This window comes from Chiloscyllium punctatum, chromosome 4, assembly GCF_047496795.1.
Source record: "Chiloscyllium punctatum isolate Juve2018m chromosome 4, sChiPun1.3, whole genome shotgun sequence".
NCBI classification, from domain to species: domain Eukaryota; kingdom Metazoa; phylum Chordata; class Chondrichthyes; order Orectolobiformes; family Hemiscylliidae; genus Chiloscyllium; species Chiloscyllium punctatum.
Genome location: NC_092742.1, coordinates 36,989,882 through 37,508,484, shown reverse-complemented (window position 1 = coordinate 37,508,484; position 518,603 = coordinate 36,989,882). Strand labels below are relative to the sequence as shown.

The 518,603-nt window shown below is 39.8% G+C and overlaps 4 protein-coding genes across 11 annotated transcripts; 3 read left to right on the top strand and 1 right to left on the bottom strand.

The window, feature by feature from the left end:
* The first annotated feature begins 27,836 nt into the window (after window positions 1-27,836).
* On the top strand, window positions 27,837-109,975 carry ptpn21 (protein tyrosine phosphatase non-receptor type 21). Of its 5 annotated transcripts, none has more exons than XM_072568415.1 (19): window positions 27,837-27,898; window positions 39,397-39,681; window positions 44,866-45,035; window positions 45,601-45,698; window positions 51,951-52,018; window positions 53,420-53,490; window positions 56,730-56,817; window positions 64,297-64,385; window positions 71,574-71,661; window positions 72,917-72,999; window positions 78,857-78,917; window positions 88,252-88,333; window positions 89,490-90,865; window positions 97,759-97,902; window positions 100,824-101,042; window positions 101,189-101,317; window positions 104,826-105,060; window positions 105,202-105,362; window positions 108,011-109,975. In XM_072568415.1, the coding sequence occupies exons 2-19, from the start codon at window positions 39,502-39,504 to the stop codon at window positions 108,137-108,139; spliced, it is 3,471 nt and encodes a 1,156-aa protein (XP_072424516.1). In that variant the 5' UTR covers window positions 27,837-27,898; window positions 39,397-39,501; the 3' UTR covers window positions 108,140-109,975. The 5 variants fall into 5 exon arrangements, 4 of the variants coding, with proteins under 4 accessions (XP_072424516.1, XP_072424514.1, XP_072424515.1 ...); XM_072568413.1 differs by having other exon boundaries at window positions 27,856-27,975; XM_072568414.1 differs by having other exon boundaries at window positions 27,861-27,964.
* A 35,849-nt stretch (window positions 109,976-145,824) lies between these two features.
* zc3h14 (zinc finger CCCH-type containing 14) lies at window positions 145,825-200,145 on the top strand. Of its 2 annotated transcripts, none has more exons than XM_072568402.1 (16): window positions 145,825-145,936; window positions 165,027-165,069; window positions 167,682-167,796; window positions 167,980-168,020; window positions 168,193-168,394; window positions 169,514-169,979; window positions 171,313-171,464; window positions 179,610-179,710; window positions 180,643-180,795; window positions 181,883-182,033; window positions 186,435-186,628; window positions 188,377-188,497; window positions 196,849-196,985; window positions 199,270-199,352; window positions 199,441-199,550; window positions 199,782-200,145. In XM_072568402.1, exons 1-16 carry the CDS (start codon window positions 145,901-145,903, stop codon window positions 199,786-199,788), a joined length of 2,112 nt encoding a protein of 703 aa, XP_072424503.1. In that variant the 5' UTR covers window positions 145,825-145,900; the 3' UTR covers window positions 199,789-200,145. The 2 variants fall into 2 exon arrangements, with proteins under 2 accessions (XP_072424503.1, XP_072424502.1); XM_072568401.1 differs by having other exon boundaries at window positions 180,640-180,795.
* Window positions 200,146-200,227: 82 nt separating this feature from the next.
* On the bottom strand, window positions 200,228-430,255 carry LOC140476194 (echinoderm microtubule-associated protein-like 5). 2 transcript variants are annotated; one of them, XM_072568398.1, is made up of 44 exons: window positions 429,771-430,255; window positions 399,546-399,705; window positions 397,642-397,740; window positions 383,425-383,493; window positions 369,755-369,940; window positions 367,620-367,755; window positions 340,282-340,483; window positions 332,814-332,951; window positions 327,658-327,914; window positions 326,832-327,044; window positions 322,086-322,253; window positions 319,965-320,071; window positions 318,686-318,804; window positions 318,019-318,205; window positions 312,555-312,660; window positions 311,438-311,531; window positions 309,483-309,583; window positions 306,250-306,452; window positions 304,146-304,257; window positions 300,252-300,379; window positions 289,973-290,114; window positions 287,504-287,656; window positions 284,009-284,140; window positions 280,674-280,762; window positions 278,838-279,014; window positions 278,224-278,425; window positions 272,130-272,256; window positions 257,821-257,835; window positions 252,760-252,768; window positions 245,909-245,987; window positions 243,923-244,052; window positions 239,847-239,945; window positions 234,506-234,526; window positions 232,472-232,645; window positions 232,005-232,213; window positions 231,023-231,180; window positions 216,723-216,837; window positions 214,297-214,485; window positions 213,518-213,690; window positions 212,740-212,902; window positions 211,155-211,258; window positions 205,915-206,068; window positions 202,939-203,039; window positions 200,228-202,770 (listed from the first exon to the last, which is right to left on the bottom strand). In XM_072568398.1, exons 1-44 carry the CDS (start codon window positions 429,965-429,967, stop codon window positions 202,746-202,748), a joined length of 5,922 nt encoding a protein of 1,973 aa, XP_072424499.1. In that variant the 5' UTR covers window positions 429,968-430,255; the 3' UTR covers window positions 200,228-202,745. The 2 variants fall into 2 exon arrangements, with proteins under 2 accessions (XP_072424499.1, XP_072424501.1); XM_072568400.1 differs by lacking the exons at window positions 234,506-234,526; window positions 252,760-252,768; window positions 257,821-257,835 and having other exon boundaries at window positions 429,771-430,254.
* A 1,358-nt stretch (window positions 430,256-431,613) lies between these two features.
* ttc8 (tetratricopeptide repeat domain 8) lies at window positions 431,614-485,859 on the top strand. Of its 2 annotated transcripts, XM_072568396.1 has the most exons (14): window positions 431,614-431,792; window positions 447,253-447,373; window positions 459,042-459,105; window positions 464,115-464,274; window positions 464,384-464,473; window positions 466,969-467,013; window positions 468,491-468,576; window positions 469,920-470,007; window positions 472,855-472,965; window positions 473,084-473,223; window positions 474,178-474,352; window positions 482,406-482,528; window positions 482,625-482,708; window positions 484,475-485,859. In XM_072568396.1, exons 1-14 carry the CDS (start codon window positions 431,619-431,621, stop codon window positions 484,589-484,591), a joined length of 1,578 nt encoding a protein of 525 aa, XP_072424497.1. In that variant the 5' UTR covers window positions 431,614-431,618; the 3' UTR covers window positions 484,592-485,859. The 2 variants fall into 2 exon arrangements, with proteins under 2 accessions (XP_072424497.1, XP_072424498.1); XM_072568397.1 differs by lacking the exon at window positions 466,969-467,013.
* The last annotated feature ends 32,744 nt before the right edge of the window (window positions 485,860-518,603 follow it).

The following is a 518,603-nucleotide window of genomic DNA, read 5'->3' as shown; positions in this document are numbered from 1 at the left end:
AAATTTTAGATTCTGAGAGATCTTTACAGGGTGAATATGGGAAGATTGATTTTTCTTGTGGGGGACTCTAGAATTAGAATTCACAGATCAACAATAACTAGTTTCCATTTAAGACAGAGAAAAGATTTTTTTTCCCTCAGAGCATTGTGAGTGTTTAGAACTCTTCTTCAAAACATGGTGGAAGCAGAGTCTTTAAATATTTTTAGGCAGAGGTAAATAGATTCTTGATAAGCACCAAGGTGAAAGGATATTGGGGATAGGTGGGAATGTGGAGTAATCAGATCAACCATTTTCTTCATGAATAGTAGGGTGCCAAATTGCCTGCTCCTACTCCTAATTTGTAAATTTGTATGTTCAATTTACATTATTTCTGGGTTTTAGAATATAGATCTTTCCCAAGATTTATTTAGTGTTTGCTTTGAATGACTTTTGTATAGTAAAGTCCTTTTTATTTTAAATTATGGAATCTTATGGCTTTACTCTTACAGTAGATAACTGAGATTTCAGATTTTTCTTAATAAGTTACTCATTGTAATTGCATCATACGTATTATTATGCATTCAATTACGTCCTTACAGTACACAGTCCTGCATTACAGAATTGCAGGGAGTGAATTTCAACAAAGTCATTGCAGCTCTTTCCAGGCATTCTTTGCAAAAGTGTATTCTTGATGGAGCTGAACATTGATCTCTTTCCCACCGTGCCCACCTTGAGGGCAGCACACATGGGGGTTTAGACTCTCAGCCTGTAGGAAGGATATGACAGCGAGGGCCTTTCTTACACCAGCCAAGCGAAGTTTTGTTTTATGTTTGAAAAATTGGGTAATGAAGCATATTGGTAAATTACTTTTACAATCTACTCAAGGAACCATCTAGAAGGATCTACCATCTCAGAATAACAGAATTATTATGGTGCATAAGGAGGCCATTTGGCCCATCGTGCTGGCATTGGCTGTATTAGCAAGGCCCAATCTCCTGCCCTTTCCCTACATCCCTGCACATCGTGACTATCCAAAGAACCTTCCAATGCCCTCTTGAATGCTTTAATTGAACCTGCCTCCACCACATTTCCAGGTAGTGTGTTCCATATCCTAAAAACTCGTTGTGTGGAAAAGATTTTTTTTCACATTACTTTTGCTTCATTTACATATCACTTTAAATCTGAAGCCTCTCATTTTTGTTTCTTTTATAAGTGAAAACTGCTTCATTCTATCTACTCTGCCTAGCCCACTTATGATTTTGAAAACCTCACTCAGATCTCCTCTCAGCTTTCTTCTTTCCAGGAGAACTATCCCAACTTCTTCAATAAAGTAAAGCAAAGAACTGCAGGTGCTGGAGATCTGAATCAACAACAGATATTGCTGGCAGAACTCAGCAGATATGACAGCATCTCCAGGAGAAAGGCAGAGTTTTCTTGCACTGTTCTGATGAAGAGTTAACTCTTCTTTCTCCCATTGCTTCAAAAGGTCCTCATAGCTGAAATTTCTTCTACCTGGAACCATTCTAGTAAATCGCTTCCGCACTCCCTCAAATGTATTTGCATATTTCCTCTAATGCAGTATCCACGACTGTAGACAATACTCCAGAGGAGTTCAACTAGGTGTCTTGTCGCCATCACCTCCCTGTTCTTGTACTCCATGTCACTATTATTAAAGCTGAGAACATCACATGTTTTATTTACTGTTCTCTCCATCTATTCTGCAAATTTCAATGATCTGTACAATGATCCCTCTGCTGTTAGACCCCGTTTGGAATTGTTCCTGTCTATTGTCTTTCAGTGTTCTTCTGACCAATATGCATCACCTCACACTTCTCTGCATTGAACCTAATCTGCCTCCTATCTACTGGCTCTACCAACTTGTTAATGTCCTTTTGGAATTCCCTACTATTCTTCTCTCAGTTTACAATCCTTCCAAGTTTAGTGTCATCTGCAAATTTGAAAATTGTCCCTTGCATACCAAGGTCCCAATCATTATTTTGTATCATAAAAAACAAGAGTCCCAATACCAAACCCCGGGGAGATCCACTACAAGGCTTCTTCCAGCCCCCAAAAAATCCATTGGCCGTTACTCTCTTTTCTATCACTCAGCCAATTTTGTATCCATGTTGCCACTGTTCCTTTTATACCAGGACCTGAAGCACTGAAGAAGTGCTTTCTGGAAATCCATATGTACCATGTCAAAAGGAAAACCATTATCAACCCTTTCACCACATCTTCAAAAAATTCCAGCAAGTTTGTTAAACATGATTTCTAATTTAATCCACACTGACTCTTCCTAAGCAATTCACATTTTGCCATGTGACTAGCTAATCCCTGGTTCTAGATCTGTTCTAGCTAGGATTATCCCTTCAACACTTTTTGAATAAGACCATAATGTTTGCAGTTCTCCAGTCTTCAGGCACCTACCCAGACTCCACAGAAGACTGAAATACAAAGGCAAGTGTCTCTGCAATTTCTACCCTTATTTTCTTTAAAATTCTAGGAGCATCTCATCATCCTGGTGCCTTGATAACTTTAAGTGCTAACATCTATCCAAGAACTCTTCCTTATTAATTTTGAGCCTTTTACATGCAGGGCTGTGAGACATGCAGTGCACTGCCGGACAGACTTGTGATCAAAGGTTTCTTTGCAAAAACGCCTCCACAAAGGATCTGTTATGCTGAGTGGAGCACTCCACAACATTAGGCCATATTCATCCTTTGTAATACAGAGGACAGATAAAACCTCAACACAAAATGATACACAGGATGTAATTCTCTCTTCTGAAAGTACATATTATGGCAGACCCAAAGATTAGGTCAAATCTATGCGAGAGGGTACATTGGGTTTTTTGTATGATTAAGTTCCTCAAAGTTTATTGCATGCACACATTTAGGTAAAATACCAAAGTTTTACATGCAGGCAGTAAGTTCCCTATGTGGAGTTTCTGCATGCTAATCCCTGTTTGCTGTACAGGTATTTAAAATCAACACTGTCTGAACCTTAGGACCATTGGAGAACTTCACATCCTGTCATCCACTAAACTCTTTGAATGATAGCAGAGACAGAAGATGACACCCATATTTAGTGACTGTTCTCTTGAATTGCTACTGCAGAGTGTGTATGAGCCCAGGGACGTCATGTTTCCAGAGATGGCAACAAGAGGCCATTGTGCCTGATGAAAGCAGCAGTATGGAGAAGATTGTGATGGCCAGTGTGTAAGCATCCCAGAGGGGTGACTGGATGTAATGATGCAAGTGGATGAATGATTGTTTGCAATCTACCAAAGTGCCACTGTCTGATAAATCCTCCAATGGTTGTGTCTGACGAAGCAGTTAAGCATCTCACACACATACTTGGGATGACAGACTCCTCCATCATATGTCTAATCTATGTGTCTCGCTTTGTTGCACCTACCTGTGTTGGACGTGGAGTCAGCCTGCAGAAGGCAAGTTTTGATGTGTCAAGATATCTAGTGAGAAACCCCAAGCAGCTTCTTACATCAGCATATCAAGCACCAACATTTTAATGTAACCTTTGCGAAGAGTTGTGTTTCACAAAGCTAATACATGGTATATTTACCTCTGCAGCCTCCAAGTCTCAAAGTCATCAAGGATGATAAATGTATCTAGAATAAATACAGGGTCATATTGTTGTGAGTACAATGCCAGTGCAAGCCCACAGGAAAAAGTGAAAGAAACAGTCAAGGTGTCTGACACTTAGAACTGCTGGAGGACAGGCTGTTGCTGACTCAAATGCAGATGATGAGCTTCTGGAATCAGCCATTCATGACTGGATACAGGTACAGAGGCAACCAGAAATGCAAGATATCATGCAAAGACTGGAGTGAAAGGAATAGGTGCCTGTGCACAATTTTCTGATGTCTGGCTTCAGGCTGCCTCCATGGATTGGGTGGTAGCCATCCTAGACAGTAGAATAGTCAGCTGGATGTGCTTTCTGACCTTCACTTCTTGACTTGAGGCACAAATGCTTTAATTCACTGGCTTAATGGGAGGATTTCACCATAGTCAAGTGGCAACTCCTACGTTGGTGGGTCTGGTGCAGGTAGTGGTGGAGAAGGGGTGGCGGTACAGGTGTTGTTGGTGAGCTGGTTCAGGACTCTCAGTTATATCTTTTATCCCTTTTAAACTATTCAAAATGGCAGTAGATTGTGGAAACTGTTGAAGTTTTTCACTATTTTACTGTATTATTCACTATAAAATGCAAGTCACAATAAATAAATCATCATCATCCCCTCAAGAGGTAAGGGAGGTACGTTGGCTCAATAATTAGCACTGCTGCCTCACTGTGCCAGGCATCCAGGTTCGATTTCAGCCTTGGATGACTGTCTGTGTGGAGTTAGCACATTCTGTCCATGTCTGGTTTGCACCCACAATCCAAATATAAACGGATTGGCCATGCTAAATTGCCCTGTTGTGTCTCAGGATGTGTAGGTTATGTGTATTAGCCATGGCAGATGTGGGGCTATGGGGATAAGATGGGTGGGGTACTCTTCGGAAGGTCAGTGCAGACTCAGTGTGCCAAATAGCCTCTTTCCACATTATGGGATTCTATGATTCAATGAGATCATATTGCAGATTGACAGGGAGGAGGAGTGACTGATGGCACCAGAAATCACTCTGTCAGGATACTCCAGTGATGGCCAGCTGCATCAACTCACTCTGCCAGGAATCCAAATATTTTCATCTGCTTAGTTTGAAGACATTGCTCCTGTGCAGGAATCCCCAGCAAATTTGGGCCATCCAGGTCCAGAGACATGTGAGTACGAATGCTAATGTCGTCTGTAGCAAGGCAACAAAGCAGTCAGCAGACTTCCACCAATCCAGCTTTGGCAGCAGAGGGATGTAGCATCAAACCATATGGCATAATTAAGGTTTGTTTTCAGTTGGAACACACAGGTATGAATATTTTTTTGAAGTCCTGGCATCAAATAAATGTATTATAGGTTTACAAAATCCTTTGTCTTCATGCTATCTTGTTATATCTCTAGATTTTTGCATTCCATTCTTGAAAACGTTGAGGGCTGATAATCACTCCAGATGTTTACATGCACTTAAGGTCAATGTTGCGAAGAGCACTGATGCTTTCATGTACAGGACTTATCTGGGAGCAAACCTTTTGGGGGATTGGGAACATAAGTTTCTTGGTCATGTTGGATAAGTCAATCAGCATAGTATGGCTCCTCTACCTCTGTGATAAATGAATGCCCCTTGTGATCAAAGATCTGTGTGTTACAAGCACAGCCTCTAGAGAACTCTAACAGATGCTCTGATAATCAAATAGAGATTTATTGGTGCAAAGGTCGTAAATAATTGGGCAATGTATGATAAGCAGATAAACAAAAAATCACTGTGTTAAAACAAGCATAGCTTAAAGAGCAGCAGGAAGGCTTTTTTTAAAAATTAATTCATTCGTCGGGTATGAGCATCGCTGGCTGGCATTTATTGCCTATCAGTAGTTGCCCTGAGAAGGTGGTGACGAGCTTCCTTTTTGAACTCCTGCAATCCAATTAGAGTAAGTACCCCCAGAATGCTGTTAGAGAGGGAGTTCCTGGATTTTGACTCAGTGACAATGTATTCCCAAGTCAGACTAGTGAGGGGAACTTTCAGGTGATGGTGTTCCCATTTTTCTTATAATATATTTTTATGAAGAAAAAATATATTTTTAAATATTACAACAAATACAAAATAATGCAGTTCAAAACAGTACAAAAATAATACAAAACTAAACCCAAATAATAAAAAAAGTTCCCCAACCCACCCTCCTATACCAATGTATAAACATATATAGAGAAGTATAAAATTAAACCTGAACTAGCTATTTAACTAAATAAATAAATACCTAACAACAAACAAATAAATAGTAATAACTCAACCCAGCCAAACAAAATACTCATACATTCACAGTTCCTCCTCCCTGGATATTGGACGCATGAAACACAATCGTTACGGCTATATAAAAGCCCTTGTCAGTGTGGCAGATAAATCTGTGTCCAGGTATTTCAAAAAGGGTTGCCATGTCTTATAAAAATTCTCAGTTTTGTGGTGTACCATATTTGTGAGAAAATCCAGGGGAATATGCTCCATAACAATCTTCCGCCAACCCGACAGGCCTGGGGGGTTTTTGGATATCCAACCTAGCAAGATACTCTTCTTTGCACAGAACATAAGAATATTGAAAAGTTTTTTCTTATGCGCGTCTGCAGGAAATACAATGGGTAGGCCCAAAAGGAGAGCAATAGGGTCCTTCTCCACCCCTACACATAAAATCCTCTCCATTGCACCCGCCACAGTGCTCCAATATCTTTGAAGCCTGTCACAAGACCAAAGACAATGGGTAAGAGTGCCCGTGCAGACCTTGCACTTGGGACATGCTGAAGATACTCCTGGTTTAAATTTTGACAAACGGTCTGGGGCTAACTGAACCCTGTGGAGAGTCTTCAACTGTAAAGCATGGGTCCTATTGCAAATTGATATCTTCCTTGTATTCTCCCAAATATCCTCCCATGCCTCTGAAGAAACTCCAACACTCAGCTCTCTTTCCCACATCTTGCTGAGTCGATCAGACTCATCTGAGGTGGCACTCCTCAACTGGTGATACAAAGTACTGACAGAGAGTGTACTCTTCGCCCTTAGTACCCCTCTTTCTATGTCAGATTTGTAGGGATCAGTCAAAAGTGTGGTCTTTTTTTGAATAAAATCCCTAACTTGAAAAAAACAAAAGAGGTCTCTATTAGGTAACTCGTACTTCCGTACTAACTGATTGAAGGACATCATTACGTCTCCCTCAAATAAATCACCCATGCAAGATATACCTCTAGCTGCCCAACATTTAAATCCTGAATCTATCATACCCGGTTGAAAACCCGGCATACCCACTAAAAGTGTAAACAAAGATGTTTTGCCAATATTACCTTCCCTCTGCCGAATTGCCCTCCATGTTTTAACAGTAGTGATGAATATTGGGTTATAGCAATATTCCCTAACTGTCCTCACCTTGTCCAAAAACAGCAAACTGGTAAGGGGGCACCTTGCCTGGGAGACTTCGATATCTAGCCATATTGAAAGAGGGTCCCCACAAACCCAATCACTCACATAGGTCAAAAGTGAGCTTAATTGGTAATTTTTAATGTCCATAAGGTCTACTCCCCCCAATCTGTGAGGCGACTGCAGTTTGGCTAATTTAATGAGGGTCAGTTTACGGTGCTAGATAAAGGAGCTGAACCAACTGTTCAGTCTCCTGAGTGTTTGTTTATTGAAAATCGGGGGGAGCATCCATATAGGGTATAGCAAACGAGGGAGAATATTCATCTTAATAAGTGCTATCTGACCCAACTATGAGACTGGAAGTGTCTCCCATCTTTGGAGATCTTGTTTAATTTTTTCAAATAATTGAGTAAAATTGGCTTTGAACAGCCAATCCAGAACTGGAGTAATGAATATGCCCAAATACACAAAAACCCCCTTTGACCACCTAAATGGAAATCTATAGTCACTCTCAAGAGCCAACTCTTTTGTAAGACCACCCATAGGCATAGCCTCTGATTTAGCAAAATTAATCTTATACCCTGAAAAAGCGCCAAATGTGTGAATGCATTGTATCAGGCAAGGCATTGAAACTGCTGGATTCGTCAAGAAAATTAGAACATAATCTGCATACAGCGAGATCTTATGTAATTTTGACCCCACTTCTGGAGCTGATATATTGAGATCCCCACGAATGGCCTCTGCCAACGGTTTAATCACCAACGTAAAAAGTAGTGGTGAAAGGGGACAGCCCTGCTGGCTGCCCCTAGAAATATTAAAATTGCTTGATCGTACCCCGTTGGTAATGACTGCTGCAAGAGGTACATTGTAGAGAACCTTTACCCATCTTATGAAAACTTCGCCCAGACCAAACCGGTTGAGAGTATAGAAAAGGTACGGCCACTCAACTCGGTCAAATGCCTTATCTAGATCTAAAGAAATCACCAATCCCTGTACTGACTGCTGTTGGCATGATTGAATTACGTTAAGTAGCCTCCTAACATTATTGGAGGATCTGCAACCCTTTATGAAGCCCGTCTGATCCTCTTTAATAATAGAGGGTAACACAGTCTCCAGCCTTAACACGAGAGCCTTGGAGAGGATCTTAAAAGTCCACATTTAAGAGCGAGATGGGCCTGTATGAAGCACATTCTTCTGGATCCTTCCCTTTTTTAAGGATAAGTGGAATATTGGCCTCTCTCAGAGATGATGGGAGACAATCATGACTATATGAATCAGTAAACATATTCAGCATCGAGCCTGACAGTATACTTCTAAATTCCTTATAGAATTCACTGGGAAATCCATCAGGACCGGGTGCCTTTCCACTCTGAAGCTGCCTCACAGCTTCCTGCACTTCTTGGTCTGATAATGGGGCATTGAGAAAGGACTGTTGTTCGGGAGTCACACCTGGGAGCTTCAGATCTCGAAAAAAGGATTCCATTTTGGCCTGCCCCTCCTCACAATTCTCAGACTGATATAACTTGGAGTAGAATCTCTGGAATGCCACATTAATCTTTTTAGAATCACGTTAGGTTCCCAGACCCTTCCCTAATCACTGTAATGGTTTGTGGGGCAGTTCTCATTCTGGCAAGGTATGCTAAGTATTTGCCCGGCTTGTCACCATGCTCACATAATCTTTGCTTTGCAAAAGCCAGCTCCTTCTTTGCCGTCTGCGTGAGCATGGAATTTATTGCAGACCGCAGTACCATAATCCTCTGTAGTTTGACCAACGAGGGTCTGTCAAAATAGGCCTTCTCGGCTGCCTTCAACCGTGCTTCAAGGAGACATTGCTGCTCACCCTTCTGCCACTTCCTACTTGTGGAATATGAAATAACTAACCCCCTGGCATAAGCTTTGGCAGTTTCCCAGAGAACAGATGAGCTATCAACCAAGCCTATGTTGATGTCTAGGAATGCCCGAAATTCCCTAGAGAAATACTCCACAAACTTACTGTCCATGAGAATAAAGGGGTCCATTCACCAGTACCTTGAATCCATTGTAACATCCTTAATCTTAACCATGAGGTACACTGGAGCATGATCAGAGATGGCAATATTACCAATTGTAAAGGATGCCACCAGATCCAGGGTTACTGCAGAGGTCAGAAAAAAATCAATCCTCGTGTGACATCTATGCGGATTGGAGAAAAACGTGAAATCCCTACCTGTAGGGTGGAGATACCTCCAGACATCCACCAACCCTAATTGCCCACACAAATCCAATAACTGTTTAGTTTGTGCAGAGGGTATCGAGGGACCTTTAGGCAACCTATCTACTGTGGCGTCCATGAGGCACTTAAAATCTCCCCCTATAATGATGTGCCAAGACTTGAGACTTTTCAGTTTAGAAAAAGTATCTCCCAAGAATTTAAGAGGATGAGCTGGGGGACAATAAACATTTAAAATACCATATTCTTCCCCATTTATCAAGGCTTTAAGAATTAGAAAACTCCTGTATGTGTCTTTAACACATTCCAACAATTTAAATGAGAGATTTTTCTTAATCAGTATAGCCACTCCCTCTTTCTGGTATTAAATGATGAAAAATAAACTCGGTCAAAGCCATTCTGCTGCAATTTCAGATGCTCCTTGTCATCCAAGTGTGTCTCCTGTAACAAAGCAATATCCACCTTCTCCTTTCTAAGACTCAAGAGTACCTTCTTTCTCTTAATTGGTGAGTGACTTTCCTTGATATTCCAGGTACGCCATTTAATCAAATCATTAGCCATAATCTTCTGCAATTACATTTAAATTCCAGAGAGGAGGAACACGATCCACAAATTGCTGAGCCTTAGTGTTGCAGGGTCCAGCAAATATAAAAACTACATAAACTAAAACCACTACGTTTGACAAACATACAAAATTATTAAAAATAAAAAACAACAAAAACCAGAAAACAAGCCAACATATAAAGCGCCAATTGCGCTGAGTAGGGGAACTCACCCCCCGCCCGGAGGGGGCAACTACCCGTCCCAAACTGCCCATAAATAGGCATCTAACCATCTCAACCACCTTCACTTCTCCCAGCTAGAGCTGCATCGCAAGCACAGGCTAAAAAGAATAAACACCCCATTTGAATTTTTTTTTAAGTGGGAGCAGCAGTGGGGTAAGGCGAACTAGGAAGGCTACAGCTAAGACAATAGACAATAGATAGACAATAGGTGCAGGAGTAGGCCATTCTGCCCTTTTGAGCCTGCACCACCATTCAATATGATCATGGCTGATCATCCTTAATCAGTATCCTGTTCCTGCCTTATCTCCATAACCCTTGATTCCACTATCCTTGAGAGCTCTATCCAACTCTTTCTTAAATGAATCCAGAGACTGGGCCTCCACTGCCCTCTGGGGCAGAGCATTCCACACAGCCACCACTCTCTGGGTGAAGAAGTTTCTCCTCATCTCTGTCCTAAATGGTCTACCCCGTATTTTTAAGCTGTGACCTCTGGTTCGGCACTCACCCATAAGAGTGTCCAATCCTTTAATAATCTTATATGTCTCAATCAGATCCCGTCTCAGTCTTCTAAACTCAAGGGTATACAAGCCCAATCACTCCAGTCTTTCAGCGTAAGGTAGTCCCGCCATTCCAGGAATTGACCTCGTGAACCTACGCTGTATTCTCTCAATAGCCAGAATGTCTTTCCTCAAATTTGGAGACCAGAACTGCACATAGTACTCCAGGTGTGGTCTCACCAGGGCCCTGTACAGCTGCAAAAGGTAGACTTTTAAACATTACTTACCGGTAGCGGCCATCAGTGTCTCTCCTCCACAGAAGGAGCAGGAGCAGTGGCGGACGTGACGCGGACCAGAGGGGCTGCCGGGAAGGAAAGTAAGTGACCATATATATTAGCAAGGCGGCTACAACTACAACTGTAGTGTCTCCCCCACCCGCCCTCCTCCTCTAACCAAGTTAATAAGGTACGGTTCATTTCTAAACTTCCTTTATTGAATATAAGTTTATTGCTTGATTTTATAGCAATTGAATTAAGCTTTCTTGTTTAGTATTGTGTGGGTGTTCAGATAGGTGGGGTATGGATACTAGGGCGGTTGCTTGTTCCTCCTGCAGAATGTGGCAGGTGAGAGACATGACACATGTCTCTGCTGGCTACATCTGTGGGAAGTACACCCAACTCCAGCTCCTTGAATACCGTGTTAGGGAATTGGAGCTGGAGCTGGATGAACTGCGGAATATTCAGGAGGCTGAGGGGGTAATTGAGAGGCGTTACCGGCAGTTGGTCACTCTTGAGGCTCAGGATAAGGATAGATGGTTTACAGTCACAGGGAGGAAAGGGGACAGACAGACAGTGCAGAGATCCTGTGTGGACATTCCCCTCAGCAATAAGTATATCGTTTTGGATTCTGCTGGGAGGATGACCTACCAGAAAAAAGCCATAGTGGTCGGTTCTCTGGCACTGAGCCTGACACTGTGGCCCAGAAGTGAAGGGGGCAGAATAGAAAAGCGCCAGTGGTAGGAGACTCGATTGTTAGGAGAATTGACAGGAGATTTTGTGGTCAGGATCGGGACTCCTGGAAGGTATGTTGCCTCCCTGGTGCCAGGGTCCGGGATGTCTCTGATCGGGTGTATAAGATTCTGAAAGGGGAGGGCAAACAGCCAGAAATCGTGTTACACATTGGCACCAACGATATAACCAGGAAAAGTATCAAAAATATAAAAAGTGATTTCAGGGAGTTAGGGTGGAAGCTGCAGAGCAGGACGAACAGAGTAGTGTTCTCGGGTTTACTACCGGTGCCACGAGACAGCGAGGTAAGGAACAGGGAGCGGGCGCAGCTTAAAATGTGGCTGCGCAGCTGGTGTAGGAGGGAGGGCTTCAGATATGTAGATAATTGGGATGCCTTCTGGGGAAGGTGGGACCTGTACATGAAGGACGGGTTGCACCTGAACTGGAAGAGGACCAATGTCCTGGGTGGAAGGTTCGCTCGTGTGGTTCAGGAGGGTTTAAATTAGTATGGCAGGGGGGTGGGAACCTGAGCTATATACCAGTGGTGAGAGTTGATGGAGATGAGGCAATAGCAAGTGGTAGCGCAGCCAGTGGGAAGGAATTTCCTGGGAAAGAACCAAGGGATCAGTTAAAGTGTGTTTGCTTTAATGCAAGGAGTACCAGGGATAAAAGTGATGAGCTTAGAGCATGGATCAGTACCTGGTGCTATGATGTTGTGGCCATAACAGAGATGTGGGTTTCTCAGGGGCAGGAATGGTTGCTGGATGTTTCAGGGTTTAGAACATTTAAAAAGAATGGGGGGTGAAGAGGAGGGGGTGTAGCACTGCGAATCAGAGGGTATCACAGCTACAGAAGTTACCATTGTCGAGGAAGGTCTGCCTACCGAGTCAGTATGGGTGTAAATTAGGAACAGTAAGGGAGCAGCCACCCCATTAGGGGTTTACTACAGGCCCCCCAATAGCAGCAGGGAGATTGAAGAAAGCATAAGTCGGCAGATTTTGGAAAAGTGTGAATGTAGTAGGGTTGTTGTAATGGGTGACTTTAACTTTCCTGATATTGATTGGAACCTCCGTCGAGCAGATGGTTTGGAAGGAGCTGTTTTTGTAAGGTATGTTCAGGAGGGTTTCCTAACTCAGTATGTTGACAGGCCGACGAGGGGAGAGGCCATTTTGGATTTGGTGCTCGGCAATGAGCCGGAGCAGGTGTCAGATCTTGCGGTGGGAGACCATTTTGGTGATAGTGACCATAACTGCCTCACATTCTACATAGCTGTGGAGAAGGAGAGAAGCAGGCACAATGGAAGGATACTTAATTGGTGAAAAGGAAACTATGATGCTATCAGACGTGAGTTGGGAAGCATGGACTGGGAGCAATTGTTCCATGGAAAGGGCACTATAGACATGTGGAGACTGTTTAAGGAACAGTTGTTGCGAGTGATGCATAAATGTGGTCCTCTGAGTCAGGCAAGAAGGGGTAAGATAAAGGAACCTTGGATGACGAGAGCAGAAGAGTTTCTCATCAAAAGAAAGAAGGCAGCTTATGTAAGGTGGAGGAAGCAAGGGTCTTGCTCAGCTCTAGAGGATTACAGGCAGACGAGGAAGGAGCTCAAAATGGTCTGAGGAGAGCCAGGTGGGAGCACGAGAAAGGCTTGGCAGGAAGGATTAGGGAGAATCCAAAGGCGTTTTACACAAATGTGAGGAATAAGACAATGATCAAAGAAAGAGTAGGGCCGATCAGGGATAGCATAGGGAACTTGTGTATAGAGCCTGAGGAGGTAGGGGAAGCCCTAAATGAGTTTTTTGCTTCTGTCTTTACTAAAGAAAAGGACCTTGTAGTGAATGAATCCATTGAGGAGCAGGTAAGCATGCTGGAATGGATAGAGATTGAGGAAGCTGATGTGCTGAAAATTTTGACAAACATTAAAATTGACAAGTCGCCAGGGCCAGACCAGATTTGTCCTCGGCTGCTTTGAGAAGCAAGAAATGTGATTGCTTTGCCGCTTGCGAAGATCTTTGCATCCTCGCTCTCCATCGGAGTCGTACCTGAGGACTGGAGGGAGGCAAATGTAATTCCTCTCTTCAAGAAAGAAAATAGGGAAATCCCCAGCAATTACAGACCAGTCAGTCTCACTGGTCTGTCGCCTGCAAGGTCATAGAGTCATAGAGATGTACAGCACAGAAACAGACCCTTCGGTCCAACCCGTCCATGCCTACCAGATATCCCAACCCAATCTAGTCCCACCTGCCAGCAGCTGGCCCATATCCCTCCAAACCCTTCCTATTCGTATACCCATCCAAATGCCTTTTAAATATTGCAATTGTACCAGCCTCCACCACTTCCTTTGGCAGCTCATCCATACACGTACCACCCTCTGTGTGGAAAAAGTTGCACCTTAGATCCATTTTATATCTTTCCCCTCTCACCCTAAACCTATGCCCTCTAGTTCTGGACTCCCCCACTCCAGGGAAAAGACTTTGTCTATTTATCCTATCTATGCCCCTCATGATTTTATAAACCTCTATAAGGTCACCCTCAGCCTCTGATGCTCCAGGGAAAACAGCCCTAGCCTATTCAACAACTCAAATTCTCCAACCTTGGCAACATCTTTGTAAATCTTTTCTGAACCCTTTCAAGTTTCACAACATCTTTCTGACAGGAAGGAGACCAGAATTGCACACAATATTCCAACAGTAATGTCCTGCTGCAACATGACCTCCCAACTCCTGTACTCAATAGTCATGACCAATAAACCAGCTAGGTTCATGACAATTAGTAGCTTCATGGTCACCATGACTGACATCCGCTATTTTCAATTCCAGAATATGGGACAGGTATTACTGATATCTAATTTGAATAGTCAACTCAACAAAGGTGTTGGCTTTCAACTTCTTTATCTTTCAAGCTTTAGGAAAAGCAATGACAGCTATGACGAGCTGTGATTCAGTTGGCAGCACTGTTGTTTCTGAATGTTGTAGTTCGTCTCACTCCAGTACATGAGCACAAAAGTCTTAGCTGATACTCCAGTGTAGTAATGAGGGAGTGTTGCATGGAATGACTTCAAATGAATCATGTTCCCAAAAATGTTCGTTTCTGATGAAAGATTACTGGACCTGAAAAACTGCCTCTGTTTTCTCCAGCAATTTCTGTTTTGGTTTCATTTCAGTATTTTATCTGTTGCTGTTTCATGAATAACAAAGCAGGGTATTTATATCATGTCTGATTATTTTTAGTTGTCTTTTTTGTGCAATTTTGGAGTCACTTGCAAGATCAGCATTTGGCCATCCAAGGTGTTAGAAAGGATTCTGAGGGATAGGATTTATGACCATCTGGAAGAGCATGGCTTGATTAAATGCAGTCAGCATGGCTTTGTGATGGGCAGGTCATGCCTCACAAATCTTATTGAGTTCTTTGAAGATGTTACTAGACAGGTTGATGAGGGTCGAGCGGTGGATGTGGTGTATATGGACTTCAGCAAGGCATTTGATAAGGTTCCCCATGGTAGGCTCGTTCAGAAGGACAGGAGGAATGGGATACAGGGAAATTTAGCTGTCTGGATACAGAATTGGCTGGTCGACAGAAGACAGCGAGTGGTAGTGGAAGGAAAGTATTCTGCCTGGAAGTCAGTGGTGAGTGGTGTTCCACAGGGCTCTGTTCTTGGGCCTCTACTCTTTGTAATTTTTATTAATGACTTGGATGAGGAGATTGAAGGATGGGTTAGCAAGTTTGCAGACGTCACAAAGGTTGGAGGTGTCGTTGACATTATAGAGGACTGTTGTAGGCTGCAGCGTGACATTGACAGGATGCAGAGATGGGCTGAGAGGTGGCAGATGGAGTTCAACCTGGATAAATGCGAAGTAATGCATTTTGGAAGGTCGAACTTGAAAGTTGAGTACAGGATTAAAGACAGGATTCTTGGCAGTGTGGAGGAACAGCAGGATCTTGGTGTGCAGGTACATAGATCCCTTAAAATTGCCACCTAATTGGACAGGGTTGTTAAGAAAGCATATGGTGTTTTGGCTTTCATTAACAGGGGGATTGAGTTTAAGAGCCGTGAGATCTTGTTGCAGCTCTATAAAACTTTTAGACCACACTTGGAATACTGTGTCCAGTTCTGGTCGCCCTATTATAGGAAAGATGTGGATGCTTTGGAGAGGGTTCAGAGGAGGTTTACCAGGATGCTGCCTGGAATGGAGGGCTCATCTTATGAAGAGAGGTTGACTGAGCTCAGACTTTTTTCATTGGAAAAAAGAAGGAAGAGAGGGGACCTAATTGAAGTGTACAAGATAATGGGAGGCATAGATAGAGTTGATAGCCAGAGACTTTTTCCCAGGGCAGAAATTGTTAACACAAGGGGTCATAGTTTTAAGCTGTTTGGCGGAAAGTATAGAGAGGATGTCAGAGGCGGGTTCTTTATGCAGAGAGTTGTGGGAGCATGGAATGCGTTGCCAGCAGCAGTTGTGGAAGTGAGGTCATTGGGGATATTTAAGAGACTGCTGGACATGCATATGGTCACGGAAATTTGAGGGTTCGTACATGAGGTTTACCTTACATGAGGATCAATGGTCGGCAGAACATCGTGGGCTGAAGGGCCTGTTCTGTGCTGTACTGTTCTATGTTCTATGTTCTCATATCAATATGAATAAAAAAAACATTATTTTATAAAAAAAAGGGGAATAAATACCCTACCCATCCTTTGGTATGTTCTAACTTAGAAATTTAAAATGTACATCTTAACCACTGCCAGACATAGTTTGAACCAAATTATTATCGATAGAGGAAAAAAAAAGGGGAAAAACAAAGCTCCAACTGGATTTCCTCCATTTCTGTTACAGAAAGATAAACACATACCCAAGCAACAATAATTATGCACACTACAATTGTTTAACTTAGGTTAGTTTGTCCACAAAGTCTCTTGCCTTCTCCGATGTGTCAAAGAGATGCATGGATCCATCTAAGATGATCCAAAGCAGTACCGGATATCTCGGAGTACTGAATCCCAAGCTCCTTCAGTCTTCTCTTGACACCATCATACGATTTTCGTTTCTGGATCACTGCCACTGAAAAGTCCTGAAAAACCCCTCGTAAATTAGGGCATTTGGATCCTTCCCCTGGAGTCTGGAAGCCTTCATGACTCTCTCCTTATCCCGGTATTGATGGAACAACACCAGGAAAGGACGAGGGTGTTGACCCAGACCCGACCTCCGCGCTGCGACCCGGTGAGCTCTCCCTGTCTTCAATCCTCTCATGCCAGTCTCCAAGTCAAGGAATTTTGGAAGCCAATCTTCTACAAATTCCACAGGCCGCTCATCTTCCTTACCCTCAGGCAGACTGATGATCCGAATGTTTTTTCTCCTGCCCCTGTTTTCAAGATCATCCGCTTGGTCACGCAAGTTACGAACCTGCGTCTTCAGGGCTAGGATCTCATCCTTGAATGAACTGGCATCAGCTTCCACCATTGTGACCCTGTGCTCCACCTCATCCATCCTCTTCTCCAGGTCTCCCAGCTGCTGCTCATGCTTCTGCATCATGAGAGAGACTGGAGCCAGCTTCTCTTCAATCTGTTTCCCCAGCATCTCGCGAGATTTCGAGAACTGGTTCACCAGGTCCTGGACAGTAATTGGCTCCGAGGCTGCTGCAGGCTGAGCAGCAGACCCAGCCTCGGATGCTCTTCCTCCCTTTTTAGGCATCTCTGGACAGCTGAAAATACAGGTAAGTCAATTTTTAAATGTTTCTTGGGGCTCCACAATCTTTCCAACGCCCCAAGAAATCCTGATGACCTGGGTTGGGTGGGTTAAAGGACCGTCCTGCTCCTGCTGCGATGCAAAGCTCTGCAGTGTGATCTTCTCAGATCGCCGCCATCTTAGATCCCCCGGTGTTCCCATTTATCTGCTGCTATTGCCCTTCTAGATAGTAATGTGTTGGGTTTGGAAGGTGCTGAATAAGGAGCCTTGGTGAGTATTTTCAATGTATCTTGTAGATGGTACTCACTGCAGTGGTAGAAAGGGAGGTAAACCAGGCCATGAGGATTCAGATTGTGATGAGTACAAATCTTCTACTACTCACAGTATCTCATGAATACCCAGTTTTAAGTTGTTAGATCTGTTTGTTGTCTCTTTCATTTAACACAATGTTAGCACCATGTCACCACAAAGACTATAATACCGTCAAGGACATAGGAACAGGAATAGTCATTCAGTTCATCAAGCCTGCTCTATTACTCAATTCAATCATGGCTGAGCAAAAGCTTCAATGTCTTTTAACCATCTCATCCCCATAACCCTGTACACCATTAATAATCAGAAATCTACAATTTCTACCTTAAACAGACTCAAAGACTTAGCTGCACAATCCTCTACGGTAGAGAATTTCAAAGTTTAACAATCCCTAGGTCTACATTTTGGACCTAAGTGCCATCCGCCTTATTATTTCTCAACTCCTCAACCGGGAATACAGCTAACCTCCATCTACCATGTCTATTGCTTTAAGTATTTTGTAAGTTTCAATTAGATCCAGTTCCATATTCCAAAGAATATCTAGTTTGAATTAGCTTTATTGTCACATACTCAAATCAGTACAGTGAAAAGTTTACAGTTGCTGCATTACAGAACCATTTTTATTAGGTACAACATTATCTAGATACAGAGACTGAAGATAAAATTCTTAGAAAACACAAAAAAGAGAAGTAAAGAAACAAATAGTCCAGCATTATAGGTCATTACAGGAATAAATTGGAAAAATATAGAAGTTAAAAGTTCAGAATATCAGTCTTTCCAACCAAATCCGTGCTGGTCCCTAGCCTCAAGGGAGACCTCGCGCTCCCCTGCACCAGATACACAAACGAAGGAGTCGCTTCACTTTAGGTGCATCTCTTCGCTGCTGGGCTCACTTGGCTGAACCCATACTTGGTCCGCAACCTAGTATCCTTGACTCTGTTGCCATGCCAGGCCATACCAGATCATGAGTCTCGCTTCGGTGACAGTTGTTGTCTTGTTGGTGTCATCATCTTGAAGAGTCTGCTAGCACCACCATTCCCGATTGCTGGAGGAGCTTTGCTGCCGCTAGTCCTGAACACCAGATATATACCCATGCAGGTGCTGCCACTGGCCCCAATGCCTGGAGAATGACCCCACTATTGCTGGCTCCAAACATTGCAGTCGTGGATCTCGAATGGCGGGAGAACTTATTCGCTGCAGCCAGCCTCCTATTGCTGAGAGAATGTCCTTGATGTCACCGCCTCTGATCACAGGAGAATGTCCTCATTGCAGCTGCTGCCACCTCCTACTGCTAGGAGAAGCCCATCTGCCACTCCGCATGAAGCCCGCTTTCGCTGCAGTGGTCATTTAAGTGGTCATAGAGTCATAGAGATGTACAGTACGGAAACAGACCCTTTGGCTCCAATCGTCCATGCTGACCAGATATCCCAACCCAATCTAGTCCCACCTGCCAGCACCCGGCATATATCCCTCCAAATCTTTCCTGTTCATATACACATCCAGATGCCTTTTAAATGTTGCAATTCTACTAGCCTCCACCACTTTCTCTAGTAGCCCATTCCACACACACATCACAGTCTGCGTGAAAAAGTTGCCCCTTAGGTCTCTTTTATACTGGCTGGGAGATTTGCTAGAGCTGCTCGGGAGGATTTAAAGTAGTAAGGTTGTGGGGGTGGGACCCAGGGAGATAGTGAGGAAAGAGATCAATCTGAGACTGGTACAGTTGAGAACAGAAGCGAGTCAGTCAGGGCAGGCAGGGACAAGGTAGGACTAATAAATTAAACTGCATTTATTTAAATGCAAGGGGCCTAATAGGGAAGGCAGATGAACTCAGGGCATGGTTAGGAACATGGGACTGGGATACCATAGCAATTATAGAAACATGGCTCAGAGAGGAACAGGACTGGCAGCTTAATGTTCCGGGATACTGATGCTACAGGAAGGACAGAAAGGGAGGCAACAGAGGAAGAGGAATGGCATTTTTGATAAGGGATAGCATGTGCTGTGCTGAGGGAGGATATTCCCGGAAATACATCCAGGGAAGTTATTTGGGTAGAACTGAGGAATAAGAAAGGGATGATCACGTTATTGGGATTGTATTATATACCCCCTAATAGTCAGAGGGAAATTGAGAAACAAACTTGTCAGGAGATCTCAGCTATCTGTAAGAAAAATAGGGTGGTTATGGTAGGGGATTTTAACTTTTCAAACATAGACTGGGACTGCCATAGTGTTAAGGGTTTAGATGGAGAGGAATTTGTTAAGTGTGTACTAGTCAATTTTCTGATTCAGTATATGGATGTACCTACTAGAGAAGGTGCAAAACTTGACCTACTCTTAGGAAATAAGGCAGAGCAAGTGACTGAGGTGTCAGTGGGGGAGCACTTTGGGGCCAGCAACAATAATTCTATTAGATTTAAAATAATGATGGAAAAGGATAGACCAAATCTAAAAGTTGAAGTTCTAAGTTGGAGAAAGGCCAATTTTGACGGTATTAGGCGAGAACTTTCAAAAGCTGATTGGGGGCAGATGTTCGCAGGTAAAGGGACGGCTAGAAAATGGGAAGCCTTCAGAAATGAGATAACGAGAATCCAGAAAAAAGTATATTCCTGTGAGGGTGAAAGAAAAAGCTGGTAGGTATAGGGAATGCTGGATGACTAAAGAAATTGAGGTAAAAACAATGACTGCAGATGCTGAAAACCAAATACTGGATTAGTGGTGCTGGAAGAGCACAGCAGTTCAGGCAGCATCCAACGAGCAGCGAAATCGACGTTTCGGGCAAAAGCCCTTCATCAGGAATAAAGGCAGTGAGCCTGAAGCGTGGAGAGATAAGCTAGAGGAGGGTGGGGGTGGGGAGAGAGTAGCATAGAGTACAATGGATGAGTGGGGGAGGAGATGAAGGTGATAGGTCAAGGAGGAGAGGGTGGAGTGGATAGGTGGAAAAGAAGATAGGCAGGTCGGACAAGTCCGGACAAGTCAAGGAGACAGTTACTGAGCTGGAAGTTTGAAACTAGGATGAGGTGGGGGAAGGGGAAATGAGGAAGCTGTTGAAGTCCACATTGATGCTCTGGGGTTGAAGTGTTCCGAGGCGGAAGATGAGGCGTTCTTCCTCCAGGCGTCTGGTGGTGAGGGAGCGGCGGTGAAGGAGGCCTAAAGAAATTGAGGGTTTGGTTAAGAAAAAGAAGGAAGCATATGTAAGGTATAGATCGAGTGAATCCTTAGAAGAGTGTAAAGGAAGTAGGAGTATACTTAAGAGGGAAATCAGGAGGGCAAAAAGGGGACATGAGCTTTGGAAAATAGAATTAAGGAGAATCCAAAGAGTTTTTACAAATACATTAGGGACAAAAGGATAACTGGGGAGAGAATAGGGCCCCTCAAAGATTACAGCAGGCCAGACAGCATCCGAGGAGCAGGAGAATTGATATTTTGGGCATAAGTGCCGCAAGAATCGGTGCTGGCTCCTCTACTTTTTGTCATTTACATAAATGATTTGGATGTGAGCATAAGACGTACAGTAAGTAAGTTTGCAGATGACACCAAAATTGGAGGTGTAGTGGACAGCGAAGAGGGTTACAGGGAAAACAGCCCCAACCTATTCTAACTGTCCCTATAGCTCAAATTCTCCAACCCCGACAATATCCTTGTAAATCTTTTCTGAACCCTTTTCAATTTCACAACATCCTTCCTATAGGAAGGAGACCAGGATTGCACACAGTATTCCAACAGTGGCCTAACCAATGTCCTGTATAGCCTCAATATGACCTCCCAACTCCTGTGGTCAATACTCTGATCAATAAAGGAAAGCATATCAGACACCTTCAATATGCTATCTACCTGCAACTCTACTGTCAAGGAGCTATGAACCTGCACTCCAAGGTCTCTTTGTTCAGCAACACTCCCTAGCACTTTACCATTTAGTGTATAAGTCCTGCTAAGATTTGCTTTCCCAAAATGCAGCACCTCACATTTATCTAAATTAAACTCCATCTGCCAGTCCTCAGCCTATTGGCCCATCTGATCAAGATCCCATTGTAATCTGAGGTAACCTTCTCCACTGTACACTACACCTCCAATTTTGGTGTCATCTGCAAACTTACTAACTTTACATCTTAAGCTCACATCCAAATCATTTATACAAATGATGAAAAGTAGTGGACCCAGCATTGATCCTTGTGGCACTCCACTGGTCACACTCCAATCTGAAAAACAACCCTCCACCACTGCCTTTGAGCCAGTTCTATATCCAAATGGCTAGTTCTCCCTATATTCCATGAGATCTAACCTTGCTAACCAGTATCCTATGGGGAACCTTGTTGAACGTACTGGTCCTCTCACTTCATGCCCAAACCTAATTGAAATGGAGGGAATTTAATTGATTTTGTAGGTGTATCCCTAATTGCAAAAAGTTCAAATGGAATTCCTTTATTCTGATGCTCTGCACAGTCTTGACTATAGGCCCTCAATATGGTCTTTAAAGTTTGATGTCATTGTTCTAATGCTCCCTGTAATTCTAGATAGTATATGGTTGATTTAAATTGTGTTACGCCTAAGATAACCATAATTTCCTTAAATAATTTTGATGTCAAATTTTATACTTGATGTTTTTTGATTTTTTGATGTTCTTATTTGATTTTATTGTCACATGTACTCAAGTACAAGAGCACAGTGGAAAGTGTTTAATGTCGCCACACAAGGTGCCATCTTCGGTACAAGTGCCTAGATATAGAATCTTAAGAACAAGGTAGAAAGAAAGAACAAAGTTGAAAGTTAAACATTGCAGTAATTATAGAGTGGCATAAAACATAAAATAAGATTAAAAGTTATACATTTCTGATCTTTTTAGTTTTAAGTAGAAAATAAAGAAGTAAAGCTGAAAGTTCAAATGTTACAGCCTTTCTTAAGTGCTTAGCCACAGTGGGACTGCACTTCAGGGAATCATTTTGAGACTGGAAGTCCATGCTGAGGCCAGGCCAGGCCAGGCCAACCCAGGAGACCGACAAGTACCATCAAAAGACCATCATACTAGGCCAAGAGTCCACGATGCTGGACCTAAAGTCTGCCACACCAGGCCAGGAGCCCACAACACCAAGCTGGAAGACTGCCTCACCAGGTCTGTCCTCAATCCGAGGCCAGGAGTCCATGGCAGAAGCGCTTGTAATGAGCTAATGAAGTCAAGGAGCTGCCAATGATGTTTCACACGGACCATGGAAAATTCTTGGAGTTGACCACTGTCAGAGGAACTGATGATCTCATCACAGTCAATTACAATTTAGATGACTGGGAGTTAGATCAGCTAACATCAACAATTACCAAAGAGATTGTAAGACACCTTAAAGCACGTTTTGATTACCACTGCATTTTTGACATTTTGATAAGTGATAATGGTCTTCATGGTTCCTAATTCAGATATTTCATGATTAGTTAGGAAATTCAGCATTATGCTATGTCCACTCAAATGAAAAGGGTGAGGCAAAGGTGGAAAATGTCAAAGAGATAATCAAAAATCAATTAGATCCAGCACATATGTATAGAAGGTAATTTTAGAATGGAGAGGTACATCTACTGAATCCTTGGAAATTGCATAGTATATTCTAAAGTCAGTGTTGCATTCCTGAAAATCAAAGCTTTAAGTTAACAATTGAATCTCATAGGAATCAGTGTTAACATTGGAGTTATAATCTGAAGGTCCTTGCCTAGCAGAAAATAAACATTATAGCTGTACTCTCCAAGTTGAAATACAATACCACTGGTATTCCCTGCATAGGTAAATGAAATTTAAACATATATTTTAAAAATTATGACATTTTACTTCTAGCACATCCTATGATCAAGCCAAGGTGGACATTACCCAGGGTTTGCATCAAATAGCCTTTGTTTACTGGGCACAAGATTATCTGCTGGAACTGTCATTTGTTCCTAGCCATGTTGTGGCCACTGCCTAGTGATGATTTAGGAAACTGTGAAAACCCTATTTTCTTGTTGACACTGCCTCAGGGACAACTTGGGCCACTGTTTGGTGGAGCTATACTTCTTAACTGACTGCAGAGCATTTACTTCCTCCCCATTCTCTGACGACTACGTTGTTGGTCATAGCTGGGCTCACTGTCATTTTCTCCCATCCTTAGGTGGTGACCAGGGTTGTTGCATTCCTGCAGTGATTTATGGCCTGTGGGAAAGTATGCGGGAGCTGTTGGTTTTTATTTGGGCTTGAGGGCAAAGGCTGGTGGCCTCTTGGTCGGGATTTGAACAGCTGAGTTCAGCAGGTCTCCGGCTTTGCTCTGCTGTTGTGGCCCTAACACTTCCAGTACCATCTTGTGGAAGGAGGAGGACAGGAAGGCTAGGCAGCTAAGCTCCAAGCCTAGAGCAGGAGGAGCTCTGTTGTAGCCAGGCCCTGTCGGTCAGGGAGGAACGGTTGAGCTCAGAGCTTGGCTGTGCCTGGTGCCCTGCAGGACTGGAGGGGAGACCTCATTGTGTCCATTTGAGCTTGGAAGCAGTAACTCTGGTGGATGGTCTGAGGTCTGGTGAGTGGGGGTCCCTGGTGAAAACATCAGGCAGTGGTGCAGCAAGGGAGTTCCCACAAAATGGAATTGGGTCAAGTATGGTTCTGTAGTAAACAATTAAAATTAATTTCCGATGGTCAAAAGGATTTCTGGTCCTAGTAACTAAATTATGTTAAAACAAAACACTGTCCTTTTTAGCATTGTTAAGTGCAAACCCATTGTAATCCAGTTTAGTGACCAATTACTCTTGCCAGAAAACTCTCCTTAAAAAAACTATTGAAGCCAAAGTAGTCACAGGAATGAGTGACAAAGGTAAAGTGAAAGGACAAAAAGTCAAATCTCACTTTAATTGAGCTGCCAAATCGTTGCCAGTGTTGAATGTTGGAGAGCTGGTCAGTGTCCAAATATTCAGTGCACTTAACTTTGCCTGCTTGACAACTTGGAACTTGAGTGGGGAAATTGTTATCTTGATGGAAAATGATAGACCTCATTGAAAAGTTAAAGTTCTAAATTGGAGAAAGGCCAATTTTGACAGTATTAGGCAAGAACTTTCAAAGGTTGATTGGAGGTGGATATTCAGTAGTAAAGGGATGGCGGTAAAGTGGGAAACCTTCAAAAATGAGATGAGAGTCCAGAGACAGTATATTCCTGTTAGGGTGAAGAGCAAGGCTGATAGATATAGGGAACACTGGATGACTAGAGAAATTGAAACTTTAGTCAAGAATTAGAAGCATGCATATGTCAGGTATAGCAGCAGGGATTGAGTGTATCCATAGAAGAGTATAAGGGTATACTTAAGAGGTAAATTAGGAGGACAAAAAAGGGGACATGAGATGGTTTTGGCAAATAGGGTTATGGAGAATCCAAAGGGATTTTATAAATGCATTAAGGTCGAAAGGGTAACTAGGAAGAGACTAGGGCCACTTAAAGATCAGCAAGGCTGCCTATATGTGGAACTACAGGAGATGGGTGAGATACTAAATGAGTATTTTGCATCAGTGTTTACTGTGGAGAAGGATATGGAAGATAGAAAACTTGGGGAATAAACAATAATGTCTTGAAAAGTGTGCAGATTATAGAGGGAGAGGTGCTGAACATTTTAAAATGAATAAAGATGGATAAATCCCTGGGACCTGATCAGGTGTACCCTAGAATTTTGTGGGAGGATAGGGAAATGATTGCTGGATCCCTTACTGAGATATTTGCATCATCGATAGTCACAGGTGAGGTGCCAGATGACTGGAGGTTGGCTAACATGGTGCCTTTATTTAAGGAAGTTAGCAAGGAAAAGCCAGGGAATTGAATTGAATTGAATTGATTTTATTGTCACATGTCCTAAGGCACAGTGAAAGGCTTTGTCTATAGACCGTTGAGCCTGACATCAGTGTCTGGCAGGTTGTTGAAGGGGTTTCTGAGGAACAGGGTTTTCATGTATTTGGAAAGGTGAGGACTGATTAGGGATAGTCAGCATGGTTTTGAGTGTGGGAAATCATGTCTCACTTACTTGATTGAGTTTTTTGAAGAAGTAACGAAGAGGATTGATGGAGGCAGAATGATGCACTGTGTCTATTTGGACTTCAGTAAAGCGTTCAACAAGATTCCATATGGAATACAGGGAGAACTAGCTATTTGATTCAAAGGTAGAAGACAGACTGTGTTTGATTTTTGGACTGGAGGACTGTGACCAGTGGTGTGCTGCAAGGATCGGTGCTGGGTCCATTGTTTTTTGTCATTTATATAAATGATTTGGATGTGAATATAGGTGGTATGGTTAGTAAGTTTGCAGATGACACCAACATTGGTGGTGTAGCGGAGAGCGAAGAAGATTTGAGAGTGTAGTGCTGGAAAAGCACAGCAGGTCAGGCAGCATCTGAGGAATAGGAGGATCGACGTTTCTTCAAGAATTCTGATGAAGGGCTTATGCATGAAACATTGATTCTTCTGCTCCTCGGATGCTACCTGACATGTGCTTTTCCAGCACTACACTCTCGACTCTGATCTCCAGAGTCCTCACTTTCTTCTAGTAAAGAAGATTATGTTAGAGTACATTGGTCCATCTGATCAAGATTCCAATGGGCTGAGACATGTCAGATTGAGTTTATCAAGATAAATGTGAGGCGCTACATTTTGGTAGGACAAATCACAACAGGACTTACATACTTAATGATAAGGTCCTGGGGATTGTTGCTGAACAAAAAAACCTTGGAGTGCAGGTTCATAGTTCCTTGAAAATTGAATCGCAGGAAAATAGGGTAGTGATCAAGGCGTTTGATACCATTGCTTTTATTGGTCAGTGCATTGAATATAGGAGATGGGTGGTCATGGTGTGACAGTATGGACATTGATTCGGCCACTTTTGAAATACTGCATTCAATTCTGGTCCCATGCTCGCCGAACAATTTTGTTAAACTTGAAAGGGTTCAGAAAAGATTTGGAAGAATGTTGCCAGAGAGGGAGGGATGGAGCTATACGGAGAGGCTGAATATGCTGGAACTGTTTTCCCTGGAATGTGGAATGCTTAGGGGTGACCTTAGAGGTTTATAAAATCATGAGGGGTATGGATAGAGTGAATAGTCAAGAGATTTTTTTTCCCCCAAGGTAGGGGAGTTCAGAACTGGAAGGCGTAGTTTAAGATGAAAGGGGATAGATTTAATAGGAACTAAAGGGGCAACTTTTTTGTGCAGAGGGTGGTGTGTGTATGGAATGAGCTACTAGAGGAAGGGTTGGAGGCTGGTACAATTACAATATATAAAAGGAATCGAGATGGGTATCTGAATAGGAAAGGGTTAAGAGGGAAATGGGCCAATTCCTGGCAAATAGGACTAAATTAATTTAGGGTATCTGGTTGGCATCGAAGAGTTGGACCAAAGCGTCTGTCTCCATGCTGTACATCTCTATAACCCTCTGATGATCCACTTTGAAACTTAACTTTCAGTCCCAGAGGTTAATCATTCTCCAACAAACATGACACATAACAGAAATTATCACGGCAGTAAAATTCCTCAAAGAAGTAGTGCTATTCCAGGAGCAAGCAGACATGTCATCAACTAAAACTTACATGTATACATACCACTTGAAGACCTGATGCTTTAAAGGTTGTGTCCAACGTATGTGTTGGGACAGGCAACTTAGAACAGGAAGTTTTGTTCATGCCTTAGTGACACACTAATGATAGTGTGTGCATTTTAAAATTTTATTAAAAGCAAGACGTTTGGATAAATACCTGCATGCGCTGTTTGCATAATGGTATTTCCTGATGTCATTGTATGCAAATAAAAGTCTTGGCAATTGCCCCATTTTTGCGCATTCCATGGAACTGTGTGTCTCTTTTCACAGATGTGGCTAGACCTGTTGATTATTTCCAGAACTTTGTGGTTTTTCTTTCAGATTTCCAGTCTCTGCACCACGTTGGCTTAATTTTATAACGTATGTGCGCTGGTGGCAGAAGGGTGGAACTATCAAAGTAGCAACATGTGTTTATGACAAGCAGCTTAATGCCAATGTCAGCCCAGAAGCCAGCTGTCTGTCCCATGCCATGCATTCTCTGTGCCCAATACATTTCATTTGTCTGAGGTAATGGATTCTTCAACACTACAAACACTTCCCAATATCACTTCTCCAAGAAGAAGGCTACGACTAAACAACGTGAATTAAACATGCGCTAAACATTTGTGTGGAAGTAAAATATTTGTTATACCAATCGCGAGCAATACGACTCCCACGCCATACACCCTCCCACTCAAAATATGTGAACGGTCAAAGTGCGAACCGAAAATGTGGGAATTTAAGTAGTGCGGCGGAGGAATCCTGGGGTGGGCGTGAGTGGGGAATTGAAGGCGCGTGCGCCGGTTAGCGCGGACGGAGACGTTGTTGTGGTGAGAAGGCTGGCGGCGCGGAGGGACAATTACCGGGAATGGGGAGGTATGTGGTTTGTGGTTGATTATCCGTTGGAGTGGCTCCAAGAAGCGATCCTTCTGGAACAAGAAGGTAATTTGGTGGTAAGTGGCGGAAGGACCGTGTACATCTCTTTTTTTTCCCCAGAATATGCTGATATTAGTGTCGTTCGTGCATTCGGTTCGCTTGTGATCATGAGCGAAGCTTAACGGTGAACGGAGATTTCCCCTTTAACCTCCACCCCCGTCTCTTCCCCCAATTTGGAGGGAGGCAATGGAATCTAAGGGTGTTTCATTAATTGGTTTTGTTACTTGAATTGTGTGCTTTAAGTGGGAAGGAAGCGATTTCCTCCGTGTGACACTCGGGCGGAGGTTTCCTGATTGTTCTTATTTACAAAACTCGCCAGGAATGTTGTTGTTCAGCCGTCACATTGTCTACGAGATTGGCGATGTTTGCGGTGTCAGTCTGTTGAACACTGTCTAAACGTCGCACCTATTAATGCCTCTAATTTTTTGTCTCCGCAGTATTATATAGGAAAGTTTAGTTATTTTAGATCCTGCTGTTGCTTCCTCAGCAGATGTTTTAACAGCTACTTTGTTTTAAAACGAATTGCTCGTCTCAGAAGTCGCACGGTTTATTGTCGCGATTTTCAAAATGTTCATTTTACTTTGCCTTGACACAATTTTGAGCCAGGGTGTATTTCCTTGCGTATTTCGTCTTGACATGTGATGAAATGCTGTACATTATAAGGTTTGTTTTGTTCAAGCAGAAGTAAAGCCCATTATAGATTGGTTAGAAATTGACAACTGGAAAAAAATGCTTACTGAGCACGATTTAAATCAGGTTGTTGTACTTTAACATGATGAAATCCTACTGTAATGGTACAGGAGATCATTTAACGCATTGAGTCCACGATAATTCTGTAAGTAGATCTTCCCTGCCCTTTTCTTATAGACCCCTCCAGGGTCCATCCAACTTTCTTCTAAAGTCTTTGCAGTGCTATTTTTGTGTTGGCTTTTTAAAAATGTAGCACTTTTTAAAGCATTGAATACAATTTCTAAACTTTTTAAAGCCTGTTGACACTATTTGGATATACACTGGTACACTACTATAAATATCCTTGCCAACCCATTACCTTCAGAATATCTGAGGTTCTCTAATTCTGGGTTTGTGTGCATTTCCAGTAATGATTGCTCTTCCATTGTCTAGATCCTAAGCTCTGGAATCCCCTCTATTCACCCTTCTTTGTTTTTTAACCTAATTTTCCTCCTTTTCAGGACACTTTTTAAAATTTGATCAGAAGGAAGTTTTGTGGTCAGTTGACTTAATATTTCCTTATGTGACAGATGGTTGCACTTGTTAAAATACTTCTGTGAAGCATGTTAGAATATTTCATTTTGTTAAAGGCTTTATATAAATGTTATGTTATAATAGGTCTGCTATAGTGAAACTTGATTTTTAAAAATTCTGTGAATGCAGCCACCCTCCTTAAAATTAACAATAGAGATAACATTTATTTGCATGATTTGACATAGCTCTTACTTTATTCATTTCTTTTGAAGCATCTTGCCTTGAAACTGTTGGGATATGACTGCACTACTGCATCAAGTATGTATGTTAGGCACTGCAAAAGATTCATCTGTGAAATAACAGTCTCACCACATGATTCACATGGACTAAATTATAACTGGTGGACAATATGAAAGCTGGGTCCTAATGTTTTGAAGGTGTTTTGTGAGTTTTTACTTGGAGTTTTGTTTCATGGACCTTCATGTTACATTTAGAAAGTTCAATAAAATGTTAATGCGAACTGAATGTTTATGTAAACAGCATAAAACTTTCCTGAGGGATAATAGGCAATCATTGATACATACAATTACTGTTTAAACAGCTAAACATCAGATTTCATTTTAACAAGTTATAGCTGAGGAAAGTTATATGGTTCATATCACTGAATTGATCCCATCCTGAAAGATCCTAAAGTCAAAACATTTCAGCATCCAGATTTCCTTAAAAGATTCATATATACCTTCTAATCCAATTCATTTGACAGTATCTGAGATGCATTGTCATTTCACTTCTTATACTTGCGGGCTTCATTTATAAAGTTAGGCTTGGACTGACTTCTTTCCCTGAGCTGTAACTGTGAGTTGGTTTTAAATTGTGTAGCCTGAGCATATCTTGTGTCTGTTTGTGTTGCTGCTGTCTTTCTGTGAGACAGGAAATGACCTGGTTATATCTCTTACACCGCATTCTTTAATTTTTAGTAACTGTGTTTTAAGCAAGCAATTTATTATTAATGTTCAGTTTTCAGAAAATAAATATAATGCTGAGATCATTCACTTGGTTTCATAAATGTGTGTTTTGATGACTTAAATAATTGTTTTTTATGTATGGAAATCAAGTGGTGTGACAAAGAGCATAGAAATGAGTGTTAAAGGTTTAGATGGAGAGGAATTTCTTAAGTGCGTACAAGACAATTTTCTGATTCAGTATGTGGGTATACCTACTAGAGAAGGTGCAAAACTTGACCTACTCTTGGGAAATAAGGCAGGGCAGGTGACTGAGGTGTCTGTGGGGGAGCACTTTGGGGCCAGCGACCATAATTCTATTTGATATAAAATAGTGATGGAAAAGGATAGACCAGATCTAAAAGTTGAAGCTCTAAATTGGAGGAAGGCCAATTTTGACGGTATTAGGCAAGAACTTTCGAAAGCTGATTGGAGGCAGATGATTTGTGCATGAGAAATCATGTCTCTCAAACTTGATTGAGTTTTTTGAAGAAGTAACAAAGAAGATTGAGGGCAGAGCAGTAGATGTGGTCTATATGGACTTCAGTAAGGTGTTCAACAAGGTTCCCCATGGGAGACTGATTAACAAGGTTAGATCTCAAGGAATACAGGGAGAACTAGCCATTTGGATACAGAACTGGCTCAAAGGTAGAAGACAGAGGGTGGTGGTGGAGGGTTGTTTTTCAGACTGGAGGCCTGTGACCAGTGGAGTGCCACAAGGACTGGTGCTGGGTCCTTTACTTTTTGTCATTTACATAAATGATTTGGATGCGCGCATAAGAGGTATAGTTAGTGAGTTTGCAGATGACACCAAAATTGGAGGTGTAGTGGACAGTGAAGGGGGTTACTTCAAATTACAACAGGATCTTGACCAGATTAGCCAATGGGCTGAGAAGTGGCAGATGGAGTTTAATTCCGGTAAATGCGAGGTCCTGCATTTTGGGAAAGCAAATCTTAGCAGGACTTATACATTTAATGGTAAGGTCCAAGGGAGTGTTGCTGAACAAAGAGACCTTGGAGTGCAGGTTCATAGCTCCTTGAAAGTGGAGTCGCAGGTAGATAGGATAGTGAAGAAGGTGTTTGGTATGCTCTGCTTTATTGGTCAGAGTATTGAGAACAGGAGTTGGGAGGTCAAGTTGCGGCTGTACAGGACATTGGTTAGGTTACTGTTGGAATATTGAGTGCAATTCTGGTCTCCTTCCTATCGGAAAGATGTTGTGAAACTTGAAAGGGTTCAGAAAATATTTACAAGGATGTTGCCAGGGTTGGAGGATTTGAGCTATAGGGAGAGGCTGAACAGGCTGGGGCTGTTTTCCCTGGAGCTTTGGAGGCTGAGGGGTGACCTTGCGGAGGTTTACAAAATTATGACGGGCATGGATGGGATAAATAGACAAAGTCTTTTCCCTGGGGTGTGGGAGTCCAGAACTAGAGGGCATAGGTTTAGGGTAAAGAGGAGAAAGATATAAAAGAGACCTAAGGGGCAATGTTTTCACCCAGAAATGTATGGAATGAGCTGCCAGAGGAAGTGGTGGAGGCTGGTGCAATTGCAACATTTTAAGAGGCGTTTGGATGGGTATATGAATATGGAGGGATATGGGCTGGGTGCAAGCAGGCGGGATTAGATTGAGTTGCAATATCTGGTCAGCATGGACAGGTTGGACTGAAGGGTCTGTTACCATGCTGTACATCTCTATGACTCTATGTGAGGATATGAATTAAGAGCAGAAGTAAGCCTTTTGCTGCCTCAAGCCTGCTGTGTCATTCCTTTCCTCATAAGGCAACCTGAAGAAAGTGAGGACTGCAGATGCTGGAGATCAGAGTCGTGTGTGTGATGCTGGAAAAGCACACTAGGTGAGACAGCATCCAAGGATCAGGAGACCCCTGCAGAAGGGCTTATGCCCAAAATGTCAATTCTCCTGCGCCTCTGATGCTGTATAACCTACTGTGCGTTTCCAGTATCATGCTATAGACTCATAAGGCAACCTGTCTGTTCCAGGTGTCACTCTAGTAAGGTCCTTTTTTGAGCTTCCTTCCACACATGTACATTTATCCTAGTACAATTAGAGTTGTAGAAGTGTACAGCACGGAAACAGACCCTTCGGTCCAACTTGTCCATGCTGACCAGCTATTCCAACTCAATCTAGTCCTACCTGCCTGCACCTGGCCCATATCTCTCTGCATTTTAGCCTCTTTATACACAGTGTTCAAGTTGTAGTTTTATCAATGCCCTTGGTAGCTGATCATTAACAGTTTTGTAGTTAGAGCATCAAACAAGCAAGGAAAAACTTTGTTTCCCCTCCCCCCACCTTATCTCAGTCCCAACCCTCGGACTCGGCACCGCCTTCTTGACCTGCAGTCTTCTTCCCGACCTCTCCGCCCCCCACCCTCTCTCCGGCCTATCATCCTCACCTTAACCTCCTGCCACCTATTGCATTCCCAACGCCCCTCCCCCAAGTCCCTCCTCCCTACCTTTTATCTTAGCCTGCTTGGCACACCCTCCTCATTCCTGAAGAAGGGCTTAAGCCCGAAACGTCGATTCTCCTGCTCCTTGGATGCTGTCTGACCTGTGCTTTTCCAGCAACACATTTTTCAGCTCTGATCTCCAGCATCTGCAGTCCTCACTTTCTCCTAGGAAAAACTTCAAGACCTGCATCTTGTAATAACATTGATATACGTGTGCTGTGCCCTCCTCATTTGTTTCTTTGGAATATTTTTGAAAGTTGCTATAATTATAGGATTTTTTTCCTTTTTCAGTTGTTCAGAGGACTTGGATTTTGAAGGTGCAAGGTGTGGTTGGTGTGAGAAACTGATCGTGCTAAAATAATGAGCTTGTGATTGTGTAGGGAAGGAATTCTTTGGTGTTGTATGAAACCGTCAGGAGTTAAAGAATTTGTTTCTGCATTAATAGTGAAACCATTAGTGCAGGATTGCATGAACCACATGATAATGAATTTTAATGTTGTATGAGTCGCTGTTTAAATATTATGTAACATTATGTTTTGTTTCATATGGTAAAATCTTTGGATAGAATGGAACACTATGGCACTAAACTAATTAAGTAGCACATTAAAAGGTTAAGAGTAATCAGACTTCAGGACATAAATAGAGATTTTGAGCCAATTATGTCATGGCCTTTTAAAAATATAACGACAATGAATAGACACATCTCTTTTTACTCAAACTAATAGACATTTAAAATAGGTTTGCGGGTAAGCTCCACTGAAATAAGTAATATAAATAGCTTTAGGCAGGAATTAGGCTGACTTTAAACTACATTCTTTGTTTTGCTTAAGCTTCCAATCATTAGTTGGAGGTGGGTCTTAAAGCTCATGGCTTCTGAGTGTTTCAAGATCTTCAGAAATTGACTGTCCTATTTACACTGAGTGAAATCAAACTTCGGTAGGTTTAATTTAACTGGTTTCTAAAAAATTCAGTTTGAAATTAAGTTTTTAAATGTAGTAAAATGAATTCATTGCTTTCTAAAAAATGTGAAACTAACTCATTCTGAAAGCTGTGCTTCCAGAATGGCCATTGCAAAATTAAAATATAGTACTTATTGTGATGAAGCTGGATAGATAGTAGTTTATTTGGGAATGTGACTTCTAAAGTGTAAGTAAAGTTGACTTTTAATTTTCAATTCTGTGAAACTGTGACTTGTTTTGTATAAAAACAAAATTAGTCATTTTGAACAGTGCATTCAAAACTGTATTCACAGAAAGTCATGTAAATTTTGCCAAATGACTTGCAAGCCACCTGGGGAGACAACTGCTAAGGTTTAGTTGACATGAATCTATGATTAACAGACAAAAAGAGGGGCAAGAAGCAGGTTCATGCAGAAGTGAGGTCCCATTATAACAAGAGGTGTGATGTTAGTAGCAGTCTTCAAGCATTCAAAACTGGAGAAATGTCTTAAAGTGTAGAAGACAGTGCAAAGAACTCAAGAAGCAGAAGGCTCGTTGAGGTGTGCAGAGAGGAAAACATCATATAAGTTTATTTACAAACATGAGTTGAGGGAACTCTTGTTTAAGTAATAAATTAACTGAATTAGCAGTTTGCTTTGAGGGTTTTGGGCTAGATTAAAACATTGTGAGAATGCACAGAAATTTACCTAAAAGAAGCGGATTACTGAATCTGGAATGTTTACTGTGGGATTTACACTTGTGTTGGAAATATTAGTCTGCATTTGTTAATTACTAGTAAAGCAACATTATCATTATGCTACTGATCTGCAATAGTTAATTGTTAGCATGACTGTTTTTGAAATGCATGCAATCTGATCCATTGCCACGATTTGATTAAACATTTTTCTTTTCCTGCTCTCCTTGCTCCCTGACAGGGAAGAATATAGTTGTATTGTAGTTGAGCCCACATATTTGCTTAGTGTGGAAACAGGCCATTTGGCCCAACAAGTCCACACTGACCCTCCAAAGAGTAGCCCACTCAGACCCATTTCACTACCCTATTACCCTACATTTACCCCTGACTGTCCTACACATCCCTGAACATTTAGCATAGCGAATTCACCTAACCTGCACATCTTTGGATTGTGGGAGGAAACCAGAGCACCCAGAAGAAACCCACGCAGAATTGAATTGAATTGAATTTATTGTTTCGTGTAGCGAGGCACGGTGAAAAGCTTTGTCTTGCGAGCAATATAGACAGATCACATAGTTAACTAGCATAAATAAGTAAATAATGGGTAACAGCGGCAAAAACAAAAACACAGGAACAGGCAAATGTGAAGAGTTTGAGAGTCCATTCAGTATTCTAATAGTAGGGTATAAACTCTTTCGAAACCAGCTGGTGCATGTGTTTAGGCTTCTGAACCTTCACCCCGATGGTAGAGGTTGTAGAAAAACATTGCCAGGGTGTGATGGATCTTTGAGAATGCTGGCAGCCTTTCCTTGACAGCAGACCTGGTCTTCCGTGGTGGTCGGATGGGTCTTGGGCACCATGTGATCTGCTGCCTTCATCCAGTAAACTGACTTTGAGGATTGGAGGAGCTTCAAGCCTGTGAGTTTAGATAAAACATAGTATATTTTTAAAAATTACTAAGAAGTATTAAGTTTGAAGAGTGTCGGATGACTAAGAAATAGAAAACTTAGATTTGCACGCAGGAGCTCGCAAGGAGTCTACCATATCCGACGCCATCTTCACATGGGGAGAATGTGCAAACTCCACACGGACAGTCGCTCGAGGCAAGAATCAAACCCGGGTCTCTGGTACTGTGAGGCAGCCATGCTAACCACTGAGCCACAGAGAGTTAGAAGGTAGGTTGTTGTAATGTAGAGTGATAAGGAGTGGCCGCAGGGAAGGTAGTATGTTCAGAATAAGGAGGAGTGGAAACTAAGTATTAGGGTGATCATTGAAGGGGGAGGTCTCGCCCTATGGTTGAGATAGGGGCATGATGGGAGAGAGGGAGATCCATTAAAGAGGGCTAAAGGGATAATGGAAGAAAACACGGATGAAGGGTTGGAGAGAACTAGCGACTAAGTTTGTTTTTTTGGTGAAGTTAGGAATACAAAGATTTGCATCAGGCAGTTACCTACCAGGCTTCAAAACAATTCTATCATCCTCTGCTGACAAAGGGCTTCCAGTGTATTCAGGAATGGTTGTTTGGAGGTCAACAAAATAACTACAGCATGGAAACCAAAGTTTGCATTTGTGTTAGTTGTGTTCATCAGTTTACATTCTGGGTTTCATTGGGTTCTTGGAATGTCCAGCATAGCTTCATATCCTCAAGCCTGTGGGGGCTGGAGGCGACTTGCTAAGGTTACATAAATGGTTAACAGTGACTGACTTGTATATTCCTTCTACTCCTTACTCCATATATTTCACGATCCAAAAAAGCCAAAACGTGCACATATATTACAAGAAAGAAGTCTTTTTTTTGGGACTCGTCAGTTTCGAAGTTTGGAGCAAAGAACCCCCCTGTCATGACCGAAGGACTGGACTACCTCCTTAGCAGATGGATTTAGGAGCTGACAGAAAATTCAGACATCATCTAATATGATCTTCCTCATTTCAAGTTAAATATTTTTTTCCATAAAATGACTGTGTAAAATCCCATAAGCAGATCCCCTACATTCACCTCTTGACTACCTGACAAATAATAATTTTGGTTGGACAAGCATCATGCACTCATCTGAACAATTGGTAATAAATACTAGTTTTATTGAGTAGAATCAACTGTAGTGGATGTACCTATTCTTTTTGTTTACAAGCAAGAGGGCCCTGTGCATTAATATGTGAAACTTCTAGCATCTGCAAGTATGCCAGATTGTGAGCCCAGCTGACTATCCTTCATTGTTTGTCAATGCAGTTCTTTGTGCACTCACGATTATTTTGTAAATGTAATCTAATCCAATTGCTTATTGCCAATACCTTGTTTGTAATGAACAACCAAAGAAATATATAATTTCATATGGTTGCCAGTCTTTGGGATCTGCAGCCTTATATACTCAGCATCACATCAACACTGACGTTCATAACCCATATTACTGATTTGTATGATAGGTAGAGCATCTTATTGACAGTACCCAACTATCCCAGACTTGCAAGATACTCAACACAATGTCCAACATTAGACGCGCTCCTATGATTGGACAACATTTACTGAAAACAAAATTATGGCTGCTGGCCAATTTAGGATTTTCATTCAGGCTCAGTGTGGTGCATTTGCATCTGCTTGAAGCATATTGCTTCATTGCTAACATTAATACAGACTCCAATCTTTGCAAATAGAAAGGACAAGTATACATGGTGTCTCTTTTAGCTGAGCAAAACCATTCCTGGTTCAGTGCTCAGTGCATTCTTTATTGACCAATCTGAGTCAACCTGCCAGATTTTAAGACTCAAACAAAACCCAACAGTGCATTGTCTATTTACCAACTAATCAGCACTTTCCTCTCATGATGTGAGCATGCTATTTCCCTTAATTTGGTGTTTTTAGCACTTCTGAGAGTGCAAGATGATTATACACTTAATGGTACGGTCCTGGGGAGTGTTGTTGAACAAAAAGGGACCCTGGAGTGTAAGTTCATAGGTTCTTGAAAATTGAGTCGCAAGTAGTTAGGATAGTGAAGAAGACGATTGGTCAGAGCATTGAGTATAGGAGTTGGGCAGTCGTGTTGCGGAAGTGCAGGATATTGATTGGGCCACATTTGGAATACAGACGAACCTCTATTATCCGAATATCTGATTATCCAAATCAGATCACTGGGTCCTGATAAAAACATTACATGGAGGAGCTGTTTCAACCCTGATGGGGTCGGACGGTGGGTGAGGGTTAGGGCAGGCGGTGGGGCAAACAGGGTTGGAGGAAGCGGGGGGAGTGGGGGGGAGGGGGTGCAGTGTGCTGCAGTCTCCTGAACAGGGAGCAGACTTAATAGAAAAGTTTGAGCCCCTGAGGAGAGGCATTGAATCGATTAACCAAATAATCAATTACCTGCATGAAATAGTGCCCGCCCATCTCAGTCAGATTACCGAGGTTCCTTTGTATTGTGCGCAATTCTGGTCTCCCTTCTATCGGAAGGATGTTGTGAAACTTAAAAGGTTTCAGAAAAGATTTCTAAGGATGTTGCCAGGGTTGGAGGATTTGAGCCATAGGGAGAGGCTGAATAGGCTGGGGCTGCTTACCCTGGAGTGTTGGAGGCTGAGGGGTGACCTCTTATAGAGGTTTTTAAAATCATGAGGGGCGTGCATAGGCTAAATAGACAAGGTCTTCTCCCCAAGGTGTGGGAGTCTACAGCTAGACAGCATAAGTTTAGGGTGAGAGGGGAAAAGTTTTTAAAAAGGACCTAAGGAGCAATATTTTCGCACAGATGGTGGTGCATGTATAGAATGAGCTGGTGGAGACGGGTATGATTACAACATTTTAAAAGGCATCTGGATGAGTATATGAATAGGAAGGATTTAGATATATATGGGCCAAGTGGCTGCAAATGGAACTAGATTAGTTTAGGATATCTGGTCGGCATTGACACATTGGACCAAAGGGTCTGTTTCTGTGTGGTATATCTCTGACTCATAGGGTAGTTTCTTTACAGTACTTAACAAATCTTTTGAAACACTCTTTGTACCCTGTTTGCTTCCTATTTGGCCCTCCCGAGGAAGATGAATGATGAAGGGCCTAGGCCTGAAAGGTGCTTATTTTGGTCTTAATTTCCCTGTTGTGGATTTGAAGGTCTGAGAGAATGTGATAGGCCTCCTACAACTTGCAGAGTGCAGCCTCCTTGCTAAGAATCAAATTCTTTCTTGTGAGACCAAGGAACTGTAATTGTCACTACTCAATGTACCATAACAAATAGGATTGTGGCAATGAAATGAAATGTATGTGTAGTATACCTTTCAGCAAAAGCTTGCATTACGTGCCATACGTTGTGCAAAGTTGTTTATGAATGCTTTGTGCATATTATACTGATTTGTGTTGTTAGTTATTTGTGAATACAGTGTATTTGCTAAGTTTTACCTGAGGCTATATGCCTGCCACCAGGCAATTCATTTTACAACATTACTAGTGTTTTCTGTTTACAGGTGAAGAATCTGAATTTAAAGGATAATAAATGATTAGTTGTATAGCAAGAAGTCAAGTAGAATGGATGATGCCATCTTTTGTCTTTATTAAACGTAGTCAGATTTTAAAAATGCAAAGTTCCAGTGCCAAGGACAAATACTATTGTAATGCCGGAGTGGACTTTCAAAACTTGCTTGCGTTACCAAGTTTGTACTGGCTTGATGTTCTCTGCAATAAATCAGCATTAAGGGGAGAAAAAAAAACCTAAAATATGATAACTTGATTTTGAGGCTTAATTTTGTCTTTTCAGGTTTTTTCCCCTTTCTGGACACCATCAATTCTTACAGATTTTTAAAGTTCCTCATACTAATTGACTCTATTTCCTGTATAGTTTTGATACATTTTAAATGCAGTCATAAGTATGATTTTGACTTCTAAGACTACTAAGTTCAGATGTAATCTCAAAACCTGCATCCTGGCTGAGTTTGCATGAAGCTATGACCGTAATAAATGAGTAATTTAATATTTCCCACCACAGATCTTTGCCATGAATTATTTTCTTGTCAATAAAGTAAGTTCTGTATTTTCAATTCTCAGCAGGTATGAAAACTTTTAAAGGGAAACTTTTTCTCCTCAAAAGTTAGAAGCTTTTATAATTTTAAATTGAAATAGTCTTTCTCCTCCAAAGAAATACTCACTTGTTGCTTCTTGTTTTACAGAGCAATGCTTTCCAGTAGGATCGATCGATCATTAGCTGCTGGATGATTTCTGCATGCAGCACACTGTGTGAGAAGTACAAGAAGTTTAACTAACTTTATTTTGCCATGCCATTACCTTTTGGAATAAAATTGAAAAGAACACGCAGGTATACTGTCTCCAGTAAGAGCTGCTTAGTTGTACGGATCCAACTGTTGGATAATGGATTTCTGGAATTCACACTTTCTGTTGAAAGCACAGGCCAAGAATGTTTGGAAGCTGTTGCACAAAGATTAGAGCTGAGAGAGGTGAGGAATGAGCAGAAACAGTTTTAATTTACCTTCGTTTTCTTCTACCAAAAATTTTTAAATCATGAATGTTGTCATTTTGATGGGCAGTGTGAATTTTGTATATATGGGTATTAATTTACATAATTTAACAAAAAATTTAAAAATTTAGTGGCCCTTCGTTATCTTTCACTTGTGATGTGGATGTCACCGGTTTGGCCAGTGTTTATTATTACACATTACTAATTGCCGTTGTGAAGGTTGTAGTGAGTCACTTTCCTGAACTGCTGCAGTCCTTGGTTTGTAGGTGCACTCTGAGTGTATTCAGAATGAAGTCTCGGCGACAAGAAGGAACAGTGGTATTACAAATCGGGATAGTGTGTGGTAGATGACCATGCTTCCATGCATTTATGTGTTGGGGGTTGTGGGTTTGGAAGTTTTGGTGAAAGCAGTTTGACGTGCTACAGTGCATATTGGATAGTGTACACTGTTGCCATTGTGCTTTGATAGGAGAGGCACTAAATGTTGAAGGTAATTTGATGGATGCTATGAAGGAGGCTGCTTTGTCCTGGATGTTATTAAGCTTTTTGTATTTATGGAGCTGCATCTATCTAGGCAATTAGAGAATATTCAATCACTTCTGCTTTGCACTTTGTAGATAGTGGACAGGCTTTGGAGTGACAGAAATTGAATTACTTGCACAATTCTAGTTTCTAACCTGTGCTCATAGCCACAGGATTTATATGGTTGGTACAGTTTTTAATTTATGGTCAATGGACACCCCCTGCGCATTGATATTGGGAAATTGAATCATTGAAAATCAAGCAGAAAAGGTTTGTTTGAGTTGGACTCCTTTTACCAACCATTAGCAGCTTGTGATTGGGTGCCATCAATCTTCCTTTCTACAATTTTAAAATAAATAAAGCAGTCCCTCATGGGGATATGTTACAAAGACCAAAGTACCAATGAAACTTGGAAATTTTAATTTAACATGTCATTTGGAGGGGAGGGGTGGTCACTGTGCACTTCGGGGCCTTATTCTAGTGGACACAATGTACTTCCTTTCTGAGGACACCTGGGTGTGGGTGGAACCAACGAAGAGAGACAGACAGATGCTTGCAACAATCCCCTTGACTGTCTGCTGTCTGACCTTGTTAATACACACTTTGGTTGGGCCAAGGAACAGCCTTGTGAGAAGGTCCTCCAATCTGCCAGTCTCTATTTGCACCATTTTACCGAAGATCGGAAGCATAGGGTGAAATGTCAGCAAATCTTTAATGGTCCTTTTTGTTTTTACAAAAAATGGTTTTGAGTCCATAACAGTTCGTATAAAGATGTCCATGCACTCGCTCATCAAGCATATTAAAATTACTGGCAGCCTGTGAGTACGTAAAACCACTTAGCCTAACATTGCACATGGGGTCGTGTGCAATATAGAGATGTACAGCATGGAAACAGACACTTTGATCCAACTCGTCCATGCCGACCAGATATCCTAAATAAATCTAGTCCTATTTGTCTTCATTTGGCTCATATCCCTCTAACCCAATAAAGGTTGCACTGACCAATAAAGGGAAATGTACCAAATGCAGACTTCACTATACTGTCTACTTTCAACTGCACTTTCAAAGTACTGTGAATCTGTACCCAAAGTCTCTTTGTTTGGCAACACTCCCCAGAACCATACCATTAAGTGTATAAGTCTTGCCCTAGATTGCCTTACCAAAATGTAACACCTCACGTTTATCTAAATTAATCTGCCACTCCTCTGGCCCATTGGCTTATCTAATCAAATTTCTGTGATAATCAAGAGATAATCTGAATCCACTGCATCATAAATTTTGGTGTCATCCGCAAAGTTACTAACCATTCCTCCTATATTCAAGTCCAGATAATTTATTTAAATGACAAAACACAGTGACATATTTCGCACCAGGTCTCTGATCCCTTATAGATGGAGAAGGAGTCCTACGAGCGAGAACCCAATACTGAGGGTCTTCCACCACTGCCAGATAGAATACCATGTGCTGAGATGCCAAACAAAATTGAGGAAATGGAGGGTGCACAGCAGCAGTCCATACAAGAAATCCCTTCACACTAACTGGAAAGACATGAAGAGAATTTGCTCATGTTGGCCCAAGTTTGAGGATAGTTTTGGCGCGTGGGGCTAATGTGAAATTCTGTTAAAATGGGTCAGTTCAAACAGAGGTCTACTACACAGTTGAGTCTACTTGAAACCATGAGTGCACTTGGGACCAAGCGCAACTGTTTACAGACTCTGGCTTTGGCTGTATGCTGGACACTAACTGGCATCTGACTGACAACTATCTGTGGTGCCAGAGTCTGGTTACCACAGCAGCTACCTAAAGCTGTGTTAGTGAAGGGCTGTATTCATGAGCAGTGACTCCTTACCGACAACCTTGACTCCTGATGGGTGTGAGCCCGGATGTTAGGTAACCATATCCCAAACCTAGATCAGATTCTGGTCAAAGGTGGGCAAACCCTGTAAAGAGTTAGAAAGATTGGATCAACCTATGAATGGAAGCTGCATGTCATAATTGAGGCCACACATTTCGTGGAAGAAATGTGTCCCCAGAGCTCACCATCCGGCAGGGGGGTTTAACATAAAGATGTCTTCAGACCCTGCAGTGACAAGATCGCAGTTTGGATGTAAAAGAAGGGTAATGCTAGGTTCCCAGGCAGAGCAGATAATTTGTGCTCAAGGTGAAGGGCCTGATTTACTCAGGCAGGGAACATATCCATCACTGACCAGCTAAGAATTTGAAGCATGTTTCCTAGTATTTCTATGTGTGGAAAACTGCAGAGTACAATGCTTTGGAAATCTTGCATCCTCCAGTTAGCTGGATCTGTAAGTATGAGGAACAAGTCACCAGTGTAAGCTGCAAGGAATATCCAAATTCAGCCTGCACAATGCAAAACCTGACCACCACTTCTGCAAGAGACAAAAGAATTACTCTATGCAAATTGGGTGTACATGGCTAGACGAGGAACAGCCCAAAAACATTCCTCTCCTGAAGCCAAGGGTCATCTTCAAGGACCGGTTAACCGAAGTTAGACATATTGTATGTGATACAGATGTCCGATCTGAACAACAAAGCATTCCCCAACCCAAATTCACGCAGGATCTCAAATGAGCAATCATAATCCCCCACCATCTCGGATGCCTTCTGGTCAAGCAACAAGAAGGTGGCTGACAAATCGTTCCTCTGGTAAAGGTGGACCAAGTTCTGGACCATATGGATGTTATATATGATATAACCTGAGATGGTGTAGGATTGATGAGGGTGGGACCTGTTAGATTGCCCTAGCAAACATTTTGTATTCATTTCTGAGTGGGGAGATTTGGTACCAATTTTTAAGGTGTTGGTCACCCTTCTTTGTCAGTAGAGTTAGAACAGCCCTATGCCCCTCGCCCCCATGACTGGCACATGAGTTGTTCTCCATGAAGTCCCAGTATGCATTGTGCAACTACACTGTCACCTTGTCCATTCCTGCGATTTGCCCATGGAGGGCACTGGTGAGCTCATGTAGACAGACACATTTAAATGTTTTTGTACTCCCTGAATCCATCTGCATCAGGTTCTCTCACAGAACTGTGCACGTATCCTCATTGGATGTGGGGGAAGCAAAGTGGTATAATAGGTTCAGATGTGAACGTTGGTATTCTCAGGGCCTGAGGCATCTTTCGATGTCAGCTATGTAATGAGCTGCTTATGGAACCCATGCCATTTTTCTAGCAAGTAGAAGAGGGAAATATGGTCCAGACTGGACTTGCAAACTCATTCATGTAGCTCGGACCTAGCAAATTACAGGTCCCTCCCCGTGCGAGCCTTTTTATATGCTTCCTACAGGCCTGATCCTTGACAACCTGACTGCGATCTTATTCCAGGCTGAGTACCTCCTCCAAGCTTCTCAATCCTGGCTATCTCATTGTTGACCCCTTTCACATACTGCTGATATGAAGGTATGAATGTATTTTGTTTTTTTTAAATTCTGAACTGAAGTGAGAGCTGTTTTGAGGCCAGTGCTTGAAACAGATGTCTGCAAGTTGTGAAAAATTAAGTTTTGACACTAACAAGCATCATTAACAACTATCTAGGGAAAGCAATGGCCTAGAGATGTTACCTGTAGGCTGTTAATCCAGAAACCCAAGTTTGAATCCTGATAGCAGATGATAGAATTTGAATTCAGTAAAAATCTGGAATTGTGTCTAACAATGACAATTGCTGTTGAGGAAAAGTCCATCTGACTCACTAATGTTTGGGGTAGAAAACTGCTGTTCGTACTCCGTTTGGCCTATGTGTGACTCCAGGCACACACCAATATGTTTGACTCTTAACTGCCCTGTGGGCAATTAGGAATGGGCAATAAATGAGTCCTGGCCAGTGATGCCCACATCTTGTGAATGAATAATTTGCTTTTGCCTTGAAATTGTGTGGCATGCTGTTACTTACCACATAGTAGCCTAAGCCTGGATGTTGTCGAGACCTTGCTGCATTTGGACACCGACTACTTCAATATCTGAGGAACCGAGCATTGTGCAATTATCAGCAAGTCTCTCCATTTCTGACCTTTCGATAGAAGGAGGATCTTTGAAACAGCTGAAATGAACAGACAAAGGACATGATCCTGAGGAACTGTCAGCATATAAAAACTCTTGGCACCAAGAGTATTATACTCTTAGTCGCACTGAATTATATTTGCTAGCTGAAACAATCTTTTTTTTTTAGATTATTTACAGTGTGGAAACAGGCCCTTCGGCCCAACAAGTCCACACCGCCCCGCCAAAGCGCAACCCACCTATACCCCTACATCTACCCCTTACCTAACACTACGGGCAATTTAGCATAGCCAATTCACCTGGCCTGCACATCTTTGGACTGTGGGAGGAAACCGGAGCACCCGGAGGAAACCCACACAGACACTGGGAGAATGTGCAAACTCCACACAGTCGCCTGAGGCAGGAATTGAACCCAGGTCTCTGGCGCTGTGAGGCAGCAGTGCTAACCACTGTGCCACTGTGCCACCCTGAATCTATTCTGCTTAGAATCCTTTTGCAAGTGTAAAATGTTTCCACTTGGCATAGTGTCAGCATAATGAAGGGGAGACAGGAGAAGAATGGCGAGTTCACACTTTTGATGTCCTATGGGTTAGGATTTATGAGTGTTTTTTTCTCTTCTGCAGGTCACTTACTTCAGTCTGTGGTATTACAATAAGCAGAATCAATCTCGATGGGTGGATCTGGAAAAGCCCATGAAAAAGCAGTTAGATAAATATGCCATTGAACCTACTGTTTATTTTGGTGTGGTATTCTACGTACCAAGTATTTCACAACTTCAGCAGGAACTTACAAGGTATGAAATGTCAAAACTCAATGGTAGATGTCATTAGAAGAAACCTCTCAATATTGTCTTGAAGTTAGCACTTGAACGATTAATCATGATCTCTAGCCTTGATTTAATAGGCTATTCAATATAGTGCATAACATTTGCAAACCCAAAATTAAAAATGGAGTAGTTTCTTTGGATATAGCTTGTTAAACATTGATATTAAACTAAATATCAAAAATCCCTCCATCCTGAATCTCAGTGTAATGGAATGGTGCACGTGAAATTAAATGAAATAAACTTCTACAAACTTTTAAGTTATCCTGAGATATCCAGCCCATTTTCTAATGTTGATTGGAACCACGTAAGAGTTTGTGGGCTAAATCCTAATTTAAGTTTACGTATATAAGTTGACTGATCTCATCTGGGACTGTGATGAGGGTTAAAGTATGGTCCAGAATACTCTTGGTGAAGAAGAGAAAAAGCTTGACTAACATTTGTATCATTCTTTGTATAGTAACTACACGCATAGTTAGGAAAGAAACTTGTTTATATGCTTAATTGCTTCAAGCATTGCACCTTGTTTCTGCAGATTCCAGTATTATTTACAATTGAGGAAAGATATTTTGGAAGGCCGCATACCTTGCACACTAGACCAAGGAATTCAGCTTGCAGGTCTAGCTGCACAGGGTAAGGAATGATATACAATTGATTCCAAAGTCTAAATGATGTACATAGAACATAGAACATAGAACATAGAACAATACAGCACAGAACAGGCCCTTCGGCCCACTATGTTGTGCCGAACTTCTATCCTAGATTAAGCACCCATCCATGTACCTATCCAAATGCCGCTTAAAGGTCGCCAATGAATCTGACTCTACCACTCCCACGGGCAGCGCATTCCATGCCCCCACCACTCTCTGGGTAAAGAACCCACCCCTGACATCTCCCCTATACCTTCCACCCTTCACCTTAAATTTATGTCCCCTTGTAACACTCTGTTGTACCCGGGGAAATGTTGTACCTTAATACAGTATTTTAGGACAATTATGAGAGTTACATGTCTGTTCTGATTTTCCAGTCTAAGTCTTTCTTACTTAGAGACCATGGACTAGTGAGGTGGAACTTGCAGAGCTTCTGGCTATAATCTTCCAGTTCTCCTTTTTGATATGGGGGTTGTGTTTGAGAACTGGGAAATTACAGAAGTTACACCTTAATTCAGAAACCTATCTAAGAATTACTTAGAAACCATAGTTAAGTAATTTTACTGTGTATGATGGGAAAGCTTTTTTAAAAAGGGCAAATTTACTAATCAATTTGATAAGTGTGAACTAATCAAGGAATGTGACACAAAGATTTGTTAAAGGCAATTTGTCTTTATCTTGGTTGAACTTTTCGTAATCGAGTCATAGAGATGTACAGCATGGAAATAGACCCTTCAGTCCAACTCGGCCATGCCAACCAGATAGCTCAACTCAATCTCGTCCCACTTGCCAGCACCCAGCCCAGATCCCTCCAAACCCTTCCTATTCATATACTCATCCAGATGCCTTTTAAATGTTGCAATTGTACCAGCTTCCACCACTTCCTCTGGCAGCCTATTCCACACACTCACCACCTCTGCATGAAAAAGTTGCCCCTTAGGTTACTTTTATATCTTTCCCCTCTCACCCTAAACCTATGCCCTTTAGTTCTGGACTCTCCCACCATAGAAAAAAGACCTTGTCTACTTACCCTATCCATGCCCTCACGATTTTATAAACCTCTATAATGTCACCCCTCCATCTCCCACGCTCCAGGGAAAACAACCCTAGCCTCTCCCTATAGCTCAAATTCTCCAACCCTGGTAAATCTTTTCTGAACCCTTTCAAGTTTCACAACATCATCTTTCTGATGGGAAGGAGACCAGAATTGCAAGCAATATTCCAAAAGTGGCCTAACCAATGTCCTGTACAGTCGCAACATGACCTCCCAATTCCTGTACTCAATACTTTGAATAATAAAGGAAAGCATACCAGACACCGCCTTCACTATTCTATCTACCTACAACTCTTTCAAGGAGCAATAAACCTGCACTCCAAGGTTTCTTTGTTCAGCAATACTCCCGAGGTCCTTACCATTAAGTGTATAAGTCCTGCTAAGATTTGCTTTCCCAAAATGCAGCACCTCACATTTATCTAAGTTAAACTCTATCTGCCACTCCTCAGCTCATTGGCTCATCTGATCAAGATCCCGTTGTAATCTGAGGTAACCTTCTTTGCTGTTAACTACACCTCCAATTTTGGTGTCATCTGCAAACTTACTAACTATACCTTTTAAGCTCACATCCAAATCATTTATATAAATGACGAAAAGTAGTAAACCCAGCACTGATCCTTGTGGCATTCCACTGGTCACAGGCCTCCAATCTCACCACCACCCTCTGTCTTCTACCTTTTTGAGCCCGTTTTGTATCCAAATGGCTAGTTCTCCCTGTATTTCATGAGTTCTAACCTTGCTAACCAGTCTCCCATGGGAAATTTTGTCGAACGCCTTACTGATATTGAAAAGCCAGTAGGGTGGATGTTGATAACATAGTTGACATGATGTAAATGGGCTTCCAGATGGCAAACATAATAAGCCTGTCAGCAGCATTGACGTCCATGGGATAAAATATAGAACTGACATTGACTTGAAGTTGGCTGAAAGGCAGCAACCACAGTAGTTGTGAGCAGTTTTCCAGACTAAAGGAGTGATTCTGCAGGTTCAGCACTAGTGTTACTGGTTTTCTTGATCTATATTAATCTGGATTTGGGTGTTCATTATGTATGTCTGCTCTGCCATAAGACAGGTCTTTGACTCATTGTCTCTGCTTCATCCTGTGCCTTTTTTTGTATTAGTGGTTTTATTGTTAACAGTGGTTTATCATTGGCGTTCCTTGTCAGACAGGGCGAGGAGATCCCAAGTCTTGCTGAATGGAATGGGAAGCAAACCTACGTCATTCGGATTTTTACTGAACCACATGCATGCTATCTAAACAATTGTGTAATTTGGTCAAATTTGGATGTTCGAGGCATAATTTTAGAATTTACAGATAACTCAAAACTTGGATGTACTGTGACTTGTGAGGAACTTTGAACACACAAGTAGGCTATGGAATGGACAGATGTCACAGGTATAATTTATTTCTGAGAAGTGTGAAATGATACAGTATTTTCATTTGTCATGGGATCTGGGCATCTCTGGCTAGGCCAGCATTTACTACTCATCCCTCATTACCTTTGGAGAAAATGGTGGTGAGTCATTGTCTTGAATCATCCTAGGTAGGTATGATAGTACACACACAATCCCTTTTTAGGAAGGGAGTTCCAGGAGTATGACGTGATGACCATTCCAATTCGGGATGGTGTGTGGCTTGAAGGAGATCTTCATGTGGTCATGTTCCTATTTATCTGCTGCTCTTCTCATTTTAGGTGGTCGCGGTCACAGACTTGGAAGGTGTTTCGGTGAATTGCTATACTGCATTTTGTAGATCTTTCAGTTGTATCTGTGCGTCAGTGAAGGAAGTGGATGAGTTGTGAATCAAGTGGGATGCTTTGCTCTGAATAGTCTTGAACTTGAGTGTTGCTGAAGCTGCCCTCATCCAACCAAGTTGAGAAAATTCCAGTATATTCTTAACTTGTGCTTTGTAGATGGTGGGCAGTCACTGGGGAAAACAGTGGTGAATTACTTGCTGCAAAATTTCAAGCAAGTGTGCTGTGTAAACAGTATTTATGTGGGTGGTCCAGCTCAATGGTCAGTGGTAACTCCCAGCATGTTGATAGTGAGTGAGTCGATGGTAATGCCCTTGAGTATTAAGGGAAAATGATTAATTCTCTTGTAAAGTTGGTCATTGCTTAGCACTTTAGTGGCATGATGGTCAGTTACTGCATATTGGTTTCAGTCTTGATGTTGCTCAGGTCTTGTTGCATATGGGCATGGACCATTTCAGTATCTGAAGAGTTGTGAATAGTGTTAAACATTTGTACCTGAGCAAATGCCCCACTTCTGACCTTCTGTAATGGAAAGAGGATTATCGATGAAACAACAAAGATGATTGAGCTGAGGAGCTCCCATAGATCCTGGAGCTGAGGTAGTTTGACTTCACACAATTACAACCCATCTTCCTCTGCACTTGATGTGACTTCAACCAGATGAGAACTTTCACACTAACTGATGCCTATTTTTTCTGGGATTCGTTGATGCCATGCTTGGTCAAATGTTACCTTGATGTTAAGGATAGTCATTGTCCCCTCACCTCTTGCATGCAGTTCCTGTTTGGATAGCAACTGTAATGTCAGGAGCTAAATGGCCCTGATGACCCAAACTGAGCATCCATGGCATATTATTCCTTTAAGTACTGCTTATTAGCACTGTTGATGACCCTTTTCACCTCTTCGCTAATGATTGAGAGTAGACTGTTAGGTTGGTAATTGTCCTACTTTTTATTCACATGAGACAACTGAGCCTTTTTCTACATTGTCAGGTAAATTGTAGTTTTGTGGTGTAAAAGAAAACTTGGCTAGGGATATGGTCAATTCTGGACTACAAATCTTCTCTACTATAGCTGAAAAGTTGTTTAGGCTCATAGCCTTTACAGATCTTTCATCAGTTTCTTAATCTTCATGTGGAGTGAATTGAATTGACTGAAGGCTGGCATCTCATGGGACCTCAGATGAGTCATCCATTCAACACTTCTGGACAAAGGTGTATGCAAGTGCTTCTGTCTTGTCTTTTGCACTGTTATGCTGGCTCCTCCCTTCATTCAGGCTGGGAATGTTTGTGGAACCACCTCTTTAATTATTCATCAGCATGCAAGGGTGTAGAGTTTAGATCTGATCTGGTGATTTTTGGGATTGCTTAGTCTGTTCCTGCTGTTTAGCATACAAGTCGTTTGTTTTAGCTTCATCAAGTTGATGCTTGTTTTTGGAACATCTAGTGCTGCTGCTGGCATGCCATTCTGCATTCTTCGCTGAACTACGCTTGATCTCTTTCCTTGATGGTAGAGTGGGAAATTACGTGGGTGACTACTGTTCTATTGCTGATCATCAGTTATGCCACATGAAAATCAGTTTTGAGTTGCAAGATGTGTTAAAAATCTGTCCCATTTGGTATGATGTCAGTGTCTCAAGAGTGTATGTTACATAAGATGGGGCCTCATCTCCACATTTACAGTGCAATGACCACTCCTCTGATACCGTTCTGGACAGACACATTTGGGGAGGCAAGGTCAAAAGTTTGAGCAACAAATGAAACTAGCTGTTTCCAACAATTTTCATGTTGCAGAACTCCATCTAATGTTAGACGCCTTGTAAGTCATAGATGTATGTCCAACTTGTCCATGCCGATCAAATATCCCAACCCAATCTAGACCCACCTGCCAGCATCTGGCCCATATCCCTCCAAGCCCTTCCTATTCATGTACCCATCCAGATGCCTTTTGAATGTTGCAATTGTACCAACCTCCACCACTTCCTCTGGCAGCTCATTCCATACCCGTACTACCCTCTGCCCCTTAGGTCTCTTTTATATCTTTCCCATGTCACCCTAAACCTGTGCCCCCTCGTTCTGGACTCCCCACCCAGGGAAAAGCTATTTATGCTACCCATGCCCTTCATGATTTTAAAAACTTCTAAGGTCACCCCTCAGCCTCCAACGCTCCAGGGAAAACAGCTTCAGCCTATTCAGCCTCTCCCAATAGCTCAAATCCTCCAACCCTGGCAACATCCTTGTAAATCAGTTCTGAATCCTTTCAAGTTTCACAATATCTTTCTGATAGGAAGGAGACCAGAATTGCACGCAATATTCCAAAAGTGGTCTAACCAATGTCCTGTATAGCTGCAACATGACCTCCCAACTCCTGTACTCAACACTCTGACCAATAAAGGAAGATTACCAAAAGCCTTCTTCACTATTCTATCTACCTGCAAGTGTGGACTGATTGTATGTGGTGAGAACTTTGTACACTTCATTTGCTCACAATAAACAATGATATGATCTGCCAGTCTTTGGGACATATACAGCCTTGTATGTCTGGCAACAGACCAGTATTAAAATTCTTACACCATGTTATGCATTAGTGTAATATGCAGAATGCCTTTTTCACTTGATGGCAGCATCCTATTAATGGCAAATATCACTTCTGTTGCCCCTATATGGCAGCAGTATGAAACAATTTGCCTGTTGCTCAGACTTTTGAAGTACCTTATCTGAGGTATTGTGAGCACTTTTCATGTTTAAGGACTTGATGGATTTAATTAGGTGTTGTCATTCCTCAATACCTTGAATATTGTGATGATTTTTAAAACCTGCATATAGTAGTCCATTTTGAAATCAATTTCTGGACTTCTTTGTTTCAGTACTTGTTGAGCTGAAAACCAGCAAGATATTTATCTTTTACCAGTTCAAACCTTTCCCTTTTTAATAAGCTACCAATTGGACAAGAATCGTGCTCAATCTTGTTGTTTCTAATGAAAATGCATGTTCTGGAAAGTGTTATCTTATTGTTTAGATTTTTTTTCTTTTTGCTGTCTTGTACCACTCTCTCCACCTCTGTCTTCACTCCTGCTCCCCCCAGTCTATGAAGATTTAAAAATCATCCTTGATTAGCTGCTTATTTGTGAGATTGTTTAATTAGATGTCGATGTAGAGTATCAATTCAGGTATCAATACAAACATTTTTTTTCAATACCAATGCCAGATTCACATGCTTTCATCACTTTTATTTCAATAGCAGTTATTTTTGCCTGTATTACTACTGAGTAAAATGTAACCCAAAATTTTACCAATATTGCTGGTTCTAATTTTTTAACTGATTTATGAAATAGTTGTCAAATCCTTGCTTATCAAAATACCGTCCAGAGTTTCTTTGATTAACTGTGTACTCTGTACTCTGATATTTCTCTGATTTTGTGTTTACAGCTGATTTTGGAGACTATGATCAGTATGAATCCCAAGACTTCCTGTACAAGTGCGATCTTTTTCCAGTTGTAAGTTCTGTTAGCATATATTGCACAAAAGTTGAAATGCTTAACACTTGGGCGTAAATGTTATTTTGAAGCAAACAACTTCTGGGTATTAGAAATAGGAAGTACTGTTTTTACCCAATCCTGACTTATTGCGAGCTCTGTTCCAAACTCTCTCACTGCATGTGGCACCTTTTTATATATTACTTTTAATGTAATCAAAAGCACAAAGACATTTCACGTGCCTATTATTAAACTAAATATAATACTAAGTCATGAGATGTTAACTATATGACCAAAAGCTTGGTCAAGCAAGTAGGCTTTAAGGAATGCTTTAAAGGAGGAAATGAAGTCGAGAGATAGCGATGTGTAGGGTAGGTATTTCAGAGCTCAAGGTAGAGGTAACTGAAAGTGCGACTACCAATAGAACGTTTAAAACGGGGAATGCTGAAGAGACCAGGATTAAAGGAACCAGATGTTGGAGGGTTCTGCAGCTTGAGATTACAGATATAAAAGGTGCATCAGCCAATGAGGATGTGAAGAATGAGAATTTTAACATTTATGGCTACGAATCAAAAGGAACAACCTTTTCCATCAGTGCTGAAACAAGATATAATGTGATGTTAGATTAGCAAACTGATATCAGCAAGCCATTTGCAATATTATGGAAGGTGAGCAAATGCTTAAGTCAGAACCTTGCCCACTGTCTTGGGGGAAAAAGAACTAAAACTATTGAGCTTGTTAAAAACCCAGTTGAATGTGGTATTTCCTCTGCTCCATTTTTCATTAATTGGATTGGAAAATGTTTGATAATGATTTACGCCAGATATAAAGATAGACAGGTAATATGGTCTGCACATGGGACCGTGGCTGTGTGATGCATCAACATCTTTTGGTGTTAGTGGCAGCATTAGACTTATTCACTCTTTTTGCATTGTCATAGCAAAGAGAGAGCGAAAAAAAGACCAACCACACGGAGTTATAAAATTGGTGGCGTTATCCTGGCCAAAGAATCTGATTGAACTTTGCTACCAGATGGCAGGACTCGGTCATCACAGTTTGAGGGTGAAGGCAGAGTTGACAAAACCATTTGCTACAGAAATGTTCCAGTCAAGGGCCGGAGGCTAGACAATTAGAATTTTCAAAATGTAGTTTAAGTAAAGGTAAATAACTTTACCTTGAATACTCAAATTTATTTCTCTGCTTAAAACAGTCCAAAGAGCACTTAATATTACGTGTGAAAATTATATTAGAGTAGTGTCCTAAAAGTTCATGTTTTGTTTATCCTGTGAAACTGAAGTGAAGCCAAACATTTTATTCAATACAGTGTCAAATACAGAAGGCTTTGTTTAATTTACATTATTAACAAGACTGTTTTATCTTTTTATCTTGCTATTCCACGACAACACCTCTGAACTTGCAAAGAATTGGATTCAAGATGAGCGAATGCTTCAAGAAGCAACACAAAAAGTTGCTTCATTATATCGGAAATTCAGGTGAAGTATATATTCTATATTAATCTTAGCACCTCATTGTAAGGTTTTTGGGTGTACTTCAGCTTTAATTGCAAGACCTAAGTCAGTTGCAGTTAGAATTAATTCTAATTCAGTCATGTATTTGTGTTTGTAGGAGGTGGGAGTAGAACCTGGATGCTCTAGCCCAGAGGCAGAGAAAATGATGTTGCCACAAGACACTCAAATTATGGTTATAGACTGAGTTTTGACCCATTCCAGTTATAAATATATCTTCTCATGTTTTGCAGAATCTATAAAGTTTTTCATAACAATTACAAAATAAATGGTGCTTAATAAAAACAGTTGGCTTTCAATCTCTGTGCTGCAAGTTATATACTTTTTGATTCCACTTTTTGATACTTTTTATAATCCAACTTCCTTCATATGCATTGAACTAAAGTTCAGGCCTTATTAACCTTTACTAGTCACTAGCCCCTGTGCATATTTAGAGGCACTCTAAACTCTAATTAGTTTATTAGTTCATGGTTAATCTTGGATTAGTTAAATAATATGTCCAGTTCCTGATTGGTTTCTTTTAAAGTATTAGTCTTTTTAATAATATCATTTTCTACTGTCTCCTCATTCATTCTTTAATATGCCAGTCATTTTCTGAGCATTGTAACAGCTTGATCTCCCCTTAGGAATTCCATAGATCTTTTTGAAGATAAGATTGAGCAGACGCATTTAAAGTTTGCTGGTACAGTATCTAGTGTTACTTCCAAAATCACCTCAAATTATACATTTGAGAATTGTGGAGACTCTATTAATATCCTTTAAATACAGAAACTATGTGGAACTCCACAGTAACTTGATTTCTAAAATAATCTAAACCACAAAATAACCAAACAGGCTATTACACAGGCCAAGCATGCTTTGTTGTTTTCATATACAACTGTGCCTTTGAATAAACCTGTCGCCGTATTAAAATTGTTTCCACTTTTTAATGAAGCTGGCGTCTGGTATGCTTTCCTTTTATTGGTCAGAGTATTGTGTACAGGAGTTGGGAGGTAATGTTGCAGCTGTACAGGACGTTGGTTAGGCCACTGTTAGAATATTGCATACAATTCTGGTCTCTTTCTTATCAGAAAAATGTTGTGAAACTTGAAAGGGTTCAGAAAAGATTTACAAGGATGTTGCCAGGGTTGGATGATTTGAGCTAAAGGGAGAGGCTGAATAGGCTGAAGCTATTTTCCCTGGAGCGTGGGAGGCTGAGGAGTGACCTTACAGAAGTTTATAAAATCATGAGGGGCATGGATAGGATAAATAGACAAAGTCTTTTACCTGGGGTGGGGGAGTCCAGAACTAGAGGGCATAGGTTTAGGGTGAGAGTAGAAAGATATAAGAGACCTAAGGGGCATACATACAGTGGTACATGTATGGAATGAGCTGCCAGAGGAAGTGGTGGAAGCTAGCACAATTGCAGCATTTAAAAGGCATCTGGATGTATGAATAGGAAGGGTTTGGAGGGATATGGGCCAGGTGCTGGCAGGTGGAACTAGATTTGGTTGGGATATCTGGTCGGCATGGACAAGTTGGACCAAAGGGTCTGTTTCCATGCTGTACATCTGTATGTCTGTAAGTCACGTTCTCCAGATAACAACGTTTTATTTTAGACCATGTATTAAAGATATGAGGTTAAAGTCTGTCGATTTCCCAATCTTGAGCCAGACTAGTTCTGTTTCCAAAGTAGGAATTTGTAAACTATGACATGGATTGCCTGCCTGCAGATTGTGCGCTTTTTGAGCAAATATCTGCAAATACAATTCTGCTAATACAAATTCACCCATAGACTAATGAGTGTGTGCGTCTGAGAGCGTGAGTGAGAGCATGTTTGCATGCTTGGTAAAGTGTGCATGTGTATGAGTGAGATGGAGTATACACCTGTGAGAGGGCATGGGCGTGTGTGTGTCACAAATTCCTATTTGGGAAATAGAACAGGTATGACTCCAGATTGGGATATAGACAGACTCTAACCTCATACCTTTTACTGCATTTTCTGAGCTGAACTGTCACTTTTCTTTTAATGAGCCAGAATCTGCAACCCATTCCAGAAGATGAAAGACTTAATAGCAATCTATGTTTGTTCAATGTATCTTTTCAGTTGCATGACACTGTAACCTTTTGCTATAAATTCTACGTCTTGTGACCCTCTTCCAAAGCCATGTGATGAAGGAGCAGCTGTCCGAAAGCTAGTGCTTCCAAATAAACCTTTTGGACTATAACCTGATGTGTGATTTTTAACATTTTCACTTTTGTCAGCTTAAGTTTACATTAGCTACATAATCAATCCCCTTACTTCTGACCATTGCATAGCTTACTTATGGAAACAGTTTTTCAAATTACAATATTTAAATAGAACATTTCATTCTTCACTTGTCTAATCCAGTCAAATTTTTTATTTGTTATAAAACAAAGCTCAATCCCACATCTCCATGGCCTGCTGAAGGACACGACAGAACATTGAGATATGTAGTCAGTGTCCCATTCAACAAAAATCCTGATCTCTCCGTTGTGGCCATAAGTGAATGGTAGATCAGACTTTGTGGGCCGAATGGCCAAATTCTGCTCCTTTATCTGATCTTGTGTGTGAAATGTATCTAATAGAGATCAAAGATTTGCTTTTAGAAAACAGTGAAAAATTAGAATGAAGTGATTATATTTTATAGCGCATTTATGTATCTCACTAGCAGGTTCAGACAGCATGTCTGAGTGAAACATTGCCATCGGCAGTTGATATATTACCATCAGCACAACCAAGGAACAGAAGAGTGTTTGATCTTTGGAAGATATTGTAGTGTACACTATAAGATGCAGGAGCAGAAGTGGGCCATTCAGCCATAAAGTATACTGTGCCACTCAATGAGATCATGGCTTTAAATACAAAATTGTGATACAGAATCAATGATTTGTTAGGTTTAGTCAGAGTGAATTGACTATGTATACATTGAAAGGTTATGCAGTTAGATTGAATGAAAACAGCAAGAATATAGTAAGAGAGCCTTACAGCCAAAGAACAACTGTTACTTTTAAATGGAGGGATTTTGAAAATTTTTTTCAAACTTGGAAGAGTGAGTAAGATTAATTTATGGAAGCCTTTTGTCAAACCAGGTCTGTTTTTATTGTTTTTAATTTCTCCATGCTTATAAAGTATTATCTTGCTATTTCATGTGTTAAAGTTTGCTAATACTTCAAATATTTGTTTTGATTTGCTGTATTTTTAGGGGGCTTACTCCATCTGAGACAGAGTTATTGTTTCTTCAGGAGGTGGTGAAAATGGAAGGTTATGGTCATGAAAACTATGCAGCCAAGGTATGGATTAGGAGGTAGAGGCATTTTGAATAAGATTTAAAAATACAAAAGAACATAACGCTTCTAATAAAGAAGGTTTTGGGAGCGTTTTAGTTGAAAATACAGAAAAGTAAAATTTAAAAGTAAGTCTAAGTGAAACTGGCCCCAATTCTCAGCATTTCTAAATGCACAGACATAATTGCAAATATATTTACTTTTTTTTGGTTTCTTATACAAGAATTTGCAACACAGCAGCAGTGATAATCTTGCTTTGGTGAGAAAAGGAAAATATTAATATGGATTGGCAAAATAACATACGTAATAGCATTGAATGTACCTAATAGTCCTAAGCTGCAAAGGACTTTTTAAAACCTCTGTATAGTCGCAGTTTATTCTGGCTAATAATTCAGTGTTGTCATCTCTTGCATTTTGGCCCTTTGAATTTCCCATTTCTGATCTAGCTCAGACAAAAAGTTTCGGTCCTAACCTTTATACAATTGTTTGGTCCCCAACTTTTGATGTAGGATCATCCCATTAGATGCAACCTAACAAACCACACCAGTAACATTTATGTGAATTTTCACAAAAGCCCTTTTACTGCAAGATGTGCTATAATCCAATAATTAAACACCGCCTAAAGGTCCAAAGTACTGGTAAAATACTGAAAGAAGCTAGTTGTGTAAGGTGGGTTAGAGTAGGATGCCAGATGGGTGGGTAAGGGGTAAGATAGAGCAGGTTTGGTTTTGGGGTGGGTCAGATGCTTCAAGGGTGTTAGTGTTTGATTAAGCTATTAGTTTCATAATTATCGAAGAGTCAAAACCAATTGGTATCCCTATAAAGTTTCCTGAATAACTAACTGTCCAGGTAAGTGTGGGCGGCACGGTGGCACAGTGATTAGCACTGCTGCCTCACAGCGCCTGAGACCCGGGTTCAATTCCCGCCTCAGGCGACTGACTGTGTGGAGTTTGCACGTTCTCCCCGTGTCTGCGTGGGTTTCCTCCGGGTGCTCCGGTTTCCTCCCACAGTCCAAAGATGTGCAGGCCAGGTGAATTGGCCATGCTAAATTGCCCATAGTGTTAGGTAAGGGGTAAATGTAGATGTAGGGGTATGGGTGGGTTACGCTTCGGCGGGGCGGTGTGGACTTGTTGGGCCGAAGGGCCTGTTTCCACACTGTAAGTAATCTAATCTAATCTAATCTAATGTGAGAATCTTCCAAATGCACCTTCTCAGAATTCGGTATTTATGGTCTGGAAGCCTCCAAATACAATTGCCCATCGGAAATTTAAACTTCCTCGACAGTTACTGCAAAGTCAACACATTGGGACTTAGGACAGATTCTAATGCACACCTGTTGGGGTTAGTCATTAGTAGATCTAGGCCATTAATGTTTGGTGTATGACTGTATGTGATCTAATAAATCATAACAGATGTAATGCCTGTGGAAACAAAGTTCAAAAGTACTCCATGCTGAAATATGCTCTTTGGACTATTTCAGTACATTACATCGATTTGAAGTAATTATAATAAATGTACATAAATCTATCCCTGTAATGACTTCAGAGGTTTTGCATTTTGGAGTACTTACCCATTTTAATTTCAGTTGCTTTTCAAGAATTTTTTTAATATAAATAGACATAATGAAGCAATGTCAAGACTGCTGCATCTGGAGTTCAGTGTGAGCAGTGAAGTTATCCATTTTGAACCATGAAAGGATAGATCAGGGCAATGTCCTGGTATTTTGAAGTTTAATACAGTAGATATTGAAAGAGACTTGGGATTCAGGTGCATTGATCTTTAAAATATCACGAGGAGATGCAGAAAATAATCAAGAGAATAGAATGCAGGCTTTTTGTATCTAGAGGGCTAGAGTATGAAGTTGCAGAGTTTATGCCACAGTTAAACAAAACACTGGTTAAAACCTATTTGGAGTACCATGAGCATATCTGAGCACAACATAGAGTCATAGAGATGTACAGCACAGAAACAAACCCTTTGGTCCAACTTGTCCATGCTGACCAGAGCCTAACCTATTCTAGTCCCATTTGCCAGCACTTGGCCCATATCTCTCTAAACCCTTCCTATTCCTATACCCATGTAGATGCCTTTTAAATGTTGTAATTGTACCAGCCTCCACCACTTCCTCTGGCAATTCATTCCATACACACCCCACCCTCTGCGTGAAAAAGTTGACCGTTAGGTCTCTTATATTTTTCCCCTCTCACCCTAAACCTATGCCCTCTAGTTCTGTACTCCCACCCCAGAGAAAAGACCTTGCTTATTTATCCTATCCGTGCCCCTCATGATTTTATAAACCTATGTAAGGTCACCCCTCAGCTGATACTCCAGGGAAAACAGCCCCTGCCTATTCAGCCTCTCCTGATGGTTCAAATCCTCCAACCCTGGCAACATCCTTGTAAATCTTTTCTGAACCCTTTCAAGTTTCACAACATCCTTCCTTCCAGTGGGAACGAGACTAGAATTGCAAGCGATATTCCAAAAGTGGCCTAACCAATGTTCTTTACAGCCGCAACATGACCTCCCAACTCCTCTATTCAATACTCTGACCAGTAAAGGTAAACATACCAGACACCGCCTTCATTATCCTATCTACCTGTGATTCTGTTTTCAAGGAGCTATGAGCCTGCACCCCAAGGTCTCTTTATTCAGCAACACTCCCTAGGTCCTTACCATTAAGTGTATAAGTCCTGCTCTGATTTGCTTTTCCAAAATGCAACACTTCGCATTTATCTAAATTAAACTCCATCTGCCACTCCTCAGCCCATTGGTCCATCTGATGAAGATCCCATTGTACTCTGAGGTGACCTCCTTCACTGTCCACTACACCTCCAATATTGGTGTAATCTGCAAACGTATTAACTATATCTCCTATGTTCGCATCCAAATCATTTATATAAATGACAAAAAGTAGTGTACCCAGCACCGATCCTTGTGGCACACCACTGGTCTTCTACCTTTAAGCCAGTTCAATAACCAAATGGCTGATTCTCCCTGTATTCAGCCTCTCGTGTAACCAGCCTCTCATGAGGAACCTTGTCAAATGCCTTACTGAAGTCCATATACACCTTCAGAAGTATATATTCGCGTTGGAGGGAATACGATGTAGGTTTACAAGAATGATATGTGAACTTCAGGGGTTAAGTTTTATGGGGCAAAATTACACAAATCAAGCCTGTTTTCTCGAATTTAGAAGGTTAAACGTCTGATAAAAGTCTTCAAGATTTAACAGGAAAAAACAGGGTAGATAAAGACAAACTACTTCCATTGTTTAAGGATTCTAAAACTAGGGGGGCATAGTGTGAAAATTAGGGCCTGACTGTTCTGGAGATATGTTATGAAGCACTCCTATGTACACAATGTTTTGAGAAACTTCCATAAACATCAGTAGATGCAGATTAGTAGTTGTTTTTAAATCTGAGATAGGTACGTTTTTGTTAGGCAAAGATCGTAATGGATATGGGCCAAAGACGGATAAATGGAGTTAGGTGCCAGATCAGCTGTGATCTCACTGAATGGCAGAATAGACTTGAGACTGACTGGCCTACTCTGTTCCAATGGTCCTGTATTTTATGCATTACTAGAAATAGCTAGAGTTTTAAAAGCAATTATGAATAGGTCCTAATCTGCAGTTTTACACTTAATGTAAATACCACATTAGGTAGAAACTTGAGTCTGCACAACAATGAGTGATGAAATAATTTAGATTATTATGAATACATTGCAAATAAAAGGAGGACTGTACTATGGACATGATGCTCCCAACAGAGCTCCATCTCTTGGTTACATGGTAGATGAATTTATGACCCATTGTCTGCAAATTAAATTTACTGCATAGTGTGTGTTGATGTTATAATATTACAAAGTTTTCAATTTCATTACAGTCTACACTTTTTCCTTCAGCATCTTTTGTGGCCGAAGTTAAAAATCACACAACACTAGGTTATAGTCCAACAGATTTATTTGGAAGTACAAGTTTTTGGAGCACGGCGGTCAGAAATTTTGTTTTTCCAAATAAGTGTGTTGGACTATAATCTGGTGTTGCGATTTTTAACTCTGCCCACCCAGTCTAGCATTGTCATCTCCACATCTTTTGTGGTTGCATTGCAGTTTGCATCAACCGATCCCAATTTCTTCTGAGTTGAAATCTGCATCTTATGTGTTGATGTGAGAGAGATGACCAGTCTAACAATTAATGTCAAATTGTGGTAAATTGTTTACTGGTGCTTTGACTGTCCCCGAGACTCTTTGCCACTTCCTTCTCAGATGACAGAAAAAAATGTTACAGAAAAAAATGTTGCAAAAAACTGTCTAGAAGCTAGTTGTCCAGATTTATTAATAGAAAACTAAATAAGTGTCTAAAGTAGTAATACAGTATAAATTGAAAACTTGCTCAATTTATGAATAGACGTTAAATTTGAAAAGTGAGAAATGTTTCCAGATTTTTCAATAAAGTCTTGATTGTATTATGACAATGACTTAATAAGATGATTATGCACACAGTTCACATTTTGAATTTCTTGTAAAAGCTAGTTAACTGCACAGCAAGGTTATGGAATGCTCACAATTAAGAATTCTTATCAATGGTTCTGCTACCAGCCTTCCTTTGCTTGCATGATATTTATCGGAAATTCCATCACTCATTATTTTTAACCTCTTTATTATTTGTTTAGTTTTTTTTTACTTTGCCCTAAACAAATAACCAAATTAAATTGGGGATAGTTTGTAGTTCTAGCTGAATTAGTAATTTTATTACTTGAGCTGCATGATTAAAAAATAATGAACTATAGCATAACCAACTGACAGGAAGTAGAAGAAAGTGTGGAATGCAGATGCTGAAGATCAGAGTCGAGTGTGTGGTGCTGGAAAAGCACAGCAGGTTAGGCAGCATACGAGAAGTGGGAGTATCAGCATTTTGGGCATTAACCCTTAATTGAGAATGATGCTTGTGGGCCGGGGGAGCTGATAGATAAATGGGAGGGGGTAGGGCTGGGGCGAAGGTAGCTGCAATTGCAATATGTAGATGAAAGTGGGGAAAAGGCAATTGTACAGATGGGAAAGGCGATGGACAGGTCAAGAGGATGGGGCTGAATTGGAGGCTTGGGATTGGGATAATGTAGGGGAGGGGAAATGAGGAAACTGGTGAAATCTACATTGATCCTATGTGGTTGCATGGTCCCAAAGCGGAAGATGAGGTGTTCTTCCTCTATTCGTTGGGTGATTAGGGTTTGTCATTGGAGGAGGCCCAGGAGCTGCATGTCCTTGGCGGAGTGAGAGGGGGAGTTCAGCCACGTGGCAGTGGGGTTGGTTGGTGCAAGTGTCCCAGAGACATTCTCTGAAACAATCCAAAAGTTGGCATCCTGTTCCCCTGATGTAAAGGACTCCGCCTTCCTCATGAAAACACTCCATCCTCCCCTCTGACCTATTGCCTTCTCCCCCACCTTCATCTACCTATCACATTCTCAGCTCCTTCCCCGGCCCCACCTCCCCTCCTCCCATTTATCACTCAGCCTCCTGGCCTGCAAAGTTCATTCCTGACAAAGGGCTTATGCCTGAAACATTGATACTCCTGCTCCTTGGATACTGCCTGACCTGGGCTTTTCCAGCACCACACACTGGCTGGAAGTAGAACAAGTCTGCAGTGTATCAAGTCAGGATGGCAGCTGGTGACAAGTGGTGTTCCTCAAGGGTCAGTGTTGCGACCACAACTTTTCACTTTCATCATTAATGATCCAAATGAAGAAACTGAGGAAATTCTGGCTAAGTATGCAGATGATACAAAGATAGGTACAAGGCAAGTAGTATTAAGGTGGGGAGGTTGCAGAAGTGTTTGGACAGGTTAGGAGGATGGGCAAAGACATGGCAGATGGAGTGTAAGGTCTTGCATTTTTATAAGAAGAATAGAAGCATGTACTATTTTCTAAATGGGGGAAGATTCAGAAATCTGAAGTGCGAAGAGACGGGATTCAACACACTGTGTTGGGCGGCACGGTGGCACAGTGGTTAGCACTGCTGCTTCACAGCACCAGAGACCCGGGTTCAATTCCCGCCTCAGGTGACTGACTGTGTGGAGTTTGCACGTTCTCCCCGTGTCTGCGTGGGTTTCTTCCAGGTGCTCCGGTTTCCTCCCACAGTCCAAAGATGTGCAGGTCAGGTGAATTGGCCATGCTAAATTGCCCGTAGTGTTAGGTAAGGGGTAGAGGTAGGGGTATGGGTGGGTTGCGCTTCGACGGGGCGGTGTGGACTTGTTGGGCCGAAGGGCCTGTTTCCACACTGTAGGTAATCTAATCTAATCTAATCAAGACTTGGGAGTTAGAGTCCAGGATTCTCTCAGGGGAAATGTGCAGGATAATTCAGTTATTAGGAAGGCAAATGCAGTGTTGGCATTTATCTTGAGAGTACTTAAATATAAAAGCAGGGATATACTTCTGAGGCTCTAGAAGTCTCTGGTCAAACCAAATTTGGAGTATTGCGTTCAATCTTGGGCCTCATATCTCAGGAAGGATGGACTGGCCCTGGAGTATGTTCAGAGGAGGTCCACAAGAATGGTCCCAGTACTAAAAGTTTAACAGACGAGGAATGTTCGAAGACTCTGGGTCTGTACCCAGTTGAGCTCAGAAGGATGGGGGGGGGGGGATCTCATTGAAACTTGCAGAATATTGAATGGCCTGGACAGAGTGGATGTTGGGAAGATTGGTAGGAGGGGCTAGGACCTGAGGACACAGCCTTAGATTAAAGGGAAGAACTTTTTATAACTGAGATAAGGAGAAACTTGTTCAGCCAGAGTGTGTTGAATCTATAGAACTCGCTGCCACAGAAGGCTGTGGAGGCCAAATCAGTCCATATATTTAAGATGGAGATAGTTTCTTGATTGTCAAGGATTATGGGGAGAATGGGATTGAGAAATTTATGAACGGTTTATGCTCAAAACATCGATTCTCCTGCCCCTCTGATTCCTGACGAAGGGCTGATACTTGAACCATTGATTCTCCTGCTCTTTGGATACTGCCTGACCACCTGTAGTTTTCCAACACCGCAGTCTTCGACTCTGATCTCCAGTATCTGCAGTCCTCACTTTCTCCCTGAGAAACTTAACAGCAATAATTGAATGGCAGAGCAGACTCAATGGGCTGATTGGCCTAATTTCTGCCCTTATGGTCTTATGTCATATTTTCAGAGTGCAGGAAGAATTTCTGAACCAAAATGTGCAAGGGAGGCAGTAGAGAGGAGAGTAATGACCTTTGAAACAGTAAACTAAGCTAAGCAAAAAATCTACTTGCAATCCCAATGTCAACTGGTGTAAAGATGAGAACAATCCATATGAATTTGAGAAGATTGCCATTTCTTCTTTCCCTTTTTTCTTTTGTAATTATAAGATCACTTTACACAAATCCTTGAATAGATATGATTCACAATATGGACTGTTAAAGCTCTATTGTTTCATAATTACTGTATAATTCTGATTTTGTTTTTAAATGCTTGAAGGATAGCCAAGGGAATGACCTCCTTATAGGTGCGTGTTTGGAAGGCATCTTTGTGAAGCACAAAAATGGCAGGCCTCCCTCTGTCTTCAAGTAAGGACGTGAAAAATTTATTTAATAATTTAATTACTTAACTATTGCATAAAAGTATAAAGAAGCATTTTATTAAAATAGAATTCCCAAGTGATCCTCCTAAATTAGTATTAAAAATACTATTGCTGCAATTTGCTGATCAATCTGCCAGCTAAAAATGAGTAATTTGGTTTTTGGAAGGCTTGAGTATGCACAGTTAGTTGAAGTTCATGCGTTGTCCTGAGGTTCCCAGTCATGAATTTATCATAATTGTTTTTTAGAACCAGCTATAGATTGGATCTTCAAGATGATCTTTTGGCAACATTCTGAGGATGGCTCTCAATGCCTTGAGGTACCATCCCACTTGTAGATCAGATACTGAGAACCATGACCAGTCTTGATTTGGACTCAGTTCCTTTTAAGATTACAATGTCCAAAGATGTAATGGAGATTTTTGCGTAGTAGTGAGAGTTTTCAATTAGATAAGAACTGGAGCAAATAGCCTTGATTTCAGTGCATCAATTCAGTGCTCCAAGTGCATTTAGATTAGTGTAAAGAGGACACTTACAAGGGGTAGAAAAACATATTGGCGGAATGTTATATAGATGCAATTAAAAGGAAGAGCCAGATAACTCTTATACTTTTGCAAAGATAGAGGCATCTCAACCTATTGTCAAGTTTCTTTTTGTGAAGGAAAGGTTAATATATGACAGAAATAAAAGAAAATGAGATCTGAAGTGCACATGAGCCTACAGATAAAAGCAATACCATCCTGGTTCCCTGTTAATCAGCTGAGGTAAAGCTGTATGCGGTGACTAAAATAGTGACACAGTCTTTAAATATTGTATGGACTTTCAGAGCACTTTTGGGAAATTTCTTCGCAAGATACATGGTTAAAGTTGAAGCCTGTGCAATTGAGGGCAAATGAAATACCTGATCAGGAAACTTGGTGAGTGGCAAGAGAACTCTAATTGGCAGGAGATAATTACTGAAGTTCGCAAAATGTCGATGTTGGGGCCTCAGCTGTTCACCATTTAAGAATGATTTGGATGATAGGTTAGGCAAAATTGGTTATCTGACTTTCAAAGTCTTATAGTTTTGTAAGCAGTGTTAGATGTATGCATAAAATCAGATACTAATTGAATAGGTGAAACTGTGATGAATGAATTTACATATGGGCAAATGAAAGTTCATTAACTTTGAACCCAGTGGATCCTAAAAGGATAGATCACAATACTTACTAAATGTTGAAAAGCTAGAATTAATGAAAATGTAAACAGAATATAGTTCCGTGTCCATAGATTGCGTAGAATGGTACAAATGGTGATGAAAGTGCTTAACTGAATGCTGGTTTGTGTATCCAAAGGATTAGAACGCAACAATTAAAAGTCATGCTCCAACTATGCACAACCCTGCTTAGATTATATCTGGAGCACTGCAGGTTATTTTGGGTACTGTATCTTAGGAAAAATATATTGATCTTATAAAGAGAGCAGTGCAGATTTTTTTGAACAATTTCTGGAATCCAAGGGTTGAACAATGAAAAACAATAACACAATCTACTCTTGTAATCGCTTGATTTTTTTTGGATTAAAAGTCACTCAAATTCTGAAAGTACAATGTTAACAAAAAGTAATAGAACTAGGGAGCAAAGCTTAACATTAGATCGAGGTATTTTCAGAAGTGAAAAGGGTCTTAAACCCTAAGTTATTTTAGTACCAGCCATGGTTGCACTTCCACCTTTTGAACTGGGTTCATGTACCACTCCGGGATTTAAGCATAAAATAAAGGTTGACACTTCAATGAAGCACTGACAGAACTTGTGACAGAGTTCTGCACTGTCTTTCAAAGCCCTGGATGCTGTGGTGGATTTATAGAATCCTGTTTTGATATTTTGATGACAAATATGTGATGTTCTCCCCAGGATCTTGACCAATATTAGTGCCTTAATTAAAATCACATAAAAGTACAGATTACCTTGTCATTATGACCTTGCTGTTGTGAAGAGTTTGCTGTACAAATATTTGTGACTATGCTTACCACGTTGAAGCATGAATGTGGCAGCTATTGTTGAAGCAGCGTGGGAGTTAATGCAATGTAAATTGTATTTGTTAAAGCCCCAGAAGTGGCAGTTAATGTCTGGCAGATTAATTCATTGGGCTACTTTCATTTTCTTTGGAGCTCTATTCATTCAGACAAGTGGAATCTATTCCATCACAGACTAGATCTGTGTGGTGTGAATTGTGGACAGGTTTTGGAGAATTAGATGAGCCACTTGTTGTAAAATACCCAATCCCTAACCCTGTTCTTACATAAACATCATTTATGCGACGGGTCCATTTAAGTTCCTGATCAGTGGTCACCCCAAAATGTTGTTGATAGGGAATTGGTAATGTCATTGATTTTTCAGGGGGAGATTGTTAAATGCTTAGTGGAGATGTGCTTTGCAAGTGAGAAAGTGCTATTTGATAGCCTTGTTGTTGGAACCTTTCATCACTTTGCCAATGATTTGAGAGTTAATGACTTTTTCACGCAGAGGGTGGAATGAGCTGTCAGAGGAAGTGATGGGAGCTGGTACATTTACAACATTTAAAAAGTATCTGAATGGATATACGAATAGGAAGGGTTTAGAGGGATAAGGACCAAGTGTTGGCAAATAGGACTAGATTAATGTAGGATATCTGGTTGGGATGGACAAGTTGAACTGAAGGTAAAAACAATGACTGCAGATGCTGAAAACCAAATACTGGATTTGTGGTGCTGGAAGAGCACAGCAGTTCAGGCAGCATCCAATGAGCAGCGAAATCGACGTTTCGGGCAAAAGCCCTTCATCAGGAATAAAGGCAGTGAGCCTGAAGCGTGGAGAGATAAGCTAGAGGAGGGTGGGGGTGGGGAGAGAGTAGCATAGAGTACAATGGGTGAGTGGGGGAGGAGATGAAGGTGATAGGTCAAGGAGGAGAGGGTGGAGTGGATAGGTGGAAAAGAAGATAGGCAGGTCGGACAAGTCCGGACAAGTCAAGGAGACAGTTACTGAGCTGGAAGTTTGAAACTAGGATGAGGTGGGGGAAGGGGAAATGAGGAAACTGTTGAAGTCCACATTGATGCCCTGGGGTTGAAGTGTTCCGAGGCGGAAGATGAGGCATTCTTCCTCCAGGTGTCTGGTGGTGAGGGAGCGGCGGTGAAGGAGGCCCAGGACCTCCATGTCCTCGGCAGAGTGGGAGGGGGAGTTGAAATGTTGGGCCACGGGGCGGTTTGGTTGATTGGTGCAGGTGTCTCGGAGATGTTCCCTAAAGTGCTCTGCTAGGAGGCGTCCAGTCTCCCCAATGTAGAGGAGACCACATCGGGAGCAACGGATACAATAAATGATATTAGTGGATGTGCAGGTGAAACTTTGGATGTGGAAGGCTCCTTTAGGGCCTTGGATAGAGGTGAGGGAGGAGGTGTGGGCACAGGTTTTACAGTTCCTGCAGTGGCAGGGGAAAGTGCCAGAATGGGAGGGTGGGTCGTAGGGGGGTGTGGACCTGACCAGGTAGTCACGGAGGGAACGGTCTTTGCGGAAGGCGGAAAGGGGTGGGGAGGGAAATATATCCCTGGTGGTGGGGTCTTTTTGGAGGTAGCGGAAATGTCGGTGGATGATTTGGTTGATGCGAAGGTTTGTAGGGTGGAAGGTGAGCACCAGGGGCCCCACCCCCACCCTCCTCTAGCATATCTCTCCACGCTTCAGGCTCACTGCTTTTATTCCTGATGAAGGGCTTTTGCCCGAAACGTCGATTTCGCTGCTCGTTGGATGCTGCCTGAACTGCTGTGCTCTTCCAGCACCACTAATCCAGAAGTTGAACTGAAGGTCTGTTTCCATTCTGTACATCTCTATGACTCTCTGATCAAGGCATATTAATTGGTGGCTGCTGTAGATTTATAAACATAACCTACCTGAACAACATTTTCACTCTGCCAGGTAGATCTCACTGATGTAGAATAGCTTAGTTCTGTGTGCAACTATGTTTGGACTGCATATTTTCAGTCAGAATGTTGCCAAGCTCGACAGACTTTGCCTATATCCAGTTGCTCACCATTTCTTGGCATCTATTGTAGAGAGACCTTCAAAGGGAGGCTGTGATGGATAATTCTTTTGAAGCTCTTGGCAGAAAATTGTTGCAAGCTGCAGACTGGTATTTTTAAATGGCAAGTGAGACTTGAGCTTCACTAAATATGGGATGTTTCTGAACCCTTCTCATTAACTGGTTCATTATCTACCACCATCTTGAATGGATATGATATGTTTGCACAGCTTTATCCCATTAATTGGTTGAAGGTTTGCATCTCACTTCCAGCTGTCCCAGGTGTTGCTTTTAGTATGCCCTTCTATACTGTTGTGTTGACTCTGGGTTGATTCCCTAGCTTGATGGCAATGAGAGCGAGAAATCTATTTGGCCTTAAGCTTACTGATTGCAATGGGAATCAGTCTGTTGATAGCCCACAATACTTCGTATGGGGCCCAATTTCAAATTGTCAGGTGTGTTCTGAATCCATTCAACTTACCAAGGTGGTATGATGATGGGACTTTGTTTCCAGGTGCATCTGCAGTAGGTAGATTTAATGAAAACGGTTTCAAGTTGGTTTTCCCCTATGATTCAGTTTGCCACAGATCTGATAATGCAGCTGTTCTGTATAGATCTAGCTAATCCGGACCTTAGCTCTTTCTACCTCAAAGTTTTCATGTTTAAGATTATTCAGGTTAAAATAGCACTGTTTGTGTGGAAAAGAATTTTATGGTTCTAGTTCCCTTTGTGTGAATATGTTTTCAAATTCTCTACTTAGTTACATGTCTCAGATTTTAAAGTTGTGTCCCTTTATCCTGCACTCCTACACCAGGGAAAACATCTCCTTTTTATTTTATCTGCTAGCTTAATACCTTTCAAAATGCTAAAAGCTCCTTAATCCATTGTCTGAATTTATATAAACTAAGCAAACTCAACAATTTGGAAATTTTTCAAGTATTTGCTACCTTTTTCATTCTTAATTAGCCAGACTGTAATAAAAGCTAATGCTCCTCACTAGGAGAAATAATTTCTCTGTGGTTAGCACTACTGCTTCTCAGCACCAGGGACCTGGATTCCAGCCTTGGGTACTGGCTGCGTGGAGTTAGCATGGTCTCCTGTGTCTGCATGGGTTTCTGCAGGGTGCTCCGGTTTCTTCCTACATTCTAAAGATGTGCAGGTCAGGTGAATTGGTTATGCTAAATTGCCCCATAGTATCCAGGGATATGCAGGGTAAGTGGCTTAGCCATGTTAAATGCTCATTGGGGGATAGGGTGGGCATTTGGGTCTGGGTGGGATGCTCCTCAGAGAATTGGTGAGGATTAAATGGCCTCTTTCCATACTGTTAGCAATTCTTGTCTATTCTATGACTATTGAGTTCATTCATGATTTTAAACCTATGGATTAGATCATCCCTCTGAATGGAGTACAAATCAAGTTCATTCAACTGTGCTGATGATTTAACTATTTAATCTTCAGTATCATTGATCCTAGTAAATCTGTCCTGTACTAACTGTATGATCAATGCATCTTTTTAAATGCTCAGTGCCCAAAACGGAAGGTCGTGGTCCAGATGGGAGTCTGACCAAGGCTATGTGCCACTGAAGCATCATTTCCTTATCTTTTGAATTCCAACTTTTTTGAAGTAAAGGCCAGCACTGTCAATTTGATTATCTTTGTACCTGGATACAAACATTTAGTGATTTGTATATATAGATACTTAAATCCTTTACGCTCATCACCTTGTGTCTCAATATTAAGTGAAAGAAATTGGTTTCTCAGATTGTTGCGAAGTTGGTAAAGTTTTTGTGGATTGGAAGACAGGATGTTAGAATTTGACATTTGTACAACGATGGGGGGAAAAGAGTGCATGGTACCTTTTAAAATATTGGGTTTTTTTCCCCTTATACTTAGTGGTTTGAAATGAGTGGGCAGCAGTTTGCCAGTATTGAAACATTTGTATCAAAAAGCTGCGCAATTAGCAGGTAAAACAGTTGTTTTGTTTTATTATCAAGGCAAGTTTGAATTTAGTCAATCAATTTGAATCAAGCCCTTCGATATCAAAAACCAATTTAAATCCGATGGTTTTGACTACCTAGAGCCAGTCCTATTGTAAGAAATTAATAGGTCATCAAAGGTATAAAAGATGTGGGCATTGGAAAATTGGTGAGAGCCATTTGCAAAGAAATAAAAAATTTCAACTGTGAGAAAGCACCATGTAACATTAATAAAGGTACTGTTGCACTCCTAGCTAATATTCCAGACAGCAGAATTCACAGAAAACATTCCTGACACAAGTATTCGATGGAGAAAGTCTTTCTTGATGTAAGAATTTGAAGCAGAAACACGTTCCTGAAAGATGATCAGCAAAGAGGGCGAGTAGCATTCTGGCAGACATATCCTAGTTGTAATTTCAAGAGACTAAATTCTATTGTTTTATTATACAAGTTGGACTTATATTTATTGAAACAGCATCCCATTAGAATTGTGTTTTATTTGGGTAGTTAGAGGGGAATTGTTCAGTTTGTTAGTGGTTTTGTTAATTTGTTCACTGTTGGCATTTAATAAACTGTTACTAGTTGATCATGGAGTGAGTGAAAGGAATTTTTCATTTAACCATTCCCTAATAACAGATTGCATTGGGAGGTAGGTTGTACTACTTATCACACTTCTTATAACAGATTGAGGTGAGGCGAGCCTCCCTGGGGGTATTGGGTTTAGTCTTCAGTGGGAGGTTGCCCTCCGCTCCGCTCTAAAATGGGCAATCTCACGTTACCTATTTGTCATTAAACACAAAACAAAAATTGTTGTTCCCATTTTTTTTTAGTTTGCTAGCTTGAATTAAAATGTGTTTTATCTACTAAACAAACAGATCATTGACATTAACTGTGCAAGCAACTAAACTCAATCATGAGGAAACACAAGAATGACTGCTTTAAAAAGATTTTTTTTAAAGTTGAATAATTTTACCTGGAAGTACCTTTCTGTCTTCTCCACTCCAATGTTTCCTGTTAAGCAGTTGAGATGACTAAATCATTTGACGCTGAATTAATGTTGTGTGATGTGATTAATTTCCATGTTAATAAACATGCAGAATTGCTACTGTTGTAGCAAAAAATTGTTTAAAGTCTTTCAGTTGACTTCTAAAAAAATGTTATCTTTTTCTTTTTAGATGGAATGACATAGCTAACTTATCTCACAACAAATCCTTCTTTGCATTAGAGCTGGCAAACAAAGAGGAGACCATTCAATTCCAGACTGTGAGTGCTTTGAAACGGTTATATTCGGTTCTTCATGCATATGTTAATGTTTTGTACTGAAACAAAGTGAATTAAGAAATTCACTGATCTGAGGAAAAATAAATCCATTTGTAATATTGCCTGAAAATAGTAGCTCATGCTGAATTATGGCTTTAGAAGCAAAGTGTATTTAATATATCCTTCAATTTTGTGATGTTTCCCTAGTTATATAGTTTTGACTTTAACTATTAATTAAGTAAATAAGAATATTGCGTCCGAGAAGATAATATCTTTTAATCTGTGCATGACAAAACTAAGTTCAGAGTAATAAAATCCCAGAAGTTGTAAGAATCTTCAATTTGAATTCCAGCTTGCTTACATTAATATTTTAGTTAAGGTTGTATTAGTCAGATAAATGCATCTTATTTCAGTATTTGAACTATGAAAAAAGAACAACATTGTTCTATAACATTTCCTAAATAGTGCAACTTTAATCTGAATCAGGAAATTCCCAAAATTTAGCATTTGTGGGATTTGGCATCTACAATAGTATTTTAACCAATGAAGCATATAGTGCTTAAGAGGCACTTAGCTTAAAAATGTAGAAGTACTTTAATGATGGGTCACAGGATCACTGTTTCAGGGTATGCAATAGTACATTTATGACTAAGATGAGGAAACACTTCAGTCAAAGGATAATAAACCAGTGGTCACTAAGTATATTCAACAAAGTTTTATTTACAAAAGATTTCAAAAACCTCAAAGGGCATGGAGAAGAAGCAGGGATAAGGCATTGAGATGCAGGATCACCCATGAATTTCAAAGCAGATTTGAAGAACTGAGTGACCTACTGCTGGTCCTAGTTTATATATTTAACTAAAACATGAGGAGAAATGGGACCAGGGTATTACCAAGAAACAGCTAACAATGTGAGTAAATGGAGCTGAGTTAGAAATCAACCATGATATAATTGAATGATGGGAAAAGTCTGTACTGTAAGTTTTTACTAAAAGGTAAATTATGGAACATTACAGGCGAACCTCTATTTTGGTAGAATATGCAGATTATTCTGAGAATCAGTTTTTAAGTTATTCAGGTCATCTTCCTTGTCTCACTTTCAAATTGAAATAGTTGGTAGTGTTTAGTTTTCTGTTCTGATAAATGGTTACACCTGAAAAGTTGAACCTGTTTCTTTGCTTGTATATCCATAATTTTCTCTGCTAGCTTCTTACAAATGTAGAAACTAGTGTTATTGATTTCAATTTGATTTCTACAGGAAGATATGGAAACATCCAAATATGTATGGCGAATGTGTGTTGCACGACGCAAGTTTTATGGTCTGAATAAAAACTGCAACTTGTAAGTATAATTCATCTATTAAATAGTATGTATACTATTTCTGGTATTTTATTTTGAAATAAAACAGATGAAGATGTTAAGAATAAAATAACAATCTTAACTGTAATTTGTCTTTCCCCTATGTTTAATGATTCATCTCTGTCATCCAAAGGTAATAGTTCTATGAAACATTTGCTTTGTTTTGTCAAGTATCAGTTAAGCAACGTTTAGGGGACAGTGATCATTGTCTTATACAGATCAGGTTGGCTATAGAAAGGACAAGGACCAATTCAGATTAAGACTGATTGATTAACTAGGGGAAACGTAATTTCATTGGGGTGAGAATGGATGTGGCCCAGATGGTAAATTGGAATGTAAGGTTGGCAAGCAAAACGGTTGGTGATTCACTGTGGGACTGGATGATATGCCTGCAAGTATGTTCTCGGAAATAGGAATAGAAATTGCAGAGGCGTTGGTCATAACTTTGCTGTCTTCTTTAGACTCTAGATTTCTGCCAGAGGACCAGAGAGCTGCAAATGTAATGTTATTTTTCAGAAAAAGGATGTAAAGAATAACATGGAAACATGGGCAGCATGGTGGCACAGTGGTTAGCACTGCTGCCTCACAGCGTCAGAGACCCGGGTTCAGTTCCCGCCTCAGGCGACTGACTGTGTGGAGTTTGCACATTCTCCCTGTGTCTGCGTGGGTTTCCTCCGGGTGCTCCGGTTTCCTCCCACAGTCCAAAAATGTGCAGGTTAGGTGAATTGGCCACGCTAAATTGCCCGTAGTGTTAGATGTAGGGGAATGGGTATGGGTGGGTGCGCTTCGGCGAGTCGGTGTGGACTTGTTGGGCCGAAGGGCCTGTTTCCACACTGTAAGTAATCTAATCAGGCCAGTCATTTTAACCTGTGTGATGAGGAAGCTTCTGGAAATGATAATTCGGGGGAAAATTAATAGTTACTTGACTAATTTAGGAATTTTTATTTCTATTTTTTTTGTCATTGACTAAAATAAGAACATAAGTGTATACTGTGAATCAGACACAGAAGTTACCCGAAAGGCTCATTTAGATCTGGCAGCATCTATGAAGAGAAATCAGAGGTAATGTTTCAGATCCGGTGACACTTCCTCGGAGGATCCAAAACACTACCTCTGATTTCTGTTCTCAGATGCTGCCAGACCTGCTGAGCTTTTCCAGCGACTTATGTTTATGTTTCTGAAATGAGAACAGAACTCTCTTAAAATCAAGGATTGATGCATGGTTTGAAGGCAAGTAATCTTACATTTGTTGTAAACAGTTCACATAGCTGCTGTTCAAGCAGGAGTTGAAGTATAGTTTGTAGAAGAGCTGGAGCTGAAGGGTTGTGTACAAATGAAATGTTAGCTGGCAAAAAGTAGCTTTTTGGTCTCTGATCTACTGACCACTTATTGATGCCACAGGTTTTTTGTCTATTGTCAACTGTGAGATTGGGTTGATTTTTAGGTAGCTGAAAAGCTTTGGGCTGACAGCAAAATACAGCGAAGCCTTCAGTTCAGGATCTCTTTGTTCTCTACAGTGACAGCGACTTTAAGCCTCAAGGAAAACTATATTTTTTTTACTCCAGTTGTCGTAAGCTGTGACCTTTTAATTCATAGGTTAGCACTCGTTTTTTTTTTAGAAGAGTGAAGCAGGCTCTGTCCCTTCTGAAAACCAGTAAAAACATCTGGAAAAGTTCAAGAAGCAGATTTCTAATCAGTTGAAGAATATTTTCAGCAAATCCTGTGAACAAAATCCACTGAACTGTTTTCTTCTCAATCCATAGCACTAATTTCTCATTCTGTCTGTGTTTATGTAGGAGTTTTAGTTCACAGACAGTTCATAGATGCTTACCAGAAGCTAGAGATTGTGTGTTTATTTGTAATAAACAATCATTCTTGCTAAGTGTAGAAACTGATCCATGTTTTCGAGCAAACTGGGTCTAAAAGACAGGTAAATTGGGAATTTTATATTCTTAAATAATTTGTGATTACTTCAGGAATAGTGAGCTTGTTTTCCAGCACTTGAATGGGCCAAATGAATTAATTCTGCTCCTATATCTCATGGTAATCCTATGGCATCCTAGGTTTTATTTACGAAAGCGTAGAAGATGAAAACAAGGACGATGTGCTAAACATAAAAAATAAATTCTGGCTTAGCTTTGACTGAGTGTTAAGTCCTGTTCTGGGTGCCACAGTGCAGCAATGATGAAGGCATGGTAGGAAATAAGCAAAAGATTCACAAGATTGTTTCCAGAGATTTGGAAGTTAAATTACATAATTTCTAGAAGTTGGAGCCATAAGACCAGCATTCCCTCTTGATTTTCTTCCAGCAGCATGGGCCTCCAAGATTTGTGTGCAGAAGTCAATGCCACACAGTTTAGAGAAACATTGCATAAGACATAGAGCAGAAGTAAGCTATTCAATCCATCAAATCTGCTCAGTCATTCATTGAGTTCTTAGCTGATCTGATCACCATCAATTCCACTTTCCTGCCTTTACCCCATAACCTTTGATTACTGATTAAAACTCTGTCTCAGCAAAAATGACCCAGCCTCAACACCCCTCTGCAATAAAGAACTCGACAGATCTGCTACCCTCAGAAGAATTTCTCCCTTTTCTCTGTCTTAAATGTGTGACCTCTTATTCTGAGATTATGCCCTCTGGTCCTAGACTCTCCCACAAGTAGATGCAATCATTTAGCATCTACCCTGTCAAGACCCCTAAGAACCATGTACATTTCAATAAGATCACATTTCATTCTTCTAAATTCCAATGAGTCCATTTGGAGAAAAGAACGTTGAGAGGAGACTTAGAAGAAGTATTCAGTCTCATAAAGGGTTTGGACAGCATATATAGGAAAAAGAAATTCCAGTGATGTAAGGATCGAGAGCCAGAGGATGCAGATTCAACATAATTAAAACCTGCAGTGGCATCATGCCTGTGTGTGGTGGATGCAGGTTCAATTTGAAGCATTGAATAAAGAATTGAATCTTCTGAAAAGGAAGAACAAAGAAGGTGGGAGAGTGTGGCATTGATTATATTAGGTATAGATTTAATCAATTGTATGCCTCATGTACTGTGACCATTCTGTCTCATTCTGAGATTATTTTTCCCATTTTCCTTTATTTTCAAGTTCTTTCCTCCCAAATAAGGATGAGCCAAATTGTAATTTTTTTTTTGTTTGCCTTGCCTCTCTATCATGAAAGTTTGTTATCTATATCTAGAGGATTTGCAATTTTCCTTACTTTATCAAATCATTGAATGGTTACAACATAGAAGGGAGCCTTTCAGCATGTCTGGTCTATTCTAACTCTCTACATGAACAGTTCACATAGTCCCACTCTCCCTTCTGTTGCCAGAAGTCTTGCAATTTTATTTTCTGTTCAATAATCATCCACTGTCCTATTTATAGCCAGAATTCATGAATGTTTCGACATTGACATAAATTGAAACTTTTGTGATCTCTAATCGTAATGTGATCTCTAATTGTAACAATTTACATTAAGGCAAATAAATGTTAGAGAAATAAAATGGCTAGGCAACATATTTTAAAGAACCAAACCAACTGAATGATCTTCAGTAACTTGTGCCTGAATGCTTGTAGTACTCACTTGATGACTTGACACGTTAAATTCCATCAGGAATGTCATTTGTGAATTATAGCAGAAATTCGATCTATGATAATTCCCTTTCCCTAAGCTTGCATATTGAGACCGATTTTTAGGTGCCTTTCATGCTCCAAGCTATGGTCATCTGGTATGGATGAGAAATTGAATTTATGATCGTTCTTGTCTTTATGACATTTGAAATAAAGGCCAGCATTTTTTTTTGTGCTTTTGTATCTGTTCATAAAGTTCTAGTAATTTGTGTATGTGGGCACCTAAATGTCACCGCTCCCTAGGGTAGCATGCTGAAAGTCGATCCTCGCTATTCCCAGAGTTATGGGAGGTGATTCCCTCGTGATATTGTTGCTCAAATGTTAATTCAGAGACCTTGACAATGTTTGAATCCTGCCTTGACAATGGTGGAATGTGAATTCAATGATAATCTGCAGTTAAGAGTCTAATGATGACCATGAAACTATTGTCAACTGTCGTAAAATGCAACCTTGTTCATTAATGTCCCTTAGGGAAAGAGATCTGCCATCCTTGCCTGGTCTGGCCTATATGTGACTCCAGACCCATAGCAATGTGGTTGACTTTTAAATGCCAGTTGGGTATGGGCAATAAATCCATGTTAGCAACATTACATCCCGTGAATTAATTTTGAAAAAAACAGAAGTCAAACATTTTAAAATAAGTATTCAAAATTCCTCCATTTACCTGATTTTTAGACTCAGGTTGATAAGCATGGGCTAAGTTTCTGTACTTAACTGGACTTGCTATTTATTACCAATAATTAAACTCTAGCTACAGATAAACAGTTATAAACCATCTGCATATAACACAAAAAAACTAAAGCTGTAAACCCTTAAACTCCCTTACAAGTACACACGCACATGCACATAGATGGGAAAAAAACTGACGATGGGAAAACTGGGAAGGCAGTTTAGGAGCCTCTGTTCACAAGATCTGTTGAGTTGGTTCATGCTGATCAAAGGGTTTGTTATCAGCCTTTCTTTTTCCACTGCAAGAGGCGCAGAGAGCTGGTTCACTTATGAAAAGTCTCTGACTTAGCAATTTAAAAAGGCACAACTACCAGGAACTTCTGAAGGAAAGATAAAATTGTTGTCTTCATGTTTGAAGTGCATTTTCATTGCAGAGAATAGAGACAGCGTCTGAGCTAGTGGAGATCTGATCACTTCTCTGTATTTTGTTCACTAGTCCATAGGCCAATACATTTTGTTTAGCCAACCAGAGCTCCATCTGAGTACAGAACCCCCTTGGCTTCAGTTCACCTGCAAGCTAATCTTTGATTACTGTTTTCTGAAGCAACTGTTTAAATGATGTTTACCATGAATTCAACTTCTCAAAACATACAGCAATCCTTTAAACATTTTTAAAAACAGTTCTTCATTTCAGTCCACAATTGTAAAAGCATAGTAATAAAATACATGGTCTTTATGTAAATTTCTTTACGGCCACAGATCACTAATGTCAGGCCAAGGTCTTATTTCTGGCTTTTCAAGTTGCTCCAGTATGCCATGCTATGCCTAAATAGCCCAATTCTATGCTTTGCCATTGAAAACTTATGTGCGTGTCATTTTACAATTTTCTTTAGATTTAGTTTCACAACATGGATCAAACTAATATAGCAAGGATAAAATTGAGCTGGAAGTTGTGAACTAAAATGTGAAATCGCAAAGCTGTAGGTTTTGGAGATCTAAAACATAAACCGAAATTGCTAGCAAAACTCAACAGGTCTAGCAGCAAAAGTGAGGGAAGAAAAGCAGAGTTATTGTTTTGAGTCTGACTCCTCTTTACTGAGAACTGAGTTCTGATGAAGAGTCACCAGACTAGAAACGTTAACTAAAATGTGAAAGCTGCATAGTTTTGTAGCAAAGTAATTTTTAAAATGACATTGAGGGATATGGGCTTCACTGGCAATGCCAGAGTTTGATGCCTATTTCTAATTGCCCTTTAACTGAGTGGCTTGCTTGCCCATTTCAGTGGGAAGTTAAAAGTCAATCATGTTAGTGAGACAGGTAAGGATGGCACGTTTCCTTCCCTAAAGGACATTTGTGGGCCAGAGGAATTTTTATAAACGTCAGTTTCATGGTCGTGATTATGGTGACCAGCTTTTTAATTCCATTTCAGTTTGAGTTTGTTTGTCTAAAATACCTGAAAGGCATTTAATTTTTTCTTCATTTTAGAGGGAAAATAGTTTGTTTTTTCAATAAACATTTGATTTTTGATTTCAGACAAGCTCAGACTGCTTCAGTAAGCCCAGTCCGAAGGAACATGTTATCAAGAATATCTTTGGTAGGTGAAATGTGGCCTTGTAAATTTCATTTTGTTCCTAACATGACTTTCAAACTACGAAGTCTTGTCTAGTGCTGCCACCAAATAATTAATAGTAGTCCTTTGATGAAAAGTGAGATAGAGACAATGATGTATGTCTAATGAATGTTTGAAGCGTGCATCAGGTCAAGCAGAATAAGCTGAAAGGGAAACGAATAAATTTGGCAAGGATGAATATGAAAATAGAATAAGAGATAACACAAAAATAATCTGGTTTTTATATGGTAAGCGGAAGGGGTGATCCCTTTAGGGACAAGGAGGATGGTATCTGTTTGGTGCAAGACAAGAATGCTTAATAGGTAGTTGTATGGTGTTTACTTTGGAAGAAAATGCTGACAAAATATCCATAGAAACAGCGATAATTGAAAAGGTAAAAATTATTCAGCATGTCAGAGAGTCATGCTGACCAGCTATTCTATAGAAATCTAGTTCCATTTGCCAGCATTTGGCCCATATCCCTCTAGACCCTTCCTATTTGTAAATCTCTCCCAGATGCCTTTTAAATGTTTGTAATTGTACCAGCCACCTTCACTTCCTCTGGTGCATTCCATACACTCTCCACCCTCTGTGAGAAGAAGTTGTTCCTTCGGTCCTTTTAAATATTTCCCCTCTCACCTTAAACCTATGCCCTCTAGTTTTGAACTCACCCATCCCTGGGAAAAGACCTTGCCAGTTACCCTATCCATGCCCCTCATGACTTTATAAACCTCTATAAGGTTACCTCTCGGCCTCTGATGCTCCAGGGAATAGCCCCAGCCTATTCAGCCTCTGCCTAGAGCTCAAACTGTCCAACCCTGGCAACATGCTTGTAAAACTTTTCTGAACCCTTTCAAGTTTCACAACCTCCTTCCTGTAGGAGGGAGATCAGAATTTAATGTACCAATGTCTTGTACAGCTGCAACATGACCTCCCAACTCCTGATAAAGAGCTTTTGCCCGAAACGTCGATTTCGCTGCTCCTTGGATGCTGCCTGAACTACACCACTAATCCAGAATCTGGTTTCCAGCATCTGCAGTCATTGTTTTTACCTCCCAACTCCTATATTCAATGCACTGGAAAGGGTGACTCAGCTGGGAGTGGGTAGGTCACCTGCTCTACATGGCGTGCGTTCCAAGTTGCCAAAGGAAGTGAGAGTAGAGAAAGCAGAAATGTTTGCCAGAATATCCCTACTAATGGCTGGATGGATAATAGCTGATGTCAATAGGATTTTAAGAAAATCTTTTACGAGCTATCTCACAAAATGTACAGAGGCAGACCACTCGCCTAACCAGTTGTTTTAGTTTTATGTTCCAGTTAAGCCGCCTCCCAGCTTTCTTTCTCTGAATCTATCTAATCCCTTTTCCCTCAAATGCTTGAATATCTTCGCCCTCAGTGCATCTAAATTATTTGCTTTAATCATTTTACAAGCATTGAATCCCATACTCTGTCCATGCTTTGAGTAAGGAAGTTTCTTCTGAATTTGCAATTGGATTTTTTGATGAAATCTTTATATTAGTAGCTTCTAGTTATGCTTTCTCCAGAAGTGATTTGGTTCATTATTGTTACATGTACCTAAATGCAATGAAAAGTTTTGTTTTGCATGCAGTACAAGCAGATTGTAGGCTGATTAAGCAGAGTGAGGAATACAATATTACGACTGCAAAGAAGATGAATAAAAAGCAAGGTCAACGTTAGATTTGAAATTTGAGAAGTCTGTTCAGAAGCCTAATAACAGTGGGGACAAAACTGTTCTTGAATCTGTTGGTATGCGTATTTTAAGCTTTTGCATCTTCTGCTTGGCGTAAGAAGTTTGAAGAGATTATAACTGGTCTTTGGCTGCCTCTCCATGGCACTGAGAAGTGTAAATGGGAGTCAGTGGTTACAAGGTTGGCTTATGTGATTGTCTGGGCTGTATCTTCGACTTCCTGTGGTTTCTTATCGTTCTGGGCAGAGCAGTTGCCATGCCAAGCTGTGCTGCATCCCGATAGAATGCCTACTTTGGTGCATCTGTAAAAGTTGATGAGGCTCCTTATGGATTTCCTTAGCCTCCTGACAGGCATTCTTGTGCCACCTTGAACATTGCATCAACATGGATGGTCCAGGACAGATTGGTGATCATCACTCTTAGGAGCTGGATGGTCTCAACAACCTCCACATCAGCTCCATTGTTGTAGATGGGAGTGTGTCCTCCTTCCTTCCTGAAGTTGATGATTAATTCTTCAGTTTTGTTGACATTGAGAGAGAGGCTGTTATCTTTGCACCCCGTTACCAAGCAGTCCATCTCTTTCCAGTATTCTGTCTTTATTTGATATCCAGCCTACATCTTTGTCATCAACAAACTTGTGGATGGAGTTCGGACAAAATTTGGTGACATTCATGAGTGTACAGAGTACAGTATGGAGCTGAGTATATATTCTTGCGTGAAGTGAAAACAGTATCTCCTCTGTAAAATGCTTATACAATTTTAAAGACCTCCTAATTCACATCGAATCCTCCTTTCTTTAACACCAAGCTCTGACCTTCATGTGTATACCCACGCATTCCGTGTCAACCATTTTTTGCATCCTGTCCTTTAAATCCTTTTGATAATATGACCGCCACAGCTGCATGAGGTCGTCCTAAGTACAGCGTTATCTAATCAAGGTTTGGTACATGGTCAGCATAACTTCCCTACACTTCGGTTCTATTCCTCTAGAAGTAAAGCGTTTTTTGTTTTTATGGTCTTGCTGATCTCTGCATATTTTATGATCTGAAATCTATGACATATGTGTAGTTATTTATATGTATATACTCAGAAGTTCTGTTATCCTCATCGTTCCAAAACCTGCACTTTGAAAATATTATGTGGCCTCCCTATTCTTCCTATGAACGTGTATTACATCATTTATCTGTTGAACTTAATCTGCCAATTATTTCTCCATTCTGCAGTTTTATCTAATATCAATGAGCAGAAATTTCTCCAATAAAGTATTGGGAAAATTGAAGCCATTTGCTTTGATCCTGTTTGACTAGCTTTTATTTCAGTCACTGGGCATGGGTGAGTATTTATTTGCCATCATTAATTTTTTTTAATTTCTATTCAGCTTTGGGATGTGGATATTGCCAGCTGGACAAGCATTTATTGGCTGTCCCTTGTTGCCCTTGAGAAGGTGGTCATGAACTGCCGCCTTAAACCACTGCAGTCCGTGTGCTGTAGATAGACCTGCAATATTGTTGGGGAAGGAATTCCAGGATTTCTGACCCATGTGACAGTGAAAAATGATAATATATTTTCAAATTAATTAATGAGTAACTTGGAGGGGGTACTTGCAGATGGTGGTGTTCTCATGTGTCTACTGCCCTGTCTAAGTGGTTGTAGTGTTGGTTTTGAAAGCTGTTGTCTAAGGACCCTTGGTGAATGTTGAGAGTGCATCTTGTAGATAGCCGCTACTCAGTGTTCGTTGTGGATGCGAGTCAAGCAAGGTCTTTGTCCTGGATGATGTCAAGCTTTTTGTGTTGGAGCTGCACACATCCAGGCAAGTGTTGAATATTCGATCATGTTCCTGACTTGTGTGTTGCAGATAGTTGGCAGGCTTTAGTGAGTCAGGAGGTTTCTCATCAATAGTAAGCCACAGGATGTTGTTTGTGAGAAATTCAGTGATGGTAATGCCATTGAATGTCAAGGGGTAGTGATTAGATTGTTGTTTATTCAAGGTGGTCATTGGGTGGCATTTGTGTGGCATGAATATTGCTTGCTCCTTGTCAGTCCAAGCCTGGATGTTGTCTAGATTATGTTGCATTTGAATATGGTCTACTTTCATATTTGAGTAGTTGTGAATGGTGTTGAATATTGTGCAATCATTGTTGAACATTCCTACTTATGACCTTAAAATGAAGAGAATGTCACTAGTGAAGCAGTTGAAGATGGTAGGGCTTAGGGCACTTCCCTAAGGAGTTTTACCTGATATATTGCTTTCTGTTGTCATCACTAATATTTTCACTTTATTTGATATAAGCGTCATATCAAATGACGCAAGAGACTCAAAAGATTATTGGGGGTAAATAGGAATGTGGATTTGGAATACAAGCAGATCAGCCTTATTGAAAGGTAGAATAGACCTGAGGAGCCAAATATCTGGTTTCTGCTCCATATTTATGCTTGTATTATGATCTAATCTATTCTAATATTAACTCATGCTTAATCTTTTATTTTGGTTAATGATAAAATCCTCTTTCTTAAAATTTTTAATTAACCAATCAAATAATGTCTTAAAAATTGATTTCAGTGAATGGGTTTCTAATTACAGTTAATTTTTTTCTTAAAATCTATATTCTCAGTTATTTTACATAGATATGTTAGCCATTTTATTCTGGCATCTCTAAACTTACACTTTTGGTTATGCAAAATACGAGAGCACATCTGACCGTCTTAAAATTGATCATGCTAGAATAAGAGTTATCAGTGCCTGGTGTGACCAGTATAGAAATGGATACTAATTGCAAGAGTGGAAGAGATAATTTGGTTCAGTAGTCTATCCCATTGTTTAACCTTCACTTAAGCAACGAGTTTGAATTACATATCCTGTACCCAAATCACTTCAACTCATTTTTCTTCTTCTACTGTTGCTGTCTAATGTTGAATGTTGCTATACTTTATGCCTTAAAACTAGCAAGTAATTATCTTTTTACTCTGTCTTCTGAATTTTTGATTTTTGATCTTGTATTTGTGATCTCTGAATTATGGAAGCAGTACTCTTTGATTCACCCTAGTTCCCTAATTACATGCTTTTAAACATATTTTGTACTGTAGTCTGTGATATTCTTTGCATTTCGCAAATTTATTAATAAATTTGTAATCCCTTGTAACGCTGCTAAAGTCTCCATTTTAAATTTTTTTTTTCTGGGCAGTTCCTCATGGTTAAAGGTGACATGCTTTGTCATTAAAAGATTTTTGACGATCCCTTTATCCCTACTATCTCCGTTTTGACAAACATGACGAATGGTTTCCACAGCAACCACATTGGGACCACAGCTATTCATGGCATGCAGACGCTCTGAGTAAAGGAACCAGGGGCATTGTTGTAAAGTTTGCAGAAGACACGATAGTGTTGAGTAAGTGGAGAGGCTGCAAAGGACCTGGATAGACGAGGAGAGTGGGGAAGAAGTGGTAGATGGAATATAAATGTGGAAAAGTGTGAGGTTATGCACTTTGGTAGGAAGAATAGAGACATAGACTACTTTCTAAATAGGGAAATCTGAAGCAAAAAAGAACCTGGGAGTCCTGGTTCCTGATCCTCTTCACCTTAACATGCATGTTCACTTGGCAGTTAGGAAGGCAAATGCAGTGTTGGCATTAATTTCAAGAGGGTTGGCATACAAGAGTAAAGATGTACCTCTAAGGCTATATAAGGCTTTGGTCAGACCATAATTGGAATGTTGTGAGCAGTTTTGGGAGGGGGGGAAGCAGGGGATCAAATTAAAACTTTCAGGATTTTGCGAGTCTTGGATAGAGTGGGTAAGGAGAAGCTGTTTCCACTAGTCAGGCATACTTATTTGCAATGTTTGTTTTTCTCTCTCACACACTGTCTGTCAAATACCACCTTTTTCCCAGCTGTTTTCAGTTCTGACAAAGGATTACTAGACTTAATGTTAATTCTGTTTTCTCACTACAGATGTTGCCAGGCTTACAGAGCTTCTCCAGTACTTTGTTTTTGTTCTTTATTGTTCTTTAACTGTTCAAAGGCCTTTTCGACCTCGTGAAGTTGGGATTATACTGAAATGATTGCAAGTGGTATTCCGTGAGATGGACTCAATAACACTCACTCTTGAAGACCAGAATATATTAAGGAGATGCTCAATGTGTTCTGTCCATCAGGCATTGATCCCTGATGAGCACTTCTGTGTTCTTGGCTGGCTGTGAAGTAGGGCCTTGCGTGCAGGGAATTGAGGTAGTCTTAACTACACTAAAGAAACTGTGCCAGTTGTGATTATTGGCTAACCCAATAGCCAGCTATGTTAGTCATGGGTCTTTTTGTTTTGATGGGTCTCAGCCTCGGGGGAAGTTGCTTTCTAGTTCAAGTTGGGTTGCTCTCTCAATTTCAGAAATATCTTGAACTTGTCAGCACTTGGATTTCTTGCTAGCTTTCATTGAACTAGTCATGATGTTTCCTAATTGAACGACTGAGCGTTTCATCTCTGGTACAGCTTATGGAACCATTGAGGGCAGACCAGGCACTGTGTCCACTCTGTGCCTTTTGACATTAAGATGCTGACTGCTCAGGTCTCTGATATCATGGTTTTTTGAGTACTTCAGTGTTGATTTCCCTGCGGCATTGTTTCTGTTTCTATCGCAGCTTTGAGGGAGCATTAATGTTGATGATGGAGCAATTAGGCAGTGGTCCACCCAGCAGTCATCAACTTTTGTCATTGTGCAATGAAATAGCTGTCCTTCACTTGGATCATATAGTCAAGCAGATATCAGTGCATGAAGCAACGATGTTGTAATTTTGATATTTGTTTCTCAGCCAAAACAAGCTGTTGGTTACAATAAGGCTAGCCCATAGGCATTTTGTTAGGAGCACAATACCATTGTTGTTGGATTTCCCTTCCTCATCGATTTATCAGAGCCCTTCAGGTATGGAAACGGTCTATTTGGCCCATCGAGTCTACACCGACCCTCCAAAGATCATCCCACCCAGACCTGCCCCTATCCAATCCCTGTAATCTTGGATTTCCCATGGCTAATCCACCTAGTCCGCACATCCCTGGACACTGTGAGCAAATTAGAATGGCCAATCCAGCTTCTAACATTGAAGTTGCCAAGGAGGATTAGCCTGTCACTCTTTCTATGTTATGGAGTCCAGTAAAGTGCTCAATACTTTAACTGAGGACATAAGATTTTATTAGTGTTCATCTTGGTTTCTTTATTCTAATATTCTTGAGATAACACCTAATAATTCAACTTAAAAAAAGGTCCTTGGGAATCCAAGGTGCTGCCTTTTTATGTCTTCTAAATATATATGTCCAGTTCCTCTGTTATTGCATAGTACTGAGCTTGCTCCTATTTAGAGTCTAATAACTGCTGATTTATTTTTAAAAATACATCATATTAAGTTGAAATATTCTGAGCTTCAATATTTCTTTGCAGCAAGAAAATTAACTCTGTCTCGTATTTTGGCAGCATCTGCAAATGATGTCGGTATTCCTTCAAGTCCCATGTCCAAATCATTGATTTAGCTCCAGCATGTGCTTTTTTTAATCCAGTTTACTAATTAGGAATGTGAAGGCATCAGAGAGTGCAGAAAAGATTCATAAGATTGTTTTCAAGGCTGAGGAACTCCGGTTTTGTGGATAGATTGGCACAACAGGATCTGTTTTCTATGAGCAGGGAAGATTAGCAGATTTGACATAGGTGTTCAAAATCATGAAAATTCGGGAATGTTTTCTTGTAGAAAGGTCAGGGGTCAGATAGCTCTGTTTGAACATAATTAGGAAAAAAAATGGTGGCTTGTAGAAAATCTCTTTTTCCACAGTGGTTAGGAATTTGGGATATACTGACAGAGGTGGACTTAGAGTCATAGAGCTGTACAGCATGGAAACAGATCCTTCGGTCCAACCTGTCCATGCCGACCAGATATCCCAACCCAATCTAGTCCCACCTGCCAGCACCTGGCCCATATCCCTCCAAACCCTTCCTATTCATATACCAATCCAAATGCCTCTTAAATGTTGCAATTGTACCAGCCTCCACCACATCCTCTGGCAGCTCATTCCGTACACGTACCACCCTCTGGGTGAAAACGTTGCCCCTTAGGTCTCTTTTATATCTTTCCCCTCTCACCTTGAACCTATTCACTCTAGTTCTGGACTCCCCGACCCCAGGGAAAAGACTCTGTCTATTTATCCTATCCATGCTCCTATGATTTTGTAAACCTCTGTACGATCACCCCTCAGCCTCCGACGCTCCAGGGAAAACAGCCCCAGCCTGTTCAGCCTCTCCCTATAGCACAAACCCTTCAACCCTGGCAACATCCTTGTAAATCGTTTCTGAACCCTTTCAAGTTTCACAACATCTTTCTGATAGGAAGGAGACCAGAATTGCGCGTGCAGAAAAGATTTGAATGTTATATCTGAAGAGAATGTATTGCAGGGCTAAAGAGAAAAGGTGACGTCGTAGGCCTAGATAAAATTCTTATAGAGGTCTGTCTTGACTATGACAGACAAAATGGTCTATATTTCTTCAAATTTCCCATCACTTAATTTTCTCGAATAATCTACTATCTGTAAGGTAATGATTTTTTTAAAAGTCCACTTCAAACTAAATTCACATATTTCTTACTCATATCTTAATTGTTATGGCCTGAATTTTGCATTACCCCCAGGCTGTTTCTACATTGAATAGCATAGAAATGATCTATCCTTGTAATATCCTGAAAGTCCTGTTGCTTGAGCCTAATGCCTTTATATAATGTGATTACATGAGAACGGAACAACCTTGCATTATAAGAAAATAGTGCAATTGCCATGGCATTTAAACTAATGGGACCAGAATCTCGTTATAGTCAATACAGGTAAGGAAAGTTTGCATTCTACAAATAACTGTCTGAGTTCTTCATTGTATTAAAACCAATTCATGTTGAGGAAGCACATGTTATTGCAGAGCCGATTGTATTTTGACTTGATTCCTGATCAAAAGTAATGTTGCCATTCCTGTTGCTTACCTTGCTTTCATTTTGAATCTAGAGAAACCTCTTTTAAATACTAGCTGCACAAAATTTTATTTAAAGCGTAACAAAAATAGTTCCCATGTTTTAATGTTTGCCTTCAGATTCCCATGCCAATCATTGGTGGCCCTTTCTTCACACATCTGTACCCTAAACTCTGGAAGTTCCTCTGTCTTTTCACTTGTCTCTTTCGTTTTGAGGCTTTTTTAAAATTCACCTTTCAGTCGCATTTCAATGGCTCTTCTAAAATCTCCTCCTTTGCAGTGTTAACTTTTGTCTGATTATTTTCTGTGAAGTGCCTTGGGTGCTTTTCTATATTGAAATCTGAGCTATTGATTTGAAATAGACAAAAAGAAAAAACTTTTATGTATAAGACTATTTATGCAAGATTTGTCTAGACTAAACATGTGTTTGATACTTAGTCTTGTGTATCTTTATTTGATTGCTTTATTTCCAGGTGTAGACCACTCTTTTGGAAAGATAAAGACTATTTGCCATGAATCATAACCTTCATTATGCAGGTTTTGGCATTTTTAGTGGTTATACATGGATTACCTTTAGCAGTTGACCTACAATGATATGATTTGCTCTTTATTGCTTTTGTTTTCTTTCAGCCAAAGCCTCATCAGTACATGATGCCATTACCCCAGTTACATTATACTGGACATTATGTAGAACCCTATAAATCTTCTCAAGGTAGAGTACTTAAAGGCATCGTCATAATTAGTTTTCTTCTGTTGCCTTCTGTAATTCAAATTTGTACCCAAAAACAATGGAACTCAAGCATTTTTGACAATCATTGGAAATTGCAGTTGCAGACCTCTGTTTCAAAGGCATTTTTTCCAAAAAAGCCCTATAAGGTATATCATGTCATATTAATTTGCATGATATCATGCATGTTTGATGACATAGGGATATGGTAGAATAGTGATTGTGTTGGAAGATTAGTAATTCTGTGCCTGGACCAATGAGTCAGGATTTAAGATCCCTTGATAACTAATAGTGTAAATTCAATTAATTAGACAAATCTGCTTGAAAGGTAGCAAGATTACACTCTTAGGCATTCACTTCTAGTGTGGGTTGCTGAACAATTTTGACCAGAAAATGCCTTTTCTATGGCTATGATTTATGCATGGTTCTAGAGGTTTTTTGCTTTGTGGCATACTGTTGAACATAAAATCATTGTGGAAAGCTGCTAGTTTAAAAGAAAAGCTTGAAAAAATTTTTGAAATTCTAAGCCTTGAATTATCTATTTCATTTTTATCTTTGATTAATATTGTGTATTAAAATTATTTGTTATAACCTCTATGTAAATAAACTTAACTGACCAAAATTTTTTGTTACTCCACTGAAGTATGACTTTATTTGACAGTTTTAAGTAATTGGAGACTAGTACCCAAACAAAATATCTTGTGTAAAGTTTGGCTTCTGATTCATCTATTGGTTTTGATTTGGTCCAGGACCAGGGATCACCATCTAGGGATACAGGTAGACCAGTTAGGACTGAGATGAGAAATGTTTTTCACTGACAGCTGAGCCTTGGAATTTGCTTCCACAGAAAGCAGTCGAGGCCAAAACATTTTATGATTTCAAGGAGTTGAATCTAGCACTTGGGATTAAAGGAATCAGAGGGAAAAGCGGTAAAAGGCTATTGAGTTGGATGATCAGCCATGATGGTAATAATGAATGGCAAAGCGGGCTTGAAGGGCTGACTGGCCTATTTATCCTAGTTTTTGTTTTTCTATTGATTCAGCAGATTTCACTGTTAAGCTAACTTGTGTGTAGATTTTAGATCAACATTAAATCTGTATGGTTCAGCTGTTCATTCTCTGTACCCTTCACTTAATTTCAGACAATGTCTACATGAATAATCAAAACAGCTTCTATCGATCGCAGACCAGTTTGGATAGAGCGCCATATGAATACAGTGGTCGAATCCGAAATGGCAGTATCTATAGTGCACACAGCACAAGCTCTTTAAATAACCCACAGCACTTTATGCAAGCATCTCCTATGTCTTCAAATCCTAGCATGACTGGAAGTGATGTAATAAGAGGAGATTACATCCCAACTAACAGACACAGTGCAATTATTCCACCCTCCTATAGGCCAACTCCAGATTACGAGACTGTTATGAGGCAGCTAAATCGTGGAATGATTCAAAATGAAAGGCAAAGCCATTCAATGAGAAATCTTAACATAGGCAATTCTTATGCCTACAGTAGACCAGATCCACTTGTTTATAGCCAACCAGAAATCAGAGAACATGCTCAGTTCAATTCACAAAATATGTATCAGTATCCTTTTCATTTGAACTATAGTTTCCATAGTCCATCTCCATATATAACTTTAACTGAGCGACGCCCAGTTGTTGGGGCTGTTAGTGTGCCAGAATTGACCAATGTTCAATTACATGCTCAGGATTACAATGCTGCAAACATGCTGAAAACTCAAGTGTACAGGCCTCCTCCACCCTACCCTTATCCAAGACCTGCAAATAGTACACCTGACCTTTCCCGCCACCTATATGTTAGTAGCAGCAATCCAGATCTGATTACGAGGCGTGTGCATCACTCTGTACAAACTTTTCAGGAAGATAGTTTGCCTGTTGCACATTCACTACAAGAAGTCAGTGAGCCCTTAACTTCTGCCAGATTACATACAAATATTCATAAACGTAACAGTATTGAGATTGCTGGACTTATGCACAATTTTGAGAGTTGGAAACTAAAAGAAAGAACTGTGTCCACACCAAACAATGAAACAAACTCAGAAAAAATAACCTCTGCAAATTCACAACCAAATGTTTATTTTGAGCAAACAAAACCCGGAGAGACTGAAGTTCACGAGGACAAATGTTATCATCATGGGCGATCTTTCTCAGATGCAACTATGCTGATTCACAGTAGTGAAGAGGATGAGGAATATGATGCAAGGTGCATTGAGCATACGTCTCAAACGTCAGCCAAGTTAAATCAATTGATTAATGAACCATTGGCAGATTATCTGTATAGTTCTGCACCTACTCTTGGAAGACAGCCCAGTTCAGAAAAGCGAGCACAAGAACGGGAGGTAACAGAAACAACACGGTTTCTGCCATTTGTGTCTGAGTCTGATCTCAATACAGTCGGAAGAATCCAGATAAGAAGAGAGTCTTCAAAGAAGAGACCAATGTCTGAAGTGCTTTCTAGTAAATTATATGCTATGGAAGCTCTCCCACCACTTGGGGTGAGTAATTTAACACTAGTTCTTTATCTTAGCTGTAAATATATTTCTTACATGCTGTACAACCATTATACAACATTTATTTAATTAAAGGTCTTGTATTGGCTTATTTAAGTCATAGGAAGCCACTTGGATCATTTAAGTCCACATTTGATTCTTTGTAAAACAGTCCAGTCAATCCTATTCCTCTTGCATTATCCCCATTATCTTGCAAATTTATTTTTCTCAAGTGCCTATTATCTGTGCTTCTGCCATCGACATATTGAGGAATTCAGTTTATTAACAGTCGCTGCGCAAAATGGTTCTTCCTCACATCCTTGTTTGTATCTCATGTACAAAATCTTGAATCTGTGTCCACTCATCCTTGTACTATCAACTAAATGGGAACAGCTTTTCATTTGAATAATTTAAAGTAGATGATTAAATTAGATTCCCAGCAGTATAGAAACAGGCCATTTGGCCCAACCAGTCCACACCGACCCTCCCAACAGTAACCCATTCAGACCCATTCCTCTGACTCGTACACCTAACACTATGGGCAATTTAGCATGACCAATTCACCTGACCTGCACATCTTTGGATTGTGGGAGGAAACCCACACAGACACTGGCAGAATGTGCAAACTGCACACAAACAGTCACTCAAGGTGGGAATTGAACTTGGGTCCCTAGTGCTGTGAGACAGCAGTGCTCACCACTGAGCCACCATGTCGCCCTGCCCAGTTATCTCAACCTGTCACAATTTGAACACATCTATCAATTCTCCCTCAACTTCATTTGCTTCAAAAAAAAGCCACATTTCCCCAGCTTATGTTTGCAGTTGCGTAACTAGATCCTTATACAGATTCAGCACAACTTCTATTTAAGGAGCCCAAGTACATATACTTGATTGATTAATCTTTCAATATGTCCTGAGACTTCAGAGATTACACAGGGCCCTCTGTCCCTGTATAACTCTCTAGATCTGTGCCAATAAGTGATTGCCTCTTTCTAACTCTTCTGCTAACATGAATTGCCACTAAATTCTCAGTATTAATTTCTAGCTGCTACTTGTTTAACCATTATGCTAGCTTATCACATACGGATGAGGAAGGACACAACTTCGACTGGGCTAACACATCCATCCTCTGACAAGCCAAACCAAGACACACATGAGAATTTCTAGAAGCATGGCATTCCAACCGGAACTCTATCAACAAACACATCGAGTTAGACCCCATCTACCACCCCCTGAGAAAAGAAACAAGAAGTGACTTCACCACAGGAAATAACATCACCAACCCAAAGAAATCCAAACATATCAATAGAAAGCAGAAAGTTTTAGCATTGCTTCGCCTGAGGCCCACTGAAGATGTTATCTAGTAGGGTAGCAAATGAACCTTCCAGCTCAGTGAGCAAACCTACATCCAAAAGCTTATGCCCTGTTGCAATCAGTTTTATCTTCCTAAACCTTCAAGTTTAGTATCATCTGAAATTTTTAACTTGCACTCTGTATTCCAGTATCCAAGTCATTTATATATAACAAATGTAGTGATCCCAGTGCTGATGCTTGGGGAGCTCTGCTATCTGTCATCTTTCAATTTGAAAAGCATTAATTTATTACAAATCACTGGTTTCTGTCCTTAAATCAGTTTTACTTTATCCAAGTTGACAGTGACCCTCTTCCGTAAGCCTGAATTTTGTTGATTATTCTGTAATGTCATAGTTTTCAAAATGAATTACTTAATAACACTTTTAGACTGCATCTATGGCATTTCCTTCATCTAACTTCCATTACTTCAAAAATGTATTTAGAATAATCAAATACGAACATTTTTTTAACAAATCTGTAATGCTGTCCTTAATTTAAGAAGGCGCATGAGAAAGGATTACTCTGCCAGGTTTATTTTGCCTGAGCTGAAGAAGCAGTAGGATATAGCAAGTGACAAAAATGTTTTATTGGTTTGGATGCATATTTCATAATTGAGATGAAAGTTGAAAAAGGCAGGCTGGATAGTCCAACAAGCATCTGTCATTTTGTCATCAGTTATATTTGTGAGTTTTGACATTCCTATGTGCTAATGCAAGCTCCAGGTGCACCATTAGAAGGTTGCATAGTCTTGCAATTCATTGCAAGGACATCTGAAGAATAACAGTGCTACTGTCGTAATGTGTGGTGATGGAAAAGCACAGCCAATCAGGCAGCATCTGAGGAGCAGGAGAGTCAATATTTCGAACATGAACTCTTCATCAGCTCTTCCCTGATGAAGAGCTCCAGCTCGCAACATCATCTCTCCTGCTCCTCAGATGCTGCCTGATTGGCTGTACGTTTACTAGCACCACATATTTTGACTGATCTCCAGCATCTGCAGTCCTCCATTTCTCCTATAACTGTTCTACTGTCAGTATAGTCCATGTCACCAAGCTCCAAAGCTTTTCTGCCTCCAATTTATTCCAGGCTAGCTTTGGACTATCCGCTAATGCTCGTTGTATATACATTACTACATATTAGGAGCAAGAATAGGCCATTCAGCTGCCTTTGAAATGTAGGCCCAATTTCTCGCACTCCATCTTCTGATAACCTTCGACTCCCTTGTTAGTCACAAATCTGTTTTATTTATCTATCCGATCATCTATCTTGTCTTGTCCATCTACTTTGTGTATCTTAGTTCTCCTCACCTCTTAGAAGATCACTTACTTTTAATTTGAGTCCCATCATTTCATGTCATCCCATAAGGGAGACATTCTTTCAGCATTTGCTTTGGCAGATTCTGTTAGGATCCTGTATCTCAATAAGATAGTCTCCTCTTCTGGATGTTAGGCCCAGCCTTACAACCTGTTCTCAAATCATAGTCCGTCCCATCCCAGATATCAATGGAATGAACTAGAGTAAACCCTTCTTTGTACTGCTTTGAATTTAATCCTTTCTTAGCCAATGATGCCAAAACTACACAGTACTCCAGATGTGTTTTCACCAATGCTCTACAACTGGAGCAAAATGTGGCTATTTTTATTTCCATTTCTCCTGATAAATAGCAATATTTCTAATCTCGTGCTGTATCTAAAAGTTGATTTTGTGATTCATGTACTATGACACCTTGAACTCTCTACCTCCATTCTACAATCATTCTCCATTTAAATGACATTGTTTTCTCTATATTTCCTGTCAAAGTGAACAAGTTCACATTTTTCTGGCATTGTATTCCAACTGCCAAATTTTTTGCCCATTTGCTCAACCTATCTTTACCCCTTTGCAGGCTACTTACAACCTCTTCACAACTTAATTTTCAACCCATCTTTATGGCATCAGCAAATTCTTGCATTTTTATTCATGGGATCTAAGAATTCTCTCATGACCAGTCTGTATAACAATTAACAATGGTTACATGATCACCATTACATTATTATTTATTGAATTCAAAATTCATTATTTGCCATGGTGGGATTTTAGCCAGAATCACCAGAACTTTACTCTTTAAGTTCAGTCACCTGAAATAGCTCATCAAAAGCCGGTATCCCATCACCAAGTCATCCTTTATTTACATGTGCATAGTAGTTGACACTGGTCTGCCTTCCTCAGAGCCAGCTTACCAGTGTGAACAGAGCCTCTCTCACTCCTGTTGATATAGAACATAGAAAAGTGCAGCACAGAACAGGCCCGTTGGCCCACGGTGTTATGCCGAGAATTAATCCTAATAACCTAACCTACGCACCCCTCAATTCATGTGCATATCCAACAGTCGCTTAAATGACTCTGCTTCCACCACCACTGCTGGCAGCGCATTCATTGCATTGACAACTCTCTCCATGTCTCTCATTACCTTGTATACTTTGATCACCTCTCTTCCTCCTTCTCTCCAGAGAGAAAAATCTGAGCTTAGTCCATCTCTCTTCATAAGGCAAGCCCTCCAGTCCAGGCAGCATCCTGGCAAACCTTTGCACCCTCTCCAAAGCTTCCGTATCTTTCCTATAGTAGGGTGACCAGAACTGGATGCAATATTTCAAGTGTGGTCTCACCAGGGACTTGTAGAACTATAGCAAAACCTCGCGGCTCTTAAACTTGATCCTCTGTTAATGAAAGCCAAAATACCATATTTTTTCTTAACAACCCTATCCACTTGGATGGCTACTTTGAGGGATCTATGTACTTGAACACCAAGATCCTTGTGTTCCTCCACACTGTCAAGAATCCTGTCTTCAATCCTATATTCAGCATTTGAGTTTGACCTTCCAAAATGCATCACTTCACATTTATCCAGGTTGAACTCCATCTGCCATTTCTCAGCCCAGCTTTGCATCCTGTCTATGTCACACCGCAGCCTTCAATAGCCCTTGATACTTTCAACGGCACCTCCAACCTTTTGTGTCATCTGCAAATTCACTAACCCACCCCTCACCTCCTCATCCAAGTCATGTCTGTCAGTCAGGGCTCCCCAAATGGACCAGGCTAACAGCCCCAATCAGGCAACTTATTCTGCGAACCACCTGGCTGGCCTCATTACATCATCACTCCCCCCAACATGAATTAAAATTATCCATGATTTTTGCAGTTACATTTTCGCAAGTCCCCTTTTTTTTTGCTGTGTACCCTGTTGTAACATGTGGTTACTATTAGGGGCCGTACATACAATGCCCACCAGTACCTTCTTACCTTTTCTATTTTGCGCTTACCCAGTTTGATTCTGCATGGTGATCTAGAGATCTAAGATAATCTCTTTATTGTATAAGTGTTACTTTTTCTTAGCTTCCTATCCTCTTTAACTGTTATGAACCCTCTCAGTCTTTAAAACCTTACAGCCATGTCTTTAAAATGGTCACCAGATCATTTGTATTTTTCTATTTATGCTGTCACTTTTTCAGTTTTGTTACAAATGCTGTGCATTTAGATACAAAGCTGTGAGATTTTGTCTTTTTTACTATTTTCCTTACCTCTATTCCTAACTGCTGTTGCATTCTTAGGTTTGCATGTTCTGTCCTAAACTAACATGTTTTGACCATCATTGCTTATTTTTAGCTTGCCCTGTTTTCTCTGTTCAATCATCATATATTTCCAAAACTTGATCCCTCGCCCCCTACCAAAGGTACACATACTTTATCAGAAACACTCTGTCCAGCTGGTTTTCGGAATTAGGAATTTTTCGAATTTCGGAATGTGACAGTTCAATGGTGAAATTTTTAAAAATCTTACCGATCAGCAGGCTCAGTGAGTACTATGGACCCTGAGACAGAATTGAGGCCTGCCAGTGCTCAGCCATGGCCCCCCACACCACATCTGAGTGACATACGTCGAGTGGGTGTGGAGTTAACTGTTTGCACGTCAAACAATCTTGTTAGTGAGATAAACACTTCACTTCATTTTAAAAAAACCTTCGGATTTTGGAGCTTTTTGGATAAAGTGTTGTCTACCCATATTTAGTTTAAAGCTGCATCTACTATCCTAATTAAATATATCATTGAACATGGCCAATACATTCCCAGCAAAGATGTAATGTTCACCAAAGAGTTGCATTTCAGAAACCATACAGAGTCATGTGGCCTGATGTCCAGATCCTGTTCCACCATTGTTTGACCCTGCTCACTTATGCAGTGTGACTCCCCTTATGCCACCCATTTGAACTAACACTTTGATATAGCTGAACTGTTGCTTCTAAATGCCAATAACCGGGTACATGGAATGCTGCTTTATTGTTGTTCTAGGCTTGCAAAAACTGACAAAACAAAGTATATAATTACTGAAATTCTCTGGCAGAAAAGTCCTGTGAGACTCCAGTTAACTGATTCTCTGTCTGTGAGATGCTGCTAGTCCTGCTGAATTTCTCCAGCACTTTGTTTTTATTTCAGATTTCCAGCATCTGTGCTATATTTGGCATTGTTTCCAGTAATGCATTGCACGTATCTCTCTCAGCTCTTGCTTTGATATATGTCCTACCTTCAAACTTTTAAGTCTATGTGACACAGATTTGAATGTCTTTAGTAGACAACTTGTTTAATGATCCATCACCAGATTTGGCTAGGTCATTTAAGGCCGTATCCAGTTCTACCGTCCTTTGCTGAAACAGCACCCTATTCAAACCCATCCAGGAAGGCAAAAATAAAATGAGATTTCTCCTTCATTCAAACCCTTCTCGTAAATCACCCTGTTCCTGCCATCTCCATCCCCATCTCTAATGGTGAATGCAAAGAATTGTTGAACTGTTTTGTTCTAAAAATTGTCTCTGCTGTTTCTCCTATTGTCTTTGGCTCACTGGATTAACTTCCTCTAGGTCCAGTCTCCATGCGCTGTATATCTCGTTTGCGCAGTCTGTATCTTGCTTGTACGCTTTCTCTCACTCTCTATAATATTTCCCCAAATGTTTTTTCAAGTTTTTCTTCCAGCTTCATTTCTGCCTCCTCTGAATTCATCTTGTATAAATCTTAAACTGTGATGCTCGAGCTTCCTTTTCTGGCATCTGTTAAGTGATATTAGTTTTTCTCTCACCTTGGATGCTGTTCTCTTTCAAATCTGCCATTATCATGCTTTCTTCAGAAAAACATTCTTGACGTTGTGCTATCTATCTTGGTGAGAAGTGGGGAATGTGAAAGAATTGTAAACAGTTTATTATGAAGGTGTCTTCTTTATGGTTATGCAGCAGATTGGTTTTTGGAAAACTGTCTTTGGTCTTTGACCATTTTAGAGATATTTGCTTTGTTCATTTGAATTGTTCTATCCTCTTGCATTTGACCTGTGGAACAACTGTTTGAGGGTTATTTTTAATTATATGCTGTTGTATTTAATTAATGGTTCATTATACAGAGCCTTTCTGGCTCTGCAGAATCTTATCATGCAGATTTTGTACACAGAAAGCAAATGTGTTCTTGATTGTTACAGCTGTTAACTAATGTATTTTGTATTTTTAAAATTGTTCTTATGTTTTGAAGGATATAAGAAAAGGAACTCGTATATCAGATATTAGGAAAATTGGACCACTGAAACTGGCAGAATTAAATGGATTGACACCATTTCAAAAACCTTTACCTGAAGTTATTAAAGTTGAGCCTATCAAGACATCACATGATGATAGAGTATGATTTAATATCATTTACATTATTTATATACAGTGTTACTGTTTGAAGACTGAACTGTTAAAGACCTAATGTTTGTTGAAACTCTTCATACCAAGAATTACAATTGAATTAGTGAAATGATAATTGCAAAATATAATAAATTACTGAGATTTTGTCTGTGGGCATGAGTAGTACAATTGAGCTTCACATTTCTGCAGGGAAATTACCCAGAATTCCCCATTCCTATTCGCACTACATGTTGGAACTGTGCATCTGTGAATAGACGTGAAGCAGTGAGGCTTATTAATCCTCACAAAGTAGTAACACGCTGGTTCAGCTTTAGGAATTTTAAAATAAAACTTAAGGTTATTTTACTTGTAGATATTTCAAGCATATTTTCATTGTTAAAAATGCTGTTGTAAATGAATATTTAAAAGGTCTTTCTCATCCATATTTCAATGAAAGCATGTACAAGTATCCACTAAAATAAAAATTATATGACAAGGTTTTAAAAAGGTTATCTTTCTCAGATAGCCACATTCCCTCCTGACTTAGAACTAAATTGCCGTCCCTTCGCTGTCATGATGCAAATATCTGGAATTCCCTTTTCAACAGCACTGTAAAGCATTGCTCACCAACAGCTCAATGGCAGTTAAGGCACGGACTATAAGTATTAGCCTAGCCCAGGATGCCCATCTCCCATGAACAGGTGAAAAGAATTGCAATTTCTTTTTCTCCTTGTACCTTATCCAAGCATGCTGAAGTCATAGTATACTACTACTGCCATGTCATATGTGGTTAATATTTAAGGTTTAATTACTACTGACCCATCAGGAGCTACCTCTGGTTAATTCCATTTTATAATTAACTATTGATAAAGGGCAACAATGTTATTGCAAACAAATATAAAACAATGGGAAAAGAGTTTTAATTATGCAACTACTTCCAAAATCTCTCAAATGATTTCAGAATTTTCACAAATAAAAACAAAGACCGCTGGATGCTGGAAATTGGAAACAAAAACAAATTGCTGGAAAAACTCAGCAAGTCTGATACATCTGTGGAGAGAAATCTGAGTTAATGTTTTGGGCCCACTGAACCATTCTTAGAGCGGTTCTGAGGAAGGATCAGTTGACCTGAAATGTTAACACTGGTTTCTTTCCACAGATGCTGCTAGTCCAGATGAGCTTTACCAGCACTTATGATTTTGTTTCAAAATCTTTCCAGTTATTTTTATATATGGCTTTTTAGCTTAAAACTTTATTCTTCCGAATTTAAAGTGAAGCTGTATTTTAGGAGGAAGAATTTTTATTGGAAGAAATTAATGGTTTCTTTAAATCTTTACATTCGTAATTTAGCGAGAGCCATGCCTTAGCTTTTGGTTATTGAAATATTTATCACATCAAAAATTAGGCTCTGGATGCACCTTATAGAGTCATAAAGATCTACAGTAACGAAACAAACCCTTTGGTCCAACTCGACCATGCCAACTAGATATCTAATATAAGACTAGTTCCACTTGCCAGCATTTGGCCCAGATATCCTCTAAACCTTTCCTATTCCTTTTAAATATTGTAATCATAGCAGCCTGCATAACTTTGTCAGGCAGCTCATGGGCTACCCTATGCATGGAAAAATTGCCCCTTTGGGTCCCTTCTATAACTTTCCGCTCTCACCTCTAGGTTGGACCCTAGGGGGAATACCTTGCCTATTTACCTATCCATGCCCCTCGTGATTTTATAAAGTTCTTATAAAATCACCCATCAGCCTTTGCTTCAGGGGAAAGAGCCCCAGCCTATTCAGCCTCTCCCTATAGCTCAAAACCTCCAACCCTGGCAACATCTTTGTAAATCTTTTCTGAACCTTTTCAAGTTTCACAACATCCTCCTTATTGGAGAAAGACCAGAATTACATACAATACTCCAAAAGTAGCTGAACTATAATTCTGTCCAGCCACAAAATGACCTCCCAGCTCCTATCCTCAATGCTCTGACCAATAAAGGAAAGTATACCAAATGCCCCTTTTGCTATCCTGTCTACCTTAGACTCCACTTCAAGGAACTACGAACCTGCTCTCCAATGTCTCTTTGTTCAGCAGCACTCCCTAGGATGTTATTGTTAAGTGTATTAAGTCCTGTCCTTGATTTGCCTTTCCAAAGTGCAGCACCTCCTATTTATCTAAATTAAATTCATCAACCACTCCTCACCACCACTTTTGCCCAACCTGATCAAGATTCCGTTGTAACCGGAAGTAACCTTTGCTGTCCATGGCATCTCTAATTTTAGTGTCATCTACAAATGTACTAATCACACCTCCTGTGTTCATATTCAAGTCATGTATATATTAGTTTGTACTTTTTATTGTTGGGTTTTTAAAAAAATTATTCTCATGAAAGGTAATTTCTGTAGGATTCTAAAAAGAAGTTGCATTAAACTGAAATTTCTAGAAAAGGATATTTGTTTGCAGTAATACAAATATAAAACTTCAAGTCTTAAAGATGCCTCTTAGACCAGTGCGATAGAGGGCTGTCATGGCCGAAATAGAAAGCTGACTTTTTTTAAAAATGAGTGACTGTAAGAAACAAATGCTAATTATTTAACTGGATAAAATAGCTTGATTAAGTTGCTCTGCCTTCGATAAAGATCTGAACTAACCAATAGTATTATAATTATTACAGTTTGCTTGAGGTCTCCATAGGTTTTAATTCTTCATTGGTTGCTGCAACTGTGTTTACATTCACTCCTGTATTTTGTTTGTAATCCTGTTAGAGAAAGAAGAAAATTAGCAAAGGCAAAATTCTTGCAAATTGCTTACAAAACACAATGAAAAAGATGTTTTCGATGGTGAAGTGTACTTTGGAAATCTGTTTATTACATGACTGCTTCAGCAGGTTCAATCTAAAATAAAATGGCTCTTGTAAATGTGCTTTGTATTTTAGTGCAAAATTTTGGAGCAGCGTCTAGAACAAAAAATGGTGTTTACAGAATATGAAAAAGTTCCAAAGAAACACCCAACAGCAGAATGTACCATAGCATTACTACCTGAAAATGCAGAAAGAAATCGATTTGCTGATGTTATTCCCTATGATGATAATAGAGTGGAGTTAGTGCCTACAAAAGAGAACAATACTGGTTACATAAATGCATCGCATATTAAGGTATTTAGGTTTGCTTAATAATTGTTTTGGTTTGTGAAAAGTTACAAGTATGGCAATTCTGAAAATTCCATTTACCAATATTTGAAATAAACAACTCTTTGTTCGCTTTACCATGTTCGTCAATACCTTTCTCCTTTTCTTTACAGATAATAGTGGAAGGCAAGGAATGGAATTACATTGCCACGCAAGGACCACTCCAGACCACTTGCCTTGATTTTTGGCAAATGGTGTGGGAGCAAGGGGTTGCCATCATTGCCATGGTTACAATAGAAGAGGTATTCCCTAATTTGCTTTAAGATGATTTATTATCTATATTTTCTATGTATTTGTTGAGCTTTTGTAATAAAAAATCATAAGATGTCAAAATAGAGCTAAACATTCTAAGTGAAAGCTTGGTTTCATTTTTCCTTGATCATGCCAGAATCCATACTTCAATCACACTTCAACTTGAATATTATTCTTGGACGATATGGTCTCTGGAATTTTAAAAATGAATTTGTGCATGCTTGCAGTACTCATGAACATAGTATATTACTGCTGATGGAATGAGCTGGATTTCCAGGCTCTTTGGTGGGGAGGTGGTATGGGGAGGAAGCAGAATGAGGTATTTGGTGCTCCAAAACACTGAAATTAGTTGATGTGCTGTTTTTCCCATGCTATTTTTACCACCACCACCACCACCTTTCGCAGAGACAAGTTTGGGCAAGCAATGTGTAACTGACTAGGTTTGTTCAGATAGAACAAAAATTCCTTGGCGTTCAGTTTTGCTTTAGCTGGTACATTTGGATGCTTGGAAATGAGCAGCTAGTGGCAGCTCTTCGGAGAGCTGTAGAGGTCACTGCCTGCGAGGGCAGCTTAGTGTATATGTCATTTCAACCATAATCGCCTATAGTACTGGCTTGATTGTATAATTTTCGTTTATCAAGTTTAGAAAGGTTGGTGAGAGGAAACTTCCAATTCGAAACGCTATCTCTTGCAGACTGTTGCACCTTCCTAGCATGAAGGCCTTTTACCCTGTAGCTTTGAGACCTGTCCACCATCCTTAATTAGACTAGGAACATATCTCCATTGCCATGCTAAAGGAGAATCTGTGAAAGTCCACTGAATCACTGACCACTGTGGGCAATATCAGGGCACAAAAGCATTCCTGATTCCTATTTCCTACTTCTAAAGGGAAGATCCAGCCCCAAAAATAACTCTTAAGTTGTGGAGATAATGAGTTTTTAAATTTCTTTTGCATACCTGGCAGGCTAGTATTTATTGTCCATCCCTAGTTGCCCTTGAGAAGGAGGTGGTGAGCTTCCTTTTTAAAAAAACTGCAGTCCATACGCTGTCAGTAGACCCACAATGCTGTTAGGGAGGGAATTCTAGGATTGCCACCCAATGACCGTGAAGGGACAGCAATCTATTTCTAAATGCGGAATGGTTCTTTGGGGAATATGCTGGGACACAAGGTTGCACGTTGTTTTGGAGTATGACACTGCCACTGTTGATGGCAGTCACTACCTCATGGATGCCAAATCTTGAGTTGCTACATCTCTTTGAAGCTCTGGATGTAGGTTTGCTTGTTGGGCTGAAAGGTTCGGTTTCAGACATTTTGTCACCATACTAGGTAACATCATCAGGTGAGCCTCCGGATGAAGCACTGGCATTATGGCCTGTTTTTTGTGTTTCGTTTTCCTTGGATCGGTAGTGTAGATTTCTGTGGTGCTGTCATTTCCTGGTTTTATTTCTCTCGGGGGTGGTAAATGGGATCCAAGTCAATGTGTTTGTTGATAGAGTTCCTGTTGGAGTGCCATGCTTCTAGGACCTCTTGCACGTGTCTATGTTTGGCTTGTCCGAGGATTGATGTGTTGTCCCGGTCGAAGTGGTGTCCTTCCTCATCCATATGTAAGGTTACTAGTGAGAGTGGGTCATGTCTTTTTGTGCCTAGTTGATGTTTATGTATCCTGTTGGCTAGTTTTCTGCCTGTTTGCCCAATGTAATGTTTGTTACGGTTCTTGCAAGGTATTTTGTAAATGACATTAGTTTTGCTTGTTGTCTGTATAGGGTCTTTCAAGTTCATTATCCCATACTAGGTGACATCAGGTATAGTTCATTAGTTTTAGTGTGTTGGTGGTTTTGTGGGCTACCACGGTGCCAAGAGGTCTGGCAGTCATTTCCAAGATCTGTGGTGTAGGGGAGAGTGGCTAGGGTTTCTGGACGTGTTTTGTCTGCTTGTTTGGGTTTGTTGCTGAGCAATTGGTGGACTGTGTTCATTGGTTACCCATTCTTTTTGAATACACTGTAAAGGTGATTTTCCTCTGCTTTGCGTAGTTCCTCTGCGCTGCAGTGTGTGGTGGCTCATTGCAATAATGTTCTAATTCAGCTTCAGTTGTGGATATTGCGATGATTACTTCTGTAATTCAGTATTTGGTCCGTATGTGTTCTTTTCCTGCAGACACTGGTTTCAAGTTCCCCATTGTCTGTTCGCTTTACTGCCACATCTAGGAATGGCAGTTTGTTGTTGTTTTTCCTCCTCTTTAGTGAATTTTATGCCAGTAAGGGTATTATTAATGGTCTTGAAAGTTTCCTGTAATTTGTTTTGTGGCCCACAAACTCACCAACGTGCTAAAACAGCAGCTAATGAACTTGAAAGACCCTATACAGACAACAAGAAAAACTAATGTCATTTACAAAATACCTTGCAAGAACTGTAACAAACATTATGTTGGACAAACAGGCAGAAAACTAGCTACCATGATATATGAACATCAACTTGACACAAAAAGACATGACCCACTCTCACTAGTATCCTTACATACGGATGAGGAAGGGCACCACTTTGACAGGGACAATGCATGCATTCTTGGACAAGCCAAACAAAGACAGGCACGAGAATTCCTAGAAGCATGGCACTCCAACCAGAACTCTATCAACAAACACATTGACTTGGATCCCATTTACCCTGAGCAAAAGAACAGGAAGTAAAGTCACTAACTTAAGGAAACCTAAACGCATGAATAAAAAGCAAGTCATAGCACCAGTGCTTCATCCGGAGGCTTACTGATGATGTTACCTAGTATGGTGACAAAGCGTCTGAAACCGAACCTTCCAGCTCAGCGAGCAAACCTACATCCAGAACCTCAACTAGAGCAACAATTCTTCTCAAAACTCGCTAATATCGCTTTGTAGTCTGTCCCTTTTTAGTTTGCTGATAGTACCACACAGTATGATAGAGGATGTTTTCAGTGTGAAGATGGAAGGTTGTTTCCACAGGAGCTATCTTGGTGGTCACCCTTACTGATACTGTACGAGAGAGATGTACCTGCAGCTGCCATATTAGTGAGGATGAGGTCAAATATGTTTTTCCCTCTTGTTGATTCTCTCACCACCTGCTGTAGATGCAATCTAGCAGCTATGTCCTTTGGACCTGACCAGCTCAATCAGAAATGCTGCTGCTGAGCAACTCTTGGTTGTGGACATTGAAATCCCCCACCCAGAGTACATTTTGTGCCCTTACCACCCTCCGTGCTTCCTCCCAATGTTGCTCCACATGGAGGGGTATTGTTTTTCAATTGAGGAAAGAGAGTGCAGGGTAATCTCATTTAACTTCTCAAAGATATTTAGGAAAATTATATGTCTTTTTATTCACCAGTTTGTACTTCACACGTTTAAGAAAATTATATTCTGTAAAGTGACTTCTAAAGTTTTGTTCACAATACAAGTACTTGGAGTATGCATTCCAATTATAGAATTTTATGTTTAGTGTTAATCAAGCTCTTTGTTGTAATAACATTACAGGAGGGAGGGAGAGAGAAAAGTTTTCGGTATTGGCCTCGATTAGGCTCTAGGAATAACTCTGTCACGTATGGAAGATTCAAAATTACTACAAGATTTCGAACAGACTCTGGTTGTTATGCAACCACTGGGTTAAAAATTAAACATCTGTTGAATGGGCAAGAGAGAACAGTGTGGCACTTGCAGTATACAGATTGGCCAGAAAATGGCTGTCCAGAAGATATCAAAGGATTCCGATGTGAGTTTCATTGAATTCTGATTGGCAGCACTTGTCATTTTAAGTTTAAAACAAAATGTTTATGCTAAGGCATTTTGACTGTATTGCAAAAAATGTTTCTTTAATAATGACCCCTTTTTAAATTTCTTATTGCTTTTACAGCATATTTGGATGAAATTGAGTCAGTGCGTCGTCACACCAATAGTACAGCAGACAGTAAAAATCCGGATATGCCTTTACTTATACACTGCAGCGCTGGTGTAGGAAGGACTGGTGTTGTGATTTTATCAGAAATTATGATTGGCTGCCTGGAGCACAATGCAGTAAGATTATCCTATTTGTTAAACTTGCTATGTCATATGATTCTGATAAATTCAAGCAACCTCTGCACAACTGATAAAACAACAGATATGTGTTTACTTGCTTTCTCCCAGTCTCCCATCACTTAAGTAATTTACAATTTATAAATCTGAAGGCACAGTTTGTGACTCTGCAGAGTATTGAAGAAAATGATGAACTGCAATTTCATTGAATCTATGAAGTTCCCCCTTTTGACTTAATACTGGAAGCTACAGAGTGCAAATTATGTGTCTCTTTCCAAAGTGAGCATAGATGCAAAATACCCATTTAACAGGGCTATTATTTCTTCACCACCCATAAGTCTTGTCTGTTTCTGTTCAAAGACCACAATTCCCCTCTACAATTGTTTCCCTTAATGTATTTATGAAAAATATTATTTTCAGCTTGATAACCCTTGAAGCTTTTTTCAAAATGTTCGTTCTTTTGTATTTTTCTTGTCTCTCACTGATAATTTTCTTCATAGCTCTTGCTTTTTGCCGAATTTCCTTTTCTGTTTTAATAAGCCTTTTAACTTGATCTTTTCTGCTACCTTATTGCTTAACTGCATGTGTGCTATTAATCTGTAGGTTTACCCATCAGTTCAGCCTAGTTTCCTGCAGTTTGTGGCTCATCCCTAAAATTTACATCATTTAAATTTCTAACCTGAGTTTGTAAATCTCACTTTTTTTTAGAAACAGCACATCAGATTAAATTGTTATGTTGATTTAAGTCAATATCATTCAATGAATATTAAATTAACTAATTCATGATCGTTGCTCACCCTGTTGTCCATGTATAATATGGCCTGTTCCCTTATTAGCTCTCATTTTTGCTTATCAAGTTCACCTTTTTATACTGTAGGTGTAAATCTCCTCATTATGGTTGCATTTTTTTGTAATCTGTTTCTCCTATATATGTATTTTAAATGCACCCATTAAACACAAAAGTAATCACTTATTTTGTTCAGCTTTAACATGATAAAATGTTCGAGTTGCTTCATAGGACTATTTGAAAATAAAACCTCGCAACGCTAAGGATTGTGCAGATTCTGTCTTCAAGAGCTTGCATGATTTCGCATGAGAAACAACTTTTTTTTCCCTCAAGGCAGAACTTATACACTTAATGGTACTGTCCTGGGGAGTGTTGCTGAGACCGAGGGGTGCAGGTTGGAGTTACAATAGACAAGAACAATGCATTTGGTACACTGGCCTTATTCGTCATTGTATGGATTATAGAATTTGGGATGTCATATTGTAGCTGTACAGGACATTGGTTAGACCACTTTTGGAATACACTGTTCAATTCTAGTCTCCCTGCTATAGGAAAGATGTTATTAAACTTGAGAGGGTGCAGAAAAGATTTACAAGTATGTTGTCAGGATAGAAGGTTTTGGACCTATAGGGAGAGACTAAATAGGCTCGGGTTATTTTCCCTGGAGTGTCGGAGGCCGAGAGGTGACCTCATAGAGGTTTCGGGCTAGTTTTCTGCTCAAACCTTACACAATGCGCCCAGTATGTCTTAGAGTTAGAGTTACAGCGCACTGTACAGAATTGAACAGAGTATTCCAAAAGTGGCCTAACCAATGTCCTGTACAGCTACAATATGACATCCCAACTCCTAAATGCCACCTTCACCTCCCATCTACCTGCTCTTGCACTCCTAGGTTTCTTTGTTCGGCAACACTCTCCAAGACCTTATCACTAAGTGTATAAGTCCTGCCTGATGTGCTTTACCAAAATGCATGATCTCCCATTTATCGAAGTTAAATTCCATCTGCCACTCAGCCCGTTGGCCTATCTGACCAAGGTCCCGTTGTACTGTGAGGTACTGTTCTTCACTGTCCATTGCACCACCAATTTTGGTGTCATCTATAAACTTACTATCCATACTTCGTATATTCACATCCAAATCATTTATGTAAATTACGAAAAGCAATGGACCGTACACCAATTCTTATGGCACATGTCTGGACACCGGCCTCCAATCTGAAAAGCAACCCTCTATCATCACCTTCTGTTTCCTACTTTTGAGCCAATTTTGTATCCAATTGGCAAGCTTTCCCTGGATTCCACATAATCCAATCTTACTAACCAATCTACCACATGAAACCTTGTTGAGCGCCTTGCTGAAGACCACATAGACAACAACTACTGCTCTGCCTCCTTCAATCTTTGTCACTTTTTCAAACAGCTCAATCCCATTAATGCGATATGATTTCCTTGTTGACTATCCCAAATCAGTCTTTGCCATTCCAAATGCATGTAAATCCTGTCCCTCAGAGTCCCCTCCAACAGCTTCCCTAGCACTGGTGTTAAGCTCACCCATCTACAATTCCCTGGATTTTCCTTACAGCCTTTCTTAAATAATGGCACCAAATTAGCCAACCTTTCAGTCTTCCACCACCTCACCTGTGGCTGCAATAATGCAAATATCTCAGCAAGGGACCCAACAATCTCTTCCCTAGCTTCCCACAAAATTCTGGGAAACACCTAATCAGGTCCTGGGGATTTATCTACCTTTTGTGTTTTAAAACCTCCAGCTCCACCTTTTCAAGACATCACTGTTCATTTCCCCAAGTTCTTTAGCTCCATGTATGACATAGTAAATGATATTTTCTTTTTTTTAATTCCAGACTCTGGATATTACTACCATGCTGAATCTGCTCAGACAGCAACGGATGTTAATGGTGCAAACAATTACACAATATATCTTTGTCTACAAAGTGCTCATTCACTTTCTGAGAAGTTCTAGGCTGATTTAAGCTTGTATTTATAATACTGTTATTTTGTAATAACTGATTGTAGAATTGTTTTAAATGAAGGAAACGTTTTTCTACCCCTTGAGTTGAGGAGGAGAAAGTCAATTCGCATGAAAAAAAGTGCGATGTTCACAAATGGAGCACCAAATTTTTAAAGGTGAAGTTAAATATTTTACCTCTGATATTTTTAATTATTTTAAAATAGGCATTGTGCTTCATTTTAATGAAGAATATAGTTCAATACAGCATAAGTGAAACCTATCTTAGTGCAGTTTTTCACTTTAATTTGCACCCAAATTTAACTTTTAACCATTTCCTCCAGCTGAACATTATAAACAATAATATCTTGGCATAAACATCATGAAACTCTGTATTTGGTGCATGATCAGTTTTAAGCTATAGTGTGGAAGTATTTTACCTTTAATAGATATGTAATGATGACTGCTATATTTATAGTAGGAGGAAATGAAAATATGCAAGCAGAACGAGTGAATGTGAGGTTGAACTGGTGCAAGTGGAAGTTTTTTGTTAGAATTAATTTTCTAGTGTGTAAATAGGTGAAAAATCCTTTTTTAGGCTTATAATGTATCATGGTTTACAGAAGTAATGAAAATACATGTAATGTTATGAAATAAACCAATCCTGTTTGTTTTTCAATAGACCTGTTCAGTTAGGCATGACTATCAACTTTGTAAAAACTATGTGTATAGTTTAATTACACTCAATTACAATTATTAAAACTTAAATGTTATGTGATTACTCAAAATAATGTAAGTTTATTCAGTTCATTTATCTACTTTTAGCTGTTAGACCTATTGTTATTTTTGAATTACTTTTAGCTTAGGTTTAAGTTTGAGTATTTTAGCACTGATAACTATTTGATGTAAGTGAGAGAGTCTGCACACAACTGGCTTTTGTGTGATCTTCACTGTAACATACTTTTGTGTAATATAATTTTGCAGTAAAGCACTTCAATCATAATCTATGAATTGGAAAACTGCTGCTAAGTGAGTTGAGTTTACAAAGTTTAAAAGAGAAGGATTTCAGCTCAGTGTCCATAATGTTTCTTTTAAAGCTTCCTTACTGGCCTAATTTTATTGACTTCCACTTGATTCAGTAATTAGAAAAAAATGAGTTTATGACAAATGGTAGTTTGTTTCCTTTACAGGGTAGTATATTCAATCATGGGAGTATGAAGGACAATCTGTGAAACATTTTTGTGTATATATAAATTATGTAGATCACATCATATTCTTAAATGTACAGGGTTTTACTTTGTGAAGATTATCTGAGTGCATGGTTTTGTACATTGAAGTCAACATATGCTGTATTCTTTCTTGGTGTTCTCTTTACATCAAATGGAATATGACCTGTACATTAATTATGGGTTTACAAATGTGGCTTATAATGTTTTGTAACTTGGAATTCTGTCACTTTGAGTAATGCTAGAAGAATTTGATATTGTAGAGCATCCTGTTGTAACCCACCCATCTGTTACATATTATGTGAAAGACATCTCTGTAGAGATGATGAAATATTTTTGATTGCTTCCTGAAAAATAAGTAGCCATGTTTTGTAACTGCTGATTTAAATACAAATACCACTGTGTTGCATAAAATAAATCTTTGCATAATTTGGCTGAAGCATCTTTTCAATATGTGACATTTTATGGGTTTTTTTTCCAGAAATAAGCAAAGCTATAGTTTTAACATTTTCCTGTTTGCATTTACCTTGACTAAATTTGCGTGTGCCAGTATATATGTAAAGTCACTTCGTAAAATGCTTTTTTTATGACACTTACAGAAATATTCATCAGCTTGAATAAATGATACGATCGAGCTTCCAAGTTCTGGAATGATTATATCAATTTTGAAAAGCGCACTCAAAATATACTGCAGCATCTTAGAATTGTGAGGTTTTGGCCTCTTGAGCCTGCTCAGTGATTCAACAAGACCATGGTTGATCCAACATTCCTTATGTCCAGCCCTTGCCCCGTAACCCTTGATTTCCCTTCCTTATTAAGAAGGTGGAGGCCGTTCAACCCATCATGTCAGCACCAGCTCTTCAAATGAGCTTTTTGCCTAAGTGTCATTTTCCTTCCTTTTCCCCACAACCCTGCATAGTTTCTATTCAAATAATCTTCTATTGCCTTCTTAAATGCCTGTCTCGACCATACTTCCAGGGAGTGCATTCCAAGGCCTAATTACTTACTCTAGAAAATAAATTGTTTCTTTTGCAATTTACTTGCCCCTCTCGTTCTTGATTCTTTTGCAAGTTACAAATTACAGGATGACTTGAAAATTTAGTGTATTTTAAAGATTTATTATGCATGTGATCTTGTATAAACAAGCTATGAATGTTTTAATTTTTTAGGAAAATTGCCTTAGGAAATGTTAAGAAGGAAATGTTTGATTCAGGATGCTTATACTTAAAACAAAAGCCATTTAGTCTACAAAAAAAGTAGGATTTGATTGTTACACATTTTACATTGACAAACCAGCAGAGGGCAAATTTTATTGCAATTTGACGATAAAGTTGTTTGCTGAGAACTGTCACTTGCTAACTCTATTTTCCTCACCGAATAGTGAGGCTATGGGAGTTCAAAACGTGAGCATAGGTGAACAGTATTTAAAATATTTCAAACATACAATTACCTACAGGTTACTATTTATAACTAATTTCATTCTTTGTTTTAAACAATTAATTATACATTTGCACCTAGTGAAAGCTTGGATTTGGTGGAGAAACTAATAGTGTGAAATTGCTTCCAAATTATTTTCACAAAATAGTAGTAATTTGTTTTGTTCACTTTTTTCTGGTTTTTCTACCTATTCATTTTTTTGCTTGCATGCTGTTCATTTTCTTTTTGTTACCAGCCCCATGCCATTGAATTCAATTGATTTAGTCTTACATTTTCAGTTATAATTGATAATATAACAAATGAGCCAATTAGTTGTAATAAATTAATTTAAGAAAAACCAAAATCCTGGATGCCTGACGTAGGGATAAGCACATTTTAGATTTAAAAACCTTGCATTAGATATCTATCCCAAAGTCTTTACCCTAAACAATGTTTATGTTAATCTTTAACATTGAAGATAACTATCTAAATATTTACACATTTGTCACAATGTATTACTATTTCCTTCAGTACCTGAAATTCCTAATGTTCAAAAATAGTATATTTCACAACACTGATAAAATTACTCTCAAAATTCTCTACTGTTCAATGCCTATCTTTTAATACATTCATTAAGGTTTTTACTTTTACTTCAGCATCTCTCAAGTTTGGTCATTCAGGCTTTGTTGGTGATGGCTTTTAAACACATCTGAGTATGTACACAGTTTGCAGAATTTCTCAATATTCTCAATATGCATCAGAGCATTGAATAATAGAGGGGTAGGTCACTTCATTTTGTAAGGCTTTAAAAGTTTCTTGGCTTTGTCCAATAAAACAAAATGTCATAGGAAGGAACTATCAAATCTTTAGTTAAGACTATGCTCACATTTTATTTTGTTTGCAAGTGTTGTTTTCTGTAATAAACCATTTAACCTCCATGAGGGGTGGGAGAGAAATAGCATTTGTGTTTGAGGTTTCTTTGTCACTTAAAATTGGATGATTTATGTCACTTGTTCACTAAGTTGGAAGTTAATTTTTATGCACTTCTAAATATTTTAATTTGGAAACTATAAACAGTAAATCTTCTATAAATTTACAAAAGCTATCAGATAATTACTTGTAGGCTATATATGTTGGCAAACCCTTTTCACAGTAAACTAAATTTTGTTTCTGCTTGCAAAGCATACACCAGTAATGCATGCTAGAAATATGGATAAGAAACAAAAATTTCATGCTCAAGTGCTTTAAACAGTAACCTAAACAGGATCTTACTGACATTGGGGAGTTCAATGGAGTAATGCTTTATGATCAATGTGATGTGGGAATGTTAATGTGTAGGCATGTAGTGGAGCATTAGAATCTAATGATTTCAAAAAAAGATAGGAGCTGGGATCCAGGACCCATCACTAACAAACCGTTAAACTCTGCTCCCCCGTTGAATGATGATATGACCTCAAATCCTACTCTTAAATTCACTTCACTTCTACAGTACCTTAGGATCATCACCTCTACACAAGCTTCAAATTCCTAGATGCTGTAAGTTCCATTTTTGTTGATAACATAGGACAAAATTCTAGTGCTTACAAATTATGAGCTCACCCCCCCCCCCCCCCCCCCCAAAAAAAAAAACCCATATCCCTCCACAGTGGCAAGATCCTAGAATCTTGTGCTCAAATAATCCTACTACCTAGGATATGTTCTTGACGTTCTTCTGAACATTCTTCAAAATAGTACTGCACCCCCTGTGATGTACAAACTAAAGTAGTCAAATTCTGTGCTTGTCTATATACAAGGGCTCCCCTTAAAGCTGTGAATTCTGATCTACGAATACGCTTCGTCTCCCCTCCCCTGTCAAAAAAAGAGGTTGACTTGTAAAATATGATGGCATATATAATAGTAAATCTGACACACACCTTTTTATTTATACATTAACCTTACTGTATTCCACTTTACAGGTTGAGATTAATGCTTTTTTATTAATAATGGGAATTCCTTTGAAAACATGTCAACCTTTGTATGTGGTTTGTTGATAAGCCAATCAAATCACATTGACTTGTTTTTTGAAAAGTGCCATTTTTGTAACTTTCTACTGTCAAAAATTAAATAAAAATTATATTTCACACTAATGTGAATCTTTTTCCATTTAATCCTTTCCTAAAGTTTTTGTTTGACGTTACTCTGGAAAGCCTGGACACAAGCTTTGTTTTTGTCCAGAAAAAATGTTTACTCTGGCTGAAAGTTGGTCTTGCAGTCTTGAGGTATGGAATGTTAACAGTTTACCCGGGTTTAAAAGAAACAGTAGTTTAAAGGTAACTTAATCAGTGTTGAGCAAAAATCATTTGTTTTAAATATGCTTTCTGAAATTTCAAATTTCAATACTAACAAAGTTATAATGCACAAAACAAGATACTTGGAGCTAAAATATCAATGTGTATGGTCTGGTTTATTCAAAAGTAAAAAGTCTAAAACAAACTTTTGAACTTGACAGTATTATAGATACTCTTTCCTCATTCTAAATGGATATTTTTGAAAAACCTTAATGTTGATTTTTTTTTAAAAGCAGTCTATCAAATAAAAGCAAAATGCTGTGGATGCTGGAAATTTGAAACAACATGGAAAATACTGGAGAAACCCAGCAGGTCTGAGCATTGTTGGAGAGAAAAACAGAGTTAATGTTGAATCTAGTATGAATAATCAGTCTTGCAAAGTTAACTTTCTCTTCTACAGTCATAGGATTCAAAACGTTAACTGTTACTCTTCACAGATGCTGCTAGATCTGAGTTTCTCCAGCATTTTGTGTTGAAGTCTGTCTGTCACCTTATTTTCACTTGGGCTTGTTAAAAGAAGTGTAAATGTTTTAATTATAGACCTGAGATGAGGGAATTTTTAAAATCTGTCTTTGAAATTAATTAGAATCATGCAGATAATCATTGTTTTGTTGATGGTGATTCTAATGTTTACATTTTCAGACTGATGTTGATAGGCACTAACGCAGCTACAGAGAAATACTTCCAAAAGTCAATCAAAAAATGTAATACATTGAGATGTTTTAAAAGGTACAGCTTATTAGCTGCTGCATAATTTTGTGCCTCCCATTGGCTGAACTGTCATGGCTACTAAAGTTTGTTACCCTAAATCTCTCATTAACATGTCCCATTCTCTCCCTGCGCCTCCAAAAAAAAAATGAAATGTAGTGGTGCTATTCTGTACCAACATGAGGTTCTTTCATTGTGGAAAAAAATATTGTTATGAGGACACTGGAGTACGAAGTTCCACCAGGGCCATTGTAGCAAAATATCTCCATCAGCTACAGTATGAGAGGTCAATTAAGTTACTTTAGACACAATTTTGTGCTGCTTCTGGGATCTTGGAAACAAGTTGCATGAGGCAGCTTGATTGTGAGAAAGCAAAAATAAGAACCCTGTTAATAGGTGCAAGATTGCAAATAAGTTCTCTAAACTTTAAAGATAGATTTAGCTTTGTGACAGTGGATATCAAGAAATCCTTTCTGTGCATTTGCTGATTATGAAAAGATTTAAAGATCAGTTTTCCAGAATTAACTTCCCTTTTCCAGTAGGATTCTCTGCAGGTGAGCAATAAGTTGTTTCTGATTCCTTACTGCATTTAATAGATTTTCAGCAAGCAAGGCACTATACTTGCTGGTGTTTGGACTGAGCAGCTGCTGCTTTGTTGTCTTAGCGGAGCTTAGTCTACCATGCCGTGATTGTGGTTTGGTGGTGGTCGTCTTGAATTGCAGGGGGCTCAGCAGATGACTAAAGGAGAGAAGCTGAATTATAATGAACATGAATTGAGACAACTGACTCAGAGTGGAAGACGCTGGCCAAAGGAGGCAGGGAGGCTTACTCAGGAAGGATGGAATACCCAATTTACTCAGGCTCTTAGAGTGAATATCTGCAACTAATATTTTTGGCTCGCAAAAAACGCAAACCTCTCCAGGACTTTTTTAATCCCTTTAAGGTATTAATAGAGTATCAATGACCTGTCCTCCAATGTCAGGAATGGCACTGAGATACTAGTAGAGCAGCAAGAAAGCTTAGTTACTGAGAGGGACACACTGGTGTATGCATAACTGAACTGGCACCAAACAAAACAGCAAAACAACTCTTGGTTAAGAGAAATTGGCTGCAGCTTTTTCCCTTCACAGGTCCTGATCAAATGGCACGGGACGTGAAGGAAAGTTGGCATTTCTTCCATTGCCATAGCAAAACTATGCAAAAGCAATGGATTTGTAGAACAAACCAGAACAGTTACAACTCACTGTAGTTTTATCACTTAAGATTCTGATGTAAATACATTCCACCTTCAATCTCTCTGAAGAGCAGAAAAACAGAGCAAAAATGTTAATAGCTTTGAGAGTATACTTTCAGCTTCAGCTGAATGCTATGTACAAACAGTACATATTCAATATTAGGGACCTAAATAAAAGATATTGCAATGGTCAACAGGTCACGTTATTAACTCATCTTGAGAAATCTACAATTTTAATTGTGCAAAGGATGATAAAATTAAAGACCAGGATTATATTAGGCACAAAAATTCTTGTAATGACAGCATGCCTATTAAGAGAAGAACAACTTGCTCGCCGGAGCGCAATTGACAAGTCCAGAGAAGCTGGGGTAAATCAGCAGATGGAGCATATTTAAATTGAATTTATTGTCACGTGTACCAAGGCACAGTGAAAAGCTTTGTCTTGAGAGCAATACAGGCAGATCACTGAGTTAAGTAGCATAGATAAGTAAGTAATAGGTTAACAGCAGCAAAATCAAAAACACAGGTAGAGGTGAATGTGAAGCGTTTGAGAGTCCATTAAGTATTCTAACAGTAGGGTAGAAACTATTTTGAAACCGGCTGGTGCGTGTGTTCAGGCTTCTGTACTTTCTCCCCGATGGTAGAGGTTGCAGAAAAACATTGCCAGGGTGGGATGGACCTTTGAGAATGCTGGCAGCCTTTCCTTGGCAGCGCGCCTGGTAAATGGATTCTATAGATAGGAGGTTGGCCTTTGTGATTGTCCGGACCGAGTTCACACTCTGTAATCGTTTCTGACCTTGAATGGTACAGTTGCCATACCAATTGGTGATACATCCAAACAGAATGCTTTCGATGAAGCACCTATAAAAGTTGGCACGGGTATTCGCCGTCATACCAAATTTCCTGAGCTGCCTGAGGAAGAAGAGACATTGTTTGGCCTTTGTAACCAGTGTGTCCACATGAAGAGTCCAAGAAAGCTTGTCGTGGATGACCACTCCCAGGAGCTTGACACTCCACTCGTTCCACCTCTGTGCTGTTAGATGTAGGGGGGCATGAGTAACATCCCACTGATAGTCAATAATGAGTTCCTTGGTTTTGCTGGCATTGAGAGCTAGGTTGTTCTCAGTGCACCATTACTCCAGGTCTTCCACCTCCCACCTGTTAGTCTGTTTTGTCGCCATCTGAGATTCGGCTGACTATGGTGGTATCATCAGCGAACTTGTAAATGTCATTAGTCTGGTATTTCATGACCCAACAGATCAAGATCTTGCGTTATGCTTACAGAACTTCCAGGCATGCTGTGGAAATAATTAAAGGGCAGAACAAAATTGCTACACAGGACTTCATATAAAGAAGAGGGTATGATCAGAGTACGTGAAACAGTGTTCTCACTGCAAGAAACTGACCCATTTTGCACACGAGTGTCTGACAAGAAGTTAAAAATCACAACAGTTATAGTCCAGCAGGTTTATTTGGAAGTACTAGTGTTTAGAATGCTGCTCCTTTGTCAGATAGCTAGTGGGGCAAGGTCCTAAGACAGAATTTCTAGCACAAGGTCATAGTGTCATGCAACTAATACAATATATTGAACTAATGTAAATTGCTGTTAAGTCTTTCATCATTTAGAATGGGTTGCTGGTTTCAAGTGATTAATATATAAATCCCAGAACTACTTTCAAGTCAAATTCTCGAGATAACTTAAGTTTTTATAAAAGAAAGTGACATCTCAGCTCAGACAATGCATTAAAGGTGTGAAGTTAGAGCCTGTTGTATTCCAATCTTGAGTCAGACTGGTTCTATTTCCAAAGTAGGAATTTATAAAATATCACATGGATTGACTGCCAGAAGATTGTGTGCTTTTTGAGCAAAATAGAATGTATCTGCAAATATAATCTTGCAAATGCAAATTCACCCCATAGACTTTGTGTGTGTGTGTGTGTGTGTGTGTGTGTGTGTGTGTGCGTGCGCGCACTAGAGTCTGTACAGTGTCGGTGTGTGAGTGTATAATGTAACGGGGTCACCTGTGGTGTGATATGAACCCCAGGTCCCGGTTGAGTATCAAACTCAAGAGAATCATCCTCATGGATATCAAACTTGGATACCAGCCTCTGCTTGGCCACTGTTGTTGTGTATCCCGAAGTCCACCTTGAAAGACAGTCACCTTGTACTTGACTGCTGAAGTGCTCCCTGACTGCGAGAGAACATTCCTGTCTGGCAATTATTGCATGGTATCCATTTATCCATTGTCATAGCGTCTGCTTGGTCTCGCCAATGTCTACCTAATACGTTGCAGGCAAGGATTCCCCAAGGCATGGTACAATGTTGGGAGAGTCACATGAGTACCTGATGCATTCATAGTGGGTGATGTCCATGTCGACACTCTGATACGTCTTGCGGTGGTTGCCAAGACAGGATTGTATAGAGTTGTGGTTAATGTCCTGAAAGCTGGGCAGTTTGCTGTGAACAATGGCCTGTTTAAGATTTGGTGGTTGTTTAAAGGGGAGAAGTGGAGATGTAGGGAAGGTGTTGGCGAGGTGCTCATCCTCATCGATAATATGTTGCAGGCTGCAAAGAACATGGCATAGTTTCTCCACTCCTGGGAAGTACTGGACAACGAAGGGTACACTATTGGTTACATCCAGTGCCTGCCTGCTGCCTTATGACTAAAAGCAGGTACAGATGGCTACTGGATGGATAACTATTGAAGAGTCTGATGGATTATTCTGTACCATATGACGGTTTGGTTCAGCTAGGTCAATAAGTTGTGACTTTTAAAAAGATGACTATAGAAGGAGAACATCAGGTCATTATAAAAGCATCAGACACTGGTGTGTCATGCTCTCCTTGACCATAATCTTCTCAGACTTATGAAAAGGATATGGTGATGGCACCATACATGTCAAGAGGATGGATTATTCTGTGAGCCCATTACAGCAACATGATCTGGAGTTCCACATCATTGACTTAAAGCTTAAAGTTACTCATTTCAATTTGGGCAAGTCTAAAGCTTGGATTGGTAAACCTCAACACTCCACTCCAGAAGAGATTGCCAATGTGCCACAAGTGCACTCAACAATTACTATAGAACAGTTCCTACAGTGATGTGCTTACAAGGTTATCATGTCTTCCAGGAGAAGATTATTTTGATGGTGATGAGAATGTAAGGTTAATTTAGCATTTGCTAAAGAATGCTCCGGCATACCAGCATCAATAGGAAATGGAGAAGAAGGGAATAATCAAGAAAATAACTCTTGCAGAACAGATTAGCAGGATGGAAGCAGTGAAACCACCTGGAATGCTGACAGGAAGCCCTGAAGAGGTATCCTATACCAATCATGAAAGCAGTTTTCTAACCACTTTTTGAACATCATTCTGGAGATGCAGGTACTTCTACACGTTGTTTGGCATTTCCACTGCTCCAGCATATTATTAATGCAGACAACATGAGATGGTGGTAATCTTCCTAGAGTGGAAGCTGTAGTGGATGATTGAAGAAGCCAATGCTGACTGATCAAAATCTAGTCAGTCTACTTGACAGATGAACCTGAAACTGAATAAGAAAAAGTTACAATGATAAATGGCTAAAATACATTGGTCACGTATGATATCAAAATGTCTTCAACTGGATCCTGAAAAAGTGAATGCTGTAGCTCTGATGTAGTGACCAGTACAGGCTGTTCTGCTATAACACCCATTTTGTTAATGCAAATTCACTATAATGCAATTGGCGAATTAGGGGCATTGTTCCTAAAGTGTGATCTGGTTATAATGAGAGGAAAAGATAGAGTCAACAGCCAGAGACTTTTCCCCAGGGCAGATTGACTGACTGGTACGAGAAGTCATAGTTTGAAGATATTAGGAGCAAGGTATAAAGGAGACATCAGAGGTAGGTTCTTTACGCAGAAAGTTATGGATGCATGGAATGCGTTGCCAGCTGAGGTGGTGGAAGTGAAGTCATTGGGGACATTTAAGCAACTGCTGCACGTGCTCATGGATAGCAGTGAGTTGAGGGGTGTGTAGGTTACTATATTTTACATTAGGATTAAGTCTCGGCACAATATCGTGAGCCTCAGGGCCTGTTCTGTGCTGTGCTTTTCTATGTTCTATTATAACATGATTCCGGCCCCATTAGTTTAAATGGTGCTACTATTACATGATTTTCTTATAATACGGGATTGTACGAGAATGGAACTACCGCGTTATAGCAGAACTGACTGTAGATGTGAAAGCAGTGCAATGTTTTGCTAGATTTGACAGCTGCTTTGTAGCAACTTTGCCTAATTTATTGCCAGAGCATGAGCCATTACACCAACTCCTCTGTCGAGGATTTACAGTGCTTTTGGGGCACAGAACTAGAAGCAGTGTTCACTAGAATGATCTTGTGACAGCTACACCAGTGCTGAAATGCTGTGATGTAAATCATGAAGTCACTCTATATGGTGCCAATGAGACAGGACTTGGAGCAGCGTTAATGTAGCAAAGACAGCCAGTTACATTTGCATCCAGGGCAATAATATAAACGGTGGCGAGAGTGTGTTGCTGGAAAAGCACAGCAGGTCAGGCAGCATCCAAGGAGCAGAAGAATCGACGTTTTGGGCATAAGTCATCATTCATTCCTGATGAAGGACTCCACTCTAATCTCCATTTGTAGTCCTTACTTACTCCCAATAACATAAACAGCGTGACAATATGCTCAAATTGAGAAAGCGTGTCTGACCATTGTCTGCTTGTGAGCATTTCCTTCCATACCTACTTGGAAGGCACAAAGTCCCACAAGCCAATACAAAGCATTTTCCTTGTGCTCCTACTATCTGCTCCAAAGCAACTTCAAAGAATTTATTCTGATCACAGAGAAACCATCTGGATATGGTGTAAGCAAGGGAAGCACTTGTACATTGCAGCCCTGTCAATAAAGAAAATACGGATTGCTTCAACAGGTAAATCTCAAAGATTTCATAATGTAACGCAGCAGCTCATCATGATGTGAAAATCATCAATGCAGCAGAAACATAGAATATAAGACAAGCATCTAACTCATTAATCAAACTATCCAACAAAATACAAATCTCTAAGTTTGTAAGAAGTAGCAATAAGGAAGGTCTGAGTGTGTCCAATAACAATGCTGTTGCAACTCAGCAGGTCTGACAGCATCTGTGGAGAGGGAAACAGTTAATATTTCAAGTCTAGAATGACTTCAAAAGCAAAGATTATTAGAAAGTAGAAAAATAAAACTAATTTTGGCAAAGGAGGACTAAGAGGGTAGATGGTATAGGGGCCAAGTGAAAAAAGGAAAGGTATTAAATAGTGGCGAAAGGAAAATAAATATTAAAAAGGGTATAAACTATTATGTGAACTGGAGAAAATTCATTCTTGTTACAAAATGTAAAGTACATAATGTGCAAACATGACACTGATGGGTTGAGGGGGATGAGAATGTGAGAAAAACGGAGGGTGGACATAAACTGGTCAGTTCCTGAAGTTACTGAATTCCATGTTGAGATTTTGAGGCTGTAGTATGCCTAAATGGAGCATTAGCTGTTTTTGCTCTTTTGCTGAGAGCATTGATAATAAATTTGTCGCTATATAAGAGGAATGTTGTCAAGCACTAATAGGCTGTCTTGGGCTGTCGGTCATGTAGAGGACACAGTCATTATCCCAAAGAAATTGAGAAAAGAGATGCTAAAGTGTGAATGTGCGAGCCACCAGTGAATTTAGTCAAGACTGAGGAAGTAAAGACTTGCTCTACTGGACAAATGAGTAACAAAATCAAGGACCACATCAGTTAGTATGGTTTTAAAATACGAGTACCAAGGTAAGCAAGCTGGAAAGCCTCTAGTGACATATAATATCCCAGACAAATCATGGTTACGTTTTCAGGAACTGATTATCTTGTCACGAAAGACAACTATTCTGACTACTGGAAGGTGGGCCAGTCAACTTCAGTGACTACCACTGAGGTCGTTATAAATGATTGGGAAATTTGACACTACATAGCATCTCCACGCTATCCCCAGTCAATTGGAAAACCTGAGGTGGTAATCAAAATTGCCAAAAGAATCATTAAAAAATTGAGCAAGTCCCACACTTGTATATAATGCATTCCTCAAGTGAAGAAACATACTTACAGAAGGTATGAAAATTACTTCAGTATCAACACTAACATCACAGCATCCACAAACTATTCTTCCAGTAGCCAAAATAAACTATTAAAACCAGAAGTAGTAACAGGTATGTGTGACAATATTGGAATTGAAATAGCAGAAAGCCAAATTTCATTTGACATGGTTTAGCCATTGACTTTGGCGCATCTGTTTTGCTGAGGAGGTCATGGATAGCATGTTTCGTGAATTGATTACACAGCAGATTAGGATTGCTGAGGGAGAAAGGGATTGGGTGAACAAAAGGCAAGAGAAAGAGCAGGAAGGCAGTGCAGGTGTCCTTTCTAGTCATCTCCTCCAAAACAGGTATACTGTTTTGGATACTGTTGGGTAGAGATGACACACTAGGGGAAGGCAGCAGTAGCCAGATTCATGGCACCGTGGCTGGCTCTGCTGTATACAAGGGTAGGAAAAAGGCTATAGTCTGAGGGAATTCCATTGTAAGGGGAGTAGACAGTTCTGTGGTTGAAAATGAGACTCCTGAATGGTATGTTGCCTCCCAGGTGCATGGGTCAGGGATGTCTCAGATTGGCTGCAGAACATTCTAAAGGGGGAAGGTGAATGGCCAGTTGTTGTGGTGCATGTAGGTACCAATGATATAGGTAATAAACAGGATGAGGTCCTACAGTCAGAATTTAGTGAGTTAGGAGCCAAGTTAAAAAGTAGGACCTCTGAGGTAGTAATCTCAGGATTGCAACCAGTGCCACGTGCTAGTCATAGAAGAAATGGAAAAAAGACAGAATGAATACGTGGCTTGAGAGATGGTGCAGGAGGGAGGGGTTCATATTTTTGGGTCATTGGGACAAGTTCTGGGGGAAGTGGGAATATTACAAATTGGATGGTCTATATCTGGGCTGCACTGGAACCAATGTCCTGGGGTTGCTTTTGCTAATGCTGTTGGGGAGGGTTTATACTCGTGTGGCAGGGGGATGGATACTGAATGAGGTTAGTAGACAGCAAGGAGGTAGGGACTAAAGCCTGTAAGGAACTAGATAATAAAATCAGCATGACTAAAGGGAAGAGTAGGCAGGGAGCAGATGATGAATACAAAGGACAGGTCGTCTGAGGCGCATTTGTTTTAATGCGAGAAGTGTAGATAAAGTGGGTGATCTCCGGACTTAGATTAGTACTACAAATATGATGTATGAGACTTGGTTGAGGGAAGGGCATGATTGGCAACTAAATATCCCAGAGCAGTATATAAATAGTCCAACTCGGGAAGGGGCCATACTGGACCTGATAGGGAGTGAGCCCAGCAAGGTGGTTGAAGTTTTGGTAGGGGATTACTTTGGGAATAGTGATCACAATTTTGTATATTTTAGAATATTCATGGACAAAGAGGAGAGTGGTTCTAAAGGAGTGATCCTAAATTGGGGGGAGGCTAACTATAGCAAAATTTGACAGGAGCTAGTGAATGTGAATTGGGAGCAGCTCTTTTAAGGAAAATCCACATTTGATATGTGGGAGGCTTTTAAAGAGAGGTTGATTAGAGTGAAGGACAGACATGTCTCTGTGAAAATGAGGGATAGAAATAGCAAGATTAGGGAACCATAGATGACGGGTGAAATTGTGAGACTAGCTAAGATAAAAAAGGAAGCATACCTAAGGTCTAGGCAACTGAAAACAGACAAAGCTTTGGGAGAATATTCAAGAAGTAGGACCAATCTGAAATGAGGAATTAAAAGGGCTAAAAGGGGTCATGAAATATCTTTAGCAAACAGGGCTAAGGAAAATCCCAAAGCTTTTTATTCATATATAAGGAGCTGGAGGTAACTAGAGAAAGGGTTGGCCCACTCAAGGACAAAGGAGGAAAGTTATGCGTGGAGTCAGAGAAAATGGTTGAGATTCTTAATGAGTACTTTATATCAGTATTCTCTGAGGAGAGGGACATGACATATGTTAAGGTTAGGGATAGATGTTTGATTACTCTAGGTCAAGTTAGCATGAGGAGGAAGGAGGTGTTGGGTATTCTAAAATACATTAAGATGGACAAGTCCCCAGGTCTGGATGGGATCTATCCTGGGTTACTGAGTGAAGTGAGAGAGGAAATAGCTGGGGTCTTAACAGATATTTTTGCAGCATCCTTGAACATGGGTGAGGTCCCAGAGGACTGCAGAATTGCTAATATTGTCCCCTTGTTTAAGAAGGGTGGTAGGAATGAACCAGGTAATTATAGACAGGTGAGCCTGACAACAGTGGTAGGGAAGCTGCTGGAGAACATACTGAGGGATAGAATCTATCCACATTTGGAAGAAATTGGGCTTATCAGTGATAAGTTTTGTGCACGGAAGGTCGTGTCTTACCAACTTGGTAGAATTCTTCGAGGAAGTTACAAAGTTGATTGATGGATGGGCTGTAGATGTCATGTACATGGACTTAGTATGGCATATGCTACGGTTCCCCATGTCAGGCTGATGGAAAAGTGCAGTCACATGGAGTCCAGGGTGTACTAGCTAGATGGATAGAGTACAGGTTGGGCTACAGGAGACGGAGACTGGTAGTGGAAGGGAGTTTCTCAAAATGGAGAATTGTGACCAGTGGTGATCCACAGGCATCTGTGTTGGAACCACTGTTGTTTGTGATAAACATAAATGATCTGGAGGAAGGTATAAGTGGTCTGATTAGCAAGTTTGCAGATGATGCTAAGATTGGTGGAGTAGCAGATAGTGAAGGGTACTGTCAGTGCAGCAGAATATAGATAGATGGGAGAGTTGGGCAGAGAAATGATAGATGGAGTTCAATCCAGGAAAATGCAAGGCGATGTATTTTGGAAGATCCAATTCTATAGCGAACTTTATGGTAAATGGAAAGGTCCTGGAGAAAATTGATGTACGGAAAGATCTGGGTGTTCAGGTCCATTGTACCCTGAAGGTGGCAACACTTCGATAGAGTGGTCAAGAAGGCATATGGCATGCTTCATTGGATGGGGTATTGAGTACAAGAGTTGGCAAGTCATGTTACATTAGTATATGATTTTGGTTTGGTCACATTTGGAATACTGCATACAGTTCTGGTCATTACATTACCAAAAGGATGTGGATGCTTTGAAGAAGGCGCAGAGGAGGTTCACCAGGATGTTGCCTGGTATGGAGGGCGCTAGCTATGAAGTGAGGTTGAGTAGATTAGGAGTATTTTCATTAGAAAGATGAAGGTTGAGGGTGAAATCTGACTGAGGTCTACAAAATCATGAGAGGTATAGACAGGGTGGAGACGAAGAAGCTTTTTTTCCCCAAGAGTGGGGGACTCAGTTACTAGGGGTCATGAGTTCAAGGTGAGAGGGGCAAAGTTTAAGGAAGTTTATGGAAAATTCTTTACGCAGTGGGTGTTGGATGCCTGGAACGCATTGCCAGCGGAGATGGTAGAGGTGAGCATGATAACATCATTTAAGATGTATCTAGACAGATACGTGAACGGGCAGGGAGCAGATGGATACATAGCTTTAGAAAATAAGCAACAGATTTAGATAGAGGATCAGGATCAGTGCAGGCTCGGAGGGCTGAAAGGCCTGTTCCTGTGCTGTAATTTTCTTTGTTCTTTGCCTCTCCAATGCTTATCTCTGACAATCAGGATACAAACCTTCAATGATTTAAACAAAAGCCAGACCAAGTGGTAACTTGGGACCTGTGTGGCACAGTTATTTCAATTGTACACAGTGGGAGTGACTGCAACAACACGTCCATTTGAAGAAGCTGCTTTTCAAGTGTATGTGGTTGATCAGGAAGACGTGAATGCACAATCTTCAAGGTCACATGTTAACCATTTGATTCTAAGGTCCACAGCAATCCAACAGAAATGGGAGCAACAACAAAAGATACAAGAACAACAATCCCTAGGGAAACAAAATTAACTTCCAATAGCAATATGGGAATAAAAAAATGGAATCAGTTTCAGCTAGTTAAGGGTTAAATTTTAATAGTAAAACTAAATGGGAACAACTACTAAGGCAGGCTAGAATGCAGGTGCCATACTATCAGCAAGATAGCATGGCCTTGGATGAAAGACAGACAATACCTGTCTAAACTGTGGAGAACACAGCTGAAACATTGCATATTGTATTACAATTCTTATACTTCATATAAAACAAGGAGATGTCTATAACCCAGCAATGTTGGTTTTACACCTCACAGTGATGAGACCAGCTCTCCTATGTGATCATTAAACAGGTTAGACAACTGTTTATTTAATGAGTCCCCGGTCAATTTGTCCAATAACAGGCATGTACCATTTAAGAGACTAGCAATGATTTAGGGACTGTGTAATGCGTACACAGACTGAAAGGAATACCAAAGCTCTGGCAGTAGAATAGTTGTGTACATTATATTTTGGGTACTTGCATATTTTTCTTTGGTACAAGAAATGGGATGTTTGGATTGAAGTGCAATCATGCATTAATCTGTAGTCATTTGGCCACAGTCTTGAGGCGCACTCATTAGGTAGAAATCTTGAGTTCACTTTAAAAACATATTGTATTTAACACTCTATATAAATTGTCCAATATGATCAATTCCTTTGTTACAACACTCCCTACACCAAATCAAGTTATTTTCTTATTAATCATACATGTAAAACACAAAGCTAAACTGAATTTGAAATTTTTTATTGTTTGAATGGATAAATGCTAATTCAAAAATGTATTAAACAAGGGCTAGTATTATTTTTGAATGCCAGATTTTCATTGGATAAGTAAATAGGTTTTAATAAAGTTGAAAATGTTTAACATATTTCCTTCATAATCAAAAAAGAACATATTGTTCAGTGAATGACCTGGTTTCCAGGCGCAACTGGATACTTTCCTATCAAGATCTTGTTAATTGTATTTGTGCATATTGTTACAAGTATATTTCTGGTTTATGTTTCCTTTTTATCTTTCTGGTTTATGTGGGATACTTATGAAGTAGTGTCACACAAAATCTTGATAGTAATTAAATTATGCAACACACTATTTGCATGTACAATAAAATAACTGTAGTATACGATTATTCGTTAAATGTCATAACCAGCAGCGTCTTTTAATTCAATCCTTCTGTAAAGTTGAATTCCATTCATCATGAGATGCAATAATCTATACTTTCCACTTGGTGTCACTCTACATTATTGAAAAACAATTCAAACTTTATTATAATTTGTAAAATATCCATTTCTCATGTATTGTCAAAGTAAGTATTTTAAAACAAGAATGCATGCAGTTTGTACTCCTGTCATTTAATAGTTTAACTAAAATTACGTAAAGAATCTTTGCATTTTTAATTTCTTTGGCATTTCTTAAGGGTCATTTTTCATAGAATCATAAAGATGTACAGCATGTAACAGACCCTTCGGTCCAACTTGTCCACGGTGACCAGATATTCTAAATTAATCTAGTTCCATTTGCCAGCATTTGGCCCATATTCCTATAAATCCTTCCTATTCATATACCTATCTGGATGCCTTTTAAATGTTGTAATTGTACCCTCTTCCTCCACCACCTCTGGCAGCTCATTCCATACGCGCAATACGATCTGCATGAAAATGTTGTCCCTTAGGTCCCTTTTAAATCTTTCACCTCTCACCTTAAACTTATGTCCTCTAGTTTTGGACTCCCCTACCCTGGGGAAAAGACCTTGGATATTCATCCTATTCATGCCCCACATGATTTCATAAACTTCTATAAGGTCACCCCTCAATCTTCGATGTTCCAGGGAAACTAACCCCAGTCTATTCAGCCTCTTCCTATAGGTCAAACCCTCCAACCCTGGCAACATCCTTGTAAATCTTTTCTGAACTCTTTCAAGTTTCACAACATTCTTTCTATAGCAGGGAGACCAGAATTGAATGCAGAATTCCAAACATGGCCTAATAAATGTCCTCTCCAGCCATAATTTGACCTCCCAACTCTTATAGTCAGTGCACTGACCAATAAAGGCAGGCATACCAAATACCACCTGCACTACCTTGTCTACCTGCAACTCTGCTTTCAAGGAACTATATAAATCTGCACCCCAAGGTCTCTTTGTTCAGTAACACTGCCCAAGATCTTACCATTAAGTGTATAAGTTGTGTCCTGATTTGCCTTTCCAAAATGCCAACACCTCACACTTAACTAAATTAAACTTCATCTGACACTCCTCGGAATGTTTGCCCATTTGATCAAGCTTCCATTGTACTCTCTGTCTACTGCACTATCAATTTTGATGTCATCTGCAAATTTACTAATGATACCTCCTATTTATATAAATGACAACTTGCTCAAATGAACTTCATCTGCACTTAATTGGTGGGGTGGGAGTAGTAGTAATGATGCTTCTCTTTACACTATAAATAAGTGCTTATTTTGTAGAAGTTTTACAATACCTGTTAAATATGATGCATTTTAGTGTTCTTTACATTTTTGAGATGTGAGATGAGTGATGGGGCAGTGAAAAGTTTTTTTTAAATTTAGATAGTGACTGTGGTGCTGTGGTAAGGTAGCTTGTGGTACATCTTTTGACAGAGTTAGAGGAACTATTTGTTTCATGTGCGGTTCTGTATAAAAGAGTAAATCAAAATAAAATGACCATGTATAATTAATATCAATGATTCACAATTATCAAACAATTGTACATCTATTTCCTTCATTGAAACCTGAAAATATTCTTAAATTCCTATCTTATATTTATTGTTATGCCATATGACAGGAACTAAATTAGAGTGATGCTGGAAAAGCACAGCAGTTCAGGCACCATCCGACGAGCAGGAAAATTGACGTTTCGGGCAAAAGTCCTTCATCAGGAATAGAAGCAGAATGCCTGCAGGGTGGAGAGATAAATGAGGAGGGTGAGGGTGGGGAGAAAGTTGCATTGAGTACAATAGGTGAATGGGGTGGGAATGGAGGTGATAGGTCAGAGAGGAGGGTGTGGGAAGGTAGCAAAGAGTACAGTTGATGAATGGGGATGTGGATGAAGGTGATAGGTCAGAGAGGAGAGTGGAGTGGATAGGTGGAAAGGAAGGTAGACAGGTAGGACAAGTCATGGGGACAGTGCTGAGCTGGAAGTTTGGAACTGGGGTGAGATGGGGGAAGGGGAAATTAGGAAACTGGTGAAGTATACATTGATGCCCTGGGGTTGAAGTATTCCAAGGTGGAAGATGCGTCCAGTCTCCCCACTGTAGAGGACACTGCATTGGGAGCAACGGATACAATAAACGATCTTGGTGGATGTGCAGGTAAAACTTCGGATGTGGAAGGCTCCTTTGGGGCCTTGGATGGAGGTGAGGGAGAAGGTGTGGGTGTAGGTTTTGCAATTCCTGTGGTGGCAGGGGAAGGTGCCAGGACGGGAGGGTGGGTTGTTGGGGGGGCATGGACCTGACCAGGTAGTCACAGAGGGAATGGTCTTTGCGCAAGGTGGAAAGGGGTGGGGAGGGAAATATATCCCTGGTGGTGGGATCCGTTTGGAGGTGGCAGAAATGTCGGATGATTTGGTTTATGCGAAGGTTGGTAGGGTGGAAGGTGAGCACAAGGGACGTTCTGTCCTTATTACAGTTAGAGGGGTTGAGTCTGAGGGCGGAGGTGCGGCATGTGGACGAGATGCATTGGAGGGCATCTTTAACCACATGGGAAGGGAAATTGTGGTCTCTAAAGAAGGAGGCCATTTGGTGTGTTCTGTGGTGGAACTAGACCTCCTGGGAGCAGATATGGCAGAGGCAGAGGAATTGGGAATACGGGATGGCATTTTTGCCGGAGGTAGGGTGGAAAGAGGTGTAATCCAGGTAGCTGTGGGAGTCGGTGGATTTGCAAAAAATGTCGGTGTCAAGTCGGTCGTCATTAACGGAAATGGAGAGGTCCAGGAAGGGGAGGGAGGTGTCAGAGATGGTCCAGGTAAATTTAAGGTCAGGGTGGAATGTGTTGGTGAAGTTGATGAATTGCTCAACCTCCTCGCGGGAGCACGAGGTGGCACCAATGCAGTCATCAATGTAGCGGAGGAAGAGGTCGGGAGTGGTGCCAGTGTAACTACGGAAGATGGACTGTTCTACGTAGCCAACAAAGAGACAGGCATAGCTGGGGACCATCAGGTCCACGCCCTCCAACAACCCACCCTTCCGTCCTGGCACCTTCCTCTGCCACCACAGGAATTGCAAAACCTGTGCCCACACCACCTCTCTCACCTCCATCCAAGGCCCCAAAGGAGCCTTCCACATCCATCAAAGTTTTACCTGCACATCCACCAAGATCATTTATTGTATCCGTTGCTCCCAATGTGGTCTCCTCTACATTGGGGAGACTGGACGCCTCCTAGCAGAGCACTTTAGGGAACATCTCTGGGACACCCGCACCAATCAACCAACATTTCAACTCCCCCTCCCACTCAGCTGAGGACATGGAGGTCCTGGGCCTCCTTCACCGCTGCTCCCTCACCACCCAACGCCTGGAGGAAGAACGCCTCATTGTCCGCCTCAGAACATTTCAACCCCAGGGCATCAATGTGTACTTCACCATTTCTTCATTTCCCCTTCCCCCACCTCACCCCAGTTCCAAACTTCCAGCTCAGCACTGTCCCCATGACTTGTCCTACCTGCCTTCCTTCCTTTCCACCTATCCACTCCACCCTCCTTTCTGACCTATCACCTCCATCCCCACCCCCACTCACCTATTGTACTCTATGCTACTTTCTCCCCACCCCCAACCTCCTCTCATTTATCTCTCCACCGTGCAGACACTCTGCCTCTATTCCTGATGAAGGGCTTTTGCCCGAAATGTCGATTTTCCTGCTCCTCGCATGCTGCCTGAACTGCTGTGCTTTTCCAGTACCACTCTCATCTAAATCTGGTTTCCAGCATCTGCAGCCCTTGTTTTTAACTAATATGACAGGAACTTCCTAATCTGGTGTTTTGTATAACACATATGTGATAATTGTATATTTTCTTTGAAATTTGGCATTTGTCACATTGTTTTACTTCCTATTATATTTGTCAAATTTATGCAAATTGTCTTACTATGAATTTTTATAAACTTGGCATCATGTAATCACAGGTGCTTACACAGTGGCGTGGTAGTTTTCACAACTTCATGAAGCTTTCCATCTATCTTTTTCTCTCTGATGTTGTAAAGTTTGGTTCCAAAAATTACAAGCAAACTTTTTTAATACCACAAGATTTTATTTTCATAATAACAATTATATTTATCCAGTCAAATGTTTCATGTATTTCAATGTCTTAATGTTTTTATTTAAATGTCTCAGTCTCTCCCAAAAGTTGGGATTTGAGCTTGACCAAATGTTATGTGAGATGAATGTATTTGATATGTGCTGAGAAACCATTTTTTCCAAGTTGCTTCACTATTTTCTGACTGTTTTCTACTCGCTAGTTTGTTAACTTATATTCAAGAAATGATTGCAGAGACATTGAAAAATGTGATTAGGTGAACTTTATGCTCAAGATTTTTTAAAAGAGGGAGTTTGTGTGGATGAGCAACACAGTGGGTAGCAGCGCTGCCTCACAGTGTCAAGGACTTAAGTTCAGTTCCAGCCTTGCGTGACCATCTTGTGGAGTTTGTACGTTCTCTCATGTCTGATAGGCTTAAGCCTGGTGCTCTGGTTTCGTCTTTCAAGCCAAATGTGTGCAGGTTAGGCTCATTGTCCGTAATGTCCAAAGATGGGCAGGCTATATAGTTTTTAAATGTAGGATCATGAGTATAGGGTAGAGAGCTGGGTCTGGGTGGGATGCTGTACAAAGAATTGGTACAGATTCAATGGGCCAACTGGCCTTTTCCCACAGGGATTCTGTGATTCTATGTGACATTAAAAACATAGCCTGCCAGTTATGCAGCTCTAGCTTTTGGGTTCTAAAAGTTTCTGAAATGTGAATTAAATTGTTGGAGAAATGAATGCCCTTTACATTCCAAACTTTATTCCATTGCCACAAAAATTGGATGAAGTGGACTTGATGTCTTGGTCTTTTATGGTGCTTTTCAAATAATATTCAGTCAGAAGACCCCACAAAAATAAATCCTTTTAATGTATTTTTCCCCTCACTAATGTTTCTCATATCCAACATGTGTAATCAATTTGAACATATTTTTAACATTGTTAAATATGCTATCTGCCCCCAGTTTAAATAAGCGTATTGCACCAGAAAAACTTGCATTGGAAGTAGTTAAGAAAAGGTTTATGAATAGATTCTTGTGATGAAATGGTATCGTGACTAAGTGTGGCACAAGTTGGGCCCATACTCTTTGAAGTTTAGAAGATTGAGGAACAATCATTTGAAAGTTTGAAGATTATGAGAGGAATTACACAGTAGATGTTAAAAGGATGTTACCTTGTAGGTAAATCTAGACCTAGGGGACAAATGTGAAAAATGTGGAGCCTTTTTAGATTTTTCTTTCCCACAGAATAGTGGAGGCTGGGGCATTGAACACATTTAATCGTGGTTCTTGAAGCATATATTACTGTATGAAATACAGTTGGCCTCATGACCACTGTTTCCTGAGAGCAAATGAGAGGAGGAGATGAAAACCAGTAACATTAACCTATAACTTTACAACAACAATTGCTTGTACATTATAAAGAAGACAGGTCCACTATTTGTATCTAAAAATTGCACTCTGCTGATGTAAAAATCTTAAAATGGTCAGAATTTCTGATTTGATGCCTGAATCCATCTTTTCCTTGGAACTATTTTTAGAAATGCTTCCTGCAACCCATCTAAAACCTTCATTTCTTTCCTAAAGTGAAGTAAACAAAATTATTGCAACACTTGAATTGAAATCAATCCAGAGTTTTGCAAATATTCAATGTAACTTCTATTTTGTGTACTCTAGACCTTTCCATATAAAGCCCTTTTTAACTAATTTCTCAAACTGCCTTGTTACCTTTATTTATTTGTGAATATGTACATCTAGTTCTGCTGGTCCACATTAATTTGTACCCCTAATTTTACACTGCTGCTCCTCCTATCATTTTACACATATGTGGGATTGTGTTCAAATAATGACCAAAATTGGTCAGTGGTGAAAGTAGCCTCTTTTATTCAGCAAATACAGTACAAGTTTGAAGGGGCAATACAATCCCAAAACACAGTTTTTACAAGAGCCCCTTTATACACAGTTCTTACATTTTAAAAAATTCCACTACTATGTTGTTACGTTGTTTTATCCATAGTAAAAAAAAAAGGTTTGAAGGGCTCATTTGAAGGAGATGGTTAAAACGTGCTAAATGTTGGCTGCTACCTCTGATGGGATTAAGAGAGTCTATCCAGTCTGCTTGCATAATTAAGAGGTTAAAAATCATACAACACCAGCTTATAGTCCAACAGGACTACTTATTTAGAAATAAGCTTACAGAGCGCTGCTTCTTCAATAGGTAGCTGTGAAGGAGCAACGCTCCAAAAGCTTACAAAATCTGTTAGATTATAACCCGGCGTTGTGTGATTTTTAACTTTGTCCGCCCCAGTCCGACATCAGCATCTCTGCATCATAATTAAGAGGTGTTCGTCCTTCTGTCTTTTAAATTAGTTAACGTTAGTAAAAATACTAGGTCTAAATAATTTAGAAATTGTACCTGTACTTAATAAAAGATATTAAACTGATTACTGCAGCTGGGTTGTGAAATTTATACTATTTGCTGATATGAGTTTCATTCATTCATGGAAGTACTGTTTTGTCAGTTATTTTCTTAATGGGATAATGGCCTAGTTAAAAGGTATTTAACAGGTACAGGTACTTACTAATTGGGGAATTTATTCAGGTCCAGGAGAAGGTTGGTAAGGGCTGATTAATATAATGTTTTGACTTGAGGGGAATAGTATTGTTCTTTTTGCTACACTTATTCAGAGGTAAACATTGGTTGTAGCAAGGGCTGACAAGGTGTGAGAATGCAGTATTATTAGAAAGGGTTGTTTTAAATTTGGATAGTAAAACATACTATAGAACCACGGTTTTATGAATGAATGAATGAAATGGTAAATTACGGCTTCATAAAGGGTTATGACTGAACAGGAACCTGGTATTAATGAATACAGTGAGCTGGTGAGTGAGTTAATAAAGATAACCTATAACACAATATCTCACACCTGTTTGCATTAACTTTCATTTGGGTAGCCACCCATTCCACCAGCTAGTCTATATCCTCTTTAGATCCATCACTATCTTCCTTGCAGTTCATGATTTGCTTTCTGGTAACATAGTGGACGTGCAGCAATGACCTTGAAAGGATTAAGCAGTTACAGTTGTGTTTCTTTTGTAAAATAAGTTGTAAAACAGAACAGGAAATTAGCAAATGCATTCTTGACAGGATTAGAATGAAACTTGGACAAAGGACTAGTCCAGGGAGTGGCTGAGAGAAACAAGGAGGTGACTTATACTGTGCAATCAGTGAGATAATAGAAATCTTATATGGATGAGAATAATATGTCTGGTATGTACACGGAAACAAAATTAGGGGCAAATATTAGATGTAAGGTTTAAAATTGAGTGATGATACATGGATGTGACTGAAGGCTTTTTTTTATACAGAACTGTCCGAGACTACTCTTCCCCTGAATCGAGCAGCAAATTACTGCAGATGCTGGAATTGGAACTGAAAACAACAAATGCTGGAGATCACACAGCATCCATGGAGAGGCACCAAGCTAATGTTTCAAGTCTAGATGACCCTTCATCAGAGTTGAAGTGAACTGTGGAGGGAATAGCATTTATGCTATAGTTTGGGGAAGTGAGGGGTTATGGTTGAGGCTAGTTAGTGGGTGTAGGGTTCTGGTGGAGACAAGATATTGATAGTTCAGATGAAGTGATCAGAATATGCCTGGACTGTCGCTGACCTCATTACCTCTGGAGATCTTCCTCCCATTGCCTTCAACCTCGTAGTCTCCCAACCTCAGACAGCCCGCTTCTACCTCCTTCCCAAAGATCCACAACCAGACTGCCCTGGTATCAGCCTGTTTCTGCCCCTCTGAGCTCATTTCCTCTTACGTTGACTCCATCCTCTCTCCACATGTCCAGACCCTGCCCACCTGTATCCGTGATTCTTTTGATGCCCTCCACCATATTGACAATTTCCAGTTACCTGGCCCTATCTACCTCTGTTCACCATGAATGGCCAATCCCTCTATACAGTCGGTTCTGCTATGATGTGTGTTTTTTCAATGCAAAGTGGCTTTAATGTGATTGAGAAATTTTGACAGTTATTTTTAGAATGCAAACTTTCCTTACCTGTATGGCTGCAATGCAATTCCAGCCCAATTAGTTCAAATGGCAAGGTTTTTCCACAATTTTAACATAATGCAAGATCACACAAGAACTGAACTATCACGTTAAATCAGAACCAATTATCCCTCCATTCTCCACCAGGATGGTCTGAGAGCTCTCGGCTTCTTCCTCGACCAGAGGCCGAACAATCCCCATCCCCCACCACTCTCCTCCGCCTGGCTGAACTTGTTCTCTCACTGAACAATTTCTCCTGTAATTTAACTCACTTCTGCCGAGTCAAAGAAGTGGCTATGGGCACCTGCATGGGTCCTAGTTAGGCCTGCCTTTTTATGGGGTATGTGGAATGATCTTTGTTCCAGTCTTACACTGGCCCCTTCCACAACTTTTTCTTTGGTACATCGATGATTGCTTCATGCTCCCGCTGGGACCTTGAGAACTTCATTCATTTTGCCTCCAATTTCCAATCCTCTATAACTTCCACATCGTCCATTTCTGACACTTTGCTTTATTTCCTTGACCTCTCTGCCTCTATTTCAGGGAATAAACTGTCCACTGCCATTACTACCTTCATGACAGTTTCTTACACCCTATGTCCTGCAAGGACCCCATCCCATTCTCCCAGTTCCTTCACCTATGTCACATCTGTTCAGATGATGCCACCTTCCAAAATAGCGCTGCTAACATTACTTGCTTCTTCCCTGATGTGGTTTCCCATCCACGGTTGGCAGGGTCCTCAATCACATTCGACCTACACCTGTGCTTTTGTCCTTACCCCTTCCCAACACTCACAACAGCATGATTGTGTACCCCATGTCCTCACTTTTTTCGTACCCCCAGCCTCCACATTCAAAGGATCATTCTGCGCAATTTCAGACAACTCCAGCAGAAGGCCACCACCAAACTCATCTTCCCCTCACTCCCCTGTCTGCATTTCGTAGGAATTATTCCCATTGGAACACGCTAGTCCATTCCACAACCACCAACACCACCCCCTCTTCCGCATGCCATCTTCCCATGTAACCACAAAAGGTTACCTCCTCCCTGTTCATCATCCAAGGGCTTAAACAATCTTTCTGCGGTGAATAAGCATTTCACCTGTACCTCCTCCAATCTTGTGGACTGTATTCCCTGCACCCAATGTGGCCTACTCTACATTGGAGAAACCAAACGCAGACTGCGTAATTGCTTTGGAGAACACCTCCAGTCCATGCAAAAGCAGGATCCTGACCTTCCTGCAGCTGGTCATTTTAACACAGTGTCCTGCTTGTATGCCCAGATGTCTGTCCACGGCATGCTGCAGTGTTCTAGTGAATCACAGTGCGAACTGAAGGAACAACAGCTCATCTTCAGATGAGGCACTTTACAGCGTTCTGAACTTAATATTGAGTTCAACACCTTCAAATTGTGAATGATTTCTTCCTTTTCTTTTAGCTTATATCATGTCCTCTCTCCCCTTCCCCCATTCCAGTGGGACTGTCTGTCTTTTCAAGTCTGGCAGCAGACACAGAATTGTTCTGCCATTCTCCCATTCCAATCACTTAATCTGAACTATCAACATCTTTCCCCAACTGGTACACTACACCTACTATCCCCAATCCCTACCCCATCTTGCCTCCCTCCAAAATATAGCATAAATGTTATCCCCTCCACATTTCATTTCAGCTGTGATGAAGAATCAGCTGACTGGAAACATTAGCTTGCTCTCTGACCCGCTGTGATCTCCATAACATTTCTGCAAAACTATTTGTGCCCTCTTTTGTGCAGACAGAACCACAGCAAGTTTTCAACTCTGCTGCTATTTCTTTGTTTCCCCGTTATAATTTCCCCAGCTTCTAATTCTGAAACTCTTGGTAGTTTCTCAAGACGCAGCACAACAATCTGAATTTAGGAAAACAATAGTGAGAACTTTATTAGTATTATAGAAAACTGAAAACTATTACCAAATACTACTTAAAACAGTTATAGTGCTGCACAATACAACTGAGGGTGTCCTCACTATGAAGCTGGACGTTTGACTCTACAAGGACTGTGCAGTAATGACTCCTAGTAATACCATGAACAAACAGATGCATTTGCAATAGATATATTGGTGAGAATGAGGTCAAGTAATTTTCTTTTGCTCTTTTTGGTTCTCCTGCAACCGTAACAAATTCAGTCTGGCAACAAATTACTTTAGGAACTCGTTGGGGTAGTGTGCTAGAAATCAATTAATCCAAAAAGTTAAAAATTTTATCCACGTGTGCAGAATCCCCCAAGTACCTAATTACAACTATTTGTTACAAATAAATAGATTCTAGCTACAGGTAAACAACTGTGAACCATTCCCATATAACTCCCCTAATTAAACCTCTAACATCCTTAAAACATCCCCAACATACACAGACAAAAAAATTTGGGGTGGAGAGAAAAACAGTGAGGGCTGTTGAATAGTCTCTCTCTGCAGTGTTCTTTGATAGGATCATTTTGGCTTGCCAGGACTTGCTGCTCCTCAGTCTCTCTTCTCCAGGTATTTCCATTTGCTTGCAGGAGGTATCCATAATATGATAGATATTGTGGATACAACTGATAAAAGATAAAACTAGCCATGGAAGCATGTATAAATATGTGAAGAGTAAAAGATTAGGAAAGACAAATGTTGTCCCTTACAGTCAGAAGCTGGGGAAATTATAATAGGGAAACAAAGAAATGGCAGGAGAGTTCCCAACTTCCACACAAAAGACAGCACAAATAATTTTGCAGAAATATTATGAAATCAAATGAGAGGGTAGAATTGAAGGAAAGCAGTGTTCATAGGAAAATAATGCTGGAGAAATTAATGGGATTGAAATCTGACCTGATAATTTACATCCTAGAGTTCTACAGGAAATAGCCATAGAAATATTGGATGCCTTGGTGGTTATCTTCCAAAATTCTATCAACTCTGAAGTAGTTCTTACAGAGTGGTGGGTGGCAAAAGTTACCCCAAAATTTAAAAAGGGAGGGAGCAAAACAATTAAAATACCTAACATTTGAGGTGGGGATAAGTTAGAGTATTATAAAAGGTGTGATAATAAAACGTTTGAAAAGCATTAACAGGATTTGACAAAGCCAGCATGGGTTTATGAAAGGCAAATCACGCTTAACAAATCTACTGTATCTTTTTGAGAATACAACTAGTAGAACAGATAACGGAGAACCAGTGGATGTGCTGTATTTGGATTTTCAGAAGGCTTTGATAAAGACACATTAAAGGTGGTGGGAAAAGTTAAAACACCTGTGTTAGTGGGTAATATATTGGCATAGATTTAACACACCAGATGGCCTCCTTCTTTAGAGACCGCAATTTCCCTTCCCATGTGGTTCAAGATGCCCTCCAACGCATCTCGTCCACATCCCGCACCTCCGCCCTCAGACCCCACCCCTCCAACCGTAACAAGGACAGAACGCCCCTGGTGCTCACCTTCCACCCTACCAACCTTCGCATCAACCAAATCATCCGTCGGCATTTCCGCCACCTCCAAAAAGACCCCACCACCAGGGATATATTTCCCTCCCCACCCCTTTCCGCCTTCCGCAAAGACCGTTCCCTCCGTGACTACCTGGTCAGGTCCAAAACCCCTACGACCCACCCTCCCATTCTGGCACTTTCCCCTGCCACCGCAGGAACTGTAAAACCTGTGCCCAAACCTCCTCCCTCACCTCTATCCAAGGCCCTAAAGGAGCCTTCCACATCCATCAAAGTTTCACCTGCACATCCACCAATATCATTTATTGTATCCGTTGCTCCCGATGTGGTCTCCTCTACATTGGGGAGACTGGGCGCCTCCTAGCAGAGCGCTTTAGGGAACATCTCCAAGACACCCGCACCAATCAACCAAACTGCCCCATGGCCCAACATTTCAACTCCCCCTCCCACTCTGCCGAGGACATGGAGGTCCTGGGCCTGCTTCACCACCACTCCCTCACCACCAGATGCCTGGAGGAAGAACGCCTCATCTTCCGCCTCGGAACACTTCAACCCCAGGGCATCAATGTGGACCTCAACAGCTTCCTCATTTCCCCTTCCCCCACCTCATCCTAGTTTCAAACTTGCAGCTCAGTTACTAACTCCTTGACTTGTCCGACCTGCCTATCTTCTTCTCCACCTATTCACTCCACCTTCTCCTCCTTGACCTATCACCTTCATCTCCTCCCCCACTCACCCATTGTACTCTGTGCTACTCTCTCCCCACCCCCACCCTCCTCTAGCTTATCTCTCCATGCTTCAGGCTCACTGCCTTTATTCCTGATGAAGGGCTTTTGCCCGAAACGTTGATTTCGCTGCTCGTTGGATGCTGCCTGAACTGCTGTGCTCTTCCAGCACCACTAATCCAGTAATAGATTTAGAATTAGTTGACAGACAGGAACCAGATTGAGAATAAGTAGGTCATTTTCTGAGTGCAGACAGTAAGCAATGGGAGGGTCAGTGGTCACAGCTCCAGCTATTCACCATATTATACATATATATAAATGACCTGGTTGATGATACAAAACTGGTAAGGAGCCTTGAAGGTGATTTAGACAAATTCAGGAGATGCAGTATAATGTAGCTGAATGTGGCTATACCTTGGTGTGAAAAACGGAAAAGTAGAGTATTACGTAAATGGTAATATGAGGAAAAGTGGATATACAAAGAGATCAGGGTGCCATTAGAGGTCTACAGCACAAAAAAAGGGCCAATGAGTCTGCACCATCAAAAACAACTACATTTGCCATATTCCAGCACTTAGCTCATAGCCTTTTATGCATTTGTATCACAAGGTGCACATCTAAATATTTCTTAAATACTGTAGGATTTCTGCCTCTACACCCTTACAGGCAGCGAGTCCCAGATTGCCATAACTCTCTGGGTGAAAAGAATTCCTTGCATCTCTCCTAAACGTTCTGTCCCTTAAATCTATTGCCCTTGGTGTTTCTTGTCATTTACCCTGTCTTTGGCCCTAATCATTTTATACATCTCAATCATGTCCCCATTTCAGTGTCCTCTGTTTCATGGAAAACACCCTAGTCTAACCAGTCTTTCTCTGGAACTAAAACTGTCCAGCCTAGGCAATTTCCTGGTAAATTTCCTCTGCAGTGCATTCACATCCCTCCTAGAATGTAGATTCCAGTTTTGCACACATTACTCTACCTGAGGCCTAACCAATATTTTATATACAGTTCCATCATCACCTCCCTGCTCTTAAACTCTATGCCTTGGCTAATAAAAGCAAGAATCCCATATGCCACTTTAACCACTTTGTCTACCTGTCCCACTATCTTAAGGGACCAGTGGACATGCACATCAAGGTCCCGCTGATCCTCAGTTCTTCTGAGGGTCCTACTGTTCATATATTCCATTGCTTTGTTTGTTCTGCCCAAATACATCCCTGCACACTTATCTAGATGGAATTCCATTTGCCACTCAACAGTCTGTCTATATCCTCCTGTAGTCGAAGGCTACCCTCATTATTTACCACTCCTTCAATGTTTGTATCAGGTTGAACCTGCTGATCAACCCTCCCAAGTCTCATATATACCACAAACAGCAAGGACCCTAACTCTGATCTCTGCAGAACTCCACTGGACACAGACTTCTAGTCACAAAAAATCCCCATTACTCTCTGCTTCCTGCCACTCAGCCAAATCTGTATCCAATATTCCTTGGATCCCATGAGCTCTTATCTTTGCTATCAGTCTCCCATGCAAGACCTTATCAAAAGTCTGAAGTCAAAGTACAAAGTTAAAAGTCACACAACACCAGGTTATAGTCCAACAGGTTTAATTGGAAGCAGACTAGCTTTCGGAGCGACGCTCCTTCATCAGGTGATTGTGGAGGGCTCGATCGTAACACAGAATTTATAGCAAAAATTTGCAGTGTGATGTAACTGAAATTATACATTGAAGAATTGATTGTCTGTTAAGCCTTTCATCTGTTAGAATACAGTGATACTTTCACTTCTTTCATGTGTAAATCACAAAACCCTCTTTTTAAAAGTTGCATTCTCGGGTTAGCTGTTAACAATGGTGATAATTAGACAATATGTTGAAGGTGTTAGCCCCCTGTGTTCTCTGTCTATGACCTGATGTTTAGATTGATTCAAATCTAAAAAGTGAGATAACAGAGTTTTACATAAATTCATGCAGCTTTTGAGCTCAGAGTTCTACATGAATGTATGCAGTTTTTGAGCAAAGTGCAATGTAACTGCAAATACAAATTCACCACACAAAATATATGTGTGCATGTGGATCTTTGTCTGTGTGTGTGTCTGTCTGGGGTGGGGGTTGTGAGTGTGAGAAAGTGTGTGTGTGTAGTGAGTGCAGAGTGTCTTAAGTCTGTGAGGGGGTGCATGTGTGGGAGTGTGTGTGTCTATAAGGGTGTGGGTGGGTGTCTGAGTGCACGTCTGTGTGTACCTGTGTCCGTGTGTATGTGAGAGTGTGTGTAGTGCAATAGTGATCACCTATAATATGACATGAACCCAAGGTCCCTATGGGTACCGAACTTAGCTATCAGCCTCTGCTCGGCCATTTTCCTCTGCTGCCTGTCCCGAAGTCCACCTTGGAGGATGGTCACCCGAAGGTCCGAGGCTGAATGTCCTGGACCACTGAAGTGTTCCCCAACTGGGAGGGAACCCTCCTGTCTGTTGATTGTTGTGCGGTGCCCATTCATCCGTTGTCGTAGCCTTTGCTCAGTTTCCCCAATGTACCATGCCTCCGGGCATCCTTGCTTGCAACGTATAAGATAGACAACATTGGCTGCGTCACATGAGTACCTGCCATGTACAAGGTGGGAGGTGTCAAAGTCAAAGTATGAGTGAAGGCATTGCTCTCATCTATACACCTGGTTATTCATTTGAAAAATTCAGTTACGTAGGTGAGACATGACCCTTCCTTAACAAAACCATGCTGACTATTCTTAATTAATCCCTACTTCTCCAAGAGCAGATTAATTCTGTTCCTCAGAATTGCTTCTAACAGTTTCCCCAGCACTGCAGTTCGACCAACTGACCTGTAATTTTCTGGTTATCTTTTGCTCCCTTTTCAAATAATGACATCACACTGGCTGTCCTCCAGTCCTCTAGCAATCTCTCCTATGGCCTGGGACAAATTGAGGTTTATTGCAAATGCCCCTGTGATTTCCACCTTTGCCTCACTGAACAACATAGGTTAGATTTCATTTGGCTCTGGAGAAGGATGAGAGGAGATCAGATTGAAACGTATAAAATTCTAACAGGAGTGGACAGCCTTGATGCAGGGAAGATGTCCTCCCTTGTTGTGAATTCTAGAACCAGTGGTCACAGTCTCAGGATATGGGGTAGGCATTTTAGGACTGCAATAAGAAAAAATATCTTCACTTGAAGGCTCTTGAACCTGTTGAATTTTCTACCACAGAAGACTATGGAGGTCACGTCACTGAATACATTCATGAAAAGACGGAGAAATATTTAAATTTTGGAGGCACTGAGGGTTTTTTAAATTCATTCTGGGATGTAGCATTGCTTGAGCTGCTGCAGCTCACCTACTGTGGGTTGTCCCACAATGCTATGAGGGAGGGAATTTTAGGATCTTGATCCAGCGACAGTGAAGGAACGGTGATATTATCCAAATCAGGATGGTGAGTGGCTTAGAGGGGAACCTGAAGGTGGTGGTGTTCCCATGTATCTGCTGCACTTGACCTTCTAGATGGAAGTGGTAATGAATTTAAAAGGCACTGATTGAGGATCTTTGGTGAATTTGTGCAGTACATCTTGGAGGTAGCAGTACGCTGCAACCCAGTTTGATGCTTGTGCATGTAGCGCCAATCAGTGGGCTGCTTTGTCCAGGATGGTGCCAGCTTCTTGAGTGTTGTTGCAAATGTGCTCATTCAGGCAAGTGGGTGACTCCTGACTTGTGCCTTGTACATGGTGGGTAGGCTTTAGTGAGTCACAAGGTGAGTTACTCACTGCAGTATTCCTGGCCTTTGACCTGCTTTTCTAGCCACTGTGTTTACGCGTTGAGTACAGTTGAGTTTCTGGTCAATGATAACCTCCAGAATGTTGATAGTGGGGGACACAGTGATGGTAACACAATTGAATACCAAGGAGCAGTGGTTAGATTGTCTCTTATTGGTGATGGTCATAGCTTGGTACTTGTGTGGTGTGAACATTACTTGCCACTTGTCAACCCAAGCCTGGATATTGTCCAGATTTTGATGCATTTGAATATAGACTGCTTTAGTATCTGAGGAGTGCGAATGGTGCTAAATGTTCTGCAATCATTGGTGAACATCCCCTCTTCTGACCATATGAAGGGAGAGGAAGGGCATTGATGAAGTAGCTGAAGATGGTTGGGCCTGGGACAGAATCCTATAGATAACTGACCAACAACCACCATCATCTTCCTATGTGCCAGGTATGATTCCAACCAGTGAATAGTTTGCCTCTGATGTCCATTGATTCCAATTTTGCCAGGGCTCCTTGATGCCACACTCAGTCAAATGCAGCCTTGATGACAAGGGCTGTCACCCTCAACTCACCTTTCAAATTCAGCTGTTTTGTCCATGTTGGAACTAAGATTGTAATGACACCAGGAGCTCATTGGTCCCGGTGGAACCCAAACTGGGCAGCGCTGAACAGGTGCTACTTGATGACACCTTCCTGATGATCACTTTACTGATGATCAAGAGAGACTGTTGAGGTGGTAATTGGCTGGGTTGGATTTGTCCAGCTTTTTATGTACAGGACAAACCTGGGCAATTATCCACATTATTGGGTAGATGCCAGTGTTGTAACTGTATTGGACCAGCTAGGCTAAGGTAGCGGTAAATTCTGGAACGTACTATTGCTGGAACTTTGTCAGCGTCCTTAGCTTTTGCAGTATCCAGTATCTGCAACCATTTCTTGATATCACATGGTATGAATCAATTACTGTATCTGTAATGCTGGGGATGACTGGAGGAGGGTGAGATGGATCATCCACTTGGCACTTCTGATTAAAGATTATTGTGAAAGCTTCAGCTTTATCTTTTACAATGAGCTGCTGGGATCTTTCATCATTGAGGATGGGAATATTTGTGGACCCTCCTTCTCCAGTGAGTTGTTTAATTGTCCACCACCCTTCATGACTGGATATGGCAGGACTGCAGAACTGAGATCTGATCCATTAGTCGTGGGATTGCTTAGATCAGTCTATCACTTGCTGCTTATTTTGTTTGGCATTCAAGTAGTCCTGTTTGTGGCCTCACCAGGTTGATACCTCATCTTCAGGCGTGCCTGGTGCTGCTCCTGGCATGCCCTCCTACACTCTTCATTGAACCGGAATTGATCCCCTGGCTTGATGGTAATGGTCGAATGGGGGATATGCTGGACCATGAGGTTACAGATTGTGCTGGTGTATGTTCTACTCTGGCTGACAGTTCCTCATGGATGCCCAGTCTTGAGTTGGAGATCAGTTTGAAGTCTATCCCATTTAGCATGGTGATAGTGCCACATAACATGATGGAGGTCATTCTTAATGTGAAGGCAGGACTTTATCTCCACAAGGACTGTGCAGTGATCACTCTTATCAATACTGTCATAGATAGATGCATCTGCAACTGGCAGACTAGTCAGGATGAGGTCAAGTATGTTTTTCCCTCTTTTTGGCTCCCTCACCACCTGCTGCAGCCCCAGTCTAGCAACTGTGTCTTTTAGGACCCAGCTAGCTCAATCAGTAGTACTGTTGCCACGCAACTCTTGATGGTGAACATTGAAATCGTCCATCCAGTGTACACTTTGTGTCCTTGCCTACTTGAGTGCTTCCTCTACGTATTGTTCAACATTAAGAAGTACCAATTCATCAGCTGGAGGATGGTATGTGGTAATCAGCAGGAGGTTTCCTTGTCTATTTTCAACCTGAAGTCACGTGACTTCATGAGATCCGGAATAAACGTTGAGGACTCCTACAGCAACTCCTTCCATATTGAAAACCTCTTGTGCTAGCCAGCTCTGCTGGGTCTGTCCTGCCAGTGGAATAGACATATCCAGGGATGGCGATGGTGGTGTCTGAAATATAGTCATACTCATGGAATCATACCTGACATATAATGTCAGGCTGTTGCTTGACTAGGTCTTTAAGACAACTCTCCCAATTTTTGTACTGGCCCCCAGATATTAGAAAGAAGGACTTTGCAGGGTTGACCAGGAGTGTTTTTGATGTTATCTTTTTCCAGTGCCTAGGTCCATGCCAGTTTGTCTGGTTTCATTTCTTTAAGACTTTGTAGTGGTTGATACAACTGAAGGCTTGCTAGGCCATTTCAGGGAGCAATTAAAAGTCAACCGCATTGCCATGGATCTGGACTCTCATGTAGGTCATATCAGGTGAGGATGAAAGATTTCCTTCCCAGAAGGACATTATTGAACCAGATGGGTTTTTCTGATGATGGACAATGATTTAATGGTCATCTGTAGATTCTTAAATCTAGACTTTTTTTTGGGTATGGGGCATCGGCCACAACATGGTATTCAGATAGTGGATCAAGGAGATCCAGTCGGGAGGTGGAATGAGTATCAGCTGTATAGCAATGCAGGCTTTGAAGTAGGTTTAGCCCTTCTACCATTTCTGAATTTCAAACCAATTTAGTTGTATCCCACCAAAAGCTTCTGATTTTTATCTCAAAGTTAGAGACTTTGTCACATGTTTCTGGTTAGCATGGTAACTGCCCATTAGAAGTTTAAGCCAAGTGCCCTGGAAGTTTATACTCAATGTGCCAGGAGTTCCAAAAGGACCTGACATAGACCTTTTAGTGCATAACCCACCCCTCCACCTCCTGCCTGTTAAGAGTGGATACCAAAATCCATGACACTATCCTGAGAAAGCAAAAGTTATCCCTGACCTCTCAATAGACATACCTCTTGTCTCCTTTAAGAACCAGCTAATCTGTTGTCATAACACTGCTGTTAGTGGTCTGTCCACAAATTGGGTGCAATGGTTCCATGTCATGGGCTGCAAAGTGGTTGAAACAGCCAGTGTGTGAAAATGATGTTATATAATTGGAATTGATGTTGGGGTGGCACAGTGGCTTGAACTGCTGCCCCACACTGCCAAAGGACCATGGTTTAATTCCTGCCTCGGGTGACTGTGTGGGTTTGCTCTGGTTACCTCCCACAATCACAAAGACGTGCAGGCAGGGTGAATTGGCTATGCTAAATTGTACATAGTATCAGGTGCTTTAGTCAGGGGTAAATATACGGTAGGGTAATGGGTCTGGATGGGTTACTCTTCGGAGGGTCGGTTTGGACTTAGTGGGCCGAAGGGCCTGTTTCCCTACTGTGGGGAATCTAATCTAATTAATTTTCTGGCTGTTAAAGGTTTTCCTTCGTTCAGCATGACTCCACTGACAGTAAACTGGATATGTTGGCTGAGCAGCCCCGCGTTTCGAAACGCGATGTGAGCGCGGTTTTGGATTGCGCGCGGGGGCGGAGGAGAAGATTGGCGCGACTGACAGCCCGTAGTCCCCCCCCCCCCCCCCGCGGCTGCTGCGCTGTTGCCGAGACACCGACACGGAGAAGGAGGCCGGGTCCGGGCCGAGGAGCCAGACTACAGGGATGGAAATAGGAACTGAAATCAGCCGCAAGATCAGAGTGAGTGTTGACCCTGGGCCCTGCCCTCGATTTCCCCCAAACCGTGAAGCGGAGGCCCCCCGGGTCGGGGCTGTTGTGCGGCCTGCGGCCTGGGTGGGAGGGGAGAATCTCTCCTGTTTGTTTTTGGTTTCCAGCTCGGAGCTCAGGCGGGGAAACCGGCGGAGCGGCCTCCATCCGGTCATTGCTTGGGGGGGAACCCCAAGTGGGTTTGCAGGAGGCGGCCCCGAGTGTCTCACTCACTGTTCATGTCTAACAATAGTTTGGTTCGGTGGGTCTCTGCCAAACTAAAGGATGTACAATCGTTAGCCGCTCAGGTTCCCCAGTTTGAAATCGTGGTTTTTGTTTCTCCCATTATCTTTGAACGTTTCCGGTTTATATTTTGAAATCTCCAAACCTGTCGCTTCCTCGGGTCTCTGTGATAGACGGGGACGGTGGGGAAACGTGCGACCAGCAAGAGGTGTACGGCAGAGATGCCCCCCCCCCCGGGAATTTGGTGTGCGAGTGCCTGCGGTACAAATAAAAGTTTTAAAACAAACCTATTTGCTAGCCTCCTGTCCACTGTCAGCAAAGGTCGCGAAGTGTTTTCTTCAAAGAGAAGAAAAAAACTTATAGAGCTTCTATTCATGGAGTAAGGGTAGCGTTAGCGACGAGCGTGAATTGTAAATTGCCCTTTACAATGGGGTGTTGCACTGAAGCTTGAACAACTTAGTGTCTTGTTAGATCATTTCAAGGAGCAGTTAAGAGTCAACCATGTTGCTGACTTAACTCAGTTAAAAATCACGCACCAGTTTATAGTCCAACAGTTTGATTTAGTGCCTCCAAATACTGTAAACCTGTTGGAGAATAACCTGGTGTTGTGATTTTTAATTTTGTATACCCCAGTCCAACACCATCTCCAAATCTAAGTTAACTATGTAGACCAGACCAGGTAAGGTTGACAGATTCCTTCGTCAAAGGACGTTGAACCAGATTTGTTCTTGTGACAATCTGACAGGAGCATAGTCGCTATATAGTTCTTTTAGAATTGTGCAACAAACAATTTTTCTTCGTTCAATTTGGATTTTATGATTGTCATGAGATTTGAGTTCATTCATCCAAATTGTTCATACATGTTATGTGAATAATTATTACTTCAGTCACGTCACTGCTCTAGTACTGTCCTGAATATTGCAATATTTATTTCTGAGCTTGGCTAGATTTGTAATTTGAATGTAGAAATTCTACTGGTAGCTATTAATTATCATATTGTGATGGTTTGGTGAGTTTTAAGATTTGTAGCTCAGGTTGAGGTTCTGGTGTAGGTTTGCTTGCTGAGCTGGAAGGTTTGATTTCAGATGTTTCGTCACCATACTAGATAACATCTTCAGTGAGCCTTCAGATGAAGCACTGGTAGCGTAGCCTGCTTTCTATTTATATGTTTGGGGGTTTTTTTCGGTTGGCAATGTCATTTCCTATGGTGATGTCACTTCCTGCTCTTTTTCTGAAGGGGTAAATGGGATCCAAGTCAGTGTTTGTTGATAGAGTTCCAGAGTGACTTGGATCCCATTTACCACCCTCTGCAAAAAAGAAAAGGAAATGACATCACCAACCCAAGGAAACTCAAACATATAAATAGAAAGCGCTTCATCCGAAGGCTCACTGAAGATGTTACCTAGTATAGTGACGAAACATCTGAAAATGGAACTTCCAGCTCAGTGAACAAACCTACATCAAGATGCTGATGCTTTCTTTCTGAGTTCAGAACATGACTATTCTAGCTTGAAACATATTGTGACTTTAAATGTAAAACATTTCGAGCTGTTTGAGTTTGCAACAAAGTTTGAGTATACAACATTCTGACAAGGCAAGTCCCAATCTAAGACTTGAACACAAAACTCTGGGTTGATGTTGCAGTGCAGTTCTGAGGAAGAACAACATTGGTGATGCCATCTTTCAGATCATTTGCTAAATTTGGGTCCTACTTATGTTACTACTTTATAAGCTGCATGTGGTAATCAGTCCAGGGCCAGGATGACATCACATGGTCAGCCATGAAGACTCCAAGCAGCAGCATGCAAGACCATGGGTGTTTACATAAGTTGTTCTGTAACTGCAGGTTCTCACTTTGTCTAACAAGTCTGTTTTGAGATTTCAATCCATACTATCTGCCAGTCCAGTTAGAACTGTAATCCTTTGTTAAGGAAAAACACACAAAAAAAAGCAATCAGTTGTGATTTTTGTACGAACAAAAAGAACAGTGATGCAAACAAATAGAGGCTTGAAGCAGTGCAGAAGTTACATTTACCTTGGAACACAGAAAAATACATCAGTATCCAAACAATGCTGGCTAAACAGTAAATACTTGATGTGCGAGATGGTCAGATGAGTGGTATCAGTGGACAGCAAGTTGTTTCCAAACAGCTGTAGAAGCTACAGGGTCACCAAGACAACCTCTGGTGTAATTCCCATCCAAAAAGATCAAGCGCACAAAACATTTGAGCTGAAGACCAAACCAGCACAGGGATGAATTAAGAAAAACAGCAGTTGCATTGTGGAATCTCTGCACATGTCAGGGTCATTTACTATAAATCCCTTACATGTTGATAATTTTTGAAAAACAGGGAAAATCAGGAAGCTGACTACTAAATTTCCTAGCATGAATTGACAAGCCATAGATATTGTAGGTTTTACAAAGAAATTATGGAGCGGTGCTTTTTTGAAAATCAACATAAGCAAGTGGTGAAAACAAATGAGCCATTCAAAACAAGGAGCTACATAGGCTAATAGGAAAAGGATCAATGAGATCCTATTAAACATTGAAAAGTGATGGAAGATAATTTTTTGTAAAAGTGAATTTCAGAATTCACCATTTAGGGCTGATGTTTTAGAGGCAATGCCACAAGAATTGGTTGATTGGTATGTCAGTAGATACGGAGATAAGTGCAAGGACAGTAATTGCTCAGAAGCTGAGCTATATGACTGGATAATAGAGCTGCTTAGAGAAATTTAGCTGTAGGCCGTGCCATCATGATCGATCTCCTATCCCAATACCATATTCACACTTTCTCCCCACGCCCCTTGATACCTTTAAAATCTAAACATTCATCTATCTATCTCTTGAATATATTCAGTGACTTAGTCTCCACAGCCTTCTGTGGCAGAGAATTCAACAGGTATGTTAGCTTTTCGTTGCAGAAATCTTTCCTAATCTCAATCCTAAATTACCTGAGATTGTGTCTCCTGCTAAGGAAAAGATCCTCCCTGCATCTAATTAGTCCAACTCTGCTCAGATTCTGTATGTTTAAATCAGGTGTCCTCTTATCTGTCCAAACTCTCTATTGAATATAAGTCCAGTTGAACCAATCTCTCCTCAGAACACAGTCCCACCATCCCCAGTATCCGCCTAGCGACTTGCTGCATTCGCTCTTTGGCAATTGTATAATTTCTTAGATAGGGAGACCAAAACTCCTCCAGTTACTCAGCTGTGGTCTTACCAAGGCCTTGAATAACTACAGTAAGACATCGTTATTTCTGAACTCAAATAGTTTTCAAATATTTCCAAAAAGACCTGTTGAAGAAAAGGAAGTCATGACAGTGACACTGCTAATTAAGATGGCAGAAAATATGAAGCCATTGTAACTGGACAGCTACGTCTTGGTAAGTATTAGGCAGGTACATTTAACAGAATTGGACGAACACTCAGACGTTTACAACACAGAATGGTGCCATTCAACTTGTTGTCTACATTAGTTAACAGATTTAACTACATTAATCTCATTTTCCAACTCTTGGCCTATTGCCTTAGAGATCACGACAACTCGAGTGAATATCTAAATAATGCTTAACTGAGAGTTTTTCACTCTGCCACCCTTTTAGGGAGTGAGTTCCAGACTCCCACTTTCCTCTTGGTGAAAACATTTCTTCTTGACTCTGCTCTTGGCCTTCTACCTCTTAATTTAAATCTGAGTCCCCTGATTATTGACCTCTACTAATAGGGACAACTGTCTAACCATCTTATCTATACTCCTCAATCATTAGATACCTCAATTAGGTCTCCTCTCAATCTTCACTACCCCAAGGAAAAGAACTCCAGCCTGTCCAATCTTGCTTCATAGCTCAGACCCTCCAATCAAGGCAGCATTCTGATAAATCACCTCTGCACCTTTTCTTGTGCCATCACATCATTCCTATAATCTAATGACCATAATCTCTCACATTACTCTAGTTGTGACGTTTTTATACAGATCCCCAGTATAACCTCACTCCTCCTGTATTCAGTTGTTCAGTTGATAATGACAATTATCCCATCTTCTTAACTATCTATTTACCTGCTCTGCTATCTTCAGGAATCAGTGGATATGCATAACAAGGCCATGCTGATCTTCAGTACTTCACAGGGTTCTAACTTTTTTATGTGGTCCATTGCCTGTTAGCTGTGTCATGTGCATTACCACGTGCCTTGAATTCCATTTGTTACTGCTGTACCTCCTGATTAATCTGTTGATATCCTTCTGCAGTTTACAGCTATCTTCCTCACTAGTTACCATTCTACCAATTTTCATGGCATTCATAAATGTTCTGATTGTGCCCCTACATTTAAGCCCATATCATTAACGTACACCATAAAAGGCAAAGTGCCCAGCAGTGAACTCTGCAGCACCACACTAGAAACAGACTTCCAGTCATAGAAACATTGACTTATAATCACTAATTGCTTCCTGCCTGTCAGCCATTTTGGAGCTAATGTGCCATTTTGTCCTTTTTACATCATTCGTGGGACTTAGGCCATTCTCACTGGCCAGCATTTAGTTGCCTATCTCTAGTTGCACTTGCAGTGGTGGTAAGCTGCCGTCTTGAACTGCTACAAGTCCAAATGCTGTAGGTAGACCTACAGTGGTGTCGAGGATGGAACTCTTGGATCCTGTGGGCTTTCACTTTGTTGACCGTCTGCTTTGAGGGATCTTATCAAAAGCCTTCTACGGGTGCATGTAAATCACATTAAATTTTGTTAATTGCAACCTTTTCTTAACAAATCTATGCTGATTATGCCTGATTAATCTGTGTCTCTCTAAGTGAACATATATTCTGTCCCTCAGCATTCCATGCTAAATTGCCGGTAGTGTTAGGTGAAGGGGTAAATGTAGGGGTATGGGTGGGTTGCTCTTCGGAGGGTCGGTGTGGAGTTGTTGGGCCAAAGAGCCTGCTTCCACACTGTAAGTAATCTAAAACTTCCCACTGCAGAGACTTCACCACAGGATACTGAAAACAAGTAATTTCCGTGGGAAGTGCAGATTGTTGTATCTGACACAAGGCTGTCCTGCAATCCAGAATCTTCACAAGTCATGCAGCTGCAAAAGACCCACTGGAGCTCACTTATGCAAGAAGCCTTGTTATAAAGGTGCAACCACTGAATATAATAATACACAAACAAAAGCGTGTAGCAGCAACAAGGCCCGGCATCTGCATAAGTGCAAAAACAGATATTAGGTTTACAACAAGACAGACCGGGGTGAAGACCAGAGTTGAAGAACATTCAAGGTAAAAACAATGACTGCAGATGCTGAAAACCAAATACTGGATTAGTGGTGCTGGAAGAGCACAGCAGTTCAGGCAGCATCCAACGAGCAGCGAAATCGACGTTTCGGGCAAAAGCCCTTCATCAGGAATAAAGGCAGTGAGCTAGCTTATCTCTCCACGCTTCAGGCTCACTGCCTTTATTCCTGATGAAGGGCTTTTGCCCGAAATGTCGATTTCGATGCTCGTTGGATGCTGCCTGAACTGCTGTGCTCTTCCAGCACCACTAATCCAGTATTGAAGAACATTCAGTCTAAAGCTAAACAGGCTTTCCATAATATGAATGTGACCCATCGTGTGAACAAAATCACTTGGAACCTTTTGTCACTATTGACATAATTACCTGAAGAAAATTTGTCAAACGCATGTTCAAGACTGGTATCAATATTAGAGCTAGTGCAAATATCCAGTCAAAGTTCCAAATACTAACTCCCTGGATTGTGAGAAAGTTAAAGATACAACCTCCACAAGTAAAACTGATGGCATGTGATGAGTTACATATCCTTCGTGTTGGAGTATTCACCATGCAATGCAGTTATAGCAGTTCTGTGTGGAAACTACAGTATTTTACCTGATGGACATGAAAGGACCAACAATAATAAGACTGCCAGTCTGTATAGATCTCAACATTATAACCTTTCATTAAATTACCAGTCACAGCAGAAGATGGAAGGGCTGCTCACATTGAATTGGTCCAGGATTTGCAACAGTACTACCTGCGTGGACTCGACACCACAGGAAACTTTAAAGATCATGTTATAATTACATCTCCAAAAGTTCTGTCAGCCTGGAAGTTGGTCGACTCTCCCAGAAAGTCCAACATTCACACAGGAGAAAAGCTTATGAGTAAGCCTGACCAAATGGTCCGTAATGGTATAATCCATAATACACACCAGCACAGACTGGAATGGTTCTATGTTGTGCATTCTAAAAAAAGATGGCATCAAGGTATGTTTGGATCTGAGATCTCTAGACTTTAAAAATATGCTCATGAAAATTTTCAACATCAGGAAAATTGAATGACAAATTCATAGGAACTAAATTCTTTACAAGTCTGGATGCCAAGAATGCATGTGGCTTACTTGGCAAAGGAAGCTCAACAAATCACTACTTTCAGAACACCATTTGAACTATATTGCTTCCAGAGACCAAGTTACAATCTGTCAGGCAGGATCTTTTCCAACAGCATATGGGCAGAATTAAAGAATTTGTGGATGAATATGAATTGCTGATGATTTTACCATCACTATGTCAAGGAGGAGCACAACATTACACTCACTGACAATAGTGCGTCATGAAGTATTTGTCTTCAACAGCAAGAAGTGAATGTGTGTCAGATCATTTGTTTTTGGCTCTATTCAGATTATAGGATCAGTTTGATCTGGGCAAACTTAAAGACACATGCTTACATTCCAAGTCAAAGAACACCTCCAGAGACATTGCTGATATATTTTAACTTCACAGCACATACCTACAAACTGTTCTAATCAACATTAGAAAGCTGTTAAGGATAGAAGTCCTGTAGTGTTGTCGATAGAAACATGTATCCTACAAATCTGACCGATGGAAGAAGCCACTCCTGAAAGTCATCACATCATGCCAGATTGCAAACAAGTCATGTCAAGAGCAGTCATTTTATTCCAACGTAGAGCATGAAATACATGTTTAGTTGTTACGTATCCCAAGCTGTTGTACATATCTGTTCTATAAGGAATTCACTGGAAACCGATCATGAACCATTGAAAAGAATTTGGGGAAAGTCAGAGTGAACCAGTTAAACTACAGCTACTCCAGACTAATGCAAATTTTGATGTCTGCTATAAATCTGGTAGCAAAATGGCTACCTCAGGTATATTAAGCAAATTACCAAATCTAATAAGGATGCAGAAACTGCAGTAGATTTACAAGTAGATCTTGTAGCCTACAAAGTGGAAAATTGCTTAAGGTCAATATTTGGTGCATTTTGATCAGTGTGAATGCAACCAACTTCAAGAAGGAACAGCTGTTGTTTCATGACTGACAACACAGGGAAAGTTATCAGAGAAGAATGGCCTGACATTTAGTCATTTCAAGGTGAACTTAATATCTCAAGAAGTGTTATTTTATTTAACAGAAAGCAAGTGTTTGTGCCCAAAGCACTAATAGTTACTCTGAGGCATATGGGCATAGAGCAAATAAAAGGCATAGCAATGGATACTGTATTGATCCCTGGCAAATACAATAACATCAAGGAGGTAATAAGGATTTGTGAGGTATGCTGGAGTCACCAGTGACAAAGCTGGATCATCTTATTTCTGTGCTATACCACCAGGTATAGGCTTACAATTACCAACAGAGTTCATGTTTGGAAGACAAGCTAAGCTATCGGAAGTCCAAGTTGGAAAAGTAAAAAATCATGAAGATAGTACATGATCAACATGCAGGTGTGGTAGTACCTAGAGTCAAGATTAGAGTGGTGCTGCAAAAGCACAACAGGTCAGGCAGCATCTGAGGAGTAGGAAAATCGATGTTTCCTGATGAAGGGCTTTTGCCCGAAACATCGATTTTCCTGCTCTTCGGACGCTGCCTGACCTGCAGTGCTTTTCCAGCACCATTCTAATCTTGACTCTAATCTCCAGCATCTGCAGTACCCACTTTCGCCCTGTGGTAGTACCTAATCTACGTGTAGATCAGAATCATATGTCCTACCCAAGAAACCTGGTTACGTAGTGAGATATTCAGTGTACAGTGAGCCTAGATTCTTCAAAGTTATGATATTTGACGGACCAACATTTGAGGAGAAATTGAAACCAACTCTGGAAACTATACAGTTCTGCAAGTGTGTACAGAGCACACACACAACTATGTTCAGATAATCAGTCAAGAACATGCAAGTATGAAATCTGATCTCCCAGAGCCACTCCCTGATGGCAGGAGAGGAGATGCTATGCTACTGTTTTCAGAGTTGACAATGCTAATGAGCCAAGGCCCAACCATACAAGGATATCCGTTTGATAGTCTAAAGAATGTATATATAACTTTCAGTTCCAGCGCAACTCATCAAATTGTCTTTGAAGTAAACCTGTTGGGGATTTTCAAGTAAATTGATCCTCCGCTTCAAACCAAATTAGGTTTAGTGTGAAATGTTTAAGGTTATCAATACAGTACCATCTGCATAGGATTATCGGATCCCTTGACATTATTTCAAAGAGAAACAGGGGTGCTATCCTTGATATCCTGGCCATTTTAGACCCTCAATTATCTTTCAAGAATTAATTTGTTTGTTTTCTCGTTGTTTGTAAGAGCATGTTATGTGTAAAATAGCTGTTCCATTTTCAATGTTATAACACTGATTACATTTCTCAAGTGCTTAATTGGCTGTCAATTGTTTTAGACTGTTCAGTAATCATCAAAGGCACCTATAAATGCAATTCAGTACGTTAGAGCCCAGGTATCCTTGGAGAAGGAGCACGCGGTGTCCACCAACACCCTGGAGTTGTTCAGGGAGAGGTGGGCGCCGCAGGGAGTGGAGTGCATCATTTCTCCCTCCAACTCTATTTTGATTTAGTCCCTACCCTCCCCTTCACTGTTTTGATCACACAGCATTGCCCTTTGATGTGAAGGGCAGTGCTTGTCACTGGCCACTCGAGTGTTTTCCTACCTTCCTGGTCGTGGAAATTGAATAAAGATTCGTGCACTCTGTGTCTTTCACTGTGTCTCACACCTGCACACATACACCATGGGTGCTGGGGGAAAATAAGCACTACCGCAGTTAGGCGGTAGTGTGGGGGTTAAATAGAAAAAAAAAGATAAACAGGAATGTCTCACTGTTTGATCACACAGCATTGCCCTTTAATGTGAAGGGCAGTGCTTGTCACTGGCCACTCGGGTGTTTTCCTATCTTCCTGGTGGTGGAAATTGAAAAGAAAACAAAAGATAAATGCAATTCAGTTGCCTGTAATGGGCTTTGCATCTAAATTTCTAATTGGCTATATGGGTGATTTACTGGTGGCAGGTGATGGTTTAAATAAAAGTCGGTGATTCGGTAGTGGGGGGATAAAAATGCTTGATTTTTTTTTGTTAGAGCACTTCTGAATATAAGAGAAAAAATTGCAAATCAGAGGTCTTGTGATGCAGTGGAAGTATTCTACCCTCTGGGCCAGTCAGCTTGGATTTAAGTCCCACCTTCCTTCCAAGTGGGTTGTGATGGGACCAAACAAATTGATCAAAAAGTTCTGTTGGGAGAATTTGTGGCATAGGTAGAGTCCCCACCTCTAGACAGGAGGCCAGCTTCAAATATCACTTACCTAGTGACTTCTGAACAGGTTGGTTAGAAAATGTCTAGAAATGGAAGTCAGGGCTTTTGTGCAGTTGGTAGTGTCCCTGCCTCTGAGCCAGGAAGCCTTGGTTCAAGTCCCACCCACTCCAGAAGTGTGGAGTAGCGCCTCTAAACAGGTTAATTAGAAGGCATCTGCAAGTCAGGAGGCTGTAAAAGGTTATTAAGACAGATAACCTTTTCTAAAGCGCTAAGTTTTAAGGAGTGTATAATGGATAAGAAGAGGGATTAAAGAGCTCAGTCCTGAGCAGCGGTATAATGAAATTTAGGTATATCTGAGTAATCAGAAATCTCAAAGGGATAAAAGGGGTCACAGACAAGGAAGGGTGAGGTTATGGAAGAATTTCAAAATGTGGATAAGAATTTAAAAATACAGTTGTTGGGAAATGCAGGTCAGCAAGCACTAGAGTACTAGTTGTTTGGGACTTCTGTAAGTTGAGCACAGCAAAGTTTTAGGTGAGTTAAGTTAACAGAAGATGAGATCCATTGACATGTTCAAATTCAGAAGAAACAGAAATGGATGAGGACTTTAGCAAGTGATGAATGATTGGGAAAGCATGTAAGAAGTGGAGGGAGTAGATTATTTAATGATAGAACAGTCATGTACTTGGAAGCTCATCATGGGGTCAGGATTGGCACCAAGGTCGTGAACTGTTGTTTTCAACCTCAAATGGTTTCTAGGGAGAGTTGGAATCACCGGAATTTGAGACTGGGTCAATGGCATTAATCATTCAATATCATTTAATTTAGATCATTTACATTGTGACTCCACTCATCCCACTTTGTCCATAATCTTAAAACTCTTACCTCTTAAAAATATCAGTCTCTGCTTTATGATTTTCAATGGACTTAATCCCAAACGTTTTGGGGAGTGAAAATTCCCAGTTAACTCAACTGAACTCTCCTCCTGATATGTTCAAGTATGACTTTATGTGGAATTTGAAGATTTTGAGTTCCAGTACACACCACAAGAAAACAAAAAAAGCAATACAGAATTATTTTAAAGCATTCATGTATTCTTGGCACTCTGTTTTAAAACCAATATTTAGTGATGAACAGGAAGAGGTAATATTTCAGGTCAGAGGTCATGTTGCAACTTTACAGGACATTGGTTTGGCCACTTTTGGAATGTTGCGTGCAATTCTGGTCTCGTTCCTATGGGAAGGATGTTGTGAAACTCAAAAGGGTTCAGAAAAGATTTACAAGGATTTTACCATGAATGGAGGAATTGAGCTATGAGAGGCTGAATAGACTGGGGCTGTTTTCCTTGGAGCATCAGAAGCTGAGGGGTTACCTTATAGAGGTTTGTAAAATCATGAGGTGCATGGATAGGGTATATAGACAAGGTTTTTTCCCTGGGGTGAGGGAGTCCAGAACTAGAGGGCATAGGTTTTAAGGTGAGGGGGAAAATATTTAAAAGGGACCTAAGGGGCAACATTTTCACGCAGAGTGTGGTGTGTGTATATGGAATAAACTGCCAGAGAAAGTGCTGGAGGCCAGTACAATTGCAACATTTAAAAAGCATCTGAATGGTTATATGAATAGGGAGGGTTTAGAGGGATATGGGCCAAGTGCTGGCAAATGGGACTGGATTAGGTTAGGATATCTGGTTGGCATGGACAAGCTGTTTCCATGCTATACATCTCTATGACTCTATAATTGGCCTTTCTTCAGAATTGAAGATAAAATATAACCGTTTTTAAACTTGTGAAAGGAGGTATAGGCAGGAACAGTAAAAAAAAAGCTGTGGAAGGGCGTGGTACATGAAAGATTAAATTACAAAGATTTTCACGATGGAGCAGAGTGATAATGGGTTTGGTGACAAAGTAAGGTTATCCAAATGAGGCCTGAGTAGCTGCATGAAAACTGAATGCAACATGATGTGATAAAGAAATAAGACACTGTCAACGCAGCAGAATTTTTAAAAAATCAAAATTAAGCCAGAGGTTATTGTCTAAAGTATTGAATTCAAAAGTAAAGTTTCCGTCCTCCTTGAATTCAGATGAAAGGTCGCTGAACCTGAAAATCTAACTCTATCTCCCAACTGTGCAACCTGCTGAATTTTTCCAGGTTTTTTTGATCTTCGTTTATGACATCCACCATCTGCAATATTTTGATTTTGTATTTAGTGAGGAGCTCTGTTTTGAATTGCAATAATCAGTGAAATATTGTTGATATATTTTAATGTTTTGAAGTAAATTGATATTTTGTTCTGTAAAGTATCTGATGTATCACACAGTTTCAATAATAAATAGTTGAGCCATATTCATCGGCAATTCCTCTTCAGTTGCAATATCCAGTTAAATTTTGGATTTAAGTAACGCTGCTGTGCAAAGGGACCTGGGTATCCTCATGTACGAATCACAAAAGGTTGGTTTGCAAGTGCAGCAGGTAATTAAGAAGGGAAATGTAACATTGTTTTTAATTGCTTGTGCGATGGAGTTTAAAAATAGGGAGGTTACACTACAGCTACATAAAGTGCTGGTGAGGTCATAACTGGGATCGAAAAGTGCAGCGCTGGAGAAGCACAAGAGGTCAGGCAGTATCCAAGGAGCAGGAGAGTCGATATTTCAGGGACGGTCTACATTCTATAGAAAAGCGATCCCTTATTCCCAATGCCTCCACCGTATCTGTTCCCAGGAGGGACAATTCTACTCCAGGCCATGCGATTTCAAGGACCCCAGTTTCCCCTCCCATGTGTCCTCCAGCACATCTCCACTTCCCACACCTTTGCCCTTGAATCTCATCACTCCAACTGCAACAAAAATACCCCCCCCCCCCCCCCCCCCCCGGCCCTCACCTTCCACCCCACTAATCTCCAGATACAGCACATTATCCTCCGCCATTTCCATCACCTACAATCAGATCCCACCAAAGATATTCACCCCCCACCCCCCTCTGCGTTCCACAGAGACCATTTCCCCCCCCCCCCACACCCCTCGTGACCCCCTCATTAGGTCCACGCCCCCACCAACCTATCCTCCACACTTGGCACCTTCCCTTGCCACTACATAAGTTATAAAACCTGTGCCCACACCTCCCTCCTCATCTCCGTCCAAGGCTCCAAAGGATCTTTTCACATCTGGCAGAGGTTTTTCTGCACATCCAACCACCTCAACTTCTGTGACCGTTGCACTTGATATGGTCTCCTCTATATTGGGAAGACAGATGCCAACTCGCAGAGCATTTCAGGAAACATTTCTGGGATGTTTGGGTCAAACAACCCCATCGCCCTGTGGCCTACTACTTCAACTTCCCATTCCACTCCCCCAAGGACATGCAAATGCTGGGCCGCTTCCACCGCCAAATCAAAGCCACCCAACATCTGGAGGAAGAACATCTCCTCTTCCTTCTTGGGACTCTTCAATCTCACGGCATCAACATCAAATTCACTAGTTTCCAAATCTCCCCTCCCCCCATCTTATCCCAGATTTAACCCTTCAATGTGGAACTGCCCTCTTGACCTGTCATACCTGTCCATCTTTCCCACCTATCTGCTTCACCCTCCTCACTGACCTATCACAATTATCCCCTCCTGTATCCACCAGTTGCCTTCTCTGCAACCTTCCCCCAAACCCCTATTTGTTTTTCAGCCCCTTATCCTTCTACGTTCCTAATGAATGTCTTATGCCCAAAACGTAGACTGTCCTGCTCCTCGAATACTGCCTGACCTGCTGTGCCTTTCCAGCACATCACTTTGCGACTCTGATTCTCCATTATCTGCAGTCCTCACTTTCACCCAGGCCACACCTGGAGTACATTGTGCAGTTTTGGTCTTCTTACTTGAGTCGGGATATACTGACACTGGAAGGGGTACAGCGGAGGTTCACTCGGCTGATTCTAGAGGTGAAAGTGCTACCTTATGAAGAGTGATTGAGTAGACTGGGACTATGCTCATTGGAATTTAGGCAAATGAGGGAGGTTCTCATAGAAACATATAAAATTTCAAGGGAATGGATAAGATAGAAGCAGGAAGGTTGTTTCCACTGGCAGGTGAAGCTAGACCCAGGGCATAGCCTTAAGATAAAGGGGAGTAGATTTAGGACTGAGTCAAGGAGGAACTTATTCACCCAAAGAGTTGTGAATCTGAAATTTCCTGCCCATTGAAGCAGTTGAGGCTACCTTGTTGAATGTTTTTAAACCAGTGTTTTTTGAACAGTAAAGGAATTAAGGGTTATGTAAGTGGGTGGCTAAGTGGAGCTGAATCCATGAAATGATCAGCCATGGTCTTATTGAATGGTGGAGCAGACTCGACAGGCTAGATGGCCGACTCTGCTCATATTCCTTATGTTCTTATGTTTGTATATCTTCTTTATTATTCATTCATAGCTACATTTTGTGGCTTGAGCTGTTCTTCAGCGTATTATTGATTTTTTTCTTCCTCTTGTCTTTTCGCTTGTTTGTTTGTCTTCCTTGCTTTTTGATTTATTTTGCTTCTCTTCCTTTGTTGTTACATGATTTCTGCAGGTATAAGCTTCTAGCTATTGCATTCAGATTTTCGTTCCCTGCATAGGTCTGTTCTATTACCGATATATTCGACTAGTTTTTTTTTTCCTGAAGTGAGAGTATAAAATAAAAATCATTCATGAGCTTTGCTGGGAGGGCCAACATTTATTGCCAATTCTTAGGCAGTGTAGTAGGTAAATACTGTGGTCTTCCAAAAGGCATTTGCAACAACACCATTAAGTGGACTTATTTGGAAAATATTCGACGAGAAAGTGAGGACTGCAGATGCTGGAGATCAGAGCTGAAAATGTGTTGCTGGAAAAGCGCAGCAGGTCAGGCAGCATCCAAGGAACAGGAGAATCGACGTTTCGGGCATCAGCCCTTCTTCATAGAAATGCATATTTCAAGGTGAGAACTTGTGTATGAAATTGAACGAGGAAAAGAAGTCAGAAGCCATGCTGAATTGATGGTTTGATATTTGAAGTATTTAGTGGATTGCCCAAATGTGGTATTCGGACAGTTGTTGTTCTTGTGTAGAAATGACCTGGATATAAGTGTTTCAAAGTTTGCAGATGACCCAAATCTATCCGACTTCTGGAGCACATAGACTGGTGAAATGGGCAGATACTGTTTAAAACAGGCAAGTGTGACATGTATTGTGAAAGATTTAACGTGGAGAGGCAGGAAAACAAAATGGTACTATTTCAAAGGAGTTGTCAGGGTTCATGACTGAAGAGTTCCTTGAATCCATTTTCTCTTACATAATATGTCTGTAGTGATTACAGATCTCTACTACTATCAGTAAAGAAAATACCTGCCTACTCCTTAGTCCAATATACAAACATTGGTATTTTTGTGCACCTTTAGATTGTAGTTGACGAGCAGTGTAAAAGCTGAGCTAAGATCATGAGATGTAAGAGCAGTGTAAGGCCTTTTGGCCCATTTGTGTCTGCTCCATTATTCGATTGTGGCTAATATGTTTCTCCAACTCATTTCCTCACTCTTCCTGCAACCCTTGCTAATCGAGAACCTACCTATCTTTGTCTTAAAGACACTCAATGACTTGACCCTCACAGACTTCTGCGGCAATGAGTTCTACAGATTCACCACCCTCCGGATGAAGAAATTGCTCCTCATCTCAGTTCTAAAGGGTTGTCCTTTCATTCTGAGGATGTGCCCTTGGTTCCATGTCTCCTGCTAATGAAAATGTTCTTCCTGACCCATTCTTCTAAATACACTTGAGAATAGACCCAGAGGCCTCAACCACTCATCATGTGATGAGTCCTTCATTCCTGGGATTAATCTTGTGAACCACCTCCTGACACCCTCCAAGGGCAGCACATCCTTCCGTAGATACGGGGCTATAAGCTACTTTCAACATTCCAAATGCCATCTGACCCCTGCCTTAAACAGCCTCAGCCGTACATCCTTGCTCTTGTATTCTAGCCCCTTTTGAAATGAATGCTAACATTGCATTTACCTTCATAACACCCAACTGAACCTGCATGGTAACCTTAAGAGAATCCTTAAGCAAGACTTCTAAGTCCCTTTGTGCTTGATATAAGAAGCCTTTCCATATTGAAAAAAATAGTCTATGCCTTTATTCCTATCAGACTATGTAACCTCACACTTAGCCACATTTGTATTCCATCTGTCACTTCACTGCTCACTCCCCTAGCCTATACAAGACCTTCTCAGCCTTCCCACTTCTTCAACAATACCTCTCCCTCCACCTACTTTTGTGTCATCTTCAATCTTATCAACAAAACCCTCTGTTCCATTGTGCAGCTAATGTATTTAAAATGACAGATTTTCTTTTGTGTGTTTTACATACTGGACAAGATCATCTTCTTTACAACTTATATTTTGGAAATGATTTGAATACTTTACATTTATGCTATTTGAGACATATCTGCCGACTAACTAGTGATTTCAACCCTGTTTCTATTTGAGAGTTTTTGCTGCAAACTGGAAAGGATGACAAATGATTTTTCTGTAGACATTGTGCAGGTTGAATTCCAGCCAGGAATTTACTTTTGAACAACGGTGTGCTGTATCAATCTGTGATATTAGTTGACCCTTGTAGATAGCGAAAGAAACATAAAATGTAATGCGTAAGTAGAAATTTACATGGCAGTTTGCTCTTTTTTGGTGTATTTTTTAAGGAAGATGTTTCCAACTCATGTCCAACTCATTTCCTCACTCTTCCTGCAACCCTTGCTAATCGAGAACCTACCTATCTTTGTCCTAAAGACACTCAATGAGCACTGAAAGAATAGGTTTGGAGAATCTACAGGTGAGGGATGCCTTTCACTTTGTCCTCGTTAATTCACAGAGAAATGCCCTTTTATTTATATTCTACCTATTATTTAATCCAATTGTTTATAAATGATTCCTTTTGGACCTTTTGCCTTTACTATTGTCTTTCTAAAGGTCCATTCCATATATAAGGCATTTTCGTAACAATCACTTTCTTATCAGTCCTAAGTTTGCTTTTCACGCATTTGAGCCAGTTTTCCCTCTCCCTCGTTAATGCACAATAATGAAAACAAAATAATGCTTGATAAACTCAGCAGGCCTGGCAGTATCTGTGGAGAGAGAAAAACAGTGTTAACACATTGTCCAGTAATACTCATTGGACTTAATGTATGATGTTACCTGTATACTTACAGTCACGTGGTAGAATTTGAATATCATTGAACAGAGACCTGTTTCCCAGGCTTCATCTTGCATTTATTAGACAAATGATAGCATGACAATTTTTCAACAATCACAGTAATTTGTAGCACAAACTTATTTATTGGTTATAGAAGTGATAGTCATTCTCAAACCAGTTTTATGCAAACAGAATGAATATTTCTTGTACATTTTTTTTAAAAATGCTGCCAACATAACTGCATGAAAAGGCAATATTGTTGATTGAAAGAAACACTTTAGAAACTCTGATTATGGTTGGAATAATTGGGACAAGATATAAAATTACTTACTCACAGGTATTGCAGTCAAAATGCATGGATTTGCCATTGTAGGGTGAAGGAAGATAAAGGGAGCAGACAACGAAAAAGGCTTCCTATTCCAGTGCTTTGGCAAGAGATGTATTATTTTTGAATTATTTAGGAGTACGTGGAATCTGTAGTAGCTTGTTTTTTCCATGGCAATACCTCAGTCAATTAGAGTCTACTTGTGAGCTAATCATCTCTTATTCTTTGGTATAAATTGTTATGATGCATTTAAATTTTATATTCTTATATTTGCCCAGATGAGTGCAAGAAAATGCAGCATGTCTGTTTTCAGCAGTAATTTTATATTCATTTTAAGTTTTGTTTCCAACTCATTTAATTATTGAACTGACTCCTTCAGCTCTAATGCTTGTTTCAGTTTGGTACTGCCTAAAAAAATTAATCAGTTTGCACCTTTTCTGAATTCAAATTATTAAATTATAGGAACATACATTTTATGTTGAGAACATACTAGTGGATAAAACTGAGAAAAATCTAAATATGTATGTTAGGAGCAATAAGGTAAAAGTGGGAAGAATGGGGTCTTTTAGACGTCAAAAGGCTAACCTATTTATGAAGGTGAAAGATCTTGCTGAATATTTCAAGTCTCTTCACAAAAGAGAAGGATAAGCAGACATTGTTAAGGGGAAGAAGCATGAAATATTAGGTGGAATAAACGTAGTGAAGAAATGTTGACATTTTTAAATGTAGATAATTCACCAAGTCTGTTTGAACTATATCCTACCTTATTAAAAGAAGCAAGGGAGAAATTTATTTTTCATTCTTCCCTGGCTACCGGAGCGTTACGAGAGAAGTAGAGACTTAGAACACAATACTGTTGCTTAAAAAGGCAAGAATGGAAAATTCAATTTAGATAAAATTTAAACCAGTTAGCTTAATTTTGGTTGTGGGCAAATTATTGGAATCAATTCTGAGGGAAGATCTACATCTTGATGTAGAAATGAATAGATTAAAGTTAGCATGGACCTCTTAAGGGAATGCCATAATCTGATTAACTTAATTAAATGTTTTGAGAAGGTGACCAGTAAAAGTGATTAGGGCTGTATGTAGTGGCTGTTTACATGGATTTTAGCAAGACACTTGTCAAGGTCCCACATGGCAGTGTGGTCAAAAACTTGGGATCTGATCAACCCCTTGGGAGTCCAAAGGGAAATGACACATTGGATTCAGAATTGGTTTTGTGTCAGGAATCAAAGAATACTGGTGGAAGGGTATTTTTAAAATATGTTTGGTTTTCAAGCTGGCTCCTCCAATTCCGCTGCAGGTTAAAGTTTGGCATTATCTGTAAATCTAATGTGATTTACAGTTTTGTTTTTATAATAACTGGTGTCAGATTCACTTTTTTGTTATTTATTTTAATAATTTCTTCTGAAATGCAGGGGTCTTAATAATTTTGCTTGCTGATGGTACAGAAATTAACTGAAAAAGAAGATATAGGTGGTCAAATCAACTGGGCAGAAAGGTGCAAAAATGAAATTCAATACAGAGAACTGAGAGGCAGTTGGGAGTTGCTGCAAAGCGAGGGAATGCACATTACATGGGAAGATGGTGATCAAAGTTTTGGCAATTTGTTCTAATTTCTCCTTGCACAGTTCAGGGCTGAGTTTTATTTCATAATACTCCTGTGAAGCTCAGAGATATTTTAACTGTTGTAAACTTTTTATAAATACTTTTAACCTGAATATTATTTGTTAGAATTTATAAGTTTCTAGTTTAGTATTTGATCAACTCAAATTAATCTGCATTTAACTTTCAGACTGCCATTAAGGGAAAACTGCAGGAACTTGGGGCTTATGCAGGTATGTTGTTGAAACTTTCTATTAAATCTGTTAATTACAGTGCATATTCTCTAAAACAGTACAATTCTGCAGTTACATAATTTTGGAGGAATATCCCAGCAGAATATGTTCTGTTTTCTTATGTTAAAATTTAGATCACTGGTCATAAATACTATATACACTTCTCCCTGCAAATTTGTACCATAGAAAGTTTGGTATATTTTCTTATTGTTTGTGCAATACTTTGCAGTTATGCATAAGACACAGGAACAGAAGTAGGCCTTTCAGCACTTCAAACTTGCACTGCCATTCAATAGGATCACGGCTAAGCCAGTATTTCTCATGTCTACTCCTGGGTTTTCCCTGAAACCCTTGATTTCCTTTCCCGATCAAAAAAATCTATCTGTTCCTTAAATATACACTAGGGCTTTGCCCCACAACACTCTGTTGCAAAATGTTCCAAAGACACTCCATCCTCTGAGACAAGGAATTTGTCCTCCTTTTGATCTTAAATTGGTTCCCATTTACTCTAGTAATGTCCCTGTGGTTCCAGAGTCCCCCATGAGGGGAAATGTCTTATGCTATCAAGTCTGTTAAGAATCCTACGTGATCACCTCTCAATCTTCTAAACGCCAGTAAGTAGAGCCTCAACGGTTTAGCTTTTGCTCATAAGACAATCCCTCTATACTATCTTTGTGAATGCATTGTGAACTGCCATTTTAGTAGACCCATAATGCCCTTAGGGAGGGAATTCCAGGATTTTGACCCAGTGACAGTGAAGGAACTATGGTATATTTCCAAGTTAGGATGGTGAGTGGTTTGGAGGGGAGTTTGAAGGTGTTGCTGTTCCCATGTATCTGCTCCCCCCTAGTTTTTCTAGTTGGAAGGTGCTATCTGAGGATCTTTGGTGGATTTCTGCAATGCATTTTGTAGATACCACACACTGCTGAGAGTCAGTCGTGGAGCAGTGGGTGCTTGTGGATGTGTTGTCAATCAAGCAGATTACTTTGTCCTGGATGGTGTTCCTCTTCAGTATTGTTGAGCTGTGTCCATTCAGGCATGTGGGGAATTTTGAATCACACTCCTGACCTATATCTTGTAGATGATAGGCAGGCTTTACAAAGAGAGGAGGTGAATTACTTGCTGACCTGCTGTGTAACCACTGTATTTATATGACATGACCAGTTGAGTTCCTGGTCAATGGTAATCCCCAGGATGTTGACAGTGGGGAATTCAATGATAGTAACACCATTGAATCTCAAGGAGCAGTGGTTCGATTGTCTCATATTGGCAATGGTCATTGCGAGGCATTTTTGTGGTGCAAATGTTACATAGCGCTTGTCAGCCCAGGTCTGGATATTGTCCAGATCTTGTATTAGAACATGGACTGCTTCAGTATCTGAGGAATCGCAAATAATGCTGAATATTGTACAATTATCAGCAATTTTGAACTTATGATGGAAGGAAGGTCATTTTTAGGAGCACCTAAAGATAGTTGGACACAAACCTGAGGAACTCCTGCAGAGATGTCTGGAGCTGAGATGACTGACCTGCAACATCCACAGCCATTTTCCCATGTGCCATTGGGAGGCTTGCTCCCAAATCCCATTGATTCCAGTATTGCTAGGGCTTCATGATGCCACACTCAAATGTATTCTCGATGTCAAGAGCTGTCATTCTCACCTCACTTGTCGAAATCAGTGCCTTTGTCCATGTTTTAACGAGATCAGGAGCTGTATTGCCCGGACAGAACCTAAACTGGGCATCACTGCTCTATAATTCTGTTGATGACAACTCCCATCACTTTAGTCATGATCGAGAGTAGGCTGATGGGACAGTAATTGGCTGGGTTAAATTTGTCTTGCTTTTTGTGTATAGGCCATAACTGGCCAATTTTCCACATTGCTTGGTTGATTTGAATGTTTTAATTGTAATGGAGCAGTTTGGCTAGGAGAGTGACAAGTTCTTGAGCACAATCTTCAGTACTATTTCTGGAATGTTGTCAGGGCCTTTGACCTTTGCAGTATCCAGTGCCTCCATCCGTTTCTTAATATAACATTGAGTGAATTGAATTAGCTGAAGATTGGTATTTGCGATGCTGGGAACCACTGAAGCAGGCTGAGATGCATCGTAAACATGACAGTTCTGGCTGAAGTTTGCTGCGACTGCTTCAGTCTTTTTTGTTTTGCACTGATGTGCCAGGTTCCTCCATCATTGAGATTAAGGATATTTGTGGAGATGCCACCTCCAGTTAGATTGCCCATCATAATTCACATAACTGGATGTGGCAGGAGTGCAGATCTTTAATATAGAACTTTTAAAATTGATTTTCAAAGCTGGTATCTTTCCCTATGCTTTCTGAAATTGTTTATTCTGAAGGTGGAGTTTATGGCTTTTAGATGAACTTTTAAATAAACCTCTTCTAGTATTACTGTGACAAGTAGAACTGAACTTGATCCCAATGGATATTACAAACACCACAGAATTTATTTCAATTGTCAGTAGGATTTAGAAGCATATGAGGTGACGTTTCTTCCAGTAGATTCAATCATTTCCCTCTTGTGCAGCATGCTGAATTCTTTCTGTTTACATTAGGAACAAGAATAATGAATTTTTATCATTCCTCTTTACAGACGAAGAGCTACCCGATTATATCATGGTTATGGTAGCCAACAAAAAGACCCAAGATCAGATGGCAGAAGATCTTGCTCTCTTTCTGGGCAATAACACTGTCAAATTTACTGCATGGTAAGTTTATTTTACATGTAGCAGTTAAGATTTAGGTATTTCTTCTCTTCTATGTAATGCACTTCTCTCTTTTAATTCTTAATAATAGATGGAAGTTTTTTAAAGAGAAGTGTGTAGTAGTAAAATACATTTTGCAAGTTTAAATTAATGTATGTAGGAGTTTAACATACTGTTTTTATTTAGGCTGCATGGTGTCCTTGATAAACTACGTTCTGTAACAGTTGGTAAGTATAGTCGTGTCACTTTTAATTTTGACTTGAATAATAGCATTCATGTTCATTTCTGAACTTGAGCAAACACAGATGTAAATTTTGAATTGATAAGAAAATGCAAATGCTAGAAATTTGTATTACATTTTTAAAGATTGAAAATCAACTTTTTATCTTTGAATTCCAGAGCCCACCACTTTAAAACAGCAATCAAATTACTCAGATTGTAATTTGTTGTTATCTACGGAAAAGAGTCAAGCAGCAATTAGTGGAAGCATTGATCAAAACAATGATGTTCGTATTCTTGCTGCTTCTAGCACGCTTTCTGAGAGAAATGATTCTCGTGTTTCTACCAGCTCATTACAAGAGCAGGCAATGCCCACTATCAGGTCAGTGAAAATATAAGTTGTTTTTTGAGTAGCTATTGTAGATTGCATGGGCAAATGCACTGATTGTCAAACAAGTGACCAAGTATTAGCAAAAATTGGATGTGTGTATTTCAGTTGTAAATGTGTTTATAAGTTCTCTGAAACGTTCAGAAACATCGCATTCAAAATCGAGCATGGGAGATGCATTCCCAACTCTAAAGTGCAGTAGCTCTATAATCACATTGTGATTTGTTTCCCCAGTTCCTGTATGTTGGCTGATCCACATCTGTTGATGGACATTATAGGGAAATTAAAAAGTTTGTCAAGAATTAAAACCCTGTATTAATTGCAACTGAACTGATAGTTCCTGAAAACCTCTGTGTATTTGTTTTTGTTGGCATAATGAGTGTTTGACAGTGTTTGATAGATTGTTGGAAATCTTGATGCAAGTTGTAATTTGAAATGAATGATCTACAATATTGGCCTCAAACTATATTTCAAGGTTCTTCTCAGAAAGTCTAACTTAATTTGGTTAATCAGTGTATTTGCAGCAGCTGGAATGTTCCCTTCAGTCCACCCAAACAATAAACACGATTCCATTGTTTTTAATTTAAAAAAAGTATGGATAGTTTGGAGAAGTACTGTTGTTATCCTTATCTGTTTAGTTGAATTTTACATTTAACCACTTTTTAGTTACCCCCTACTTCTCCACCCACATTGAAGACCTAATGTACCTTGAAAACAAAAACAATGTACTTATACAACAGAGATACTTTAAGAAAATACTGAATTTGCTGGAGAAGCTCAGTGGATCTGGCAACATCTGTAAAGAGAAAAGAACATTAACACTACGAGTCCAGTGACCTCTCTGTTTTCTCTTTGCAGATGCTGCCAGACCTGCAGAGTTTCTGTAGCAATTTCTGTTTTTGTTTCTGATCTCCATTATCCACAATTTGGGGTTTTACTTTAAAACTGATGTCAGGTGATTCTTTTAGAAAAGAATTGTTGAATTGACCTTCTTCCCAGTGAATTAACATTCTTTGTTTACTCTGGCCCGTAAGGCAGTTGTTTTTAAGAAGTTTGTGAATTAGATTATGTAAGGCTGTCTCTGATGCTTTAACTATTTCATTTTGCATACAGAACACCTGTGGAGAGGAGCACACCTCAATTAACATCTGCAGTGAAGCCTTTGATGGAGCTGGTCTCCTCTGAAGCAGTTATTGATATCAAACCTGAACCAGATGATCTTATAGATGAGGATCTGAACATTTTGCAAGAATTTCCATCATCATCTAAGAAGAAACCTGTGGTGACAGTTAGTTATAATGTATCTCGTCCTTCACTTGAGGTCTTTAGGCCAGAAGAAAATGTTTCACATCCATGCGGATCAACTGAGAATAGCATTCAATCTTTCAGGGTTCCTCAGAACAATGTGCAACCGTGTAAATTAGGAGAAGGGAACTTCCATGACAATAGGCCATTAGAAAATCCTGGCCATGCTTACAGATCATATGAAAGCAGCTTGGAAGCTTTCAACAGATTATCAGAAAGTGATGTTCAGGTTTGCAGGGCATCAAAGTCTCATTCCGATCGACCAAGTAGAGATGTGAGTATGAGTTAATAATTACAAATGTTTTGATAGATTTAATCTATTTATTGTTGTAGCCTTGGTTTCCAAGGTATTACTGTCTGGATCGTGGATGCTTTCTGTTTATCCCCAGAAATCTGTGACTTCACAAGTGCTTCCAGACCCAGATAACTCTTCACTGTCATAGTGTCCTGGCCCATTCAGGTTTCATTGCCTCAAAAGTTGTTTCCTCCCTAAAGCCTTACAACTCACTTCCCACTCACAATTCCATTTTCTCCTCAATTTCCCAATGATATTGATTCTTTCCAGATCCATTATCTTCCCCTACTCTAGCCAAATTACAAATGAGTTTCCCCATCTCCCCCCTCATTTATCAACCCTCAGCCCACAAACAAAATTAATACTGAAGCACTGCAGTTCTCTAGCTTAATACTGGGAAAATTGCACCTTTTAATATGTGCTTTAGAATACTTCAAATAGAATAAATTCCAACATTAATGCTTAAAAAAAATCTAGCAAAGGAGGATTTTACTGGGAGTTAGCAAAAGTATCATGTGGAATAGACAGAGAACATGAGACCCAATGTACCAATGAACTACTGGTGGCATTACTGTGGGGCTGGAGAGCATACTGGTATCTTATTCCTCAGATCCCAAAAATGGAAGTTTGCATTTTTGGACCTCCATGCTACTTGTTACTGTTTTATCCCTTCACTTCCTATTGTATTCTACTTGATGCTTTCCTTAATGTTACTGTGTAGCTCCAATGTTCAGTGACAAGTATTTTCAATCCCAATCTCCTGAACACTTCCTCCAGATCAATTCTCTATGACCTTCCATTCTTTTTTTTCAAAACTACTTGCTCTTTCAGTTCCACAAAATGTTAATTTTCTCACCCTTTAATTTTTTTGCACCTTCCTCCCAAATCTTTAAATACCCAGCATTTACTAAACCATATAGTCTGTATTAGCATAAGTAATATCATAAAAGATCTATCTCCTTATCAAATGTCATGTCCTTTAACTTAGCATGAACAGCTTCCACTGATTTTTAACATGATGTATTTCCTGTTTCAAGTTGACTTAGTAATACTGTATAGGATGTATAACATATACACAGACCATTGGCCCCAATCAGTCTATGTTTGTATGATGCACCTTTATATGAAATTCCATTTCTAACTAGAAGACTGATGTTTAGAGAGTTGTCAAATGTAGTTTCCATTCTACAAGTATCCTATCGCCCTTTGAGTGGAAATGTTTTCAAAAGTGCTAACCAAAATGATAAAAACTACTTAGTTTGTTTGTAAGTTGAATATTAACATTGTGTACTTGTCATATTTATGTGTACAGAATGAGAATTTGAGGAAGAGAAAGGCAGCAATCATCAGTTCTGTGGTTAGAGTAAGTAAAACTAGTGATGGTGAGGAGGAGGATGATGATTACGGCGCAAGGACAGGAAGTCTTCCCAGCAGTATTTCTGTGCCAGCAAAGCCTGAAAGAAGGTACTAAAGACTTACAATTTCTCACATTAGGGCATATTTTTGTCAAATGCAATCAGTTTTTTTTTAGATTTATTGACATGCGCAGCAATGTACATCGCAAAGCAGAAAATTATTGACGCACAATGTCCACTTCCTCCTATTAATAATGTTGACTTTCTATAAACGTTTGAAGATTAAAGTTTACTCTGTATATTTAACTGGTAAGCCATTATGATTGATTAGCTCTTCTTTTACTTAAAACAGAAAACCTAAATAATTCTTTATGCCTTGCCAAAATTCTACCGAGTATTTTGAAGGCTGGGATTTGTTCTATTGTAGGGCAATGTTATTTTGCTGCCTTGATTTTTGACACTTTGAAACCATTCAGCTTCATTCTGAAGTGCATTCTGAATAGTTTATCCTTGAATTTTGGTATTCAATATTGCAAAGCTGTACACTATTTTACCATTCTAATTACTAAGTTCAGAGAACAAAAAGCAAAATACTGCATTTGCTGGAAATCTAAAACAAAAGGACTAATTCTGAACTAATATTCAGTAGGCCAGACATCATCTGTAGAGGTGAAAAAGAAATAAATTCCTCCAAATTTCTATGAATGCAGTTGAGATGAAACGTTCTCCTGGTTTCTTTGCTGATCGAGCTGATGATAACATTAAATGGGCCACTACTACTACCATGCTACTTCACTGTGTTTCCACTTCTCCTTTAGAGGAAGTGTATGTTCATTGGTAAATCTTTCTCCAGATCCTTAGTTCTTCTGAGTGCACCGCATTCCACCAAGTGTAGCATCGATAAGCACTAGCAAAACTGGAGTCATTGAATATCAGGGGGCAAACTCTCTGGTGTTTAGAGTTATACCTGACACATAGGTGGTTGTTGGAGGTCAGTCATCTCATCTCTAGGACATATCTGCAGGAGTTCCTCAGGGTAGTGTCCTAGGCCCAAACACGTTCAGCTGCTTTGTCAATGACCTTCACACCATCATAAGTTTAAAAGTGAGGATTGTGCAATCATCAGCAACTATGTTCAGCACCGTTTGTGACTCCTCAGATACTGAAGCAGTCTATGTTCAAATGCAATGAGATCTGGACAGTATCCAGGCTTGAGCTGAAAGTGGCAAGTAACATTTGTGCAATACAAATTCCAGGCTATAACTATCACCAATAAGAGACTATCTAACCACTGCCCCTTGGCAGCCAATGGTATTCACTGAATCCCGTACTGTCAACATCCTGGGGGTTAGCATTGACTAGAAATTCAAATGTACTCACTGCAGAAACACAGTGGCTAGAAGAGCAGATCAGAGGTTAGGAATACTGCAGTAAGTAACTCGCCTCATGACTCCCCAAAGCCTGTCCACCAGCTACAAAGCACAATCAGATGTGTGATGTCCCAACGACACTCAAGAAGCTTGACACCATCCAGGACAAAGCAGCCTGCTTAATGGGCACTGCATCCACAAGCATCCACTTCCTCCATCTCCAGTACTCACGAGCAGCAGTGTGTACTATCTACAAGATGTACTGCTGAGATTCACCAAATATCCTCAGACAGCACCTTTCAAATCCATGACCACTTTAGCCTGGAAGGACAAGGCAACAGATATATGGGAACACCACCACCTTCAAGTTCTCCAAGCCACTCACCATCCTGACTTGGAAATATATTTTTGTTCCTTCACTGCTGTAGAGTCAAAATCCTGGAATTCCCTCCTTAATGGCATTGTAGGTCAACCCACAGCAGGTGGACTGCAGTGGTTCAAGAGGCAGTTCACACCACCTTCTTAAGGGCAACTAGGGTCAGACAATAATTGCTGGCCATCTAGTGATGCCCACATCCCATAAATGAATAAATAAAAACAAGTGTCAAGATTCCAAAATAATACTGGGTGCACCAAAACTAACTGACCTTATGTATAGTACAGGTCCCAGTAAGAAAAATCTCCAAAGAAAGATCCAGAAGTTTCAAATACACTAATATCAGGTGACATTGAGCAGTCCTGCACCTAAGCCTTTCAACAGATATGGTGGAAAGGCAGGGACAGACTACTGAGTTGGATGATCAGCCATGATCATAATGAATGCCTGAGCAGGCTCAAACGGTTGAATGTCCTACTCCTTCTACTTTCTATGTACGTATCACCTTCTTCAAACCTCTTGAGAAAACAAAACCAAAACCAAAACCAGCAAAGCAGGAAACTCAGAAGAGCATATCTTTTGTGCGGCTGAGTTGTTTTTGTGGATGAATCTTGAAAGGAATACATATCACTGTTTCAGCATGATGTATGTAAATCATTTATATGTATGAATGTTTCTTGGAAATATTAAGTAACATTAGCCTTTAGTTGGAGAAAAAAATGAGCAAAGTATTTCTGAAGTTGTGAGAGGTGTCTTTGCTGCTAAGTCACTGAAGGTTAACATGCAGCAAGCTATTTCAAAGGCTAATAGAATGTTAACCTTTATTACAAGAGGTTTTAAGTACAGGGATCGTGAAGTCTTGTCACAATTGTATAGGAGCTTGTTTAGAATGCACATGTGGTGCTGTGAGCAGTTTTGGTCTACTTATCTCAAGAAAGATGTTACAGCCATAGAGGTTATATTCACCAGATTTTCGGATGGCAAGACTGTCCTATGAGGAAAGAGATGGCAAACTGGGCCTGTTTTCTCGAGAGGTTTGAAGAAGGTGATACGTACATAGAAAGTAGAAGGAGTAGGACATTCAGCCGTTTGAGCCTGCTCAGGCATTCATTATGATCATGGCTGATCATCCAACTCAGTAGTCTGTCCCTGCCTTTCCACCATATCCGTTGAACCTTGTGGCCCAAATGCTATATCCAACAGTTTCTTGAAATTGTGCAATGTTTTGACCTAGACTGCTCTGTGGTGATGAATTCCACAGACTTAGCATTCTCCAGGTGAAGAGGTTTCTGCTCCATCTCCACCCTAAATGGTTTACTGTGTTTCCGTAGACCATTACCCGTGGTTCTGGGCTCCCCTGTCATCTTTCCTGCAACTATCTGTCTAATTGTGTTAGAATTTTTTAATAGGTTTCCATGACATTTTCCCCCTCATTTTTTTGAGCCCAATGTGTATAGTCCTAACTGATTCTAACTTTCCTATTAATTTAGTGCTGTCATCCTAGGAGTCTGTCTAGTAAAACTTTGCTGCACTTCCCGTTTAGTGAGAACATCATCCCTCAGATAAGGAGACTAAAATAGCATGCATTTTTTCCCCAAGTGTTGTCCCCACTGGCTTAGTTTCATCTGTTTTTCCTTTTTTTAAAAAAAAATCTATCTCTTCTGTCCTACTTTGCTGAATTCTAAACTGCTCCCACTCCTTAGGCCAATTTGTATGCATCTTCCCTGGACCTAATGCTATCTCAGATTTCTCTATGCCATTTTACTTTTGCACCAGACAGGAATGAGCAATTTTTGCCATTCATCCATGTGCTTTTTGAATGTTTGCCATTACCTTTCCACTGCACTTCATATGATCATAGTTTCCTCTAATTAGATTCAGGCCTCTACTCACAATCAGCTACATCTTGATAAAGAATTCTATCATATTGTGGTTGTTTATCCCCAAGGGGCCTCATAATTAGATTGCTGATTATTCCTTTCTCATTACACAAAACAGCCAGTCTAGAATGGGCTGTTATGATTTCTCAATGTTTTGGACCAGCAAGTCACCATACATGCACACCAGGAATTTCTCCTCTACAGTAATGTTAATGATTTTGAATTGCTCAATCTGTAGAATAAAGTCACCAATAATTACAGATGTTCCTTTATTGCATGGTCTCTAGTTTCCTGGTTAATCCCATTCCTAATATCACTGCACAGTTTGGAAGTCAATGTGCAACCCCCACTAATGTTTTTTTGCCCTTTTGTGGTTCTCTGATCTGCTCATACAGATCCCATGTTGTTGAAGCTGATATCATTTATCACTATTTTGTTAATTTCCTTGTTAAACCAGCAATGTAATTTCACCACCTTTTATCCTTTTTGTCTATCCTTCCTAAATAGTGGATACCTTGGCTAATTCATTTCCCATCCCTGGTCATCCTGCAGCCATGTCTCTATATTCCTGACTATATTGTACTGTTTTAATCGATATGCACAATTAATGTATCTACTTTATTACGAGTGCTATGTGCATTAAGGCACAAAGCCTTAAGGCTTATCTTTTTAAGATTACATAGAGTCATGGAGGTATACAGCATGAAGAAACAGACCTTTCAGCCCAAGTCATCCATGTCGACCAGATATCCTGTATAAATCTAATCCTATTTGCCAGCATTTGGCCCATATCATTCTAAGCCTGTCCTATACATATGCCCATTTTGAATGTTGAATCATACCAACCTCCACCATTTCTTCTGGCTGTTCATTAAATACACGCACCAACCTCTGCGTGAAAAAGTTGCCCCTTAGGTCCCTTTTTATATCTTTCCCCTCTCGACTTAATCCTATGCCCTCTAGTTTTGGTCTCCCCCAGTCCAGGGAAAATACCTTGCCTATTTACCCTTTCCATCTATAAGGTCACCCCTCAGTCTCCAACACTTCAGGGAAAATAGCTCCAGCCCATCCAGCCTCTCCCTACAGCTCAAACCTTCTAACCCTGGCAACATCCTATTAAATCCTTTCTGAACCTTTTCAAGTTTCACAGCATCCTTCCTATATCAGGGAGACCAGAATTGCGTGCAATACTCCAAAAGTGACTGAACCAATGTCCTGCACAACCACAACGTGATCTCCCACCTCCTATACTCAATGCACTGACTAATAAAGGCAAGCATACCAAACACTGCCTTCACTATCCTATCCACCTTATATACCATTAAGTATACAAGTCCTGCCCTGATTTGCTTTTCCAAAATGCAGCATCTCACATTTATCTAAATTAAACTCAGTCTGCCGCTCCTTGGCCCATTGGTCCATCTGATCTGAGTTAGTTCTGTATCCAAATGGCTAGTTCTCCCTGTATTCTGAGAAATCAAACCTTGCTAACCAGTCTACCATGAGGAATCTTGTTGAACGCCTTACTGACATCCTTATAGATTGCATCCACCATTCTGCCCTCATCAATCCTCTTCATTACTTCTTCGAAAATCTCAAACAAGTTAGTGACACAGTTTCCCATGCACAAAGCCATATTGACTACCCCTAGTCAGTCCTTGCCTTTCCAAATATGTGTAAAACCTGTCCCTCAGGCTCCCCTTCAACAACTTGCCCACTTCCAATGTCAGGCTCACCGATCTATAGTTCCCTGGCTTTTCCTTACCACTTTTCTTAAATAGTGGCAAAACGTTAGCCAACCTCCAGTCTTCCGGCACCACACCTGCGGCTGTTGATTATACAAATATCTCAGCAAGGGGCCCAGCAATGTCTTCCTGTCCCTTTTCCATTATTTTTCACCATGTCTCTATTCATCCTGTCCCTTCATTTCTCTGCCTATCACTTTTCCAATTTCCTTTTCTGTCTTTTGCTTTTATCCTTAATTCCACTGCCTGTTCACTCCAGGTGGTTTCAGTGCTCAGTGCCAGCATGTATAGGATGTAGATAAGGTGAATGTCACTTAGGTCTGAGACTAGGAGCATCTTTTTTTAAACTTGGAAAGTTGTGAATGTTTTGAATTGGGTGGCATGGTGGCTCAGTGGTTAGCACTGCTGCCTCACAGCATCAGGAACCTGGGTTCAATTCAAGCCTCGGGTGACTGTCTGTGTAGAGTTTGCACATTCTCCCTGTGTGCATTGGTTGTCTCCGGGTGCTCCAGTTTCCTCCTACAGTCCAAAGATGTGCAGGTCAAGTGAATTGGCCATGCTAAATTACCCATAGTGTTAGGTACATTAGTCAGAGGGAAATGAGTCTGGGTGGGTTATTCTTCAGAGGGTCGGTGTGGACATGTTGGGCTGAAGGGCCTATTTCCACACTGTCGGAATCTAATCTAATTATTTACAGTACCACGGAGGACTGCGGAAGCTCAGTGTTTGAAAATGTTTGAAGTAAGATTGGCAAACAAAAATGTATCGGTGACATGCAAGGTTATGGGGATGGGGTGGGTAGAAGTCACTGAAATGTTCGATTAGTCATGGTTGTATTGAATGGCAGAGCAAGTTCAATGGGCTGAATGCCCTGTTCCAGTGTTCCTCAGCCTATGTTTCAGGATTGCATACTTTATCAGACTGGAAAAGAATACAAATGAGCAGCATTTATAAAGAAAATAGAACAAGGGATAGTCATAAGGTCACTTTATTTCTCAATTTTGGAATGTGAGTATCCTTGACAAGGTTGTTATGTATTACCCATCATGAAGTATCCTTGAATAAATGCACATGCAGGAATACTGTGTAGTCCTTTAATTATGTTTTCTTTTGTAATGAGCTCAGTGAAGTAATTTCCAGAAAATTATCATTAGCCTGTCAGGCAGTTTTTCTTAATAGTCGTAGAGTCATAGAGATGTACAGCACAGAAACACACTCTTTGGTCTAACTCGTCCATACCGACCAGATATCCCAACCCAATCTACTCCCACCTGCCTCTGCGTGAAAGAAATTGCCCCTTAGGTCTCTTTTATATTTTTCCTCTCTCACCCTAAACCTATGCCCTCTAGTTCTGGAATCCCCCATCCCAGGGAAAAGACCTTGTCTATTTACCCCACATGATTTTATAAACCTCTATAAGGTCACCCTCAGCCTGTGACACTCCAGGGAGAACAGCCCTAGTTTATTCAACCTCTCCCTATAGTTCTGATAACATGTTTAGACAATACATCTACAGTTATTTGTAACATTGTGACAAAAATATGTGGTAACTCTTTTCCAGTTTTTAAAAAACAGAACACCAGAAGCTAGCTCTCATGGCTCGATGTAGGAAGCAGAGGGTGATGGTTGAAGTTTATTTCTCGGACTGGAGGTCTGTGACTAGCGGTGTGCCACAGGGGTCGGTGCTGGGACTTTTGTTATTTGTTACTTGCATAAATGATCTGGATGTGAGTGTACAAGGCATGATTGGAAAGTTTGCAGATGATACAAAATTAGGAGGTATCATTGGTAGCAAAGGGGGTTATCAAAAATTATAGAGGGATCTTGATCAGCTGGGAAAGTGGACTGAGGATTGACAAATGCAATTCAGTCACAGATAAGTGTGAAGAGTCGCACTTTGGAAAGTCAAACAGAGGTAGGACTTACGCAGTAAATGCTAAGGTCTTGAGTGTTGTGGATCAGAGGAATCTAGGAGGACAAGTGCATAGTTTTAAAAAACGGCGTCACAGGTAGACAGAGTGGTGAAGAAGGCATTTAGTGTGCTGGCCTTCATTGGTCAAGGTATTGAGTATAGGAGTTGGGATGTTATGTTAGAGTTGTGTAGATCATTGGTGAGGCCGCACTTGGAGTATTATGTACAGTTTTGGTCACCCTGTTATAGGAAAGACATAATTAAACTGGAAAGTGCAAAGAAGAGTTACAAAGATATGGCCAGGACTAGTAGGCCTGAATTATAGGGAAAAGTTGGGCAGGATAGGACTTCGTTCCTTGGAATGTAGGAGAAAGAGGGGTGACCTTATTGAGGTGTATAAAATTAAGAAGGGAATAGATAGGATGAATGCATATCACCTTTTTTCCAGGGATGGGGAATTAAAAATTGTAGGGCATGAGTTTAAGGTGAGAGGGGAAAGATTTAGGAAGGACCTGACTGGCAACAACATCACACACAGAGTGGTGCATATATGAAATGTGCTGCCAGAGAAAGTGATTGATGCAGTTACAGTAGCAACATTTTTAAAAAAAACATTTAGATAGGTACATTGATGGGAAGGGTTTAGAGGGATATGGACCAATGTGGGCATTGGAACTCACTGAGTGGGTACCATGGTCAGCATGGACCTGTTTGGATTGAAGGGCTTGATCCATGCTGTATTACTCTATGATTCTACTTAATCTGTCGATATTTTTCTCACTTTTACAATAAACAACTCATTTTGACACTTTAAGAAGCTAATAACTTACCTACCACCCCATGGACTTCTTCCTATGTCTATGTATCCTCAGAAAAGACTAGTTAATCATACTAAGCAGAATCTTTTGGTGTTTGTAAATAACATAAGGTTTGAAAAAAATGAATTTGAGGTTAATTTGTTTGCTTTTCAGGCCTACTTTACCACCTTCTAAGCAGGCCAATAAGAATCTAATACTAAAAGCTATCACAGAGGCCCAGAAATCTGTAAGCAAGACAACAAACTATCCACCAGGTAATATAAATTCAAATGAAATATTTGTCAAAGTTTCTTTTCATGTGGCCTCTGAATGTGTATAATTGTTTATAAGAACTAAGGCCTCCAGATTGTTATTGGCTCTAATTTGGTTGCTTGAATATCAGTCTTACTGAAGCTCCTTTACATTCAAGCTTAAATCCTTCAATTATCTTTTGAAACCATCATTGGTTTCAGTTTTACTGAAACTCAAGACCTTTTCTACTCCGTTTAAAAAAAAATCCTTGATGTTTTAAAAGCCAGGTTTGGCAACTTCAAATCGCTGATCCTGACCCTTTATCCTCACCAGTACCTTGCAGTACAAAATCTGGCACCAGATTACTGATTTACAAATCGAAAGCAAACAATCTTATTCTCTGTGAACTGTTTCCAGGTGCAAATGGTAAGCAGCAAACTAAGCGGTGCACAAACATGCATTTCCCACATAATATCTATTTTGTGAAGTTAAATTACTCTCCTGTTGTAAAGTGCTAAGGATGGTTTGAACAAATTGTATTTATGAAAGAAGTATATTTTATCAAAACCTTTTTAATATTCTTAATCTGGACTTCAGTTTTGGAGTTAGTCATAATACACAATATAATCAAGTGACACTGTATCCAAATTCTAACAAAAATTGACTTTGGTTTTATAATGCTGATTTTATTAATGTAACTGTTTCTTCAAGTGTGAATATTTTGCATTACTGGGCAAATGTTGTATCAAAATATTTCTTTCTGATGCTACTTCCTCCCAAAGCTGATCAACAGATTTGATTAATGTGTTTTTTTTTAATCGGTGAGGATTTAACAGTATAAGCTAAATTATTAATTCAGTTTTTTCACCCAATGTTTCCAATGATTAAATTGAAATAAGATGAAGGTGTTTTAAAGAAACTACTTTTGTGATCATGTTTTCCTTTTGTGCAGTAGTTTCTCAGAGACAGACTGTCCCTGTGGCACCTAGAACTCGGGCTGTATGTGAAAGCAATGAAATTGAAGTGATTCATGTAGAAGACAAACCAGATCAACATAGCGTGCAACTGCAGATTGATAAAGCTGAACAGCCTGTACAAAAGCTTTACTGTAAGAACCAAAATTACTTTTTTAGTCAAGATGATTCATATAAAAATATCAGAAATTGGGATCAGAACAATGATTATTACTCTCCTAAAGGAGTAACTCTATTTCAAAATAACGTTTTCAGTGTTTCCATTCTTTAATGTATTTGTAATCTTTTCAATCTTAGATTTTTTTTCTTAGTTAGTTCTTTCCCACTCTCAAACTTTAAATGTTGAAGCTATTTTGGGGTATATCTCGTTTATTGAATGCTAGCACCCCTCTCAACATACTGAATGTCAACTTAGTGGCCCCTGTCAGATGTCATTTTTCTGAGACTGGGATACATTTGTTCCCCATTCCCTTTGGTGGCTCCACATTCAGCTAGCTTGCTGTTGTCTTCAGTAACTATATCCCAAATTAACATTCATTCTTGCTGTCCTCCACTATGCTTTTCTTAAGCATCTTTCTTTTATTGTTCTCAAATTTAATCGAGGCTTGTGCCTATATTTTTTTTTCTCCATATAGAATGCTTTATGCTGTGTGTTATAGCAGTATACATTGTTGGATACTACAGAATGTAATATTTAAAAATCTTCCATTCCTTGAAGTTGCAGAACAATTTACCTACATTTCCTCAGGTTAAATATAATGCAAATTGTTCTTTATACATCTGCCATACAGCTGTGCTATACATGTGTTTGGCGGTCAGTTATGGATTGTGAGATTGAACTATTTCTGTAGTCAAGACATATATATATGACTACCTCTTCGCTTTTTGATCTTGTAAAAATAAACTTGATAACTGTTTTGCTGTAGGCCAGCAGTTCTGATTTGTTATACATGGCCCTTACCTCACAGTTCATTCACGGACATATTTGTAGGAGCAGGTTCTTAAATCTGTCCTAAAGTGGTTAAGAGATACAAGTGTAAATTACATGCATTGCATTTACCCAACATAGCATATGGCATAATGGAGACTGGAGACTTAGTAAGTGAAAATAAAGTCCGAATTCCCCATTTTTTAATTACATCGCTATTTGGTGCTATGGAGTCTTATCTTGCCATATTTGTCTGAAGTCTCCATCAAATACGTTATTTATTGATTTGACAGTGAAATCAGTAGAAGGAAGACCAGGTGGTGACACTAGATCGTTCATCTTGAAGAAACCTGTATTGGAAGGAGTGGAACCCAAACTCCAGGGAAAAGTTGCAGTTTACATTGAAGGTGTATCAGCAGAACAAGATCGTGTGGTACAAGCCAAGTGAGTACCTTTTTTGCCTACTACAAGGCTCAATGGTATCTGGACATAATAGCATTATTCATAGTGTTTTATCGTCTCTTTAGAATTACGCAAATACCATCACAAATAGCCATAAATCAAGGAATGGAAGGAAGAGAGGAACTCAGGAAAATTACAGTCAGCAGGGAAGTGGTACTGAGTAAATTGTTGGATCTGTGAGCTAACAAATTGTTAGAAACGATATGCAAGATCTTTAAAAGAAGTAATTTGTGAAACATTTGATGCGTTGATATTAAATTTAAATATGCAATAGCCAGCATTTGGATACTGTCAAGAAAATTGGGCAAAGTCAATGTTTTTCAGCAATTTTGTGGAAGAGAAACCAAGTTTTTTGTAATTCTTTGAAGGTGTAATGTATTGGGGAAAAGGGAAACAGGTACTCAGATTTCCAGAAGGTATTTGATAAAGTTTCACATAAAATATTATTGTGCTTAATAAAAGCTTATTGTGTAGGGGTCAGCACATTAGTCTGGAGAGAAGATGTGTGTTGAGTTGAGTCCCACAGAGGGTCTGTACTGGGACCTCAACTTCCTAAAATTTACATCAATGACTTGGATGAGAAGATTGAAGGTAGCTACATTTGCAGAAGACAACAAGGTAAGGTAGGAATTATGCAGTAAAGATGACAAGGAAGTTACAGATGGATATGGATAATTTGAATGAATGGGCAAAAACTTCACACGTGGAGTACAAAGTTAAGAAGATGTGAAGTTGTTCACTTTATCAGGAAGAATAAAAAAACGAGCATTGCTTAAACAGAATGACTGCGAGGTGTAAAGGGATTTGAGTGTTTTCTGGTGAATAAGGCACAAGAAGTTAGCATGCAGATACAGCAGAGTAATCAAGAAGATTTAATGGGATACTTTCCTTTTATAACAAGAAAGTTTTCAACAGAAATGTAAGGATGTTATGCTTCAGTTATACAGATCATTGGTGGGCCTCATCTAGAGTACTCTACTGCATTGGTATCTTTATTTATAGAAGGATGTAAATGTGTTGGAAGCAGAGAAGATTTAATAGACTCATACTTGGTATTAGCTGGTTGTCTTATGAGGAAAGGTTGGACTGGCTATCTGCTGAATTTAGAAGAGTAGGAGTTGACTTGGTTTAAATATATAAGATCCTGGAGTCTTGGTAGATTGCATGTGGAAAGGCTGTTTCATTTATGACAGATTCTAAAAGTAGTGTCACTGCTTTATTAACAAAAAACGCTTTTCCATTTAAGACAGATGAGACTTTTTTTTGGGTCATGAGTCTTTCACTCTCCTCAAAAAATGGTGGAAGCACAGTCTTTGAATAGTTTCAAAGCAAAAGTAGATCAATTCACTATAAGTGAAGGGATGAAATATTGTCAAGGTTAGGAGAGATTGAATATTCAGTTCAGACATAATCTTATTTGAGCAGGGCCTGCCACTCCTGATTCTGTTTATATGAAGCCATAGTGACCACAAAGATGGGAGTGCAGCCAACCTTTTCTAAAGGACTAATACTATGAGTAAAATTTCATTCATGCTTTGACCATTCATACAATTTAGACTATAAGGTCCCAAGCACGAGTCAAATGGGCTTTGTGTTTGTAATAGCAGCAGTGCTCCGTTCCCCTCAAGCTGATTCCTTGTGATACTTCAGAAATTCAACTGCCATTATATTATGTTGAAACTTCATACACTGGATGTTGGTGTCACTGGCTAGGCCAGTATGTACTGACCATCTCTAAGTGCTTTTGAGAAGATGGTGAAGGCTGGTATCCCGTGACCAAGTCACCCTTTATTTACATGTGCATAGTACAAGACACTGACCCAGCTAGCACAGAGCCAAATTTTTGAATGAACAGAACCACCGGTACTCTTATTTTTTCTTCTACTCCTTAATACTGATCACTCCTGTTTTTTTTTACCTTTTATTTTATTAAACAATTCACAGTTTACAAAATAATTTACATTAACAGCTGTATACAGAGAAACAGCAATTTTACAAGGGAGAGGACTGGCAAAGCCAGGCCCTAAACCCTACCATTCAACCAGTTTTCAGGGAAATAAGGAACCTCAAATCCCAGTTTCAATCATTACAAAACAGTAACAATGACATTTGATCACTCCTGTTTACATCTGTCAGCTAGGTGTCCCTGATTGGACTAGGTTAACAGCCCCCATCATGGAACTCATAGTCTATGAAATCCACCTGGCTGATGTTTTTACCTTGTTCCAATCACTACAAGTAGTGGTGCCTTGGTCAAGTGGAGTCCATGGCAGTAGGTAAACCCATGGGCTTAGAATAGAATCCCTACGATGTGGACACAGGCCCTTCAGCCCAATAAGTCCATACCGACCTTTCAAAGAGTAACCCACTTCACACATTCTCATACCCTATTATCCTATATTTACCCCTGAACGCTATGGGCAATTTAGCATGGCTGATTCATCTAACCTGCACAACTTGGCAGACAGATCTGCTTCCAAATAATTCAAAAAGGGCTGCCATGTCTTATAAAAATTGTCCGTTTTCTCGTGTACCATGTTTGTAAGAAAGTCCAAAGGGATGTGTTCCATAATTATGTCACGCTGACAGACCCAGTGGATTCTCAGACACTCAGTATATAGGAGTGTTGTCCCTCGCACAATAAGTGAGGATGTTAAAAAGCTTTTTCCCACGTACATCGAAGGGAGATAAATTCAGTGAACTCAGGAAAAGAGACACTGGATCCACCTTCATTTTGGTCCTGAAGACCCCCTCTATTATTCCTGCCACAGCACTCTAGTACGCACGAAGTCTGTGGCAGGACCACAAACAATGAGTGAGGGTACCTGTATTTATTTTACACTTGGGGCACAATGAAGACGCACCCTGCTTAAATTTCGCAAGACGATCTGGGGCCAGATGAGCTCTATGAAGAATCGACTTGTAAGTGGACTGAGGTCCTATGTCCTCTCAAGTTTTCAGAGTGGTCTCCACCTCTAATTCTCTATCCTCTATCTTCCGTAATTGCTTGATGTCTCCCGAGAAACCTCCTACCCGCAACAATTAAAGTCTCCCTCTATAATGATATACTACGATACCAAGGCCGTCAGCTTAGTGCATCAGTCAGAAATTTAAGAGGGTGGGCCGGAGGACAATAGACATTCAAAATACCATATTCCTCAACATGTATAAGGACCTTTAATGCAATCTATTAAATCAAAAATACATTATTAAATGAGATGCTGATGTTTCCAAATGGAAGGTTTTGCACTTTTACACTCAGTTAAGCTCCATATTGAGTACATTGTAAGTTCTTTTAGCATAAGATCCTACTCCATCAGTCTTATCCTCTCAAAGCTAATGCTTAGTGAAAAACATACACCAGTTAATAGCTTATTTCATCCATTGTTCCATTTTAAAATCATTGTAAGTAATGTTCTCAGCTGTCTGTAAATATTAAAAACTAACTTTTGGGACCAATATATAGAAAGTCCAAAAATGTTGCAAGAATCATGTTCCCATTACCCAGAAATACTTTTGTTTACAATGAACTACATCTGCCCCTCATTCTTTCCTGGGTTTTCAACTGGCTAACTTATCTGACAACAAGAGAAACATAACAGCTATGATCGAATGGCGGAGCAGACTCGATGGGCTGAATGGCCTAATTCTGCTCCTATATCTTTTGAGATTACGTTCTTATGAGCAAGAATCCCTTACGTTCTTCATTTTAAAAAAGAACATAAAATTACATGTAATCTCATTCCATTGTTTTATGTCCATACTCTTGCATTTTCCTCAGTTTTTGTATTGGTAAAGATATTCCAGGCCAGAGTTCTGGGCGCACAGCTTGCCAAACTAAGCATTCTTTTAACTGACATTCTGCTTGCTGTCACCTAATCACCAATATACAAGGTTATATTTCTTTTAATATCTCGACTTTCACAGCTAGTTCTTTATGTGATACCTTTGAGTCTTTTTCAAAATACAAACTGTTCCTAGGTTGGAAGCAAGTTCTGTTCCTCAGTCCATTTGCGAGTCGATTTGTATGCAAGTAAGTACTAGTGTTTGTAAACTGGGGACTCCCGCACTCACTTGCAGTAATTCTCGTATTCTGATCCATGATCTGACTTCCTTGAATAATTTACTTCATTCAACCTTGCCTTATCTCAACAGATTCTTGCTAACTGTCCTCAATTAATCTTTTAAGCATCTACAAGAAGAATAGTGGCTGAAATGGTGTTTCATCTAATTATTAAAGCAACAGCTTTAAATGAATTCCTCAGCTACTATGCAGAAAGTTTTTTGTTATATCTGTATTGAATCATATGTCTTGTGAAATATATAATTTTAAAAGTTCAGTTAGCTTTGTTATTAATTAATATTTTTAAAATTCTTTGATAGAGATCAACGTGACTCTGAGGAATCAAGTCCTAAATTTATTGTGACATTGGATGGCATTCCCAGTCCTCCTGGATATAGTTCAGAACAAGAAGAGGAGACAGAAATAATGGAACAAGGGGGTCTTCTGCAAGAGGCTGGAAGGAAATACAGATTGTCAGCACAGAATGCTGCTGAGCCATTGAAGGAATCTGATGGTATTTTTTAAAAACTAAGGAAATGTCAATTGGCCCATCAAACTTGATTTATTCGTAGTCCAGAAAATTTGTTAATTCATTATTTATATTAATTTATTCTCTTTCCTTTACCATCAAGATGTCTCTTGTTTTTATTGTTAGAACATTGGAAGGGTATGGGCAGGGAGAAAGAAGTAATGCATTGAAACTGTAATGTCCTCAATGTTCCATGATTAATATTAGTCTTACTTCATTCTAAAAGGTTATTTGATCCCGGATTGATTTTATTTCTTGGATATTTGTACAAAAAGGACAGTGTGGAGGAAAGATGTGAACAGCAGACTTTGAGATGACATTTAATTTACAGAAGATAGAGCAAAGATGAACCGAGTCTTGAAGTCTTGAAGTGGCAGAAACAAGGATGAGGATTTCAACAGCAATTAGTTGGGGGCAAACAATGCTTTCATGATGGAAAGTGACATTTGTGATTAAAGAAGTCAGAAACTCAGTTGTGGTCAAATTAGATGCCTAGGTTGTACCAGTCTGCTTCAGCCTGAGATGATGGCTGGACAAGTGGTTGGATTTGGCAGGAACTGAAAGTTATGCCTGCAGTCTTCCCAGTGTTTAGGTAGAGGTAGTTGTGACTTATCTAGGACTGATTTCTGACAAACAGTCAGACAATGCAAAGGTATTAGGGAAGGAAAGATAAATAATAGAATGGAAACATTGGTTGTCATCAGCTCATGAAGAGTCCTATTCCATGTCTGCAGGTGATATTAAAATGTAACATGTAGGTAAGGAGGTCCTTTGGAGGATTTAGTGGGAATCTGTGAGGAGGTGCTAGAAGCCATGTCAGGACAATTTTTGCCTTTGATTAGTTAGGTAATGGTCAAGTCAAACAATAGCAGTCCCACTGTTCCAGATAATGGAAGAAAAGTGTTTGTACGATGGTTAACTGTGCTGAGTGTTGCAGAGGAGGTCGTTCATTTTGGAACGGAATTGTATTTATGATTTCAGCTGTTACACTCCTGTGGCAGGATTGGACAGGTTCAAACATGAAGTTGCATGGAAAGTAGAGATGGATATTTATAGTGACAGTGGGTGAGAAAAGGTAGAAGGAGAAAGGGGATGGTTTACAGGGACACTGGACATGTGTACAATTTATTGAACTGTCAGGGTAAGGGTCTGGAAAGGAGGTTGCTTAGGAAAAGGTTTCGAGGGAATCTTCTCCGTGTAAATATTTTCTGCAAAGTGAAGTTTAGAAAGCACATCAGGATCAATTATCATGGTGCTAGGGAAGAGATTTGGAGATTGGATTGGATTTACTAGATATTGGAAAACAGCTGAATGGATTGTCTTGGGGTCTCACAAGCTTGGTCTACTTATTCAAGATTAGGTAGTGATGCAGTTATGTTGTTCTTCAGGTTGCATGGGTGATTTTAGCAAAGAAGGTGAAGCCAGATTTGCTGAATCACTGAGTGGTTTCCTCTGTTGGACTTGAAGAAGTGGTGACTGAGGCTGGGGGATTCAAGGAAATAGAAAATGTTAAAGATGTTTTAAAAAATATTTTAAAAACTGAATTCAATTTGAAACAGTAAAAAAAATTATGCAGAGTAATTTTGGAAAGTCATTTTGTAAAACCTTTTCTTTAAGTAATAAATCATTATAATTCATAATCCTTGTTTAAAAAGAAGAAAGTAATGCTAAAACATGTTCATTCAGTGTGAGCTTAATATGTTGAATAAAGTTCTGTTTATTTTCTACTTTAGAAGAGATTGATGACCACAACTTTCAAGTAAAACGGCAAAAAGTTCTAGAGCGATGCAAATACTGGCCTGCATGTAAAAATGGTGATGAATGTATGTATCATCATCCTGTAGCTTCATGCAAGTGAGTACCTTTTAAGAAAAAGCACAAAATACTCCTGTTTTATGGCATCCAGGATTCTAGATTTAACTTCCATTGAATGTTTATTTCTGTCTTTGCTTTTGAGTATTAATTAACTGTAGGCTAAAACAATGCTTCAGTGGTGGCCTGCATTTGTTTTTATTAACTTGTGATTCTTAATTGAAGAGGACTAAACGATTTTCAAGAAAATGAAAGGATGCAATGGTGCTTCACTTTGCTTGATTTTGGCTTTGATTTTGTTAATATGTTAATTTGGCTAACAGAACAGTTTTAAAACCAATTTAACAATGATTTCAGAGAAATTCGGTACATTTGACGTAACTATCTTTGAATATGGAGCTGTTCATAGTTATGATTTGAAAGCTAATCTACAAAATAAAACATTAGTTGGCAACAATTTCTTTGGGGACCATTTTGATGCTGATGCAAATTCACCTCTCTTAAATTCCACAAATGTGAAAGAAATTGACATCTTGACTGTGAAAATTCTGCTCAAATATGCAGGGAATTTGTTTATTTGGACTTTGGTGATTAATGTATCATATTATCATATATCACAACCATAGCAATCTTTAAGGTTCTTTCCACCATAGCACAACACTCAAGTCATTTCACGGGGTCCATTATAGAACAGATGATGATAAAGAGCTACATAAAGTGATATTAGATAAGATCGTCAAAACGTTTATCTGATGGAAGAGGTTGTACAGAGCTGTTAAGATTGAGGTTTTTGAAGTTTCCTTTAAGTTATTTTTTTCTCTCCCTTTATTTTTGGTTCTTTTGAAGTGGACCTTTGGGCTGTTGAACTGCTAAGGACTGTATAAAGCCAGCTGGAATATGATTAGGGTTGAATAGCTTGCAGAGTGAGGCTTCACTATGGATAGTGATGGGAATGGGAGGACATTAGTGAAGCTTAACCTAGGGCCGTGGGAGCAAGATTACATCAGGGCTGCCTTGGATCCAGTATAGAATAGAATATCCCTTATTGTGTTGAATTAAGTGGAAGGATGCTGGATCAGACAAGGCTGAGGGGGACCAGAGGGAAGCGAGGCTTGACGAGGATGAGAATGAATGAAACTACCTATCATTATATCATGTATGACTATCAGGCTCTGAATTTACAGGAACTGCAATGTGTGAGTCACATGCATAATCCTGCCTGTGTCAATATCAACAAGAGGTGGCCTGTAATCTGAGGTGAAAGGGCCTCCATGCAGTTTGGGAAGGAATCTAAAAAGTGTGAGAAAAGGAGAGAGAAATATTTGTCAGTAAGAGAAAACCAGAACTTGGCTTAGACAACTTCTGGTCTGAGGACATTGTTACTGAGTTGATGGGGTGGTTACTTCCATGTTTTTCATCCCTCCCTCATTCTCTTTACGCTGTCCCTTAGATAGCAGTTTGAACCTGGAAATTGTAACTCAAATATTAGTTGTGTGGAATCACTGTGAAATTTGAAGGAGGAGTTCAGTGAGGAACTTGCCCATCAGATTGTTGATTTTCCACCAAATTCCCTTTGCAAGTTTGTATTGTAGAGAAATTATGTAATTTTTTTAAGTTGTGTTTATATTGTCCCTTTAAATAACTATTATGTTCAAGATTAATTCACTGAAATGTAAGGGTAAACACAGACATTGACTCCGTCCAAAACTGGAATCAGTGAGAATTGGGTGAAAACTCTGCCGGTTAGAATCATATCTTGCCCATAGGAAGATGGTTGTAGTTGCTAGAAGTCAGTTATTTCAGCTCCAGGATATCTCTGCAGGAGTTCCTCAGCACAGTGTCTTAGACCCACTCATCTTCACTGTTTCATCAATGATCTTCCCTCCATCATGAGGTCAGTGTGCAGTCATCAGTGATTATCCCCACTAATGTTCAGCATTTACGATGCCTCAGATGAAGAAATTAGACTGGGAACAGTTGTTTGAGGGTAAATCCACATGTGACATGTAAGGAGTCTTTTAAAGGCCAGTTGATCAGGGCCATCATGATCCTGTGAAGTTGAAGGCAATAACCAAAATGGGAAAAGGGTACGGAGTTGGATGATCAGCTGTGATAGTTTTGAATGGTGAAGCAAGCTTAATGAACTGGGTAAGACTGGTCCTCGTGTGAAAGTGCTTAATTAGGGGAAGGCTAATTACAACAGTATTAAACAGAAACTGAAGAAAGTAGACTGGGGGCAGTTGTTTGAGGGTAAATCCAATGTGACATGTAGGAGTCTTTTAAAGGCCAGTTGATCAAAGCCATCATGATCCTGTGAAGTTGAAAGATAAGAATGGTAAAATTCAGGAACCCAGGATGACATAAGTTATTCAAAAAGGAAGCATATGCAAGATTTAGGAAATTAAAATTAAACAAGGCTCAAGTCTCAAGCAAACAGGAAAGAACCGAAACAAGAAATTAGGAGGGTTAAAAAAGTGCTATGAAATGTCCTTGGCAGGTAGGATTGAAGAGAATCCAAAGACATTTTACATCTATATTAGGAGCAAGAGGGTGGCTAGGGACAGGATAGATTTACACAAGGACAGAGGAAGGAATTAGTGTGGAGCCAGAGAAGTGGGCAAGGTCCTTAAAGAATGCTTTGCATCAGTATTCATCAAGGAGAAAGTCATGGATGATGGTAACATTAGGCAGAGGTACGTTGATATTCTTGGGCATGTAGACATTAAGGAGGTGGTCTTGGGTGTCTTGAAAAACATTAATGTAGTTAAGTGCCCAGGTCCTGATAGGATCTATCCCAGGATACTGAGGGAGGCAAGGAAGGAGATTGCTAAGACCTTGTCAGAGAACTTTGCATCCTCTTTAATCACAGTCAAGGTACCAGAAGATTGGAGAATAGCCAAAATGGTTCCTTTGTTTAAAAAGGGCAAGTCGTAATCAGGAAGTTATAGGCTGTTAAGTCTTACATCAGTGGTAGGGAAATTATTGGAGAAGGTTCTTAGGGACAGGAATTTACTTGGCATTTGGAAAAGAATGGGCTTATTAGGGATAATTAACATGGCTTTGTGTGGGGGAGATCTTGTGTATCAAATTTGTTTTTAGTTTATTTGAAGAAGTGATGAAGATGATTGTGGTAGGGCAGTGGATGTTGTCTAAATAGACTTTATTAATGCATTTGATAAGGTCTTAATGGCAGGCTGGTCCGGAAGGTCAAACCACTATGAGTTGGTAGGTTGAGCACAAAAATTGGCTTGGTCAAGTAAGAGAGATGGTAGTTGTGAAGGGGTGTTTTTCTGACTGGAGGTCTATGATCAGTGGTGTCTGTAAGGATCAGTGCTGGGTCCTGTGTTATTTGTGATATAATTAAATGATTTGGGTGAAAGTGTAGGTGATCTGATTTAGTAAGTTTGCAAAATCAGTGGAGTTGTGGATAGTGAGGAAAGTTGTCAAAGAATTCAGCAAGATATAGATCAGTTGGAAAGTTGGGCAGAAAATGGAAGATGGAGTTTAATCTGGACGAGTGTGTGATGTATTTTGGGAGGTCAAATGTAAAAGGAAAATTTACAGTAAATGGCAGGATCCTTAGGAGCATTGATATACAGAGAGAGATCTTGGGACACAAGTTCACAGCTCTCTGAAAGTAGCAACACAAGTAGATAAGATGATAAACGAGGCATGCGGCATGCTTGCCTTCATCAGTCAGGGCTGTGAGTATAAAAGTTGGCAAGTTATGTTGCAACTGTGTATAACTTCAGGCCACATTTAGAGTATTGTGTGAAATGCTGGTTACTATGTATAGGAAGGATGTGGAAGCTGTGGAGAGGTTAGAAAAGGGGTTTATCGGGATATTGGAAACGAAAACAGAAATTGCTGGAAAAGTTCATGTCTGGCAGCATCTGTAAAGAGAAATCAGAGTTATTGTTTCGGGTCTGGTGACCCTCAGATCTGCAGTTATGAGGTTCTGATTTCTCTTCACAGATGCTGCCAGACCTGCTGAGCATTTCCAGCAACATCTGTTTTCTCTCTCCGATTTACAACGCCTACAGTTCGTTCGGTTTTTATCAGAATATTGTATGGACTGGATTGATTACTTATAAGGAGAGGTTGGACAAAGCTAGATTGTTTTCGCTAGAGTGTCAGAGGCTGAGGTATGACCTGATAGAATTGTATAAAATTATGAGAGACATGGATAGGGTGGACAGTCAAAAGTTTTTTTCTTAGGATGGATATGTCATACTAGGGGTATAAGTTTAAGGTTGGGGGGAAGTTTAAAAGGGGTGTGAGAGCCAAGTTATTTTACACACAGGGCCTAGAATGTGCTAGGGGAGGTTGCTAACATATCTGCTTTTGCTATGTTTGAGGAATGGATAGGCAGAGAATAGAGGGATATGGACCCTATGAAGGCAGATGAATTAGTTTTGAACTATGTCATGGTCAGCGCAGAAGTGGTAGGTCAAGGGCCTCTTTCCTGTGCCTTACTCTTCTACGTTTTAATGGTGAAGCCATTGAAATTGGGGATGCTAGAGGGTAAATATGTTAGAGTGTTATGGGATTGAAGGTAATTACAAAGATAGGGAGGGATGGACCAGAGGATGACTTGGAAATAAGAATAAGGGTTTTAAAATCAAGAGACTACTTGACTGGGAGTAGATGTTAGATCTGTTAGTAGGATGGAGTTTGAATGGCCTTAAGTTTACGAGAATAGAATTTGGAAACCAGCTAGTTAAGCTTTGGAACGGTTGTGTCTAGAGACAGCAAGACTGTAAATGAGGCTATCAGCAACAGTTAAGTTGGACAAAGATACTGAAGTGGTGATGGGTAGTCATAATGATGGTTTGATCATGATATTGGAATCTCATCTCAGGATCTTATGGTACCATGGTTGCAAACAATAACTTAATTGCAAACAGTTGCCAGGCAAAGCAAGGAATGCGTTCGAGAAAAATAGTGACAATTCAGTGCAGGAATTTAAGTGATAGCTTCACGTTTATGAATTTGTCTGAATTTCTCCTGATCCAAGATTGGGATATCTGATAAATGGTCTGATAATCCATCAACAGGTGGACATCAAGAGGTAAGCAAGGTAGAGCTAGGTGTCATCAACATATACATTAAAAAAATTAAAGCTGTGCTTTTGGGTGAACTCAAGTGCCAAGTGTAGGTAAAATTATACAATAAACCACTGTGTGTTGTGTCTCTAAATCTAGGGTGTTTCTTAATGTTAGTCCCTTCAAAACTCATGGACCATCCCAGACAGTCTCTCCCTCACTAACACTTTACCAGATTTAAATATGCAATTAAATGGGGTTCTTCACTCTCTTAACTCTGCACAACTTTCAAACTGGTTTGAGGAAGAGAAGCAAGAGCTATTGTGTATTGTTATCTGCGCATCAAAACCAAAATAAAATTTCCTAAAGTTGTGCACATCTGGATTTCTGGATTTCAGTTCTAGATTTTTTTTTCAGAACATTTTTGGTACACATCATATGGTAAAGAGGTTTACTCAGTAGTTTGATTATATTGGCATGCTGGTATAATCCTACCACATTATTGAAAGTACTGTTACAATCCAATGAGGAAGGGTAGAATGCCTTCCCTCTCTTCTCGCTCCTTGTTTGAGTGCAATAGGTTTTCTTTTATGTTTGCCAATTCAGGTGAGTGTTTTAAGTGTATGTGTTGTGACTATAAAAGACACAGACTCCTTTGTTTTTAAAGAGAATAGAAAATTGTACTTGATAAAAATGCAGCAACTTTCACATTCACTTTTAAATTCATGCATCCATTGATAGATTACAGAGTGGGAAGATAAATCAAATATTTTAAAATTTGGTAGAATGCATATAGTTCTTGAAAATTTGTGTAGATCATAGCTTCAGACTTTAGTCAGGTATTCTGACTTTGGCTGAGAGTCAGTTTAAAAGTGTGAACATTGATTTCTTACATTTTTGGGACTAGACACTGCTTTGAAGTTTTTTTTAATAAAGATTTTTGCATCTTCAATATTTCTTTGCTTGTGCTTGTCTTCAGAGAAAATGGTTTCTTAAACACATAGCTTACTTCTTCCAAGACTGTTTCCAGTGGACTATTTAACCTCAGTGTTATAACTGGATACCAGGTGTATGGCTTACATAACTGGATGTTTTGGACAAATGCCTTTCAGAACCAGAGACCTGTTGCCACTTGATTATGTATAAAGGTGGGTCTCGACTCAGTTAAGTCTGCAGGTGATTGTCTGGATGTTTTGCTAATAGAATAGGAGATGGCCTACATTGATACTCATCAGCAGGAACAATTTCTCGAAGGCTCTGTAGACAGGTTGTCTCCATTTCGGCGGCTATGGAATGTTTAAGATACAGAGGTGCAAATACTTGACCACCTTTAATATTTCAAGCCATTGTTTGTTTTAATTCAACAAGATGGAATTTAATTTAGATAAATGTGAGGTACTGCATTTTGGGAAAGCAAATCTTAGCAGGACTTATAACCTTAATGGTAACGTCCTGGGGAGTGTTGCTGAACAAAGAAACCTTGGAGTGCAGGTTCATAGTGCCTTGAAAGTGGAGTCACAGGTAGATAGGATAGTGAATATGGCATTTGGTAAGCTTTCCTTTATTGGTCAGGGTATTGAGTACAGGAATAGGGATGTCATGTTGGGGCTGTACAGGACATTGGTAAGGCCACTTTTGGAATATTGCATGCAGTTCTGGTCTCCTTCCTTTCGGAAGGATGTTGTGAAACTTGAAAGGGTTCAGAAAAGATTTGCAAGGATGTTGCTAGGGTTGGAGGATTTGAGCTATAGGAAGAGGTTGAATAGGCTGGGGCTGTTTTCCCTGGAGCATTGGAGGCTGAGAGGTGACCTTTATAGATGTTTATAAACTCATGAGGGGCATGGATAGGATAAATAGACAAAGTCTCTTCCCTGGCGCGGGTGAGTCCAGAACTAGAGGGCACAGGCTTAGGGTGAGGGGGGAAAGATATAAAAGAGACCTACGGGGCAATGTTTTCACGCAGAGGATGGTACATGTATGGAATGAGCTGCCAGAGGAATTGGTGGAGGCTGGTGCAATTGCAATATTTAAAAGGCATCTGGATGGGTACATGAATAGGAAGGGTTTGGAGAGATATGGGGCGAGTGCTGGTATTATGGAAGAATCACTCCATGTTCTATTAAAAAAAACTACCAGGAGACGCAAAAAATCCTTCACAAACTTAAACTTTAATCTTGCAAAATCAAAGCTGTGGGAGCCAGCAAAATGTCTTCCCTGACTCCCTCTTTGTTTTTCTCCAGTTTGTATAATTTGTTGGTCCCGTGCTTATCGGATAACATTAGCATAGCCAATCATGCTGGCTTGCTTTGTCTTTCTAAACTAATCATTGTCTGCCACCTGGTTCCCTCCATCACACTTAATCTATCACATTACAACACCATCATAGAACATAAAACAAAACAGCGCAGAACAGACCCTTCGGCCCTTGATTTTGCGCCGATCTGTGAACTATTCTCAGCTCGTTCCCCTACACTATCCCATCGTCATCCATGTGCTTATCCAGCATTAACTCATCTGCCAGTGATTATCATCTTCAGCATTAGCTCATCTCCCAGTGATTTTAACTAGCCTATCACAATGCACTACCATTATCTGTTATTGGAGCTTTGTAACATGATCCTGCGCATACATTGCAACATTAAGTTAACTGCATAACTGCCAGAATAACTTCCATACTGGCAGGTGGGACTACGTTGGGTTGGGATATCTGGTCGGCATGGACAAGTTGGACCGAAGGGTTTGTTTCCATGCTGTACATTTTATGATTCTATTAGTTTCCAACCAAGAAATTTGTGGGGTTTTTTTTAATAACAGTACCCTTGCATTGCCTATTGTTGTAATTCACTTGGCTTTGATTGCATGAGTCTATGAGCTGACTCAATTTTTAAACAACTAAATCTTCTTCCCAATCCAGCATGAAATTTGTAGATTTTTTTAATTAACTTGTTCAAATATATTATAACAGATATGAGTCAGTTAGGATTAAAACCGAATCTTCTGATCCAGAAGTATGGACTCTACCACAGTATTGCAGGAACCCTAGCCCCATGTTTGTAAACTCTCAATAAAAGCTCTCACATCAATTAATTCGAATTAAGGAAAGTGTAGTGAGCATTCTATTGGATACATGTCTTCCAGGTTCTAATTGAAATAAGCACCTTTGGAAAGCTATACATTTTTCTACAATTTTGCTTGCTTATAAATATTGGAATTTATTTACAAAACTGTACTGAAAGCAATTTTAAATCTGTAGAGAAATGTATATTTCAAAATCATGCTATTTTGAAAGTTCATTTCTGGTGTTTTTACATTTGACTGCATTCATTAATAACTTGTTTTTTTTCTCAGAACATTTCCAAAGTGTAAATTTGGGGACAAGTGCCTGTTTATTCATCCAAATTGCAAATATGACTCCAAGTGCATTAGGCCAGACTGTCCATACACACATGCAAGCAAAAGGACTACGGTAGTTCAAAAACAGCCAGGTTTGTACATTAAATTTTGCTTCATGTATGTAGACATGAATCTTAATGTCTAAAATTGCCACAAGGTAAATTTGCATAAATGGTGAAAGTAACTGAATTCTGTAACTGGAATAATTGAATTACAGTGACTTATTCTGTTTTTACATGGTTTTGCTAACGGAGGATAATACAACATCATCACTGCTTGACCATACCTTGGCCATGTGCCAAGTGCCAGCTTTGTGCCAAACTGCCCATGAATGTCTGCTGTCAGTTGAAGGCCATTTAAAATTAGGTTGCAACTGCCTAATATAATTTCAAATGTACCTTTTAGAGCAGGCACCTGGACTGGATTATTTGTGATGACCCACACACAAAACAGCAGTGTACAGATCCACTGCATTAACCAATATTATTTTAGCCTTCTAATTTAGCGAGTTTTAAGAAGATTTGTAGCTCAGGTTGAGGTTCTGGATGTAAGTTTGCTCACTGAGCTGGAAGATTCATTTTCAGACATTTTGTCACCATACTAGGTAACATCATCAGTGGGCGGCCAGTGAAGCATTGGTGATATGGTCTGCTTTTTATTTATGTGTTTGGGTTTCCTTGGGTTGGTGATATCATTTCCTGTTCTTTTTCTCAGGGTGGTAAATGGGATCCAAATCAATATGTTCGTTGGTAGAGTTCCAGTTGGAGCACCATGCTTCTTGGAATTCTCAAGCATGTCTCTGTTTGGCTTGTCCAAGGATGGATGTGTTGTCCCAGCTGAAGTGGTGTCCTTCCTCATCTGTATATAAAGATACTAGTGAGAATGAGTCATGTCTTTTTGTGGCTAGTTGATGTTCATGTATCCTGGTGGCTAGTTTTCTGCCTGTTTGCCCAATGTAGTGTTTGTTACAGTTCTTGCAAGATATTTTGTAAATGACATTAGTTTTGCTTGTTGTCTGTATAGGGTCTTTCAAGTTCATTAGCTGCTGTTTTAGTGTGTTGGTGGGTTTGTGGGCTACCATGATGCCAAGGGGTCTCAGTAGTCTGGCAGTCATTTCCGAGATGTCTTTGATGTAGGAGAGAGTGGCTGGGGTTTCTGGATGCGTTTTGTCTGCTTGTTTGGGTTTGTTACTGAGAAATCTTTTAACGTAGTGTCACAACACACAGCAGTTACCTACTAAGGCAATCAGATGAGGCCATTCAATGTAGCAGCAATGGGATGGTTGTGTAGCCTTGTGCCCTGTGGTTGCATTATATGTTAACGTCAATATTTTAAATTCACAGATGATTCTCTTACATTTAAATGAAATGATTTGTTTATATGCATTGGTATATATGATGATTTGGTTTTAGACGTACAAATCCTAATGCATTGTGATTTCAGATGCTGTTTCTTGTATTACGTCCTCCATTTAGGGGATTATTATTCATATTGACGCAATGTTGTTTTACTTGAGCACATCTTTATGTTACTACTACAATGCTGGCAAGAACTTGCCTCACTTCTGGCTTTTTCAATTCCACTGCCATCCTTCATCTCAGAAGTAAGGCAGATCCTAGAATGCTGTACTATGGCATTAAATATTGCGTGTGAATTTTGGACCTTTTTTATAAGCAAAGCAACTTATTTGATTGTAAGTGCATTTTGTAATTCATAACATCTGATACCAGCAGGTTGATAGTGGAAGGCCTGCCTATCAGTTTCTCAAACTTTGTGCAATAGGACATGTTAAAATCAGGCTCCAATTTGAGACTGATGGATCTCTGGGAAATGGCAGTGTCGTGAACTGCATAGATTGTACTGCTGTGATTTTCACTTGTGCCTGACATTCACGAGGCAGTGGGAGAGACATTGATTTTTTAAGTCAAGTAATCCTATTGTCTCAAGATAGGATGATTCAAGCAGATGTAATTTGTATCAGAATTTGAGTCTTGCAGTCTCTTTACTTTTTTCAATTTTTCTCTTCTAAATTCCTTCTAAATAACTTTATTGTACTGTAAATACACATCTAAGTTGTGGGGATGCAGTGCCTACCCATGGTGAAGGGGCAGTGGTACGTACAATTACTGTGTCACTAATTTGCAAAGTTTGCTTCCATTATAATGGAATATTGGAATTAATCTATTAAAAAAATTCACATTTTGTGCTTAGTAAAAGTTTAGTGCATAAACACAGTAAACTGAAATTACTGGCATTTTACTCTGCTATCACTTATGGTACCAAAGTCTATTATCTAGCAAGAGGAAAGTACCTATTTAATTATTGACTTCGGGCTTGTTCACAATGCATTTTTTAAAAAGAATTCTTGTTCTGCAGCACCCGCAACAAATCCAAGCAGTTCTTTGTGTCGATTTTTTCCAGATTGCAAAAAGGTCGAGTGCCCTTTTATCCACCCAAAGGTATGCAAATTAACTTGAAACAATAAGAGGATTTATTTAGGTGAAAATATAAAAGAGAGTTGTGACTCTATTGTTATGTTGTTCTCAGCCATGTCGATTCAGCACCCACTGTAAGAGAGCTGACTGCACATTCTACCATCCTGCAGTTACATTACCTCCTCGCCATGCATTAAAATGGACCAGGCCTCAACAAAATGGGTAAATAACTTTGTGAAGTAAAAACTTTGTAGATTATGTAAATGTAAGTTCAGTAAATATTACAAAAATTGGAGCATATTAATGTAGGCATCCTTTTACAGGTTTTGATTGCATGCTCCTTTGGACCTACATTTTGTAAAAACAAAGCAAAATATTGGCTTCATAAGCAGGATCTGTAAGATAATAGCTTTTTTTCATAAAATGAATTGAGACTTCTTTTTACTCTTTCAGTGAATGATCGATTTGGATCGTGCTTGATCGCATATTGTGGATATAAGGCTGCAAATGTTTGAAGATGTAGCATTTTACAATTTTGTATTATTTTTCAATATTGTTTAACATTGAAAGTCAAAAAGATTTTGATGTTAAAAATAACTTTCTCCCCAGTGTGAATTGCTTGATCATTTTTCCCATACATAGATGCGGCCTCACTAAGGTTATTCAGTGGTGGGTTTTAAAGATACATTTTGTAACTTGTTTTGTGCTGTTCTAGAGTTTTCTACTGGATGATGAAATATCCAAAGAGAAATGCCATTGTCTGATGTAACATCCCTTTTGTTAAAAAAGATTCTACAGTAAAAATTGATTTAAGGCACTTGTTTAATGAATCAGTTACTGTTGTATTGTTTATTTGTAATTCCTGTATTTAGGGTCACTTACATTGGTCATACTTGTCATTCATCAATATTTTTTAAATTAGTCATAGATTAACATTGTAATTAGTGTTAAATCCCTTTGATTGTAATTGTTCTACAGAAACAATAACTATTTACAGAGGAACTTCGAAATTCAGATAGTTTGAATCGAGATTATCCGAATAAGATCGCAAGGTCCCGATTCTTGGCTAAACTGTGTTATCTGGCATTCGATTATCGGAACAAAATACTCCCCATCCGTGTCATTCGGATAGTCGAGGTTCCTCTGTTCTTCTTGAACACTGAACTTAACTGGATCCCTTTTGGACAGTGGTAATGCCACACTATGGCCCAGGAATTTGAAACCACAGCAGTTGAACATTTAAGGCACAACACTTCCTGAAACTATTTTTGTGACAGAAAAAAAAATCAACTTGAATATTATTTTATAAGCTATATTTTATTTCCATTGGGTTTTGAAATCAGTTTTTAAAAAAATTATTCAGGTTGGGAATTGTCTGGTGCCTTGAAATATGTTTAAGTGCAGTAACTAAGTTGCATGTTTGTCTTGGCTTCTCCAGGCTCCTCATTTGAAGTTAGTTATTGAAATGATGGCATTATTTGCAAATGAAAGAACTCTGTTTTTTGTTACAAAATTGCTTGCAGTCTTGTTTAATGACATAAAACTATGATTGCCAGTAATAAGACAACTGGTTGAATACAAAATAATTTTAAATCAACTGTACAATCTCCATCGGCAGGTAGATTCTGTTCCACTACTTGCATAGACCCAAACTTGTGGCTTGTTTGCAAATGCTCAAATGGTTCAAGTCAAAATGTGCCTGAGAAGAAAGATTTAGTACCTACAGGCACAAAACATACAACTAGATTACCTTGATAGTTGTTTACATTTCCACTTATATTTGAATAATTATATGGTGTGATGTCAGCATTTAGATCTTTTAAGTACATTATTTTGAATCAATGCATCTCAATTAACAGCACTTTCTGAAAAATGTTTCTTGCATTTCCCCTTGCAACATTTTATTTTGTTCTACAGAAGACCATACTGAGGAAGTTAGTAATGTTTTGATTTTCTTGTGCAATAGTCAAATTCATTAACAGGACTCCATTAGGAATCCTTTTCTTGCTTAATTGTCTTTTCATGTCATTGATTTCTCTGGAACATGATTGGGAATTACAAGAGGTACAACAAAATCAGGAAATCATAATGGTTAAATTTCATTCACTTCAATGGCACAATGCATAATTTCAAGTATTACAATAATGCCATTTGATATTGCATAAGTTATAGTAAAATATAATTACCAACAGTGCAATTACTTGAAACTGATTTAAACTCATTCAGTATAATTTCACAATGATTAAATTTACATCAATAAACCATTCAAATGGACTTATTATAGATGAATAAAATATTAAGTATTAAAACAGTACAGGTATTTAGTTTGCTTTTAGTTAACATATGAAACATTGTCATTGATGTAGGTGCCATGGTGGGGCAACTTATAAAACTTTTCACTGTATTTTTCATGTAAAAGTACATGTGACAATAAATTTCTACTCTATTCATAATATATATTAACATTACAGAAATTGTTTAGCTATTACTCAAAGCTTGACGTCAGTAAAACTTAGACAACCAGCAGTTCAACACTTAGTGATTCTTCATAACACTGCACCCTGGGATGCTGTTAATATGTAGAATACACATCAAAACAACACACATTTACTATGTGCTTCAAGAAACTGCATTTCATTTGTATACTATATAAATGGAAAAATTATAATAATTTGCAGGGTTGCCAATTTTATACCTGCAAATACATGATAAAAATTAGAAACATTTTTTACACTGAACTAAATGTAATTGTTCAGGTTGCCACAGTGATTGGTACAGTAGTGCATAGTGTACTTTGGCATGCTTGCTTCAGATTTTACTCAGCTGGTACATTCAGGATGAAGGCCACTAGATACCATTCTGTCTGTTCAGAAGACTCAGCAGCATTACAACATTTTGAAAAGCACATTGTTTTAAGGCTACTTATCAAATCAACTACAGCACAAAGTGAAGATATTAAGCTTGTGTTATAACTAGCAGTATACTTACAGCATGTTGTTCATTTGTATATTGATAGAACTCAATTAACCATTTTCATGGCATTGCCACACGATTGTTTAGCAATTGTGTCCTTGACAACAGGACCATAGATGTAGAATGGTCAAAATAATTTGTACACCAGTATTGAAGTTTGAATACAAGCTCTGCCCTAAAGTTCTTGAACACTGTTACAATTGCATCAATATACACAAAGCTGTGCAGTAGAAAATCTGACAAATTGCCTTAAACCAAGATAGCTGAAAATCATCTTCTACATTTGAAAGCAAACTGCCTTCTTAAATTGTTTTGCAGATAGTGCTTAGCTGCCTTATGTTCATACATTGAGCATTTCCAGCTTTATTTTGTAATGAATATCTTGATTCTTCTTTTATGATCCAAGCTTTTTCTCATGGCCATTTGTATTCTTTGTTTCTATTTTCATAAACATTTCCAGACAAACAAACTTGAATTGGGGAAAAAAATAAAAATTTAGTCTTTTTTAAATATAAATTCTTGAAATGACATTTAGCTTCTTGGATTGTTTTGTTTACTCAGTACATTGCATTTCTAAACACTTATTCCTACACTAATACCTTGTCTTTTTTTTCAGTTTAAATAATTCAAAACATACCTACAATCTTGCCCTCCAGAACTGACAACGTATCTGTCTCCACTAGTGAATTTTATGTTGGCAATCTGAGCTGAGTGACTTAGATACTTCTTGTGTTTTGCCTGTGTAAGCAAAAGAAAGCACTTTTTCAGTAATTGAAGAAAATTCTGTTCTTATCAGCTATGCAGCAATGTGTATGTTAGAGCAAATTGAATGAATTAGTATCTTTTTTAAAAAAGTAAAACAAATTGCACAGCAGTTCATCATACATGACTAAACAAAAATTGGAGACAGAATCAAGAAAGGCTTATTAGGAAGGATTGTTTCAGAATATAATAACTTAAGCAAAAAAGGAGATTTATGTAGGAACTCCAAATTGTGACAAATAGATAGTGAAAGGCATAGCTGCTAAATATAGGGTAAAAAGAGGGGTGTGCAGAAAAAGGCCAGAGTGAAGAACAGTGTTAGGAGGGGAATGGGTACAGACTTGAAAGTTAGGTCTGAGGCCACCAGGGATTTTTAAAAAATGATAATTTGACATTGTCTCATGGAATCAATGTAGGTCAGAAATAACATGGGTAATGGTGGCCTGGTGCCATTTAAAATGCAGACAGAGTTTTAAACGAGTTGAGAAATTCAATGCAAATGGCATAAAAGAAACCGAAGATTGATCCTATGGAAAAGATATGGGTTCAGAACTATGACAAGGGAAAGCTTAGGGAGAGATTTCATTTGACGACACAGGGAAAGGATCAGCAGAAAGTTTCAGTTTTAAGAGCACTCTTGAAGGAGCCAAGAAATGAAACCAAGGATTATCTTTGCTGTCTGGAATAATAATGTGATGGATCATTAAACCAAACAATAAAAGGCACAGGTTTGAAAGACCATAGTGGAGGAACAAGCAAAAGGACAAAGATGGATGCGTGTGATTGTGTTAATCAGTGGCCTCAGATGCATTATGAATCAAGACCAATGGAATATAAAAGTGCAGAAGTAAGTAAGAGGGAGAGTTTGTACATGTACAAGACAAATTTGCAAAAGGGAAAGAGAAATGAGTCAAGAAGCATGAAGGAGGTCTAAAATGGAAGAGAATTGTGAAATAGTATGCGTTAATATAGAAAAAGCTACTTTTTTTTTTACTAAATCCTCTAATCCTAACCTATTTCCAGTCACTGTCTCCCATGATACATGGTTTTGACATCATTTCTTAACTTCCATTCATCCAAAGCTTCAAATAAATAAACCTGGTCATTTCTCCCTCTGCCCACAACTTATTTAAATAAAAGCTCAGTGTAATTTTTTTTTCTTTCTGCTACTTTTAACTCTTCTGTACCTCATTAACTTTTTTGTTCATTTTTCTATGGTCATCATTTTAAAAATAAATCTTAGTCAAATTAATAAGTAATTTCTGACTTATTTGTTTTGGTTTAACCTTGATGTTTTACCTAATGAGCTTTGGTCCCATCATCTTTGCAAAATAAACTCACTGGATATGAAACTTGTGTTTCAAAGGTTTTGCGTAACTGCTTTAGTGGGGTACTGTCCTATTTATGAAACAGAGGGTCTTTTACCATTTTAACTGCCTTATCTTGTTTTAATACCTTCAAAAACAGGAGAATGTACACCACAGCTCTGAACTTCCACCTCATTTTAAAATTGTAACATTTAAACAGACCCTTTGGTCCAACTCATCCATGTCAACCAGATACCCTAACCTAATATAGTCCCATTTGCCAGCACTTGGCCTACGTCCCTCTAAGCTCCTCTTAATCATAAAGCCATCCAGATCCCTCTTAAATGTTGTAATAGTATCAATCTCCACCACTTCCTCTGGCAGCTCAATCCATACATGCACCACTCTTTGTGTGAAAAAGTTGCCCTTGGGTCCCTTATAAATTTTTCCCTCCTAAATCTATGACCTCAATTTCTGGACTCCCCCTTCCCAAGGGAAAATACTTTGTCTATTTATCTTATCCATTTCCCTTATAATTATATGAATGTCTATAAGGTTCCCCCTTAGCCTCTGATGCTCCAGGGAAAACAGCCCCAGCTTATTCAGCCTCTCTCTGTAACTCAAACCCTCCAACCCTGGCAATATCCTTGTAAATCTTTTCTGAATCCTTTCAAGTTTTGCAACATCCTTCCGATAGGAGAGAGACCAGAATTTATTTATCATTGTTTACTATCTTGCTGTATTTTATACCTTAAGTTTCATAAAAAAATTTTCAGACTCAAGTCCAGGTCAATCTGCAGGAATGTCTGTTCATTAGCATAGTTGCAAACTCTCATCCTGTGGGCTTTAAATTTGCTAACAAATCAAATACTTCAACGATAATTTTAGAAAGAGCATAATGTACAACATCAACCATGCTACCTTTAAAGAACTCACTCAATTAAATCAACATACAATTTACCGTTATCATTGCATCACAAGTGCTTTGCAAGAGTGTCCCTGAAAGGATGACAGAAACTGATTTAAGAACATTGAAATGAGAATTGAATAAATACTTAGAGAAGGTGTGGGATTAATCAGAACTGGTCAACCTTATTATTATTAGAACTGGTATCAGCACAATGGGTTGAATTATCAGTTCCTCTGCCATATGATTCAGTCATTGCTCTGTGAAAGGAATGGTAGGCTATCTGACCAGAGGCACGTTTTCTGAAGGAAACAACAATGTAGAGTGGATAGGATTGAATGATAAAGAAAATATGAAGGCAAGAGGGCAGTGATTTGGAGAAGTGTAGAGTTAATGGAAAGTTACAGGGTAGTTAACAACTGCATTACAACAGACTAATGTAAATCAGGAATATAACATTTCTCTGGAAAATATTATGTAAACGAAGAACTTTAGAATTAACTGATTATAATGCCACTTAAGCGTCCATCAAAATATTTCTGGAACTTAGGGAGAGAATCTTAAAAATTTGCAACTGGAAAAAATGTTTTTTACTAAATTTGACCCACATTTCAAGAAGTTAGGAAGTAAAACTTACAAATTTCTCTGTGCAGGGAAAGTCGAAGAGTTTCACCAAGCCAAAATCATCGCCTGTTACAACGTTCAGGCCCGAATGAGAGACACAGGCACAGTTCACATCAGCTTTATCGAGATTTCGAGACCAAATTCCAATGACCTCATCACCCAAAATACTACAAGAAAGAAAACTTGTAAATTGCAAATTTAGCCCTTTAAACTTGACCGGGCACATCAATTAAGCATCTGTGCTTCATAATTCTAAGTCACATCCATTCTAAGTTGAAGCTTCATTCCGGACGATGGGCTTATGCCCAAAACATTGATTCTCCTGCTCCTCTGATGCTGCCTGACCTGCTTTTCCAGTACTGCACTCTTGACTCTAAGTTGATGATAACTATTGTATTTTGTAATATTACAAGTTGGAAGTTTTTCAGATACTTGGCCACTCTTTAGTTTGTTGGTAACGAAGATGGACTTAAGTTTGCCTTTGTGTAGTTTCAGCTTTTATATATGTGAGGTAATTTTTCTAAGCTACAGTCAGAGCTCTGGCCATTCCTGTTTGCATAAATCTCAATCTGCCATTAAAACAACAAATTAGAGCATTTCCAAACAAAAAACTTGACAGTGGTACCCATACATATTTTATTAACACTGCTTTAAATGGATTTATGAGAGAAAAAAGCCTTTTATTAAGTGTCTACGCTGATGCAAGCAACCCCCACCAAAAATTACTTAAGACTGTAATGAATAATTTACTAGTCTAATCGGTGTATTTGGCTTCTTTTGAATTAAAGATTCAAAAACTTAATTTCTTTTAGATGTAAAATAATTGAATTTTAAGAGGCTCCTCACAGAACAAACATATCAACAACATAAATTCACCATGCCCATTTTTGACATGTGGGTGGCACTTATTTCCAGCTTTGTACTTTTTCAAACCAACATTAAAATGGTAACCCTGTTTCAGTTCAAACTAAGGTACTTCAAATTTCCAAATTCTTATGATATCTGATAGTATTGCATGCCTAGGAGCCAAAAAGAAACTCAGTCAATTGTTCAACATACTGAAAAAATTCATTTTAAATCCTATGGTTTAGGAAAACAGAATGCTGATTGATCAAGGCTCAGCTCTTTCCTGAATCAACAAATTAGAAGTTAATAGCACAGTGTCATTCTTGGAATAAATTAGGCTAATCTTAAAGTTTTGAAAATTAACCTAGTTTCAAATTAAAATAAATGGGTAATGTTGCGTATAAAAAGCATTCCGAAAAATGATGTTTAAAAAAAATTGTTTTCAAATCAAGTGAGATGTTCGCAATAACATATGAACTGGTGAAATGGATTTAAAAATTGACTAAAACTATTATAGAATTATAGAATCCGTACAGTATGGAAACAGATCCAAGAAGTCCATACCGACCCACCTAAGAGTATCCAAAGACACCCAGACTGATTCCTCTACCACTATTACTCTACATTTACCCCTGACTAATGCATCTTTACCTGGTCTAGCCTACATGTGACTCAAGACCCACAGCAATGTGGTTGACTGTTAACTGCCCCATGGGCAATAAATGCCAGCCTAGCCAGTGACGCCTCACCCAATGAATCAATAAAGAAAACTAAACAGCCTGCAGTGAGGTGTCTGATTAAAAGCCTTCTGAAAATCCAGATATACTGCATCCGTCAACTCCCCTTCATTCATTTTGTTAGTAACATCCTCAAACAGCCTTCAAATTTCCATTCACAAACCCATACTGACTATGCCTAATGTGACCTTTTTTAAATCTAAGTGATCATTTATCATGTCTAGCATTTTCCCTACGATTTGTACAAAGCTGACGAGTCTGATTTTTACTGTTTTTTCCTCTTGCTGTCTTCTTACCTCGTGCCGTGACATTTGCAAGCTTCCAATCTGCAGAATTCTTTCCCTGATCAGTGGAATTTTGGAAGATAATCATCAATACATCAACTATCTCAATCAGCATCGACTTCAACAGTTTGGGATGTTGATTATCAGGACCTGAGAACTTACCAACTTTCAGCCCCATTAATTCTTCAACCACAATCTTCTCACTTATACTATCTTCCTTCAACTCATGAATTAAAATGGCCACAAGAATTACCTAATCCATAGATTGGCTAAATTAATGAAATCCATAATGAAATTAACATTTTATCCAAAGGAAAGGAAAGCAAAGCTATTTCTGCCCCCAATCCGTGGAGTCAAAAAAAGAAAACAAAATTTCATTTCACGCTTTGATTCACACCATTTTGAGAGTTTCCACATATTGAAGATTGAGCTTTGCTGAAGCCTAAAAATAAATCTTCAGCATAAACTGGGAATATACAATCAGGTAAAAACAAGGACTGCAGATGCTGGAAAAGCACAGCAGTTCAGGCAGCATCTGAGGAGCAGGAAAATCAATGTTTTGGGCAAAACCCCTACAACCAGTATATTCAAGCTATTTTTCAAGGTCATGTTGGATTTTAGACAACAGAACTGAAACTAGAACTAGAAAAGGCCCTCTTTCTGTCTCAAGTAGTAAAGCATACAGTTACAGGCCTGATTGGAAAGAAACAGGAGGAAGTTGATAACGTCAACGATAAGATTAGATTAGATTACTTACAGTGTGGAAACAGGCCCTTCGGCCCAACAAGTCCACACCGCCCCGCCGAAGCGCAACCCACCCATACCCCTACATCTACCCCTTACCTAACACTACGGGCAATTTAGCATAGCCAATTCACCTGACCTGCACATCTTTGGAGTGTGGGAGGAAACCCACGCAGACACGGGGAGAATGTGCAAACTCCACACAGAGAGTCGCCTGAGGCGGGAATTGAACCCGGGTCTCTGGCACTGTGAGGCAGCAGTGCTAACCACTGTGCCACCGTGCCGCCCACTAACAAATAACTGCATTATTTGTTACAACTGACCGTTTAATAGCCAGACTAATAAACTGGACACTACCAATTTAACTGTCTAAGAGCCAGTAAAGGCCTAAGTGATTTTACAAAGGCTACATGTTGAATTTTCATCTTCATTTTTTTCAGAGTTAGGTGATCAATTGTTCTTTAATTTAAGGAAGTCTTGTGATTGGCTCCTTATTGATTAGTACAAATTAGTTAGCATTTTAAATGGAGAAAGGTAGTGGTATGTGCTCAAACAGAACTTAAACCTTTGTCATATCAAATAAGAGAGGTTGAAAGCAGGGGAGCCAGTTCACTCTCCCCTCACCTGGTTTTAACAGCAGAGCTAAAATATCATCAGCAAAGGTTGGAAAATAAATAGTGAGCTAGAGTTCAATATTTCTGATTGACATAAACCTGTTTCACTCCCAAAAGAGCATTGGGGTAAATTTTCAGCTGGAAAATAGAGACCGTGTGTGCATTACTCCATTCAATGCCTCAAGTGAGACAAGGTTGAACAGGGTGTTCTAACCAGGTAAAAACAATGACTGCAGATGCTGGAAACCAGATTTTGGATTAGTGGTGCTGGAAAAGCACAGCAGTTCAGGCAGCATTCGAGGAGCATTTTACACTGGAGCTGCTTCAACTTCTGCTTCTAGATTCAGTGGTGAACAGAGTGTGCAAAGCTGGGTGGATGTGAACATAGTTGTGGTTGCTGTTGCTGTTGTGCTTTAAAGCTCCAGATGATCTACTTAGTTATACGCTGCTGAGCACACTTTTTATCTACTTTGAAAACTTTAAATACATCTTTTCTGGCCATTGTGGAACAGTTAAGGAAGGGTATAATTGGCAATCAGAAGCTTAAATTATTCAAGTAAGTATAGTACTGGCTGGATTTTCACTTTGGGACTTGCGCAGAGTTCTAAGATGACTTCATTTCAGTAATTGTGGCTCCTAATATCAGAAGATTCAAGTTATTAATTGTTTAACTCTTCACAGAGGTTACTGTATGTACTGCATAAATTTAAATTTCTGGGATCTACAGTAATTTGCTTTTGAAAGGATATAATACATAGATCAAAAATGAAAAAGAAAAGAAACCTGACTCGAGTAAAGAGCATGACCCATGAGAAAAATTTAGAGATCCATGTTAAAGGGAAGCAGTAAACATTTACAGTTTAGCCTTGCAATGAGAAGCATGCTTAAGATATACATAAAATATTGTAAATGATAGAGAGAATATATACAGGTTATCATTTGAAAGTAAATACATTTGGAAGAAAATTTTGGCAACTATATTTTTCAACAATATATTTTTAATTAACTTATGGGACATGGACATTGCTGGCTGGGCCAATATTTATGGCCCATCCCTAATTGCCCCTGAAGATGGTGGTGAACTTCCTTCTTGAACCACTACAGTCCATGTATTGTAGGTAGATGCCATTAAAGAGAAACTTTCAAGACTTTTATCAAATACATTGAAGGAACACTGGTATCGTTGGTGGCTTGGAAAAGAATTTGCAGGCAATTGTGTTCCCATGTCTCTGCTGCTCTTGTCTATCTAGATTTCTGCAGAGGATCTTGTAAATGGTACATACTGTTGCTACTTAACACCAGGGATGAAGGAACTGGATGTTTGTCAATGTGGTCTCAGTCAAGCAGGCTGCTTTGTCCTGGATGGTGTCAAGTTTCTTGAGTGTTCTTGTACTTCACTCATCCAGGCAAGTGGGAAGTATTCAATCACTCTCCTGACTTTAGATAATGGACATACTTTGGGGAGTAAGAAGGTGAATTACTCACTGCAAATTTCCAGTATTTGATTTGCACTGTAGCCTCTGTATTTACACAACTAGTCCAGGATAGTTTCTACTCAAAGTTACCCCCAGAATGTTGATAATGGGGTTTCAATGATGATGATACAATTAAATATCAAAGGGCCAATGGTTAGATTCTCACTTGTTAGAGTTGGTAATTACCTGGCACTTGCTTACCACTTGTCAGTCCAAGCCTCGATGTTACCAGGGGAGTTAAGAACTGCTTTATTCGAAAGGATAAGATTTTGGACAGCATATGGAACAGTTCAAAATATATTTGGATGCTACAAGATGAGTTTGGCTTCTAACATTAGGATTAGAACTTTAATGTAACAAATGGATTCTCCCATCCTTTGTTTTTCTCCAAATTTGGTAACAGAAAAGTTTGCCTCAGCTATAGCAGTAGTCGAATACAACTATATCTAAAAACTCAAATTTTGTAAGTGGACTGCTAACTGTATTAGTGTCCCCTTTTTAAACCAGTGCATTAAAGATACAAAGTAAGAGCAACTTAAAAAGTTTTGTTCACCTGGTCCAAGTAGCCCATGTTATTCTTTCTATCTGAGACTGTTCAGTAACTTGCTTTCCCAAAGGCACCTCATACACCAGTCGTTTGTATGATCCAGTAGAAACCTGTAAAATTAGTAATCCTGACTTTCACACAGTAAACAGCAATATAAAAATGACAATCATTTGAATACTTTTGCTTAGATGATTGCACCATGGAGTTATACAGCATGGAAACAGACGCTTCAGTCCAACTTGTCTATGCCAACAAGATAGCCTAAATTAATGGGTGGCACAGTGGCTCAATGGTTAGCACCGCTGCCTCACAGCCCCAGGGACCCCAGTTCGATTCCCGGCTGTCTGTGTGGAGTTTGCTCATTCTCCCCATGTCTGCGTGGGTTTCCTCCAGGTGCTCTGGTTTCCTCACACAGTTCAAAGATGTGCAGGTCAGGTGAATTGGCCATGCAAAGTTGCACATAGTGTTAAGGTGCATTAGTCAGGGATAAATATAGGGTGGGGGAATGGGTCTGGGTGGGTTGCTGTTCAGAGGGTCGGTGTGGACTTGTTGGGCCAAATGGCCTGTTTCCATATTGTAGGGAATGTAATCTAACCTAGACCCTTTTGCCAGCATTTGACCCATATCCCTCTAAACCCTTCCTATTTATTTACCCATCAGGATGCCTGTTAAATGTTGTAATTGTAGCAGCCTCTACCACTTCCTGTAGCAGCTTGTTCCATACATGCACCACCCTCTGCGTGAAAAAGCTGCCCCTCTGGTCCCTTTTAAATCTTTCCCCTCTCACCCTAAACCTACGCAGTTAGTTTTGGACTCCCAAAATGGGATATCCTTGATAACAGAGTAGACTTTATTTTATGGATGACAATACTGCAAGTATTATCCTATATATAAATTTTCCTTTGTCATGCAAGCTTGATACATTATGATTCAGGATGTGGTTGACATATGTTATTGCTAGAGAAATAATGATTTTGGCATTTAAATTTCATAAGATGTTATATTTAACAATTTTTTTAATAAAACTACATTTTAAAACTGTAAGGTGATCGAGTGATTAAAAATGCTCAGAATATTACCTCAGTGGAGAATTATCTATTTCAAATTGTTTTAAAATGTCTTGTATTCAAACTAGATTGTTTCACATTATTTTAGTTTTTTTTATTCATTAACAGAATAGTAGTACTGTTGGCAATGCCAGCAATTATTGAACATGTTTAAGGGATGCTGAAGGGATGTACCTTCAGAACTGCTCTCTCACATAGCTTAGCAAGTGATTCAGAGTGAACCACATTGATCTGGAGTCACATTATGCAAACTGGATGAGGGTGGTAGATTCCTTTCCCCAAAGGATATTAATGTATCAGCCATAACTCAATTACATGCTCTCCATTATTGATACTAGCTTTTCTATTAATTGCAATTTCGTTTCATTGTATTTTGGTGTCCTAGCTACTATGGTGGAACTTAATTTCTCCAAATCTGGGTCTAGGCATCTGCATCATCATCCCTTTAACATAACCAATATGGTACCATTCCTGTTGATCCTTAAAATTCCATAAAATCAAAATAAAGAGAATGCAGTTAATACCTGGATGTAATTGCTGTCCGCGGAGAAGTCAATTTGGAGAACAAAGCTGGCAATATCTCGACAATAACTAATTCGATTTAGTGCTGGTCCTAATGTGAGGTCATAAAAGTCAATGGCATTCTCACATGTCCCCACAGCCAAATACTGAGAGCTAGGACTGAACCTAAACAAGACAGACATTTTAACTATCAAGTGTATCTTGTATAAAGATACAGTGCAGGAAAAATTAAAATTTCATGGAAATTTACAAAATGCTACCATAATTTTGTATAATTAAAACTTAAAGCTATCAAGTATTAAGATTTTTGTCTAACAGGTCCAAAGAGCCACCAATTGTGCAGAAACTGCAAGGTGATCCATCATATCTCCATTTCCAATGTTTGAATATATAGAATAACTACCTGCAGTTATTGCAATATTTCTGACACCTGGAAATTTGCTTATATAAATATACAGAGAAGTTGATCACCCCAAAATGCCATAATTTTATATTATTCATGTAATAGTTACTTTATACATATCTATTGGTGCACATTTTATTTTCCAATTAAAGATGAACAAAAATCAGATTGCACAATACAGTAAAATGCATTAAACATGCTTTCTTATGATACAAATCTAACTATATTTCAGAGGTAGTTTTCAATTGTAAAGTGCTTTGGGACATCTGGAGACCATGAAAGGTACTACATAAGAACAAGTCTTTCTTTCATAAAGATCAACAGTATTATTTCAAATTTAATGACTGGCATTCTTGAGTTTGTCCATGTTTGCTTACTTGATGTCTTGAATGGCAGATCTCCTGTCTCGTTTCTTGCCCCAGATTGTTAATGATGTCACCACAAGTATAATGAACTCGCCATTTTTCATACCAATAGCTACCATGTCTCCCTCTGGGCTGTAAGCAACTGTTCGAGCAGGGTGTCCCAAGTTTACTTTATTCAGCATCTTCTGTTACACAATTAAAAATAAGGGCTTAGAGCTGAAAATGCAGATTAAAATGTAGTAGAATAGCCTTCTAATACATAAAAATGTTTCAATGCTTATTTTGCAGAGGGAATAAAAGTAACTTTCTTCATTCTTAAAATTCCAAAAGTAAAAACTGAAAGCCAGTTTATCCACAAGGCTTGTTTCAGTTTTTAAGGAAATAGTACACGGCTCTCAATGTACCCTCAATACAGTTTGATACTATGTAGTTTCCCAATGTCATTGCTCTCTACATGTTTATGATTGAAACATTTTCCTCTGAAAATATTTGTTTCCAAATTCAAGCACTTTGGTGAAATCCTTTCCTGCATTTTTTTTGTAAGAACAGTGAAACAATATAAAACTAAGAAATAATTTGTGGTTAAAATTTAGCATAAACAGTCATCTTTATGGTTTCTCTTAGAGCCTGTTTCTCTTATAATTATCAACTTTAATTACAAATAGCTTGCTCATTCTGACAGCATTATGGCAGTCACATATTGACACATGATCATAATTTTACTAACTACCAAAATAATTGCTTGGCAAAGTTCTTTTTAATAGCCATCATGTAATGTTGTACACACTTGCCTTTTCAGTTATGTCCCATAATCTAACAGTCCCATCTTCTGCTGCAGACAGAAAGATATCTTTAATAGGATGGGTTGAAAGACCCCAGATTGGTCCATCCATGTGATTGTTAATTAAAATGTTGCATGCAGCATTCTTCTCACCAACCTCGATGATCTCTGCATTTCTTGTTCCAACCAGAATTTTTCCCTATTAATAAAAAAACTTTAAAAATTAACCATAGATATCTTTGAACTTAGTTATTACAGAATACAGCATTTATGTATCTGTTATTCCTAATTTTTTTACTGGTGTTCCAACATTGCATAACATAAAAATAAAAGGACAGCAATGATTTTAAATATGCATATACAGAGTAATTAATATCCACATTTTAATCAATACAAAGCTACATTTATTAGTGTTACAAATTACAAAATTGGAATGGATCCCTCCCAAAGTTGCTGTAATGGCACCTCAGTGTGGTCCAGAGCATCCTGGAGGAGATTTAAAAACATATATTTAAGATGTTGGTGATAGTGGCATGACATTTATCACCTATTACTAGTTATCCTGAGAAATTGGTAGTGCCTGCTGCAGTCTTGTGATGAAGGTCTTTTCAACAGTACTGGGTAGGAATTTTCAGGATATTGTTCCAGTGATTATGGAGAACTGATCATATCTGAATCATGCAAACTGAATAGTATACTGTTGGAGCTAATGGCATTCCCACAATGTGAGTGCTCTTGGTCTATTTGATGATAGGACTTGCATGGGAAACTTGTCCCTCAGCACAAGTTGGACAGCACCACCTGCCTTAACAGACATTCAACTGAATAACCACACTCTTCATCTGCTGAGCAAAAATTTTGTTTTCCAGCCTCAAACACAGGCAGAGCTGCTGACATGTTCACTCTCATGAAACCAAAGCCTGATTATCCTCCCTGTTCCATTAAAGATTAGGATGACTATCCCCACAGCACAGCAAAAATTTAAAGGACCTTCTCTCAAATTCACTGGGAACAAACGCCCTGTTCCTTTCTTGTGTGAAGGACAAATCTTGCTGCCTATTGTTTACATGCACCCTTTCCATTTAGAACAATTCCTGCCTCCTGTAAACAGTAATGCACCTCACCTTTTGGAGTTTAGGTCTACCACTTCCCCAGCTGCTGAAAAGTAACACACTCAAAATCAACTAAGCACTATCCTCCATTCTCAAGTTCCTTATTCCCTTAATGCTATGAGAAAAGACAGGTGAAACTGGCCCTGGCTAGAGAGCAGATATTTCTATCACTGATTGGAAAATTGGCTGTGGCATAGGTTACCTTTATATATTCTATTGTCTTTTTCTCTTGTCCCATTACCTTCAACAAAATCAATAATGTTGTTGAGTGCCAGTTGACTAGTGGAGCAGGCATCACCAACGAATGAATAAATTAATAAAGGATAACCCAAGGCCATATTTTGCAGGAATGGGGGATTTTGTGGCATACAGAGTTGATTAGACTTTTACTCACATCCCTTGACAGAAAATGCTTTTGCACTGTGATCTTCTGGAAATGTGAGTTTATTATGAGATGGAGAAGCCATCAGGGACCAACAATGCCTGAAACCCCCTAGCCAATGAAATGTTAAGATCAACAGAGAAGGAGGATGTATTAGAATCACAAGGTACAGAGAGAGATACAAGATGAGAGAAGTGAAGTAAACTGAGAAAAAGAAAAACAAAGCAAGAATAAGCCATTACAATAAAAATGTGACTTTTTAGTAACGTAAAACAAACATAGAGGATTATACACAAACAAAATTCAACTGTTGATATAGTTGCAGAGAGGTCAATTAGCAATGTATTACCAATTTTAAAATGTTGGTTCCAACCCTAACATTTCTGTGTTGAAAATACTGGGTAATTAATGTGCAAATATAGTACCTGTACAGATCTTAAATAATGGAGAAGCTACGTGCCAGATGCTGTTGCATGAAGCAAATGGAAGAAAGACATGAAGAGCAAGTGCTAGAGGCTCATCACTTACCAGTCATCCCCTACACTTGCTTGCCAGTTGTGTACTGAATGTATAACAGTAACCACTGTCAACACAGCCTTAACTTCCTAGTAAAATTTGTTCTATAAATTAGTAGAATAGCAGGTACCAAGTGATTTAATGGAATTGATGCTATCCATTACACTGACTTTTGTTGATATCCTTGTCAACTTACTTTTACAAGTTCTAAGAGTGCTTAATTTTCAAGGCATAAAGCAAGAAACTAAAAGTATCTAAATTTGAAAGTATTCACTCCCACTTCTTGAGTTAATACTTGGCTTATTTCCAGTGCTGCATAATTTCCTCAATTACATTGGAGTTCAAATGCTATGTGATATGGAGTCCCCATTAGCTGATCAATCTCCTAACATATGAGCTTTGTTTTAAATAGTGCTATAGACATACCTTACATCTGCAAACTGAACGCACAGTGTCCATTGCTTGCCCAGTTTCCAATCTGAATGCACGACAACGTTTCAGTTCCTGATCCCACAATTTGACTGCTCCTCCTTCCTTGGACCTGATAAAACAAAATTATTGTCTTGGTTTCAAACATTTCTTTCTGGCACTGGTATATGTTCCAGTGTTCAAAGATGCAAATGTAAACAAATTCTATTTATATAGGATCGCTATGCTTAAGAAAACATTATGATTTACTAATTAAGACAATTGATCTTAACTTCAGAAGTAAGGTGATTATGACTATCCTTCGCAATTTGGCAACAATGAGCTTTAGTTGTTATGATCCTTGATGAGACCACCAAATTTATATGATGATCTGGTTAGGGACAAGTAGCATTTTTAAGTATACAAAACAGGAAATTCCAGGTAATTATTGTGAAAATTAAGCCACAAGATTCCATAGTTTTGAACAAAATAAACTTTACAATACATAGTGTTTTAATTTTTTTATCAATCTACCATGCACACGATTTATTCATTAAAATCCAGAATTAACATGAGATGAACATGGGTTAGCCAATAAACTGTGGTCAAACATACCACAGAGCACATCAGATGGCAATACAGTCAAGACTAATCACATGAACTTTCAGCAACCCACAATCAAATCTGATTAAAATTGTTAACTCCTTCATATGAGTTATCAAATATTCAAAAACCTAGCTTGTAAATGTCCCTAAACGCTGCTCCAACTTGGACTGCCTCAATGACAGTGACAGCTGCCTCAACCATCTAATGGTTCAGTATCACCAGAGCTAACTCTCAGCTTCACAAAATAGTACCTGGGATTTGAGTCTTAACCACCTCAGTAACACAGAGCCACCAGACAGCTTTTTAAAAACTTTTTTTTAAAATTTCATTAATAGAATGTGGGTGATGCTGGGGTCAAAGGATAGTTATGAGTCAACCACCTTGTTGTGGATCTGGAATCACATTTCGGCCAGACTAGGTAAGAATGGCAGATTTCCTTCCTGAAAGGACATTTAGTGAACCAGACTTTTTTTTTCTTTAAATGACAATGTTTGCCATAGTCTTTATTTTATTCCAGATTTTCATTGAATTAAAATTTCATCATCTGCCAATGGTGGGATTTGAACCCATGTCCTTAATTATTAATTTGGAGTTCTGGATTACCAGCCAATGAAGTTACCACTAGACCACTACTTCCCCTGACATCTAAAGCTGGGACTTCTCAAGACCCCCAACTGCAGAGAGCTACCATGCAATTCCTGGTGTTTTAGTGATGCAATTTCCCTTAAACTGGTTTTTTGTGACCTATTAAAATACACCCAGAGCGACCCATTATTACTGGGCAGAATCAAATATAACTGGTGGTGGAACATCCTGTGCTTGTTTTACAGTCTTTGTGGTGCAAGCTTTCACACCACAGAAATCCAGAAAATGGATTTTACTGCAGTAGAATTGAAGTCAATAGAAAATCAGGGGAATCTCTTTACTGGCTGGAGTCATACTAAGCACAAAAGAAACGGGTTTGTGGTTGTCAGGGGCCAATTATTTCATCCTGAAAATGGAGTGGCTATGAGAGAGGCCTGGCTTGAAGAAGGGCAAGACTTGATTTTAAATATTCATGAATAAAAGTTGTTCGAAAAGATGGGAAAGGAGGAGCAGTGATGATATTGGTTAAAGAGATTATTGCAATGTTGCAGAGAGAGAGAGCCTCCCAGAGGGGTGATGGAAAGAATGCATGAGCTAAGAACAAAAAATGTGTAATTGTGATACTAGTTGGTTGACTATAAATTATATAAAGTAGAGAGGATGTAGATTAACAATTTTGTGAGGAAAGCACATAACAGTTACATTGGGGAAAGTTAACTGAATACAGGCTAGGATAGTGGTAGCAAAAATTGTAAAGGGCAGAAATAGAAGACTTTGATAATACTGCCTGATGCTCAGCGCCAATGACAGGATGATGAAGGGACAAGGGCCCTTGACTTCAACTCCAGTGCCCTTCATGAGGAGACAGGGTGGTGCCTGCAGCAATGAGCCAATAGAGGATAGGCTCCAGAATGATGGTTCAGTGGTTAGCGCTGATGCCAGGGTCCTGGGTTCAATTCCACCCTTGGGCAACTATGTGGAGTTTGCACGTTCTCCCCCGGTCTGGGTGGGTTTCTTCCTGATGAAAGGCTTTTGCCCGAAATGTCGATTTCGCTGCTCGTTGGATGCTGCCTGAACTGCTGTGCTCTTCCAGCACCACTAATCCAGAATCCTGCATGGGTTTCTGCCAGGTGCTCTGGTTTCCTCCCACAGTCCAAAGATGTGCCAGTTAGGTGGATTTGCCATGCTAAATTGCCCACAGTATGCAGGCTAAGTGGGTTAGCCGTGGGAAATTCAGGGGTAGACGGATGAGTCTGGGTGTGATAGTCTTTGGAGGGTTATTGTGGACCCAATGGGCTGAATGGCCCGTTTCCACACTGTAGGGATTCTAGAAGTCTTTTCTCAGGAGACTTAGGAGGTGCCCAAACCTTCAGCCACCACCTGCAATCCAAAAATTTGGAGGGTAAAGCCGCAACTCAACATGATACTCTTAGCAAGTCTAGGGCTGGTTCCCTCCACCCCAGTGTGACTTGGGACTTATTCTAGATTAAGGAAAAGAAAAAGAAAACCTTCTCTGGGCACACAGGTTATGTAAGCGACATTTCATTATAAATACATTTTTTATTAGTAAACAGCAAACTTTATTAACCAGCACCTGTGGGACCAGGAGTCTGCTGGTTTATCAAATAATCAGATATGTGCATAACCACAGTAAACCCTGACCAAACAAAGCTTCAAGACATCAACATCCATCAAAAATTCCACATAAAAACATCAATATACCTCCTAAATTCAACTTTAAAAACACACAGTAAGTAATATAAATGTAATGCAGGGGCTATGTACTGTTGTACTTATTTACAGAATAAATACCAGGACTTCGCATTAGAGTCAGAGATGTACAGCACGGAAACAGAACCTTATTTGAGATATATAATTTTTGTTAGTTTATTAAGAGTTCCAGTTGATAAAGTGCCAGTTACAAAGTTTACTGAGTCACCTTTTATCATTAGCTGTGTATGTCATTTTAGATTAGATTACTTACAGTGTGGAAACAGGCCCTTCGGCCCAACAAGTCCACACTGCCCCGGCGATGCGCAACCCACCCATACCCCTACATCTACCCCTTGCAACAAGAAGAATTAAGGTACAGAGACTTGCCATTCTTAACACCACACAATGTTCTAACCCTGTCTGAACAATAGCTATCCTTTCCAAACTAGCAGGAAATTTTGTTATTATTGAATGAGGGGGTTTTGGATGTTGTGGAGATTTCCATCAGTTTGTATCCTTGTTAAACATAGGAAATGTGTGAAAAGATCAAATGGTTAAGATATACTTGCAGTTGGGATTATGTAGAGATGATGGCCACAGCAGCATCAAAACATTTACAGTGAAATGTAACCTAATGCAAGAATTCCAATGTATAGGGTTCACACGTCATCCTGCCTGACGCTTCTTTGCTGTGGAACGCTGAAGAAATTGTTCCTTCCAGAATATCCTCATTGTCTCATGTACAATGCAGCACCTCTCAAAGGTCCTCATAATTCATCACAATGCCTCAACACACCCTCCAGTTGTATGCAGCAGAGAATCCAAGGATTAAAAGCAACATCCTGTGTCTGGACAGGACTGCGATGAACCCCTCAGACATGACCTGCTTGGAACCTGATGTGCAGGAGACATACTTACTCCTATGATTCCATCTGTAAGAAAGTGTTACATTGTAGATACACTAGCATGACATGATAATCTGATCACCAAAACCAGTTTAGCAACACTACATTCTCATCTGCACAGTATTCCATGCAAAACGAGTGACTATGGCTCTCCTGCATATTTGCCACATCATGAGGGCAGCTATAGCGAGTGGTCCAACAGCAGGCAGGTGCCCCACATCTGCTGGAGGTTGATGATGATTCTGGGCTTCCAAATGCATGCAATTTTCATCCATTCATGTAGATGTACTTCTTGTAGTGGCCACAGGGACAAAACCTTCTGGGGATGACACCAATGAGGCCTTGTGGGCAATTTCACAAGCAAAACAGCTCTTCGGTAATGTGATGCTGAGCAGTCACAGGACACAAATAACATTGAACAGTATCCTACAGACATTAGGATGTGGAGGCCTCTGACAAGGAGGCCAATGGGATGCCACTACATGGACATTATACATTGCCATAATTCAGATGTTTTAGTGCACAATCTCTCACAGCAATATAAACTTCTCCCACCAACCCCAACTCCACATTAAAAAAAAGGATTTAGGATTTAGAATCATGGGATAGGCATTTTCCAGTCATATGTGGCGAAGGAACCTTGAAAAGTGGGACTTCTTGCAACTATTGTGACTCTTAAATTCATCTGATGTTGTACTTCACAGCCTTAGTAAGATTAATTTGTAATGTCGAATAATATGATTAAGCCAACTTATGGCCTGGAGTTTTAGTGACTTGCTGTGTCAAATTTGAGGTCCACCTATAGAATTAGGTGATAACAGATGACTTTCACCTGTACTGTGCGGATGTCTGGTTAATGCTATTGCCTCTTGAAGGGCCTCACATCGCTTAATAGTAGATCTCACTCCCTCAGAGAGAGAGAAAAAAAATCTTACTTCAGCCACTCCGGGTATGGTGGCTGTCACTTTTCATTTCCATTTGACACTTGATTTGAATGAGAATAGAAAACAACACCAATAACACTACACAGAGTGAAATGCAGGTTCAGTCTATCAATATAGGGTGGCCCTTCAAACTTTGATTTTCCTTTCTGCCCTGCCCTCCTTTACAATCTTATCAGCTTTACTCTTGCTCACATTCCACAAGATGCAAAATATAGGAGGAGAATTAGGCCATTTGGCCCATCATGATTGCTTTACCATTTGATCATGGCTGATATGTTTCTCAACCCCATTCTCCTGCCTTCTCCCATGACCTTTGATCCTCTTATTAATCAAGGGCCTATCTATTTCTGTCTTAAAGACATTCATTGACTTGAACTCCACAACCTTCTATGGCAATGAGTTCCACAGATTCACCACCCTCTGGCTAAAGAAATTCCTCCTCATCTTAGTTCTAAAAGTTCATCCCTTCACACTGAGCTTATCCTCTTGGGTCCTAGTCTCTCCTACTAGTGGAAACATCTTCTCCAATTCTACCTTCTCTAGGCCTCTCAGTTTTTTGCAAGTTTCAATCAGATTCTTCCCCCCCAAGAACAGACCCAGAGGCCTCAACCTTTCCTCATGTGACAAGTCTTTCATCCCTGAGATCATTCATGTGAACCTCCTCTGGATCTCCTCCAATGCTAGCATATCCTTCCTTATGGGACAAAAAAAAAGTTCACAACATTCCAAATGCAGTCTGATCCAAGACTTATATAGCCTCAGCAGTACAACTCTGTTGGTGTATTCTAGCCATCTGGAAATGAATGCATTACATTTGCCTTCCTAACTGCTAACTGAACTTGCATGTTAACCTTCAGAATTCTGAGCTAGGATTCCTAAGTCTCTTTGGCTTCAGATTTCTGAAGCCTTTCTTCATTTAGAAAGTTGTCTTCTCCATTCTTCCTACCAAAGTGCATAACCTCATACTTCCCCACTTTGTATTCCATCTGCCACTTCTTTGCTCACTCTCCATGCCTGTCCAAGTCTTTCTGCTCCCCCAATACTACTGGTCCCTCCACCTATCTTTCTGTCACCTACAAACTCATATTCTTCATCCAGATTGACAATGTATAATATGAATTGTTGTGGCACCAATATGACTCCTGTGAAACTCCCCTAGTCATTGGCTGCATCCTGAAAAAGATTCCTTTACCCTCACACTCTGCCTTCTGCCAGTCAGCCAATCCTCTATTCTCGCCAGTACCTTGCCCCTAACACCATGGGCTCTTCTGTTATTTAGCAGTCCTCTGTGCAGGACCTTGTCAAAGGCCTTCTGGAAATTCAAATACATCATGTCCACTAACTCTCCTTTGTCTGACTTGCTTGTTACCTCAAAGAATCTAACAGATTTATCAGCCATGACCTCCCTTGACTAAGGCGTGCTAAGTCCTATTTTAGTGTGCACTTCAAAGAACTCCACAATCTCATCTTTAATAAGGGACTCTAAAATCTTACCAATAACCAGTGTCAGGCTAACCAGTCTCTAATTTCTTCTGCAATCCTCCCTTCTTAAACAGGTGTTCCATTTGCCATTTTACAGTCCGCTGGTACCTTCCCTGACTCCAGTGATTCCTGAAAGATCACCACCAATGCCTCCACAATCTCCTCAGATATCTCAGAGTCATAGAGATGTACAGCACAGAAACACACCCTTTGGTCCAACTTGTCCATGCCAACCAGATATCCTAAGCTATTTGCCAGCACTTGACCCATATCCCACTAAACCCTTCCTATTCATGTATCCATCCAGATGTCTTTTAAATGTTGTAATTGTACCAGCCTCCACCACTTCTCTGGCAGCTCATTCTATACACGCACCACACTTTGTGTGAAAAGGTTGCCCCTCAGGTCCCTTTTAAATCTTTCCCCTCTCACCCTAAACCTATGCCCTCCAGTTCTGGACTCACCCAAACCAGGGAAAATACCTTGTCTGTTTACCATATCCATGCCCCTCATGAATCTCCTTTAAAACCCTGGGGTGTAATCAATCTGGTCCAGGTGGTTTATCCACTTTCAGATCTTTCAGCTTCCCCAGTTCCTTCTCCGTAATGATGACCATTGCCCTCATTTCTGTTCTCAAATCTCACAACTGATGTGTTACTGGTGTCTTCCACTGTGAAAATCGATGCAAAGTATCCATTTAGTTTCACCACTATTTCTTTGTTCACCATTTCTTCAACCTCCTTTCCAGTAGCCCAACATCCACTTTTGCCATTCTCTTATGCTTCATATATCTAAAGCTTGCACAATCTGATTTTACATTACTAGCTATCTTACCCTCATATTTCACCTTCTTCCCTTAATTCTTTTTTTTTGTTGTCCTTTGCTGGTTTTTAAAGACTTCCCAATCCTCTGGTTTTCCATTAATTTTCACACATTATATGCGTTTTCCTTGGTTTTTATGCTGTCCCTGTCTTCCCTTGTCAGCCATGGTTGCCTTATCCTACCCTTAGTATGATTCTTCATCCTTGGGATACGTTTCTGCTGTGCCTCCCAAATTTACTCCAGAATCTTCCCATTAATTCCCAGATCATTTGCAATGGACCAGCAGGACTGACTATGGCTCTCTTCCCGGACTCTGGACTCAGATTATGTCCAAACACCAAGAGTCATAGAGCTGTACAGCATGCAAACAGACCCTTTGGTCCAACTCATCAATGCTGACCCAAATTAATCTAGTCCCATTTGCCAGCATTTAGCCCATACCCCTCTAAATCCTTCATATTCATACACCCAACCACATGCCTTTTAAGTGCTGCAAGTATAACAGCTTCCACCACTTCCTCTGGCAGTTCATTCCATACATGCACCACCATGCAGGAAAATTTTGCCCCTTAGATCCCTTTTACATCTTTTCCCCTCTCACCTTAATCCTATGCCTCCCACCGTGGGGAAAAGACCTCAACTATTCTCCCTATCCATGTCCCTCATGATTTTATAAATCTCTATAAGGTCACCCCTAAGCCTATGACACTCCAGGGAAAATAGCCCCAGCCGATTTAGCCTCTTCCTATAGCTCAAACCCTCTAACCCTGGCAACATCCTTGTAAATACGTTCTGAACCCTTTCAAGCTTCACAACATCCTTTCTATTGTAGGGAGTATTCCAAAAGTGGCCTAACCAATGTCCTATACAGCCACAACATGACCTCCCAACTCCTATACTTGATTCTGTGGCCAATAAAGGAAAGCATACCAAACACCACCTTCACTATCATATCTGCATGTGTCTCCATTTTCAAGGAGCTATGAACTTGCGCTCTGTTATGACATGGGATAAATAGTCCTGCTTAATTTAAAACAGCAACACAGAAAAGATTTATCCCATGCAGTAATCTGTGAAAATTCAAGAGGTCAAGAACTATATAAAGTAAAAATTAACAATTTTATTTTTTAAAGTATAACACAGAATAATTAACTAACAACCATTTACAACTCCTTCCTCTAACCTATCTTTTATTTTCTCCTTCTACAATACTAGTCCGATATAACCTCCTGATTAAGATTTACAAAACAAAACTTCTTATCTTGATATCAGGCAGCTTTCAGTTTTCTCTGTATTTCAGTCTTCTTTTCTTCTTGGGGATCCTGCTTCACAGGTTACTGATTAATAAAAGTCCCTTTAAGACAGCTATTTTTCTGGGCAGTGTGCAGATGTTGTTGGCTCGGTAGTTCTCCTCCCAACTGTTCAATTTTCCCCGGTCTTATACCCCCAAAGCATCGGATTGTGTCATTGGCTTTTATGATTGTCAATATACTAAATTCAAACTTGATTGGAGTTTGATATTTGTTTTGGAGTATGCTTAAACTGATTGGCCTAATTCAAATCTGTTTTTGTCTCCAGGCAACTAACTACACTAGCTACACCAGTAGCTGGACCACATGTTTCCATTGTGCCTTATTGAGAACACTTGGTGCTGACACTGCTAGCTGTTAACTCTCTCAAAAGGTACAGTACATCCACATCTTCATAACAACTCCAAGGTCTCTTTGTTCAGCAATACTCTCCCAGGCTTAATGATTAAATGTATAAGTCCTGCCCTGTTTTGCCTTTCTAAAATGCAGCACCTCACATTTATGTAAATTAAACTCCATCTGCCACTCCTCGGCTCATTGGTCCATCTGATCGAGGTCCCATTGTACTCTGAAACTTCTTTGCTGTCCAGTACACCTCCAATTTTGGTGTCATCTGCAAACTTACTAACTGTACCTCCTAGGTTCACAACGCAATCATTTACATAAATGATAAAAAGCAATGGACCCAGCACCGATCCTTGTGGTTCACCGCTGGTCACAGGCCTCCAGTCTGAAAAGCAACCCTCCACCACCACCCTCTGCCTTCTACCTTCGAGCTAGTTCTGTATCCAAATGGCTAGTTCTCCCTGTATTCCATGTGATCTAATTTTGCTAACCAGTCTACCATGAGGAACTTTGTTAAGTGCCTTACTGAAATCCCTATAGGAGAAAGTGAGGACTGCAGATGCTGGAGATCAGAATCAAGAGTGTGATGCTGGAAAAGCACAGCAGATCAGGCAGCATCCAAGAAGTAGGAAAATCGATGTTTCAGGCATAAGCCCTTCATCAGGAATTCCTGATGAAGGGCTTATGCCCGAAACGTCGATTCTCCTGCTCCTCAGATATTGCCTGATCTGCTGTGCTTATCCAGCACCACACTTTCAACACTGAAATCCATATAGATCACGTCCACCACTTTACCCTTATCAATCCTCTTCATTACATCTTCAAAAAGCTCAATCAAGTTAGTAAGACATTATTTCCTACGCACAAAGCCATGTTGACAATGCCTAATTTACCTTGCCTTTCTAAATCTTGTCCCTCAGGATTTCCTCCAACAATTTGTCCACCACCGATGTCAGACTCACCAGGCTATAGTTCCCTGGCTTTTCCTTACCAAATTTCTTAAATAGTGACACGTTAGCCAACCTCCAATCTTCTGGTACCTCACCTGCGGGTATTGATGATTCAAATATCTCAGCAAGGGGCCCAGAAATCACTTTCATAGTTTACTAGAGATCTTTGGGTACACCTGATCAGATTCCAGGGATGTATTCAACTTTATGCATCTTAAGATGTCCAGCATGTCTTCCTCTGTAGTATTACATTTTTCAATATATCACCGTTTCCCATGTTCTATATCTTCCATGTCTTTCTCCATAGTAAAAACTGATGCAAAATACTCAGTTAGTATCTCCCCCATCTCCTGCGGTTCTACACATAGGCTGATCTTTAAGGGCCTATTCTCTCCCTTATTCTTCTTTTGTGGTTAGTGTATTTGTAGAATCCCTTTGGATTCTCCTTAACTGTATTTGCCAAAGCTATCTCATATTCTAGTAGGATCATACAGACTCTCGTTATCTCACGTTTGAAGGCTTTTCATTTTCCAGCCATATCTTTGCCTACAAACATTTGTCTCCTGTCAGACAACATTCTTGACTTACAGTTCTGACTGAAGACCATCTCTCTTAATATGGCTGAGGATTACTCTGCTGAGACTTTGTGCCATGGCTTTGTTTGAAGATCATTCAGCGTTTTTGCCATGGAAGGTGCTGGTACATATTGTAGGTGCGAGACTGAAATAGCATGGGGCCATGCACAAACATGTCCACTCCCTTGACTGATCACTGCTGACAACCATGACAGACCACCTGATTTTGTGTCTGTGCTAAAAGCCTTGACAATGCAGAGACCTAATTAAGCATGAAGTGAACGAGTGCTAATGATACTGCGATGCACCCTGCTTAAAACCAGGAGATGGCTGCTTGCCACAAAGTGGTCCAGCAGCTACAGAATTCCAATGCAAGATGTTGATACACTCCACAAAGTATGGGACAGAAGTGAATAACAGTATTCTAAGTGAGTATGCAATGACAATACTGTGAGGCTGCTATGTGTCCAATGTCATCTTCCTGTAAAATTGCAGTGGTGTAGGGCTTCTGAGCCTAGGGTTCAACTGCTCTGACCACTTTCCCTTTCCTTTTCGGTAAAGAGCTTGGTTGCAGCAACGGCATTGGCGGGTATGCCCAGCAGCACAGACTTGAGTAGGCCCCAGCAGCATGAACTCATGGCGCTGTTGTCAGAGGCAGGTTTGGGCTCCTGGAGGCTTCTGCATCGTCGAGGTGGTTCTAGCATCAACTCATGGTTGTTGCTGCAGAGACGAGTCTGGGGTTCCTGGTGACATCTGGCGGAGGCGAGTTTGGGCCCAATACGAGATGCGTTGTATAGGAAAAGTGGAACCAAAGTGGACTCATGGTGGCAATGGAGTAGAGTTTAGGCCGTTGCAGTACTCGGCAGCATCCGTGGAGTCTACATTGGCAATGTTCATTGAGGACTCAATAGTGGTGAGGGCATCGGTGGAGGCAAGATGGTGCCAAAGAGTTTCCAGCGGCACTTTCATTCCAGCGGCAGGACATTGAAAGGGACATGTGACTGTCCACCAGGTTGATGGCCCATGATGGAGCAGGACTTTAAAGTTGAACACTCTTCCTTTATTTCTACATTTTTCTGCCTTTATATTCTACGTTTTGGTTTATTTTTCTTTGTTTTAAGATGGTGCCAGAGAGCGGCAACATTATACAACATTTCACTCTGGTTTTGTAACAAGATGGACATGACAATAAATAAATCAAATTAAAGTCTTCATGGGCAGAGTTTGCCAGCAGTAACTGCTCAAGCACTAGAAACTTCTAGATGAATAATAATTAATTGAGAGAATGCCAAATTCAAGAGTAAGAATTGATCCAGGTCAAATAAATTGGAATCAAAAAGGCTTGAGCTGACAAGTGGCAAGTAATATTCATGCCACATAAATGCCAGGCGATAACCATCTCCAATAAGGCACAATCTAAGCACTGCCCCTTGACAATCAATGGTGTTACCATCACTGAACATGCTATTATCAACAGCCTTGGGGTTACCATTGATCAGAAACTCAACTGGACTCATCATATAAACACAATGGCTAAAAAGAATGTCTCCAAGCTGGCAACGGGGTAGGTCTTCTGAGCCAGAGCTCGATTGCTCCGTCCTTTTTTTTCATCATCCTTCCCTCTCTTTTTCTTTTTTCGCTTACATCCTTGGGCAGCGTTAGCAATGTCTGGGGTGAAAGCCAGCACAGACTCCTGGGCTCAGTGGGCAGTCAGATACCCCACTCGGATACCTCCCTCCACCCAGCGTCACCGTTCACTCGGATCACACTACCCTCTCGGCGGGCACTCTTATACCTCCCCAGCCTCACCGTGCACTCGGATCACACTCCCCTCTCGGTGGGCACTCAGAAACCTCGCCTATCTCCCCCAGCTTCACCGTGCACTCGAACCCCACTCAGAGCCCAACCCCTATCCAGCTTCAGCATGCACCCAGCCCACAACCCCGGCCTCAGCGTGCACTTGAACACCATCCCTCCCCAGCTTGGCATGCACTCAGACCACAACACCCCACCCAGCCTCAGCATGTACTTGGAGCCCCCAACCCCCCGGCCTCAGTGTGCACTTGACCACACCCCACCTGGCATGCACTCAAAACTCCCCACCAACAAGGCATGCACTCAGCCCCCACCCGGCATGCACTTGGTCCCCACTCCTGGCCTCAGGGTGCACTCGGATCCGCCGCCCCCCCCACCCTCCGACCTTGGCATTCACTTGGATCCTGCTCCCTGCTTCAAGGTGAAGCCCGGCACCATCTGGGTTGGAAGGCTTAATATTCTAAACTCTTACTTCTCTAATTTTCTAATTTATTTCTGGAGGTTTTTTTTCATTTTTATAATTCTTTCTCCCCTCAGAGTTTGTACTTAAGGTTCTGTACCTAAATACCTTGGTAACTAAGATGGCGCCATAAGTGGCAACTTGTAAACTTTTCAGTGTACTCATGTGACAATAAAGCTCATTCTTATTCTTCTTGTGAGAGCAGGTCAGAGGCTGTCAATACTGTGGCAAGTAATTCATCTCCTAACTTGCCAAAGTCAGTCCACTGTCTCTAAGGCACAAGTCAAGAGTGTGATGAATTCCCCACTTGTCTGGATTAATGCAGCTCCAACACTCAAAACATTTTACACGATTCAGGACAATGCAAATCTCCTGGTTGACACCACAGTCACATGCATCCACTCCCTTCACCACTGATGCTCAGTAGCAGCAGAGAGTACAATCTAAAGATGCGTTGCAGAAATTCAGAAACTCAGACAGCACCTACCAAACCCATGACCACTTCCATCTAGCAGGACAAGGACAGCAGAGACATGGGAACACCACCACCTGCAAGTTTCCCTGCAAGTCAATCACCCATCCTGACTTGGAAATATATCACCATTCCTTCACTGTCACTAGGTCAAAATCTTGGGATTCCCTCCAAAAGGGCATTGTGGGTCAACCTGCAGCATTTGAACTGCAGCAGTTCAGGATGGCAGCCCAACACCACCTTCTCAAGAGCAAATAGGGACAGCCAATAAAATGTTCACATTCCACAAGTGAAAAAAAAAGTAGAGCTCCTCGATGATAAGAGAGATAAAGATTGAAGAAGAAAGCATGTACTCATGACAAACGTCAGGTGATCGGACAATGAAGAAACAGGCAGAATATAGAAAGGTCAGGGGCAACTGGAAAAACAAAGACAAAGTGTTTAAAAAGAGACCTCCAGTTAATGCAAAAGATAGTTCCAAAAAAACCCTATCAGCATCTAAATAGGGAAAGGGTGGTAAAAAATGGAGTAGGGCCAATTAGGGACTGAAAAGGTCATTTATACATTGAGGGACGGACTGTAGCTAAGGTATTAAATTAATAGTTTGCATATGTCATTACAAGGAAGGTGATAGTACCCAGTCTACTCTACATTCATGTTATATTTCTCATGTTGCTCAAACATCCCATACCATTGTTGTTCAGAACTTACATATGGAGTGGGAGAGATAGTGCTGCAACCTTCTGCTCATCTTTACACACCTCTGTGAAACTCCTGCAGTCCTGTGGGAGAAACAGGACATTTTGTGTTCTCCTAAAATGCTTGCATACATACTGCTTCATATATAATGATGCTTGCCCCCAGTTAAGGTGCCTTAAGCCTTTAAATCCTTCACCGGACTTATTTTATACCTTCTCAGAGGTATTTTTTATACTGTAGGCCTCAAAATATGCTTGGGGACAGAGCATTCCGCCCTACATTGTCATAATTTTGAAATTCTCAGGTAAATAGAAGTCTCAATTTCTGCTTGTTTTTGATTCAACAAAAGTCATTGGTGTTGTGAGGCTGCCAAAATGATTCACATTTCCCTAACCTTAGTGAAGTTAATGAACTGTATCCATACACTGCTGAAAGATATACAGCTGGGACCATTTTATACAAACCACAGAGTTGTACAATAAAAGCAGATAACATGTTTAAAATTAATTTAGCGAGTCTGAACAACAGACGTGAATATGTAAATCTTGTACATTTCAAAGTATAAGTGGTCATCGCTACTTTCTTTTCAGACTAAACATGTAGAAATGAGTTTTTAAATGTATATTTTTACTCACGGTCTTTCTTTGCCGCCTGTTACAATCAGGCCATCTCGTAATGTGGTGTACATTGTGAAAACAGGCCCGTTATGTGCTTTGGCTACAATTCGGACCAGAAGATGCTCTCTCCAAACGTAAACGTCTCCACTGATTGTACCCGTAAATGTCAAATTATTCTGCAAGAAGACAGATTGGTTTTAATGTAGTGACTGAAAATAAAATGTGGTATAGGGTGCAGGATTTATATATATATATAAAAATATATAATATATTTAATATCATTTATTTTAACTTTGGGATTTCAAATTAATGACATATTGTCTATCTCAATCTGCGTCTGAAGAGTTTAATAACTAACTTGAGTATTTCTGTTGCCAATGGTGATTTCTTACAAAATAGTCTGAGAGTGCTAGCCTTCAATAATATTGGAGTTTTGTGTATGTTAGGCATGTTAACAACGGAGCAAGATAAACAATGTACATTAAGGTTTCTGTTAGAAATTTCTGGACCTGATATTTTTAAGCTTGGGGAAGCATCATAATGCAGAGAGGAAGACCTTTCAGGTTTAGGCAGTTCTGCTGAAATTCTTGGATGAAAATCAAAGGATGAAACAATGATCCTGAGAAAGGGAGAAGATGGTTACATTTGTTAACACTAAATTAGCTTAGAGTAAGGGGTCTAGTGCCAGTCCTCAGACAGAAATGTTTGGATAAAAACCCTGAAGATGTTATTTGAAGCTTAGAACATTTAAACTCTCATGTGTGAAAGTTCCAGGAAAAGATTATCAATTTTCCAGACTGGAAGTTGAAATCATTGTTAACTAAAGCATGTTTTGAAGTGTTAGAAAGAGAGATTTTTAGTCTGATGTAAGTGATGTTTTTGACTACTACAAGATCTATAAAAGATCTACTTTTGATCTGATTCCACTTTAAAGTAAACTCTAATGTGTCAGTACAAGTATATGCCATTCCAGCATCAACTTTATTGTCAAAGCACTTACAGCTCCAAAAGCTACAGCGAGCATTGTTTGCATCCTAGCATCTTCGATGGAACCTAAGTTGCCTTTTTTGCTCTGTAAAGCTTTGCCAGCAAAAGTCCAAAACCGCACATGTTTCATTCCCACTGATACAAATTGAGTGTCTGAATCAGGCCTGAATTCTGCAACAAAAATTCTTTTGGTGTGACCACTTTTACTGGCAACTTTGGTACCTAGAGAAACAAAACAGGTAAAGAAGATACAAATGGAAGTCTGAAATATATTCCAATTTGCAATTAGCAGACTATAAGTTTTAATATTTAAACTTTGGCATTTAAAAATTTGACAATATGTTAATATAGCCACTTGAAATGTATTCTTCTGTTAACTTTCTTTCAATTCAAAAATCGTTGTTCTGCTGACTCATGAAAATGTACTGAACAAAGGTATCTGGAACGATAATTTATGTCTAACCTCTAGTTTCACCTCACCTTCTTGCCACCTCCAGACAGTAATGGTGTATTGAGGGTCTAGCCCGACTGAAAGGAGCAGTTTGCCCGTGGCACTAAAACTGACACAGCAGACACCCTTTGAATGGTAACAACGGAGCACAGAATGTGTTTGTTTGGTTGTGGCATCCCAAATATGGATCAATGGGGCAGTACCTGAGAAAAGAACACCACAATCAGCTCTAAAATCTACAGGCTGATTCCAATTATTTGTGCCATTGCAAGGAATTATTATTCTACCCTCATCTTCAGATCCAGAATAATTAATTTTTGAAGTGACTATGTATGAAGATTTGATATAATAATAGTTGAACAAACTTTGCAATTAACATAGTAAACACAAATACTAATTTTCTAAAATTAAGATGCTTAACTCTTCAGTTTGAAGTTCCTAAGATGTACAATTAAAGTTTTGTACTTGAATATTTTACTACATTAAATATCACGGCAATACTCATTAAGAAAGTACACCTATCATGCAAGTTTGTTTCCCTTATTTTTAGATTATCTTATGTTTGCATATTTATACATGCTTTATGAAATTTCAAATCTTGAAATGCTGCTCCTGTTTTTAGCACCAGAAATCGTGCAATAAGCAAACTAAATGCAACATAGGACTTAGAAGTGATTTTGATGTAGTGATACGTTTGCATGAACACTTCTTTTACAGTATTGCTTAGATAACGTGATGTATTTCATTATTTGTATTATAGGTTCTATCAACGGTTTAACTAGAACGAGCATCTCAGTTCAATAATTTATATGTAATGTGTTGGTATTCAGTTTACACAGTGAACAGGAAAGTGCAGAGTTTGTTAAAGCATTGACTGATTGCAGCCAAGAGGAATATGAGAGTCATTAGCCAATGACCCTTGAAGAATTGGCAGGTTTCATTACACCAAATAATAGGAAATTTTATACCCTAAAGTTTGTTTTGATCAACATTGATTGTTTTCAAAATACAATAACTTTCTTCATTAAGCCTCTCCAACATCATCCTGTTTTTGAGTTCTCCACTGCACGCTGACTTACAGTTCCCAATTCAAAGCTTCTGGATTGCATGGAATATAAGCGATGTTCCTTGCAACACAGTGAACAACTATTGATAGTAGACTATGCAGTGATACACAAATCATTCAATTATATATCTTTATGGGTGTCTATTCTTTACAGTTTTATTATTTTATATACATATAGAAATACAAAGCAATTTCAATATCAGTCAGGCACAACAAATTATGTTTATAAAGCATCTTTAACATCCCAAGGCTGTCACAAAAGGCAATGATATTTTAGTTTTGCTTCAAAGGTTTAGTTGTTTGTTGCATAGCATTTGTTAATACTCAAATTAATTCTTAAATTACATGATAGACAATTTTCAAATTTCCTTTTGATGTATTTTTAAAAATGAAACTACATAATCCTTCAAAATCTATTTTGATTTATCAGCTTAACAGCAATAATTTATTGAAAAAAACTCATTAAAAACGTATTACTATCTGTTTTTTAAATGGAAAATGAATATAATATTCACTAATAATAAGACAAATGACATTAGCTTCCAAAGATACCAGTGAAATTATATTTATTGGTTTTTAAATCATGGAAGCCATTATTGGCAATGAACCAATCCAACCAAAATATACAGAAACATTGAAAACAGGAACAGAGGTCGGCCATTGGGCCCAATGAGTCTGCTCCACCATTCAATGGATCAAGGCTGATCATCCCGCTCAGTATTCTATTCCCGCTTTCTTTCCACATCTTTTCTATATCTAACTCATTCTTGAAAACATTCAATGGTTTGGCCTCTATCATTTTTTGTGGCAGAGATTCCCACAGGCTCTCCACTCTCTGGGTGAAGATATTTCTCCTCTCGTGAATGTTTCTTGGGCATACAATCTTAACAGGCATAATCTGTTGCATCTTGGGAATATTATTTATCATAGAAATATAGGTTACATTCCACAATGATTCTGAAGTGAAGGACGTAGGCCAAATATTTTAATTTCTTACCTGACATATCAGAAGAATCACCTTTAAGTTATATCACAGCCAAGGACAGAAACAAAGTACAATACAAAAAAAAACAAAAATAACAAAAAAGCACAGTTAGAGTGAAACATACAGTAAGTACTGGTAAATATTGAAAAGTATGCCTTTACAATAAGCTGTATCAATTGAAATAGTTTAAAATTAGTGTTGCTCTTTCTGGATATCTATCAGTACTTAAAAATATAGATTTAAAATCAAAACACCAAAATGTTTACAATAAACAGATGTCAGCTCCACATGCAGGTCTGTGAACATGTTTTTATTGCAGGTTTTATGCATGCTACCATATTCCTGGATATCCTTTTATTTCAAGAAATAATTTCCATGTCATTTTTGGGTATAAAAATTGCAACAAAGTTGTTTAATTTTTCAAGATGAAGTTGCATTATTGTGTCAGAATCTCAGAATAACTGATATGTCATCTGGAGCTGAGATGGGTGAAATTTCTTCAAAGAGTTGTCAATCTTTGGAATTCTCGACCTGGGAGACTTGTGGATGCTCAGTCATCGATTATATTAAAGGTGGAGATCAATAGTTTCTTGACCAGTAAGGGATGCAGAAAAAGCATGGGAAAATACAGTTGAGATGAAAGATCAGCCATTTATCTTGCCAAATGGCAGAATAGGCTCAAATGACCTACTCCAGCTATTTCTCATTGCAGCTAGGCCAATAGAAGTGATCCAGTAGACAATCAGAATAAACTCAGATTGTGGTATAACTCTAGGAAAGAAATCTATATGAATCAATTATCTTATATTTGACTGTGTTTTATGATTGACAAACAAAAAATATGGGTGGCTCCATTTTACTGCCATCAACTTTGCATGTACATGACACCATGCAAACAGCTAATCCTCCTATGCTTTGATAATATGCACTTCACATTTAGCAACCAGCCAGCCAAATCACTTGGAAAGCAGGGAAATATATCATTCTTGCAGTTGTGTAATGAGCAAATAAGAAACACTTACAAAAGTTTAATTAAAAATATTCAAAAAGCCTTTTTTAAAATTAGTTTGGATTAAAAGACCATGATAAACAGCATTCATTTTAAAGTTGATTTGATCTTTCAGGTCAAGGAAGTGGACTAGAAACATTGCTTGAAAGAGAACAGGTCAATTCTGCTTCTGGTACACTGAAACTCTCCAGTGAAACTGATTAAAATTTAAGAGGATGTTGAAGCTAAAATAAGGAAGATACAAATGTAGAGAGTGCAATTTTTCTGACTAGTTGTGGGCGGCACGGTGGCTAGCACTGCTGCCTCACAGCGCCTGAGACCCGGGTTCAATTCCCGCCTCAGGCGACTGACTGTGTGGAGTTTGCACGTTCTCCCCGTGTCTGCGTGGGTTTCCTCCGGGTGCTCCGGTTTCCTCCCACAGTCCAAAGATGTGCAGGCCAGGTGAATTGGCCATGCTAAATTGCCCATAGTGTTAGGTAAGGGGTAAATGTAGATGTAGGGGTATGGGTGGGTTACGCTTCGGCGGGGCGGTGTGGACTTGTTGGGCCGAAGGGCCTGTTTCCACACTGTAAGTAATCTAATCTAGTTCGAGAATTCAAAAGATGTTACTTCAGCTCATTGTAATGAATGAAATTTCTCACATTTTAAAGTGATGGGAGAGACTTTCTCCAGTTGTAACAAAAACAAAAATGCATTTTCCATAGATTTGTGTAAAACTTTATTACAAATAAATGGGAATAATTTGTAGTTGGGTTACAAATTCTAGAAGAATACTAAAAGAAGTTTAAATTGGAGAAATGATTAAATAGGTGTGATATTAGTTTATATTAATATGGAGTTGAAGGCTATATATCAATGCAAAGTTAAGCATCTTGGTATAGGTAACAGATGCTTAACATACACCAAAATGAATCAATGACATAAGATTGTGAACATCATTAATGGATAGGATTTTTTTAAAAATGTACACATATAGAAACAAAAAATGACAACTCAACTCAATTAGAGTCATAGAGATATACAGTATGGAAACAGACCCTTCGGTCCAACCCGTCCATGCCGACCAGATTTCCCAACCCAATCTAGTCCCACCTGCCAGCACCCAGCCCATATCCCTCCAAACCCTTCCTATTCATATACCTATCCAAATGCCTCTTAAATGTTGCAATTGCACCAGCCTCCACCACATCCTCTGGCAGCTCATTCCATACACGTACCACCCTCTGTGTGAAAACGTTGCCCCTTAGGTCTCTTTTATATCTTTCCCCTCTCACCCTAAACCTATGCCCTCTAGTTCTTGACTCCCACACCCCAGGGAAAAGACTTTGTCTATTTACCCTATCCATGCCCCTCTATAATTTTGTAAACCTCTATAAAGGTCACCCCTCAGCCTCCGACGCTCCAGGGAAAACAGCCCCAGCCTGTTCAGCCTCTCTTTGTAGCTCAGATCCCCCAACCCTGGCAACATCCATGTAAAGTCTTTTCTGAACCCTTTCAAGTTTCACAACATCTTTCCGATAGGAAGGAGACCAGAATTGCACACAATATTCCAACACTGGCCTAACCAATGTCCTGTACAGCCGCAAGATGACCCCCCAATTCCTGTACTCAATACTCTGACCAATAAAGGAAAGCATACCAAACACCTTCACTATCCTATCTACCTGCGACTCCACTTTCAAAGAGCTATGAACCTGCACTCCAAGGTCTCTTTCTTCAGCAACACTCCCTAGGACCTTACCATTAAGTGTATAAGTCCTGCTAAGATTTGCTTTCCCAAAATGCAGCACCTCGCATTTATCTGAATTAAACTCCATCTGCCACTTCTCAGCCCATTGCCCATCTGGTCCAGATCCTGTTGTAATCTGAGGTAACCCTCTTCACTGTGCACTACACCTCCAATTTTGGTGTCATCTGCAAACTTACTAACTGTACCTCTTATGTTCACATCCAAATCATATTACTTTTGTTGAGAAACTAGAAGATCAGAGAATAAAAACCTCACTCCTTCAGCACATATTTTGGTTTGATATTCTAGCTCAGTACAGAGGCAGTGTTATATAGTCAGAGGTGCTATCTTCTGGATGAGATGGTAAACCAAGCACCTGTCCAGTTGGTCATTGAATATTCCAGAACACTAAGAGCAGCTGGACTCTTTGGGCCAGCACAGACCATCAGTCCAAACTACTAAAATGGATCCAATCTTTGATCTCTTTTATTGTTTGTAGAATGTGCAAACTGGTTACAGCACAAGTCAACATAACATCACCTATACGTTTACAAAGTTATATATTAATCAGTGAAGAACTTCAGGATATTACAAGAATGTGAAAGGTGTTGTATAAATATAAGATCTTTCCTTCTTGTAGACAGGTTAAGAAGAGAGAGAATCTAATGAACATTTTCCACAAATTATGATAGCAAAGGACAAAATTTGTTGACAATATGTGATTAAACTCATGTTAATGTATATTGCTATAACATTTATGAAATAAAATGCACTCAATAGGAGTAACACAGATAAATATCTTGATACAAATCAAAATTTTCAATAGCGCTATGTGTCTAATGGTTGACTTAACAAAAAGTGCTTGTAGCATTTTTAGAATTTCTGGCTTGATTTCCCCACCTCCTTAAACCTTAAGGCCAGGTCTTCCCTCTCCAGGGAATCTGCTGCTACAAAAGAGAAATACTGCAGGACTGCTAGATCACAAATGGTTTTCTTGCATCAGACTGGTTTCCCAGCAACATGCATTTATATATGGGTTTTATAGAAGCAAAATACATTAAGATGCTTCTTCACAGGACTACTTTCAGCAACATGTGACATTGAACCACAAAAGAAGATATTAAGGTGAATCACCAAAACCTTATTTAAACAGGTGGACTATAAGAAGCATAGCATCATAGAGCCATACAGCATGGGAACAGACCCTTCGGTCCAAACAGTCCATATTGAACATAATGCCAAACTAAACTAGTCCGACCTGCTTGCTCCTGGTCCATATCTCTCCAAAACTTTCATATTCATGTACTTATCCAACTTTTAAACATTGTAAGTGCACCCACATCTACCACTTCCTCAGGAAGTTCATTCCACACAATTGAACCACCCCGTGTGTAAAAAATTTGTCCCTCATGTATTTTTAAATCTCTCTCCTCTCACCTTAAAATATGTCCCCTAATCTTGAAATCCCCATCCTGGGGAAAAGACACTGACCATTAACCCTCTCGGTAGCCTTCATTATTTTATAAACTTCTATAAGGTCACCTCTTAACCTCCTGCGCTCCAGTGAAAAACGTCCCAGCCTATCCAACTTTCCTTTATAACTCAGATTTTCCATACCTGGCAACATCTTCAAGAGAGGTCGTGAGGCTAACGCGTTTTGGGGTGGTACTTTTCACTTGGGCATCTGAAAGCAATTGCCATCACTGGTAGATTGATTAAAATGCTGATGGGTAAACATACAGAATTGAGGAGCACAGATACCCAACAGGGATGTTATTCTGGAGAAAATTACAGGATGGAAGAGAGAGGAGCAAGGGAGAGGACAGAAAAGAACAGGTATGGGAGGAACGGAGAAGCAAAGGAAAAATTAAGGGGAGGAAATGTCACTGGAGAAGGGGAATCAGGCTAAAGGAAGGAGCTGGGAATGGAATAAGAGGACAAAAGGAAAAGGGGAGGAAGTGCCAAGGTGCGTGCTTCCTTTTTCACAGGGGATTGAATGGAACCAGTGTGAGGGAACACAGGAATACATCACATGTTGATGTTTCACTGCAGCTTTTCGTCATTTTGGCTGTTAAGACAGGAAGACCCAAGTATAGATGTTGCTGCTGCATACAGAATTAACGCCGTATTAAAATGATTTATGCAGACCAAATTGTGAAATCAGAAACTGTGAATATTTAACTTTTCTCCCCCCATATTATTTTCACTGCCAGTAGCTACCATAGATCAGTCTTTTCTTGTAGCCTAGAGGATTCCATAATATGTTAAAGTAATTGAAACATACCCAGCAACAGAACTAGTTTATATTTTTGGACAGCGTGGAAAGGCTATGTGCACAATGTATTTCAACAAAAGGAAAGCTGGTACATTCATTTTTTTAACCTAATGTTATCATAAACTATAATGTTGTGTCTTTAAGTTGTTTTTAAATACAAAATGTGATACATTCCATTAAGAATATACCTCTTCCAAAGGAAAATTACAGCTCTGAACTCTGATTAATAAAATGAAATTAGAAGCTGATGTTCAAATGTCTGACATTTGCATCAGAAAAGACAAAAATTACAAGAACACATTAGTAAGCGGTATATTCCCTTTACCACCTTTGTACATACCGACTTGTCCTGTTGCTATTATCTTTTGGAATTTAGGATGCTGGTTAACTGTTAGGCACAGGATGTCATCTGTATGCTCAAGATAAAAAGACTGAAAGCCTAAAATAAATTGGAAGTGAAAGGAATAAGCTTTAATTCAAACTTTTCTTGAAATGTGAAAAATTAATTCACTATAAACACAATAAAAACAGGCATTGTTTGTTACTTCTAACTAAGGAGAAAAAAGGAATACTGGCCTCTTAGGAACCATTACTGCAGTATTTTGGTCAAGTTCACTCATTACTGTGTACAAGACAAATTAATCTCTCTTATTTTTGAATATACTATCTGTAAATAGCCAGAAAAAAAAAAAATCAGCCTTTTGCAATTTCTTTCTCCAATGGAATCAGTCTGGTGGAGTAATAGCCAAGTTAGAACATTTTGTGACACCTTTTCACAACGTTTCATTGGAAAGCTTTGTGTGAGGTTTTACTTTTGTCAGACATCATTGCAACTTTAGTTCACCTGGAATTGCTGGGGGTCTTGGATCATCAACCATATGTCAATGCATATGCTTCATCTCCATTTTAAAGTATTAAACAGCATCAATCCTGTGACGGGGCAAGATGTTCACAGATTTAAAGCTGCACCATTTTTACTGTGAGCACTTCATGTACTAATTGTGATAATTTATATGATTTAAAAGTAAAAGAGATATCAACCAAATCTACAATTCAACGATCCTTTCATTTAAGTACGGGTCCTTGCATCTTTTTTGTGTATTAGCACAGATGCAGTACAGCGATCGACTTGTGTTTGGGTGCACAGGAACCTTGGGGTTGTTGTGTAACGGTGCACCTTAAAGGGAACATTGCTCCCAACACCACTGCATCAAATTTCTTAAGAACATTTTCAATACTGAAAACAACAAATGCTGGAGAATACCAGAGGGGTCAGACAGCATTCATGGAGAGAGAGCAAGCTAATGTTTCGAGGCTAGATAACTCTTCATCTGAGTACTATAGCCCGACAGTCCCAGCAACGTACACCAGGACTGTAGCTGTTGCCTGCTTACCCTAGCAAACATTCCAAGATTAGAATAACATGCCTCATTTAAAACATACCTCATTCATAGAGTGGATGTCAGGGATTAATAGGTGATGGTATCCAGTATTGATACTAAGGGAAATATTTTGTATGATGCTGATTACTTACAGTGGGAATGTTTGCATTAATGCATTTTGCCCATATTGAGCTGTACTCTGCTATAACGTGTGCTTCAAAGATTCCAGACAGGTCTTGTCCAGGAAATTCTTGGGCAATTTTACAATCTGTAATAATGATGAATATTAACTCCTTCCAGTTTTACCCCCAGTATGAGACAATGAAAAAGATAAAAATAACAAGGGATTGATTTCAGCTATTAAATTAGATTCCCTACAGTTTAGGAAGAGGCCCTTCAGCCCAACAAGTCCACACCAACCCTCCGAAAAGTAACCCACCCAGACCCATTTCCCTCTGACTAATGCACCTAACATTATGGGCAATTTAGATTGGCCAATTCACCTAACCTGCACATTTTTGGACTGTGGGAGGAAACCGGAGCGCCTGGAGGAAACCCACGCAGACACAGGGAGAATGTGCAAACTCCACATAGTCAGTTGCCAAAAGCTTGAATTGAACCTGGGTCCCTGGTGCTGTGAGGCATCAATGCTAATCACTGAGCCACCATGCCACTGGCTTGGTGTTAAATGTTCAAAAACTACTGATAGGTAATTACACTTTGAATAAGACATGAACAGGTGTTGAACGAGCCACACCAGTTGCCATTGGCTAATATAGTTTACATATCAACTTGTAAAATTTAACAACATTTGCCTGATTCAAGGAAAAATTATTCTGGCTGTCTGGGGTAAACAGTGATAGAATAAGTGGCAAGAATGTAATTCCAGCATTCAAAATTGCTTCGTAATCTGCCTTCGCAGCTCTCATTTTGTATTATTTCACTGCCTTCTGGGGTCTCAAGAATATTTGAGGCTACGGTTTATATGCCATCTCAATGCAGTCAGTAAACTAATGATGTTGTATTTTAATAAGGTACCATATATACAGTGCTCAAAAACAAATCAAAGTTTTAGCACTGTGATTTTATTCCTTAAAAAGACAATGAGCCCAAATAGTGTCATCGCATTATACAACACAGAAACAGACCCTTCGGTCCAACTCATCCATGCTGACTGAATTTCCTTAACTAAACTAGTTATCCTTACCTGTTTGGCTCATATTCCTATAAACCTTTCCTACTCATGTACTTATCCAAATGTCTTTTAAATGTTGAAACTGTACCTGCATCTATCTCTTTCTCTGCCAGTTAATTCCACATACGAACCACTCTCTGTGTGAAAGAATTTTCCTTAATGTCCCTTACTTTAAAAATATGGTCCCTAGCTTTGAACTCACCCACCCTAGGAAAAAGACCTTTGTTATTCACCTTATCTATGCCTCTCTTGATATTATAAATTTCTATAAGATCACCCCCTCAACTTCCTACACTCCAGTGAAAAAAGTCCCTATCCAGCTTCTCCTTATAACTCAAACCCTCCAGTCCCAGCAATATCCTAGCAAATCTTTCTGAACTCTCTGCTATTTAATAATATCCTTCCTTTAGCAGGTGACATGAACTGTGCACAGTACTCCAGAAAAGGCCTCACCAATGTCCTGGAAAAACATCCAAACTCCCATTCATTAAAGGTCTGAACAAAAAAGGCATGTGAGCTAAACGCCCTCTTCATCACCCTCTCTATCTGTAATGCAACTTGTAAAGAATTACATGTCTGAACCCTTAGATGTCTCTGTTCAACACCACCACCCAGGGCGCTACATTAATTGTATAAGCCCTGCTCTTGTTTGTTTTACCAAAATGCAATACCTCATGCTTAACTAAACTAAACTCCATCTACCACTCTTCAGCCCATCAGCCCAGTTGATCAAGATGCCTTTGTAATCTAAGATAACCTTCTTCACTGTCAATTATACCACCAATTTTGGTGTCATCCACAGATGTACTAACCACGCCTCCTAAATTCTCATTCAAATTGTTTAGAAAAATGACAAACAAAAGTAGACTCCAACACCAATACCTGCAGAACACCACTGATCACAGGCCTCCAGTCTGAAAAACCACCCTCCAGCACCACCCTGTCTCCTACTGTCAAGCCAATTTTGTATCCAATTGGCAAGTTCTCCCTGAATCCCTTGTGATCTAATTTTACTAATTAGTCTGGAACCTTGTCAAAAGTTTTACTAAAGTTCATGTAGACAATATCTATCACTTTGCGTTCATCAATCTTTTTGGTTATGTCCACAAAAAACTCAATCAAGTTTGAGAGACATGATTTCCCAAGTACAAAGCCATGCTGACTATACCTCAACAGTCTTTGCTTCTCCAAATGCATATAAATCCTAACTCTCAGAATCATCTCCAACAACTTACCCACCACTGATGTCAGCCTCACAGGGCTGTAGTTCCCAGTCTTCTCCTTACAGCCTTTTTTAAATAAAGGTACAACATGAGCCACCCTCCATTCCTCTGGCACCTGACCCATAGCTGTATATGATACATATACCATTGTTAGGGCCCCCACAATTTCTTCCCTAATTTCCCATATGTCCTGGGATATACTTGATCAGGTCATGGAGATTTATCCACTTTTATGTTTTTTTAATACCTCCAGCACTTCATCTTCGGTAATATGGACAGTTTTTAAGACATCAATATTTATTTCCGAGTTCCCTAACATCCATTTCTTTGCCCACAGTAAGATATTTGTTTAGTATCTCTCCCATCTCCAGCGGATTCACGCTTGGACCACCTTGTTGATCTTTAAGGGGCCTTATTCCCTTCCTAGTTGCTCTTTTGCTTTTAATGTACATGTAGAATTTTTTTGGATTATCCTTAAACTTATCTGCCAACTTCCACCCAGCTGTATCATATTTTGCATGCAAAGTTGCCATATTTTTCAAGTAAATGAACTTTGCTTGTGAAAGACTGAAAGTGGTTGTACAGAAATATTTTAAATAGCATATTAATACCCTACCTGTGGCAATGTTGTGGACAATTCCAATCGATGCTGTGTGGTAAATGATATCAGTACCATCATTTAAATAATGTACATTGTTTCGACAGTCATTACCACGATATCCAAATGCCAATGCCAAGGTGAGGTCCTACCAAATAAATAGAAAATAAATTTCCAGAAACTTACACCTAGATATGTGAAGGAGAACACTTCAGAGAGTGCAATATATACCTGAGGCTGGAAATTTCCCTGTTTTGGTCGAGGTGCCAATTAGTGATGAGCCAGTGGGCTTACCAGCCAATCCATTCTCAACTCAGAAGTGTCTCATGCTGCTTGAAGCTGCTGGCCAATCAGAGGCTGGCAGCACTGAACAACAGCACCATTTCGAAGGCCAAGACTGTTGGTTGAACAACTGTGGTGGGAAGGTGAGATCTTTTTTGGGTGGTGGGGTTTCACAGGAGAAGAGGGTCAGGAGAGCCAGAGGCAAAGGCAGGGAGGGGGCTTTAAGTGGCCAACATACCCCAGAATGTGGCAATTGGGGACCCCATCCCAAAATTTGGCAAGTAGGAAGGCCACCATATTAGAGAGGTCCAGGAGACTGCCACTTCTTTTTAACCTGCAAGGAATACAGTTAGCAGGCTTGTGGTGCACAGACCACTGATTAATTGATCACTTAAGGGCCTTGATTGACAGCAGGTCAGGAGGACAGACCATGGACCATCTTGCCCAGGCCTTAATTCAAGGCATTGAGAAGGGGGCAGCTATCTCCCTGGTACCAACCTGACCAATTATGTGCCCTTTTTGCCACCTTCTCCACAACCTGTGGAGGAGAAAACCCCAGCCTTAATCATCAACACTGATTTTTCTGGAAAGCCAAGCACAAAATATAAATTCCAACTAGAAAGCCAACCAGCTGGAATGATTTGAAATGATACAATATAGCTTTACACACATTAGTCTACCACTATTTGTCTACTTTTGTTGGATGACATTGAATCCTCACTGACTTTTACACCAAACCCAAACTTACTGACATGGCCAGCAGACATTCCCACCCATACTTGACTGCTGACACGTAAATTAGACTTCACAATTTCAGCCCTTTCAATATTGTGTGGATAACTAACTAGGTACCTAGGATTCGAGATGACACCTTGAAGGTAGATGTGCTTTTAAAGCTTACACATTTCTATGTGTCACTTAAAAAAAACCTTTGCACCTGTTCACTTCGTTTGGTGTTAGATGGTTAAATATTGAAGACAGATTGCACAAAACTAATGTGCATTTCCTCAAGTTTGCAAGATGGATGGTTATTGGACAAGCTAATAGGAGTGTTTAAATCTTTGCGATGCAGTAGCATAGTCACAAATAATCTATTTCTTCTGGTGAAACTTGAAGAAATAATCTTGAAATTACAACTAGTCCACTTCGGAATGAAATCAGGTAACAATTTTTCAACACAATGAGTAGCGAAAATGTGGAATTAGTTCCTTTGCATCTCCAAGCAGGCTTATTAGACTTTTTCCTATGTTAAGCTGCCATACTTGGGCTGATCATACAGGTACGTACTGTTCTGTCCCTCCTTTGTTGTTGCTTTCTTTGGTGACCATATTGTTTGAAGTGGCAGCTTCTCTCCTTTAGCTTGTATAGAGAAATACAACATTTTACCTTCCCTTTTGTACAATGTTTTCTAATCTCCCTTCTAGCACCACAGGATTTTTTTTTTTTTGCAAATACAGTAATTTCCTGACTAAATAATTTTGGCTATGATCTCCTTGAGAAGTAGTTGCAGGTTTTGAATTCCAACACCAAGTTCTAGATACTCCTCATAACTACTGCTCTCTCAACAACACCCCCACCCCAAAATTCTATTCAACCATGTTCATAACAATAGGAGCTCAAACATGCTTCTACAATGTTTTTTTCTAAGGAGGTCAGTGAATGGAGAAATCTATGATATAGCATGTATATGATCTTTTTAAAGATCAATTTTCAACCATTTACCTCAATGGGTTTCTTTTTCTTCCCAACATTGTTGGTTTGTAGTTTCTCAGGCTGAGGCAGTGCCCTACTAACAGGTGGTCTGAAATAAAGAACTGTGAATAAGAAAAGCCCGTCTGTCACCCATTCCATTAAAGACTTATTATACACTAACAATTCAAAGTACATACACTTTTCCTCAGCTGTAGAAGCTTCAAGCAGCAACAAACATGTTTGCATTGGAATGGTTTGTAAAATATTTACTTTTAGTGAATTATTTCTAGATGCACAGATAATGTAATCCTGCAAGAGGAATACTGAAATTCAACAGGAGAAACTATAAAAGTATGTATATACGGGGCTTATTCATCAAATGCTGTCTGTGTTTTGTAGACAATTTCAATTTAAGATCAAATGGTCAAAACAAAATCAAGTCTTGATTTTACAAAATTGGAATAAAATGAACTTTCCTGCTCCAAAGTAAATGTTCACCACTTAACTTAGCAGACACTAGATGTTCTGAATTGGAGTTTTAGTCTTTTTTAAAAAAACACAATAGCTCTGTTGAAAAGTGCATGAAACGGAGTAAAAATGACATTTTGCAAAAGTTAGAAGAGTGGGCCTTGCAAATGTGCAAAATTTCGAGCTAGATTGAGCATAATGCTAACATATTGCAAAGTTAAATTAACGGGTCTGCGATAGCATTTTTTTGGTTAAGATCATTTTTTTTCAGAGAAATATCACAACAACCAAAACTGTAATGGCATTTTTCTAATTTGCAAATATTAAAAAAATATATGTAAGGGAATAAGTCTCAAGATTCACCATCGCTATCTCCAGAATTGAAACAAGGACCTATCAGCAATTTGAATTATTTCAACTATGCTAAGCTGTTATGATATAAATCCACCAGCATATGTTTGACACTTTAGTTAAAGAATGTGGTTTGTGGGCAATGTCATGCTCAAGAACAATAAATTAAATTAACTTTTGCAGGCTTTTTGAAAAAAAAACATGCTGTCTGCTTTGTTGAAAAGGTACTTGCTATCTTAGTCAAAGCAGTTACTATTATGATTAATATAGAAAACATCAGATACTTAAAAGACCTTTGGATGTACAATACACATTTCTTTAAAGCACATGGGGCAAGATTTTCCCAAGAGTGGCAATCTCTCACAGAAAACTTATGTTTCACAACTTGTTGCACATCTTGCCAAACTGATTGTGCAGTTACAACGCTAGCATCTTGCTGACAACTTTAAATTGCCCACTATGTCCTGTACACAAAAAGCAGAACAAATTGAACCCAGCCAATTACCATCACAACTGATCCTCAGTTTGAGTTCCACCAGCATCACTCTGCTCAGTTTGGTTCAAACATGGACAAGGGAGCTGCATTCCAGAGGTGAATGAGAGTGACTGCCCTTAACATCAAGACATAATTTGAAAGTGTGGCATCAGGGAACCCTAGAAAACCTGGAGTCAATGGGAATAAAGGGGAAATATCTCTATGGTTTGAAGTCACACCTGGCACAAGGAAGATGGTTTGGTTTTACTTGTTGGAAGTCAGTCATCTCAGCTCCAGGACATCACTGCAGGTGTTCCTCAGGGTAATGTCTTAATCATCTTCAACTGCTTAATCAACAATCTTCCCTCCATAAGGTAAGAACGGGGAAGTTTGCTGATAATTGCATAATTTTCAGCACTATTTACAATTCCTCAGATTCTGTCACAGTCCATGTCCAAATGCAGCAAGATTGTAACAAGGTCAACCAGGTAGACCTCAGAATAGAAGTTCACTGATTGGGGTTGCTAATCTGGTCCAATTAGGGAGACCTGGCTGACAGATAAGAACAGGAGCGTCAGCTATCCTGGTCACTCAGAGCTGGTTCTGAGGGAGCTGTATCTTCCACGTGTAAATAAAGGGTGACTTGGTGATGGGAAACCAGACTGTCTGGGGTTATTTCAGTGGCGATGAAAGAAAAGCATAGTCATGATGAAATTCATTCACAACAATGGTCTTTGAATTGGGGTAAGCATTTCTGGCATCATGCCATTATTTGGCAGGCTTGAATTGTTCGATCCTGCAGTCAAAGACTGGGCCCAGAACATGGAAAGTACATGTTTTTTTTCTAGCAAATGACATTGGAACAGATGAAAAGCAAAGAGTAATTCCCCTGACAGCTTGTGGACCCGCACCTTTTTGATTATTAGGAGCCTAACCTTTCCTGAGGCACCAAATACTAAAATCTTCCAAGCATTGACAGGAATGCTTTTAAGGGAATGTTATGACTCCATTCTTCCTCTAACTCTGAGATGTTATCAGTTTTACTCAGCAATTCAAGAACCAGGGGAATCTGTTTTGGGATTTTTGACTAGGTTAAGATGACTAGCAGAGGCAGGTGGCCTTTAATAAGATGCTGAAAGACTATTTGGTATGTGGGATTAATGATGTAGTTACGTAAAAGCCCTTACCTGCTGAAGCCCAACTGGACTTCAAACAGGCACTACAACTGGCTTTATTATTGGAAAATGTGGCAAGTGGGCCATATGAGTTGCAGGGTATTCTGATGGAAGTGGAATCACTTGCCAGTATGACTGAGCTTGGGAAAACCACTTGCGTGAAGGAAATTTCATATCCTTGCCCAGGACATAGTCTGAAAAGAGGGACTTGAGGTCAGACCGCAGCAAAATCGCAAAAAATGTAGCCAAGCCTTGGCTAAACAATTAATATTTTCTTCAGGATCCGGGCCACAAGCTATTGTAGTTGCTGCTGTGTGGACTCAAGATAGCAAGAGTCCCACTAGACCGGAGTTGAGTAAAAGAACTCATAGGTCAGTATCCAGGAGTGTGCACACCCTAGAAAGCCCACCTACATCTGTCTTAAAAAAGTTAAATTGCTTAGCAACATCCAAATCAGAACCAATAAAAATAAATGTCTAGTTAAATGAGAGAATTCAGAAAAGATTCACCGGGATGTTGCCATGAATGGTAGATTTGAGTTATAAAGATAGGCTGAAACATTATTTCACTGGAGCATAGGAGGTAGAGGGATGACCTTATAGAGGTTTATAAAATCATGAGAGACGTAGATAAGGTGAATAGCAAGAGGTAGGGGAATTCAAGACCAAGGGGCATATTTTTAAGGCAAGAGGAGAAAGATTTAAAAAGAAGATGGGGGCAACTTTTTTTTAAATACAGCAAGTGGTTCATTTATGGAATGAACTATCAGAGGAAGTGGTGGATGCAGATACAGTTACAACATTTAAAAGACATTTGGATAAGTTCATGAATAGGAAAAGTTTGGAGGGATATGGTCCAGACACAGGCAAATGGGATGAGTTTGGTTTGGGAACATGGTCAGTATGGACTAGTTGGACCGAATGATTTGTTTCTATGCTGTATGACTGTAGGACTCTAAATTCTTCTGGGATGTTTTGGGTGCAAGAGGCAAGCCACTGTGCATTACACATTGCCCGTATCAGAGGCAGAGTTGGAGAAATTTTTGACCTGATGCTAAAACACCCCAGAAGGTGTTACAAAGAAAAGAACTGGCCTATGTCCTCAGACTCAGAAAGGGTAGGGTTGTAGTGATTATAACAAAGTCATCTAGATGCACCTCATAGGATGAGTTCCCTGATTGGGGTTAATAATTTGGTCCAATTAGGGAGCCCTGGCTGACAGATATGAAGAGTAACCCACCCAGTCCCATTTCCCTTAGACTAATGCACCTAACACTACGAACAATTTAGCATGGCCAATTCACCTAACCTTCAGGAATTGAACCTGGGACCCTGGTGCTGTGAGGCAGCAGTGGTAACCACTGAGCCACCATTGATTCTGAGAGCTGGCTCTGAGGGAACTGAATTAGTTTCAGGGACTCTCCACATGTAAATAAAGTGTGACTTTATGATGGAATACTGACCTTTGTAAAGTTATTTCAACTGGGGCATTATCCAGTTTTGGGTCAACAAGTGGCAAGTAACATTCGTACCAAATAAATGCCAGCCAATGACCATCTCCAAGAGGGAAGAATTTAACCATTGCCACTTGGCAGTTGATTGAGTTACTAACATCGAAGCCCTCAGTACCAACATTTTGAGGACTAGCATTGACCAGAAATTGAACTGGACTAGCCACTTAAATACTCTAGCAGTAAGAGCAGGTCAGAAGCTAGAAATCCTGCAGCGAGTAACTCATCTCCTGACTTCCCAAAGCTTGTCCATCATCTACAAGGCAAAGTCAGCAGTATAATGGAATACTGTCAACTTGCCTGGATGGATGCAGCCCAACATTACTCAAGAAACACGATGCTATCCATAAGCAGCCCACTTGATTGGTACCACATTCACCCCCGCCACCACAAATGCTCAGAAGTGGCAGTTTTTACCTTCAAGATGCCCTGCAGAAATTCTCCAAAGCTCCTTCAATAGCACCTTCCAAACTTACAACAATTATCCATCTATAAGGAAAAGGGCAGCAGATACATGGAAACACCATCACCCACAAGTTCTTCTCCAAGCTAGTCACCAACCTGACTTGAAAATATATCTTTATTCCTTCACTGTTGTTCGGTCAAATACCTAGAATTCTCTCTCTCCCCTGCGACATTAGGGGTCGAACTACAACAAATGGACTGCAGCTGTTCAAGAAGCACCACCTTCTCAAGGACAACTAGGGATGGACAATGATTGTTAGCCCAGCCAGTGGTGCTGTGATGAAGCTGCTCCTTTAACAAGGTTATCCAGTCCTTTGCTTTTATTTTCCAGAGACGTCATAAACAACACAGGTTCTGATAGCTAACAGATACTACCTCAGACAGAAGGCTTTCAAGTTAGAATAAATAGTTGTATAATGAAAGGGGAGTGGCCAGTTCTCCCAGCTCAGCTTTTCACTGGTTTGGTTTTTTTTAATAGCAATAGTGTAAATAAATGCTGCTGGACCCAGATCCAGGCTGGTACTCTCTCTCTCTCACTTCTATCCTGTAAGAACCTGTGTTTGATTTTACCTTTTGTGCCAAGGAGTGTTTATAGGGACTGTTGCAAGATTTTGGAACAGCATCATTAAGAGGGATGATCTGTTGGGTTTTTGTAAAGGGTACATATTCAATATTCTGTTTTCTGTTCTTTGTGTTTCATTTGGTAATCTTGTAAAACTAAGTGTTTGACCAGCTGATTCTCTTCTGGAATATCTGCATTATACCTGCATAAAACAACTAGCAAACTTAGGGTCTGGGCTATTTTCTTGAGATGTTTTGATGGGTATGGCCTGGTCCATAACAGTGCCCACATCCATTGAATGTTTAAATGGTAGTGTGCCAGGTAATTAGAGTGTAAGTGGTGAAGAGTGCCAGGGGAAGGATGCCAAATGAGTAGGGAGTAGCATGTCAGGTCAGTAAGGAGCCAAGTGAGTTGGATTCCAGGGGTAGATAAGGTGCGAGATGGTAGTTGGGGGCGGGGGGGGGGGGGGGTTATGTGGGCGACAGGATTATTAGGTCAGGACTTGGGTGTTTAAAGGATCTTAGGGAAGTATAGGTGGAGTGTGAGTAGCAAATATGCAGCTGATTTAATAGTTACATAGGGGAGTTAGACTATGTATTTAATAGTCTAACTTTTCTAGAGTAATTACATCAATTTCATCAGAACCCACTGAATTTAGACAAACACGTTTGGAGCATTCCAGGCATAAAAGGAATAGCCCAGTGGAAAATTTAATTTCCTGGGCAATTCCTTTGTAGAGTTGACAATAGGGACTCACTGCAGCTGTACAGAATTTTAATTAGGTCACATTTGAAACATTGTGTAAAGTCCTGGTCACCACACTACCAGAAGGCTCTGGAGGCTTTGAAGAGGGTGCAGAAATTGTTTAGCAGGATGTTGCCTGGAATGGAGGATATTAGTTAAGAGGAGAGATTAGAAAAACTTGAATTGTTTTCACTTGAACGTCGAAAGATATGGGTTAATCTGATAGAAGAGATAACTGGTTGGGAGGAGTCTTTGATGATGTTGGCTGCCTTTCTCTGGCAACAAGAAGTGTTGATAGAATCAATGATAGAAGTGCTGATAGAAATTTGAAAGGCATGGATAGAACAGATCCCAGGTAGAAAGGTTAAAGGTAAAAGGGGCAAGTTTAAAGGAGATGTGCGAGGCAATTTTTTTTTAAACACAGAGAATGATAAGTGCCTAGAATGTGCTGCCAGAGGTTTTGGTGATGGATGCAATAGCAATATTTAAGAGGCAGCTGGACAAACATATGAAGAGGCAGGGGACAGAGATATACAGACCGCATAGAAACACAAGGTTTAGAAAGGCATCATATGTTGGTGCAGTCTTGTTGGGCCAAAGGACCTCTTCCTGTGCTGTGTGGTCCTTTGTTCTTTGTATTGCTCTGAATGTCTGAGGGACTCCTGATGGAATCTCTACTCCAAAATGCAAAGCTTCCTTCTTCCATAAAAAAAATGTGTAGTCAGAGACACAATCTGTGCAAATTGCCCCTCTGAAAATCTGGCCCAAAGTTTCTAGTTAAATTTCAATGTTTTATAAAATACATAACCTTTGAACAATGACATAGCAGTGGAATATATTACAGAAATAACAATTCTACTAATAAAGTTAGTCAAGTATAGAATTCATTAAAACTTAATTTATTTTAAAATGGTGCAATTTAAAATGATTAACGCCAATATCATTAGAAAGTTATCTGAAAACAGACATCAGGCAGGCTTGGATTATATAAAAATAATAAGAGTTTACTCTCTGCTCCTGCTTATTCATGCTGGAATACATTTGTATTTATCATTTTTATATGTTTACCTATGACATGAGGGTGTGAATCTTTATAAATGCACAATGTAATTACATGGAAAATATAATTACCTTGACCCTCTTGACAGCAGCAATCAAGACAAGAACAATAGTTATTATAATTTGTAAACTTTTATACAACTTTGGATACATTTGTTAATATGGAAAATAAAGTTAAACTCCATTTTCTCATTTTACATTATATGCATTATACTATATATATATATAAAGTTATTGTAACCAATTCGGTAATCTCCTTAACAATAGATTTCTTATACAACCTGTATTTATACAGTATCTTTAATATAAAAAAAAGATGACAAGCACTTCAAAGAAGAAGAGAAGCAGTAAGCACATGTAGGTGATTTGGAGCATGATTGAAGGTGGAGAGTGAGCTAGAGGTATATAGGTAAGGATTTTCAGAGATGGATGAAAGTTCTGCTTCCAACAGTAGAACAGGGAAGATCAAGTTAGAGTCAACTAGTTGAAGAGCCCGATCTTTAGAAAGGAAAAGCCAAAGAGTTCTTTGCAGTTAGTTTTAAGGCATGGGTGATAAAACTTTTTTTTTTAAAAGGAGGCCATCACAGCCTTGGAGAAAACAGATTTGTGGATTGTTACCCCCTCCATGAATCATATTAATTTAACAGAACTGCTTTCAAGGGAATCAAACCAGATTCCAATTGAGTGAAGGTCATTCCATTTCAAACATAATAGCAGCACTGAAAAAATTCCACATGCAAGGTTTTTGCTTAGGTCATTACCCAACAGACAGGACAGTAACTTCAAAGTAACCGTATACCTGTACATTATAAATGTGATTTTTGATTTGTTATCATTATAATGGAAAAGAGTAGTTGACTCAGAAATAAATCTATAGAGACCACAAATGTGAATGTTGAGCTGTTGGTCTATTCCAGTGGGCTAAGAACTAACACAAAAACATATATTGCTGGAAAATCTCAGGTCTGGCAGAAGGGTTCTGAAGAAGGTTCACTGGACCTGAAACATTAACACTGACGTCTCTCCACAGATGCTGCTAGACCTGCTGAGTTTTTCCAGCAATTTCAGGTTTTGTTTCAGATTTCCAATATGGGCAGTTCTTTCGGTTCTTTTAGCTGAGGATTAACTCTGTTACAGTAGAATTGGAATACTGAATTAACTTTGCCTATAGAATCAAACATTGAACCACCTTGTAAATTGCATTTGGAACCTATAGAAAATGAAAGCAAGGTGGCAACTATCCAAAAGCCACAAACAAGTAATGAAGACCACAGCAAAGATAGGTAATCTAATTCTGTCTGTTTCCTCTACATGTTTGATTAAGTCTACATCTAGTCAATGTCAGAGTTGTTGAAGTAAGAGAAGTGGGTTGCTGATGGAAAAGCACAGCAGGTCAGGCAGAGTCTCAGGAGCAGGAGAATCGACATTTCAGGCATAAGCCCTTTGTCAGGAATAACATCAGGAATTCCTGATGAAGGGCTCATGCCCGAAACAAGAATTCTCCTGCTCCTCAAATGCTGCCTGACCTGACACATTTTTCCAGCACCACACTCTCGACTCTGATCTCCAGCATCTGCAGTCCTCATTTTCTACTACCTGCTGATGGAAGAGCTTGGCTTAAGGGTGAGTGTGCCCCAAAAAGTATCTTCTTTGGAAACAGTTCTTCATCTATCTCCCAAAATCATTAACATTTCACACTATGATTCATGAATGATAGTTTCAGTCTCGAGTAAAGAAAGTGATTGTTACATGTTAATTGGCCATAGAAGAAAGTCTGGTTCAATCTAATTTTTCACTGACATCTTATCAAACATTTGCATTTCAGTAGGTGATACTCATGTCAACCAAGCATGTGAAACACTGATTATTTTCCTCTCTAACTGACGGTCATATTGATGGACTATAGCATATTTGACCATCCTACAGCAATGCCCTCACCACAGATTAGCTATCAATTATGAGAGTTCCGATTTCAAATACTTGGTAATAACCCTAATGGTGCTTTTACTCATTAGATCACAAAGAGCCCTGTAGTAGTGTTTAATTGCTATGTATGATTGAGTCACCTGCCCCATATAACCACCAAGGAGTGGAAATGCTAAAATTATTTACGAGTCATGTATCCTCCTTCTATATTGTAAATATCAATTATTTTTAAATGGCTGTTCCACAGTCGAAAGAGGTTAGCATAGCAGGACATGAGTGAGACTTTTATTCCATTTAATGTCATGATCCCTTTATAACAACAGTACATGTTCCATCATTGATGTACCAACGCACTGGGTATTTTTGGCATATTGCCCACATCAAAAGTATTAGATTTGAAAGAGGCAAATTTAAAGTAATAATTGTGTTCAGTCATTGACAAACAGATCCAATTTCATTTTCCACATCAAAGCCTTCCAATTTAAAGTCAACAATTCATTCGACTGCATTCAATGGTAAATTGACATTATTTAAATTTGCTCTTCTTTGACAGAAAATACTTATCTTGAGCAAAGTATTTTACCCATTGCAGTGTTGGCAGTGGCAAAAAACTGAAACCCAGACATATCACAAGTAAATTAGAACTTTATAGGATAGTTACATTTTCATAATTAACTTTTTCATAATAATTCACTATTATTAGATATGAAAAATCAAATTATTTCTTATTTTGTTTTAACAAATTCAAATCAAGAGGATTAAACTGCACAAAAGCATGTATCCTTCATGAAAAGATAATTGTCAGTGACAGAGGACTCAGGCTTGGGACTTCATGATTAAAAATGTTGATAAATATACCTGGGCCTATCAGACAAAGAACAATGAAAACAGATTAATTTGCAAAGCTTAAGCTTTAAAACCAAGAACTGCAGTCAACCAAGGAAACGATTGTGTGAACCTGGCAGAATGATAGGACAATTACTGAGATTCAAAAGTACAGCTATTAATAGCATCAAAGACTACTGTCTAGAAATAACAATTATATATTCTTACAATTGTACTTAGATATATAAATTTCATTAGTGTACATTCTCATCAAAAAAAACCATTTTGGACTTAAATAATGTATTTTATATCCTCAGAAAATCCTGAAGTATTTCACAGGCAGGGAATTTGCGAAAATTAATTTGAGCAAACACACCCCCACAAACAGCAACATACATCATCTACTTTTGGTATTGCTGACTGTGGGATGAGAGTTGACAGGGTTCCAGGGAATACATTGTTCTTACTTGAAAGTATCTTGTAGCTTTTAAATCCACCTCAATAGGCAAGTGAGGCTGTTCGTATAATTTTATTAACTGAAAGCCAGCACCTACAACAATGCACCATTTCCTTGTACTGGAGTTGGTTTTACATTCAGAGCCTGAAGTGAAAGTACTTCTGACCCAGTCAAACTAAGATAGTACTGGGGCAGATCTTCCTACTTCTCAAAATCTTCTTCTATCTTCTTTTTTCTGCTGGCCTTTCTATTTGCAAATTAATTAGCTAGTTTGTTGTGGTTCTGTTCGCCGAGCTGGGAATTTGTCTTGCAAACGTTTCGTCCCCTGTCTAGGTGACATCCTCAGTGCTTGGGAGCCTCCTATGAAGCGCTTCTGTGCTGTTTCCTCCGGCATTTATAGTGGCCTGTCTCTGCCACTTCCGGTTGTCAGTTCGAGCTGTCCACTGTAGTGGCCGGTATATTGGGTCCAGGTCGATGTGTTTGTTGATAGAGTCTGTGGATGAGTGCCATATCCATATGGCACTCATCCACAGACTCTATCAACAAACATATCGACCTGGACCCAATATACCGGCCACTACAGTGGACAGCTCGAACTGACAACCGGAAGCGGCAGAGACAGGCCACTATAAATGCCGGAGGAAACAGCACAGAAGCGCTTCATAGGAGGCTCCCAAGCACTGAGGATGTCACCTAGACAGGGGACGAAACGTTTGCAAGACAAATTCTCAGCTCGGCGAACAGAACCACAATAACGAGCACCCGAGCTACAAATCTTCTACCAAACCTTGAATTAGCTAGTTTACAGTAAAAGTGGGCAAGCACAATTTCTACAAATTTACTATCTTTAATTAATCAATTTGTGTTGTTAAAATATTCATTTTGCATGTTGTAAGAGAGGTAAAGATGAACTTAGTAGCAAGATAATATTTGCTTACAAATGCCTGCATGGATAGAAGATTAGAAGAACTAAAAGTATAACAGGTTGACGAGCATGGTTAAAGCAAATGGATCAGATACCCTTAAGCAGGGATCTGGTTCAAATTCAGCTCAGGTACTGGAAAGAAAGTTTCCAACACAATAAATATTGTCAGTCTCATTATTTTCAGACTAAGCTATGTTGCTTACTTTACATAAACATACACCTTCAGATACTTTGTGGGCAAGCCAATGTGCATAGTTTATTATGAAGATAGTGTCAGAACTGACTGATTGCTCTGAAGTTAATGCTGAAAACAAGCATTACTACTAGCTTACATTAAGACAGCTAATGCAAGATCTTCCCATGAAACAAGATTTCATTTAAAACAGTCCTTTTATGAACACTTCCCAGAGATAATTCTAGCTAACCTTCACAGCCTGTTTTGATGAATGATAATATGCAGAGGCTGCTTCACCGAGAAACGGAGAAGTTATAGCCAAGGTGAAAATCAAATAGGGAACTTCCTGTTGTAAAACATATTGCAAAGTTTGGGTAGGAACATAGAGGGCACTTGAAATCATAGAATGTAAATAGCATCTGTAAAGCAATATGAAAAACAAAGTACAAGAGTTCCTAGAAATTTACAAACAAAAGTCAGAAAATGCTGGGAATACTCAGTAGGTCTGGCAGCATCTGTGGAGAGTGAAACGCATCAGTTAGTTTTTGACCTTTCATCAGTTTGATCCTACAATGATAACTTTTTCTCTCTCCACATTATACTGGAATTACTAAGTATTTTGATCATGCTGTGCTTTAATTATCAACAATATATATTTCCTTTGATACATAATATGCCTCTCACCTTTCAGAAGGTTAAAATATGCTAAAGAATAATGGTTTGAATGTTTCAGATATCAGTGAAAGAATAATTAAATTCATTATTTGATACATTTGTTGTCTTGCTGAGTTTTACGATAGCTAAATGCATAAGTGTTGTGCTTACCTGACTATTCCCTGCCTTCAGAGATAGCAAGACACACAGAAAAAGGAGGGAATGAGCAAGAATTAGCAGAAAAGTTTGAAAATAGATTTAGAGATTTCAGCTTACAAGTCACTAGATGAACATGAAATATTTTGCGATTAAAATGTTTTCGTAATGCATTTCATATAAAAATGCTTCAAAGTACAATACATTGCTTTTCCTTTATAACTATTAAGCAAATAAATACATATTTTGCATCAAACCAAGAAAATTATTTTCACAAAATTGCCTGTATTACTCTGTTGAAATAGATTAATTAAGAATACAGCAACTCTTTTAATCATGCTATTCCTTTGCAATGCTTGTACAAAACTATGCAAGAGCAAAGTACCCTTTGAGGCAACTCTGAATGTTGAATATTGAATCAATTTAGAGGTTGTTCCATAAAATGTGCAAAACCCTCATGATGGAGTTGCTGCAGCAGTGACAACACCACCCTCCACACTGTTACAGGAGCAGAAACCTTGCAAAAATATGATGGTCAAAAATGTCCCCTTTCGCTGTAATCAATAATGAAGGTGCAAATTCTACTCAAAATTAAAATGGTTTGGGAAGTTATTTCCCCCCTGTGGTTTCCACTTAAACATAATGGTATCTCAATAATGGTTACAAGATCACACCCAATAACCTCCACCAGCAGATAAAGGGGAAACAAGTAGATGAATATATTTGGATTTCCAGAGGGCAGTCAATAAGATAGCAAATTAGGGCTATGAAGACAACAGACCATGAGGTTAAGAGCAGAATTTTGTCACATGGTATTCATGTCACATGTTAGGAACAAAAATAAATGAATCAATGGCACAATTAGAGATCAATGGGTATGATCTTATAGGCATTACAGAGACTTGGTTTACAAGGAGATCAAAGCTGGGAACTAAGTATTCAGCGGTAAATGAACTGTTGAAAGGACAAGAAGAAAGGAAAGGGTGTTGGGGTGTTGCAAGAAACAATCTTGGGCTAGAAGACATTGAATATGTATGGCTGGAGGTAATGAATAGCAAAGGAAAGATGATACTCATGGTAATATGTAAAAATTCCTAACAGTACCTATACATTTGAACAGACAATAAAACAGGAGATAATTAGGTCATTTGAAAAGGCAGCACATTAATCACGGCTGACTTTAATCAGCATGTAGATAGGAAAAATCAAATTAGCGAAAGTAGCCACCAGAAATAATTCATGGAACGTATTTGGGACAGTTTCCTAGAGCAATATGTTGTTGATCTAACCAAGCATTAGGATATTCTTGATCTGGTAATGAGTAATGAGGCACATTTAATAAATGATCCGCTGAGTAAAAATCCCCTTGGCAACAATAACCGTGACATCATAGACTTCAGCATTCAGTTTGGGAGTGAAAAACACAGCTTAGAAATTAGAGCAGTGTTGGCCAGAGTGGACTGGAAAACAAGTTTAGCAGAAAGGAAGGTTAATGAATAACAGGTCGACATTTAAAACATCCTTCATTGCTCACAACAGATATATCTCTCAATGAAGAAGAATTCTAAATAAAGGTTCACCATGGTTAGCCAAAGAAATTAAGGATAACATGAAATTGAAAGAAAAAGTATCCCATGTAACTAGAAATACAGTATCCCAAGATTCTGGAAAAGTCCCAGAGGATTGGAAAACTGCTAATGTAACATCTCTATTCAACAGAAACAAAGAACAGGTAACTTTCAGCCACTTAGTTTAACACCTGTCATTGGGAAAAATGTTATCCTATTATAAAGGACGTAAAAGCAGAGCATTTAGAAATACATTTAGAGTCAGCATAGCTTCATGGAGGGGAAATCTTGCCAGACAAATTATCAGAATTCTTTAAGGAGGTAATAAGCAAGCAGATAAAGGGGAAACAAGTAGATGAATATATCTGGATTTCCAGAGGGCAGTCAATAAGATAGCAAATTAGGGCTACTGAAGACAACAGACCATGGGGTTAGGAGCAGAATTTTTGCATAGATTGAGGATTGGTGAGGATTGGCTAACTAACAGACAGGGTAAATGCAGGAAGGATGTTCCTGATAACTGGGAGTGCAGAACTAGGGTACACAGTTAAGGACATTGGGTAGGCCATTTGGGACTGAGATGAGGAGAAGTATCTTCACCCACAGGGTTGAGAGCATGTGAAATTTTCTGCCATAAGGAGTGATTGAGACTATAACACTCAATGTTTCCAAGAAAGAGTTAGATATAGTTCCTAGGGCTGAAGGGATCAAAAGATATGGGGCAAAAGCATGAATAGGGTACTGAGTTGGACAATAGATATTGAATGGCCTACTCCTGGTCCATTTTTGTACGTTTCTGTGTCATAGAAATAGAGTGGGGATAAGAAGGACATTTTCAGGATAGTAACTTGTAAGAACTGAAGTACCACAGTATGATTCCATAATTATTTATAACATATGTTAATAACCTGGATGACAGGAGTGAATATAATGTCACCAATTTGAGGATGACTCAAAACTATGTGGAAGGGAAAGTGATGAGGATGACACAAAGAGTCTACAGAAGAATATGTACAGGTTGGGTGAGTGAGTAAAAACTTTGCAGATATGAACATATGAATGTAGAAACAAAGAACAAGAGTAGGCCATTTGGTCATTCGAGTCTGCTCCATTCAATAAGATCATGACTGATCTGATTTTATACCTCAGCTCTAGTTGAATTAGTAGTAAATCTTTCCAGAAATGCTTCCAAATGCATTTACATTCTACTGTAAGTATGGTGATTGGTAATGCACACAGTATGCCATGATGCAATTGCATCAATGTGTTGTATAACTGAAGCATAACCTCTCTACCTGTGCATTGAATTCCCCTCACAATAAAACATAACATTCTATTTGAATCATAGGATCCATATAGTGTGGAAACAGGCCATCTGGCCCAAGTCCACACCGACCCTCTGAAGAGTAACCCTTCCAGACCCATTCCCCCACTCTAATCCTAACTCAACATTTCTCTTGACTAAAGCACTTAATCTACACAGCGATGAACACTATGGGCAATTTAGCACGGCCAATTCACCCAACCTGCACATCTTTGGACTGTGGGAGGAAACTGAAGCACCTGGAGAAAACCCACACAGACACAGGGAGAATGTGCAAACTCCACACAGCCAGTCGCCCGAGGTTGGAATTGAACCCAGGTTGCTGCCACTGTGAAGCAGCATAGCTAACCACTGAACCACCATGTTGCTGATTTGCTTTCCTGATTACTTGCTGTACCTGCACATTAACCTTCTATGATTCATGCACAAGGACACCCAAGTATCTCTCTATCTCAAGCTCTTCAACATTTCACTATTAAGATTTTTTGTATTCTGTCAAAATGCACAATTTCATACTTTCCCACAGTATGCTCCATTTGCCAGATCATTGCCCACTCACATATGCCATCTCTATCCCTTTGTAGGCTCCTAATATCCCCATCACAACAAACAGGTCATTCTGCTAATAACGTGGATTTCAATAACCAAATTCACTATTATGTGATTGACGAATTGGGGCACTGATTGTATAGCGCAAAATTTTAAAACATGTATTGGCTGAAATGCGGTCACATCACCAACAATTTAAGCACTGTTTCTAAAGTGCAATTTTTCTATAGCACATTGTTGCACATGACGCAACCATCATGTTATAGAAGAATTACCAGTACTTTCCAATCTATCATTGTGTCATTATCAGATTTAGCTATCATGCCTTCTGTCCCTTCATCCAAATCATTATATAAATTGTAAACAATTAAACCCCCAGCACTGACCCATGGCATACCACTTGTTACATTCTTCCAGTCTGAACAAAGATCCATTTATTCCTACTTTTTGCTTTGTGTTAGCTGGCCAACCTTCTACCCAAGCCAATATTTGCCCTCTGCAACATTTATTGCAGAAAATAAAATTACTTTTGATGTGGCACTTTATCAAATGTCTTCTGATAATCTAAGTACAGTACACTCGCTGGTTCCCCTTTACCTTTAGCACAAGTTACTTCATTAAAAGATTTGACTAAATTAAACACTACTGTACTTCTACAAAACTATGTTGGTCCCAGCTGATTACATTGAACTTATCCAAGTGTCCTGTTATAAGTCTTTTATAATAGCTATTAATATATTCCTTATGATAGATGTTTTATGCTATCTGGCTTGTACCTCCCTGCTTTCTGCCTCCCCCCCTAATTAAATAAAGGAGTTACATGAGCTATTTTCCAATTTAAAGGAACCTTTCCACAATTTTATCAGTTTTTAAAACTTAAAACCAAAGCATCAACTATCTTATTAGTTACTTCTTTCAAGAACCTCAGATTCAGTCAGTCAGTCAGGGTCCAAGGATGTGTCACCTCACATTTCCAACAATTTACTCAGTGATACAATTTTAATTTTCCCAAGTTTCTCCCTCCCTTTCAATTTCTGATTTATAATGACTTCCAGGATGTTACTTACACCTTGTTTAGTAAAGACTGATACAGTATCTGTTCAATTCATCTGCCGTCTCTTTATCCTCTATTACCAATTCCCCACACTCATTTTCTATAGGACCAACACTATTTTTTAAAAATATATATTAGATGGAATATAATGTGAAAAAAATGAGGTTATGCAAGAAGAATAGAGAAGCAAATATTATTTTAGTACACAAAGACTGCAGAAAACTGCAGCACAGAAGGATTTAAAGATCCATGTGCATAAATGGCAAAATGACTAGCTTAGAAGTTCAGCAAATTGAATGTTGGTCTTTTATTTCAAAGGAAATTGAATATAAAAATAGGGAAGTCATGATAAAGCTATATGAGGTACTAATTAGACCACATCTAAAATACTATGAACAGTTTTGGTATCTGTGGAAAAATATATTGGTAATGGAGGCAGTCAAGCAATGGTTCACGAGATTGAGCCTGGGTATGATGGAATTGTCTTGAGGAGAGGTTGAATAGGTTGCATCAAATGTTGGGACTATACTCATTGGAGTTTAGAACAATAAGAGGGAACCTTGTTGCAAGATTCAAGATTCTTAGAGAACTTGCCAAAGTAGATGCTCAGAGTTATTTCTGTGGGGGAATCTAGGACCAAAAGCATAATCCCAGAGTAATGGGTTACATATTTAAGAGAGGGATGAGGAGGAATTTCTTCTCTCAAACAGCAGTGAATCTGTGGAATTCTTTACTGCAGAGAGCAATAGAAGTTGAGTCACTAAATTCTGTCCCAGTCTTGAGCATGCTTACATCAGTGAGGGGGACAAGAGCAATGGAGAAAAGGCAGAAAACTGGACTTGAGGATTATCATAACAGCCATGATCTCATTGAATAGGAAAGCAAATCCAATGGTTGACTTTGCTCTCACAACCTATGGTCTCACATCCTCTGGTCTCATTTGCTCTTGCTAAATGTAAAATTTGACATAAACCAGCACTATCAGGAAGCAATTTAAAATGTAAACTCAAATAAGTCTGCATTTAAAAAATCTCTTGTTACAGTTGAGTGTTAACTTGGTGCTGTTTTACTTATGCAGTTTATCTGTTGTATTGCAAAATAGTGACTATTTTTAGTCAGAGTGCCCAGTCCACTGCTTGTGAGGAATATATATTTTTAATAAATGAAAACAATGTTTACAAAATACACAAAACCATCTACTAGTTAAAATGCTATATAGTAGTTGACTTCTTCATTAATTTCGTGACATGCTAATCATTTTAAATTTATGTATTAGTGGATTTGTTGCAAAATCAATGTTGAAAGCCTCCTCAAAGGACTGTAAACAGACACAATTCATGAAATCAGCAATGATCCCTAACTCAATATGGGGGCTTGGCCAGTCTTGTGAGCATATTGGCTCCTAGCCCAATGTAAAAGATCAGGAGCATAATTTGTAAATGCAAAGTGCGTTTTAAAATTCTGCAATCTAGTTCAGCAAGTTTTGGCAAATTGCCATGTAAAACCATGCGATTGATGAAAATTCATCCCCACTATAATGGCAGGCAATATGCCATTAAAATGTTATAACTTATAAATGAATATCTAGAGAAATTGAACCAAGTGGTTTTAATAAATCATGTAAAAATAGATTGGAAAGCCTGGCTTATGGACAAGTCTTTTAATTCATGGAGTGTAGATGTGACTAGCTAAACCAGTATTATTTCCCATCCTCAATTGCCCTTGAGAAGGTGGTGGTGGGTTGCTTTCTTGACTTAGTACAGTCCTTGTCAGGTGGGTGGGAGGGTATGTGTTAGGCTAGAGGGGAGTAATTTCCAAAAATAGTAACAGCTGAAGGGTGTTGGCTATTAATTCAGGTTAAATTAAGTTCAATAGGCCTTGACTTGGGAGAGTAATACTTCATGTAGGTTTTCTAGGTGTGTCACAGAAACTTGGGTCTTCAAGATATTGGCAATTCAAACCTGTTACACCATTCAGTAAGATCATGATTCATCTGGATCTGATATCAACTTCACTTTTGTGCCCAAAGTCTTAGACTCCCTTACATAATAAACGGCGGCATGGTGGCTCAGCGGTTAGCACTGCTGCCTCACAGCACCAGGGCCTGGGTTCAATTCCACTCTCGAGCGATTGTGTGAAGTTTTGCACATTCTCCCCAAATCTGTGTGGGTTTCCTCTGGGTGCTCCAGTTTTCTCCCACACTCTAAAGATATACAGGTTAGGTGGATTGGTCGTGCTAAATTGCTTATAGTGTCCAGGGACAGGTAAGCTAGCTGTGGGAAATACAGGGTTACAAGGGTAGGTAAGGTATGCTGTTCAGAAGGTAGGTGTGGACTCATTTGGCCAAACTGTAGGGATTCTATGAAAAAGTCTCTTCAACTATCTTGAATAAAGTTAAATACAGCCTCTATTGCGTTCTGAGGAAGAGAATTCTATATGCTGATAACCTGAGTGAAAAACGACATCTTAAAAGGCAGCCTCTTCTCCTTAAACTGGGTCCACTAACTCTAGTCTCCCCACAAAAAGTATCCACTCTTTCAAGTCCAATCAGGATCTTGTATATAACAATAAGATCATCTCCCATTTTTCAAAAATCCAATGGCCATAGGCCCAACCTGTTCAACCTTGTCTTCATAAGGTCAGCCTTTCATCCCAGGAATGTGTCAGTTGAACCTTCTTTGAACGTCTTCTGATACAATTGTATTTTCCTTTACAAAAATACAGACCAAAACTATACACTGTACTCCTGATGTGGTCTCACATTTGCCCTTTATAGCTGCAGTAAAACTTTCCCACTTTTATTTCTTACAAAAGGAATGAAACATTCCCTACACTTTCCCAATCATTTGCTGTATCTGCATTCTAATGTGAGATCGTGTACCAGGACACCTATCCCACTATAACATTGAATTTATAGTATCTCTTTATTTAATTAATGTACTACTTATCTATTCTTCCTGCTAAAGTGAATGAGTTCACTTTCTCCCACATCATAATCAATCTGTTAAAATTTTGCCTACTCACTTAACCTGTCTGTATCACTTTGCATGCACATTGCCCCCTTTTCAAAACTTACTTTCCTATCTATTTTTGTGCCACCACCAAAATTAGCAACCACACATTCAATGCAACCATATATTAAATCCCTTCATCCAAGATATTGACGTAGATTATAAATTTCTTTGGAATAGATTGAGGCCCTGCCATTGATCCCTCTGGCATTCCACCAGTATCAGCTTACCAAAGCAAAAATAGACCCAATTACACCTAATCATTGCTTCCTGTTAGCTAACCAATTCTTTATCCATACTATTGTGAACTCTTGCATCAGCTCATATTCTGTGCAACAACCTTTGATGTGGCATCTATCAAACGTCTTTTGAAAATCCAAATCTATTTGTTTCCCTGCATCCACCTTTCTCATTACTTCCTCAAAGAGTTCTTCATATGCTTGTAACGACAATTTTCTTTTCACAAAGCCATGATGACTCTGCCTGATCATATTATGATGTTTTAAGTATCACCTCCTTAATAATGGATTCTCGCAATGTCCCTGTGACAGACTTTAGCCTTACCGGCCTAGAATTTTCTACCGATTGTCTCTCCATTCTTGAATAAATGTTTTACAAGCTATTTTGCACTCTGCATGGACCTAACAGAATCTAAGGAATTTTGGAAGATTATAATATTCACATTACTATCTCTGAAGCCATTTCTTTTAGGATTCTGGAATGCAGGCTCACTCCTAAAGACGTGTCATCATTTAGCTCTAATTGTTTTCCCACTACATTTTCTCTGTTGGTGATTGTTTTAAATTCCTCCCTCCCACTGCTTAATTTTCAAATATCTTTGGGAAGTTTTACCTCCAACATTGGGGTGTGTATCAGTTCCTTTCTAGTCCCACTCCTCCATTGTCTCCATAAATTAAAATTTTAAATCAGGGTGCTGCTATAGATACTTATATAGATTTTAGACTGTATCTTGTTTAGTATTAGAAAGAATTCAGCCAGATTTCTTTTATCAAAGAATAATAAGCTTACTATAAATATAACTTAAATAAACACGCAAAGATTGACAACAAAGATTTATACTGTGTTAGTATAGATGTGACTTATATACTAACATGACAAATATAACATGAAGCAAATACTGATAACATTGGTTGAACATCCCAGAAAACACATCAAACAGATGGAATCAAAACATATTACTGACAAGTATTAGTTGTGGGCTTTTTCATCATCACTCACAGCTACACTGAACTCTTAATGACACACAGTTCTTGGGACATTTCTGGAGCCCCTTGACTCCAACACTAAACTGCCTACTAATTCCTTGTTTGCTTTATCAGTTCCATCAACTTAGAGCTATCTAATTGTTCTCAACTTCTCACCGACTTCCCAACTTCTCAGACACAGTATAATTCAGTTGCGGTTTCAAAGGTACAGGTTAAATGTTCTTTTCTGTATAAAGCTTGCTTCTGACATTGTCTCTAAGTCCAACTAACTGAGCCTCTGGCAGGGTAGGACATAATGCTGAGGCATCTAATAGCCTGACAAGCCCCCAGTTTGCTCTTAAGTGACTGTTTGGAGTGTGATCTGATGGTCCTTCTTGCCAGTTGGGGTGGAGTGGCAGTTACCCACCACCACACTTGTGCAAAGTACTAAATTTAGCCCAAAATAATTGTTCAACACCTCGGTCATTTCATTGTTATCTATTACCATTTCCCAGATTCACTCTCCAGAGGATCAACAGGAGGTGTAGTTTTTTTTTTGTCTTGTTTAAATACTTGTTGAAACTGTTACTATCTCCTTTTATATTATTAACTAGCTTTCTCTCATATTCCAACTTCTTCCTCTTTATTTAGTTTATACTTTGCTTCTTAAAATCTGACCAATCTACCACAAATCTATGTAGATTTGCTGAATGTTTATTTCAAGCTTATACGTTCCTTAACATCTTTATTTAACCATGGATGAAAGATTCTTCTCAAAAAGTCATCTAATGATCGTGTTGAAAGTGCAATAACTAGTTGTTAGGGTAGACAGATTTAAGTTTAGCTTTGATGGCCTACATTAGATTCATCTACAGGGTGGTAAGAGACTAGAAAGTGTAGATTTACAAAGGGACACGTGTTCTTGTCAATGATTCATTGAAGACTAACATGCAAGCTCAGTAAGCAAAATGAAGATTAATGGCATGTTAGCTTATTTCACAAGAGGATTTGCATACATGATTAGCAAAATCTTCCTTCAATTATATAACAGCTTTATTAGATCACATTTAGAACAGAGAACATAGAATACAGCACAGAACAGGACATTTCGGCCCTCGATGTTGTGCCAACCTGTGAACTAATCTAAGCTCATCCTCCTACACTAAGCCCATCTCCCTAATGTGGCTGGGTTAACTGCATTGGCAGGCAGGGCATTCCATGCCCTAACCACTCTCTGAGTAAAGAACCTGCCTCTGACATCGGTCTTAAATCTATCACCACTCAATTTGTAGCTATGCCTCCTCGTACAAGGTGACGTCATCATCCTAGAAAAAAGACTTTCATTGTCCACCCTATCTAATCCTCTGATCATCTTGTATGTCTCTATCAAATCACCTCTTAGCCTTCTTCTTTCCAATGAGAACAGACCCAAGTCTCTCAGCCTTTCCTCATAAGAGCCTCCCTCCAGACCAGGCAACATCCTGGTAAATCTTCTCTGCACCTTTTCCAATGTTTCTACATCCTTCCTGTAATGGGGTGACCAGAACTGTATACAATCTTCCAAGCGTGGCCACACTAGCATTTTGTATAGTTGCAACATGTCATTACGGCTCCGGAACTCAATCCCTCTACCAAAAATACCTAACATACTGTATGCCTTCTTAACAGTACTATCAACCTGAGTGGCAACTTGCAGGCATCTCTGTACGCAGACTCCAAGATCCCTCTGCACATCCACACTACCAAGAATCTTTCCAATGACCCAGTACTCTGCCTTCCTGTTATTCTTCCCAAAGTGAATCACCTCACATTTCTCTGCATTGAACTCCATTTGCCACCTCTCAGCCCAATTCTGCAGTTTATCCAAGTCCCCCTGCAACCTGCAACATTCTTCCACACTGTCCACTACTCCACCGACTTTAGTGTCATGTGCAAACTTACTAACCCATCCACCTATGCCTGCGTCCAAGTCATTTATAAAAATGACAAACAGTAGTGGTCCCAAAACAGATCCTTGTGGCACACCACTAGTAACTGGACTCCAGGCTGAATATTTTCCATTAACCACCACTCGCTGCCTTCTTTCAGAAAGCCAGTTTCTAATCCAAACTGTTAAATCACCCTCAATCCCATGCCTCAGTATTTTCTCCAACAGCCCGCCATGTGGAACCTTATCAAAGACTTTACTGAATTCCATGTACGTCACATCAACTGCCCTACCCTCATCCACATGCGTGGTCATCTTCTCAAAAAACTCAGTGAGGTTTGTGAGACATGACCTGCCCTTGACGAAACCATGTGGGCTATCTGCAATCAAATTGTTGCTTGCTAGATCATAATAAATTCTATCTCTTATAATCCTTTCCAAAACTTTTCCTACAAAATACGTAAGGCTCACTGGTCTATAGTTACCTGGGTCATCTCTACTGCCCTTCTTGAACAGGGGCACAACATTTGCAATCCTCCAGTCCTGTGGTACTAAACCTGTAGACAATGACCACTCAAAGATTAAAGCCAAAAGCTCTGCTATCTCCTCTCTAGCTTCCCAGAGAATCCTCGGATAAATCTCATCCTGCCCAGGGGACTTGTCTACTTTCACTCCTTCTAGAATTGATAACACCTGTTTGTAACTAACCTCGATCCTTTCTAGTCTAATATCTTAACTCTCTCTTTGAATCCTTCCTAGCTGATCTGTAACTCTCCATTGCCTCATCTGAACCACCTTGTCTCATCGTCACATAAGCCTCCTTCTTCCTCTTAACAAGAGATGCAATTTCTGTAGTAAACCATGGTTCCCTTACCTTATCACTTCCTCCCAGCCTGACAGGGACATACCTATTAAGGACATACAATATCTGTTCCTTAAACCATCTCCACATTTCGATTGACCCATCCCCTGCATTTTGCTGCCCCATTCTATGCAACCTAAGTCTTGCCTAATTGCATTATAATTGCCCTTCTCCCATCAATAACTCTTGCCATGTGACATGCACCTACCCTTTTCCATTGTTAAGCTAAATGTAACCGAACGATGGTTACTTTCTCCAAAGTACTCACCTACCACTAAATTGAACACCTCGTCTGGTTCATTACCAAGTCCCAGATCCAGTGTGGCCTCCCCTCTTGTCGGCCCTTCGACATACTGTGTCAGGAAACCCTCCTGTACACATTGGACAAAAACTGATCCATCCGATGTACTAGAGTTATAGTATTTCCAGTCAATGTTGGGGAAGCTGAAGTCCCCCATAATGACCACCCTGTTCCTTTCACTCCTACCTAGAATTGTTTTGCCGATTCATTTGGAATATTGTAAGTGGTTTTGCTCCCTTTACGTTAGGAAGGGTGTTATTATCATAGAGAGGATGCAATTAAGGTTCATCAAACTTAATCCCAGGATGGCAGGATTGTTCTGCGAAAACATTTAGGAAAACTAGGCCTGTATTCTCAAGAGTTTCAAAGAATCACTATCAATCTCACTGAAATATGTGCAGGTTAGGCATACTAAATTGCCCCGTTGTGTGCAAGGAAATGCAAACAAAATGGATTAGCCATGGTAAATATGGGGTTACGGGGAATTCAGGGTAGAGGGGGGGTGGTTGCTGACCTGGGTGGGATGCTCTTCAGAGGTTTGGTGACTCGATGCGCTGATTGACCTCTATCTGCATTATAGGGATTCTATGATGCTCTTCTACTATATTCTATAGTACTTAAAGGGATAGACAAGGTAGATGCAGGTAATAATGTGGGGAAAAGGCATTGAAGTGGTTGTTCAGCCATGATCATATTGAATAGTGGAGCAAGCTCACTGGGTTTGACTGCTACTCCCATATTCCTTTGCACTTTATCTGAGGTTCACAGGCATTTGTTCCAATGTTAGCACTGCAAGCATCTTTGAGTTCACATGTGGTCAGCATGTTATGAGTTCCTTAGCACGTATGGGAAAGGATAGTCTGTGTGCGACCTCATTGATTTTCAGATGAAGACTGATTGGGTGCCATGCAGGATAGCACTGAAGAATATACTTGCCAAGATGATGGCTGCATGAATTGGGCTATCAGACAGCTTCCTGTAATTGTCAGGGAACATGGAAAAGTCTAGCTCAAACGTCACACAACATTTACTTTTTGTCCCACCACACTCCATGATATGCTTGTCCAATATCTGCCGCAAGTATTTGTGTGGCCAATAAATAGATACATTTTTGTTAAGCAAATATATTAAGGGATATGGGCCTTAAGACAGGGACATTGAATTACATCACAGTTAAGTCTCGATCTCACTGAATGGCAGAACAGGCTCAAGAGGCTGAATGGCCTACTCCTGTCCCTATATTCTCATGTGCAGATCACCATACTCTCTACCCTCCTATGTGTGCAGTAACATTTATTGCCAAATCCACCAGCCCATCACAATTGCTGCCAAAACACCCAATAGTATTCCCTCAAGCTTTGCAATAGCTGAAGTTAGTTGAAAGCTCTTATCTGCAAGTTTGATGGCAAGTCACTTAAATAACTTTAGTGGCAGCTCCCTCATACAACTGCATGTATATTTATTTAACAGTGACAAGCAAATGCATTCTGTGAACCCATACAATCCAAGTTTGAAATGTAAGCATCAAGTCATCCAGAATAAGCTTTCAATATCATGACCTGGAAGCTTTTGCTACATACATGGCATGTGCACTTGAGCAGGATGGGCATCCCACTTAGAGCACATATGGAGTCCATAGTATCGACTCCTGCAGCATTATGGAGCTGGATTTCACAACCTTGTAATCTCAACTAAACCAACATTTATGATTAATGATGGAGAAGTAAATGTTAAGAAGAAATAAACCATACTGTTGATGTGGATCATTTAGCTGGTCATTCATGAACTGAACTGTTCATGTCTAAAGAATCATCTCAGGTTGGTAATGTAGACAAAACTAAATAAAGAAATTGTAAAACTTGACAATAATTGAAAACTTTGCAGCAGTGGTAAAGTAATAATTGAAATAACAAGTATTATTTTTCTACAGTGAAACTGATTTATGGAATTACTATACAAAGCACCAAGTAAAATTATATTAAATTTTCATAGTCAGAAATTGAGAATGAAACATTTTTAAAAACTGGGCAAGAGGAGCAAATAAACTAAATTAAAGTGTAGAGTTTGACTTCATCTGATTAATCTACAATAATCAAGTTAGTGCTGATGTTATGTGGAATTTTATTGTTGCCATGATAACTGTTAATACCAGCATAACACTGTACATCTAAAAAGACCCAAAATGAAACCTTTTCCTGAAGTAGCTGACAAATTAGATAAATTGTTGGCATATTTTCCAAGAAAAATGATTATAGTGTCCAGATTTCACTAAATTTCAGAAACCACCAGTAAATCCATTTAATAAATTTGAATCCAATGCCTGGAAACTTGAAATAATACTGGAAAACATTATTTCAGTGTACATACTAACTTGATGCAAAAATTTATGAACACCCTTACTGATAACTTACTCAAGTTTTGTAAAAGTTTTGCTCAAGTACCAAAACCTTCCAAAAGCTATAATCCATATGAATTAAAATGCTGTCTTTGTGGAAACTCAAATTTTCTTTTCGATATAAGTACCTTTCTTCTTGAGAAGGTTCTTTTTGCTGTAAGTGAGGCTTGATTCCAGACATCGGACGAAGACTTGTGGTTAAGGCCCTAATGGTGTAATTGATTTCATTTTCCCGGGTAACATCACTGTCATAACCTACAACAATAAATATTATGTATTAATGGCTAATGCACATTAATCTTTATAACGACTCATGCAAAATTCAAGAAATTTAAACTAGGAAGGAAACAATCATTTAAAAATATTAAGGTGTTAAGTGTAATTTTACTCTTTTTGAATTAATCATCAATTACTAAAAATGTATGATGATTGATGCAATATTTAATCCAAAGGGACAATGGCTGAAAATCACTACTTGAACTACTATTTTTTTCTTTTAATTGGATCAGAGGACATGTGAACAGGAATTGGCTCCTAAGGCCTGCTCTGTTGTTCAATAAGGTCATGGTTGACCTAAGTACTGCATAAATCCCTCCTACACTGATAACTTTTCAACCCTTTCTTATCAAGGATTTATCCACATCCAGCACAAAAATATTGAAACACTGTTTCCTCCACTGTAAAAATATTTGAGGACTTTTTCCATGACCATTTTCAGAAGAGAGTTCCAAAAACTTGTGATCCTATGTGAGAAAAAATATTCTCAGTATCTCTGTTTCAAATTGGATACCCCTTTTTTTAAAAATGGTGACCCTGAGTTTCTCCCACAAGAGAAAACATCCTTTCCACATGCACTCTGTCAAGCCCCTTCAGGATCTTATGTTTCAATGAAGTCACCACCCACTCTTCTGAACTTCAGTGGATTCAAGTCTAGTCTTGGGTTCATGTTACACTATAGGTGACCGCACTATGCTATACACCCTCACACACACACACACGTACACACACACTCTTAGACATGATCATACTCACAAACTCGCTCTCTGAGACACACACACCCATCCTCACACTCACGCACACAGCCTCTCCCAGGCATATATTCTGTCACACTCATGCACACACACACATACACATTCTCCCCACTCTCACTCTCACACAGTGTCTCTCTCTCTCTCTTCACCCCACTCACATGCACATATCCATATAAGTCTATGGGGTGAATTTACATTTGCAGATTTGTATTTGCAGATACATTCTATTTTGTTCAGAAAGCATACAATCTATAGGCAGTCAATATAAATTCCTATTTTGCTAATAGAACCAGTCTGACTCAAGGGTGGGATACAGACAGACTCTAATCTCACAACTTTAATGCATTGTCTGAGCTGAGATGTCACCTTTTTTAAATACTTCTAAAACCTTAAGTTAACTCAGGACTCTGACTTGAAAGAAGTTCTGGGATTTACATATAAAATCAATCAAAATCTGCATCCCCATTCTAAGTGATTAAAGACTTAACAGCAATCCAGGTTTGTTCAATACATTGCATCAATTCTATGACACTTCAAATCTTTTATTATAAATTTTGTGCCCTATGATCCTGCCCCACCAGCTACCTGACGAAAGAGCAGTGCTCCAAAAGCTTGTACTTCCAAATAAACCTGTTGGACTATAACTGGTGTTGTATGATCTTTAACTTTGTCCACCCCAGTTCAACACCAGCACCTGCACATCAAGCTAGTCTGTCTGACCTTTTTAATAAGATAACCTAACCATTCCAGGCATTAGTCTAGTAAACCTTCTCTGAACTGCTTCCAATGTATTTACATCTTGCTTAAATAAATCTTGTGCTCAGTACTCCAGATGTGCGCTCATTAATGCCTGTGAAGCATAATCTCCCTACATTTCTTTTTATTGACCCTTTGCAATAAGCAATAACAATCTATTAGAGTTCCTAACTATTTTCTGTACCTGCATACTAACCTTCTATTTCATGCATTAGGACAACCAGATCTCTCTGTATCTCAGAACTCTATTAGTCATTTGGATGCTTTTATTTTATTTTTCCTGCATTTCACATTTTCCCACATCTTCCTCCATTTGCCAGGTCTTTGCTCACTCAACTAGCGTACATGTATCCCTTTGTCACCACCTTATATCCTTTTTACATCTTACTTTCCTACCTATTTATGTCATCAATAAACTTAGCAACCATATCATTGATGCCTTTATCCAAGTAATTTAAATAAACCCTAAAATGTTGAGATCCCAATACTGATCCCTATGGAACATCACTCGTTACAACTTACCTACCAAATGTATTTCACAAAGGCGCAGTTATTTTGATGCACATCCAGATATTGATAATGTTGTTCCTATTTACTAGAGTTCCTACCCAGATGCGAAATATAGGAAGAAGCTAATTCAGACGAAGTTGACTCAATATATAGCACACTTTAATTACAGGTCTCCTTCCAAATACACAGATGACTCAGCAACTTAAGAAAAAGGACTACTGTTTTATTTTTAATAATTTTAATGTAGTATGGTTAAAGGTTGTGGGTAATTCATTGAAGTAGTGAATCCTAACAAAATTTGCTTTTCTGGACCATGTGTTTATCTCACATCTCTATGCACTAATTATCTGCATTTTAGGGGATGTTGTTCCCTCACAATACTCCAGCATCTGCAGTCCTCACTTTCTCCCCTCACAATACCTGTCAAGGTGTCCAAACACTCATTTACTCAAAAAGGTCATAGAAACCTGGCAGCATTTAGAATGGAATGGAATGAAATTTCATTGCAATTTTAGAAATAAATACATCAACTTGCTTATACATGATTTATTTTTATTTGAACAAAGGTGCTAATCCATTCATTTTTAATGGATTGAATTGTGAATTGCTGAAGGATTGCAAAACCTTAATTCATAGCTTTAAAATTGTGAAAAAGAAAGGGGTTGATTAGAGAACATTAGGGACATTTAATTTGACCAAAAAAAACACTGAAAGAAACTATACCAAAGTTTTGGTCATAAAATATAAATACTACAGATGCTGGAAGTATGAAATTAAAAAGCATAAATGCTGGAGAAACTCAGCAGGGCTGCAATATAAAATAACAGAATTTTACAATACAAAAGGAGGCCATTTGACCCACTGCGCCCACTCCCAAAAGAGTTACCCACCTAGTCCCATTCTCCAGCTGTATGTCTGTTTACCTCTAAGTTCACTTTCAAATATATATCCAGCTCTCTCTTGAAACCTCCTTTAAATCCACCCCATCACTTTCCTGGGCAGCACTTTCCAAATTGTAACCAATCAGAGTAAAGAAGTTTCTCATCAGCTCATTCATAACTATCTTGCTGATAATCAATGAAATTGTGACCCTACAGTTACTGACATATCAACTAGCAGGGACAAAGTAACCTTTTATGTCCCATCAATATTGTTCATAACTTTGAACACCTCAATAAGGTCACCTCTTAATTTTCCCTGCTCCAAGGAGAATAAGCCTAATTTCACTAACCTTTCCATGTATTTAAAATCCCTCACTCATGGTACCAATCTAGTGAATAAGGCAGGGCAGGTGACTGAGGTATCAGTGGGGGAGTGCCATAATTCCATTACATTTAAAATAGTGATGGAAAAGGATAGACCACATCTAAAAGTTGAAGGTCTAAATTGGAGAAAGGCTAATTTTGATGGTATTAGGCAAGAACTTTCAAAAACTGATTGGGGGCAGATATTCACAGGTAAAGGGAAGGCTGGAAAATGGGAAGCCATCAGGAATGAGATAACAAGAATCCAGAGAAAGTATATTCCTGTTAGGGTGAAAGGAAAGGCTGATAGGTATAGGGAATGCTGGATGACTAAAGAAATTGAGGATTTCGCTAAGAAAAAGAAGGAAGCATATGAAAAGTATAGACAGGATAGATTGAGTGAATCCTTAGAAGAGTGTAAAGGCAGTAGAAGTATACTTAAGAGGGAAATCAGGAGGGCAAAAAGGGAACTTGGGAAGCTTTGGCAAATAGAATTAAGGAGAATCCAAAGGGTTTTTACAAATACGTTAAGGACAAAAGGGAGAGAATAGGGCCCCTCAAAGATCAGCAAGGTGGCCTTTGTGTGGAGACACAGAAAATGGGGGAGACACTAAATGAGTATTTTGCATCAGTAATTACTGTGGAAAAGGATATGGAAGATATAGACTGTAGGGATTTAGATGGTGACACCTTGCAAAATGTCCATATTACAGAGGAGGAAGTGCTGGATGTCTTGAAACGCATAAAGGTGGATAAATCCCTACGTCCTGATCAGTTGCACCCTAGAACTCTGTGAGAAGCTAGAGAAGTGATTGCTGGGCCTCTTGCTGAGATATTTGTATCATCAATAGTCACAGATAAGGTGCTGGAAGACTGGAGGTTGGCAAGCATGGTGTCACTGTTTAAGAAGGGTGGTAAGGACAAGCCAGGAAACTATAGACCAGTGAGCCTGACGTCGGTGGTGGGCAAGTTGTTGGAGAGAATCCTGAGGGACAGGATGTATATGTATTTGGAAAGGGAAAGACTGAAGAGGGATAGTCAACATGGCTTCGTGCATGAGAAATCATGTCTCACAAACTTGATTGAGTTTTTTGAAGAAGGAACAAAGAGGATTGATGAGGGCAGAGACATAGATGTGATCTATATGGACTTCAGTAAGGCGTTCGACAAGGTTCCCCATAGGAGACTGGTTAGCAAGGTTAGATCTCATGGAATACAGAGAGAACTAGACATTTGGATACAGAATTGGCTCAAAGGTAGAAGACAGAGGGTGGTGGTGGAGGGTTGTTTTTCAGAGTGGAGGCCTGTGACCAGTGGAGTGCCACAGGATCAGTGCTGGGCCCAATACTTTTTGTCATTTACATAAATGATTTGGATGTGAGCATAAGAGGTACAGTTAGTAAGTTTGCAGATGACATCAAAATTGGAGTTGTAGTGGACAGCGAAGAGGGTTACTTCAGATTACAACCAGATGGGCCAATGGGCTGAGAAGTGGCAGATGGAGCTTAATTCAGATAAATGCTAGGTGCTGCATTTTGGGAAAGCAAATCTTAGCAGGACCTATACACTTAATAGTAAGGTCCTAGGGAGTGTTGCTGAATAAGAGACCTTGGAGTGCAGGTTCATAGCTCCTTGAAAGTGGAGTCACAGGTAGATAGGATAGTGAGGAAGGCGTTTGGTATCCTTTTTTTATTGGTCAAGAGTATTGAGTACAGGAGTTGGGAGGTCATGTTGCAGCTGTACAGGACATTGATTAGGCCACTGTTGGAATATTATATGCAATTCTGGTCTCCAACCTCTCAGAAAAATGTTGTGAAACTTGAAAGGGTTCAGAAAAGATTTACAAGGACGTTGCCAGGGTTGGAGGATTTGAGCTATAGGGAGAGGCCGAACAGGCTGGGGCTGATTTTCCTGGAGTGTCAGAGGTTGAGGGGTGACCTTCTAGAGGTTTACAAAATTATAGAGGGGCATGGATAAGATAAATAGATAAAGTCTTTTCCCTGGGGTCGGGGAGTCCAGACCTGGAGGGCATATTTTTAGGGTGAGCGGGGAAAGATATAAAAGAGACCTAAGGGGCAAAGTTTTCACACAGAGGGTGGTACGTGTATGGAATGAGCTGCCAGAGGAAGTGGTTGAGGCTGGTTCAATTGAAACATTTAAAAGGCATTTGGATGAGTATATGAATAGGAAGGGTTTGGAGGGATATGGGCCGGGTGCTGGCAGGTGGGACTAGAATGGGTTGGGATGTCTGGTCAGCATGGACAGGTTGGACCGAAGAGCCTGTTTCCATGCTGTACATCTCTATGACTCTATGAATGTCCCCCGCAATCTTTCCAGGACTTTAACATCCTTCCTTAAATAAGGTGCCCAGAACTGAATACAATACTGCAAACGTGGTACACTCAATGATTTGTAGAGGTGTCACCTCAATTCCTTACTTTTGTACTCTATGCCTCTATTTATAAACCCAAGGATCCTATAAGGCTGTAATCCTTCTTAACAACTGTTTCAACTGTAATCCTTCTTAACAACTGTTGCTTGGCCACCTTCTGTAGTGAGAGAAACAGTTAATATTTTGAGTCCAATATGACTCTTCTTCAGCTATTGACTGTGTTTCTTTCTTCCTTGTTTAGGTGCATATGAATGAATCTGATGTTTTAAAAAATATAAATAATACCTACCTCCATCTTCATCAGAATCAAAATCAGACTCTTCACTATCATATTGAATGGCTTGCTTGTACCCATCCAACTCATGTGTCCAAATCATCACTGTTGTGTCTGGTCCCCCAACTGTAACAAGCAAACCATCGTCATGTGTCCAACGTACATTGGTAACATGTGTGCTGTGAGCCACATATCTTTTGAATTTCCCATATTTGCCCTTAATTCAAAGAGAAAACAAGTTAAAAATACTTTGATTAACATTTATGATGACAAGTGTCTGTCAATAATGGCTATAAAGTATTTAAACAAATATGCCACAGTCTCAATTAATCTTGATGAATTACCAAAAATGATTTTTTGGTAGGACAGCTGATAAATAACCAGCAAACAAAAAAGGACTTTCTGACCATTACTCTTCATTCAGAAATGCTGGTTTATTTTCAAAAGATAAGTGACAACAAACCTCACTTGCTTATTTTACATAAATGAGTAAAATAATAATTAATTCCACTCAAGCAAAGCACTAATAACTTAATTGCTTATATTTTTCCTGTTTTCATTTATTAAAATACAATTTGCACAGAAATACACTATTCTAACAATCAAAGTAAAAATGAAAGTGCAATTACCTTCACTGGATATCGGAACAACTTCACAAATCCAAAGTCATCCCCTGTAACAAGCACCTTTTTGTTACTAGTAAGACAGGATGCAGAAACATCTGTGACCTCGCTTACCATGGGCCAGATACCTTCACACGAAGTACCCAAAACACATGTCCAAGAGGTCCAGTCTACCTTGTCTACCTGAAATGTGATAAAGTGATTGTTGTGATAAAGTGCACTAATTGCAACAACTTTGATCTAAAAAAATGATTTAAAAATAATATACTGCATTTTACTTCTTACAAGACTGTCTCCTCATCCTTTGAAATAATTGTTTGAATACTAGAGTTAGGCTTTGTTGCCCAATTAAAGTTCGTCAAACTTGAAGTAATTTGAAAAACATAAAATGTCTTATTTTTAGTTTGTTTTGTGCTAATTTCTTTTTAATAGTTTCTACAAACCTTATAAAGCTCAGCTTACTAAAAGCCCAGAATTTGCTCCAAAATAACAGCAGGATTAATTATTAATACATAAATTTATGGTAAGGAAGAAATGCCCTCTTAATTACAAATTGTAATTAAGTTACTGAACTGTTTGCTCCATACTGCCACCAGTCTCACAAGAATGATAGCTTGCCCTCGACTTCCCCATGAATTTCAAGATATTTGCATATTCATTGCCAATTAAACTCTTCACAAAATGTTAGAACTGGTAATTGGCATAGGTGCCCAACAAGTCCACACCAACCCTCCGAAGAGTAACCCACTCAGACCCATTCCCCTACCCTATATTTACCCCTTACTAACACACCTAACACCATGGGCTAGTTAACATAGCCAATTCACTTAACCTGCACATGTTTGGATTGTGGGAAGAAACTGGAGCACCCAGAGGAAACCCAGGCAGACACAGGAGAATGTGCAAACTCTACACAGACAGTCGCCCCAGGTGGGACTCAAACCTGGGTCCCTGGCGCTGTGAAGCAGCAATGCTAACCACTGAGCTACTGTATCACCCGGTGGTACTGAGGTAAACACTAAGAATTGTGGATGCTGGAAAGCTTAAACAAAAACACAGCAGGTTTGGCAGCACTTGTGGAGGGAAAACAGAATTAATGTTCCAAGTCCAGTGATGTCAGTCTGACAAAGGGTCACTGGACTCGAAATGTTAACTTTGTTTTCTCTCTACAGATGCTGCCAGAGCTGCTATGTTTCTCCAGCACTCTGTTTCTCCAATAGAAACTGAATTCTCATTCCCACGATAGCAAATTGATGCTAGAGAATTTTAAATGATATACATTTTCAAAGTATTTCTTATTTCCGCTTCGTCTTTTTTAAAATCTCTTAATTCAATTTTTCTTCTCTTTTCTGTGCCTGATTTGGATTCTGATACATCAAACTTGCTTCCCAGTCACATATTTGTTTTTGTTCTCAATTCTAAATTCTCCATTGTTGGTGAGAAAGACTGTCATTAAACAAAAAAGGCAAAAGAACTGTGGATGCTGGAAATCTGAAACAGAACCAGAAATTGCTGGAGAAACTCAGCAGGTCTGGCAGCAAAGCTGTGGACAGAAATCAGAGTTAATGTTTCTGGTCCAGTGATCCTTCTTCAGAATATTCAAAGTCACTGGACCCAAGATGTTAACTCTGCTTTCTCTCCACAGATGCTGCCAGACATGCTGAGTTTTTCCAGCAATTACTGTTTTGGTTCTTTCAATTGCATTGTTCACCAAGGTTCCATATACTCATTAACCTCACCATCAGCTTGCACTTCTAGCACAACGCTTATTCAGCTATATTGTGAAGGAAAACATTTAACACACCTGCCCCGTCCAGTAGACTTCCGGCCATTACATCTTACCTCTGCATTATTTATAATCTGAGGTTTCCCACGAGGAGCTTCAAAGAATAACTGTTCCTTAGCACCAGTATTAACTTGTAAAAGCTTTCCTGTTGAATAGCAAAACATGTTTTTGCTCAACATCAGTAAGTTTTCCACTAATCCTCAACTTCAACAAACTGGATTGATTAGAAAGAAAACAGAAAGTGATTTGATTTCAGAGAAGGAAACAAGCCAGAGGCACCCTAAAGCTTGTCTGTATAACCTCAGTCTCACACTGAGATCACACGATTGGTTACATATATAGTATTTTTGGTTCCATTCAATTGCAAAACTAATCACCATTTGGTCCAAGAATAATGTTCTCCCTCTCATAGGCCATAAGAATGGTTTGGCTAGTGTCACAAATGTACCAAGAGGAACGTTTACTCATTTTAAGTTCTTTACAATTAATTGATAACAGGGCATTGTTGAACTTATCCAGGGACTTCTAGATCAAGAAATCAGTGGAGGTGTTCATTTTAGCACCTAAGTGGCTAAAATTAAGGGTTTGCAATAGTAAACTAGTAGTTGGGTCCTTATTTAGGATAAAAGATTCAACTTTATTGTTTGAGGGAGATATCAGTGTTTATGGTTTGTGAGAAGATAAAACAAAGCAAACTAAAATATTATATCCCACTTATCAAGCCCCGTGATTAGCTACCTCCTTCACTGGTTCCTATCAGTCAACAGGCTGCTGCCTAGCAAATGGACCTGGTTGTCTACAGACTGGTTGTCTGTAAAATACCCATTCCTCTACTTCAATATCAATACCTAATCTGTCTGTGGTCAGCACTCTGGCCATTTTCCTGGGTCCCATAGTCAGAACCTATGATGTAGTTCTGCTTTCCCACAGCAAGCTTCACCCTCAATATATCCCAAATTCCATTCACTAAGCAATATCATTTTCTTCCCTCTCCCATGCAGCCCACAGCACATTCCCTCCCATTGAAGAAGTCTTGTTCACATCTTTCAGCCTTCTGCCACCAACTAGTGAGAATTTAACAGAAAGTACATAATTGCAACACCGACCGCTGCTCGTTGGATGCTGCCTGAACTGCTGTGCTCTTCCAGCACCACTAATCCAGTATTTGGTTTTCAGCATCTGCAGTCATTGTTTTTACATTGTATCCCAACAACCTATGTTGATGTTTTCCTCTGTAGTCATAGATTCCATTAATTCAACTTGGATCTGATGAATCAAATGATTTTTAATCAGAGGTTGTAAATTTAACACACAAACAATTTCCAGATCCAAAACCCCACATGTATCACTCAAGTAGCACAAGCTTCAAATATAAGTATCTAAAAGGGTCAAGCTCAGCACAGTTAGTGGCATCAAATTCTGCCAAGAATCTGGAGCTGCCTGCAGAGCATGATCGTCAAAGGCAGTTGGCAGCATAATATGGCCTGCCCCTGTTTAGTGGAAGAGAGGAGGCAGGACATCACAGGAGGAGCAGCTTCACTGCACAGAGGATTACCCAAATGGCCAAATAAAAGTTACTGTAACCAACCTGAGACAAAATTCTCTAAACGGCAAAGCGTTTTCTTGAAAAGATTGCTTACTGCTCCCTGTACTGAATTACACAACAGTACACTAACATGCACTAGACTTGTTAGCTTTGGAATTTACACAATGAAAATTACCTTCCTTCCTTTCTCTTCCCATTAACAAGCTTATCAAAGAGCTTGACAAGCTGGTAAATGTGGGTTCCTACCTTTCCTGCCCACACACTTTGAAAGCATCAGTGCTCAGTGACTGTTAACTGCTTTCAAAATGTGCCTACTCCTTGGGTGATTGAAAATCCTGGCAATATGACTATCCATGTAAGGAATCATTCTAACCATATACTGTATTGTATTTGTCTTCAACTTTTTTATAACCTACATTTCACTGCAATAAAAACACATGCTTGAACACCATAGAACTCAAAAAATTTTGTCCAACCAGTTCCACATATATTCTACACTACCAGAATCAATTTTTATTCTCATTTTCATAGTCAGCAATATTGTCAATTTCTACTTTCCATGCTGACTAAAGAAAATTAAGTGACCAAAATGCTGACTTTGTATCATTACTTTGCCTGTAGCTGAACTGCATGCAGAGCCTTATTACATTACTTTTTACTGATGCTAATATGACACTAGCTGTTGTTCAATTCCATCATTTTTGTAAATTGTAATGAACCATGAAATTCAATTTAACTTTGTGATAAAGTGTCCAAAGATATTTCTATATTTGGTTGTCAAATTTTCCTTTGGCCTTTTCCACATAATGTTGGAAAAGTTAGTTAAACAGGGACAAGATGCAGCATGCTTTTTTCATCAATAGATTTACCGCCATGCACAGCAAGAACATTTTCATCTAGAACATAGAACATAGAACAATACAGCGCAGTACAGGCCCTTCGGCCCTCGATGTTGCGCCGATCAAAGCCCACCTAACCTACACTAACCCACTATCCTCCATATACCTATCCAATGCCCGCTTAAATACCCATAAAGAGGGAGAGTCCACTACTGCTACTGGCAGGGCATTCCATGATCCTACGACTCGCTGAGTGAAGAACCTACCCCTAACATCAGTCCTATATCTACCCCCCCTTAATTTAAAGCTATGCCCCCTTGTAATAGCTGACTCCATACGTGGAAAAGTATCTGGTAAAGTTTTGGTTGAAGCTGTGAAAATGAAATAGACCAAGACTTTTTGAGGCAAATATTATTTTTCTTCCAGTACAATGAACATTTGATCGACATCTTAAAAAGCATGCTAGCATAACATTAGTTGCAGAATGTAGGAATGAAAAATTCATGGCATTTGATCTGCTGTTCTGATTGCACTGAGCACCCATTGTTCAACTGGTTAGTGCAAATGCCAATTTATCTCAAGACCCTCTATTAATATTTCGTTTGATAATGTGATCTCTTTAGAATAACTCAATTAGGAAATGTTTTATTAACAAAAGATGACACACCAAGAATAGCTCAAACATGTTGGCACTTTCAGCAGTAAAATCAGTTCTGTCAATTAGGTATCAAAAACACCTCAACAAAAAGTTAAAATTCTTACTTTTTGAACAACATGATCAAAAGCACAGAGGGCAGTCAACTGGACAAGAATTTGACAAAGACAAGAAATCTTCTCACAGCTGCTACTTTACTGGAGGAATGGCAGAAATCACATTTGCCAAATAGAATTTGATTCAATCTACAGTGGTGGCAAACAAGCAATTCCAAGAAAAGCATTTTTTAATTGTATGTATTTATATATATTTTCCTTTTCAAGTTAAAGGCAGACAGATAAACACACGTACCTCTTTTGTCCCAGTCCAAATGTGTTATATAGCTGGAAGCTCCTTTGCAAATCCCAACTCTTTTACTACTCATTATATTATAGATGTCTACAAAATTATCATGAGATGCAACAGCTAAGTACTTTCCAGAACCTGAAATTTTAAAACTACAAATTATTTCATGTAATGAATGAAAGAGAATTTATACATAATTTGGCACTGAATTGGAAATCACATTCATTAAACCCAATATAGTCAAGAAAACATCGAAAGAGGCAACTCAGCTCATTAAATAAGTCTGGTTTTCTCAAGAGTACTTCAGTTAGTCCCATTGCCCTTCTCCACACTCCTCGCCCTGCAAGCTTTCCCTCAAGTGCTCATCCAATTTTTTTTTTAAATCAGTGATTGTTTTTGCTTCCACTACTCTCATAGTCAATAAGTTCCAGGCCTTGCTTTGTAAAAAATAAAAAGTACTTCCTCACATACACTTTGTATCTCTTTTTCAAAGTCTTAAATCTACATTTCCTAGTATCATAGCTAAAGAGAAATGATTTTCCTTGGTTTATTTTATTAAATCCTGTTATAATCTTGTAAACTTCTATGAAATCTCCCCTCACTGTCCTCTGCTCGGAAAAGAATAATCCTGATTTCTCCAACTTAAGGTTACATCTAAAATCTCTTGTCATAGAATCACAGTTGTAAAGCATGGAAACAGACCCTTCAGTTCAACTCATCCATGCCAACCAGATATCCAAATTTAACCTAGTCCCATTTGCTAGCATTTGGCCCATATCCCTCTCAACCCTTCCTATTCATGTAACCATCTAGATGCTTTTTAAAAGTTTTAATTGTACCAGCCTCTAGCAGCTCATTCCATATACGCACTATGTGTTGCGTGAAAAATTTGCCCCTTGGATCCCTTTTAACTCTTTCCCCTCCCACCTTAAACCTATTCCCTCTAGTTTTGGACTCCACTACCCTAGGAAAAAGATCTTGTCTATTCACCCTATCCATACCACTCATGATTTTGTAAACCTCTATAAAGTCACCCCTCAACTTCCCAGTGCTCCAGGGAAAATAGCCCCAGCCTGTTCAGCTTCTCCCTATAGCTCAAAATCTCCAACCCTGGCAACATCCTTGTAAATCTTTAATGAACCCTTTCAAGTTTCACAACATCTTTTCTGTAGCAGGGAGAGCAGACTCAATGTAGTATTCCAGAAGTGGCCTAACCAATGTCCTAACTAGCCACAACATGACACCCCAGCTCCTACATTCAAAGCACTGACTAATAAGAGCAAGCGCACCAAACATCATCTTCACTACTGTATCTACCTGCGACACCACCTTAAAGGAACTGTGAACCTGCACCCCAAGGTCTGTTTGTTCAGCAATACTCTCCAGGACCATAACATTAAGTATACAAGTCCTGCCCTCATTTGCCTTTCCAAAATGCAATGTCTCATATATATATAAATATATATATATAAATTAAACTCCATCTTCCATTCCTTGGCCCATTGGCCCAATTCATCAAGGTCCCATTGTACCTTCTTCACTGCCCACTACACCAATTTTGGTGTAACATGCAAACTTACTAACCATTCCTCATAATTCATATCCAAAGCATTTAGATTAGATTACCTACAATGTGGAAACAGGCCCCTCAGCCCAACCCCCACACCGACCCTCTGAAGACCCAGACCCAATTCCTTCTGACTAATGCACCTAACTCTATGGGCAACCTGCACATCTTTGGACTGTGGGAGGAAACCCACGCAGACATGGGGAGAATGTGCAAACTCCACACAGTCACCCGAGGCTGGAATCGAACCTAGGACCCTGTTGCTGTGAAGCAGCAGTGCTAACCACTGAGCCACCATGCCACCCACATATAAATGACATCCCAGGAACCATTGTGGCAAATCTCCTATACTCCTTGCATTATTCCTGAAATGTGGTGAAAATAACTATATATAATACTGTGTTTTGAGCTAACCAAAGCTTTATGAAGTTCCAGCATGACTTGCTTTTCTACCCAACACCTCCAGTTATGAAGCACAAGATCCTATATGCTTTGCTAACCACACTAAAAAGAGAGCTAGAAGCAAAATCATCAGTTTATGGGATCCCCAGTATCATTGCAAAGTTGTTCTGAGTTTTATCTAGTGAAAGACATATTTGGATCCCACTCTAAATGAACATTTGGTTGTGGATGTCACATTCTTGATTGAGTCATCTTTGGAATGGACAGAACATTATATAACCAAGGAATATTTGCTGATGGCATCGATGGCACTGTTCATGACCTATCTACCTCAGGTTTCATGAATGTAGATGGATGAACACATAGGAAGTATAAGGGAAACAAGTTAGTTTATTCATAAAACACATGCTTTTGATAACTATTTAAATAGTGTGCAATTAAAAAAACTTAGTCTTACTTTTTCTATTATTTTGAATAAATATGAACAATATTATTTGTACAAATGTTAGTAAAAGTGTTGATACTTGACTTCTATTTCAATACCATTTATTATCCTTCAAGAAATATTTGAAAGAAATTGCCCACTATTGATGGTATAATGAGTTTAAAGGAAAGGGCAAGCAATAAAGGAGTAAGAAGCCCCAGGAAAATAAGTACTATCACAAATCATGATCAACTCAAACTCTAGAATTGGTATTAAACAACTACACCTTGAAGCCGTAGACTCAGCCCAGGGTGTGTAATTATTTAGAGGGTGTGCAAAAGCAACTACTTTTGACCAGCTGATGCATTATGCCGTTCAAATGTCATCATGAACAGCACATGATTTTTCTCAATAGTAAATAGAAATAGTGAACTTTGAGTTTTGCTGACATTTGGAGTTTGTTCAATCACATTCTGATTGGGATAATAAGCTTCTCGGATGAAATGAGCCTAGCCATTCTCTTTTGAGTTACTAATGGGCAAATACAATTCAGTATTAATTGGCAGAATGGTCAGTAAGGTGGTTAATATGCAATATGGGAATTGAAAACATAGCAATGATAAAGGAATGGATTCTCATTGCCTTAGAAAGTAGCAGCTGTTTGCTTATGCAGGGTGTCATGCTAATTTAGCTCTCGAATCATTACTAGTTTCAATGCAAAATTCTTCATGAAGGTTTACTGAACACTGACCACGAAGTTCAGGCAAATGAATGAGCACACTGGGTGGACAAAATGATTAAGTATTTTATTTTCTGACATTGACATCACCATTCCACCAGCTCCAAAAAGAATAGAAAAACTGTACTAAAACATTTAAATGTTTCTAATGTTTGAAATATAACTGTTTGTTTGTTTTCTGAACAATTACAAACATTTCTGATATGTGGATATTTTAAGCTGTGTTTTTCAGATGGTAAAATTTGTCACACTGTGCAAGGGAAGTTACAATAATTTAAATCCTTTCTATTTTTAATAAAAACTGACTAATTTTCAAAGGAAGCAGAAAAATTGATTCAATAAAAATTGTTTTAAACTTAACCTACATACCAGGGGAAAACTTAATATCCGAAATATGCTCTTTTCTGTGATGGAAGGAAACAAGATCTTCAAGAGTGTCTGAATTAACAATCAAGAAACTTCCATCATTTAGGCCAACTGCAAGTGATTTGCCATCAGGAGAGAAACAACAACACCTGCCACCTATAATTATGACAACATAGACATTGTATTAGTATAATTGCTAAACGTTGCTTTTTCATAACACACCACATTTGAAATCTATTTGCAATTGATATGCATCATAACTTAAAGCATTCTTAAAAAGACTAATACAACATTTTACAAACAATTATTCCAGTTACATTACTTTATCAGTAGAGAGTGTAGTGCAGGAAAAGCATAGCAGGTCAGGCAGCATCTGAGGAGCAGGAAAACCGATGCTTCGGGCAAAAGTCCTTCATCAGGAAGTGATGAATCCCTTCCTGATGAAGGGTTTTTGCCCTTCAACAGTAATATCCAGCATCTGCAGTCCTGACTTTCACCTACATGACTTAATCTGTCAGTAAACACCTCCTTTATCCATACATTATGCCAGAACCTGGAATGAATTTCTACTTTTATTCAGTGCTGGCTCATCCAACACTATAATAGCAAATTTAATGAAACAATATATCACATGGTCAAAGATAAATCACATTATGAACCCTAATATGACAGGCAGAGGTCTTACAAGTGTACTATATTATTCTGCTGGCACTTTCCAGATTAAGATGGAAATAATTTTGATCTTCTCATTCATATAAATGTTAGCCAGAATGATTTACATTACTTTGTTGCTTAGCCTACTTGTGATTTGCACTCTCTATTAAAGGTGCAAGCACTGATATATTCTTCTCTTTCCCCTATTCAAAATATACTGTCCAGTGTATTTCATGAATAGAAAGCTTACTTCTGATGTTCAATTTATAATTTTTCTTGAAACTGTCATTAGCTTACAGTATTTCACAAATAAAATCCTTCTCAGAATTATTGATTAGAAATGCCAAATGTATGTTCAACATTTATAATACTCAGGTCATGTTGCCACTTGGATGTGGCTTTCAGAGCAACTCTTCTATGTGTTGAGACAGGAATTGATCACTGGACAAGTAGAATTAATTTTGCATGAAGCAACACCAAGATTTGTTGACGGTCAGCTAAATTACGTCAGCAATTGGTTGTCCAAGATCTTCCCCATAAAATAAAGGTGGGGTGGATAAAATTTTGCTGGTCTCATATCAAACTTTGTGAGACAAGTGAAACAACATATAGCTACTGGCAAAGAATTTGGATAAGGCCTTGAAATTGTTCGTCTACATGCCATTCAAGGCAGGATGGAATTCACCAATCACCACCTTGATGTAATGCTACATCTTCACTCTTAGCTCTCCCTAGAGGGTCTGAGTTCAAGAGTTCAAAACTCTCAGATCTTCAGGGCTGTATGGCTCTGGTAGTGGAAGGTTTTCTAGAGGATGTTCATCATTTGGCAAACCTCTCCACATTCACATACAACTAAATCTATTTTTTATCTCCCTACTTCTGCATAAGAATCTTAAAGTGACTGACGTATAGGCAAATAGGTCATGTTTTGATGGGAGGCATTCTTTAGGCCTTGCAATAGCTTTTCTGCCTTCGTCTACAAATGTGTTACCTATAAACTTTTCACTGCACTCATTTGAGTACATGTGACAATAAAGTTAATTCATTCATTCATTCAAATCAGCAAAGCAGCCACTGTGGAGGTCTAACACCAACATGAGCAGTTCACTAATCCGTTGATTCCAGATAATGCTAGAAAGTTAATTGTTCTGAGTGAATGAAGCATTCAAATAAACAGAAGTTCAAATGGCAGAGAAATCATTTATTTTTAATGAATAAATTACAAATCTCACATAGTGTAATGCTTTCCAGCTATTTCTATACATCTTCCATAAACCAAAACAAGGCACATTGTTCTTTTGTCAACAAAAGCAGATTACAATAGGAAGAAATAAAACCTTTTTCAAGCAGAAATTTTATAATTAATTTAGAAAATAGGAGTTTAGTATAATAATGAAATAACACAAGAATAAACAGGGTAGGTCCCCAGATCACATTTCTGACCAAGGTTTGTTGCAGTGCATTTCAGATTGGAAAGCAGAACTCACTTTGGCCAAGGTGTTTCAATCAGAAGCAGAGAAAAGCAGGTGAGAAGAAAACCTGTCCTACAATGATTCTCTTAAAATGCTTCTGAAATACTTGCTTCTACATTATCTCAATGACATTATTTGTATTAAATTCTAGTATGGTTTTGTGACTAACATTTTAAAGAAACTAACAATAAAGGTATTATTTAATTCAATGTAAGGTGAGTTCCAAGGTAGATATGGTTACAGTGCTAAGCAAATTACAAGATAGTTTAAAATATGCAATAATATAGAATAATGGAGAATTAATAAGTTTCATAATGAGGTTAACTGACATTGCTTTCTTACTTACTTTTCTTTAGTTTACGGACAGCAAGCATACAGTGGCTTGGGGAGAGATCCCAAATTCGCAGGGTTTTGTCATCACTAACAGTAGCACAGATGGGTAAATGGGGATGTACGTCTAAACCCCATACTTCACCCTCCATGTGACCCTGCCAAACAAAAGTTATAATAAAATAAAGATTGTAAATATTAAAATGTTGATCTTGAATAGTATAGGAAAAATTTTAGTACCAACCATTAGAAACATGTTACATTCACAACCGTATTCAATTATAGTTATAAATGATCTCACCTCTTCTTTTGGCCTGTTTACATTTATATTTAAAACAGCCACTGCTCTGGAGATTTTATTTCAATATCATGTTAAAATTCTATAAAGCTTTATGATCCCAGCTGAAGTTACTACAGGAGAAGTCAGATCCAAAAACAGATGGATCTTTTCAAAAAATATTAATTTAATACGGCAGTCTTTCACTGAAACATAAATATGCCAGGCTGCAGATTTAGTTTCAACAATAACAAATTTATTACACAAAAGAAATAAAAATAACTTTTTTTAAAAATTACATTTTACACAGTTTTTAAAATTTCAAGATACATGGCAAAACAAAATCTAATCTACTCCTATACATCTTCAATTTACAGTTAATCAAAACCAGAGGGAATTTTCCTTCCCTAACAAATCTGTCTGATTGACTTAATTGTTCCTTCTCGGTTCCAGTCCCATGAGCTGCAAAATCATCTTTTCTTGATCATGCACCCAACTGAATGCTTAGAATTTCTAAGTCTTATAATAATCTCCAGATTTCTTCCTAAACAGTGCTAGTCTGGAAGTCTCAAAATACATCCTTTCACTGAGTTAACTTGTATCCTTAACTGATTTCAATAACCCCCTTTCTTAGGCAGACTATACTTGCTTCTGACTCTATGGATGACAGGAGAAATTGTACGACTAACCAAGAGGAAAAGGGAAGCATACATAAAGTCTAGGCAGCTAAGAACAGAACTGGCCCTGGAAGAATATCGGAAGAGTAGGACAAGGAATCAAGCAGGCTAAAAGGGGTCATGAAATAGCTTTTGCAAGCAGAATTAAGGAAAATCCCAAAGCATTTTATTCTTATATAAGAAGCAAGTGGGTAACTCGAGAAATGATTGGTCCACTAAAAGATAATAAAGGAAGGCTGTGTGCCGAACCTGAGAGAATGGGTGAGATTCTGAATGATTACTTTGCATCAGTGTTCACTGAGGAGAGGAACATGATGAATGTTGAGATTAGAGATAGAAGTTTGATTAGTCTGGATCACGTTGACATAAATAGGGAAGATGTGTTGGGTATGCTAGAGGTTATTAAGGTGGACAAATCCCCAGGACCAGATGGGATCTATCCCAGGTTGCTGAGGGACGTGGGAGAGGGAATAGCTGGTGCCCTGACAGATATCTTTGTGGCATTCTTAAATACAGGTGAGGTGCCGGAGGACTGGAAGGTTGCTCATGTTGTCCCCCTGTACAAGAAGGGTAGTAGGGATATTCCAGGTAACTACAGACCAGTTAGCCTGACATTGGTGGTGGGGAAATTGCTGGAGAAGGTACTGAGAGATAGGATCTATTTATATTTAGAAAAGAATGAGCTTATCAGTGATAGGCAACATAGTTTTGTGCGGGGGAGATCGTGCCTTACCAACTTAGAGAGCTCTTTGAGGAAGTGACCAAGTTGTTAGATGAAGGAAAAGCTGTTGATGTCATATACATGGACTTCAGTAAGGTGTTTGATAAGGTTCCCCATTGTAGACTAATGGAGAAAGTGAAGTCACGTGGTGTGCAGGGTGTTCTAGCTAGGTGGATAAAGAACTGGTTGAGAAACAGGAGACAGAGAGTAGTAGTTGAAGGGAGTTTCTCGAAATGGGGAAAGGTGACCAGTGGTATTCCACAGGGATCAGTGTTGGTGCTACTGTTGTTTGTAATATACATAAATGATCTGGAAGAGGGCACTGTTAGTATGATCAGCAAGTTTGCAGATGACACGAAGATTGGTGGAGTAGTAGAAAGCAAAAGGGACTGTCAGAGAATACAGGAGGATATAGATAGACTGGAGAGTTGGGCGGAAAAGTGGCAGATGGCTTTCAATCCAGACAAATGTGAGGTGATGCATTTAGGCAAGACTAATTCTACAGCAAATTATATAATGAATGGAACAGCCTTGGGAAAAATTGATGGGCAGAGAGATCTGGGACTGCAGGTCCATTGTACCCTGAAGGTTGCTGCACAGTTGGATAGAGTGTCAAGAAGGCATGTAGTATGCTTGCCTTCATTGGATGGGGTATTGAGTACAAGAGCTGGCAAGTCATGTTAAAATTGTACAAGACATTGGTTTGGCTGCTTTTAGAATACTGTGTATGGTTCTGGTCGCCACATTACCAAAATGATGTGGACGCTTTGGAGAGGGTGCAGAGAAGGTTTACAGGGATGTTGCCTGGTATGGAAAATGCTAGCTACGAAGAGAGGTTGAGTAGGTTACATTTATTTTCACTAGAAAATAGGAGATTGAGGGGGGACCTGATTGAGGTTTACAAAATCATGAAGGATATAGACAGGGTGGATAGAGACAAGCTTTTTCCCCAGGGTGAAGGATTCAATAATGAGAGGTCACGGTTTCAAAGTGAGAGGTGGAAAGTTTAAGGGGGAAACACGCGGCAAGTATTTCACACAGAGGGTGGTGGGCATCTGGCAGCAGAGGTTGCCAGCAGAGGTGGTAGAGGTAGGCATGGTAGATTCATTTAAGATGCATCTGGACAAATGCAAGAGTAGGTGGGAGCAGAGGGATACAAATGCTTAGGAATTGACCATCAGGTTTAGACAGTACATTTGGATTGGCTCAGGCTTGGAGGGCCGAAGGCCCTGTGCCTGGGCTGTAAACTTTCTTTGTTCTTTGTTCTAAGATGCCACACAGGAGGCTGCTAAATAAGAGCTAGCCCATAGCATTAGGGGCAAGGTACTGATATGGAAAGAGGATTGCTGACTGGTAGAAGGGAGAGAGTGAGGATAAAGGGATCTTTTGCAGCATGGTAGCCTGTGAGTAGTGGATTCCACAGGAGTCAATGTTGGGACCATAGCTATACATGCCATACAATAATGATCTGGATAAAGGTACGGAGGGCATTGTTGCTAGGTTTGTAGATGACACAAAGAAAGATGATGGACAGGTAATGTTGAAAATGCAGGGAGGCTGCAGAAGGACTAAGACAAACTAACAGTGGGCAAAGAAGTGGCATATACATTGTGGAAAAGTGGAAGGTTGTGCACTTTGGTAGGAAGGATAGACTTTTAGGCGATTTTTTTTGTAAATATATTTCTTAGCAAAAAAAGCTTTTTTTTGACTTTATGAAAATATAAAGTTATTGAAAATATAACAAATGCCAGCATAATAGAAAATGCAAATTACAATACAACTACTGTCAACTAACTACTAACCTACCCTATAAAACAAAACCAAACACTTTGTAAAACAACACCAATAAATAAGTAAATAACTAATAAAACAAAAAAAACAAAAGAACACACAAAAACACAAAAAGTTCCCAAACAAAAAAAAAAGGGAGTGTTGTATATATACCCATATTAACTCAGGAGACACCCTCCACAGCCCAGTGCTCTCAAAACCTAACCATCCTGGTTAAACAAATGCCCTAATTAAGATAGCAGACAGATCTGTGTCTAAGTAACTCAAAAGGGCTGCCATGTCTTATAAAAAAGGTCTGTTGTGTAGTGCACCATATTTAGAAAAAAATCATTGGGAATGTGCTCCATAATTAATTTCTGCCATCCCAACAAGCCTGGTAGGTTCTCAGACACCCAATTCATCAGAATATTCTTCTGTGCACTGTAAGTAAGAATATTAAATCATTTCTTCCCATGCCCATCTAAAGATGATAAATTCAGTAGAATTAGGAGGAGAGTTATCAGGTCTACTTTAACTTTGGTCCTCAATACCCTCCCCATCTCTCCCGCCACAGCGCTCCAATAAATACAGAGCCTGTGACATGTCCAGAAGCAATGGGTAAGAGTACCTACACTTATTTTACATTTGGGGCACACTGGAGATGCCTATTTTTCAAACTTCGCCAGACGACCTGGTGCCAAATGAACCCAGTGCAGAACTTTTAACTGTATAGAGCGCATGTCCTATTACAAATTGAGATCTTTCACACGTTCTCCCATATGTCCTCCCATGTTTCAGAAAACATCTCCACTTCTAGCTCTTGCTCCCAAACCTCACATAACCAGTTAATATCCTGCCAGGCCCTGGCACCCAGGAAGGGGATAGAGGCACTAACCGAAAGGGTGCTTCTGTGATGTAGCAACAACCTCCCTGTATTGGGCTTATAGGGCTTAGTAAGAAACGTTGTCTTCTGGATGAAATCCATAACCTGAAAAAACCAGAAAAGATCTCTGCTGGGCAACCTGCATTTGCAGCTCAGTTGCTCAAAAGACATCATAACCTCCTCCTCAAACAAGTCTCCCAAACCGGAAACTCCTCTCGCTGCCCATAGTTTAAACCCTGAGTCCATCATCCCTGGTCGGAACCCTGGCATACCAACTATGGGAGTGGGTGGCGAAGTCTTGATAAGCAACCCTCACTCTCACGATCACCCTCCATGCCTTGACCATATTAATAACAATGTGGTTCCAACAGTAGCCCATAACTGTCCTCATCTTATCCATGAACAACAGGTTAATAAGAGGGCACTTTGCCTGGGAGGCCTAGATATCCAGCCATATTGACCTTGGGTCGTTACCTGCTCAATCACACAAAGGACAGCATGCATCTCAATTGATACCTCCTGATGTCTGAGAAATCAAGTTCTTCCCATCCTTGAGGCAACTGCAATCTAGTAAGTTTGATGAGGGGCTGCCCATGACGCCAGACAAAGTAACTAAACCAATCCATAACTCTCCGCAACATTGACCTGGGAAACATTATAGGGAGCATACGCATGGGATAAAGCAAACGAGGAAGGACATTCATCTTTGTAAGGGCTATTCAGCCCAGCCACGAAATTGGAAGAGCCTCCCATCTCTGAAGATGCTGCCTAATATGGTCGAGCAGGTGAGCAAAATTAGTCCAAAATAACTGAAAAAACATGGGAGTAATAAAGATACCTAGGTATTGGAACCCCACCCGTGACCACTTAAAGAGGAACCAAGGGCCACCTTCAACCTCTGGCACATCTTTGAGGTCCCCCAAAGGCATAGCCTCTGACTTTGCAAGGTTGATCTTATATCCTGAAATAGCCCGAAATGAATTGATACATTGTATCAAATGGGGTACGGAGGTCATCAGTTCCAATAAAAACAGAAGGACATCATCCGCAAATGGTGTAATCTTGTGTACCATCGAGCCCACTTCCAGAGCGGTTGTGTGGACATTCTGACGAATGGCCTCTGCCAGCAGCTCTATTACCAACGTAAAAAACAATGGTGGGAGAGGGCAGCCTTGATGACTACCCCTACCAATCCTAAAGTTCCCAGACTTCACCCCGTTGATGAATACCATGGCCAAAGGGTGGTGATATAAAACCTCAACCCATCTAACAAAGACCCCACCCAACCTAAACCGCTCTAAGACATAAAAGAGATACAGCCATTCCATTCATTCAGTCAAATGTTTTCTCTGCACCTAAGAAAATCACCACCCTTGGACTGATCATTGCTGAAATGCTTGGATCATATTCAGGAACCTTCTAATATTATTAGAAGACCTACGACTCTGTCTGGTCCTCTTTGACAATATAGGGCAACACTTTCTCCGATCTCAGCACCAAAATCTTAGACAGAATCTTCAAGTCTTAGTTTAATAGAGAGATGGGCCTGTATGAGAATGACGGAATGGTAGGCATTCTTGCATATCAGAGTGAGTGTACATTTCCAACATTGGCCCGGACAGAATCCCTATAAACTCCTTATAAAACTCACCCAGGAGGCCATCATCCAGGAGCTTTCCCACTCTGAAGTTGCCTAGCTGCCTCCTATATTTCCTGAATGTCAAGGGGGCATTAAGGAGAGAGGCCTGTTCCAGGGTTGCCCTGGGGAGGTCCAGGCTCTTAAAAAAGGCTTCCATCTTGGCTCTCCTATCCCCGCAACCTTCAGACCAATACAATTCAGGGAATCCAATTCCGAAAAGCATAATTAACTGCAATAGTGAATTGGGGAGCATGCCTTTACCTAGTCAGATGCACTAAATACTTCCCTGGTCTATCCCCATACTCGAACAACCTTTGTTCTTTCTTTGTAGTTTGTCGAAGTATTGAACTCAAGGCAACCCGAAGGGCCGTGATCTGCTGTAACTTGGTTATCAAAGGCCTCACAAAATGTGCCAGCTCAGCAGCGTTCGGCTGCATCTCAAGTAGATGCTGCAGTTCCTCCTTCTGTCATTTCCGGCTAGCCAAATAGGAAATAGCTAATCCCCTAGCAAAGGCCTTAGCAGTCCCCCATAGCACAGACAGGCTACTAGCCATGCCTGAGTTGATAGTCAAGAACCCTGAAACTTCCTCAAAAAGTATTCCACAAATTTATAATCCTTAAGGAGAAAAGGATCCAGATGCCAGTGCCACAAACCTAGCCCCTCACTCTTGGCCTTAACCTCCAAATATACTGCCGCATGATCAGAGATAGCTATGTTCCCAATTTTACAAACCATAATCGAATCCAGAAGGGTCAAGGGGGCCAAAAATGGGTCAATCCTCATGTGACATTTATGTGTGTTTGAAAAGATGGTGAAGTCCCAGAAGGTAGGATGAAGCTATCTCCAAATATCCACCAGCCCCAACTCCTCACAAAAGTCACTCATCTGCTTGGGCTTGCGAAGAAATAGTTGGTGGCCTACTAGGCATCCTTTCCACTGTCAGATCCAAAAGGCAATTGAAATCCCCCCTATAATAATGTGCTCAACTTAGAAAAGACACAAATTAAAAATTTGAGGGGATGTGCCGGAGGACAGTAGACATTTAAAATGCCATATTCCTCCCCATGTATCAGGGCCTTAACTATCACAAACCACCCCTGCTCATCTTTCACCTGCTCTAATAATGTGAATGGAAGATTTTTCTGGATAAGTACAGCCACTCCGCTACTTTTAGTAGTTAAGGATGAAAAAGAATACCTGTTCATAACCCCCCCTCTTGTAACCTCAGGTGTTCTCCATCATCAAGATGGGATTCCTGCAACAGGGCGATATCAACCTTTTCTCTCTTAAGGCTAGAAAGCACTTTTTTCCTTTTAACAGGTGAATGACTTCCCTTGATGTTCCAGGTGCACCATTTAACAAGACACAGCCATATCCCCTTTCAGAGACCCTTGAACCCCCAGGAGACCAACCTGCTTGCAATGTGCTGAGCACAAGTAAATGTCAACTCAGAGTCGCAGAATTGTGTATACAAAAACTACTCTATCATAACTACAAACAACTATTGCAACCAAAAAGATACAAAGAAAACTAACATAAAACCTTGAAAGAGAGATTCTCCCCCCTGCCCATAGGGGGCACTCACCCTACCCATTCCCTCCTGCACAGCTCTTCAGGCCCGGACTGTGCCCCATCCTTAGGCAAAAAGATGTCAATAAACAAGGAGATGATCCTCAAGGCAACAAAAGAAGACAGTCAGGATAAGCACTCCACCTGGTTCCATGTCACCCCTACTTATGACTAAAATAGAAAAAGAAAAAAAAAAGGGAAAACAACAAAGGGCACCTGCAAGATTTCCTATGATAAAATCCAGTTATAAAACGATAAAAGGAATAGCATATTCCAAGATTTGTTTTTTTTGAAAATAATTATTAAGGAAAGAGAAAAAAGGGAAAAGGAAAGACACAGGGATAGAAGGAAAAGAGGACAAACATTAACTGTATTCTTCAGACCAATTGGTCTATTTTAAAGTGTTTACAAAGACTTTGGCTTTATCTGCCGAGTCAAACATATAAACCGAGTCCTCGTGGCTGAAGCGGAGCACTGTGGGATACCTCATGGAGTACTGGATGCCCAGATTCCTCAGCCTCTTTTTAACTTCAAAGGATTCTTCTTTCGAAGTACAGCATCAGGAGAAATCCTGGGAAAACATGATTTTTGACCCCTCCTGCAGCAGTGCCTGTGGATGTTTCCCCAGTGATCTGGAGGCTTCTATCACTCTTTGCTTGTTCCTATATGTGAGGAATTGCACTAGGACCGGGCTGGGGTGCTGTACCGGTCCAGTCCTGTGTACCGCCACCCGATAGGCCCCTTCAATGTGCAGCCATCCAGATTCAATTTGAAGGCCCAGGAACTCCAGCTGCCAGTTTTCAAAGAAGCTGACTGGCTGCCCACCTTTACCCTCCGGAAGCCTGACAATCTGAAGATTTGTCCTCTGACCTCGATTTTCAAGATCTTCAACCGGATCTTGCAAGGCCCGCACTTCCTGCTCCAGTACCTGGATCCAACCAGAAGATCGGCATTTCCGAGGCCTTGGTTTGACCCTCCACCTCCTCCATCCACTCCCCAAGGCCCTGGAGCAACCGTTGATGCTTCTGCAGCATGGATGCGATGGGTTGGACCTGGGCACAGATCTCCTCAATTGCAGCCTCAACCTTCGCGGTAAGTCTCATCATCGCCGCCACCTATTCCTATGAGTCCATCAGGTCCCCAGGGGATTGGGAGAGGCCACTGCTGTGGCCTCTGGCATGCCCAGTGCTGCGGGGTGTGTCCTCCTTGCTGCTGTTTGCTCGCTCCTTTTCCTTTTGGCATCCTTCCCACTCCAAATTGTTGACAAATATATGTTCTTCATGTTTTTAAATTAACAATTCCTCCATATAAGTTGGCCAGGGATGGTAAAAAACACCAATATGCCTTGGCTGTTAGGTAGAGCCATCCATGTCAGTTCTACTGAACTGCTGCCATCTTGCTGAGTCCCACGTAGACTAATTTCTAAATGGGAAAAGGCTTCAGAATTCTGAAGCTCAAAGGCACATTTAAGTCGTAATTTACTAATCTCTTAAGATTAAGATGCAGGTTCAGTTGCGTGTTAGGAAGGCAAATACAATCTTAGCATTCATTTCAAGAGAACTAGAATACAAGAGCAGAGATGTACTGCTGAAGCTGTATAAACCTCTGGTCAGACCGCATTTGGAAAATTGTGAGCAGTGTTGGGCCCCATACCTAAGGAAGAATGTGCTGGCATTGGAGGAGTCCAGAGGACGCTTCCAAGAATGATCCCAGCGATGAAGAGCTGATCATGTTAGGAGTGATTGAGCACTCTGGGTCTATACTTAATGGAGTTGAGAAGGTTGAGGGGGATCTGATTGTAACTTACAGAATACCAAGAGTCTGGGTAGAATGAATGTGGAGATGATGTTATCACTAGGAGACTAGAACCTGACAGCATAGCTTCAGAGTGAAGGGATAACCTTTTATAACTGGGATGAGGAGGAATTTCTTCAGCCAGAGGGTGGTGAATCTCTGAAACTCATTGCTGTGGAGTTCAAGTCATTGAGTTTATTTGAGAGAGATAGATAGGTTCTTGATTAGTAAAGGGATCAAGAGTTACATAGGGAAGGCAGGAGAATGGGGTTGAGAAACACATCAGCATGATTGAATGGTGGAACAGACTCATTCGGATGAATGGCCTAATTCTGCTCCTATATCTTAAGGTCTAACGTGTAGATCAGAGATATCCAATAACGTGAAGCACAGAAACAAAGGATTACTGTTTGATCTCTGGCCATGCTGCATGACGTGTCGTTCTTCTTTAAAGGTATTTTGCAACTCAGAAGGAACAAGGGCTTGCCTACTCATCTGGTGCTGAAAACAAGGTAAATAGTAAGGTAAATGAGTGCCACATTTTTTGTGCTCGTTTATAAGACACAGAAATAGATTGAAACATGCTCAGTACCTCAGAGAGGAAAGGCAGGCCTAGTTTAACTTGAATCCAGGGAAATGAAAGCTTTTTTGAGATTGGCAAGATGATGATACAATTGAGCAGAGTCAATTTCTGATTTTGCCAAGAGCTAACATAAAGAGAGGTAGCTGAGCATTTGGGAGTTTAATTATTACCTTAACAACAAGATTTAAAGAAAGTTAAAATAAATACAAAATGGTCTCTCAAAATTTAAAATCATAATCATTGTTCTGTTTACATCAAGGAAAAGCACAGATAATCATCAATAGATGCACTTGAATAAAATAGTATCCGGATTAATTGACAAACAAATAAGCAAGAAATCAGATTTACCAAAAGGTACATAACAGTTGTTAGAAGTGATACCTGAACCAGTAGGGTAATGGGACCACTTTTTTCAATTTCTAATATTTCCCCATTCTTTGTACCCACTAATATATGACCATGGCCTAATGTTATGGCACGAATGGAAGGGTTGTCTTCCAGCAACAGACCTAAAACATAAATGAGAAATCATTAATTCAAACATATGATTTAACTCTGCCACAACAGTAATCATATTGCTAGACTAATTAATACAAGTTATGCAATTATCATCATGCAATTTCATTGCTTAGCAACACTGCACAAAATCATCAATATATTATGTTGTTTGGAAATCAAATGCTTGTTGCAGGTAAACTTGTGATATACAATTGACTATGGCTATGATCCCTTTAGCCCTAAGAATTATGTCTATTTCATTCTTGAAAACATCCAATGTTTTGGCCTTAACCATATTTAGTAGAAGAAAATTTACAAGCTCACCCTTTAATGGGTGAAGAAATTTCTCCTTATCTCAGTCTTAAATGAGTTATCACGTATCATTGAATTGTGATTTCTGGTTCTGGACTACCCAACCATCTGAACATCCTATCTTAAATTTACCCTGCCTAGTCTTATTACAATTTTTTTTAGGTTTCTTTGAGACTCCCTCTTTCATTCTTCTTAACTCGAGTAAATATAGTAACCAATCTGTTCTTCATACGTCTCCTGCCATCCCAGGAATCAGTGCAACAAAGGTTTCACAGGCTATTTCCATAAACAGAACATCCTTCCTCAGGCAAGGAAACTAAAACTCCAGATCTGGTCTCACTAAAGCCCTGAACAATTGGAGAAAGACATCCCTGCTCCTATATTTGAATCCTCTCACTAGGAAGACCAACGTATCGTTGGCCTTCTTCGTCTCCTGTAACAGGTGAACAAGAACACTCAGATCTCATTGTACACCCCCCTTTCCAATCTATCACCATTCAGATGATAATCTACCTTCCTGTTTTTGCTACCAAGTGTATAACTTCACATTTGTCCCCATTCTATTTCACATGCTAATAATTTGCCCACTCACTCAACTTATTCAAATCACTCTGAATCATCTCTGCATACTCCTCACAGCTCAGCCTTCCATCCAGCTTTGTGTCACCTGAAAACTTGAAGATGTTACATTTAGTTCTCTCATTTAAATCATTTAGGGCCTTAGTGAATAGCTGAGGTCCAATTATAGCCGGTTCTGCTATAGCGCGCATCTCTTCAAAACACATTGGCTTTAACGTGATTTAAGAATTTAGACTATTATTTGCAGAATGTGAACTTTACTCGTGTTTTGGCTTTAACATGATTCTGGCCCCATTAGTTTAAATGGCGTAGCTATTGCGTGCTTGTCTCGTAATGGAAGATTGTACGAGAACAGAACTATCACGCTATATCAGAACTGAATGTACTGATCACTGCGGTATCCAAACTGTTACAGCTTACCACTTAGAAAAATACATTTTCATTCCTACTCTTTGTTTCCGGTTTCTTGCACTCAGGCCAATTCACGAGAAATAACAAAGCAAAGGGGTAAATTCATTTTTACTCAGAGGAGAATGCTGATTAGTTGATTGGCATTGTCATGGAGAATGAACCAGTTATATGACAACTGAAAGTTAATTGCCAAACTTCATTTAAACTTTAAACCAGGCTGATGACACTGATTGGTCAAGACATCACTTGAGAAAAGTTATCATTTATTTTATTGAGTTAAAACAGCATTTTGTCTATCTGTGGAATAATGGCCACACAAACACACAAACAGATCTAATGCCTTCACCTTTAGTTGTGAAAAAGCCCAGTCTATCTCAATTACCCCAGTAGGGCAGGTGTCTCAAAGCAACAGGTGAAGTTGTTTCACACCATTACTATGTAATAGGAACATGGAGTGGTGTCCACCACTAACAGGATGCTGCAGTCAAGTCAAACATGTTCGGCGTATCACAAATAAATAATGTGGTATATGAATTTTAAAGCTGGTGTGATGCAAAGTATTACACTGCACTACCCAAAAAGTGACAGATTGTATCTAAGAGCATCTCCCTTCAGTTGTTCTTAAGGTACTAACCATACCCAACCATCTTACACTTGCAAAACTCAAAACAGTGTCCAACATTAGATGTGATTCAGCAATTTGATAAATAGTACCAAGAGTACACAGAGTTACATTGGCAACCAATTTAGTACTGTCAGTTGTGCTTGCAATCTAGCTCATCTGTGTATACTAAAGCTATATATATATGCAGATTGAAAGAAGGTACACACATGCTGTGTCTGATTACAGAACAAATAGGTAAGAGTCATTATCTGGTTCATTTCTCAGGGAAATGCCTTCACCAGAGTTAAGCTATTTGGTTTAACTTTAAATGAAGCTTGGCAGTTAACTATCACCCATCATTAACTGATACATTTTCTATGGAAAAACCTCTACCAATAGAATTCTCTTTTCAAACAATAAAAAGATTGATTTCTCCTTACTTTGGTATTTCTCATGAACTGCTCTGTAAACTATAGGAAGAAAATCTTTGACAAATGTGTCTTTTTAAAGTAATGTTCTAATTTTGTATTAGTAATCTAGTATAAATAATGTAAAGTTATATTGGATGAAGGTAAATTTGGAAGGGCTGGATATAAGTAGTCAGACTACAACTGGAATTAATGGCAACACTGAGAAGAGAGGCTATTGAATTTTCCAAGACGAATTGGCGATAAGCAGAAAAGAAAGGTGTTAAACCAGAACTGATTAGAAAAATAGAGTTCACCTGTCAAAATTATTCTTTAGCAGAAAATAAATTCTATAAGATAGGAGTGGGGAAAGAGTCACAGTCAGTAAACATCAGTGCTTAGAAAAGTAAAGGCAAAGAAAAAGAAGTATTAAGGATAAGAGGAATGACCAGCTGAGCATCAAAATCAGTCAGTAAGAATCATGGCAGGATGTTTCACAAAACAGTAAGCTGAAGATTAGGCAATAGGGAAAGAACTGGATTGGAAGTTTAAGGAGAGGAAGAGTGGAGAAGTTCAAAGACTTGGGTTGAGGATATTAAACAACATCATTTGTGTTGGGAGGTTTGCAACTTCTCATGAATTTTAACAAAGCCTTCTGACTACAAGTGTTTTACATGGTCATGATTATAGAGTGGGGGTGGGTCTGGGTTGGGTGCTCTTCGGAGGATTGATGTGGTCTTGATGGGCCAAAAAGCTTGCTTACACACGATAGGAATTCTATGATTCTAACATCACCACCTGCACATTCCCCTCCAAGCCCCTCCCCTCCACTCACCTTCCTGACTTGGAAATATATTGCCATCCCTTCACCATCCCTGGTCAAAATTCTAGAATTCCTTCGTGGCATTGCGGGTTGACCTACAGCATATCAACTGCTGTAGATTCAAGGGCAGAGCTCACCACCATCTTTTCAAGGGCAACTAGGGACAGGCAAAATATACTCTCTAGCTAACAATATCTACTTTCCATATCCATGAGTGAATAAATAAAGATTGGTAGTATAGTTTTTGGACAAAGCTTACAATTATGCACAAGCATTTGAGAAATACAGAATACTGCACAGCCAAATGGGACAAATTGCCTCCTCCTGTGCAATGCTGATTGCCTCGGAGTTCTGAGGCACATCAATCTTTGTGACTGAACCATTTTGTTTTGACACCAGTCCCCATCTGTCTTAACCCAAAATCTCCAGTAATCTTAAGGCCCACCTCTAACAAATGACAGTCAGAGTCACAGCAAACTTAAGCAATTTAAAGTGGACTAGTATCCTAGTGGTGAACAAACCTTGACAACCAAAGCAGCAGGCAGGAAAGAAAAGGAATACCGCAGAGAGAGAAATACTGATATTGTAATTAGGCTCAGGAACAGACTGGATTACATGGCAGATTGTTGGTAAATGAGTACCTTTAGAGCCTGGAGCAAGTGCAGAACGTTTGATGCTATATGTTTTCAGACATCTCTCAAAACTATCATCCCAGAGGACAACAACACCATCTTTTCCACCAGTCACAAATCCCTGGAGAAAGAAGAACAAGCTAGCATAAAAATTCTTTAAAACTCATTTTATCAAAATAACTCAAAATTATTACATTTTCTATAATAATAACTTGCGAGCACTGTTGGATTTATACATTACGTTTAGAACTAGTATAAATTTAGCAGGACTGTGGAACCTGGTTCGGTAATTTTGTGTTTCTAAGATGTTTTTAGAATAGTCAGAAATAAGTTCTTCTATGTAAGCCACTAGCCCATTTAGAAGGGATACATTGGAACACCATGACTTGCAAGTTTCCTCCAATCCATTCACCATCCTGACTTTGATATATATTGGCTTTCCTTCCGTGTCGCTGTGTCAAAATCCTGGACCTTCCTCCCTAAGCACTTTGTGGGTCTACCTACAACACATGGACTTCAGAGGTTTAAGAAGGCAGCTCGCCACTACCTTCTCTAGGGAAACTAGGGAAGTGCAATAAGCACTGACCCAGCCAGTGACACCCATATCCCATGAATGAATAAAAGAAATTCCACTTTTTTAAGTAGGTAACATAACTAACTCTATGTATTAAAATATGCACAAAATATAAAAAGGCACAATCTTAAAATGGGAAGAAATAAAAAGAAATAAACTTGCAATCATTCAAAACCTCTCACGTTATCCTAGACAATCTGACAAATGCTTAACTTTTGTTAAGGAATTAATGTTGCCAGATGTTGGGAGAACTCTCCTGCATGTCTTTAGAAAGGGCAACAAGATTTGTTATTCTCATTTGAGACAACAGAAAGGTTCTTACATTGAAGTCTCTTTAGAAAGGTAGTTTCAACATTTGCCTCAACAACAAGAGTACTATCACCAACGCACGCTTAACATCTAATAAACTTGTAACCCTATAGTAGGTATAAAGTGGATTTTATTAATATGTCATTGGGACTGGATAGGCTAGATGTGGAAAGAAAATTCCCAATGTCGGGGAAGTTCAGAACAAGGGATCACAGGTTAAGAATAAGGGCTAAGCCATTCAGGACTGAGATAAGGAAGAATTTCTTCACTCAGAGTTGTGAACCTGTGGAATTTGCTTAAACAGCTTCCTGTGGGAGACAGTTTAGTAGACATACTGGATGTGGCCCTAGCACTAAAGGGATCAAGTGGACTGGGAAGAGGGCAGGAATGGGATACTGAGATTGCATGACCGGCCATGATTGTATTGAATGATGGTGCAAGCTCAATGGGCCAAATGGCCTATTCCTGCATCTATTTTCTCTGTTTCTATGTAATGGAGAAAAATGCTGAAAGCTCTTCACAAAAGCATAGTGAGACACAAAATTTGATTCCAACAAAGGAAGTATGCATTAGGAAATGCTACTTTATCAATTCATGGGCTTATGAGATGGGTCTTGAAGATGACAAGGAAATAAAATGGAGGAAATTCTAGAGTTAGGGCATGAAACTATTTTTGGGAGGTAGAAAATGCACAAGAGTCTGAGTTAGAAAAATTCAGAGTTCTTGCAAAGTTTTGGGTTGCAAATTGATACAGAGACAGAATGGGGTGATACCATGAAAGAATTTGAATACAAGGTTGAGTAATTTAAATTTAAACAAATAGAGTTTAGCAAGAACAGAGATGATATGTGAATTGGACTGTTGTGCAACAGCATATGAGCAAGTGAGTTTAGATGTGTGGGAATTTATGGAGGATGGTGGAGTGTCCAGAGTGAGGAAATTTCAGAGATTCATTTTAAAAGTGAAATCAGTCTTTTGCCATCCAGATGCTGATCTTAAATTAAGCTTTAAATATCAAAAATAATGATAGCTTGCAGAATACAAACAGAAAAGCTTAGAGGACCATAAAATGTTGGATCTTACATTACATTGCTAGTAGACATTGCCTTTTAAAATGATAACATTATAAAATTGGCTAAAAAGACACACATGCTTATCAAAGCTTCATTTAAAAGTCCTCTTTCAATCTTCTATAGCTACTTATAATCAGAGGTTTTCCTTATTTCTTACCTTCTCCAGGGCGTGCATGCTGAAAACTGGTCCATCATGGGCTTTGATTCTCTTAATAATGAACATATCTTTCCATATATAGACATCGCCCGTTGACGTTCCTGAGAAAACCATTTCATCTGTCCAACCATAGACTACACACATGATGGTTTCTATCTTTCTCAGGTTTCCAAAATAGCCTTTCCTTCCAGTCAGTCCTCCACCTTGTACAATAAATATATAAGTACAATTAGACATTTTTTGTTTTAAGAATCTGCATTATAACTTTACCTAATCGACAATCAGGAAGTTGCTTCCAAAACTATTTGAAAAGTATTTACTTAAAAATCTGCTCATGTTTAGTACCTTACAATTTGAGGAATGGAGACTAATCTCACAAACCCAGTGCCAGATCATCTTAAATTAATCCTTGCCTCGACAAACTGAATACATCACAAGCTCCACCAGGAATTTATTCAATGAGCATTATACCTGATGCATGGGGCCCTCTTGTGGTACAGTGGTAGTGTCCCTATCCTTGAAACAGGAAACCTGGATTTGAGAACGAACCTGCTCCAGAGGTGTGTAATAGCATCTCTGAACAGGTTGTTTAGAAAAGTAGATTTTTAAAAAAAATTATTACTCATACATGTTTGTATCTGGGGTCAACAACTTGGAGATCTTAGAACAGGTAGCAGTTCATCACTCCATCTTATCAGAATGCAGGAATGGTATGATTCCCTTTGAACATAAAAGATCATGCACCAATGTCATGAAATAGCACACCATTTAAATAACCAAGTTCTTGGACTTTACACACACAATAGCAAATTCATAGAACCCCCTACAGTGTGGAAAGTAGCCATTTGGCCCATCAAGTCTACATCGGCCCTTTAAACAGCATCCCACCCTATCCCCATTATCCCGCATTTACCATGGCTATCCCACCTAGACTACATATCCCTAGATACTACGGGGCAACTTACCAAAGCCAATCCACTTAACCTGCACATCTTTGGACTGTGGGAAGAAACCAGAGAACATAGAGGAATTCCACATAGACACGAGGAGAACGTATAAAATCCACACAGCAGCCACCTGAGGGTGGAATTGAACTCAGGTCCCAGGCATTGTGAGGTACCAGTGCTGACCACTAAGCCAGTGTGGCGCCCATAAATTAACATATGTGACTCATATATACACATTAAATGCATTGTAACATTTTAATCACTTTCTTCAAATTGGCGTTCTGGAAAAATGAGTTTATAGAAAAGTGCTTTTTAATTACTTAGCCAAATTAGGAAGAAGCTGAAGAAACTGAAAAGGGTTTTTACATTTTTACATTAAATATGAATTGTGGCTCGTAAACATATGAATAAGCTGAAGCTCACTGACAGTAAGAAGATTCTGCTTGAATGCATAAATATACACATCAACATACTATGCCCACGAAAATAGACATATTTTACATGTTCCCTTAGATGTCATAAAATGGATTATACATCTTGTACTTAAATTTACTTTTGAAATGGAGCAGTCAAACAAGCTCCATTTCCTTAATGTCCCACTTGTGAAATCAGAGTTCTTTACTACTGCCTGCTGCAAACCTTTGCTTACTGGTCTCTATTCACATAGTAGAATACCTATAATGCCACGCATTTAAAGATTGGCAACTTCAGAATTAGGGCCCAAGTTATTTGTTCACATGCAAGCTTGGTGTTGAAATAGTACACATCAAAGCCATCTTGCAGGATAATGGCTACCATGATCAGACAATTTCTTGCTATATATTGCATAAATTCATGAATTAGTCAACGACCATCACTACTGATCATGAAAAGAATGTCCAATCTATCTCAGATCACTCTGGAAGTGCAAATTATCACAAAAGTTTGAGCAACGGGTGGAATTAGCTATTAATGCTGCTACTATACAGGAGTAACACCACTGTGGCGTTTTCCCCTTATGGAATGCTGTCATAAAGCCTAATCACACAAATTAGCAATGCTGCATATGAATTTCAGTGCTGGTACGTTACTTAGAATGTACAGACCCCTGATCTTATCAAATAACACGTCTGTTTGGTTATTTGCAACATGTAATGTTCTGGTAGTACAAATCAAACTGTGCTTGCAAAACTGAAAACACATTTTCCAACACTGATGTGGTTTTGCAACTGAACAATGTTTACTAAATAATCCAGTGTTGTTTGGTATTGCAGAATTTCAATATGACTGAAAAAAGCCACATTATGTCAAAGCTACTTGTCTGGCACTCATTAGGACAATTTGCAAGAAATAGCAAATGAATAACAACATTTATACTGTTGTAGAGGAGATTTTTAATTGGTTGGCAAATGGAGTATGATAGGTACAGGTACTGCCATGGCGAATGCTCTAATTAACAATGACTGACAGTTACTTCCAAAGTTCTATTTAAATTCTTGGGGAAAAAAGATTGAATTTATTTTCTCAGGACAATGCCTTGACCAATGAACTGGAGAATGGTCGTTGCCAATTTTGCTGCATTGAAATATGTTCAGTTTATGTATATGATCTTTCAGTCTTCAAAAAACAGGGTCCTGAGTATTCTTATTTGTAGCTTCCAGCACGTGCAAGTGTGCCATACCAAAAGGTCTCACCTGATATATTCTCCACGGTAATGCCTCGACCAATTGGAGACCATTTGTCAACCTGTTGTAAAGGAGAGGTACACAATCCTTGATCCAAAATTCTGGAATCCAAAAAGCTCCGAAATCCAAAATTTTATCGTGGAGTGTGGAGCATCATGTTAATGTGTGATCAAGTGACCCAAGTCCACACCCACTCAAACCATGTCACTCAGATGTGACATGGCGGTGTGGCCCTGCACTGATAGGTGTCAATGGTGTCTCAGTGCTTGTACTATTCACGTGTGTCTACTGTTAGGTAATTTTTTTTATTTCACTGTGAAAATGTAATTTATTCTGAAATCCAAAAAATTCCAAATTCAAAAAAACTGGCCCCAAGGATTTCGGATAAAGAATTGTGTACCTGTATAAATGTTATTTTCCACTTTACAGTGTGATCACTGTGAATTGTCCTGATGAGCCTGAAAATGAGCCTTTTTTTGAACAATACTCAAGTTCTATACGACCAAATAACTACTTCCTAAAATCTTGACAGTTAGAAAACCTGCAGTAAAGTGGAATACTATTAAAATCAAGCAAAGTAAAAAGGTTATAGATGTAAAAATAGCAGAATTGACTGTCCTACCTGCTCGCTGCCAGAACTTGATGTGTTTTATGCCAGCAGTAACCAACTTGTCTGGTATATAGGGATTCAGTTTGACAACAAAAATCTTCTCTGCACTTCCTCTAAAGAAACACATTTGACTTTTTACTTCATTGTGTTTTTTCACAATCAATTACATAGAAAATGATTAATGTTAACAAATGAAAATTCTGATATAGAATTCATTTACCATTGCAACAAAGTTAATTTAAGTATTTTGCTGCTGTTTACATAAATGATAAACTCCAGTTCTAAATAAACACTGAACCAGGTATTCAAGTAGTTACTGTACACTTTAATTTTCTTAAGAATGAAATTCACTGACGGGTATGCAATAAATGTAGAACAGCCTGGAAAAAATAATGTCAAATCCAAAATGGTCAAATTCTAAAAGGACTATAAACAGAAAACATGGTAATGTTCAGAAGACCAAGTAGCAACATTATACAGCAAAGCAGAATTAACATTTCATGCTGATGATTTTCTTTTGAATGGGAAAACTTTCCTAATGTAACAGGCTTTAAACAAGGACAAAAACAAGGTAGATGGGAGAGGGTGAAGAGTGAAAGTCTGTGATAGAGTAGAATAATGGTTGTAATTAACTGGAAAATGAGATGATAGCAACGTGACAAGTAAATTGATATCCGAAGGGTGTAAAGGAAGCATACACAGCAAATTATCAGCAACAGATGTCAATTTAAAAAGTGGTTTGGAATTGTAAGACTCAATTTTGAGTTCAGAAAGCTGTAAAAATGTCTAATTGAAAGACAAAATGTTGCTTCTCCAAAGGATAGGTGACTAGGAGTTCAGGAAGATATCTGTGTGCTGTACTGAAATGTTTTGTAAAGCAGTTATGTTAATCTTCTGCTTTACTTTCACTCTGATTTCAGTCTCCTGCACTACACTAATAAAGTTCAATGTAAGCTTGAGAAACAGCAGTTCATCTTTCAAATTTGTCAGTTCTCAGCTTTCTGGAATATGTTTTTTAAAATTCAGGGATGAGGGCATCCCTGGATATTGCCCATCCCAGGGGGGGCAGTTAACAGTCAACCACATTGCTGTGGGTCTGCAGTGAATGTAGGCCAGACAAGGTAGGAATGGCAGTTTCCTTCCATAAAGGACATTAGTGAACCAGATGGAGTTTTCCAACAAACAACAACAGATTCATGGTCATCATTAGACTCCAGATTTTTTATTGAATTCAAATTCCACCATCTGCCATGGAAGGTTTTGTCACCATATCCCCAGAACTTTATCTGTCTCTAGACAATAAGATTAGGCCGTTATAATACAAATAGGCCGTTGCCTTCCAGTGTAGGTTCAACAATTTCAGATCGTAACTTCTGCTCCCTTTTTTTGTTTGATAGAAGCTGTTGATGATTTTACAATCCACATTTATTCCTTCTCTGGACACATCTTTAATTTTTTTCTTCTTCCATTGTCATTGCACTTTGCCTTGTGCTACCAAACTTCTGCCATTCAACATTTGCTTGTCATCCTATCTCATAGCTTCCAATTTGTTGTTCTTCCAACACAAACTGCAACCATTTCCTTGCCTCTCCACTTGCTTAAAAAACAGTTCTATCTTCAAACCTTTCCAAATCTGACAAAATATCATCAAATGCAGTCAGGCCAGCTGAGTATTTCTAACAATTTTGATTTCATTTCAGATGTCCAGCATCTGTAATATTTTATGTTTCTGAAAATGTTAACTACCTTGCATTTTCATTTCAACTGTTTTAAATGAAATTCAACAAATTACAAATTATAGAAAGTATGACAGTGCATGAGTTAGAAACACAATAGATAAACTAATATGGTTTAAAGAGGTGACTGCTGTCAAGGTACATTACAAAGTTTGTCTAAAGATCCTGAAGTTAGTGTTTCACAGTTTTTTTGAAGGAGATTCTGTATTAAATACAGAATGAAATACCGACCTTACTGAAGAAAGTTTTTCTCCCTTTTTCCAATCCCAGAGAACTATTGTATGATTTTCATCAAGCCCAACTGATGCCAAACGCTTTCCATCCGCTGAAATAAAGAAAACATTATATTTTTATCTTTTTCAAAATGATAATACTCTGAACATTCACAGCCAATGGTTAAACTATTTTACTCTAACGTATACAACTCATAGCACCTTAGAAAGCTCTTAGATCTATCTGCTTGTGAATCTTCCAGCTCTACAATGATGCAGTGAGAACTTACCAGAATCAAACATAGGTTTTGGAAGGTGTTGCCAAAATATCAATGAAAACTAATTAATGGGAAGGGTAATTCTTACTAATTAATTTGTAAGAAAGAAGTCAAGTAATAATGGGTTGCATTCTTGTTACTAAATATTTAAGGTGTTGTGGGATGACACTTCTCAATACGGCAACCATGCATTTTATATTAGAACAGCAGTCAACATTCTTTCAAGCAACAGCGCACAGGAACATGACTCATTGAAAATGACTAATTCTCTCAGTGAATGATGCAAAATGAGACTGATTAATCATGGATCCACGTTGTTAGAAGAGTTGAATTCTACAGTGAGACAATATCACCATTGTTTCAAATATCAGTGGAGGACACATTGATGCTTGCCTGTTCTTATATTTTAACATTTGTCATTGGATTATTTCAATTTTCTGGTAGGAGGTGGAAGGTGCATCAAGTGCTCTTTTTTATAGAGTTTTCACTTAATCTTTTGCAGAGAAATCATTTACATAGGGAGTAGAAGGAGAGAACTATTGACTACAATATCAGAAAAAAAATCTAGTGTTTTAATCACAGATAGGCAGAAGAATATTTGTCTCAACTGAAGATAGATCATCCAAAAAAAAACTTGCTGTGGAATCATCTATATTGAATTACATCGAAATTACTACTTGGAAACAGGAAATGGGATAGTTAACTAATCCAGTTCCTGTTCAAGAACAAAGAGACTAACTCCAGATTGGTTGTGAAGGAATTCATAAGTTAACAACAAAAATCATTGAATATACAGATATGACTATAATTTTGTTTTATTACACAGCACAGATTACAATAAATAGTCTTCTCCTTTACCTGAAAAATCTACTGCACAAACCCCAAACTGATGATGTCCTTTCAAAATTGATAATGGCTTCAATAGTTCTGCATCCCAGATATGAATTGCCGAATCACGGCTCACCTAAACAGACAGGAAAGCAATGTTTACAGGTTTCTTTTAATGTTAAATTCTTCATGTTATTCATGAAATGCTCAATTAGCAAAATTAGCATTGTACTTATTTTATGGACCAGACCAAACTCCCTCAAAATATGTCAAGGAGATAGCCTAGTCCCTAACTTTGATTTTATTTAAAGGCAACTGAAAAGTACTTTGTTCCAGATAGGATTTAATTGGTCCACAACTAGGTTGATCATAAAAATAGGTATGGTAGCATCCCATAAACACACACCTGGCAAAGGCAAATTCAGCACAATAGATTATTCTCATGTGCTATCTCCTCTCCACTCCAGATGAAAGGAACATTGAAAGAAACAAGCAAACAATCTAGCAGCAGAGACAGAACTTAAGCTTTGTGCTGCAGCAGTGAAAGAGCTGTATCTAGCAGCTTCAACAACCAACTCCAAACCCCAACTGAAAGCAAAACTAAAACCCTGGATCAGTGTGAGCCTGACTCCCTCATTCATGCTTCTTTTGCCTTACTTAAAAAAAAACACTTAGCTCAAAGCTGTTTAGCATTTGCTTTTCTTACAGACATATTGGCACCATGGTGTCAACAAGGAGAAAGTGAGGACTGCAGATGCTGGGGATCAGAGCTTAAAAATGCATTGCTGGAAAAGCGCAGTAAGTCAGGCAGCATCAAAGGAGCAGGAGAATCGACGTTTCAGGCTTATACCCGAAACATCGATTCTTCTGCTCCTTTGATGCTGCCTGACCTGACATTTTTAAACCATGGTGTCAACAACCCTCTTCAAGAGAAACAGGACAGAACATGTCCTAAATGCACAGTATTATCACACTTAGCAGACAACAATTGCTTATTCAGAGGAACTGCATGCAGTATTCCAACAGTGGCCTAACCAATGTCCTGTACAGCCACACCATGACCCCCCAACCCCTGTACTCAATACTCTGACCAATAAAGGACAACATATCAACACCTTCTTCACTATCCTATCTACCTGTGACTCCACTTTCAAGGAGCTATGAACCTGCACTCCAAGGTCTCTTTCTTCAGCAACACTCCCTAGGACCTTACCATTAAGTGTATAAGTCCTGCTAAGATTTGCTTTCCCAAAATGCAGCACCTCGCATTTATCTGAATTAAACTCCAACTGCCACTTCTCAGCCCATTGGCTCATCTGATCAAGATCCCATTGTAATGAGGTAACCTTCTTCGCTGTCCATTACACCTCCAATTCTGGTGTCATCTGCAAACTTACTAACTACACCTTTTATGCTCACATCCAAATCATTTGTATAAATAACGAACAGAAGTGGACCCAGCACCGATCCTTGTGGCACTCCACTGGTTACAGGCCTCCAGTCTGAAAAACAACCCTCCACCACCACCCTCTGTCTTCTACCTTTGAGCCAGTTCTGTATCCAAATGGCTAGTTCTCCCTGCATTCCAAGAAATCTAACCTTACTAACCAGTCTCCCATGTGGAACCTTGTCGAATGCCTTACTTAAGTCCATATAGATCACATCTACCACTCTGCCCTCATCAATCCTCTTTGTTACATTCTCAAAAAACTCAATCAAGTTTGTGAGACATGATTTCCCATGCACAAAGCCATGTTGACTATCCCTGATCAGTCGTTGCCTTTCTAAAAACATGTACATCCTGTCCCTCAGGATTCCCTCCAACAACTTGCCCACCATCAACATCAGGCTCATTCGTCTATAGTTCCTTGGCTTGTCCTTACCACCCTTCTTAAACAGTGGCACCACGTTAGCCAACCTCCAGTCATTCCGGCACCTCACCTGTGACTATCAATGATACAAATATTTCAGTAAGAGGCCCAGCAATCATTTCCCTAGCCTCCCACAGAGTTCAAGGGTACAATTGATCAGGTCCTGGGGATTTATTTACTTTTATGCATTTCAAGGCATCCAGCACTTCCTCCCCTGTAATATGGACATTTTTCAAGATGTCACCATCTATGTCCCTACATTCTATATCTTCCATGTCCTTCTCCACAGTAAATACTGATGCAAATTACTATATTCTAAGGAAAAATGAGAGTTCCAAGCCTGGGGCCTGGGGAGCATCAGTTTAAACATTCTAGCCTGAAAAATATCTGTTCACCATCATTGTTTCCTATTCCTCAGGCAGTTTTGTATCCACATCATAACTGACCCTTTTACTTCATGAGCTATAGCTTTTCAAGGCACTGCACTGGTGTGGCACTGTATTGAAAGTCTTCTGGAAATCCATGTACTGCACATCAACAACAATGTCCTCAAGAATCCTTTCTATTATCACTTCAAAAACTCCACAATGTTAATCAGAATTTAAATGGCCTTTAAATTCTTGCTGGTGATTCCTAAATAATCCACAATTTTCTACGTGATTATTATTCTATCCTGAATAATTACTTCCAAATTTAAACAAGCCTGTAATTGCTGAGCTTACGTTTTACAAATTTTTGTGAACAAAGGTATTCTTTCAATTCTTCAGTCCTCCAGCATCATCTTTGAATCCAGGGAAGAATGGAAGTTTAATGCTAATACCCCTGCAATTTCTACTCTCACATTCTTCAATATCTATAGATTACCTAATCTGATCCCAGAGCTTTATCACGTTTAGGTATTGACAATTTACTCAATATCTCATGAACTTTAAACAATCTAATAACTGGGTTTCCTCCTATGTCACCATGGCCTGTGCAGAATCTACCCTGCAGGTCAAGACAATACAAAATATTAATTTAACACCTCAGTCATGTCTCTTACCTCCATGTGCAAGTATTCTTTTTGGTCCCTAGTTGGCCCTAATACTCCTTTTATCATGAAACTACAGACTTTGCAATTTATTTTTATGTTAGCTTCCAATAGTTTCTAATAATCCTTCTTTGTTTCTCTTATCTACTTTCTCATGTCCCTTCTGATCCTTCTGTATTCAACTTGATTCTTAATTTGATTTGCTACCTGACATGGGTCATAGCATACTTTTTCTTCTTTAACTTAATTTCTATATCCTTTGTCATCAGATACGATAGGATTTGTATGACTTACCTTTTCCTATTGAGGAATTTAATCATCTCTTTAAAGGTAGTCCATTGTACAGCTACAGCTTTTCTCACTAACCATTGATTTCAATCTATCCAGCCCAGCTCTTCCACTCTTGCCCATTGAAAATCAGCCCTCCGCCAATCGATTATTCTTACTCTGGATTGACCAATGACATTCTCCACTGTCATCCAAAACCTAATGATATCTATCCACCATTGACATCTGAGGTACTTGGCTCAGTCATTCCTCAGTACCAGGTCTAGTCGTGCATCCTTTCCAGTAGAACCAGACGTATAAGGCCAGGGGGTGGCAATCTCAGGCAGTTCACGACTCTAACCTCCAGCATCTGCTGTCCTCACTTTTGCCTTCATGGAGGAGTCGACTGCATGGTGACTTAATAAACTATTTATATCAGTGAATAAGACTGCTGACACCATTTTGAAATTAATTGTTTTTTTTTAAAAGGTGTCACTACTGTGTAAATTCCAAGTAATGCTAATGAATACCATTTATTATTACCAGATATATTACATGCTGCCCACCAGAAAAAGGGATAGAACTCATCAGCCAAAAAACTTGTGAAGTTACAATCCAACTAACTGACACTTTGCCTTTTTAATACCAAAATTAAAATGTTAAATATTATATATAAAATTGGGGAGTCCCTAAGATTAGAACTACAGCATGCAGGAATAATACTTCAATCTAGCACTTTGTGTAATTGTCAATTGTGTAATTATGCTCTGACTGCTGCAAGAATATGATAGAGTTTCCATGTCAGTAGGAAGAAAACTTATTTGAAGTATATTAAAAAAAAGGGTAACTCTTCCCTGCTGATAACTTATTTGTTCTCAATCTCTACCAATTCCTTTCACGTGGCAATGAAAATCTTTGTTCAAATACTCATGACTTTCTAAATTGAACTGATAGCTGCTGCTTCTCAGCTTTGACAAGTCCTACGTAATCCTTTACATCGATACACTCGTCCTCAGTACCTCCTCAGACCTCAAACAGAATGGTCAAAATTCTGTAAAAGTCTCCAAGAATGCTATTACTTCTTTTGTGCTAGTTAATGGTTTGAAATACTAATTGCTTCTCTCTCCATAGAGGTAGCCAGACCTGTATAGTTTTTTAGCATTTCTGTTTTTGTTTCAGATTACCAACTTCCACAGTATTTTGCAATTGCACAAGTGTCACTGGCATCAGCTAATGGTTGTTACAGCTGAACATGATTTTCTTTGAATGTTACGGCCAGCGTTGAAATTGAAATTGATACTGTTTGTATCGTTACATTTCTGCAAATGAGCAGACAATCAGCATTAGAAACTGCTGAATGCTAGATTTGATGATCAACTTACAATCGCATTGTAAGAATAATGAACTTATAGTCAGTTGTGCCAGTTCCTTACATTGTAAGGTAGGTTGTCTGTCTAAACAGATACCTCAATTTAAAGAATATTTTGAATTAGTGTTACAATATTATTTCTATGATGAATGATGCACACATTTGCAACCAGTTTTTAAAACTGCAAGACAATTTCTAATTTGTAGCTAAATCAGATAAAGGAAATTTGCTGAAGTAGGCTAGACATGAATGCAACTTAGGAATTGAAAATTGACATTAATATTAAACTTAAATACAAAAGCAGAATTTGTTTTTCGACCAAAAGGTTTCTTTTCATGGAGCTAGTGGTAATAACGGAGAAAAAAAAATGCATAAGATCAAACAAAAGATCTTCATGGCTGTGAGCGAGCCACAGTATGTTAGAGGTTTCTTTACAGAGGCACCACGATATGAGTCAACACTCACGTCAGTCATGGGACACACATTTCATGGATGACAAACCACTGGACGCTGAAACTCTGACCTGATCTGCTGAATTATTCCAATTTATATTTCATTGGAACTGATGTCTATGGATTAATTGTTGAATTAGATCAGCTGATTTATAGTTAGCAACAGATATGTCTGAACAGAAGGGGAAAAAGAAATCAGAACTGACAAAAGTACCACAAAATTTTCAGATTTTTGTGTTTACACCATCTCTTCAGTACCTAGATTAGATCTTGGTTTTGACTTGTCTGGAGAAAATTTTGAAGAAGTGTAAATACCAACGCAGTAATAATGCCGAGGTGAAAGATGTTGATTACAGTGAAATGATTATTTTCTATTAGCTAGAAGATTTTCTATTAGCTACAGTTTATCTTGACACTATATGGCTAGGAGATCTTTTTTATTAAACAGAGTTCTCCCATTGTGATCCTCTTCCATTAATAGTTATTCAAATGAAACTTATAGTACCTGGCCTGTTGATATATAATCCTTTAAAGGATGAATTGCTAGGCAGACAATGTCATCATCGTGGCCAAGGTAGAATCGTTGAATATTTTGCTGACGATTGTATACAATTCCTACTGCTGCAACATGGTATACAATCTCTCCAGTCTGTGTGTAAAATAGATTGTTCCTGCAGTCATAGCCCCTGTAACTGAAAGGTAGAAAAAAGATAAATAGCAGTAATATCAATTTTTATTCTAAAATTCTGTTTTTTTCTGCCTTTCCTCACAGATGGATCCTTTCTCAAATCTGTGAGAGGAATGTACCAGTAGGCAAAATGAGTGACGCTCCATTCTTTTAATTAGATTTAAAGGTTTTTGTCAGCTCTTTGAATGTCACCTTGTGTGATTTTTCTTTTAAAACTGATCCTAGGTGTAATGAGGAGGCTGGTAAATGTACCAATGGTCACATATCTCGTAGTGCCAGACCTTAAATAATGGGTCAGTTACCAGTCTGGCTGAGTGTGTGCCCACAGGGCAATAAAGCTGACAGCTACATTCAAAATAAAACATCTTCTGGTGTCTCCCAGATCAGGCAGCCATAAATCTGTTCAGTTTGTCAATACAGCTAGTTAAGTGTATTGGCTCACTGTATTAAATCATTAAAAAAAAAGTTTTCAAGATCATCCTACCCATGAACAAAATGTAAGCGCACACTGCTGTCTGGAGGTTTTTCCCGTTTCTTTGAAGTTGCTGCTTGACGCTTTTCTTTGCATTTCTCTTTAAGCTGAGGTAGGTCTTCTTTGTAAATCTATTGAAAGAAAAACAAGTTTGAAATGTTCAAAAGAAAAGATTTACACATGAAAGTGGGGCAATTAAAAAAAAAAACAAGCTGCTGAATAGATTTCAAACATTCCTGCATAGAGTACTCATATTTCCAGGATTTCTTGTTCTTTTGTTATGTGATGCCCATTGCGCTGGTGGAATTGAGGTGGAGGGATCTCTGCCAGTATGCAGAGATACTGACCTACTCAGAAGTCACAACACCAGCTGCTTCACAGAACTCTGAGTAAGACAGGGATATAATTCCCACCATAACTACATCAGAAACACCTTGGATTTGCAGAAGTAGTAGTATTGGTTAAAAAAAATCAACAACAGCATGAGGCAAGACTGTGGTAATTGGGCTAGCAGCAATAGCAGTCCCATGGAATGGAATAAAGGTGAGCACTGAAAACAAAACAATGCAAGGAAAATTATAAACAGGATCAGAGTAGAATGGTTCAAGTAAAAAAAAAAGCTAGTTCACCTATGATGGATCAAATGGCTTCAATCTGTGTTGTGATTTCTATGATTATGACTACAGACCATGTATAGTAATAGTCTTATAATGCTAAGCTCACATTGGACTAACCAGAAAGTTAAAAATTAGTTTGTAATATTGTTTACACTTGCAGACAGCTGACACTTCAAAGTTTAACTTGCATTTGGAAGCCATTAAAGGATGAAAAGCAAGAAGTGCTGGAGAAACTCAGTAAGCCTGGCAGCATTGGCGGTGAGAGATATTAATAGTTCAAGTCCAATGGCTCATCTTTGAAACTTAATTCTGTTCCTCTCTTCACAGATGTTGCCCAATCTGCTGAGGCTCTTTAGCACTTTGTTTTCATTTCAAATTTCCAGCACCAACAGTATGTTGCTTTTATATAATTATCCGCACATTTGATTGCAACTGGGAGACAGGGTTGCAATATAAATATGTAATTGATGGTTATCTGTAGTGTAATTGACTTCTAAAAAGGTAGAACTGCAATTTTATGCAAATTTTCATAATTGTTTTGTACATTGTCATATGGAAATTTCAAACTGAACTATTTGACTGATCACTCCTCTCCATTACTTGCACAGGTTGTATTGTTTTCCCAAATATCCTGTACCATATTTACACAGTAATTTATAAATACATTAACCTACCTGCCGATGATAATTTATTTGTAGTTCTTGTTCGATCTCAGAGTCAAGCTCAGGTACATCAGATTGATCAGAGTCAGACTGGTCACTATTGGAGTCTACAAAACTTTCTGTAAATCAGAAGGATAACTTACGTCTCAGATTAAAACAAAACATATTACTTTCTGATCCTAATGTAGAATCAATCATTGGTGGCCATGCTTTTAGCGTTTGAACCCTATCCCCTGGCATTCCCTTCCCAAGACTGCCTCCCTTGAAAAAGCTTCTGGTCACCTGTCTTAAGATTTTCTTTCATGGTTCAATGCCAAGTGTTGTCTGACAACACTCGTACAAAATGTCTTGAACGGTTTGTACATTTACATAGCACTGCATTTGTAGTAAATGTCATTATCAAAGTTTATTAACTATAACAGAAACACATGTGCTATTGCCCCATTAGTTTCCTTCTCCATTCCTATTTGATAAATGCTAAGCTTCAAACTAGACTTTAAACTAAGTCAAAGTTCAGTGTTGTCTCAAACTGAAAAAATGAAAAGGTTCTACATTGCTCAGGCTTTACTGTGATATTTACTTGCCTGGTTCAGAGAGAGGTAGGTCTCACTTGAGATTAACTAGAGACATGGAAGCCTAAAAATATCATTTTAATTCAATCCTCTGATGCCAGGAAATTATTTAGTGACTCTTGTCTATGCACTGACGTGAATATTTCCCTTTGAATTTTATACAAAATGTCAGGGGCATTCTACAATTCTGTCACCACACTGTCAGACCTGTATTCAATTAGTCGAGCAATCAGTAATCATGTTTACTGCTGTCCACTATAATTTCATATTTTAATTACGTCTATTCCAACTAATTTCATTCATATGTGCTATTTCTGAAACATCTAACTCTTTCAAAAAATTAATTAGCAAGGTGCATCTTTTTTTTTGACGCCACTGATAAATTTTGTCCAAGACTCAAGAGCATTTTTTCTCTTCTTGAAATAGCACTCTGTGACGTTATACAATTATATAAATAGGTAAATTTGTGTGATGGCTCATCTGAAAGAATGAAGTACTGCAGTTGTAGCACTCCTATAATGTTGTAGTGAAGTATCAGCCTAGATTACATGCTTATAGCTTGGAGTTAGAATAAGCCTATGATCTTCAAACCGAAAAGCCGGAAGTGTTATAACACGAATCAAGCTAAAGTATAGCCAGGATAAATACATGCATACCAGAAAACGATAGAGTGACAATATCGTAAGATTAAAGACCGGTGCACTAGACTAAGTATGGTGATCATTAGCTACCAAATAGTTACATGCAACAAATTTAAAACCAGTGCTAGCTCAATTCCAAGGTATGACTGCAACATTTCTTGCAAAACCTGAAAGCATACTTCATGTAACTGTACAGCACAGAAGGCCATTCATCCCTCAGATTTGTAATATTTTTCACTGAGTAACCCACTTAGCCTCACTCTTCCATTCTATCCTTGTATCTCTATAATCTTTTCTCATTCCCTTTTGAAGGCTATCATTGAATCTATGTCCACCATCCTATCAGGCAGCAGGTTTGTTGCACTGGAGCTTCAGTTAATCACCTTAAATCGCTGCTCTCTGGGTTATCAACTACTGAAACAATTTATTTTTAAATACTTTATCTAAACATTTCATGATTTTAAATACCTTGTCCAAATCCCCTCTTGGCCTTCTCTGTTTTGAGAGAACATGTTTTGCTCAGTGCAAAACTGAATGAGAGCACCCGTTCATTTTGCATCAAATCAACTTTTATTTTCTATTGCAGTCAATAGAGAACAAGAACAAGTGGTTGTGAAATGGGCAAGTGATTCAATGGAGCAGGAAAATCAATGTTTTGGGTTAAAGCCCTTCATCAGGAATTTTGCCTGAATCATTGATTTTCCTGCTCCTCAGTTGCTGCCTGACCTGCTGTGCTTTTCCAGCACCACACTCTGGACTCTAATCTCCAGCATCTGCAGTCCTCAGTTTTGTCTAGGTGATTCAATGCCCTCAGTTTTATATTTGGTAATTTGGCAAAAACTGCCTCTCAAATCTGTGATGCAATTAGTACAGTAAACTGACAATGCAGTTTTGAGTATATAATTGGAGTGCTAGCTCACCTTGGAGTACAATATGAAGAAATTCTTTAGACTTTCTTTCAGGGATAAGTTGCCACTGGAAAACTGAATGATCTGCTCCACCAATAGAAAGAACCCATTGGTAATCATATGACCATCGCACATTGGTCACATGTGCTGAATGACCGATATATTTTTTAAACTTGGCTCCTGAAAAACAACAATTACATTTCTGTAGAAAGCAACAAAATCTTTCACAGATGGCAAAAGTATGAAATGCATAAACTTCTCTTATATACTTTTACCAAACTCAGTACCTCACTTTTACCATCAATTGCTGGAAGCATTGATACAAACATGTCTGTTAGTAAATAATGTCTCAGGTTCAGTGGCAACAGTTACTCTCAAAAATTGTCTCACCACCTTACATTTGTGGGAATTAACTCATATTCCCATGTATATACATGTAGTAGCATAAACAGGAGCATAAAATAATACCCTGGTATTTGAACTGGGTATTTTTACTTTATCAATCTCCTCAAAGGCAGATGGAAGAATCACTTGGTGAGGCAATGTGGAAATATGGATCAATAAGTGGCTTTATTTTACAGTAAGATGTTCATACAGAATAGCAGTTATGACTGGATTCAAGACGTGCAACTTGGCTTTGCGTATAATCACAAATTATTTTTAAAATGTCACACTTTCCCAAAGTGTTATCCAGCTTGATTCAAGTATGATAATTTGAATATTCTAATCATTGATTCTAACTGTCTTGTGGGCTTTGCTGCCTGACTCTCTCATATTACTGTTATTTCAAACATTTCCCTGACTGCCTATGTTTGTATGAATTGTAAAAGACCAGGAATTCTACTTGAGCTTTCAGTGGGAGAAGATGTATCAGTACCAATGCCCTAAGGTCCTAGTTATTAAGTCTGACCAAAAGTAGTTGTGCTCATTGTAATCATGCTTTCCTATTACCTGATTACCAGTGTCAAATAATGCTGAGTGAGCAACATGACTGTGAATTTGATTAGTCATAATGGGCAAGTGAAGACAGCCAATCTGAACAACTAGAGAGATAAGTTGGATGTGATTCCATGAGAACCAGAACAACATCCATAGATCCAGGACACCTTCAAAAAGAAGAAACTGCCTGGTCTAAGAATCCAGGATACTGACAAAAAAGATTACATCTTCCATTTAAAAAGCAATTGCCTTATCTAGAATCCAGGATTGTACAAGGAAGAAAGTACTTATTGCAGAGCAGTTGTCTTCCAGGAAGAAAATTTCAAAAGAAAAAAAGCATGTTCCTGGAAAGTTAAAGTCTACCAAAAAAAAATGAAATCCTTAGTGAAGGATATCTGAGATACAAAAGATTCTCCTGTGGAGAGATTTTTCACAGATTGGAACCAAGGTTAACAGCCTTAAAGTGAAAGACTTACTATTCTTTCACTTCAAAAGAAAGTGCCTTCTCAGAGAAGAGTGAACCATCCAGACCACTTGTGAAGTCAGGGACTTGGGGTAGATGGAGAAGTAATAAAATAATATAATGTAATTAATGCACCATAATACATGATTGTATAATGAGTGAACAATGTGGAGGGAAAGCTTGGAGGAAGATCTTGCATAAGGCAATATTTCTGAAGGGATTGATGTTTGTGTTACATTGGTTGAACCAATTCAATTGATGTCAAACACAATCTTTGATGGAGACAAGAGGTCTACTCTGGCTTTCAGAGGGTGCAAGTATATTTGTATGAGCTCCTCAAGATCTTAACAATTACGCCTGACCAAGTGTAGTTGTACGTATGGTCATCATGTAATAAACCTTATTATCTAAGGCCAGTGCTTCTTCTGTAGATACTCTATGGTATTATATCCTCTACCACTAATCATGAGATACCACAAGGTACTAGCAGTGGTCATCTGGGAAAACAGCACAGTATGTTTTTTCAAGCAAAGGATTGAAAATTGTCCAAAATCATGACTGAACGTGTTCTGGTTACCAAGATATTCTAATAAATTGATTATTAAAGTTAAGATGAATTGCATATAAATTACTTACCAGCTCAGCTTTGTATAATCTATGAAACTTGCAATGTTGGGATCTGAAAGTATTTCCTTTACAAATATTTTGAAGTTTTAAATTTCAAAATATTTGTAAATGAATTACTTTTAAAACTTCAGTAACAACCATAAACTTAAATGCAGTACTTTCAAGGTTAGTATTAAGACAAAAGTTTAAAAGGCTGTTTCAACAGAATTACTCTGAATCATTAACTTTGAACTACTTTTCTTTTATCCCTGAGGAATTAATGACTCCAAGAGAATACAAATCTGAAAGAACTATGCACCAATAGACAAATGTTTGAGACCATAAATATTTCTGAATCATTAACATTGAACTAGTTATTTTTGCCATTGCAGAATCCAAAGCATTACTGATACAAAAATAATACAAATGCTTCTCAACATAAGCCTCTTTTAAAAGACTACAAGTCATTTAAGAAGCACACTTTTGCATGTGACTAATACTTGAACACACAAGAAACATTATTGTACTGAACAAACATACTGCAGTTTTACTACATTTACAAAGTCTTAAATCTACTAAGTGTCCAATGGAATGCAGTGGGGCAGTTTGCAGTTTTATTGTCAAATATACATTGCTACAGGTCACCTTGAAGTCCATCACATTATGCATCTATTAACCTATGTTCCTATTCTTTAAAGCTTTGGATAGAATTGACACATGTATCCATTTTCTGAACTTCAAAACTATTTTTCTCACTGGGATGGAAATATATTGAAGTCATTATAAACTCAAGATTGTGAATGGTGACATTTTCAGTGCCAATTTCTCTTCACTGCTGCAAAATACTGCATCCCACTTTAAAAGAAATTTACCTCTCCTGTCAAAAAACTCTGCTATTCATTTGGACATTTAAAAGAATGTACAATTTAGTCTTAATAATACGCCGTAAGAAATATCTTCTAGAAAAGATTGCAAATGCAAGTCTTCCCACATATTACAAAAGAATTTGGCACTAGTTAACATAAACAAAAGGTAGTCACAAAACAATTTTACTTTTTAGCAGCACTGTGCCTTGTATGACATTTCTTCCAGACTTTTTACAATCAACTTTTTTGGAGACATCATTACACCCTATCTGGTGGGACTTGAACCTGGGGCTCTGGGCTAGGATGTAGGGACACCACCATTGTAGCACAGGAGCATTTACATGACCCTTTATCATGAATCAATGATAGTTTATAGGCGCAAGTAATTAAGAAACCAAATGAAAAATTGGCCTTTATTGCTAGTGGGTTGGGATTTAAAATTAGGGATGTTTTGTTACAACTTTACACAGCGTTGGTAAGGTTGTATTTGGAGGACTGTAGACAGTTTTGATCCCAGTATTTAAAAAGGAATATATCGGGATTGAAACAGTTCAATCTGAGATTCACTAAGCTCATTCCTAGGTTGAAGGGATTGACTTATCAAGAATAACATGTTCAGCCTTTATTCATTAGAGTTTAGAAAAATGAGAAGTGATCTTATTGAAACAAAAAAGATTCTGAGGGGACTTGACAGGACAGATTTTGAGATGATATTTCCACTTGTGAGTAAGTCTGAAACTTGGGGAATGGAGATACAAAGGAATTTCTCTTAGAAGATAGTGAATGTCTGGAATTCTCTATTCCAGAGAGTTGTGGAGGATGGATCACTGAAAATATTTGAAGAAGAAGAAAATGATTTTGTTTTAAAATATTGAGCTTTCTAAGGAGACCACAGACCATAAGACACAGGAGCAGAAATTAGACCAATCAGCCAATCGAGTCTGCTCTACCATTCAATCATGCCTAATATGTTATTCAACCCTATTCTCCCACTTTCTCCCCATAACCCTTGATACTCAAGAACCTATCTATCTGAGTCTTAAATATATGCAATGACCTGGCCTCCACAGCCTTCTGTGGCAATGAATCCCATAGATTCACTACTCTCTGGCTGAAGAAGTTTCTCCTTATATACATTCTAAAACGTCTTCCCTTTACTCTAAGGCTATGCTCTCGGGTCCTAGTCTCTTCTGCCAATGGAAACATCTTCCTAACATCTACTCTGTCCAGGCCATTCAGTATCCTTCTCAACTCTATCGAGTATAGATCCAGAGTCCTCAAACGTTCCTCATGTGTTAAACGTTTCATTCCTGGGAGCTGGCACATAAGGCCTGAGGCAGAAGAGCCATGATCTTGTTAAATGGAAGGGCAGGCTTGAAGGAACCAATGTCATACCACTGCTTCTATTTCTTATGTTTGATAAATTTGTATATTTCCACTATCGTTTCTGCTTTACTTAATTTGTTCCTACCGGTACACTAAGTTAATGTTAACATATACTGAAGGAGCAATGGCCTGAAGCTTTATGGTTTGTTAAGCAAACAGATAATAAAATTGTGTGGTTCTTTTCTGTCTCCTTGTTTCACAGAAAAGCAGAAAGTAAACCTCAATCAAAAGCAGAAATTTCTGTATATATGGCTCACTAAGTGTTAAGACATTAACTCTGATTTCTCTCCACAGCTGCTGCCAGACTTGCTGATATTTTCCAGCAATTTCGGTTTTTGTTTCAGATTTCCAGCATCCATAATTCTTTCGGTTTTTTTCAGTCAAGTAAACCTCAATGTTGCATGGAGGCTTGGATTAAGGCATATGATTAATAAACTACAAATAATTAATTAAAATAGACTGCAATACATTCACATAACTTTTCAAAAACAAAATTACCTCTTTTGAAACAAGGATATCGAAAAAGTTTCACTAGTCCATAATCATCTGCAGTAACTAAAACCTGGTCCTTGAAATTTGCATCCACTGAATTAATGCCATTGACATCTAAATATTTAGGCCATATTCCATTCACTTCTGGGCCCAAAACACAAGTCCAGGTTGCCCACTGAACATCTTTTACCTCTTCTTTATTTGTAATTTCTTTACCACCTAAAATAGGACAAAAACAAAATGACACCAGAAAATAAATCTGAAACAAACAAATTTAGAAAACAGGATAAAATTTTAGCTATTTGACCCAGCATCTAGTCCATATAGATGAACAGCCATACATTATGTATCTTCACTGTTCCCTGTTGACTCCCTGGCTCCCAGTAGATAGAATACAAAATTCGTAATTTAGTTTTTGCATCCTTCTTTGGATTACTTTACTTACATTCTTACTTTACTGTGCTTTTACAAACTTGCCCAGTCCAACATCTCATTCAAGTTTTTGACCCCCCATTTCTTCCCTCCTCTCCCCAACCTCCACCCCACACCTTGCTTTCCCTGCACCAGCTCCCTACAGTTGCTGGTAGAAGCATAGGTTATTATCCTTTGACAGATTGCAATCAAAGACTTTCCCTTGCTACCTTCTTAATTTTCTCACACTTCCTTTTACAGTACTGAACCACAGAACATATTGTTAAATGAAGAGCATGCAATTTGAGAAGAGTTTTATCACAAATCAATTCTTCTAAGAATTATAGTATAAAGTGACAAATCAAGAAAATTAAACATGCAGTTAGACATTTATATTCTTTTATCAAGGTGAAATCCTTACTTGGCATGTTGTAAAACAATCTTTTTCCAGAACCATCATTAGTTTGCAAGTATTTACTATCAGTTGACCAATCCATATGTGTGATGAAGCTCAAAGATCCAAAACATTCGCCAACTTTTTTATAGCGTTGCAAAACTCCGTAGATATCAATGGAACTATCGTTTGAGCCCACAGCCAAATATGATCCATCAGGCGAATATTTTAATTCATGAATTGCTTCTTTCCTATCCTTAATATGAACAACTTCAGTCATATCTCTGTAACAGTAAAACAATTTACCATGAAAATGGTCCAAAATGCAATCTCCAACATTGTTCCAGCTTCCAGTGGCACATCAGTACCACTGGGAAAATGGTGCACCTGCTGCATCTTTCTATTACCAGGTTCAATAATTGATGTTAATATGGGAATTTATAATGGAAACAAGTTCACAGAACAGTACAGTATTTTTGACACATTACTAGTTGAACTCCCAAGGTGTTATCACTCCAGGGAGTTTTGGGCACACTGATTCGCCATATTAAATGTGCCTACAGGGTCGAGTATAATTGAACTAGAACAGATAGACATAGTCTAAACTTCTAAAATCATGCAGTGCGTCTCAACTTTTTGTATTTCTTTTATGCATTTCTATACCTACATTAGAAGGTAAATTAACAGAACGTAATGACAGAAATGCATATAAAAAGTATAGATAGAAAGGCATAATAATTATACATATTGCAGAAAAAAGTCATGCGTATATCAACTATAAACTCAGCATCTAAATGACAAGTGTCTGACCAACAATTTCAGAGGTAATTCATTAACCATGTTTCTCTATCCATATATGCTGTTATACCTGCTGAGTTTTGCCAGCACTTCCTATTTTAATTTAAGATAATTTATTACTGGACCCCAGACTACTGGCCTGCTAAACAGCAAGTGATAGACAAACTGAAGAAATCCCATGAACAACAGATCAGATCTAAGTTCTACAGTCCTATCTCATCCAATCATAAGTATTAGCGTACAATTAAACAACTCACAGGAGGCAATTGCTCCACAAATATCCCTATCCTTAATAACATCAGTGTAAAAGACAAAGCTGAGCATGAGTAGCAATCTTCAACTGGAAGTATCAAGTGGATGATCCAATTTGATTTCTTCTGAAGGTCCCTGGCATTACAAATGCCAGCCTTCAGCTAACTTGATTGAATCCCTTCAGTAGCATGAAATGGCTAAAGACACTGGATACTGCAGAGGATGTGGGCTCTGACAATATTCCAGGAATAGTTCTGAAAACCTGTCCTTCAGAACTTGCCACACTCATAGCCAGGCTGTTCCATTTACAACACTAGCATCGACCTGATAATTTGAAAATTGCCCAGGTATATCCTGTACACAAAAAGCAGGCCAAATCCAACCAATCAGTAGGTTATCAGTAAAATAATGGAAAGGGTTTGTGCTTTTAAGCAGCACTGCTCATCGATGCTCAGACTCTGTTCCTCCAGGACCACCTAGCTCTTGGTCCTGAAGAAGGGATACGTCTGAGACGTCGATTTCTCTACCTCCGGATGTTGCCTGGGTTGCTGTGTTCTCCCTGCCTCCTGCTTGTCTACCCTGATTTCATTACAGCCTTAACTCAAAACATGGACAGTTGAGATGAGATCCAGAGGAAAGATGAGAAATGGCATCAAGACCACATTTGACGGAGTGCGGCATTAAGGCGTCCTGGAGCAAAACCAGAGTTAAAGGGAATCATATGAAACATCTCAGGTGGTTAAAGTCACACCTAGCATTAAGGGAGCTGTTGTGATTGTCAGAGGTCAGTCATTGCAGTTCCAAGACATCACTGAAGGAGATCCTCAAGTAGTCTCCTAGGCCGAATTAATCTCAGGTTGAATATTGGACCAAACATCCACTCATGCACCACTGATGCTCAATAGCAGCAGTGTGAACCATCTATAAGATGCACTGCAGAAATTCACCAAAGCTCCTTAGACAGCACTTTACAAACCCTCAACCCTACCATCTAGAAGGATATGGGAAGCAGATACATGGGACCTCCAACACATGGAGGTGCTCCTCCAAGCCACTCAACATCTAGACTTGGAAATATAGTACCATTCTTTCAATGTTGCTGGGTCAATGGCAGTTCACCATTACCTTCGGGCTGGGAAATAAATGCTGGCCCATTCACCAAATCCCTTCTGTGAATAAAAAATACCTGATGCATTCCTTCCTTGACCAGCTGTAAAGATATAATGTGCACAACAGTTTGTGCTTCAAAATCTAATCTGGAATAAGTGCTAACCAAGGTGAAAGTTTCTGAGCTGGGAGAGGGTGCAGGCAAAAGCCTTGCCAACATATCCTTATAAGCTTCCACCTCAGAGGTTGATCTAAGGGTGTCCAATGTTGGCCTCTTTGCAGAAGTTCACTAGGTGCCAAATGTAGCTGCAAAAGAGGAGGAACTGGTTGAAGAGGATAAAAAAATCTTGTGCAGATTAAGTATGAGATAGTACTGGTGGTGTAATGAGAGAGCAGCACAGTACAGTAAAACATACAGGATTAATTGTCCATTGAATATTCTCCATCATTACAAGTGATCATGCTCTTCTCTGACCAAATCCAGAATTTTCTCATCTTGGGAGTGAGGAGTCTGATATCCATCATCAACTCTCACCCAAAATGGTCTTGGCCTTCTCAGCCCAGTTATGGGCCAATATTTCATTCACTGAATCAAAGGAGGGATGGAAGTGGATGGAAGAGCTGTTAGTGGTAATGTAAAATCAGGAGTCACACATTACCAGGTTAAAGTCCAACAGGGTTTATTTAAAATCACAAGCTTTCACTTTGCTGCTACTTCACCTGGTGAAAGAGTAGCATTCCAAAAGGCTGTGATTTCAAAGCACCACAGTGTGAGAGCATGTTCCTGACTTGCAGAATTTGAAATAGTGTGCATCTAGACTTTATGCATGTTGTTCGTGATGTGAAAGCTGAAAGGTCTCAACTGTTTTGAGGAATTCTACTTCTCTGGCAGCTCGATTCACTAAGAATGATGTTCAGATGCATAATTAATGAGGTAAAATGTGGAATATTGTAGGAGAAAGGTCATTCTGAATCATAGCAGACTGGAAACCATAAATCTGACTCAACAAAACACTAACTGAAAATGGGAGAATTCCACTCCGTGTAATCTAGTTTTTCCCTGCTCCTTGAAGCATTAAGATTTGTTTTGCCCACAGTATGTTCTAATCTATTATTACTACCTGCTTACTACTTCTACAAACAGTATAATACTTTTACATTTATATTAATACTCATTCCTTTTTCATATGCTTTCTTTGGCAGTCATATTTTCCTTTTCATTCCCCTCCAGAGTTATTGTATTAGGCCTGAATCTCACTTGACCATTTACTCGACATCCATCATATGCCATAGTTTCATCATATCCTCTCCCTCTCCTGTTTTTTGCTCACCTATCCTTCCCCCCCCCCCCTTATACAAGTTAACTACATTTCAACATCTGTTGCTTAAAAATCATTCATTTGAATGTTATGGATGTTTCTGTCAGTCTTTGGTTCAATTTTACCCATGCTAGATTCTCTCTTGTTTCATTTAAATTCCCTCCTCCAGTTTAGAAGTTCTGCCCTTGACTGTTCCTTGCTGTTTACCAGTATAATCAACACTCTATGATATAACAATGATTCTTAACCATGTTTCCTGAAAGAAACTTGGTCTACATGGCTCATCTAATTCTCCAGCCCTAGATTGCAGTTGGACCAAGATTGTATTGCCTAAAAAAGCTCTCCTGAACACATTTGAGAGATTGAAAGTGCTGCAGAAACTCAACACAGTGAGGAACAGAGTTAAAGTTGAATCTGATATGATACTTCATCAGAACATCTGAGTTCTTGTTGTAATTGTGCAAACTGGTCCAAACTTTGAGTATTATACACAATTTTGGTCTCCATGTCAAAGGAAGAACCCATCCTTGACTTGAAGATGGCACAGAAAAGCTTCTTTAGATTGATTCCTGGGATAAGAGAGTCATCTTAGGATTGATTGAGTACGCTGGGCCTACATTCTCTTGAGAATAAAATAATGAGTTGTGATCTTATTAAAATATAAGATTCTGAGAGGACTTGGCAGAGTAGACAGAGATTGTTGGCCCTGGTGGGAGTCTAGATTCAGGGAGCATAGTCTCAAGAATGTGACAAAGAAGTCTCCACCTGTCTAGATAAGTTCATTTCCAACAATGGACAAGTGACTTTAGCTTACCAAAATTCAGGACAAAGTAGTCCACTATATCAACAGCCAGTCCAGCGTTTTACACATTTGTTCCCTCCACCACTGGTGCTAAGAGGCAGCAGTGTATACCATCAATATTATGCACTCCAGCCACTTGTCTTCTTTTACAGCAGCTTTCAAACACACGACCCCTACTACTTGTTAGAATGAGAGCTGCAGGCACATGAGGGCACTACCAGCTTCAGGTTTCCCTGCATGCTACACACTATCTCAATCTGGAAATAGCCACTTCATCACTGGATCAAGTTTGAGAAACTCCCCACCTGACAGCATTGTGGGTGAACCTACACCACAAAGATCACATGTCAAAGTAATGGATCCTCAATAGCTAATGGTTCATGGATCTCAGAGGAATCATGAAACAATCTCAAATTGGGAATCTTTTGAAAGGTGCATTAAAAAGGTCTCATCTGGGTCCCCAGCCGCCCACATCCCCTTCATGCTAATGTATGGCCTTTGTATACCCATTCCCCCAGCATATATTATACACAAGACAAATACATGTTCTACAATCCATTTTTTAAAAAAATGTTAAACCCACTATTTAAGCATCATTAATAGCAGCTTTGGCTGACAATCCAGGCTCATTATGGGATTAACTCAGTAGGGGTCTGGATTTGACCAGGACAGGTAATTATTGTTTTTGCTTGATTGACATCTTCAGCTGGTTATAAGAAACGTAAAGTTTATTTGACCTCTTTTGTCAATGTCACAATGTTTATCCATATTAGATTAGGAAGGATGAAGTGGTTACAACTTCTATGATTGCTAGAATGAAGAAAGTATTCATTATTCCAAGTGGCTCATGGATCTTTTAAAGATAAACTCAAACAAAGCAGTAGATGGCTCCTGTCTACACTTACCTGATCCGTAGTACAGTAAAAGAACCATCTTTCATACCCAGAGCAAGATGAATGCCATCTGAACTCACAGCAACACAACGAATCGCTTCTTCCATATTGCATCGAGCAATCAGAGCATGATCAATAAGACTCCATATTCTGAAAATATAAATACATCATACCATAGAACAGTGAAAAAAGCTTCTCAGTGTTCTAAATATAATCATCTTCCAAAGTAATCCTGAAAATTTTGCATTGCAAAGGTCATTCCACAAAAAATGTATTAGTTTGAGTAGTTCCTAGAAAGATACTTGATATTCACAACCAATAGTGAAATTGAACTGAGGTGATGTTTCAAACTAACACCGATTTGTCTCCCAAGAATTTGAACATTGTTACATCAGAATTAGGTAACTGAATTAAGTTCATCTAGAACTTATTTATAATTTCAGTTAATCTCACTTTCCTTCCTCCCACTCAATGGCTGCTGGCAAATAATTAGTATAGTGAGTTGTATCTCATCAGATTCATTTGCTTTAATTCTCTATTCATTCCTAAATGAAGCATACATGCTGTGAAAAATTTATAGGGTTGAAATTTCAGGTGCTTATATTTTCAAACATTTATTTCAATTGGAATATAATAATTTAAGAACCACACAATGCTTAATATTATTGAACAAATGAAGTAAATGCTTCCAAATAAAAAAAAGGTCTACTTTCTCTACTAATGGCTATCTACTCCCTTTAGGTATAGATCACATTATCAAAATTAATTCCAATCTAAAGAAAATGACAGTAACATAAAAATTATGAAAGTACAGCACAAGTATTAAATCTACTATTTATGGTTGGTGGTAATTTATAGATTGGCAAAGGTTTCTGTGTTGAGAGTGTGGTGCTGGAAAGGCACAGCAGGTTAGGCAGCATCCGAGGAGTAGGAGAATCGACATTTCGGGCATAAGCACTTCATCAGGAATGAGGAGCCTCATTCTGCCTCATTCCTGATGAAGGGCTTATGCCTGAAACATCGATTCTCCTACTCTTTGGATGCTGCCTGACCTGCTGTGCTTATCCAGCATCGCACTCTCAACTCTGATCTCCGGCATCTGCAGCCCTCACTTTCTCCAAATGTTTCTGTGCATCAGTCTTTAGCTTTGATTTCACGTATAGGAGATTTCAGATTTCAGTTTCCTGAAGTCAAAGCTCAAAACTGAATTTGAACAGCAAAAATAATCACCTGAACTTCAACTGAGACAGATGCCAATATACAATAACATGAGAAGTAGCCCAGAATAGCAATAAAATCAATACACAAAAGGGAAGTTAGCTTATGCGACTGCAATTACAAGGTGTCATAAAGAAGATAGTACAAAGTATTCTTACAGACTACCAGCTTTAACCCCATCACTACAAATGTAAAATAACAAAGATAACTTTAAAAATGTAGCTCTTTGTTCAGGTCATGCTACAAAGCTGCACATTATTGAAACTCCTGGCTAAATGACTTCCTTTTACCTTACTATTTTGCCAATAAACGCACAGTAATTTTCTTCAAGGAAGGAAATCTGCCATCTTCATCTAGTTTGGCCTGTGTGTGACTCCAGAGCCACAGCAATGTGGTTGACTCTCAATGCCCTCTGAACTGGCCTAGCAAGCCATTCACTATGTAGTCTAAACAAAGAAATGAAACCAAACAGACCACCTGACATTAACCTCAGCACCTGAAAAGACAATGGCAGAAATAGCAACATGACAAAATTCTCCTTAGTAACACCTGGGGTCTAGTGACAAAATTGGGAGATCTGTCTCACAGGAGAAAGTGAGAACTGCAGATGCTGGAGATCAGAGCTGAAAATGTGTTGCTGGAAAAGCGCAGCAGGTCAGGCAGCATCCAAGGAGCAGGAGAATCAATGTTTCGGCCATGAGCCCTTCTTCAGGAAGGGCTGTCTCACAGTCTGTGAGGATCTGTCTCACAGACTATTCAAGCAAAAACCTGACATAGGTATGATTTCTTGAGTATGATTGATAGGCTTATTTGAAATCACAAGCTTTCAGAGGGCTATTTGTGATTCTGATTGTGATTTCACATAAACCTGTTGGACTATAACCTGGTGTTGTATGACTTCTGACCTAGTCCACAATAGTCCAACACCAGCATCTCCAATTCCTTAGTGTGACTGACAGACAGACAGACAGACAGACAGACAATGTCCCAGATACCATCATTGCCATCCCTGGATATGCCCTATCCCAACAGCACGACAGACCCAGCAGACATGGCAGCACAGTGGTGTACAGTAAGAAGGGTGTTGCCCTGGGGGTCTTCAACATTAAATCCAAATCACATGAAGTCCCATGGCTTCAAGTTAAATATAGGCATGGAAGCCACTAGCTGATGACCTTCCTCTTTCGGCTGATGAATCAGTACTCCTCATTGTTGAGCAACACATGAAGGAAGCACTGAAGGTGGCATGGGCACAAAATGGGATTTCAATGTCCACCATCAACAGTGGCTCAACAGCAGCACTACTAGTTGAGCTGGTCAGGACTTAAAAGAAATAGCGGTTAAACTGGATTTGTGACAGGTGGTGAGGGGACCAACAATATGGAAAACCATACTTGACATAATGCTCATCAATCTGCCTGCTGCAGATGCATCTACGCATGACAACATCTGCAAACATGACCACCACACAGTCCTTTTGGAGATTAAATCCAGTCTTCACATCAAGAATATTTCTATTGCATGATATTGTACTAAATGGGACAGACTTTGAACAGATCTAGCAACTCAAGACTAGGCATCCATAAGGCACTGTGGGCCAACAGCAACAGAACTGAACGCCAGCACAATTTATAACCTCATGGTCCAACATATCCCCCACCCAACCACCACCATCAAGTCAAGGGATCAAATCTGGTTCAATGGAGAGCACAGGAAGGCATGCCAGGCGCAACACTAGGCATAGAGTCATAGAGATGTACAGCATGGAAACAGGCCCTTCGGTCCACCCAACTAGATATCCCAACCCAATCTAGTCCCACCTGCCAGCACCCAGCCCATTTCCCTCCAAACCCTTCCTATTCATGTACCCATACAGACGCCTCTTAAATGTTGCATTTGTACCAGCCCCCACAACTTCCACTGGCAGCTCATTCCATACACATACCACCCTCTGTGTGAAAACGTTGCCCCTTAGGTCTCTTTTATATCTTTCCCCTCTCACCCTAAACCTATGCCCTCTAGTTCTGGACTCCACAATTCCAGGGAAAAGACTCTGTCTATTTATCTTATCCATGCCCCTCATAACTTTGTAAACCCCTATCAGGTCATTCCTCAGCCTCCGACACTCCAGGGAAAACAGCCCCAGCCTGTTCAGCTTCTCCCTATAGCTCAAATCCTCCAACCCTGGCAACATCCTTGTAAATCTTTTCTGAACCCTTTCAAGTTTCACAACATCTTTCCAATAGGAAGGAGACCAGAACTGCATGCAATATTCCAACAGTGGCCTAACCAATGTCCTGTACAGCCGCAACATGACCTCCCAACTCCTGTATTCAATACTCTGACCAATAAAAGAAAGTATACCAAACACCTTCTTCACTATCCTATCTACCTGCGATTCCACTTTCAAGGAGCTATGAACCTGCACTCCAAGGTCTCTCTTTGTTTAGCAACTCTCACTAAGACCTTACCATTAAGTGTATAAGTCCTGCTAAGATTTGCTTTCCCAAAATGCAGCACCTCGCATTTATCTGAATTAAACTCCATCTGCCACTTCTCTGCCCATTGGCCCATCTGGTCAAGATCCTGTTTTAATCTGAGGTAACCTTCTGCGCTGTTCACTACACCTCCAATATTGGTGTCATCTGCAAACTTACTAACTGTACCTCTTATGCTCGCATCCAAATCATTTATGTAAATGACAAAAAGTAGAGGACCCAGCACCGATCTTAGTGGCACTCGGCTGGTCACAGGCATCCAGTCTGAAAAACAACCCTCCACCACCACTCTCTGTCTTCTACCTTTGAGCCAGTTCTGTATCAAAATGGGTAGTTCTCCCTGTATTCCGTGAGATCTAACCTTGCTAACCAGTCTCCCATGAGGAACCTTGTTGAACACCTTACTGAAGTCCTAGCCTAAACATTAGGTGTCAACTTGATCACACCACCAAACAGGACTTCCCAACAGCATATGCCATAACTGATAAAGCTAAGTGAGCCCACAATCAATGGATCAGACCTTAGCTTTGTAGTCCTGCCACATCAGTTGAGAATGGTGGACAATTGACAACTCACTGGAGGAGACTGCTCTACAAATATCCCATTCTTATTGATGGATAAGTCCAAACACATCAGTGCAAAAGAGAAGGCTGAAGCATTCGCAGCAATCTTCAGCCAGAAGTTCCAAGTGGATTATTAATTTGGTCTCCTTCAATTGTTCACAGCATTGTAGATATCAATCTTCAGCCAATTTGATTCATTCCAACGTGATATCAAAAAATGTCACTGATACTGGATACTGAAAAGGTGATGGGCCCTGATAACATTCCAGTAATAGTACTGAAGGCTTGTGCTCCATAACATGCTGTACCCTGGCCAAGTTCTTCTAGTATAGTTACAACCGGCATGTATCTGACAACGTGGAAAATTGCCCTGTTGTCTTGTACACAAAATGCAAGACAAATACAATACTGCCAATTACTGCCTATCAGTTGACTCTTGATTGTTGTAAAGTGATGGAAGGTATCATCAACAGTTCTATCAAGCAACACCTGCTCAGTGATGCCCAGTTTAGGTTCCGCCAGGGCCACTCAGCTCTAACCTCATTACAGCCTTTGTTTAAACATGGACGAACTGAACTCCAGAAGTGAGGTGAGAATGACAGACTTTGACGTCAAGGCCGTATTTGACTAAGTATGGCATCAAGGAGCCTTGGAAAAACTGAAATGAATGTGCATCGGGGCAAACTCTCAGCTAGTTGGAGTCATACCTGGCACATTGGAAGATGGTTATGGTTATTCAGTACATCTAGGCCCAATCATCTTCAGCTGCATCATCAATGACCTTCCCTCCATCATAATGTCAGAAGCTTGCTGATGATTGCACAACGTTCAGCACCATTTGTAACTCCTCAGATACTGAAGCAGTCCATGTTCAAATGAAACAAGAGCTGGACAATATCCAGGCTTGGGCTGACAAGTGGCAACTAACATTTGCACCACACAGAAGCCAGGTTATGACCATCACCAATAAGAGAAAATCTAACTACCTGTTCCTTGACATCTAATGACATTTGCCATCACTAAATCCCCCACTATGAACTATTGACCAAAAACTCAAATGGACTCAACAGATAAATACTATGGCTACAAGAGCAGGTCAGAGGCCAGTAACTCATCTCCTGACATCCCAGACCTGCCAAAGCCTGTCCACCATCTACAAGGTACAACTCAAGTGTATGATGGAATACTCCCCACTTGCCTGGATAAGTGTAGCTCCAACAACACTCAAGCAGCTTGGCACCATCCAGAGGAAAGCTATATGTTTGATTGACATTATATCCACATGTATCCACTCCCTCCACCAACAATGTTCAGTAGCATCTGTGTGTACCATAAGATGCATTATGAATTTGTGCAAAGGATTCCTAGACAGCACCTTCCAAACCCACAACCACTTCCAAACAGAAGGAAAATGGCAGTAGGTATATGGAACACCACCACCTTCACATTCCCCTCCAAGCCACTGACCATCTTGACTTGGGATTATATCGGCACTCCTTCACTGTCACTGGGTCAAAATCCCAGAATTCCCTCCCTAGGAGCATTGTGGGTCAACCTACAGCATGTGGACTGCAGTGGTTCAAAAAGGCAACTCACTGCCCACCTTCTCAAGGGTAACCAGGGAGAGGCAATAGATGCTGGTCAGCCAGTGATACCCACATCCCACAAGTGACGAAAGGAAATAGCTAAAGCAGATCTATATACACAACAAGATGAGTAGCAAAATCATATGTACAACAACAATAATATTTATAGTCAAATCTAATTGCATCAGAAATATAATTTAGTCACATATGACTTGTGTTGGACAATATTAAGAGGACGTAATCTCACAATGGCTGCTGGGATCAGCATGTCTAGAATGTAAAGTGCCATTTGGATGGAGCAAAATGTTCTATGAAAATTTTAAATGCCTTTTGCAAATATTAAAGAAAAACTCTTAGCATGTGGGCATCAAAGGCAACTTTATTGTTATTTGCCCAAGAACGTTGTTGTGGGTCTTCTTGAATATTGCAACCCAACACAGTCCCACAAAATCAGAGAGAGGACTTTAGGAGAAGGAAAGCTCATAAGCAAATCTTCATTTACCTATTCAAGTACATAAAGTTCTAGTTTATTTCTTCTATTCACAAACCATTCCAGGATTTCCACCTTTACTAATCTTTTGGGAAGACTAAATCTACATATTGCTCGATCTTTTTTGTACAGAATAATTTCTGAATATCAGTCCTAAATTTTACTTACTTGAAACCATGATCCATTGTTCTAGTCTCACAATTTCAAGTAACATGTTAGATTTACCTTCAATAAGTACCTGCATCATACCTTCAATGCAGGAAAAATGTTCCAGATGCTTCAAAGAAGTACAGTTAGATAAAAACTGGGTAAATAGAGGGTCTATTAAGAAAGTTGACTGAAAGATTTTTCAAAGCGCCAGATATTAAAGCATGCAAGGTTTCAACAACTGAAATTATGCCAGTCAAAGATGGGGTGAAGAAGGCAGGTGATTCACAAAGCTGATTGATTTGAAACAATGCAAACTTTTCAGAGGGTCACTCAGCTGGAGAAAACTACTGAGTTTTGAGGTTGTGGAGGGACTAAAATTCGGGACATTTAGATGGAAAGACAGTGTAGGTTGGATAAATATGACGGGGGAAGAAATTGAATTGAATTGAAACGAAGTCTCTCAGGAGTGGAAGTTGGTCCATTCTCTTAATTATTATATACACTTCTAAAGGAGCACCTGCCAGGACACAAAGGATCAAACTTCTCTGTACTTCTACCACAACTTGAACATGTTCATTGTGTTCTGGTGACGAGACATGTACAAGTATTCAAGTTGCAGACTGACCAGTGGATTGAAGAGCTGGGTCACACATTCATTTGATTTTACTCTATTGATGGAATAGTGTTGATCAATATTCTGCATAGTTTAAACATGCTGAGTTTAACTGTTGTCTGAAAGAGAAGACGTCTGAATAAAGCACAATAAACAATATTAACTACTTCAGCTGGAAACATTCAGGACAATAAGAAAAACCTAGAAGCAGAATATACCTGCCATGTTAGTCCTTACTCTATTCTGTTGTTAAAAGGGAATAGCTTGCACTTGAAAGGAAGTACAAAGTCAAAGTGAAACTATAATGTGTCATCATACCATCTAATAGTCATGGGATAATCATCACAATTAATTGTACAAACCGAACAGATCGATCATCACTTCCAGTTACTGCTAAAGGCTTTGTTGGATGAACTGCCAAGGCCCAGAGTTCTCCTTCACAGTGTCCTTGCATAATTAGGAAAGGCTTGTTGCGTTCATGTACCACGATTTCAAAGATTTCACTGTCTTGCGTACCAACCAAAATGTGATCTCCTTGCCAGCACACGCTCCTCACTGAGAGACCTAGTCAAGATAAAGAAGATTTAAAAAGCAAACTAGATTACAAGTATTATTATTAAGAAACTGTATAGTTTTAAATTGTAGGAGATATTAATAATTCTAAAAATAATGCAAGGAAGACTAAATAACCATGTAAAATATTTTTGGCTATACAAAAGTAATAACACAATCACAATATATATAAATATATCAATGTGGTCAGTATGGTTTTGTAAAAATTCACTTTTAGATCATGAGCTTCAATACAATTTTATTAGTCTGAAAGGTCATACATGAAATGTCGTGGAGATGAAATTTTGTGGGCAACCTAACACTGTGATTGAGAGATGTATGCAAAAATACATTCACATACATTATCTCCTCCCTTTTTGTCAAGACTGGAATTCTTTTTGTACAGACAGTTTCCTTTATGGATGTGTACTACCCTTTCCCTGTTGAATCAGATTCTCACCCAACATGGTTTACCTAATGTCCAGCTTTTACTCACTACCTCCTTATGACTGCATCCTTTGGAATTTCAGAATTCACCATAAACTACTTTGTAGCATATAATTATGACTGCAGCTTTTCTCACACTGGTTCCTCCATTCTACACAACACATGATCCTACTGTGCTATTTTATTCATTCGTAAGGGAACTCTGACCCCCAGAGGTGCCAATAATGGAAGAGCTAAACATGATCCCTAACTGAAAAATTAGCTACTCAATCATTTTTGACTCAGTCAACTGAAAAGATGAAAACACCAAACAAAGAGCCTTGGCTTTGCAAATAATTACACAATACAATAAATTGTGAGCCACAATTCTTTCAGGTGGCTCTAGCAACAGTCAAGTGCACCATCTTAAATCAGACACTGCTTCATCAAACGATGCTTAAAGATGCTTAAAAGAAAACTTAGAAATAGAGCCAATGGGATCCAGAATTGGCTGAGTGGCAGGCGGTAATGGTCTAGGGGGTGTTTTTGTGACCAATGAGTTTCTGCAGGGATCATTGTTGGGGTAACAGATAAATGATTTAGATTTGAATGTAGGAGAATTGATCAGTAAGTTCGTAGATAATTCAAAAAATTGGTGAGATGAGAAATAGTGAGGAGGATAGCCTTAGAATTCAAGAGGATATAGATCATCTGATCAGTGACAAATGGCATTCAATCTAGATAGGTGTGAGGAGATGAACTGAGGCAGGACAAATAAGACAAAGGAATACATGATGGATGCTAGGATCCAGGGAAGCACTGAGGATGAAAAGGACCTTAGCAGTTAATGCCCATTGGTCCCTTAAGGTAGCGGGACAGAGACAGATAGATAAAGTAATTAAGGAAACATTTGGGATAACTGCCATTATTCGCTGAGGAACAGAATTTATGAGCAGGGAACTTATGCCCTAACGGTATAAAACATGGGTTAGACAACAACTAAAGTATTATGTGCAGTTCTAGAATCTGGATTAATCAGAGGAATGTATTGGCTTTAGAGGAGATTCACCAGGTTGATGCCTGAGCTGGCGAATTTTAACTATGAAGAGAGGTTGGACAGATTGGGGTTGCTTTCCTTGAAGTGGAAGAGACTTAGGGAGGCCATGATTGAGATGTACAAGGTTAAGAGGCCGTCTTTGGCCATAGAGAGATTGTTATGTACAATTTTGGAAGTCATACAAACATAGGAACTAGGAATAGAAAGTCGTCATCTGGCCCCTCGAGCCTGCACTGCTATTTAATAGAATAATGGCTAAATGACTTGGATGAGGAGGTTGAGGGGTGGGTTAGTAAATTTGCAGATGACACAAAGGTTGGAGGTGTTGTCAATAGTATAGAGGGCCACTGCAGGCTGCAGCTCGACATAGACAGGATGCAGAACTGGGCTGAGAAATGGTAGATGGAGTTCAACCTGGATAAATGCGAAGTGATGCATTTTGGAAGGTCGAACTCGAATGTTGAATATAGGATTAAAGACAGGATTCTTGGCAGTGCAGAGGAACAGAGGGATCTGGGTGTGCAAGTTGCCACCCAAGTGGATAGGGTTGTTAAGAAAGCATATGGTGTTTTGGCTTTCATTAACAGGGCTATCGAGTTTAAGAGCCACAAGGTTTTGCTGCAGCTCTACAAGTCCCTGGTGAGACCACACTTGGAATATTGTGTTCAGTTCTGGTCGCCCTACTATAGGAAAGATACAGAGGCTTTGGAGAGGGTGCAAAGAAGGTTTACCAGGATACTACCTGGACTGGAGGGCTTGCCGTATGAAGAAAGGTTGAATAAGCTTTTCTCTCTGGAGAGAAGGAGGAAGAGAGGAGACCTGATCGAGGTGTACAAAATAATGAGAGGAATAGGTAGAGTCAATAGCCAGAGACTTTTCCCTAGGGCAGGATTGACTGGTATGAGAAGTCATAGTTTGAAGATATTAGGAGGAAGGTATAAAGGAGATGTCAGAGGTAGGTTCTTTACGCAGAGAGTTGTGAATGTGTGGAATGCGTTGCCAGTTGAGGTGGTGGAAGCGAACTCATTGTGGACATTTAAGCGATTGCTGGACATGCACATGGATAGCAGTGAGTTGAGGGGTGCGTAGGTTAAGTTACTATATTTTACATTAGGATTAAGTCTTGGCACAACATTGTGGGCCTAAGGACCTGTTCTGTGCTGTACTTTTCTATGTTCTATGTTCTGTAAATAGACAATGGCTGATATGTTAGTGTTTTAGATTTCACATTTCATCTACCCCAACAGATTTTGATTCCCTTTTTAAACAAGACTATCTATTCCCACCTTAATGACCCTGCCTTCACTATCTTCTATGGCAGAGCATTCAAAAATTGCACGACCCTCTGAGAAAATAATCTCTTCATCTTTGTCTTAATAAGATAACCTCTACTTTGGATTTACTCACAAGAGAACATATCATTTCTACACCTCATCTAGACCATTATCTAGACCTCATCTAGGTCTTATATAATTCAATCAATTCACCCTTTATTCTTCTAAACTCCAGTGAAAACATTGATTCTCCTGCTCCTCAGATGCTACCTGACCTGCTGTGCTTTTCGAGCACCACACTCTTGACTCTGATCGCCAGCATCTGCGGTCCTCACTTTCTCCAGTGAAAACAAGCCCAGTCTATCCAAACATCCCTCAGATGATAACCCACACATTCCAAGTAACAACCAGCAGACCTCCTCTGAACTATTTCCAATTCACTTACATTCTTTCTCTTGCACTGTAACTAAAATGTATGCAGTGAGAGAGATGTGGTCTCACCAATGCTGTATAACAGAAGCTGATCAACTTTGCCTTCATGTTCAACTGACAAGAGACTGTGAAAGGAAACTGGAGTACGCAGAGGAAACCAGTGCAGACACGGGGAGAACGTGCAAACTCCACACAGACAGTCACCCAAGGCTGGAATCAAACTCAGGTCCCTGGCGCTGGGGCAGCAGTGTTAACCACTGTATCTGGATACTAACTTACACACTAGAATTCTATCGTCATTCTTTAAGTACTACTCTGCTGGAGTGAGCTATTTTATATTTTCCTCACATTATATCCTTCATCTGTCAGAATTTTTTCATATTCTCTCAACCTGTCCATACCCATCTAGAACCTTATCAGGGCATAAGACTGAAGACAGAAAGGGAAGAAATAAACTATTCAGCTAATTCAGTCTGCTCTGCCATTCAATAAGATTATAGTTGATCACAATTCTCAATCCAGTTTTCCTGGTTTTTCTCTACAATGCTTGATTCCTTCATTGCTTAAAAATTTGTCTACCTCAGCCTTGAATATACTTAATGACCAGCCTTTACCATCTCTCAGTAAAGAATTCCATCGATTCATGATCAGTGAAGAAATTCTGATTCAATCTTGTCTTAAATGTGCAACTTTATTCTGAGATTACATCATCTCTCATTCCGCTAGATTTCAATGAATACAGGCCCAACCTGCTCAACCTCTTCACCTAAGACAGGATTGCCAAACCTAGCATTAGTCTGAAATAACCACACAGAGATTTGTATCTCTTCACCAAGACACCCTTTATTTACACGTGGAGAGTTCAGCTCTCTCAGTGCCAGTTCTCAGACCCTCTATTTATTTTTTTATTTTTTTTTATTTTTTCTTTTCTTTTTTTTCTTTTTTTTTCCTTCTTTTTTTTAAAAGGGAACACTTCTGTTCTTTTTTTTTCCCTCTTGTTCCCCACACTACCGCCTAAGTGCGGTAGTGCTTATTTTTTTCCCCTGCACCCATGGTGTGTGTGTGTGCAGGTGTGAACCTTCTATTTTTTTTTCTGGGGGTAGGACCTTCTATTTATATCTGTCAGCCAGGGCCCTCTTATTGGACCAGATTAACAGCCTCAATCAGGGAACTCATTATGAGGGCCACCTGACTGAGCTCATAAAAATCACTACAAACCCAGTGAAACTTCTTGAAAATTGAATTGTAATTATACCTTTCCTTAGAAAAGATGCCAAAAACTGTCCCCAGATTCCATCTGTGGTCTGACTCATGCCTTGCATCTTTTTAGCAAAACCTTCCTACTTTGATGCTCCATTCCCTTTGAAATAAACAAAATCTATTTCTCTCCCTTATTACCAGATGAAATTGGTGCTGGCTTTTTGTGATTCATGTTTGAGGACTCCCAAATCTCTGTTCTGTGGCTCTCTGTAGTCTTTCTCCACTCATATAATATTCAGCTCCTCTAGTCCTCCTACCAAAGTATATAATTGCACATTTTTCTGCATTATACTCCATCTGCCAAGGTTTTGCTCACTCGCTTAACCCATCTATATCCCTCTGCACACTCTTTGTGACATCCTTACCACTTCCCTTCTCACCGATTTTTGTGTTATCCACAAACTTGGTTGGAGTACATTCACTTTCTTGACCCAAGTCATAATTATGGCCCAGCACTGCTCTTATGTCACATGTTGCCTTGCTGAAAATGCACCACCCCCCCCAAAAAAAATCTCTACCTTCTATTAGTTAGCCAATCCTCTATACAAGCTAATATACTACCTATAAAAGTGGATACATCTTATGTACACTTCACACATTTTTTGCTGACTATCTCTATCTGATCCACAAATTTAACTACAATGCCCTCATTCTCCTCATCAAAATCATTAACATAAATTGTAAAAGGCCAAGACCCTGTAGACACCACTAATCTTAAACTGCCAATCAGAAAATGGTAAAAACAATGACTGCAGATGCTGGAAACCAGATTCTGGATTAGTAGTGCTGGAAGAGCACAGCAGTTCAGGCAGCATCGAAGCTACTTGGATGCTGCCTGAACTGCTGTGCTCTTCTAGCACCACTAATCCAGAATCAGAAAATGGACCTATTCTGCATATTCGTCATTTTCTGCCATCCAGCCAATCTTGTATCCATCCTAGTATGTAATCCCCTACACCAGGAGCTCCTACATTGTGTATAAACCTTTGCAATGGCATCTTGCCAAATGCCTTCTCAAAATCCAAGGCTCCCCTCTTTTCCATATTTGATGTTATTCCTTCAAAAGAACTCCAATCAATTGGTTAAATATGAAATTCTTTCACAAAACTATGCTGACTCTTCATGACTACCTGGAGTTTTACTAAGTTCTCTGGATAGTCCAAATCTTTTTTCCAGGTTGGAAATGTCAAAAACCAGGGTCCATAGTTTTAAAAAGAGGAGGAAAATTTAAAAGGAGATTTGTAATGCAAGTTTTTTTTAACGCAGAGAGTGGTAGGTGCCTGGAATGCACTACTAGGGGAGGTGGTCAAAACCGATATGATAGCAATGTTCCGGAGGCATTCAGACAGACACATGAACAAGCAAGAAATACAGGGATATGGGTTATGTACAGACAAATAGGATTAGTTTAGAATAGCATCATGGTTGGCACAGACATTGGGGCCAAAGGACCTATTCTTGTGCTATACTGTCCTGTAACCTCCTTATTGACTGATAAATAACTTTTCTCATAACAAACATCAAGCTAGCTACTTATTGAATAGAGAGGTTGTATTGCTACTTTGACTTTTGATGAAAATCTTCCTAGAATCTTGTGAATTATTCATACTACCTCATAAGCATTAAATCACCACCTATACTGTCCCATGAGTCATCTCTTTAAGACAGTTGAATGAACCCTTGGATTTCTCAGCCCACAGCTCCAACAGTCCACTCAGTACCACTTCCCTGGTAATTGTCATTTCATCGAGTTTCTCTTTATTTTGATTAGATTAGATTACTTACAGTGTGGAAACAGGCCCTTCGGCCCAACAAGTCCACACCGACCCTCCGAAGAGCAACCCACCCAGACCCATTCCCCTATATTTACCCCTTACCTAACACTACGAGCAATTTAGCACGGCCAATTCACCTAAGCTGCACATTTTTGGACTGTGGAAAGAAACCGGAGCACCCGGAGGAAACCCACGCAGACACAGGGAGAATGTGCAAACTCCACACAGACAGTTGCCTGAGGAGGGAATTGAAGCCAGGTCTCTGGCGCTGTGAGGCAGAAGTGATAACTATTGTGCCACCATGCTGCCCAATTCTTTCCACCTCCTAATTTGCAGCTATTATTGCCAAGTTTTTACACATTCCTTCACATCACCATCTATCCATGCATCATTAACCTCATAGAATTGTAGAATTTCAAACTACAAGAGGCAGCCATTGGGCCTATCCTGTTTGTACTAGTTCCTGAAGGAGCTCCCCAGCTAGTCCCATTCTCCAGCCCTATCTCCTTAGCCCTCTAAATTCATCACTTTCTAATATATATCTAGTTCTCTTTTGAAACTTCCTTTAAATTTACCTCCACTACTCTTCAGGCAGTGCTTTCCAAGTATTAACAACTATGAGTAAATAAGTTTCTCCTTGTCATATTCCTACCTCTCTTGCTGACAATCTTAACATTGTGATCCCTAGTTAGTGACATGTGTTTCTTTAACCTGTCAATATTGTTCATAATTTTGAAGAGCTCAATAAAGTCATCTCTTAATCATCTCTGCTCCAAGGAGAATATGTCCAATTTCTGTAATCTTTCCTTGTATCTAAAATCCCTTATTCTTGCTATCACTGTAGTAAACCTCCTTTGAGCTTCCTCCAGGGCCTTAACATCCTTCCTTGAATAAAGGTGCCCAGAACTGAACATAATGCTCCAAATGTGGTCTGACCAATAATTTGTGGAGGGGTAGCCTCACTTCCTTGCTTTTATACTCTATGCCTCTATTTATGAACATCAGGATCCGATAAGCCTTCATAGCTGTTTCAACTTGCTCAGTCACCTTCAGGCATTGCACACTTCAATCTTGACATTCCTCTGCTCCTGTACGCCCTGAAAGTTGTACCATTGAGCCTGTATTGTCTCTCCATGATTCTTCTACAACATTGCATTCCCATGCATTTCTCTGTATTGAAATTCAGCTGCCAGGTGTCTGCCTATATGACCAGCTTGTCAATATTCCCGTGAAGTCACCCAGCACCATCCTCACAATTCACTATTCACCAGAGATTAGTATTTTCTGAAAATTTAGGGATTTTTCCTCAATGACCAAATCATTTATATAAAATCAGAAAAAACAAGGGTCCCAACACCAGTCTCTGGGAAGCAACACTTTCAACTCATCTCCAATCTGAGATACCTACCCTTTTGTTTCCTACCTTTAAGACAACTGTTAATTCATGCTGCCAAGGACCCATTAATTAAAAACATTTCTAACGTGCAAACCAACCTGCATGTAGTTCGATATCAAATGTTTTCTGAAAGTTCAACGATACAACATCCACAGCATTACCCTCATTCACTGCCTATGTCACCTCGAAGAACTCAGTCAAATTTGACAGACATGATCTGCTCTTGACAAAGCCATGTTGACTGTCTAGTATTAACTTATTTTTTTCTGAGTGTATATTTACCTCAGGAAAAAAAAGTTAATACTAGACAGTCGACATGGCTTTAGCTTCCATCCGTTTTCCCATTTTTTATGTCAAATGGACAGATTTGTTGTTTCCTGGGTTACCCTTTGCCTTTTTTTTAAAAACAATTGTGTCACATTTGCAATTCCCAGTGCCCTGGGACTAATCCTGTGTTCAAAGAGGCCTGGAAAATTTCTGTCAACAGTTCTGCAATTTTTTTCTATTACATTTCTCAGCAATATGGGATGCATTTTCTTTGTGAAGGGCAGGGGGCCCTGGAATGGGATCGCCCTGATATAGGGGCCCATGCCTTGGAAAGCGTTGCAATTCTGGTAGTGTCCGGTGACCTCTTGCTGGCCTTGAAAATCTATGGGAGATGGTGACATTTCCAACTGGAGTGCTGTCAGCCTTTTTAGCACTACTTCTTTATTAGTCTACTTCTTTATCTGATGTGGAGGTGCCAGTGTTGGACTGGGTTGGACAAAGTTAAAAATCACACAACACCAGGCTATAGTCCAACAGGTTTATTTGGAAGTACTAGTTGGACTATAATCTGTTGTTGTGAGATTTTCAAACATACTACTGAGTTGCTCAACATTCACATTTTCAACTAGGCCATTGTCACCTTTTCTAATTTGGCAATGACAAAAGCAAAGTACTTATTGAGTACTTCTCCCATAGTATTTGCTTCAGGGAGCACCTCACCCTGCTTGTTCCTTATGGGCCTTTACTATTAATATGTTTGAAAAACATTTTATTATTCGTTTTAGCACAGACTGCCACCCTTCCCTTGTCCTTTCTTCTTTGCACAATAGCATGCTTCTCCCTCAAAGTCACCATTAACATCGATACATCTGTTCAACAAATGCTCTTTTAATAAAAATAAAATACTGCAGATGCTGGAAAGGTGAAACAAATACAGAAAATGCTCGAATAATGCAACAGGTCTGGCAGCATTTGTGTTTTCCTCTTTGCAGAAATAGAACAGCACAAAATACCAGGCCTACCAACCATCTCAAATAACAAATACATATGAGAGCATTGAGAATCAGAGGAGCCTTGGTGTGACTAAATACCAAAATAGGGAGAGGAGGAGGAATGTTTCAGTTATCAGTTGACAAAATCAAGTATCAGATAACCATATGGCATTCAACATGCCCTCATGCTGCTGTGGTGTCTATAGTATGTGAAATATCACAGAATCACTATGATATGGTGCAGAAGAAGGCCATTTGACTCATCTACACTGACTCTCCCAAAGAGAATCAGTTATTACAATTTCTTGTTTTATCCCACATATCCTTGCATATTATGTCTAACCTTCTTGTATGCCTCAATTAAACCTGCTTCCACCACACTTCTATATTCCATACCTGAACTACTCGCTGTGTAAAAAAAATGTTCTTGCATCATTTTTGCCTCCTTTGCAAATCACTTTAAACCTAAGCCCTCTGGTTCTTGATCCTAGAGCACTTTCAAACCTCCAGGACTTCAGCAAAGATCAGGAGCAGGGAGAGGAGTGCCCTGTCTCACTCTGCTGAAGCCACAGGCATCAAATTACAGAGAACTGCTAGGAAATGAAAGAGCAAAGGTTTGCAACATATGCATGTTACACAATGTTAGATTCGGTTTTATAATGCTAAAGCCATATAAATAAAATGTTTAATTACCACTTTCCAATTCTTGCGTTCTGGCTCACAAGTATCCTTTTCAGTTTTGATGATGGGTGAGAAGACATGAAGTGATGGTGCAAATGATGAGGACTTACAAAAATGATGCTTCATTGTGTTCTGGGTACTGTTGGAAGTTGGGAATTAACAAGCGACCTTTGCAACTGGTGGTCAGCTGAGTGGGACAATTGGTATCCAAGTTAATCTCTGGAAGTACGTTGCTGACATCACTTTCTGCTTTTCTCTGCTCCCTGGAATTTGTGAAGGTTGCTTTGCCTGCTGTGTCTTGTTTATCCTTCAGGTGCAAATCTCGCTGTTTTGCGAAATGCAGTGTATCACAACCATTTTGGAGGCCCTACCTAGTATGCACTAACAGGCACATTCAAAAAATCTACATCTGAAAAACACATCTGCAATGCTGATGGCTTCTTTAATAGCACATCTGGCAGTTACATAGATTTCACTGTATCATTCTTAGGTACCTTCCTCAGGTTTCTGAGAGATGATATCAGCAACATTTAAGTAAGCAGCCCTCACCTGTGAGAAACCAGACAATCTCCCTGTTTCCAGATGAGAGGTTGCTCAGGAGGATGGGCAGCAGGATTAAAATACATGGCAGCTGTCTGGGTATTCGGCACACATACTCAAGGATTATGTAATTGCACACAACCTGCACTTTGCTGAAATATAAACTCTTAGAATTGACAGACACTTCTAACAGTTTTAAGGGTGCCTGAGGTACAAAGTGTGCAAATGATGCTTTTTGTCTGTGGCAAGCTAAGCAGAGCCTCAAATTTAAGCATGCACTCTTTTTGACTGGTATCATTACAGGTGAAGTTAGCATAACAGATGATTTTGCATTTTCTATTTTATAAACTCTCGAGTTCCTGCAAATATCTCTGCATAAGCCCTGGAATGACCTAGAAGCAAAATAGTAGAGGAACTGTTGACCACAATGACTATGACCATCTTGTGGACATCCTGAGCTTCCTCAGTAACTGGTGTTTCAACATGCCTAGGAAGATCAACTTTGATCGAAGGCATTGTGTACCAGTATCGCCTTCTGCAAGCTGTACTTCTCTGCTAATATCTCCCTCCTAAACAATTGTAGGTTTACAAGCAATAAGGTTTTACTGGTGAAAATTCTACTTCTATTGTTGATTCACTTCCTCTGCTGTTGATGCAGTCATCTAGGTCCTCATTTGACGTCTAGCGCAACACAAGAGAAGTGACACCCATGCTAATCTGAAAGATCAGAGTTCCAAAGTGTAGATAATAAAGAAACCTGGAAATGCATTACAGCCAAAGGTAAAATTGCAAAGCCCAAGTTAATATGCTATAATTGAGCCATGAACATATTGCAAGTTGATAATGCACTTCTACTGAGGGTGTTAAACAGTCTCGGTTTAACAAACTGGGGTGAAATACAGTTGGACCCAACTTCCTAAAGCTCACGTACTTTCTTGGATTTAATTCTCCACTGGATCCAAAGCCCAATGATATGGCAACAGCATCTTGTACATTAAATAATGGCCCGTACCTTAAATAAGAAAAATATGAATGTGATCACGTTTGATATTTATGCAAAATACCACCACTGATTATTGCACGTGGCTTCACTTGATTATCGACTTCAAAAATTAAGACAGACCATAAAATGTAGAAACAGAAGTAGGCCACTCAGCCTATTGAGTCTGCTCTGCCATGCAACAAGATCATAGCTGATCAGATAATCCTGAATACCATAGTCCTGCCTTTTCTCTATAACCCATGATTCCCTTACTGATTAACATTCTGTCTGTCAGCCTTAAAATCCTTCATGACCAAACCTTTTCTCTTCCCTCAACATAACTTTGTCTTCCTCCTGACTAAGATTCTCAAGTTCAAGATACCCCACCTCTTTTGCCCATTCGCCATTTCAAGTCCATGTCCCTTCCCACTTAACAAACCATGTCATGTGCATCCAACATATTAACAGCTAGTCTGTGTTGTTTTTTCTTTGATCAGTTCTACCCTGCAAGCTACTCCCAAATCAACTGTCACCTTTCCTAACAAACTACTCTCCATCAGCTCTTTCAGTCCCTAATCCTGCTTTTAAAATCATTCTGTTGCATCACTGCTTCCTTGGCTGCCTTTGATCTTCCCCAATTACTATTTCCTAAAGTCACCTCCTTCTTTCTTCCCTCTTTAGGTTTTGATAAGAACAGTCAGAAGAAAATTTGCTGTCATATTCCTAACATAGCAAACTGACTTCAGATAAGGAATTTCATAATTTTCAAAGTACTGCTCTTGACAGTGAAATAAATTGCTTTCACCATGTTGGCAATTAATTTATCTGATCTTCCAACTTTCATTGATCTGATGACTACTCAATTCTCTTTAACTGTCAAATCTGTAATGTGCAAATAGAAACTTTCATCTCGTCATCACCATGCAGTGCTAATATTAAAAAGCAATCGACTTAGTAGACAACCAAATTATGTGACTGACGATTTACTACATAGCGTCATTGGATATTTAAATAAATTCATTACAGTTTTTGCATTATGTTCACAAGGACCTTACAAAGGAAGATGGCGATCCAACTCAAATGATTCTAGAATTTTCCCTTTCCTACACTGTCCAGAATTCTATTGCATCTGTGATCATTCTCTCAATAATAAAGAAACCATCTTCATCAAAAAGTTATTTATGCATTTGACACTCTCTCTTTAGTTGTGCTCTCAGTGTACATTTTGAAGGACGATTCCAGATTAATCAATGATTGACTATCTTCTTTAGACTGAGGCCTCTACCCTCAGAGAGATTCCTGTTGTTGAAACCTGTTATGCTATTTTTGGAGGGCTGTGCTGGCATAGCTGATTATGTGTTTGATGTCCCTTTGACATTGACCAGTTAAGAAAGATACTGCTGAAATGTGGGAAGTTTGCAACATCATCTATTATCTCCCAACAATAGTAATAGCTGGAGGGCAGGTGCTTGTCTTGAAGTTGAATGAGAGATCCTTTACATGCAGAAAAGGTCAATGGGCATGTGGATTTTGAGTACAGTATCAGTTTCAGCTTTGCATTTGTCAGCAAATCCAAACTTGCAATATCTAAAGAGTGTGAGTCACCACCACAGTACCTTTGGGCATTGAAAATTTCAACAAGTAGTGTCTCTACAAGACACTCAATGTGACGTGGAAAGACAGATAAACAAACTCCAGCATCCGCACAAAAGATAATTCCTCCAGTATTGCAACCACAATCTTGCAAAATCAGCTCCACTGGTCTGAACGGTATCAGCATGTCAAATAGTCGGCTTCCAAAGCAGGTCTTCTTTTCATAGCTTAAGAATGTCACCCAATCTTAAGTGGGATGGAGAAAACATTCTACAGATACTCTGAAGGCCTCATTGCAAATGGAATAAATTGACATTGGCACCTGGATGGAACTGTGCCATTTGGCAACACCTCATTCAAAAAGTTACAACACAATCAGAAATGACCACATAAACTCTGCTGCAGAAAAGCAACAAAAGCAGAAGTAGAGAGAGCAGAAAACTGTTGAAAGAACTGGTCACCCTTAGGGGTATTCTTGCTCCCTCTGCCAATGGAGCTGTGACTTTGGGATTGACCTGCTGAAGTCACAAAGTCTGGCAGATGTCATCCTTATTTCTCAAGACTGATGATGAAGATGGCAACTCCCTTTTTTATCATAATATTATCATTTCTCTGATGCCTCATTTCCATCTGAAGTGTTCGAGTCTTTCAGCAGAATCCTGACTCTAGGCTTGTGGCTTTTCTCTGATTGAATGACTCCCCATTTTCTCAAAGACTAGAACAGGTCACAGTGCCCAATCTATTTTTTTTTTTTTTTTATTTTATTTCAAAAATATACTTTATTCATAAATGATTTGATGGTCTGTACATTGGATCATGCCATACATATGTCAATATTTACAAACACAGATTCGACTTTATTCTTGTCCTTTACAATCCTGTGCATTTTTTCAATCTTGTATATATACATATATTTGGCTGAGGCATCAGCAGAGCCCAAAAAAAAACGTCTGTATGGGCCCCCTGTTCTTCTTTCGGCAGGCCGATCTTACACGGTGGTCTTTCCCCACCGCGCCTTGGCGGCAGCTGCCCCAAGCTTCAGCGCGTCCCTCAACACGTAGTCTTGGACCTTGGAATGTGCCAGTCTGCAACACTCGGTCGGGGTCAACTCCTTCAGCTGGAAGATCAACAGGTTTCGGACCGCCCAGAGAGCGTCCTTCACCGAGTTGATGATCCTCCAGGCGCAGTTAATGTTCGTCTCGGTGTGAGTCCCGGGGAACAGGCCGTAGAGCACGGAGTCCCGCGTCACGGCGCTGCTCGGGACGAACCTCGACAAGCACCACTGCATTCCTCTCCAGACTTCCTCTGCATAGGCACATTCCAGAAGGAGGTGTGTGACAGTCTCGTCCCCCCCGCAGCCACTTCGAGGGCAGCGTGCGGTGCGGCAGAGAGTCCGGGCGTGCATAAAGGATCTCACAGGCAGAGCCCTTCTCACCACCAGCCAAGCCACGTCTTGGTGCTTGTTGGAAAGTTCTGGCGATGAGGCATTCTGCCAAATGGCTTTGACAGTCTGCTCAGGGAACCGCTCGACAGGATCCGCCCTCTCCTTTTCCCGAAGGGTCTCAAGGACGCTACGTGCTGACCACTTCCTGATGGACTTGTGGTCAAAGGTGTTTTTCCTCATAAATATCTCCACGAAGGACAGGTGATACGGAACGGTCCAACTACTCGGAGCGTTCCGCGGCAGCGAGGCCAGGCCCATCCTTCGCAACACCGGGGACAGGTAGAACCTCAGTACGTAGTGACACTTGGTGTTTGCGTACCGGGGATCCACGCACAGCTTGATGCAGCCACACACAAAGGTGGCCATCAGGGTGAGGGTGGCATTGGGCGTGTTTTTTCCCCCATTGCACCGGTCTTTGTACATTGAGTCTCTTCGGACCCGGTCCATCTTTGATCTCCAAATGAATTGGAAGATGGCCCGGGTGACTGCGGCGGCACAGGTCCTGGGGATAGGCCAGACCTGTGCCACATATAGCAATACTGAGAGTACCTCACACCTGATGACCAGGTTTTTTCCCGCGATGGAGAGCGACCGTTGCCCCCATCTGCCTAGTTTCTGTCTCATCTTCCTGATCCGCTCCTCCCAGGTCTTGGCGCACGCCCCAGCCCCCCCGAACCAAATACCCAGCACCTTCAGGTGGTCAGTCCTGACGGTGAAGGGGATAGAGGATTGGTCGGCCCAGTTCCCGAAGAGCATGGCCTCGCTCTTGCCTCGGTTTACCTTGGCCCCCGAGGCCCGTTCGAACTGGTCGCAGATGCACACGAGTCTGTGCACGGACAGCGGATCCGAGCAGAAAACAGCGACGTCATCCATGTACAGGGAGGCCTTAACCTGCAGGCCCCCGCTGCCAGGAATAGTCACCCCCCTCAGGCTCGCATCCTTCCTGATGGATTCGGCAAATGGCTCTATGCAACACACAAACAAGGCGGGTGAGAGGGGGCATCCCTGCCTGACTCCAGATCTTACAGGGAAGCTATCTGATTCCCACCCATTGATTGAGACTGCACTGACAATGTTGGTGTAGAGCAGTCTGATCCAATTTCCGATTCCCTCCCCAAAGCCCATTTTGGAGAGGACATCCCTCATATATGTATGCGATATCCTGTCAAAGGCTTTCTCCTGGTCCAGGCTGATGAGGCAGGTGTCCACCCCCCTGTCCTGCACGTAGGCGATCGTATCCCTGAGGAGTGCGAGACTCTCAGAGATCTTCCTGCCCGGTACAGCACAGGTTTGGTCCGGGTGGATCACCGATCCCAGAGCAGACCTGACCCGGTTGGCGATGACCTTTGACAGGATTTTGTAGTCTGCATTTAACAGTGAGATCGGTCTCCAATTTCTAATTTCCTCCCTCTCCCCCTTCCGCTTGTAGACGAGGGTGATGATGCCTTTCCTCATGGATTCACTCATGGTACCTGCCCGGAGCATACTGACATACACCTCCAGCAGGTCCTGGCCGATCAAGTCCCAAAGAGCGGAATACACCTCGACCGGTAAGCCGTCGCTTCCGGGAGTTTTATTCTTTTCGAAGGACTCGAGGGCCTTGGTCAGTTCATCCAGAGATAGCGGCTGGTCCAGCCTCTCTCGTGTTCCGTCACCTAGGACCTCCGTGATAGAGGACAGGAACGACTGGGAGGCCGCGCTGTCGGTCGGCTTCGAGTCATACAGGCTGGCGTAGAAGGATTTGCTGATCCTCATGACGTCAGCCTGAGATGACGTTACCGAGCCATCTTCTTTCTTCAGGCTGCTGAGCACGGAGCTCTCTTTGTGCACCTTCTGGAAGAAGAAACGTGAGCACGTCTCGTCCTGCTCCACCGAGCGGACCCTGGACCGGAAGATTATCCTGGAGGCCTCCGAGGCAAAGAGCGAGGCTTGCTGGCCCTTCACCTCCTTGAGGTCCTCCGTGACATCCACCCCCATCGTCTGCAGCAGGAGCAGGTTCTGCATACTTTCCTGGAGCTGGGACAGTTTCCCCCGCCTCTCTCTCGCCTCCTGGACACCTTTGAGGATAAAGAACCTCTTGATGTTCCCTTTTACCGTTTCCCACCAGTCCGCTGGAGACTCAAAGAGGGGCTTCACGGTTCTCCAACCTGCGTAATCCCTCTTGAGCTCTTCGATGTTTCCCGGGGTCAACAGCTTAGTGTTCAGTTTCCACGTTCCCTTGCCCGCCCGCTGTTCGTCCTGTAGGTGACAGTCGGCCAGCAGGAGGCAGTGGTCAGAGAAGAACACCGGCTTGACGTCGGTGGATCTGACCGAGAGCGTTCGGGACACAAACAGGTAATCTATCCTTGAGCGGATAGACCCGTCTGCCCGTGACCAGGTGTATCTACGCTGCGCTCCGTCTGCAGGGGCGCTGAAGACGTCGTGCAGCTTGGCGTCTTTGACCGTTTCCATCAGGGCCCTGGACGTAGCGTCCGGTTTACTGTCCCCCCCGCCGGATCGTCCATCAGCATCAATGATGCAGTTGAAGTCTCCGGCCAGAATGACCGGCCTGGACGTAGCCAGCAGCAGTGGAAGCTGTTGCAGGACGGCCAACCGTTCACTCTTACCCACTGGGGCGTACACGTTGATTAGTCTCACGGGAGCGTTTCTGTATTTGACGTCCACGACGAGGAGGCGCCCGCCCACCACCTCCTTAACCTCGGAGATGGTGAAGTTGCCTCCCCGCAACAGGATACCCAGGCCGGAGGCGCGGCTATCGTTGCCCCCCGACCACACTGACGGCCCGTGGGCCCACAAGCTCGACCATCTCCTGTAACTGCTGAGGTGCAGTATCCCGCACTCCTGCAGAAACAGGACATCGGCTTTGACGTTGGCCAGGAAGGCCAGCGTTGAAACACATCGCGTAGCCGCTTTAATGCTACGCACATTTATGCTGGCAATTTTAAACCCCATTTTAACAGTTTGCGGGGTTACCAGTGTCCATTTTCTTCTGGTCTTGCTCCAGTGGGGTAGCTGCGTGCATCCCCGTGGTGACAGCAAACTGCTGGACCTTCCCAGGGCTGAGGTAGTTGTCCGGCTCCACGCTGGAGTCATTTCCCCGCTCTGGTGTCATCGTGTCAGACCCAGGGTCCGCATCGCCCCGTTCTCCATCTGACATCAGGGCTGTCACTGGGACGCTGCTCCCAGTTCCCTGGAGCTGTGGGCCGGTGGGTACCCCTTGGTTCTCACCGGGTAGGGGGAGGCCTTCACCCATCCCCTCAGAGGGATCGTCTTTTCCTTCTTGGGCGGTGTTGCCCTCCTTTCTCCCCACGACGCTCTGCCTCTTCCTCCGGAGGCGACCCTTCTTGCGCCCGTCCTCACCCTCGGAGGAGCTGCCTGTATCCTCCTCTTGGAGGTGTCTCTTCCCCCTTCGCTTGGTGGCTTTGGGGCCCTCGAGAGGTTTCCTTTTCCTGTTTTTAACGATAATCCACTGCTCTGCCTCCTTTGATCCCTCCTCTTCCATTTCCTCCGTCAGTCTTGCAGGAGCTTGGGTCGGCTGCTGCATCTCCCCGCTGTCTGCTGCCTGCTCCTCTACAACTTTCCCTTCCTTCTGGGTGCCTCCAGGCACCGTTCCTTTGCTGATTCGCGGTACCTCGTTAGACTTTGTCGGTCCGCGGCTCGTGTTGCCACCTCCGGCCATCTGTGCGTAGGTGGCGGCTCCTCGTCTCGGGCAGGCCTTGTACATGTGGCCCGCCTCCCCGCACAGGTTGCAGCTCTTTTCCTCCCGACAGTCCTTTGTCAAGTGACCCTCCTGTTTGCAGTTCCTGCAGATGGTCACTTTGCAATCCACCGCCACGTGTCCCGACTTCCCGCAGGTTCGGCACACTTTGGGCTGCCCTGCATATGTCAGGTAGCCTCTGCTCCCTCCGATTGCGAAGCTCGAGGGTGGGTGGAGGATGTTCCCACTGTCATCGGCCCTCAGAGTTACCTTGACCTGCCTCTTACTGGTCCAGATCCCAAAGGGATCGATCACATCGGTGGCTTCTCCCTCGACTTGGACGTACCTTCCCAGGAAGGTCAGGACATCAGCCGCTGGAACGTAGGGGTTGTACATATGGATTGTAACAACCCGGTTCCTCTGTGCAGGAAGCACACACAATGGCGTCGCCGACAAGATGGAGAACAGCGGCTCCCCTTCCTTCTCCTTGAAGACCTTCAGGAGCTGTTCACACTGCTTCACGCTTCTGAAGGTCACATCGAAGTAGCCTGCCCCAGGGAAATCCTGCAGGCAGTACACATCTGCGGCTGCAAGGCCGCAACACTCCAGCAGAACTTTCTTCACAAACACCGTCCGATCCACCGGTGTGTGCTCCTCCACCTTCTTCACAGTCACCCTGACTGTGTTCCGAATGCCCTGGCCCGGGCGGCGAGTGGCTGCTGAGGCCATAGCTCAGAGGTTGGCTGGTCCCTGAATTGGCGTTAGGCCGAAGCCTCTATGGTCTAACAAAAACACTTAATAATTTCCACAACTTCCAATGACTAGCGTGCAAATGATTTAGCTTTAGAGCTCAGCATTTCCCTCCACCTTGTGAATAAATACCTGCAGTGCCTGTACATATTCAAATGGAGCGATTATGAAAACTCCTAAGTTTCAACTTCATCTTTGGCTGTTTCGAAATAATTCTGAGAATGGGCAAGACAGTTTTTTTTTCCTGTGACTGATAGAGTATATTAAATTTCATTGGCCATTGTTTGGTCCATTCACATTTTTGGTTTCTGTTATTATAACATTGTTACTTGCCTCCAGTCCAGGAGCTCCTCCAATTTGATATCACTCAAAGATTTGACCAATGAGCATTCAGTGTCTCAATCATATAATTGATTTAGTTTGAATTTCTAATTTTGGGGAACTCATTAACTTCACTAACTAATATTTTTTAAAACCTTTCGGCTGATGTCTTGTCCATTTCCCAGTCATTATATTGAATTATCTAGTAGCTGTTTATGTGGCATTTTCTTCAAATGCCTCTTGATAGTTTACGTCAGTGATTTTTGAAGGTTGTCAGAATACAATGCTCTGCTACTTCAAAGAAATCAAGTAGATTATCAGGCAGGGTACGCCCCTGTTTAAAGCCTTTTTATATGTTTGCTTGCTGACGGCAGTACTAAAGCAAATTTATTTCAGACAACCAATTCCATTACTTTATCTGGAATTGAAGACTAATTGGTTAGTTTTACCTGACCTGCTACTTTTTATGTTGATAAAGACAGACACCACAATAGTCAGTTACTGATCTATCAGAGCTTCCCTAGTGTTTACTAGTTTATTTGTCAGTTCTGAGCATTGCCTTGGTATTATAATTTTAGATAAGTGCACTGTTTATACCATGGGCGAGAGTGCGGTGCTGGAAAAGCACCGCAGGTCAGCCAGCATCTGAGGAGCATGAGGATCGATGTTTCGGGGCATAAGCCCTTCATTCAGGATTCTTGATGAAGGGCTTATGCCCAAAATGTCGATTCTCCTGCTCCTCAGAAGCTGCCAGACCTGCTGTGCCTTTCCAGCACCACACTCTTGACTTTGATCTCCAGCATCTGCAGTCCTCACTTTCTACTGTTTATACCATACCTTACAGATAATGAGTGGAAGTAATCAATCAGAGCATTTAATACTAGTGCCCACTTTCTATTTCAGGACTACTGCATTTGCATCTTTTAAAGATGCTTTCCTCTTCTCTGGCAGTCTTTTTGCTATTGTAGTACTAAAGTGATGTTTTATACTATTCTTTTTAACTCTGCAGCTATGCTTTTTTCTATCTCTCTTTGCCCCTTCTGTCCTGTAAGGAGGCTGAAACAGATTCTTTTTCTGACTTAATCGTAATTGATTAGGATCATACCAGCTAAATTATGGTTTGCTAATCCTTAATTATTTATTTCTTCAGTCTAATTGGCATTATTCTTTTAAGGTGTTTGGTTTTGTTTCTACTCCTATCTGGTAAATACCCTCCTCCAAACTATACTTTTAAAATGTTCTTATGTCCTTATTATTTAGCTTTACATGTAATCATTTTGCAATTACTGTCCCCCAGAAAGGCACAGTGGTTAGCATTGCTGCCTCACAGCGCCAGAGACCCGGGTTCAACTCCCGCCTCAGGCGACTGACTGTGTGGAGTTTGCACGTTCTCCCCGTGTCTGCGTGGGTTTCCTCCGGGTGCTCCGGTTTCCTCCCACAGTCCAAAGATCTGCAGGTCAGGTGAATTGGCCGTGCAAAATTGCCCGTAGTGTTAGGTAAGGGGTAGATGTAGGGGGTATGGGTGGGTTACGCTTCGGCGGGGCGGTGTGGACTTGTTGGGCCGAAGGGCCTGTTTCCACACTGTAAGTAATCTAATCTAATCTAATCTAATCTATATAATGTCTTGGTGATTTGCAAATACCAGGCAAAGATAAGCATCTGCTGGGCACTGGATTGTGATGCATTTGGCAATTCTGGCTCATTTATACGAGATTTATTTGAATGTGGATTTCAATCACTTACTTTTTCTTGCATATATCCCTTTTCCCTTCACTGAGTAAACTAACCCCTGCCTTGCACTGGTATGTAGCATAGCCACAGTGTTAGCTTGGAGTTTTTCACAGTAAAGATTTGTATCCTAACATAGAAGCGTATTGGATTATACAGTCTGTGTGTTTACATGTATGGCTATATGTTGTTATGATCCCAGTTGATGGGACTAGACAAGTCAGATCTCAATGAAATCTGCTTGGGTAGAGGATGTACATATTTTAAAATTTAATTTATCAATGTGATGGTTATTCACAGACACACACAGATCAGTCTGCAGACTCTTCAGCACAGACATTTATTACACAAGAGAATAAAAATACAAATCAAGCTTTCAAAATAGATAGCACAGGAGGGGTTGCTTCCCTTTGTGGGAAGGTCTATGACAAGAAAACATAATCTCAGGGTAAGGGGTAAGGGGTTGCCCAGTTCAGACAGAGTCAGGGAGGAATTTTTCTGAGGGTAGTCAGTCAATCTGTGAAACTCTTTATCTTGGAGGTCTGTTGACATAGTCTTTAACATTGAGTTATAACTCAGATGGAAAGACTTTTTAAATCAGTAAGGAAATCAAGGGTTATGAAGAAAAGATAGGAAAGTGGAGTTGAGGATTATCAGATCAGCCAATTCTTATTACAGTGGAATGGCAGACTCGATCAGCCAAATGGCCTATTTTTGCTCCTAAATCTTATGGTTAAATATATTATGACAGTTAGAATGATCTTAAATCATTTGCAAAGTTTCAACTTGGTCCTCAACACTACATATTAAAAGAAGCTCAAGACCAGTGACATTAGACCCTCTATTTCAATTCCTTTGTATTCGACTTAACTGACTTGGAATACATCTTATCAAGTCCTGGGGATTTATGTACCTGCATGCTTGCTAAAACATCCCATGCTTCTCCCTTATTAACCTTAGCGTATTCTTTCTACATCCTTATTCTTTCCCTCCTGAAGTTGTTGCCACCTCGATCATAGTTCTGGGAGAGCTGACTCCCTATAGGAACAGTCTTGTTATGTGAATGCAGATATTGAATGGTGACCAACTAACTAGTTTTGTGATCTGATATGCATGGGTTGTGTAAAATTTCTCTGATTAAAGTAGTAATAGCAGAAGGTGTCATTTCATAACAAAATGAACAATTACTGCAGCTTCTAGGGACTGAAATTTCTCAGGCCTCACAGTTTAGCAGCTTCATTACCAAACACATTGCTCAATCTTTTTCTAACCTCTTGTCAGCTCCTCTGCTGAAAGCCTTATCCAAACCTATGTTCTTCTGGATGGCCTCCCATTTTGCATCCTCCATAAAGTTTGGTGTACCCTAAACTTTGTCTGTATTCTAGTTCTTAATCTATCCAGTTCATTCATCAATCGCATTGGATCCCAGTTCGACAGTGCTGAGCAAAGAGACCTTGGAGCGCACATTTGTAGCTCCTTGACAGTAGAGTCATAGGTAGATAGGATAGTGAAGAAGGCATTTGGTATGCTTTCCTTTATTAGTCAGAGTACTGAGTACAAGAGTTGGGAGGTCAAGTTGCGACTGTACAGGACATTGGTTAGGCCACTGTTGGAATACTGGATGCAATTCTGGTCTCCTTCCTATCAGACGGATGTTGTGAAACTTGAAGGGGTTCAGAAAAGATTTACAAGGTTGTTGCCAGGGATGGAGAACTTGAGCTATAGGGAGAGGTTGAATAGCTGGGGCTGTTTTCTCTGGAGCATCAGAGGCTGAGGGGTGACCTTGTAGAGGTTTATAAAATCATGAGGGGCATGAATAGGATAAATTAACAAAGTTTCTTGCCAGGAGTGGGGGGGGGGGGGGGGCATGTGGTTGGGGAGTCAGGAACTAGAGGGCATAGGTATAGGGTGAGAGGGGAAAGACATAAAAGAGACCTAAAGGGCAATATTTTCACGTAGAGGGTGGTACATGAGCTGCCAGAGGAAGTGGTGGAGGCTGGTACAATTATAGCATTTAAAAGGATGTGAATATGAATAGGAAGGGTTTGTGGGACTAAATTAGATTGGGATGTCTGGTGGGCATGGATGAGTTGGACTGAAGGGTCTGTTTCCATGCTGTACATCTCTATGACTCCTTACAGTTTCTTTGCCATGGACTGGTTTATCATTTATATAAATGATTGGGATGAGAATATAGAAGGGATGATTAATTAACTTGCATAGGACACCAAAACTGGTGGCATGGTAGACAGTGGAAAAGGTTTTCTAAGATTACAAAAGGATCTTGATCAAATGGGTCAATGGGTTGAAAAATGGCAGCTGGAGTTCAATCTGGATAAATCTGAGGTATTGCATTTTGGTACAACAAACAAGGTAGAACTTATACAATTAATGATCAGGCCTTGAGTGGAGTTGTAGAACAGAGGGACGTAGGGGTTCAGGTACATAATTTTTGGAATTTTGCAACACATATAGACAGGGTGATTAAAAAGGCATTTGGCATGCTTGCCTTCATTGCTCAGTCCTTTGAGAATAGGAGTTTAGGTTGTACAGGAAATTGGTGATGCATCTTCTGGAATACTGTGTCCAGTTCTGGTCACCCAGTAATACAAATGCTATTATTAAGTTGGTGAGGGTTAAGGAGAGACTCACCAGGATGCTGCTGGGTATGGAAGGCTTGAATTATAAAGAAAGCTGGCTAGGATGAGACTTTTTTCAAGGAGCATAGGAGGTTGAGAGGCAACCATATATAAGTTTATAAAATGATGAGGGATATAGATAGAGTTAATGGGACTTGTCTTTTCCCTAGGGTGGGGAATTTCAAGACTAGGGGGCATATTTTTTCAGGTGAGAGGAGAGAGATTTAAAAAAGACTTGGAGACAAATTTTTAGCAGAGGGTGGTTTGCATATGGAATGAATTTGCTGAGGAAATGGTGGATGCGGGTACAATTGCAATGTTTAAAAGACATTTTAATAAGTACCTGAATAAGAAAGGGATATGGGCCAGAAGCAGGCAGGTGGGACCAGTTAAGTTTGGGATTATGTTCGGTTGGACCGAAAGGTCTGTTTCCATGCTGTCTAAACTCTATGACTGTGGAGATAATTGAGAGAATTCTTTCCAAATCTGCCAAAGTGAATTTTTCCACAAATCTGAAAACCTAAAGTCTCAGTGCTAACAACATGCACATTTCTAAACAAACTGGTTTGAATGTCTCACAAACTAAGTCCTTCTGTTAAAGTGACTTATTCACAGAACTGTCCTGATTCATTATCCAAGAAATGAAACAAAGCTGGCTTCTGAACTCAACACTGGTGTCTTCTGATCAGAATTTAAAATAAACTTGCTCATCCTCATTTCTGAATTGAAAATAAAGCTGGAGGCCTTTCATGTTTACTTTGTCAAAAACCTAAAAATGTATAAACATATTTCCATTAACACCACCAAGATTTAGTCACCTACGGTCTTAAAAAGACTGGATTTGGTCAGTATTCCAGAAGGACTTTCTGACCTTGTTTATTTTTCTTAAAATGAACTCTTTACAGAAAATAATCAATATAAATGTGGCACTATTTTGAAACCCAAATGTCAAAAGTGATATTTTTATTTAGATCTTTTATCACAATGCATGCAATCTCTTAATACAACAGTTAATGAAATGACAACTATGTCAACACAAAAATGACTAATCAAGGGTGTTCAAGCAATTGACAAAAATCAAATAAGCAATTCCCTACAAACCAATCAGTGGCAGATTGACTACAACACATCATGCGTATAAAGTCACCAATTTGCATTACTTAAAACCAGCTTAATTAAAAAGATTCATGTTGCAGAATAAAAGCATGGCAGCTATACAAAACATCAGACATTTCCCCAATTTGTACAGTTGACCAATCTATGTAAAAGAGCAGGGACCCAGACTTCACCAAGATTGGAAAAAAAGCACAACAGAAGGCAGGGTTAATCAAGAAATAGGAATCATTAACTATGTATTGAAAACATTACAAAATTCATTTTCACAATTGTTATTGGTAACTACTTTTTACAAAAGCACTATTTAAAATATGGAGGAGGTAGGCCACTCAACCTATTTTAGTACCTCTAATTAAAGCCTCAATAATCACACAGCAGCATTGTTTAATGATTTCAAGTTCCTTGCCTCACCATTCTCTTAGAATTCCTGTCCATTGGCTAGTTCATTTTTCAAAGGTTTTCTGATATCAGTCCTGAATTTGCATTTTATGAGCTTTAGCCCACGTGCTCTTGGGGTTCCACTTCTCTCAATTAATTCAAGTCTTCTTAGTGCCCTCCTTTCCCTCTAATGCAAGGTTTTTAAAATTACTTCTTCCAGAAACTTCTGGATCCTAGTCTCAGTCTGTCTCTCTCTCTCGCTTTCTCTGGTGTGTGAAATTTTCCAGAGTAGCTTTAACTCTAAGGCTCAGATAAATCCTTCAGTGCAATCCCTGACAACAAGAGAGGTAAGAAAAATGAAACTTTTTGCAAGCAATTTTAATATTTTAAATTACTTCCAAATAGTGTATTTTTAAAGACATATTTAACTTATGCTTCTACTCATTGTGGACATTCACATGGGTGAATAAGATAAATGGCAGAAAGAGAGTTTCAATTGGCTAACTTGCTGTGATTACTCGTTTTTCAAGCATACATTCTTGCTATATGATTTGTTCCGACTGTATGTAGGCCATGTATATTCGGTTGGTAGTTAGCAGATATACATTTTAAGCAATAATTAAAGAAAGGCAATGCTAATATATAGCACTGATTGTACTATCAGAACATGCCAAGTCAATTTGAAGCCAATAAATTAGTCACTTATTATGCTGGCAAATATGGCATAAAGGAATAGCAGTTTGGTGATAACAGCAGGATAGGTATTTGGCAGATCAGCAGAAGAACATCCCTACTCTTCAAGTAGAGCAATAGGATATTTTTAAAGTCCAGACATGCACACACAATCTCAGCTTAACAACTCATCTGAAATAGAAACCTTTCAGTAGATTATACACCTTAGTCCAGACATAAAACTTGAACCCAAAATCTTCTCACTGAAATGCAAGAGGATCACTACTTGGTCAAGTTAACACTAAATCTACAGGTGCACAGTAGCTTGCGGCCAGACACCTCAGAAGATACATCACAAAAGTGTAGCAAAAAAACATTGATAAAAATTTAATTAAAATAACTTTTATCACACAGGATAGTGAGTGTATGGAATGAGTTGCCAGAGAAAGTGGTAGATGTGGGTACAATAACAACATATAAAAGACATTTGGACAGATACATGGATAAATAAGATTTAGATGGATTTGGGCCAAATGCTTGCAAATGGGATAAGTTTGGTTTAGTAAACCTGGTTGGTGTGGATGAGTTGGCCAAAGGGCCTGTTTCTGTGTTGTATGTCTATGACCTTATAACTATCTTCTGCATTTTTCACCAGCTCAAGAGTGTCACTGATTAGGCAATATTGCTACTCACTGAATAAAAAAAGTCTTTGTTTTAACTGGGCTCATGTCATGCTGAAAGCATTAGGTAAAATTTCTGCACCTTCAATTTTGCCCAGTCAAGGCACCAAGGGAAAAACATTTGAGTAAAACTTCAAAAAAGGTAACACTGAAATTAACTCCTTTGTTAAGCTGTTGCTCAGTTTACAACTTTGTTTTTTTTATCCATACATGTGATGTGGACATTGCTGGCTTGGATTGCACATCCCTACTTGACCTGCAAACATTGATGGCGAGTTACCTCTTGGACCTTGGTTTGTCGGGACACCCATGGTGCTATTAGTAAGGGAATGCCAGCATTGTGACCAGTTGCAATGACAGTGTGACAATATAGTTCCAATTCAGAAAGATGTAGGACTTGGAAGGGACCTTTCAGGTCTTGGTTTTCTACTACTCAAGTCCTTGGAGGTGTTGGGTTCCACAAGTTTTTTGTACATAAACAAAATTGGATTAAGTCATATTCCTAGTATAGCAACACATTTGCTGATAATACAAATTTATGGATTGAATCATATTTTTCTTGCTTTGGAGTTCAAGTTGGCTGGGGACAAGGCAATAATGCCTATTTGCCCACAGATCCTCTTTGATACATCACTACCTGTCACCCAGCTTTGGACAGGATATTTTTGTCAAAATATTTTCTCTTCCCTCACTGGTCTGTTCACTGCTCCTGACAAAGTGATTTTGGAAAAGAACTTGACTTTGCACAAAAGCATCTCAGAATGCTGATATTTTGTCAAGATTAAAGTCTGAACTGTTTCTAAGAAAATTACTCAACAGTGATGCCCAACAAAGTAATGCCAGGATCTTTAGTCAAACCTTCTATCACTTTTACACAGACATATTAACACGCCTTGACTAAAATGCAAGAGATTGTATAGCATTATGGCAAACGTTTTTCAAAGTCACTTGTTGCTCTACAAAAGCAAAATGTCCATTCATACAATACTACATGCAGTCTTAAGAAATCTTGACATTGGGTAGAAAAAGCAATTGATTATTAATTTACCTCTGTATCCTTGATCAGTTTCCCTGAGATCTATCAAGGTAATGGGTTGGAAATTTAAATCCCACAAGCGAACACAACCATCTCTGCCTCCTGTGGCAAATCCTTCCTCACAGGCGTTCATACTGAAGATTCCTGACTAAATGAATTTTAAAAAAATCACCTTTGTGTTATTGTTAACTTTTGTCACATGAACTCTTTACGTGCAGCAATATAAAACAGATATTTTGAAAAAGGCAAGTAAGTTTGTGTTGTCTGCAGTTACAAATAATACTTGCACCTTGATTTGAGAGGCATGGAAACATATCAATTTTGATGTCTTGTCTCTCCAAAACATGTAAGCTGTCCTCCCCCACTAGAAGCATGTAGAAAACCATCTTCATGGGACAGGGTGAGTATCTTCATCCTCAATCACACTAAACATCACTTGCTGGAAGTGGTTAGCAAATTCTGATACTTTGGGTCTACGATGCCAGACAATCTGTCTCTTGATGAAGATCACGATTGACACATGAGGAAAACATTCATCATCTTTCACTGATTTATGAAAGGTGCATGGAATAACTTCAAACTGGCTTTTAGGATCAAAATGCTGGTTTATGAGGCTTGTGTTCTAAACACCCAACTGCTTGGCTGTAAAATAATGATGGGAGGGTTTAGATTAGAGCGATGCTGGAAAAGCACAGGTCAGGCACATCTGAGGAGCAGGAAAATCGATGTTTCGGGCAAAAGCCTTTCATCAGGAATGATGACCTACAATTGACAAAAAAGGAAGCTCAACAACTTTAATCTACATTGTTTGTTGAAAATTCTGGCTACCTCAACAAAGAAAAAATGAGGTACAGAACATTCCCTTCCAAGGTAAAGCTCCAAAGTATATGAGCACTCCTCAAATGAAGTGACTGCTGGAAGACAGTCACATATCAAAGGATTCTCTGTTTGGTGAGGTAGCTGGATACAGACAACCAAGAGGATGCCCAAAGCTCCCCACTTCAAAATTCTTGCAACTGTGACATGAAGGCCTTAAACATCAATTCTCATGCCTGGGAGACACTAGCTGGCTTCAGAAGAAAATAGCAACATCATTTGTGAGCTGGAGTATCCCTCCATAATTATAATGTGCTTTGTACAGCAGCTTTGCAACAGATGTCAACAGCAAAAATGACAATTCTCAACGACATCCAATTACAACTTGATACGTGGCATTTGCAGAAGTTACTGCCTGTCATGGATTGGTCTCTTCAGCCATCAGCAAAAGTATGTCCTTTAAGTTACTCCATTCCTCAATGGATTTGCTTTGCTGCATATCTGCTATCTTACGCAAATTGAAGGATACTGATGATGATGTATAACATATAACATTATGGCATCAACAGTACACAAAAGTTCAGGTCCAAAAATGTTCTGCTTGCTACTTAACTGATTAGACGTTTTGACTTGAGCCAATTGAGTGCTCAAAAGGCTTTTTTAAAAACAAACAAAAGAAAGTGTGAGCACACTGACTCAAGTGGAAATACAACAGAAAATAAGACTGAAAAAGAAAAAAAAGTTCTGAAATATATTCACTATGGTTTTATAGATAAGCACTTTGTAGATAAGTAGATAGGCCATTTGAAACCTGCAAAGTCCCATAAATACAGTGTGAGTTTAGTAAACACAATACGTTCTTGTTTTTGTTGTTTGTGGGATAAGTGTTTATGCTGCATTTTCCATTACAGCATACAAAACATGATTAAATAAGGAAATTAAGCTACCAGGAGATAGTGACTGACTATCAACTAGCTGCATTGTATATTTTTGGATAAGCTTTGACATTTATTTTAATCACTTATTTTTGTCACTATTGCTTTGTCACTGAACATAAGCATCTGTCAACATGCAATCACACATTGAAAATTTCAATAATCTCCATTCCACATGGAGACATTTTGAAATGCCTGCTGTATATTATCAATGGTTAAATTTCAACAAGAAAATGCCATTTGGATGCTCAAAGCCTGAATCTAAATTCATAGACACATTCAAACTTTGAAAACCAAAGGTTTGCCATTTATATGGATATCTCTTTTTGAAAATAATGGACATTAGTTCATTTTCTTTTATGTTAAAAGCATAAAATTCTCATCATACATACTTACCCCATGTGCACTGTGGACTGTCCGCACCAGATTAATCCCTTTCCATACATAAATATCACCATTTAATGCTCCTGAATAAGTAATCTCATCACGTGCACATGCCAGGCACAAAATAGTCTGCAGTTCTCCAGTTTTACCAAACACACCCCGTTTTGCAGTCAAGGCATTCCCACATAAACTCCAAAACTGAAAAAGAAAATAAATATCAACTTTTGGTTTTTACATGTCCACAAAGGAAGTGTTATTTGCAGATCTATAATTTAATATCCAAAAGAATAGAAAGTACACTCTTTTATAGCATGCATTGATGCTTAACCTTATAAAATAGAAAGTAGATGTGTTAGTTCTAGAATTGAAAATGAATCACATCACAGTGATAGGCCATTTTTATTTCGTTGATTTTAACTCTACTGCGAATCCTCTTGCAAGGATGCCTGCCTTGAAGAAGTTTTCCTCCTCTCTCTACAATAATCTCAGGGAGTCACTCTCCCATTGCAACTCCCAGGTCATTTCCTCTGCCCTGAAGCTCCTCAACAGCACTGTCGCCATGACTTGTCCTACCTGCCTATTTCGTTTTCCACCTATCCACTCCACCCTCTCCTCCCTGACCTATCACCTTCATCCCCTCCCCCACTCACCCATTGTACCCTATGCTACTTTCTCCCCACCCCCATCCTCCTCTAGCTTATCTCTCCACGCTTCAGGCTCACTGCCTTTATTCCTGATGAACGGCTTTTGCCCGAAACGTCAATTTCGCTGCTCCTTGGATGCTGCCTGAACTGCTGTGCTCTTCCAGCACCACTAATCCAGAATTCAGCCAGCTGGCCTAGCTATAGTAATGTTTGTGCTAGAGGTCTATAGAATGTTTGCACAACCAGAAATAAATAACTTCCACATCTTTACAGTCACGCACATTGTCTATCCTCTTTCACAATTCTAATCTTGCTTTCAACTGCTTATCACAAAAGTGCTCCAAGAACAGAATTCTAAGTTAAAATACGTTCAATATTTCATTGTCCAGAAGAATGAACATTAAAAAAAATGCAAAAGCAGTTACAGTTAAAATTACAAGCATAAACAATTTCAATAATTAAGTAACATAAATACAGATGTGAGCTGCTGTAATGAGAAAGTGTTTCAGACAGTTTTGTATTAGAAAGGAAACCCACGGCACGCATTTAAGTAATTCCTCAATATTATAGAACATGTTTATAATCAAGCTGACAAATTCCTCAAAAAAAGTTTGTGGCATATGGAGGACATATTGTGCAAAGCTCCACTGAACCACAGCCATCATCACAGATTCCTTATTGGATAACTGGAAACATCAAGTGCTCACCAATGAGATTCTCATCAATCTACTTCAGGGGAAAGTGGGCATGGAGGGAAACAAAGGGACTTGCATCTCACATAATCCATCTCCAGTACCATCTTCTAGAGGATAAAATGGATGGACTGCCTTTCCTGATTTTTACTTTTACTTCTTGCCTTCATGTCGTTTATGATTTAAACATTAGCCAGGGCCAGAAAGGTGATTGAAACTGGTCAAGAAGCCAAAGAAGGGCTTAGAGACATTCCCTAAGTATTTTTCTTCTATTGGTCCTACTTGTTAAATTATTTTTAGATGTTGTCAGTAGAGTTGTAACATGGAATTGCAGGGGATAGGCTGTCCTTAATTTTATGTTTTATTGTAATGATAAAAGAAAAATCTGTTTTAACTTGTGCAAGCTTGCAATATTTTCCAGCTTAACTACTGGTGAGCAAACATCCTGATTGGGCCCATATACTCTGAAAGCTATACATTACAATAGGTGAATTGTTAGAACTAAGCATGCTATTTCACACTTGCCAATGAATAAAACGCAGGCTTTGCTTTTAAGAAATAAATTCTCTTTATAAAGACCATCATCTAAATGAATAGACAAAAATAAAAGCTGAGGAAAAAGCATGTAGTGTAGCAACATACAACAGATAATACCTCAAAGTGGTCACTCTGCTACTGAGTTCATCTTAAATCATGTGCAATTACTTGATGAGATCATGCTTAAAGAAGATCTTTTATTCAGAGAAATGCAAAATATAGTGATACATAAAGGTCACATAAAGGAATATTTTTATATAAAGAAATAATGCCATCTGGGACTGTTCATACAGCCAATCTAAATGCTTAAATGAAGGAGACAGTGGCGTAGCGTTAACAACACTGGATTAGTAATCCAAAACCATAATGTTCAGAGGGTGTGAATTCGAATCTTACCAGAGAGATAGTGAAATCAGATTTCAATAAAAATCTGGCACAATTGCCATAAAATAACCCATTTGGTTCTGTCCTTTTTAAAAAAAAGAAAGGAAATCTATTATCCTTACCTGGTTTGCCTTAATGTGACTTCACAGAAACATGATTGACTCTTAAATGCCCTCTGGACAATTAGGGATAGACAATAAATGCTGACCTAGCAGTAATGTCCGTATTCCTTGTAAGAATGAAATAAATTCTCCTTCGTAAATTAAATAGCACATTTCCCCACATCCCCTATTTACAAGTTGTTCTGCTATAATACGCATATCATTAACACAAATTCACTATAACACAATTGATAAATTGGGGACACTGTTTCTAAAGAGCAAACTTTTGAAGCGTGTATTGGTTATAACCCCATTTGTTTAAATGATGCTGCTTTTACATGATTTTCTTATAACACTGGATTGCACAAAAATGGAACTACCTCGTTATAGCAGGACCGACTATAGTTTGACAATCAGATGCAAACAAATCTCATCATGACGAGGTGGAATGGTGAATTGTGAGAAGATACCGAGATGTTGCAGTATGATTTGGACAGTCTGAGTGAGTGGGCAAATGAATGGCAGATGCAGTACTTTGTGCATAAATGTGAGGTTAGCCACTGATAGCAAAAATAGGAAGGTAGATTATATTTGAATGGCTGTAAATTGAGAGAGGGGAATGTTTAACAAGACCTGGGTGTTCTTGTGCACCAATCAATGCAAGTAAGCAAACAAGTACATAGCGGGCAGTAAAGCAAGCAAAGTGTATGTAGGCCTTCATATCAAGAGGATTTGAATACAGGAACAAGGATGTCTTGCTGAAATTATACAGGGCATTGATGAGGGTACACTTGGAATATTGAGTGCAGTTTGTTCCCCTCGTCTGAGGAAGGATTAGATTAGATTACTTAGTGTGGAAACAGGCCCTTCGGCCCAACAAGTCCACACCAACACTCCAAAAAGCAACCCACCCCTTCCCCTACTTTTACCCCTTCCCCTAACACTACGGACAATTTAGCATGGCCAATTCACCTAATCTGCACATGTTTAGGAGGAAACCGGAGCACCCAGAGGAAACCCATGTAGACACGGAGAACGCGCAAACCCCACACAGACTGTTGCCTGAGGCGGGAATTGAATCCAAGTCTCTAGCGCTGTCAGGCAACAGTGCTAACCACTGTGCCACCCACTAATGTTCTTGTTGTTGAGGCACTACAGTAAAGGCTTATCAGATTGATTTGTGGGATAGCAAGACTGATATGAGGAGAGATTGAGTTTGGTTAAGATTGTATTCATTGGAGATTAAAAGAATGGGAGGGTAGGATATCTCAGAAACCTAAAATTTTACCAGGACTAGACAAGTCAGATGTAGGAAGGATGTTCCCAGTGATGGTGTTCAGAACCAGAGATTATACTTTAATAATAAAGAGATAAACCCTTTACAACCGATGGCAGGGGGTGGGGTCGGTAGTTTCTTCACCTAGATAGTGGTGTGCTGTGGAATTCACTACCACAGAAAGTGGTTGAAGACAAAACATTGTTTTCAACAAGGACATAGATAAAGCCCTTGATTAAGGGGATCAGGGGATATGGGAGGGCGGCTGGATTAGGGGTATTGAACTCAATGATCTGGCGCGATCATATTGAATGGCACAGTAGGCTTCAAGGTCAAATGTCTACTCCTATCTTCTATGTTAATGGGCAGAATTTGTCCTTTCCACCTTCATGCTAACTAAGCCACTGTCAAGAGGATTAAACAGGCAATTAATTCCCAATGTTTGGCAGGATCTTGACAAACAAAGCTGAAAAATGTGTTGCTGGAAAAGCGCAGCAGGTCAGGCAGCATCCAAGGAGCAGGAAAATCGATGTTTCGGGCATAAGTCCTTCTTCAGGATTCCTGAAGAAGGGCTTATTCCCGAAACGTCGATTCCCCTGCTCCTTGGATGCTGCGTGACCTGCTGTGCTTTTCCAGCAACACATTTTTCAGCTCTGATCTCCAGCATCTGCAGTCCTTACCTCCTCTTAATAAACAAACTCTGGCATGTGTAGCTATAGGCTTCTGGGGAATCCTATGTTCAAAGACAGTCAGTGCCTGATCGAGTGATCCGGCATCAGAAAGTAGGGCCCACTAATTGACACCACCCTATCCTTTATGCCAATATCCCCTTTGCCTCCTCCCCTGTGACTCCCTTTCCTCCATGACTCTCCACTTGCTCTAGATGAACGTAGCTCCAACACTCAAGAAGCTCAACACTATTGAGTACAAAGCAACCCACTTGATTGACATCCTACCCACCACCTTAAACATTCATTCCACCCCATACTCAGTGCATGCAGTGTGTACTATCTTCAAATACACTGCAACAATCAGCACCATCCAAACTCACAACCTTTACCACCTGGAAGAATGCACAGAAACACCAAGTTCCCTTCCAAACCATGAACGATCCAAACTACATTGCTGTTCCTTCATCACCAGATCAAAAACCTAGCAACTCTAACAGCTCTGTGCCTGTGCCTATACCAGATGGACTAGAAAATGGGGATGAGGGAAGGGAAGAGTAAAACTCCGAGGAGTATAAATGGCTAATGGGAAACAAAGAAGCAGGTTAACATCTGTCAGGGTGCATGAAACTAATGAAAAAAGAAATGAAAGGAAAGGAGAACTCAGGAAAGGTTATTAAAGTCTCCAGCACACAAAATAGGACAGTGTTTGGAAAAGGTGAGGAATCAACTTTTAAGCACACTGGATAAACGAATGACAATGAGAAGAGGGACAGTCATTATAGGATTGAAGTGGTTATATCTGAATACACGCAGTATATGAAAGAAGGTAAATGAGCTGGTGATGCAGGTCAAAATTAGTAGGTATAATGTGGTGGGCATCACGGAGACATGGCTGCAAGGGCATCAGGACTGGGAGCTAAATATCCAAAGATATACATCCTATCGAAAAGATAGGCAGGTGGGTGGAGCGGATAGGATTGCCTTATTAGTAAGAATTGAAATTAAGTCAATAATAAGAAACAATGTTTGGTCAGATGATGTAGAATCTGTGTGGGTTGAGTTGAGAAACCGCAAAAGCAAAAAATCCATAGTGGGAATAATGTACAGGTCTCCAAACAGTAGTCAGGATTTTGGGGCACAAGATGCACTAAGAGATAGAAAAGGTGTGTAAGAAAGGCAAGGTTACAGTGGTCATGGGGAACTTCAATATGCAGGTGGACTGGGAAAAATCATTTTGGTAGTGGATCGCAAGAAAAGGAATTTGTGGAATGTTTACAAAATGTTTTTTTTGGAGCAGCTTGTGGTGAAGCCCACTAGGAAACAGGCAATACTGGATTTAGTGTTATGCAATGAGGCAGACTTGGTAAGGTAGCTGAAGGTTAAGGAAATCTTAGGAGGTAGTGACCATAATATGATAGAATTTATACTGCAATTGGAGCGGGAAAAGGTGGAATCGGATGTAACACTATTACAGTTGAATAAAGGCAACTACAGAAGCATGAGGGAGGAGCTGATCAGATTGCCTGGGAGAGAAGCCAAGCAGGAAAGACAGTGGAACAGCAATGGCGGGAGTTAGAGTCATATAGCCATAGAGTCCTACAGTATGGAGACAGACCCTTCAGCCCAAACTGGTTGATGTTGACCAAAAAAATCCATCCACACTAACCTCATTTCCCTGTATTTGGCCCAGAACCTTTTGAACCTATCCTATCCAAGTATTTGTCCAAATGCCTTTTAAACATTATTAATGTACTCACCTCAACCACTTCTGTTGGCAGGTCATTCCATATGTTTAAAAGGTTGCCCCTCAGATTTCCTTTTATTTTTGCCCCTCTAACCTTAATCTGATGCTCTAGTTCACAATTCCCCAACCCTGAGAAAAAGACTGAGTGCATTCACCCTATCCATACCTCTCATAATCTTATACATTTCTTTAACATCTCCCCTCAGTCTCCTATGCTCTGAAGAAAAAAGTCTTAGCTTGTCCAACCTCTCCCTGTAAGTTAGAACATTGAGCTCTGGGAACATCCTTGTATATTTCTTTTGCACTCTTTCCAGTTTAATAACATCCTTCCTATATCAAGGTGACCGAAACTGAACACAATACTCCAAGTGCAGCTTCACCATCATCCTGTACAACTGCAACATAACTTTCCAACTTCCTAACTGATGCAGTCCAGTGTGCCAAAAGCCTTCTTCACTGCCCTGTCTACCACTTTCAGAGGATTGTGCACCTGAACCCCAAGATCCCTAAATTACAGTACATTCCTTAAGGCCCTACCATTCACCATGAGACTCTTACCTTAATGTGACTTTTCAAAATGCAACACCTCATAATTATCTACATTAAACTCCACTTGTCATTTCTCTGCCCATTTCCCCAACTGAACAAGATTCTGCTGCAATTTCTGATAACCTTCCTCACTGTCCATGATACTACCTATTTTAGGGTCATCTGCAAACTTACTAATCATGCCTTGTACATTCTCTTCCTAACCATCGATATAGATAACAAACAGTATTGGGCCCAGCACTGACTACTGAGGCACTCCACTAGTCTTAGGCCTCCAGTCCAACAAGTATTGTTCCACTAGTACCTTCTGCTCCCTACAATCAAACCAATTGTATACCCAATTCACCAGCTGCTCCTGGATTCCATGTGACGTAACCTTCCAGAGCAGCCTACCATGTGGAACATTATCAAAGGCCTTCATGAAATTCACATAGAATATGTCTATCACCCTGCCCTCATCAACCTTCCTGGTCACTTCATCAAAGAACTCTAACAAGGTTGTGAGGCATGATCTCACATGCACAAAGCCATGATGACTGCTCCTAATCAAACCCTGTCTTCCCAAATGCATGTATACCTTAAATCTCAGAATTGTCTCAAGTTTCTGAGAGTAATTTGGTAGACAGCAAAAAGTCATCCCTAGAAATAAAGAAGTTACTAAAGGGAGGATGAGACAACCATGGCTTACAAGGCAACTCAGGGATGGCATAAAAGCAAAAGAGAAAGCTTAGAATGCAGCAAAGAGCAGTGGGAAACCCACAAAGACCAACAGAGGACAACGAAAAAAAGAAATAAGGAGGGAGAAGATTAAATAGGATGGTAAGCTAGCCAGTAATATAAAATAAGATTGCAAGATTTTCTTTAGATATATAAAGGCAAAAGAGACACAAAAGTGGACATGGATCACTGGAAAATGACGCTGGCATAGTAGTAGTGGGGAACAAAGAAATGTCTGAGGACTGAATAAGTACTTTGCATCAGTCTTCATAGTGGAAGAAACAAGTAATGTCCCAAAAGTTCAAGAGAGAGTCAGGGGGCCAAGGTGAGCATGATAGCCATCACCAAGGAGTAGGTGCAAAAAAAAACTGTAAGGGCTAAAGGTGGATGAATCACCTGGACCAGATGGGCTACACCCTAGAGTTCTGAAGGAGATAGCTGAAGAGATAGTGGAGGCATTAGTGATGATCTTTCAGGAATCACTGGAGTCAGGGAGAGTCCCAGAGGACTGGAAAAATCACTAATTAATGCCCCTGTTTAAGGAGGGAGTAAGACAAAGATATACAAGCCGATTAAGCCTGACCTCCGTCATTCATAAGATTTTGGAGTCCATTATGAAGGATGAGATTTCTGAATACTCAGAAGTGCATAGTAAAATAGGGTGAAGTCAGTATGGTTTCATCAAGGGGAGGTCATGCCTGACAAAACTGCTAGAATTCTGTGAGGAGATAACCAGCAGATTAGACTAAGGAAACCCAATGGATGTTATTTACCTGGACTTCCAGAAGACCTTTGAAAAAGGTGCTGCACAGGAGGCTGCTGAGTAAGATAAGGGCCCATCATGTTAAAAGCCAGGTACTAACATAAATAGAAGATTGGCTGTTTGGTAGAAAGCAGATATCGGAGATAAAAGGGTCCTCCTCAGGATGGCAGGTGCTGATTAGTGGTGTTCCACAAGAGTCAGTGTTGGGACCACAAGTTTTCACTTTATACAATCATGTTCTAGATGAAGGAACTGAGGGCATTCTGGCTAAGTTTTCAGATGATACAAAGATAGGTGGAGGGGCAGGTTGTATTGTGGAGGTGGGGCAGCTGCAAAAGGATTTAGACAGGTTAGGAGAGTGGGCAAAGGAGTGGCAGATGGAATACAATGTGGGAAAGTATAAGGTCATGCACTTCGGTAAGAAGAATAGAGGCATGGGGTATTTTCTAAATGGGGAGACAATTCAGAAATCTGAAGTGCAAAGAGATTTGGGAATTCTAGTCCAGGATTCTCTTAAGGTAACCTTGCAGTAGTTAGGAAGACAAATACTATATTGGCACTTATATTGAGAGAATTAGAATATAAAATCAGGGAAGCACTTCTGAGGCTTTGTAAAGCTTTGGCTTAGAGTGCTGAGAGAATTTTGGGCCTCATACCTCTGGTAGGATGTACTGGACCTAACACTGGTCCAGAGGAGATTCATGACAATAATCCCAGGAATGAAAGGCTTAACATATGAGGAACGTTTGAGGACTTTGGGTCTATACTCAATGCAGTTAGAAGGATGAGGGGAGTATCTAATTGAAACTTACAAAATACTGAATAGCCTGGAGAGATTAGACGTTGGGAAGATGTTTCCATTGGTTGAAGAGACTAGGACGCGAGGGCACAGCCTTAGACAAAGATAAGAAGAAATGTCTTCAGCCAGAGTGTGGTAAATCTACAAAATTCATTACCACAGAAGGCTGTGCAAGCCAGGACACTGAGTATAATTAAGACAGAGATAGATAAGTTCTTGAATGTCAAGGAGATCAAGGGTTATGGGGAGAAAGAATGAATGGTGTTGAGAAACTTAATCAGCCATGATTGAATAGCAGAGAAAACTTGATGGGATGAATGACCTTATTTCTGCTCCTATATTTTATGGTCTTATGGATAAGGCAGCAGTCCATTGCCACATTCTCCAAATTGAATTAGGAATGGGCAACAAATACAGTTCTTGACATCAATGTTAACATTCCATGAATATTTTCTTTTAAAATAACATTAGGAGAAATTGAATTTATTGATCTTGATGCACCTGACAGTCTTGTGCTACTCTGTCTCTTCTGGTCTTTACTGCCTGCAGACAGCAGTGACCATGTGCCATCTATCCCACTGACTATTCCATTGCTTCAAGTGGCTCAAATATCATCAAGACAAAGCAGCCAGTTTGATCGACACTCCATCCTCCAATCTAAACATTCACATTCACCACCAATGAATCACAGTGGCAGCAGAATGCACTATTTTCATTATGCATCACAGCAACTGACAATAGTTTCTCCTATAGCATCTTCTAAACCAGTGACCACTATCACCAAGAAAGACAAGGGATACAGAAGCATGGGAATGCTACCAACTACAGCAGATTCATGAGAACTCCACCATCTGCAAAGTTTCCTCCAAGTCACACATCATCCTGACTTAGACGTATGTCACTTTTCATTCAGTGTTATTACGATGGAACTCCCTCTCCAACAACATGCATCAAATGAACTGCAATGGTCCAAGAGGCAGATCCCCAACATCTTTGCCAGAGCAATTGGGGCAACAAACGCTGGTCTTCCTAGTGGTGTCCTCTTCCTGTGAAAAAAAGTTTTTAAAAACCCAATTGTCCAGGTTTAGTTACATTCTGCTTCAGTGCTTCACATACTGCTTCAGTGCTTAAGAAACTGTGAATGGTACTGAACACTATGCTCTAAGAAGTGAGCATCTTCACTTTTGACTTGATGCAGAGTAGATCATTGATGCTTCCCAAACCTTTTCAGATTGCGGCACACTTTCAAGATTTCAATGTTTGATTGGAGATCAAGAGATATTCATTTTTCACCTGTGGACAAAATTGACCCAATGGAATCTCTCCAAATTTGAACTTCAGGGTGCAATCACTCCTTAGAACCAGGAATCCAACCTCTTCCTTTAAAGTAAAGCTCATTGCTGATTCTTCTGAAGATGCTTCAAATCGCTTTCAAATCAAAACAAACTGCTCTGATGCAGATGACATGAAATAATGGTTGGAGTTATCTTGAAGGAAGCTCAAATGTTGCTCCACAAGTAAGAGTAACCTTTCACCTAGGTTCAAGCTAGAAGCTTGCTTCAATTTTTAATTTCTGGTCATGTGAACCAAAATTGCAAATCCACATGAAAACACCAAATATTATCACATTTGATTGGTTGATGATAGTATTGTATTGACATAGTAAGCAGTTTCATGATTGTTACCATTTCCACACTTACAGCTCGGCACTAGATCATCCAGAAACCAGTGCTGTTATGTAAATGAGTACATCTGGCAGGCATAATCGTACCTACTGATGAGGATAGCCAGAAAGTACTGTAATACAGTATAAAGAGAAAATATATCAAAATCCAATCTTTCAAAATAGGTAATTTACATTTCCAAATAAAAATAATTGAACAATTGCAAAAAATTCTACGACAAACCCAAGATATTTCTGCAGCACACTGTAGTGCCATAGTACACCATTTGGGAAGCAGAACCCTATGTAACACCTGCAGCTATCTTGTAAGGCTGAGATGATTGGCCTTCAACATTAATCATTATCTTTATTTATGCTTGGCATGATTCCAATGAGTGGAGAGTTTCCCCTGATTTCCATTGACTTCAATTTGTGAGGGTTTCATGCTGCCATGCTCCATTAACTGTGCTCTTTGAAATAACTCCACAGAGGTATGTATCCTGTCACCAAATCATCCTTTACTTACACTGGCACAACTATGTTAGAGTCAGTACTCAGTGTCAGAATCCCTGATATTCCTTTTGTTACCTGCCAGCCAGGGCTTCCTGATTGAATGGGATTAACAGCCCCAATGAGAGAACTCATATCCTATGAGCCCAGCTGGCTGACAGTGTTACAATCACTATAGTCTTGATGTCAAGAACAGACATACTCACTTCAGCTTACATTTACTGAGGTCTGAGGCCAAGTACAGGTACACAATCCTTTATCTGAAATGCTCAGGACCAACTGGTCTTCAGAATTTGGAATATTTTGAATTTCGGAATAAGTCACTGGGTACTACAGGCCCTGAGACAAAATGGAGGCCCGCCAGTGTTAGGCCACGCCCACCCACGTCACATCTGAGATACATGCATCAAGTGAGTGTGGAGTTGGGTTAACTGTTTGCACACCAAACAACCTTGTTAATGAGATTAAAAAATTCATGAAGAAACCTTCAGATTTTGGAGCTTTTCGGATTTCGGGATTTCATATAAAGGGTTGTCTACCTGTACCACTGAGAAGGATCCTGATAAGTGCCACTTGATAGCACTATCAACAAATCCTTCATCACTTTGTCAATCTTTGAGTGTAGACTAATGGGGCATTAATTGGCTACATTATTTTTCTCTTACTTTGAGTACTGGGCCTAATATTGCTGCTGTACTGAGACAGCTTGGCTAGTGTTGTTGCTGGTAATGGAAATCAATTACTACAGACAAGATGTCATCAGGGACCATAGTCTTTGACTATTCTGTACTTTCAGCTATTTATTGAGTGAATCACAAAGATGATTGTGAAGTAGCCAAAAATTCCTTAGGCTTGCACAAGGAATTTCTGCAACGTGCTGAGGCTGATATGATTGGCTAAATGGTTTTAGAGACCAGTGTGCGCTTGTGGCCATGAGCTTTTGCCAGATGCAATGAGCTCAGCTACATTTCTTTATATATATGGGGCAAATCGATTTGCTGAAGTCTGGCTTCTGTGATGGTGGGGACCTCAGAAGAGGCAGAGATGGATCATGAATACAACATGCCTTTTGAAATGTAAATTCCCCAAATTATAGTTGCTTTTCAACCTTTTCATCGATTTTTCATTTGACTTTTTTGCAGGATATAATTTTCCAGTATGTGAAATCGCATAGCAATGTTAATAACAATTTTAAACAAATCAATGGGGTCCAAATTTAACATGGTCAAATTTGTTGATGTCTTAAAAGGTATTTATTAATAATGGGATAAAGCGACCAATTTTATCATTATCCTTCACTTATACTTTTCTTTAAAGCTATCTTTAAGTAAATTTATTTCTGTTTAGAAGATAGTGGCTACATAAGGGAGTGTTTCCGTTTTAAAACCTGGCTCCATAAATTTCAGCTGATTCAGGATGTTGGACCAGTCTGAACCTTATGTGGAATTTGAAAATGTGTTACTGGAAAAGCGCAGCAGGTCAAGCAGCATCCAAGGAACAAGAGAGTCAACGTTTGGGCATCAGCCCTTCTTTGGGCTGATGCCCGAAACGTCGATTCTCTTGTTCCTTGGATGCTGCCTGACCTGCTGCGCTTTTCCAGCAATACATTTTAAGCTCTGATCTCCAGCATCTGCAGTCCTCACTTTCTCCTTATGTGGAATTTCCAGAGTCAAAATACATCTATCAGATATTTAACAGTTGTAGCTGGAGATAACTTTTTCCAGCTCTCAACTGTCATTTGCTTCAAAGTCACAAGCACGTCTCCTGTAGCATGTACAGATCTCAGGTTGGTTTGAGGTCACAGCCCTCAACTTTCTACAGTCACCCCAGAATGTTCTTCACCATCACAATTCTTTTATAGGAGACCAGCTGTTTCCAATGCTGGTAAATATTTTTTAATTTAAAAAAAATTTTTAAAACATTAAATAATCTGTTTAGCAATTTTTTCTCTTCAAGGAATTAAATTCTTTGATTTTTTTCCCACTGAGATACAACACAAGAAAGTGCTGTGTTAAAGTTTGAGACCAGCCAGAATGCTTATTTTGTCCTCTCCCTTTCTACCTACAGACCTTTAATCTTTTTGAGTAAAAATAAATACAATGTTTCACCTATTTCTTAATATTATGTCTCATGATACCATAACCACTAGTTTAGCACTTTATCATTGTTCACTTTACCCAAGGCAGGATGACAAAGTTATGTTAAATCCTTTTCAGTAATAACCTTCATTGAATATTTTATAAACCTCATATATACTGAAGTACAGAAAAAATAGCATCAGTTTTAATTCATATCAATTTGATTATAATTCAGTTCAAATATTCATAAAAGTGGATACATTAATATATTTCTAATAACTAATTTGATTTTGTTTTTAACACCAGACCTGACAATTTAATTAAACCTGAACAACTTCAAATGTAAAACATGCGTGGCTGAACTTTAAATGATCCTAGATTTTAGTGAAGAACATACCACGCCTGCTCAGCAAACCTTTCTTCAGCAACCAAAATTAATTAAATAAACAATACTATTGTTGTAAAATGTTCATGTGTTCATTTCAGGGAGGGGGCTGCGGGAGAGTTGCAATAAAGAATAAAAGTACTCTGATTTCTAAGTTCTTCATACATACCTTGATGTGTTTTACACCACAGCTAATAATTTTGTTTGGTTGGTGTAAGTCCCAAGAAACATCAAATATCTATAAGGAAAACAAAATCTAAAGTTAAAACTAAGATTAACTGTATTAAAATAAAACTCAATGCCCAGTTTATAGCATTAACTTTCATTTGCTGATTTTATGCTAAATTTTGCAGTTTTAAAAAAAATTATTTTATCAATCTCAACAACCTTCCCACTACAGTACTTCAATGCCTATAAAATCAAGTAGTTTGGTTTAGATTTATGGGTCTAAAAGATTAATGTAGGTTATGATTTACAAACATCCCAGCATTGAATTAAATAACATCCCACTTGGTTCACTTCCCTTTTCCCTCAAAATATTGACTTACATTCCCTAACACACAACTTATTTCTTGTCTTCAAGGACTTCTTTATCTATATGAAATTTTTGCATTGAACTTTCACTCTTAATATTAATAGCGCCCTTTCATGAAGGACTTCACTCAAGATTTCTTTTGTAAATCCAGTACAGCCTGCAATAGTCCACTTGGATGATCACACACTCTCAGCAAAGATTAGTGCAGTTTCTTGGGCAGTTTTCTTTCTTATAAAGCAGCACATATGATTGAAGAACTGCAAATAACCACTCCTGCGATGATCCTCTTACTGCTGATGTCAACTGTTCACTTTGTACACTTACCATCGCAGTGTTCTAATAATTTCTGACTGGGATTAATCATCTGCCAAAATGCTTATTTGTAGCTCTCTGTATTCCCTTCCAAGCACTGTTCTGATGCTCATTCAGCATCCTATAATCTTCCCATCAGATCCACTTTCCTTTGCAGATGTGAAGTTCATTTCTTTTTTTAAAAATTTCATTGCACATTGTTCAGTTGTTAATATAGCCATACAATTTAATTTATCCTTCTTAACTGAAGTAATCAGTTCTCCCTTATATTAAACTGCAATTACATTAAAAAGTTCCCAATCTATTTTAGTCACCTTCTACGTTTGCTAGAAATTTCATGTTAATTTTGTAGTTTTATCTTTCTCTTTCCTCTAGGATCTATTTGTTTTATTCCCCAATTTCAGAATACACACTGACCTTTTCTATCAATTTCATCCAATACTTTAACATGTTCTCATCTCCAATGTTTTCTTTTATTCTTAATACATTACACTTCTACCACAACATCATGGATTCATGGGTTGTACAGTAAAAATTCTGTTTACAGCAATGCCAAGTGAACATTCAAAGAAAGCTGTATAGAACTAGTTAATTGGTCAAGAAGATAGCATAAGTACAAAAACAAACAAAAAAACTTTCCCAATTACATTATCTCTTGCACAAGAATATTTGCAAGATGGGCACCAACATTGAAATAAATATTATTCTTCAAGGTTTACATAAAGATTTTGTGTAAAAATTAAAGATAAATATCATTATGTACAAACACTAAATGGGGGCTCTTCTGTGCAAAGACAATAAAAACAGTCATTTCAATTGTTCTTAAAATGTTACTAGGATGGTTTTCCCCAATGAATTTGTGAAGTTTGGAACTAAGCTCATTGAAAACCAGGCTAGTAACTTTTGGGAAAGCTGTCACAAATGTATCCCAGACGTACGCGATTACAAAATCAAAATGCTGTGACGACCTTGAAGGTTACAAGTCTATGATTTGTCTTAAATCTGGAAGCCTCAATTTTCTACATGCCTGCGCTAGCAGAGTCCCAATTATTTCCTGGTATATACACTGTTTGATGAGGATACACAACAATTAAATGTAACTATAGAGATCTGGTGCTGAAAATCTCAAGGGCTTGATGATATAATACCTTGAGCTGATGAAATAAGAAAAGAAAATAGTACATTGCTCAATCCTTAATTCTGAAAATTCTTATTTTGGTGCAAGAATGGATGATGTAATAAATTTGTCACAACAGATTGTTTTACCCAACATCAATTGTGGCTAAACTCATCATATTCATAGTTTATGACAAAATAATGGTGTCTTGAAAAAGATAGGAGTTAATCAAGGACCACAAGCATGAATTTGTTAATGGCAAATTGAGATGTTATTTTAAGAAGTAACTGAATAGATCAAAAAACACAACTGATTAATGCACATTTTTTGTTCAGATTTTGAAGTATCAGTCAGAATCATAATGGCACAGAAGGAGGCCATTCAGTCCATCAGATCTTCGACAGGTCTCTGTACAGCAAGCTATTCAGTCCCACTCTCCCCACTCCATCCTGTCACCCTGCAAATTCATTTCTCCCAGCGCCTAATCAATTCATTTCAAAATCATTGTCCTGGCTTCCACCATCCACATAGACAGCAAGCTTCAGGTCAAAACCACTAGCTGTGTAAAAACGTTCTTACTAATAATTCCCCCCACCCACCCCCTTTTGCCCAAAGTCCTATATCTAGTTCCAGGGTCTATGGTTAATCAGAACATGTTTTCTTTGCGCATTTCGACTAAACCCGTTGCATCTCATGAGACAGAGAATGGTCAGAAAACAAAGTCAGGGCAAATGAATATTGCTTGCATTAGAGAAGGTTGAAAACAGAGTGTGTTAGGAGTGTAGAACATGTTGCCAGGAGTGGTGATGGGAGCAGATATGATAAATTTAAGGGACTTTTAGATAAGCATATGAATATTGAAGGAATGAAGGAATATGGACCAAGGGGGGGCAGAAGGATTAGTTTGAGAGAGACAGCGAGAGTGTGAGAAGACCATAACTTTGCAATTACTTTTGATAAGTAAGTTAGCTAGGTTGACTACCAGGTTTTAAAGGAGACAAACATTTTTTCACAATATTACACAATGAAACACAAAGAACAGAATAAAGAATACCTACAGAACTCAATCTTTCCAAACTAGACTTAATTATGCTGTTCTGAATATACACCACAGTCCCAATAAACAAACCCCTTAAATACAGTAAAAATGAAACAAAGGCTTACAAGTTGAAGTTAGAAGGGCAGAAGGAGAGAGTGTCTAGCAGCCTGTTTCCACACAGCCCACCGCTGCACTGCCTCATGCTTAACTTCAGTTTTCAGAGCTGACTGCTCCCCTTTCATTATAAAGGTCACTTCTAAAACAACTCTTTGGCCAGAAGTCTCATCTGTTTACATACATACGAAAGGCCTCTCAAAATCCTTTTTCATCACTGTACCAAATTAGCCACCCCTGAGCCAGGAGCTGGTTTACAATCCCTCTGAAAAAACCAAGGACATAGTATCCTTAAGAACATTAGCAGATTTGTGACAACATGGAGAAAGAAATGAATGCTAGAGAAAATGAATGTTGATGTTTTAAAAACAGTGCACCTTATAGAAGAGAAAGTTCTGAAGGTCTTAGAAAATATAAAAGGTGGTTAAATCTCTGTGATCTGATCTAATGTATTCCAGAATGCTATGGAAAGTAAGGGAGGAAATTGCAGGGCTCCTTGCAGAAATATTTGTATCATCTATAACTACAGGTTAGGTGCCTGATGACTGGAGGTTGATAAATATTGTGTCTTTGTTTAAGAGTTGTAAGGAGAAATTGGGGATCAATAGACCTGAGAGTCTGACTTCAGTTGTGGGTAAGTTATAGAGTTATTGAGATGTACAGCACGGAAGCAGACTCTTTGGTCCAACTCGTCCATGTCGACCAGATATCCCAACCCAATCTAGTCCCACTTGCCAGTACCAGGCCCCTATCCCTCCTAACCCTTCCTATTCATATACCATCCAGATGTATTTTAAAGTTGCAATTGTACTAGCCCCTACTTTCTCTGGCAGCTCATTCCATACATGCACCAACCTGCGTGTGAAAAAGTTGCCAGAGGTCTCTTTTATATCTTTCCCCTCTCACCCTAAACCGCCCCGACCCCAGGAAAAAGACCTTGTTTATTTATCCTATCCATGCCTCTCATGATTTTATAAACCACCATAAGGTCACCCCTCAGCCTCTGACACTCCAGGGAGAACATCTCTAGCCTACTCAACCTCTCCCTAAAGCCCAAATCCTTCAACCCTGGCAACATCCTTGTAAATCTTTTCTGAACCCTTTCAAGTTTCACAACATCTTTCTGATAGGAAGGAGACCTGAATTGCATGCAGTATTCCAATAGTGGCCTAACCGAAGTGATTCTTAAAGATGGGATTTATAAACATTTAGATGGGCAAAAATTGATTAGGGATAGTAAGCATGGTTTTGTGTGAGGCAAATCATGTCTCAAACTTGATTGTGTTTTTTGAGGAAGTTACAAAAAGATGGATGAGGGCAGAGCAGTGGATATTATTTACTTAAACTTTAGTAAAGCCTTTGACAAGATTTGCATGGTAGAGTAATTAGTAAATGAGAGAAAGTGAGAACTGCAAATGCTGGAGATCAGAATCAAAAGGTGGGGGTGACACTGGAAAAGCACAGCAGGTCAGGCAGCATCCAAAGAAGGGTTTTTGCCCAAAACATAGACTCTCCTGCTCCTCTGATGCTGCCTATCCTGCTGTGCTTTTCCAGTGCCATACTGTGAAACTAATTAGTAAAGTTTGGTCACATGGGATTCAGGGTGAACTTGCCAATTGGATGGATAATTGATTTAACTGCAGGAGACAGAGTGGTGGTAGAAGGCTGCTTTGCAGACTAGAGGCCTGTCACCAGCGGTGTTCTGCAGGGATTGGTTCTGGATCCTCTTTTGATTTTCATTTGTATAAATGATTGGGATGAGAATATCGAAGGTATGGTTTGTAAATCTATGAATGACACCAAAATTGGTGGCATAGCTGATGGTGAAGGTGGTCTACTAAGATTACACTGATCAAATGAGTCAATGGCTGAAAATGGCAGATGGAGTTCAATTTGGATAAAAGTGATGTATTGCATTTCAGCATAATAACCACGGGCAGGACTTATACAATTAATAGGAGGGCCTTGATTAGTGTTGTAGAACAGAGGGACCTAGGAGTTCAGGTATATAATTCTTTGGCATTTACATCATATAGAGACAGGTGGTTACAAAAGGAGTTTAGCATGCTTGCCTTCATTGCTCAGTCCTTTGAGTATAGAAGATAAGTGTTGAGGTTGTGCAGGACATTGGTGAAGCCTCTTCTGAAGTACTGTGTCCAGTTACGATCATCCTGTTATAGGAAGAATATTATTGAGTTGGAGAGGGTTCAAAAGAGATTTACCAGGATGTTGCAGAGAATGGAGGACTTGGAGTTATAACAGTCAGTAAGGACCACCACTGACACCTTGTCATTGAGGAAATGGAGAATGTGGATTGATTTTTCTGGACAGCTGGCCTTTGATATGGTCTTCCATTGCACTTCTTGATTGACTGAGTCGAAAACCTTGGTCAGATCAATGGCCTCATTCCTGAGGAAGGGCTTATGCCCGAAACATCGATTCTCCTGCTCCTCGGATGCTGCCTGACCTGCTGTGCTTTTTCAGCACCACATTCTCAACACTGATCTCCAGCATCTGCAGTCTTCACTTTCTCCTCAGGTCAATGAAGGCTATGTAGAATGTGTTGTGCTGTTCCTGGCATTGATGTTGGAGTTGTCAAGCAGAGAAAATCATGCCAACAGTTCCACAGATTGTTGGAAGTCACACTGGCTGTCCAGAAGGATTTCTTCAGCAACTGGGAGAAGAAGGTGTCCAGTGAGGTTTTGGGCAATGATCTTCCAGACGATCGACAGGAGGAAGTTTCCTGTCATTTTCGCAGAAAACCTTTGTCTAATTTCTTGAAGATGGTGAAGATGGCAGCATCACTGAGATAGAAGAAATCCCTGCCATTCTCCCAGATTTGCAGGAATAGTTGATGGAGATGATGGGAGAGCTCTGCTCCTCCAAGTTTGAAAGTCTCTGCTAGAATCCAATCCAATTTTGTAGCTCTTCCATTCATCATGTGTTTAACGACAGCTTTGATTTCTTCCATAATAGATGGAAGTCCAAGTTTATATTTGATGGGGAGTTGAAGGATTTCCTGAAAATAAGCGGTCAAGGTCACAGATTTGGAAGGTGCTATCAAAGGAGTCTTGACAGGTTGCTTCTGTGCTTCTTGCAAATGGGGCAGGTGAAAGTCCAAGACGATCATAGTCTGCTCTCTCATTAGGTATCTGCTGGAGAGTTTAACCCAAGGATCACCATGCCTCAGGAGAGGGGCAGAGTTAAGAAGAAAGGGCAACCTCAGCTGATGAGAGATGGTGTCAGTGTTGGAGAGAAAGGATGTCAATAGGGTGCCAATCAAGTGTGCTGTTTTGACACATGATTCTGACAATTTCTTTGGAAGCAAGTCAGGTGAAGAAGGAGAGGTTAAAGAAAGGTTTTAAAATGATAAGACGTTACCTGGTTATTACATTTCTAAGCAAATGGTATGCTGCATTTCCCACATTTCAAAAAAAAGAACACATTTTTTTCATGGCTGTAAAGCACTTTAGATGTCCTGATGTTGATGAAGGCAAAAAATTAATAAATGCAAAACTTTCCTTTTATTTTGATCGATTGAAGATGGTAAGATTATTTCTAATTGCTGGATCAATTTACATAATATCATTAAGATGAGGAGGAGTGTGGTTTGGACAAATGTACTTATGCAAAACGTTGTTGAAAAATAGAATGTTTTACTAGAGAATAGGTGAGGCAGAGAGCATTGTATATTCAATGGAAAAATGGAATAAATATTTGAAACAGAAAAAGATAGAAGATCTGAGGACAAGAGGAACAGAACAATGGGATTAGTTTTACATGTCTCTGGCAAACAAACAAACAAAATCAGCCTATGTATCATATCCTTCTGAATAATAATGTTCAATGGCTCAGTTACTGAAAATAAAAACATTTACTTTATATATTCATTGCTTGTTGTTCTACAAATTGAGAAGCTTCTTGCAACAGCCTTGAAAATGTGTGGAATTAGATACCCGTGTAATTATTTAGATGGTTTGGTGAAATAATGTGTCCCTTTCTCAAGTTTTAACAACTCCATTTCAGGAACCTAAGATAGGTAATTTTTAAATTATCCTATAAAAACATCAAGAATGGCCTCAAAAAAACAACTCCAGCTAATGAGGTGAAACTTAAATTATTTGCCTTATCCAGTTATCTGTGGTGGTAGTTTGTAGGCCACTATCAGTAGTCCCTGAATTAGTTCATTGTCTAATGTTAGCTAAGAATTCATATACTACTGTATCCTCAAGGAACTGGAACTAACTTTATCCAAGAAATAGGAGTGTAGTACAAAGCATGCTTATAAATCCAGCTGACATAGTACTATAGCACACCTTCAGGAATCCAACATGATTCATCATGGGAAAGATCTTCATGCTATTGTTGCAAGCAGACTTCATATCTTTCTCCTGTAAGCAATTGTGAATACAGGAGTGAAATAAACCTGTGATGACCAATACCATTATCAATCTCTAAAGCCTTGGGATCATAGCACTGACAAGTCAGTAATTTCTATGTTAACATAACTTTAGTCAAAACATGAAATCTTAGACACCAGCTATTAAGCATGTTCAACCATGAAAGAGAACCTTCACTAGAATAGCAAAATATCTTTTACAGTGTCAGCCTCGACTCCATGCACTCATCTCAATCAGAATGTCATGGATCAAAGCAATTGGTCTGGGTTACCACTTCAATGCAGTCCTGAGGTATTTATACACTAAACATACAGTCTTCAAGATGAGATGTTAAGTTAATACCTTGTCAGCTATCAAACAAATATATAGACCCCATGGCACTACTCTAAGAGACAAATTGACTTATCCTATTGCTATCATTCAAACAACATCTCTACAAACTAAATATCTGGACATCCATCTCTGCACACATCTCTCTGTGGCATTTAAATGCATTATATCAGTCACTACACTTGAAAAAGTATTTATTTTGTTATGAAATACACCTGTTTGCCCTGTAAGACACTATCTACCTGTAAATAACTTCTTTCTTTTTGATGTTTCTATGAGAGACAATTCAATTCATTGATGGTACAAAATGTGTAGTTTTTGCTACCTGAAGTTTGGTTTTAATGTAAAATAAAATAGAACATATATCTGCTCAGGATCAATTTGGAGAGCTTTATTATGAATTCCAGCCTTTTAAAAATGCAAGTACAAATCACTTCATGAAGGACAAAACCTATAAAACTATAAAATCTCACCTGCCATTTGCTTGTAGCACAAAGGCAGCCGATCACCCTTTAGTATATAGCCTTCTCCTTTTGATGAAATACATATAGTGGTTCAAAATACCATCTTACAAATCATTGAAATGATATCACACAGAAAGAGGTGTTCCGGTACATTGGATCTATCCACTGAGTAGGCACAATTAGCCCCAGTTCCTTGCTCTTTTCCAGAATTTAGTATACAGAGTCAGAGATGTATAGCACAGAAACAGACACTTCGGTCCAACTTATCCATGCCAACCAGATATCCTAAACTAATCTAGTCCCATTTACCAGCATTTGGTCCATATCCTTCTAAACCTTTCTTATTCACGTTCCCAACCAGATGCCTTTTAAATGTTGTTATTGTACCAGTCTCCACCACATCCTCTGGCAGTATATTCCACACGCACCACCCTCTGTCTGAAAATTTTGCCCCTTAGGTCTCTTTTAAATCTTGCCCCTCTCACCTAAACCTATGCACTCTAGTTCTGGACTCCTCCACCCCAAGGAAAAGACTTGGTTATTCACCCTATCCATGCCCCTTGTGATCTTATAAACCTTTATAAGGTCAGCCCTCAGCCTCTGACATTCCAGGGAAAATAACTGCAGCCTATTCAGCCTTTTCCTTTAACTCAAACCTTCTAACCCTGCCAACATCCTTCTAAATCTTTTCTGAACCCTTTCAAGTTTCACAACATCCTGCCTATAGCAGGGACACCAGAAATGCACACGCTATTCCAAAAGTAGCCTAACCAGTGTCCAGTACAGCCACAACATGACTTCCCAATTCTTATACTTAATGCACTGACCAATAAAGGAAAGCATACCAACCACCACCTCCACTGTCCTAACCACCTGTGACTCCACTTTCAAGGAACTATGACCTTGCACTTCAAGGTCTCTTTGTTCAGCGATACTCCCCAGGATCTTACCATTAAAGTATATAAGTCCTGCCCTGATTTGCCTTTCCAAAATTCAACACCTCACATTTATCTAAATCAAACTCTATCTGCTACTCTTCAGCCCATTGGCCCATCTGATCAAGATTCCATTGTAATCTGAGGTAACCTTCTTTGCTGTCCACTACATCTCTAATTTTGGTGTCATCGGCAAGCTTACTAACTATACCACCTATGTTCACATCCAAATCATTTATATAAATGACAAACAGCAGCTGATCCAGCACCAATCCTTGTGGCACACCACTAGTCACAGGTCTCCTGTCTGAAAGACATCCTCCAGCACCACTTTCTATTTTCTACCTTCGAGCCAGTTCTGTATCCAAATGGCTAATTCTCTCTGTATTCCATGTGATCTAACCTTGTTAACCAGTCTATTATGAGGAACCTTGTTGAATGCCTTATTGAAGTCCTTACAGATAACATCCACCAGTCTGCCTTCATCAATCCTCTTCATTACTTCATCAAAATAATCACGTTAGTGACACATGATTTCCCATGCACAAAGCTATGTTGACTACCCTAATTAGCCCTTGCTTCTTCAGATACATGTAAATCCTGTCCCTCAGGACTCCTTCAGCAACTTGCCCACCACTGATGTCAGGTTTCCTTGTCTAATAGTGGCACCACATTAGCCAACCTCTAGTCTTCTGGCACCTCACCTATGAATATCGATGAAACAAATTTCTCAACAAAGGGCCAAGCAATCACTTCCCTAGCTTCCCACAGAGTTATAGGATGCACCTGATCAGGTCACAGGCACTTATTCACCTCCATGTATTTTAAGATATCCAGCACCACCTCCTCTCTGATATGGACATTTTTCAAAATGTCACTATTTATTTCCCCATTCTCTATCTTCCATATCCTGCTCCACTGTAAACCCTGATGTAAAATATTTGTTTAGTATCTGCCCCATCTCCTGCAGTTCCACATATAGATGGCCTTGTTGATCTTTAAGGGGCCATATTCTCTCCCTAGTTACCCTTTCATCCTTAATATATTTGTAGAATCCCTTTGATTTCTCCTTAACCCTATTTGCCAAAGCTATCTAATATCCCCTTTTAGCCCTCCTGATTTTCTTCTTAAGTATAGTCCGACTGCCTTTATATTCTTCTAGGGAATCACTCGATCTCTGCTGTCTATATGTGACATAAGCTTCCTTCTTATTCTTGACCAAAGTGTCAATTTCTCTAGTCATCCAGCAATCTCTACACCTATCAGCTTGCCCTTCACTTTAAGAGGAGCATACTGCCTCTGAACTCTCGTTATCTCATTTTTGAAGGCTTCCTATTTTCTAGCTGTCCCTTTACCAAAGAATTTCTGTAAGTTCTTGCCTAATACCAACAAAATTGACCTTCCTCCAATTTATAACTTCAACTTTTAGATCAAGTCTATCCTTTTCCATTCACAACTTTAAATCTAATAGACTTATGATCACTGGCCCCAAAATGTTCCTACACTGACACCTTAGTCACCAGCCCTGCCTTATTTCCCAAGAGTAGGTCAAGTTTTGCACCTTCTCTAGTAGGCACATCCACATACTGAATCACAAAATTTTCTTGTACATAATTAATAAATTCCTCTCTAGCTAAGCCCTTAACACAATCGCAGTCCTAGTCTATATTTTTGTTTTTCCTTCAAACATTTACCAATTCCTTTTTGGAAATTATTACTGAATTTGCTTCCACCACCCTTTCTGCCTTTGGATTTTAGATCAAAAGAATTTAAAATACCTCTTACTGTTACGCCAATATCCTAAAATTATGTTCTGTGGTTCCAAACCTTCTGTCACTGGGAACACTTCCTCGTCATTATTTCTAAAACCCTTCGTAACTTATGCTTCATTCTCATCTCTAAGGACAACCACATCTTCTGTCTCACCTGATAACTTAAGTCTCTCTTACCAGATACGATTCCAGCAAACCTTTCTGTTCCACCTGAAAAGGCCCTATCACACTTCCTGGTGTGATGCTGAGAATTAGATACAGTGCAAATGAAGCTAACCAATCTTTAATTTAGAACTAGCATAACTTCCTTGTGTATTTTGCACTTTATGTTTCTTTTAAAATAATCAGTGTCTTCTCAGCATTTTCTGCCAAAGAACTGTATGCTTATAAAAGTAACACTCTGTTCCTGGCCATTAGCTAAAATTGTATGATTTAGTTTAGTGTCCTCTCCACGCACTTCCGACTAAAATCTATCATTTCATAATTACCTAATTCAAGTTGTTGAATAATTTACATTTTTAAGCACAAACCTTTAGAATTGTCAGGCATAGACTGTTAATTCTAATCACCCATTTTAGTGGCATCCATTAACTATTGCTCCAGAAATCTGAAGGACCTTAAAACTAATGCTACTTTGCAACCTCTTGTTTTGTTATATTCAAGCCCCCACCATTCATGCAGTCATTTACCCAATTAATAATAAATTTAGAACAAAGAACAAAGAAAATTTACAGCCCAGGAACAGGCCCTTTGGCCCTCCAAGCCCGAGTCGATCCAAATCAACTGTCTAAACCTGTCGCCCAATTCCTAAGCATTTGTATCCCTCTGCTCCCCACCTACGCGTGTCTGTCTAGATGCATCTTAAATGAATCTACCGTGCCTGCCTCTACCACCTCTGCTGGCAATACATTCCAGACAACCACCACCCTCTGTGTAAAGTACTTGCCATGTATATCCCCCTTAAACTTTACACCTCTCACCTTGAAAGTATGACATCTCATTATTGAATGGGATGTCTGGGAAAAAGGTAGTCTCTATCCACCCTGGGAAAAAGGTAGTCTCTATCCACCCTGTCTATACCCTTCATGAATTTTTAAACCTCAATTAGGTCCCCCCTCATTCTCCTTTTTTCTAATGAAAACAAACCTAACCTACTCAACCTCTCTTCATAGCTAGCACCTTCCATACCAGGCAAAATCCTCGGAAACCTTCTCTGCACCCTATCCAAAGTGTCCACATCCTTTTGGTAATGTGGCAACCAGAATAGTACACAGTATTCTAAATGTGGCTGAACCAATGTCTTGTACAATTTTAACATGACCTTCCTGCTCTTACACTCAATACCCCGTCTGATGAAGGCAAGCATACCATATGCCTTCTTGACCACTCTATCCACCTCTGCAGCAGCCTTCAGGGTACAATGGACTTGCTTTCTCTGCTCATCACCTTTTCCCAAGGCTCTTCCGTTCATTGTACAATTCGCTCTAGAATTAGACTTGCCTAAATGCATCACCTCACATTTGTCTGGATTGAACTCTACCTGCCACTTTTCTACCCAACCCTCCAGTATATCTATATTGTCCTGCATTCTTTGACAGTCCTTTCTTACGCTTTCTGCTACTCCACCAATCTTCGTGTCATCTGCAAACGTGTTGATCATACCAACAGTGCCCTCTTCCAGATCATTTATGTATATCACAAACAGTGGCCCCAGCACTGATCCCTGTGGAACACCACTGGTCACCTTTCTCCATTTCGAGAAACTCCCTTCAATTACTACTCTGTCTCCTGTTGCTCAACCAGTTTTTTTTATCCACCTAGCTAGAACACCCTGCACACCATGTGACTTCACTTTCTCTATTAGTTTACCATGGGGAACTTTATCAAACGCCTTACTGAAGTCCATATATATGACACCAACAGCCCTTCCTTCATCTATCAACTTGGCCACTTCCTCAAAAAACTCTATTAAATTGGTAAGGCACAATCTCCCCCATACAAAACTATGTTGCCTATCACTGATAAGCCCATTCTTTTCTAAATATAAATAGATCATATCCCTCAGTACTTTCTCCAGCAACTTTCCCACCACTGATATCAGGCTCACTGGACTGTAGTTATCTGGAATATCCCTTCTTGTACAGGGGGACAACATGAGCAACTTTCCAGTCCTCCAGCACCTCACCTGTGTTTAAGGATGCCACAAAGATATCTGTAAAGGTGCAGCTATTTCCTCTCTCACCTCCCTCAGTAACCTGGGATAGATGCCATCCGGTCCTGGGGATTTGTCCACCTTAATTACCTCTAGCCTACCCAACACATCTTCCCTACTTATGTCAATGTGATCCAGACTAATCAAACTTCTATCTCTAATCTCAACATTCATCATGTTCCTCTCCTCAGTGAACATTGATGCAAAGTAATCATCCAGAATCTCACCCATTCTCTCAGGTTCAACACACAGCCTTCCTTCATTTTCCTTTAGTGGACTAATCCTTTCTCTAGTTTCCCACTTGCTTCTTATATAAGAATAAAATGCTTTGGGATTCTCCTTAATTCTGCTCACTAAAGCTACTTCATGACCCCTTTTAGTTCGCTTGATTTCTCGTTTAAGACTGGTCTTCTGATATTCCTCTAGGGCTCATTCTGTTATCTATCTGGACCTTTTCTACTTGGCTAGTCGTACGATTTCTCCGGTCATCCACGGTTCACTGATCTTGCCTTTCCTGTCCTTTGCCTTCAACAGGACATGCCTATCCTGTACTATCTTCAACCTATCTTTGAAAGCCTCCCATATATCAAATGTGGACTTCCCTTCAAATACCTGTGTCTAATCCACATTTCCCAGCTTCTGTCTAATTTTGATATATTTGGCCTTAGCCTAGTTTAGTACTCTTCCCTTAGGACCACTCTCATCTTTGTCTAGGAGTATTCTAAAACTTACAGAATTCTGGTCACTGTTCCCAAAGAAATCCCCCACCGCAACTTCTACCACCTGGCCTGGCTCATTCCCCAGTACCAGGTCCAATATGACCTCTTCCCTCGTCGGATTATTGACATACTCTCTAGAAAACCCGGAAGCTTCTTAGAAATTCTACCCCATCCAGACTTCTGATGCTAAGTGTATCCCAGTCAATGTTGGCAAGATTAAACTCTCCCATTACCATTATCCTATTGCCTCTACATCTTTCCATAACCTGTTTACTTATTTGTTCTTCTACCTCCCACTCACTGTTGGGAGCACTGTTTAGTGTATGATTTTCTGCCAACATTTCTAATGTATTATTTACATAGTTTAACAAATGTCCATTACACTGCAAACTCTTTGGCATGGCATTTGTTGTGGAAAAGTGTAAAAAGCCAGTTACCCTATCTATGTGCCCTGCTGCAGTAGCAAGAACTCTTCCTTTCTTCCAATCCCAAACACAAATAGTGTTTTTGGAATCCAGACCAATAGATACCAAGCGCTGTGAAGAGGGAAAAAGAAATAGAAATTAGTGAAAACTTCTTTTTCTACTGGTTTACAAAACTTAACAAATCCTCCCTCTCACCCAATCCCTTCTTATTTATATCTTACAGAAGATCTGTAGTTACCATAATCCACTGTAATTAACCAGATTTTCCAACCATTGGGGAATATTTCTCAACTGAAAAAAAAATCCACATAGTTAAGTTGCAAAGGTTTCAATTATATTTGGTATTAACATGAAACCTTGCAACTTAATATTTAAAATCTAAATACTTTTTAAGTGTTGTAAAATAGCACTGGATAGCTACGCGATTAATTCTTTACATGATTAATTATGGAAGTACTTTTCCATAAAAAAATCACATTTCATATTTTATTAGTTCTGATTCAAAGCACAGCTCAAATTATTTAAATTAATTTCCATTTGTACCTACTTGAGATGTGGATCCATAAATATAGTACTGTAAACATTTACAGTGACAAGATTGGACAAATAACTAAACTAAACCAATTGTATTTTGCACCAGGAGGAAATGGACACTTTGTACAATTGCTAAACAGAATAAGTCATCAGGAGTCTGCACATTGTGGTTCTGTCTTAGGAAAAGGGCATGTGGTAGTAAACCTAAGGATTTACCAAAATATTTACTGGATAGTCATCCAAATGACAATGATTTAATTTCAACGCATACAGGACAGTACTGGGTGCAGATAGTCAAAGAATCTAATCCATTATGGCCAAATTGCAGACAGAGAATATCACTACATAATCCCAACATCGATGATCTAATTATATCAAATGAGATATTGCTGACAAAATTAATCACTGATGTTAAATGTTAAAATACAAATTAATACAGCAATCAGTTCTAAGTAGTTGTAAGTCACCACAATCAATTTCAAAGAACAAAGTTCCAGTGTCCTTTAATTGGCGTCTCAACCTAGTTGAGGTGCAACCATATCTAAAGTCAGAGATGGCGATGGTAGGCTACAACTTATACGCTTGTATATGTGGATCCACAGTTGGCTTTGCTGCACAAGGGGCAACAAGTGAACACACATGACTGACTATGATTGAAATACTGGTCCCCATTGTGCTGATTAGACCCAAATCATGAGATATACATTAAACAAAAGATTAAGTATCTCTCTGAATATCAGAATTGTCCTGGAAATTGAAATAGGAAAAAGGTCGTTCAGCTTTTTCTACATCTAGTGTAATTGTGGAACTTGGAAACCACAGGTGTACAGGAGAGAAAAAAAAACTTCCAGTTAGAAGTCATGCATAGTTAGATTGCAATCATAGAAGAATTTTGAACTGTTTTCCTGTTTCAAGAAAAAGTTAACAGATATTATGAACAAAACTTCAAGTATAGTCTACTAATAATTTAGTTATCAGAAAGTCTAGGATGGCAGAAATGGAAAAAACTTGGAATTGCTCCAAAGGGGGCTATAGACGTAACTTAGCAAAGAAAGGTAGGTAGGTAAATGGTAGTGATTTTTTTTTCAAAAATGACATGAAGAATGCATAGATGAATGGAATTTGTTGCATACAGATTTGGATCAAACTTTAAAAAATTAAAGAATAAAAATTATGCAAGGTTATATAACAAATTAATGAGAGTAAGCAACACAATGAGATATTCAATGATGAATAGTCAATTTATAAAATACAAGTTATTAGAATGTGTTAAATCTTCATACATTTCCTCCACCAGTTAACATCAAAGAACTTCTCAAAGTCTATTTTATTATATGTGACATGCCAAGCTGAACAGTTTAACTAGCGTGTAATTTACTTACCTGACCATCATGATCAAAGGCCAAGCAGGCTACTCCATGCGTGTGCACATCTTTCAGGATGGATATCGTCTGCAGGTTGTAGGTATCCCACACACATATATGTGGCTCCTTTCCCACCTGACCTGTTGCAACTAAAGTTCGTTCTGGGTGCAGCGCTAAACTGTGGATGGTTACAGAAAGTTTATTTTTGATAACAATGTAATTCAAAACATCAGATAAGCCCTTTGCTATAAGCAATACAGCTTAAGTATTGCCAGAAAATGTTCATTCACATTGGATTCCCAGAAGAGATCATGGCTGATTTGCAGCTATTTTTATCTCTCTGTTCATCTCAATGATGGCAAACACGTCAACTTAAAGTAAAACCTGTGGTCCTAGCAATGCCACAGCATCTTTGGATAAACTGTATGCAGTGTGATTTAATGGCTCACAATCATGCATGTGCCAAGTCAGGAGACAGATAACAACTTTCCCTTTAGTTATTTTCATTATTTTGTATAGAAGCTTCTGTTGTCTCTGTCCAGCAGTGGTGTCCAAAACAAGAAGTCAATGCCTGGAATGGCTTCAGCATGATGATCTGTATGTACGGAACCTCCAAATGGCTGTGCAAATTAGTGGAGCATTGGGTGGGGGTAAATACGCCTCACTTCTCTTTAACAGTGCACTTGGCTATATTCAGGATGAAGCAGTCCATGTGATCAGCACCCTAACCACCATCTCAAACATTCACTTCCTTCACTGCCAGGGCACAATGGCAGCACTGTGTACCATCTACACGATACATAGGAACACCTTACCAAGTCACTTTCAACTATAACTGCAAAACTTAAAGCCTCTGTCATCTGATGGACAAAGGCAATGGGTGTTTGGAACTGCCACCGCCTCCATAACCTACTCCAAATCATACCCCATTCTCATTTGGAACTATACTATTGTTCCCTCATTGTTGAGTGAAAATTTTGGAAATCTTTTTCTAACAGCCCTGTGAGTGCAGCTACATTATGGGCTATTGTGTTTTAGGGCACCAGCTCACTACTATCTCATGGGTAATTAGAGATGGACAGTAAATAATGGATTTGGCAGCAATGGTCACCATACATAAATAAATTAAGATAATAATCAGTTTGCCAAGCAGAACTACAAAGATTTAAATAGAATTTTATCACATCTGTTTTCTTCTAGAACATAATTTCAAGTACCGCTGGAGTTTTCACCAGTTGGATTATGCATTTTGTTTCTTTGTTGGGACCAAAACCTGAAATGAAGTTTCAACTGCTTAGAAACTAAAATATCAGGAGTGTTTTCAACTTGAAAATTGAGGACTGCATGAAGCAGCAAGGTGGAGAATTTGAGACCAAGTCTTTAGATTTAAGGGGATTCTTTCTAACAACAACCCTCTAATAGGTTGAGCTTCCGAATATCTAAAACTGTAAGTGTGAGAACAACAGATAGAGAAGCATATGGAGCCTGCAAAGAGAAAACTTCCATCTTTCCCTCTCTCTCCTGTCAAAATGGGTCTGGGTTGGTTACTCTTCAGAGGGTCAGTGTGAACTTGTTGGGCCAAATGGCCTGTTTCCACACTGTAGAGATTCTGTGATTCTATGATGCTTTGTGGGTAAAAGACAGAAAGCCAAGAAAGCTTAGAGGGAAGAATTCTGATGAGGAAAGACCTAGGTCCAACCAATCAATTATCAAATAGAAGATTGACGATCATCATAGAGATAATAGCATGTCTTGAGTGTTAAAAATTAAACCAGGACTACTCTTGAAATCCAGATTTTTGAGATTAGAAATTTTGCTTACTTGCCCATATTCTTTCTCCACTCATTATATCTGTGTCAATCTTTATGACTGTGTGTGCATGTGTGCATGCAGACGTGTGCAGATATTTGAAGGGGTATAGATCAAGTTGCACAATAGTAGTAGAAATCTTTTCTTATTTCTGTCTTTGAAACTATGCCATGTTCTTTGCAGCCTGCAACCCATTATCAATGAGGATTAGCATCTCAGCAAGATCTTCATTTCTCGCCTTTAAACAACTGCTCCTCAGATGCTGCCTGACCTGCTGTCACACTTTCGACTGTTATGATCTCAATCCTATTATTGAGTACAACTTGCATAAATGTCTACTCCACCACCTCTATTAAAAGTCCTTAAGATTTTGAGCCATCCTTTTAAAATAATCTCTTTCCAATTGAATGTCAATTTGCCTTGTGCTTATTCAGGAGAAACATTGAGATGTTCATTACCCTTAATACACCATCTTAATACAAATACTTCGATAGGACATCAGCTGGCTTTGAAAGACAACAAACTGAGTTTTTATGACAAATAAATCTGGATATACATTTCTGACTGTTATTTCTTACATCTCAATTTGATTTCTAGAGAACTGCTTCAAAAATCTCAATTAAAAATACTGTATCTCTAACAAATTGCAATCACTATAGTCCTCACAAAAAGCAAGGGTCCCAATATTAACTCCTGAGAAATTCCAGTACAAACCTCCTTCTAGCTTGAAGAAAACCCATTAACCAATACTCTATGTCATATCCCTCCATGTTGCTATTAACATTTTTAGTCGATGAGCTACAACCTTTCTCAAGTTGTGTGGCACTGTATTGAATATTATTTGGAAGCCCATGTACACCATATCAATATGCTTTCCCTCATCAATGCTCCTTGTTACTAGTACAAAAAAAAACCTCGAGGAACGAGGTAGATGAACAAAGAACAATACAGCACAGGAACAGGTTCTTTGCCACCTGCCCCTACCCCTACCCCTAAGACTGTGCTGACTCATGATGCCTTTCTAAACTAAAAAAATTTTGCCTTTGTGCAGTCCAAATCCCTCTAGTCCCTGCCTATTCATGTATCTGTCAAGATGCTTTTTAAACGTTGTTGTTGTATTTGCTCCTACCACCACCTTTTCTGGCAGCATTCCAGCATCTTCTGCATCAAAAAAAAGTACCTCTCACTTTCCTCCTTTTATCTTAAACCTATGTTCCCTCGTACCTTAAACCTACGTCCCTGAGTAATTGACACTTTTACACTGGAGAAAACAAGACTCCTTCTATCCATTATATCCATGCCTGTCAAATTTTGTAAAATTCTATCAAGTTACTCCCTCACCCTCAAACATTCAAGTGAAAACAATCCAAGATTGTCCAATCTCTCCTCATAGCTAATATCTCCAAACCAGACAACATTCCAGTAAACCTTTTCTGTACCCTCTCCAAAGCCTCCACATCCTTCTGGTAATTGTGGCCAGAATACTCCAAATCTGACCTAAAATTCTATATAGCTGCAACATGACTTGCCAATTTCTGTACTCAACAACCTGACCAATAAAGGCAAGCATACCATGTCTTCTTGACCACCTTATCCACTTCTGTTGCCACTTTCAAGGAACAGTGGACCTGTAGGCTTAGATCCGTCTGTACGTTAGTGCTTCTAAAAGGTCTGCCATTTACTGTATATTTCTGTCCTGCATTGGACCTTCTGAAACATATCACCTTGCACTTAGGATTGAATTCCATTTGATATATTTCTGCACATACCACCACCACCTTCCCCCCTCCAAGTTTCCAGCCTATCTATATCCCACTGCATCATCTGGCAATTGTCCTCAGTATCCACAGCTTCCCCAAACTTTGTGTCAGCTGCAATTTTACTAATCAGACCACCTACATTCTCTTCCAAATCACTTCTCCAGTATATATTACAAACAACAGGGCTCCCAACACGGATCCCTGCAGAACACCACTGCTCACAGACCTCCAATCAGAAAAACACTCTCCCAACTCTACTTTGACCAAGCAAGTTCTGCATCCATCTTAGAGCTCACCATGGATCCCAAATGATTCCACCTTTTGTAACTCCCTTCCATGAGTGACCTTGTCAAAGGCCTCGTTAAAATCCATACAGACAACATTCAATGAATTGCCCTCATTGATAATCTTTATCACTTTCTCAAAATCCTCAATCGTGTTTCAGAGATACAACATTACCCACATAAGGCCATAATATCTATCACTAAAACATCCATACTTTTCCAAATGAGAGTAAATTTTATCCCCAAGAGTCTTCTCCAATAATTTCCTTATCACTGACATAAGGCCCACTGGCCTGTAATTTCCTGGATTATCCCTGTTGCCCTTATTAAACAAAGTGGGCCTTCGGTGCCCTGGGACCTCTCCTGTGACTAAAGATGACACAAAGATCTCATACAAGACCCCAGCAATTTCTTCCCTCAACTCCATCACTATTCTGGGAGAGATCCTATCAGGTCCTGGGGACTTGACCACCTTAATGTTTTTTCAAAAGACCAAACATCACTTCCATTTTTATATCGACATGCTAGAGTATCAACACACCCCTCTCTAGACTCACCATGATCTTCTGTTTCGTGAAGACTGATGCAAAGTATTCTTTAAGGATCACACCCATTTCTTCTGAATTTCAGATTATCTGAACAAGACCTGGAGGTCCGTAAATGCTTTCTTTGTTTATGATCAGATCAGTTATCTGAACAAAATACTCTCCGCCTGTCTTGTTCAGATAATCGAGGTTGTACTGTACACGCTTCCTATTCCTGAGGTCTGCCACATGGCCTGAATGGATCAGTCCTTCAAGGTGTACAGCTGTAATATGCTCCCTAGTCAGTAACATAACTCCCCTATCTCTTTTACATCCCTCTCTATCTTGCCTGAAACATCTAAATCCCAGAATGTTAAGCTGTCAGTCTTTTCACCCTCTCAATCAAGTCTCTGTAATAGCTACAAATGTAATAATCCAAGGTCTAAGTTCATTTGCCTTACCTGTCATACTTGCATTATAATTTTCCCATGCCAAACCCATACTAACTCTTTTGTATCAATCCAAATTTTTCTACATGACTATTAATTGTATTCTGAATAATTCTTTATATAAGTTCCCACACGATTAACATTAAACTGGGGGGTAATTGCTGGGCAAATCTGAATTTTTTTAAAAATCAAGACATGATGTGTACAATTGTCCAAACCTCTGGCACGATCCTTGACACAAAGAAGATTGAAAGATAATTGCCAATGCCTTTGCAATTTCCACTCTCATTTCCTTCACTATTCATGGATACATCTCAACCAGTCCCTTACCAATTTTAAGCACCAATAGCTTATCTAATACCTCATGAGTTTTAAATCCTTCTAGTGACTGAGTAATGCAAAGTGTTCATTTAACACCTCTTGCCTCCAAGTGGTAAGTCTCCTGCTTGTATATTCCTCTTACCCAGCTGGACAGTTTGAGAAAGCACTGCACACTGTCCATTTTGAAGAACAAGAAAATAATTTGCCAATGACACCAAACTGCACAGCGAGGTAACTTACTTTAATATAAATTGTAAAACAGGTTTAATTCAATAGATTCCCAAACTGCAAAATGTTAGATAGATAAACAAATGAAAATAAATATGGTTTCGAAGTATTAATTACACTAACATACACTCTAAAGGCTTACAAAGCCTGTCCAACTATGGTGGAAAATAACATGATTTATTCATTGGCAAATTAAGACTATCCACAAGAAGTCAACCAATTTTGCAATGTGCTCTTAAGACTCAGTTGGTGAGAAATGACTGATATTATCTAGATTAATATCCTCAGTCTATATAATCTTTGAAAATCATCCTTGTTTCAATGGTTCTGTCTGCAATCACTCTACATCCTTTCATTAGCTAATGAAACGGTCATTCGTCTCAGCAGTTTTTTTGTATCATTGGCAGGCATTCAATGGGCATTTATCTTTACTTATATGTGACATTAGAGCATGGTGCAACTTAAATTTCTTTCTTTAATAGAAAACATTAGTGAACATTTTTAAAGTAGCCTTTGATTAATTATACTGCAACAATTAGAACATTTTTGAAAAGTTGCTTATAGCTATTGCCTATCTTAGAATAGACCTTTAAAGTTTTAATGAAATTGGTAACTTTCAGATTACACAAATTAATTTAACATATTACTTAGGAAAAGCCATTTGAAAGTTGATTAATCAATTCAATGATATCTGCGCTGCATGATTCAAATGTCCGTCAAATAAATGATATCCTTTCATTACAACGGAATTCCATTAACTTAGATTGCATTAGACCACAAGAAAGAAGTGGTCCAATTCCATTTTTCTCCCCTTCTAATGGGATGATTAACTTCACTTTTGAAACCTTATACATTCAGTCACATTCTAAAACTGTTCTTCCACTTCAATCAAGTCAAAGTACATGACTGACTTATCAGCATTTTTCCATTAGGTTAAATAGCTGCACTCTACACAACTGATCACAAATATGTGGAATTCAGCCTTCTTCCACTTAACCTAAGCATGCAGTGCAATTTCCTATTGAAAATGTTCTGACAAGCCAAGGATATTATTAACTTCACAGGAAATCAATTTGGACTGAATGGGATAACAAAAGAAACAAAAGACAGAAGAACATCAGAAATGCCAGCAGGATAGACCAGGTCTCATCAAGCCTGCTCTGCGACTTAATATGATCATGGCTTTGGCATCAGCTCCATATTTTTTCCCCTATATCCTTTAATACTTTGACAGATCAAAGATCTGTCTGCCTCAGTCTGAAATATGATGCAATATCTAGCACTCTCCAAGATAAAGAATTCCAAAGATTCACAACACCTTAAGTGAAGACATTTCTTCTCAGAGTCATAGAGCTGTACAGCATGGAAACAGGCCCTTCAGTCCAACCCGTCCATGCCGACCAGATATCCCAACCCAATCTAGTCCCACCTGCCAGCAACCGGCCCATAAGCCTCCAAACCCTTCCTATTCATATACTCATCTAAATGCCTTTTAAATGTTGCAATTGCACCAGCCTCCACCACTTCCTCTGGCAGCTCATTCCATACACATACCACCCTCTGCGTGAAAAAGTTGCCCTGTAGTTCTCTTTTATATATCTTTCCCCTCTCAGTCTAAACCTATGCCCTCTAGTTCTGGACTCCCCAACCCCAGGGAAAAGATTTTGCCTATTTACCCTATCCATCCCCCTCAATTTTGTAAACATCTATAAGGGCATTCCTCAGCCTCCGACACTCCAGGGAAAAAAGCCCCAGCTGGTTCAGCCTCTCCCTGTAGCTCAAATCCTCCAAGCCTGGCAACATCCTTGTAAATCTTTTCTGAACCCTTTCAAGTTTCACAACTTCTTTCCGATAGGAAGGAGACCAGAATTGCATGCAATATTCCAACAGTGGCCTAACCAATGTCCTGTACAGCCGCAACATTACCTCCCAACTCCTGTACTCACTACTCTGACCAATAAAAGAAAGCATGCCAAACACCTTCTTCACTGTCCTATCTACCTGCGACTCCACTTTCAAGGAGCTATGAAGCTGCACTCCAAGGTCTTCAATTTTAGTCTCTCATTGTGAAACCATGTCTCTTTACTACAGATTCCAGAGTCAGGGGAAATGTCATCCCAGTATTTAGCCTGTTAAATCCCTTCATAATCTCGAATACTTCAATAAAATCATCTCTCATTCATTTAAACTCCAAATAATAATCATCTTCACTTTCTCAGTGAGTCATCATAAAATAACTTTCTGTTCCTAGAGGCCACTCTGGTGAACTTTTGCTATATTGCCTCCAATGAATGTGTATCCTTACTCAAGACCAAAATTACACACATAATTACAATTGAGATCTTACCCATGTTCTGCAGAATTATAGCAAAACTAGTATTTCCGTCCCCTTGCAATAAAGGCCGATGTGCAAATTACCTTCCTCATCACTTACAGTGCCTGTACAAGTGTGTTCCAAGAACTTTGTGTTCCTTTTACAAGTACAGTTGAAACCTTCTAATCAACAAATTTCACACATTTTAAAAAAAAATTCTGCTTTTCTATTCTTACTACGAAGTGAATAATTTTCCCATATTATTCTCCATCTGCCACCATGTTACCAACTCACTATATCTCTTTAGAACCTCTGGATTGTCCTCACAGTTTGTATTCTACTTAGCCTTGTATCCACAGCAAACATGGATTACTCACTCACTTTCTCTTTATTTAAGTTAATAATAAAGATTGTGAATACTAGAGGTCTACCACTGATTCTTGAGGCATCCCACTAATTACAGCCTACCCATTTGAGAATGGCTCACTGCTTTCATTGTCTTTAAGCCAACACTGTAGTCTGCACATTGGATGCCTGCTTTTAGACTGCTGCATGCTCCTCATCATTAAGAAAAGTTCTTTACCTCCTTACGCACTATAATACTTCTTTATATACATCTGTACATTGTAGGTTTTTAAATACTTCTCTTTACTGTAGTGTCTGAGGCATTTCTTTTCACAAATGCATTCTAGACTGGTGTTTTCTCTGTCAGAATAATGCAGTCAGTTATACCATCATGATTTATAGGAATCTCATGATACCACCTCTCATTCCAAATTTCTATTAGGTTTACATTACTTCTGATAAAGTATATGTATGACTGTCCCACTTCCTGCGATGATCACACTTGGTATCTCTTCTTGGCTCCAGTTAAATCAATGACTTCCTGTTCCCCCTGAATGTCACTGACAGTGCAAGGTCATGTTGAACTATCTGCCTGATGACTATGGACATTCTGTATCACTACTAGATTTCCGCTTTAACTTCAAGATTGATGGAGTTTTACCTTGTTGTACCAATGCTGCTCCTATTGGAGGTGGCTGTTCTCTAGTTCTTTTACATTCTTCTGCTGTTGAGAGGTTGCTTGGCTTGAGATTGTGTTCTAAAACATGTACATCTCTCTTTAATCTTCTCTCCATTAACAGTTCTTTTGGCAAATTATTTTTCAATTGTGGTGCTCGCAATAGAGTAGTCCAGATTCTTGTACGTCATTGACCACACTTCCTTGCTTTCTTTTTGACTAAGAAATGTGTCATGTGGTTGATGGCTGCCTCCAAAATGAACTTCCTGAAATCTCTGTTTGTGAATAGAGTTCCATTCCCCAATACAAATTTTTTCAGGGATCAGTGTATGGAAAGGAATCTTTATAATGCTCTCATCACTGAGTTTGCTGTAGTTGAATAAAGTCTTACACTTGACTAATAGTCGTCAAGGTCTAAATCCACTTTCTCTCTAAATTCAAACAAACTTTCCAGAATCTTGACAAAATCATTGGCTCTGTAAACACTTGGTTGTGGATGCCAAGTCCCCAGCCCCACCTCCCTCCCATTTATCTCTCCACCCCCAAGTCTTCTTAGCCTCATTCCTGATGAAGGGCTCTTGCCTGAAATGTCAATTTTCCTGCTCCTCTGATACTGCCTGACATAGAACATAGAACATAGAAGAATACAGCGCAGTACAGGCCCTTCGGCCCTCGATGTTGCGCCGATCAAAGCCCACCTAACCTACACTAACCCACTATCCTCCATATACCTATCCAATGCCCGCTTAAATACCCATAAAGAGGGAGAGTCCACTACTGCTACTGGCAGGGCATTCCATGAACTTACGACTCGCTGAGTGAAGAACCTACCCCTAACATCAGTCCTATATCTACCCCCCCCCTTAATTTAAAGCTATGCCCCCTTGTAATAGCTGACTCCATACGTGGAAAAAGGTTCTCACTGTCAACCCTATCTCACCCTCTAATCATCTTGTACACCTCTATCAAGTCACCCTAAACCTTCTTTTCTCCAATGAAAACAACCCCAAGTGCCTCAGCCTTTCCTCATACGATCTTCCTACCATACCAGGCAACATCCTGGTAAACTTCCTCTGCACCCGTTCCAGTGCCTCCACATCCTTCCTATAGTATGGCGACCAAAACTGCACACAATATTCCAGATGTGGCCGCACCAGAGTCTTATACAACTGCAGCATGACCTCAGGACTCCGGAACTCAATTCCTCTACCAATAAAAGCCAGTACGCCATATGCCTTCTTCACTGCACTATTTACCTGGGTGGCAACTTTCAAAGATCTGTGTACATGGACACCAAGATCCCTCTGCTCTTCCACACTACCAAGTATCCGATCATTAGCCCAGTACCCCATCTTTTTATTACTCTTACCAAAGTGAATCACCTCACACTTAGCTACATTGAACTCCATTTGCCACCTTTCTGCCCAGCTCTGCAGCTTCTCTATATCCCGCTGTAACCTGCCATATCCTTCCTCACTGTCGACAACTCCTCCGACTTTCGTATCATCCGCAAACTTGCTCACCCAACCTTCTAACCCTTCCTCCAGGTCATTTATAAAAATGACAAACAACAATGACCTGCTGTGCTTTTCCAGCACCACTCTAATCTTGACTCTGATCCCCAGCATCTGCAGTCCTCACTTTTGCCTTGTGGGTGCCATATGTTTGATATAAAAAAAATTATTTGTGAATATATTTCAAATGCCTAATCCCCTAACACTGATTTCTACTTGTGATACCTAGATGTTCCCTGTGGAATTTCTATTGGATTCCTCTTCATGCTGACTTTGATATAACACCACATCTATTTTGATTCCTGTAATACTACTAAAATTATCTAAACATTTGCATAAATATATATGTGTACATTATTTAAGATTAGTTTTACATGTAAAAACACTGGAGATTGGAATGTTTATGAGAGCACAATACTGTTCATATTTATTGTAATTTACATCTTATATTATATGATAAATTCATTTCAGTAAAATAAAGGGAATTAACTTAAAATAAAAGAGTGGCATGGTGGCTCAGTGGTTAGCCCTGTTGACTCAGCACCGGGATCTGGGTTCAATTCCAGCCTCAGGCAACTGTCTGCGTGGAGTTTGCACATTCTCCCCAGTGTCTGTGTGGGTTTCCTCTGGGTGCTCCGGTTTTCCCTCAGTCCCAAAGATGTGCAGGTTAGGTGGACTGGCCATGCTAAATTGTCAGGGATGTATAGGCTAGGTGGGTTAGCCATGGGGATGTTACAGGGGTAGGGTGGGATGCTTTTCAGAGGATTGATGTGGACTTGATGGGCCAAATTGCCTACTTCCACACTGTAAGGATTCTATGATACTCAGACTTGTGGTCAGTCTGATGAGGTAATTTGTGAATATTTCATGTCTCTACATACTGCTAACATTTCCTTTAACATAGATGCACACATCTGTTCACTCTCCAAAGCTCTCAGCCTAAACTAGGCTCAGTGGATCGATGGTTAGCACTGCTACCTCACAGCATCAAGGTATCAGACTCCATTCCAGCCTCAGGTGACTGTCTGCATGGAATTTTCATGTTCTCCCCGTTTCTGTGTAGGTTTCCTTCGACAGTCCAAAGATGTGCAGGTTAGGTGGATTGGCAACGCTAAATTTTCTGTAGTGTCCAGGGATGTGCGGACTAGGTGGATTAACCATGGTAAATGTGGGGTGACGGGGATAGGTTAGAGGGCTGGGCCCGAGAAGAATGTTCTTTGGAGGACCAGTGCAGACTCAATGGGTTGAATGGCTTCTTTTTGCACTGTAAGGATTCTATGTTTCTAAGACTTGTTTTCATGATCTCTCAATTTGCATTGGAATAAGACTGCAGTTAGCCTAAAGGACAATGCAATTGTGACTATAAGCTTAGATTGTAATGTGCTAAAACATCAGTAAAAAGTAAGTTCTCTTTGCAGCTTTTGGAAGAATTTGTCTGTTGCTGACTCCAGTATCACTGCTGGCCTTTTTTCAAAGGGGCATCCTATGGCTCGAGAGAGACTGGTTAAATTGGTGATAAAGCTTTCCCACTTGAATCACTATGACTGAGAAGCAATGTACAATTTTTATACACTGCAGTGCCAGAAAGTCACTGACAGCTCTTATCCTACTTGGATCCTCCCTCCTGGGTATTTCATCCTAGGAATATAATTGCCAATCTAGATAATTGACGTTTCTCATTTAGAGAGTGAGCTGTATCCTGTATTGCATTTAACACGATCCTGATACTCTAGTTATGTTCCTTCTTTGTTTGGCCACATACTAGGATGTCACCGATATAGCAAATGGTTCTTTTCTCCTGTCCAGAAAATGTCTGGTGCAAAGGAGATCCAAAATGGGAGTCAGTTGAAGCATTTAGGGGTATTAAGTACAGTCAGTAGTCAGGGCTATTGGTTTCAATGTATTTGCTCAAACCCATTGTTCTGATCGAGTTTTGTGAAAAACCTGATTATACACAAAATGGGATATAAAATCTGCACACATTTTTGAGATCGATTTGTCTCAGGAGCAATTACTAGCCCTGAGCATCACTGTGTCATGTTCTGCCACTGGCAATATGACCTTGTTTCAATCAAAGGTTTTAATTTTCCCAAGAATGAGTACACAAGCAATTGTGTTTAACATCTTTTAGTAAAATAACATGATACTGCTGTTTTAATTTGTCTAAATCTGTAGTCTCCAACACATTGCAGAGTATTGTTAGTTTTTCAAATGGCAATGTAATCAAATGAAGTAGTATACTAGAAACAAAGTACTGAAGATAGTATATCATAGTACTAGACAAAGCAGGCTATTCAGCCCATCAAGTCCATGCAGATGCTCCGCAATAGCAGTTCAACTAGTTTGAATTTTTTGCTCATTCTTCATAGATTTGCTATTGTTTTTTCCTCCACCCGCTTATCTAATAGGTCCGTAAGGATGAAGAAAAAGTACAGAGAATGCTGCCATGACCCACATCCATTACCCAAGCAACTCAAGCCAGCTTGGGACCCCAGAATCAAACTGCTACTACAGAAGTGACCATTTGTGCCTCCAAACTTGGAAGCAACCAGCAACATTCTGGATGTTCCAGAGCAGCAGATTTAGAGGCTGACCTGCAATGTGACCAGCATCAGAATGACATCACAAATGACAAGGTGAAGCAATAATGATGAGTCACGAACCGGGACCATCTAAAAAACAAGCAAAAATGCACAACTTCTATGTGGAATGGCAAAACTAATTTCTGTTCACAACTATAAAAGATAACAAAGCTTACCTTCTATGCCACTAAATGCACATTGATAAGTAAAATGGGAAATATAGTAAATTCCAAAGATATTCTTCCCTTTAACAGCATGCTTTGGACAAAGAAAACTGACACACTGATGGCTATTTTGAAAGCTCAACAATTTTCTTTTCTAAATCATCACTGAAAAGTAAAGCCTGAACTGAAGCATCATTGTGCATTTGTCATCTTCTGGCAAATGCACAAAATCATTTGTAGATGGCAAAGTATTTAAAGAAGCAATGATGACGGCCGCTAACATTTAATTTAAGGAATTTAAGAATAAAAAAGAAATAATAATGGCAAACCAGAACACAGTACTTGATGCTTCCACAGTAGCAAAACTAGTGGATTATCTGCCCATAGATGTCTTTTAACAACTACAGCAGGCTCTGAAGGATTGTGAATAATTCTTACTGCAGTTTGATGAATCAATTGATACAACACAGCCTGGTTGATTGTTTTTGTATGCATGGTTTTTGAGGACATAACAAATAGACAATAGACAATAGGTGCAGGAGTAGGCCATTCTGCCCTTCGAGCCTGCACCATCATTCAATATGATCATGGCTGATCATCCTTAATCAGGATCCTGTTCCTGCCTTATCTCCATAACCCTTGACTCCACTATCCTTGAGAGCTCTATCCAACTCTTTCTTAAATGAATCCAGAGACTGGGCCTCCACTGTCCTCTGGGGCAGAACATTCCACACAGCCACCACTCTCTGGGTGAAGAAGTTTCTCCTCCTCTCTGTCCTAAATGTCTACCCCATATTTTTAAGCTGTGTCCTCTGGTTCGGCACTCACCCATCAGCGGAAACATGTTTCCTGCCTCCAGAGTGTCCAATCCTTTCATAATCTTATATGTCTTAATCAGATCCTCTCTCAGTCTTCTAAACTCAAGGGTATACAAGCCCAGTCACTCCAGTCTTTCAGCGTAAGGTAGTCCTGCCATTCCGGGAATTGACCTGTGAACCTACGCTGCACTCCCTCAATAGCCAGAATGTCTTTCCTCAAATTTGGAGACCAGAACTGCACACAATACTCCAGGTGTGGTCTCACCAGAGCCCTGTACAACTGCAGAAGAACCTCTTTGCTTCTATACTCAATCCCTCTTGTTATGAAGGCCAGCATGCTATTAGCCTTCTTCACTACCTGCTGTACCTGCATGCTTACCTTCATTGACTGGTGTACAAGAACACCCAGATCTCTTTGTACTGCCCCTTTACCTAAATTGATTCAATTTAGGTGGTAATCTGCCTTCCTGTTCTTGCCACCAAAGTGGATAACCATACATTTATCCAAATTAAACTGCATCTGACCACTCACCTAACCTCTCCAGGTCACCCTGTAATCTCCTAACATCCTCCTCACATTTCACCCTGCGACCTAGCTTTGTATCATCAGCAAATTTGCTAATGTTATTACTAATACCATCTTCTATATCATTAACATATATTGTAAAAAGCTGCAGTAGCCCACTGATGAGGATCTTCTCATCCTTCCACCTTTTGAAAAGAGAACACCAGAGGTGAGGATATCTACAAATTCGAAAAGGTATGCGCTTGAGTAAATTATTTCAATCAAGAAACTGGTTCCCATCACAACTGTTGGTGCACCAGCATGTTAGGCACAAATTGATTTGTTGCATTTTGCAGAAATGAATCAATTCCCCTTTTCAGTTAGTTACAACTGTACCATTCAACAGCAAGCATTAGCAAATACAATTATGGATTTTTCTCATGTAAGAAAAGCTGTTAAGATTGTAAACTCCATTTGAACAAGACCCCTTCAAAATCACTTTTTAAAATTCTTACTTGATGAACTTAACGTTGACTAAAGTGAACTAATCCTCCATACTGAGATGAGGTGGTTACGTTGAAGGAAAGCTCTGCAAAAGTTTTCAGATCTGAAATTATCACTTTTCCTAAGTCCAAGAATGAAAAGTGCAATGACAATGTGTGGTTGCTTGACTTCTGGTTCCTTAAAGGCATAACATCAAATTTGCATTGTGATCTGCAGGGAAAAGACAGACTTAGCACATATGATCAGTGTGGTGAATACATTCAAACTGAAATTGGGTCGGTGTCCTCCCAACTAAAATAAAACAAAATGCTGCAACACTTCCTGGGATTGCAGAAAACACCAGAAAATATCAAAGGCAAAGAAAAATAGTTCCACCCAGAAAGCTTCAATACACACTTGAATAAATTAGAGGAATTCAACAGGCTATTTCATGAATTGGATGTGATGCTACAAATAGTTATGTTGGTCCCCACAGTCCATCCCTAATTTGCTTCCCAAATTCCATCAGGTGTTTCATTTACAAAAGTAGTGCATTTGATAAGGAGACATTTACTGGGCTGTTGCAAAATGATTCTGAACTGAAAGTCAGATCAAGGGACAACAACGTCTGGGGACTCAAACACAGAAAAATATTGTCATCCTGTGCTTTTAAAGTGAAAACTTACTTTGACTCCACATAATTCTGCAAGACAATTATCTTCATTTGGGAGAACATTAAATCCAAGTGTCACACCCACCTCACAATTAGCCAACTGATTGGCAATATACAACTAGCATACTCAAATTACAATGCAGATTTCAAGGCACTAGCAAATAATGTACAGTCACAAGTGTTACACTAAGACTTAGTGGGTGGAGGCATCCTGAGCCAGAGTTCATTTGCACTGTTTCTTTTCTTTCCTTCTCTCTCTTTCCACATTTTTCTTCTTTCTAATCTCCCATCCTTGGGCAGCATCAGTGATGTCTAGGGTGAAAGCCAGCACAGACGCTTGGCCTCAAGGTAAAGCCTGGTGTAGTCTGGGTTGAAGAGACTGTTATTCTGAACTCTTATTTCTCAATTTTTCCAAGTTATTGCTGGACTTTTTTATTTCTTTATTCTTCTATGTTTTCTCTAAGGATTTGTACTTAGGAATCTAACTAGGCACCTAAGATGGAGCCGTCGAATGGCAACTAGTAAACTTTTCACTGTACCTAAGTGATTACATGTAACAATAAATGTTCTAATATATAATTGGTTTCAAATTTATTTGTTACCAAAATAAAATGTTTATTCTCTATTTTCTTTGGGATAGTTCCAGGTATGTGCTTAAATTTAAAAAAAAAACTCTCCTTAAAAGGTTTGGAGGTCACTGGTCTAAAACCTTCAATAGCTATACACTAAAAAAAACTTCAGTAGCAATGTGTGCATTTTCAGAAAGGATGCATTCTGATTCCTCTGTATATCTCAGTTTTGAAAGGTTCTTATGGCATAGTACTATCCCTACCTCTAAGCCAGGAAACCTGGATTCAAGTCCTACCTGCTCCAAAGGTGTGTAAGAACATCTCTGACAGGTTAATTAGCAAATACCTATATCATGTTTCATTGACATTTTGTTGTTTGTCACTATATTTTGTGGTGTTTTGCCGATGTGATAGATCCATGTCTCCTTGCTTATAGTTTTATTTTAGCCGGTCTGACTTTCTCAAACTTCGATCATGGCGAGCTATCCTACAGTATTGAAGTAGCTGCTCCTGTGTGGAGCTTAATTACTGGTCTAATTTGATGGCCCGGAATCTGTTTCAACTCTCTCATCTCCTAGGATTCCTTGAACTTTTTCTTTGTATCTTTAATTTGTTGATCTTCTTCCTTGTTGTAGGACTTCATTTTCTCTAGAAATTTTCCTTTTGTGAGTCATTTGCTATATTTAAAGTAATGGAACTGCTGTTAAATTGGAATATTTTCTAAAGGATCCTAAGTGGCCACACTCAGTCCCCCCACTGCTGGGTATTCGTTATTCTTGTGATTCTGTTTAGAGCCACATCTTGTCCAAACCAAAAACAATCCTTGACACTGTTTCCCATTCTTTTGGCATTTTGGCAAGCTTTTGGAAGGGTGAAAATTCCATCTAAGGATCTACCCATCTGACCATGTCAAACAAATCCCAGATGTTTCCTTGCCATACTGATCAATTTCAGACCCATAGTTCTGCCTGTGTCGTGAACTAAAATCTGTTCCAACATTGAATTTTCCTCAGACTGAATGAAGTCTGATAAGTTTTCATCCCGCACATTGACACCTAAACTGTTTTGAAGTAATTCACTCCTCAAAGTTCTTAGTTGCAAGATCTTGTTAAGCAATATAAATCTGTTAAGATAAAGCTTATATTGATTCTTCCAGACACAGACCACTGATGCTGAAACCACGTTTTTTTTTGCCTTGTAATTTGAACTGTGGACTTTAATGAGAAAATAGCTTTCAAAAATCTAAGGATTGCTGTGTGTTTTGACGGCATATAAATTGAAACAAATTGTGAACAATTTTGCACATTTGAGCAATCATTGAAGTGTGGTTGCAGACTAACTGGGGCTGAGAGATTGTGCACAGAGGGAGTTTTAGTTAGCAACAAGTATTTGATTCATTTAGATTAGTAACCAGTTAGTGGTGGCAAAGGCCTTCTGTTTGCCAACAGCAATGTGATTGGTTCTCAGGTAGCTGAATGGCTTGGGGATCTGAACAAAATATGGAAACATCTTCAGACTGTGATCAGCTTTTAGAGTGCTCTCTCTGTATTCTGCAATAAAGCTCACTTTAGGCCTAACGAAAATCAGTTTACCTTCCTTTAAGCATTTGCTATAAACTATGTAATTAATACGTAAATAAAAGACCTTTTATAAAATGAAACAACCACCCTGTGCCTCTGCAAACCAGTTGAAGTGTTTGCAAAAAGAGAACAAGTGGCAGTTTTGAACCAGCACAAGAATCACCTCAACAACCTTTATAGAGTCATAGAGGTAAACAGCATGGAAATAGACCCTTTGATCCAACTTGACCAGATATCAAAATTAATACTAGTCCTATTTGCCTGTATTTCGCAAACATCCCTGTAAACCCTTCTTATTCATATGTCCATCCGAATACCTTTCAAATGTAATTGCACCAGCCTCCACCACTTCCTCTGGCAGCTCATTTCATACATGCACCCACCCTCTGCATGAAAATATTTGCACGCTAGGTCCCTTTTATATCTTACTCCTCTCACCTTCAACGTAAGCCCTCTGGTGTTGGATTCTCCCACTCTTTGGAAAAGACCTTGGTTATTCATCCTATCCATGCCCCTCATGATTTTATAAACCTCTATAAAGTTACCCCTCAGCCTCCGATGCACTAGGGAAAATAGAACCAGCCTATTCAACCTCTCCCTACAGCAACATAAACCATGGCAACATCCTTGGAAATTATTTCTGAACGTTTTCTATAGCAGGGAGACCAGAGTTGCATGCAATATTCCAACAGTGGCTTAACCAATGTCTTGTACAGCCAAAACATAACTTCCCAACTCCTATAATAAATTTACTTACCAATAGAGGCAAGCATACCAAATGCCTTTTTCACTATCCTATCTACCAGCAAATCCACTGTCAAGGAATTATGAAGCTGCCCTCTAAGATCTCTTTGTTCAATGATACTCCCCAGAATCTTACCATTGAGTGTATAAGTCCTGCCCTGATTTGTCTTTCTAAAGTGCAGCACCTCACATTTATCTAAATTAAAATCCATCTGCTAGTCCTTGGCCCATTGACCCATCTGATCAATATCTCATTGTACTCTGAGGTAGCCTTCTTTACTTGCTGCTGTACAGGTCATTAGTTAGGCCACTGTTGGAATATTGCGTACAATTCTGGTCTCCTCCCTATCGGAAAGATGTTGTGAAACTTGAAAGGATTCAGAAAAGATTTACAAGGATGCTGCCAGGGTTGGAGGATTTGAGCTATGGGGAGAGGCTGAACAGGCTGAGGCTGTTTCCCTGGAGCGTTAGAGGCTGAGGGGTGACTTTATAGAGGTTTACAAAATTATGAGGGGCATGGATAGGATAAATAGACAAAGTCTTTTCCCTGGGGTCAGGGAGTCCAGAACTAGAGGGCATAGATTTAGGGGGAGAGGGGAAAGATATAAAAGAGACCTAAGGGCCAACTTTTTCACGCGGAGGGTGGTACGTGCATGGAATGAGCTGCCGGAGGAAGTGGTGGAGGCTGGTACAATTGCAACATTTAAAACATTTGGATGGGTATATGAATAGGAAGAGTTTGGAGGGATATGGACTGGGTGCTGGCAGGTGGGACTGGATTTGGTTGGGATACCTAGTCGGCATGGACGGGCTGGACTGAAGGGTCTATTTCCATGATGTACATCTCTATGACTATTCACTACACCTTTAATTTTGATGTTATCTGCAAACTCACTAACTACAACCCCTATGTTCAAATCCAAATCATTTATATAAATGATGAAAAGCAGTGGACCCAGCATCGATCCTTGTGGTACGCCTTGGTCACAGGCCTCCAGTCTGAAAAGAAACCTTCCACCAGCACACTCTGTACTTTACATTCGGGCCAGTTCTGTATTCAAATAGCTAGTTCTGCTTCTATTCCGTGTGATCTAATTTTGTTAAGCATCTTACCATGAGGAACCCTGTTGAATGCCTTACTGAAGTCCAGATACATCACATCCACTGCTCTGCACTCATCAATCCTCTTTGTTACTTGTTCAAAAAACTTAAAATCAAGATAGTGAGACATGATTTCCCATGCAAAAAGCCATGTTGACTATCCCTAATCAGCCCAAATATATGTAAAGCCTGTCCCTCAGGATTCCCTCCAACAACTTGCCCATCACCGATGTCAGGCTCACTAGTCTATAGTTTCCTGGCTTTTCCTTACCACCTTTCTTAAATAGTGCTAACATGTTAGCCAAACTCCAGGCGTCCAGCACCTCGCCTGTGACTATCAATAATACTAATATCTCAACAAGGGGCCCAGAAATCACTTCCCTAGCTTCCCACAGAATTCTAGGGTATACCTAATCAGGTCTTGGGGATTTATCCACCTTCATGTGTTTTAAGGAGTCCAGAACCTCCTCCTTAGTAATATGGACATTTTTCAAGATGTCATCATCTATTTCCCCACATTTGGTATCTTCTATATCCTTCTCCACAGTAAACACTGATGTAAAATACTCACTTAGTATCTCCCCCACCTCCTGCAGTTACACACATAGGTGGTCTTGCTAATCTTTAAGGGGACCTATTCTCTCCTTTTGTCCTTAATATATTTGTAGAATCCTTTTGGATTATCTTTAACCCTATTTGCCAAAGCTATGTCATGCCCCCTTTTTGCCCTCCTCATTTCCCTCTTACATATCCTCCTCCTGTCTTTATACTCTTCCAGGGAATAATTCAATTTCTGCAGTTTATACCTGACATATGCTTCTTCTTACTCTTGACCAAAACCTCAATTTCTCTAGTTATCCAACATTCCCTACACTTACTAGCCTTGCCATTCACTCTAACAAGAACCTACTTTCTCTGGACCTTTGTTATTTCATTTTTGAAGGTTTCCTGTATTCCAGCTCTCCCATTATCTGTGAACATCTGTCCCCAACCAGCTTTTGAAAGTTCTTGCCTAATACCAACAAAATTGGTCTTCCTCCAATTTAGAACTTCAACTTTTAGATCCAGTCTATCCTTTTCCATCACTATTTTAAAACTAAGAATTATGATCGCTGGTCCCAAAGTCCTCCCAACTGCCCTGTCTTATTTCCGAAGAATAGATCAAGTTTTGCACTCTCTAAAAGGTGCACCAACATATTGATTCATACATTTTTCTTGTACACAATTAACAAATTCCCCTCTAGTCAAGCCTTAAACACTATTGCAGTCCCAATCTATGTCTAGAAAGTTGAAATCCCCTCTCATGACCACCTTATTTTGTTTTTACAGATAATGGAGTTCTCCTTACAAAGTTATTTCTGAATTTCCCACTGTCTATTGCATTGGGGGGAGGGCTCAATGATACAACCCCAATTAAGTGATCATCCCTTTCTTATTTCTCATTTCCAAATAACCCCCCCCCCAGATGTATTCCCAGGAATACCCACCCTAAGTACAGCCATAATGTTATCCCTAATCAAAAAAATGCCACACCTGTCCTCTCTTGCTCCCATTTCAATCCTTTCTATAACATCTATTGACTGGAACATTAAGCTGCTAGTCCTGTGCATCCCTGAGCCACATCTCTGTAATTGCTAGGTTATCCCAGTCCCATGCTCCTAACCATGTCCTGAGTTCATCTGCCTTACCTGTTAGGTTTTTTGCATTGAAATAAATGCAGCTTGATTTATCAGTCATACCTCATTCTTTACCTTGTTTCTGCCTGCCCTGTCTGTTTGACTTACTCATTTTCCTGAGCAGCTCAAGCAAATCTCACCTATAGCATATTAGTTCCCTTCCAATTCAGATGCAATCCGTCCTTCTTACACAAGTCACTTCTACTCCATAAGAGATTCCAAAGATCCAAAAATGTGAATCCTTCTCCCCTGTATCACTTCCTCAGCCACATATTCATCTGCTCTATCCTCCTATTCCTACCCTCACTAGCTCATGGCACTGGGAATAATCCAGATATTACTACCCTCAAGGACCTACTTTTTAAATTCCTGTCTAGCTTCCTATATTCTCTCCTCAGAATTTCATCCTTTTCTCTTCCTATTTCATTCGTTTCAATGTGTACAATGACCTCCTGATGGTCCCTTTCCCCTTTGAGAATATTCTGCACCCTCTCCAAATTATCTTTGATCCTCGCACCAGGGAGGCAACACAATATTCTGATGTCTTGCTGTCAGCCACAGAATTGTCTGTCTGTGCCCCTGACCAAAGAGTTTCCTAACACAATCGATCGCTTGGCACCTCGCATACCTCCCATTACATTAGATCTAGTCCTGGTACCAGAAACCTGGCTGTCAGTGCTACATTCCCCTGAGAGTTCATCACCCCCTAAGTTTTCCAAAAACATACTTGTTTGAGATGGGGATACTACAGGAGACTGCTGCATGACCTGCCTCCCTCTCCTATCTTTCCTGGAGGTCACCCATCTACCTGACTGTATCTTTGGTTTATCTCTTTCCCTACAACTTCCAGACAACGCATCTTCTAGTTCCTGTAAATTCCTCATTGACTCTAACTGCCAGTCCAACTCATCCATGCAACCAAACACACCTCCTGCAAACAATCATTAGTAACATGGAAAATGTCCTGAAACTCCCACATCCCTCAGGAAGAGCATATCACTCTACCAAAGGCCATCTTTGGACCTTAGCAATCTATAGATACAGATGGCATCTTCTGCTTTTCCAGCTTTCAATTCCCCCTCCAAGTCTTCATAGTTCTTGGCCTGTCTACTGCATTTAAATCATTTGTACTTTTGAAATCTTCCAAGCCTCTGTCCTGCCCTTGAAGTCTCACCATTTCAACCAAGCCCTTGTCTCTTATTTTAACTTCACATTTTGTCACTGAAGGCTTTTACTACCCCTCCCATCAGGTGCCACCATAAGGCTTCAATTCCAGCCTTGAAGACTGCATGGGTTTCCTCCAGGTGCTCCGTTTCCTCTAACTGTTAAAAGATAAATTGGCCATAGTGACCAGGGATGTACAGGCTAAGTGCTTTAGCCATGGTAAATGTGGGGTTATGGGAATAGAGAGGCTATGTTTGGGTGAGATTATCTGTGGTGGGTCAGTGCAGACTCGATGGACCGAACTGCCTCTTACTGCACTGTAGGGATACTATGTTTCTATCACTCAATAAGGCTCTTCAACTCCTTAGGTATTGTAACGCTCATTTATATCTCTACTTAGGAGGTTTTCAAATACTGCTCATTCTAAACTGGTGTCTTCCTTCTGAAGGCATGTGTTCTGTTACATCATTGATTTACATGAATCCCATTATACTGCAATCTTTATTGCTATTCTTTGCTTCCTATCCATTAAGCAATCCATTACCCATGTTAATAAAATTACTAAACTCAATCAGACTTTATCTTGTGTATTAACGTTTTGTGACTACCATATAAAATTCATTTTAAAAATCCTTACCACAGCTACTTGTTTGCCTTCGGTGAACCTACTGGCTACATCCTCATAAAACGAACAATCTTTGTCAAACAAGATTTCCCTTTTGTAAAATCATATTGACATTGATCATATTATGATTTTCTGAGTGCATTGTTAAGACTCACTTAGTAGATTCCAGCACTTCCCAAATGAATAACATCAGGCTAACTGACCTGTAGTTCCTTGTTTTCTCTCCTTCTCTCTCTCAACTTTCTTGAATAGCATTGTTAAATTTGCTAATTTCTAAGCAGCTGGGACCTTCCTAGAATTTATAGAATTTGAGAAAATCATGACTAGTGCATCCACTATCTCTGCAACTACTTCTCTTAGAATTCTAGTATGTAGGCTATTAAGTCTTTCGAACTTGTCAGCTATTAATCTCTCGTGTGTTTCTCTTTTTTTTTCTCTCTGTTGCTAAGAATTAGCTTAAGTTACTACTCTTTATTAGTCCCCAGGTTTCTGTCCATTTATGGTCTGTGATTTATACCTTCTACTGACAAGGCAGTCTGAAGATTTGTTCAATATTTTACCATTTCCTCTTTAGAAAAATTGTCATAATCTGATTTGACATTCCTGGCTAGCTTATTCTTATATTGTTTGTTCCCCCCTTTTTAACCAACCTTTGATGTTTTTTCATTCATTTCTAAAAACACTTGCAATCTTCAGAATTACTACTATTCTTGCAAAATTATAAGTCTCCTCTTTTAATCTAATGCCAACCTTCACTTCTTTAAGGAGAATTTGTGACAGAAATACCATTGAATGGAACACAAAGCAATAGCAGTCAGGTGATAATGAGTGTTATGAATTTGTCTGATTTGCTTACTATGCAAAATAATACTCAAAACAGGCCCAGAGTTACAGTTCAGATTTAGTTCAAGAAAGCTATTTCCCATTCTCTTATTCAAGTCATTTGTATTAGTTTCACAGCCATCCTAAAAGTTGGTGCTCCTTTGCTTCATAGTGTTGCCTAAGGAAGACAGACAAAATGCAAAACATATGCAGAGCACCTCATGTATTGCCAAAGCTATGTACATGGTGGATATGTTCATGAAGTTGTGGTACTTGCATTTACAAGTGCTCTGTCCCTCTAAGACTCTTGCAGACTGTCACCTCCACCTTTCACATTTTTCTGTCTACCACGGCCTCTTCATACCCATAGATCTTCTGCTAAAAAATAGAATTTTCAACACCATGCAAATATGATGCACCAGGCTACTCTAATGATCCATAATAGGCAACATATTACAGATATTTTCTAACCCTCCTGGTCAATGATGTTATTACATATCTCTGGAGTAGATATGACTTGAACCCAGGCCACTACCACTGTACTACAACAACGCTCAAACTGCACATTTTTTTATAGTTTTTTTATTGAAAAAAAGGAAATTTTTAAAGATTTTTTTTACAAAAGTACAAAAGTAATGCAAACAAGTATAGACACCAATATAAAATTAAATGAAAAAAAAATAATAACCAACACAAAAAAAGATAAAAACCCAATTACTGATCTATCTTACAAGCAACCAAAACATGAAATAAGACATCATACATTACTAGCGATAAACAACAGAATAATTAAATAACTAAGTGAATGCTCAAAATAGGTTTACATTAAGTCATAATGAAACCCGTATTTATACGGAATTCCTCCTCCCGGGGATCCCCAGACAAGCCAGAACCACTACCACAGCCATCAAAAGCCCTGGACAATATGGCCGAAATATCGGTGTCAATATAGTTCAAAAAGGGCTGCCATATTTTATAGAATAATTCAGTTTTTTGGTGCATCATATTTGTGAGGAAGTCAAGGGGGATATATTCCATGATTAACCTGTGCCAGTTCAAAAGCCCTGGAGGGCCTTCAGCTGCCAAATTCACTAAAATATTTTTCCTTGCACAAAAGGAGAGAATGGAAAATAGTTTCCTCCCATGCATGTCCGGGGAGGGAAAATTTAAAAAGCCCAAGAGTAGAGACATTGGATCCAATCTAATATCTGTACCCAAGATCTGTGTCAAGGCATTCGCTACTCTGTCCCAATACCTGTGGATCTTATGGCATGTCCATAGACAATGAGTGAGAGTGCCAACTTGTATTTTGCATTTAGGACACATTGGGGATGCTGCTACCTTAAATTTTGTGAGTCGTTCAGGTGCTCTATGAGTCATGTGGAGTATCTTTAATTGAATAGCTTGAGTTCTATTACAAATAGAGATCTTTTTGGCATTTTCCCAGATGTCCTCCCACATTTCTAAAGAGATTTCTAACCCCAATTCTTGGTTCCATGTTTTCAATAATCGTTCCATGTCTTTCGATATCTCATTATATAATGAGTGATAAAGAGTACTGACCGAGGGCGGCCCCATCGGCCATAGCACTTTTCTTTCCCTATCCGATTCGTCGGGATTGCTTATCAATGTGGCCTTCTTCTGTATATAATCTCGTATTTGAAAATACCAAAAAAAGGTCCCTGTTAGGTAGTCCAAACTTCTGGTGCAGCTGCTCAAAAGACATCATAACCTCCCCATCGAACAGGTCCTCCAAGCAAGAGATGCCTCTGGACTTCCAAGTTTTAAATGTAGCATCTGTCAGCCCTGGCTGAAATCCCGATGCTCCCACTATAGAGTATAAGGGGAGGTTTTTTGCAAGTTACCCTCATCTCGTCGCATTACCCTCCAGGCTTTAATTGTATTTAATACAATAGGGTTTTTGCAATAGTCCATAATAGCTCTCATCTTATCTATAAATAGAAGATTGATGAGGGGACACTTTGCTTGGGAGGTCTCAATGTCTAACAAAATTGGTTACGGGTCACAAAAACTGCACATATTTTAATCCACTTACATTAAGAGGTTTTCTGCGTGGCTAATTTTCAACCTTAATGTACATCGTTAACCCGTACTCACAAAAGCAAATAACTCATGAACTTTGAGGGAGAAAGCATATTTCCAGTGCACTGTATTTTGTGAATTTGCTCCATTATTGAATTGTAATTACACTAGTGGAAAAAGTGCTAATTTTTTTGTCGGCTGAACCATCACCTGCAATATCAATGTGCAGCATAAACCTGGAACCATTACTTTATATAATCTCACTCAACTAATTTATACATTAGAATAAGCTAACAGTCAATCATTTGCTCATATCAGAAGATTATCTATTTTGGATTCCACCCTCTTTTGCAAATATTTCAAATAATTAAGTAGGTTTTCAAATTCTCATGCCTTGCCCTCAAGATAGAAGGTGAAAGGTTCAACATCCTGTGGCCTCCATTGTTATGAAAAGTAAAAAATTAAATCTTTGAACAAGTGCGCAAGGATAAATCCAACATTGGAACAGGAGAATTGATGTTTTGGGCACAAGCCCTTCATCAGGAACATCGATTCTCCTGGTCCTCAGATGCTGCCTGACCTGCTGTGCTTTTCCAGTATCACACTTTTGACTCTGACCTCCAGCATCTGCAGTTCTCACTTTCTCCTAAATCCAACATTTACAAGCTATTCAATTTACCTCTGGCTATGAGAAATAGTCCAGGACAAAATTGGCAAATAATTGGGACAAATGTGGATTGATTAGGGAAAGTCAGCACTGATTTGTTAAACAGCCGTTTTTTGTTTATATAATAGGAATACATGGAGGGGATATTGTGGTCGACATGGTGTGTAACAAATGCAATTTGGCAGTCCATAATAAGCCACATAACAGACTTGGCAGCAAAGTTGAAGCTAATTGAAAGTGACAGCATGGATTCAAAGTTGGCTGAGTGACAAGAAACAGAGTGGCGATGGACTTTTGAGACTGGGCTGGAGGGAGCTGCACAATAAGGTGTTCTAGGAGCCACAATTAATGGCTCTGTTTTACTTTATATATATTAATAACTTAGACTTGGATGTATATTTGGATTCTTATATAGAATGGCCAAGGACAGCAGACATTCAGAACACCATCTGTACGTTCCCCTCCAAATCGCACACATTCTGACCTGAAAATATATTGCCATTCCTTCATTGTTGCTTGGTCATAATCCTGGAACTACTTTTTAACAGCACTGCATATACACTAGATAGATTGCCACGGTTCAATACGGCAGCTCCCCACTCATTTTTAAGGATAATTAGAGATGGGAAGTAAACCTGCATCGTCAGTGATGTTTCCATTCCCTGAATAAATATGGATGGAAACATTGACAAGACTTTTGTTGAATGAAAGATTTCATGTTAATGAGTTGGTGAAATTAGAATTGCTCTCTTTAGAGAGAGGGACAAGACTTGATGGAGGCATTCAAAATCATATGATGATTTAGACAAAGTAGATCCAGGACACTAATGTGAGATAGTTGACAAAAGTACTAACAATAACATGAAGAGAAAATTATATAGACAGTGACTGCTTAAGATCAGAAATGCGCTGCCAGAAGGTGTGACAGAGATTTAATAATGGCTTCCAAAGAGGATTGGACAAACAACTGCAGAGAAAAATATTTCAGGGCTATGTGGAAAGAGTGGGGGAAGTGGGACTAGGGGAATTGATTTGGCAGTGATTTAGCATGGACATGGGCCAAATTGCCACATTCTGTATTGTAACAAACTATGATTTACTAAATATTTCTTCTACAACTCCTGCATTCTCTTTCAATTGGCCTTTTCATTCTGAACATGAACATTTCCATTTACTGCAATTTGCAGTGGACACCACCAGGTGTCTTCCTTAGATGTTGATCAAGAGATTGGATTAGTTTGCCAATCATCCTGCTTATGCACCACTTTTAGTAGTATGGTAGAGTGGGAATCATTCATATGTGACATTGAAATACACAGTCTGTGAATTCACTTCAAATGGATATTTTATTGTTGAACCAAACAATGTCTGGAAGTACAGACAGTGACCTAGATCTGCCAGTCATCAAATTGTCAGAGGGCAGGCACCTCACCCAAGATGTGTCATGGCCCTGTGAAAGTCCTAAAGTGATAACCTCCTCAAGGTTGTCTTGGAAAGTTGAACGTTCAGTTGGCAATTCCTCTTTTTCTTGGGATCATTGAAAAAAAATGTCTCCAGCTCAGATTTAGAGTCAGAGGCTTCAGGCACTTTCAAAATACTTCTCTGGATAGTTACCCAGGAAATGTTAAGCTGGGATTCTTCAGTCTAAGTTCTAAGTGACTGTGTAATTGACACCCTCACACTCCTGCAACCCCATTCACAATGACTCTCTTGACCCTGTCCCCATATCTTCACTCAGCTACCCTTTCCTATGTGACAAGCATTTGACTAGCTCCCCCAATCCAACATGACAAGCCTTCATCACCAGACTACCCCCAATCGACCTTATGTTATCCCAACCCAGCCATTTAAACATGTCTCAATTTGACCTGATAACCCATCCCAACCCATTTACATCCATTCATTTCCACTGGACATTGAATTGTATTTTAGGACAACTAGACTCTAAAACACAAAAGGCATGTCTTTTGTGCTGATTCTCTTCAGTTCTTCTGGTTGCTGTATTGGAAGTCTAGCATTTTAAACATATCCAGGTTAAACAATTTTTTTGTCTGATTGGCATTGTACACAGTAGTAATGACATTTTCTCTCAAATTCCTTATCGAATTTGTTGACTAACTTATATTTATGACTGCTAAGTTTGGACGTGAAAATATTCTCTTCATGTATCCCATCATTCCCAACTATGCAGATGTCTGGATAGTTAAGAGCTGAAAGCATTCCCATTCCTTTCACTTATCTCTGAACTCACGAGGAACACTAATGGCAACTGCCACCAATAAAGTTTTGTAGAAAATTTTATTTCCAAAATGAAATGCCAGGATCAAGTTCAAGAGTATCTGCCAGTCTCTGAATCCAAATAGCAATTACAAACCTGTTAAGCTTCAATTATATAATTTAGATGTCATTTATATCCCTTGGATAAAATTACATCCTTGTAATTCACCCCTGTCCATTAACCTCTAAGTACACATCCTTATCAGCTGTTTACTACCCCCAACTGATCACATTATGTCACGATTTTAAATTAATGAATTGAATTAAGACAATCCTGTTTGTTGTGTAATTTCAGTTTCTTTGCACACAATACCAACTTTATTACAATCGAATATGCGCTGTTAAAATATATGTTTCCATGCGTGCTAAATTACAATGTTCTTCAGATCACTCTGACCGTTTAGTTTCAGGTTCTGTCCAAACGTCTTTTCAGAAAGACGTCTTTCTTTGAACAGCTAAATCTTTCACTTCTGACTCAAAGGACGGTGAACGGCAGTCCATCTGTCGTTTGTAAGATTTAACCTTTGTAATTTGGAGTCAAGAACCATCCTTCAACACAAATAGATACGCACCGCGGAATCTAAAAGTGGATTACTACATCGGATAAATTATACATGTTATGAATTTTCTGACCAACTGTACTACAGCTTCAAAGGGAATGCAGGGTACTTTTATTTATTAAACAATGGCCTAGGTTCCGCTGCTTGAGTTCTATAAAACGCTCCGGTAACACAAACCATCCGAATGTTCAAAAGAACAATCATCCGAGGATCGCTCCCTTTAATAAATACATCAGTTTTTATTTAGTATTGGGAACCGTTCCAATGAGGGCTTTCAAAGTTGCAGGGTTCGAATTGAAGTGCATGCAATCACAATCAACGGCTACCTACCAGAAATTGGGCATTCGGAATCACTTAAAATGCATCCTACATGGTGAGCAGTTATATATAAAACATACCAACAAAATACAATTAGATTAACTTGGACTATGCTGAGCGCTGTAGGAATCTAACAGCAAGATACATTTTATAGGCCTAAATGCAATCTCAGTGTGCAGCATGGACTAACCCATTCAATTAATTGTTAAAACATTAATCTTATCCGAATGGCAACAGAGAGACATATTTAAACATATTTTACGGAAGCATCGTAATTCAAAGTGAGTCGCCTTTATGCAGGAAATAGGGATTTCAGATCAATAATATTGTGACATGACTAACGGAAATAAAAATGTCTTTATGAACATCGTCTTACTAAATGTTCCAAGATTAAATTTATCCAAATAGGTAAGGAATGAGGGGAAAAGTTGTGAATCAAATATAATTCCTTTTAAAATTCTATAACCTACACACTTGAATAATTGGCGTACACTAAGCAGTTAATTGAAAGTCCAAAAGGAACTAACCAGATTTGTGGACTCGCGATTTAATTTTGCCTTAACCTTGCATTCGGCCGGATAATGGGACGCCCGAACCACGAACGGGATTATAAATGCACAAATGCCTAAAGAAATCAAGATAAAATACCTGATTATATCATCGCTGTGACCCAGAAAGAATTTTTGTTTATGTTCCCGCGTGTTATAAACCACTCCAACACCCGCAACGAAATAAACGATTTCCTTGGAAGCGGTATAGTAGAGATTGTTCCGACACTGATGTCCACGGTAGCCATAAACCCACTCCAAGCGCAGGTGGCAGTTCGGTGCCGCTCCATCAGCCATATCGCCTCGTCCCACTGTCACTGTCACTGTCACAGCGCGACGCCGGTCTTAGCTGAATGTCTCTCCTCTTCCTAACCTTGTCTTCTCTTGCCTATACAGCACCCGACTGAAGATGCGCGAACATTCAACAGTTGTCATGCATTTTATTTTTTCTCTCTCTGGTGCTCTCCCACGCACACTGTGCAAACACGAACGTCAGTAACGCATGACGTCAAACCCTTATTTAAAAATATAATTTTTCTTCAACAAGATAGAGAGCCTTGCAAAAACCTCCGCGGGTTGACAGGTTGCCTTCGCTCTTCGCCTTTTGCCAGCTGTTGTATATCCAGCGCTTTAACACCTCCGCCCGCCGCGCGCATGTTTGTCCCCACCCACGCCAGCCGAGCCAACCACTTGTCAGCATCTTGCTGATGGACATTGCTGACAGCCAATGAGAGATCTAATCCTCACGTCAATCAGACTCAGCTGCCGCCCACTTCCAGGCTCTCGTCCTTTGGTGCTCCTGCCTGCTTGTCACTGGCGGTGGAGAGCAGCAGGAGGTGGTAGGAAATAAGGGCTGATTTGATCAGCGGAACGATTAACTAATGGTGCGAGGAGGCATCGACCTGGAGCCGTCAATCAAACCAGTTTTAAGGGGCTGGAAATCTTGAGACGGAGTGTGAAAAGACTGAGGCGGGCATGTGTGGGAAAATAGATTACAACCTTCCCATGGTATAAACAATAATCGACTACGGTACTGTCACTAACCTCGTCTTGATGAAGGGTCACACAGTACCTGAAACAGTAGTACCGGAATACAGTACAGATGCATGTTACAAATTTGAAATAAAAGCAGAATATTCTGGAAGCTATTATCTATACCTCCCCAGACACCATCTGACCTGCTGAATATTTCCAGCATTTTCTGCATCTATGGTTGAAACCTTTTTTTAACCTTTGCTGCCTGACCTGCTAGGTGTTTAGGCTTCTTCTGTGTTCTTTTTCAGGTTTCCAATAGTCACAAATTTTATGCTTTATTTCTCTCGTCAGTTTAAAATATCTGCGTTCTTGGCTTGTTTTTATTTTTTCCTCAAAAAAAATCCAGCGAGTATTCACTTGTTTAAATGCTGAATAAATCATTTATCTTCGTGTCATAGTTCAATTTCTGAAATAATGAGAAAATGACATTGATGTGGCATGACTGACAAAATTAATAAATGAATATTCCGCATACAAGGCTTATTAGAATATCCAGGGCGATTTAATAAAAATATTATGACACGCTTTACAAATGTATCAAATGCAAGATACTGTTCATGTAAGTAAAAGAATGTACTTCCTCCTGCAATGATATTTAAACACACAGGCAGCGCTTTTGTTTTACGAATGGTCATTGATACTGACAACTGGAACAAGCTGATTGACAAGTCACAGGGAAGCTCAAGGTCGTAATCACTACCGTGCTTTAGATTGCCGGTTTTAAAAATCACACCAAATGCAATTATAAACAAAAAAAAGAAAACGTCACGCAGCTTATCATGATGACTGTATTTTGTGGTAAATACTATTCCATATGTAGCTGCGCTTCTTCCCAGCGCAAGATATATAAAATTGCAGCTGCTGCTCTGTTGGGCAGTGATACGGCCACCGTATGGTTCGCTAGGACCCCGGGATGCCGTTGCTGGGGGTGACGGAGATAGGCCCCGATTCAGTCCTCGGGGATTGGACTACGATGGGGCTGGATATGGATCCGATGTTCCTGGCCTGGAGTTATTTCAGAAGGCGCAAGTTCCAATTCTGCGCTGATATCTGTACGAAGCTGCTGGAGAGCAACCCGTATGATCAGGTAGTGCAGAAGCGGTAGTGCCATTAAGACAGAATTTGTCAGAAATGTTTTACCCTTTCGTGATCGAGACACCAAAAAGTCGAGGGCAAATCTGTGCAAGATTGCCTAATGTTGATCGGGTGAATGGTGCATGCTACATGACTGAGTTATACCACGAACAGCGAAGTGAAATGCGAGCTCCAAATCATCATCAGAAATGCACTACAATAAATTTGTAATATCGAGAAAGCATCTTGGGAATTCTTTGTCAGATTAAAAAACGAATTCCTTCGTCTTTCATTTGCTCTTAGGTCTACGCACGGGAAGACTCGTTTCCTTAGAATGAGTCCACTTCTACAGTTTTACTAATCTAGATTTTTTTTTAAAAAGTAGTTCCTTGGACTCAACCTTTTTGAGATTCAGTCGAATTAAGGTACTAACACTGATTATTGCAACAATATTTCCTCAATTTAGCAATTCCTTTTCAGCTATTCTTTAAATATCTGCTGACTTTATTTAACCAAACAATTGTATATACAAAAAAAACTTTATGAAAACAGCTATGGGACTTTGGAATATTTTCATGAAGAAAATGTATGGTTTCCTGCAATGTTTTTATTCAGTTTCATATGTTTTACATATTAATGTTTTTGATGCATTGTTTCAATTCAAAATGCCTTTTGTAATTTGTCATGAATCAATTCCTTATTTTACATCTCTGGATATAGAGAAATTAAAATAATTTGTTAAAATAATGCAATCAATTCATTTTATGCAGTCATGTGCTTAGATCAATATGTGGAATTTGAAATAACTTTCCTGGGGTTAAATATTGCCAGACTGCTGCATAATATTTAAAAATACAAAATATTGATTGATAAAACCTGAATATTTATAACAGTGTAATGTAACTGTTGTATTTCCATATAAGTGTTATTTTTGGGTTTTTTTTTATAAACAAGTCCAAAGTATGATCAATTTGTTGAATTATAGCAATAATTATGGAGTAGTTGCTTCCTGTATCATTGCTCAAAGGAAAACATCAATGAGTGTGAACAGGTAGATTTTACCCCAGTGGTCAATAGAAGTGAGTTTGAGGCAGCAGTTGCAATCCGAGTTAATTTGCTATGAAACAGGAAAAGCACTCAAAATTATTAATTCCATGTCGATCCTTTAAGTTCAAGTTAAGTTGCATTTAATTGTGTTTTTATTTTAAAATTAGGCTAATGTTTTTCCTGTGAAGAATTTGATGTGCCCATACCAAAATGCTAGATTTAAGTCCCTTCAGTCACTTTATTGGTGAAAAATTGCTATGTCCATTACTTGCTGGTTTTCTGCCTCTCTCTTATGGTTCAGTCATAAATATGAAAGGATCAAATCAAATTAGAGGAGAATTAAAACTAGTGGATTGGCAGATAATATTTACATAATTTCATAAGACAAATGCAGTAACTTTTTTGTTTTGAAAGCTCATATGAAGTAAGTAGAAATAAATACCTAAGATCATATAGGAAAAATGGATTAACAAACAGTAAAGCTGAAATACAGAGGAAGAAATACCTACTAAAATCTTGTACTTCAAGACCATAAGATGTATGAGCAGAAGTAGGCCATTCAGCCCATTGAGTTTGCTCCACCATTCAGTAAAATCATGGCTGACCTAATATTCCTACTACCTTGCGTTTTCCCTCTAGCCTTTAATTGCCTTACTCATTTTAAAAAAGAACTGTCTATCTCAGCCTTGAATATATGAATGAATCAGTCTTAAGCCCTCTGCATTAAAAAATCATTTGAATTCACTCCCCTCTGAGAGAAGAAGTTTCTCTTCACCTGTTTCAAATATCTAACCCAGGTATTATGTCCTCTCCTGGGGAAGCAATCTTTCCAAATCTACCCTGTCAAGTCCTCTAAGAACCTTGTAGAATGAAGTTGCCACTCACTTTTCTAATTTTCAATGAATGCAGCCCAACTATTCAACATCTCCTCATAACACATCCACTCCTGTCTGGTATCAGCCAAGTGATTCATCTCTGGAGTGCCACCATTGCCGATTATATCTTTCCTCAGCTAAGGAGACCAAAATTGTTCAGTTTTCCGGCTGTGGTCTGACAAGTGCCTAAGTAATTTTGCAAAACCTCTCTTCTTCCATATTCCATTCCCTTTGAAAAAAGGCCTAAATTTAATTTCCTTGCCTTTTTATTACCTGCTGAACTACTAGCTTTTTGTGATTCATGCAGTAGGACTCCTAAATCCCTTATGCTGCAGGTTTTTGCAGTCTTTCGCCATGTAAATAATACTCAGCTCATCTAATGGGTGGTGGCATATATAGATCATATGGAATATGGGAAGAACTAGCCATTTGGATACAAAACTGGCTTGAAGGAGGGTTGCTTTTCAGATGGAGGCCTGTGACCAGCCGTGTGCTACAAGGATCCACGCTAGGTCCACTGCTTTTTGTCATTTATATAAATGATTTGGATGTGGACATGAGATATATGCTTAGTAAGTTTGTAGATGACACTTGGAAGTGTAGTGGACAGTAAAGAAGGTAATCTGTGTACAACAGGATTTTGGTCAGATGGGCCAATGGGCTGAGGAATGGAAGATGAACTTTAATTAAATTTAGATAAATATGAGGTGCTGTGTTTTGGAAAGGCAAATCAGGGCAGGGCTTATACACTTAATGGTAAGTATTGCTGAACAAACAGACCTTGGAGTGACAGTTCATCATTCCTTGAAAATGGAGTCGCAGGTAGACCGGATAGTGAAGAAGGTGTTTAGTGTGCTTGCCTTTTATTGGTCAATGCATTGAGTACAGGAGTTAGGAAGTCGTGTTGCAATTATACATGACATTGGTTAGGCCACTTTTGGAATACTGCATTCAATTCTGGTCTCCATGCTGTCATAGGGATGTTGTGAAATCAGAAGATTTACAAGGATGTTGTCATAGGGATGTTGTGAAATCAGAAGATTTACAAGGATGTTGTCAGGGTTTGAGCTACGGAGAGAGGCTAAGTAGCTTGGGGCTATTTTCCTGTACGTGTCAGAAGCTGAGGGGTGACCTTTATAGAGGTTAATTAAAATCATGAGGTGCATGGATAGGGTGAATAGACAAGGTATTTTATCCACGGTGGCTGCAGTCCAAAACCAGAGGGCATAGGTTTAAGATGAGAGGGGAAAGATTTAAAAGGGACCGAAGGGGCAACATTTTCACCCAGAGGGTGATGCGCCTATGGAATGAACTGCTAGAGGAAGTGGTGGAGACTGGTACAATTGCAGCATTTAAAAGGCATCTGGTTGGGGATGTAAATAGGAAGGATTTAGAGGGAAACATACCAAATGCTGGCAAGTGGGACTAGTTTTATTTAGGATATCTGGTTGGCATGGATGTTTCCATGCTGTATGTCTCTGACTCGAAGTTGCCTTCCTAAAAATGCCACCCACCCCACCATGGGTTTCTATCTTACATAACCTATTGTTATGTTTAGCACTTTCTGAAAATCCAAATGTATTATATCCACTACTTCCCCACTATTTATCCTGCTTGTTAGAGAAACAGATAAGTCTGTAAACATGATGAAAACAATGACTACAGGTGCTGGAAACCAGATTCTAGATTAATGGTGCTGGAAAAGCACAGCAGTTCAGGCAGCATCCGAGGAGCAGGAAAATCAACATTTCGGGCAAAAACCCTTCATCTATTCCTGATGAAGGGTTTTTGCCCGAAACGTCGATTTTCCTGCTCCTTTGGATGCTGCCTGAACTGCTGTGCTTTTCCAGCACCACTCCATCTAAAGTCTGTAAACATGGAGATAGACATCAAATGTTTGCTCAGATTGCAAAATGAAATATGAGAAAAGCATAGACTGATTTAACAGAATAGCTCTCATTAAATGAAAATGTGGGGCCTGCTGGACAAGATATAGCATTAACCTATTTTTCTAATCAACCTGTTCAGAAGTTATTACACATCTCTGAAGCAGTTGGGACTTGAACACAGTCCTCCAGTCCAGGGTAGGGACACTACCACTGGAAAATTATAGCATTAAAATGTATTCAAAACATCATATTAGCACATTATGGTAAACACTCCTTATATCTACTTCCTGAAGATATTCACAAGAGAAAACACCAGTGTCATGCTTCTCGGAAGGGAGGGTGGGAACAGTAAAAAGAGTACAAGGCCCAAATTCATTATCAAGTCCTAAAACATGCAAATCTCTTGAGTTGGATGACATTTATGCCAGCAAAATGGTTTTGAGATAAAAGCAAAAGACTGCAAATGCTGGAGATCTGAAACAAAGTGTTGGAGAAACTCAATCAGTCTAGTAGCATCTGTGAAGAGAGAAACACCGTTAATAGTCAAAGTCTGGTATGGCTCCAAGTTTTGAGAGATTAGGCAATTGTTGTGTATGTGTGACCACTGCTAAGTGACAGGCTTTAACTGCCCTTTTCCTATGAGCTATATGGAATAGCAACCTGAATTATGAATATAAAAGCAGCAAAAGTAAAATAGACATCAATGTATCTGGGCATTTCATGAGCATCCTTTGGTGCTTATAGTCAATTGTCATTTGCTTTGAATGCTTATGTAAATGTGTACTTTTCTGCAGCCCAAACCTCCTTTTGGGGTGTCAACTAATAGCACATCCATCATAATTAACAACTTGTTAATTATTCTTTGTGTAATGGTAGTATTTAGGAAGATCCAAAGTCACAGCATCTTTTTTTACATTTATTTTGGAAGTAAGCATGATTGACTTCCTTCAATTCTATGTAATATAATTAAATTGTTCATCAAAAGTAAGCTTGAGGATTATCCATGCAACAACCTCACAACAGCAACAGTTGCGTGGGGAAAAATAGGTCTGATTTTAATTTCTTTAAAAAAGTTGATTTTAATCTACCATTATGGCAAAACCAAGACATTGACCTTGATTTTGCATGTGTAATGATAGTGTTCACTTTCATTACTCTGTGAAACTGACAGTGACTTATGACATCTGCACAAGTGCGGGGAAACCGAGGGATCAACAAGTAGTTGTACCTGATTTCCTGCTTCTCCAGAGATGTGCTTTTGATGGAAATCACCAGTACTTTCACTTTAATTGCATTATTCTTTTTTTCTAAAAGCCCTTCTTTTTAAAGAAAAAAGTTGTTGAATTAAGTGATTTTAAATAGCATATTATCCCATTACTGCCAAACAATCTTTCTACCTGAGAAACCATTTTATATCAACAAAATGTTTAAGTTTCTCCATTCCTTGATAAAATATCAGGATATTTAATTTTAAAATATTGATTTCAATATTTCAGCTTCCGTGAATGTGTTTCATCTTTATTTGTTTTTCTGTAAGATTATAAAGTGAATGTTTTGAAAAAAAAACTTGTTACTTTGAATAATTCTTAATCAGCAATCAGATTGGCTAACTAATGTTACACCCCAGAGATCCCCCGGCAGTTGGCATCTTAATGAAATTAACAATAGGTAAAATCCGCATCTCACGGATGTTCAGCTTGATTAGCTGTGAGCACAATCAGTTCTTGCTGTTCGAAAAACTTAAGCTATTGTGTACTTAAATGTCCAAAATGAATTTGATAAACTCTCAGACTTTTAAATGGATTTTGAAGCATGGTAATTGAGGAAAAAACTGGGGAATCTGTTTTTCAAAACATTACTGAAGCAAGTTGAACATTGTGCAGACAATTGAATGCAGACAAATGGAAAGTACAGTACCTGAAGCATAAACATGGAGAAATTCTTGATGAAGGGCTTATGCCCGAAACATCGGTTCTCCTGATCCTTGGAGGCTGCCTGACTGGATGTGCTTTTCCAGCACCACACTCTTCAACTCTGATCTCCAGCATCTGCAGTCCTCACCTTTTTTCTCTATATAGTTTAAAACAGTATGATACTAGTCAGAAAAAGGTCTGAATTTGTCAGACTGTGACCCCAATTTGCAGTTGCCTAGAAATTTAATGCTTAAGAGATCTGAACAATGGCCTGTAATAGCGGTTAAATATGAACTATTGAATTTAAACTATCATCTGATTTTTAGCCTGTGAAAGATCTCCATTATAACACCAGTTTTTAAAAAGGTCAAACTAAATCGGCTGCAGTGCTCACCTGGCCACAGATTTAGGCAAAATTCAGGAGACCCATGTGGAGTAAACTAAGCCACCTGCACTAAAATTACCATTTTTGTCTAAAGTAATTGAAATAAGGCAACTGAGTCAACATCAAGAAATTGACATACGCTGTTTAATTCACATTTGTATAATTTCACAAATTGGAAGATGAAAGGCTTATCTATCAGTTATCTGGTTTGGAAAGACAAAGCTGGGCTTCAGATTACACATCTAAACTATATTTCAGCAGTTGCTTTCTTCATCAGAGCCAAAAAAAGAACATGGGTTTATAATAGCAGAATGTTTGCACTCCTACCTGGTTCCTTCATCTAGAAAAAGCAATGACCAGTGGAAAGCACCTTGTGAAAATTAACCATACACTGAGAACTCTGCCACCATATTCTGCTTATGGATATGAGTCAACAAATTAATCAACTGTGGCCCCAGATTTTAAAATCCAGCATCTCAAGGACTTCTAAGTTGTGTAACTCTATTTCTCACTATACCAGACACATACAAAATACATATTAATAAGTTTAAATTTTTTTTCTGTTAATGGACAATAGATTCCTCTTTTACTCAAGAAAACCTTGGTAATTGGCTTGATCATTTGCCGGCAAGTTGTTTTAATTGAAGGATAACTTTGCTAAAAAGAAACTATAAGATTATTTGTTTTGACCAACTGTAAGTGGGTTTAAGAGGAGAGCTGATATTTTTCCTGCCATCTTTTCAGCCACAAATAAATATTCAGGCATTACCCTTCTAGAGCTGTATAAGAAAATTGGAATTTCAATATAAATTAAACTGTGCAAGCAAAATTTAGCATTAAAAGCTCAAGTTTGCGAAACAACAAGGATTCATACTTGGAACGTTTTACTCATAACCGTGAATGATAACCAGTTGGAATGGACTTCTGTGCATTATTGAGATACAAACTGTGTAATTGAAGAAATCATTAGGTGCAACTACTTGAGACTACAGTGATTTGAGTGGATAAATTTTAAAATGTGTAAGTTTACTATTTCTCAGTTATAATATTAGTGAAAAAATATTTCAAATGTAGAAGCATCCTTTAAGGATATGTCTTATCAAAAGCTACATTTTAATAGTTTATGACATTAAATATTATTGAAAGAATTTTAGGCATCAAAAGATGTCCCACAGATGGGTTTAGGTGTAAGGAAAATGTAATAGAGGAACAGCTAGTATAAACATTAGTTCAATGTATTGAACCAAACATTTCTGAACTGTTCAGGCTAAAGGGCCATGACATTTTTTTTTGTTCTATAATATAGTTTAATTATTGATCTTGGAAATATTAATTTTATTTTCCCACAGATTTATATTGTTTTCTTACAGCATACTTTCTTTAAGATGCTGTCAGCTTTCATATGGTACTTTGATTTTAATATTGCTTTCATTTGTTTGAACTTCTCCAATTTTCCTAAAGAAACAGACTAAGCCTCCAACTTGACCAAGTTCATAGTTTTAAGATGAGTTCAGGTTTGATCTTTGTTTCTCAGCTATTAATGCGCATTTTTCAATTAACTACTTTTGAATGAAAAGTGATAATATAAAACAGATGAGATTAATGTGCAGTGAGATTGGCTTGCTCAAATCAAGGCATACTCCGTCATGGAAGGTGTACAATTTCACTATTTCATTTGCTGCGTTTTTTTTTTAATGGCACATTTTATCTTTTTGCAAACGTAACAAAGTAATTCTTTATTGACAACATTTTGCCCACGTTCTAAACAATGCAATGGTCATGCCAATGGGTGCCTGAATAATATCCCTTCACCTCCACTCCCATCCTGTTCTCTATAAAAATTTTTATAAATTATCTTTTTTTATATAAATAACCGTGTACAGAAAAAAACTGAGCTGGACCTTCCAGCATGACAAACACAATCATGATGCCTTAAACATTTATTGAACTAAAATAATTGTTTCTGAGGTAGAACACAAAACTCAGTATTCCCACACTCCTTTTCATATGATCCCTTTTTCATTCCATATCGGTGCAATATTCCAAAAAATATTCTTAATTAAATTGGACATGTTGGAAGTAAAATATTTGGTGAATATTTATTGGATATTCTGCAGCATTGTGAAACCATTATTGTAAAGTAAAATCTGTTGCTGATACTGTATATGCTGCATCTAGCATATGGAACAATCCTTTCTTATTTCATGCCATTTTAAGATTTAATTTCCCCTTTAATTTTCTTTTATTGACTTTGCTTTCTTTTTTCTCTTTAATGCATTTTTACTATTTCATTTTGATACTTCAATTGCTTTTTTCCTAGTTTTTTTTTCTTTTAGAATTTTATGATAAATTTGAGAATATTGATCTGTTATTTTGACAGGGGAGGACACACAGGATCTTCATGGGAGGAAAACACATCAATCAGGAGAAAAATGAATGTGTCCATGCTGACCATATACTAGATAATAGCATGTAGTAACCATGGGTTAATCGGATTATATATGGGTAAATTAGGGGAAAAAATACACTTTGGAAATCAGAAACCAAAGCAGGAAATGTTCAAAGGCTGACCAGATCAGTTGGCAGTAGAGTTTTGGTTCAGGGATTGGGAGGGTTGAGATCCAGCCTTGACCAATTGGCTTGGTTTAGCATAGCCACAGTCAAGAATCTAATGCCATGTTAATGTACACATCAGCCATGAAATCGCAAATGAAGTTTGAGATTTAACAATAATTATTTGCAGTCAATTTTATTGAGTCCTGTCTTACTATATTGGTCAGATTGAATGAATGTATTCAGGAGGGATATTGAGCTATGTCAATCAGTGGCTATACAGAGAAAATGAAAATTTCAAGTTTAGAGAATTAGTCTTCCTCTGAAATCAAAAGCCAAAATATAGATAAGCCTTTTCATTGAATAAGAGGCAGAATAAAGAGGAAAAAGTAAAATATTTTGCCCATCGTCTATCCTGCATTAGGCCCTGATCTCCCAGTTGCCTATCTTTGAGAAGCTGCACTGCCTTCCTGTTGTCCAGATATTCAAATTTTAAAGGCCAATTCTCATTTAAACAGCCAAGGTGGAAGGAGTGCATTGTCTGTCTCACTGCTTGACTGGTCACAGCGTGTTTTTAAATGTTTTGCCCAGTTAATAAAATGATCACTCTTATCATTTATATCTAAATTAGTTTAAGAATGGAAAAAGATTGACCCGATTTTCTTTAAACGGCAATAATATTTGTCATATAACTAAGACGTTTTTGATAACATGCAAAGCTGATTAGCATAGCTAGAAATATTGAAGTATAAATATTTTAATTCTAAATAATCTAGCATATACATGTGTACACACTATATTTTAAAAGGAAAAATAAACTTTCCCTGTAGTGATTAACTTAGTGGGGTGTAAGAGGTGTTCTTTGGTCAAATAGTTCTTAATTCTGAGAATGAAAGAATAAAGTATGAAATGTTCTAGATTGTTTTTGGTCTGGTCACTTTGCAGACTAGACCTATTCAGGTGTCAATAGGATCTTCTCAGTAGTATATTCACGAAATGTCAAAAGTAAGTCCCCTAAAAGCCCACTGGGACGATTAGCTATTATAATTTCTCAGTTCTCTCATGGCGCCTTTCCTAGAAGGTCATGAAAATTCCAACGGCTGAGCTAGGGTCTTATCTATTCACCTAGTTACACCACAGCTGAATTCAAACAGTATTGAATAGCCCCATCTCCTGACCGCCATAACTTACATCCAGTAAGTGGTTTTGAGAAAGTGTTCTTTTTGAATGACATTTTTGCTTTAAAAGTTCATATATCTCCACAGTTTTTTAAATGAACCAATTTTCAGAATCCTTTAGAGACTAGTCCGCAAAATATTAATAATAGGAACACCCTAATAACCTCTTCTATGGTGTCCCTCCATGTTGCCTCTGTAATATAGATCTTTTCAACTTTCAGCCTTGTGTGAGTCTAGCTTTCTGCTGCCTGGGAAGAATGCTCAACCTGCCCTAAGTCGTCTTTGATTTTTCACTTCCTTCCATTCCTTGAGGTTCCTTTCTTAATTCCCAATTCTTCTGAAACTTCAATAACACATTTCTCTGCTTAATACTCACTTCCTCTTTATGACCGCTCTGTAGCATTCGTCTGGTTATTTTCTACATTGTTTCAGATCTTCCTTCCTGGGATTAAGTATTTGTTCATTTTGTTGCCATCTCATTATTTTTTTTCTGGTTCCACTGAAATGCTTGTTTATCTTCTAATTTTCAGTACTGAGGAAGCATTATAACTGAAACATTTATCTATACAGATACCGACTCCCCTGTTTTGAATTTCCAGTTGTTACAAGCTGTTACACGTCTTGTTTTGTTTTATAAAAACAAAATATGTTAAAGTTGAAGCCCTACTTTTTATATTTGCAATTGCTTTTATTTAAAATTTGAGTGATCATATTTTAATTTCTAAATTCATTGGCCAGTCCTAGGCTAGACACTGTTTTCTATTTATTGCTACTTTCTATATACAGCAAGACTTAAACTTTTCTAGCATCTGTGGACAGAGAAATACAGTTAATGTTTCAGGTCAGTGACCCTTCGTCAGAAGTTACAATACTTCAGAGATCTAGCAGTTTTTTTAAGCAAGGCAGGGAAAGAAGAGGAAAGAACTAAAGGGAATGATTGTGGAGGGGTGCAAGGCAGGAAAGATTACATTTCAAAAGGAACAATAGTGAAAGATAAAAATAATAATGGCTGAAGTAAAGAAACAAAAGATATAAACATGATAAACTGAATCCTCAGCAAAAAAAAATTCCAACCAAACGAAAATCTGAATTATTTAGCTGTATTGAATCCAGAAGACTGTAAAGCGTCCAGTTAAAAGATAAAGTGCTTCTCTTCAGTTTTGTGTTGAGTATATTGGGACCGTGTAGGTGATCAAGGACCGAGAGGGAAGGGTAGGTCAGGGCACAGAAATTTCAAATGATAGATAACCAAAAAGTCAAGATCAAGCCCATTGGACTGAGATTCAGTGGCCTATGAAGAGATAATACAATCTGTTTTCCCCAAAATCAAATGGAAACTCACCAAAGACTGCATTGGTTCAAAATTCAGCTCCCCAACATCTTCTTGAGGGCAACTAGGGATGGGCAATAAATCTGGCTTAGCCAGCAATATCCAATCCCATGAGCATGTTTTGGGGGAAAAAATAAGGATTGCATTGTGACCTGCAAACACAGTAAGATAATGAAAGAAATGCAAAGGTAGTTTTACTGAAAGGGAGTGTGTTCAGGATCTTTACACTGAGAAGGGAGGAAGTGTTAGTGTGGCTGTTGAACTTCCTGCACTTGCAAGGGAATTTAAGGATATTTGTGTAGTGGACTAGGAGGGAGTAGTACTATTGGAAGTGGAAGTTGTGTTTAATGATTGCATTACACAAGAGGTAATAATCAATTGAAGGCAAGAGTAAGGGAAACTTTTGATTCTGGAAGCTTTAAGATCAGAAGTGTGGGAGATGAGCTACTTGAAGGCAAGAGAAATGGGTGCGGTGAATGGAAACTAATTAAAATTTTCTAATTGAAAGAAAGAGCAGTGAATGCAACTTAACAGTTACTTAGGAATCTGAAGTGTTGAGGAAGGGGATGGAAGGAGGACTGAAACAGGTGAAAGCAAAGTGCACTAACAAGCATCCATTCCCTCCACCACTGCTCAGTAACAGCAGTAGGCACTATTTACAAGATGCTCTGCAGACATTCAACAAAGGTCCTTAGACAGCACTTTCCAAACCCATGACCATTTCTATCTAGAAGGACAAGAGCAGCAGATACATGGGAAAGCCAGTACCTGCAACTTCCCCTCCAAGCCATTCAATATCTTTGACTTGGAAATATATCACTGTTCCTTCACTATTGTTGGGTCAGAATCCTGGAATTCTCTCCCTAAAAGCATTTTGCGTCAACCTACAGCATGTGGACTGCAGCAGTTCAAGAAGGCAGCTCACCACCACCTTGAGGGCAGATAAGGATAGGCAATAAATGCTAGCCAGAAATGATGTCCTTGTCCCATTAGTAAATAAAACTGGAAAGACAAACTACCAGTGTCAGGGAGTCATGTGTGGAATATTACATAAAATGATCCAATCTTGAATCCAGCCATGGGCTTAGTCCTAAGGGGAAAGACTTGTCAAAGAAACTGCCTAGAATTGCACTCCTACTGTCCAGGGTTAGGAATTGTTCATATTAATGTGGGGAATGAAAGTTGTTTTCCCTTCCTGTAAAGAGGAAAGGTGCTGAACCACATGCACATGTATTGTGTGGGTGAAAGAAATAACCAGGAGCTACCTTTTGACAGTCAAATGTGAACTCTCAGATTAAGGAGAAAGCAGGATCATGAGAATCCTCTGCATTAGTAAGGAAAGAACTGCTGTTGTTGCCCTTTCACCAATGTGGCTTCAATCAGTGTGGCAACAGATTCACATTGATTTCATGGAACATCCATCCCTCTATTGGTCCCGTGTCATGCCCACTGCACATTGTCTGAGGTGGCAGAATGTTGACTCAAGCTATTTTATTTAATGTTAAGTGAGTGGTATATTCAGATGAAAGTGTGCAGAAACTGTCATGAGCTGTAGAAACTTGAGCTCTGGGTTTTAACACTTGAGGCTCACTGGATACACACTAGAGCAATTGTGAGACAGAAGACTCAGCAGATAGAACATTTCGAGGGGTGATCACACCACAGGATACAGGTATACTAGCACACAGGGAGTGGATGACTGCGAGGAAGTCAAAGGGAACCAGGTGAATAATATAGGAGTCTCCAATTTGTTTTTCGTTCTAGATTCTGGTGATGACAATAGTCCTCCGAGGAGTACAGCAAGTGCCAGCCCATGATATAACAGTGGAAAAGAATGGAAGAGCAGGAATAATAAGGAAACCATTAGTTAGGGGAAGAGACCAGAGAGTATGCTGACTTCCTGGTGGCATGGTCATGGCTGCAGAACAACTATAGGACATTATTTTGGGGAGAGAGCAACACTTCGTGTATTCAGAATGATGCTCTCATAACTCTAATGTTCATTTCAGGAAGCAAGTCTAACAAAAAAGTCATGAAATGAATAGCATGGTTCTGCCATAACTGTGTTTGGAAGGGGAGCATGAGATTGTGGAAAATGCCAATGAAGGACAGCAAATAATGAAGCAGAAGGGAGCAATGGCTGCAAGAGATGACTATAAACATCTACATCTTGTTTGGCATGAGGCCATTTTCCTTAAACTTCATTTCAAGTTTCTATTGATTCATTTTGGCTAATGGGACAATGCTGTTTGAAAAATAAGCCAATCCCAGTTTGCCAAAGCCTAAAGCCCCTCTCCCTGCACCATCTTTCCAGCCATGCATTGATCTGTCTTATCTTCATATTTCTGTGCTCACTCGCATGTGGCACTGAGTAATCCAAAAGTTACTACTTTTTGAGATTTCGCAGATCTACCTACATCACTAAATTCTAATTATAGGGCCACATTTCCCTTCCTGTCTATGTCATTGGTACTAACATTGACCATGACCTGAAGGTGTTGCCCTCTCTCAAATGTCCTATAGTCATTCTGCAGGCATGACTGTGCCACCAGGAAGTCAGCATACTCTCCAGTTTCTTTGCCCTAACAAATGGTACCCTTATTATTCCTGGTCTTCTCTTCTTTCTCTACTGTGATACTATGGGCTGGCACTTGCTGTACTCCTTAGAGGACTATTGTCCTCACCAGAATCTAGAACAGAAAACAAATTGGAGACTCCTGTGTTACTCACCTGGTTCCCTTTGACTTCCTCGCAGTCATCCATTCCCTGTGTGCTAGTATACCTGTATCCTGTGGTGTAACCACCTCCTGAAATGTTCTATCTGCTTAGTTTCTGTCTCACAATTGCTCTAGTGTGTATCCAGTGAGTCTCAAGTGTTAAAACGCAGAGCTCAAGTTTCTACAGCTCATGACCGTTTCTGCACATGTTCATCTAGGCCACAAGAAGTGTCGACAACATCCCACGTTGTACAGAATGGAAATTCCATGTGGGGAGCCGCCCTGCCATACCTCTTTTTTAGCTTACGTTTTAGCCTATTTACTATAAACTGGAGTGAAAGGTGGAATTACTCACTTTTTTTACTCATCAGCTCCTACAAAATTTTATGTCAGAGATAAATAAAATTGTGACAATATAAAATTCACAACTTTGAGGATTGAAGTAATCAGCATTGATAAACTGTTTATAGATGGAAAGAAACAATATCTCTTTCTAGAATAAAGAGATGAAAGGGACAAGGAGAAGTTGTTATGAAGGAATGAAAAGCAGCATGTGAATTAACCATCCCTGGGAAGAAACAACATAAACAAGTTGTTTCTTGGGAGGGAGGAGGTAACAATTGCTTGATAACCACTGCCTTTTGACATGGACAGTTAAGTCTGCCTGCAAAAGGAATGTTCTGAAGTAAAGAGGTTAATTGCAGGAAAAGCTATGTTTAAAACCGACAGCTAACCCCAAATGTAACAAGGAACAGGGGTGCTACTCCTCATAAGGCAAGCCACAGACTTGAACTCTTCTGAATTATAATCCGTGTTGGGGATGAAAGAATATATTCTATCATCATAAAGTCACACAACAAACTTTAAAGAAAGAAAATTGTATAAGAATCCGTCACCATAATAGTTCTGTAGCAGAACACAGCACTGTACAAGGACCTTGGGCACATCAAGTTATGGAATCCTGACCAGATTCCACGATTAGTTGGGTTGTGAGGCTTAACTTGCTTACTTGAGGAGTCATATTTTGGTTAATACATGCAATAAAAATTAAATCATTGTTTCAGTATTTGATTTTGAGATTTCTTAACAAGGAGCTAAATTAAAGGTAACTTGAGTCTTCCAGCTCAACAAAAGCCAGTGTAGTGTGTATTTTAGAAAGGTATTCACTCAACTCATTAAATTCAACAAGTCATTCAAGCCATACTTGCCTTTATTATCAAAATAGTTCAAGCAAGAGAGTAAAACATTTTACTTATCAACTAAGTTATTTTTTCAAAACCAACACTGGTATGCGGTAATACCTGAATAGCTCAATTTGTGTTCCTAATTCTCGAGTCATAACTGCACTTAGAGTGTCAATTTGAATTTAAAATGGCTGAACAGTTGCTGTCAGTTCAGAATATTGTATTTGATCCAGTATGCATTTGTTTGGCAAACAAAGTCTCCTTTTGTTAATGCACCTAGTTGCTTTAAATCATAAGTTGTCTGCTGTCTTACATCCAACTTATCTGATCATTACTCCAGCTGTAGTGGATATAAATTTGTGTTCACAAAACACTTGTGATGGATTTTTGCTTATTCCATAGGCTGCATGGAGTTTGAAAACTCGAGCCTTGACAGAGATGGTATATGTGGATGAGGTTGATGTAGATCAAGAAGGAATAGCAGAAATGTTGCTGAATGACAGTGCTATTGCCCAGGTTGCCCGTAAGTACACTTGAAAATCAATTTTGTTGGTTAATTAAATTATTCCTAATTTTAATTCCGTCAAACCCTTGTATTAGAATTTGCTGTTAGCACGAAATAGGCAGTTTGCCAAACGGTGAGACAGACACACTAAAGGAATTGAAGAAGATGAAGATTGATTTAGTGGAGTGGATATACAGTCAGTAATTACATACTTTTGATATTGATTTTTGAATGGAAATAGAGGGAATGGGGAGAGCACAATACAAAGATAATGAAAAAATGCTATGGAGGCACAGAGATGCCAGACATGTAAATACAGAACTCTGCAACAGCAGCAATTTATTTATATTGTATCTTTAATGAAATGGCTCCTCCCAAAGTGTTTCATAGAGGCATTATAAAACAGAATATGAAACCAAACTACATAAGAAGATATTAGACCAAAAGGCCCAAATCTTGGTAAAAAGTTGGGCTTTCAGGAGTGTCTGAAAGGAAGAGTCAGAAGTCACGTGACACCAGGTTATAGTCCAACCGTAAGTACACGGTGTATTTTGAAATCACAAGCTTTCAGAGTTTAGCCCCTTTTGTCAGGTGAAGTGAGAAAGAAACACATAGATGCAGAAATCAAAAGGTCACACAAATGATGTGAGTGGAGTGTCAAATACTAAGTCGCTGCAGGTGATCAGAAATGTCAGATGGTGTGAGTAAAGTGTAAATAGGTGAATAACCAGTGAAGGGATGACCAATAATCCCATTAAATGAAACAGCGAGATAATTCCAAACATTTAAAAATAAGGAGGTGCTGGGAATAAACTGAATGACCAGAAGCCTGACCTCGGTGGTGGGCAAGTTATTGGAGGGAATCCTGAGGGACAGGATGTACATGTATTTGGAAAAGTAAGGACTGATTTCGGGATAGTCAATATGGCTTTGTGCATGGGAAATCAATTCTCTCAAACTTGATTGAGTTTTTTGAGGAAGTAACAAAGACAATTGATGAGGGCAGAGCAGTAGATGTGATCTATATGGACTTCAGTAAGGCGTTCGACAAGGTTCCTCATGGGAGACGGATTAGCAAGGTTAGATCTCATGGAATACAGGGAGAACGAGCCATTTGGATACAGAACTGGCTCAAAGGTAGAAGCCAGAGGGTGGTGGTGGAGCGTTGTTTTTCAGACTGGAGGCCTGTGACCAGTGGAGTGCCACAAGGATCGGTACTGGGTTCCTCTACTTTTTTGTTATTTACATAAAAGATTTGGATGCGAGCATAAGAGGTACAGTTAGTAAGTTTGCAGATTACACCAAAATTGGGGGTGTGGTGGACAGCGAAGAGGGTTACCTCAGATTACAACAGGATCTTGATCAGATGAGCCAATGGGCTGAGAAGTTGCAGATGGAGTTTAATTCAGATAAATGTGAGGTGCTGCATTTTGGGAAAGCAAATCTTAGCAGGACTTACACACTTAATGATAAGGTCCTCGGGAGTGTTGCTGAACAAAGAGACCTTGGAGTGCAGGTTCATAGCTCCTTGAAAGTGGAGTCACAGCTAGATAGGATAGTGAAGAAGGCGTTTGATACGCTTTCCTTTGGTCAGAGTATTGAGTACAGCAGTTGGGAGGTCAGGAGTTGCGGCTATACAGGACATTAGTTAGGCCACTGTTGGAATATTGTGTGCAGTTCTGGTCTCCTTCCTATCGGAAGGATGTTGTGAAACTTAAAAGGGTTCAGAAAAGATTTACAAGGATGTTGCCAGGGTTGGAGGATCTGAGCTACAGGGAGCGGCTGAACAGGCTGGGGCTGTTTTCCCTGGAATGTCGGAGGCTGAGGGGTGACCTTATAGAGGTTTACAAAATTGAGGGGCATGGATAAGATAAATAGACAAAGTCTTTTCCCTGGGGTGGGGGAGTCCAGAACTAGAGGGCATAGGTTTAGGGTGAGAGGGGAAAGATATAGAAGAGACCTAAGGGGCAACTTTTTCACGCAGAGGGTGGTACGTGTATTGAATGAACTGCCAGAGGATGTGGTGGAGGCTGGTACAATTGCAACATTTAAGATGCATTTGGATGGGTATATGAATAGGAAGGGTTTGGAGAGATATGGGCTGGGTGCTGGCAGGTGGGATTAGATTGGGTTGGGATATCTGGTTGGCATGGACGGGTTGGACCAAAAGGTCTCTTTCTTTCCATGCTGTACATCTCTATGACTTTATAATAAAAACATAATTGATTAGACCCTCTGCATGTGACTCTTATACCTAAGTAATAGGTAATCCAAAACTGTATAAACTAATTAAGGTAGAGAGATCATAACAATTTATCAAGGTGATGGTGTCAAAACAGGACAATAAGGAAGATTTTACAGATACAGATGTGTGGTGGGGTCATATATAGCGCGACATGAGCTCAGGGTTAGGCTATCAGTTTCTGCTTGGTGATTCTGCATTGTTTTGTATCTCAAAGGCCACCTTAGAGGATGGTTATCCAAAGATTGGAGGCTGAATGTCCTTGACAGTCAAGTATTATCTGACTTGTAAGGGTAAGAAGAGTTGAATGCATGGTTGAGGAGCTGGTGCATGGGAGAAGGGTTCACATATTTGGATCATTGGAATTCCTACTGGGGTAGAAGTCCCCTCTATGAGAAGGACAGATTGCACCTGAATTGGAAGGCGACTAATATACTGGCAGGGAAATTTGTTAGAGCTGCTTAGGAGGATTTAAACCAGTAAGGTGTGGGGTAGGAGCCAGGGAGAAAGTGAGGAGAGAGATCAGTCTGAGACTTGTACATTTGAGAAAAGGAACAAGTCAAACACTCAGAGTAGACAGGTACAAAGCAGAGAACGAGGTAAATAAACTATTTATTTCAATGCAAGAGGCCTACCAGAAGGCAGATGAACTTCGGGCATGGTTAGAAACGTGGGACTGGGATATAATAGCAGTTACAGAGACATTGCTCAGGGATTGACAGGACTGGCAGTTTAATATTTCAGGATACAAATTCTACAGGAAGGATAGAAGGGAGGGGGGGGTGCAAGAGAGGAGGGGGAGTGGCATTTTTGATTAGGGATAACATTACGGCTGTACTTAGGGAGGATATTCCTGGGAATACATCCAGGGAAGTTATTTGGGTGGAACTGAGACTTCAGAAAGGGGTGATTACCTTATTAGGATTGTACTGTAGACCGCCTCACCCACCCCCTAGTAGTCAACGGGAAATTGAGAAACAAATTTATAAGGAGATCTCAGTTGTGCGACTGTACAGGACATTGGTTATGCCACTGTTGGACTATTGTGTGCAATTCTAGTCACCTTCCTATTGGAAAGATGTTGTGAAACTTGAAAGAGTTCAGAAAAGATTTACAAGGATGCTGCCAGAGTTGGAGGATTTGAGCTATGGGGAGAGGCTGAATAGGCTGGGGTTGTTTTCCTTGGAGCGTGGAGGCTGAGGGGTGACCTTATAGAGGTTTACAAAATTGAGGGGCATGGATAGGATAAATAGACAAAGTCTTTTTCCAGGGGTGGGGGGAGTCCAGAAATAGAGGGCATAGGTTTAGAGTGAGAGGGGAAAGATATAAAAGGGACCTAAGGGGCAACTTTTTCCACATAAGAGGGTGGTATGTGTATGTAATGAGCTGCCGGAGGAAGTGGTGGAGGCTGGTACAAGTGCTACATTTAAAAGGTATTTGGATGGGTATATGAATAGGAAGGGTTTGGAGGGATATGGGCCAGGTGCTAGCAGGTGGGACTAGATTGGGTTGGGATATCTGGTCGGCATGGACGGGTTGGACCGAAGGGTCTGTTTCCATGCTGTACATCATTATGACTCTACCTGTAAGAATAATAGGGTGGTAATGGTAATGGATTTTAACTTTCCAAACATAGACTCGGACTGTCATAGTGTTAAGTGTGTACCAGAAGGTGTCAGTGGGGGAGCACTAATGGGGGCCAGTGGCCATGATTCTATTAGTTTTAGAATAGTGATGGAAAAAAGTTAGACAGGATCTTTAATGTATTTAGAGTGGAAGCTGAGGTAGTGCAGCTTGCCACATCATGAAAGGAAGAGAGCAAGCTAGAAAGTTGGTATTATGAAGGAAGACATTTTCAAAGCTTGGGCTTGGAGAGCCTAAAGCCTACCACTAATGGTAGAGCAATTTTGAATGCAAATGCCCATGGAGGAGTGCAAATATTTGGGTTATGGAGAAAATTAGGATTTGGAAGGGGAAGGCCCTCGTGTGATTTCAAAGTAAAGATGGGCATTTTTAAGTCAAGATATTGTTTGACCAGGGACAAATGTAAATTGCTGAGTACAGAGATGGGAATGATAGGCGAGAGAGGGTGGTGGAGGGTTGTTCCTCAGATTGGAGGTCTGTGATCAATGGTGTGCCACAAGGATTAGGACTGTGTTCATTGCTTTTTGTCATTTTTTATAAATGATTTGAATGTGTATGTGGGAGGTATGGTTAGTAAATTTGCAGATTAAACCAAAGTAGGTGATGTACTGGACAGTGAAGAAGATTGTGTCTCAGAATATAAGGGGACCTTGATCAGATGGGCCGAGGAGTGGCAGGTGGAGTTTAATTTAGGTAAATGTAATGTTGCATTTTGGTAAGACAAACCAGGCAGGCCTTATGTAGTTAATGGTAGGGCCCTGGGGAGTGTTGCTGAACAAAGATACCTAAGAGTGCAACTGTGTACATCATTGAAAATGGAGTCATAGGTAGACAGGGTGGTAAAGAAGGCATTTGGCATTCTTGCCTTCATTCATCATAACATTGAGTCTAGGAATTGGAATGTTATGTTGTGACTATACAGTCACATTGTGAGGTCACTTTTGGAATAAGCATACATTTCTGGCTGCCCTTCTACAGCAAGGATGTTGTTAAGCTTGAGAGGGTGCAGAAAAGATATACAAGGATTTTGCCAGGACTGGAGAGTTTGAACTAAAGGGAGAGCCTGAATAGATTGGACCTCTTTTACTCACTGGAGCATCAGAGACTGAGGGCAAACCTTAGAGGTTTATAAAAATCATGAGGGACATGGATAGAGTGAATAGTCATGGTCTTTTTTTCTAGGGTGGCAGAATCCAAAACTAGAGGTCAGAGGGTTAACTTGAAAGGGGAAAGATTTAAAAGGGGACCTGAGGGATATCTTTCTCACACAGAGGGTGGTTAGTGGGTGGCACAGTGGTTAGCACTGCTGCCTCACAGCGCCAGAGACCCAGGTTCAATTCCCACCTCAGGCGACTGTGTGAAGTTTGCACATTTCTCCCCGTGTCTGCGTGGGTTTCCTCCGGGTGCTCCGGTTTCCTCCCACATTCCAAAAAATGTGCAGGTTAGGTGAATTGGCCATGCTAAATTGCCCGTAGTATTAGATGAAGGGGTAAATGTAGGGGAATGGGTCTGGGTGGGTTACGCTTCGACGGGTCGGTGTGGACTTGTTGGGCCGAGGGGCCTGTTTCCACATTGTAAGTAATCTAATCTAATGTATGGAACAGCTGCCAGAGGAAGTGGTGGAGGTAGGTACAATTACACATTTTGAAAGACACCTGGATGGGTATATGAATAGGAAAGGTTTAGAGGGATATGGGCCAAGAGCTCACAATGGGACTCTGTCAGTTTGGGACATCTGGTCAGCAAGGATAATGGATCAACCAATGGATCTGTTTCCATGCTGTATGACTCTACAACTCAATGGACAGCAAATACTGTTCTAGAGACATAGGCAGCTAAGGTTTGGGTGATGTAATTTATGGAGGGTAGAATGTGGGAGACAAGCCAGTAGTGTGTTGGAACAGTGAAATCTGAAAGTAATGAAGGCATAAATCAGGGTTTCAAGCAGGAGCCTAGAAGAACACAGCAAGCCAGGAAGCATCAGGAGGTTAAGGTTGATATTTCAAGTGTAACCTTTCTTCAGGGCTGGGGGTTGGTGCAAGGGGAGCTGCAGATAAGCAAGGTGGCGGGGGTAGGGTGGTGAAGTGGGGATAGGTGAAGACAGGTAGAGGGTATGACTTGGTTGTCAATGGGAGGAATGAATCCGGTAGGTGGCTGGGAAGAGTGGGAGGGGGAGGGGCTTGGAAGGGAGTCAGAGGAAGGGAAGGGAGTTATTTGAAATTTGAGAACTCCATGTGAATCCTCCAGGCTGTAGACTGCACAAGTGGAAGATGAGGTGGTGTTCCTCCAATTAGCTGTTTGGTTTGTTGTGGCAATGGAGGAGGCCAAGTATGGTCATGTCGGAATGGGAAGGGGGAAGGAAAATGGACGGTGACTAACCGTTTACATTTGGTCTCCCCGATTGTAGAGAAGACCACATCGGGAGCACCTGATGCAGTAAACTAGGAGAGGCAGGGGAACTTCTGTCTCACTTGGAAGGAGGTGAGGGGGGTGGTGTGCCAGCATGTTTTGCTCTTTTCTGGTTGCAGGGGAAGGTATATGTAAGCTCGGGGGGGCGGGGGTGGGGGTTGGTGGGGAGAATGGCACAACCAAGGACTGGTGAAGGGAATGGTCCGTGCATAAGGCAGAGGGGTGGGAAGGGGTAAATGTCCTTGGTGGAGTTGGTGGAAACGTTTTAAGGATGATCCGAAAACTGGTATGTTGGTAGGTGAGGACAAGAGGGACTCTGTCTTTAATGTGTTTGGGAGGTGGAGTTGAGAGCAGTGGAACGGGGAATGGAGGCGGTGCGGTGGAGGGGTGAAAAACACCATGTTCGAAGTAGGTGAACATCTGGGACTCTCTGGAGTGGAATGTCTCCTCATCTGAGCAGATGTGGTGGAGGAATTGGGATGGAGTTCTTGCTGGATACTGGCTGGAAGGAGGTGTAGTCCAGGTAGGTGTGAGCGTCTTTGGGTTTATAGTAAACGTCTGTCTGGAGACTTGCTGGAGATGGAAATGGAGAGGTCAAGAAAGGGGAGGGAAATGTCAGAGATGGATCAAGTGAATTTGAGGGTGAGGTGAAAGTTGTGGGTAAAGTCAATGAACTGCTTCAGTACAGCCTGGGTGAAGGACACTGCACCAGTGCAGCTATCAGTGTAATGGTGGAAGAGTTGGGGCACAGTGCCTACGTGGGCAGTAGTAATAAATGAGGGTTTCAGCATTAGATGAGCTGCAATAGAGGCAAAGGTGATGTTGAAGGCATGGAAATAAACAGTTCCTTTCTGATGGCATAACTGAATGGAAGGTCATTTGAAACATGCTATCAAGGTTGTAGATAGACTGGCTCTCCAGATGGGGAGAGAGAAAGAGAGGGTTGGTAGCTAGGGAATAGAATTTGGTGCAAGAACTGAAAACAATGGCTTTAGTTTTTCTAATATTTCAATTGAAGGAAATTTCTTCTACTCCAATTTGATGTCTGACAAGCAGTCTGAATTTGTCATTGCTATTAAAACTCAATGGGTGGTGATTTAATCAGCATATATTTTAAAACTAACACAAAGGTCACTGAGAGGAAGGCGTCTAGATTTAGAATAGGAAGGAACATGACTAACTCCTTAGTGGATACAAAGAAGTGGTTCAGGGTAAGAAATCATTGCAAGTTATTTACTTAATCTTGGGCAGAGGTTAAGAATGGAATCAAATGATGACAGTCCCAGCAAATGAGCAATATTGGAGAGGTATTAGAGGAGAATGCTACAGGTCAAATATGACAAAGACTGCAGGAAAGAAGGTTTACCTTTTTCACAATCCCATTAGTTTAACATGTTTAACATGTACTGTTTTCTGGTACTATAGTAATAGAAACATGATTGGAGGGATTCAAATGTGGAACTGTAGGAAAGATAATGGATTTGGGAGACAGCAACATGTTCAAGGACTTTGAATAGAATAGGAAATTGCTGTTGGGATGGTAATTTGCTAGACCAGAAAAGATTAATTGAGGAGAGTAGTGATAACAACAGATTTAAAGACAAGATTGACAACAGTTAATGTGAGATTGTCTACAACATCTACCAGCATGGAGGCCAAAAGGCTTGATGATCAACAGTATAGTGGGAATAGTGGTTAGCACTGCTGTCTCACAGTACCAAGGATCCCAGGTTCAATTCCAGCTTCTGGCGACTATCCGTGTGGAGTTTGCACATTCTCCCCACTTCTGCATGAGTTTCCCTGGGGTGCTCTGGTTTCGTCCCACAGTCCAAGTATGTGCAGGTTAGGTGAATTAGATTAGATTATTTAGAGTGGAAACAGGCCCTTTGGCCCAACAAGTCCACACCGACCTGCTGCAGCGCAACCCACCCAGGCCCATTCCCCAACATTTATCCCTTCACCTAACACTACGGGCAATTTTTAGCATGGTCAATTCACCTCACCTGCACACTTTTGGACTGTGGGAGGAAACCAGAGCACCTGGAGGAAACCCACGCAGACACTGGGAGAATGTGCAAACTCCACACAGCCAGTCGCCTGAGGTGGGTATTGAACCCAGGTCTCTGGCACTATGAGGCAGCAGTGCTAACCACTGTGCCACCGTGCTGCCCATGCTAAATTGCCCATAGTGTGCAAGGATGAAATAGGTTAGGTGCATTAGTCAAGGGAAATGTAGAATAGCAAGGCAGGGGAATGGATCTAGGTGGGATGCTGTTCAAGGGGTGGTGTAGACTTGTTGGGTCAAATGGCCTGTTTCCATACTGTAGGGATTCTATGATTTTATGAGGATTAAAAGAATTAGAGATTGGTCTCATCAGCAAAATAAGCATGTTAGGGCATAAGCGGAGATGGAAGCAAATGTTGAGTTCCAGGCTAGCAAAGGAGAAGGAGCTTTTAAAGAAAGGCAGAGGTGGGTACTGCAGATTAGAGTCAAGATTAGAGTGGTGCTGGAAAAGCACAGCAGTCAGGCAGCATCCAAGGAGCAGGAATATCGACGTTTTGGGCAAAGGCCTTCATTAGGACTGACTTGCTGAAGGGCTTTTGCCCAAAATGTTGATTTTCCTGCTCCTTGGATGCTGCCTGACTGCTGTGCTTTTCCAGCACCACTCTAATCTTGACCATATCCTTTATGCCTGTGTCTCCTGGACTTGAGGGAGTAGAGATAAAATGCTGGAGAGAGAGAATGGGTGTATTGGGCCTTCCTTGAAAATGTAAGTCAATAAAGCAAGAAGTACACACTGTAAAAGTGGAGTTATATTAAATTTGTCCATGATAATATTTAAACTATAGTTTGAAGTACTGTGACTTGGTTTGAATGCAATAAATACGTATGTCTGGATTTTGCACTTGCACTGTTCACAGAAATTTCTTGAGTCCGTTTCTGAGCACTCAAGTATGGAAATTCAGAAGTTCCCAATGATATTTCTGCAATATGCACTGTTAAAAGGCATGTACGTGAAAATCTTTGGAACTTGCTTGAATTAATATAAATGCCCCCTCCCCCTTTAGCCATGCTCTAAAAAGGTGTGCCCTAACGAGTTTTAAGATGCCCTGTTGAATGAAGTATGACTGGATTTTCAAAGTCCTACTAAATTCTTAAGTAATTTTGAGCAACCTCTCTGGACTTGAAAAACAGTTAAAAATATGTGCTCTGTCAGATTTCTCCATTATGATTTAAAGATAAATTCCATAGTTTAAGTTTGACATTTCAGATGTCTCCCTTTAATCCCATGGGTATGCCACAACTTTCATTTTAATCTCTATCCAATATCTTTAACAGTGAAGGATAACCAGTGTTTTTCACTTTCTAGTTAGCTTTCTCTGACTCCATTTAATTACATTTGTTTCTCAGCACAGGAGATCCCTTGTAGCTAACACTGGGATCGAAGTAACGTTGGGAAGAGAAAAATTCACACCATTGAGATTGTTAGGTTTTTAAGGGGTGTTTTCTCCAAAGTAAATAGTGAATGCTGTTACTTCACTACTGGCTACAAAATCTAGAACAGATAGCCATCAAGCCTTTACAGTGCAAACAGGATGATAGCCGAGAGGAACAACCCCAGACACAGAGACTTTCTGTTAGTGCAGTGAAAACCTTAAGTGACTAACTTTAATTGGCAATATCAATTGCCTTGTCTTGGAGCATCTTCCCGAGAGTCTTTCCTTTAATATCATTTGAAAATGAAAGGTTAAGGAAAAGTTACATAGAGTTGCTAGAGCATGGAATACTTTGCACAGATAGTGGTTGATATGGGGGCCCCATTGCCCGTTTATCTGGGGAATCATGAATAAATATTTTAAAGTTGAGAAGATGTGAGGTGAGCTGAAAATGTGTTGCTGGAAAAGCGCAGCAGGTCAGGCAGCATCCAAGGAACAGGAGAATCGACGTTTCGGGCATGAGCCCTTCAGGAATGATTCCTGAAGAAGGGCTCATGCCCAAAACGTCAATTCTCCTGCTCCTTGGATTTTGCCTGACCTGCTGCGCTTTTCCAGCAACACATTTTCAGCTGATCTCCAGCATCTGCAGTCCTCACTTTCTCCTAGAAGATGTGAGGTGATTCATTTTGAGAAAGCTAACAAGGGAGTATAGGTTGAATGGTAGGACCCTAGGAAGTAGAGGATCAAAGTAACTTTGGGGATGTCCGTAGATCCTTGCTGGCAACAGGACCTGTAGATAAGGTGGTTAAGGAAGCATTTGGGATAATTACCTTTTATTAGTCAAGGCATTGAATACAAGAGCAACAAAGGCAACAATGGAGCTGTATATTAAAAATTTGTTTGGGTCACTGCTGGAATACTGTAAGTTCTGGTCTCCACACAATAGGAAGGATGTGATTCCACTAGAGAGTGCAGAAGAGAATAACCAAAATGTTGCTTGGATCAGACCGACTCAACTATAAAGAGAGGCTATATCGGCTGGGATTGATTTCCTTAGAGCAGAAAAGGCTGAGCAGGGATCTGATTGAGGTGTACAAAAGTCTGAGGGACATAGATAGGAAGAAACCTTTCCCCATCGTAGAAGGGTCAGTAACCAGGGGACGTTATATTAAGGTAAGGAGCAGGAGGTTAAGAAGGAACGTAACAATTTTTTTTCACCAAGCAGACTTTGGGTGTTTGGAACTCACTGCCTGAAAGGGTGGTAGAAATGGAAACCCTTGTCATTTAAGAACTATTTATATGAGCACTTGAAATCCCGTGACATACAAGTCCATGGTAAAGAGCTGGAAAATGGGATTAGAATGTTTGATGACTGCAGACATAATAGGCCTCTTTCCATGCTGATAAATGCTATGACTCTTAAGATGCAGAGATGTGAATATGGTGGCAGTATTTGTTTTGGATTACTCTACCTAAGGAGGTGGAACAAACATGGACCTAATTACCACCTCCTGTGCTAACACCAATTGAATCGGAACATCAGTGCTATTTTCTTTTTATGGTTTGAATGTCTGATCAGAAAACTAGTAGCTACACTGAGATGCCAGCTTTGACTGAATGGAGAGGACTGAAACTTTGCTACTTCTAACTCTGTGGTATAAGTGGTACTACTGAACCATGGACATTTATCTTTGATATCTCTTGTTTTATCTTTATTCCCACATACATTATTTTTATTTATTTTATAAAAGGTGTTATTTTCACATATTTGTTGATTACTGCAATTCAGAATGTGATTTTTTTTTTCTCTTTTTTGTTGAATGAAGAATATTTTTATACCCAATTATTATTTGCCCATGATCATATATTGAGTTTACACAATGGAACTATATTTGGATTTTGAACTTGATTTCTTAGATATCTATCTAAAACTTTTTTTCTCCCCATTTGCAGGACCGGGAACGTCTTTAAAAATGTCAGGAATCAGTCAAGGAGGAGGTCCTAGCCCAGCTGTCAGGTATTAAGAGCTTTAATGACAATCTTCTTGATGCTGAACTCCAAGGCTGCGGTGATAGTGTTTCTACGTCTGAGCCACAAGACTTTGGTTCAAGTCCCACCTGCTTCAGAGCTATGTCATAACATGTCCGAACAGTTTGATTTTCAAAAAGGTTTTTTGATAGCTTAATGATTAAATGCAGAATGCTTCAAAATGCATTATAACTAATGAATTTATTTCAGAAGTGCAGGTATACATGAATGTCAGTTGATGATGCAAGTTTATATTTGGCTGTTGTAATATTTTGGTGAGTTTAGTGTCTGAATCAAGGAAGAACAATTATTTGTGAGACTCTCCAAACTAATCGATGTAAAATCCAAATATTGAGTTTTCTTTTCCCCAAAAATAAAACCACAACTACTCCCAATGACTACTTATTGCTCTGTTTACTGAGTCTAGATCATTTTGTTATAGTTAAGCAATCCCTGAACTTAATATCTGAATTTACTCAGCTGAGATAATATTGAGGTTTAACCAGTAAAAGCCTATGAGAAAATCTGTTTTGTCCTGCTTGGCCAACCATCCATTACTTTGGTTTATTAGCTTGGAGGGTTAAATAGAACCTGGTAGAAGAATGAGCCTTAATGACAGATCTAACCACATCTTCAAATAGTAGCAGTTCAGTTTTCTATGGCCATGAGCAATAATTACATAATACACTTTTTAAGATAATAGAGAAGGAAATACATACGGTGAAAACAAGGGTTAGTTAGTTGAGTAAAACTAGTATTGTGGAACTATGAATAGAATTTGGGAAAATATAATGAACAACAATATTGGCCAATAGCCAAGTATATAGCAGTGTCAAACATTTTTAAAAGTTCAGCAGCATGCAGGAAAATACAATATTTCATCATTTTAATAGTACAGAACCTGAAAAATAAACATCTTGTTAAATCTCTTCTCCTCTTCTTGCATCATCATCAGGCTATTTTGCAACAACACCAATTCAAAGGGAAAATCAACATTTCTACTGCATGAGAGGAGGATACTGATTGTTGGCAGAAGTATTGCCATGGAGAATGCACCCAATGTGATTAACAGTTAACAGCCAGGCTTTGTTTAAAAGTTTAAACCAGGCAGGTTAACTGGTTAGAGCATAGCCCAGAGGAGTGAGCAAGTGAATGTCTACCACCTATTTTGTTGAGTTGAAACAGACACAGTACATATATGTTCTCTCTGCCTGCAATTAACAAGCCTTGTGTATCAATAGATGTAGCTCCCAGTACACACTTGTGCACCATTCTGCAGTCCTGACTGACAATCCTAAATTGATTGGCTATGTAGTTCTTTGTCAGCCAAAAGTAAATTAGGAAGGCAAAGATAAACTAAGTGTCAATTTTTGACAAGTTTCATGGAGCCTTTCCCTCCTTGAGCCCAAGCAGGTTTTCTCTACCTATTTTCTGCAGCATTCCTGATTAGCTGTCCACCACAACCTTGTACTTCCGACTCTACCGAGAGGGAAGATTTGTCACTGGTGGGACCTCCTTGGATTTTGGGCACAGGAGTTATTTTTAACGCCTAGCCATGTGTCAGGTAAAGCACTGCCAACCAGCAACAGTCCTTCACCATGCAACTACAGGGTATGGAATTAGGGTGAGAGCGGAAAGATTTAAAAGGGACCAAAGGGGAAACCTCTTCTTGGAGAGGGTGGTGCACGTACGGAAAGAGCAACCAGAGGGAGCACTGCAGGCTAATACCATTACACCATTTCAAAAGGCACCTGGATAGGTATATGAACAAGAAGGCCTTCGGGTCAACTACTGGCAAAGAAGACTAGATTAATTTCTAATAGCTGGTCGGCACAGACGAGTTGGATTGGAGGGTCTGTTTCCATGATTTACATCCCTATGACTGTCATGAGTGGGGAACTACAAAGAAGCACTTTTCTCAGGGCATGCAGGTGGCACAATTAACACCCAGCATAGATTAATTATTTTCATTGTTCAGTGCGGAGCCACCATGTACTGGAAAGTCTTCAAACCGTTGAAAACGTCTTTTTAAAATTTATTAACAGCCAAAGAAAATGGTAAAAACAAATGAGCTGCATTTCTTTCCATAAACAGGGACTGCTTGCTTATCAAGCAGCAACAAATTTACAGTCAGTGATCACTGTATCTACATCAGACTTATTGGAACAGGGTGTCAATTAAATGCTGTATGGCTTGTTCAAACTGATGCTGCCTTATTCAATCATGCTGAATGTGATGCTCTCCTGCTCAATGTCCTCATCTTCCTCCCAACTCATCAACCTCCATCATAGCCCCTCTTTGCCTGCATCACTTGGGGAATGTTGTCTTTAGGACTATTGTCTGCTCCATGGTTGCCCTGGTCAGAAAATAGGCTGCATTGTTTCCATGTTTGGTCTCAGAGTGTTGTATGACTGAGTCATCCGCTATGATTGCCGGGGATAAAGCATGTCACCCAGTAACCATGGGGTTCAGGAACATGGAAAGTTCCTCAGGATATAGGCATGATGGCAACCATCAATGTGCCTGGCACTGACTTCTAAGATACAGTACCAGTGTCACAGATTACTTGAAAATTGAACTAGAATCCTTTCCTGTTCACAAAATAAGCTGTGTTATGATATGACGCACTCAATCCGATATGTGTGCTGTCTACACCATCCTGCACCTTGAAGAAGCCAGCTATATTGACAAAATTTATTGTCCATGCTGCAGCATGACCTTATCTTGTGTAAATAAATGAATGCAGTATAAATGCAACTTGTGCCAGATTATAATAGCCTTGACACATTTGTAAATCGAGAGCCATGAGGTCTTCCACACGTCCCCCATGAATCCTTGGAAGCAGCCAGATATATACAAGTTTAGTGCAGCTGTCACCCGGATTGGATAGCCACCCATTCCTCCAGGTCACAGATTGAGCAGTTTGTGTAATTCAGTGTCCCGAAATGACATAAATTTGCAGCAACACTGTACTCACTCGGCTAGAGGAAATAACAACATTAAGGACAATAAGAGTCTGAGCCTCCCCCACATCTTGAGACTTCTAGCTGTAATTTCTTCATGTTTGGCAGCTGCTGGAGGTTGCTACTGATGTTTCACTTGCTGGTGCATCTGTTCCTCCTTCATTTCTATGCTCCTTTGTAGCAACAGTGATGTTAAGCCTTGCAATAGATGGTTCCATTGGTTAGATCTTCAGTGAACACATGTGGATCCAATAATGTAATCAGTCAAGAGTAGAGTGGTGCTGGAAAAGCACAGCAGGTCAGGCAGCATCTGAGGAGTAGGGAAATCGACATTTCGGGCAAAAGCCCTTCATCAGGAAATTTCTGACCTAATCTCCAGCACACCCACCACCAATAATGTAATAACCAGTGATATGGTCAAGATTGCTTCTGACCAGGGTGTGTATCCCATGTGATTTATCACTGTATGCATTTCATATGCAGAGTGTTATCATAAATAACTTCAACTTGTATCATGAAAATGCCTGATTAAAGCAGTTAGTGTTTGAAGGGCCTCTCATTGTTCACAAGTTGAGTGCGTATGCTCAGACATGAAAAGAAAACATAACTACAAAGGTGAAAAGTGCAAAATAAGACCATGCAGAGATGCTGTGAGCAACAAAGTGAGGAATCCTGAAGTACAACCTGATCAAATAGATGAAATGGGTCTTTTCCTTGTGCACAAAGTGTCCTGGCCGAAACACAATGATAGATGCTGGTGCACTCAAATGAAGCATTCAAGTGCAAAACTGGGTCAGAAATGTACTGTGGGGGTGTAGTGAGTCTGGTATGTGTCCAATGCCAATCACTGTGGATGAGGGGTGTAGGCAGTAACTATCGATTGTGCCCTGAGATGTTGGTAACTGCTATCCAAGGTGGAGGCCTGGAGGAGTAAGCAGTGGTCTGTACACACCAGGCATCCTTTCTGACGTTTGTGTCAGGAATTGTTTGAGTATGTGACTAGGAAACTGCATATCGGTGAGGTGAGGTAAGGTAATTGCATGTGCTTAGGCCTCTTGCCACTCCCTAATGAGGTTCTTCCCTGCTGTTCAGAACTTGGCTGGGGAATCAGACCATTTTATTCTAAAAATTGACAATTTCATTTCTGCCAGTCCACTCTATTTTCTCAACTGACCCAATGTCTACATCACTTGGGGGCTGGGACTATGAAATTAAATTTTCAAGGATCTTATAATAAACTAGCAAAATATTTTGCACACGTTTCTTTTAAATAAAGAAGGGTTATGTCGGGAGTAGAGCCATTGAGGATAGGGGTAATAATGTGTTGGGTAACAATGCAAGGATGGCAGAAATATTGAATAACTATTTTTATTTGGTATTTGTCAAGACAGATCAGGTAGACATAGCATTGAATAATGTGATAAACGAAATGTAAAAAAACAGGATGTGTGGAATTAGCAAATTGGACATTTTTGGTCCTTCTGTTTAAATGTCAAGTTACTCTCAACTGACCCAATGTCAGTGATGTTGAGCCTTGCAATAGGTGGTTCCATTGGTTAAATCTTCAGTGAACACATGTGGATCCAATAATGTAATCAGTCAAGAGTAGAGTGGTGCTGGAAAAGCACAGCAGGTCAGGCAGCATCTGAGGAGTAGGGAAATCGACATTTCGGGCAAAAGCCCTTCAGGAAATTTCTGATCTAATCTCCAGCACACCCACCACCAATAATGTAATAACCAGTAATATGGTCAAGATTGCTTCTGGTAAATGAAATGTAAAAAAACGGGATGTGTGGAATTAGCAAATTAGACATTTTTGGTTCTTCTGTTTAAATGTCAAGTTACTCTGCGTCAACAAGTAAAGCTGTTTCCACTGACAAATTAATTCTCTGACAAATTTTTTTAAAAAGGCATCAAAAACTAAGTTGAATCTGCAAACCAACAACTAATTTTCATTATTACATGTTTCAAGTTGTACTTAATTAATCCTTGTTTTCTTGCTGTGTTTCTGTTCAAAATATTTTCTTTTAAATAGACCTGTGTCTCAATCAGGAAGACCCATCACTGGGTTTGTTAGACCAGGCACCCAGTCTGGCCGACCTGGCACCATGGAGCAAGCTATCAAGACCCCTAGAACGGCTTACACTGCCCGCCCAGTAACCTGTGCTTCTGGAAGATTTGTTCGGCTGGGGACGGTAAATTTTGAAGAAGTGTAGTTTTTAAAATTCTTTTTAGATAGTTATCAATTTGTAGTTATTTTCTGTTGGAGTTACAATAATTTTTTTTTCTGTCTTCTTTCTTCAGGCTTCCATGCTTACCAGTCCTGATGGACCATTTATTAATTTATCCAGATTAAATTTAACCAAATATGCTGGAAAACCAAATTTAGCTAAGGTATGTGCCAAATTCTATATACTGTATAGGCCTGCGAACTCTAGACTAAGTCCACCAAAACTGCACAAAACATGAGCAAATTTCACGTGTAAATTTAGTGCAAAACCCGTTTTATAGATTTTGGAATTTTTATAGTTTTCAATATTGACATAATTTGTGCTTGCTTTATGTTAAGTTTTACTAGTTTTTTTTAGTTTTTCCTTCCACAGAACCACGATTTAGGATATCCTAACAGGCACCTTAACTCGTGGTGTTTTGGAGGTGGGGGGGAAGTGATTGCCACAAACTGACAAGGATCTCAAGATACTCAAAGGATAGCACATGTGATGCAAATAGAACTTCATTATCATTTCAAATCTGTCATACATGTCTAAGTCAGTGCCAAAGCACCAGAGAAACTTGGTGGTAAGCAGGATTGATGCCAAAATGGACATAGTAAGATAAGTATGTAGATCTTGTGAACCAGAAGGAGCATGACTGTTCTAGGACCCATGTGGAAATCACTAGCCTTCCCATCAGGATCCACTCCCATTTTTATGATCACAGTTGCCTCTCTATCACATTTTCACTATTTATCTTGAGACTGTTCTCTCCGATTCAGCAGTGGCCTCCTGTCATTGAATCCTGTTTAGTTGGGATCCATAATACCTCCAGAAGTCAAGGAGGCAAATGGATTAAGAAACTGGATCTCTTTTCTCTTGAAAATCTTGAGATGTGAACTTAGAGGTGTTGTTAAAATTTATGAAATGTTTGATTGTAGAAAAGAGCATAACTAGAGGTCATCGACATAAGAGCATTCTAGTGGGAAACATCAAAAGAACTTCTTTACCCAACAGTAGTGAGAATGTGGAACTCGCTATTACAAGAAGTGGTTGAAACAAATCGTAGTTGTACCCACAGGGAAGCTAGACAAGCATGATGTAGAAGAGAATAGAAGATTTTGTGGGTAGTAAGGAGATTGTGTGAAGCATAAATGAAGGCATTTCTATTTGGGTTGAACTGTTTTTCTACTGCATATTCTATATAAAAAATATTTGTTCATAGAGTCATAGAGATGTATAGCACAGAAACCGACCCTTCAGTCCAACCCATCCATGCCGACTAGATATCCTAACCCAATCTAGTCCCACCTGCCAGCACCTGGCCCATATCTCTCCAAACCCTTCTCATTCATATACTTATCCAAATGCCTCTTAAATATTGCAATTGTACCAGACTCCACCACTTCCTCTGGCAGCTCATTCCATACACATACCACCCTCTGTGGAAAAAATTGCCCCTTAGGTCTCTTTTTTTTAATATATCTTTCCCCTCTCACCCTAAACCTATTCCCTCTAGTTCTGGACTCCCCAACCCCGGGGAAAAGACTTTGCCTATTTACCCTATCCATGCCCCTCATAATTTTGTAAACTTCTATAAGGTCACCCCTCAGCCTTCGACACTCCAGGGAAAACAGCCCCAGCCTGTTCAGCCTGCCCCTATAGCTGAAATCCTCGAACCCTGGCAACATCCTTGTAAATCTTTTCTGAACCCTTTCAAGTTTCACAACATCTTTCCGATAGGAAGGAGACCAGAATTGCACGCAATATTCCAACAGTGGCCTAACCAATGTCCTATACAGCTGCGACATGACCTTCCAACTCCTGTACTCCATACTCCCTGACCAATAAAGGAAAGCATACCAAACGTCGCCTTCACTATCCTGTCCACCTGCGACTCCACTTTTAAGGAGCTATGAACCTGCATTCCAAGGTCTCTTTGTTCAGCAACACTCCCTAGGACCTTACCATTAAGTGTATAAATCCTGCTAAGGTTTGCTGTCTTCAATGGAAAGGGAAGCATTTAGTGGCAAATTAGAATTGCTCTTCAGAAGGTGGAAGTGAGCTCTCAATTGAGAGAGGTGGACCTAACCAGCAGGATTAGGCCAGTCAATGAATCTGCTTGGATCCCTACATGAAAGAAGTAAAAAGAGAGGCTGGCATTTATATGGAGATTTTTCAAAGCCACTGAACAGCTCAAAATACTTTACAACCAGTTAAGTACTTTTTGAAATGTAGTCATTTTTATAATGTAAGAATCTTTGTAATGAAAGGGGAAATTATTAATATAACGATTACACTTGTCCCTTCCTTCATTGGCCAAAGCTCTAATACAAATAGCATACCTAACTGAGCTGTGCTCTAAGCATTCAGAAAAATGGGCTACGTTTCTTTAAAATATTTTACTGTGTTGTAATATTTAAATGAGAGATTGGTAACCATTGAAATGTCAACCGGAAGATTGCATGCTGCACCAGTGAGAGAGTTTCAACAGAAAGGACATTTGCCAAATTTCTCTGTCTTGGCCACATTCTGTACAGACTAAACTAAACCTGCCAACTAGAATATATTGTATGTTATCAGAAGAGTGAATTATAGGATTTGCAATATTTTCTTCCTGTGTGTAAAAGATGCATTTGAAAACTGATAAACTATTCATTTATGATTATTTTTCAGGCATTGTTTGAATATATTTTCCATCATGAAAATGATGTTAAAACTGTAAGTTATCAATAAAGAACTACCATGGTATTCCAATTTCTATTTGAGATTTATTTCAGTAACCTGTGGCAAATCTTGATGTGTAACTATTAAAGGTGTATAAGTGTGCTGAAGAACAGATTTGTCAAATGTATTTATGATGGGGGGAGGTGGTAGTCTAGTGGTAATTTCATTAAAATCCAGAGTTCCAGATTAATGTTCAAGCTCAGATGGTGAAACTTACTTCAAGGTTGGGAATGAAAGGCTAGTCTATTGATGACTGTGTGTAACCATATTCAATTGTTGCCAAAAATCTATTTTATTCACAAATGTCTTTTTTTTTGAGAAGGAAATCTCCTGTCCTTACCTGGTCTGGCCTACCTGTGACTGCAGACCCACAGAAATGTGGTTGACTTTTTACTACCCTCTGAAGTGGCCTAGTAAATCACTCCGTTCAAGAGCAAGTTGGAATGGGCAATAAATGCTGGTGTAGCCAGTGATTAATTACATCCAAAAAGGGACAGATTTTCCCTAATTACTACTTTCAGCTTTGGTGATGAGAATGCATGTTAGGAATTCCAGCACACCCTACAATTTTCATGTTTTAAATCTGTTCTCTCTGAACCCTCTGGTTCTGTTTTGCACATCTGAGAGAAATAGTTCGCTTATATTCAGTCTCTTTATCATCATAAATACTTCAGTTTGATCGCCCTGTGACATTTGAATCTCAATCTATAATAATAATATGATCCTTTAAACTCTGGGTTGTTAAATTTGTTCACAGGATAGAGGCATCACTGGCGAAAATAGCATCTAGTTCCCATCACTAATTGCTGGAGAAGATGGTAGCTGTTCTCTTGGACTGCTACAGTTCTCGGAGTGCAGGGATTCCCACAGTACTGTTAGGAAGCAAGTTTCTGTATGGTAAATTTGTACTGGCAAGGCTGCTGCATCTTGAAGTTCACTGCCTAAAAGTAAGCACAGTATCCTGGATGACCTTGGCTGTTTACAGCTGATGCATCACAATTTTATTTTTTAATAACAATATTGCTTGCAGTGTTTTTGTAATCCAATTTTTTTGTGAATAGAATGCTCATTCTTTAAAAATCCAACAGAAGTTAGAATAGAAACTGTCAATGTAAACTTTTTCATGATTATAATTGCACTTTCCCATTAATAGTAATGCAATAGCATTTTCAATTTATGATTGGAAAATTTTACCATGTACAAATATAAGACGTAAATATAAAATAACTACATAATATTGGATTAAAAATGACAAAACACATGACTTCAAATGAGAACTATCTTTCATCCTTGTATACTGCTTTAGTTACCCCCTGTTCTTTAACCCTGTTTCACCTGAAGTTTATATCAAGTTTGGAACTCTGGTACAGCACAATGGCGCATTGATTAATGTTCACTTATTTTTAAAAACTTCCCAATCATTAATTTGTGAAAACTTTCCAATAAAAATTGAATATTTTTATTTTAACAGGCTTTAGATTTGGCAGCCCTGGCTACTGAGCATTCCCAGTATAAAGATTGGTGGTGGAAGGTACAAATTGGAAAATGTTACTACAGGTAAACCAACTTAGATTTACATTGTATTGAATTAGAGAAGATGAATGCATTGGGTGGACTTTTCTGGTCATGAATTTGTAGGTGGGAGAAGTGTTTAATTAGATGTGCTGACACCTGCTGTTTTCAGGCCCCCCCCATCAGAATAGGGTCCTGGGTGGGAACGCATGTGTTTGACTTTTCTACACTGCCAATTATGGTTCCTGAGTGGCCAGTTAAGGACCATAAGGTTTCCATTTTGCTGCAGTTAAAATTTACCCAGCTGTCAGCAGGCCTGTCCTTAGGTGATGTCCATGACATGTTAAACTGTACGGCCTACTTGCCACATTGGATGTTGGAGTCCCTCAATCAAATCAGTGCCTGATCAAGGGAATGAACGTCAGAAAGATCATAAGAAATAGGAACAGGAGTAGGCCATTCAATAAGATCATGGATGATCTGCCCTCGCCTCAATTCCTCTTTTGTGCCATAACCCTCATAGCCCTCAAATCCTTGATATTTCAAAAATCTATCTCTATAAATATTTTAAATGATTTGGCCTTCGTAACTCTCTGTATTAGAGAATTCTGGAGATTCACCACCCTCTGGGAGAAGAAATTACTTTGCATTTCATTTTGATGGAATGCCCCCTTTAACTGTGTCCCCTGTTTTGTGAATTCCCCCACTAATGGAAACTTCTCAACGTTTACTGTCCCAAGACCCCTCTAAATCTTGTATGTTTGATCAAGGTCACCAACGTTCCTCCATGAACAAATGCTTACAGTGAATAAAATGAAGCAGGGCCCCAAGGAGAGCTCTCCCCACTCCCCAAACTAGCTCTTGTTTCTTGTGCAAATTACTTACTTGTGACTTGGGTCTTCGCCGAATGTTTGGGCAGTCTATCCTTTGGCAACAACGATGGCCTCCCACATGGCACAGCTGCGCGCAAGAACTGCTAGCATCTATTTGTCCAGTAACCCAGTCTAAGTTGAACATCCACCACAGGTAGCCTCTCTACTGCCTGTTTAATGTGTGGCTTGTTGGACCTATCCTGGAAAAGGCAGTGCAAGTCTCCCATTGGCTTTCTAGGCAGCAGGATAAGATCATGGATGATCTGCCCTCGCCTCAATTCCTCTTTTGTGCCATAACCCTCATGCTAAGATAAGATTTTACCCATTTGTTTATGATTGTTTTGTAAGTTACTTTATGTAATTGGAAATCACTGATCCATGGCTATAATGCATCTATTATTTGTTTTGAAAGTTTCTATAGAACATTGTCACTTTGAATGCAGGGAAGTATGTACAAAGCATGATAAATGAATACAGAGTTTCAATATTATTGTCTAATATCTTTGTTCTCAAAAGGTTGGGTTTGTATCGTGAAGCAGAGAAGCAGTTTAAATCTGCATTCAAACAACAGGAAATGGTTGATACAGTTCTTTACCTGGCAAAGGTAAGCAATTGTATGACACATATCACAACTCAATACCTGGGCCAAAATTTGCTGTAACATGGCATCTAACATCGTCTGCTATAGTCAGTTTTGCTCCCACATCCTTTAGTTCAAACTAAATTTTCCCACAGTTGTGATCTAGTAACAGCACATTGAGGGAAATGACATATGTATTCAATTCAGAAAGAAAAGAAGAGATATGGAAAAAATAAATTTTATTATTTAAGAAATTAAATTCAAAACTCGAAGGAATGAGACTCCACTCTGTAATAGTACATTACATGCCAGAAATTGTTTGGCAGTAATGAAACACTTTCACGTCATTAAAAGGTACTTGCAGTGTTAATTTTTAAAAACGACAAGAACTGCAGATGTTGGATATTGGAAACTAAAACAGATCTGTGGAGAGAAATCAGAGTTAACGTTTCAGGACTGATAGCACTTCATTACAAAGTCTGGTGTGTGGAGGTTGGAGTAAGGACTTCGGAGAAGGTTTCTCAAGTCCTAAGATTATTGAACTTGAGAACTCCACAGCCTTCAGGACTTGAACATCAAGTGGAAAATGAAATGCTGGTCTTCTAGCTTGCCCTCAGCCTTGCTGGAATATTGCAACAAGCCTGAGACAAAAATGTTGGTCAGGGAACAGGGTAGTATGTTGAAGTGTTGGGCAATTGAAAGCTCAGGGTCTTTTCTGTGGACAAAATGTAGGTATTCTGTGAAGTGGTCACCCAGTCTGTGTTTTCATTTCCCAAATGTAAAGGCAACCATGTTGTGAGCAGTGAATGCAGTAGATTAGGTTGTGGGCCCTTGGATACTGAGGAGGGAGGAAGTAAATGGGCTGGTGTTACACCTTCTACAGTTGCAGGGGATGGTGCTGTGGGATTGCAGGGATGGTGGAAGAGTGGACCAGGATGTCCTGGAGGGAATGTACCTTGCAGGAGGCTGACGAGGGAGGAGAGTGGAATATGTGTCGGGTCATGGCATCCTACTGGAGGTGACGGAAATGGCGGCTAATGATCCTGCGGAAGTGGATGTAGATGCTGGCGGGATGGTAGGTGAGGGCAAGGGGACACTCTAATGCTTATGTGGGAGGAATGAGGAGAATGATGGCTGAAGTGGGGAAGATGGGTCAAATGCAGCTGAGGGCCCTGTCAACTACAATGCTGGGTTGAGGAAAAAGGTGGGCACTTCAGAGGCAGGCTTGTTGAAGTTGGCATTCGAAGAGGTGGAGGAACTGAGAGAATGGAATAGTCTTTACAGGAAGTAGGACATGAGGATGTCTTGTCAAGGTAACTGGGAGTTGGTGGGTTTGTGTGGCCTGCTTATCCCCAGAAATGCAAACAAGGAAGGGAGAGGTCAGAGATTGACCAAGTGAAGGTGAGAGAGGGATGGAAATTGGAAGTGAAATTGATAAATCTTTCCAATTCAAGACAAGGGATGGAAGAAGCACAAATGATATCATCGATACACCAGAGAAAGAGTTGTGGGTGGGAGCTGGAATAGGATTGGAATATGGAATGTTCGACATGCCTCACAAGGCATCACTGGGGCCCATGCGAGTACTCATGGCCACCCCTTTGATCTGAAGAAAGCAAGAGGAGTTAAAAGCAAAGTTGTTCAGGGCAAGGACGAGCTTGGCCTGGTGGACGAGGGTGATGGTGGATGGAACGGTTCAGCTGGAGGAACGACACCTCATTTTTCACTTGAGAACTTTACAGCCTTCTGGGCTGTGTATTGAATTCAACAATTTTATGGCTTGAGGCACCTTCTCCGTGTCCTTACCCAACCCCTGCACACTGTCTTGTTACCACACAGTCTGCTATTACACGCATGCAATTGTTAGCCACTTAGAGTCCCCATTAGCAGTTATTCATTCCTCTCGGCTAACCGTTATCCACTAGCCACTCCTTTGGCAGTCCAACTATCCTTCTGTCTGTTCGGGCTCTATCTCCACCTGTTGTTTACTTACCACCATCACCAGCCCCTCCCCATTGTCTGAAATGAAAAAATAACTTTTTCTTAACTACCATCAGTTCTGAAGAAAGGAACTGGATCCAAAACGTTAACTTTGGTTTCTCTCCACAGATGCTATAGAGCAGGTCAATGGTTAGCACTGCTGCCTGTCAGTGCCAGGGATCTGGGTTCGATTCCAGCCTCGGGCGACTGTCTGAGTGGAGTTTGCATGTTCTCCCCGTGTCTATGTGGGTTTTCTCCAGGTGCTCTGGTTTCCTTCTACAATCCAAAGATGTGCAGGTTAGGTGAATTGGCCATGCTAAATTGCCCATAGTGTTCAGGGACGTGTAGGCTAGGTGCATTAATCAGGGGATACATAGAGTAACAGGGGTAAGGGAGTGCGTTCTGGGTGGGATACTCTTGGGAGGATCGGTGTGAATTTGTTGGGCCGAATGGCCTGTTTCCACACTGTAGGGATTCTATGATTCTGTGCTATCTTTCCTAGTGAATTTTTCCAGCAATTTCTGATTTTGTTGCAATATTAATCATTAGTCCTAAATATGTACAGTGAGTTTGTTTTGTATCCATGCTGCAATCACAACATCATGACACTTGATGCATGTTGATGCTAAAGAATGACATAATTATGGAACTCAAACGCCAGCTTCTGAATATTCACTTTTAAACTATGCATCTGTCCCTCACTTGAAGTTTTTCTTTTAACCATTGACAGACAATAACTCATAAGTCTTATTTGTCTCATTACCAACAACACCTTCTGATCCCTGTGTTAATATTAACTACTGGATCAATTCTGAAAAGATTAATGAATAAAGGAAGTTTTTAAATACAAATTCTTACACCTGCTAAATAGTTTTCACTTTATTTGAATAGGTCTATATTCGTTTAGACCAGCCATTGACAGCATTAAGCCTTTACAAGCAAGGACTGGATTGTTTCCCTGCAGAAGTTACACTGCTCACAGGAATAGCTCGTATATACAATGTATGTATTGTACATGTCAATTCTTATTCAGAATTTTAAAACTTTGGTCAAAATGTACTGTGTTGACATTCTCTCTTAAATTTGCCATTTTATAATACATTATTTTTGACTTTAACAGGAAATGAACAACATGGTGTCAGCCACTGAATATTACAAGAATGTTTTAAAACAAGATAATACAAATGTAGAAGCCATTGCCTGCATAGGAAGTAATCATTTTTATTCAGATCAGCCTGAGATTGCATTGCGATTCTATAGGTGAGATCAGAAGATATATCAATAACTAAATTTAGCTACAGATTATGATCATTAGCTGTTTTATTAAAATAGCTTATAGTTCAGATAGGTAAACTGCTTCAGTTTCCAATAGTGTATGCCTTTTTTGTTTTTTACTTGAGTGCACACGCCTTGGTACTTGGTGATGAATTTTAATTCAGACTTGGCTTCAGTGGAAGCTAATAGCTTACTAGGAACCGTTGCCCATTCAAAAAAAAAATTGCTATTTGAAAAAGAAATGCCAGGGCTACAAGGTGATGGCATTGCTGAGTTCAGAAACCTATCAATCAATACACCTTCACCTCCTGAACAGTAATCTGACAGAACCTATCCCCTCGATTCCATTTCACTTGCATACTGCATTTCATTGTAACTCTGAGGGGACTGCAGCAAGTAGTGGGAAGGCTCAACTGATTTTAATGGTTTTGCCTGATTTGACATGTTGTTTAATCTCTGCCCTATCTAACCCCTGAGCGAGCAGACTTTTTTTGTTTGAGCCTGCCTCGCTAGGCTTTCTGAGTCCAGGCTTTGGTCCACAGCAGATTTGGCCTGGTTTGGAATCCATTTACACCAGAAAACCATAAGGTATAGGAGCAGAATTAGACTATTTGGCACATTGAGTCAGCTTTGCAATTCGATGAAGGCTGACATATTACTCAACCACATTCTCAAGCTTTCTTCCCATAACCCTATAATATTTTAAAGGCACCTGAAAGGGTATATGAATAGGAAGAGTTTAGAGGGAGAAGGGCCAAATGGTGGCAAATGGGGCTAGGTCAGTTTGGGATGTCTGGCCAGCATGAACAAATTGGATCAAAGGGTTTATTTCTGTGATCTCTGACTCTGTTAATTCATGTTGTACGTTTTGCTTGTTATTGCAAAGAGTTCAATGTTTTTGGTTTTGGAATTGTGTTAAAAAGATTTTCTTTTCTGCAGGCGACTTCTCCAAATGGGTGTTTATAATTGTCAGCTCTTCAACAACCTAGGGCTGTGCTGCTTTTATGCACAGCAGTATGATATGACTCTGAGCTCATTTCAAAGAGCAATTGCACTGGCTGTGAATGATGAGGAAGTGGCTGACGTATGGTACAATCTTGGCCATGTAGCAGTGGTATGTAGTGAATTCATTACACAAATTGTTATAGCTTTCTTTCCAATTACATCGAATATAAATAAGGATATTAGATCCTGAGGGGTTGTGACAGAGTAGATTCTGAAAGGATGCTTTCTCCTTGTAAAAGAGACTAGAACAGGGAATGCAGCTCAAGATTAAGAAATCCAGCATGTAAGAATGAGATGAGGGCAGTTTTTTTCCTGCACATCCTTAGTATAAAGAATTATTTTCCCCAGAAAACAGTTGAGAATTGGTCATTGAATTTATGCAAGGTTGAGTTAGTGTTTCAACAGACAAGGAAGTCAAGGTTTATGTAGAGTAGAGATGAAAGTAGAATTGAGATCAGCCATGATTTTATTGATCAGGCTCGAAGGGCTGAATGGCATACTCCTATTCTGATGTCTTTTGTTCCTCCATACAAATGCTAGTGTTAATACTCTTGAACTAAGTTGAATTAACACAGTTGTAAGCTATAGTGGTTCAGAAAAGTGATTGATGGAAAGCAGTAAATTAATATTAATGGATATATGAAATATGATTGTGGTATAGTTATCACAATTAAAACAAGATTTGTAATTAGGAATTTAACAGTAATAGTCCTGGTAGTCTTTTTCAGATTAATTATCCTTGTATGTTCTACACATTTATTCAGATGACTGCTCATTAATCTATTTCCAGCAATATTTAAATAATTGCTTATGAAGGCAGTGAAATACACAAACTTTATTAGAAGATTTTGTGAATTATGATAATATTGACCTTCAGTTTGTTTGAGTTTTATCAAAAATATTTAAGAAATTATAATTTATTTAAGATGTAATAGTAATTGTTATATCCATGTTTCTAAATCTGAGTCAGCATTGCTGAGGGTAGTGACATGAGGAAGAAATCAATCTCTTAACATCACTGGCATAAAGCCAAAATGATTTTAACTCCTGGGCATCAGTTCAATATAATCTTTTAGAATATCTGACCACCTGATTGTTTGTTGAGGAAATGGACAGTTGGCCCACTTTCATGGTAAAATTGCCAGCAGGATGCTAAAGGCATTTAAAGCAACAATACACTGTTGAATGGAGTTGCATTCCTTGCTTTCACACACATAATAGAGACTTTCTGAAATCAATTCATTTCAGACTGTCCAATGCCTTTCTAGAGAAAGTGATGGAAGAGGTCGGGACAAAGAGAGAAGGATTATTCCTTAAGTTCTGCAAGTATGTCTCCTGAAACACTGCAGCAAAACTTGACTTAGGATGTTGAGAGGGTCGTGCCCATCAGCATAATCCCCAGGACATGGATGCAGTGAGGAATAGGCTCAACTATGTCAAGAAGTAAGAATGAGCACACTTCATTTGTCCTGTCCTTTTACAGCACATGCAACATTCCTTTTCTCTGGTTACCCCATTTCCCTCTACTCCATGACCCCTTGAGCATCCTGTCACAAGGACACACTAAAGCTCCTTCCTTTCTTCTTTTGAGGCACAAAGTCATCCTGTGTTGTCTTCACAACAGACACGAACATCATTTTCTTTTCATAATGTGGCACTTGCAAACCAGTAACTTCTTACAGGATTCCTTCCTCACTGTATATTCCATACAATTGCACTCAGCAGGAATGCACATTTCCCCACTTGGTTTTTCAATAACATGCACATCATCTTTTCCTGCAGGAAAAAATAGTGCAATCTCGTATAGAGAATCAACATATGGGAGGCAGCAACTGACATTGCAGCTTTGACATAATGGGTCACAACATCCTGAAGATCTGTACCCAAGCTAAACCATTAGTGCCAGAGAGGTCAAACTTTAATTGGACACCTGCATTTTACCCAAATCACTAGGCTGAGTTGTGAAGTGCTGGAGTCCACTACCCCATGCCCTGTCCCAATTATCATTAGTAACCTAAAGTGAAGTTTCAGATTTTCATTGTCATGAAATCCCACCTCAGAGCTGCCAACTAATCAGAGGGTTAGGATTTGGGTCAGTGTTTAGGGTCTCAACAGGTGCCAAGCTGTTGGTACCACTGACATGGCCAACATTTTTTGATTAGATTAGATTACATTACATTACATTACAGTGTGGAAACAGGCCCTTCGGCCCAACAAGCCCACACCGAACCGCCGAAGCGCAACCCACCTATACCCCTACATTTACCCCTTACCTAACACTACGAGCACTTTAGCATGGCCAATTCACCTGACCTGCACATCTTTGGACTGTGGGAGGAAACCAGAGCACCCTGAGGAAACCCACGCAGACACGGGGAGAATGTGCAAACTCCACACAGTCAGTCGCCTGAGGCGGGAACTGAACCCGGGTCTCTGGCGCTGTGAGGCAGCAGTGCTAACCACTGTGCCACCATGCTGCCCACTGTGTTCATCCCTAATCACTCTTTCGGAGGTATTGACTTTTTGAATGTGACTTACGGCCTTTTCAATGCCAATTTAGAAGGTAGCTTTGAATCAACCGTACTGTCATGGGCCTAGAGCCACATCTACAGCAGACCAAGTAAGAATGGCAGGATTCTTAAAGGACCTTAGTGAACCAAGTTAAGTTATTTAAATAGGCAAGTAGGTTTGTCACTGCCCATGTTGATTGTTAGGTTTTTATTCCAGATTTATTTAATTAATTGCATTGAGGTATTAGAAAATATTTACAGTACTGTTTTGCATAACAGATCCGTGCTGTTATGTTCCACACAATGAATTCCAATGCTACTTTTTTAAACTGTGTAATGAATAGTTTACAGTAAATTGCAATTTCAGGTTGTTTTATGACATGATAATGTTATGATTTAATATTTGTGGAACTGAGTTTCATGGATTGTGAAGGTAGCTAATATTTTTAAGAAGTCAATGTGAAACCTTTTTTCCAATTCATTTGTTGAACACCAAACAGTTCCAGGCATTTGATGGTCTTGATGCTGAAGCTCCCTTCAAGGAAAACCCCTCACAATTCTTTGGGCTTTCTGGTTGTTCTGTTTGAACAATGTTTTGCATGTTTAGAGATGGCTTTGGATGTTTAATTGAGGAAGCTTGCCATGAAAGGAGCTGCTCAGCTCATGTCTCTTGATTCTGAAGTACTTTTGGTGGTAAATCCAATGTGAGACCGGATTGTACTCTTGAAAACCAACTGAAAGTCCTTTCCATACTGTTGTTTCCTGAGCAAACAACATCTGTTAAGATCCCAGAGAAAATTGCCAAATTGGTCACAACGGTCTACATATTGCCGGAATGCCAGACTGACTGCCATCTGAACATTTCACACCAACCTATGGTAGAGCCCACTAGGAAACAGACAATTCTGGGTTTGATGTATAATGAGTCAGACTTGCTTTGGAAGAGTAAGGTGAAGAAACTCAGAGGTTAGTGACCACAACATGATAGAATTCACCCTGCAATTTAAGAGAGAGAAGCTAGAATCAGATGTAATGACATTACAACTGAGTAAAGGCAATTACAAAAACATGAGGGAGGAGCTGGCCAGAGTTCATTGGAAGGACAGCTTAGCAGGGAAGACAATAGAGCAGCAATGGCAAGAGAGTTTGTGGGTAATTTGGCAGCCACAACAGAATTTCACCCCAAGTAAGAAGAAACATACTGAGGTGAGGACAAGGGACAGTTTAAAAGTAAAAGTAAAAGCATAGAATGTTATGAAGGCTAGTAAGAAGGTTAGGAAACCTTTAAAGGCTGGGAGAGAACAACTAAAACAGCAGTAAGTGGGGAGAAGATGCATTATAAAGCATAAGCTAGCAAGTCATATATAAGAAGGTTACAAAGGGTTTTTTAAGATATATAAAAGGTAAGAGGCAAGAGTGGGCACTGGACCACTGGAAAATGGGGCTGGAGAAGTAGTAATGGGGAACAAAAAAACGGCAGAGGAACTGAATAGTTATTTTGTTTGTCTTCACAGTGGAAAACACCAATAGCATTGCAGAACTTCAAAAGAGTCACGGAGCAAAGATGAGTGTAGCGGCATTCACTGGGATAGCTGAAAGATGTAAAAGTGGATAGTTCATCCGGACCAGACTACACCCCAGGGTTATGAAGGAGAGAGCTAAGGAGATTGTAGAGGCATTGGTGGTGATCTTTCAGATATCATTAGAGTCAAGAGGGTCCCAGGGACCTGGAAAATAGTGAACATAATAACAACCCTGTTAAGAAGAGAGGAAGGTAGAAGACTGGAAATTATAGGACGGTTAGCCTGACTTCAGACATTGATAAGATTTTAGAATCCATTATAAGGATGAGATGGCTGAGTATTGAAAATGCATGGTAAAATAGGGATGAGTTGGCAAGTTTGATCAAGGGGAGATCATGCTTGACAAATCTGTTAGAATTCTTTTGAGGACTTAACAAGCAAGGATTTCCAGAAGGCCTTTCAAAAATGCTGCAGAGGAGGCTGCTAAATAAAATTAGAGCACATGGAGGTAGGGGCAAGGAATTGGCATGGATAGAGGATTGACAGACGAGCAGAAGGCAGAGGGTGAGGAAAAGGGTCTTTTTCAGGATGGCAACCAGTGACTGGTGGAGTTCTGTAGTTATCAGTTTTGGGATCACAACTATTCATGTTATACATTAGCGATCTGGCCAAAGGAACTGAGAGCATTGTTGCTAAGTTTGCAGATGACACAAATATACTTGGAGGGACAGGTACTGTTAAGTGGAGACGATGCAGAAGGAATTGGACAATCTAGGAGAGAGGGCAAACAAGTGGCAGATGAAATACAATGTGGGAAAGTGTGAGGTTATGCACTCTGATAAGAAGTAAAGGGGCATAGATTAGCTTCTACCCCAGGAAAGGCTTCAGAAATCTGAAGCACAACGGGATATACAAGTTTTAATCCAGGATTCTTCTAACATGTAAGTTTAGTTGACAGTTCAGAAGGCATGTGCAATTTCAGCATTCATTTCGCAAGTGGTAGAATATAGTGGCAGGGATGTAGTGCTGAGGCTATATAAAGCTCTGCTAAAATTGCATGTTAAATATTGTAATCAGTTTTAGATCCTGTATCTAAAGAAGGATTTGCTAGCCTTGCGGATCCAGAGGACATTCACAAGAATGAACGCAAGGATGAAGGGCTTGTCATGTGAGGAGCAGGTGAGAATTCGGAGTCTGTATTCAACAGAGTTTAGAAGGATGAGGAGAGAGAATCTCATTGAAATTTACAGAATACTGAGAGGCCTGGATAGAGTGGATGGGGATAAGAGTTTCCACTTGGTTTCCACCCGAGGCACCGTCTCTGAATAAAAGGATGATTCTTTAGAACGGAGAAGGAGAAAAATCTATACTCTTATGAACTCATTGCCACAGAGGGCTGTGAAGCCCAAGTCATTGAGTATATTTAAGATAGAAATAGATAGGTTCTTGATTAGTAAGGGAATCAAAGGTTAGGGAGAGAAGGAGGGAGAATGGGGCTGAGAAACCTGTATCAGTCATGATGTATGCTAGTGAGGCTAGGAATAGAGAGCGAATGTAGTTGAACACATGGCTGCAGAACTGATGTAAGAGGGAGGGCTTCAGATACATGGATCATTGGTATACCTTCTGGGGAAGGTGGGAGCTGTACAAGGAGGACAGGTTGCACCTGAACTCCTTGTACAGCTCCCACCTTCCCCAGAAGGTATACCGGAGGGGCACCAAGATCCTGGGCAGGAAGTTTGCTGGAGCTCTTAGAGAGGATTTAAACTAGTTTGGCAGGGGGGTGGGAATCAGAGCTACCAATCAGAGGATGGGGTAGTTGGTGAACAAGCAGATACAGTGTGCAGAGGTCTGTGAGGAAGGATAGACAGTTGATAGGGCAAAGTTGCAATCGGTGTGATGGGTTGAAGTGTGATGATTTTAAAGCAAGAAGTGTCAGGAATAAGAGTGAATTTTGAGCATGGATTTACACCTGGAGCTACAATGTTGTTGCCTTTACAGATACTTAGATATCACGGGGCAGGAATGATTGCTGGATGTTCTGGGGCTTAGATGTTTCAAAACGAATAGGAAGGGAGATAAAGTTTGGGGAGTGGCATTGCTAATCAGGGATAGCATCACAGTTGCAGAAAGGGAGGCCATCGAGGAGGGTTTGTCTACTGAGTCATTATGGATGGAAGTCAAAAACAGGAAAGGAGTAGTCACTTTTATTGGGAGTTTTCTATGGACTCCCAATAGCAACAGAGAGGAGCAGATTGGGCAGCAGATTTTGGAAAGGTGCAGAAGTAACAGGGTTGTTGTCATGGGTGACTTCAATTTCCCTAAAATTGATTGGAACCTCCTTCGTGCAAATAGTTTGGATGGAGCAGATTTTATAAGGTGTGTCCGGGAAGGATTCTTGACTCCATATGTAGATAGGCCGAATAGAGGGGGGGGCCATTTTGGATTTGGTGCTTGACAACGGACCGGGTCAGGTGTCAGATCTCGTAGTGGGAGAGCATTTTGGTGATAGTGATCACCGCCCCCTGACCTTAACTATAGTTATGGAGAGGCATAGGAGCAGACGGTATGAGAAAGTATTTAATTGGAGGAGGGGGAATTACAGTGCTATTAGGCATGAACTGTGGAGCATAAATTGGAAGCAGATATTCTCAGGGAACTGCATGATAGAAATATGGAAGTTGTTTAGGGAGCACCTGCTGTAAGTGCTGGATAGGTTTGCCCCACTGAGGCAAGGAAGGGATGGTAGTGTAAAAGAACCTTGGATGATAAGAGATGTGGAACATCTAGTCATGAAGAAGAAGGAAGCTTATTTAAGGTTGAGGAAGCAAGGATCAGACAGACTCTGGAGAGTTACAAGGTAGCCAAGAAAGAACTGAAGAATGGATTTAGGAGAGTGCGAAGGGGACTTGAAAATGTCCTAGACTATAGGATTAAGGAAAACCCCAAGGTATTCTACACTTATGCGAAGAACAAGAGGATGGCCAGAGTGAAGGTAAGGCTGATCGGGGATAGTGAAGGGAACTTGTGCCTGGATTCGGAGGAGGTAGGGGAGGTCCTTAATGAATACTTTGCTTCAGTATTCACTAGTGAGAGGGACCCTTGTCATTCGTGAGGACAGCGTGAAAAAGGAGGACGTCCTGGAAAGTTTGTAAAACATGTGGATAGATAAGTCCCCGGGCCAGACTTGATGTACCTACGGTTACGAGGGAAGAAATTGCTGCGCTTTTGGCAATGATCTTTGCATCCTCATTCTCCACTGGAGTATTACCAGATGATTGGAGGGTGGCAAATGTTATTCCCTTGTTCAAGAAAGGGAAGAGGGATAACCCTAGGAATTACAGACCAGTCAGTCTTATGTCGCTGGTGGGCAAATTGTTGGAGAGAATTCTGATTGTTTGGAAAAGCATAGCTTGATTAGAGATAGTCAGCATGGCTTTGTGAGGGGCAGGTCATGCCTCACAAAACTTATTAAATTCTTTGAGGATGTGACAAAACTCATTGATGAAGGTAGAACAGTGGATGTGGTATATATAGATTTTAGCAAGGTGTTTGATAAGGTGGAGCAAAGAAGGATGAGAGGTGACCTGATAGAGATGTACAAGATGATGACAGGCATTGATAGACTAGACAGCCAGAGACATTTTCCCAGGGTGGAAATGGCTATCACAAGGAGGCACAATTTTGGAGTGATAGGAATGCACTGCCAGCAGTGGTAATAGAGTCAGAGACATTAGGGACATTTAAGTGACTCTTGTATAGGCACATGGATGATAGTAAAATGTAGGGTATGTCGGTTAGTTTGATCTTAGTATAAGATAAAAAGTCGGCACAACGTCGAGTGCTGAAAGGCCTGTACTATGTTGTACTGTTGTATGTTCTATGATCAAATTGTGGAGCAGACTCAATTGGCCAAATAGTCTAATTGTGCTTCTATATCATATGGTTTTATGTTCTTTGGAGACATCTTGACCAAAAATTATTTTTCTCAGTGAATTTCTGCAAAGAAATCCATTTTTTTCCTGTTTTCTTGGTGGGACCAGGTATTTGTGTTTTTGATGGTTACGTGTGGTAAAACATACAACAAGCCTTCATTTGTAACTGGATATCATGTTGCCTTTCTTTTTAGGGAATAGGAGATATGAATTTGGCCTACCAATGTTTTAAACTGTCACTAGTCAACAACAATGATCATGCAGAAGCTTATAACAATTTAGCTGTCCTGGAGGTGCACAAAGGTCACTATGAACAGGTGAGTAGCCAAAGTTGTCATGTATGTGGGAAAAAGATACTTTAGAAGTAAGCCATTCACTTATTCCATGACTCTATTCTTCATTTTTATTTTTAGGCTCGGGGGTTTCTACAAACAGCTGCAGCACTGGCTCCTCATATGTATGAACCGCATTATAACTTTGCTGCACTTTCAGATAAGGTAACCAATACAAGCACAGACTTATTTCACCGAAGAGGGATGCCAGTTGGCTCATTGTCTGCAGCAACTCTCCAATGAGTAACTCACTCAGTGTCATTTTCCTGCCTTCTCCCTGTAATCCTGCACAGGGTTCCCTTTACAAATAGACATCCCATTCCCTGTTTAATGTATCAATTGAAATTACTCCACCACAATCTCAAGCAGCACATTCCAGACTCGAACTGCTCATTTCAAGAGAAACCGATTTCATCATATAACTTTTTTTTTCACAAATTACTTTATAGACTTGTGCTCTCATTCTTGAATTTTCACAATTGGGAACATTTTCTCCTAATTTGTTCAGACCTCTTATGATTCTAAATGCTTCAATCCAATCTCCTCTTAATGTTCTTTTCTCCAATGGAAACAGTCCCAGTTTCCCCAATAGATCTTCATGACTGAAATTTCTCATCCTGGGGACCATTCTTGTAAACCCCAATCCACACGCTCTGTCCAATATCTTCACATTCTTCCTAAAGTGCATCAAAGCTGGATGCATTACTTTAGCTGAGGCTGCGCTAGTGTCTTTGAGTTCAACATAACCTTGATATTGCTGTATGCTATGTCCCTGCTATCCCTGTGCCGCGATCTCTCTCAACTCGCCCTACCATTTTATGTACCCATACCCAGATCCCTGTGCTCCTGCACACCACTTGGATCTAAGCAAAGATATACTGGTATTGAAGGCTGTCCAAAGAAAGTTTGTTAGGTTGATTCCGGGAATAGAAGGATTTTTCCTTTTTTTATATATATAAAAGGAGAAGTTGAGTAGTTTGGGCATGTACCCACTGGAGTTTAGGCAAATAACAGATGAATTCTTGAAACATTATAAGTTTCTTGGGCGGTCTTGACAAGATAGACATGGGGTAGTTGCTTCTCTTCCTTTTGTAAGAGTCTAGAACCAGAGGGTATAATCCTACATGACTGTCTTTATCCAGGAATATTTACCATCGAGTCCTGTCCTTTCGTGAGTCATTTCTCTGTTATAGCTTTTGTAGATCTTTTTAATCCACCTGTTCAAATATGTTGTGACACATCTCTGGAGCAGGCAGGACTTGAATCCAGGCTTTCTAACCTAGCAGTAGAAACGTTACCATGCATCCGAGAGCCCTTTATAGTTGTTATATTCCTAGTTTCATGAAGTTTAATTGTAACTTTCAAAAATCTGAGCAGTTCTACTTTAAGATGTTTACCAATGATTAATCTTTAGAACTAATCATACAAAATCTGATCTGCATTTTTAAAGATCCCACTCCCTCCCTATTAGTGACCTGCTCAAAAGAGTCAGTTAGTATTTGGATATGTGAGAAAGGCAGCCTGCTCAATTATGGTATGTCTCCTAATTTTTACTTCAGTTTGACTATACCAGATGGGGAAAAGAGTTAAAATCAAAGCTTTTGAGCATGTTGTCAAGCCATGGGAAATAGACTGCATAGCACAAGTGTCCAGTCCAATACTCCTAGGGCTCAGTCAATTTTATAAACAGACCTGAGATGTTCTGCAAAGCAGTTACCTGGTCTGCAATTGCTCCAACAGAGGAAACTGCATGACAACCTATAAAGACTGTTCACTTGCTGATAATCCAACAATACAGAGTTAAATCTTGATGTTTGCCTTAGGAACTAAATAAAACTAGAATATTTGCCAATACTTGCTTTGAACACTTGCATGGTATAGTATCTTGATGGATGATCTACATTACACTGACATCTGTTTGTCTCTTCCAGGTTGGAGACCTTCAGAGCAGTTATATAGCTGCGCAGAAATCAGCAGCTGCGTTTCCAGAACATGTTGACACTCAGCAATTAATCAAGCAACTGCAACAACACTTTGCCATGCTTTAACTGTAACCGTGATGCAATGATCTTGGGATTTTTTTTGTTGTTATGTGAGATATGTTACATAATTCAGATACTGCATGATGTGGCAGTACAATTGTTAGTTTCATAATCTTAGCTTTCTACCTCATACTGAGATTCAGGGATGCATTTTCACTTTGGATGCAGGGAATTGGGAGTCAGAACTGTCCCAAACTCACCCAGCGGGTGGGAGATACAGTCTACGTTTGGGATTTTGACAGGGGCACTCCATTAAAGTTGTTTTTGTCACATTTCTATTCCAGTTAAAGTCTGTGGGCAGGCTAACCGGCTTGAAAGTAGTAAAAAGTAACCAAGAGAGCACTTCAGCATGGAAGCACTCATCACACTTTTTTTAATCATAAAAGCAGCTGAGGTACCACTGTGATTGGGAGGATGGAGCTGAATCGTAACATAGTGACCTTTGGCTGTACCCATATCCAAGCAGGCAAGGAAGGCTTACCCAGAGCAGTGAAAGATTGGCTGTTTGCTGGAGAGCCACCTCCATACAGTTAAACAGGCCCTTGCTGGCATTACCTCTCCCACCACAATTGCATCAGGAAGCTGGTAGCTAACAGGAAAATCCCAGGCCCCTGAGCACATCACTCCTAAACACAAACACTAAGGAATTGAGGCAGGAACCTCTGCTTCTGGTCTTGGTGGAGTTTAAAAATTCAATCTCCAGTTCATCAAATGTGCAATGAATATGAGAATTATGGATTTAGATTAATGGAGCTATTGAAACTATTTTTGTGCTCACTGTGTGCATGTCAGTCAGTGCCAGAGTAAAGCCAATAACTGATATAGCAACAGTAGTTTTGGTTGTATTGTACAAAATACAATAAATGTCTTAATACAGCTGTCATGTTGACTTACCTGCTGACAGCATGGTAGGCAGGCCATCTGATTGAGGGTAATCTGAAAGTAGATTAAAACATTCAAAGAAGATTTTATATTAGTATTTTGAAAATCCAAGAACCCTCCCAAAGATCACAACATAATATTCATAGTTAAGATACAATTTTATATCATTCCTTTTAAAGGAGGCACCATTTTGTTAATTTTTGTATATTCAAATTCTATTTCTCATAAAGAGCCAGTTATAGTCCAGCAAGTGAAAATGTGTTTGTGATGGTATTTCAACCTGTTTTGTAAAGGAAGTTGTACAGTAATCATCAAAATAAAAACACTAAATAAAGATTTGGCTTGTATCAACTGTTGTTATCACAGGCAATATTAAAAATGTGTTTCCTACAGATGGCTGTTGCTGCAGTGTTTTCTTTTACTTGAAAATAATTTGCATTTATACAGCTTCTTTCATGTCCCCTAAAACACTGCAACATGTTCACTGGCAGTGAATTACATTTGAAATGTTATTAAATGACCATTTCAGCTATATAGTATTTTCTGAGGGATAAATTTTGGCAGGAGTGTAGTACTATTATTCAAATTGTATTATTTTTAATACATTGTTGTGCTGATAGATGAGGCAAGACAGATATTTTATGAACTTGTGGGTTCTGAATGAGGTAACAGAACACAAAGGCGAGGCAGGGCAAGGTAGTGATGCTGTGAGCCACCCATGTAGGTATAGTGAGTGACTTCTAAGATAGAGAGTAAGAGCCCTGAGTTACACCTTGTTCCAGCATGAGTTGGGTGACTGTCCCTGCTAACAAAGTGGCCTTGGGGGCAGAATTACAATGAATATTTCTTCCAAACTGCTAGATTGAAGTGGAGAACTGTATTCTAAATGGGTTGGAGCTGTACCATAAGAATGTGGTGAGGCTGGTATGTTATGTAACAATAAAATATAGTTTAATCTAGAGTTTAGGTTTTTAACTAGTGCTACATGTATGTAGGCATTTTTGTTGATTAAATTGTCAATATTTCTGGAGCTTTTTTTTAATGCTATTTTAAAACTGAGAGTTCTTGGAGTAGTAATGTGAATTTGTTTTTTGTTTTATTCATTCGTGGCATGTGAGTTTTGCTGGCCAGGCATTTATTGCCCATTCCCAATCACCAAGAGGGCAGTTCAAAGTCACTCACATTCCTGTGGGTTTGGAGTCACACATAGGCCAGACCAGGTAAGGGCAGCAGTTTCTTTCCCTAAAGCACATTAGAGGACCAGATGAGTGTTTTCTGACAATCAACAACATTTTCATTGTCATCATTAGATGCCTAATTTGAGGTTTTCATTAAATTCAAATTCTACCTCTCCCATAGCAGAGATTTAAACCCGAGTTACCAGAACCTTACTTGGGTCTAGCCATAGGGTTAATGGTCTAGCCATAATACTGCTTAGCCATCACTTTGCATTGAGAAGTTTGAAGCGTCAGGAATTGATTTTGATTAGCTTAGGGTAAAAACCTATAGATTGAAAAACTTTCACTAGTGCACAGAAGTACTGGTTAAAGCTAGATGTATGGAGTAGTTTCTCCTAGAGAAAAGGGTTTGTTCAGAAAAGATAGAAAATAGTTTACCTCTGTATAAAGGCTTTAAGTTTAACGTAAGTTGACAGTTTCAGAACAGAAGTGTTTGATTAGAACATTAAAGGGGTTTTCAAGCTGAAAAAATGTAATCTCAGTTGTGTGAATACTTAATTTTGGTTTTCATGTGCTGCTCTTGAGAGTTTGAAAACCTCTTAAGTCAACCTGTAGATGTGATATAGAAGGGAATTTACTCTAGTGTTTGTGTACTGTAAAGGGATGCTTTTATGAAAAGGTGGCATTGTATTTTTTACTGTGTTTTAACATGTTTCAAATATATATGTGTAAATAGACTATGTTTTCTTTTTGTATAATGCAATTCTATTTTATTGTTAAAATCGGACCTGCAGCATTATGTGCTTATGTTTCTCTGAAAGACTACGTAAAGGAAAAAAAGTCTACAAACCAGCATTCAGTTTGGGATCTGACTCATCCAGTAATAACATTAGCCAGAATCATAAAAGATATAAAAGACATAGCTTTTTATTGTTGTGTTTTTTAATGTGGAGTGATATGAGAAATAGGCCATTATAAAAACCAAGGATTGTGGAAAGGATTACTGGACTTTTTGAGAAACCAGTTACTTGAAACTAATTGTAAATGCTGTTTGTTCAAGTAGTGAGGAAAGTCTGTTGGTGAGCTAGAGTTAAGGTGTGTGTACAAATGAAGATTCAGCCGGCAGCAAGTACATAATCAGTCTGTGAAATTGTCTAGTTATTGATGCCTAAGGCCTGCTACCTGCCTTTGTAGATAGTTTCTGTTCAATAGTTCACACTCGTAAGCTATCGGATTTCCAGAAGGGAAGGAGCTGTCCTTTCACTGCAGTTAAAAATATCCTCAAGCCTGAAGAAAGCTAGTTTATATCCCCCTCATCATCAGTTGTGGGTTATAACCAATAAGTTAGAGACATTGTAAGTGTGAACCAGCTATGCTGTGCCTCTTGAAAGCAAGTGAAAGTACAGGGCAAAGGATGATCAAGGAACAGTAGGACCTGACATGCCCTAAAGAACTACCTCAGTGGACAGGGACCATTGAACTGTCTTTGCAGCCTTTCTCTTTCACAAGGACACTTCTTGTTTGTGAGTCTATCAGTATGTATACATAGGTGGAATTTTGTAAAGGAGTTGCTTTTTTTTAGTTATATAGCAATGGTTCATAATTATTTATCTGTAGGTAGAATATTTATTTGTAATAGTAATTAGTATGTACTGAAACCTGGTCCATACTTTCTGTCCACCTTTGCCTAAAAATAGTTTTATTAGAAAATTTTGAGTACTTTTATAAAATTGTTAACTTCTGTGATGACTCAGAATAGCTAAGCCCGATTTCTAGCCTGCTACCCCAGGGAGTTGTAACGTCTGTGCACTTCCAATACACAGGGTTACAGCTGCTCACTGCTAGTGGTGTGCACTCTGAAACTTCTAGGGACTGCTGACCAAGATGGAGGAAGCAATGAGCTGGAGTTGCTAGGCAGCTATTCTTGCTTTCATGTCTGGAGTGGTTGCAGTCATATGTGGGACAATAGGAAGTTACAGATAAACTAGGTGGGATTAGATATTAACTAGACACTAATGCAGGCAAATAGGCTTTTCACTGCTCACTGCCATTCTCATCTCACTGCTAAAACCTTGGGTGTAAAATCAAACTTTTTTTTATTCATTTTTGTTGGATGTGGGCATTGCTGGCTGGCCAGCATTTATTGTCCATCTCTAGTTGCTCTTGAGTAGGTGGTGGTGAGCTGCTTTCTTGAACTGCTACCGTCCACCTGTGTGAGTTGACCCACAATACAATTAGGGAATTCCAGGATTTTGACCCCCAGTGACATGGAAGGAACAGTGATATTTCCAAGTGATTTCCAAGGCAATTGAGAGTCAACCACACTGCTGTGTGTCTGGAGTCTCCCCTGGGTCTGAAGTCACATGTAGAGATTAGAGTGGTGCTGGAAAAGCACAGCAGGTCAGGCAGCATCTGAGGAGCAGGAAAATCGATGTTTCAGGCAAAAGCCCGATGAAGGGCTTTTGCCTGAAACATTGATTTTTCTGCTCCTCAGATGCTGCCTGACCTGCTGTGCTTTTCCAGCACCACTCTAATCTTGACTCTGATCTCCAGCATCTGCAGTCCTCACTTTCGTCTGAAGTCACATGTAGGCCAGACCTGGTGACGATGGCAGATTTCCTTCCCTATTGGACATTAGGGAACCAGATGGATTTTTCTTGATGTTGAGAATCTTAGAGAAAAAGCTTACCATAGTTGCATGCTTGCCATTAGGCTAGCTTTCAATCCCATTTAAAAAAGCTTTGTTTTAAACATCATCTTCCATGGTAAGATTTGAGTCATGTGCCCTGAGCACTAGCTTAGGGTTTTGGATTATAGGTCCTGTGACATTATCACTACTTTGCCTCCCCTTTTCCCAACTAACACTTGTTCAGGAGAAATTAAGTCCAATATCTCATTTCACTGAAGACAATTAGGTAAAAATGTGGATATAAAAAATGTTACAATTTTATTAACCTTTCAACTGAAATAATGTGCAAATTTTTGGTCAAATTAATAATTATTATACGTGGAAAATGTATGCTATAAAAATGAATCTGACTTATTTCATAAAACTTTGGTAACATTAAGATATTTCTAACTTAAGTAGCAGTCACTAGTGCATTCATCTTAAAAAATTACCACTATGCAAAGTCTCAAACTTATTTTTACTTAAAACTGCAATATGCCCTTTCACAATAAATTTGCAAGTCTGTTTTGTATATTTAATCATCGCCAGCTGGTGTTCTGTCTATGCTTGACTTCATTTTGTTTATCCAGACTGTTGTAATTGGATTGTGCAAGGGAAGAATTGAATACTAGACTGACAACAGATTGGTAGCTGCTGCAGCTGGTTGGAGAGCACTGTGTGAGGGTGAGATCTTCAGGGATCACTGGCCAGCCTGCTAATGGTCTGACTGTTTTGACTATAAGTGGATTCCTGAGTAAAAATGGAAATAATTTAGAAAGCACAAACAATGAAGTAAAATATGCAAGAATGTATTAAATGCCCAAAAACCTTTATAATAGCCCTCTAAAAGGACTATGGAATATATATGTGCACATACACCATATTGGTAATGGTTGCAAAATTAAAATATCAAGGTGAAATCGAAATCCTGTAAGCTTGAACCTTGCTCATAAATTAATTACAGACTTTCTGATATTCTTTATACATGTTCCTTCAAAGGTAGATTTTCAACATCTCGTTCAAAGTAAACAAGTTCAGTGCTCAATTTAATGTATTCTGTTCTAAAGTGTGACACACCTTCCAGTTATTTGCAGTGAAATATTGATGTCACAAAAAATCTTCCTCCAAACAATCAATTGAAATTATTACAAGATCACAAGACAAAGACAAGGAAGCCATTCAGTTTATTTTAGTTCACCTATTCTTGACATCACTCTACCTCATTGCATAATTGGCCTTTAACCAATTCCAAAAATTTCTGGCAGCCAATTCCAAATATTAAGCATTCTCAGAAGAAGAAGAACTTCCCAACGCAAATCCTACAATTATTTAGTGCTGATTTGGATCTGTTAACACCTAAAAATGAAGAGGGCAACATCTTCTGCATCCACAGACTTCTGCCTATAGCAGATAGAAAGCCCATTCGTGGTACTACCAGATTCACAGCCCAGTGAGATGGTGATGATTGCAGGGTTTCAAAATGGGAACAGAGATTGGTGTTTGCAATTGCTGAGAGGTTCTGATCATTGAGGCGGGGTCCAAAAGCACAAAGTGAGAAATGGGTTTGTTTGGAGGATGTGGGGCAAGAATGCCAGCTCCCTTGGCATCATCATTTCCAGGCATCAGTTCTCACCTCCCTTGAAGTGCAGGACTTCTTGAGGCCTGGATACATGGCTGGAACCATGACAGATTTAGAAGAGATTAAATGTGAGGCATCTGAGCCTCGTTAAACTGTGTATACTGTCCACTAGTCTGCAGAGTTTGGGTTTGTTTCCAGCCAAATCCTCATACATCATGACTCCATTAAAACCAGAAGTGGTATTTTGAGATTTAAACATTTTCACATTACACCCAATCCAAATTCATCCATCTTTTGATCCTATAGAGCAAATGCTCCTTGGGCTTAGTTACAGACATTGTCTATTATTTAAATTAGCTCTCTAAGGATAGTAGGATGTAATCATAGTGAAATGAAAGCAGCAAATGGAAGTTCTGAGTTCATGCACTTCTGACGACACACTGGAAAATTCTCGGCCCTCTGAAGGAGCTCAGGGAAAAACAAACAGAATAAGAATAATTGCTTCAGTCTACGCCAGATAGGCTGTGAGCCTATAGTTTGTGAGCTTGATTCACATTGTAGTTTCTCCCTGATTTATTGAATCAGATGAGGGGATAATTAACCAATAATAATACTTGCATAAAATAAAATTGTTAAATTTCTGCAAGCTTTGTAAGTAAATAATTAGATAATTCAGCATCTAGGAAATGATGAGTCAAATCTTCTGGCAATAAAATTACAACAGGATATGTCACTGTTTCACCGGTTGTTCTAAATGGACGTCTGATATGGAGGTGAGCTACCTCATGCTGAGTTTCCATTTCTAAAATAACGTAATTGATTCGACATCATTTTTCTCACAATTACAAGAAATATGAGGTAAGTATCACTGGGCATTCTGTTAATATAATAATATGATTTTATTAGTTTTGATACTTATCTCTATTAAAAAATATATGGACTGCAGTTTGTGATTCTTATGTGCTGTTCTTTTTTGCCTTTTCCTTCAAAATATTATGACTCCATTGAGCTTTGTGATTCATGGGGGTTTTGCATCCCCCTGTGGCTAATATAAGTATTACATTATAGCGCAAAATCACTGCAACATGACAGTATCCCTGTTACTCACTGAGGGAAGTGTGTAAAGTGTCATCAGCTAGTTATTCTTACAGTACATGCATCATTAACGCATTTAAAAAGCCCAAGGTGCTTTACAGGAGGGTTATAAAACAACACTACACAATTCACATAAGGAAAATTAGAGCAGATAGACAAAAGCTTTTTTAAAAAGGTTAAAGGTTTGGATGGTGAAGAATTTGTCAAATGTGTTCAAGAAAACGTTCTTTACCAATATGTGGATACTCCCCTGAGAGAAAGAGCAAAACTAGATAATAGAAGATCAGTGCAGGAGTAGGCCATTCGGCCCTTCGAGCCAGCACCTCCATTCATTATGATCATGACTAGTCATCTACAATCAGTATCCTGCCTTACCCTCATAACACTTGATTCCACTATCTTTAAGACCTCTATCCATCTCTTTCTTGAAAGTATCCAGAGACCTGGCCTCCACTGCCTTCTGGGGAAGAGCATTCCATATATCCATCACTCTCTGGGAGAAGAAGTTTCTACTCAACTCTGTTCTAAATGGCCTACCCAGTTAATTTTAAACTGTATTCTCTGGTTCTGGACTCACCCATCAGAGGAAACATGTTTTCTATCTCCAATGTGCCCAATCCTTTAATAATCTTATACGTCTCAATCAGATCCCCTCTCATCCTTCTAAACTCAAGTGTATACAAGCCCAGTCGCTTCAATCTTTCAACATATGACAGTCCCGCCACTCCGGGAATTGACATCGTGAACCTACGCTGCATTCCCTCTATAGCCAGAATGTCCTTCCTCAAATTTGGAGACCAAAACTGCACACAATACTCTAGATGTGGTCTCACCAGGGCCCTGTACAGCTGCAGAAGGACCTCTTTGCTCCTGTACTCAATTTCTCTTGTTATGAAGGCCAACATGCCATTAGCTTTCTTCACTGCCTGCTGTACCTGCATTGACTGATGTACAAGAATACCTAGATCTCTTTGTACTCTCCCTTTACCTAACTTGACTCCATTTGGATAGTAATCTCCCTTCCTGTTCTTGCCACCAGAGTGGATAACCACACATTAATCCACATTAAACTGCATCTGCCATGCATCCATCCACTCACCTAGCCTGTCCAAGTCACCCTCATATTCTCATAACATCCTCCTCACATTTCACCCTGCCACCCAGCTTTGTGTCATCAGTAAATTTGCTAATATTACTTTTAATACCTTCATCTATATCATTAATGTATATTGTAAACAGCTGCAGTCCCAGCACTGAACATTGTAGTACCCCACTAGTCACCACCTGCCATTCTATTTATCACTACTCCTTGCTTCCTGTCAGCCAATTTTCAATCCAAGTCAGTATTTTGCCCCCAATACCATGTGCCCTAAATTTTGCTCACTAATCTCCTATGTGGGACTTTATCAAAGGCTTTCTGAAAGTTCGGGTACACCATATCCACTGGTTCTACCTTGCCCATCTTCATAGTCACATCCTCAAAAAATTCCAGAAGATTAATCAAGCATGATTTCCCCTTCGTAAATCCATGCTGACTCTGACTTATCTGTTACTGTTATCCAAATGAGTCGTAATTTCATCTTTTATAATTGACTCCAGCATCTTTCCCACCACTGACGTCAGGCCAAGTGGTCTATAATTCCATGTTTTCTCTCTCCCGGGATTGGAACTTTGGAAAATTATTACTAATGTGTCCACAATTTCCACAGCCACCTCCTTAAGGACCCTGGGATGCAGACCATCAGGTCCCGGGGACTTATCAGCCTTCAGACCTAACTGTCTATCCAACACCATTTTCTGCCTAATATAAATTCCCTTCAGTTCCTCCATTACCCTAGGTCCTTCAGCCACTATTACATCTGGGAGATTGCCTGTGTCTTCCCTAGTGAAGACAGACCCAAAGTACCTATTCAACTCTTCAGCCATTTCCTTGCTCCCCATAATAAATTCACCCGTTTCTGTCTTCAAGGGCCCAATTTTAGTCTTAACCTTTTTATTTTCCTTTTTACATACCTAAAAAAGCTTTTAGTATCCTCCTTTATATTTTTGGCCAGTTTGCCTTTGTACCTCATTTTTTCTCCAGGTATTGCCTTAGTTCTGTTGCTTCAGTTTCCCAGTCCTCCAGCTTTCCGCTCATCTTTGCTATGTTATACTTCTTCTATTTTATCTTCATACAGTCCTTAACTTCCCTCGTCAGCCGTAGCCACCCCTGCCTCCCCTTAGGATCTTTCTTCCTCTGGAATGAACTGATCCTGCACCTTCTGCATTATATCCAGAAATACCTGTCATTGTTGTTTCACTGCCGTCCCTGCTAGGGTATTGAACCATTGAACTTTAGCCAGCTCCTCCCTCATAGCTCCATAGTTCCCTTTGTTCAACTGCAATACTAACACTTCCAATTCTCCCTTCTCCCTCTCAAATTGCAGATTAAAACTTATCATATTACGGTCACTACTTCCTAATGGTTCCTTTACTTTGAGATCCATGATCAAATCCGGTTCGTTGCACAACACCAGATCCAGAATTGCCTTCTTCCTGGGAGGCTCCAGTATAAGCTGTTCTAAGAATCCATCTCAGAGGCACTCCACAGACTCGCTTTCTTGGGGTCCAGTACCATCCTGATTCTCCCAGTCTACCTGCATGTTGAAATCCCTCTTAACAACTGTAGTAATACCTTTGCGACAGACCAATTTCAATTTCTTCTTCAACTTACACCCGACATCCAGACTACTGTTTGGGGGCCTGTAGATAACTCCCACAGGGTCTTTCTACCCTTAGAATTTCTCAGCTCTATCCATACTGACTCTACATCTCCTGATTTTATGTCCCCCCTTGCAAGGTACTGAATATTATTCCTCACCAGCAGGGCCACCCCACCCCCTCTGCCCATCAGTCTGTCCTTTCGATAGCACTGTAGCCTTGAATATTCATTTCCCAGGCTTTGTCCACTTGAAGCCATGTCTCAGTTATCCCCACAACATCGTACCTGTCAATTTTCAACTGAGCCTCAAGCTCCTCCACCTTATTTCTTATGCTTCGTGCATTCATATATAATATTTTACATTTGTTATTCCCATCACCCTTTTTATCAATCCCTATTTCACTTGACCATACTGTATGATCCCTTCTTGAGTTTTCTGCTCCATTGATTCTGTTGTCTTCCTTAACTTCTCTTATTCTCACTTTCCCTTTAACCTCCTTCTTGAAATTCCAGTTTGTCCCCTGTCCCCCACTACTTAGTTTAAACACAGTGGCAAACCTGCCTGCCAGAATGCTGGTCCCCCACCCACTAAGGTGCAACCCGTCGCTCTTGTATAATTTATCCTTACCACAAAACATACCCCAGTGATCCAAGAATTTAAATCCTTGCTTTCTGCACCAGTTCATCAGCCACACATTCAAGTCCATTATCTCTCTGTTCCTGCTCTCTCCAGCCCGAGGAACTGAAAGCAAACTGGAGATAACTACCTGGAAGTCCTGCTTTTCAGCCTTCTTCTGAGTTCTCTGAAGTCCCGCTGTAGAATATCCCTCCTCTTCTTCCTGATGTCACTTGTGCTGACATGCACCATCACCTCTGGCTCTTCACCTTTGCCCTTGAGGATTCCTTGCACTCTGTCGGTGTCGTCCTGGATCCTGGCACCAGAAGGCAACACACCATCCTCAATTCCTGCCTGTTGCCGCAGAAACCCTTTTCAGTTCCTCTCACTATGGAGTCTCCTATTACCATGGCTCTGCATGATGCCTGACTCCTCGGCTCTGTCTCCGTGCCAATTTTCAATTGGCAGACCTGTCCACCTCGCGAACTGGCAATATCATCTGTCTCAACAGTTTCCAAGAGGTTCACTTGTTCACGAGAGGTACCTCCCCCGGGATCTCTTGTACTTGAATCATCTCTTCCTTCCTCATCGTCATCTCCATTGTCTCTTCTGGTATGCTCGGTGTAATGACCTCGCTGAAGGTTCTGTCCAGAAAATTCTTGTTTTCTCAAATGATCCTGAGGTCATCTAGTTCTTTCTTCAGGGCTGCAACATGCTCCTTCAGAAGCTGAATGTGTACACACTTACCACAGCTATAGGAGCCAGAGACACTATCAGTGTCCCTGACCTCCCAAATCATGCACGCAGCACACTAAATCAGCTTGGCAGTCATGTCTTCACCCTCTTCAACTGTGGAGTAATCTCCTCACTCAGCCTTCTTTTGCGCAATAAGGCCGGGCAGGTGACTGAAGTAAAAGTGGGGGAAAATTTTTGGTTTTGTGTTCATAACTCTATTAGTTTCAAAATGGCTATGGAAAAGAATAAGCCTTATTTATATATGATCTTTTTAATTGGAGTACCACACATTTTTAACGGTATGAGACAAGGGTTTTCAAAGTTTGATTAGAGTAGACTGTTAGCAGTCTGACAGTTCAACAGTGTGACAACGAGAGTTCAGAGACATTATGCTCCTGTTAGAGTAAGGCTGGTAAGGTTAAGGAACAATGGATAAATAAAGTTAGTGAGTTCCTACTCAGGAATAAAAGACAATCTTACTTTAGATATAGATGACTTGGTTCAATTGAATCACTTAATAAATAGAATGTGGGGCATACCTAAATGAGAAATCAGGAAGACAAAAAGGGGATATGAGATAGCATTGGCAGATAAGGTTAAGGATAATCCAAAGAGATCCTACAACTACATTAAGAGCAAGACGGTAACAAGGGAGATGGTAGGGCCACTTAAATATCAAGGACGTCATCTTTGTATTGAACCCCAGGAGATGGGAACAAAATCTTCCCGTTCCCAGTGCATCAGACAACGGTCAACATACACTATTGTCTGTATCTCGCATTTATCCAGATTGAACCATTTGTCACCCCATTGACCCACTTGATCAAGATCCTTATGCAGTCAAAGAAAGACTTCTTCGCTGTCCGTTGTGCCACGAAATTTTGGTGTCATCTGCAAACTTACTAACCATGCCTTTTATTTCTCATTCAAAACATTCATATAAATGACAAACTGAAAACCAACCTCTGTGAAAAACTGCTGGTCACAGGCCTCCAGTCCGAAAAGCAACCCTCCTCCATTACTCTGTCTCCTGCCATTAAACCAATGGAAAGTGCTAGAGAGAAACTCAGCAGTTCTGGCAGTATCAGAGCAGAGAGAAGTGGAATTAACTTTCTTGAGTGGAGGTATGACATTTTCAGAACAGGTTCATATCAGAGTTGATAGGTTAAATCTGTTTCTCTCCCTAGATCCTGCCTTATCTGTTGCATTTCTCCACCATTTTGTGCTTGCCTTTCAGATTTCCATTATCTCTAACATTTTGCTGTTCTCGATGGGTTTAGATGTTGAACCTGGTTATATTTGGACAATATGCTCCATTCCTGTTCCCATTACTTGTGCCAGTGACACTTGTATTACACTGGAGTCTATTTCTTCTTTAAGGTCCAAAAAATAACTTTTGGCCAATATCCTCATAAATGTGCAAATCTCAGCAAATTAATTTTGATTTTAAAGACATTTTAGAGATAGCTATCTTTACGAAACAACAGGAATAGATTATTGATGATGACATCGTCTGGGTCCTTTATGAATAAGCTTGTCTCTGAAAATTTTGAATACATTCCTCAGAATAATTACAGCAAAGATGGTGGTCACACAGCCCGTCATCTCTGTACCAGCTCGGAATAAGCTATATTCCTACTGTTACTCTACTTTAATCTCCCTATAACCCTACACGTTTTCTTATCTGCGTCAGTTTTTAATTCCAAATATCCTGTCCAGATATAAACAATCTGATCAACCTGAATAACCTGTGACTAAACAGTCTATACAAAATATAAATAGAGAGCTAAGATGAGCGAGAGGGGACATGAGAAGTTGTTGGTGGATAGAATCAGCTTTTGAAATGTATGTGCGGGATAAAAGAATGACTAAAGTTCTGGTTGTAGGTTTGCTCGCTGACTGAAAGGTTCATTTCCAGACTTTCGTCACCCAACTAGGTAATATCTTCAGTGGGCCTCCGGACGAAGCATTGTTGATAATTCCTGCTTTCTATTTATATGTTTGGGTTTCTTTGGGTTGGTGATGTCATTTCCTGTGGTGATGTCATTTCCTGTTCTTTTTCTCAGGGGTGATAGATGGGGTCTAACTCAATGTGTTTGATGATAGCGTTCCGGTTGGAATTGTCGTGCGTGTCTATGTTTGGCTTGTCCTAGGATGGATGTGTTGTCCCAGTTGAAGTGGTGTCCTTCCTCATCTGTATGTAAGGATACTAGTGAGAGAGGGTCATGTTGTTTAGTGGCTAGTTGATGTTCATGTATCCAGGTGGCCAGTTTTCTGCCTGTTTGTCCAATGTAGTGTTTGTTACAGTCCTTCACGGTATTTTGTAAATAACATTAGTTTTGCTTTTGTCTGTATATGGTCTTTCAATTTCATCAGCTGCTGTTTTAGTGGGTTTGTGGGCTACCATGATGCCAAGGGGTCTGAGTAGTTAAAGTACTCAGTGACTAAATGACTAAAGTAAGATTAGGGCCAATAATCAAGGACAGTGATGGGAAGTTGTGTGTGGTGTCTGAGGAGATAGGGGAGGCGCTAAATGAATATTTTTCATCAGTATTCACATTGGAAAAAGACAATGTTGTCAAGGAGAATATGGAGAAACAGGCTACTAGACTAGATGGGATTGAGATTCACAAGGAGGAGGTGTTAGAAATTCTGCAAAGTGTGAAAATAGATAACTCCCATGGGCCGGATGGGATTTATCCTAGGATTTTCTGGAAAGCCATGGAGGAGATTACAAAACTTAGGCTTTGATCTTTATGTCGTCGTTGCGTACAGGAATAGTACTAGAAGATTGGAGGATAGTAAATGTTGTTCACTTGTTCAAGAAGGGGACTAGAGAAAACTTTGGTAATTATGGCCAGTAAGCCTTATTTCAGTTGTGGGGGTAAAGTGTTGGAAAAGGTTATGAGAGATAGGATTTATAATCATCTAGAATGGAATAAGTTGATGAGGGATAGTCAGCGTGGTTTTGTGAAGGGCAGGTTATGCCTCACAAACCTTACTGAGTTCTTTGAGAAGATGACCAAACAGGTGGATGAGGGTAAAGCCGTTGATATGGTGTATATGGATTTTAGTAAGTTGTTTGATAACGTTCCGCATGATAGGCTACTGCACAAAATATGGAAGCATGGGATTGAGGGCAATTTAGCAGTTTGGATCAGAGGTTGGCTAGCTGAAAGAAGATAGAGGGTGGTGGTTGATTGGAAATGTTCATCCTGGAGTTCAGTTGCTAGTTTTATACTGCAATGATTTGTTTTGGGTCCACTGCTGTTTGTCATTTTTATAAATGACCTGGATGAGGGCATAGAAGGATGGGTGAGTAAATTTGTGGGATGACACTAAGGTTGGTACAATTGCGGATAGGACTGAAGGATGTTGTAGGTTATAGAGGGAGATAAATAAGATGCAGATCTGGGCTGAGAGGTGGCAAATGGAGTTTAATGCAGAAAAGTGTGAGGTGATTCACTTTGGAAGGAGTAACAGGAATGTAGAGTACTGGGTGAACGGTAGATTCTTGGTAGTGTAGATGGGTAGAGAGATCTCAGTGTCCATGTGCATAGATCCCTCAATGTTGCCACCCAGATTAATAGGGCTGTTAAGAAGGCATACTGTGTATTAGCTTTTATTAGTAGAGGGATTGAATTTCGGACTGATGTGGTCATGCTGCAGCTGTACAAAACTCTGGTGTAGCCACTTTTGGAGTATTGCGTACAGTCCTGGTCACCGCATTATAGGAAGGAATGGAAGCTTTGGAAAGGGTTCAGAGGAGATTTACTAAGATGTTGCCTGGTATGGAGAGAAAGTCCTACAAGGAAAGGTTCATGGGCTTGAGGCTGTTTTCATTAGAGAGAAGAAAGTTGAGAGGTGACTTAATTGAGACACATAAGATAATCAGACGGTTAGCTCGGGTGGACAGTGAGAGCCTTTTTCCCAGAATAGTGATGGCTAGCATGAGGAGGCATAGATTCAAATTGAGGGGTGATAGATATAGGACAGATGTCAGAGGTAGTTTCTTTACTCAGAGAGTATTAGGGGTGTGGAATACACTGCCTGCAACAGTTGTAGACTCGCCAACTTTATGGGCATTTACAATAAATGTTAATTGGATAGGCTTATGGACAAGAATGGAATAGTGTAGGTTAGATGGACTTCAGATTGGTTTCACAGAGTGGCACAACATCGAATACAGGCTGAAGGGCCTATACTGCGCTGTAATGTTTTATGTTCTATGTTCTAAATAAGGTACTTTCTGAGGGATGTGCTAAAGGAAGAAAGTAGAATGGTGGATAGTTTGTGGATGGAATCCCAGTGAATAAAACTTGGATACCTGACAGCCATTGGTTGAGCAATTAAAGGGATCGTCAAAAGGCCAGAATTAGGTGAATGCAAATATCTCAGAGGTAACTGTCCATCCCTAGATGCCCACTTAAGAGCCAACCACATTGCTGTGGATCCGTAGTCACATGTAGGACAGACCAGGTAAGGATGGCAGTTTCCTTTCCGAAAGGACATTAGTGAACCAGATGTTTTTTTTCCCTGACAATTGACAATGGATTCATGGTCATCATTAGATTCTTAATTCCAGATTTTCATTGAACCCAGGTCCCCAGAATATTACTTGGGTCTCTGAATTAATAGTCCAACCATAATACCACTTGGCCATCACCTCCCCTTAAAGTATATATAATATATTGGGACTATAATATATTCTGCCCATTGAATTTGCTCTGACATTCAAAGAGACCTTGATGACACCTTTGCTTGAATAGTTTTGTCAAGGGATAGGGAACATTTCTTGCTAGACAGTAGTGAGTTGTTAATTAAGAGATATTAACTTGTTAAATACCTTTTTTATGGCTCCATCTGCCTCTTTAACATTTTGCTTTCCACTTGATAAAACTTGCTGAGCAATTTAGATCTCAAAAAAACCTGATATGGAAATCAGTGTGGATACCCAGTGAATTCAGCTCACCTCTTGCTGTGAGTAGTCTCCATGTTGGACACCAGGCACCAGTATCTCAGGACACATCCTAGGGGCATCGACTACATACACCTTCTGTCCAGAGACATTGGCATCTGATTATGTGCCAATCTCTAAGAAATCTCATGACATGTCTCTGATCCACTAACAGGGCACCTTTGCACTTCAGTGTTGTACCTTGACCCGCACTGGAAATTTCATTGTAATGCCATAGCAAGGACACTATGTGCTCAGGGACACACACCCAGTCATAGACTGGACCAGGCTACATCTCGGGCTTTTCAGTCTCTGTCATAGCATTGATACTAAGTTTGCTTGGATGCTCCAAGTATCACTCCTTTGCCTTTTTGCGCTTTGTCCCTTCAGCCTTATGGTACTACTCATTGCCTTACCTTTTAGCGTAGATAGGAAGGAAGGAAGCTTGTCATGGCTGTCAAAGTCAAGGGAGATAGCCATTGCTCAGCGGGCCCCAGGAAGGTAAGTCAAGAAGTTGGTAACAGTCAGTCACCCACTCAGGGTAGTCAGAGTCAGGATGCTTCTCACATAAGGAAGTAAATGTGAGGTAGACCATCACCTGTCCTGACTCTTTCTGTACTTTTTAAGGTATCCAGCCTCGTGGAATGAGAATACTACAGGTATTAAGGGAGTTGAAATTCGGTGGAATAGTTTTACTTTTGGTGCAGTGACTGATTGGACAGCACAGAGGGCATTAGTCTTGCGTGGGATTGTGGTTGGTGTTGAGGTGGACAACATTGACTGAAGGAAAATGTTGCAGGGTCAGTGAGAGTAATAAAACATGAATCTTGGTGTGACGTCAGTACAGTATAGAGATAGAGTGAGCTGTTGGATAGAAGATGTTGGCATTTACTCTCGCAGGTGGAAAAGGTCAATGATCTTCTCCCTACAGTGCTGGGTTACCCTCCAGATGTTTGAGATAAGACTGACCTGGGTGGTAAAATCACACCAGGCTGGCATGGTCTGATGTCATGGCCTCCACTGCTGGCCATGGGGGGGGCAGGAATGTTCCATGTTGGTAACATCTAATCCTGAAGAACCTTCAGGTCCCTGTCCACACTTTGGAACACCAATTTACACTAGCTTACCATGTCTGGGCAAATGCCAGGAAGTGGAGAGCAGCTCTGGAATAGTTTCTTGTCTGGGTAGACAAGCTTTTAAAGATGGCATGAGTCTGGGTAATTCAGGGATATCCAACTGATTGACAAGTTGTCCAGCAATGAAAGTTGGTAAGATGGGGGCTACAATCAGATCTGAAGCACGCTTTAGAGGCTGGGTAGGTACTTAATGAGGTGAGATTGGTTAGAGATGAGAAAACCTACTAGACCATGTGGCAGAAATCCCTTCAGAAAACTCATCCAACTCAGATTTAGCTAAAAACATGTAAGCTTCAGTCCCATCTCACCATTGATGGCCACTGTGAAGGCTGCAGGATGAGGAAGAGGCACCTTTAAGACAAGTTTCTTTCCAGCAAGTTGGAGCAGGCTCTGGGATTGCAGGGTGGGTGGGGCAAGATTTCCCAGTCATGGCCCATTAGCCAAGGCACCTTGGGGCCACTGTACAGGTCATGGATGGTCATTAAGGAAGTCGTCTTATCTGGAACTGCTTACGGATTGCTCAAAAGCAACCTAGGTTAGCCTGACATCTCCAATGCGATAATACTCCCCCCTAATGCTGGCAAAATAATGTTGACAGGAAGAGGCTTTTAACTTAATCCCATCAATGGTAATTTGACATGGGAGCTCCCAACATCTTCCCTGATTATATTAGTTCCCAGCATTCCCCTTCTCCAATAGGATGCTAAAATTCTCTCAAAGGGTGAGAGTTTTAAAATCAAGGTTTTGCTCCCCAATGTAAAGAAGACCGCAACAGATACAATAAATGACATTGGTGGATGTGCAGGTGAAACTTTGATGGATGTGGAAGGCTCCTTTGGGGCTTTGGAGGGAGGTGAGGGGGCAAGTGTGGGCGCAGGTTTTGCAATTCCTATGGTGGCAGAGGAAGGTGCCAAGGGGGGAGGGTGGGTTGTTGTGGGGGCATAGACCTGACCAGGTAGTCACGGAGGGAATGGTCTGAGGAAAGCAGAAAGGTGTGTGGGGGAAATATATCCTGGTAGTGAGGTCCGTTTGTAGGTGGTGGAAATATCAGCGGATGATGCGATTTATGCGGAGGTTGGTGGGTTGGAAGGTGAAGACCAGGGGGGTTCTGTTCTTGTTGCGGTTGGAGGGATGGGGTTTGAGGGCGGAGGTGAGAGACATGGATGAGATGTGTTGAAGGGCATCTTCAGTCATGTGGGAAGGAAAATTACAGTCTTTAAAGAAAGAGGCCTTCTGGTGTGTTCTGTGGTGGAACTGGTCCTCCTGGGAGGCAGAGGAATTGGGAATATGGGATGGCATTTTTGCAGGAGGTAGAGTGGTAAGAGGTGTAATCCAGGTAGCTGTGGGAGCCTACTCCACTATTCAATATGATCATGGCTGATTATCTATTTCAACATCCTGTTCCCGCTTTCGCCCCATCACCCTTTGATCACTTTAGCTCTAAGGACTACCATAGAGTCAGAGAAATGTACAGCATAGAAAACAGACCCTTCAGTCCAACTCGTCCATGCTGAACAGATATCTTAACCTAATCTAGTCCGATTTGCCAGCACTTAGCCCATATCCCTCTAAACCCTTCCTTTTCATATACACATCAAGATGCCTTTTAAATGTTGTAATTGTACCAGCCTCCACCACTTCCTCTGGCAGCTCATTCCATACATGCACTACCCTTTGTGTGAAAAAATTGCCCCTTTGTTCCATTTTAAATCTTTCCCCTCTCACCCTAAACCTATGCCCTCTAGTTCTGGACTCCCTCACCTGGGGGAAAAGAACTTGTCTATTTATCCTATCCACGCCCTCTTGATTTTATAAACCTTTATAAGGTCATCCCTCAGCCTCTGACACTCCAGGGAAAACAGCCCCAGCCTATTCAGCCTCTCTCTATAGGTCAAATCCTCCAATCCTGGCAACATCCTTGTAAATCTTTTCTGAACCCTTTCAAGCTTCAGAACATCCTTCCAATAGGAAGGAGACCAGAATTGCGTGCAATATTCCAAAAGTGGCCTAACCAATGTCCTGTACTGCCACAACATGACCTCCCATATCCTGTACTCAATACTCTGACTAATAAAGGAAAGCATACCAAGTGCCTTCTTCACTATCCTGTTTACCTGTGACTCCACTTTCAAGGAACTATGAACCTACGCTCCAAGGTCTCTTTGTTCAGCAACATTTCCCAGGATTTTACCATTAAGTGTGTAAGTCCTACCCTGATTTGCTTTTCCAAAATGCAGCACTTCACATTTATCTAAATTGAACACCATCTGCCAATCCTTAGCCCATCTGATCAACATCCCGTTGTACTCTGGGGTAACCTTCTTCACTGTCCACTACACCTCTAATTTTGGTGTCATTAGCAAACTTACTAATTACACCTCCTATGTTCACTTCCAAATAATTTATATAAATAATGAGGAGCAGTTGACCCAGCACCGATCCTTGTGGCACATCACTGGTCACAGGCCTCCAGTCTGAAAAGCAACCCCCCATCGCTCTCTGTCTTCTACCTTCGAGCCAGTTCTGAATCCAAATGGTTAGTTTTTCCTGTATCCCATGAGATCTAACCTTGCTAACCAGTGTCCCATGAGGAACCTTATCAAACACTTTACTGAAGTTCATACAGATCACCTCCCCTCCACTGCTCTGCCCTCATCAATCTTTTTTGTTACTTCTTCAAAAAACTCAAACAATATTTTGTAAATTCCACTGTGGAAATAGAACCAGTCTGACTCATAATTGGTATGCAGACAGACTCTGACCTCAAACCTTTAATACACTGTCCGAGCTGAGATGTCACCTTTCTTTATAAAACCTTAAGTTATCTTGAGAATGTGACTTAAAAGAAGTTCTGGGATTTACATATTAATGAACTGAAATCTGTAACCCATTCTAAAAGATGAAAGACTTAACAACAATCTGGGGTTGTAAAATATATCATTTTACTTGCATGACGCTAATCTTTTGCTATACATTCTGTGTCATATGGTCCTGCTTCACAACCCTTGATGAAGGAACAAATCTCCAAAAGCTAGTGCTTCCAAATAAACCTGTTGGACTATAACCTGGTGATGTGTGATTTTTAACTTTGTCCTCCCCAGTCCAACACCGCTCCTCCACATTATCACTTTCATGTCTCATCCAAAAGATGGCACCACTAACAGTGCAGCACTTCATCAGGCTCTGCCTTGGAGCATGAGCCAATGTTTTCATCTTAGGTCTCAGAAATAGAACTTGTGCCCACCATCCACTTATTCAGAGACAAGATTACTACCTTCTGAACCACAACTAAGACTAATATTTGAATTAAACTATCCTTCATCCACCCTTGCTAACTCATCAATTATGCAATCCTTAATTTCCTTCACCAGTCTCCACACGTGCTACCTCATCACTTCATCTATTATGTTTACAGAAAGCTGCAAGTCTGACATCAACCTAAACTAAAACAAAACAAAATGGTTCGTTAGTTATTTATTGAATGTAAATTAAACTCTAAATTTTAAAGCATAGGTGGAAAATAAAATTAAGCACAAGAGTTTAAAGTTTATTGAATTATTCAGAAAGTCACACTGATAAGAGCAGAGCTTCACTATTCTAATAATAAAAATTCTCGATTCATTGACTTTCTTTAATAAATCATTTATCTTTGGTTTTAAAGATTAAAGCATAATCATCACAGCAGCATCATTGTATGTGTATAATTCATAGCATTTTGCATTCCGATAAGATATCTCGCATTTTATTCTTAATGCTCATGTAGAGCTCTTTTTCCCATTTATGTATCACTTGAATAAATTATTTAAGAATTAGTCATCCAGAAATTCCTTGGAAAATGGTCCCTACAGTAATGGTAGGATCATGATTAACATTGAGTTCTGACTCAATTAGCGTGTCTTGCTTTAGGTAGTCCCTTGGGATTGAGGGTGACTTGCTTCTATTCCACTCCAACGGTTCTACAATGGCTAAGAAGTCAAATACATGATCTTCAGACTCGACAATATATGGACGGTAAATAATGCTTGAAGGGCTAAATAATAAGTTATCTGAAGGTTTGTGGGCTCCCTCCAAAACCTCAACTTCACCTCTATATATTCCTGACAACGTCTTGATACATTTGGCATCTTCCTGAAGGAGCCTTCTCAATCTTGGTTAGTCACAACCAGGCTCTGCTATGAATTAGCAAGTATATTTGACTTCTCTAGGGATGTTTTGGGACATTTCATACTGTACCTAAGATCAGCTACAAGTTACCTCATCTGCAAGTGAGTGAGAAGCATTCATGCGACTATGAGTGCATATTGTGTTCCCATCTTCCTGAGTTTAAGGTTCTAGTGACTGGGCCATTGGGAGTGAAAATTGAAAAGTGTGGCACTGGAAAAAGTACAGTAGGTCAAGTAGCATCCAAGGAGCAGGAAACTCGACAACTCGGGTTTAAGCCCTTCATCAGGAAAGTGGGAGAGGGGTGGGACTGGGGGAAAGTAGTTGGGAATTGATAGGTGGATGCAGGTGACAGGTGATTGTGATAGGTCAGTGGGGAGGGTGGAGTGGAAGAGAGGTAGGTAGGCAGATAGATGGATAGCTGGGACAGGTCAAGAGGATGGTGCTGCGTTGGAGGATTGGATCTGGGATGGGGTGGGGGGAATGGAAAGATTCGGAAACTAGTGAAGTTGATGTTAATGTCGTGTGGTTTTAAGGTCCCAAGGTGGAAGATGAGGCTTTCTTCCTCTAGCTGCTGGGTGGCTTTGATTTGGTGGTGGAGGAGGGCAGGATTTGCATATTCTTGGGGGAGGGGGAGGGGGAGGGGGAGTTGAAGTGGTTGGACACAGGGAGGTGGGGTTGTTTGATGTGTACATCCCAAAGGTGTTTCCTGAACTGCTCCATGAGTTGGCGGTCTGTCTTCCCGACGTAGGGGAGACCAAATTGACAGCAACGGATGGAGTAGATGAGGTGGAAGGTTGTGCAAGAAAATCTCTGCTCGACTTGAAATGATTCTTTAGGGTATTGGACAGAGGTGAGGGGTGAGGGGTGAGGGGTGGTGAGGTGAGGTGAGGTGAGGTGAGGTGTGAAGTGTGAAGTGTGAGTATAGGTTTTACACCTCATGCAGTTGCAGGGAAAGGTGCCAGGTGCAGAAGGTAGGTTGGTGGGGAGCATGGACCCAACAAGAGAGTTGCAGAGGGAATGGTCTCTGTGGAATGCAGATAAGAGTGGTGAGGAAAATATATCTTTGGTAGTGGGGTCTGACTGTAGGTGATGGAAATGGCTGAGGATAATGCGCTGTATCTGGAAATTAGTGAGGTGGAATGTGACGACTGGGGTATTCTATTCTTGTTGCAGTTGGGGTGGTTGGGTTTGAGGGCAAACATGTAGGAAGTGGAGGAGATGCGATTTAGGGCATTGTTGATCACGTGGGAGGGGAAATTGAAGTCCTTGAAATAGAAGGACATCTGGGATGCAGTCCTCTGCAGTCCTCACTTTCTCCATTGGGAGTGAATCTGACAGTAGGATTGGGTGCTTTTTAAATAAACTTTACCTCTTCAGAAATCTTCTAGGAAGAGGCCCTCATGGAGTAGTGGACAGTCCTTTCAGTAATCACAAGTATACTGGTTGCTCAATTCACTTTTTATTCATTGTATGTGGACATTATTGCCAAGGTTAGAATTTAGTGCTCATTCCTATTGCCCTTGAGTAGTGGTAGTGACAATGAAATGTCTTGTGAGGCCATTTCAAAGGGATGTTAAGAGTGAACTACATTGTTGTATGCTGGAATAACATATAAGCCAGTGTGGGTAATGATAGCAGACATCTTCTCCGAAGGACAGTAGTGAACAGTTCAGTGGTGTTCATGTCACTGTTGGGTTTATGTCTCAGAGATATATAAAGATGAGGCACCAGCTTGTGTGTATGCAGGAGCTTTATTTATCAGGCTTTTAAAATGCCCATACTACTGCTTGGAGCAACTAGGCTTAATTGGGTGGAATCTTCCCAGCCCCTGAATAATGTAGACTATAGCAAAAGATTTGAAAAAAATCAGTGAGATGTTCACCTCAAGACCAAAAAATTATATTTTTCTAGCCAAGTCACAGCCACTGAGGCAAGATTCTCACTAATCAGTGATGAGATGGTTATTAGCATAGACTATCACCCATTATCACTCTCATTGTTACTTAATCTGGCCTCATTAATAAGTAGTCTCCTATTGACCCATCTGCCAATGAGAAATTAGATCAAGAATTCCTGACCAGAAAGTCATAGCAGGTACCTGGCAACTCCAGCTCAGCTTTTGTTCCTCAGATCTCCATCTTGGACACGTTACATCAACACCTCATGGCTAAGGACAGTGACTGCATGCATCCACATCCATGGACATTGGTCAGCCTCGGCACCTCATCATGGTATATCTCCGAGACACTTATAACACAGTTCTGCCCAGGAATGCTGCACCTTGGAGCACGCTGGTACCTCTCATTGCAATACAGCTGCAAGTAAAGTTTGCACACAGGAAGAGACACCCAGCTCATGGATTGGAGAAGAAGGGTCACAGGACCTGAAATATTGAGTCTGCTTTCTCTCTGTAGATGTTGTCAGACCTGCTGAGTTTCACTAGAAATTTCTGTTTTGATCATGTATTGGGTGCTTCTCTGGGCACTCACTCACTTTGTACCCAACTGAATGCTCACAGCATCTGTGCTTTGCCTTTCCTTTTTCTGCTTTTTCTCCTCAGACAGATCTTAAAAGTCAGAACAGTCACATCACCAGGCAGCTTCTCCTGGTTGTTAGCAGTCATTAGTCAAGGGCTTGGGCATGTTGCTGTATGGCAAAATGTCATGCCAGCAGCCCACACAGTAAACATACTGTATATGCACCAACAAAATGGTCATGTCTCAAAATCAAAGTTGGGGGTAGTCCACAGTCAAGACAATGAAGTCTGTTTTCAGTCGGGGGGGTCCCAGCACAGTCAATCAAGGTTAGCGACTGCTCACAGTCCAGGACTTGGGCACAGGCTGTTGTCCACTTGGGATGGTCAAGGTCTCATTACAATTCAGGGTCAGTTGAGTAGGTCCAGTGCAAACAGTCAGGGGATCCACAGATCATCAGTTGGGGAGCTGCTCAGAGGTCATTCATGGTCTGTTCGGTCAATCATTTGGAGCGGTCCCACCAAGTCCATCAGGGGTTCGGAATCAATGTCAACAGAAACTGCTAACATGTGGAAGTGAGGAGAATCAATGCTGGGAATTGGAGGTAGCACCCTGGGTGCAGAGAGGACAGAGATGGCAGAGAATCTGTCATAGCATTCACTTACTCTGAGCCTACCTGGGGCTCACAATAACCCTATTTTACATCACTTTGTATAGCCTTTGTGCACTTAGCTGGCTCAGCCAGAACTAACCAGGCTCGTGGTACTCTTGCCGTACTGTGCCATTTAGTGCAAACACAAAGTAAGGAAGCTTGCCAAAGGTGTCAGCAGGCCTCAGCCAAGCCAAGGGGGACTTGACCCCTTCAGGGTGTCCTGTCAGAGTAAATTAAGGGCAGTCTCCAACACTAGTCCAGGAGTTGGACAGAGTCAGGCACTCAGAGCAATCATAGTCAGGATTTTCTCCACATAATAGTGAGTAGTCAAACGTTGGGCAACACACCACCCATCCTTCGAGCCTACTGTGGGCTGTTTTCCTGGAATGAGGGAATGATAGAGTCAAAAAGTGTGGTGCTGGAAAAGCACAGCAGGTCAGGCAGCATCCAAGGAGCAGGAGAATCGATGTTTTGGAAAGGGATATTGTCATGCCCAACATTGTCTGGAGCTTTTAACCCTGGCATCTGCGTAGGCTTGTCATCATTAGCCAAAACCCAAAATGTTGACTCTCCTGCTCCTCGAATGCTGCCTAACCAGCTGTGCTTTTTCAGTGCCACACTTTTTGACTCTGACTTTCCAGCATCTGCAGTCCTCACTTTCTCCTGAGAGAAAGGTAGGTGTTAAAAGAGAAAACATGGATGGCATAGCTGTTACTTTTGGTGCAGGTGGGGAGGTATCGCTAGCAAATGAGTAGGGAGGTCAAAGGAGATGTTGGGTTAGTGGCTAGGTGACAGCGAGTGAAGAAAGATGTTGCAAACAATAGTGGAAGTGGTAGAGAATGAGCCTAGGTGGGAGGTGGGTATAATAGCAGAGACTGAATGAGTGTGAGACATCAAAGAAGAAGGTGGCACTAATGCTAGTGGAGTGGAGAAGTACATGGACCTTCTTCCTACAATGCTGCATATTCCTTCAGATGCATGAAATGGTTTGATGTCATGGCCTCCACTGCTGATCCTGGAAGAAGTCCCACATTGCACCACCTTATCCAGAGGATCTGTAGGACACTGTCCACAATGCAGGGTGTCAATTTTCCCTCATCTGCCATTTCTGATATAAATATCAGAGATTGTGCAGGTCAGCTTCTGAGTGACAGTGTTTGCCCAGCTACACTGTAAGCTTTTAAGGATGGGTGTGGGCACATGAGATGCTGGCTAATTCCAGGTTATCCCAGCAGTGGTAAGTTATTCTGGGAGGATGGAGTAAGATGGATTTGAAATCAGACGTGAGGCTAGCTTGGTAACATATGGTGAAAAAAGCTCCTCGGCCAAATAGCAAAAAACCTTCCAAAGATTTGACATGACTTTAGCACTTGGCCAAAACTAATGTTTTGGATTACATTAGATTAGATTACATTACAGTGTGGAAACAGGCCCTTCGGCGCAACAAGTTCACACCCGACTCGCCGAAGCGCAACCCACCCAGACCCATTCCCCTACATTTACCCCTTCACCTAACACTACGGGCAATTTAACTTGGCCAATTCACCTGACCCTGCACATTTTTGGACTGTGGGAGGAAACCCACGCAGACACGGGGAGAACGTGCAAACTCCACACAGAGAGTCGCCTGAGGCGACGTAGTAAAATTTTTCTCCTGCATGGTCAATCTTGAAAACAAGATCAAAATCTCAATTAATTTGGGGCAAAATTTGATAATTCAAATTGTTTCAATGTTTGCAATTGTCTGCCAGGGGAATTGTAGGTTCCCAACTGTTGAGAAAAATCAAGACAGAATTCAATATATTTTTAGGTACTAAGACAATTAAAGGATATATTGAATAATGTTGGAAGGTTGACATAGTAAATCAGCCATGATCTTGTTCAATGGTGGGACAGGATCAAAGAGCCACTTAATAAAAACCGGGAAAACTGCAGATGTTGTAAATCAGAAACTGAAACAGAAATTGCTGGAAAAGCTTAGCAGGTCTGGTAGCATCTGTGGCAAGAAATCAGAGTTAACATTTTGGGTTGAGCAACCCATTTAATTTCTGCTTTTCTTTGTTGTTGAAGAGCCACTTGTCCTCTTCGCAGGTCCCTGAGGTGTACCAGTTTCAAAGTGGGTACCTCCCATTCACATACAAATAAAGGACCTCTGAGGTAATGTGGACACTTCTAATCATTCAAGCTGGATGCAGTTTTGTTTCCTTTTGATCGTTTACTTCTTGATAAATATCACCTTCAGTTTTGCATATACATCACTTCTGTATATTACATCGAATATTAGATTAAGAGAATCATTTGTGTGCTTGTGTAAATAAGTGAGTATGAATGAACACAATGATGTCTAAATAGAGCATTAGCTGTGCACTGAATGTCATTTGAATTAATCAGTAAAAAAAATTCTCTGGTCAAAGGATAACAATTTCACCCAATCTTTCAACTCTGGCTCAGCACACTGGATTCTGGTTTGGAAGCTAGGTTTCTCGTTCCATACCTGGACCCAAGAACTAAAATCAAAGCTACAATCCGATACAATAATGAAGTGATAAACTGCCAATTTATCACCATTATTCGGAAAGTTTGGGAGACAAAACAGGCTCATTAACATTTGTCACTGGGGAAAGGTTAGAGTCTATTATAAAAGATGGAATAGCAAAGTATTGAGAAATGCAAAATACAATTAAGCTGATTCACCATGACTTCATGAATGAGAAATAATGCCTAACAAAGTTATTGCAGTTCTTTGAGAAGGTAACATTCAGGATAAATAAGGAGAACAAATAAATATCAGACATTTGGATTTCCAAAAGGCCTTCAATGAGGTACCACACATAGGGCGTTGGAGATAGTAAATTACCATGGATAATGGATTGACTAACTAGTAAAAGTCAGAGAGATGAGAAAAAGGGGATATTTCTAGATGGCAACCTGTAACTAGTGTAATGCCACAGAGCTCAGTGTTGAGGCCACAGTTATTTACAATATATGTTAATTACTTGGATGACAAAAATGAATGAACTATCATCAAATTTGCATATAACACAAAAGTAGGTGGGTAAGCAAGTAGTGAGGATAACACTAGGCACCTACAAAGGGATATAGAGGGATTAAGTGAATGGGCAAAAACTTGGCCAATGGAATGTAATATGGGAAAATGTGAGTTTATGCACTTTTGCAGGAAGAAGTGCTAAATATTATTTAAATAGATAAAGATTGCAAAAAGGTGTGGCACTGAGCGATTTAGGGGGTCCTAGTGCATGAATCATAAAAAGCTGGCATCCAAGTTCAGTGGATATTAGGAAAGGCAAATGGAATGTTGGCCTTATTTGAAAGGGAATGGAATATAAAACTAGGGAGGTCTTGCTAAAATTGTACAAGGTCAGATCACAACTGGAATACGGTTAGTGTTTTGGTTTGCATATCTAAGGAATACTGGCATTCGAGATAGATCACTCAGTGGATACTGATATGACAGGATTTTCTTATGATGACGGGTTGAGTGGATTGGATTTGTATTCATTCCCAATTAGGGGAACAAGAGGTAACCTTATTGAATCAGATAAGTCTGTAAGGGGCTTGAGAGGGAAGATGCAGAGAGATTTTTTTTCCCATTGTGGGTTACCCTAGAACCAGAAGGCATTATCTCAGATTATGGACTCACCCATTTAAGAAACAGATGAGGATTTTTTTCATTCAGAGGGTAGTGAATTTGTGGAATTCTTTACCGCAGAAAGCTAGTGAGGCTGGCTCATTAAATCTATTCAAGGCCGCATTAGATAGATTTTTAAGTAGTGAGGGCATCAAGCCATAAGAACACAAGGCAGGAAAATGGAGTTGAGGATTACCACATCAGCCATCTCATTGAATGGTGCAATGGACCCAATGGAGTGAATGACCCACTTCTGCTCCTACATCTTATATTCTCATAAAGTGCTGTGTTTTCAGATGCAAGACCATGACCTGAACTCTGTGTTTTTGGCTGTCCAAGTAATGTCAGGTTTTTTGGAAGGCTTTTCACACTTTACTTTGATGTTGCTCTGCTTAGTGATGGATACAGTGTGAAGATATCAGAGAAGAAGTAGCTGCTGTCATGAATTTCCAACAGAGAGCCAGAGATCCTGGTGGAGGGGCTGGTGCAGAGGAAGACTGGCAAAAGATACTGCAGTACCAGACACTGGCAACCTGGGCCAGGTTGCCACCTGGATCAGTGCATTTTCAATAGTGCATAGGAATAGTTAGCAGTGCCATAATAAGAAGGTTAATGGCCTTCTCTGTTCTGCCAGGGTAATTGCCACACTCTTCCCTGCACAGCTCCACATGAGGTCTATCCCTCTAATACATGCTCTGTTACTCTCATGACTGGGTGACATCTTCCCTCACCAGCTCTCATCACCAATCCCTACTCCCATATCATAAACCCTGTGAGGACTGTGTGTAGCTGACACACTCCCACTGAACACCTCACCACCTTTCAACCAGTGCTAACAGCTGTGCCACCCATTTTCATCTCACGCAATTCCCACCTTTCCCTCTCAATAGGACATATAGTGGGGGAGTGCTTGACCACCTCACTTCCTACGAGGAGAGGACCCTGTCCCTTGCAGCAGAAGACCTGGAATGTCCCTATGGAGATGGCAAGACACCCGTGTTCCACTAACTGAGTCAGTTCCAGCCTTCATTCCACGGCAAGTCTCACATTAACCCTGCTCTTAGTGGCATTCATTGCACACCCCCTCTAACCATTGTTCTTATCACTGGTGTCTTGTAGAAACCTGCAGAGTGTCCATGATGTCTGTGGAGAACTGGCTTGTTTTCCCTGTAGCCACCTCTTTGACCTGAAGAAGGAAGTATCAAGGCCTCACAGGCAACATCAGCAAGGCTATCTCCTGCACCTTCCACCAGCTCAGATACTGACACCAGCCTGCAAGGTTAGGGGGCATAAGCTGGTGAGCACCTCACTGGGAGAGCACAGCAGCTGGCTGAGGAAGGATCCCCCACAGCCACTGGCACTCAGAGGACTGCTGGAGACAAGGACCCTGCTCAGCCTCAGGCAGTGGTACCAACAGTCTGGGACTTGATCCATAGGCTCATGGAGGAGGAACTGGAGCAGCAGACAGATATGTGGACAGCAATGGCACTCATTGCCCACAGGCTGCTGGAGTGCAGCCATAATATTGGGAGGAGCTGCCTCAACCATGTGCCAGGTCGGTGGCTGCTATGGAGAGCCAGGGTACAGCACCCTCAGGATCTGTGAGAGAGGTACACACAGCTGCACTCTATCACCCTAGCCACTGATCCTCAGGACTGAAGGCATAGTAACAGGGTGAACAGGGAAATTGCACACACTACAGCTGTTCCTTCCTCATAAGGAGGAATGATAGCACCCAGTTGGGAGAAGAACCATACACTGGTCCTTTAGAAGTCTCCTCTCAGCGCATTCCACCTCCATCCTATCTGTCTCTCTCTAATCCTTGGAAATTCAAACTGAGAAGAAGACTCTCAGCATGTCAGGGCTGTCCAGACTCAAATGCCCACAAGATTGCCTGACCAAACCTTCAAGGCCAGTGGGCTCCTCTACTGAGCATGCTCATCCTATTTTAGTTGCCAAACCTGGGGTGACACTAAGACATAGTGGGAGAGTAAAAAGAGAAAAACACATTGAGAGTACTTTGTTGGAACAGGTGACAGTGCACTGTCATCTGGGGAAATTGATTAAAATTAAATTGTTTACAAGAATCAGCTTTATTGCATAAAGAATCACATTTGGATTAGTTTTATTGTTTTTGTACTCCATTTGTTTGCTTGACTCTCTGCAGCCCAGAATGTAACTGTGCCAGTATGAAGCCTAACCATGTCTGTACAGGAGGTACCATGGATAGGTATCTGTGTTGAGAGCCCGCCACAGCATATGGAAGATGATCAGGGTGAATTTAGGGCTTTGGATTATGCCAACATCCTTGCCCCTCATCTTAAAACATTCTTATTTGTTCCTTCATCTCTGTGTCCATAAGTGTTCATTAAAAAGAAGTTGTCAGTGATGTCTAGGACAGAGGGATGTACAGCAAACAGGAAAACAATGTATTTGGATTGTGACGGATTAGGGACACAATAGGTCTGTTCCCTGTAAAGAGCATAGCTCTATATATGATGGCATTTCCCTTGAAAGAGCCTCACATTGGTGGGACCTACAGCCCCCTTCCTTACTGGTTGTGGCACTTACCCCACCCATTATGGATATGGTCAGAACTACTTTCTTCCCTATTGTCAGGCGGAGTCACTGCACCAACCCCCACACCCCCACACTCCCACTTGAAGCAACAGTGTTCCTGACCATGAACAAACTCCCCTCCTGCATTATTCTATTCTAATAAATTCATCAGCACATCTTTCTTTACAAATATAGTTGCCTCTCTTCATACTTGTTATCACCCCATTTTTCACAAGCTTGCAGTCCCCAAATCCCATGAGTAGGTTCCATCCCCGTTTCACAACAACTCAGCTCCCCACACCCCTGGGCCCTCCTTTCCCCTTACTTTGTTTGGACAGACCCGATTGAGTGACCATAGCCTACTGCCTTGAATGATCTAACTGGGTGGCCCCAGACAATAAGTACCCAGATCCCTGATCCCTGATGAAGGGCTTATTCCCGATAATGTTGCTTCTGCTGCTCCTCAGATGCTGCCTGACCTGCTCTGATTTTCCAGTACTATACTTTTGACTCTGATGGGCTGTGCACCTCCAGCAACCCCATGATAGCCGTTGCCCCTTGACTGGACACTGTGACGCAACTGGACTGACCATAACCCACTCTCCAGATTTCAGAAGAAGACACCCCCTTACTAAAAACACCTTGACTGCACACTTGATCATGGCCAATCCCTTGTACTGGTGTGGGAGGCCAGTACGTTCATGGGTTTCAGTGAGGACGACTCCCCTGAGAATTTGAGACATGGCTGCCTATTTGCTGCACAGGCAGTGTGTTTGCTGCGCAAGGTGCTGGCACATGGTAGGGCAAGTGTGAGATCTCTTATGCCCAAGACAATCCTATCACTGATGATGTCATCTTACAGTTGTCCAAACTCTCATGATTCAGCTGGATGTGGCAATTCAGTCAATCACTGGTCATTCTTCCTCTCCTTGATGTTGAATTCATACCATTCATAAGTAACAATAATATAAGGTTCAAGGTATGTCTTCAAAGCTTTCAAAAGCTATTCAGTCCTTTTATCTCCTTAGTTGGATCTGGCTGCAGTGCAGCTTGTAGTACCCTTCCTCAACACTGATAGACGGTTGCTATTCTTAATTGGGCAGGAGTTCTCATTAATTTTGCAGCTATTTTACAGATTTGTCACTGACACCGGTAAAAAATTTCAAATTTGTCATATCCCCTTTCATTCCTGCAACAATAGGGAATTGAAAATGCACGGCTATTTTTACTCTCCGAGTAATTCAAAGATGCAGACTGCAGTCTTCTTTCCTTCTGCCTTGCTGTTCTGTTCAATAGCTGGCTCTCTTAAACCTCTGAAATTCACTTATTCTCTGATTGACCGTTGTTCCTAACACCATGCTTCATTTGATCTGTTTCATTCCTGCCATGGCACACAAAGGAACTTACAGTAGAGGTTGAAATCACATGAATACATCAGGGCAGCCAGTACACTATTTCAACTGCATGGTTACATTCTTCCAAACACCATCCATTCCAGATGTGGTCCCCTTATTTGGGGAGTTGATCATGTGGTCTGTACATCCTTACACTCATTGAGATCCTTAAGTGTCTGAAAAATGGCCAATGAAGGAGCTTATGCTGCCTTCTCTATCACAGTGTATGCCACTGGCAACATGGTAGGAACTACAATCAGCCAAATGGGATTCATTGCGCAGAGAGGTAAGAATGGGGCTTATACTGCTTGAGGAGTCTCCTGTACCCGTCAAGGACCACCTCAAATGATGAAACCCCCTTTATGCCTTGTTTTCCTGCCACCCCTTGCTCTCTGTCCCCTTACTACAGTCTCCTAACCCTGCCTGAGAAAAATGCCTGACTTAGCTTCAAGTTCAGTATTCATATTTCTTTCATAGTAACAATATGTGCCACATCAAAGCTCTTCCAGGATCAGCTGACTGTAATCAGTGTTTTATTAGACCTTTACAGCTACCATCTGACATATTCCTGATGTTCTTCTGAAGGGTGTTGATAAGATTCCAGCTACTGTCAAATCTGGAGGATGTGATTATTTTTTAATATTATCACAATCATTGTCAGAATTTAAAATTAAATAAAATTTAAATAAGATTAATTAATTTAGACAGGTCATTTAAAACTTGTCTTCTGACTTATGGAGATCTTATTTATCATCTCACTCGTTCAACTTTAGATTTCATACAACTGACAATCCCACTTCTGGAAGTTAAACGGTTCCAGTTCAATGCAAGTTTAAGCTGAACTTCCAAACCATTTTACTTCATAAAGTTCTTTCATGTTCTTCACAATTCATTTGCTGAGGATCCATTAATTATTTTTTATACACAGTGAATATACTTTCAAGTTTTATGCTAAAGCCAAATGTCAAATGACAGAAAGGGTCTTTTGTGCAGTGTCATTTTGGCGATCACAATTCTCTTTTGGGAAGAATCTTATAAGAATCTAACCAAAGGAGGCTCTGGCAAGATCTGTGGCAGAATTGGGTGAAAGTGCAGCAAGGACCATTTTGACATTCAGGTAATCTTGCTTCATCCAGGACAGCATCATGACTCAGTGGTTAGCACTGCTGCCCCAAAGCACAAGGAACCTGGATTTGATTCCACCCTGTGGAGTTTGCATATTCTCCCTGTGTCTGTGTGGGTTTTCTCCCACACTCTAAAGATATGTAGGTTAGGTGAATTGGCCATGTGAAATTGCCACTAGTGTCAGGATAGGTGGATTGCCATGGGAAATGCAAGGTTTTGAGGAGGGAAATGGGTCTGGGTGGAATGCTCTTTGGGGGTTGGTGCGGATTTGATAGGCTGAATGGCCTGCTTCCATGCTGTAGGGATTCTATGATCTTTTAAGCTTTTCATAAGTGGCTTGCTGAAATTCACATTAGGCAGCAGTGAGATGCCAATTGACCATTATTATTGGTTGTTAAACAATTTATTTACAACTCAGCTGGCCTCATTCATATTCAGACTCCAAAGTTGCCAA

Bases quoted from the DNA above. Each gene is read 5' to 3' on its own strand.
- zc3h14 (XM_072568401.1), top strand. From the start codon at position 145,901: ATGGAAATAGGAACTGAAATCAGCCGCAAGATCAGA. The intron at 167,797-167,979 runs GTAAGTTTATTT...GTTTTTATTTAG, and splicing joins ACTGTCAAATTTACTGCATG to GCTGCATGGTGTCCTTGATA. The intron at 168,021-168,192 runs GTAAGTATAGTC...TTTGAATTCCAG, and splicing joins ACTACGTTCTGTAACAGTTG to AGCCCACCACTTTAAAACAG.
- ptpn21 (XM_072568415.1), top strand. From the start codon at position 39,502: ATGCCATTACCTTTTGGAATAAAATTGAAAAGAACACGCAGGTATACT. The intron at 45,699-51,950 runs GTAAGGAATGAT...TTGTGTTTACAG, and splicing joins TGCAGGTCTAGCTGCACAGG to CTGATTTTGGAGACTATGAT. The intron at 105,363-108,010 runs GTAAGATTATCC...TTTTAATTCCAG, and splicing joins GCTGCCTGGAGCACAATGCA to ACTCTGGATATTACTACCAT.
- ttc8 (XM_072568396.1), top strand. From the start codon at position 431,619: ATGCCGTTGCTGGGGGTGACGGAGATAGGCCCCGATTCAGTCCTCGGG. The intron at 468,577-469,919 runs GTAAACCAACTT...TGTTCTCAAAAG, and splicing joins ATTGGAAAATGTTACTACAG to GTTGGGTTTGTATCGTGAAG. The intron at 473,224-474,177 runs GTGAGATCAGAA...TCTTTTCTGCAG, and splicing joins ATTGCATTGCGATTCTATAG to GCGACTTCTCCAAATGGGTG.
- LOC140476194 (XM_072568398.1), bottom strand. From the start codon at position 429,967: ATGGCTGATGGAGCGGCACCGAACTGCCACCTGCGCTTGGAGTGGGTT. The intron at 340,484-367,619 runs GTAAATTAATAA...TATCTTGACTAG, and splicing joins AACTGATCAAGGATACAGAG to GTCTCTCAGTGAGGAGCGTG. The intron at 211,259-212,739 runs GTATTAACTGCA...CTAATTTTACAG, and splicing joins CGGACAGCAATTACATCCAG to GTTTCTACTGGATCATACAA.